Raw genomic sequence first — 515,239 nt, 5'->3', positions numbered from 1 at the left:
ATGGGATATTTAAATCCCATAAAATTGGACATAAAATAAGCAGGTGTGCCAGAAGGTGGTGCACTCAATTCTAAGAAACTTAAGCATCCCCTTTGTTTAGCTAATCCTTGAATTTCTAGGAGTCAAATTTACACCTGAAAGGGATGTGTCATTGGGCTGGTGATTTTGTAGTGTTTCATAGTGTACCTCATTGCAGGGAAATTTTCTTGAAGGTGGTGGGTAGCCTAGTGTCAATCTAACTTGTTCCTTGACCACTTTCTGTTTTGTGCTAGTGTCAGTCTATCAAATGCAGTGTTGTTGTGGCTGGACCAGTACTTGTGGTTCTTACTATGAGTGCAAGATGCCCGTCGGCTACAACCACCAAGAAACTTTGGGGGAAAGAAGTTTGGTATTTATTAGACTTGGAGATTACACAGCATTCGGTATAATAGCCAGATATTGAGGCTACCAGTAAGAAAAAGAAAATGCATAGACAGGCCTGGAGTTCTACCTTTTTGGGGATTGAGGGAGCACGTCTAGGGTTTAATGAGCTCACTCTTCATTGGTCAATTAAAAAAATAAGAGTGGAGGGCCTTCCTGGTGGCGCAGGGGTTAAAGACAGCGCTATCAAGCAATCAACAGCCACTGCAGCACGAGTTCAATCCCCCCCGCCAGGGAGCAACCCATATGGCGTAGCAGACCTCTCCTGCCTCACCCTCTACTCCCCTCAGCAATGTGTTTCATTCAGTCGCCTGTTCTGCTCCCCACTCTGTCTCTGGTGAATCCTCTCACCCCCCACACCTCTGGCCTGTACCCCAGTTTTTGTATGCATCAATAAATAAATCTTTAAAAAAATATACGAGTGGAAATTTAAAGAGGAAGGAGATAAAAACACAAGCAGGCCAAATGGGCAGTTCTCAAAACCAACCACAGTCATTGAAACAAAGCAGCCTCTGCTGCTGGGGAGTTACTAGTCACCTTGCTGTAATGTGTTTATCCAAGATAACCATCTTTAAAGTGCCTCTTTGAATTAGAGGCAGTCAGCAAGCAAAGCTTAAAGCAAATACTTGTATTACAAAAAAAGAGAAAACCCAGCTGTTAGAACTTACACTGCATTAGCCTAACACAGGAGTCTTAGATGTGGGTGATGAGTGCTCTAACAGCTTTTAGAAACTCCACAGAGGCCACCAATTTGCAGACTTTGGCACCGGAGAATCAAATTAGCAACAATAATCCTTTCACTAGATTTCCTTATAACAGTGGACACCCTAATGGCTTTTAATAGTCCAGATTGTGCCTGCTTAGAGTTTGATGTGCTATTTGGTAAAAACAGTCTGAAGGTCTTAATTTATTTCCCCGTGTTCCTCAGCAATTTATGTTGTGGACTCAAATCAAGGCTTAGCACCCTCGTGACTGCCACGGCAGACTCCCAGCGTAACTTCCCTGGAACCAAAACATCAAGTCAGCTTGGCTCAGAGAGGAACACGAAAGGGCGCAAGGTCAGGTGCGTGAGCCACTGACCCAGAAGCCTCTGTACCGGAGGAGCAGAGAACACAAAGGGCTCAGCAGTGCCTGGGCGGTGCTCCCCAGGGTTCTGAGCAGCCAGATCCCGAGACTGTTAGAAACCATTCAGGAGAACAATTCAGGTGATAGAAACAAACTTTATTTAACATTTCATGAGCTCTACAGCCTCATTCCCAAGGGTCCAGGGGTCTGCAATATGGGTGGGAAGGGGAAACTTTTACAGGATAAAGAGAAAGAACAAGGAAAAGAAAAATGGAAAGTGAATAAGGAACAAGGAAGTAAGTATAGTTGACTCGGCATTTGGAGACGGGCTGGCCAGACGCATTTCTGGTCAGGTGGAACACCTACCGGACCTCGGATACACCTAAGTTTCTGTGTGCTGATGTGGCACCCACACCAGAAGTTCCATCTTGGGTCTAGAAATTTATTTCAATGGTTCTTTAATATATAGAAAACGTTCCATTATAAATGTATATTTAATTATAAATATATATTATATATGCACAAGGTCATAACAAACATAAAAATTAATGCTATTTCTTAATGTGGTCTACAACCTAATGTGAATTTAAATTTCTCAGATTGTCTCACATATGTAATTCTTTTTGTGGTCAAATTTATAAAAAAGACATTTTGGGGAGTTTTAGGTTCATAAGAAAATTGAGAGGAAGATACAGAAATTTCCCGTGTTTTCCTTGCCCTGACACATATGCCCATTACCAACATCCCCAACAGAGAGGTACACGTGTTGCAGGTGATGAACCTCCACAGACCCATCATTTAACCCCGAGTCCATAGATTATATTAGGGTTCACTATGTTGTTGTACATGGCAGGTTTGGACAAATACATAATGAATAATATGTATTTGTTGATATTATTGCAGTATCATTTGGAATATTTTTATGGCTCTAAAAATTTCTGGCAAATTTTTATTTTAATACTTATTTATGCACACAAGCGCTGGGGTGCAGGCCAGAGGTGTGGGGGGTGAGAGGATTCACCAGAGACAGAATGGGGAGCAAAACAGCCAGATCCACTGAAATACACTGCTGAGGGGAGCAGCGGGTGAGTCAGGAGAGGTCTGCTGCGCCATGTGGGTCACCTCCCTGGCCGGCCTGGGAATCAAACTCATGCTGCAGTGACTGGCAATAGCTTGATAGCGCTGTCTTTAATTCCAATGTCACCAGGGAGGCCCCCCTCTGGCAAGCTTTTTATCCAAGTATGATATATGTATCAGCTCCACCACTTCTCAGCTGTATGATGTTGAGCAAGGCACTTGATCCCTCTGAGCTACAAAGTGCCCCCCCAATGGGCTATTGAAAGTGCTTGTTTGTGTATGTGGAGCCCAGAGCAAGGATCTAAATTGTGGGCCCAGAGCAAGGGCCTCTTCTTATTCTAAGGAGGTATAGCCATCTAGCAGGCAGGTGAGGCCTGCCAGGAAGGAAGTGACATTGCCAGGGTCACTCCTCAGGTTGCAGCACAGGCTGGAGGCAAGAAGCAGTAGCGCTTGCTCCTGAAAGATCCTCAGACGCCATCAAGGCAGCTTGGCTCACTGGCTCTAACTTGACCGCTGGGAGTTTTACAAGCCCTGAGCACACACAGGTCAACTTAATTTGGGAGCAATCGAATGTTAGTGTTTTTAGTGATTTGTTAATCAACTAGTTAAACAAGCTTGTGTGCAGCACTACTATGTGCCAGCTACTGTGACAAAGTAGCTGGTGGATGTGTGCCAATGCTTGAGCGTTGTTCTTCAAAGTCTTGCAGGAAAGGCTGAGGGTAAACAGCAAATCCAGGTGGAAGCTGTGGAAGAACAGGTTAGGTGCTGTGGGAGGGCTTGGCTCTTTTGGAATCTTGTCCCCAGAAAATCTGGACCAGGAGTCTGAGTTCCCAGCGGGCCTCTCTCTCAGGACAGCTGCCTGAATTACAGAGGGAATTAACACTCTGACCAGGCTAATTTAGGCCCTCAATTTAATATTGCTAAATGGCATCCCAAGAGATGGTCTGGTGGAATTTCATTTCCATTGCTCATCAAGGACCCGTCTCATAGGTCACAAAGTAACAAACCACACTCTGATTATTTCAGACGTCAAGATAAATGCTATAGGCCCATTTGAAGTGTAGGAAATTACATTCCTGATTCTCAAGTTTGCACCTTACCAATAACTTGGATGGAGAAATAGGTGGAAGAATGGCCTTTGCATTTCAAATGCTGTGATGCATTTCAGCATGTGTGACCTTGAGCAGACACCTCTGTTCCCTAAGCCTTCTTTTCTTCATCTATAAAACAGAGACACTGACATCTATCTACCGGGTCATTGAAAGGCCTGAAGATAGTAATTTACTGTAAAGACCCACATGAGTAGTCAAGGACAAAAGCTTTTTCCTTTGATGTACAAAATGACTTTCAAATAAAATTGGGTTTCTAAATTTTGTTAGGTTTCCTGCTAAAGATGATGTCTGAGAGCATTAGTTAAAATGCCTGGAATTCTTGGGACAGATTAAAAATGAAGGAAGGCCTTCCTAGTGGCATAGGAGTTAAGTCTCAGTGCTATCACCTGAGTTCTATCCCAGCCAGGGAGCTGCCCCAATGGTGCAGCAGACCTCTCCTGTCTCCCCGCTGCTCCCCTCAGCAGTGTGTTTCAGTAGATCCGCTTGTTCTGTTCCCCGCTCTGTCCCTGGTGAGTTCTCTCACCCCCTGCACCTCTAGCCTGTATGCCAGTTCTTCTTTACAAAATAAATAAAAATCTTAAAAGAATTAGACATATTTTATTCTAATTATGTAAGTCTGAATTTCAGACAATGCGGGGGACTGAGTTGCTAACAAATGTCTTGTCTCCTGGTCCACACTCATAGAAATGTTTGGAAACATTATGTACCAAAAAGCCACTTCCAACTTCTACTTTCTTCTTCCAACTTCTACTACTTCCAACTTCTACTTTCTTCACCATTGGAAGAGCCACCTCTCACTACTGAGACAGGAAAATCCCCAGACTCACTCCACCAGACTCTCTTGTGGACAGTATGTAGGCAGGTTGTCCATTGGAACAATGGGACTTGAGGGAAAGTCTGTAAGGTGCTCTGGGGAAGGGTATACCCTAATAGAAAAAGATGCATGGGAGAGATGCCCTTTCCTCTCCTCTGGGCATGGCCTTTTCTGCTGCAGCCAATGCACAGCCATGATGAAGAATATTACAGATGGGTGGGGTCTCCCCTGGTGGCGCAGCAGTTGAGTGCCAGGCTGCGTAGCTGCCTGCAGCCTCTGCAGCGCCGGTTTGATCCCCGGCCACTAGCGAGGGTCCCACATGGCGCGCAGACCTCTCCTGCTGCCCGCTGCTCCCCCCAGCAGTGTACTTCGTCAGTCTGCCTGTTCTGCTCTCCCCTCTGGCTCTGGTGAATTCTCTCACCCTCCCATGCCTCTGACTGTACCCAGTGCTTATATAAATAAATAAATAAATAAATAAATAAATAAATCTTTAAAAAAAAAAAAAAGAGAGCAACCCCTTTGTTAAAAAAAAAAGAATATTACAGATGGATTACATGACGGAAAGATAGAAACTTCTTGGTCCTTGATGTCATTGTTGAGTCACAAAGTTAACCTGAGAATCCATCATCTTTCTTAAACATACAAAGATGGTCAGATCCAGTCTACTCACAGAGGATGAGCATCCTAAGTAAAGCACTGATGATATCTAGAACTGATGATATCCATGAGCCCTGCCAGAGAAATATCTCTGTAGATTATTTCTATACTCCAGGGCACATGAGTTCCTATGGTAAGGACACCTTGCTAAAGAGGATCTCAGGGCCTCCTTGGCGGTGCAGAGGTTAAAGACAGCGCTATCAAGCTATCACCAGCCACTGCAGACCAGTTTGATTTCTGAACCCCAGCCAGGGAGCTACCCATATGGTGCAGCAAACCTCTCCTGTAGCGCCCTCTGCTCCCCTTAGCAGTGTATTTTCAGTCGATCTGCCTGTCTGGTCCCCATTTTCTCTGGTGAATCCTCTCACCCTCACACACCTCTGGCCTGCACCCCGGTTCTAGTATGCATAAATAAATAAATCTTAAAAAAAATAAAGAGGATCTCATAGTCAAGATGATTAAGCACACAGGGAACCAAACTATTATTGGGTAGATTCCAACAAATGTCACAAAAATGAAATTTTAACACAAGACCCAGAATTTTAAAATCTGAGTTGCTAAAACAAATATGTTTCAAATATTCAGAATTAAAGGAATAGGAGCCATAAGGCTAAAACAGGATGGACATGAAAACAGATGGGAGAGAGTCTAGAAATAGAACATGGAAAAATAGAAATTATAGAAATAAAAAATCATTCAAGTAACAGTTCATTGACTTAATTACACTGCTTAAATATAGCTGAAGAAAGATTTAGTGAATTAGAAGATCGCTCTGATCGAACTGTCTGGAATGCAGCACAGAGAGGTAAAACCGGAGTGAGTATTAGAACACATGCAGAACTGAACGAGAAGGCCAATATGTACTTCACAGGAACTCTAAGAGAGAAAGAAGAGAGAAGTGTTAACTCTTAAAAGGTCCTTGCTGAAAGGACTATCCAAAGATATACTTCAGCAAGAAGAAAACTGAACCCAGATGCAGCAACAGATATAAGAGGCAAAAAACAAAACAAAAAGCCAACAGACTAATAAATATTTGGTAAATATTTCAAAAATTGCATTTTAATCTATAGCATCAAGTGCTTATGTCAGAAAATAACACAATTTTCTATTAATAATCTAAGCATTAAACTTAAGCTAGGATAGGGCCTCCTTGGTGGCCTAGGGGTTAAGTCTCAGCATTATTACCCTGAGGACTGAGTTCGATCAAGGAGCTGACCCACATGGCGCAGCAGACCCCTCCTGTCTCCCCCACGGCTCCCCCCAGCAGTGTATTTCAGTCAATCTGCCTGTTCTACTCCCCACTCTATCTCTGGTGAATCCTCTCCCCCCTGTACCTCTGGACTACATCCCAATTCTTCTACACAAAAATGAAATAAAAATCTTTAAAGATAGATAAATAAATTAAGATAGTATGAAGGGAAAAACAAAACCAAAGAGAGTGACAGGAAGGCAATAATAAAAAATAAGAAGAGAAATCACTGAAAAATCAAACAATTGAGAGACCATTAATGAAATAATAAAATAATGGTCTGTAAGGGCAGGACTGGGCACAGTGCAGGTTTTCTGATCCCATGCAGACCGGGTAAAGGAGGAGTCAGAGTCCTCAATGGTTTTGCAGGTTTTTTATTGGGGTTCACCAGGCATATGGCAGGCAGGGGTGCTGGGAGGCCGGGAGGCTGGCAGGCCTCCCAGCCCCCAGCAAGTCTTCACTCTATCTGGGCTCTCTGGAGTTCGTTCTGCTGCTTCTCGGCTTCTCTTTCGGCTTCGGCTTCTACTGCTGCTGCTGGCGTCCCCGTGACGCCGCCCTTAAAAAGCACAGTCTTAGCTCAGCTGAATCCCATCTACCTATGCCCACACCCTGCTCCAGGTGCCCGCCATAGGCATGCATTCAGGACAAGGATCCATCATCTATCCTGATGGCGGGAGGGCAGAAAAGCCTGATATTTTCTTTACCCTACATGGTCTAATACAAAAAAGATTGATTTTTTTTTTTCTTTCTGGCTTCTTTCAGGATTTTTCTTTATCATTTTTTTTCTGTAGTTCAAAATGATATGCCTATGTGTATATTTTTTCCTGGCATTTATTTATCCCTGGTGGTGTTCTCTATAATTTCTGGAGCTGTGGTTTGGTGGCTGATAATACTAGGTGTATATTCTCTGCCATTAGTTTTCAAATATTTCTTGTGTTCCTTTCTTTTCCTTCTGGAAATGACATCATGTGTATGTTGCACCTTCTGTTGTTGTCCCACAATTTCTGGTTATTCTGTTCCTTCTTTTTTACCATATTTCCCTTTAATTTTTCAGTTTGGGAGGTTTCTTTCTTTTTTAAAAAAGATTTATTTATGCATATAAGAACTGGGGTGTAGGCCAGAGGTGCTGGGGGCGGGGGATGGTGAGAAGATTCACCAGAGACAGAGTGGGGAACAGAACAGGCGGATCCACTGAAATCCACTGCTGAGGGGAGCAGCAGGCGAGACAGTAGAGGTCTGCTGCGCCATGTGGGTAGCTCCCTGGCCAGGCATGGAACAGTGCTGCAGAGGCTGCTGATAGCTACATAGTGCTGCGACTTAACCCTTTGTGCCACCAGGGAGGCCCAGTTTGGGAGGTCCCTATTGTGGTAGACTCAAGCTCACATATTCTGTCCTCAGCCAATTCCAGACTACTGGTAAGTCTGTCAAAAGCATCCTTCATTTTTGTTCCAGTGCTGTTTTTTTTTTTTTTTTTTTAATCTCTAGCATTTCTTTTTCTTTCTTTCTTAGGGTTTCTATCTCCTTGCATTGCCCATCTGTTCTTGCACACTGTCTACTTTATCTATTGCAGCTCTTAGCAAATTAATCATAGTTGTTTTAAATCCTTACAGCTGAGTCTGATTTTGATGCTTACTCTGTTTCTCCAAACTACTTTTTTTTTTTTGCCTTTTAATGTGTCTTATAATTTTTTCTCTTGATAGCAAGACATGATGTGCTGGGTGGAAGGAACTGTTTCTGTAAATAGGCCTTTGGAACGTGGCGGTAAGGTCTGGGCAGAGGGGAAGTGTTCTCCAGTCCTCTGGATTGTGAACTTCGTACTCACTGCCCTTGTGGTGGGATGGGGTGGTTAGGATGGGTTTGAGCTGGGTCCTTCCCTGCCCCCAGGTCAGCCAGGCTCTGATGACACTCTAGGAAGTCAGGCTCTGGTTAACTAGTTTCCTCTAAGGGTAAACCCTGTCCAGAACAGAATGCGCTCTATAGAAAATGACCTGAAGATCTGAACAGATACTTCACTAACAAAATAAAGGAGCACATGAGCGTCATTAGTCATTAGGAAATGTAAATTGAAATCACAAGGAGTGGGCCTCTCTGGTGGCGCAAGGAGTTAAGTCTCAGCACATGAAGCTGTCCGCAGCCACTGCAGCATGAGTTCAATCCCCGGCCAGGGAGCAACCCACATGGTGCAGCAGACCCTGTCTCCCCGCTGCTCCCCTCAGCAGTAGATTTCTTTAACACATTTTTTTTTTTATTTATAGAGGCATGTTTTTATTTATTTATTTGTTTGTTTTGTTTATACATGCACTGGGTACAGTCAGAAGCGCGGGAGGGTGAGAGAATTCACCAGAGCCAGAGCGGGGAGCAGAGCAGGCAGAAGGACCGAAGTACACTGCTGAGGGGAGCAGCGGGCGGCAGGAGAGGTCTGCACGCCACGTGGGACCCTCCTCCGGTGGCCGGGGAGCAGCTGGGGATCGAACCGCTGCGCCACAGAGGTCGCCGGCAGCTTCGCAACCCAGCGCTCAACCGCTGCGCCACCGGGGAGGCCCAGCAGTGGATTTCAATCTGCCTGTTCTGCTCCCCACTCTCTCTCTGGTGAATCCTCTCACCCCCCCATACCTCTGGCCTGTACCCCAGTTCTTATATGCATAAATAAATAAATCTTTTAAAAAAAGAAAAGAAGCTACCAGATGCTGGGGTCAGAGACAGGAGGTTAGTGTTTCATGGACCCAAAGTTTGTGTCTGGGGTGATGAAATGTTCTGGAAATGGAACTGGTGATGGTGGCACAGCTTTGTGAATGTACTGGCACCACGGGACACGGAAAGATGGTTGCTGGGGTCAGCAAGGAGCCCCTGAAGCATTGCTTCCTAACTGCCAAGGAAATAATATGGCCAAGAGCATTGCTCTGGGCCATCGACACACAGCATGAGGCGCTCTCAGGGGGAGCAGTCCCTGACACCCACACCCCCAGGTTGACGCGGAAGCGCTTTCCCAAGATCATTGGATGCTGATCGTCCAACAGTAGTGGTTACAATATTTCCTACTGACTTTTGTTTAAAACAACTTGTACCGAGCTCAGGGACATAAATAAAGTTCTCTAGTATAAATATTGGCCGGAAAATGTTGCGTTGAGAGATAGTTGTGTGAGGAAGCTCTGGTATTAAAAACCAAGAGGATTCTCCTGGGGAAATGTTAACTGGGGAAATGTCTCACAAGGTGTGAATTACAGATCTTCCAAACCAGCAGGAGGAAAACCCAGAAGGAAGAGGACTAGACCAATGAGACAGAAACCAGTAAGCCAGGAAGACAGTGGGACCCGTCAAGCTGGACTCCAGGACCGTGGGAAGAGGCGTTTCTTGTTTAAGTGGCCGATCTGCATTATGCTGCCATAGCAGCCAGGGCTAAGCCAGGCAGACCAGTTGTCTGGCCCGGGACTCCTCCTGCCCAGAGAGGGGTGGGGGGTAGCCTCTCAGAAGAAGTTGGATACTTTTGTCAGAAGAAAGGGGAAAGGCATGCTGGACAGACACCAGAGCTCCCACTGGCATATACTGGTGGCCTAATGCATATATTTAAAGATTGGTTCCTTAAGGGGTGACAATTCAGGGCCTCCCTGACTTAACCCACATGGCACAGCAGACCTCTCCTGTCTCCCCGCTGCTCCCTTCAGCAGCGTATTTCAATGGATCCACCTGTTCTGCTCCCCACTCTGTCTCTGGTGAATCCTCTCACCCCCTGCACCTCTGGCCTACACCACAGCTCTTCAATGCAAAAAAAAAAAAGGTGATAATTCCATTTATTTTAATTTTCATAAGCACAAAGTAACCTGTCTTTTATGGTCATGTTTTGGAAACTTCATAGATAAATAAAGGTAACTTTTATCCTTAAGAACCTGCCCTCTATTTCCCCATTTTCTAATGATATTTTAAATCATTAATGATATATATTATTTATTTATTTAAAAAAAAAAGATTCATTTATTTATTTATATAAGAACCAGGGTACAGGCCAGATGCGCGGGAGGGTGAGAGGATTCACCAGAGACAGAGCGGGGAACAGAACAGGCAGACTGACGAAATACACTGCTGAGGGGAGCAGCAGGTGAGGCAGGAGAGGTCTGTGCACCATGTGGGACCCTCGCCGGCTGGGATCGAACCGGCCCTACAGAGGCTGCGGACAGCTTCACAGCGCGGCGCTCAACCGCCTGCATCACCAGGGGAGGCCCTTTTATTTATTTTTTAAGATTTATTTTATTTATGCGTACAAGAGCTTTACATGTCTCCATATGTGGTAGCAGACTTTCTTTTTCTTTTGTTCTTTAGTTTATCTCAGTTTTCTTGAGCTTTGGTATTTAAGGACTGCAGGGTGGGTGTTAGATAGGAAACCTTGCTTTACTGGTTTACTGACAAGTGATGGGTTTTTCGTGGGTGACTGACACCACACTTCTCTCCAATTGCATTTGTCTTTAGAGCCTAACTTACAAAAGCAAAATCCTCGACTACAGTTAGTTAAGCCCCTGTCTCACTGAGACAAGCTCACTGAAGGAACTGTTCACTCTTAAGAGGAAGGAACATGAGCTTCAGAGAATTTAAATAACGCCCTCAAGCCCACACAGGTCCGGTGCCGGCGTTAGAATACACTTACCCGTGTGTCCGACTCCACAGCCAGTGCCTCTCTGTTGGGGTTCGGGACCCTTGGACAGTTCGATGTGAGGGCTGTGTGCGCTGGCTTTGGCCGAGCCATCCTGGGTCGGCCTCTTCTCAGCTATGCAATAATAATAGCAAATCACTTTCGTGTGTTTTTCAAGTGCTCAGCAATTTATATGCACAGCATTTCATTCATTCTTCCTGAAAACTCTCAGAGGGCGAGATGACTATTATCATCATCCCCACCTTACAGATGAGGAAATTGAGGCTTTTGAGCAGTAGGTAATTTGCAGAAATGAGGTTGAACCCAGATGGGCTGGTGCCAGCGCAGGTGCTTGTAACCAAGTGATACAGACATGAAAAGGAACAAACGCAGTCAAGAAAAGGCAAATTCACATGGGAGAGTGACCGAAACAACGCTGTACTTACGAATGTGTCTCTGAAGTAGGCTTCCTGGGGATAAAGTCAGAGGTGCAACTTAGGCCAAGTCATTTAACCACAATGACCTTTTCTGCAAAATGGGCACATAATAGCACCTGCCTGTGCTAGTTGTTAGGGCTGTCGTGACAGCACAGTGCAGGCCGGGAGACTTAAAACAACAGAGATCGATTTCCCTACAGTTCTGGAGTCCAGACATCAAAATCAAGGTGTTAGCAATTTGGTTTCTCCTGAAGCCTCTCCACTTCCCTCAGCGAAGGTGCCCGCCTCGCCACGTCCTACAGGGTTGTCCCTCGGTCTGCGTGTTGCCCACATTCCAATGGCCTCTTCACAGAAGGACACCTGTCACGGTGCATGAAGGGCCGCTCCTGTGAGCTATTTTACCGTAATCACCTCTTTCCAGTCCCTGCTTCCAAGTCCAGTCACATCCTAGGGTGCTGCAGGTCAGGATGCAGCATATGAATTTAGAGGTGGGGTAGCAGCACACAATCCAGCCCATCACACAGCCTCACAGGGTCACTGTGAAGACGATAACGACAGAACACCTGGGAAGCGGAGTTCGGAAGACCAAGAATCCTGGGTGAGCTTAGAAACCCCTAGACATGGCGACATGCTTCACACTGAGGGTGTTGAGTGTCCCCAAGGGCATCAGCTAGTAAGCCCCTGGGGGCTCAGGCCCGCATCCAGTCGTCCTACAACTCTCCCATCTGGTCTGGCCTCTCCTTGGGGTCAATGAGCTCTTCCTGTAGACAATTCTCAAACTTTCTTTCTTATTTTTTTAAAAAAGATTTATTTATTTATGCATACTAGAGGAGAGTACAGGCCAGAGGGGAGGGGGGGTGGGAAGGATTCACCAGAGACAGAGTGGGGAGCAGAACAGGCAGATCTACCGAGATATAGTGCTGAGGGGAGCAGCGGGGAGACAGGAGAGGGCTGCTGTGCCATGTGGGCAGCTCCCTGGCCAGCCGGGGATCTAGAACGTTCTCAAACTTTCTGTAGCTGCTCCAAGGGTAAGATTTAAAATGAGGAGACATTCTGTCCTCACTACTCACAGCTCAGCAAGTACCTTTCCGAAACCACTACTATTTCTACTCCTTGGACAAGCCACTCATTAAAATTGAATGACAACCACTTACATTTATATAGCCTTTTCAGTTTACAAAGTTCTCCTCCATCCATTGTTTTAATTCTCACGAGTTCTGTAGGATTGTTTTCCTTTCATAAGAGAAGAATATAAGGCTCTGGGGGTAGCACCATTGTCCTGGGCCATACCATTAATCCGTGGCAGAGGTGGGCTTCAAATGCTGGTCTTTTTGCTCTGACACATGAGGAGTAGCCCACCGATTCAGGCACGCTTCTGCAATATAAATAATCCAGTATTTCAGATTTGCCCTCTTTTGGGGGGTGCAGATAAGCTATTTAGGACTCTTTTGATGGGAAATGACAAAAACCCAACTCAAATTATCTTAAACAAAACCCGAATATATTGACTCATCTAATAGAATAATCCAGAATCCAGTCTTCAGGCATCATGGCTCCAAGTCCTCCAACTGAGTCACCAGGGCTGTCACCATTTATTAGTTTCTCTCCATGTTGATCTTCTTCTTAAACAAGCTCTGTTTAAGTTGTCAAAGATGGTCCACAGTAGCTAAGGCTTGGAATACCCCCAGCTCAACAAACTCAGAAGGAAGAGAAAGCTCTTTCTCGTAAGTGGCAGCAATTGACCTGTGTGTCATTTTCAACTACTTGCACTGGGCAGGGGGCTGCTCCTGAACCAATGGTTGTGTCTAGAACAAGAGAGTCTTGTCATTGTCCACATCTGATCATGGTCGCCCCCTCCCTGGAGGCGGATGAATAGGCAAGAAACAGTTTCTTCTTTTTTTTTTTTTAAAGATTTATTTATTTATATATAAAAGCACTGGGTACAGTCAGAAGCGTGGGAGGGTGAGAGAATTCACCCGAGCCAGAGTGGGGAGCAGAGCAGGCAGACTGATGAATTACATTGCTGAGGGGAGCAGCGGGCCGCAGGAGAGGTCCGCACGCCATGCGGGACCCTCCTCCGGTGGCCGGGGAGCAGCCGGGGATCGAACCGGCGCAGCCTCACAAGCCGGTGCTCAACCGCTGCGCCACCAGGGAGGCCCGAAAGAGTTTCTTTAGAGCAGGAGTGGTGTGGGGTGTGGGGGTGCCGGGTGGATCTCTGTGGGATGCCTTAGCTCCTCAGAACTAGACCACAGCAGCCAGAGAGGAACTGGAGCCCATCTTAGTAAGAACTTCCAGCTTTTGCCTTGAGAGAGAATAGTCCATGGATGTCTATGTTTTTCCCTGCACTGCCTTGCTCGATTCAACAGGCTAGAAAAGGCAGTGATTCATGGCAGAGCAAAGGAGAAAGATGGAGCCTCAAGTTCCACTAATTCACTGTGTTCAGAGGAATACCCCAAACAGGAGCACCCACAGAAGGAGACTCTGACAAGCTGCTTGAGACTGACCACTTCCCTGCTCCCTCCTTCCAGCACCTCCCATCTCCCCTAGAAGCTCCGAGCTCCTGTGGGAAGGGGCCACATCTGTTTTATCCTCCATCTCTTCCCCACAGCTTAGCATAGTGCTGTGACGGGCCCATCGCTGAGGGCTACCAATTTTTCAATTTATGGGTGAATAAATTAGTGAATCAGATTGATCAGTCTAACTGGCAGGTTTATAAATCAACTCCCCTCTTTGGCTTCTGTTCTCCATCTGTCAAGTGTGAGAAGGTAAAGAATGAGACTCTCTCCACAGCCCCTTCCAGCTCATGATTCCAGGGCGTGAGGGCGCTTGGACACCCACTGTGCCCTCTGCAAGCAGCCAGTGGGAGGGGAAACCAAAGGCACTGAGCATCCTGTGCTCGGGGCCTGGTAAGATGACTTTACATGGGCCAGAGGTCCCCAAATTGTGGGATTTCATAGACCCATTAACTTGTACGATTTTAGAATGGCTAATTTTTTATTTTGCCAAATAAGGCCACTGAAAACCTTCCCGCTATCACCACTATTTCTTTCAAAAGGGAATTTTTACACTTTGAAAGGAAGACGTACATAACCTCAGGAAAAGAGTCACACACACCCCAACCCCAAAGAAAGTTGGCAACCTAACTTACACTATTTTTTTTTCTTGCCGCTATAAATTCCACCTGTTCCCCGAGTGGGATCTAGTTTTTGAAAGCCCCTACCTGAGAGTATTTTTCACCCCCCTCCAACACACACAGACACACCTACCTGTGAGGTGGGGCTTCATCTGCTGCTCTGTGGAGGGGGAAGCAAAGTCTCAAGAGAGCTAAAGTGCAAGGTCACGGAGACAGTAAGCAGCAGTCAGCGTTCGTCTGGATGCCAACCCAGATCAGGTTGGCATCCTAAGCCAAAAAACTATTTTCTGCAGGGAAAGAAATGCCCCGCACTGGCCCCCTGGGAGAGCCCAGGGGTGCGCTCAGGCCTAACGGTGAACCTGGGCTGAGATGCGTTGCTCTTTAACACATCTTCATGGTGTGCCCACTGCACGCCCGGCACCGGGAGAGCGTAGGGAGGGAAACCCGCACACCCCACTCGCAGGCGCTCGGGTTCCCACCTCTCTCCCTGCCTCCTCATCCTGCCCACCCGCCCTGTCCTCCGCGCCCCCTTCTCATCCTGCGCGCTGTGCCCCAGACCCAGTCCCTTGCGCTGGCGACCAATAAACCCCCCCGCAGGCGTGAGCTGCTCACAGTGTAAGGGGTTCCCTTTCCAGGGGTGTTGGCAATGTCCTAGGAGATTCTGGGAACCTTCGACACCCCCAAGACCAAAACGACTCGAAGCGTAATGGTGCCACGGGGGCACCGGAGAGGCTGCAGGGGAGGCAATTTGCAAGCAAGAGAACAGTTCAAACCCTGCCGGGGAACGCTCCGTGCGGCACCACCCCCATCCCCGTGGGTTTTGCGGGGATCCACAGCTCGTGCTGGAGGAGGGGGTCCCCCAGCCCAGAGGGCTGTCCTGGGGAGGGGCGTATTGCTCGGGCTGGGGTACCTGGGAGACCGTACCCGCCCCCCCCACTGCCAGCCCCGCGAGCGCCCCGCGGGTTCCGCCCCGCCCCGCACGCCCGCGGCGGGAACGTGCCTCCGCCGGGCCGTGCCGGAGCCCGAGCGCGCGCGCCTGGGCGCGGGAGCGCGCCCCTGGGAGAGCCCGAGCAAGATGGAGGCCGCGCCGAGGCCGCCGCCTGGGCCGAGGCAGCCCCCGCGGGGAGCTCCGAGCCGCGGAGCCTAGGCCGTGCGCGCCCCGGACCTGCTGCTCCGGACCTGGCCCAGGTCGGTCTCCCCCGCCCCGCCCGCGTCCGCAGCCTCCGCGCGCGCCCGGCCTGGCGCGGGCGGCCGCTCCCCCACCCCGGCCCAGCCGGGCCCCGCAGCCCCCCGCGCGGGGACAGCCCCGCGCGCCCCTGCCCCGCGCCCGGCCGCCGGCGGCCCCAGCCCCGCGGCCCCGCGGCCCGAGAAGCCCTCGTCGCGAATCCTGGCCCGCCAGTCCTCGGCTCACCCCAGCCTACCTCGAGTTCTGGCTTCTGGGGAACCCCGCACCCCCGCCCCGTGTCCAGCCCCGGCAGTCCCAGCCCCGGACTCCCCTGAAGCCTCATCCGTGCTCCCCAGCACCAGCGCGCGTTCCCGTCCCAGCCCCCACATCACCTTCCCGTCCCCCAATACCAGCCCCCTTTATGCCCTCCTCACCCCCTTAGAGATGCGCCCATCCCCCACCCCACAGCCCTTTTCCAGACACCCAATACCAGACCCCCTTCTCCCCTGAACCTGCTCTGGGCCCCCTGCGCGCAGCCCCTCGGCTGCTCCCCTGGCACCAGCCTCCAGCCTCCGTCCGGCTCCCCAAGGCCCCCTCCCCCCACACCAGCCCCACATCCTCTCCCCAACTGCCCTGTAGCCACTTTCCAGCCCCCACCCCACTTCCAGCTCCTACATCCTCACCCCAGCCCTTCAGAGCCCCAGCCCCCCAACTTTCGCACGGCCTCGTCCTAGGTACCCCCGCTGGAGATCACGTCGGTCTCCTCCTCCAGACCCCGCCCCACCCTCCCCTGACCCGCGCCCCGCGCCCCGGGCCGGCCTGCAGGAGCCCCCGGCGCACCCCAGCCCCCCCCCCCCCCGCGAGCCCCGGGCTCAGGCCGCTTCTCGCGTCCTCAGCTCCCGCGCGCCAGCCCGGCGGCCGGTCCCGGGCGGGCGGCCCCCCCAGCCGCCGCCGGCCCCGCCCCCGGGCACCACCATGCTGCCCTCGCAGGAGGCCTCCAAGCTCTACCACGAGCACTACATGCGGAACTCGCGGGCCATCGGCGTGCTGTGGGCCATCTTCACCATCTGCTTCGCCATCATCAACGTGGTGGTCTTCATCCAGCCCTACTGGGTGGGCGACAGCGTGAGCACCCCCAAACCCGGCTACTTCGGTCTCTTCCACTACTGCGTGGGCAGCGGGCTGGCGGGCCGCGAGCTCATCTGCCGAGGCTCCTTCACCGACTTCAGCACCATCCCGTCCGGCGCCTTCAAGGCGGCCGCCTTCTTCGTGCTGCTCTCCATGGTGCTGATCCTCGGCTGCATCACCTGCTTCGCGCTCTTCTTCTTCTGCAACACGGCCACGGTCTACAAGATCTGCGCCTGGATGCAGCTCCTGGCAGGTAGGGAGGGGGCGCGGCTGGGGCCCCGAGAGCAGGCGCGAGGGCCAGGGGGTCTGTCTTCCAGGCGCCCTTCTTGGGGGACTCATAGATGAGTCTGCCCCTCTGGGGACGCGCCTCCTCGCCGACCTGGCAACCCCCCGCAGGGGTTCTGAGAGAGAAGCATCTGGGGGCAGGGCAGAGCCTTGGCGTTGGGTCTCTGGGTCTGGGCGCTTGTATTTGGGTCTGTGTGATGGGTTAGCGCTACCTTAGAGTCTCCTCTGGCTGTCCTTGGCGAAAGAAGGATGTGAATGAGGAGTTAGTCTAGGTGTGACCAATTTTTGTTATGTTTTTAAGAAGCACGAGCTGAGGAGTCAAGAGAGCTGACCTTGACCTTTAACTTGCTGACATTTTTAACTTGGTGTTGCACTTTACTTCTCAGCTGTAAAACGGTGGTGAGGCGCCAAGAACAAATGGGAGAATATCTTGCACACTTTTGAGTGCTGTAATAACATTCGGGACATGAGGAGTCTGTCTAGAGGGTCTATCCAATGTTTGAAATGTGGGTGGTTGACAGCACCTGGCCGCGTGGGTCCCTGGAGGGCAGGAAGGATTCTGGTTCCGTGCCCAACAGGAACGAGTCCCTGGGACCCAGTGAAATGTTTGGCTAAGACAGACATCTTGCCCTAAGACACAGAGAAGGGCCTTCTGGGATGAGAAGTGCTGAAACAGATTTCTAGGATCCATTAGAGTCTCCAACCCTCGCCCGCCTCTCGATCGAAGACAGATTTTGAGGACTCAGTACCTTGGGTATTTGCCTAATTGCAGGAAAGGAAGGAAGCTGGGTTGAATAAAGTGGGGCCAGGGGATTGGGGGAATATTGGGGGGGGGGAGCCGGGGAAGGCTGGGGAAAAGTTTGGAACCCTCAGGGATGAGAAAGAGATGGGAAAAGGTGATGATCATGCAGTCAAGATGGTTTTCAAAAGTAAGCACCGCAGGCATTCAGCAAGTGTTGGCCCCTTCCACAGAGACCTTCCTGGCAAAGGTGTTAAATCACCTGCTGCTGATTCCATTGCACAGAACATTGTAGAGAATTGTCTTTGGAGCATGGGGTGTGTTCTCTTGAACATCCTTACTGAGGGGGAACATCCTTACTGTAACATCCTTACATTCCAAATAATATGATATTTGGAAATGGCTGGATATCACCCAAGGTCAAGCGGAGAAAATTCAAAGGGTGATCAAATTGAGAATTGTTGTGTGTGGTGAAAGCAAAGTTATAAGGGCAAAATCGCACATCTGGCTTGCTTTCCCAAGAGGACTTTTGCAAATGCAGAGGGGAAATCTGCTCTACCGAAAGAATTGTCCAAACTCCCGAAAGGACTACTTGGAAGAAGGCAGGATTTTTTCAAAAATGGACATTGTACTGGACTTATTTCAGTTCCGTCTCATGCCCATCAGCCCGGGTGGAGGGTCTTTGAGATCTTTGAAGAAGTTGAGAAAGGGCAATTGTAGGGTGTGCGGGGAATGTCTCTCTGTATCTCTCAGAAGCTGCTTTTTCTTGTTTTCACTCAACCTTAATTGAGTCTGCAGATAGGTTGCTGACCTCTTGGCCTTCCAAGTCTCTGCGATCCATGTGGTTCTGATATTGGGGATTTGAGGAACAACCCCCATGTAATTAGAGGATTTCAGGGATCTTAGAGATCAGATTCTTTAAATCCTTCCTTTCCCATGATACTGTCCTCCAAAAGAGAGAGAAGAAACTGAGCCTAGAGAAGTGAAGGCCCTACCCAAAGTCACGCAACCACCAAGGGAATAAATTCGGTCTTGATTCCTCTAGTGTTCTTTCCCTTGAGTTACTGCCCTACCCCGGAGGGCCGAGGGAGCAGTTAGCAGAGTTGAGAAATTTATCCATTTTGCTTAGAGATTTCTGAGTTCCCTGGGTACGCACTGATTCATGTGCTTCATAAAATGACACCAGGCACAGGCCAGCACCCTGGATGGGGGCAGGGGAACTTGGCTTTGCCTGTGACTCACCTTGCAGCGTTAGGCAATCGTTTTGAGCCAAAATCTGTGTTCTCGTCTGTACAATGGGGGGATAATCAGCTACACTGGTGAGCCTAAAGTCTCTCTTTCCCATCCCATCCCCCAAGATCATGCCACTCAGAGAGCTAAGGGCTTGTTAATATCAGATAAGTGTGATTCTTGTGCAAGTGAACTTTCATTCAAGTAGTTTAGAGTCTTCTAGGTGCAGAGCAAGGAGTACTGGGGAAACAGCCCTTGTTTATTCCACACCTGCTTAGTGCCCAGGCCAGTGCGGGGGCCGCGGGACTGGATCATCTGTCTTTAAGGACCACACGTCTGTTTATAAATAATGCAGGCCCTGCTCTCAGGAAGCTTCCCCTCTAGTTGACTCACTCTGTAGTCAGTGAATTTCTAGTGGCAAGTGACACAGGTGACAGAAACCCAACTCAAACTAGCATCGGTAAATCAAAATAAAATAGGTTTTTTGCCTCAACTTAAAGATCCGGGCGTGGGTGCATTTGCATGTTCAAATAATGCCAGTCTCCATACCTGGGTTCCTCTAGGTTGGCTCGCTTTTAAGCCCATGTCTCTCCTGAAGGGGATAAATCAGCCACCAGCCGTTCTGCGTTCACGCGGCTCCCGCCTTCCGGTGCCTGTGGGAAGGGACACTTGTTACTCAGTGGTTTCTGCAAATGTTCAGGGCTGAGGCCTCCAGCCCAGTTTTGGTTCAAGCGTCCAGCTCCAGGTTAATCAGTGTGACTGACTTGTTTCAAGCCTGGGCGACGTGGCTGTCTCTGGAACCTGTGGGTTGAGAGTGGAGAACCAGGAGTTCTTGGAAAGGATCTCCAGGGTGACTTCAGGAGAGGGTTACCGGAGGTGAGGCAAGTATAGACAGAGGCCTCCCCCGGACAGCCCGAGCACTAGTAAGTGCTGGGCCACATGAGCTGGGGAACTGAGGCCACAGAGGAGGCCATGCGGAGGTGACGCTGGCGTGGGCTGGTGTGAGTTGGTGTGAATGTGGCGGGCGTTCAGAAATGTAGCAGGTTGTGGGTAGACATCTGCCTCGAGTGGAACATCCACTGAGGGGAGCAGCGGGAGGAGAGGCCAGGAGGGAATGGTGGGCCCCGGGTACTGTGTGGAAAAACCTGGCCTGTGATCAGCAGGCAGTTCAGAGCTACGACTGTTGTGATGATTCAGGAAAAAGAGTTAACATTTTGTGGGCCCGTGCTCTGTGGGGACCACGTGCGAAACACACGCACAGTTATTTTATCCTCATGACAATCCCGTGGAGTGGGGGCCGTGATTAGTATTTTATAGGTGTGAAGCCTGAACCTCAATGAGGAAAGAGTCATTTGTTCAAGGTCATACAGGTGCTGAGTGGTGAACTCAGCCTTGTCATGTGGGCCGCCTGGCGCCAAGGCCGAGCATGAGGAAGGATTTACAGAGGAGCTTCGTGGCGGGGGTAGTGGCAGGATGATCCTGCCAGAAGAAAGGCCGTGGGGCTCCTGGCATCCAGGAAGCGCTCAGCAAAGGGCCTCTGCGCTTTCGACAAGGTTGTCCGAGTGAAGACCAGCTTGCAAGGCGTCCTTGAAGCTCAGGTGGCAGAGTTTGAACTTGCTGGGGTAGTCGAAGGCCTGGGGCGTCACACACTTGAAGCCAGAAAAGGTCTCAGCCACCGGCTTCCCCAACTCCCTCATCTTGCAGATGAGAAAACTGGGTTCCGGAGACAGAGGGCAGTTCCCGGCACAGGCTGAGACTCCGCCCGGCAGGGGACTCTGAGCGAGTAGCTCAACACCACTGCCTGCGAGGTCGCGGGCACGGCGCGGCGCGGTGCTGGGCACACAGCCGAGAGCAGTGGGGAGCTGGGCGCCGAGGGCGGAGGTGGCAGCCGGGTGTCTGGCGATCCAGAGGTGAAGCCTTGGCTCCCCGGGTGTCCTCGGCAGCAGGTGTCTGAGCTCGGAGCAGCGCCCGCAGGTGCTTCTACAGCTCAGACTAGGCCTCCCTGTTCCTCCCCGTTCCTAGGAGTTTGGGTCACATTTGATTTGGGATTTTGCTCCCCCAGCAAGTCTTTGCTTCATGTGACGGTGTTCTAAGCACCCGTCCGGGGGGGGGGGGGGTGGGGGGGGGCTCTTTCTCCCCCCCTCTTTCCTGGGGCCTCATTTTCTTTCTTCTTCTCCAGCGCTCCCTTCCTGCCTCTGTCCTCCCTCCCTCCCTCCCTCTCTCCCAGTCCCCTGCAGTGTGTGAGTCAGGTGCCAGGCTCCGCTCAGCTCTGGGCATCCCAGCTCCAGGGAACTGCCCAGCTAATAGGGGAGGCAGGAAGGAAAACAGATCCTCACCCTGTGGGGCGACCCATGAGATGCCTGGATCGTGCACAGGGCGCTCTGGGCCCCCAGGGCCCCTCTGACACAGCTGGGGACAGCCAGGCAAGTCTCTTCAAAACAGGGGTAACAGCTTTTGAGCTTAATCTTTTTTTTTTTTTAAAGATTTACTTATTTATTTATACAAGCACTGGGTACAGTCAGAAGCGTGAGAGGGTGAGAGGATTCACCAGAGCCAGAGCGGGGAGCAGAACAGGCAGAAGGACCGAAGTACACTGCTGAGGGGAGCAGCGGCGGCAGGAGAGGTCTGCGCGCCATGTGGGACCCTCGCCGGGCGGCCGGGGAGCAGCCAGGGATCGAACCGGTGCCGCAGAGGCTGCGGGCAGCTTTGCAACAACCGCTGCGCCCCCTGGAAGGCCCTTGAGCTTAATCTTAAAGGATGGGAAAGAAGGAGAAGGGCAGCTGGAGGAGGACGGGAGGCGGGCGCAGCCTGTGGTGCTCTGGGGCTACACGCATGCAGGGCAAGGAGAGGTGAGAGCTGGGGGGGTGGGGGGAGGCTCTGGGCCGCGGAGGAGGCCGTCTAAGCCATGGTGAGGAGTTCAGACTTGATCTGCGGGCAACAAGCAACTGTTGAAGTTTTCTTTTAATGATTTAAAACTTTTCAGACTTTTACTAACTTTTTGGGAAAGTCAGTGTATGCACGGGTTATAAAATTCAGAAGGTAAAAAAGGTGCACGGTCAGACGTGCATTTCCCCCGCATCCCCAGCGTTCCGAGGGTGCTCCCCGAGGCCAGCACTGCTGCCTTTGCAGGAAAGCCCGTAAATATACAGCAAATGGACACAACAATTTTGGGGTTTTACATAAATGGCCTCTTAGTTCCTTAGGAACTAGTTACCTCTTGCTGCATAAAACTTTCCCCCAAACTCCGTGGTGCAAGGCACTAAGCATTTATCACCCGCGTTTCTGTGTGTCACGGGAACTGGGAGCAGCTTAGGTGGGGAGCTCTCACCCAAGGGGACTTGCAGGGAGGTGCACTGTCACCTCTAAGCTCACTCATGGGTTGGCAGGAAACCTCAGAATGGGTGATCCAAGAGGGAAAAAAAGGAAGAAGCTACACTGCTCATCCCTCTTTGTGAGGTCACAGCTTCGCGCCCTACAGCTCACCCCTATAAAGTATACAGTTCAATGTTTTAGTATAGTCACGGAATCGAGCAACTATCATGATTGATTTGAGGATAATTTCATCACCTCGAGAAGTCACCCACTGCTGTTTAGCTCTCACCCTCTAAGCCTCCCCCCTGCCAGCCTCCCCAGCTGCTAAGCAACCATTAGCCTACTTTCTCTCTCTCTCTATTAGTCTATTCTTGACAGTTCATGTAAATGGAATCATAGCATGTGATCTTTATGGCTGGCTTCTTTCACTTATCAAAATGTCTTCAAGGTTTATCCATGTTGTGGGGGGTATCAGCACTTCCTTCTTTTATATGGTTGAGTAATATTCCATTATGTAGACATACCACATTTTGTTTCTCAGTTCGTGGACATTTGGGTTGTTTCCACCTGCAGGCTACTGTGAATCATGCCTTCTGTACAATGTTTTGTGTGGACACATGTTTTTATTTCTCTTGGGTATATACCTAGAAGTAGAAATGTTAAATGGCAACTCTACATTAAACATTTTGAGGAACTGCCAGATTGTTTCCAATGTTGGGGTACCTGATACAATGTATCAGGGTTCTAATTCTTCATAGCCTCACCAACACTTGCTATCACCCCTGCCTTTCTGATAATAAGCCATCCTACTGGGGGTGAAGTGGTATCTCATTGCATTTCCCTTGTGGTTAGTAGCACTGAACATCTTCCCATGTGCTTACTGTATATCTTCTTTGTGTATCTTCTTTGGAGAAATGTCCATTGGGATCCTTTGCCCCTTTAATTTTTTTTTTCTTTTGTTATTGAGTTGTAAGAGTTCTTCACATGTTCCAGATACAAATTCCTTACAGATATATGATTTGCAGTTATCTTATCCCACGTTTAAGGCCGTCTTTTCACTTTCTTCATAGTGTCCCCCCTTTTTTTTTTTTGTGGGACCCTCGCCAGCGGCCGGGGATCGAACCAGCACTGCAGAGGCTGCGGGCAGCTTCGCAATCCAGCGCTCAACTGCTGCGCCACCAGGGGAGGCCCCCCCTTTTTAAAAAGATTTATTTATTCATGCATACAAAATCTGGGGTATAGGCCAGAGGTACGGGGGGCGAGAGGATTCACCAGAGACAGAGTGGGGAGCAGAACAGGCAGACAGACTGAAAGCACTGCTGAGGGGAGCAGCGGGCGAGACAGGAGAGGTCTGCCGCGCCATGTGGGTAGCTCCTTGGCAGGGGATTGAACTCGTGCTGCAGAGGCTGCGGACAGCTTCACAGCCCTGAGCTCAACACGCTGCGCCACCGGGGAGGCCCCTTCATAGTGTCCTTTGAAGCACACAAGTTTTTAACTTGCATAAAGTCAACTTACCTATTTTTTTTCTTTTATTGCCTATTATTTGATGTCACAACTAAGAATCCAATCCCAAGTCCAAGGTCACAAAAATTTACTTCTTTATTTTCTTCTAAGTGTCTTACAGTCTTAGTGTATGTGTTTACTTTAAGGTCTTTGCTTCCTTTGATTTTATTTTTGAATATGATATAAGTTAAAGGTCTGGCTTCATTCTGTTGCATGTGAATATCCAGTTGTCTCAGCCTTTGTTAAGAAGATTATTATTTCAGGCCTCCCTGGTGGCTTCGGGGTTAATGTCTCAGCGCTGCTAAGCTGTCGCCAGCCACTGTGGCCTGAGTTTGATCTCCAGCCAGGGAGCTAACCCACAGATCTCTCCTGTCTCGCCATCTGCTCCCCTCAGGAGTGTATTTCAGTAGATCTGCCTGTTCTGCTCCCCACTCTGTCTCTGGTGAATCTTCTCACCCCTCTGCACCTCTGGCCTACTCCCCAGTTCTTGTATGCATAAATAAATAAAAATAAATCAATCTGAAAAAAAAGAAAACCATGGACTGGAAAAAAGATTATTTCTCCCTGGAATGATCTTAGCACCCTTGTCAGAAATCAGTTAACCACAGATAATGGGTTACTTCCTGGCTTCTCATTCTATGGATCTATTCACACGTCTGTCTTAATGCCACACTGTCCTGATTATTGTTGTTTCGTAGTCAGTTTTGATATTTGAGTCCTTCAAATTTATTCTTCCTTTTCGAGATTGTTTTGGCCATCACACTGCCTTTTTATGTCCTAATATTGGACATCATATATGATCACTTCTGTCACATTGCAATGTTAGAAGTCAGTAATTAAATCCAGCCCACACTCAAGGGGAGAATTATGCTACTCCTCCTAAAGTAAAAAATGTCCAAGGCGGGCCTCCCCGGTGGCGCAGCGGTTGAGCGCTGGGTTGCGAAGCTGCCCGCAGCCTCTGCAGCGCTGGTTCAATCCCCGGCTGCTCCCCGGCCACCAGAGGAGGGTCCCACATGGCGCGCAGACCTCTCCTGCCGCCCGCTGCTCCCCTCAGCAGTGTACTTCGGTCCCTCTGCCTGCTCTGCTCCCCGCTCTGGTGAATTCTCTCACCCTCCCGCGCTTCTGCCTGTACCCAGTGCTTGTACAAATAAATAAAAAATAAATAAATCTTAAAAAAAAAAAGTCAAAGGCATATTTAAAGACCACCACTTGATTTGTCTTGCTTTTTCCTTTCACTAATACATCTTGGAGAGTGTTCCATATCAATATATAAAAAGCTACTTCTTTCTTATGAGCTACATAATATATTTTTGTATAAAGGTATCATTCAATCAATATTTAAGTGATTTGTGATGTTTGGCTATAATATTTCAACAAATAAAGTTGTACTTAAATAATTTGGTGCCTATATAAGGATGAAAAAAGACCTAGAGTGGAATTGCTGGGGTAAGTGGTGTATGTATTTACAATTTTGACAGATGTAGCCACAGCCGTCTGTAGAAATTATACAAAGTGACACTTGTAACAGCAACGTATGGAAAATACTCATTTCCCCACACCCTTGCCAACTGTGTTATCAAGTATTTTTGCCTTATAGTAGTAATTTATCTTTCTCTTATTATGAACGAGGTCAAACACCTCATTTTTTTTTTCTGTAAATGTCCATTCGTACATTTTTCTATGTATTTAATGGCATTTCTCAGCTTTGATATTTTTAAAGATTTATTTATTCATGCATACAAGAACCAGGGTACCGGCCAGATGCGCGGGAGGGTGAGAGGACTCACCAGAGACAGAGCGGGGAACAGAACAGGCAGACTGACGAAGTACACTGCTGAGGGGAGCAGCGGGCACGGCAGGAGAGGTCTGCTGTGCCATGTGGGTAGCTCCCTGGCCGGCCAGGATTGAACCCGCACTGCAGAGGCTGCGGACAGCTTCACAGCCCTGCGCTCAACTGTCTGCACCACCAGGGAGGCCCTCAGCTCTGATTTTTAAGACCACCATATATTAAGAAAGTCATTTGTGATATGAGTTATGAATTTTTCTCAGTTTGTCTTACATATGGTTACTTCCCCCTGTAAGAAAATTTGTTTTTTTTCTCAACATAAGCAAATTGCTGGTTCCCTCCCTTATGGCTCCTGGGTTCTACCTGGCAAGGCCTTGCCGTGTATTGAGTAGAGGGGAGGTGTCAGATATGGCTGTGGGGGAGAGGATGGATTGCAGGTGAAAGATGAGGCTGAACTATTCTTATTCTGAAGGTCATTTTTTTTTGTCTTTTTCTTTTCATTTCCCTTCTATGTTATTCATCATTATCAACCTTTCTTTAATTCCTCGTCAGTTTGGTGGCATAACGAGTCCCCTTTGGGTCACCAGGCATGCTCAGTGGTCAACGACCTGCATCTGAACACTGATTGTGGCGTTCCTAAGTGTCTGTAGGACGCTTACATGGTTTTGCGTCAGTTTCCTCACCTATAGAATGGACACAGTAATTGTCACTGTCTCATGGGACACATGGCCAGATCCTGGCACTAAGGGAACCACCCCGCAGTCTAGTTGAGGCTGACTGCTGGCTGCTCTGCGAGGCGTCTCTGTGCTAGCACCAGGGAGGAGAGGCTGAGGAGCTGGCTTCTAGAGAGCTTTAAGGGTAGCCAGGGGTTGGGCCGTAGCTGGAGGTGATGGCTGCAAGGATGGGCTGGTGAGTTTTGGTGGGAGGTGGGGAGCCCAGGGAGAAGTGGTGGCAGGTGAGTGGTGTTGACGGGGGAGGAAGTGCGGGGGAATCCCGGGTAGGTGTGCCAGTCCCCAAGACCAGAGGAAGATGAGCAGGTCAGTTTGGGGCATGTTCAATTTGAGGATTTTATGGGATACACATGAGAAAGACTGGTTGGAGGCCACTGTGGTCACCTAGGAGGGAGGTGGTCCAGGTGGGACGGTCATCCAGGACGAAGGCAGCCCAGCAGAGAGATGATCCAGGAGAGAGGCTGTCCAGGAGGGAGGTCCGGATGGTGTGACGGGGGTGGCAGTGAAGATGGTGAGAAGAGTTTGGTCCTCGATAGTCTTTTGAGGTTGTGCCATTGGGTCTGGTGGATAGATGGATGTGAGGGGTGAAGAAAATGGAGGTGTCGGAGTGCCTCTTGGCATCTATCTGGGGGAGTCCAGTCCTATTTCCTGGGCATGCCTGGGTTGATGCTAGGCCTGGAGCATCCCATCCAGCTTCAGGGGTCAGGGCTGGCTGTTATGAGAAGCCCAGTCACCACGTTGGTGAGCCCCCGCCCTGGGGGCAGACCTGGGCCTGTGCACTCCTCTATCCCTGGAACACGCCGATGTGAATAGCGTCCAGATCGAAATCCTCTGTCCCACTTCCAGTCACAGCCCCAAGGGGACCACAATCCTGACTTTCAGTTGTGTAGATTCGTTTATCCTGATTTTGAACTTGATATAAATGGAATCACACTTTTTCTCAACATTATGACTGATTCATTGCAGTCGTCATTTTTTTTTTAAACCTCAATTTTCTTTTTCTTTTTCTTTTTTAATTTATTTATACAAGCACTGGGTACAGTCTGAAGTGCAGGAGGGCAAGAGAATTCACCAGAGCCAGAGCGGGGAGCAGAGCAGGCAGAAGGACCCAAGTATACTGCTGAGGGGAGCAGCGGGCGGCAGGAGAGGTCTGCGCGCCATGTGGGACCCTCACCTGGCGGCCGGGGATCAAACCGGTGCTGCAGAGGCTGTGGGCAGCTTCGCAGTCCAGCGCTCAACCGCTGCGCCACCGGGGAGGCCCTCGTCACAGTTGTCTTCTGTGGCAGCCTTGTTAATCTTCACGGCTGCATACTGTTCCTTTGGATGGGACCGCATGATTTATTTATCCACCATAGTGTCTATAGACATTTAGGTTGTTTTCAGTCTGGGGCTATGAACCTTCTAGTTCATGTCTTTTGGTCGACATGTTTGCATGTTTTGTGGCTGCTCCGGGGTCCCCGTAGGCTCAGCTTCCTTAGACTCTAAGCCCCTGCCTCCCTGATACTGGTTCCCCACATCCCACTGACCTTCTATCTGCAGGGCCGGGAGTAAAAGGCCCCGGGCAAAAATGCAGAACGTGGCACATCGGACTGGCCACCTCTTAGCTGGGGCTGCCTGGAAAATCGGCGCCCACCAGGACATTTATTTTTCACAGTTCTGGAGGCTGACGTTAGAGATCAGGGCGCCAGCCTGGCCTGGATCTGGTGAGAGCCTCTCCTGGCTTATCGACTGTGTCCTCGCCTGGCAGGGGAGATACTAACCCTCCTGGGGGCCCCATCCACATCATGCCTCCTTATCCTGATTATCCCCCAAATACCATTGTACGGGGTTCAGGGCTCCAACATGTGACTTTGGTGGCAACCCAGTCCCGTCTGTGGTGAGCTCTCTGGAGTGCGGAAGGACTTAGCCCTGCGGGACAGCAGCCTGACCCCCATAATGGGTAGCAGCTGTGGCATGTCAGGCATGGAGGGAGCAGCTGAGGCCAAACAGAGGCCTCCTTCCAGAAGCAATGAAACTATTAAAATAGCTGAGCGCAAAATGCTTCATTAAAAAGGTTCCTACAAAGGCACATTGATAGCCCAAGATTTAAAGAAAATAAACAGCGAGTACATCTCACATTTTCTGACTAACTGTTCACCTCTTGGTCTCACCCTAGTTTTATTCCTCAGACTCAAGCATTGTTCTTCCTCTTAACAATCCTGTAGTGTCTTAATTATTTCTAATGGCGTCAGGAGATGTCGTAGCCTAACATAGGTGGAAGAGGACAGAACATAGTGTCTTTTTATTACGAAAGTAGTAAGTGCCCCGTCTCCCGCCCAGGCCGCCTCTCAGAGGGGACCGTGAGTAAATCGCTCCTGCCTCCTTCTAGAAATGCTTCTAGATGTCCAAGCTTGTGTAGGCACATGTGTGTGCTCTGTGAAAATTCAATAGTGTAAATTATGAGCTTTTTTAAACTTTCGTGACTAATAGATGGAAACATTCATTCACTCTGCAAAGCTGAAACATCAGAAAGGCCTAAAATCCCTCCCACCTCCCTGTCCAGAAGCCACGTCTCTTTCAGCCTTCACGTCTGCTCTCCCCAGGCTTTCTCTGAGCATTGACAAGTGTGTCTCTGAGGGAAGCGTCACTTTCTGAGTGTCCGCTCCCTCCCTCAACATAAAATTTGCCTTTTCACTGTGTCCAGGCGCCTGGTCCCACGCCCCCAGCGCCTCCATGGGGCATGCCCCGTCTCCAGTGCTGACTCCAGGATGCTGCTTCTTCCCAAGGAAATGGGTCCCCATGAAACCCTAACTCCCTGCTCCGCCCTGGCCCCTTCATCCTACTTTCTGTTCTGCGAATCTGGTGGCTCTCGGGACCTCGCACAAGGGGAGCCAAACAGTGTCTGTCATTCTGTGACCCATCTCCCTACGTCCGGTACCTGTCCCCAGGGCGGGCCACGTTGTAGCAGGTGTTGGACGATCTTCCTTGTGGAGACAGAGGAGCCTCCTGTGGGCGCGTGGGCAGGTGCTGGCGTGAGGGCTCCTGCTTGTGCCCAGCTCAGAGAGGAGAGGCGGGTCAGGCCCAGCACTGGTCCTGGGCCTTCTCTTCACCTACAGAATGGGGGCAACAAGGAACGGGTAATTCCAGCTGTTGGAACGGTGTTGGGTACATAGAAAACACTGGATCCTTTTTTTAAAAAAAATTGATTGCTCTTCTCAGTAGACATCACGTCTCAGGAAGCTTTCTCAGTCCTTACGGAGATGCCCGGGCCCAGTGTGTCTCCCCCTGTTCAAGGCTGACACTTCGTGAGACACCCCAGGTTTAAAAATAAATACAAACAAACCATAGATGGGGCCACACCCTGTGTAGCATTCTGGACCTTGATTTTCCCTTGAATATACATCTTAGGGGATTTTCCATGGCCACCTACACAGCCACGCCCCCGGGGTTTTATAGCTTTGTAGCAGCCTATGACCCAGGTACTCTATTTGACCCGGTCCCCCTGAGTCCACCTTGCGGCCCTTTGCTACAAAGGTGCGGTACAGCCAACACCTGTGTGCACCACAGGACGAGCCTCCAAGCCAGGGCCAAGCACTGATAGCATTCATGGGTGCTGCCTTGTTCTCCAAGCAGAGAGAACACGTCACTGTCATGCCTTTCAAATGACGGGGTGCACAACGGTTCCATGACCGTGGTGGCCGCGCAGTCTCCCTGCGGCCGTCAGAGGTAGGGAGCGGCTGCTCCTCTGGCAATGAAACTGACCTCCGAGAGGTGAGTGATGAGTCGGGGCCCGCGGAAGCAAGCTCCCTGGACACGCACATGGTCCAAAACCCGCAGGAGTAACATCACATGCCAGGTTAGGACTCGGCCTGGCCGCATGTGACAGGACAACCCCAAATATAATTGGGCCTAATGACGCAAGGCCCTGGTCATGCGGGCACCAGGCTCACGAGCCAGGCAGTCCGGAGCTGGCGTGGTGCTCCTGACGTCCCTCACCCCTCTCAGAACGCCTCGGCACTCGTGCAGGAGGCTCTGTCCTCCCCGCTGTGGACGGCTGCCGGGGCCCCAGCCATCACCTCTGCATTCCAGAGGGGCAGAGAGAGGAAGGGCTGGGAGACTTAGAGAAGAAAAAAGGAGCGTTAGATGCTGAGTGATCTAAACAGAAAAGGGGAGAGGGAGGGTCCAGGCAGACTGGGGGGCTGGTTGCTAGTGGGGGAGGGCGGGGTGGCTGGAAGGACAGATGGACGGGGTGGGGAGAGAAGGGAACGGACTAGACTGGAGACTATCACTTCCTAAGGAGAGAAACACGGAGTGTCGAGGAGAGAGCCGCGTGGAGAAGGTGGGGTGCCTCTGGGGGCTGGGCGGGGCTATTGCCAAGGGGAGGGGAGCTGGAGAGCAGGGAGGATGCTGTTGTGTTTCCGTGGAGACCGGGTGCTCCAGGGGAGGGGGAGGACCAGGCTGGGTTTGCCCCTCCACAGGCATTTCTGGTCCCAGGGACTTAGGTGCCCACAGCTCCCAAACTTGCAGTCCGGCCCTGGCTGCCCTGGGCGTCTCCATCAGGGGCCTAACGGCGTCTCCGGACCGCTGGGCTCCTGGGCCTGCGGCACAGCCTTCCCTTGGCCGGCACCCGAGCTGAGAGTGGCCCTGGGAGGCCAGCTAGTGTGCGCGCTTGTGTGTGTGTGTGCATGTGTGCGCGTGCAGCTTGAGCATCACGCCCTTTCGGGGGGTCTGCAGTAGAATGAGGAGCATGCTGGGTGCTGGGATGGGGGTGCTGAGCCCAGGCCACTGGGGGACCAGGGAGCCGGCAAAGCCGAGGGCCCCATCCCCACCCTGGGGGCCAGATGGGCCTTATGGACAGTGGGCAGAACTGACCACCACCCCCACTTGGTCATCACTGTCACCCAGAAGCCAGGTCAAGCACCCTTGCGCTTGGCATGGAAACATCACAGTAATGGGGTCACTGATGGCCCTTGAGACCGCCAGCGGGAGCCTGGTCGGTTCTGACTGGCACAAGCCCCTCTCTGAGCCGGCAGCGAGCAGAGTGTCGTGTACTGACTGGCTCAGCCTCGGTCCCCAGCCAGTGCTGGGAGGAGCCTCCCAGACCAAGACTTGGGGTCACCATGTGGGAGACCCAACACAGACAGCCTGGCCAGCGAGGTCCCCGAGAGGCCCACTGGCTCTTCTTGGCTTTGCCTCTTTTGATCTGAAACCAAGCCCCTCCCCCAAGGGTCCCGGGCTTGTGTGACCATGAACACAACGTGGCTACTTTTGATACTAATAACGGCCCACACTCACCAAGACTTCGGTCCAGTGCTTCCCACTGAAGTCTTTACAGCCACGTGATGCCTCCGTTGTGGCCATTTCACAGACGAAACTGAGGCTCGAAGGTGAGGCGCTGGCTCTAGGCCACATTCTGGAGAACGGCGGGGTCTGCGTGATGCTGCTGGCAGGCGAGTGCCCGGACCGTGCAGAGGGCGGGGTGCCTGCTGCCCACTGGGCCGTGCTTCCCATGTGCTGGACAGGGCCTGCTGCTGACCCTCTTGGCCACAGCCTGTTCCCTGGGGGCAGCCCTCAGCCAGGCGGATCCGGACGTAGTTCCAGCAGCTGGGGAAGAAACATGATGCTTAATAGATAGCAGCTGAATGAAAGGGCAACATCAACCACAGGTGGGAGAGGGTGGGCGACGTGAGCATGGCCAGGCCCTTAAGGGGGCCGACGGTGGTTTATGATTTTCTTTTGATTCCGGGAAGGCTTCCTGGAGGAGAGGTTGATGGGATGTGTGTTGTGGGGGAGCCCTCTGCAGGCTCTGGAGTGTCTGCTCCCCAAGGTGGGAGGCCATCCCCGACCGGGTTTCGGGAACCCACAAGACGCAGCCAACACACTGTTGGGTTGCTGGGTGGGAGACGCGGGAGGGAGGCCCAGCTGGTCACCCACGCTCTCTCTCCTCCCGCCCTGGCGGGGCCTGCACCTAGCTCTGTGCCTCGTGCTGGGCTGCATGATCTTCCCTGACGGCTGGGACGCCGAGACCATCCGGGACATGTGCGGGACCAAGACCGGGAAGTACTCGCTGGGGGACTGTTCGGTGCGCTGGGCCTACATCCTGGCCATCATCGGCATCCTCAACGCTCTCATCCTGTCCTTCCTGGCCTTCGTGCTGGGCAACCGGCAAACAGACCTGCTGCAGGAGGAGCTCAAGCAGGAGAACAAAGGCAAGTGGCGGGGGGAGCCGGGGGCTCAGCATCACAAAAGTGAAGCAAAAATTAGGAAGGGCACAGACGCCCTGAGCCCCCGAAACACTGTCCTGGTCCCTAAGTCTGAACCTTGCCTGCCCAGGACCCCTGAGGAACGCACCAGAAGTGCATGTAAATGGCTTTTACTGCCAGGGGCTGGGCTGACAGGGGCGAGAGCTTCCCCGGAACAGGTCAGGTGGAAAGGAAGGCCTGGCAGCTGTGGCTAAGCCGGAGCATCGTGGGGACGTACGCGGAGGGGAAAGGCGCGTCCCAGACGGTGACGGGGACATTTTATTAAGCGTGACGACCAAGGCGCGCTAAGGGATGTGTGGTTGAAATGTCCGTGTTTTCCATGTGAAGACAGTTGTTTTTAAAGGCAAGGAATGAGAGAAGTCAGAAGGTCAGCCGGCAGCTGGGGCGGCGGGGCAGGCGGGGGCCTGGGCGGGGAGCCGCGGGGAGCACAGGTCTGCCCGGCGTCAGCTCACCCCCAGAGCTGCCCGAGGGGCCCCCACGCCGGCCAAGCTCACCTCTCGCTCTCTGTCCGGGCGCAGCCTCACAGAGAAGGGGCAGCAGCTCACACGTTCCTTCCGGGACCCCCGGGTCTCCGCACACCGAGCCGGGTGCTCCCCAGAAGGGCCTGCACTGCAGCTCATGGCTCACATGGCGCCTGCCGTGCTCGAGGCGGGGGCCGGACGCCCACGGGCGCCTCGGGATGGCGCTGCCTCCGGCCACGCTCCTGGGGCGGTCAGCGGGGCCTTCTTTCTCTCCTGCCTCCCCGAGACGCCGCCTCTCCCTGCCCGTGGGGCCGTGGCGGGAGGTTTTTCCGTCCCTCAGCTCGGGGTCCTGGACGCGAAGGCGGAGGTGGGCTGAGGCCGGCTCCCAACCCGCCTCCCTCCTTCCGCTTCCCACCAGCGCAGGCCCTGCGGCGTCCCCGCGCGCCCTCTTCACAGGGGAGGAAGCTGAGGCCTGGAGGGCCTGGACCAAGCCCAGGTCAAAGCCCAAGTCCTCCCGGGACTGGGTCGCCCCCAGGGTCGCCTCCCTGGAGGGGTTTCCGGCAGTGACCTGTGCAAGGTGGCCACTCGCTCCTCTGGGCCCTCCCCAAGCTTCCTGGCACCCTGGGGCCAGCGGTGTCACCAGGGAGCCCCATGTGCAGCCCCAGCTGCCGGGAACTCCGCCCCCCGCCCCAGTCTCCAGAGGAGGGGCCCTCGCGGTTCAGTCCTGAGTCAGATTCCCAAACCCAAGTAAAAAGAGCTGGGCACGCGCCCGGACCTGCCAGGTCCACCCTGGCACCTGCCTGTCTAGCCCCAGACACACCTGCAAAGGAGGCCAGTACCCCCATTTTGCACACGAGGAAATTGGGCTTCGAGAGGTCAAGGGCCTGCCTGAGTCCCTCTAGCTCCAGGTTGGGATTTCAGAGCCCGGGCAGCGATCCCCTCTGCCCAGTGTCGTCCTGGGGTGTGGCCGAGGCCCCCCGTGCCCTGACAGCCCCTGACTTCTCGTTCTCTCTCTCAGATTTCGTGGGCTCTACGGTCAGCTCCGTGCTGCGGCCGGGGGGCGACGTCTCTGGATGGGGCGTCCTCCCCTGCCCCGTCGCTCACTCACAGGGACCCTGAAGGCCAGGATCGCACCCGGGACCGACCTGCCCTCGGCTTGTCCTGTCTCCTGCCCTCGCAGCCCCCGCTCCGGCGCCGAGGGACACACTCTCCGACCGACTTCTACCTGCCCCGGCCTGTGAGCCCCGGGCGCTGCAGAGGTGGGGCTGGGGGGCGGCCTGCCTCTGCCCCTCCCTCAGTTGACCGAAGGGAGCAGGCCTGGCCTGGGCCTGGACTGCGCTCTGCCCGCCGGGCTGGTGGTCTCGGGGCGGCGGCCGGGCTGCATCCCGCTGCCTCCTGCAGAAACTTCCTCAAGCGCCGCCCCCGGCGGACAGGACTCTTTCCTACTGATTCTTTTTGCTAATGATGGTTCCATCACATCCTCACGGAGCGCCAGGTGCCACCAGCCTTCCCCGCGCCTCTCTGGCCCAGCTGCAGCCTGTGTCCAGCTCTCCCAGAGGAAGCCGAGCTGCGCCGCGGAGAGGGCCCTGGCCACCCGGTCGCTGCCCTCGGGGCTGCTCGCCCAGAGGCTGAGAGCAGGAGGGGGCGCCTGCTCTCCTGTCTCACGGCACCCGGTGGGCGTGGAGCTGGGCCTGGGGCTGGCCTGGCCTCCCCCACGCTGGGGTGTCCCTCCAGACACTGGACCCTCGACGCTGGCCTGTTTTGTACAGCAGACTTCTTGGCCCTGTTGTGAGGGCTGGGGGTCGGGGAGGGGCCCCCCAGTGGGGAGCTGGGGGATGTGTCACTCCTTTGCGCCCCCCCGCTCACGCCTGCCCAGCCAGGGCGTCGGCCAGGGGCAGAGACTGTCTTGCCTCTTTGATACTTTTCTGCATAACTTGAACTTGCAGGTCACCTCTGAACAGGGTACCACTGCCCCCGCCCCAGGCCTCGTCACCCCGTCCCCCCCTCTCCTCTTCCCCACCTCTCGCCTTGCCTGTGGCCCGTGGGCAGTGCTTGGGGCCAAGGCGTGTACGTGTGCGCGTGTGCTCGTGCGTGTGTGCTGGGGCCCGTGGGCGCCTTCTCCTCCCCCCCCACTCCGGGGGCATCTCCCCACCCTTGACAGGGACCCGTGAGGGAGGCCAGTGTCCCCCCCCCCCGCCTCGGGGACTTGGGGCGCAGCTCGGCCCCATCTCCAGTGCCTGCTGCCGCCCCGGCCGCCGCCTTGCCCGCCATGGGGGCAGGGCGGAGGGGAAGCTGGCAGGTCACCCTGCGGCCTCAGCCGGAGGGGCGCGGGGCGTGCGGGCGCCATGTGTTGCCAACCGTGTCCATTTCCACAGGACTTGGAGCTGCGGCTTCGGGTTTCCCGGACAGCCCCTAGACACCCTGCGTCCTGGCTGAACCCTAACTGGGATCAGACTGGGGCTTGGTAGGAATCCCGACTGGAACCTACGTGTCCTGACACCCCCACGCTGCCTCCCTATCTCGGGCACCCCCTTCCGCCCCCAGTGCTTGGCCCTGCCAGTTGGGCATTGCTGCCCCCACCCCCCAGCAGCCAGTGCGATCCAAAGCCCAGTGCCGGGGGGGGGGGGGGGGCTGGCGGGGCAGGTGCCCAGCCAGTGACCGGGAGGGGAGGGGAGCGGGGGGGGGGGACAGGTGTGCAGAGGGAGCAGAGAGCTGGGGCTGAGACAGGCCAGGCCCCCCCACGGAGAAGGGAGACCAGGAGGGTAGACAGAGCTGGGGCCCCGGGATGGGAGGGAGGGACGGGACGATGGAAGGGGGTGGGGAAGGGGCAGGACAGACGGGCAGCAGGAGTCAGAAGGGGGGAAGGATGTGGCAAAGGAGGGGGCAGGGGAGAGGGCCCCCACCTGGGATGCCCAACACCCAAGGTCCCCTGAGACATTAGAGCCCATTGTCGAGGCAGAGGCAGGGCCCAGGCAGCTGCGCCCCTTTTGGTGAGCACAGAGCGGCCGGGCCTGGGGGTCAGTGCACACAGGCCGCCGAGTCCCCGTGGGGTGGGCTCCTTCCACAGCGCTGCCCCCCCAGAGGGGCAGCAGGTGAGCAGGGTGGGAGGCTGGCCCGGGACATGGGAAGAGCTGGTAGTGGGGCCAAAGCATAGTCCGGCAGCTGCAGCCCAGGCCCAGCTGGGGCCCCAAAGGGCTCTCTGGGACCAGGGCACTGGCAGGGGAAGGGAGGCTGAGCCTCGCTGTCACCTGGGCGGGCGGCCGGGCCTCCGGGGAGACTGCAGCAGCTCCCGGCCGGGATGGCTCTGGGTAGGAGGCAGCGGAGCTGAGAGGCCCCCACGGGCTCCCCGCCTTCTCCGCCAGCGTGGGAACCCTTGGGCGGGCCAAGGCCCTGTGGTCTGGGTCTGTGTCTGGCCCACAGTGGCGGCTGGGGGTCCTTCTGCGGGGGGCGGGCGTGGGCCCAGGGCCCGGAGAGGAAACACCGCTTTCCTGAGGGGCGAGGACCGGGGTGGACAGTCTCCGGCCAGGCCCTTCTCTGCCGGTGTGAACTGGGGAAGGGCAGCCTGCCTTTGGAGGAGCCGGGTCTGCCCGGCACTGGAAACCCCTGCGGGCCCAGGGCTGGCCTTCGGGTGGTTCTGGAGTTCTCTGCAGGGAAGGGCCGGGGGCCGAGGGCCGTGTGTGTCTAGGTTAGCTTGGTGTCGTCCACACCCCATTAGTAAGTCCTGTCTGAGTGTGTCCTCGCTGTTCATCGTCCCACCTGGTAACACGATCCCTGCTGCTGCCGCCGGACTTGAGCTTCAGTGCAGGTGGAATGGCGTCCAAATAAAGAAACACTTTATATCTCCAGCTGGCTCCTGTCTGAGTCAGGCCCCAGCGGCCCAGGAGACTGGCCGGCCCTGGGCGCGGGTGCGGCGCGCTGTGGGCGCCAGGAGGGCTCAGCGGTCACCTGCTCCGCGGTGCATCCGCCGGGGTACGGGCGTGCGGCTGCGCCCCTGGGTGTTCCTGGGGAAGGTGCAGGCGCGGGCAGCTGGCTGGCTAGGCTGTCCCGACGCCCAGGCTGGCCTGTGGCTGCAGGACCCCGCCCTGTCCTGCCCACGTGCCTCTGAGTAAGTCCCGTGGAGTCCTTTGCCCCCAACCCAGGGGCCCTCTCGGCACTCCTGCAGGGGGCTGAGGCACAGCGGGGCTCCCGCCGCTGCACTGGGGAGCTGAGCCTCCACATCGCGCTCTCAACTCTGCACGTGGTGCACCTCAGCTGGAACGAAAGCAGAGGCCCCATCTGCAGGGTCTGGAGAGGCCGACACGTACAAATAATGTCAATTTGCTAAGTGCCAAGCGGGCCGCGTCCCTGCCCCTGCCTGTGCTGCGGCCGGTGGCCAGCTTGCGGGGGGATGAGCAGGAAGGCCCACGAGGTGCTGCAGCTGGAGGAGAGCGGTGAGGTGAGAGGCCTGAGGGTGAAGAGAAGGGGCTGGGGTGGGGTGGGGGCCGGCCGCCTGGAGAGACAGAGGCAGAGCAGGGGACACCGATCCAAGCAGAGGACGGGCTCAAGGTGAGACGCTGGAAGACACGTGGGCCTTCCTGGAGGTCCAGTCAGGTGACACCTGTGGGTTGGGGCTCAAGAGAAAGAGCAGGGTCAGAAGCAGCAGCCTACGGGTCACGCAGTCGGGTGCAGCACACCAAGGCAGGGCGTGGAGGCTTAGGAGACGACTACAGGGGGGAGACAGCCCTGAACAAAGCCACGAGAGGTGGAGCAGACAGCTCCAGTGTAAACGCCCTGAAGACCGTGTCCCCTGGGTCTGGCGACAAAGAGGCCCTGGGGCAAACAGCTCTGTAGGGGCGGGGTGGGCGGGGCGGGGCAGGGTGGGGTGGGGTGGGGTGATGGCAGGTGCCCGGTGGAGGGTGACTGACTGGAGAAGCACAGCGGAGGAGTGGAAGCCGGCGTCCACTCAGGCAGCCGGTCAGGACAGCCACACAAATGGTGGCGACACCAGCAGAGGTTGGGGTGGAGAAAGTCAAAAGTCTCCAAGACCTGAGTCAGGGCGAAAGGCTCAGGGTGAGGACGCTGGAGAGCCCAAGCACCCGGGCGCAGGATGTTAGTCTGCAGGCCCGCGGCAGAGGAGCAGGAGGCCCCAGGAGGGCGGCCAGCCAGGGAGGAGGCAGAGCCTCCCGCGCCAGGGAACAGAGGTGTCGGGAGAGCACGGCAGAAAGGCTGGGCAGGAGAGCGGGGCGCAGGCGTGATGACTGAGCCCGCCGTCTGGGAGGGGAGTGGAGGGGACACACCCGAGCAGATGCTGGTGGAACGCGTCAGATTTCGCTCCCGAGCATGGGCAGACGTGGGGGCGCCGGGAGGTGGATCTGGGTGCCAAGTGCGGCCGGGCGAGCCTTCAACCTGAGAGAGCTGGAGGCTTCTTCAAATTCGTGGGCTCATCCACAGACCACTTCTCTTCTGAAAAGCCACTAGATGCCCCAAAGATGGCACACCACAGAAGCGACCCGAGCCGTCACATCACCTCAAGGGTGGAGCTGGTGGTGTGTCCAGGCCGGATGGTGGGCTGGGCGCAGGGACTGGGGAGGCGCAGAGGATCGCTGAGCTCCAGGGTGTGATGGGGGTTCCCTGGCCACTGCGCCCGTCGGGTGAACAGAGCCCCAGAGGCGGACAGCGCTCATGGTGGGGCCGTGGGGCCAAGCTGACGGTCCTGCCCGAGAGCAGACTGCTCTGCACAGGAGAGGGGGTTGCAGGAAGACAAAGATAACCCAGGAGACAAGAGTTTAAGGTCCAGGAATAAATTCAGCATAAAATAAACGCAAGTAACAGTAAAAGCAGGGGCAAAAGATCTCGCGGTGAGGGAGGGCCCAGGGTATCTCTCTCTCTCTCCTCTCACTTGGCAGAAGCCCTGCAGAGCCACCCAAGTTGTCTCGAACGGCACAATCTCCTCCTTTTCCGTGGCTGAGCGGTATTCCATGGGCTACGTATACATTTCTTTATCCATTCGTCCGTCATGGAGCACTTAGGCTGTTCCCATGTCTTGGATGTTAAATTATGCTGCAGTGGACACGGGAGGGGGGGGCATATCTGTTTTTTTAGTGATTTTGTCTTTTAAATACATGTAAGTGGGAGGGGCTGGGTCGTATGATAGATACATTAATATTTTGAGGAACCTCCAAGTGGTTTTTCACAGCGGTGGCACCAATTAAATCCCCCCCAACTCACGAGGGCTTCCGTTTCTCCACATCCCGACAACCCCGTTCCCGTTTGTCTTCCAGTGAAGTCACCCTAGTAGGTGGCTTTCGACCTGCATTTCCCCAGGAACAGCTGAGCACTGTCTCTGTACCTGCTGGCCGTCTGCACAGCTTCTTTTTGAAAAATGTTTGTTCACATCCTTTGCCCATGACTTTTTTCCTAATGAGTTAACGAGTTCTTCATATATACTGGGTATTAACCCTTCTCAGATAGGACTTGCAAGCATTTTCTCCTACTCCATAGGTTGTCTTTGCTGTATAGATGCTTTTTAGTTTGATGGAGTACCTGTCACTTGCTTCTTGCTTTTGGCATTGAAAGAAAAAAACCAAAAATCCCTAAGACCCCAAGTCAGGAGCTCGCTATTCTTGTTTTATGATTTTCGAGTCCTGACTTTTGCGAATGGTGCAAGGTAACGGTCCAGCTTTTCCCAGTGCTATTTACTGGAGACTTTCTTCCCCACGCCCTATTTCTGGCTCCTTTGCTGTAAGTTAATTAGCCACATATGTGTGAGATTACTTCTGGGCTCTCTAGTCTCCACTGGCCTGTGTGTTTTAATTCCAGTGCACTGTAATGGTGTTACTATAGCAGTGTGGTGTTTGAAATCAGGAAAAGACCTTCAAGCTTTGGTCTTAATGTTGCTTTGATTAGTCATTGTGTTTATAGTTCCATACGGATTTTAAGATTATTTCTGTGAAAAATGGTGCTGGAGCTTAGAAAGGGACTGCACCGAATCTGTCGATTGCTTTAGGATGTTTTCTTGTTACTGTTTTCAGCCTTTTTTTGTGAATTTTGGATGAAAGTCTGTTACCAGATGCATCCTTTTTCAAATATCTCCTAGTCTGTGGCTACTTACTCTCCTGACAGGGTCTTCTGCAGAGAAGAAATTAATTTTAATCAAGTAACCTCTTTCTTTCATGGAAGGCACCGCCAAGTCCAAGGTTTCCCAGATTTTCTTCTGTGTAAATTTATAGGTGTTTAGTAGTTTTGCATTTCTCAGTTAGGTTGGTGATACATTTTCATGCTCTTTTGAGTTAATTTTTATGAAGGGTGTAAGGCCTGTGTTTAGATTCTCTTGTATACATGAGGATGTCCAGCTGTTTCAGCACCGTTTGTTGAAAAGGTATCTTTTCTGGGGCCTCCCAGGTGGCGCAGCGGTTGAGCGCTGGGCTGCGAAGCTGCCCGCAGCCTCTGCAGCGCCGGTTCGATCCCCGGCTGCTCCCCGGCCACCGGGCGAGGGTCCCACATGGCGCGCAGACCTCTCCTGCCGCCCGCTGCTCCCCTCAGCAGTGTCCTTCGGTCCTTCTGCCTGCTCTGCTCCCCGCTCTGGCTCTGGTGAATTCTCTCACCCTCCCGCGCTTCTGACTGTACCCAGGTGCTTGCATAAATAAATAAATAAATAAATAAATAAATAAATAAATCTTAAAAAAAAAAAATTAAAAAAAAAAAAAAAAAACAGACATCTTTTCTCCATTGTACTGACTTTGATCATTTGCCAAAGATCAGCTGACCAACTTGCCTGTTCTTACTCTAGTGATGATCACTGCAGCTTTGCGCCGAGTACTGAAGTCTGTCTTCTAGGGATGATGGTTCAGGCTGTTAGTCCTCTGGCTGGCTGCCCTGGGTCTTTGGTCTTTCCATGTTTGTTGATATTCACAAAATAACTTCCTGAGCGTTTTATTGGGATTAGGAATCCCTGTATCGAGAATTGCTATCTGGTTTTCCAATCCATCTTTTTTCCATCAGTTGTGTAGCTCTCCGCAACTGGGTCTTGTATTTTTATGGGTGCTGATGCAAATATTAGTTTTAAATTCAGATCTCAGTGTTTGTTCTTTATGTACGAAAGCAAGTTACATTTGTATATGAATCATTTCCTGCAACCTTGCTGTAAATGCTTCATTCCACCATGGGGATGGGGGTGATTTCTTTGTTAAATTTTCTACATTTATGTCATGTGAACAAAGTTTTGCTTTTCCCTCCCATTTCTTTTCTTTTGTCATATTGTATTAGCTAGAACTTCCAGTTTAATGCTGACAGATTGGTGAGAGGGGGCCTTTCCTTGTTCTTGCCCTCACGACAGTACTTTCGAGTTTCTCACCACTGGTTGTTAGCTGTGGGCTCTTGGGCAAGCGTCCTTTGTCAAGCTGAGGACATTCCCCTCTATTCCCGGTGTGTGGAGGTATTTGCCTTTCTGTATATGGCACTAAAATCTGGATGGTGCGAAAAACTAGCTGTTTAAATCCAGCACACGATAGGCTCAGAATTCATTGTTTCAGGAGTTAACATGATCAGCTGTTTAATATCCTCATATTGCCCCTAGAAGGACAATACCAATTTCACTTAATCAAATTACTTCACTCAAAGTAGTCCCCCACCCCCATCTTGAGGGTCCTGTGGAACTTGTCTTCTGTCAAGAGTGTTCTTCCCCAGCATGGAGCTTTGCCGGTTAGAACTGTCTTGGGATCAGGCTGCTCCAGCCCCCGAGACGTAAGCTGCGGCCTTTGCACTCGCTGCAAGCCCTTCTCCTGGCTCCTGATGAGCTTTCAAGTACTTGCTCTGAGCACCTGAGCGCCAGCACTTCCTGAGACAAGAAAGGGTACCAGCTTGCTGGCTGCTTATTTCTACCTACCTTGTGATTTGGGGTCACAGGTGTACCTAGTTTTCCCGTGAAGTTGTTCAAGGTTTCATTTGCAATCATGACTAGTGTGTGTGCTTTTATAGGGGTTCTGGAGAAATAAGCAAATCGAAGATCTCAGAATCTCTACCAGATGTTTTGGAGGTAGAAGCAGGTGAGAACACAGGTGAGAACCACCTCTTCAGCAGCTCTCTCTACAGGTCGCTTTCTTTCACCTTTAGCATGGTGTGCATTAAGAGCCGAGCAGACCCCTCCTCTTCCAGAGCCTCAGGGCAGGTTAGAGGCTGTCCCGGCTCTGGCAGATGAGTTGACAAGCGGTGTCGTTTCAGGGCAAATGGCTCACTCCTGTCGGACAATGGGGCATCTTCTCTTCAGGGTGATCTCTGAACAAGGACTGCATCAGTGACCCAATGCCCGCGGGCCTGAAGGCCAGACTGGGGTTCCCAGCTAGGACACTATGTGATTTCACATGAGGTCCAAGCCTCTCTAGCTGTCTGTTTCTTGGGTAAACTGCAAAATTCTCACAACTGTTGGCTTGGGCCTGCTATTTAGAAGAAGAGAAACCTGGAGAAATGTTCTGAAACTCATTTAAAAAATAATAAAATGGGAAAAATACCTACCTTGCACACTGAGTGTGAATGTGAGCACTGATGACGTAAGTGGACGAGCCTGGCAACTAGGAAGTGGCATGTCAGGGGCCCGGAGGAGCAGGCTTAGCCCTTGAACACTGTTGTTTTTAGCTACATCCTATCAAAAGCCAAATACTGAAGTAAAAGAGTAGGGAGCTACTTGGTAAAAACAGGAACAGACCACTAGTTTTGAACAGGCGATTGGTTGTGCACACCAAGCGCCTTACCCAGAGCGAGCGCCATACGTGCTTAGTCAACATGTAGCAGAACCTTGCAAATTCCGATAAAACCTCTCCCAGAAGCCCTGCGATACACCTGGAACACTGCATTCACTCCCCAGATTCGCATCTTTAAATTCTAACATCTGGAGTGGCCCCCGAGCCCCCAGTTACAAACAGCTGTGAGCAGCAGCATGCAGCTGTGCAGTGACATCTGGAGCCAGGGTTGAGAGCACCCTGGCTCGGGGCTGGAAGCTGCCCGAGGACGAAGCCCTCGTGTGCCCATCCAAACCTCCACTGGAACAGCACAGACCTGTCCCCGAAACAATGCCCGTCATCTTTGAAAGGGAGAGAGAAAAGCCAATAAATAGCTGCTTATGGAACGAGTCAGGAGCCCCTGCCCCCTCCAGGTGTGCACGGCGTTCAGTCCACCACTACCGACAGGCCCTGCCCAGCCTCGCCTTCATCGCAAAGGGCCAAAGGAACGCGACTCCACTCCCGCCGTCCACTCCACGGCGGGCAGGACGCTCCGGAAGCAGAGCCCGTGCTCCTGAACGCAGGTCTGGCCTGCCCTCTGCGGGTAAGGTGGCTTAGGACAAGGAACTGGACAAAGTTTTCAACTTGATGATTATTATGGTTAAGAATTTTATTATCAAAATTATTACATCTCTTGTGAAAGTTCAAATGTTACAGCAAGGTGTAAACACTCCACTTGAGAAAGAAGTGAGACTTCTTCCCTTCCAAGAGTCCCCCCCCCCGCCCCCCCCCCCAGAGGTCTGGTCTTGACAGCACCCTGCCCACACAGAGTGGCTGGGGTCTCTGCACGTGCCAGGCAGGGTGAGGGCCGCCTGCCCGCTGGCCTCTCCCCTCGGTGAACAGCCAAGGGGAGACTGCAAACCCCAGCTCAAATGGAGAGACATTTACATACGTTTTATATAATATACAAAGAACCAGCATCCCAGGCGACATGATCTCCACTCCCAATGCTCTCCCAGACGGACGGGCTTGTGGGGAGACAACTACATGGAAAGCACTCTGCTGAGGTCTCAGCATCTACAAAAAAATCTCCCCTCATTTGAGCAAACACCTGATTTCAATTTTGAAAAAGTGAAATTTGTAACAGTCACACACAAAGAGAGAAGACTGTGCATATGACAGGTGTAGGGCAGGGCAGAAAGAAAGGGATGGAAGAGGCCGGGGCAAAAAGGGAGAAAACAAACTGGAGGGAGGGAGGGAGGAGGGAGACTCACAGTATTATCTTGTCCAAAAGTAAAGAAGTAAGGTCCACTGCAGCACCAGGGATTACACCTGTTGGAGATCTGCTACCCCTACCGTGGTTATAACTGAATACAAAATTAGATAAATAAAAACACGCCGGATATTACAGTAAACAAGTGAAAGAAATAAGCTGGCAACCGTATGGAATTTAAAAAGATTGTGTACCCCCCTGGGCTGGCCCCAGGGCTCCTCCAGGGGTGCACAGCAGGCACAATGCACTGATGGGGGAGCCAGTCTGCCCTCGTCTCTCGTCCAGAATGGCGTGAGGTGTGTGTGGGGTTGCTCCCCTCACCTGGCCTCTCTCCAGTCAGCACCCCCAAGAAACGTGGGACACGCCACACACAATCACAGTCCTGTCGGCCACTCCACACACCTCTTCCGTGCCTACCCTGCAGTCATGAGTGTGGGCTCCCCGCTGAGGCAGTCCACTCTCGGGATCGTCAACTCCTGATTAACTGGGAGTTGAAAAAATAAAACCCAAATATCTCCCAAACCACCCGGGATCCTTCCAAACCGAATTTATTGCCCGAAGCGGGTAAGTAGCGATGCAGCCGGCCCATCTCACTGACCGTCCCTTCCTCTGCCTGCGGACTGCCAGGGCCGCGGGGCTGAGCAAGCTGCGGGGGGAGGGGCGTTAGGCGCCCAGGGCGCAGATAACCCGCCAGGAGCTCCCTTCTGACCACAGCTCGCCGACCCCTCCGTGCCGCCCTCGCCCTGCCTGTTTCTCGGCGGTGATCTGAGACCGAGGCCAGGCGTGCGCTCGCGGCCACTCCCAGGCACGCCGGCCGGCCGGCCTGGCGCGTCGATACCTACCTCTGCTCTGAAGCGCACAGGCCCTGACACTGCTCAGACGGCTCGGGGCTTTGAGATGGGCTCTTTGCACTTTTTGCCTTTGAAAAGAAAACTTTTTAAAAAAAAAATTTATTTAAAAATACGTCCTCACTGCATGTGTGACTACAGGCTACAGGCAAGGATGGGAGACGGAGGCGTCGACACAACTCATTGCACTTAGGACCATGAACTATCTGCAACAATTCTCTCGTCACTGTACCCTTAACTTCTTTATAGTCTCTGCTTCAGACAAGATTTACATCTTTCTCCAAGGCCAGAGCCAGTCGCGACCACAAGTCTTGTTTCTTGTCGACCAGACCCCATCCTCTGGCACCCTGCCCCCCTTCCCCAGCAAGATGCTCGGCCGAGGTTCCAGAGGCAGCTGGAAGGAAGCAGCTATGGGCTCACTCAGTTCTGTTGGCCCAAATCCAGAAGCCCTAGGAAAGTCCTGTCTGAGTCTTGACTCCGGGCCCCTGCAGCGGCTGGAGTCGGTACTGGTGCACGCCCCCGCTCCCGCGGTGTGGGCAGTGCTGTGAAGTGGACACCGTGGACACCCTGGAGGCCTGGTAGGCAGCTGTCTGCCCAGCGCTGGGCAGACTCATAGTCCGTAAGTCCGACGGCAACGACGCCCGAGAGTTCTGAGGAAAGGAGGCGGAGCTCAGAGCTCCTGTGCTGGACTGAGAAACCGAGTCTGAGGTCGGTGAGTCTGAGGGGCCCTGCGGGGTGGGGCTAGCAGCACTAGAAGGGCAGCTCCTCCTCGGAAGGCTGCTGCCGGCGTTGCTTCCAGAATGTGGCTGGCTGCTGTAATACCCTGGGGTCCCCGTAAATGGGGCCAACGAGTCTGTGGACACAGGGTGGGCAGGGCTGGAATAGGACGCAGAAGAGAGGGAGGATTCTGAAGAACTGTGGGAGGGGGGGTTCCCAGGCCTCAGTGCAGCAGTCCGGTAACTGTATCCTGGAGACTGGGCGGGAGGGCCTCTGAAGGGGGAGGAGCTCTGCTGGAGGAGGCCCTGTGACTCTGTCCTCGGACTATCACATTGCAGGAGCTACAAAGAGTGGGAGGAAGAACGTAAGCAGACGGCAAGTCCCCGGGAGGCCACTGAGGCGTGAGAACATTAAAGACCACTGCCGCTCCTCCGCCTCCTCCTCCTCCTCAAGGCTTGCTCTCTCCTTAGGATCCCAAAGACAGTGACCGGCTGTCCCTGGCCACGTTAACTCCTGGTGTGAGTTATTACCTGGAGGTGAGCAGACGATGGCTTTTCCCCAAGGCTGCGGAAACTATATACAAAGACGGTATCTCGACTGCAAGGACGGCCGAGGCGATAGAACATGCGGAGCCCGGAATGGCCCCCTGTGCCCGAGCCCAGCACTTTCTCGTCTCACCTGGTAGCTGTATCTGGAGGGGCTGTAAACGGCTGCTCCTTTCGAGAGCGCTGAGCTCAGGGTCTCTGGGCCTTCTCCATCTGCAGGGTCTGGAAGGAAACAGAAGCATCAACGTGGCTTTTTAGGATAAGTGAGAAAGAGTCATTGCTCATTCAAAACACCAACGCCATCACCAACCCAAGCTGCTCTCGTGGTGACAAGTCAGGCTGAGCGCAGCATGCCAGAAGGGCAAATGGATGGTTAATTATGGGCTATGTTTTAAATGCCTGATCTGACTCCTGTCTCCTCCTTTGTCTTCATCCTTCATCAAGGTGGATCTCCAGGCCTCTGGAGAGATGAGTTACAGAAAGGTATCCCTTGGGAAAGAGCAGACAGAGAGCAAGCAATCGCTAGATCTCAAGGATGCTGGAGCCCCAAAGAGCGCAAGTGCAACTAAGCCAGGCCTCACGCACAGAGGAGCCCAACCGCGGAAGGAGCCGACTCACCTCCCCTGGGCATGTTTGGGGGTGGGGGGGGGAGAGAGGGAGACTGTGTCCCTAAACCTGGCTGGCAGTAGGGCGCCATGGCTCACCTGAGTCTTTCTCCGCGACGTTACTCTCCCATGTGGGAGAAGGCTCTCCTTTCTGGGCCACTCTCACACTGCTTCGGAGGACCTTGGGGATGCTCCCTCCTTCTCGGAGTCGTTCTACTGACGTGGGAACCATCCTGTGAAGGCAAAAGGTGTGAGTTTACACCACTGGATCCTGGAGCCCAGAGCCGGAACAGACGAAGCTGTGAGAAGGTGCAAGGTGCAGTCTCTTAAGCATAGTGTTCTTCAGGACCGATTTCAAACAAGGTATTTTCTCTGCCTCAAACTATGTTAGGCATACATAAAAAGTCACTTTTAAAGAAAAAGAAATTAAGGCTGAAGTGGATTTAAAGGTGTCAACTTATTCCAAATGCTAAAATCACTTTTCTGCGAAGTCAAGCGCCTGGTACATAGCATTGTAGCCAAGGCTTCATACATCAATGATCTTAGTCACGTGAGCCAAGCTGCTCCTTCCCCAGACTTCCTTTCTTCAGCTCCAGACCCTGAACTGCCTTCCAAGCCCCCACCCCAGTGCTGAACCACCAATGTCCTGGCTCTGCTTGGAGTTGCCCTGAATTGTCAGGTCTTCTCAGGTTGCTCTGAGCCTGCTGGCTGCAGGGACGGAAATGATGGCTACTGGTCAGTGAGCCAAGCCGACCCCAACTTACCTTTCACTTGATATAACAGAAGAGGCAGTATGTGCGCACCCAGCAACAAGACAGTCCATCCCATGCCCCCCACATGTGCTGCCCTGCAGGCCCACTGGCCCTGCTTTGCCGACATGATGACTGAGCAGGACAGAGGGTGGTGTGGGCTGGCTTTCTCAGGTTAAGTGCGCCGCACATTTGAGGCGACACTGGGAATGACCCTAGACGTCTACTTCCTTCCTGAACTCAATCACTACAGTATTGGATGTAAACTTACCACCTACTGCTGATATTCTCTTGAGGTCTGCAGTGAGATGAGGTGCCTCTGGAATCTGATGGGCTTACCGCCTCCAAATGGGACATAGAGGAATGGGATGGGGAGAATTTTTTGTGAGGGGAAGACGGGGTTCGGGCTGAGGATCCCTGCACACCATGGGCACCAGAGTCAGAAAGTGAGTTGCTGCCGCCCTGCCCAGCTCCTGCAGACTTGCTTCTGCTCTGTGCAGGGTCGCCGCCCCCACCAGCGGAGTTCTCCTTGGCCTCCTGTTTCCGTTTTCGGTACTCCAGCAGGGACACCTAGAGGGGAAACAAGAAATAGGTCTCTCTAGCCAGACACGGTGAGGGTTCCCTCGCTATGAGGAACGGAAGGAAGCCAGGACCCTAGTCACGCACTAGCAAGCCACGCACGCGAAGCAGGCACCAACACTGGTCACTTTTTCCAGGTCCGAGAGGTGAGCACAGCTACACACTCAGATCAGTTGGAACTGGGAAGAAGAGAGCAAATTAGGAGACGGCATCTTTGAAGAAGGATGTTCACCAGTGGCCTGCACCCATTTTCCCGCCTTTAGAGAAAGGTGGTGCCCTGGTTGCAGCAGCAGCAGCAGCACCCAGAGGGAGGGCAGCGAGGTGAAGCTTTAAAGAGCCTCCCAGGTGACTGACAGCTTTTTCTCACTCCCTAGGGATCCCGAGTTAGTTGCAGAGAGAGAAAAGGAAAACTTAAAGAGAAAGGCCGAGGCTACCGGGTTCTTGCTTGTGCAATTTCCCAAGTGGTACCCAAGGATTTCTCACTGCCTCCTGCTCACACTTGGGGATAGTGGTGTAAAAGATAAGGAACGGTGACTTGTTTCGTCGCACTCTAAATCCAGCACCCACTGTCACCTACCCGGCCTCACTCTTCACTCTGGACTCTCCTGACCTGGTGGCAGGGTACGTGGGGTCACACCAGCCACCCACCTCTCTGCCCCCACACTAGACAGAAAGTTCTGTCAGGGCAAAGGGAAAGTTGATCGAGCTTTCTTCTTTTTAACATCCAGCACAGAACATGGCCTATAGCAGGCCCTCAACAGTGTTTATGAGTAACAAACTAGGATTTCGATCACTTTTGCACACAGCAAACATAACAAACAAAACCTAGGAAACCGAAGATTGTTTCCCTTTGTGCTGCGATCGCCAGTGCTGGTTAGTGCTACGCAGTCTTCTAAACCTGTCGCTGTCATCACAGGTTACCTGCCAGGGTGGCCTTCCAGCCCTTGGGACCCTCGTTTTTCTGTTAACGTGTAATCCGTAACACTCACACAGCAAGACACTTGTGTATGTGTTTTCTAGACACACCCTTGGGAAGGAGTTAGTAGGAACAAACACTGCTGGTGTCTTGTAATGCAAGCATAAAAGCCGTGAGGCTCAGCTCAGGCAGCAGGCACTCCAGGGAGTGCGAAGCCATGCACCCGCCACGTGCAGACACTCCCCTCCCACCCTGCCAGTGCACGGAAGCGGCCGTCACAGACCCAGAGGGCCTGTGCCCCAGCTGAAAAATCACCCACTCAAGCAGCACTTTTTTCGTTCTGAAAGCTCTAGAACAGGCGTTACTCACAAGCCAAGTCCCAACCTGCTAGCCAGCTCTCTCAGGCCTGGCCCAGCCCAGCGCTTCCTGTTCTCCTCCCGACTCTCCCACTGTCACCGGACACCACAGCACACTCACCGTGTACACCGTGTTGCATGCCTGCCGTCCACCAAGGGGAGGGTGACATCGTTACCTGCTCTGTGCTCTCCCCCAACATCCTCACCCTCCACTGTTGGCTGCTGATTCCTCCTCACTGAGATGAGCTCAGTCACTGACCTGTAGCCTCTCAAAGCATGTCAGAGCATCCTGTTTGCTCTCCTAGTCCTTTCCACAGCTCACTGGGCAGGTTTCCCTGTCAGGATACTCTTACCACACCTGAGTACCCCCCTCGGAGCACCCATCACTACTGTGCTTAGTTACTTATGAATAGAATTATTTGCCAAGCTGGGTCTCCCTTGCTGCAGGCTGGAGCAGGGCAGAGCCAAGAAGGCAACCCCGGCCATCAAATCAGAGCTGGCAGCGCTACCGTGTGGCCACAGTGTGCTAAACAACTCACCTTGGTTTCCTCACCTGCAAACGGGGAATGACCTGTCTTACCAGACTATGATGAGGCTTAAACACACAGGAAGAGCTTAACAGTGCCGAGTACCTGGGAAGCGCTAACTACATGTAACCAGCACTATTCTTTTCCACCGTTCTGTTCTTTGAATTGACTGACCAACATGCGGGACACGCGTGGTAGGCACTGAACTTTACTGAACACTTGAAACACCCCTCAGACTGTATTCTAATAGTCTGTCTTTCACTAGACGTGACAGAGACCATGTATTACTTATCTGTTTTCCTCCTACTGAGAATAGTGAACTCACTGTGGTAACCCAGTAAACATCTGTCAAACCGTTCACTTAAATTCTTCAGAGGGCCTATAGTACGAAACATTTACCTTTTTCCTCTGTGGTGGGTTCTGGGGGGCAGATGGAACTCCTTCACAAGCCCTTTCGCCGCCCGGTGACATGGATCCACGAGAGAGGTCTTTCATGAAACCATGTTCATATCTGCTGGGAAACCCTTCTGCAGGGGAACAATAGCCCCCGTCCAGATGCAAAGGCTTCCTATCACCTACGAGAGGAGACCCTCTATACAATCCGTCCGCTCGAGGCATAGCGTTCAATGGGGAGTAGGCATACATCAAGTTGAATTCTGTCCGAAACGCTTGGTCCGAGTTTCTCATGAGGCTCTGATGTCCATCTCCACTCCTGCTTGGAAAGCCAGTCTCAGAGGTGGGCACAATGGAGGGGTGAGGAGCCAGGTCAGAAGGGCCCGAGCTGATCAGGGAAGGTCGGTCAGCACAGCTGTTAGTGTTGGAGTCAAGGTAGCCGACTTTCGTCAAGTCCAGATCTTTCCGGTGACAAAGCTGAAAGAATAAAAATCAACGGAGACATGGGGTAGGGGAGACAGGAAAAAGTCAAAGGGGGGGAAAGAAGGGAGGGAAAGGGACAGAGGTGAACAAGGAAAGATAAAAGGGACAGAAGCAGAAAAGAGAGTCATTAACATCCGTGAGAGCCCCACGCAGCAACAGCGCAAGCAGGCCAGTTACTACAGCACCTCGGCCGTTCCGGGTGAGAATAACTGGGAAAGTCAGAATTAGGTCATCCGCCAAATGTGACGCTTCTGCCTGCTTAGCCTTTCATCAGGTTTGCCGAGTCACTGCGCACACACCCGGGGACCGGCCTAACGAGGGTTTACCTGCACCCCGAGGACGCTACAGAGGTGAGACTGGTGTCTTCAGAGAGCTGGTTTATGGTGTTTTTAACTTAGACATTAATTCTGATGGAGGGTGGGAGGAGGGAAACAGGTGAAAGGAAGAAATCAGAGGGAAAGCAAGTATTCACGTGACTGGTTCAGCGAAGGAGAATGGCATTAACGACATCAACCAACCAGTTTTTCATTCACCTTCACGACTAAGGAGGTGCATTTTTGAAAAAATGTCTGGCTAGGCAATTCTCTTTTTCCCTTCATGTATGTCAACACACCACTAAGACCACAAGTGCCCATCACTGTCGAGCATCTGAAATGTACCAGAAATAACCCCCATCTATTACTTGGTTATCATTTCTTCCCGACACCAAGATTTTCCACCACTAGGTCAACTCCAGCTACCTGTCTGAGAGGAGGGGGACCAGGTACACAACTTGTCAGCCTCCGCAAGATGCCATCTTAGCATTTTTAGCCACTGAGGGAGAACACCCAGAAAACCTCCAGCACACTAGAATACAGCCTTTAGCCCGTCCACATTAGTCTATAAGATTCTGCTGAGTCAGCATCTGGTCAGCCGTCACAGCGGTTTAGTGTTGACATTTTATCGAAGGGGGTGTGGGGCTAACATTTCAGTAATTTGTGAGAGGTTCAAACTCTATCTTTCTCAAGAGGAAATCAGTTCCATTATAGGTTCCTAGAGTTGAGCATCAGCACATTAGTCTAAATATTGTAATAGTTAAGAAACTCTAGCATTCAGTTGAATTTAACATCCCCACGGCTTTAAGGTTTCTGAGAAAAACGCTCAAGGACACCCTGGGAGACACCCCCCGCAGGGGAGCCCCATCCCAGCCATGGAAGCCCAGGGCTGACTGCAACCTCCTATGCGCCCAGTAGGGCTACAAGGGGAACACAGCCAAACTGGGGGTGGCTCTCTCCGAGAGAAGCTGTTCAGTCAATCAAACTCAAAACATTCAGTGACAAGGCTGTCGGGAATGAGGCACAACCCCCGCCCCCGCCTAACCCGCACAAGAAAGTATCAAAAGACAGTTCCCACCAATTCCTGCTCCAGCTTTACTCTTTATTCAACAGGACTGATCTGGAAGACTTTAATAAGGCTCCCACCATACTTTCAGCCACCTTTAAACTTGACTTCTATTCTTTAAGAGAACTCTTCAGCCACCCCTCCCCCAAACAGCCATAAAAGCAAGCCCCCCACCCCCACACAGCGACTCCATTTTCCTCCATCTAGGTCGAGAGCTCCGAGTCACTGCAGTCACACGGGGAAAGATCCACTCAGCGCACTGTGACCATCGGGCCACCCTCCAGCCCATCACCCCACTCACTCGGCTCCCCCAGCCCTCCCCACACACTCGGGAACATTCTCATGCACACTCACTCTCAGCTTCCAAGTGTGATTGAGATGGTGTGATAACTACCTCGGGTGACAGGGACTCGGGCCTATTCGCAGGGGAACTCTCAGGGGAGGATATGTTCTAGAGGAGGGAAAAGCATCTTGTTATTCATCTACTCGAAGTCAAGAAGCAAAACAAAACAAACAAAAAATAAAGTAAAAGCAAGCATAGATGGTTAGCCACAACTTGGGGGGGGGGGCAGGGGAGGGGGGAATGCAGGGGGGGGGGAAAAGTTTTAAATGCAGAATTCATCTCAAGGGATAGAATGACTTGTTAAAATGCTTCCTGTGTCTTTGAAAGCATTTAAGAATAAATTGGTTACAATGTTTCATGCTTTAAGTAAACATCTCAAGCAGGTACCAGGAATGGGTTAGTGAAATACTATACTTCGTTCTGATTTAGGTGAGAGTCAACAACCTACAGTGTTTGGGACTGATGGGTACCCACCCTTCTGATTCTTCCCCAGCAGAGGACACTTCCCTTTGCTCTACACCTCGTGACTAGACCTGCCATGATCACCAGGGAAACTGCTCTGCCCTGGGGTCCTGGTCCTGACAGGGTTGGGTGATGGCCAACTCCTTTTGAATGACAGTGAGAGGACGAGTTTGAGGGACTCTCTGCCTCATGGGCTAGATGGTTCTTGGTATCATCTAATGGGCACTGACCGCTCCCACCCCCACTGCTGTCAGATGTTAAAATCCACTATACTTTGGGGGACAGGACACACTTGGAACAGGGTTGCCCCCGGGGTTTTGACCTGCAGCGGCACTCCCTAAGAGGGAACGGTGAACTCTGACCAAAAGATACGAAGGGTAAAAAGGGCAGAGAATGATGGTGGCAGCTGTGAGAAAGGTTCAGGGTGCAGGAGTAAGATAAGGAGGGGGTTCCCAGTGTTACTGGAAACCCTGGACCAGGGGGTCAGGGCACAGCTGGGCATTGCCCGTTGGCTCTGTGTGGTGGAGCGGGGCGTTCGAGAGAGGATGGCAGGGATGGCTTCCAGGGAGAAGGGCAGGGTGGCTGCGTGGAGAGGAGGGCTAAGCAAGCCCGTCCTCCCAGCACTGCCCTCTCTTGGTCTCATTCTCTTGCACTACATGTCTCCTCAATGTCTCCCCTCAGCACTGGAGAGGTTGCTCACACTTACCCTGGAAAGGTTTTCATCTTTCCTTTTCAAAATATTCTTCCTAACAAAGCCAACCTTCACTTGTGACACCTTTTTGTTGTTTGTGTCACAACAACCCTGGGTGGAAAAAGGCTCCCTCGTCCCTATCCTGAGACACAGGGCAAAGCACGGCTGGCAGGGTGGTGAGCTCTGATGCACTGGTGCAAAGACCCCACTGCCTTAGTTAAGTCGTGGGCGTCAGCTAGTAGAGATGTGACTGGACTTTCTGAAGGGCATGGCTATGCACTGCAGCCTTGTCTCTCTCCCCTGGTATTCTAACCTGGACTATTCCTCACTAACAGGATGCCTGACTTTTTTTTTTTTAAATGAGAATGAGACTATCTTGCATTGTGAGTGATGTGCTGCAAGAAACAGGGAATGCGTTGAGGCTAAATTTGGGTGCTTTGGAAGGTCACTTACCTTCCAATTTCCATAATTTCATGTTTATTTATAAAGTATGGAACCCTATTCCTACAGTCTACTGTCCTCCAAGGAGAATGTTCTCTCATGAAATTTTATCCTCAAACTCTAGTTGCTAATTGAAAAGCCAACTGCAATTAGAACCAGTTAAGTTAATAAGGCCCAAATCAGTTGCTTTACCATCTGCTTAAAAAGAACACCATGGGACTGTGGTAACCAGGAATTCTCCCTGCTCCCAAAAAGGTCTGTTCTGCAAGTCAGTTACTATGTTTAGAGCAGGGACAGACTCTAGCTACTGTTTTTCAGTCCAGGTACTAGCAATCCCCCACACTCTCACAGAAGCTGAACAGGCACGTCGGCACTGGTTAGACAGTCCCTTGATCAGAGCACACGCCTGGAGAAGTGCAAGCTAGGTGTGTACTTAATGATCAGAAGACATTTTTCCTTAAAGAAGGAAAAGATGATGTTTGTTTAATTACAAATCAAAGCAACATGCAATAGATGAGCTTTTTAATTCTATCTGGTAACAGGCCCTATTGTCACCCAAACTTGAACGCTAAAGGGATTTAGAATTGCTTTTTGAAACAGCTGAGATAAACACATCTAACTTACTTCAGAGAGTAAATGTAACTGAGTTGGCTCTCATAAATGTAGGCTCTAGTCTCTCTACTACTCATTCCACATTATAACAGTGAGAAAGTAACCTGCAGCAGATTTAAAAACAACTCTCATCTGTCCCATGAACTACATCCCCATGCCTTCTAAATCCCTGGTCAGAGGCCACAACAAGAATACAAAAACAACAGGGGAAAAACACTTCACTGACTTAGAGGCCAAGAAACAGAGACACAACCAATCAGGATAATCTACACTCAGGCTGGCGTTGCTAATGGCTAGCAGGCGCTAGAGGTCTATTAAACCAAAGTGCACAGTATAGATAAAGACAGGAGACCTAGCACGCTCACTGCCTGAAGTCATGGTGACTGCGGCCTGCATGCAAAGACATCTGTGGCACAATGGCCCTACTATGTGCTTGGGAAGTATGGGATCAGCCACCATGAGAGGCTACCAGGCCGGAACAGGTCACACTGGCCCTGAGGGTTCCCATTCTCTTGCTGAGACAGGAGGCAGCACGGTAACTGCACATTGGGAACGCTACTGTGTTTGAAACGAGGAGGTGTAAATGATACTCTCATTTCCAGCTCTCCCCAACACCGAACTCAAATCACCTCGAACTGCAGCGGAGTATTGCAGCGACTAGCAGTAGTAAGCGACGCAACTGGCGAGAACATGAGGCTGTATCCGTTCCGACACTCCTCTTCACCCGGGTGAGACGGGCCGGGTGTGCTCAGCTGGGGGCTCTTGGAGTCTGGATTCGGAGGGGGTGGTGTGACTGGAGAAAGAGGACGCAGTAGCTTGGCGACATTCTGCTCCATCAGGTAGCGAGACTTCCATTTCTTTAACGGGCTCAGTAAGTCTGCAATACAAAGCCTGGATGAGTGGCTGAAAGTACAGCTTAAAGGGAGGCTCTGCAGTGAAGTCACTCATCTCCAGCCTACAAAGGCTTGACCCTCTTTGCCTCACCCCATTATCCTCGCCTGCAATCAAACCAAAAGCCCAAAGAAACTCTTCAACTGCCACCTCCCCCTGGCGCCCCCCACCCCGACCCCGCAATGTTCCCAGAGAAGCATCAGATAAATCTAATGACGGATGCAATTTAATCTCTTCAGTGGAAAAACAGACTTTTTTCTATATTCTGTTTCTGAAAATCTCAAATCTGTGTCACTTCGTTAAAATCACCGTCTATGAAATTACTAGTTCAAGCTTCTGGAATACTAACTCCATATGCTTCTTTTTCCCTTGTGTATTTCTGCCATTTCCAGCTGCTCATTCCACAGGTTCTACTTTAGCAGGAAAGAGTGACACATGATTACTGACTCGTGTCGGGCTCTGGTTTTAAAGTACTTCAAATCGTGAAATGATTTCAATAAAAACTTTTCACAACCATTTAAAAAAACTAAGCTGGTCCTCTTTGCCTCATTGGAATAACCCTAATTTCTATACTTCTTAGGTCCATCTAATAAGCAGTTTTCTACTCTATTTTAGTGATCATCCAGACCAAAGCACTGATCTTAGAGGAAAATGTACTTACAGCCAAAAGATACCTATTCATTTAATATCTGCCATATGAAAAACTACCAAATTAGGTATGTGGGGAAAAATCTCATTACATTCTACTTAAAGGGGTTGACAGTAAAAACTAACAAAAAGAAAACATCATTTTAACATAAAAACGGTTAACCTAAGTTTAAGAACTTCAACAGAGGTGGTAATACTGCTATGTGTTAGTAAAAAAGGGACACTTTTGGGCCTCCCCCGTGGCGCAGCGGTTGAGCGCTGGGTTGCGAAGCTGCCCGCAGCCTCTGCGGCGCCGGTTCGATCCCCGGCTGCTCCCCGGCCACCGGAGGAGGGTCCCACATGGCGCGCAGACCTCTCCTGCCGCCCGCTGCTCCCCTCAGCAGTGTCCTTCGGTCCTTCTGCCTGCTCTGCTCCCCGCTCTGGCTCTGGTGAATTCTCTCACCCTCCCGCGCTTCCGACTGTACCCAGTGCTTGTATAAACAAAATAAACAAACAAATAAAATAAAAAAAAAAAAAAAAAAAAGGGACACTTTTAAGACACTTATGGACTGGTTACTATGCCACCCTCTTTATGTGAATGATCAGATTTAATTTCAACAACTCTATAAACCCAGCACAAGTATCATCATCACCCCTATTTTAAAGATGAGAAATTTATGTGCAGAGATAAAGACTAGGTAATCCATTTCCCCATCTATATTCACAACCACTAGGATAAATTGTATCGCCTCCAAAACTTGCTGGAAAGAGTGACATTTATCCCAAGTCTTTGAGGAACAGTTTTTTGGGACAGCAGGTCACGATTGGATTACTGTGCTTCCAGAAGATGAACCTGGCAGCAGTGGTTAGGATCAGATTGGACACAGGGAAATACTCTGAAGTTAAGGGAGTAGTTAATATAAAGGGTAATGAGGCACTAAACTAGGATGGTAGATGATGAAATGGAAACGGAAAAATAAATACAAAAAATACTGGAGATGCTTATATTGTTTTCTGATAACTAAGAATGTAAAAATTTCCTAGTTTGGAAGTACACTCGCATTTTCCTTTGTTCCAGATACTAAATTTTCTTATTGTCCTTTTCTCCTTTTAAACAGTGCCTAGATATAAAAGACAAAAGTGTAATTCAGGACTTGTACTTAGAACACCTAATATACTTCAAGAGTCCTAAACAGACAATCTTTTAAAAGACGCCAATACTGTTAGGTCTAACACTATTAGGCCAATGATTTCCACTGAGGAAAATGTTAGGAAAGAGCGAATACCCAAAATACAGGTCATTCATTTAAGATATATTTACTGAGTACATTTCTCATTTTCAACAGGATTTCATTTTCAACAAGAGACCTGAAGGAAGTTTATGGGTCAGTGTCATTTACTTCTTTTTTCAAATAATAGCACTATGTTTACAAAAAAATAATTCAATAATTAATTCATTTTCTTTTTGCCTGGCAGAGATTTCAAACTGAATGTGGTTAAATCTAACCATTTTTTAATGGTTTTTTACCTTTACTCAAGTAAGATTACATAAACAAATACCCACATATCTAAACACACTCAACTCAAACTCACATTGAATATGCTGGCGTGTGTTCACCTAGATCTCTCTTGAGAGGTGGCATAAACAACTCTTGTCTAAAAATAATCCTGTGCAATGACCTCTTATTTTCACTCAGAAAAACACAGTAAAGATCTCTCTCCATGACAATGAATAGAGAGCTAAAATTCACCTAACAGCAGTATAGAATTCATACTATCAAAATTTAACCATTTAATATTTTCAATTTTTTGGGAAATGTGTAAGTGACCAAAAATCTTGTGCTTCATATTTCTGCTTTACTATTTTAGGACAAATGCTAGTGGTAGGATTAAACTGAAAGTTTAATCTGAAGTTAAAAATGAAAGTTTAACTGAAAGTTTCCACAGACTCGCTAGCTTGATATTTACTCCTGTGTATTGTCTGCTTTCTACTCAGTTGTCAAAAGAGTGCCTTTATTTGTAAGGGTTCTTTTAAACAATAAAAATGCTGACTCTGTCAAAGTATTACAATTACATTTTCCCAGTTTGTTATCTGACTTCTAAGACTTTTTTTTTTTGCTGTACAATGTTCTTTAGTCAAATGTACCAATTATTTCCTTAATTTTCTTTCTCTGACATCATGAATTTTCTATAAGAAATGATGGAATGATAGTCTATAAGAATGACAGTCTATTTTCCATTTGCTTCCACATTTAATTTTTTAGTTTACCTTTTTTTTTTTTTTTTTTAAAATAGAGGCATGTTTTATTTATTTGTTTGTTTTGTTTATACAAGCACTGGGAACAGTCAGAGGCGCGGGAGGGTGAGAGGATTCACCAGAGCCAGAGCGGGGAGCAGAGCAGGCAGAAGGACCGAAGTACACTGCTGAGGGGAGCAGCGGGCGGCAGGAGAGGTCTGCGCGCCATGTGGGACCCGCCTCCGGTGGCCGGGGAGCAGCCGGGGATCGAACTGGCGCCGCAGAGGCCGCGGGCAGCTTCACAACCCAGCGCTCAACCGCTGCGCCACTGGGGAGGCCCTTTTTAGTTTACCTTTTAACTAAAATAGAGCTACAAGATACAAACAATCCTTTTCCTATGCCAAACAATGAGCACCTTCTTCCAAAATCTTTAGAAATTAGAGAACTATAATTTCTCTGCTGACTTGCAGCGACACTTGTTCTATGAGACTCCTGCACACACTGCGTTTGGTTACAAGCGCCCACTTGCTGTCCAACATAGCATCAGTACCGATGCGCACTTGAGCAAAGCTGTGGGCAGTTCTGGTTATTCTGCTCCCTCTATAACACTGAGGCTCCCGGAGCACACCAGCTCATGTGGACAAACTGTGCAACATCAACAGCGCTGGCACCGCCAACAAAACAAAATGTCAAAATCAGTCTGAACTTTTATTAGGGTTGTGATTATTTATTTATTTATACATACATACATACATACATACAAGCACTGGGTACAGTCAGAAGTGCGGGAGGGTGAGAGAATTCACCAGAGCCAGAGCGGGGAGCAGAGCAGGCAGACTGACGAAATACACTGCTGAGGTGAGCAGTGGGCGCGGCAGGAGAGGTCTGCGCGCCATGTGGGACCCTTGCCAGTGGCCGGGGATCGAACCGGCATTGCAGAGTCTGTGGGCAGCTTCGCAGCCCAGCGCTCAACTGCTGCGCCACAGGGGAGGCCCGGTTGTGATAAATTCTTAAGTAACGTGGGGAGTACCAGAGCAAGATCACCTACTGTGCCTTCATTTGTAATCCTCTTTACAAAGACACAAAGACTTACCCCATTTCTTCCTTTTTTTTTGGCATGTTTTTATTTATTTATTTGTTTGTTTGTTTTGTTTATACATGCACTGGGTACAGTCAGAAGCATGGGAGGGTGAGAGAATTCACCAGAGCCAGAGCGGGGAGCAGAGCAGGCAGAAAGACCGAAGTACACTGCTGAGGGGAGCAGCGGGCGGCAGGAGAGGTCTGCGCGCCATGTGGGACCCGCCTCCGGTGGCCGGGGAGCAGCCAGGGATCGAACCAGCACTGCGGAGGCTGCGGGCAGCTTCGCAACCCAGCGCTCAACCGCTGCGCCACCGGGGAGGCCCCTTACCCCATTTCTTAATAGGTGTGCTCGAGGAGTGTTTATTGGGTTATTACTGTGAGCTGAACATATCTCCCCCTTTATGTAATCTAAGGCTACTGCTGACTTGTAAGAAAATAACATTCACGAATTTTCCAGCTCTCTACCCTGCTGATCTCTACCCCCTTTTCTGCCCCTTCTCTTGGCCTTTCCAGGTAGGTTAAGTCCCTGTATACAATGACACAAGCCCCTCTCACCAGTGACACTTTCATCTCAAAAATTTTCTTTCTGTAATCACTTTGGTTAACAATTACACACTGTTAAATAAAAATGGTGACAGAATAAGTCTGATAACCCATCATAAAGTTTAATCTAGACAGATCCCATCAGGAAGCATGATAACTGGTAACCTATCAGGCAGGTAGGGAAGCCTATCTCTGCACAGCATATGCACATTCATGGTGTGTGCCACCTGCCATGGTCCCCCTCACCCCCCATTGGGTCCTTAAGTCACAAATACTGAACCACCCTTACATTTCCAGGAGATATTTTATTTGGTCACAATATACCATTCTTTCAATATTCTTATAGAGTCAAGATTCAGAATGTTGAAAATCTAACTCAAAAGCTGTACTATGCTATTTATTGGGGGATGAGTTTAAGATATTTTGATTAAGTCAAGACTAAATTTTTTAGTGATACTATGTAATAGTTCACCAAAAATATGTGCACATAGCAGATAAACTACAAATTCTACCATTCCTTTATGGGTTTAAATTTTTTTTTAAAAATCCTGTATATTCTATGAATATTTATAATAATTCTATAAATAATACTTTGACTATTTAAATATTGGTCCACACCTTCTGTATCTAGAAGAATAATTCATAGATTAAGAAATATGAGTATTTTTAATACCGATGACTCTCACTAGACCACTAATGGGGAAACATTGTCATTTTCAAGGCTGATCCTGTCCCCCAGAGTTTATCCTCTCCTACCTCAGAGACAACAGACACAGAAACACTGCTTGGTTTCCTTTAAAATGTATCTATTTGGGGCCTCCCTGGTGGCACAAGGGGTTAAGCACCGCACTGTGAAGCAATCCATAGCCTCTGCAGCATGAGTTCGATCCCCGGCTGGCCAGGGAGCAACCCACATAGCGAGGCAGACCTCTCCTGACTCTCCCACTGCTCCCCTCAGCAGTGTATTTCAGTCAGTCTGCCTGTTCTGTTCCCCCCTCTGTCTCTGGGGAATCCTCTCACCCCCACAACTCTGGCCTATACCCTGGTTCTTGCATGCATAAATAAATAAATCTTAAAAAAAAAAAAGGTATCTATTTGATTGTTCCTAGAGAATTTGCTTTGGTGAGGACCAAATTATTTTCAATCACTCAACTAAGTAAAAATTCCAGTACAATTTACAAATCTTTCATTTATATTAGGTGTGTAGTTTATATATTTTGTTCTGTGCATGATCACATATGCATCCACTTCCACCAGCACCATACTAACTCAATTTCTTGCTTCTAACTTCTTTTTAGGAGCTAGGCAAGTATATCTTCACTTTTAACTCTTTTGCAAATCATTTTTTTAAAAAAAAGGTGAGGGGCCTCTCTGGTGGTGCAAGGGGTTACTACACAACCTATGAAGCTATCCGTAGCCACTGCAGCATGAGTTTGATCCCCAGCCAGGGAGATACCCACATGGCACAGCAGACTCTCCTGACTCCCACTGCTCCCCTCAGTAGTATATTTCAGTCAGTCCGCCCATACTGTTCCCCACTTTGTCTCTGGTGAATCCTCTCAACCCCCACACCTCTGGCCTGTATGTATCCCAGTTCTTGTATGCATAAAATAAATAAATCTTTAAAAAAAAAAAAGGTGAATTTCAAGAATATTTAATCAAATTCCTAAAACAAACTAGTTTGATGGGAACTCTATGACAAGGAGGGAGGGAAAGAGGAAGATTGTATTTATTCTTTACATTAAATATGGTATTTTGCCTTTACTTCCTCAGCACTAACATTTCTCAGTAATGGCTTGCTCCACTAAGGCTATTCCTAAGGAGTCTCTCAGCTTTAAGTTTAAGAATGAAAACTTCCTTCATTCATTTTTTTAGTATATAAATATTAACTTTTTAGTATATTAATTTCTATACATGTAACTTGTACCCAGTAATGCTAGTGAACAATTATTAAGTTTTCAGTCAATTATTCAGGGCCTCTGGGGATATAGCCACATTATTTTTAAATAATGAGCATGACTTGACATCTCTCCCCTACCTAAACTAGTAATACATTTCTATACAACTTCAGCTTTTAGAAACTTAGAATTTTTAATGTATCCCAGTATCTAACTTCTGTAAATACTCCAGAAATGGTCTATAAAAAAGCACTCAGCATAGAATGACACTAATAACTGCATTAGAGGTCTGATAGTCTGGGCAGGCACCATGTACTTTATATATATAATTTAACCTTCATTCGCAACATAAAGCAGCTGTTACTCTTCTCATTGTACAGTGAACGCTCAGAGGTGTTTAGTAACCTGCCCCGACTCACAGAGATGGTAAAGACAGACATCACACAGCTGGTCTCTTCATTCTATCATGCTGCTCTGGCTCTCTCCCCCTTTCTTGATTAACATCTCCTTTTTCAATAATTCATCAGAATTTACACTAACTTATAGCAATACACCCAGTTGCTTATGCAACTACTGCTTGGTTTCCTCCTGTTTAAGTTGTTCCTTGAGAACAAGGTGTGTACTCTGAAGGCTTCTCACTGCTGGAGAGGGTAGTGGTCGTGAGAGAGGAGAGCAGAGGCTCAATAAGCTCTCAAGAATGGGTGGTGACTAACAATCCTAATTCCATTCCAATCAGGGCGTGTAGTAACAAAGGCACTTTCCCAGAGCCTCTGCTAGTCAGGACATAAACTGCTCTACAACCTTCTTCTCTTGATCTCAAATACACACACAAATCATACATGAACATAAGCGCACATATGTGTGACTGTGTGATAGAAGGTTCCAGTTAGGTTATAGTCTCAAGTGATGACTCATCAATTGGAAATCTAATACAGATTTCGTTATATTAAATTGGTTTGAGTAAATCTCCCTATTCTTTGAGGAAAGTGAAATATTTTAAGCACATGGAATAGTTTATCTGCCAGATGTTCCACAATGGAATTTTATTATCTTGGGGTTAGAATCCTTCTAAGATACAGTCCAATTTAGAGATAGAGGAATAAATGGAGCAGTAACTTGAAAGAAAAGGAAATTTTTCAGTAGCCTCTCCCCCAATACAATATTGTACAGAACTTTAATCATAAGCAGATATTACTAATTGTCATGTCCACAGTAGCTTACAAGACTTTTGGCATGTAATTTATTTTGGTATTTTGGTTTGATTGCATAATAGTCAAAATTGATTTTGAGATTAATGAAAACCAGAATTTTTACAATTAAGCTGATATTGTCAGGTGAAACTTGGGTAAAAGAGACCGTCCCCAAACAAGTTAAGCTGGTGACACAAATTCAAGCACCACTGCTTTCAACTGCAATTCAATTAAAATCCTTGTGAAAGTCACCATGAAAACAAATGTACTAGATGATTTTTTTGAACCTCCAGTTTAATACTCATGAGGACTTTAAATTATAGAGTCAAGGTCCTGTCTTCTAGAAAATTTCTACGTGAATGTGCAAGCAAGTCCTTTTGAAAACAACAACCAATTCATAATAATATCTGGTTTACATCATCATCTCCTACCCCATCAACTAGACCCCACCCAACCCAATCACCTATAATTTTGATTCCTTCCTGAACACTAATGTCCCATGTCTTTCTTATTTTCCCTCTTATATATATGAATATAGAGTTCCTAAACTTACTACTTAAAATGTGTCTAACCTTTTCATAACCATTTCTGCTGTTATCTGTATACTGTCTAGTTCGCTCTTTGTCGTCCTGGGAAAACTGATCCCTGACTTGAGATCTCTCTCTTCCTCTGTAAAGACAGATGTAAAGTAACTATTTAGAGAACAAAGCTATTTCTTTTTGTATCAGACTTTTAAAGTATTCATACTGAAATGTACGTGGACCAGGAATAATCATTGCTCACATATTCCGGAAGATGTGAGATACATACCTGCATTGTCTTTGCAGATACTAGAAGAGCTGCTATTCTCATTGCTTTGGTATAGTTGCTGAGTTCTAGTCTCTTGGGGTACGGAAGATGTTTGAGTCATACCTTCTTCCAAGGCTTGCTTTATCCAGCGCTATAATGTGAAAAGATCCAGGAAATTGTTAGATAACATTTAAAACTACTTAGTACAATTAGTACAGCTCTTTAAAATCTATCAGGGGCCTCCCCTGGTGGCGCAGGTGGTTGAGCGCAGGGCTGTGAAGCTGTCTGCAGCCTCTGCAAGTGCTGGTTCCATCCCGGCCGGCGCGGCAGACCTCTCCTGTTGCGCCCGCTGCTCCCCTCAGCAGTGTATTTCGTCAGTCTGCCTGCTCTGTCTCTGGCGAATCCTCTCACCCTCCCGCATCTGGCCTGCACCCCAGTTCTTGTATAAATAAATGAATCTTAAAAATAAATAAATAAAATCTATCAGTCAGGTCACAACACATCAACTGACGAGAGGCAGTCCAACACACTCATTCAGTCCCACAGTCAGGCAATTTTTATTTTTTTGTGCTTCAGCATATTAGATGATTAGGCTGTCAATTCCTTCTACTGGGCAAAATTGTGAAAATCTGAATTACACACCATGGTATCCCATCAAAAAACCTAAAGCAACAAGTAACGATTACTATTCAACTTCACATGCTGCTTAGAATGCGGTAGATGAGAAGTAGTAAGGAAGACATCTTAGTATTTGAAAGACTTAGTATTTGTCCTAGTATTTGTCCTTAGTTATTTGTCCTATCCTATCACACAGGATAGGACTAGTGCATAAAACAAGTGGCTAGCATCAAGATAAAAAACTTCTTAAGAGCCATCTGCCCTGTGCTGGCGACATGTGAGAGGTAACAGAAAAGATTCACATGACGATGACAGGGGAGAACATACAGCGCTTCACTACAGGCACGCAGACCCTTCCTAAACTAAAGGTCTACACGCAGGTGAACCATCCAGTGCATTCTCTCTCTCCTCCTATCACAGAGTGTGTCTGCAGTATGTGGGAAGAATGCAAGTTACCAAAATAAATGATTTGTAGAAATCAAAGAGCTCTTTAGTCAGTCACATTTTATTTTATACAGAATATGGGAAGCTAATATGGTGAGAAATAAATGTAGGTCAGAAAGTAAGACTCCATAGACTCAGGTAATAATAAGAGTTTGTGTCCTGTAGAAGAGAACATTTCTCACCTATGATGGATGGAGTTCTCTCAAGACACACAGCTGTAGGTTGCTTACTACTTTGTGGCTCCAGCCTTGACGTAAGACATATAAAATTTTGAATTTGAACTTGAACATCAATTTCATATTTTTTTTAAGATTTATTTTATTTTCATACAAGAACTGGGGTACAGCCCAGATGTGTGGGAGGGTGAAAGGATTCACCCGAGACAGAACAGGCATGCTGACCAAAACACACTTGCTGAGGGGAGCAGCAGGCTAGACAGCAGAAGTCCGCTCCGCCAGTGGGCATCTCCGCAGCCAGTGGGGATCGAATCAGCACTACAGCGGATGCAGACAGCTTCACAGTGCTGTGCTCAACTGCCTGCACCACCAGGGAGGCCCGAAACATCAATTTCTGAGTCACACCCTCCCCAAATAGGAAGAGCAAAAGTGATTGTAAGTTTATAGCTTTAGACAACAAGTATTACAGGTTAAATAAGTATTTTCTTCACCAAAGAGAGCAATTCAAGCAGGTTTACCCTCTTAGAAATACAGGAAATAATTTCCTAAGAAATAACTATTTTTTTAATGATTTATTTATTTATATAAGAACCGGGGTACATGGACAGAGGCACAGGAGGGTGAGAGGATTCCCCAGAGACAGAGCAGGGAGCAAAACAGGCAGATGGACCGAAAACACTGCTGAGAGGAGCAGCGGGCGAGATAGGAGAGGTCTACTGTCCCATGTATCTTGCTGGCCAGACAGGGATTGAACTCATGCTGCAGAGGCTGCGGAGAGCTTCACAGCACAGTGCTCAACCGGCTGTGCCACAGGGGAGGCCCAGAAATAACTATTTCTTTTTTTTCTTAAAAAGATTTATTTTTATTTATTTATTTATACAAGCACTGGGTACAGTCAGAAGCACGGGAGGGTGAGAGAATTTACCAGAGCCAGAGCAGGGAGCAGAGCAGGCAGACTGATGAAGTACACTGCTGAGGGGAGCAGCGGGCGGCAGGAGAGGTCTACGCGCCATGTGGGACCCTCTTCCGGTGGCCGGGGAGCAGCCGGGGATCGAACGGGCGCTGCAGAGGCTGCGGGCAGCTTTGCAACCCAGCGCTCAACCGCTGCACCACCGGGGAGGCCCCAGAAATAACTATTTCTTAGGAAATAATGTGAGGAAGATTTCACCAAGAAAATCTAGGTGAGACAATGGTCAATCTGAGTCAAATCAACATTCTGGGTATGACGAAGTCTCTGAAAAGCAAAACTGAGATGAAGGGTGAACTCTCTCACAGAGTACTGATGTGAAGATGGGTTGTCAGCGCCATGACGCCTTACGACTTAGAAGAGATGTCAGAGGTTACCTTGTCCAAAGCACTTTTTGTAGAGATGGGGAAATTAGGCCAAGGGGGACAAAATGAGTGAAAAGTCCTTCATTACAGACACCTGTTAGTGTTAAGATTTCTTTTCAGAAAAGGTGACAGAATTCATTTGGGGCCACTTCTTTGCTTCTGAGAAGTTAATTTCTTATATTCCCAGTGCCAAATAGCTGCACCCACAAAATAATTTATATTCTAGATCTGATGACTACAGAAAAGGGAAATAAAACTAGGACAGGGACATTTTAAGGACTAAGATACTACTGTGGTTAAGATCCAGCACACATGACCAAACCCGTTCATCCTGAGCCCACAGTTATTTTAGGGCTCATAAAAAAAGGAGCAGGAACATTTGTTTGTATCTAACAAGTCCCAATCACCCTCTGGATAATAAATTTTCTTTTTCTTTTTTTAAAGGAGAACTCTTTTTTTTTGTTTATTTATTTACTTACTTATATAAGCACTGGGTACAGAGAGAAGCGTGGGAGGGTGAGAGAATTCACCAGAGCCAGAGTGGGGAGCAGAGCAGGCAGAAGGACCGAAGGACACTGCTGAGGGGAGCAGCGGGTGGCAGGAGAGGTCCGCGCGCCATGCGGGACCCTCCTCCGGTGGCCGGGGAACAGCCGGGGATCGAACTGGCGCTACAGAGGCTGTGGGCAGCTTCGCAACCCAGCGCTCAAAACCGCTGCGCCGCCGGGGAGGCCCTGGATAATAAATTTTCTATTTCACCCTTCTCCCTGCCCCCCAGTTCTATCTATATAAGAACTAACTATATATCTACATTCTAACAATAATATTTCTCCCATTTTGGATACTGTACTGAAAACTTTTTTTTTTTTTTTTTAAGCAAGATCTGAGAGGGGCAAGAGAAATATTTTAATGTGTCTTAATACTATGCAGAAACAGCAAGGAAGTAACTGAGTTTTGGAGTTCAGCGATCTGGCCATGCTGCCTGGGTAAGTCACTGAACCCTTCTCAAGCAAAAGCACCCAGGTCTGTACATCAAGGCCAGCAACACCAGCTTCACAGGGCTATCAAGAAGGCCAAGTGAGATGATGTATGTCAAGAAAGCTGGTAGCACAGTGGCTGGAGCAAATATTTACTGAGAACTTGTTCAAATAAGCTTCAGTGTTGTGGAGAGAAACAAAGACGAATAGCCCACCAGCGTACACAAAAAACAGCAGTGCAAAGCAATGTTTCCTTTTCAGTCAGAATGGTTTCCCAAGAAATACGGGAGACTCACTCCCTCCCTCCAAAAAAGTAATTTTTGCCCTTGGGGGAAAGAAAAGCTGTAAGTCTCAAAGTGCCAGAGAAGCCCTGCCTGGAGGTAGGTGAAGACTTCACCACATCACACAACACCCATGATGGCTGCCACGTCAATCATGAGACAGAACTACTGGAAGGGGTGCTCATCACTTACAGATGCTTCCACTCTAAGATACAAAGTGACAGATCCAACAAAAGCTATGAAACAACATTCTTTGTAAGAAGTTATGATTCCACTTAATTTTGAAACATCGGGGACAACATAAAATGCTTTCTCAAATACTCCTTAAGAATCCGGGTGACGGGCCTCCCCGGTGGCGCAGCGGTTGAGCGCTGGGCTGCGAAGCCGGCGCTCTGCAGAGCCGGTTCAGTCCCCGGCTGCCAGGTAAGGGTCCCACATGGCGCGCAGACCTCTCCTGCCGCCCGCTGCTCCCCTCAGCAGTGTATTTCTTCATCAGTCTGCCTGTTCTGCTCTCCTCTCTGGCTCTGGTGAATTCTCTCACCCTCCCGTGCTTCTGACTGTACCCAGTGCTTGTATAAATAATTAAATAAATCTTAAAAAAAAGAAAAAGAAAAAAAAAGAATCCGGGTGCCAACAAACACATTATTGTACACTGTTTTTAACTTATGAGGCCTTTACCCACCACCCCTTCTAACTGGAAATGAAACAAGTAGGCCAACCAGGAATGCACAGTGTCTAGCTCACCCCGTGTACGGGGCTTCCCTCATGTATCTGTTTAACTTAGACCCTCCCTCTGAGGGATTTTCAGAAATTTATTACAGTTTTAATCATGGTAATATTCTCAGGGTCCTGTACTAGATGAATCCTTTCTAACCAATCTAAAAATAACTCTTCTCCATCCTCACCCAGGATAAAGCCAAGTTCAATTTCCAGATATAAGGCCCAATGTAACTTTGCCATATTTCTGCCTTGTAACATAATCTTGATGTTAACAAATATTAATATTAGCCAATATTAATTAAAACAAGTATTAAATATGACTTAGTTTTTAAAAAAACAATTCAGATCTAAAATAATTTTAAAAGACCCAAATTAAGCAAGGGAATTGTACTACATGCATTTAGCCTTCACAGCCTGAACCCTTCTCAAGATTGCTGGACACGTTCCTAAGCAGAGCCCGTGTAAAACAAGACTGAGGACGGTCACACACATTTGCAAAATGTAACACAGCCCTGAATTAAATGAGATGCTGATCTCCAGCTGGTGGAAGTGAGCTGCAGATGTAAGCACTAAACCACGAACCAGGTAAAAGATCTCTAAAAATGGATTTGCTATCAGTTTTTTTTTTTTAAAAAATATTTATTTACGCATGCAAGAACTGGGGTATAGGTCAGAGGTGTGGGAGGGTGAGAGGATTCTCCAGAGACAGAGTGGGGAGCAGAACAGGCAGGTAGACCGAAAGCACTGCTGAGAGGAGTAGCGGGCACGACAGAAAAGGTTTGCCGCGCCATGTGGGAATCTCCCTGGCCGGCCGGAAATTGAACGTGCGCTGCAGAGGCTGCAGACAGCTTCACAGTGCTGTGTTCAACCCGCTGCGCCACTGGGGAGGCCCTGCTATCAGATTTGAAGTCATCCTCCCACATACTGTTTTTGGCTTTCACAGGATACTGCTAGTTGGAAAAGCGAGATGCAAATACAAAGATCGCAACCTGCCATCAGAATAACCAAGATGGGGGCCTCCCTGGTGGCGCGAGGGTTAAGATGCAACCTATGAAGCTATCCGCAGCCTCTGCAGCATGAGTTTGATTCCTGGCCAGCCAGGGAGCTACCCACATGGCGCAGCAGACCTCTCCTGACTTGTTCCACTGCTCCCCTCAGCAGTGTACTTCGGTCAATCTGCCTGTTCTGTTTCCCACTCTGTCTCTGGTGAATCCTCACCCCCCACACCTCTGGCCTGTACCCCAGTTCTTGCATGCATAAATAGATAAATCTTAAAAAAAAAAAAAAAAAAAAAAAGAGTTCTTTTATTTGGGAATTTCATCAAAATGAACCAATGAGTGACTCAATATTCAGGTAAGATGTGCAATACGAAGATTTTCTTCAGTGCGCACTACTAGGGAGACAGTGCCTTCCTTTGCGCAGACCCATCTCCCTCTTTTTTACTTTTGGGGGAAAGAGAAAAGCTTTAAGTTTGGAGGAGCCAGGGAAGCCATGCTTGGAGTTGGAGACTTCATCACATCAAATAATCTACAATGCAGCATCCTCATGTACGTGATGCCAGTGGAGGAGGGCGATGGGGCACACTGAGGAAGGCAGCCTGAATCCAGATCTGAGGATAAATCCAGATGTGAGGATAAGAGAAAGGGTGTTCGAGGGAACAGGCTCTACCGCAAAGGAAGGCCAACGAAAGGGTGTCCTGTACTTCAAGAAACACAAAACGACTTTATAGGTTTGAGGGAAACATCTACTCGCAAGAGACACCTTTGGAAAACACACAGGGCTTACAGGAATTCTGAGAGCATTCCCAAAATAAACAACCATCCAACACTACTGCCACTAGATCCAAAACCAGTATATAACTAGACAGAAAGAGAGAGATTGAGAGATTTATAGAAGGTTCTGTACTCACTAGGAGATACCCAGTCCAACCTGTCATTTCATTAAGGAACAGGAACTATGCCAGTTGCAAAAGTACTTTTCCCTCTATTCTCATTGAAGTGATTATTGCAAGTGAATTAATTTGAAACACATTTAAAAAAAAAGATTTATTTATTTATACAAGCGCTGGGTACAGTCAGAAACGCGGGAGGGTGAGAGAATTCACCAGAGCGGGGAGCAGAACAGACACGGCAGGAGAGGTCTGTGCGCTATGTGGGACCCTCGCCCGGCGGCCGGGGATGGAACCAGCGCTGAAGAGGCTGCAGGCAGCTTCGCAACCCAGCTTTCAACCGCTGTGCCACCGGGGAGGCCCTGAAACACATTTTTTACTTATGCTACAATGTTCAAGAAGTACCCAGGGACTGATCTCACATCATAATCACAAATGGACCTGTTTGCCAGCACCACAAAAGCATACACCACACATACCTCCCCCCAACCCAGTCGTGGGCTGCTGTGCATGCTCACTCAGCAACTCAAGGGCTGTCAGAAAAGGGCCTCCCTAGTGGTGCAAGGGGTTAAGTTGCAGCACTCTGAAGTTACCCGCAGCCACTGCAGCACGAGTTTGATCCCTGGCCGGCCAGGGAACTGACCCACACGGTCAAGCAGACCTCTCTTGTCTTGCTTGCTCCTCCTGTCAGCAGTGGATTTCAGTCAATCTGCCTGTTCTGTTCCCCATTCTAGCTCTGGTGAATCCTCTCACCCCCTCTTACCTATGGCCTGTACCTGTTCTTGCATGCATGCATGCATAAATAAATCTTAAAAAAAAAAGGCTGTCAGAAAAGACTACAGTGAACACTCACAAACTGGGCACCCAAACTGCCCTGTTCTCCCCAGCTCAGCAGTACCGTCTTGCTGCGTCAGCATGCAGTGGGCACTCCCACGGGCAGAGAGTGGCTAGAGTGTGTGCTCCATCATGCTCACAGGCATGAGGTTAAAACAAAAAAGCGGCCACATAAATACAAACCTACCTTTTTACAGGAGCTGAATGTGCCATCAGGCAGAAGGGGCCTTCTACGCCTCTCAGGGATAAAGGGTGAACCGAAGCGGATGTAGTGTTTGGGGGTGGTGCAAATTAATGGGGAATGGATAAGACCAGGCAACATGTTCAGGGTCGTTGCCAGCACAGTTGGGTCCGTGGTGATACGTAAAGGGCACTCGACAGGGCATTCTTGCTTCTCGGCTTTGTCATTCAACCATTCTGTAACTAGATACTAAGATAGAAAAGAGATCATTCGTTGATGCTGCAGATGTAAACGTCAAAACAGCAGCGCAGCTCAAAGACAAACCTCATCTAGAAACTAGGACAGAAGGAGCCGAGCAGCTGCAGAGTATGAATCGGGCATTCAGAATGCAAGGCTATCTTCCCTCACCCTCTCCAGCCCACTGAAAGAGGAATAATCCCCAGCCATCGCAATTTAATCTCTGCCTCAGAATTGGGGGAAAAGAAAGGTAGTTAAGATGGCTCCAATCTTTCATATCAAGGCATTTTATATCAAGGCACCTAGAACTTTCAAGCTAATAAAAAGATTTATTTTTTCTGAGATTATAGGTCCTCTCACTTTACTGAGACATAGCCCTTGCCAGGGTAGGATTGTGGAGATGGATTTATGACTTACCTTTTTGGTTTTGGGGTATTTAGATGCAGCACGGTTGACATGGGATCCAGTAACTGAGACGACAGCGGGGTCAGACCCTGTTATCTGCCTGTTTTCTCCTGAACTGTCTATATTTCCAGCTTCAACAGGAGTGACTGAGCTGTTGTTTCCTCCCTCCTCCAAGGCAGCTTGTGATAACTCTGCCTGCTGTGCACTGGCCTGCTTCTGACGCTTGAGTCTTTGGGCAGAACTGGTCCGGTACCGAGAGATTCGACTCTTCGGTCGGGGTCTAGAAGGCTTTGCTGAAGGTGGTTTTGGGACAGGTTTTTCTGCACTGACATCCTGTAACAACAGCAGAGTGAAATGTTGACCCAGAAATTTCTTACTGTCAAACATTCCACCCAGAGTCCTACCGACTTTACATATCTGAACGCTTACTGGTGAAACGTGGGCTTTTATAAACACTCATTTCAAATGCAGTCCTTACAAAAACTTATGCACTAAAACCAGTTAAAGAGATTATAGGTAGATATGGGTTAGTTTTTTCTTTTTCTAGTAAGTACCAATGAAATAGGTCAAACGCCAACTGAAAGTAGCCACCTCATTTTAGGGTTATTTAGGGAAGATAATTTTTCTCTATTTCTTTCCCAGATTAAGCTTTAGAATTCATGGCTAGGGTGGGGAAAGGAAAGATGAATTACCCTATGAACCCGACGAACAGGCTGGTGCACAGGTGTTACACAGAAGGCTCAGAAGAGAAATCAAATGATTTTTATGAACTCGCCAAAATGTATCTGGCAGAAAAAGAAGTTCCACTATAGTGTGGAAGTGTCTAGTTATTCAGATTCTGTCTCCCTGAGCCTCACAACTCATCTTTAGTTCAAAAGGTCGTATTAATTACAGTATGAGGCAAAGCTGAAAGTCCCTGTTTTAAGCATTCCAAAAGACAGGTAACTGCCAGGAACAGAAGCGGGCATCTGGGCCTGGACTGTCTTCCTCTTACCCCGGCCTGGGAAGACCTCCGGGTGTTCACTCCGACACTCTGGGGGGCACTTGGGACAGCAATGGCTGAAACAGGGTTGCTAGCTTCAGGGCCAGGGGCCTCAGATTTCGTCTCCTCTCCCACAGGAGTCTCTGAGGTGGAAGTTATCTCTACTTCAGAATTGTTCTGTTCCAAGGGCTGATCCCGTCGCTTCTTTCTTTTCTCTAAATTTTCAAAAGCGTGCATGATGGCTTCCACCTTCCTGTCTTCCCGAGTCTAGAAAGAGCAACCATTAGTATAACAGGAGGGGACATCATTTCAGAAGCATTATTAGTGGAAATTACAGACATTTAGAGAAACTACAAGAGGACACATGTTTTGGAGAAAATAAGATAAAAAGTAAAAAATAATTCATCTCAAATGTTGAAAAGAATGGTAAGGGAAGACACAGTCAAATCTTAAACTTTTTAACATAAAAGGTAAATAGACATAAAGCCAATTTTTCTCTATGTTTTCAGAGTTCGAAAATAACTAGATTTTCTTGAAGCTATTCTCAGGGACAGAAATAAACATGACTTGTTTCACCAGAATAGCAGAATTTTTAAGTCCATATAACTGAGTTTGTTATTTTTTTTCTTTTTAAAATTTTTTATTTATATATATTTAAATCATTGTTCATTTTTTTAAAAATAAATTTTATTTTTATATTCCCCATACAATTGCAATCCCCTTATTTTGACCCCAATCTCTCACCTCCCCACCCCTCACCCCCCACATAGTGTCTCTTGTTCATAGCTGTTTGTTGATTTTGGTATTTTCTTTCTTATAGTTATTCTTCTTCCCGGTCCCTTAAGTTTTCTAGATTCCTGCTATGAGTGAGACCATTGAGTTTGTTATTTTTTTAAAGTATCAAAGCTCACAGAAAACCTAGGAGAGATTCCTAAGTCAGAGCAAGTAGCCCTAACAGATGATGTTTTGACTGAGCAGCTTTTCTGAAACCAGATTGTGAGTAGACACCTTTCAGGGTCACTATCAGATAAGTCACTAGGCAACTATTATGCATCTGTGTGGAAAGAGAAAATAACACAAAGAAATCTACTTTATAGAAAAAGCCCAAATTTTAATCTATAGGTGATGGGGTAGTATTGTGTGAAGACATGAAATGCTACAAACTCAGGAGGAGAGGGCTCAGACACCGAAGATAAAGACTGCGAGAAGGTACCTACCCTCCGGCCATGGGCTGGGTTCTCCTGGTCATCTGTGACCTCTTCCTTCTCTTCTTCCGCTTTTTCCTCTGGATTGTCTATTTCCTGCAAGACAGAGGCAATACACAGTCTACTCTTAAGCTCTAGGAAAATCAATGTTTTTTCTGATAGCTTAAACTCTAGAAACAATTTTTAAGGCTTTAGTAGTGTTACTTGTGTGGGGTCAAATGCTGAACACAGATGATAAACCCCATCTCTCTGAACCAAAACACAGAAAAATAGCTGAGAAGATGTTTTTTGACATTGTGGGGAAAGAAGATGAATGAATGTGTACCCACCTTGATGTGAAGGGCATTAAGTGTTCGCATAGATTCCCTACATGAAACACGTGGCAACCCGGGATCCTCTTGATTTGGGCAGGCTAATACCATAGCAACATTCTCTGGCCAGGGGAGATTACCTCATTGTCACTGGATACAGTCACTTTCTCAGGAACTTGCTCCAGCTGCTGGCTGTGATCCTCTTCTGCAGCCTCACTCTGCTGTTCCATCTCCAACTCTTTCCGTCGTGCTTTTCTGCGTCTGGTCTCTGCTCCCACGGTGGGCAGACTTGGAGGAGGAGGGAGAGGTGGTTCTGCAGCATTGGGATTCCTTTTTTGTATAGGGCAATTCCGGTTCCCCTTGTGACACGCACAGTCCACTTTGTAATTACTGCTCCAAAGAAATAATCAGAAGTACCTGTCTCAGTACCTTGAACATCAAATGTATGGTTTCTATGTTCTTTTGCGCATTAATGAGTTCCTTTGCTATCATTTTCGAAGTGGTTAAAAAGCGACATATAAGAAAGTCCTATGAATACATCCAACATCCTGGTTTCTTACATAATCCCAGTTCTTCCCCTACATGTGGTCAGTGGAAGTGCTCACTAACTGCAATTCTTCCAGCTGATTTTGTGGGCAGTGAGTCAGTGATAGAGCAGAAGGGCTGTGCTCATGCCACGTCCCCTTTTGCAGATGCTCACTTTTAACTATAGATTTCCCACTTACAATAATTTTCCTACTATTAATAACTTCTTGTACCTATGCTGAAACTATTTACCATGTAATTTTTTTTCTGAAAAGGGCTAAAGGAGAAAAAAGTATTTTACAAATCTCATTATGCATATGTATGACTTGTCACCTCTGATTTTCTGCATGTATGTTCTCATACGCAGTTAGATTACATGGTTTGAGTGACTGGGGCAATCTTGAAGTTCTTTTTTTTTTTTACAGATTTATTTATTTATGCATACAAGTACTAGGGTACAGGCCAGAGGGCTGTGTGTGTGTGTGGGGGGGGGGTCGGCTTAGGAGGGGGCCAGAGGATTCACCAGAGACAGAGCGGGGAACAGAACACGCAGAATGACTGAAATCCACTGCTGAGGGGAGCAGGGGGCGAGTCAGAAGAGGTCTGCTGCACCATGTGGATAGCTCCCTGGCTAGGGATCGAAGTCGTGCTGCAGTGGCTGTGAATAGCTTCACAGGTTGCGTCTTACCCTTAGCCACCACGGAGGCCCTTGAAGTTCTTATTCTACATGGTCCCTGACACTAAGTACAACAGAAGCTGTTGTATACACTTTCTGGTATTCTTGCTACTGAGACAAGGCTACAAACACCCCTGGTAAGGACAGTGAGCGGTTTCATGCTACATACCTGGGTCTCTGGGGAAAAAAAAAAAAAAAAAAAAAAAAGCCCTAAGACCATTTTTCCCTCTGCAATTTCTAGCAGAAATGTATTACTCATAAAAAGACCAAAAAGAAAAAAAAAAAAAAAAAAGGAAAACGAGAAGGAATAAAAGCAGATTTAATAAGACAGCTTAATATGTAAGACAATGCCTTTCATCTTAAGACAGCTTTTCAAGGTCTTACCAGTTACTGTACTCATAATCAAACGCTATGGTGACCTCGGCATCCTTAGTGATGGCAGACACAGCATAGATACACAGGTGAATCATCCCATCTGCAATCATGTGTCGCACCTGTGTGAAGAAGGTTACTGGTTTATTATAAAGATCAGGAACTCTCTCTGAGAGGGCAGAACCTTCCACCCAAGTAATTTCTCCCCACTTCATTACAGGAGTCTGTTATTTACCTCCTCTATTTTACCTGAAACTATCACATAGTAATTAAGTGAAGATTTGTGATACTCTTAGAAGTAAGGGAAGAAACTCTGAGATGTCAGAAATCAGGAGAAGACCACTGTTTTACATCTTAAAAGTTGGTTCAGCTGCATCAGTGAATTAAAATTCCTTAGCCTATAAGAAAGACTATGTACATATTCTTGCCGAATTTGATGTGGCTGCATTGAGTGACAAACTTTAGAACTGTCTCATTAAGACTATTACCTAAAATCTAAAAAAAACAGCAACCACTAGGTTTGGGTTCAATGAAGGCATCTTTTATCACGTGGTGACTTCTTTAACAGAACTTCATTCATTTCTGAAAAAGCTCTTTTTCTGTAGCAAATGCTACCCCCCCTCAATTTCTGCCTTTTCAAATGGAAATTCATTCCTTGTCTCCATCCTGTCAGAATCAAATCATTATTTTTAGTTTCTGTTTCTTACAACAAAAGACCATAACCATCAGCAACAGACCTTCATCTGGGTGTAGTTTTCAGATTGCTTCTTCAGCAGACTTGTCCTTTGGTGGTTCCAGTCAAAAAGAAGTTGCTACAGAAATCTTACCTCTGCATTTGGTGTACATGATCTTCTGATGAACCGAGCATCATTACCGAAAGTACGTGCATCCACACACATCTCCACACCATTGAATTTTGAGTAGAAGAGCACAAAGGGGTATGGTCTGGGGACATAAGTAAAATTTCTGTAATTCTCCACACAAATATAAAGGCCATTCCATCATGACTTCAAACAGGAAGCACGCGCAGCTCTTCGCAAACACAAACTTAGAAAACATCACATGCTTGTCTGCTTTTGATTAAAGAATAAGCACCAAGCAAATGCTTAACTTGGAAAGGAGTCATCACCACTTTATACATTTAAACAACTTGTAGATTTATTTGCACTTTTCTACAAATAGCAGACAGGCATTGAGCTTATATGAAGTGTAATTTTCCCCCCAAGAGCACCGTATCAATTAGGACAATTTTTACAGCCATGCTACTCAGCCAAGCCCACAACCCTCCTCCACTGCTTACTAAATGATGGTCTTACTTTTTGAAGAAATGCCCATTGACCTCAAACTGCTGTCGTAACATGACTTTCCCTCGATATTCTATTATAAGAGTGTCCAAGGCCAAATCTCTCGCAGCCCTCAGGATCTTCCGGTGCTTCTGAACGCGAGTGACTCTTCCCAATTGCAGCTGAATAAAACCAGAGGTCAGTGTCAGCCAACAGCAACTTAGTAGGCAAAAAATTTCCTCTTTGGGGAGGCAGGGATGTTTTTGGGGTTTTTTGTAAATGTTATTTAGCTCAACGATCGGAAAATTTTTGATTATAAATAACAAATTAAGATTCAAAAAAAGGAGGAAATTTTGAATTTGATAAAAGCTCAGTATTTTTAGGAAATAAGTTCCATCTAGAGACTGTTGCCTGCTAAAAAGACAAGAATATGATTAAGATTGTTGTGGCCTTATATCTAACGTAAAAACAAGGAACGATCAAGAACCATTAGTCTTAATAAGTCCTACTGAAGCAGTATATAATTTTCTATCCTAATTTACCTACTTTCAATTAATAAAGATTGTTCAAAAATATGTTACCAGATAGTTTCCAGTTACTATAATGAGCTTTTGGTTCATGATAACCAATAGCTGGCTAATTTGCTATTTTATGGCCTTATACATTTGAAAGAAATAATCATCCCAATATATGTCATCTTCCTGGTTTCTCAAAAATCTCTACTTAGTGTTCGAGCCCTTTGATCCTTACCTGCATCTGGGAACCAATAACTGTATTATTACAGGCCAACTCAGTCTTATTAATAGTGTCTAAAACAGCAGGTTTGCCCACAAATTCCTTGCTAGAGTGTAGATGCTGTTCAAGGGCGTTCTGGACATCTGCACTGTACTGGTTAGTGAAAGCTTCTTCATACTGATCAGTCCATAGTCTTATCCGATTTTCCCATCCCTCAGTTGTATTTTCATCTAAATTCTGTGCTTCAGAAGGAGAATTCTGTAGAGAACAAAGGTCAGGTAGGTTAGGAGAGACTGTGTGGAAAAAAAAGAGGAGGCAGGGGCTGGGGTGGGGGAAAGAGTCATGGCCAGGTTGAGTTTCCAGAGAAAATTTGTTTTCACTTGGCAGTTGGTGTGGCAAAAAAAGAGTAACAACCTTGGGACTCAGGGGGTCTGGCTTCTATCCTGGTTTCGTTACCAATGAGCCGTGATGCTTTGAACAATTTCTTAGGAAAGCTTATTTTTCTCACGATAAGTGGTAGCTAGAGTAGATCATGGTTCCACCCTATCATTGTGATTTTATGACCACTTATAAGTAAAAAATCAATTTTGTTCATATCAGAACAATGACATCAAGTTTCTTTAAAAAAAAAAAAAAAAAAAATCCACCCAAAACTGAACTCTAGAAACACGACTAATTGTCACTTCACTGAAATTTCCACAATCAGTGAACATGCTAGCCCCAACTGGTACTGTTTTATGACACTGCAGGGGAATGTTTTTATTTTTGTGTGACTATTTTTGTTATTCAATTAATACACGTGCACTCTAAAAATACATGTGACAAATAAATAGCCTCACCTCTCACAGGAAAAGTTATCATTTGGGAGTGCAATCTATTCTGACAGCTTAAATAGCCACACTCTGAAGAGGTGAGTCCAGGGGAGGAAGGTGGGTGGGTGGGGTACAGAAGGTGTTGAGAGGTACTTTGTTATGCGTCTCCAGGAAAACACTGCCCTCTATGGTGACAGGACTGAGGAAGATTACTGCATCTCGACATCATCCCAGACAATTTGTGCTTGAGCAACAGATACAGCTTAAATCTGACACATGTTCTCCTCATGGTGTACAAGACTTAAGGCGCCATCAGTAAACAGAACAAACACTGCTAGTGATGATGCCACACTAGTGATGACGGCAGGAAGACACTGGCAGTACCACAACTACTTGCAAATCCAAGTCCATACTAACTGCAAAAACAGGTACGAGAAAACTGAATACATCTCCATGAATGATACAGAAAACATTTATGCCTATTAAGCAACTGCTTTCTTTCACTTCTGTGTCATTGTTTTTGACTGTTGTCTATCATGCCTTCCCCAAGGAACAGGGAAATGGAAGGAAAAAAAACAAACCACACATTATTGTTTTCTACATTTTCACTATAGTTCAGGAACAGAACAATAAACAAAAAGGCCTGAGAAACACCTAAGGCCAACACAGAGAGCAGAATATCACCTGCTTGAGGTGTAAGTAGCAGCTGAGCAAAAGAAAAATGCAAACCTGAGACCTAAGGGTGCTTATAAGACTGGGGATTAGAGGTGTCCATACAGTATTCACAGGTCTAAGCAGCCAACATGACCACTAAGCCTAGACCTGCTGGGCCTAACACACACTGAGAGCCCCTGCTGCAGCACTAGCTGGTGCTCACGGACCCCGGTCAGTCTACTCCATCATCCTGATCTTATGATTACTGGGGACTTCACCCAGGTGGGTTGTCAGCAGTTCTCAACCAGTGGTGATTCTGTCCCCAAGAGACAGGTGGTAATATCTGGTCATTTCTGACCATCACACATGGGTGTGTGTATTGTCAGCTAGTGATGTAAACGCCAGGGATGCTGCTGAGCAGTCAATAATAAAAAAGAGAGTCTCCCTGGCCCCCAACAAAGAATTACTTGGCTCAAATGTTAACAGAGTTTGAGGCTGAGAAACCCTGATTTAGAGTAAAGTCTCCAGTCGGGAAGCTCTTGATTTGGGGATTAAAATTTCAGATGGCTCTTCAGTGGAATTCTTACTAATAATTAATTCTGCGTACAAAATTTGTGAACTCAATTGAGAATTGTGATATGATAATCAAAATAAACTAGTATTTTTTTATTATCTTAATTTAATTAAACCTATGGGGTTATGTCAATGTTGCACAATTGAGATTCACATGGAATTTTCTGGGATAATCACTCAGTAGCTTTCAAAAAGTTTGGAACTTCTAGGGCCTCCCTGGTGGTGCAAGTGGTTGAGCGCAGCGCCATGGAGCTCTTGCAGCCTTTGCAGTGCCGGTTCGATCCCCACTGGCAGCAGAGATAGCCGTGCATGGCGCAGCAGACCTCTCCTGTCTCACCCACTGCTCCCCTCAGTAATGTATTTCGTCAGTCTCCCTGTTCTGTTCCCCGCTCTGTCTCTGGTGAATCCTCTCACCCTCCCGCACATCTGGCCTGTACCCCGGGGTTCTTGTATAAATAAATAAATTTAAAAAAAAAAAAAAAAAAAAAGAACGTTTGTGGGGGGAAAAAAAAGGTTTGGAACTTCTGGAGGGAAATTTCTGGAATTAGCGGATAGAGAGAAAAGGGATCATCAAAGCTACATCTTCCTCATGTCTATTTAAGGTCCCCTCTAAGCAAATGAAGCAAAAAGAAAGACGTTAAAGTGTCCTCTGCAGGAGACAAATCTAGACAAATCCACAAATCTTGGAACACAAATAACTGTGTTCCAAAACATCACCCCAGGGTTCTGACGCTCTTGGAGTTTAAGTCCTCTCCACCTCTTCATAGCTGTGGTGCAAGTCTGGGTACACATGCAAGTGAGGCCTGTAAACTGTAGATAAAGTGCCACCAGTGATGTCTGTTAACACCCGTTTCAGTGGTACTCCACACACATGTATGTGTGTTTATATATGTAGATATACATGCATACAGCAATCAGATAAAGCCTGCTTAGCCTCACTAAAAGGTTTTAATGTTTATATTGTGTAACAGGAAAATCCTTCTTTTACATTACTTACATTTTAGGGATATGAGTACTTAAGATGAGTTAAACTGGCTCCTCACTCTAATTAAGTGCTCTGAAGCTGTAAGTAATGACTTGAGGTATGATGTCCCACATACACACAGGTACAAGGAGTCACCAGACAGTACGCTCTCATCTCTGGGCAAACTGCTCCTATCACCCAGTACCTGAAAGTCCACTTAAGCCACTGCACATAATTTTTCAATTCTCCAAGCACTATCCAAAATCATGCTCAAGAATGCTTTCATCTGATAAATGAAGAAACACACTAGCACCTTCTGAGTCTTCTATACCAAACAGAACATAACCAAGAGAAAACAGTTCAAAAAACAAGTAACTCCAATAAAAGTAATTGCAATTAACACAACTGCTTTCCTACGGATGAAATCTATACTTCCCACTGGTGATTAAAGCCCATACAGTGCTAGGCACACAAGAGACCCTCTATCACCAGAAAAACCTCAGTTCTGTGGTTGAGGCTGATCACAATGACAGAACGCATCAGCCTCATTTTGTCTGGTTAAGCTATCACTAGTCCCCTAGAAAAGCAGCTCATGAAAAACCAATGAAGGAAGGCTGATTACAGAAAGGGAAAATATTTCAGAAAATGGCTAAGGAAATCTACTTTGGAGAAAGGCTCTATGAAAACTGAATGGCAACAATTACAAACTAACGAAAAGCAGAGTCCAAGATTCCCAGACCATCACGTCAGGAAAGAAGCTGACCAAAATGCAAGATCACAGTGAAGAAAAACACAGCAGCAGGGAAGAATACCCCTTACCTTCATCCGCAAGGACTTCCGGGATCCCTCTCGAAATGCCTATCCCAAAGAGGAAAACAAGTAGAACAAAACAAAACTTGGTACCAAGAATGACAGTTATACCTATCTGAGACTAAAACTAAGGCAAGAACTAGTGTTCTGTTCTGCCCCCTTTTCCTTAGGTGACAAATACAATGGCATTCCCCACACTCGTGAAGAACAGGGGCAGCTCAAGGCCAGTGAACTCGGAGGCTAATTACAATACTTTCCACTTTGGAACTAGCTAATTAACAGGGAAGAGCATGCATCAGTTAAATCCTCTGTGTACCCTGACACTAAAAGAAAAAGTAAATCAAAATGTTAAGTCAGGTTGCATATTTACCAGTTTTGGAATTAAGAAGGAAACAAAGACCAATCCCCTTAACAAGGGGCAAGTCACCTAGGAGCCAACAAGGTTGCCATGAAGGGGAAGAAGACACGAAACAGAAGAGGTTCTTCCTCGAGACTTTTTCGTTGAGAATTAGGAAAGTGACCACAATGCTAAGGAAGCCCAGACCACTCAAGAGATGTTTTCTGACTTTTTTTTTGAAACACGGAAAACAACCAACCCAATGACATGAGGTGGGAATGTACCAGGGAAAGAATTTCATAGGCTGCTTTACGGCTGAGGGCAGGGGACATATTGTAAGGGCAGTAGAAGTCTAGACTGGAGGCTGTAGCACAAGTGGGCTTGTGCCGGGTGGGGCTGGGATTTCGTACCCGAGATGGGGGTTAGAGTAAAAAAAACTTTGTGCCAGTGGTGATGGTATGGAGTGGCAGAAGAGAGGTTGGTCTATATATTCATAAAAGAGATTAGCTGAATTTTATAAGTAGAACAAAAGTGGCCCATCAAACATCTGGAGCAAACTTCTTAAAAGAATTCTGGTGCATTCTTGGTCCAAAAATTGAGCTATTTCAGACCCATTTCTATTCCGACACTTTTACCCCCCATACCTTGATTTTCTTCGTCTTTGGTGTTGCACGACCCTTTTCTGGACTCTTTTTCCGCTTCTTGGGTTTGGTTCTTCTAACAGTTAAGGTGATGCTTGTAGGTGTGTGCTGTGTTGCTGTATACAACACAGTGGAAGGAGAAAGCTCCTCATCCCAGCTTTCTGTTGCACTGCTATCCCCACCTGAAAAAAGGTTATTTCATGGTTCGCATTGAATAAACAGCCTGCAACATGCACTGGAAGCAGCTTATTCCTGTAGATCTATCCCATATCCACTAAGTCATGAGTTCCACTTTAACCCTATCATCTGGAACATACTCACCTTCCGTAAGAAAACGAGATCCCTTCCGTGTTGCTGGCATTAAGACCATAAACCCTGTTCTACATCATCTCCCCTTGTATGCAGTCCCCAACCTCAATGTGTAACATAGAAAAGGGATCTGTTTTTTAATACTCCCAAGGAAAACTTGATTGCCAGAGGGTTCAAATGTTGTTTCTGGATACATTTAATTCACAGCAGAGAATTAAAGGATGGTCTTAAGAGAACGTTTATCTCTTCCCAATGAAAAGGGGGAGCTTTACAGGAGGGGTTCTTGACAAGAATATTGAAATCACAAAGTATTTGTAAGTCAAAATATGGGCCTAACCCATCTTCTGCTCACCTGATATGTTGTCCTGCTTCCGCCGATGAAGTCTAATAACCTTCCCCCTGCTCATTCCCCTAAAGAGGGAAAATAGACTTAAAGTGGTCCTTCCGACAGCACGCAGCACATCCTCGCACACGGGAGAAGTGTCTCTGCACATCCTACCCCCTTCCTCCCACCTACCAAATGTTTCCAGGACATTAAATCTCATATCAAATTCAATAGCTTTAACATCAATCTCTCATTCCTTGTTGTCAGCAATTCTCACCTAGTGCAGAGAATTCGAGCCAAGGAGCACTAAGGAATCATCTACATTAACAAACACAAGAAAGAATACTTTGAGCTTTTCCCTACTAGCAAGAAACCCTGATCCCAGCAACCCGAGTCTGAACTTAAGACGAGACGAGAGCTTACCTGCACTTGTCACAGTTGAGAAGGAAGCCATCCTGAGAAAGACCACAAGGACACCAGGTAGGAACAGTCTCTCCTTCAGAGTTCGGGCTGTCTCCACAGCGTTCCTCTACGGGCGACGGCAGGCCATTCAGGTCAGAACGAGGGATGATCGTCTGGACAGGGGGAGAAGCAGGAGGTGTCGGAGGAGGAGGGGCTCCGTAATTATGATCCTGAAAATAAGATTTTTTAAATCAACAGTGTCCAAACACTGGCCCCTCTCTCCCCTAAAGTATGGTACATATGGAAAGAAAGAAGAAAGTAGTACCCTTCGCTTTTTGGCTTCAACCAGGAAAGTGATAAAACAAAATGCCAAGGTCAACTGGGACATAAAAACAAGAACAATGATGCAGGGCTAGACGTCCGCTGGAGGCAGGGAAGTGCAAAAGGGGCAACTTCGTCATGCTGCATATAAACATTTCAAGAAAGTCACAATGTATAAGAATGGATTACACTCCAGGAAGATCACTGCTCTGGAGAGAAACAAATGCATACTCACAGCATAAGGCAGTCCTCGACACCCATGCCTCTGAGTGGTCCCATAATTATGAGTGGAATACACGCTCTTCTCATTAACTGCTGGACTAGCCTCCACAGATTCAGGGCTGCACAAAGGCGAAAAGCAATGCATGATAGCATAACACCTAATCTTCTCTTAAACACAATCTTAACTTCCCATTCTAACCCTCCACTTTCCACAACCACCAGCCACTAGAACAAGAGAAAAAACTGAGTGAAACAATCTGATTAACATAACTAAGCCTATAAATAACAGGAGTGTTATCAAATGTGGATTTGTGTGTAACATGAGGCCAGTACAGGCAGATGTCTCAAGGCAGGCACCTGGGACACAAGGCGTCCCTAATGACAAACACAAACGTACCAGCTGAGCAGGGAGTTTCCCCTAGAGAAGCCACTCTGGGCTGGTTTAGACTCAGAACTATTCTTCTTAATTGGATCTCTTAATACTTCCATGAAACCTCACATGACATTTGCAGTGAGTGAGATGATGAAAGTGCCTTCTGCACTGCCCCAGGGACCAGGCCCTCTTCCATTCACTACCAAGACAGGATACCCTGAAGAAAGTACAGGTAAAAACAATGGCATCTTATATTTATCACACCTCTCATCTTGATGAACCCCCAAATGCCTTTCAAATATTAGAGTAATAACTTCTCATCCACCAGTGACATGCAAGCATATCTAGGACACAGTTATTTAACAGCTGCATGGTAATACCACAGAATTTAAAAATAATCAAAACTGTACTCAGAAGTTACGTTAGCCTAGTGGTAAGTAAAAACAAGTGATGGCTACGTTTTAAATTGCCTGGTATTTGCCAGGTTCTTTATATACATTATTCATTTAATCTCTGCAATTACTGAACATGGTATGTGCACCCTATTTTTACAACAGTAGGGGAAGGTGAGGTGGTGAGATTATGTGACTTCACAAAGGTCACACACTGACAGAGCCAGGATTTGAAACAATCTGACTCCCAAGTCTGTTCTCTTTCCACTATGCCTAATTTATTTGTAAAACAGGGTTAACACTCTACCTTAAAAAAATAAATAAATAAATAAATTACATGAGACCTTAAATAACCAGGCTTAGTGAGAAGCTTGGTCTAGTATTTTTTTCTAATACCGTCAATGAATGGAAAATAAATCGGTCAAGCACAAGTTACTAACATAAAAGAATCATAAATATGTTTAATTTCAGAAATTTAATGTAAGTCTTTACTTGATAATAAAGCAAAGCATTGGTGGCAGAAGACAAAATTCAAGTTTCTGGGAAAAAAAGACTTTAATTCTCATTGCTACCTGGTTAGGTTTGGAAGAATTTTGAAAATTAATTATGGAATGTACTTGTAGACTTTGAGGAATCAATAACAGATTAGCTGTCAGTGAAATTAACCAGAGCAGAGATTCACACATTAGAGACGCCAAGGACAAGCATAACTCTCATCTTTAGAGATCAAAGGGTCATTCAGGGAATCAAATAATACACAGCTTACTTCAGGAAACATACATTTCCTGCTTAGAAATATGCAACATATGTGGCAGGAATACATAAGTATGCAGTTCAACATGGTGCAATCAGCTGAGAAGTGAGGGATAAAAGAAAATTCTTAGATATATATCCAACTCACCCAGTTATATGCTCCAAAACTGTGAGAAGGGATCTTATTAATAACAGCAAAGGTAATTTCTAGGTGAAGAAGAACTTTAGACACAGGAAAGTATTCTCTGTTAGTGAAGTGCATGCACTTTATTACTTAAGAGTGTCTGTAAGATGGGAACTGGGGGGTGAGGGGGTACATCAAGAATGCAGGTCAGTATTCTTGAGAAAAAGATGATCTGAACATGGTTCACTGAGAGGCAATCAGCTCTGAGTATTAGGAAACAGGTGGGGTTTCCTAAATGAAACCAAAGGCAAACAAGCATTAATAAAATGAAGGTAGAATTTACTTTCTATGATGGTTAAGAGAAAGTAACAATAACTTCATACAACATTGTTAATTTACTAGATAAACAAGTATTCCAAAAAGCTCTAAATAGATTAAATAAGGGATTTTGGATCACTGAACACATGGGGTGAAACATGACAGCTGTTTATTAGGAATGGATTTTTTTTTTGGACGGGAAGAAGGAAAGCTGCATGAAATAAAAGATGGCCATGGAGATGGAGCTATGTTGGTTGTATCTTACCCATCTCCAAACTGGGTAAATATGAACATATGCACGTCATGTGCAAGTCTAGGAATAAAAATAAAATGTATATTGTGGAGGTTAACAGGCCATCCCACTGCACAGTACTTTCTAGTCAAGCACAGCATTTAATATAATGCTATGCATGCCAAATACTAAAATTTAAGCTTCTATGTTTCCATAAAAAAACAAAAACTCTGCAATTTCCACAGTAGGTATTAATTATAGTTACATGTTGACAGGCTGATAGATTTCCTATACTTTTTGACATACATACATATATGTATATACACGCATATATGTACACACACATACTCTACTAGCGCTTATCTATATTTTAAAAAATGGATTAAAAATTTGGGGTGTTGTATCTCTTTATTAGTCAACCATTTTATGTAAATGGAATCATAGCCTTTCTTCTCCAGTATTTGAACTGCTATGACAGCTGGGCAAAAACACAGAAGCCATCCTTACAACAGATATACGCATCAATTGTGTCCTAAGTACAATGTGCAACCTGGTGCTATATGCTCCCTTTGGAAAATATCTCAAATTCATTTATGGGAGGGTTATAAATTGAGAAGTCTTTCCTTTTATTATTACATTTAGAGGTTTTCCTACAATTAAATAAAAAAAATGCATACTGCGCACTGTTGCCATCAGATTTAAGGTTCCATGTGGTCTTTTACTAAGTTGAATTATGTTTGCCCTTCAGAGCTTCTGGAACACTCGACTACGCAGGACAGTGGAACATGCATAATGAACATCATCAATAATTTAACAGTATGGCATATAAGCTAATTGTTGACTTTTTTTTTGTTTTTGCTTTGTATATTAAGTGAGTACCTGCAATTAGTTTTGACCAATTAGTGTCAGAAATCTGGAGATTAGATATAAAAATGTTTCAGGAAATCAAAGCTGTGGTAAAACAAATGCTCAGGGCAAAAAATTTTTTTTTCTGCATTCACTTTTGGACTCCCCAGAAACATCTATGGGCAGTCATCTCCGTACTCTGGTAAAAACACCAGTTTCAATAATACTTGTGTTAAGGCCTTTTCGTATCTAAAATCCCAAAACTCTATGATTTAAACTCTGTTGAAACTACTCAATGTTGATTAAGACTAACTATACAGTTGTTACTCAATCTCCAAAGGAGAACAGTGATTAACTTTAGAAAAATCCATTAACAACATATTACTAGGTTACTTACTAATACAGGACAATTTTTAAGTACTTCATTTGGGGAATAATTGTAAAACTGGGAAGTCTCAGTTATTGGCATGACTAAATGTCTTTGGCATGCAACCCCCCACCCCCAACAAAACAAATAGGAGAAAAATAACAAACACCCTGGGAGGAACACAATCCACCCTTATCCATCCCCCCACCTTTCTTGACATATGGGAATAAAGCTGAAAACTACTTTTAATTCTAGACTACCCCAGAATATAATATATTGCTTCTTAGGGTAGTTTTATTTCAAGTCTTCCCATTTAAGGAAGTCACTATACAGTGAAGTTATCCTAGGTGGCTTTGTGAAGAAATATACATGCTCTTCAATAATATTTCAGTTTTAAGGACGAAAACCACTATTAACCAGGAATGCAGGTGAACCCAGAGTTCTGGTACAGTTGCTTTGCTTTGCTGAGGGGAGAAGGGGGAGAATCCCCAGGGACTGTGAAAATGGCAAGAGAAACAGGGGAATTAGAGCAACACCCACCTCACTCAAGAAGTGGCTGTGGGATCAAGAGTCTGAACTGGACCTGAACATATTCAAAACACCAGGATTTTTCCAGCCCAGACCCTAATCCCTGGTACTGCCTGGAATAGACTTGGCTTCTGGGGGTGTGCTGCCCCCTAGGCCCCTTGGGTCTCTTTCGCTGGACTTTCACATCCTGGTGTAGTGCCACTTCGTCTTGAAAGGTAGGGGGCTTCCACTTCCTTTCTGTAAGCAAGGAAGATTGGGTACAAGGGAGGTAAAAGGACAAGAGGGGGAATCTGTGAGCAGGGGGAATCTTGGACAACTTAAAAGAGAAGGGATACATAAGGCTAAAAAATTTAAAGCTGTGAATAATATATAAAATTTTATAATGAAGGCCTACCTTCATTTGCATTTGGCATTTAAATTCTTCAAGAATTGAGAGTCTATTTTAGGGATTGGGCTTTTCGACAAACTCTGAATTCCTAAAGCTGCTCTTAGCTGAAAAAAAAGTTTGGTACCACTGATTTTGAAGGTCCTCTTTCTAGGCAATGAATATTATAAAAAACAAATGACACTGCTTTTCCTTTTTTCTACCCCAATGTCAGAAGGTCTAAGCAACCTGCCCAAATAAAGTTTCAGCCCCTTTACTCTAGAACAATGAGAAGTACATAGGAAGAGGCCTTCAAGGAAAATCAGTTGGAGAGAACTCCTCCTATCTTCATCCAATAACCATTACACGCTACAGAAGCAGGTAATAACACCTACTTGATTCCAATCTTTCCCACCCATCAAAACCAAATAAAAATGTAATCACTACTTTGCAACCTTAATTCTGTTCATTATATACTTAGAAATCCCTCCCCCAAAATTCTTCTGCTGCCCCTTCTAATTCCCCCCTCCCCCCACCAGCTTCTCTGGGGGTAAGGGAAAGGTCTATTGTCATGTTTAAGTGGGCTAGTTTTGATTTAGAAAATACTATGTATTTATTATTAGATGCCCGTAAGAAAACTGTCTCCACACAAACTGGTAATGTACCTACTACCTAGGAAGCAGCACTTACTCTGATCCAGCAGCCATATCTGAGTAGGATGTATCTGGTGTGGTGACTCCCAGAGGGATTGCAATGCTCATGACGTCCAACACAACAGAGTGGAAATCACGGGGTCCAATTAATGGAGACTGGCCACTCTGTGAGTGGGGGTGAGCTGCAGAGCCGCAACCAACATGTTATGGACATGAGGAATCCTGCCACAGAAAAAAATAAAGTAATGTAGTAATCAGATTGTTCTTTGAAAATTGATCCTAAATGCTACTGAATGTTTTCTACTTCTGCACAAGGCTTTTAAGAGATAAATGTAAAAGAAAACATGGCAAAACTATTTATAAAGCAATATAAATATAAAAGAAATATAACACTGTTCCATGTTTACTATAAACTGAATTAATGTTCTACCATGCAAGGGAGCAAAACATTCCACTTGTTTTTCATTTCTATGTAGTTCTTTTCTTTTTTTAAAGATTCATTTATTTATGCACACAAGAACGGGTACAGGCCAGAGGCGTGAGAGAGGTGTGTGTGTGTGTGTGTGTGTGTGTGTGTGTGAGAGAGAGAGAGAGAGAGAGAGAGAGAGAGAGGATTCACCAGAGACAGAGTGGGAACAGAACAGGCAGACTGACTGAAATTCACTGTTGAGGAGAGCAGTGGGAGAGACGGGAGAGGTCTGCTGCGCCCTGTGGGTTTCTCCCTGGCTGCCCTGGGACGGAACTCTTGCTGCAGAGGCTGCGGATTGCTTCCTAGTGCGTAACCCCTTGCGCCACCAGGGAGGCCCAGTTCCTTTCTTTTTAGATTAGGGAAAGGGACAGTCTGCCTGGTTCATTATTAGGAACCCTCCCCCAATCTAGAATTGCTCATCGAACCAAAATTTCTGGCCCCCTAGGATCTAATTTACAAATTTTAAGATACAGAACAGTTAAGACCAGTTAAGATACAGATGCAGAATGGTTAATACCAGTTAAGTAAATTCTTGAACAATTCAAGGTCTTTATTTAAACATTTTCAAACCAAATAAATGCAGTATTATCAGCAGTCCATAATGTTATTTCTTTCAAGTTAAATATAAGAGATCAATCTGTTTATATCTGACTAAATCAAGTTGTTCCCTATTTTCTTTTGTCACGAAATGCTCTCTTCCTCCTTCTAAACCATCTAAGTTTAACAATAAATTTGGAAGATTTTAGCTTAACTGTATTTATTAGGTACTACTCACAGATTGGTAAGAATAAAAGTATCAACCACTACGAGTTCAGGTTCAAGATAAAGACAAGAAAAGTTTTTTATGGAAAAGCAGTCGAGGATACCTTGAATTGGTGACCACCACCATTGCAATTTGAGAACAGAAATATCCACAAATTTCTTAAGAATAAAAAAAAAGTAGATGAAAAGATTTGGAGATATGGTACAAAGAAAAAAAGTACAGTTTTATGATTTTATATTGGTTTCACAGTAATGCAAAAACCATTAAATGAATGAAACAAAAGTATTTTATGTAGGACGGAAGGGAAGTCAATGTGAATGTTAAGCAGGTAAATAAAGACTTTTGTAAAAAACACTACAGGGTACTGACTGATAGGACTCTGGTTCATAAGACAGTAGAAAAATGACTATATGAAAAGAGAGTTAAATGCAACACAAAGTCCACAATATTAATGTGAGTGAATTCAGGGATTAAAACAAATTTTAAATGATAGCTTATCTGAGATGCTTGACTCTTATGTTGATACATAAAAGCGAATTATTGAGCAGTTTATCAGGCAAACCCTTTGAAGGACATGCAAAGATAGTATCACTGATTTGTGCTGTTATTTCAGAATGGGAGAGCAGCTGTAGACTTCTTAGTTTATAGACTTCTTTAGTTTCTTGGAACCACTCTTTGAAAGAGCTGTATCTCACCAATGTACCTAGGACTCTCTTCTGGCTGTGGCTATATTCTTATTCCTACTCAACAGGAGGTGACAGACAGACTCCAGACAGAAATGAAGAGGGGAAATCTTCCTCTGCTTCCCTGCAGCTCATAAAAGACACTAGCGCAGCTTTCTGCTTCTGGGCCTATCCTATACATTTGCCCGCCTCCCTAAACGATATGCCCAGAGATTTAGAAAGCCTCCCAGTCTCTAGGAAATGGAAACAAAATCTATAAATGATACATGACAAAATGCTTATCAAACAAGGCTAAAAGAAGTTATTGTAGAGTGAGAATTATTGGCCACAATTCTTATGTTAATTCTAGTATCACCATACAATTTTTTTTTCTTTTATGTAATTGTGATTTAAAAGGAAAAAGTCCACATACCTGGCTTTTCTAACAGTCTAGCATACCTGACTAGATAACCAGAACAAAGTCTAATAATGATCATATTCAGCCTGACCAATACAGGAATGTAAATTATGTGCTATATCTGCTGTAAAGGACAAAAAAGTTACTCAACACCATTAAAAGTCCTTAGCCATAACCACAATGATACATGCCTGTTAAAAAAAAAAAAAAGTAAAAAAAGTAGGCTTCTCGATAAAAGACAACTTATAGATCTAAGCTAGTAGTTGTTATTTTTCTGAGAGTAATCTTAGTAAGACATACTGAGAAGATTCTTTCAGCTAATATCCCTTTAATGAATGAATAAATGATTACTATATTCTCTAGTGAAACACTACGCTGCTGATACACAACTTCAAGAAACATTAAGGAATAACTACACACTGTCCTCATGCAGGCCTCCATTTTCCTCTGCGTTGCCCTGGCCCTTCTACCCTCTGGATGAAGGGAGTTGCTTATTAGGTTAGTTTACCACCTTGTTCTTTGACAAGAAAAGGCTTTTACAATACTACTGGGGCTTTTTTTAATTTAAGAAAATAAAGCCAAATTTCTCTCATAAATTCTGACAATAATTCCTTCCCTAAAAATAACACTGTGCAAAAAGTAGCTATTAAAATGTTAACTGAAGAACTTTTGATAATCAATATGCAGTGATTTCTTACTGTAATTGTTCCAGATTTATAAATCAAGACAACAGACTCTTAGTATAGTTTACCAAGCTCACTATTTATAAGAGCTATTAATTTATCAGAGTCTTAAGATGTCTCCTAGAGAGTGAGAATTAATTTTGTCACTAAGTGGAACAATTTCAAGGTATCTTTTATGTGTTAATTTGTCCTTTTCTATCAGAATATGAAGTCTACGAGGGCAGGAATTTTTGAGTTTTACACTCTGCTATGGTGTCTGGCACAGAGAGGGTATTCAAGAAATATGTTCCAAATAAAGTATGATCACCGGGCCTCCCCTGGCGGCGCAACATTGAGCGCTGGGCTGCGAAGCTGCCCACAGCCTCTGCAGCACTGGTTCGATACCCGGCTGCCAGCAAGGGTCCCACATGGCGCGCAGACCTCTCCTGCAGCACCTGCTGCTCCCCTCAGCAGTGTCCTCCGTCTGTCTGCCTGTTCTGCACCCCGCTCTGTCCGGTGAATTCTCTCACCCTCCCGCGCTTCTGACTGTACCCAGTGCTTGTATAAATGAATAAATTAAATCTTTTTTTTTTTTTTTAAAAAAAAGTATGGGCTTCCCCTGGTGGCGCAGCGGTTGAGCGCTGGGTTGCGAAGCTGCCCGTAGCCTCTGCGGCGCTGGTTCAATCCCCGGCTGCTCCCCGGCCACCGGAGGAGGGTCCCACATGGCGCGCAGACCTCTCCTGCCGCCTGCTGCTCCCCTCAGCAGTGTACTTCGGTCCTTCTGCCTGTTCTTCTCCCCGCTCTGGCTCTGGTGAATTCTCTCACCCTCCCGCGCTTCTGACTGTACCCAGTGCTTGTATAAATAAATAAATAAATAAATCTTTAAAAAAAAAAAAAAAAAAAAAAAAAAAAAAAGTATGATCACTATTCTCTCAACACACGATTTTAGCTAGCAGTCACTAAGATACAAAAATTAAAACAAATTAAAGGAATTTATCTGGCTCAGTCACCTTTTTGTAGACCTCTGAATATGAAGTCCTAGAAGTTATCTTCCAGGAGCTCTGAAGACCTACAAACAGTTGAAACACAAATTAGTATTGAAATAAATCACAATACTGGACACAAAGTATTTTTGGACACAAAGAATAAATAACATTTTAATGATAATTTGATATTTCATTTCTCTATACGGGCTGCTTTCTGTTTACCACCCCATCTATAGCCTAGTACTGTATTTCTGCCCTTTAACCTTTATATCCTATTTTACCATAAAGCCAGGGCTTAAACAATGGGTGGGTAGGGAAATTATCTCTACTTGACTAAATAAAAAGCAGCAAAATGCTGTATTATGTCACCACGCAATATTCTAGCCTTCTAATTAGCAATGTCTCCCAATTCCCAAGGGAAAGTTCTTTCTTTTCCCCCTCTCCTAGAAGGTGCTTTTCTTTCCTGCTAAACCCTTCCCAAATTCAGAAGCTTTTCTTTAACCAAGTATCACATTTACTGTCCAGACAATGACCTATATCGCCTATTAAAATACCAGTTTATATTACTTCTTTCTCCCCTCCTCGCTCCATCCGACCTGTCCAGTCTTACTACAGAAAAAGAGTGGCAAAAGTCTATGCCGTTTGCGGTCAACTCCACAGTGGCAACGCATGGGAAAACAGTCTTAAATAAATTTCTACCCTCCAAAAAGGAAAGCAAAAGAGGTGATGACCCAGGACTAGCAGTCAGATGGGGTACTGACATCTGAAACATTGCTGTGGCATACCTGTGAAAAGAGGCATCTGTGGGATTCCAGTACCAAGCAGTAGAGGAAAAAATGTACTTTAGGTTGATATTTTATAGGTTTCCAATGTATTAAGAATTGGAAATAAATTATTCTTTAGGAAGTCTTTAAAGAACATACTTGGAATAATGAAAGGTATAAAGGTAATATAAAAGAAAAAAACTTCAACCAAGACAAAATTAGATTTCTTTAGTAACAACAAAAAAAGTAAGGATACAGGAGGAAGAAGAGAAGTAAGTAGTGGGAAAGTGGATGCATCAGAACTTCACTTTGATATCAATTTAACCATTTCCAGAACAATTTAGCAGAATCCACAGGAATACTGGTAAGTTCTTGGATTCAGAGGCAGAACCAGCCTTTCTCCCAGTACCGGAGAACTCTTTTGAGAAGTTACCATTTACATTCAGTTTCTAAGGAAAAAGCTGTTAAATAGAACATGCCAGAAAGGGTTTATAATTACCCCTTGTCTTTTTAATTGGGTTCAAAATAGTTTCTGCATGTGTAATTTTGACAGCTCTTCTCTACATGACTTGCTGAAAGCACAAGACCCGTGTGATCTGCCTGGTCACTCAAAGAAGACAGACAAAAAGTGTTTTAAGACCAATTCCAACAGAGATTTCAGAAAAAGAAATTGCATCAGCCAGGTGAGCCGGAAGCAGCTGGGAGACAAGAGTCCAATAAACAGCCAATCCAATGAAAGAAATTGAGAACAAGTCTGCTTTAGTAAGCCTGTGAAGAGGACTGGCAGGAAGAGGAGTGCCGCTGCAGAGAGAGAACAGGCCTCATATGCTTCAGACAGTCTTTGTACTGAGGCTGTGGACCTTGGCCATTCTCCCAGAAATGATGCAATCCTGATGAACAAGATCTGCTGCCAGAGAAACAATTGTTAACAGCCTCTGCAGACAGCAACTCAGCCAAAAAGCAATCTCTGATCAACTCTCTTCAAAAACCACCAGAAAAGCCAAGACTCTTCCTCAATTTCAGTCTCTGACAAAACATGTAAGTGAACACATATACTGAATAAGCCATTTCCCCCAAATATCCCTTTTCTTTTCATTCCTTCACGATGAAAATTTACATAGCAGTGAAAGTATTTTTACTTTTATGACTATAATTCTCTAAGCAAGGTATCTGCATTAAAATATTATGCTTATTTTTCTTACTCTCACAAGACAACATTTCGAAAGGTAGTAGGTTCCCCCAAGTATAAAAATTACCCAGCACTCTATAGCCTAATTATGAGATTTCAAAAAGGACAAATATATACACTCACTAATTCAGGGCCAGAAAGGTGTATTTTAAAGATATTTTTGAAATTATGTGAAACTTAATGTTAAAAATAGGCATGTATTAGAGGAAAAGAGAAAGTCTCCTCTTGCTTAGGCTGACAAAAAAGGTAGGTTGAGCAATGTCATCATGCTTTGCAATGCCCACTTTTCTCAAGGGCAACATTACTTCAGATCTTATAAGAGAGTTAATGATTATTTTCATCTTATTAGTCACAACTTACTATTTTAGAATCTAACTTGAAATATCCTTAATTAAAAAAAAAAAAAAACAACAAAACTCCCTAGGTTCCTCATCTCCTCGGCCTGGTTTCTTTGTCAGAGCTTTGGTATCGGCTTGTTCACAGCAGTACCGGACATTATTAGGACTTTTTTTCTCACTAAATAAAGAAACCTGCTTACAAAAACCTCTAAATTCTCACTATCCAGCAGCCACCATTATTCACACTTCTTCCTTTTGAACACAATAATCCTTAAACTGTGACTCCTTAAAAACACAAGCATCTAAAATACATCTTGAAATCAACTATTTTGACCGTATAAACTATTAAAAAGTGAAAATTAACAGGTACACAGAATATCTGTGTAACACTGAAGCAACAAGAGCCCTAATAGGTTAATAAATGAATACATTTACCTCAGTAAAGAAGAAACATTTTTGAAAAATTTTTGACAAGGGTTAAAGTAGTCATTAATATTCGATTTCCGGGCAGCTCGGCGGGCCTGCCTGCCCGTGACTGACTTTGTAGACATTTCTTTTCATGAACCTTTTCCTTCTGCAGAGCAGCAGCAGCAGTAGCAGCCGCCCTCCTCCCTAGACTGCCCAGCTGTGTCCATGCAGGTGCCTCTCTTTTTTGCTTTTCTCCTTTTCCTAATAAAGCCATGCTTTCAAAATGTTAAAAAAAAAAAAAAATTCAATTCTTGAACCTACTAATTATCCAAAATTTTGCTATATGTGTAAGTTAAATTTATTCCTAAATAATTCTAAACTCCAAGTTTCTTCTTTTGAATGACTGTACAAAACAGTAAAAAAGGAGAGGTAGAAAAGAATATTAGTCTTTTGGGTATGATTATCACTCCCCACTGATTACATCACAGAATAGTCCAAAATGCAATAAATACAAGAATGCATTTTATGTACATGACCAATTTGGTTGAAGATGAAGGTCGCAACTGCATTACATGTTACATTCTGTCTAACCCAACTGAAACATGGAGTAAAGACACTGGTGCTGTTCAGTACATACAGTCTTTCACCCTGGGAGAAGGGAAAAAGCATTAGGAAAAAGTGCTACATATGTCTCCCTGGTGGCAGAAGGGGTTAAGAGGCAACCTATGAAGCAATCCGCAGCCTCTGCAGCACTGAGTTTGATCCCAGATCCCCGGAGGGCCAGGGAGCAACCCACATGGTGCAGCAGACCTCTCCTGATTTGCCCGCTGCTCCCCTCAGCAGTGTAGTTCGGTCAATCTGCCTGTTCTGTTCCCCACTCTGTCTCTGCTGAAGCCTCTCACCCCCCCACACCTCTGGCCTGTACCCTAGCTCTTGTATGCATAAATAAAAAAAAAATCTTTAAAAAAAAAGTGCTACCTAAGGAGTTAGGGAATTTGAATTCTAGCCTACAACTTAGTTTGATGATCTGGGAAAAATCACTTTTTATAGATAAAAACCTTAAATTCCTTAAAGTAAAATCTTCACTGAATTTCCTCCTGCTCCAGATTTCTACACATCCTGGCACTGACTGGCTTAGGTACAATTCATGCAACGTGTTACTGTCTTGGTTTTCTTATCTGTAAAACAGGAAGAATAAGACCTGTCCACCTAACTCATAGGTGTACATGGAATAGCATTTGTAGCAAACAAGTTTAAATGGTCCTCTGGAAACTATACATGATAAAAAGAGCTGCTGCTAGTAGATGGAACATGGCTAAAAACTATTTTCACTCTTGTCCCACAAGAATATATCTGATTTTGCTACATTAAATAATATAAAAAGAGGTATGTGGGAAACATGAAAAGGTTAAGTGATAAGCATTAGAAAAAGATTACTGAAATAAGAGACGAAGTCTAAGAAAAGAGAAAGTGCTGAGGGGGGGGGGCAGTGAAAAGCTTATGTAATAGGGGTAGACAAACCAGGCTTATAATCTGAAGGAATCAATGCTAGCAAAAGATTGAGGATAAGTTCAGGACTGCAGAGAAAACAGAAAAAGAAAACACTAGGGTAAACTAAAGAGAGAGAATAAAGAAATGTCAAGCCTTAATGATTCAGAACTAAGGTAAAGCTTTCCCTTTCTGCCACCTTCTTTCCTGAAACACTGGTTTATCCCTTGGCTCCTTTGCTTGTATTTATACTCCCTCTGGGGGCTACTGGGCTTGGCACAATAAACCAATGTCTATTAAAGCACTACATTTACCAAAATAGGAGGTAATTAAAATCCAATTTGAAAAAAATCCTATTTCGTCCACAGAAAAGATTTCTTACCCCATCAAAAATAACATTAATGGCAAAAAATAGGTTAAGACATACTAAGTTATATTTAGTGGTGGCAGGATAAGACTACATACCAAACACTAACACTAGATATTACTACTTAAATTATTCTAAGGTGACATTGAAAAAACAATTTAAAACTCATTTAATGATGATAAACAGATATTTACTGCTTAACTAACCAAGGACACAGACTCTATCCTTAATAAGAGTCAGGAAAACTGTAGCTTCTAAGTATCAAATAAAGATGACACCCTCAAAGAACTTTGATTTACCGCTCTGAAAATTTATATATATATATATATATATATTAAGATTTATTTTTATTTATGATACAAGAACTGTGGTACAGGCCAGAGGTGCAGGGGGTGAGAGGATTCACCAGAGACAGAGTGGGGAGCTGAACAGGCAGACTGACTGAAACACACTGCCGAGGGGAGCAGGGGGAGACAGGAGAGGTCTGCCGCGCCGTGTGGGTAGCTCCCTGGCAGAGAAGAACTCAGGCCACTAGCCTTTTAATTTTAAAGATGAAGAAAACAAATGCTAAAAAAACTAACTTGTACGAAGTGACATGTAGTGGTGGAGTTCAGAAGAAAATTAGGATTTTAATGTACAGCTTCTATCAAAGTAATTACTAATGTTAGTGACACCAAAATTAAAACAAATTTTGTAATTAAAAAGTCATGAATAATTACTACTGGAGCTAAGCTAAACAAACAATTCTAGAATGAAATTCTTGGTTCTCTTGGGATTTATGTTATCTAGAAGCAGTTCTTTCTTCATTCACACACTTATTCATTCAACAAACATGAAGTGTTTAGAGTACCATGTAGAAGAACTGTATTAGGTGCTATTTTAAGGTGTTTCTTTACAATTAACGAGTCATTCTTAAAAGAAAACATACCTTCCCCCCAAAGAACGAAAACCCCAAATCACTTCATTGTTTATCAGTGACACAGAGGCTCCTCGGAGTAACATTCTTTTATATATCTCAAACTGTTTGGACAAAACCTATTCACTAGTCTCACAGAAAAATATGTGAACGAAGGACAATGACAGCAAAAACTCTCAAAACACAGGTGAAAATGGGCCTCCCCGGTGGCGCCGTGGTTGAACGTTGGGTTGCGAGGCTGCCCATGGCATGCAGACCTCTCCTGCCGCCCGGTGCTCCCCTCAGCAGTGTGCTTCGGTCCTTCTGCCTGCTCTGCTCCCTGCTCTGGCTCTGGTGGATTCTCTCACCCTCCCGCGCTTCTGACTGTACCCAGTGCTTGTATAAATAAATAAATCTTTAAAAAAATATATTATTTAAAAAAAAAAAAAACCCCACAGGTGAAAAGAAGCCAACTGGATATACGTGTTCTGTGATTACTTGGCAGACCAGGAAGCTAAATATCTATCAGCAAGGGAACTCAAAACTTAGTAATTTTGACCTGCACAAAAGGAAGGTTTCCCTTCCCAACCAATGGCTGTTATCTTTATTCTTAAATTATAAAAATAAATGTTCTACAAATACGCAAGCATCACAAGAGCGTAAGATGCCAAACTGAAATTCTCACACAATCCCACTTTCTAAAGATACCCAAAGATAAAAGCGATAACCCTACTGTTCTGCCATCTGCCTGGTTCCCCTTTAGTAGGAGGTTTGGACAGGTTTCTAAACGCACAGGCACAAACAATGGCACCAGTCCTCTGTGGGTACACGTTTACAGACTGGCGAATTTCCACTATACATGCAAAGGCAACGCTGCAACCCAGTGGTTGGGCACATCTGTCCTCTACATGTGCACATTTTCTTAGGACAGTTCTAATAAGTGGAACTAATAGGAGGGCACAGGTGTATCTATTAGTGATACCAACCCACCCTCCAGGAAGTTAAAACCACTTCATGCTCCCACAAACATATGGGAAAGCCTACATTGTTTCAAAAAGTTTGTAATTTTAATTATTACTTTACCCATTGGCCCTTTTTTTTTGAAGACTCTACATTCTATAAAAAAAAAAAAAAACCTACAATGTAATTCAATGGCAAATTTCTCAATAGTTCTGTGATACAGATTTAAAGACCACTGATCAGATGTACTTTTGTCCTCTTAATTTTTCATGTACTAAAGTTGCTTTTCCCTTAAATTTGTATCTTCAAAATAAATAGATAAAAAGCACTATTTCAGAGGCACAGTACTTTCTAGCAGTTGTCCCGTAAGGTAATTTTATGTTCTAATAGAATGCACCACACTAAATTTGTTCTTGTAAGCAATAAAAAACACAAATTGTTAGTCCCCTGTAATTTCACTGAGATCTACAAGGTTCTGACTGAAAAATGCAAATAATCTAAAGAGTTGAGTTCTTTGGTTTCAACCAGTTTATTAAAACCCTATTCTAGGGAGCCTCCCTGGGGGTACAGGATTAAAGACACAGGGCTATCAAGCTATCAACCCGACCAGGGAGCTGACCCACACGGTGCAGCAGACCTCTCCTCTCTCGCCCGCTGCTCCCCTCAGCAGTGTATTTCAGTAGATCTGCCTGTTCTGCTCCCCACTCTGTCTCTGGTGACTCCTCTCACACACACACCCCCCTCCCACCTCTGGCCCAGTTCTTATATGCATAAATAAATCTTATAAAAACCAACAAACCAACCCCGTCCTAGTAGTTTTGGGTCAGGGATATAAAACACGATGCCTTTATTTTTAATTACTCCAAAAAAGAGCAGAAACTTTGTAAGAGGCCTGTCAATACCATTTTACTAAAAGAGTCAAAATATTGACAAATTTGTACTATTGCTACAAACTCATTGGGTATACTCCAGAATGACATCAGACCACCGCAAGGAGAAACCTAAGTCCTGGACAAAGAGGTAAAACCCCTCTTTTTGTGTGCTTGGCACGAGCACCTTACTGAGAGTCTGCTTGAACTGTGTCACAGGCAGTCATATCCATCCACCCAAAAACACCTCCTTATGATTTCAAGGTAGCTTTCTTTATAGCAATGACCTGGTCTGAATACCTCTAAGGTTCTCAATACCCTCCAGTCTACTCTCATTCTTTCATGATGCTAATCCTTTCAGAACTTAACTTTGATCATGATCATCCCGCTATTACAAATTTACTACTGGCTCCTGAATGTCTACTGGGTTAATTCAAATTCCCTTGCTTACATGGAACAAGATCTTCTTCATTAATCAGATATTTATCTATTTCCTTTCCTTCAAAATTTTATTCAGCATAAACTTTATCCTGTCTGATATGCCATTTTTTTTTGTCTTAAAAAACCCTTATTATGAAAAACTTTTAACAAATGCACAGAGAACTCCCTATAGTGAACTCGTGGACACTATATCCAGCTTTAACCAACAATCAATCCTCATGGCCAACCTTATTTTCTCTAAACCTCCTCTCTTCCACAGGATTATTTTACAGCAAGTCTTGGAAAAATCAGCTGGACATATTAGATTTGCAACATAGAGCTGCCACTTATTTATTATAAAAACAAACGAGCAAGGTCTGTTTAGAACGATAGGTGGCAGTGACAGGAAGAGAAAAGTGACTTGCAAAAAAAATGGATAAAAAGCTTAATGTAACTCATCAATTGATAAATTTGCTGAGTAATGTTTAGGTTTTACAATGATATATTACGGCTATTAAAAATGTTCTGATTATTTTTTTCTCAAGCAAAAAACTGTAAAATTGTCTCACCAAACTGCTGATAAAATTTCTTGCAATCTTCTCAAATTCCTTTTTATAGCTGAGTTTACTGCAAATATACATGTAACCCACAGCTGTGACACGGCCTGCCCACTTAGGCTATATATGAATAAAGAAAAAATGGATAAACTACAGAAGAAATACTCCAAAGCAGGTAAAATTCCACACGCCTGTGTACTAAGATGAAGACTGATTCCGTCACACAAGCGATGGCTCACATCTGAGGCAGTGACCAGCTGTTCTTATTTTTAGTGAGCAGTTTCTCAGAGTACTAGGCGAGACTCAGAGTGATGACAGACTTGAGAGTAGAAATGCTCATCGGCTCAAAGACAGGCACTTCCCAGCAGGGAAAGAACAGTAAAAACGAGTGCCACAGAACACGGTGTGGGTGATTCCTATTTGAGTCAAAAGGCACACCTCTGCTCAAGTCCAGTTGGGAAATGGATGCAAATACAGATATGACAGCACATTCCAATACCAAGCTGGTCACTGCCACTTAAACGGATAACAATAAAAAATAAACTTAGAATGATTTATAATTTCAAAGTAATAGTGATGGAAAAGATGAACGACTTAAAAAAAATGAACAACTAAGTGAATGACTGATTTTATATATGAATAAATTAAAAAAAATTCTCTTGCCTAAGGAAAAAAGTTATATTTACTCACGTGAGGTTACTGAGTAAAATAAAATCTCTGGACTGGAGAGTGCATTATTTCTCTAGAAGTCCAAAAGGATGAACATGCAAATCATCAACGTGCAAAGTAAAATTATTTAATTTATGGATGGTAAAATTTTCCTCTGGAAATCTTAACATGAAAGATGATTTTAAAAACCTTGACACAGACACTCATCTTTGATCCAGTTTCAGTAAACATTTCAGCTGTATTTGGGCCAAAATTCTCATTCATTAATTAATACTTACAATAAATTACTCCCAGGAGACTGACAAAATAGTACTTTTTAGTTAATGAATAGAACTGGCATAGTAAGCTGCTCCAAATTCTTAAGTAAAATATCATCACAACCATACACCATGCGAAGCTTCCCCAATCATTTTCTAGTCTCCTTTAATCAATTCTGTTGTTTTTTTTTCTGTTATGTAGGTTTGACCTTAGGCAAAGTCCAGAACTGTAGACTGAATAAAGTGGAATAAAAACACAAAGGAACCTAGGATTTCCATTTACCTGCTTTTGCTAAAACATATACTCACAAACTTATTTTCTAAGTAAAATTCCAAACACTAAACAATACTCCTTAAAAATACTGTATTTACTTTTCTAGTACTTGGTAACCACTTAATTAAAAAAAAAATCTCATCCTCTAGATTTTAACAGATCGCTACACTACCACTAATACTTTTCGAATAGTGGCTCCCAATCTTTTTGGGCAGAACAATTTTTTTTTTAAGTGTGAAATTTTTGTATTGACTAGGAAAATATATACTAAGAAATATGCATTCTGTGAATTTAGTAACACGCGAGATCCTTTCCAATTGTGGCCTCCTGGCCCATAAAGCACCAGTGTCCCAGAAAAATTACAGAGAATTGACAGTACTTCAGCCCAAGAACCTTGTGGATTATTATCCAAGAGTCATTATCTATTCAGCCACAACGGTTTATATCCTAGTAACTATGTCAAATGGCACTAAGGGTGACAAAAACGGGAAAGAAACATCTTGCCTTACAAGGAGCTTCCTTTGGCCTATTGGGTCAAACAGTCAAGAAGTTCTATGAAAGCAATGATCTCTTCACGCTTATCCCTGAATCATTAAAAAAAAATTTACACGACCCATGTATGGTTCATCAATTTAGGATTTCTTAAGAGTCCACAAGAACTCAAGATTGCATTTCACATTTAAAATTCCAACTCGGGCCTCCCCGGTGGCGCAGCGGTTGAGCGCTGGGTTGCGAAGCTGCCCGTGGCCTCTGCGGCGCGGGTTCGATCCCCGGCTGCTCCCCAGCCACCGAAGGAGGGTCCCACATGGCGCGCAGAACTCTCCTGCTGCCCGCTGCTCCCCTCAGCAGTGTACTTCGGTCCTTCTGCCTGCTCTGCTCCCTGCTCTGGCTCTGGTGAATTCTCTCACCTTCCCGCGCTTCTGACTGTACCCAGTGCATGTATAAACACACAAAAAACAAACAAATAAATAAACATGCCTCTAAAAAAAAAAAAACTTTAATAAAAAAAAAAATTCCAACTCTTCCATCTACATAATGAAAGCAAAAAGACCCACTAAACTCCATTTGCCTCAGTACCAATACTAAAAAACCAATCCCGGATATAACAAGATCAAAACTGCAGATGGGCAGCTATATCCTACTCAGGAGGAGGAGACCAGGCAGAGTATTTTGGTGGCAGTGAAGGGCTTCTTAAATAGGTAAGTTGGGGGCCTCCCTGCTGGCGCAATGGTTGAGCGCTGGGCTGCGAAGCTGCCCGCAGACTCTGCAGCTCCGGTTCGATCCCCGGCCGCCGGGCGAGGGTCCCACATGGCGCGCAGACCTCTCCTGCCACCCGCTGCTCCCCTCAGCAGTGTACTTAGTCGCTCTGCCTGTTCTCTTCTCCACTCTGGCTCTGGTGAATTCTCTCGCCCTCCCGCACTTCTGACTGTACCCAGTACTTGTATAAATAAATTGATTAATTAAAAAAAATAGGTAAGTTGGCTAGTGAAAAGATCCTAGAATCACATGGACCTGACTCATTCTTTGCCTAGGTGTGTGATCACGGTAATTTAGTTTGTACATTTGTAAACCACCCACAGCACTATTCTAAGAATTAAATGAGACAACCTTCATAAAAGAACTTAGCAAGACACTTAGTCCATTGCAAACATCCAATTTTGGAATGTAGGGTCACAATATTGAAGAAGCAAATAAAGGTGATGAGGATGGCAAGTAGGGACCATTTTCCTGCTTTCATAGTGACAGGATGCAATGGAGAAGAGGAACCTATAGAGCTGGAATCTTTTTTTTTTTTTTAAGAAAAAGATTTATTTATAGGGATGGATGCATACAAGAACTGGGGTATAGGCCAGAGACGCGGGGGGTGAGAGGATTCACCAGAGACAGAGTGGGGAGCAGAACAAGCAGATTGACTGAAGTACACTGCTGAGGGGAGCAGCGGGCGAGACAGGAAACGCCTGCTGCACCATGTGAGTAGCTCCCCGGCCGGGGATCGAACTTGTGCTGCAGTGGCTGCGGACAGCTTTATAGGTTGTCTTAACCCCTTGCGCCACCAGGGAGGCCCTATAGCTGGAGTCTTGGTAGCAACTTGCCAAGTCCACCAACACTAAGATTTGCCAGCGGCTGCACATCAATCTGTGCCCTTTTCTCAAATATCCTATTCATTTTTTAGAGAAATCTTATGAAATTAGAATCTGTTTGGCATTGAGTTGATGTTTATAATATACCTTTTCAGAAGTTCAATCATGTCATAAAATTACATCTACTGTACATTGAATATATTGTTAATTTGCCCATCTGTGTCCCCAATCATCCTGTCAGGAATGCTTTGTAGACTGCACATAGACGTCTTTAAAACATCGAAATTTTCTGTTAGTATGTATGTCCTTTTATGTCTATGTAGTGACTATTTTTCCATTGATTGGAAATGTCAAGTGATAATCTCTAGAAGAACTAGCCTCAGAGAGCAAGCAGGAGACTGAAACAGGAGATTGTCCATGAGTCTGCTTTAAGACAACCCACATAAGCCACACCCACGGATACTTTTATTTCAAAATTTAAAACTTCTCATTATAAAAAATTTTAAGTATAAATAAAATTTTATAAACTACTTCATTTACTCATCCATCGACAATTACCAGCTCAGAGCCAACCCTGTTTTTCATCTAGTCCTTCTCCTTCACTCTATACCAGCAGCATGTCATCCTATCCGTATTTACTTCACGTACCTCCAAGACAGCTTTAAAGAGAAAAGATGTACACACTCCAGTTCCTGTTCTGTGTTGGGAAGGAGGAAAATAACCGGCACACCATTTTATCCTCTCCTAGAACTCCCATGTATCTAAATACTACCTGGTCTGAATTCACTCAGCACTCCTCAACCTCACTCTAAAATAATTAAAAAACAACACCCCCCCCCAAAACCTTCCAGTAAATGTCAGAGAAAACATATTCAAACTCATTTTACAAGACTGCATTACCCTGATATCAAAACCAGATGAGAACATAAGAAGAAGACTACAAGCAGATACCCCTGAAATGAACAGATATAAAAATCCCCAACAAAATATTAGCAAAGTTAGTTCAACCATACATTAAAAGGATCATATACTGTAATCAAGTGGGATTTATTCTTGAAATGTAAGGATGGCTCTCCATAAGCAAACCAATAAATGTAAAACACCACCATCAATGAAATGAAGAGTAAAAATCTTATGATCATGCTAACAGAACAAAAAAAGCATTTGACAAAATTCAATTCCCTTTTATGATAAAACTCAAAAATTAGGTGTGCAGGGATGTACCTCAACACAATAGAAGTCACATGTGGCAAGTCAAGCGCTAACATCACAAGTAAAATGGTGAAAACTAAGAACCTTCCTTGCAAGAACAGGACAAAAATGCCCACACTTGCCACTTTTATTCAAAAGAGTACCGGAAGTCCCAGTTAGAACAAACAGGCAAGAAAAGGAAATAAAAGGTATCCGAATCAGAAAGAAGGAAAACTGTCATTTGCGCATGACATGTTGTTATACCTAGAAAACTGTAACGATTCCACCAAGAAACTTTCAGAATAAATAAATCCAGTAAAATTGCAAAATACAAAACCCAGTTGTATCTGAACAAGGAATTATCACAGAAATTAAGAAAACAATCCCATTTACAACTGCCATCAAAAAGAATAAAATACTTAGCAACAAATTTAACCCATGAAGTGAAAGAAGCCTGTACACTGAAAACGATAAAACACAGATGAAAGAGACTGAAGACACACATAAATGCAAAGATAGTCCATGTTCATGATTTTGAAGAATAGTTAAAAAAATGCCCATAATACTCAAATGACCTACAGATTCATTGAAATCCCTACAAAAATTTCAATAGTATTTATCATGGCTATAGGGAAAAAAAAAAAAATAAACCTTTTCTGGAATTCCAGAAGACCCTGAATAGCCAAAGCAATTCTGAGGAAAAGAAACAGATGGAGGCATCACACTTCCTGATTTCAAACTGTAACAAAGTTACAGTTATCAGAATAGTAAGTCATTGGCATAAAACAGATACACACAGATGAATGGTACAGAACAAGAGACCAGAAACAAAGGCATGAATATACAATCAATTTTCCACAAAGGTGTCAACACTATACAATGGGGAAAGGATAGTGTCTTTAATAGTCAGTGCTGGGAAAACTGTACAGCCACATGCAAAAAGAATGAAACAGGACCCACATCTTACATAACCCACAAAAATCAACTCAAAATGGATGAAAGATTTTTGAATATAAGATCTAACGTCTCAAAGCTGAGTTTAAGGTCCTTGACAATGGTTGCAACAATGGTATTTTGGATCTGACACAAAAAGCAAGGGCAACACAAGCAAAAACAACCGGGAAGCTGACACAACCGGGAAGCTGAAAGGACTCTGCGCATGAAAAAAATATGGAGTAGGAGAAAAATTTGCAGACCACATATAAGATAAGGGGTTAATATCCAAAACATGTAAGAACCCAAACAATTTAAAAGCAAAAATAATAGTAATGCACTTTAAAAATAAGTCAAGAATCCAAATATTTTCCAAAGACATAAAAATAGCCGACAGCACCCTGGAAAGAGGCCCAAAATAACTCATCATGGAAATACAAATCAAACCCACAATGAGATTATCACCTTAAACATGTGAGGATGGCCATTATTTAAAAGAAAAGAGGCAATAAATGCTGGTGAGGATGTGGAAAAGAGAAACCCTGTGCACTTTGTGGGAATGTAAACTGGTACAGTCAACTATGGAAAATGGTATGGAGAATCCCTAAGAAACTAAAGATAGAACTACTATATGATCCTGCTATCCCACTTGCTGGTAAACAGCCAAAAGGTAACAAACCCACTATCTCAAAGAGTTATCTGTACTGCCTTGTTCATTGTAGCATTACGCACAACAGCACTATATAGAAATAAGCTGAGTGTTTTTCAATGGATGAGGAGATAAAAATAAAATGTGATATATGTTTATCTACCTACCTGACCTGGAGTATTTTTGCTTTAAAAAAGAAGACTACAGGGCCTCCCTGGTGGTGCAGGCAGTTGAGCGCCGCACTGTGAAGCTGTCCATAGCTTCTGCAGATCGGGTCCGATCCCAGCTGACTGGGGAGAAACCCACAGGGCGCAGCAGACTCAGCAGTGTATTTCAGTCAGTCTGCCTGTGCTGCTCCCCACTCTGTCTTCGGTGAATCCTCTCACCCTCCCGCACATCTGGCCTGTACCCCAGTTCTTGTATAAATAAATAAAAATCTTTTAAAAAAATTAAAAAAAAAAAAAAAAAAAAAAAAAAAAAAACCACAACATGGATAAACCTGGAGGGTATTATGCCAAGTGAAGTCAGTCAGAAAAAGACAAATTCTGCATGGTATCAATTTAAATGAACAAGAAAGAAAGAAAGAAAAGAAAAGGTGCAATGCAGACAGGCGTCAGGCTGGACAGCAGATGAGAAGAGGCTGGTGAGAGAGCACAGACTTTCCATTACAAAGATGGCCCAAGTATCTAATGCAGATAACCTGATCACTACAGTTGACAAAACTATACTGTATAACTGAAATTTATTAAGAAATTAGACTGTAGGGATCTCATTTTTGAAAAGGTAAACAAATCTGTAAGATGATACATGTGTTAATTCAGTTGTTGCAATCCGTTCACAAGGTAGAGGCACAGTTTTGTTAATTACACATTCTGGAAGCAAAATCAAAACAGAACACCTGAAGGAACTTTGCACCTTCAAAACTAGAGTTAAGAAATCCCTGTAACTGGTATCTGAAAGCCCTCCTGAATAACACAATTTCTAACAGCATGTGAAGAGGACGTTGAGTCAAACAGCTTTGCTTCCTTGAAGTTCCATTCTTTAGTAAAATTGTTAGTGTGATCGAATTTATAAAGTACTGGTATATCTGAAGTCTCACATTTCAGCTAGACACCAGAGATCACTTTCATAAGAGTTGGTTCTTTTCATATAGCAATGGAGTCGTGAAAATCCTATCAGGTGCTCTATTTTTAGAACATCTTGAATCTTTCTTAACCTAAGTAAGGGGTCCAGAATTGGTCAAATATAACAATAGTAACAACTTATAAAATAAAAGTCAGCATTAACTGGATGCTTATTTTCAACAAGGCACCATGTCTTCAATCACTTTAATGGTACTGGTTCATGTAAGGCCTGTAACAACATAAGCAGGAAGAGACTATTTCTACTTAGCCAAAGAATTAAACTCATTAAGTAACTTGTCCAAGGTTAGAGGAAGAAAACAAGAATCAGAACCAAGATGTTTATTGGCCTTCAGACTTTTAATCACGGATGCCTCACCATATGACACTCTGATTTATTTTTCTTGGTCTATGATATGTTATATTAGAAAGTGGCATGCATTTGTTGAAATATTTAACTTATTTAGATATAATTAGTAAAGATAAAGATTTAATATTTCAAAGGTATATTTTTAAAGATTTAAAGTTTTATTAAAAGTATCAAATCAAATACTTCAATGTTCAAAGGAGAAAGTTATAAATATTCAGCTGTAAGGGTGAACCATTCAAGAAATGTTAATTGAAATTTCTATTACGAGTAGCACCAGTGTCCCAAGTGGTGGTATGAAGTCACTGGAGACAAATGAAAGCTGATACAGCATTTCAAGAGACATAAATTTTACCTGAGAAAAGAAGTGTCTTGAGTTGAATTGTTTATTATTAAGCCAAGAAATGTTGGATCCCAAAAGAACAGAAAAGTCCATTTTCCTCTTGTGGTCTAAAAATACTACTAGGTATTGAAAAAGTCAAAATCAGGTAGCTCCAGTAAATAAACTATAAGCAATTCTTGTGTTACAAGTTATCACTTTAAATATTTCTGATGAAATTGTCAATTGTTCCATAGAGGGACAAAGAGGGAACAGTGTGGAAAACATTAGAACGGAAGTTAGACTTCTCTGACTACAGAGATCTGCAAATTTCATTTATTAATCATTTCATCATAAAATTATACAAAATCTGAGAGTGAAATGAAACAAATTAATCTCCCTATGCATCAAGGTGGTAGCATAACCACACAGAGAAAAACTTAGGGCTGCCGAAACGTTGTAATGTGACTGCATATCTTAACAGGGCTACAGCCCAAGGACAAAACAACGGGGTTCTCAGCCATCATTCCTCCATTCCAAAACTACCATGTGTGTGTGTAACGTGGTACAAAGCCAAAAGTAAAAGTGATTAGTGTTGGTGGCAACTGGGGTCTGGGGCACAGGGAAAAGGACCTTGGGTTTATGTAAATAAATAATACTGAATTCAAAAGAGAAGTTAGCAAGTACCAACAGCTTATACTTTAAAAACGGCAAAAATGAGAAGGAAAGTTGTTTTTCAGTGCTATCTTTTGAAAGGTCTCGAAACAAGGACCAATCCAAAAGCAACCACTAGTCCCAGCAAGCTCCTAGATTGTGGTCTCTAAGCACCACTTTCCACTAAAGAAAATGACTCCCCCCATCCCCCATGGGTAATTCAGGTTTGGAGTAGGAAATATACAAAATGATCTGGGAATACCTTGTCATACTAAGAGAAAAAAAAACGAAAAAACAAACAAACAAACCAAAAAAAAACCCACCAAAACCAACCAACCAAACAAACAAACAAAAAAACCCCAGGAAATGCTAAGAAAGAACTCAGGAGTCAAATATGGGACAATATGAATGTCAAAAGTAACTGCAAGGGACCAAAAATACACCAAACATATCAAAATCCATAAGTACACAATAGCCGTCATTAATCATAGTTGGAGGATGCTAGGTTGCCAACTCATTTTACAATCTAGTAAGTAAGGGGCAAAAGAACAAATACATACCTTGCTTTTTGTATTCAACTGTACTTTAGGGTAACCAAATAATAAATGAAGGGGGATAGTCCAGAAAACAAATTAAGTAATAATACATCAATACTTCTTAACCATAAAGGAAATAATAGGTTTAGGCCTGGCTACTGCTCTCAAAAATGTGGTCTGAGAACTCCTGAAGTTCCCAACATTCTTTCAAGGGCTGTGTGAGGTCCTCTTTTCAACTACCTATCTGTGTGAGGCCATATTTTCTTCATAGCCTTCAACCAAAACAACTTATCACAACAAATGTAGAAACAGCTCTGAGAAAGCAGCTGTTTTCTCTTAAGTCAGACACCAAGTAGATTTGCAAAAATGTAAAACAGTAACAATAAAATTTTTAGAAATATACCTATTTTTCATAAATATCAAGTTATTTATGTTAGCAGGATCTGTTACTGATATTCCACTCTTTAAAAAGCATGCCTGCAACTGATTTAACCACTAATTCATGTGAAAAAGTGGGTTTGGGGAGGTCATCTAACAGTAGAAAACTGTACAGGATGATAACATTTCTTCAAGTATAGGTATGTGGGGAAAAAAAAAGGGGGGGGGTTTAATTACAAAGACTCAAACTGACCAGTGAAGTGCAACATATGAACATTCTTTTGGTCAAATGGAATCTTCTGAGCTAATGGTTTAAATAAAATCCACAGTGAGTCCATTTTTCTACTTGTTTTACAGGTTTGGGAATTATCTGTAATGAAAAAAACAAGCAAATATATCTCCTCCCACGTCACCCACTAACAGAAAAAGAAAAAGAAATTGGGGGTTCAGAGAAGTTAATAAGTCAATTCCAGTAGAGAGAATCAGAAAAGGTCTATAAAAGAAAACTGGGCTGCCATGTAGTGATGTGAAGTCCCATGATCCTCTGTAATTCAGAGTGAGCATATAACTTATGGTCCAAAGTGCAACAGTCTGAGAGTCAAATAAAATGGGGGTGTTATTACTAGTTATGCAGTAGGCACAAACTAGGACTGTACCAGGAAAACCAAGACACACAGTCACCCTACCTATGAAACATCAATTTTTAAATCATGTTTACAAAATACATTTAAGTCAATCCGTTGGGGTAAGTTTTCCACAGAAACACCTCCCTAATGAGCTCAGAAAACAAAGGTATTCTACACACGCGGAAATTACTTTTCCTCTCCACTGCTTGATATGTGCTTATTTCAGAGAGAGAGAAGCCCCTTCTCACTGTTGAGGGTATTCTGCAAATTTCCAGACATTTCTTTTCATAGCCTCTTTTACCATAAACCATGAAAGCCATATTTAACCAGAGCCTTCTCTAGAAATACAGGTCTTCATGGGAGCCTCCATACACGTGGCCTAGCAGATACCCACCCAGTTTATAAAAGAACACCTTATTCCTAGCAGCGCTTCTAACCTTAATGGTTAAGAAGGAAAGCAGCAAAATCATCCGGCTCAGTCAACCAGCCAAGGCTCCACAATAAGAGCCTGGGAGTTGGCATTAAAACCTACCTGTTCTAAGTGGTATGGCGACAGCCATTTCGGAGCTCCATATATGTAACCATGATTTTCATTTACAATTTTTTTTTTTTAAAGTAAAACCTGGCCTTAGTACTGTTTATATAATGTGCCACCAATAACGGGTGTAGTCTGTTTAATCTCTGAATAGATTTATGTCCCTTCATAGGTTTTAAAATAAAATATGCCCATATATGAAAATAAGTAGCAATTTAGTACGACTTTTAGCCTCTTCCTAAAATGTGCAGCTATCGCGTCAAGCTACCTTTATTTTGTTCTATTACTAGATAGGACATTAAAGTTCTAATTGCCTTAAGTAACACTAAACTTGTTTAGCAAGAATAAAAATAATTAAAAAGAGACTTAAAAAATTCATGAATTTGCTTCCGTATTTTCCTCACAGTTTTTTAAAAAAGGCATTCCACTGAATATTTTTCAGGCTACAGGCATAGACACATTAGGTTTGCATCACCCGAGTAGTCTGCACCATAGAAATTGAGAAAACAAAAATCTGCACATTCATCCAGCAATCTAATGCTACATTCGGCACACGATCAATCATACTACTTTCAAAAGACCTTCTCTTTTAGGTTACACTCTTTTGTCTTTAGAACTAAATAAAGTTTTAAAAAACTGCCCGCTAGATTCTATGCCAAATGTTTTAACAAACACATTCATCTTTTAAATAACCGTATCAATGTCTCTTTCCTTTTCTGTCTGACTTTTCTTACAAAACAAGTTTAACTCTAACAGCTCATGTTAATAAAGGAAAATGTAACACAAATGCAGAGACAATCTGATTACCAACAGGTCCTCCCAGGTTCTTCCTCCTAAGCAAAACCTTCCTTGGATACCAAGAATACCAAAACAGTTGATTACTAATCGATTATTAATTGCTGATCACTCGCCTTCACAGAAGTGTGAGAGAACAAATTGTATGTGTTGTGGCATGCACAGAGATCGGTAGAAGGAAACAGAGTTTCTCAACACAGGCCGAAGACTCTAACGGGGTAGGAAGAAAGAAACCATGGAGACAGAAAACAACCTCATAGAAAACTGATCAACTGGTGCAAATACGAAACAGTGAGGTCCATTTGGATATATATTACAATTAATGTCAACATTATTAAATATGCTAACACAACACTGGACCATGCCAACCAGGTCATAATTTCTAAGAATTACGAAATAACTCTTACTATATTCAGTAGTGCACAACATGCCTTATAAGATTACCAGGTTTTATTTGAGTCTTCACATGTCAGGAGTTGGGAGGAGAAAAGACCAGCCCTCTCAAGACAACAAACAAATTTTTTGGTTTGGAGGGGTGCAATGGGGGTAAAGGAAGTTTAAAGAACATAAATTATGCAGCCTGGAGAACTCCAAGGAATGGAATTTATATTTAAAAAATTAATTTCACCTCCACTAAGGTAAAGGGATAAAAACATATGAAGGTTTAATTTTTAACCATAAGTCTGAGTAACACAAATCTGCAATTCCCAATACAAACAGCAAATATTTCCCACAGAAGAGAGTACCTTCTTCAGCTAATAATATGGCGGCATCTGGTGTTAATAACGATCATGCCAATAGCCAGTGAAAATTAAGTATGCTTAACCTTTTTTTCTGTAAGGCTAAGAAGATGAAATGGTTAAGAAAGAGGCAAACACTGAAATTATAAAATCTCTCTCACTACTGACTTTTAAGAAAAAATAGCTCTGTGTTTATGTACACAAAAACAAACCCACAACCTAACAATAATAAAAATCATATTAGCCCATCCAATTTTCCCCCTTTGTCCTAGTTTCTTTTTTTGCTGGGGAGAGGCATTGTGGATAATAATAGCAGGAAATAAGGTGGAGCAGCTGCATAGGCAAGATGAAGTACAGTGCAGTGCTTCACCTCTAGCCTACTGCTGGCGAGGTCTTATTGAAAATGAGATTAGTTGTTTGTGGAGCCAAAGCAGCTACCAAACCTCTGGGATCAAAATATGCCCCCACCCTCCAACCACTTTTGCCAGGAACTTTTTAGGGCCTCTGGCAAGCTTCAGGCCATAGGAGCAATAGAGGTCACTTGAAGAGATTTCTATTTATTTGGGAACTGGTATGTGTGTGTGTGTGTGTCTGTGTGTGTGTGTACACATGCTCCACTGTGAGTGGTGTTAACCCTAGTGCTAGCAACGCAGGCCTTAGCACAGGTAAAGAAAACGGTCTCGAATGGAGGTTGGGGGTTGAACTCAATGGCTTCTATTTTAACCCCACAACTCTACGGAAAAAATCCATGTGAATGAGTTCTGAAGAAACGACTACCTGAAATTTCTGTAGTATAAAATAGAGCCCACTAAATTTCATGTTAATGTTGTTATTTCACTGATAAGAACCTTCTAGCTCAATGCAATAATTAGCCACTCAAATTTCCCTTTTTGGGTCAAAATACTGTATCACTACTGTCAAGACCATTACACAGAAAAATATAATGTTAAGTGGGTAACATATTTATCTTCTTTTTACAGAGGGAAATGACACAAAACTTGTCAGGTCTGCCTAATAATACAATGTGCATTAATAGCAGTTTGTTAGCCCGTTCACTGAAAACATTCCTTCTCTGCGAACAGCAATAGCTCTGAATCCAGAAGCAAAATTAGCATTCCAGCTCCCTTTATGGTCTCCTACAGTCGGGAGTTTTCGCTTGAAGGTTAGTTTAATAACACTGCGGTACAGGTGGCATCTCAATTCAAGCAACAGATGTGCTCTTGGAAAAACTGAGTCCAAGCCAATTATTTCTAAAAATCAAGTTCTTTAAAATATATTAAGCATTTAAAAAAATCTCAGCATATACTCCTTCATAAGGAGGAATCCTCTCGCAAATCCAGATCACTATCTGTCTGTGAACACAACTCTTTAATATTGTTTGTTTAAAAGAACAAGCACACGCATAAGGTGTCAGACATTCTAAAAGTAACCAAAAATAATGTTCAGGACACTGGTCCTTTTTAGTACTTGAATGAAATCTGCCACAGGGCCCCAAACTTTGGAATATTTTATTATGATTTGCTTAAAGGGCCAAATAACTGACAGATCTCTCCCAACTCTAAGATTCATAAACTGGATGCAACTACCCCACTTTTAAGCTGAGCACAAATGTTTCAAACAAGGTAGGGTCCACCCTAAAAGGTGGGGGGGGGGGGGGAGGGAGTACTCTCCAGGGAATATCAGGTTCTCAGGGAAGTCCAGATGAGATTCAAACAGTAGTAGTGGTCTTTCTTCAGTTAGCATTTTACATGATGGCGACCCAACCCTGAGAGCTGGAGGATGCGCTGCTATTGCTGATGTAAAAGTGGAGCTAACAATATCCAACTATTTCTCAAAAGGAAACAAATTAGCCTACATATTCTGGTCAAACCCCAATCCAAATGTGAGTAATGTATGTACTCAAATATAAAAGTTTTATTCAGCTAGAATATTCTTTTTCATTTCTAAGAATCAGAGGCCATAGAACTGGTCTCCTCTGGAGGTGACTTGTATTTAGGAGGCAAAGGGGGATGAGATTTTCTTTCTTTCTTTTTTTTAAAAAAGATTTATTTATTTATACAAGCAGGGGGTACAGGCCAGCAGTGTGGGAGGGTGAGAGAATTCACCAGAGACAGAGCCCGGAGCAGAACAGACAGAAGGATACTGCTGAGGGGAGCAGAGGGTGAGGCAGGAGGTCTGCCGCGCCATGTGGGAATCTCCCTAGCCGGCTGGGAATCGAACACGCACTGCAGAGGCTGCGGACAGATTCAACGCGCTGCGCCACCCGGGGAGGAGGAGGCCCCTGTATTTTCTTTTAATGTACAGAAAGCTTTGACTTTTTTTACTCCTGGAGGAGGGGACGGTTCCCAACCATGTATTAAGGAACATGTGAAATTTGGGGTTAAGAGATATGGTTGGCACAAATTCAATGCCTGAGTTTGAGTAGGAGCTACAAATGATTTCTTTAATTGTATGCCAAAGTGAATAATCTCTCAGGGAAAGGAACCTCCTCCTCCTGCCTTTCCTACCTCCTGCCCCTCCCCCACCAACAGAGCCGCCCCGCTGTGCAAAGAGCCCTTTGTCCTGCCCCGCACTTATCTTGCTGTTTGGCCATATTGACAGGCCAACTAGAGGCATAATAAGGGAGTCAGTCTGACATAAGCAGCTGGCAATTTGAAACAAAAATCTTCCTTTTCTGCTCAGACCAAACCCTGCTGCAGAGGTCTCTGGCTCCTCCCATGTTTCCATCTATTTTTCAAACACAGCAGCAAGGAATTTGGCATTTTCTCTTAATTAGGTAGCACAAATCAAAAACTTGGTTCCCTTGATAGAAACAAAATGCCTACATCCATGGCTTTTTTGGGTGATTCACAACACAAGCCAAGGAGCAGCCCCAGCTCTGGGTATATATACATGGCTAATATTGCTAAAGAAATTCTTATTACTTCAATTTGCCATCAAAACTCAGAGTTTTCATATTACAAGGAAGAGAGAAGGGCACAGACGAGAAAGCAGTCAGGCCAAGCCAACAGTCATACAAATCAGGCAAAAGTGGCTAATAATATCCATGTTTCAAGCATACTAAGACATTCCAATATGCAGAAAATTCCTTTTCCCTTTATATCAGAAGTGCTTAAAGTGAACCATACCTTACTCAGTTATTCGGGAAACAAAATCAGCATGTTGGAAAAACTGAGGCAGGATGGGATTACAAATTCCTTGCTCAGTGAGGGCGCTTCCAAAGTAAGCTGAGATTCAGCTTTTTTGTTCCTTTATTATCTCTCATCGTTCCCTTCATGAAGAATAAAGAGTGTGAGTATATTTTGTCAGAATAAGAGAATTGTCTGAAGCGATGCTTCCTAATAGTCCCTCCTCATGCCCCAAAACTTACTGGGTACCTTTAACTCAATTTAGAGTTAAAGATATACAGCAGGACAATTTTCCTAAGATGACCATTTAACAAAATAGGTATTGGTCAGTGAAGAAAACAACAGTATTCTCTCTGCTTTCATGAACTTCCCCAAAGTCTTTATCATAAGAGAAATCCACCACTGCATCAAGTGAGGTTAAAAATGCCATTTCACCACATATTTTGAAAATTTCCCAAGTGCCTCTGAAAGGATGCTTTTAATCAAATCACAGAGGAGCACAAGTTATATTACTAAATATACATTACCTCACATATTTTGCAGTCAGAGTTTTGTCTTATACAAAATACCCCATGTATAAGTTTTTAGCTTTCAATACCTGAAACAACTTATGAAAGAAATTTATTGCTAGGCCTTTTAGTTTCAAATTAAACCACCAAATCACCAGAATTGACTTGGGAATTACAGGAAAATTTTATTCTATTCATTATCTAATTTTTTCCCGAGAAGGTATATGCTGTAATCATTCACTCTTGTTAATTATGGCCTAAAGTTTCAAAAGTATTTCAACATGAAGAGGATAATGTAAAAGTAGTTACCTGTACATGTACATTTTTAAATTATGATTTTTCCATCCAAAACCAAAAAATGACATAGTCACTCTCCCCCAGAAAGGCCAGAATTAGTTCAGAAATAGACAGGTAAGTTCTTGGACACAAAACAACCTAAGAGGATACGTTTTTCAAGCATACTGGTGAAATAAATCCTAGAAAAAGGACCTCTATGATCGTTCAACAAATGATTACATCAGACTCAGGGGTTCCAAACAGGAAACACAAGTGAAAAAGCAATTATCTTATAAGGTAACTTTCATGTTATATAATACACTAAAAGATAATTATATCTAAACTCCATCAGAATGAGCAAAAACATTTTTATCTGGCATGGCCTCTTGTATGTGTGAAACCAGTTAAGAATGAGAACCACCTAAAATATTACAAAGTAATGGCTGTTTCGTTAGTCTGCTCGTGCCACCGAGACAATGCAAGCCACACTTATGAATGACAAAACTCATTTCCATTCCTTTTTGGTTCCCTGCCACAAACGCCAGAGTCACACTACACATATAGATGATTGAGGGATTTATGTACACTTACAAAACTGAACATATCAAAATTCTGAAGAAAAAATTATGTAAGATGCAAGAGTCTGGGGGGGGGGGGAAGAAAACAACACATGGGCATCTGCTACGTGTTGTACGTAACTGGTGGTATATTTGGGTGGTGGTTCTCCTGCAAGTACTTCCACACTCAACAGACTGTTCTGCTTAATCAGAGATCTTCCAAATATGCAGGAGCCATGGGGGAGGGGAGACCACAGAAGGGGCTCAGAGGCGGCCTGCTCGAGTATCCTCCACACCAGGACTTACTTGATTTCTGAATATTTCTCCCGGTCTGTCCTATATTTCCAGTGGATGCCAGCCAAATATACATCCATCCCTATGACCTCAGAAGACTATATCCCAAACATATAATGAATCAATTTTATAGGTCAAAAGCCAGAGAAATGCTCTGGAGAAATCTATTACTAATACAGAAACTAACAAAACACTTCTGAGGCTTATATTTAGAAATCATTCTGAAATGGCAGTTCTTTTTTCAGAATTTAAGACTCCAAATTTAGTAAACTGGAAAATTTCTATTCACTACGGTAAGAAAGGAAAAAGACACCACTAACAAAAAACTGATTCAGTGATCAAAGAGATGGAGGAAAATATGTCAGCTGCAGAAGAAAGAACTGCTACTTTCCCCAACATTGTGGTTCTCAGGAAGATCCTTAAAATTTTATTACGTTGGTCTTAAACAGATTGAAAAATTAAAACTCTTATGCAACTTTCAATGCCACCTAAGCATAAATTCCCAGATAAAAAACAAAAAATCTGCCTCAAACCAAAACTAAACAAAAAAGAAGTGTTTATGATCCAGTTTTCCAGATGCTAATATCCATAAATGGGTAGAACACTGTGAATTGCTACTTCCCATTCCCCTACCAACAACACGTAAACCAGCTCGGCAGCGACTATTCCCAGGAAAGCAAGGTTTCTTTAGCCCTGAAGCAGCCATCGCCTAAGTGCAGCTCCCTGCAGCCAACAGCATTAATGGACGCTGCACTGCTGTCCTTCCCTGGAGACAGCAGCCAGCACTACTCAAGCTTCTCACGTAGCAACCAGAGCTCCAGAGCCAGCAGCTGCTGCTGCCTCGTATACTCAACCCTGTGATCCAACCCCAAGGAACAACCTTCTCCTTACCCCACCCCCACTCCTTACACACTTTTTTTTGGGGGGAAGCAATGCTCCAGGCCAGGAAGGGGGGGAGGGCCAGGGGCTGGAATCACGCATTTTGAAAGAAACAGTCCTAAACTCACCCTTTTAGTTTGAAAACTAAGATTTTTTTTATTAGGAAAATCAACATCCACCAAATTCCAAATAACCGTTTTGATTAAGCCCGTAATGAAGTGGAGATCACGTTTTAGCCTAAAAGGCCAGATTTTCAGTCTTCTTTAGTCATTTAAATTTGCAGCTACAGGCAGAGACTATGTCATGTTCTACCAAAGGACACAATTCATTTTTCTATACAAAATGACGGTCTGGGTAAATCTTAGATTAACCCCACAACCGGCAAGAATTTTTGAAAACAGATCCTCTTGAGAAAGCCGGAAAAAATTCAATAAAATAAATCGCCTGAGTCCTCCTCTCGAGAGACCCAGAAACCTCTGATTATGTCTCTTCTGCGTGGCTCCAGCTCAGACTCCACATATCTAAAATTACCACTTTGAACTTTTCTCTGTGACCTAAAAACACTAATGACATGAAAACGAACCACCCGAAATTCCCCCGGGAGGGGGACACGGCCTCCCGGGGAGCTGCGCACCCCGAGCTGGGCGCCCGCGCGGAGGGCGCAGAGCGGGGCGCCCGCCCAACAAAGCGGCGCGCGTGACCTTGGCCCGCGGCTCGTCGCCCCACAACTTGCCCAGGCAGGGCCGCGGGAGGGCGCGGGGCCCGGCGCGCTCGGCCGGGGCGCGGGGCAGACAAAGCCCGGCGGGGCCGAGCCGGGCGCCCCGCGCGGGGCCGTGGGGAGGCGGGAGGCGCGGGGCGCGCACGCCCGGCCGGGGCCGCAGCGGCGGGCTCGGGGCGACGGGCTCCCGCGCAGCGGGGCGGGCCCGAGGGGCCTCCGCGCCCCACTTTCCCCTCCCGGGGCCGGGCTCGCTCGGGCGCATCCCCGGCCTGCGCGGGGCCGGCGCGGCGGCGCATTTTTCTGCCTTTAAAGACGCGCCCGGCCCGCGCTCCACGCCCAGGCGGGGCGCCCCGGGCTGGCGGCGCTCCAGCCCGGCCCCACGCCCGGCGGCCGCGTCGGGAGCCCGGCGGGCCGGGGCGCCGTGGGGGCGGCGGGCGGCCGGCGCTGTCAGCGGCCGGGTGGGGGCGGGGGCGCGGCGTGGAGGCAGCGCGGCCTGGGCGCCGGGCAGGGGCGCCGCGGGAGGGCGGGCGGGCGGGCGCGGGGGGGCGGCCCGGGAGGCCGGGCGCGGGGCCGCCGGGGCGCGGGGCTCCCGGGGCGCGGGGGGGCGGCGGGCCGGGCCGGGGCGCGCGGGCCGGGGGCGCCCCTGCCTGCCCGGGCCGCGGCCGGCGCGCCGCTTCCGGCGGACCCTTACCTCTCCCCGGCGGCCGGGCCGGGCCGGGCGGCGGCGCGCGGCGCTCCGGGCGGCGGCGGGGCGCGAGCTAGGCCCAGCGCGGCGCCACGGCGTTTCCTGGCCGGGAATGGCCCGAGCCCGGGAGTGGGGGCGGGGGCAGAAGGGCGGGGCGAGCGCGGGCGGGGCGGGGCCAGGGGAGGGGGCCGGCGCAGGGCGGCGGGCTGGCGGCCGGGCTGCGCGAGGCGCTGGGCGCAGGCGGGCGGCGGCCGCCCCTCCCCCGGCGGCGGCGGCGGCGGCGGCGGCGGCTCCCTCAGCCCGCGGCCCGAGCGGAAACGCCACTGACCGCACGGGGATTCCCGGCGCCGGCGCCAGGGGCGCCCGGGACACGCCCCCTCCCGGCGCGCCATTGGCCTCGCCGCCCGCCGCCCCGCGCCCATTGGCCAGCCCGCCGCCAATCAGCGGGCGCCGCCCGGGCCGCCCGGAGAAGAGGCTGTGCTCGGGGGCTCCGGCTCCTCAGAGAGCCGCGGCTAGGTAGGGGAGCGGGACTCCGGCGGGAGGGCGGGCCGGCGGCCGCGGGGCGCGGGGAGGGGCCCGGCCGGCGGGGGCGCCCTCCCCCGCGGGAAGTCGGCGCCCGGCGCCTGTTGCTGGAAGGGGAAGACGGGGCCGGGGGCGGCCGGGAGCGCGGTCCGCCCTGCGGCCCCCGGAGGGGGAGGGCGGAGGGAGCGGAACCGCGGTGGCCGGCGCGGCCCTTGCCCCCGCCGCGGAGACGCGCTTCCGGCCGGGCTCTCGCCCCTGATTGGCCGCGGCTCCTCCCGCCGTGTGTGAAAACACAAATGGCGGCTTTCGGTTGGAGCCGCGCGCCTGTCAGTCAGAGCCGCGGGAGTGCGCAGCCGCCGCGGGCCTCGCGCGGCCCCCTGGCGGGGCGGGGCGGGCGGGGCGGGAGGCGGGGGGCGCGGAGCGGGCCGGGCGGGCGCGGCCGGCCGGCCTCGGGGGGAGGGGAGGTCAGTGAAAGTGGCTCCCGCGCGGGCGTCCCGCCGCCTCCCCTTCCTCCGGGGGAGTCGGTTTACCCGCCGCCCGCGCGGCGGCAGCAGCTGATTGGCCGCGAGCCGGGGGGCGCCCCGGCGATTGGCTGGGGCCCGAGTGGGGACCGCGGACCGCGGCGCGCGGAGGCGCCGGTTGGTGCGGCCCGCGCCGCAGTGTCTGGCCCCGCGCCCCTGCGCGACGTGGCAGGAAGCGCGCCGGGGGGCGGGGGCGGGCGCGGGCGGCCCGGCCGGGGCTTCTGGGGGGGGCGGGCGCGGGGCCGCCCCGGGCGCCCCGGCTGAAGGACGCGACCGGCCCGACCTGCTCCGGGGCGGGGCGGGGCGCGGCGGGAGGGGCGTGCGCCCCCGAACTCGCGGCGCGGGGCGCTGCTGCAGAGGCGGGTGGGGCGCCGCAGCACCTTTCCGGGCGCTGTGGGCAGCCGCCCGCCCCGAGGACCGCCCTGGGCCCGGAAGGCTCCCCCGCCCCGCGCGCCCGCCGCCTCTCCCCGTGGGCGGCGCTCGGCCGCCTCCACCCGGGCCTGGGCGTTGTCCCGGCGCGAGCAGGTGGGGGCGGGGGCCCCCGCGGCCGGCGCGGGCTGGGGAGGGCGAGGGCCGCGGGGCTGCGGCGGGGCCGCGCGTTCCCGCCGCCTCGGGCCCGGGGAGCCGTCTGCCCGAGGGGCTGCGGGGCGGCGGGGCAAGGAACGACCGCGCCGGCTTTCTGCTCCCCCGCTTTGGAGACCCCGGCGGCACCGTCCCCGCCTAACGACTCGAGGCACATCTGAATCTCAGGCTCCCCGGCCCTCGCGCCCTCGGGGCCAGGCTGCTTAGCAACCGCCTACTTCGAGCCCTTTTGTTGTTGTTCTTGCTCAGCCGGTCCTCAGACTCCGCTGGGCTTTCTCCCTGTTGTGGGTCGCGCGGTGAGTCACGAAACCAGACAGATGGGTTCCCCAACTCACTGAGCCGGCCCGGCTCGGGCAGGGGCCTCGCTCTCAGCCCGCCGTGCAGTTCTTCCTTCCCTAGCACTTTTCTTCACTCTGTGCCTTGATTTTCCCTTTATCCTGTATCCCCAGCAGGGATTCTGCCGCTGCGCTTCGTCACAGCCCAGATGACCTTGACCAGTGCTTTTCCGGGAACTGAATGAGTTTTAGCTGTGGCATCTTATCACCGCCTCTGAACACCTCTCTATCCATCTCTCTGTTTCCTTTCTGTTCGGTTAGTACCCGGGCTCAGTTGCCCTAATGCGGATGACCTTCACACCTCTGTCTTCTGGTCCACCTTGATGTTGTCGGGACAGTTGTCCTAGCAAACAGCATGGAAGTGACTGCTGCGGCTGCCCACTCCTCATTACTTACAAGGTGAATTCCATCAGGGATGTGATAGGGAAGGGCTCTTCGTGAGCTAAACTGCTGGCAGTTTTTTTTCCCACTTGCCATGAAGTTCCACAAACACCCTACTCAGGTCGTGAATTGGTTGGTGTTTACCCACGTCCTTATCTGCACACCTCATGGCAAGGTGGTTCCTCCTGAAATGCTGCCCTTGGTGCTCTTTTGCCTGCAGAGGAAAGCTCAAATATCTCCCCTATGATCTTGCCTTCCATGAGTTATTGTCCTATAAATAGCCAGACTCCCCTATTAAAAAACTAGTGCTTTCTCCTGTTCCCATAGCTGGTTGAATCACAGTGCTTCAGGTCGTTGTCATTGCTTGTTTGAATTCTCTGACTATTCTGAGCTCCTTGAGGGTGCAGACTCTTGTTCAGTCTTGTACCACTAAGCTCCTGACACATTCCTTGATCTAACTAACCCTGAATAAAATGGAGCGAGGGACTTGCACATGTCCTTGTAAGATTTGTTAAGATTATTGGTCTTTCAAGCAGTTCTCTGCCTGCTTGTTGCTACCCTGGCATCAAGGTTCTGTACCACAGAACCTTCTGCAGTGATGGGGATTATTCTTCATCTGTGTGTCCAGTAGGGTAGTCGCTACCCATATGTGGTTATATCACTAATGAGCACTGGAAACGTGGCTGGTATGACCAAAGAACTGAATTTTAATCTTAAGTGTCACTTAAATTCCACTGTGGATAGTGTAACTGTAACCACAAATTTGTATTGTGGATTGTGGAATACTTAATGTGGACATTGATCATTTTTCTCTGATTCATACTGAGCAGTAACGAAATAAAAGTTGAGTCTTGTTGGTCCGTTTAGGCGTTTTCCCCTTCCCTGGTTGTTTTATTTTACCTGTTTCTGTACCTCAGCTCTTCATAGTTGAGAGCTCCCTAGCAAAAACCATTACTAGCAATAAACCAGCCTTGGACAACAGTGTTGACAAAGAGGGTGGACTGGTTTGGATTGCAAAATAGAATGCATAATGAATGAGGCGCCTAGAATTTCATTAAACCATGTGGTGTGACAGAAGTTTCGTGAGAGTAGGATTATACTTGATGTTAATGAAACCAGCCCTAAATTTCAGTTCCAGAAGTTAACATTTTTGGACAAAATCAGTGGTGGCTCTTAAGTGTCTCTTAACTTACAGTGAACGGATCACAAAGTAAGTTTCATCCTGGTGATGTATAAATGAATGTTTTAACAGCAAAGTGCTTTGTGATCTATGTGCTAATAGAGCATCTTGAAGATTTGTTTCATTTCTAAAAGAATTTTTTTACTTAAAATTTCTTCTTTAGAATGTGGAACCCTTAGGTAGGGTCTTCAGACTGTTGGTGGACAGAGACAGGCTTGCTGTTGAGTGCAGATTCCAGCCCCACACCAGAGATGTTGCCTTCAGTTAAGACAGGGCTTAGGAGCACTAAAATTCGGTCCCTTTGCTTATCTGCTTCTAAGGCGGCCCAGAAACCGCTCTGCATGATGCTCCGTAACTTTTTTTTTAATTAAAGATTTATTTATTTATATAAATACTGGGTACAGTCAGAAGTGCAGGAGAGTGAGAGAATCCACCAGAGCCAGAGGGGAGAGCAGAACAGGCAGACAACGGAAGTACACTGCTGAGGGAACAGCTGGAGGCAGGAGGGGTCTGCGTGCCATGTGGGACCCTCACCAGCGGCCGGGGATCGAACCAGTGCTGCAGAGGCTGCGGGCAGCTTTGCAGCCCAGAGCTCAACCACTGTGCCACTGGGGAGGCCCTCCATAACTTTTTTTTTTTTTTTAATAGAGGCATGTTTATTTATTTATTTATTTATTTAGTTTGTTTTGTTTACACATGCACTAGGTACAGCCAGAAGCACGGGAGGGTGAGAGAATTCACCAGAGCCAGAGCGGGGAGCAGAGCAGGCAGGAGGACCGGAGTACACTGCTGAGGGGAGCAGCGGGCGGCAGGAGAGGTCTGCGCGCCATGTGGGACCCTCCTCCTGTGGCCGGGGAGCAGCCGGGGATCGAACCAGCGCCGTAGAGGCCGCGGGCAGGTTCGCAACCCAGCGCTCAACTGCTGCGCCACCGGGGAGGCCCCCTCCATAACTTTTTGTCCCTAATGTTTCCATCAGCTGAACTGGTAGTTTTTTCGCCATGCTTCCAAAAAGTGAATGGAAATTCATTTTGAAAGAAGAGTAGTTGTCATTAATAGTTGTGAAAACTTGGCAGGCCAGACTGTTTTTCTTTTTAAAAGGAATGTTAAGATATCCCAATTAATTGTTTCTCTGAACAAGAAAGTCCCCCAAATAATAGTTTAACCTGTAAAACACAGAAACAAGGCTCTTGGGGAGAAGCTGTAGAATCGTGTCCCCTCAGCCTCCTGATGTTCTGTTCCGCAAGGAGATGGATGGGCCTCGTGGGCTGGTACATCTGTCCGCCCCTGAGCTCTTCCTTGGGTTTCCTGTACAGTCCGCGGCGCTTCGCCTCTTCCTGTGCTGCACTTCCTTGGGCTCTTGTTTTCTTGTTTAAAGAACCAGCTCTGTCTCCTTTTGAGGTTGAGCTATATTATTTCTCATACTTCTGGGGCAAAATCAAGCATATCAAACACTTGTATTTGCATGGAAAAGTAGGTTTTATAAGGGCTTCCACTTTACATTTGCAAAATTTGAACTAGATAATGTGTCTTCCACATGGTTTGTTATGCATGGAGGTTTGGTTTAATTACGGTTTGCAGCTGTTAATCCAGAACATGATAGGGATCAGCATCACAGGGGGACGACTTGTTTCATACCAGCCTTAATTGTAGCGCCGTGGACCTGTTAGGTCTGGCGCTTTACCTTTTTGCAGGCTGAGAATTCCAGAGTTTGTTAGTCTCCTCCTGGAGCGAGCTCCTGTGTTGGAGGCCGTCTTTCCCCCAAGGACTGTCTTCTTTCTTATCCAGCATTCCCAATTCTTGATGGGAGTGAGTGAAAAGCCGATTTAGCAGAGAACTGTTGGTGGCATGGAATCAATTATTTAAGTCTGTTTTATCTAGGCCAGGGTTGAACCTGATGAGTTTTTCCTGGTATTAATCTGTATACCTTCTTGGCGATTAGAGAGACTTTCTGCCTCTCATATTTCAAAGTCATGGTTACATTTAATAGTTCTACTTTCTGGGCCTCCCCGGTGGCGCAGCGGTTGAGCGCTGGGTTGCGAAGCTGCCCGCGGCCTCTGCAGCACTGGTTCGATCCCCGGCTGCTCCCCGGCCACCGAAGGAGGGTCCCACATGGAGCGCAGACCTCTCCTGCCGCCCGCTGCTCCCCTCAGCAGTGTACTTCGGTCCTTCTGCCTGTTCTGCTCCCCACTCTGGCTCTGGTGAATTCTCTCACCCTCCCGCGCTTCTGACTGTACCCAGTGCTTGTACAAATAAATAAGTAAATAAATAAACAAACAAAAAAACAAGAGAGTTCTCCTTTAAAAAAAAAATAGTTCTACTTTCCAGCTTTTCCCTAGGGTTTAGACATCTTTGACCTTTAATTTGTCTTGGGGCCCTTAGTCACCCTTTGTTTTGTGAGTGTGCGTGTGTGTGTGTGTGTGTGTGTGTGAGATTAAGATTTTTTCTGCTGACAACAGTAACCTATTTTCACATCATGTTATAATTGGTTATTTTATCCATGAACCCTACTTCTAGTGTATGGATTCTATTTAAGTCAACACTTCCCAGCCTTTGCTCTTTTTACTAACTTGGTTAAAATCTCATCCCAAACATTTTACTATAGTAAATAGTGGCGACATTCTATTAGTGCATGTTTTAGGCAAAGACTAGTGGAAAACATAGGTACATTAGAAGAAATAAACTAACATTAATAGTCATTGAGTGCCAGCTCTGTCCCAGATAACATACCAAACTCTTCCCAAGATAGTGTGATCTTCATCGATAAAGCCCCACCTCAAAGAGAGGAAACTAAAGCTCGGTGAAGTTGAACAACTTGCCTGTAGACACATCAACAAATTAAGGGCTAAGGACTCAGACTGGTCTGACTTGCTCAGTGTGCCTTTCCAGTTTATGGTTCTTCCATTCTCCGGTGGAAAGGGTCTTAGGGAGTTTGAAATGGCTGCCAGAAAGAGGATGTGTTGTTGGGATAGAGCATTTTAAGGCAGAGCAAACACTCTGGAGTCTTGTTAACAGCAATCCAGACATGAAATGGCGAGGTCTGGTGGACAGCTAGGGCAGTGAAGTGGAAGTTAAAGGGATCAATAGTCGCTGATGGGCGTCCCTAACAGCACCCCGGGACCCTCCTCGCGCCTTCAAAGACTCGTGGAAGTTTGGCCATAAACACAAGTCCTAAAGTTGTGTTGAAAGGCTTTTCAGAACCCCCTCGTTTATCGTACTCCTACTGCAATGGTAAATAAAAGTAGTAATTGCCTAATTGGGCTATTTTCTCTTTTACATTGTCCACTGAGGGGCGGGCATGCTTGTTTGTGGCTGTGTCCATGTTGCCTGAGCATAGGGAGGTCTTCGAGGTCAAAACTTCTCATAAAACTCCTGTGCAGCTCGTCCTCACAGCTGCAGAGCGTGCGTACTGCGCAGTGACAGCAAGGATGTGACGGAACGGTCCTGTGTATTCTTCAGGTGTCCAGCGTTTCCTGAGGTGGTGAGGTTGAGGTCGTTAACTCTTAGTTTGTACCTTCTATAATCCCGGCAACTTTCAATGTAGTGCAATTATTATAGAATTCTATAGATTTTTGTGTGCCTGAGCATAAACATGAATGCTCTGCTGTTATTCTTAGGCACTGTTTCAAATATTTCCTTAAGTTATTTAGTCAAAACTTGCTAGAATAACCATTTTCTAAACTAAACATTTTTCTTAAGCATAGATCTTTGGCTTAAGGATTCTGAGTCCACTTGTTCAACCCATAGCTACACCATCTATATTTAAAAGGGGTACGGAGTTAATTCTCTCACAGTTCACTTGTCTCACAGGGAAAATTAGCTGCAAAGAAACTAGAAGAAAAGCTTGCTGAAGTGTCTTACAGGTAAGTCAGTACCTGATATTGGCTGGAGAGCACGCTCAGTGGCTGAGGAACGACAAAAAGCTGTGTTGCTGATACAGCCAATGCTGGCTAAGAAGTAAATCACAGGCGTGATTTTTGTCATTAAAGATAATTTATGGAGACACGCAGTCTGCCATCGTGGCTCGTGCACATGTGTGCTTCTGCCTTGCAACTGGATGAGTCTGCAAACATGGCTGGGCTTGTTACTTGCGTTTGTTTAGTATCCACTGGCCAAAGAAAGACTGATGTACAAGTTGGCCCCAGACATGTCCTGAAATAGTGTTGAAAAGCTCTGTAGAACCTCCCGCTAAAGCTACTGGCATCGTGGCAAGCGGCGCCCACCTGCTAGTCACTGTCCACTGCAGTGCCTTGCAGTACAGACCAGTCATACCGGAGAACACCCCTGTGAAGACAGTGAAAATCAGATCTGGACCCTGAGCACGCTAACGTGAGGGTGAAATGGGGAGCTGCAGGCGGTCCTTAGGCTAGTTGCCTTGGTAGCTTTTTCAAGAAAATGCCTTGCTGCACTTGTGTTCCAAGCTGAATCTGCTGTTTTCTTAGACCACCATTTTTACTTGAAAAAATGTTAAATTTAGGTTCTTAGATTTGGCTATTTGGCAGACATTTTTTTTACTATGAAGGCAATGAACATTTCAAGGAAGGAAACTGACAGCAATTAAGCTAAAACTCAAACTTTGAAGTGAAAATTAGAATTTTGGGAACACTTCCGGAGCTTTAGGTTTTCCAGCGCTGCTTGTTTTTATGAGCCGGTAGTGTGAGCAGTATGACTCTAAAATATATCAGGAGCTAGACAAAACTTAAAAGGTTTATGAAACTAAGTGAACCAACACTTCCAAGTGACCAGTGCAACTACACATAATCTAAGCCAATTGAATGTAAAAAATAAAAATACACCTGCCGTCCGTTAAGGCAGACATTTTAAAAAATGTGAAATAATGCCATTGTTGGAAATAATAAGGCAGTGCATTTTTGCTTTTCCTATTTTGAGTTCTTAGGTGGGAAAATACTGGTAAATAGTTGCCTGGGCCCTCAGTTTTAAAGAGTATGAAGAGGACTCGAGACCAGGAAGTTTGAGAGAACAGCTGTTGCTCACATTGAACACACTAAAGTCTCCACTGCCTGTTGAATAGCTGGGGGGTTTGAAGTCGCCCCCAGTAGTCAGCCTGGGTCACGGGGATGGGCGAGCTGGGCCATAGGTTAGGCCATAGGTTGGGCCATAGATAGGTTGTGGTGAATAAAGTGGGTGCCTGTTGAGTCTGAGGTGGGACATACAGGGGTGACTGTAGTTGGAAATTTCTAATTTGGGGTTGTAGAAAATGGAAATATCATTCTAGTGAAAATTGCTTCTGTCATAAAATAGATCATATTATAGCTACAAATTCAGGACTGCTCAGCAAGCAACCTTGAGGCAAAAGGGTGTGACAGAGCCTTTAACATTGTACACATTTAAAAGTTTTGGTCCAGCAGAGATCTTTGTGGTGTTTTTCTTGAACTGTTAAAAAATTAGCAGGCAGGACCATTTAGAATTTTTAAACTTTGACCCTGTTCTCTCTGAAATTCCCACCTAACCCTCACCTGAACCTGGAAGAGGCTGCGGACAAAGTACTGTAGTATCAAGGTGTGAAGCCCTACTCCCAAAATACAGTATTATAAACCAGTGGAAAATCAATAAAATGTTACTTTTTAAAAAAAGAGTGGTGGTATACTTTTTTCCTCCTAGCTCTCACAATACTTGGACACTTTAGGTACTTTGTAAACCTTTCAGCATACTTAACCCCTCCCTACCCCCTAATCTTCAACTTTCGGTCCTTGCAGTTGCGATCTGAGCCATAGCTTTCATGAGGGGCCAGAGTCTACAGAGCTGGTTCTTTCCTGGAAGATTCATTACCACACTGAAAGAATGCTTAAATAAGTTTCCCTTCTATCCATAACACACTGCTAGTCTCTGGGAGGTACCTTTTTTACTTGCTATACTTATAAAATCCCTGTGTTTACATCCAAAGTACAGTGACTGGTTCATGAGTCATTTTGTCTGCAGGTTGCTACAGGTTGCCTTTTCTGTGTCTACACGTTCCCAGGGTGCTGGAGCCCGCTTGAAAGGTTAGTACTGGGTTGACACCAAGGAGGTAGTGGTAGGGTCACATGACTCCTGCTCCCTTCCTATCCCGGACACAGGTTACAAAGTGAACTTGCAGAGGGTGCTCACTACAAATCTGCAGTATCTGGTCATGTTTTTACTGAGATTTAGTAAGATTAAGGCTGGGCCTCCCTGGTGGCACAAGGGGTTAAGCACTGCACTATGAAGCAATCTGCAGCACCAGTTTGATCCCCGGTCGGCCAGGGAGCAACCCACATGGTGCAGCAGACCTCTCCTGACTCGCCGTGCTGCTCCCCTCAGCAGTGTATTTCAGTCGATCTGCCTGTTCTCCCCGCTGTCTCTGGTGAATCCTCTCACCCCTCACCCCTCTGGCCTGTACCCCAGTTCTTGTATGCATAAATAAATCTTTTAAAAAAAAGATTAAGGCTATGATGGATGAGGTATGGGTGTTCTATATACTTAGAAACCAAGCCAGTGTGCAAAGATACTGATTCCTTTGTTCAACAAATATTAAATGTTCAGTTAAGTAGGTGTTGTGCCAGGCACTTGGCAAACAGTGGTGTGGTCCTTGTTTGATCCTGTGGACTTGACCAGCCCTCATTTAGAGGTTTCAATGGTTCCTTCAGGTGAAAGGTGGTTTTATTGTCAAATCATGCAGCTGTGCATTATGATGGTAAAAAAAACTTGGATATAAAACCCTTATAAATATCTTTAATCCACAGATGAAGGCTGTTGGCTGTACTTAATGCTCCTACCCTAAGTACCATCTTTAAATGTAAGACATAAGGTAATAAGAGTAGCACTATTATGCTGCTGGCCCAGTACTAAAAATCTAAGGTGAATGCAGCCAGTACTCCCCAAATAAACTGAAATACTACAAAGAAATCCACATAAAACCCCAAGTACTGCCCCAGGGAAGCACTCTTTATGGGGACTTGATGCTGAGGTCATTTCATTTTCCACTGTTGCAGGAAGAATTTTATGCAACTGGTAAAGCAACTAAGTACAAATTGTGACCCAAGAAAAACATAAAAGAATTGACACAAAGTTTTTAATTCAAACATACATAAGTTCTCTAGTTCTTTCACGAAACCAATACTGAGACAGGTTTAAATTTGACTTTGAAAGGCAACACCATTCTTTATACTGAAAAGAATAAGGTCATCTTAAATTTGGTCCCATAGTCCATCTATTCCTGTGTGTGCTGCTACTTACAGAAATACCCTATTTTAACAGCTCATTATCTGCAATTCCTTTGCTTTTTTAGTTTTATATTGACTTGAGTAACATGCATATTTAAGGCAGATGGTAACTTTCCTATAGGTCTTGTGAGGTTTGGTCTTGTCACTGGGGCAAACACTTCACAAAATGGAATGATGCTTCACTTTTTAAGTTTGAGGAAACAAGAACTATTAACTAGCAAGGCTGCATAGGCAATGAGATGTGACCCCAGATGCTCTGATTCTGTTCTCTGCTTTTCCATCAGGTCAGGCCATCGTTTCACCTGCTACAATGGAAAACAGGAGCTTCAATAAAGCCTGAAAATAGTGTTTTAAACCAGAGCATTTTAATAGGCTTTTCACTAGGCATCTTTAAAGCATTTTAAGGAAAGTACTAATAGCCCAGCTACTTCAAAACCGCTCTGAAGAACAGCTCTGCTTCCTCTTAAGACTTTTTCAGCTGCATCACATTACATTCACATCTTTTGATAACCAGGAAGCTGAAGAGCTTTCGATCAGATTAAACCGTGCAAACTGCACTTGGGTTACTACTTTTCTCTCAAAAGCAAGTTCTTCATGCCGACATTTCCAGTGTCTGGAAGCACAAATATATTAATCATCTTCATTCTCTGCATTACCAAGGAATTCTTTCTCCATCTTGTTCTGAAGGATGAACAAAAGCTTGAGGTGTACGTTTCAGAAGATAAACTGCAGCATGCAGACCCCCTATGTTTACCCAGACAGTATGCACCTTCCGCCACACATGTCCCATTCCAGATAATGCCTGTGTACACACAAAAAGCATACAAGTAATTAGCTGACCATCTGTTTCTAGAACAAGGAGTCTTAGTTGCCAGTAAGAACACTGTGGGAAGAGAAAACATCCTACTCAAATTTAATACCCCCAAGTCTGCTTACAAAGATCTTAAAGCTGCCACAGGCTGAATTTTGGAGCTAACATACAGCACCTTGGTGAAGCATTTCTTGTCCTGAGTCAGTAGGACAGCGCGGCCTGTCCCAGGTCTACAGACACGGCCCATCTCCCGCAGGCAAGCTGGATAGAGGTTCCAGTTTCTCTTCTTGGAGCCCATCCTATAAAAGAGAGTCCAATGAGTCAAACAATTATTGCCAGAGATAAATGTCTGGCACTATATGAAATGAGAAATTATTAAAGATAATCTGCCATTGCCATTATATGTCAATGAAATGAGTGATCCAAGTTTATGAACTGCTTAGATTTTTTTTTAAATCAGTTACAGAAAAATTTCATTTGATAATTCTAAGTTACATAATGTGTCCTCTTAATGAGAATAAGAGTAGTTACAGAAACCAAACCAGTGATTAGAAATCATTCGCCCTGAGAAAAAGAACCAAGTTTTGCCCAACCTTATTTTGTGAAGTCTCATCTGCAACAACAGTGGGTTAGGCAGTGAGGGATACATAATGTGCAAAATGAATCGTGGGTCAGGATCAAAATGTAATTAATACATTACTGAGTTCTAAGTAGAAACAAAATGGGTGAATCCATTTCTTGTTACAATTCTTCCCTGAAATACTGCTCTGCTGAAAGGAAGGTTTCTGAGGGAATGAACTCAAAATACAGGGTGAGAAGACTAGTGGGCACTTGTGTAACAGGTGAAGGTAAAATCATTTTTAAAGGGCCAACTCCCACCTTTTCCCAAATGGCATGTCCGTTACAATAATATCCACAGAGCCAGTTCTCAGTGGCAGATTGCAGATATCCCACTGAACAGCGTCTATGGGCAAGCCCCAGGAGAGTTTGCTGTGGGGACAAAGGAAAGTCAACACATTTTTAAGCATAAAATTAAAAAAAAGTGTTTCTGAAGAGACTGCTATAAAGTACAAACTGCTGCTAACATGCTATCAGGACAACAGCAAGCTAATAGGCAAAATTTTAAAGTAGCATGTAGGAAGAAAGCATATAGTCACAAGATAAAACAGTGATGAGATCTGTAAGAATGATTAGTACATTTTACAAATGGTCAAGAGTGGCTTTCAAAAGATATCTACATCTGTTTCATTTAAATTTAAGAAAAACAGATCAGGGGAAAAGAAGATTGCAACACAAAGAACTGCAACAGACAACTTTGAAAACAGTTTGAGACAGTAAATTACACAACTGACAATGTAAAACATTATTGATGAAACATCATCAGTGATGAAACACTGGGAAAGTCAGAAACAACCTTAAAGAGAAAACAGTGATGAAACCGGGAAAAGTCAGAACATTAGGGAGATAAAAAGGTTATGAAGTGACCAGGATAAAAACTGGTGAAATCTACAGGGTTCCAAGAAACCCAAAGAAACAGATCTAAAATGAACAAGTATACAGGTATTTGTCTGAAGATTAAAATGTACCGTGTACATTCTAAAAAACAAGGCCAAGAAAGAAAAAGACTAAAAATATAAGTGACAAGACATAGTGAACATAACAATTATAGTGATTTAAATCCTCCCTGGTAAGGCAAATCTACTGGTTTAAGAAACAAAATAGAACAGGCAAAAAAGAAATTAAACATGAGCAGAGATTAAGGGTTATAAAAAAGAATTTAAGAAAAAATAACAAGTAATCACTAAAAACAACACAGTAAGCATGAATATTACAACCATGGGTACCAATATCTGTAACAAAATATATAACCATAGGGCCAAAAATACTACAAGGTAACATTTTCACCAATTCTTCCCAAAGACAGTGGAGGCCATGGATGGAGTGACCACGTCATCTGAGTCGTGGGCAAGGGCTCTGGGTGCCACCACAGACGCCTGGAGGAAAACCTCTCCCAGAGGCGGTGGGCTGTCAGTGCACAGATATTGAGAGGATGTGACTGAAGGACACAGAGTATTCTGCTTGGAGAAGAGAGGCCTGGAGGGGTGGGGCAGAGGCAGGGGGGATTTTGGTAGCTCTTCAAACATCTGGTGTCAATCCTGGTGTGACAGAGGTGAGGTTTTCTTTATGGGAGAAAAAACCTGTACCTGTAGAAGTACAGGGATGATCCATTTCACGAAAAGCTCTGACCCGCGCTCAAGCCTGCAAAGGCGGAACCAGTGGCCTCTATGTGAGATTTTAATGACGGAACGGTCATTCAAGACGGGCAGACTTTCTTTAGGGCGCTTGGGCCTCAGGATGCATTTCAGGTTTCTTCCAAACCCGAGGTTCATTTAAGTGCCAAATGATAGAACAAAGACTAAATAAACTGTAGTATTTCTATCAAATGGAATCTTGTGCAGTCATTAAAAAACAGACCATCTAAAAACAAAGTGTCTGAAAATCTGTGAAACCAAAGAGTCTTTATGAATATTTTTTTCACTATGTGAAGGAAAAAATAAGGCAAAAAAAGGGAAGACAAATGAAAGCAGCTCCATCAGGGTGGGGAAATTAAATTTAAAAATTCTAATATATGTAACTTTAAATAAAATTTAAAATGAGTCTCACAATACGTTCACAGTGACTAAATGATGTTGTAAATCACTAGGGGTATTAATTCATAAAGTAGGTATGAAAAGTGATTAAGCCTTAGACATGCTACAAAGTATCTGAAATGTTTACCCTTCTTTAACTTGGCTCTTGGTCAGTAGGGAGGAGATGTTATTTGCTGCCCTATTCACAGCCAATGGATTATTATCACCAGCAATATGGTAACAGTTGGACCACTCAGTAGCCCCCTAAAAGACAAGAGTATATATTAAAACAGAATTAGCAAATTGCAAAAAAAAAAAAATTCATTTCAATCATCAATAAATAAGACAATCTGATAAACAAATGCTTTTTCTAAAGTGGCAAAACTACATACTGTCAACAAAGCTATTCCCCCTGCTTGAAATGCCCTGCTGTCCTGCTTGCTGAATTCCTTCCTACTCATGTTTCAAGACCCAGCTCAAATGTCAGTCCCTCTGTAACATCAACTCCAACTCTTCAAGCTGTCTCTCACAGGCGATGTTGACGTAATTCTGGAAACTATTTAAGAATGTTTGGTATCTAGCCTTGCTAGATTTCCTAAAAAATTGAAATGATGTTCATAGGTTTTTCCTTTTTTACAGCTATACTCTCTCAAAGAACCTAAGAGGATTAAGAAGCAAACTCCCACTTTATAGAAATGAAATCACCTTTCCCCAGTTGATGCTTACGTCTTCAATTATCTCTTCTGTCAACTCTACCAATCTGTTACAGTAAAGGGACTCACCAGTGTGTAATTCTCAGCCTTTTCTGTAATCCACAATCAATCTAGTCCCTGGCTATTTGTAGTAAGTAGTTACATGCTAGACACAGAAGTTCTAGCTTTACTAGTGTAATTCTTTCAAAACCTTTTGGTCTACTGACCCAGTCTTGGTGATTTCATTATGTCTAATTTGTCCACCAGGTCTAGAGCATTCTGGATATCTCCCCTGCCTATCTAAAAGCTAAAGGAAAATCATTACCTCTATTGGGATTGCCCCTGTTCCACACATTGGATCAACTATGATATCAGTAGGTTGAGGTACACAGAGCCTGTGGAAAAGAAAACAGCCTGTAAGAGCGGACGTCACTGACAGCCGAGGCCTCCACAGCGACTGTTTCTGAAGTTACAAGGTCAAGGACCCATTACACTAGCAGGACGGAACTTGGGTCAATATTCATTGTAAATGTCCATTTGTAATTACATGTTGCCTGTGTATTCTAGAGCTTAAAAAAAATTACATACAACGAAAAACCCACTTTGATTATACTTACAATCCCACTTCCCTACTAGATGGAATTTAGCCTCTAGACCTTTGCCTGCATGTGTGTTTGCATGTATATATATATACACAGATGCTTTAGAAAGCAGTGTTATTTTGTTTGCAAACCTGTTACATTAAAAAATACTCAAACAAGTTGCCAATAAAACATGTATTGATGTAAGTTTAGTGGCAATTAGAGATTCAGTATTCCTTTCCTTGTAAATTTAATTTTAAGATAATCTCGCTATAAAACAATTGCTTTACTTTGAGCACTTACTATTTGTCAGGCATGGATTTAGGTTGTTTAGATGAATTCCTGGGCCAATTATCTGAACACTGTGAGATAAGTTACTTTTATTCTTCCCATTGTTTAAACAAGTCGATGCAAAACTTGTCCATGGACACAAAACTAATAGGGGACCTAGAGTCAAGATGAAAGGGGTCCCTCTCAGTGACTTGACATTACCCCATCTGTGAAGCGGCCCCTCCTCACACAGGTCACAACGTTCCTCTTCCCTTCATTTGTTCTGCTAATCTTTTCGTGATCTATGCGATGTGCTACATGTAAAGCAACTATTTATCTCCCTGACAAGACTGGGAGTCTTGGGGATTAACCCTGGATTCTTCTTGTGACACCTGCCCAGCTCGGGGGACCCCCCACCACATTCCTGCTGCTCAACATAGGGCAAACGGCTCTCTCAGTGGCCCTGCTGGGAGTGAGCAACCTGGTCCTCCCAGCCACTGCTGCTGGGGCCAGCGCGCAGCCTTGACTAAAACTACGTCAGTCAGCTTTTCTCTCCCAAAAATTTGAAATGAAGAGCTAGAAGCTGTAGCAGAATAGGTTGATCATTTGAAAATGGAAACAGATAAATTTAGATGAGGGGCAGCCAAGTGCACAGATGAACAGAGACAAGAGCCCAGAGCTCCCAGAAGAGACAAAAGTGACAGCTCGGTTGCGAGGGGGTTTTCCAAGATCTGATTCCTTTCCTGCTTGAGTCATGGCTTTCAGTTTTTCTGTGGCTTCCCCAAGATCTCTCCGTATCTTTCCAATAAATCTTCCACCACAAGTCATCACTTTGTAAATCTTAAACTAGCTTGCTCAGGTTTCTAAGAGTTGTATCCACAGTAACGCTCTGCTTCCCGGGCTCCTGCCTTAATGCGCAGCAGTAGATAAAAAATGTGTGTTAAATGAAGACTAGGAGCTTGTCTTTAATGAACCCAGTTTTCTATTGCTACTGAACTGACAGGTTTCCAATTGCGTTGAACTTAACTCCATGGATGAGCAGGATTAAAAAGGAAGCAAAGATTGGAAGCAAAAAAATATAAATGACTACCAGGATATGCAGGGACTATAATTAGTTCTTATTCTGTATTTAATCCTTACTAATAAACCTTTGAGTCTCACATCAAAACCATTCTGCAGTCTGGAAGACAAAAACCAAGAAAAGATAAGCTTGTCCGAATAGAAGAACCCAATAAAAGGGAGGAAGGCAAAGGACAAATAAATCGAGGTCTTGCTCTTGGAAAGGTGGAACATTCCAGAATGATTCCTGCATTGCTGTGATGATAAAATGTAAAAATATACATAAAAGCTCTCTGTATTCACTTACACATTAAACAGATTTAAAATACCTCGGTTTCATTTGCTTTACTACTCTGAAAAGAAAGAAAGCAAACTTTGCTCTATCTAACAACATACAGTACAGCCCTCCTACTCATAATTGTGGCAACCCCATTCAAAAGGCAATGAGAACTGTTCTTCCCATTTTAAAATCAGACAACTGAGATAGTAATTAAGTAATAGTTTCAGGATCACAAGCAATCAATATTGGATAGAGGTGAAAGAAATAGACAAAGTTTTTTATCCTGTTCTTCAGGCACTAAATTCCATCACAGTACCTCACAAAACAAAGTGTTTTCAAGGCAAAATTCAAATCAAAGGGTCACTTCAATGTAGACATCTCAGCCCCTTTTCTAACCTCAGCATCCCATAGGCTAGGGTAGATCGAAGTGTTGTTGGACCAAAATGCGTGATATTCCTTCGGTGGAGACTCTCCTCTGTCAATGCAATGCCCACAATGATTTCATTATCGTGGATGTTCAGAAGAACCTACAATAAAGTTAAACAAGACACAATAGCTTACGGTTGTTCAAAATGTACTTAATGTACTTATTACTAAGGCTTTTTTTTGAGGTTGGATCTCACCGTCGAGGTATACTTTGCATACGGCTAACTACGCAAGCCTGAAGAGTGCAGCTCAGTGAATCTTCATGATACAGACTGTGCAACCACCACCTGGTAAAGGCACACAGTATCCCGCACACCAGAAGGCACTCCTTGCGCCCCTCCCAGTGAACAGTCACCCAAAGCAATCATAATCTGATGACCACCATAAATTGGTTCTCTTTTTCATAAGTTCATACAAATGAAAATAGAATATACTGTTTCAAACATTTTCAATCAATTTTACTCTTTTCTTTTGTTGTATTTATACATTAGCTAAAACAAGTATCACCAGAATCTTTATAACAAACATTTTGAAGGTGTATACACTTTTTAGTAAGCATTTCAAACGTTCTTTAACTGTTTTGGAGAAAATTTCAAGCATACAGAAATGCCACAGCATACCACACACTGAATTCCTCAATATGCCCTTTGCTTAGATTAACTAGCTGCGAATTTGTGCCATATTTGCTTCATCAGCTACTTATCTCTTTTTCCCATGACAAAATACTTTATCCCAAGTTTTGTTGCTAGTGTCATATAACACACTAGCCAAAAAAAAAAGCTTCTAAAAGCTGACTGGGAAACTTAAAGGCATGGGGCAAAGATAACTACCCTGTTATCTTTTTAATCCAAGTGTAGACAAATCCATTGATCTTGGGCACGGCTTACTGTAAAGTTTACCTGTATACAGAAGAGTGTTCTTTTCTTACCTAGTATTTTTAAACTTGACTCAATATCTGTGAAATTATGTTTTGTTCCAGTTACAGTTTTCTGAACACATGGTTAAGTATGAACTAGTCAAGTAAAAAGTAAAATTAAAATATATTGGGCCTCTCCGGTGGCGCAGCGGTTGAGCGCTGGGTTGCGAAGCGCAGCCTCTGCAACGCCGGTTCGATCCCCGGCTGCTCCCCGACCACCGGGCGAGGGTCCCACATGGCGCGCAGACCTCTCCTGCCGCCCGCTGCTCCCCTCAGCAGTGTGCTTCGGTCCTTCTGCCTGCTCTGCTCCCGGCTCTGGCTCTGGTGAATTCTCTCACCCTCCCGCGCTTCTGACTGTACCCACTGCTTGTATAAATAAATAAATAAAAAATAAATCTAATAAATAAAAAAAAAAAAAAGATATAATCTTTAAAAAAAAAAAAAAGTTCTCCAATCTCCCAACTAACCTTTCCTCATGCTCTTAGCAGCAGCAGCTGACACTTCTACACAGCACTCAGATAGGCAAGCTATTGTTCCAGTGCACACTTTATATTCACTACCTCGTTTCACATCCACACCTAGGTATTATCCTCTTTTATACATGAGGAAGCTGAGGCACAAAGGTATCAGCTTATTTGCCAAACATCATACAGCTTGTAAGTGGGATCTGAACAGTATGGCTCTAGCATATGTCCTCTAAGCTCACTTGGTAACTTTTGAATCTTATTGTCCTAGTCAACCAAGTCTTTCTTACAACAGCTGTATGAGGACAAAAAGAAACTCAAAGTGTCCTTCTGATTTCATATGCCAAAAAAAGATACAGAGAGTAAGTGACTTGTCCCAATTTTACATGTCCTACAACAGAAAATGACTTCCTAATAAAAATGTCAGCTGCCAGGGGCAATAAACTATTGGGGACTGAAAGTCAAGTTTGTGTGGCCCATGTGTAAATAAATCACCTGTGTAACAGAAGACTGAGGACAGTCAGCAGGCTAAAAAGTGGCTCCTGGGTTTAAGACCCTAGAAGAATTCCAGAAAGAGTAAAGACCCTGATTTTCGGAGGTCAAGGTTTGTTTTAAAAATGTACTTTTTTTTTTTTTCTAGTAGCAAAACTCTATTAGAACCATGACACAGAAAAACAACTGTTTTAATACTGATTGATTTTATAATCTTAAAGTCCGCATAAAGTAGTAAGAAGTATTAGCTGAGAATTACAAAACTCAAGTCTTAAGAGCTGCCATCTATTAAGCACTTAGTATATGCCAGGTACTGTACCAAATACTTCAGATGTATCATCCATCTCATTTACGCTTCAGGCGACACTTAAAGGTATATACTATCGCTGGCTCCATTTGAAATAGAGGCTCAGGCAGAAGATCTTGTCCATAGAATAGTATCAGAGTTGTGGAGTCAAAATCTGGTTCTAGACCTAAATGTTTCAATAACCCATACTCTTGCTGGCCATGGTCTATTAGTTCTGTTCTGTCGCTGCAGTTTTAACTGTCCATAAGATTGGGTGAGATTGCGTTAGTCTGAAAATGCTACATATCTACAAACACAGCCTTCTGGAATCATCATAATCAGTCTGTACCTACCTCTACATCAAAGTTGGTCATGTCAGCCTTCCACTTAAAATAATCTTGAACAGCACCCCCAAAATCTCTTGCAGCCTCATTTGAGGTAAAGCAATGCTTCTCTCCGGCCCTGTTGCATGTGACTCTAAACTTTAGCACTTCAGGATCAGCTTCTTCTTTTGAGCTTTCATCAGTCTCATCTTTGCAAGATGCCAAATCATCACCTACTAGCGTTGATACCTCTTCTTTGAGGGCTGGATTTTCATAATAGTCTAAGATACGTGAATCTAAGGAATTGTTAGTAAACTCTTTTTTAACACCTCTCTCATCTATTTTGTCTCCTTGTCCATTACCAGTCTTCCCTTTATTTGAATTTTGATTTATCTTTTTACGCTTAATTTTTTTTTTCTTGAAACTCGTATTAATTTTCCATACTTTTAAAGGATCTGACCATGGAAGTTTCCCAGCCAACTCTTCGAAATCTTTTAGAACTTCTTCCTGTGAAGGACAGAGAATGAAATCCATTTGTTTTACTCATTTCTTACCACTTTAATTGCCTGGAGACAATAATTGTTATGTTGGGGGTAATGAGGGCACAGAGTAAGAGAGTAAATAATGTCTGTAATTAAGGAAATTAAAATCTCACTGAAATTGAAGATATATACAAACTAAGTCACTAAAAAAATACTACAAAACAAATTGGTAGATCTGAAGTTGGGCTGCAAAATTAAATTGTAAGTAATAAACTTGTTGGCTGGGGTTACCTCCAAGGAAGGGAACTGGGAAAGGCAGGGAAGGACAACTTACTGCGCACGGACTGACTTCCTTCGGAGCGTTGTGCTGTGTATACATATAAACTGTATTTTTTTTAAGTAAAAAAATTTTAAAGGAAAAAACCCCAAGCAGTTGATCATATAATGAGGCAATCCCTTTGTAAATTAAGAACTCAAAGCAAAGATATAAAAGCAGAAAGATGAAGTGAGCCACAAGGAGATGAAACAGGAGTTTGACTCTTTCAAGAAAAAGTGGACTAAGAAAGTACACCACATACAGAAAACACTGCTGGAAACAGAGTAAGGGATGTGAAAAAAAGCAAAGGCAGTAACGATGGAAATCTGTAAAAAGGTAAATAAAAGAGCAGAGAGAAAACAAAAGAACATGAAAGTCAAGTGATCCTATATATGTATAACTGGCATCGCAGAAGGCGGCATTTAAAACAATGAAACAAAAATTTAAAAATTCTAGAAAATTTCCCAGAAAAGCAAGTGGCTGTCAATCTCTCTACAGGTTAACATAACCTGACAAGAAATTATCAACAATGACATATTCTGGTTATCTTATGAGACTTCAAAGATTTTTAAAAAAATCCTCTGAGCAGTAAACAAAAATAAGGTGGAAAGCAATAATTTTTTTTTTTTTTTTAAAGATTTATTTATTGATTGATTGATACAAGCACTGGGTGTACAGTCAGAAGCATGGGAGGGTGAGAGAATTCACCAGAGCCAGAGGGGGGAGCAGAGCAGGCAGAAGGACCGAAGTACACTGCTGAGGGGAGCAGCGGGCGGCAGGAGAGGTCTGCGCGCCATGCGGGACCCTCCTCCGGTGGCCGGGGAGCAGCCGGGGATCGAACCGGCGCCGCAAAGGCTGCGGGCAGCTTCGCAACCCAGCGCTCAACCGCTGCGCCACCAGGGAGGCCCGGAAAGCAATAATTAAGGGGGAAAATATCAGAATGGACTTAAAATTTTAAGTAGGGGTCCATGGCAACATCTAATGCTAGGTGAGAGTGCATAAGACCTACAATATTCTTAAAGGAAAATGTAACGCCAAATTTTATACCCAAGAGATAAAAAGAAAAATCTCTAACAGAGGGCAGGTATGTTCAGGACCAAAATGGAAATACAGGAATAATGACTACAACACAATGTAAATGTTACAAACTGGCATGCAGCTGAAAGGGAAAGGTAAAGGTGGGAAGTAATTCAAGCAGGTTGATAACCTCTACTCTTATAGCCAGAGGTCAAAGGATAGATGTTAAGCTGATTAATAAATGAAACATATTGATGGCATAAGGGTTGACACTAAGAAAAATAAAATTGGAAGGAAAGGAGAAGTTAAATATGTCCACTTCACCATTGCTTAGTTTTAAAAAATGCGGTGTAAACAGTTAAGATCTGATCAAGTTGGAGCTACAAAGTAACAGCTAAAGAATAAGTACAAACCTTCCAAAGTATCCTAGAAGACACACACATGGAAAGAGCTAAGAAAATACAGAACTTGAAGGCATTTTTAAGCAAAATGTATAGCATAAGCATGATGGAGCTAAGACCAAATATTTGTATCACATCAATAAATATCAATAGGATAAACTATCTTATTAAACAGAAAAATGATGCATAGGCGGAGGATGTACATGTCTGTGTATAAACTAGTCACTATGTCACAGCTGTAACAAGAGTGAGGAAAAAACCTAACATCCTAGAATGCACTGATTCTGATGCACTTGTCTCCAACGATGACATTGGTGTGATTGCCAAGAGGTGGACAAAACTACAAAACAGTGCATATGCTTTCATTTGTGTAAGTAAGTGAAATACACATATTTAGATGACAGCTCTAGAAGGTAATAGTGAATGGGATGAGAAGAGAGGACTAAACACTGAGTTTTCACTGCCAATGCTTTTGGTCTTTATAGTCTTGTTCTAATTCATGTATTAACTAGGTTTTCAGACTCACAGATTAGTTAGCCTTTTTTAGAAACAGGCAGACTCATGCTATTGTCTGATTCCTTAAAAATAAGAAAACCCATTATACTGTTTAACAGATTTATATACGACATGGGAAAATACAATGCGACAAAGGATAAACTCAATGGTCAACAGAATGAGGAAGCAATTGTTTAAAAATAAGGTTTTACTAGGGTACGTTGCAATTTAACGCCACAAAGTGATATGCTTAACAATTCTTCATAGATACAGAAGTTTCCCCTGCAGAGATTTGAAATTTACCTGAATCCTTACTGCCCACCTTTTAGGATTTCCACAGGAGCCCATTTGTAGTAATTTACAAGACAACTCTGAAAGGCTGCTCACATAGAACCATTTCACAATCTCAAACTCACCTATAGAGTCAAAAACCCAAATAATGCAAACTGTAGGATGGCAAAAATGGAAGAATTTGCAAAGTATTAATTATGCACTACTAAGTTAGCAGTGCAAATTTAAATTTAAAGTGGAGCTTTTTGATTTTTTTAGTTTTGTTTTGTCATGTCAGTTAACATTTATTCAAGTATCGAACTAGCTGTTAAAACTGAAATACTTAGCAGCAAAAAATTTCAGTAGCCTCCCTGTTATTTACTAGTTTTACTAGTTTCACAGGTATGATTCAACAATATCAGAAATCTGTAATAGTAGCTTTCAGTTAAGATAATTTAAACTATTTTCAGTCTGAATTCTTGTAGATCTGGTTATATATTTTCTAGGCTGTGGGTTCATATCACTTTGATAGGTTTTTGAATAATGTTTTGGAATCAACCTTTTTTGCCCAAAAAAAAAAAGAGAGAGAGAGAAAGAATTTAGCAGCATACCATAGTTGTTTAAAAAAGATTATTTCTAAGATAGGCAATAAAACTGAAAGAAAGTTTTCAAGCATTTGGTCTGGAAACCTGACCAAAAACAATGTGGAAAAACACTAAAGGCTTACTGCAATCTATTTTCAACCTTCAGCTTAAGCAGCGTCTGAATATTTAGGAATCACATGCTAAATACAAGTTGGAGGCAAAGCTGTTGTCCTAACAACTGAAAGAGTATTTAGATATTACTCTGGCTTTCTTTCAAAAATGAAGTTAGAGAAGAAAGCAGGCAAAAGCAGAATGGTGAGAGAAAGTGTTATTTGTAGATGACACAAACTGTCACTTGCTCTGGTTCACAGTCTGGAAGCAAGTCTATTTTGGAACCATATATATCAGCAAAGCTAATCTAAGATATCTATCTTTGTAAGAAAGTCAAGCAATTTACTTTACTTCTTATAAATCTGGATGTGTTTCAAAACTGATTTTTAAAAAAGCCTTTTGGGCTAGATTGTCAACAAATCTCTGCATTTTATTATAAAAGACTCCCAGCATTCTATTCCAATAAAAGCAGTAGTAACACCAAATGATAAGACAGAATCTGAAAAACAGAAATAACAGAAATATTCTCCTTGGAGAAGCTGGCTGAAACTCAGAGAACAAAAGTTAGGGATGGCTCACCTTTGTTTCCTTGAACTGGTAATCTTTAAATTCCTGAACAACCACAAATAAGTTATCAACTGATCTCAGACAATGAACCTGGGGAGGAACAAAGATGTTAAAAAAAAAATTTTGGAAAAAGCTCCTGAATCACACAATCAAGATTTATATAGTAAAACCAGGCACAAAGATTTAAAGCTTCTAATATCTATAATCTGTATTTAAAATTTCCCTATCTTCCTTGCCTCCATCTTTAGAGTCACCAATCAGCTTCCATTCCCCCAGAAAAGGAAGAGATGGAAAGACAGAAGCTTAAACGATTATGTGGCCAACATGAGTCTGGGGAAGAAGGGAAGGATGAAGACAATTAAGTGGAGCATCATGGTATTTCCCTCCTGGGGCTCTGGGAAAAAACTGTATGCTGCAGTGAGTAAGAGCAGTCTGAGCTCCAGCTCTGTGGTTACCAGCTGAGTGACCCTGGACAAATTACTTATTCCCAAATCCAACAATGAGTAAGAATAATACAGTGGGCCATCTGTCCAGCAGGTTCCACAAGGAAAGATTCAACCAACCAAGGATCAAAAATAGCTAGTGAGTGGGCCTCCGTGGTGGCGCAAGGGGTTAAGCATCGCACTATGAAGCAAGCAATCTGCAGCCTCTGCAGCATGAGTTCCACCCCTGGCCGGCCCGGGAGCTACCCGCATGGCGCAGCAGACCTCTCCTGACTCGCCGTGCTGCTCCCCTCAGCAGTGTATTTCAGTCAATCTGCCTGTTCTGTTCCTCATTCTGTCTCTGGTGAATCCTCTCACCCCCTGTATCTCTGGCCTGTACCCCAGCTCTTGTATGCATAAATAAATAAATCTTAAAAAAAAAAAAAAAAACAAAACTAGTGAGGGCTATGATGGCTGTGTACATACTGAACATGTACCGACATTTTTCTCTATCATTAGTCCCTAAACAATACAGTATAAGAATGATTATATAATATTTACATCGTATTAGGCATAAGCAATCTAGAGATTGAAAGCACACAAGAGAATATATGTAGATCATATATAAATACTATGCCATTTTATAGAGGGGACTTGAGCATTTGTGGATTTTGGTATCGAAGGGTATTGGAACCAACCCCCTGCAGACACAAGGGACAAGTCGAATAGAGCCTATCTTCGCAAAGGTTGTCAGTAACTAAAATACTCACTAGAAAATATTTTCTTACCTATTCATCTGAGTATTTACAAATGCCTACAATATGCCAGACACCAAGAGCTTGAGAGATACTGGCAGGGGAAAAAAGGAAAAATTCCTGCCCTCATGTTGCTCATGTAGCAACACATACATCAACTTATATAGATAGATTAGCTTATCTCTAGTGGGATGACAGTCTACTGACCTTCACTTCTCACCTTCACTAACTCCTAATTACTTCTGGGCAAGAAATTCTTTGACACAGATTAAAGAAAAAAAAAAAATCTCTTTTCATGCTGTATCACCAAAGCTTAAATTTCACCTACATATGGAAGTACATAAAGTCAGAGATCTGTAACAAATACTCAGGATTTCTTCATATTCACATAGGATTCTTTCTGGTGAATTCATCTCAGGAGGTATTTGGATAACTTCTCAAAGTACAGCAAACCTGTTCATCAAGCTTACGAGCCAGTAGCCAATAGAAAATGCAGAAATACTTTAACATCGCCTGATTGGGGGCAGAGCAAAGAAAAAACAAAAGGGATTCTAGTGGGGGTCCTTAAACCAAAGTAACCATAAAAGACCCACTTAGAAAACTATTTTAAATATTGCTTTATTCAAACCTGAGCCAGACTTTCCACTGAAATGTTAAAGTAGATCTTGCCCCGGTCTTTGCTGATTTTGCATGATGATCCCAATTTCTCTCTCACTTCATCTGCAGCTGTTTGCTCAAAGCCAGTTGGTACAGTCGCTCCAATAGTGACTTGGAGATGCTCTGACTCACTCTTGGAACCACTTTCTGTCTCCTGGACTGAGCTCTGACTCTCATGAAGGGTCACATCCAGGAGTTGGTTAGTGGCTTCTTGTACATCAGACATGTTGGCAGCACTTCCAAGGTCCCTAATAGAGTCCCTTTAAAAGGAGAAGAAAAATAAATAAAACCCAAACATTACCACTTCACATTTCAAGTATAGGACAGTTGAAAGAACAGGGCAACACCAAGTCAACACACCTAAACTGGAACTGATCGAAAACAAAAGGACCGAATAAACGTGAGTACAGGGTACAGTTCTAACATCTGTAGCACGGAAGAAAAGGAGACAGATAAACGAGTTTCCACCACAGCAACGTTTAGTTCAGGATCACTTATGTTGCTAAGAGCCGTCTCACAATGACACATTCACAATCCCCCAATGGTGCTGCCAGAGCACAGATACATTTCTGCATCTTCTTTTAAAACTAGCAGTTAAAAACATGGGGCTTTGGAATTTCAAGGAGACATGGGTTTGAATCCTTCCCCCCACACAGGTTGAACGATCTCAAAGAACTTAGTTCTTCTATGCCTCGATTCCCTCACCTGCAAAATGGGAGTTACTTCTCCTCTCTCAGAGGTGGGGGAAGCCTTAAGCGAGAAGAGCCTATCGCCAGGCCCATAACTAACACGTGCTAATAGGCTATCTTCCTTCCTGGCGCGGACAGTGATTTTACACGTGTAAACGCGATTAACTGAACACGTACTTCTAATACCTGCAAACACCTGCGTGCCCACTACAGGCCCGGCTCCGGGGCCCTTGGCTGGGCATGGAAAAGGCTGTGACGCGGCGCACACGCTAAGCCCGGTGCCCGTTTCGGGAAGCGGGGCGGGCGCTGGAAGGGGGGGGGCTGGGGGCGGGGCCTCCGCGCTCACAGCCCGCCCGAGGGTGACTCGGAGCCGCCCCAGCGGGCGCGGGGCCGACGCCGCACTCGTTCCGAGCCCGGAGGGGCGACCTGAAGAAAAGCCACCGCCTGCCCTCACTGGGCTCGCGTCGCCGAGGAAACGGCAGCGAGGCGCCGAGGGACGGGCCTCCCGGGCCGGGGCCAAGCGGCGCCTGACGGCTGCCCGCCGCGGGCCTGGTCGCAGCAGGGCGGGCGCGGGGGCGGCCCGGGCGGGCAGCGACGCGGGCGCCGCGGCGGCCCGGAGGCGGTTCAGCCGGGCGCTGGCCCTGGCCGCCCCTCCCGCCCGCGGCTCGGGGTCTGGAGCGCCCTGCCGCCCCTCCCCCTGCCGGCCCCTCCCCCCGCCGCCCGGTTACCGGCCGCCCGCGCCGACCTTCCGGCTCCGCGCCACGCCGGCCCTGGCGCTCGGGTCACGCCGCCGGAAGTCGGCCGCGCCCGGAAGCGGAAGTCGGGCGGCGTCGCGGGCCTTCCGGCGTCACGCGCGGGCGCCGCCAAGGTCGGGAGCCGAGGAGCCTGCGCGGGAAGGTGTGTGCGCGTGGCGCGGGGGGGCGCCTCTGGGTGCGCAGGTGCCGGCCCCGGGGGCGCGCTCCCCGGCGGCGCTTCGTGACGGGCAGACCCCCCCACCTTCAGAGCCCGAGAAAGGGGCCCCCGCGAGGTTAAAGCTGTGCCCCGCGGGACGGGCGCCGCCCTGGAGGCGCAGGGGGTTTGCCCCCGGTGTCTCCGGGTTCCCGCCCTGGCGCGCGGCCGGGCCTGCGCCCTAGTCCTCTGTGCTCTGCCGGGGCCGGTGTCCCCCGGGGGCGCTGCTGCTGACTAATGTTTTCCTTTAAGTAGATTCTGAGACTTGTTTAAAGGGGCTTTTACAGCTCAACAGCGAAAAGATAACCCGATTAAACAGTGGACAAAGAACTTGGATGTATATTCCCCAAAGAGACCAGAGGGTCAGTATCCCTGTGAGAAATGCAGAACGTTCCAGGTCAATAGGGAGAGTCAAACTGAACACGGTGAAATACCTATTTGTATTTTCTTTGACTGTTAAATCTAAAAAGTGATTAAATAAAAGTTAATGGACAATTCCAAGTTCCAGTTGGAACGTGGAGCAATGGAATGGTGGTCCCCTTGCTCGTGGGAATGCTTTTAAAATAGGAAGGCCGTTTTGGAAAACAGTTTGGCGTTTCCTCAAAAAGTTATACATAGAAAGAAAAAAAATTACATATAAAATTACTGCATTCTGACCCAGCAGTTTTACTCCTAAATATATAGTGAGAGAACTAAAAGCCGATGTTCGAACAAAAACCTGTATGGTGACTGTGCACACAGTAGCATTACTTTTTTTAGCAGCATTATTTTAATAGCCAAAAAGTGAAAACAATGAAAATGTCCATCCATGGGCAAGAGTTAAACCAATGTGTTATTTCCAGACAACGGACTGTCATTTGGTCATAAGAGAAGAATGAAATACTGATGCATGCTCCAACAAGGACGAAGCTTGAAAACATGTTAAGTGAAAGAAAAGAAAAAGTCCCCCAGGTCCACATCCATGATTCCATTTATGTGAAATGCCCATGCTAGTTAACTATGGAGACAGAAAAGTACATTAGTGGTTGGTTTAGATTGGGAGGAATGAAAAGATGTGAGGGTGATAACTGAAGGGTATGAGATTTTATTTTGCACTGGTGAGATGGAATTAGGAATTACCTAATTCCTAATTACCTAATTAATACCTAATTCTGGAATTAGGTATTAGTGATAGTTACACAGCACTGTGAATATATTAAACAGTGAATTGAAACTTCACTTCATGCACATTTATCTCAAAGGAAACCGTTCTTATGGGAAATTCATCTATATTTACCTCATATGCAAAATGATAGTTTTTTCAAAAGAGTTGTAAAATATAAACACTAACATGTTGGGCCTCCCTGGTGGCACCGGGGTTAAAGTCTCAGAGCTATCAAGCTATCACTAGCCACTGCAGCATGAGTTACATCCCCCACCAGGGAGCTGACCCACATGGCGCAGCAGACCTCTCCCATCTCTCCCTCTGCTCCCCTCAGCAATGTATTTCAGTCAATCTCCCCACTCTGTCTCTGGTGAATCCTCTCACCCTCTGCACCTCTGGCCTACACCCCAGTTCTTATATGCATAAATAAATAAAAATAAATCTTCAAAAAAACCAAGAATATTAACATGTTGCCAGGCAGATAATTGAGATAGTGCCCTTAAAAATACAAACTAAAACAAGGTTATTAAATTCTGGTAAGATAAAGTTCCCTACAAAAGTCTCTTTGTAGGCTTTACATATAAGGCCCTGTTCTCCATTCTTTAACAGGATAAAATAGTAAGTATTAGAAACAAAATAGCACTAAATGAGACCTTGACATGGGCCTCTCAGGTGGCGCAGCGGTTGAGCGCTGGGTTGCGAAGCTGCCCGCAGCCTCTGCGGCGCCGGTTCGATCCCCGGCTGCTCCCCGGCCACCGGAGGAGGGTCCCACATGGCGCGCAGACTTCTCCTGCCGCCCGCTGCTCCCCTCAGCAGTGTACTTCGGTCCTTCTGCCTGCTCTGCTCCCCGCTCTGGCTCTGGTGAATTCTCTCACACTCCCTCGCTTCTGACTGTACCCAGTGCATGTATAAACAAACAAACAAACAAATAAATAAATAAATAAAAATGCCTCTATAAAAAAAAAAATGAGACCTTGACATAATGAAAGGGATTAAAATGTCCAAAAGACTCCACTTCATTCAGTGATACTTAATGCATATTTTTGTACTATCTAAAATCATCTCCCATAAATAGGTCTCACCCTTGGGGAAATAATGAAATAATCTACGTTATCTACTAGTAGTATCTTGTTGGGGCTGTCACTTAAGCAGCAGAATTTATCAAACCTCTAATTAAGTGGCAGGCAATGTGGTATAGCAGTGGAAAAAAATCCCTAAGTCTCCTCCCACCTCCTTTCCTAGAACTTATATTTTAACAGAGAAAAAAAAAGGCAATACAGAAAATATGTGTAACATTTCTGTGATGATAAGTATTGTGGAGAACAACAGCAAGGCGGGGGCTGGAGAGTGCTGAGAGAAGGAGAGGCGCGCCTGTTTTGTGCTAGGTGACCAGGGAAGGCCTCACTGGCGAGGTGACAAAGCAGAGCGTGAAGGGAAGGAGAGAGCAAGCCATTTGGATTCTGGGAGACCATTGCAGGCTGAGGCAGGAGCATGCTCAGCAGGACCTAGGAAGAACCAGGAAGCCAGTGTGGCTGGAAGGAGTGGATGAGGGTGCCAGAGGTAGAAGGTGAGCTGGACGTGTGCATCTTACAGGCCTACGTTTTACAAATGACTGATGTGACTTCCATGGCTGCTGTGTGACGTCTAGGGCAGGGCTGGAAGCAGCAGGCTATTGCAGTGGCCCAAGTGAGGGAAGTGATGACTCCAAGTAGAATAGAGTATTGGGGTGGGTGTGGTGAGAATTGTCCAATTCCGGTGTGTTTCGAAGAATGACCTGTCATTGCTGAGGGACTGGAATTGCGTTCCAAAAGAAGGTAAAGAACAGGGAGTTTGAGGACCCGGCCTGACAGATCTCCTGGTTAGGGCGCCGCTGTTCTGCTGCGCTGCATACTCAAGAATGGGCTGAAAGGCTGCTAAGGAAGTAAAAATGGAAACATTTGCTCCTTAGAGTGCTGGTTTGTTTGTTGCTTTCTAATTTCTAACTGGCAATTACGGTTATACTAAAGTGACCTCTAAGTAAACAAGCAGTGATTACATTTGGTAATTCGTATCAGCTACAGGAACCTAAACTAGGAACTCAGTGGTACTTGTTCCCAGGAACCCAGATATCTGCTTTACCCTAAGAGCTGCTATCCTTGCCTTTTCTTAAGTCCAAGTGTTGATTAGTAAGTTCCACTGTACTGCCACGCCCCTGCCCAGCCCTCCATCTGCTCGCCTGCAGAAGTCAGGACTGTGAACCACTTCTGCCTTTTAGTTCATGTGATTTCCTCCATGTCTTTACATAACATGCTTGTAAGTGCAATTTCTGGCTTTCTCTATTGTAGCTATCATCTACAGACCCTGTTAAAGTACTTGAGGTTTAGCCTGTTTACATCCCCACCCTCCTGCTTCCCCTTCCCTCTCCTCCTGGTGTAGTAGCAACCTCATGCAGTTCCTCCATGTTAACTCTATCTGTGTGGATTAAGTGATACATGAAACATCCTCCTCTGTCCTGTATAGATGGCATCTCTTGATTGCCCACCCTGTAAGATGAGAGTTTTGTCCGCACTCCTGGCCTTTCCTTTACCTTTCCTCCCTTCTTTGTACCTTCGGTTCTGTTTTGTTAAAAGAGGATCCACTGGCAGGCTGGATTCCCGTGGGGATGGGGATGTACCTGCAAGAAGCGATGCTCCTACAGCTGCTTCTCACCCAAGAAGCCACTGAACGTTCCATCTCCCCCAGAAAAGCTTTTGGGATCTCATTGGGAAGTGAGAGGTGGATGTGTCTACCATCCTATAAATGAAGTGATAGCCTTGGAACCTATGAACTCTTGACCCAACAGACCTTTGGCCCATCGGTGTTAACAACTAGACGGAAAAACTATCAGCTTTGGCCGTGCCCTAAAGAAGCTGAGGTTTGTTTGCTTTTCCCATGTCTTTTCAAGCCAAGGGCTGTAAAAACTGCTTCAGTAATGTAACTCCTGTGAGAGCTCTCCGAGGGAATTAGTGACATCCCAGTGAATTCTCAAAAGAGTGTACCTGAGACGTATTGGCCAGCCTGAACTGCATGTGGATAGGCAACCTGACTTCTAAGCAACTCACCCACTTTGGAAGGAACTGTGTCTTGGCTGCGACTGAGGCGACAGCGGGGGAGGAAGGTAATGAGCTGAGTAGCGGGACTCCCCTGCCACCTAGTGGTCGCTCTTTCGGAACCACCGCAGTTCTTATAGCGCACGGGCAGCAGAAAAGGAGCTAAGTTAGCAGGGGAAACATCCCCCAAATTTCCTGACCTGGGGCGCCTTCCATTCGCTCCCGTGCTAGAAAGGGATGCTAGTGAGCCTCTTGTAAGTAGCCAAAGATAAAAAAGGTACTCATGGGATGAGCCTCTGGGAGCTGCTCCCTCTGCGTAGCAGAATTAACCGAGCCCTGACAAAGGGAGAGGGTTACAGGTCAACATGGATGCGTCCAGATCTCTAGCCTGAGGTGGCAGCTCCAGAGGGAAGAGGGGACTGCGACACTTGAGCAGAGGGGACACGGGGAAGCCACCGTGGGGTAGGAACTGCAGTCATGGTCCCCGCAGCAGCAGCATTGGTCCAGAGGCAAAGCAGAATCAGAAGCCAGGTGGGCAGGACGATGGTGACTGAGTCACCTAGTCTCAGGGTCATTGGTCAGCAGGGGCCAGGGAGCCCATGGTCTTAGGGCTGCATCCTGCTCGATTTCGGGCACTCTAACCAGGAGGCTAGATTCAGTCAGTAACGTTCACCGAGCACATGCTCTACCCTGCCTCACCTGCATTATCTCCTAATGGGCAGATCGTGCTATCAGTCCTCTTCTGCCAGTGACAAAATTGAAACTGACTAGCCCAGTCACAGAGCTAATACTAATGAGACTTGGGGCCAAGATTCCAACCAAGGGTTGACTCGAGAGTCCAGGCTCTTAACTCCTTTGCTCTCCCGCTACCCTCAGGGAGAGGAGACATGGAGTTCAATCCCTCTCACTCTGCTCTTCCTCATATTGAGAGATGACTGTGAATGAGAACTCAGTGGTGGGTAAGATCTGGCCCTAGATCTGCCATCTACTTGCAGAGGGATAGTTAACCTCCTAGGAATGAATTTTTCTTTATTGTAAAATGGGGATAAAACAGTGACTTCCATAGGTTGCGATGAAGTTTCGTGGATAATAAATGGTTTCTAGCATGTAGCAAATGAGGTAGGAGGATTGCTTACAGAGATGGTTGTCAACAGTCCTCATCATTGCAAGTGCTACTAGTTCTTGCAACAAGAGGTGGAATATGTTTCCCTTCCCCTGGAATCTGAGCTGGGTTTGTGACCTACTTTGACAATTCAGTCATGTGGCAGATGTGGTGTTGGCCAGTTTCAAGCTGAGGTCTTCCAGGAGGCCTGGCTCCTACTACTTCTGCTCTCCTGAGCCACTCATGCCACTCTGTATGGAAGCCCAGCCTGGACTTGTCAAGAGACTACCGGGAGAAAGGGCACCAGAGAACTGGAGTCCCGGCTGAGCCCACCATCGGAATGCAGATCCGGAGTGAGCTGAGCGGGCCCACAGCTGACCTGCCAGCCCACACAGTCAGAATTAATCGGTTGTTAAACCTGGCTGGGAGAAAAGATGGTTAATATACGCTGGTGAACATTGCTTGTGACAAATGACTTATCTTTTCATTAAAACAGAATATTGCTGGGTATCTACTCAGACTTTTGAGCACTTCAGATCACCATATACATTTGACATAATAAAGAAGCATATTTCTTCAAACATTTATCATTTAGTCTTTTCATGAAATTGGCTATAGTGGGAACTTCCAAAGCCTTTCTGTTAGAGGATGGAGGCATGGACACAGACATATCCTTTTACTCTAGCATCTCAAAGCCCTGAGACAGACACTTTAACCTTTGTCTCCCTTACATCCCAAGGGGTTAAGCGTCAGCACTATGAAGCTGTCCGCAGCTACTGCAGTAAGAGTTCGATCCCCCACCAGGGAGCTACCCACATGGCGCAGCAGACTTCTTCTGACTCGCCTGCTGCTCCCCTCAGCAGTGGATTTCAGTCAAACTGCCTGTTCTGCTCCCCACTCTGTCTCTGGTGAGTCCTCTCACCCCCACACCTCAGAAACTGGCCGGTACTCCAGCTCTTGTATGCGTAAATAAATCTTAAAAAAAAAAAAATCTTCCATACTAAAGTGCAGGCTTGAACAAGGAGGTTTTTCATTGCTACAGAACATTCTTTGCTGAAACCAGGGCCTGCCACACAGAAGGTGGACAACAAATGCATGCTCAATGAATTAATAATGCATGCAAAGCACTTAGAGCCCTGTCTGCACAGAGTAGATGACAATCAATAAATACAATGTGTGACAGCTCAGCACTGTAACACGTGAGCTCATTCACATTTAAAATGTTCTATTATTTTTACTCTTTCTCCCTTTTCTTTCCACTTGTTGTCCATTCTTCTTCTTCTTCTTTCTCTGTCATTGTATCTTCTCTCCAGTCCTTAACTGGGGCTTGCCAGGGACCTTCATAGATGTTTTTCCCCTTTCCTCAGAGGACAGGCAGAGTAAAAGGTTTTAGAGCTTTGTCTTGGGTGAAATGTAACGATCATGTTTCATAGCTGACCTAGAGCTGTACAGAAAATTCTGCTATTGAGGCAAACCCAATTCTGCCACTGAATATTTTAACCAGGGACCTGGATTATGGACAACAATAAGCTTATTAAGCCTAATGAGTGCCTGACTGTACATGTTCCCAGTGTCTGTTGGTGAGTAACCATGCTCCTTTTGGCAGTAGAAATGTGAGCAGAACCCAGTAAGACTGCTTTAGCCAAGTTTCTCTTCTCCCTTTTCTCCACAAGGGAATGGAAATGTACTACGACTCGGTGGACCAGTTCTTTCTCAGGCTGGTAACATTACGGAATCCCTGTTGTAATGCAAGTTGAGCTGGTGGAAATCTGAGTCCCATGCCCGCTCCTCATAAGCTGTTTGTCCAGGTAAATCCCATACATTTTAATATCAGGACATCCCATGTCTCAATGGGTGTTTATTCAGAAGTAACTTTGGGCCTATCAGCAGAACCGGTTCTATAGAGGTCTCCATTTTCCGGGATATCACACGCCTAAGATCTGGCTCCTCTTTCCTGATAGCCTTTCAGATCCAATTCAGAGCTTCATGATGCTGCAGGCTGGTGACTGGGCAGCTGGGCAAGCTCAAAACAGTATTGTTACAATTCTGAGCATGGCATTCAGGTTTAGACTAGTGGGTAGCTCAGACTCCTCAGCCCTGTTCAAGTTTAGTAATAGTCCAATGTCTGTTCTCCAGTCATGTAGGACCATGTTTTGGAAACAGAGTTAGGAGAACAAAGGGTAAGTCTGTGAGCCTCCTGGCACCTTTTCTCAAAATTACTTTCAGCCAGGCTCCTCTTCTTCCTTCAGATGCCTGCTCACCTTCTAGACAGTGCTTTTCCAGGCATGTTTACTTGTTCATCAACCTCATAAACCAACCTAAACTCAGGGCAGGGGCATTTTGAGACATGCAGGCTATTGGTTCTCAGACATGCTAACTGTGTTGGTCTAAAAGACCCCTTCTAGTGGGAAAAGAATTTGATGATAACAGTGAATTAGAAAGGAAAAACCATCAACCCCAAACTACACTGTCATGACATATATGCTGCTCGAACAAAATGATCAAAAACAGAAAAACGGCAATATTTAACATTTGAAAAATAACACATGTAAGAAAGGACTATATTTGAAACTCAAGATACTGTGAAGTCCAAAAAAAAAAAAAAAAAACAGCCAAAATAAGTATAAATAAAAATAAACCAAAAAAAATATTCCTCTCGAAAACTGTGGAAATTCCAGCAATCTGCATTGTCCTATGTGCAGCAGGAAATTTGCATCATTGCCAAACTTTCTGAGGCAGCCAAAATTTTCAACAGCTGAAACACTGCACCTTTTTTTTGGTGAATGTAAAATTTTAATTATACTTAATAATTAACAAAGGAAGCTGCTGAGTACTTAGTCATATGTAAAATGAAGGTCTCTGCCCTCACCTGGCATTCACTTCTTGCCCAAGAGAGAACTTGCATGTTTTTCTCTCCTCACAGTTCATCAGTGAGGCTCCAGGGGCCTCCCTGTGCTTGGAAACTGTGTAGTTAAATGAGCAGGACAGCCTCTTTTCTGAGCCTTTTCTTGACTTCTGTTTCTGAACCTGCAATTCTCTTCCAAGTCTTTGAGTAATAATCTGATTTCTACATTAAAATGATCCCTCTGCTGGTGGAAGTGTAATGGAGAAAACCAGTTCAGGGAGTACTTGGCAGCAGGTTCAAAGTCTTAGAGATACGCATCCCTGTTGGCCTGGCAGTTCCACTCCTGAAGAAATAATTATGAATATGAACAAAGGTGCACGTTCAAAGATGTTTTTTTGTAGTATGTCTTTTATATTAGGAAATTAAAAAAACCCTAAAGGTGCCAGCAATAGGTGATCGATGAAACAAATGATGGTATTTTCATCTGATAGAATACCATGTTTCCCTTCTGGGTGATGATAGTGAGAAGACTTACTGACATAGAAAATCATTCACTACATTACTATGTTAATTTTAAAAAGTAAGTCACATAAAGTATATGTAATGTAAACCTAACACATAATAGAAAGCATCTACAGATGTATGTTTATTCATAGAAAATGGCTGGGAGTATACCGAATACTGTGTTCACGGTGATCGTCTTTTTGCAATAGTAAGGACTTTTCTCAAATGCCTACAATAAACATACATTACTTCTGTAATAAGAAAAAATATTTAAATATTCTTGAAATGGAGATCACTTTGGCAGCAGTAGTTAGAAGAATCGGAATGAGGGCGATGAGATAAGAGGTTCCTGCAGTAGTTCAGCAAAAACAATGCAAGCGAGAGCCAAGACGACAGGCTTGTGGACCGAGCAGGGAAAGCAGATTGAAGACTCCTCAGTAGTCCTGTGAGAACGATAAACACACCCCATCCCTTCAAGTCAGTAATAAAATAGATTTTTAAAAGAGTCAACAATAGTCATCCATTTATAGTTTAAGGAACTCAGAACCTGCGTGGTGGTCGGGATTTGGTTTCTGGCTAAGTTAATGGTGGGCCCGTTGGCCAAGAAAGAGAGTATGAGAGGACTGGATCGCGGAAGGAGGGAATTAATTCGGTTTTGGACAAAGGAAGCTCGAGGGCTTATGGGCCGTGCCCCGAGCTGGAGTCTGTCTGGTCTTGTCAGTAAATACAGACTGAGACACCATCATGGCCCAGACCAGGGCGGTGGCTCAAGTTGCCTACGGCCAGCCCAGGGAGCGAGGGGCTAGGCAGGGACCCCGGGAGCAGCAGCCCCTCTGGGCAGGGGGAGGAGGGGGTCCCTGAGAAGGTGGAGGAGTGAGAGCCCGCTCGCTCATGATGGGCTGACCCAGGTCCACAGCTGGCAGGAGCGCCCAGCTGAGCAGGTTCGAGCGGCCTTCCTCTCAGTTCACTGCCAAACCTGGCAGCGCGCGGCTCCGCAGGCGCAGGAGCTGCGAGGGGAAGGGAGTGAGCGGACCCTGGAGTTTCTTCTGCTCCTCATGGAGCCCTGGCCGATGTCCAGGGTCCAGTGCTGGACCTGCCAGTCCCTGCTGGCCGCAGGCACCTCGCCGTGCGCCCTCTCTTCTCCCGGCCTCTTTGCACCGGCCTCCGCAAGGCATGCCGTGCTGGGCGCTCCGAAAGCCGCCAGAGGGGCTCAGAGGAAACAGGAAGTCAAGGAGGAGAGAATTTCAAGGAAGGAATGAACAATATCAGATGACAGGTCACATAATGTCAGTGCCGAGGAGTCGCCACCACAGCCGGCAGGTTAGGCTGGATGCTGTCCGTCCAGGGGATGCCCAGGCAAGGTGCCCCCGGAAGCCACTGGCATTCTCAGGAAATCCCGTCAAAATCCTTAGTTTAGTTCTTCCTGACTTTTAACTTAGCCTTCAGCAGAAGCTGCTACCATCAGCAAAGGGTAAATAAAGCTTGTTCTTAGACTCTCAAGAGGTTTGTCACAGGTCACAGGGGCCCTCGAGTGTGGCTCTGTGGATGTAAGGAGGCCTGGTTTTGGCTCACGAACTGGTGGGTACAAGCGTGACATTTATAGCCATATTCCCGGCCCTGATTACGAGTCCGGTCTGTTTTCCTAGGAGACTACTCGCAAGTGATCCTTTCAGACTGGTGTGTGGGCAGGGCAGGGTTTCCACACATGGCCAGAGCCACAGCCCTTCTGCGTGGAGCCAGTGCGTCTGTGGTCTCTCGCTGTCCTCACTTTCCTTGTGTCGTCACCAGCCTCCCCTGGCCATGGATTGCCAAGCTGCCCTGATGTCAGCCAGGGAGTCGCCAGCCCCCTGTTGGCGCCCATCTGCGTGCCTCCTGCTGCCGATCTCTCCTACTGACAGCATCCGCCCCTCACCCCCAATCCCTAGCGCCTGTGTCCTTGCAGGTCCTTACGTAGATGAGAAACGTGTTCCTCCTCCTGAGCAGAGCTCTGGGATCCTAGTGACACTTCTCTTCTTTATGCTCCAGGGAGTGTGGGTTCTAGCACAGAATTACAATTCCCAGGTTTCTGAAGCAAGGTGCGTCATGGCCAACAGTTCTCAGACTCTTCTGGAAGGGATGAGGTAGCTCCATTCTCGGATCTGTTGGGCCATCTCCTTTGGGCCCCAAGCTAAAGCATGTAAACATCCCTGTCGTTTCACATCTGTTGTTGTTGATGATTCGGTTTTCTATCTGCTTTGCTCTGAAGCGCGAGGGGAGAGAAGACAGAGGGAAGTCATGAGCTCTTGCGAGGAATAGTGCCAGATACGAATCTATAAATAAAATAGATTGAGCTGGCGAGAATGTGGTGGAGATGCAGGAGATGTGAAGGCAGGGCTTATCACACGGGCAGGATCTCCCCAAAAGTGAGGGCTCAGCGTTCCTGGGGTGTTTGTGTTTGGCTCTTTACCTCCCATCAGCACAATTGGGTTCCTGACCTGCTTATGCCTCATGCCCTGTTGAGTGTGTTTTCATTGTTGCCTCGGAAAGAGCCCTCAGGATCATTCATATAACTCACGCGGCTGTCCTCCCCCTGCCTGGCAGGATCTTGTCTCACGGGCTCCTCTTTCACTGGGATGTGAAGAGAGTTATGCTCATTGATAAGAGCAAGCTAGAGGGTCTGTAAGTCTTCATGCATAAGCTCTTAGGGGGTCTGGAAGCTGGGCCTGCCCTGCTCTTTGGGCTTTGTCTGTAATGAGGTTGCAAATGAACAGCCCCTGGATCAGAATAAAATTTGTTTTATTTGGTCCTTTTAGGGTTTGGGGTTTGTTGCCAACATTTAAAAATTGGGATATTTCCATATCCAGGCTTGCTATTTCTCTTTGAAACAGGAAGGTCTGAGGGCACTGGGCCTGTTTGCCCTCCTGGAAACAGTTGGCCGATGACTAGGGGAGCTCTGCCCTTTAATGGAGATGAGCTCGCCAGGTGGCTGCAGACCCCACCTGCACACACTGATGTAGGTCACCGTAGTGTCACTGGGAATTAATCAGACTGTAATATAGTCAAGAAAGCATTTATTCGAGCATAGGGATCATTCCAGAATCTGGATCTACAACTGAGGGGTAATTCTGAGTTTCGTTTCACTGAGCGCAGGGAAAGGAACTTTTCAAGGGAAGTGGTCTGAGCTTGGGTTGCCTTTGAAACTTTTTGGTTAGTTCTTAAGTAGCTTGTCTCTTTTTGATTGGTTGACAAGGGTTCAGACAGAGGCTGAAGTATGAGATCAGTTTCTTTCCTGGTTCTTGACCAACAGGGAACTGCTGGGTTCGGCCGCCTCTAGACTCACCATGGCAGTTTCAGACCCGTTGATCTGTTGATTTCCAGTCAGCTCCACAACAGGCACCTGAGCCTGTGTCTTCTGCTCTGTGGGAAGGATGTGCAGGGGAGGAAAACCCTTTTCCTGCTACCCTTCTAGTGCACTCACTGGGTTCATGAATGAACTTATGAAAGACAGAATAACACGAGAAAAATAGCTTTAACCACATATTTATGTAGGGGAGGTTCACAGAGAAAAGAGAGTGTCCTGAGGACTGAAGCTCATGTACCTCTAGACAAGACAACGGAAAGGGGTTTGGGGCTTTAGGTAGAGGAGGCAAGGTGTGGGGTGGGGAGGGAAGGAGCAGTGAGTGTGGTGTGGCTTGTTCGGGTGTTTTGTTATGCAGACATGGGCCTCTCAGGTAATAAAAATTGCCTCTTCCTGGTACAGAGACTCTTTTATAAATGGAAATTTCCTTTGTAAGTGTAATTTTATTTTATAAAAAGGGAAACTTAAACACTATTTTTAGGCAGCTAATGGGAGGGTAAGGAGCTTTTCCTGTGTCTGCTGGTTCTCAATTGCCTTTAGTTCAAAATTAATCCATGTGTCAAAGAGGTGCATATTGGGAAGATACGCCCCAGTCCCTTTCTGAAGGAAAATAGCACTTATTTAGTGTCCTCTGAGCATGAACCACTGTACCTTGCAACTTGTACATATGACCTCATTTGATTTTCCTAAACACCTGGTAGGATTTGGGCTCCATGTTATTATTCACGATAACCAAGACAGGGTTTAATGCCCACCAGCAGACTACTAGATAAAGAGATTGTGGTATATGCACTGAATGGAATACTACTCAGCTCCTAAAAATGATGAAATAATGTCTCTTGGGAGAAAGTGAATGGGTCTTAATGCGATTTATGTTGAATGAAATATGTCAGAAAGTGAAAGACTGTTACTGGATGGCTTTAGACTCAGACTCTTTAACAGAGAGTCTTAGATTCTGAACAATATAGTGGTTATGAAACCAGGTAGAACCAGGGACCCCAAACTGTTAAGCAGTCCATCCTAAGAATTCAACTACCCACGGGCATAAAGGCAAATAAAGCAGACTCTTAGTGTGCACAAATATCTTTAATTGGCGAGAAGTTCAAAGGGCCTAGAGAGAGAGAGTGAGAAAGAGAAAAGTAAGGATTTCAAATATCAGATTTGTGGGTCTTCCTGGTGGCACAGGCGGTTAGTCTCTGCACTATGAAGCTATTGGCAGCCACTGCAGCATGAGTTCGATCCCCGGCCAGGGAGCTGACCCACATGGCGCAGCAGACCTCTCCTGCTTCCCCGCTGCTCCCCTCAGCAGTGTATTTTGGTCAGTCTGCCTGTTCTGTTCCCCATTCTGTCTCTGGTGAATCCTCTCACCCCTCCGCACCTCTGGCCTGTACCCCAGCTCTGGTATGCATAAATAAAATAAATCTTAAACAAAAAAATAACAGATTTGTGATAAAGCTCTGAAATCACCCATTCCCTCATGGGCAAATGTCCAGCCATACAGGCTGGGCCCAGAGTGATGTGGCTGACACCTGGAAGCTGGCCAAAAGTCCAAGGTAGTCCAAGGCAGGGAACCACAAGCAAGGGTTTAGGCAGATCCCAGAGAGCTGGGGTGAAGGAGAGACCCGAAACTCCAAATGTACCGTGTAATTCAACATGAGGTGAAGATGACTGCCACCATCATCCTTGAGAAGCTCTCCTGCCAAAGTGACCACACGTGCCTCCCTTTCCTCTTGTTCTGCCTCAACATACAGCTTTGTCTTGCTCCTTCTTCCCAGCAGCCTCCTGCTGGAAGTCTAGTTTGTGACATGCTGGGAGTTGTAATCCAGGGTGGCTGGGCTTGGCAGCATGGATGTGGTGATGGGTAAAATGGCCCCTGTTGTTGCAGCAAGGGCAATGCCCCTTCCCTTGTAACAGCTGCCAGAGGGTATGCTGGGGGGAGGGAAGAACAATAGAGGAGGGGATAGGGTATTTGCCCTGGAGCTTGGGTGAAGGGTGAGCGAGGCATGCACACATATGGGGGTGTGTAGTGGTACTCCCCAAATTATATAGTCATGTCAGTGACTGCCAAATCAATAAAATTTGAGAAGGGAAAAATCCTCTAAGAACGGAATAAAAAGATTTGGGCTCCAGTGCTACAGAGACCATATGGGACCTTTGTTGGGACTCAGGACAGACCCCTAATATGGCACACGGGCATCCTGAATATCACGAACGGGAAAGCTTGAGAATATGAGAGAAGCAGGAGGGTCACTCTGGCTTCCCTCTTGCCCTTCTCCATGACATAGTTCGTAACATCCTCACGGCACCCAGAGGAAAGAGGCTTCCTTATTGCTGCAGACAAAGGGGGCCCACGAAGACTCCTAATGACAGTCCTTGGTAGTGTCCCCCAGTTTACTCCTGTTGACCAGATAATCACTGCTGTAAAGTGAACTCAAATTTTAGTAGAAGACAAATTTGTTATAGATGATACACAGATCCAAACCGAGAACTCAGTGCGGGAGACCAACACCAGATTTCTCTCCCTCATGATCACCATCATCATCACCATTATTTAACCAGCATCATCACCATTATCATATATATCAGATTTCTCTGAGAGGAAGTTCCCATCCCAGGACAGCTGGCAGTTTTGGGCCTCAGGTTATGCAGGTGATTTGTATGTACAGAGGAATACATTGTTTTTTCTCGTGGACAGCCAATAGAAACAGACAGTTCATCAAAGAGGATATCCAGAGGGCAGACAGACATGTGAAAATTGTTCGTCATCACTCCCAATAAAGAAATGTACACTCATGGGAATGGAACTTACTAAGTGGCTGTGACCAGCATGGAAGGCAACTCGGGTGTACTCGAAAAAACAAAAAACGGAAATGCCGTTGATGCAGCAATACCGTTCTTGGTCGACTGTCCAAACAACGTGAAAACATCCATGCATCATGTGCGCACAGCACGTGCACACATCAGGGCATGTATTCCTCAGTGTTCACAGCAGCTTTGCTAGAACAGCTGGGGCATGGGAGCAGCCTCACTGCCCTCAGTTAGAGGGTTGCATCAAGAAGGTGTAGAATATCCACGCAATGGAATGCTCTCCGGCCATAGGAAAAGATGAAACTTAGCCATTATCAACAGAGTGATGGGCGTTTGAGGGAATTATGTGTGGTGGAGGAGTGAGAATAGTAACAACAAATACAGAAGAGTTCCACAGGAGATGATTCAATGCAAAATTGTTTCAAAAGCTCATAGACATCAGGCGATCCCACAAAGGCACTGAGGTTAAGAGGAAGGGGGGTCGGGAAAGGGGCAGGGAAGTCTAAGGGGTGGTGGTGTTTGGGGTGGGGAGAATAATCAATAAGACTGTAAGAACAAGCCTGGTGAAAAGGAATCTGAGCCAGGACTTGGGGGAGAGGGCCTGGCCTTTAACCCTTGGGGTAAATAAGTGAAGTTACAAACTATCTAGAAAGCAATTAAAAAAGAATGCATTGTTTTAGCATGGAGAGAGGGCCTCCAGCTAATTCCTAGCATTATCTTTTTTTAAAAAAAAGATTTATTTATTTATGCATACAAGAACTGGGGTGTAGACCAGAGGTGCAGGGGGTGAGAGGATTCACCAGAGACAGAGTGGGGAGCAGAACAGGCAGACTGACGAAATACACTGCTGAGGGGAGCAGCGGGCGAGGCAGGAGGCCATGTGGGTAGCTCCCTGGCTGGCCGGGGATCAAACGCCGTGCTCAACCCCCTGTGCCACCAGGGAGGCCGCTAACTCCTAACATTTTCAATTAACTAAGGGAGGTTACTTTCTCTAACAGTTACTTCATCCTTGAGGGACAAACACTAGTCATAACCTCAGACCATCCCTCAATCTCACAGAGCTAATTCAGCCAGAGCTGTCTCAGCTTTGGAGGTTGGTTTTGAGTCCCTTATCCTAAAGCTGCCCGGGCAGACATGAGGGTGCTGCCAGGCTGTTTTCTCCCATTCTGAAACTTGCACACGCGACAGGCGCTCAGGCTTTCTTTGGCTATTCCTTTGTTTCCTGGCCCAGAGTTCTTCACAACGAACAAAATCATTGTTCTGCTGACTCCAGCCTTTTGAAGTGGCCCTGGCAGGGTGGAGGTTGGCATTTTTCTGCAGAGCAAAAAGGAAATGGAGACTTTCCTTTTGTTAGTCCACTCTGCACTTACTCACACTCACTTCTGCCATTCCTCCACGACTGTCCACTCCTCATCAGGCCTGACATACACACCCTCGGGCCCGCCGCTTTGGGGCTGCCAGTCTTCTGGGGAGCTCCTCTGTCACATAAAACTTAGATTAAATAAATGTGTCTCCTTTTCGCCTGTTAACCTGTCTTTGTCAGTTTAACTTTTGCACCTGGTCAGCCACTCTCCAAGGGCCAAGGAAGCCCTTTTCCTCTCCTGCACCTGCTTCTCTGTCCACGGGCATTGTGCCCAGAGCTTAGTATAGTGAAGCCACATGGCAGGAGTGCAGAAGTGTGGAGTGCGCACATGAGGCACAGCAAACGAATGAGGCACTTTTATTCTGTTTTTATAGAGGAGCAAGTCCACGGCCCTGACTAGTTAAGTAAGTGGCCCAATCATACAGCCCACAGGGGTGATGCCTGGCGTTCAGTGTGGGGCTGTGTGGCTCCAGAGTGTGAAGGCAAAGGGAAGACCTTGGGTCATTTTAGGGTGACATACATGGTAGGCATCTTGTAAGCACTGCTGACTTGCTTGACTGTTCAAATATATTTTCGTGAGTATAAGCACTCAAAAAATTGCACTCTTGGGTTTTGAGCATGTGAAATCTGTTTGAAACCTCTTGGTGTCTGGGGCTTTAGGATTTCCTAATTCGGAGGCTCTGTACTAAGTAGGCGGTGCCAGTGCCATTGACCTGTACAGGAGACCAGAATGTTCCTGTTCACAGCTGACCTGTGCTCCAAAATGTGTGAAATTCCAAAGGTAACTCTCCCTGCACGTCTAAAGAGCTTCCGCTGGGGTTTTACCCTTCAACTACCTGTTGGGGCTTGATTGCCACCCCAGAGCCCAGAGTTGTGCTCTGGAATGAATGCGATTTAATACTTCTTTGTGCAGTGCATCAAGAGGGCCTAAGGCTGATTTAGGGAGCAGGCCTCTCAGAACAAAGCCCCCGTCAAAAAGGAAGGATTGGCCTGGCTGAGGGAGATGGGGAAACGGTGGAAGAGCGTACGCTTGTGGCTTAGTTTCCAACTCTGTTCTGATGGTTCCCAAGTTAATCTATCATTTTGAGATCTCTCATGCACGCCTCAGAATTCCAGAAGAGCTGCATGCTTCTTACAGACCTCTGTCTCCCATGACTCCAAGCAAAACTACAAAAAATGAAACTACTGTATCTTTTCCCCACAAGCCAGTCTTTCCTTCCAATTTTTCTGGCAGCAGCAATGTGTTCTTTCACTTACTAAGCTCCAACTTTTCAAGTTCCCTACTACTATTTTCTATTCAGAATTTACATGTGCGGGAACTTTTCCACAAAATGTTTCATATCCTTCCTCTTCTTCACCCCACCACTCCCACCCACATGCAAGACTATCACCTGGGACCTTGACGGCTAGAGAGCCTCCTCAGATTCACTCTGCTTCTAGACTCTTTCATCCCTGCACACCACTGCCAGAGTTATCTTCCTAAAATCCTGTTTCCGGGCCTCCCTGGTACGCAGGGGTTAAAGACAGAGTTCTCAGAGCTATCAAGTTATCTGCAGCAACTGAGCACGAGTTCGATACCTGGCCAGGGAGCTACCCACATGGTGCAGCAGACCTCTCCTGTCTCCCTGCTGCTCCCCTCAGCAGTGTGTCTCAGTAGATCTGCCTGTGCTGCTCCCCACTCTCTCTGATGAGTCCTCTCACCACCCCACACCTCTGGCCTACACCCTGGTTCTTGTATACATAAATAAATAAATCTTTCAAAAAATAAAACCATGTTTCCCCTTCCCAGGCCCCCAGCCTGTACTACCTTCGCAGGCTTGGAGAGGCTTTTCCTTAAGTGAGTTACGTGAAAATTTAATTTAAATGCATGGGAAATTAATTGGTGTTAAGTTAAAAACAGATTCTGTGATCAAATGCCAGGGAAATGCTAACTTGGCAAAATTATTCCTGTAGGATGATTCCTAGTGTTAACAGATTAATACACCTTATTATGAAGTGTTTTCTTTTTTTTTTATATTTAAGTGTAGTACTTTTTTCTATAGTCAGCATTCTTTTTTTTTAATTTTTATATTCCCCATACAATTGCAACCCCGATTTTGACCCAAATCCCTCCTTCCCACCCCCCAAGAGTGTCTCTGGTTCATAGTTGTTTGTTGATTTTGATTTTTTTCTTTCTTATAGTTATTCTTTTTCCTGGTCCATATTTAGGTTTTCTGGATTCCTGCAATGAGACCTTCCGGTATTTTTCTTTTTCTTTCTAACTTATTTCGCTGAGCATGATCCCTTCCAGCGCCATCCATGTTGCTGCAAATTGCATGGGTTTATCTTTTTTGATTGCTGAGTAATATTCCATTGTGTATATGGACCACATCTTCTTGATCCAGTCATCTATTTTGGGGCATTTGGGTTGTTTCCAGAGCTTAGCTATTGTAAATTGTGCTGCAATAAACATAGGGGTGCAGGTGCCCTTTTGAATTAATGTTTCTGCGTCCTTTGGGTAAATACCTAGGAGTGGAATTGCTGGATCATATGGAAGCTCTATCTTTAGTGGGTTGAGGAATCTCCACACAGCTCTCCATAGTGGTTGGACCAGTTTGCACTCCCACCAGCAGTGCAGGAGAGTTCCTTTCTCTCCACATCCTTATGAAGTATTTTCTAAGACTCAGACTCTATTTTTGATGGGATATTCCTCATTGGTCTGATCCTCAGGGACCATATTTTGGAAACTGTGGTCCACAGATTTATGTTACTAGTTCCTGTGATGGTTAATTTTGCATGTCAACTTGACTGGGCCGTGGGGTACCCAGATATTGGACCAGACATTATTCTGAATGTTTCTGTGAGGCAATATGTGATGAAATTAATGTTTCAATTGGTAGACTGGGTAGAGCAGTTTCCCCTCCTTAATGTGGGTGGGCCTCATCTAATCAGTTGATCAAAAAGTAGGTCAGAAAGACTCATCCTTCTGCAAGCAAGAATGCCTCTTGCCTGGCTGCCTTTGAACTGGGACATCAACTTTTTCCTGACATCAGACTTAAGCTGAAACACCAGCTCTGGAGCCTGCCAGCGTTTTTCTAGAACTGCAACGTCAGTTCTCCTGGGTTTCCAACTTGCAGGCTTAGTCTGCAGATCTCGGCAAGTGTGTCTCCAAACTGTGTGAGCCAATTCCGTTTAAGTGGCTCTTTTTTTTTTTTTTTTTTAATTTTTTTATAGAGGCATGCTTTATTTATTTGTTTGCTGGTTTGTTTGTTTGTTTTGTTTATACATGCACTGGGTACAGTCAGAAGCGCGGGAGGGCGAGAGAATTCACCAGAGCCAGAGCGGGGAGCAGAGCAGGCAGAAGGACCAAAGTACACTGCTGAGGGGAGCAGCGGGCGGCAGGAGGGGTCTGCGCGCCATGTGGGACCCTCCTCTGGTGGCCGGGGAGCAGCCGGGGATCGAACCGGCGCCGCAGAGGCCGCGCGCAGCTTCGCAACCCAGCGCTCAACCGCTGCGCCACCGGGGAGGCCCTAAGTGGCTCTTTTTATAAGCTCTCTCATATACCTGTGCCGCTCTACCTGCATCTGTACCTATGTATCTCCCGCTGGTTCCCTTTCTCCGGAGACCCCTGACTAATACATTCCTACCTGCTTCTGCAAGGCTGTTTAAAATCAGACTCTTTTCTGCCTGTTTGAGTTTATCTACTTCTATTTCCCAGCGCATACCTGCTGCTTCAGGTAAGTTTACTCATGATTTCTAATTAATGTTAATTTCTTGCAAAATTAACCTCTGACCTTTTCCAAACTGTTTCTCTTGCTTGTTCACACATGACCCTCCCTTTTCCTATGTGTTTGCATTCTACCCATCTTTCTCTCCGCCTCCTTCCCTTCTTCCCTTTCTGTTAAATACACATTCCAAAGAGAAGTCCTAAAAAGCATTGAATTGCATTTGTTCTGAGCATTATGCTCTGCAGAAGTGACTGGAATGCGAAGCCGCTGGAGTGTCAAGGAAGGAGGACTTGGAGGAAGTTCCCCTTATAAGAGAGTAGATAACAATTAAGCCTCTCTCCCTGTCTTCCCCAGGGCTTTCCCCCAGGGACATTTCCAGCTCCCTTTTCTCGGTTTCCTTGTTTTTCCAGGCCTGAGGGATTCCCACGGTCATAAAGCAGAGTCACTGGCGTTTGGAGTCCTGAGAACCTTGCTGCCCCTGAGGCCATTTAAGTCAGATGCCCTGGGGTGGACCTGGTGTCAGCGTCCTGTCAAGCTTTCCACGTGACTCCGGGCACAGCAGGCTTGGAGAACTAGTGTGGCGTCTTCCTGATCACAAGGCACGGAGCTCCCCTGTGGCCCTTTTGGTCTGTCACACAGCCTGGCTTCTTGTGATCTGTCTGATTAAAAATGGAAGCCTGTGGCTTGCCTGGTGATGCCCAGGGGATTGCCTTCTCCCTGAGAGGGAGGGCCAGTGTTGGTCCCGCGCGCGCCAGCGCCACCTGCAGGCTTGTCAGAGCAGACTGCTGGGCCCACCCCAGGGTGGGACTCAGTGGTGGTGGGGTGGCGTCCACGCATCTGCACGCACAACGCATTCTCAAGTGATGCCGAGGCTGGTAGCGGACGCACCTTGAGAACCGCCAACCCAGAGGACCTGGACTGAGGGAGCCCCAGCAGCTTTGGACCCTTGGGAGAGCCTAAGAGTGGACAGGGAAGTAAAAGACCCGCTGGAAACATCACTTCACCTGGAGCTTAGCAGTTAGTAGCCCAGACCCCAAATCCAGCCCATAGACGTGTTCTGTAGGTCACACGGCGCTTTCCATAAAGCAAAGTACTATTTAAAAAACCAGTAACTTACCCAATACACATTTACCTGCACACACACATGCACACACACACACACACACGCACACACAGACAAATCTTGATTTTTCAAGAAGTGCGTTGGCAGAAAGGAGCAGATGTTCCCACATGGCACTGGTAGGGTAAGGTAAAAGGTATCAGGCTTTTCTGCCCTCCCGCCATCAGGATAGATGAGGGAACCCTGTGATCCTGAATGCATGCCTGATGGCGGGCATCTGAAGTGGGTACACCTGTGCTAAGACTGTGCTTTTAAGGGCAGCGTCACGGGGACGCCAGGAGAAGCCGAGAAGCAGAAGAAGCCGAAAGAGAAGAAGCCCGAAGCAGAAGCAGAGAAGGCTGGAGAGCCCAGATAGAGTGAACACTTGCTGGGGGCTGGGAGGCCTGCCAGCCTCCCGGCCCCCCAGCACCCCTGCCTGCCATATGCCTGGTGAACCCCAATAAAAGACCTGCAAAAAACCACTGAGGACTCTGACTCCTCCTTTACCCGGTCTGCTGGATCAGAAAACCTGCTCTCTGGTCATTCCTGATTTTACAGCACTGTTTGACATTAACCCAGGAGAGGCGGCCCTGCTGTCCCGTGGAGTGCGCACCCACAAACCTTTCAGGTGAGTGCAGCTGTGTGAGTGAGCTCAGGCAGGATGGCAGAAAAACCACCCAGCAAAACCTTGCAGCAGTGGAAAGTGATGTACTGCTCCGGGAAGGGAGGCTCCGTGAGTCCACGGACACTTCATCAGATTGTCCGAGTGAGAATTCGAACCCAGGAAGCAGTCTGGCAGATTTCACTCTGTGAGAACTGTTCCAGCTGCCCCCCAACCCCCGCCCCAAGTTGGAGTTTAGTTTCTATCAGTAGGAAGAGTGAGTCACTGAGGTCAAAAATGTAATTACTCTTGGGGGTGGGGTGGGGCGGGTGGCATTTGGTCCTAAGTTATTTTGACCTAAAGATCTGTGGATGCCCCTATGCGCAGAGGAAGGCAGCGCTGGGCTGGTCACTTCATGATTCCTGAAGAGCGCACTGTGGAGAGGCAAAGGCTGGCTACTCATTGTCTTAATCTTATTTAACTGACTCCTTGGAAATTGGGGGAGTGGCAGGGGGGCTGAAAAGCTGGTTTAACCTGCAGGCAGAAGATTTTTGCACAGCTGTTTCACAGAACAGGGCAGACCTGTTAGGATTTCAGGTCTATGCAGATGACTTTGCTTTCTCGCCTGCAAGACCAGGTAGGGGGGAGTCCCGGGAAACTGTTCTCAGGACATCTGTGTGATATGATCATGGTACTGTTGTTGGCTTAAGCCACCAAGCTGCAGGGAGGTTTGTTGGGCAGCAGCAGCTTACTGACACAACTGGCAGTGTCCCCAGACACAGCTCATTTGTTACTTCCCAGGCCACTGTAGGCAAGTGACTTTACAGCCTGGGCCTTACCTTTCAGATCACTGCACAGACCTTGCTAGGTCAGCGGGTATTAAGCCTCCATTTTGCAGATGAGCAAACAGGCTTAGATTGCTGAGGGCCACCCTGAGAGTCACACGGGGCGAGCAGGAGGAGAGCCGTCACTTTTCACTTGTTCGATGCTTGTCTCCTTCAAGCTGGGAAATCAACCGTTAGTCTCTCCGGGCCAGAGGACCTGACGGAGACCAAGGCCGTACCCTCTAAGTTAGCCAGGTGCATTGTCTTTGCGAAGGAGTCTTTATTTGTTGGGAATATTGTCTTCAAGGCGCCTAACGTATGCCCAGAGGGCCTTGAGGAGAGATCTTACTGTGGCTATGACCTGCTCTGTTTCTCTGGCCTCCTTGACGCCCTGGTCCTCCTTTTCCCTCTCCTCACACCCTAGACTAGATCATTTCAGCTGCCCTCGAAGGTCTGGACACTTTATAGTTTCAGGGATTATAGATTTCCTTTTGCTCTCCAGTCAGTCACAGGACCTGGCCCAAGGTAGGAGCAGAATAAGTGCTGAGTGAATGCAATTGAAATTCAGTCTCACAGTTGCAACATATTGTATTCTCTTTTGCCTCCTATGGCAATCCTGCGAAGGGAATGTTATTATTACTGATATTATTATACCCGCGTTGAAATGAGGAGACAGAAGCTCAGTATCCTGAGAATTTCTTTCCTGTTGGCCACACTCAAGTGATGTTTGCTGGGCTTCCCATCAAGCAGTGGATTGTTCTTCTTTGCTTTTCTTTTTAATTTCTGCAATGCTTTCCCCTTGGCAGCGGGGCCTGAGCCTTAGGTAGATCTTGATCCCCGGCATGAGATGTGGCAGGTGGTAGACACGCGGTAATTGTTGGTTGGAATTTAATTTCCACTTCCTGTATGTTAGACGTTATGTCTGTTCCCACTCTGGGGAAACACTTGTAACTTCCATTGAAAAGTTGCTTATGATCAAGTCTACTTTTGCTCCATCTGAACATTAGCCAAATATACTCTCACTCTTTTATCACAGATCAGATGGGGAAGGCAGGGAGGGGGAGAAAGCGGGGGAGAAAGAGACAGAGACTTGTATCTGTGAGAAAATAAGGGCATGGGAAATGGCAGCGTAACCGGACCCTGTTCTCAGGGAGAATTCCTTCTTTGTGCTAACACCAGCGACATGCGGGCGGTCACGTGAGGAGCAGTTATCCTCTGAGTATCAGGTAAGACAGAAGAGAGGTTCAAGGAAAGGAGGAATTAGAAGGGGCCCAGTGATTGAAATCAACAAAGAGAAAGGGCCAAGAAATAGGAGACACGGAGAGGAAGGAAAAGGGAGGAGGCCGGCCTGTGACGGGAGCGAGGACGGCAAAGCGGCCTGCTGCTGCTGCGGAGCCCCGCGATACCATCTCTTCTCTCCCCGCGAGCCTCTTGCTTCTGAAAAGCATCGTCACCATCGAACCCCATTTTGTTGGTGGTGGAGCTTTTATTGAGCTGCGTTGCTTTATACCAGTGAGACTCAGGACTTCCTTATCGTTTCTGCATTTCTCTTGCCCAAGGATGATAAAAGGCATTTTAAAAAGTAGACCGTGATTTCACTTTAAGAATTTGACCAATCTGCAATAACATTATGGTATTTTGTGAAATGAAAATAACACTCGGTCAGTCTGTTAAGGGAAATAAGTCAAGAACCTGCTGGCTTCCCCCGTCCTCACGGGCGCGGGCTCCGGCAGGGAAGTACCGCATGCAGCAAGCACTGTCTGCTATTAGCAGTGGGTCCCACGTCATGTTTTAAACTAATATGATTTTCTGGTCTACAGCCATTTCTGTCTGAGTGAAAATGACAGCCCTGGTAATAATTTGTCAGATTCTCCTTGCATAAGTTCCTTTTGCTCGTGAGCCTGTCATTATCGAAGAAGCATTTAGTCGTAGGTAAATGACCCTTGCCGTCTGTCTTTAATTGAAACTCAGTCTGCCACAGTTAATATGTTTCATGACTCAATAAATCTTGGGAGAAAAGCCTAATGTGCTGTAAAAGCAAGGGAAAAAATTAATGGGTTTCAGCACACATGTTCCTAAGCAAACAGCTCCTTGCTTTCATGTAGAAAGAACTCTCTGGACGTTTCTTTCTCCCCTAACCTTGATGTCCGTACTGGTATCTGTTCAGTTGTACATAGTTCTATTTTGAGAAGAAACCTTTGGTCTATTTGGAAGGCAGCATGAGATCTATAATCATCACTCCCTGGGCATGGAACTTGGACTTGATCTAAATGTAGGAAAAGAGATACAAGAGGGCTTCATGGCAGCGCTTTTGTCCCAGTGAGCTTCTCAGTATTTCTCTGGCCCAGCAGAGACAGGCACCTGCTTGATTTGAGAGCATCGCTCTGCTTTGTAAATCCAAGTTGTATGGGCTAGGCCATGCTGCAGAACAAATCACCCCACCTCTGACTGGTTTAAACCAATAACATTACATTACCTTTCAGGTTTTTTTTTTTTTTAAGATTTATTTATTTTTATACAAGAGCTGGGGTATAGGCCAGAGGCGCTGGAGGGTGAGAGACAGAGACAGAGACAGAGTGGGGAGCAGAACAGGCAGACAACTGAAATACACTGCTGAGGGGAGCAGCAGGTGAGGCAGGAGAGATCTGCTGCACCATGTGGGTAGCTCCCTGGCTGGCCGGGAATCGAACCCACACTGCAGAGGCTGCGGACAGCCTCACAGCGCTGCCCTCAACCCGCTGCGCCACCGGGGAGGCCCACTTTTTGCCTTTTTGAAAGGGTTTCCTGGGTTGTTTTTCTTCTGGTTTTGCCTGGGCTCACTCCTGGAGCTACTCTCATCTGAAAGGTTACCTGCGCTCATCTGGGCTAACAGTTAAACATTTTTACCTGCTGCTCTAGTCCGTCGCCTTACACGGGATTGGCAAATAAAAACACAAGTGCTGTTATTTCCCGTTTCTTTGCTCATGTCAGATTGCTAATTTAATCCCAACTTCTCTTTCTTGCTTTGCCTGATGCAGCTTTCTCCAGACAACTCTAAGTTGGGGTTAGCGTTAGAGCTATTAATCATTGCTGTTTTGTTCTTGCATTTTGTACTAGTTATCTGTTATAACCAGATAGACAATTGTGTAATGAACTACTCTCAATCATAGTGGCTTGAAAATAGTAAAAAATCATTTCTGATCTTTCGCAGTTCCCAGTGTCAATATCTGAGGGGCACAGCAGAATGAATGCTTGCTCGTCCGTGTCTGGGGGCGCATTTAGTGGAGGTCTCGAAGCTTGGGGCTGAAGTCGTTTGAAGGCTGGCTGGCTCCTGGTCTGGAGGTTGGTTCTGGTTGTTGGCCGAGGCTCCGCTGGGGCTGTTGTCTGACCATCCTCCCTTAGTGACTCAGACGTGTTCAGAATGTGGTGCCTTGGTACCAAGGGCCATAATCTCAAGGAGAGGGCCAGTCAGGGGGAAGTCACAGAGCATTCTACTTCTTCAAAGTGTGTCACTAAGGCTGACCCATTTTCAAGGGCCAGTAAAGTACACTCCCCTTTGTAAAGGAAGGAGCGTCAAGTATTTGTGAACTGGGGACATCTAGTTCTAGAAAAGTGCCTCCGGATGTTAAGCACATATTGGACACAGCCCTCATCTGGGCGACATATTTTGTGAGGCCCTCGTGTCGGGCCATGGGTATTTAAGTGATGGAACTAAGTTCTTTAGTTGGTCACGTTGGGCGCTAATACTGTTTGTAGCCCCGTAGACAGCACACCCTGGCGCCTCTGCCCTTCGTGGGGTCTTGAAGACAACTTCCCTTCGTCAGTGAGTGTCTGGCCCCTCTGACAGCAGAGGGACAGCTAGGGTTGTCCCTTGCGTAACCCCATAAAGCAGTGCCTTGCTTTCGCACTTCTGCCCATGTCGTCTTTCAGTGCTATTTTTATGCACATTGAACTGACAAGGACACTTTCAGAAAGGAACAGATGACCCAAAAAGGGAACTTGTTGGTTCACTTAATTGAGAAGTTCAAGGGAATGAATTTGTCATGATTGGATCCAGGGCCTCAAAGAATGTTCTTTGGATTCAGTCTCTTTCTCTGCTGGTCTGCTTCTGTGATTTAGCCCTATTGCCGTCTCTGCTGGCTTTAGTCTCAGGAAGGCTCTGCCCAGCAGGTGGTCCAGATAGACAGCTCCATGCTTATGGCGCACTGGCTTAGCAAGTCCAGTAAACCAAGTTGCCTCTTTTTTTTATAGTTTTAGAAAAGTGCCAGGTTGACACTTGTCTTAGTCTGTTCAGGCTGTTGTTGTACAACAAAATACCACAGAAATTTATTTCTCACGGTTCCAGAATCCGGACGTCTAAGATCGTGGTGCCAGCAGAGTGTGGTGGCTGGCAGGGCTCACTTGTTCATAAAGGGCACCTTCTCGCGGTGCCCTCACCTGAGGGAAGGGACACCAGAGCTCTGTGAGGCCTCTTTTGTAAGAACACTGTTTCCATTCATGAAGGCACCACTCTCATGACCTAAGCACCCCCCAAAGGACCTACCTGCTAATGCCATAAGTGTTGGGGGCTAGGATTTTAATAAATGAATCTGGGCAGGGGAGGGGGACACAGCGACATTGGGTCACATACTCTAGAGCTAGTCCTTGTGACAGGGAATCTTAGTCTGGCCAGTAGATAGTCAGTCCCTTTTGAACCTATGCCCAGAGATTGGGGGAATTTGTTCTCCAGAGGAGGAGTTGGGCCTTGTTATCAGAAGGGGGGGTGAGCAAGCGCCATGTGTGGGCCCCATGTGTGGTGATGGGCCTTTGAGCCCCGCAGGCTCGCTTAATCTCTCCTCTAACCCCTTTCCTGCCTGGCTGCCAGTCAGCTGCACCCTTACTCTAACAGTCATGTTCCTTCAACTCGTAGACCTGGAGCTTCCCAGGAGGACAACTCAGAGGGCAAAGGCACCCTCTTGTCTGATGTCTAGCTCTTCACTGCCGATTCCTTGGTTGACAGTGTGACTCCATGTTCCTTTTTTTTTTTTTTTAAAGATTTATTTTATTTATACAAGAACTGGGGTATAGGCCAGAGGTGTTGGGTGTGTGTGTGTGTGAGAGAATTCACCAGAGCCAGAGCAGGGAGCAGAACAGGCAGATAGACTGAAAGCACTGCTGAGGGGAGCAGCGGGCGTGACAGGAGAGGTCTGCCGTGCCATGTGGGTAGCTCCCTGGCCGGCTGGGAATTGAACCTGTTCTGCAGAGGCTACGGACAGCTTCGAAGTGCTGTGCTCAACCTGCTGCGCCTCCGTGTTTCCTATGTTCAGCACGCCCTGGCCACTGCATTCTGACTCCTGCTTGGGGTTTGAGGCTTACAGAGCACTTTGGTTTTGGTCTTAATTTTCTGGATTTCCTAACCTGTCTGCCACAGTCAGGAAAAGTTTACTCCTTGGCCTGTGGCCTTGACTTCGGGCTTCCTAACGTCTTAGTCTCTGGTGTTTATAGACCTGTTAACCCCTTACTTCCCTTGCATCCTGTCTCTTGGTCTATTTTATTACTCTCTCTTATTACCCATGTCTTGGCTTGATAGTATCTCTTGGGCCAATTAATTTCCTAATTTCCAGATCCAACGATCAGCACTTGGAACTGAGCCTTCCCCTCTGATAGGCTTTCCTCTCTCCCTTTCGTCTTTCAGTGGCCAAACTGAGGTACAATGGAATTATCCTTGGATTCTGGATCAGAAGCCCTAAGTTCAAAACCTGGCGTGTGTCTATTGGCTAGGCTTTTCAATCTCTCTGAGCCCAAACTGTCTCCTCTATAAAATGGGCAGAATAACATCTAGCCATAGAATTGCCTTGAAGAGTAAGCAGGGGGTGTAGATATTGAAGAGAGTAACAGGTGGCAGTTCTCAAATGCTAGTGTGTGTGTGTGTTTGTATTTAGAATTGACGTTTTCCCCAGTTCAAGCAGCAAGGCCAGACTGTGCTCCATGACTCGGGAAAGGAAATGTCAGGACAAACACACAGGACTCTTTCTGGCTTTGGTTTTAATAAGCTTAATGCTCTTAGGGGAACATTGGGAGCAATGGACAATGCTAAGAGTGAGAGTAGGGACTTGCACCGAGAGAGAGAGATTTGCTCTCGGACTAATGAAGCCCCCACTGTTTTGGAGAGGAGGGGAGGTGGAGGCGTGGGGGTGGGGGCGGGCAAGATAAAAGCGGAGATGCAGCAGGTCCTAGAGAGAGAGGCCCCGTGCCCAGCCTCTGGACAGAGTCCTGGGGAACAGAAAGGATATGGTGGGTAGTAGCTAGCTGGCAAGTTCTGGATTCCCGCTGTGGCCCAGAAATGGCGCGGGACTGGAAAGGGATCCTGCATCTTGGGACGAGGGGCAGGTCAGTGGGGGATCAGGGAGGGTCGAAGCCTTTGGGCCAGACCAGGCCACGGTGGCTTCACGTGGCAGCAGCATGGGTAGGCGACAGCAAGGATCTGAATGCGCCGGCCCCACTGTGACTCTCTATAAACCCTCAGAACCTAGAGGTGTTCTCCACCAGCGGAAGGAAGCCTTCCAGTTTCCTGAGGTCATGTTTTTGCCACTCTGGTCGAGCACAGGCTAAATGCAGAGCTGAGTTATAAGAGAGTTCTATTTTGTGTATGACTGAGGGCTCGAACCAGACACTCACACGGAAAGCACTTGGCCTGTGCCTGCAGTTAGCGCCGCAATATGTTTACCGAGTCTCACTCCAGATGTCATAGAGCCCCTGCGTGTGTCAGCCGTCCTGGGCTTCTCAACATGAGGTCCCTGGACCAGCCCAGCGGCACCGTGGGCGCTTCTCAAAATGACTGAAACAGAAACTCTCTAGGTCATTCTGGTGCTTGCTAGAGTTTGAAAACCCGGCCTTACACCATCTCTGTCTTCTCTTACTTATACCCTCAGTTTCTCAGACTTCTTCTAACAGTCGAGTTACCATTGGACGCTTGACGAGCACTGGACAGCCAGACCTTTGGACTTTTGCATATGCGCACAGGAGAGCTGCTGGTTTCCCCAGATCCTGGATGGAAGACAAGGAGACGGGAAGGGACCCTTGAGTAAGCAGGCGAGGGAGTCACAGGAAACGCCCCTGAAACCTTTGCCAGATCAGCAAATAGCCAGTGAACTTCAGAGGGAATGATTTTGTGGCCAGCAAGGTCCTAGGGAAATTTATGGCCGGAGCATTTCTCTGTTTCTGGGCAGGAAATGATAGCACACAGATGGAATTTACAGCGGGAGAGTGAATGGCATGGCCCCATCCCGGCAGCTCGGCAAAGGCCCCTTTCACTGGCTCTACTCGAACATAAAGAGTGCCCCCCGGCTCTCCTGGCTGGCCGCGTTTGCTTTTTCCTCGACTGCTTTTACTTTTTCACAGAGGGCTGTCCTGCTGCGGTCCACTTGGGACTGGGGTGAGCCTTGATTTGGCAGGAGAAAGGAAGAAATACTCAGCGGCTTACAAAATTGAATCGCTCTGCCTCCCTGGCCCCTTTTCTTGAATAATAGACCTTTGTGCTTTGAAATGTAGGGAAGTCCCAGTTTCTCAGGCAGAAAAAAACAAAAAACCTTCCCTCCTGCCTTAAGATGCTTAGCGGGGAGTAGGTAAGGGACGGAAAAATTGTTAAATCACATTTCTTTAAAATGTTTTAAGTTGCATGGAGAGTGGACTTCTAAACAAATGTATCTGGTGCATTCCTTCAGATAGACAAAAATAATGGCTCAATTTGAAAGTCCAGCTTTTAAAAAAATCATCTGAGACAAACGGGTACATTAAAAAATGTTTTTGGCCCTCGCCAGTGACCCACTTTCACGCGATATTTGACAGAGCAAATCGTATTACTGGAGAGGAATCCAGACAGCCTCTGGAGTCTGGTGAAATGGGTTTTTGATAATAGACATGATTTAAGTCTCCTCTCTCATTTTCCCTTTCTTAATTTCATCCTGCTTTTCCAAAGGTGTATATTAGTAGCATTACATTCTTTTTTTTAAGTCCTGATAACAAATTATATTGAAAAAAATCATCATCCAGGTCCCTATATGTTTCAGTGGTTTAAGCAGGTTATGTGCACATTTGATTTTCATTTCATCGTAAAAGATGTGATTCCATTATTTATTTTGGAATTTTGTAGAAGGTAACTGATGGCGCAAGATAGTCTTCAGTCAAGGGCTATTGTCTCTTTGGCGGGCTTCCTTGAGGGCAAGCTGTGGAGCTCGACTTCTGTAAGTGCCTGTCTGTCTCCGCCTCCCCCAGCCTTTCCCTTTCCTCTGACTTCAGCCCTGTTTGTGTCATTGCCTCTCAGCCATGCGTCTGTCAGCTCTAGGCGTGGAACACGCGACCCCACCTGGCTCTCTTCAGGGGAAGCCACAGTGGTTGGTTTAGGGCTGGGTACGGGACCCAGCAACAGCCAATGAAATGAGATATGCTTGTTTTAGAATATCTAAACACACACACACACACACACACACACACACACACACACACGTGTGTGTGTGTGTGTGTGTGTCAAAGTCTCTTGAAATCCCACCAGGCAGAGGGCGCCACTGCTGCATTTCCAGGAGTGGCCTCCAGGAGCCCCTATGGCCTTGGTGCACAGTGATGAGCCGTGTGCTGGTCCCCCGACTTCTTTTTTAATTAATTATTTGTTTATACAAGCACTGGGTACAGTCAGAAGCGCGGGAGGGTGAGAGAATTCACCAGAGCCAGAGCGGGGAGCAGAGCAGGCAGAAGGACCGAAGGACACTGCTGAGGGGAGCAGCGGGCGGCAGGAGAGGTCTGCGCGCCATGTGGGACCCTCGCTGGTGGCTGGGGAGGCTGCGGGCAGCTTCCCAGCCCAGTGTTCAACCGCTGCTCCACTGGGGAGCCCCCCCAACCCTGACTTCTTAAAATTGCACTGTGCGAGCGTGCGTGTTCCTTCAGCTCCACGTTGATGGATATTTGGGCTTCTGATTTTTGCAACGAAGATTAAGTGATTTTTCTGAATCTCTAATTTCCAACCTGCCCCTGTTCTTTCTTCGGGACATATTTCCATTTGGTTGACGATGTCGGTGTGGGGCATACGTGTTGGCTGTATTGATCATTGACGCACATTTTGCAGGAGTTTAGAGACTCCTCTACTGGGAGCTGCTAAATGATTTCCAAGTAATAGATGATGAGCTTTACAGGCTCCTCCCAACCTTCTCCTTAAATGTAGCCATCACTTGGCTGACTAAAACCACCACTCGGCTGGCTGTGGGGGTGGGGGTGGGGGGGTGTTCCTGGGCTGGCCATCTCACTCCACCACCCTTGTCTGTGTGTAACCATGGTTATGGGGTTGCTACCATTACCTCCTGAAGTGATTTCACATTCAGCATTTCCAACCCCTGGGCCCCTGGCTGGCCTGTGTTTTCAAAGGTTAAACGCCCTCTAGGAGTTAGGGCCCTGGCTGAGGTGGGCAGTGACAGAGCTGATGGGTACAGTGTGGGGTTCTGCCCCACTTTTTGGCCCTCTTCACCCCGGAGACTTAATGCTGGGTGGTGCACTGCCATTGTCACTTCACACTGGTCTTTTGTTATGTGACTGCCTCCCTGCCCAGCCTGTGAACCACCCAAAGGGAGGGACATTTCTTGCTTGTTTGCATTACCCACTGTGCTGCATCCAGTGTGGTGCCTGCAGATAGTTGCTGAACAAATAAATGCACGAATCAAAAACAGACAAGCAAATAAATACATAAGTGAGTGAGTAAAAAATGCAAGAACAGATCCTTTCTGACAGCTGGTGATGTTTGGGTGCTCAGTGGGGGGAGAGGATGAGGTGGGGGATGCTGGGGTACAGAGGAACATGGCCTGGAGCACGTGGGCTTTTGAGTGAGAAAACCAGAGCCCACATCTGGGCTGGGCTACTGCCAGTTGTGTGACCTTGGCAAGTCCCTCAACTTTGCTGCACTTAAATCTCTCCTATAAAAGAGGAGTAATTCGACAACAGATTGATTCAATAAATATTTATTGAGCGCAGTATGCTAGGCCCTGTTCTAGGTGCGGGGGAATCAGCAGGGAACACTCAGTCTCGTGGCATCCATGTGATCTGCTGCTCAGATCAGCTTTAAGAGGGCCTCTGGGGAGGGGTCTCTCGCTCAGCCTCCGCCACCGCACCACAGCCAACACACTGAGGCCCAGGTTGGCTGCTGGGGCACTTCCTGCTCCCTCTCCAGAGGTGTCAGACCTGCACCCGGTCTGAGGCTCTCCTCCCTCCTCCTGCCCTCTCTGCTTTATCTTGGGCTTGTCTCCCAATCAGTCTTCTTGTCCTACTCTCTCTTGGGGTCAGCTTCCTGGAGGGCTGCAGACCCAGCTGTGTGCCCAAGAACCTTACCTGACGGAGCTCAACCAGTGCATGCATACCTCTGAAGTCTGTTGTGAGGATTAAATGACTTCATGCTTGAGAAGGGCTTAGCAGAAGGCCAGCACCGAGGCAGGGCTTGGTGCGCTGATTTCATCCCCCAGGTGAGCAGGTCGAAGGGGTACCTGTCAGTTTCATGAGTTGGCTCAACCCCATGGGCTGCACATAAATCTCTACTCCCTTCGGAGCTTCTGCAGGAACAAGGAGCCAGGAACCGGAAGTAAGGAGTGAGCAGGTAGTTTCCAGAAGAGTCCTCCCAGTCTTGGAAGGTCTGCGTTGAGGGGGAGAAGCCTGAATGGTGGGTTTGAGTTCTGTTCTTTGCTGACAACCGCACTGGACACGCACTGAAGTTTGGAAGAAAGAGCCGGGGGCAGCAGAACATGGAGGACACAGGCATGTGAAGGCAGAGCCTGGCACCCGGGATTACATCGGAGCCCTACCACTTACCGCCCGCACTCGGGCTGCCGCAAGACTTCACACTGACGTTAGAATGCTCAGCACAGAGGAGGTGTCTGAAAACCGTTCATCCCCCCACATCTTCATTCTGTTACCCATTAGCATTACTGTAACTTCTCTGGGGTGCAGGGTGGGGGCCAGGACCTGGCTCAGGAGCCACTGTCCCAGTCCCGGGGATTGTTGGGAAGGGGAGAAAGGAAGGAGGCTGCACGGGCGTGGGAGAGAAGGGCTTTCACTGGGCAGATACTGACTGAGCAGCCACCGGGTCCCAGCCCCTCTGCTGGTTAGGACACAGCCCCAGTTCCTGAGGAGCTCAATGCTAATTCAGAAGCGGGGCGAGTGAGGGTGGGAGACAAACAGGTCTGTGAAGGGTGCTCTGGTCCCAGGACAGGGGCCCGGTGACCTCTCTTCCAGACCAAGTGGAGCTCCTATGGCTCCCCAGTTTTTCTGTGGCACACTCATCTCGTAGGCATGTGCTTGTGTCTCCCTTTCCTGCCAGACTAGAAAATTCTGCAAGGACATGGACCCCGCCTATGCGCCCAGGGCCTCTCCCGGACTTCTGCTCTTCCCTGAGCACAGGGCTCAGCACACAGCAGCCTTCCACCTCCCGCTGTCAGAGAGGAGCGTCATTTGCGTGGCGGGTGTGTGGATGAGATGAGGCAGTGTTTCTCAGGTGTAAGCCACCTTCCTAGCACCATTCATTATTGCAGACTTTTCTAGTTGGTGCAGTCTTTTGTGGATTAATATAGTGAGCTGTGCTGTCCTTCTCATGGCTACCTGGAGGATTCAGTGAGCTAATACACATGCTAGACCAGGCCATGTAATAAACACTCGAAAAGTGTTGGCTAAACCAGCAGGTATAAAGTTGCAGTTATAAAAACGTCCCAGTTATGCAAGATGATTACATTCCAGAGAACTACTGGGCAACAGGGCACCTCTGGTTAACGATACTGAATTGCACAGTTAAGACCTATTAAGAAGGCAGCTCTCATGTTAAGTGTTCTTACCATGGTTAAAAAAAAAAAAAAATCCCTAAAAACCAAAACCAAAAGAGATAAAAGAAGAAAATATAAGAAAAACAGCGGCAACGTTACAATTTGTCCGAATGCCCAGAAAAAATACATCTCTTCCAAAATTTATCCCTAATGTTGGTTTATAACCTATTACTTTTTCAAAATAAAGTGGTGAGAAAATGTGTGTGTGGGAGGTAATATGCCCCTCTGATAAATACAACCATTGGTGCTGTTTGGCGGTATTGTTTTACCAGAGTCCTGAAAGGCAGAGAGTTGAAGCGCCCCGCGGGAGGGCCTCCCTGTAGACCAGGGGTGCCCTTGGTGCCAGCCTGCCAGGGGCCTGGGCCGTGCGTGGAATGGTCCGCCAGGTGGCGCTCTCCCCCCGGGCTGGGCTGGGAACTGGGCCCAGCAGCGGCGTCGCCTTTCTGCACTCAGAGAACCTGGCCTTCTAGGGCTAGCGGGGATTTTGAGCATGTCTAAGCTCCTGCTTTGGAGGGAGAGAAAGAAAACCCTGAGAACGCATGTCTGAGTGACCCCGGTCCCCAGGCAGTGCTGGGGCGGCGTCCCAGGTGGCCCTGCTCCGAATCTCATTTGCTTCCTACCTCCCCTCGTGGTGTTGCTCGCACACGGCCCCACAGCCGCCTTGGGCCCCTTGGTGAGGGTTGAGTTAATATCTTTAAGGTACTTCGGACAGTTGGAGGCATGTGGTGAGAGCTGTAGCATTAGCTCTCCGTAGTCTAACCCACCGGCCTCCTACCTGGATGTTGGCGTTTACGGGAGAACGTCAGTGTGATGCATCGTGCTCCTCACCTAGGTGCCACCCAGGCTCCCCTCCATAGCTGCCGTCTGCTTACAGCGTGTGCTCTGCGGCCAGCTGGCTCCATGATTTCATTATCTCACTGAGTCTGGAGAACAACCTACGACGTGGGAACTAGCATTAGCCCCGTCGCAGGGTGGGGGCACAGACATGGCCGCGTCATCTGCCCAGGATCACTCAGCCTAGTGACCCACACTCAGGCTGTCTGATGCCCAAACTGAGGTTTACACCACTACCCTGGTGAACATCCCCTTGAAGTCCACGAAAAAACAACAAGATCAGGCCCCCAGAGAGCCCCGGCCTTGGCCGTGCTCACTGGCTCTGCGGGGCTGGCTGGTGGAGGCTGAGGATTCTCACCGGTTTATCCTGGAGGACAGCGATGCCTCTGATTTCACTGATCCCTCCTGCTCCCTGGCAGACACAATATGCTTTGACCCAACAAAGAGCCATCTTTGGGTTACAGCTGAGTTAGCCATGCAGCCTGAAAGGCCACTCCCCCTGCCAACCCTGCCCCCATCCTTCTGCTGCCAGCAGGCACCCGGAGGGCTGAGTCTCAGACAAGTGAATTCATCAGGTTCCTGGCGATCCACAAACTCTCAGTGGGTCAGGCAGCCTATCTGGGCACTTGAGAGTTTGTGCAGTATTGACGTCTTGTAGCCAAGAAAGAAACGCAGGCACCACCCACCAGGGCAGTCTCAACGCCCTTGGGCTGGGAGGGTCCAAGGATGTGCCAAACAGGACACTGAGAGGGAAGGGTTGGGTCAGCATCGCCTTGGGCTGGAAGGAAAGAGGTAGGTTTGAGCCTGAGTCTAACTGGGGACAGCTGGCGCAAAATTCGGGCTGCCCCTGCACAGAGACGAGTGGAGCTAGGCCTGGATGCCCCGCCCGCTGGGAGCCCTGAGAAGCCTTCGCAGAAGGAAATGGCAACTCTCCAGGTTGATAAGGTCCTTGAAGGACTTTCCAGGCAGAAGGAGGACTGTACAAAGGCAGTGTAATCCATTGGGGGAAATGTATTTTGTGTGACTGTTCCCAAGTGCACATGGGCAGGAGGCTGGAGAGGCAGGGCCGGGCAGTGCTGTTGTGGCTGCAAACATTCCAGGTGTCTCATGTGCCCCGTCGCTCATCTTCCCAGCAAGCTTCGAGAAGGTACCATCACCACCGCCCACAAGTCCAAGTCACATGGCTCCTGAAGGCTATAGAAACTTGGTTATGAAGAGCCAAGAGTTGTAAGTAGAGCAGTATCGCGGTCAGCATTGCAGTTGCCTTCTGCTGGCTACCAAACCACCCAAGGCTCGCTGACTCAACCAGCACCATTTATTTCACCTCACAGTCCTGTGGCTTGGCCAGGACGACACTAACGGGCTTCCCCATTGGCCCTGGGGCCTCTTATGCAGCAGCAGTGAGATGGTGGCTGGGCTGTGGCTTGGCTACATGTCTGCCCCTTGCTGTTCCCCCATGTGGTCTCTCTCTCCTGTGCCTTTCGGCATGCCTTCTCTCTCCAGCAGAATGCCTGCACTGGGCATTGTCTGTATCATCTTGGTCACAGTGAGCACAGGCACAGCCCAGGAGCGCGGGAGGGGACACGAGGCCCATCTCTGATGGAAGGAACAGCTTGCTTGTGTGGGAAGGGGTGGGGTTGTTTGAGGCCATCTATAGATACTGGATATCACAGTCAGGTTTTTATTCCAGAAAGAATGTTCTGGCAGTATCGTGGAGGTAGATGGAAGAGGGCAAGAAGCAAGGCATGAAAATGAATTATGAAGTTGTTATTATAGCCTTGATAATTTTGGTTGAATTGGCCACTCAGCTTCTCTTTTTACTTCTGTCGCTGTGGAAGGATCAGAGTAATTGTGCTTTAGTAACAACAGTAAAACAGTAATCATACCAGTCTGCTTTTGTCGAACATACAGTATGTGCTAAGCACAGTGGTGAGTGCTTTTCTACATAATTTAATCCTCACAATTATCTCACGAGGGATATATATTCCCATTTTACCTTTTGGAGAACTGAGATCCTGTGAATTAGTGTCCTGGGGCTGCCATGACAAAGCACCACAGGCTGAATGGCTTAAACGGCAGAAACAGGTTTCCTCCTACTTCCGGAAGCTGGAAGCCTGAGGTGAGGTGTTGGCACCACTGGTTTCTTCTGAGGCTTCCTTCCTGGGCTTGCAGAGGGCTGTCTTCTTCATGTGGCCTCATGTGGTCTTTCCTCTGTGTTGGTCTGGATCCTGGTCTCATAAGGACACCATTCACATTGGATTAGGGTCTACCCATGTGACCTCATTACTCTTTAAAGACCCTACCTGAATTTAATCACATTCTGAGCTGCTGACAGTTAGGACCCCAGCATACAGATTTGGATGGGACACAGTTCAGTCCATAGCATTAAGTGATTAGCCTACGCTTATGTAGTTAATAGGTGGGAAGCCAGAACTTGACCTGGATCTGTCTTGTTTCAGGTTCCTGCTGAACTGTTCCTATACTGTTACCCACAGTTGTCTTTCGTTCTTGTCCCAAGCAAAAAATACATAGGTGGAAGAAGAGACCAAGCTTGCATAGCTTTGCATCTATGATCTAGCTATTTACACCTTGAGGGTCAGGAATTGAATTCTTATTCTGTGTCCTTCTCCTGAGACTCCATCATAGTGATCTTTCTGGAAGGACATTGAAAAGTGGCAGGATGGCTTATCCTTATAGAATCATAAATGGGAATTATAATAATGACCACTAAACTTCGTGAATGTTTTTAGTGTGTCAGGAAGAATGCTAAGTGCTTTACATGCATGATTTAATTCTCATGATAATCCTAATAGGTAGGTACTATCTTGTTTTTTATTTTACAAGTGGGGAAACTGAGGCAGAGTGGTGAGTTAACCTGTCCAAATTCACCATGCTAATAACAAGTGGCAGAGTCCGAATCCACCTTTACTTTTAGTTATTATGCTTCCACAGAGCCTCTGGGAAGCTGGTAAAGAATGAATCTATACCGTTTCAGCCAGAGAAGATTCACTGGACCTTCATTTCCCCAGTAGTTTTCAATTACAACATCAAAATATTTATTGCTACATAGCAAAATGAAATACTGATTTTTGATTTATCAGTTCTAGAAATCACATGTTGACTTGCTGTTGTCTGAGATAAAAATGGCTGTATCTGTTCCTTATTCTTTCTTATAAACCCTTATTCTCAGGGTAATTTTCTAGTTAAATCACTATTTATGGATTATTATATTATGTTTAGATGATTATCCATTTCAAAGCCAAAAAGTATATTACAAGTTTCTTTCTTTCCTTGTATTTATTGCTTTTGTTTTTTTTTCTGAAGTTGATAATACTTTTTTGTTTGTATGTTTGTTTCACTTACATTATTTTCTATGTACCTGTCCAATTCTTTCCCATTAGAACTTTCACAAACGACTTACTGATAGTTTTTCGTGCTCAAATGTTTACGTCATCTATCTGGAGCTTTCCTCCTTGAAGCCCATTTTGCTCCAGTAGAGACAGGGTTTTCTTTAGACCTTTGTTTTTCTGGGAGTTCTGGTTATATAAAATTCAGGTTGCAAATTATTTTCCTTTGGAGGCATTGTTTTCTTAGCTTCTGGGGTCATTTTTGAGAAGGTCAGTACTATTTTTAATTCTATCCCTTTGTATATGACTTACTATCTGGATACTTCTAGTTCTTCTCTTTATCATTGGTATGCTAAAACTTGGCAAAGGTCATTAATTATACTTTCAATTGGCGACTTCTGTATTTAGTGCCAGCAATTTTTTTTCAACTTATTTCTTTGAAGATATTTTCTCTCTTTGTTTTCTCATTTGGATGTGGAATTCAAGTAATTCCTGTCTTTTGTCCTTATATTATCCTTATTATTTTCCATCATTTTGCCTTTTCATTGCTTCCAACCTATTGCCTTTTTAATATTGACCATCATTTTTAATTTCTAAGGGGTCTTTTTATTTTTTCATAATGTCCTGTCTTATTTTGATTTTTAATTGAAGGATACAGTATCTTCTCTTAACTTGCTAGGGTTATTAATTGTAGTTTTTATTTGAAGCTTTCTTCTGCCCTGGCATCATTTATATTTTTCCTACTTCAAAAAATGTGTTTTGCTTTGTCTGGTGATCATCTGTCCGTAGTTACCACGTAACTGAGACACACACCCAAGGGTGTCCCTTATATATGCACAGAGCTCACGGAGTGCAGGTCTTCACTGTTGGATTTTTGGGAAGGATCTTGATGTTTTGTTTGGGGAACCCCAGCTGTCACTAATTTTGGTTTTCTCCCCCTGCAACAGTTGAGTGTTTCATGACAAGAATACTGCTTGTATGTTGAGGGTAGAGGAAGGAAGGGTAGAGGCCTGGGTCCATTGCCCAGGATGCACTGTCATCTAGCCCTCGGGCCTCACCTCACTCCTGCTGCCTGCTATGCCAGGTGTCCCGGGATCGAGGGCCCCACCAGTTCAGATTCCCCAGGGATTAAGCCTTCACACTCCTTCCCCCAGTGAGGAGTAACTGCTTGGCTGTTGGAACAGAGGAAGTCAGCAGCCTTGATTCTCACCCTGGCCTGCCACTCTAGCTTGACCTGAATCTTTCAGAGCTTTTTAAAAGATTTATTTATTTATTTATACAAGCACTGGGTACAGTCAGAAGTGTGGGAGGGTGAGAGAATTCACCAGAGCCAGAGCGGGGAGCAGAGCAGGCAGAAGGACCGAAGTGCACTGTTGAGGGGAGCAGTGGACAACAGGAGAGGTCTGCACGCCATGTGGGACCCTCAACTGGCGGCCGGGGAATGAACCGGCTCTGCAGAGGCTACGGGCAGCTTCGCAACCCAGCGCTCAACCGCTGCGCCACGGGGGAGGCCCTCTTTCAGAGCTTTTGTGGACCAGTGTGTTTGTCATCTGTGATCCTCCATGATCTGCTGAGATAGTTACCATTCTTTCCTCTGCTTTCCACCTTAAAAACACTGAGCAAATGTCAATAAGCATGTGAAAAGCTGTTGAACATCACTAATCATTAGGGAAATGCAAATAGAACCACAGTGAGACATCACTTCACCCCCATTAGGATGGCTATTATCATAAAAACAAAGAGCAAGTGTTGGGGTGGGGGTAGAGATGTGGTAAAATGGTATACCAGCAGTAAGAAACAGGAGAGCCATCCCACCACAAGTCACACATAGAATTACCTCTTGATCCAGCAGTTTCATCTCTGGATATATACACAAAAGTTTTACTTCTTTATTTTTTTAAAGATTTATTTATTCATGCATACAAGAACCAGGGTACAGGCCAGATGCGCAGGGGTGGGTGAGAGGATTCACCATAGACAGAGTGGGGAGCAGAACAGGCAGACTGACTGAAATACACTGCTGAGGGGAGCAGCGGGCGAGACAGGAGAGTTCTGCCGCACCATGTGGGATTCTCGCTGGCCGGCTGGGATTGAACCCACCCTGCAGAGACTATGGACAGCTTCACAGCATGGCGCTCAGCTGCCTGCTCCACCAGCAGAGGCCCTACACAAAAGTTTTAAAAGCAAGGATTTGAACTAATATTTGTACACCAATGTTCATGGCAGCATGATTCACAAACGCCAAAAGGTAGAAATGACCCAAATGTTCATCAGCGGATGTATGGTTAAACTAAGTGTGATGTGTCTGTACAAAAGGATATGACCCAATCTCAAATAGTACTGAAGTTCTGGGAAGATTGGGCCACTGTTTACACCAGAATTAACTCAGAATGAATGAATGAAAGAAGTAACCACGAGATCTGAAAATGGAAATCTCCTTAAAGAAAATAGGCAGCGAGTGCCTTGACATGGGCCGTGGAAATGTGTCTTTGATCCAACACCCAACACAAAAGTAACAAAGATAAACACAAACAACTGGAGCAACTTCAAACTAAAAAGCTCTGCACAGCAAAAGAAACATCAACACAATGAAAAATCAACCCACCAAGAGGCAGGGGGTATTTATGAAGCAAGCTGATAGGGTCCAATATTCAAAATAATAAAAAACTTACACAACTCAACAACAAAACAAAAATAAAAAAAATAAAAATGGGCAGAAGATCTGAATAGATGTTTTTCTGAAGACAGATGGTCAGAAGATACATGAAAAGATGTTTAACATCATGAATCATCAGGGAAATGCAAATCAAAACCGCCATGAGATATCACTTCACAGGCCTTAGAATGGCTGTTGTCAACAAAACAAGAGCCAACAAGAGTTGGTGAGGATGTGGAGAAAAGGGACCTCTTGTGCACTGTTAGTGGGAATGTAAATTGGTGCAGCCACGATGGAAAACAGTGTGGAGGTCCCTCAAAAAATTAAAAATAGACATACCTCATGAACCAATAATTCCACTTCTGGGTATTTATCCGAAGAGAATGAAGCACTAACTTACAAAGATATATGTACCCCCATGTTTATTGCAGCATGATTGACAGTTGCCAAGATAAGGAAACAGTCTAAGTGTCCATTGATGATGAGTGGATAAAGGAGTTGTTGTATTCATACGCAATGGAATATATTCAGACATAAAACAGAATGAAATCTTCCCATCTGCAACAATGTGCATGGACCTTGTGGGCCTTATGCTAAGCAAAATAAATCAGACAGAGAAAGACACATTCTGTGTGAGTTCATATGTAGAATAAAACAAACAAAACCCAACTGAAGAGACCAAGCCCATAGATCAGCTTGGTGGCTGCCGGGAGTGGGGGGGTGGCGTGGGTGGGGCACGGTGGGCAAAATGGGTGAAGAGGGTCAAAAGGTACAAACTTTTAGTTACAGAATCAGGAAGTCCTGGGGATGTCGTGTAGAGCACGGGGACTCTAGTTAATGACACTGTATGTGTGTCTGAAAGTTGCTAAAGAGTAAGTCTTAAAAAAGTTCTTACCACAAGAAAAACATTTTTTCGGTTGCTTATTAACTAGACTTAGGTAGTGACCATTGCGCGGTGTATACAAACGCTGATCGTGTTACACGCTTGACCTAATATAACATGTACATCAATTTACCTCAATAATTTTTTTAAAAAAGAAATGCGATTCTGTCGGTTTTACCTCAGTAAAACTGAAAATGAATGATAATCTGATTTCTTGAGGGTGAGGGAAAGGAAGAAAATTCTGACACCTGCTACCACGTGGGTGGATCTGTGAGACCGTAGGCTAAGTGAGATAAGTCAGACACAGCAGATCAAATATTGTTTCCTAGGAGGTTTCTGGGATAGTCAAGTACGCAAAGACAGAACGTAGAAGGGGTGCTTGCTGCAGGCCAGGGAAGGAGGAAGGAGAGTTCTTGTTTCGCTGGTACAGCGTTTCAGCAGGGGAGGATGAGAGGCTCCGGGGTGGGTAGTGGGGTGGGAGCACGACAGTGTGAAACCTCTCACTCCCATTGAACCACATCCTTAAATATGAGTAAGATGGTCAATTTTATGCCATTTTTATTTGATCGCAATAAAAAAGAACGAAAGAACGGACATCTCTTGCCTGCTGTGGTGTCATTTCCTGCCTTCTTTGTCTATGTGAGCGTATTCCTTTGTCATTCTTGTACTGTCGTTTTGCTGGGGTCTCAGGGAAAAGAGGCAGTCAATGTGTGTAGTCAGCCCACCAACTATAGCGAACTCTCTCAAGTATTTTTTCAGTGCCTGCTACCTGGATGGTCCTGTGCTTGAGAATATAAAGACGATTGTTTTCCATGCCAGAGGGACAAGGAAACAGGCACACTCGTCTTTCTAAACTTGTTTGCTCTCAGATACAGCCCTGGTTCTGAGGTCACCAAAGAAGGGAGCAAATGGATTTGCTGCAAGATTTAATATATTTGCTGTCGTCCTGGACACTAGCCTGAAGTTGCCATAGCAACAGACCAGAGCAGGAACTTCATTAGAGGAAGCATTCCCTGGGTTTGAACCATGTTATTCAATCAGGCATGAGTGACGGGCTGGACCATCACATGGCACCATAGCATCTCTTACTTTGATAAGCTGCATAATTAAGTAAATCTAATAAGCTTTTGGAACAAGTGAAACCACCCAAAATTTTGCTTTTTGTGTATTTCCAGAGCTATCAGTGGTCAAACAATTTTCTTAGTGAGACTGTCCAAGGCAGCGCCAATAATAATACCATTACTGGTATTTTGAAAGAAGATGCCAGCATTAGCTAGATCATCAAATAAAGAAATTATAATAGTGGAGAGCTATTTTTTGGAGGGGAGAAGGGAGTCTTTCCAAACAGGGTGGGTGGGGCTGGGGGGAGAGGCTTCCATAGCAATCAAACACAACATGGCTGTGTGTCCAAAAATGTGATACAAGTCAGGTGGGAGTGGGTTGGTGATATTCAACGCCAAGGATGGCTTCCAGACAGACAATTTTCAGCAGAATCTTGGAAAAAGGAAGAGTCACATACTCCTGAGCTAGATCAGAGATCTTTCTGATTCATTAAGATCTTATCACTCCAAGTCCTCAGATTGTTCTGCTTGTGATTCTGTCAGATTCATTTCAAATAATTCCCCATCACCAGCCTTCCAGGATGCCTTCCAGGAGATACCAGGAGGAGCAACTGGAAGGAACCATGTCCTGGTGAACTCACACAGCTAAGTATTTTCTTTCAAGTCTCTTTATCAGCCCTGGAAAGGCAATTGTTTCACTCATTTTCTTTCCCCAAAGGCCAACATAGGAGTTTAACTTTTCTATTCACAACACTGGTCTATTTTACTACAAACAATAATTTATTATGTTGATCTCTTCTGGATACAATTGTTGTATAGTTGAATATACCAAATGAGATAAAAAAAATTTGGGGGGGGCAAACACTAATTCTAGAGCCTGAGCAAAGTCCTGTGTGGGTTACAAAGAAGAGTCAGGTGCATTTCCTTCATGATCTTAGGAGATAATAATAGAAGAAAGGACAGAAGAAAAGCAGTAGTTAATTACCAGATGAGCTTTAGAGACCAGGTGGTTCCAACCTGAGCTTCCCAACCCCTCAAGGCTCTTAGAAGATGGTAATAGGGAGAGAAGGGGGGAGGTTGTGAGCTATTTTTAGTACTTCAAAAAAGGCTAACCAAAAGACTTCATATTTACCATAGATTAGTCTCACAGGGTAATTAAACAAAAACATCAGGCTTCCTTGCTCTGGGCTAGAATTATATCAACTCTGTATAGAAACACCAGTTACCCCATGCTGGCTGGAAGCGCTGATTGGCACTTACCCTTGTCTTTGATTAATAAAACATGAGAAATGAATTATTACTTGATAAGTGTTTCTTTTGATAGACAAAAACTGTTTCAAAGGGTGGAATTTGTGAAGGGAGAATAATAAAATATTTGGCTTGGGTGAGATGGTCGAGAAGTGACTGGAAGTTCGATGCAGCTGGAAGGGCAGAGAGAGCACAGAAGGAGGGACTCACTCAACCAGAGTTTTCACGGCTGGTAACGCTGGTCTGGGCGGTGGCCCCAAAGTGTGGTCTCTACCAGCCATATCAGCTCTGCCTGGAAATTCCTTAGAAATGCAAATTCTTGGACCTTGTCTGCCATCAGAAACTGAGGATGAATCCAGCCATTAGTGTTCTAAGAGGACTTCCAGGCGATTCGGATGCACGTGATAGTTTGAGAACCGTAGAGTTACTCTGTTGTTTTCCAAAGTCTGAGATAATCATGAAACTGTTAACCTTAAAACAAAATGGAATTCCTGTCAAAAAAGTCATTTCTGTTTCTCATCTCTCATGTCATTTGATAATATCATGGAAAGAGACCCACTTCAATCCTAGTGGAGCTCTCACAGGAGACATCCACATCTCTCTCTCTCTCTCTTTTAAAGATTTATTTATTTATTTATACAAGCACTGGGTACAGTCAGAAGCACGGGAGGGTGAGAGGATTCACCAGACCCAGAGCGGGGAACAGAACAGGCAGACTGACGAAGTACACTGCTGAGGGGAGCAGTGGGCTCGGCAGGAGAGGTCTGTGCGCCATGTGGGATCCTCGCCGGCGGCCAGGGATCAAACCGGCACTGTAGAGGCTGCGGGCAGCTCCACAGCCCAGCGCTCAACCACTGCGCCACCAGGGGAGGCCCCACATCTCTTTTTAAAACAGAGGACAGGAAGCAGTCAGGCTCAGAGCCTTGGCAGGCAATGGCATATGACTTGTGTGTGATCACTTGGTTCTTCACAGTTATTTTTACAGCTCTTTTCTTTCTTGACAAGGGACACTAATTTTTGATATATAGAACAGGTAGAAAGTATTCTTTATGAAAACTTTTTTATATAAATATGTGATTTAAGGAAAAAGGTAAATAATCATAGCAGAGGTATGTTATGGAAAAAGAAAAGACAATAAAGGCATTGGGAATGACTGAAATCTGTGAGACGTATTTAAGACAAGGTATGTGTGTCTACAGATACACACCCCACTGAAGCAAGTTCAAGTGCAAAGAAAGAAGTGTTGGCACCTTTGACCTGTGACCCCCTGTGGGAGCAGTACTCGGAATAACAAAATCCTGGATGCAAAGGTGCCCACGTCGTACCCTGAAGTTAGTTGTGCCAAGATTTTGAGTTACTTCATCTCTTTTTAAGTACAGGGTTGCTGAGGTGTGATGAGAGCCACACACAGGCATGGTAATCACTCGAGGAGAAGAAAATAGTCCTCCAATAGGTGACAATTAGCAGCAGGTTTCCACTCATGCCAGTTTTTACAGAGATGCTTTTTCATCTCTTCATTTTGAGTGAGGAAGTGCCAAAATTCATTGATTTATGTACAAACAAAATGGGTCCCAGTATCCTGTGAGCCACGTTATTCAGGAGGAGATTATACTGTGTTCCTTTCCCTCACAATATTTTAATTATAGGAAAGGCCTGATTAAAAACAGTGCAAAGGGCAACCCCTGAGCAATGTTTCCTAACTCTTTGACCTCCCTCGATACACATATACATTTTAAAGCGTGGACCATTGCACTTATGTCTGTGTGTGCGAGTGCGTGCGGGTGCATGCATGTGCGCAAACACACACATGCACACACTCACATCATGATACCTAAACAAAGGTTCAACAAAACACACCTTTATATCAAGAGACACACTGTGAGTTTTTATTCTGTCTTATTAAAAAGTGATTTCCCAATCCACCAGTGATCTCATTAGCAATTTGAGAAGTACTGCTCTAACTCATAGGTTCTCAGAGTTCAGTGTGAAAAACTTGTTAAAATGCAGGTGCCTTGGGAATGCCCCCCTTTCCGAGCTCTCCCTTCCTGGGGATACAGATTTCGCAAGTTTGGGCTAAGGCCCGGCAATCTGCTAGTGAACCACATGATGCTGACATGTGGAACTTGCTATATGCAGTATTATAGGGTAGTGAGAAACACTACTGTAAAGGGAAGCAGCAAAGGAATCCTAAAACTTATGAAGCTTGTGGTCCAAATTTGGAAGCACCTTCATTAGGTACTGGTCAAAGTTCAAAGGCAACATGACTTTCGAGGCCCTCCATTGACTAGACCCTATTGAGCCCTCCAGGTATATCCCCAGCTGCAATCTCCTTGCCATGTCTCATTGCACACAACCAACCATAACAGACCATTCATGCTTCTATCTGGGCTTTGATTTCTTGTAGTTTGGTGGAATAGCTACATTTATCCTCCGGCTCAAATAACTAGAAGTGCTGGATAACATATGAAAGCCACAGGAAGAAAACATTTTAAGAGCCAGGGAGGTATTAAGGAATCTTCAGAGGTCAAAAACTAAGTAAGAAAGATTACCAGTGTTCCAGAGCTGACTTTTGCCGGCATTGACAAGCACTTGCTGAACTGGGTGTGGTTTGAGCTTTGGTTTCTCATGTCTTCATCGTAGGGGACAAGGGATGAAGCCCAGAACCTGCCCAAGGGCTTCCATGAAGTTAGGACCTCCATGACCAGTCCTCAATGTAAAGGTGATTTAGTACAATGGTGATTTAGAAATAAACCCTTCACCTGAGAGATGAAAACAGTTGTCTGTCTGAACATTGGGGCTGAGTGGAGGGCCAAATTTTTTTTTCTGAGCTTTTCAAACACGAGTCAGCTTCTACAAGGATCTATAACATGGATTTGCACAACTAATGTAGTGTCTAGGAATGCCTAGCAGAATCAAATGCAGATTCCTTTAGAGGAGCAACATCTTCCTTAGGCCTCAAGGAATTCTTCATGATCAAGTTTTGCAAAATTTCTGCTCACTCTCAAAAATGATACAATACATGAGGAAACAAGATAAATGTACAGAGCTAGCAGAAACAACAGACAACAGAGTAGCAGAAACAATAGACAGCAAACAGTGGCATGATTAGTCATAGACTATTAAAGAAGAATTTTAATATGTTTAAATAAATAAATGAAATTATGAATTAAGAATCAGACTATAAAATGACAAAGCATATTTAGAAGAATGAACTTCTAGAAACAAAAAGTTACAGATTCAACAGTTAATTAGACATAATTTAGACATGGAATTAATAACCTAGGGGACAGTTATAGAAAAAAAATATCTAGAACATAGCAGAGAGAGACAAAGAAATGGAAAACATGAAAGAGAGGTTAAGAGATCTGGAAGACAGAATGTAATGAACAGAACTATGATAACAATAGTTCATAATTTGGGAGAGGTGGTGACTAGAAGAGTTGTAGTCCTTATTTTGGGGGTAGGTGTGGTGGATTAAGATACTGATCATTGGGGGCCTCCCCTGGTGGCGCAGCGGTTGAGCGCTGGGTTGCGAAGCTGCCCGCAGCCTCTGCAGTGCCGGTTCGATCCCCGGCTGCTCCCAGCCACCGGAGGAGGGTCCCACATGGTGCGCAGACCTCTCCTGCTGCCCGCTGCTCCCCTCAGCAGTGTACTTCGGTCCTTCTGCCTGTTCTGCTCCCTGCTCTGGCTCTGGTGAATTCTCTTACCCTCCCGCGCTTCTGACTGTACCCAGTGCTTGTATAAATAAATAAATAAATAAATAAATAAATAAATAAACAAATAAATAAATCTTAAAAAGAAAGAAAAGATACTGATCATTTCTGGATTTTGGTAAGTGCCCAATGGGTTCACATTTCTACAGGGGTCGCTAAAAGAATGGGAATAGAATGGTTGCCATTAGGTCCCTATAGCCTGGGGTTCTGATGCTTATGGACTCCTTTGACTTAGTCAGCTTTGTGCTTCCAGAGAGGGGTGTTTAAGTGGGGAGCAGGAAAATGACCTATCCCTGGCGCTTTTTGGATTTGCTAGAACGTGGTAACCACAAAAGCAGAATGGGTTTTATTATTATGTTTAAATTCTTCATTCTCCTAACTCCATGCCACTGTTCCTACATTCCAAGTCCTGGATTCCCCTTCTTAATCAGTGACCCATAATTCTGATCATTCAGTTTCTAAATGTCTGGCTCTTTGCTCTTTTCACTCATTCTTCTTCAGGTCATTTCCTTGGTCAACAAAACTACATTAGGGTAGCATTTCTGTGAGTATGACCCCCAGGTTCCTAGGTTTCCTTGTGACACCGTTAGGGTGTCAGCCATGCCCAACAATGACACAGAGCTTTATCTGTGGGTAAAGTCTCGTTTATGTGCATGTCTTTTTTGGTATATTATGTAATGAAATGGGAACACACAGGCCCTGCACTTGACTGTAGACCGAAGTGGGGCGGTGGTCTCAGGAAGTGCCCTGACGTCTGTGAGCCGAACTAGCAGGTCTTTTCATAAAACACCATTTTTACTTGGGAGGGTGAGTGACAGGAGACTGTAGGGAAGATGTGAGCTTCAAAGGAAAATTGCCTAGTCCAGAGCACACGTTCAGCTGATGCCGATTCTAGGGAGTTATTTTACAATCCTGTAAGTTGTCGATGACTGATAGCAATGCAAAATAATCTAGTCCATAGACATGCAAATGATTTCTGCCCAGTGGAGGGACACCCATTATCTCCCCATAAAAAAGCCAGTTTCGTGTCCATTTGCACATTCATTTCAATGTTCTTTTATTCCTTATAAATTTGTGCTGCTTTGACTTCTTTCTTGAGCTGGTTAAAACATCTGCCTGGTTCTCTCATTATGAATTACATAAAATTTTTAACACACTCATTTTATATCTAAATGAGAATTATGATTTTTGCCTTTTTAAAATAAATTATCTTATAACAAAAACCATAGCTACTCCGGCTCGCATTTGTGGCAGGAAATTTCTTGAAAATAATGGAAATGAGCTGTTTTGGAAAACACGGACAATATTTGTAACCAAGCATCACATTCAGGCTTTGAAGTGCAAATTAAGAGTATCTGCCGCTGTGTATTTGATAGTGTCTCGGTAGTTAAAGAGTTACTCATGAGGCTGGTTGTGATATTAATGAATGTGATATTGTTTAATAGAATGCGACATTTGGAAGATCTGTGCAATGCAGTGAGCCAATATTTTCCAAATGACCAATGTGTGATGTGTAACATCATGCATGGAAAAAAAAAAAAAACTGGAAGCGTTTGACAGGCCTGCAGATTTTAATGTAATGGTATGAAAAGTTCATTGATATGGCTTCAGAGTCTATATGCAACAGTGCTCTAAGAAACCACCCCTTGCTGAGTCTTGATGTAGAATCAAAAGAGAAAATTCACAGTTACCCAAAAAGTCTATTAAATATCCCTCCTCTTTCCAACTCCACATCTGTGCGAGGCTGTCTTTTCCCATACACTTCCCTACAAACAGCACATCACAACAGACTGACTGTAGAAGCAGACAGGAGACAATCCAGCTGGGTTCTAGCCGGCAGACATGGAGGAGGTTTGCATAAATGTGAAACACTGACAGTCTTCTCACTAATTTTGTTTTTGTTGTGGAAGGAGTTATATTTCATAAAAATGTGTAATTAATGTTAATAAGTAGAAATCTATTATTGTTATTTTACCTTTTTATTTTTACTTTTTTAAAAAAGATTTTTTATTCTTTTATTTTTTTAAAGATTTATGTATTCATGCATACAAGAACCGGGGTACAGGGCAGAGGTGTGGAGTGGAGTGAGAGGATTCAGCAGAGATAGAGTGGGGAGCAGACAGGTGGCTTGACTGAAATACACTGCTGGGGGGAGCAGCAGGTGAGACAGGAGAGGTCTGCTGCGCCACGTGGGTAGCTCCCTGGCTGGGGCTTGAACTCAAGGCTCCTGTTTTTATTTTTTGCTGCCTTTGGTTTTATTTTCAATTTCAGAGCTTTAGTTTATGTCATGTTAAATTGTGTAAGCTGCCTCAAATTCTTTATTTTAAATTTTTCTGTAATGGGGGTCACATTGGTTTGTAGCCCTAATATGTTTCAGGAGTACAGGTTCACATCTCTTCAAATGTGTGCTACCACACCATGTCCATCACCAAAGGACCAATAAACAACTCTCCACCACAGTCTGCTGGACCACTCCACCTTTGTTCTCATCTCATTTTTATTTTTTACTGAAAAAATAGTGTCAGCTTTTACTACCCAAGGCACACAGCAGCTATTTATCTCAGTACACTTTTCTGCTGATACTTGTATAGCTAAAGTTTACACTGAGTGCTCAGAAAATATAAAGTAAATGCTTTGCTGGAGAAACTTCAGGTCATTTCCCAGTGTAACTGACAAATCATCCGTCAGGGTAAAAAGTCTGTCGATTTACAAAGTTTTGGTGTGATGACATGTGGCGTTGCTGGTCTGAGAGGACACTGTTTCTTGGAAATATTTGATTTCCAAATCTTTTTTTACACTTGATCTTAGCCAAAAGGCCGAGAAGTGATCCAAATCTTTTTTTTTTTTTTAAAGATTTATTTATTTATGCATTTAGGCCAGATGTGGGGGGTGAGAGGATTGACCAGAGACAGAGTGGGGAACAGAATAGGCAGATGTGCTGAAATACACTGCAGAGGGGAGCAGTGGGCGAGACAGGAGAGGTCTGCTGTGCCATGTGGGTAGCTCCCTGGCCTGCCGGTCGAGGGATAGAACTTGAACTCGTGCTGCAGAGGTTGAGGATAGCTTCACAGTGCTGTGCTTAACCCCTTGTACCACCAAGGAGGCCCTGATTTCCAGATTGTGTAGTAAGGGGAGGAGCTCCAGAAAGTCATATCCTGGCTTTTCTGTTGTACATCTTCCTTGCCTAGAACGGGAGCTGCAATACAGCAGTCTGAGAAGAGTGGAGGACGTGAGCGTTGGAGGCACTGCTCCTGAGTTCCCTATCTGCATGATGTGGGAGTTGGATGAACACTCTGCTCCACCCTCCCCTGCCCTGCCCATGTGGATTTCATTTTAAAATAACACAGCACAGCAGTCCTGTTAAGAGACCTACCAAGGTATGGGTCCATCAGCCAGCCCCAGGTCCCAGGGGTGCTCCTAGGCCAGTGGGACTGCCAGGGGTGCGGAGAAAGAGAGGATCATGGCAACCTGGTCCCCTGGAAGGAAAGGTCAATTTCAAAAGGAAGTTCCAGGTCCCAGGTACCGGGTGCTTTCATCTTAGGCAGTGAATTCACTGTTTCAGATACTCACCGGGTAGCTTCTGCTTGGCTTCCTAAACAGCCTAAGAAATCTTTGGCCTGAGGGCACTGGAAGCCACACCATTCGTGCTGCCTGAGCAGAATGTGTGGACCTCCTTTTTTTTTTTTTTTTTTTTTTTTTTTTTTTTATAGAGGCATGTTTTTATTTATTTATTTGTTTTTTCTTTGTTTATACATGCACTGGGTACAGTCAGAAGCGCGGGAGGTGAGAGAATTCACCAGAGCCAGAGCGGGGAGCAGAGCAGGCAGAAGGACCGAAGTACACTGCTGAGGGAGCAGCGGGCGGCAGGAGAGGTCTGCGCGCCATGTGGACCCTCCTCTGGTGGCGGGAGCATCCGGGGATCGAACCGGCGCCGCAGAGGTCGCCGGCAGCTTCGCAACCCAGCGCTCAACCGCTGCGCCACCGGGAGGCCCCATATATTTTTGTTTTTTGTTTTTTTAAATTTATTTTTAAATTTTATTTTTATATTCCCCATACAATTGCAACCCCCTTATTTTGACCCCATTCCCTCCTTTCCCCGCCCCCCACCCCCCATAGTGTGTCTCTGGCTCATAGTTGTTTGTTGATTTTACTTTTTCTTTCTTACAGTTATTCTTTTTCCTGGTCTCTTATTTAAGTTTTCTAGATTTCTGCTATGAGTGAGACCATCCGGTATTTTTCTTTTTCTTTCTGGCTTATTTTTTTTATTGCTATTTTAAAGTAAACTAGCAAGTAGTTTAAGAGCCCCATGAAAAGAAAAGGTCTTTGGGAGTCCTCAGTCATTTTTAAATGAGGAAAAGGATTCTGAGACAAGATGTGTAATAGCTGCTGCCTTAGAGAAAAAGATAGTTAAGTGGTCAGTTTATATCCGAAGACACTGGGGTATGAAAATGCGGACTGTGAACTAAGATGAAATTGGATTGCCTCCGCATTGCAGAGAAGTCTCTCAGGGAGTAATTGGTCTGGTTCTGTCTTTGCCATTAACAATAATAGTGTCAACTACTATTGTCAATAAAAGGTAGGCCCTTTTATTACCACTGTCGTAATAATTATTATTTGTGAGAAAGTCTGGGGTCAAAGAAGTCAAGTGGCTTTTTTGGATCAAGCAGCCAGAATACAGACCTTATTCTGTGCTGCTCGGTCAGTGACCTTAACCAGGAGTCCCTGCCCCCGCCCCGATGCCAAGGAACCGTGGCCATGTCTAATTTTCCTGGGCCTCAGCTTCTCCATCTGCAAAACAAATGAGGCCCCAGAGCTCCCCCCACCATGATTCCAGCCCTCAGCTCTATGCAGAGCAAAGAGCATATTCTTCTGTCTTCAGGAGGCTCCCAATTTGGGTGACCCCTAAATTCTGTCAAGTTGCCCGATACTCTAATTTTCACAGCCCATGTTCATGGAGCTGTCACTGTAGTCTCGGGCGTGGATGACTTTGTGGGTGGAAGTGAAGAAACCCAAGTAGAAGCTGAAGAGGTTGCCAGTTCATTAGTGTGGAGAGGCAAGATATTAATCCAGTGGCAGTTAATTCATCTTGCCACTGAATCCCTGCGGCCGGGAAGCAGAAACCTGAGCATAGAGCTTGTACTGCTGGAGATCCCCATAAGCTCCCCCCAATTCAGGAATTGCTTTCAGCCAACATTACCTCTGCTCTCTGAGCACAAGCCAGGCTATTGTGCTGGAAATAATCTGTGTTAGCCTTGTTGGAGCGGCTTGTGTTGCCATAGCTACTTGTTTGGGTTCTATTACCTAAAATTTCAAGTATTTATCAGGCAAAAAGAGTTTGCTGATTTTTCTCTTGCTGTCTTTGGAAAACCAGCTTGGAGAGAAAGCAGATTTTATATCCTATTAAATATCTGTTCTTGGTGGCTACCGTCACATTCAGCACTACCTAACAGTGGGTCACTCTCGAACAGTGAAAAGGGGGCTTGGCGGTGGCCCTGGAGAATGGAGTTATCAGCATCCTGCTGAGGACTATAATCTCTGCCCGGTGATGGATGGGAAGGCAGGCTGGCACTGCCAGTTGTGCAGCTCAGGAAGTCGCACGAGGCAGCTGGCCGTTTATGACGGAGCCACGTAGAGCTTGTTAGTACCTTTCCCCTTGGCCACGGCTCTGGGGATGGCCACATGCCACGCCGCATGCAGGCCGGGTCAGAAGTCTGCAGGACATGAAAGGGGAGGTAGGTGGACATGAGCTCTTGTGCAGTGGTGACACCCGAGCAACAGCAAAGAGGGCAACCTCGGAGCAGCTAGAAGAGCCACAAGCCAAGACTCAGCTTTTGCAGCTGTGAAGTCTGTTTGTGCTGCCTGTTTGCCTGTCAGGTTTGCAGGCCCTGCATTGGAAGCATTCTGTCCAGAAATATCCCCTTTGCCTGGTCGCCGCGAGCCAGACTGGTCTTTATGTGGCTGTCTCCTAGGAGCCCGAAGCTATGCCACATGGCTGGAGGCTGTGTTTACAAGCTTTTCATCAGTCTTCTTTAACTTGTGGTTGCTATGGTTTCCTTCGCCTGCTGGGCCTGGCCCTTTAAGGGGGGCAAGCTGTCCACTCAGCCAAAAGCCAGAGGCACGGCTCCCCAGCAGCGTCCTTTTGACAAACACGGTATCAACCATAGCTCATCTGAGCCCTAAACCTTGCCCCTGGTGGGGTGGACGTTGACTGTTGCCCCAGCGCCAGCCCAGTGTGGGGTCTCACCATCTGCTCACCCCAGGACCCTCTGCTTTTGCTTGAATCAGGGTGCTCGTTTTGCTTCTCACTGGAATGACTTCCTGTTAGTCTGCATTTTCCTTTGCAGAACCCGGTCCTGCTCTGTAATCACCACAATTATCTACTGACACGAAGGGTTCATTTAAGCTTGGACACGACCCCGCAAAGTGACCATCACACCCTATGCTCCTTGTGCCCCTAGCCCAGCACACTTAGCCCTTTTCAGGTCGTTGTACTTTGTCTTTTGGGAGCCGCTCCCCCATCCCATTCTCAGCTTATCGGTTTCTGTTGGGGTCCGTCCCACCCCTCTTATTCCAGGACCTGGCCAATCAGAATTTTATTTTCTCCCAGCTCCAATGATTAGCGCAGGAATGGACACATGATCCAAGTCAGATGGATGAGAATTAAATCTGCAACTTTCGCAAGACAGTTTTGAGATCCATGCTTGTTTAGGGTACTAGATATAAACCCGATGAGGGGGGGCCTGCTATTTAAGGGGAATAAACAACGCAGAGAGAGTAACGAGGCCAAGAGAGGGCCTGTGATTTGGCGACAGTGTTTGCCTGCCTCAACGATAGTCCAAATGCTTGAGTCAGAATGAACTCCCTTTTTGTGCAAATTCCATTTGAACTGAGTTTTCTGTCACTTGCCACTGAAAGGGTCTGATCCATCCTCTCTCACGAGAACCCTGAGGCTCAGAGAAGTGCAGTCACTTGCCCAGGATCCCCACGACTGCGGTTAGACTCCATTTCTCCTGGCTCCGAGGCCTGTCTCTACTGTACCGTGTGTGCCAACGCCGAAGAGTTGATCTTCCATCTGTGACCCATTTCACAACATGCAGAGTGCCTTCCAGGGCTTCCACCCCACGGTTCTGCCACTCACACTAGTGCTCCGTGCTCAGGGCTATTATTATTGTTATAAACACAGTATTATCCTTCCCATTTTTCAGATGAGGTCGTTGAGGATTGGCTGCATGCCACTTAGCTAGTGAGTGGCAAAATGGGCCTGCTTATTTCCGGTCTGGTTTAATATTCATTCCATTCCCTACTTCCTGGACTTGCCCCAGAGAAATTGCCCTAGCCAGTGACCTCTTGTCTCTTACTTTCCCCCGAGGGTTGTTGACCTTTCCATACCTTGAGGGTAGTTGCTTTTGGAGGAGGCTCGGCCTGAGAGTAAGAGGATGGGGTCAAATAGGCCCAACTTTAGATCTTTCTTCCATCATTTACTGGCTCTGCAACTAGGGGCAAATTATAAACTTTAGTCTCCTGCTCTGTGAAACCTATGAGCCAGGGAGGGTAATACTCGAAGATTTTGTGAAATTCAGTGAAGTCAGTGCATGTGAGCAGTAATACTATGATATTGACAACTACCTTGAGTCGAGCATTTACCATATATTTTTTACTATTATTATCTCTGTATTCCATATGAGGAGATAGGCATGGAGAAGGCAGGCGACTTGCCCAAGGTGACATAGCTTGTGACTGGCAGAGCTGCCTGCAAGTCAAACATGGTGATTAGGAATCCTTTATCACAGATTTAGTGTCCAAATAGCAGGCGATTCTTTCTGCACCCCATTCCTTTTTCTGGAAGCCTCAGTATCTGGTGTTCAGACACAATGACGCAGTGGGACTAGGGTGAGAGAGGACATGTCCAGAGGCACAGATTAGAGTAGGGCTGGAGGCCACGCTAGGTAATGATGGTCTAAGCATTTACATGACCAGGGACCAGGACAACAGAGGGCCTGGATGCCAGTGAAGGAGGGCCGAGCAGGACGGAGGGCCTAGCAAGGAAAGTGGGCTTGGGCACCAGAGGCCCACAGGACCAAGGAAGCACACTAGGGGACACCTTAGGGCCCAGAGGCTCCTCATCTCAGACCTGGAGCATCACTGTGACTTTTGTTAAGCCAGGACACCATTGAAAACTGGTTGACTAGGGTCCTGCAGAGAAGGATTTAGGATTAGGGAAGCTGCAGTTTCTGGCAGTCATCTGTGTCTTGACATTGGTTGGGGTTGATGGTGATCATCTTGAGTCACTCTTTCAGTACATCTTTGTGGTATGGTGGAGAAGTCTTATTTCCTTGGCAGTAGAGGCCTTCCTCTTTTGGCATGCTCCTTCTCACTCTCCCGCACCCCCACTTTCAGGAGACCCATATAGATGGGTAAGCACTTTGTTAACCTGCTTGGAGAGAGAGTGAAGATGAACTCTTAAGCATTAAGCTTGAAGAATGATGGCTAGATGGCTCTGCTTCATCAACGAGCCACCAGACTCTTACTTGGCTGAGTGGGTTAGCACGCTAGGCTGAGAATTGAATAGGTTTTGGGCAATAGAGCATATTTTTTAAGAGTCTGAGATAAAGGAAGAGGAAGAGAATGAAATGAAATAGCTTGTAGGGGAGAGGACTTTGAGGGAAAAGAAATGTTTGAAGGGATTTTTATAAAGTCTTGCCATGTCATGTGCAATGCTAACTTCCCTTCCTGCCTCCCCCAGGAAGTCTTCAGTGAAATAGACATTGCTTGTTAGTGTGTCGTGGAGTTTGATCTCTTTTGAGGCCACACTGAAACACAAGTCCTGTCTCAAGATGAGCATGTGAAAAGCACAAACTTGTCCATCGGGATCTTGCCACACCTACGTCACATGTTTTTGGAGCACCTATAGTGTACGAGGCACAAAGCCAAGCACTTAGGTGATAAGACAGATCTCAGCCCTTGAGGAGTGTACTGTCTTCTGGCAGAGCCTGTGTGGATACAGATTATAGCAGAACACCTCTAAGCTGGAGGCCAGACCTAGGAGTTTTAAAAGGATATTCCGTGTGCTCAGTCACATGAAGATGGACATACAGACAGTGGGATGAAGAGCCCAGAAATAAACTCTCACATAGATGGTTACATGATTTTCAACTGGGGCATCAATACATTCAATGAGAAAGGACAGTCTTTTCAACAAATGGTCTTGGGAAAACTGGATATTGGCAGAAGAGAAAAAAGAATGAAGCTGATATACGTCATATACAAAAATTAACTCAAAATGGATGAAAGAGCTAATGTAAGAGCTAAAACTATAAAACTCTTAGAAGAAAACATCAGAAGAACTTCATGGCATGGGACTTGGCAGTGATTTCTTGGATATGACATCATAAGTTCAGGCACCAAAAGAAAAAATTCGACAGTTTGGATGACATCAAAATTAAAAACTTGTGCATCAAAGGACAGAATCATAACAGAAGGAAAGGACAGCAGAAGGAATGGGAGAAAATATTGGCAAATCATATATCTGATAAGAGGTTCATATCCAGAATATTAAAGAACTCCTGCAACGCAACAGCAACAAAAAGCAAACAACCCTATTAAAAAATGGGCAAAGGACTTGAATAGACTTCTCTAAAGAAGAACAACAATTGACCAATAAATACATGAAAACATGGTTAACATCGCGAATCACTAGAGAAATGCCAATCAACACTGTGATGAGACACTTACCCCTTTACCCTCTTGAGTAACAAGGAAGAAAGTAAGAAGTATGGGTGAGAATATATCCCGGGATATATACACACACGAGAGTTGAAAGCAGGGACTTGAACAAACATTTATATACCCTTGTTCATAGTAGCTTTATGCGTAATATCCAAAAGTGAACTCACTGCCCAGGGATGAATGAATAGACACGCAGATGGATGCGATGGAATATTATTTAGCCTTAAAAAGGAATGAAATTCTGAGACATGCTACTATGTGGATGAGTGTTGAGGACATTATGCTAAGTGAAATGCATGAGTCACAAAAAAGATAAGCACCATGTGGTTCCATGTATTTGAGGGATCTTGGCAGAATCGGAGAGCTAAAAAGTACAATAGAGGTTTCCGGGGCCTGGAGTTTCAGTTTGGGATGATGAAAATATTCCTGAGGTGGATGGTGGCGACGGTTGTACACAGTATAAGTATATGGAACGCCCCTGAGCTGTATTTGTAAAAATGGTTAAGATGGTAAACCTTTTTTTTTTTTTTAAAAGATTTATCTATTTATGCATACAAGAACGGGGGTACAGGCCAGAGGTGTGTGTGTGGGTGAGAGGCTTCACCAGAGACAGAGTGGGGAGCAGAACAGGCAGATTGACTGAAAGGCACTGCTGAAGGGAAAGCAGTGGGTGAGTCAGGAGAGGTCTGCTGCGTGGGTAGCTCCCTGGCTGGGGATTGAACTCATGCAGCAGAGGCTACAGATAGCTTCATAGTGCTGTGCTTAGCCACTTGCGCCACCAGGGAGGCCCAAGATGGTAAATCTTATGTGTATTTTAGCACAATTAATTTTTTTCTTATTCAGAAAAAGTGAACATTCACTTAAAAATCACACCACTTAAGTGACTGGCAACCTTTTGTACTATGAAGGGATGGTGTGAATGACCAGTGGGCAAGGTGATGGCTGCCCAAATATAGCATTTTAGTGGGCAGTGGCTATGACATTGCAGTGGGCTCGGGCCACAGAAATGTGAGTTTTCAGGCATTTATCTGTTTTGATAGGTGACAGAGACTTTTGCTTGACCATTGTCAAACTAAGCAAAATTTGGCATTAAGCTATCCAAACTCCAGAACTATTGTCATTTCTGAATGGAGCTGGTCTCAGTGCTTCAGTTGTGATTACAATATAAGAAATACCATAACAGATAGAAATAGGTGTAGAGTGCCATTTGTTTACTCGTAAGACATTTCTGCAGACTGTATCCCAGGAGACAGGACAGAGTCCTCTGAATTTTTTTTTCTTCTTTGGGTGTCATACTTTGCTGGTAGGATTCATTTTGCCTTATTAGCACAACTGATGTCATGGAAGCCCGACCCTACTTTTGTTCAATGGGGAGACCAGTTGTCCCAAGGGTTTTGGAGATTTGTGTGCGGGCGTGTAGGACTGCTCTCAGCAACAAGACCGGCGAGGGGGTGAGGGCAGCAGGAGCATTGCCATGGGAAGAGGGCATGGTCCTTCAGAGTTGTGCAAAGGGGGACTAGAGGGTGGGCCTCCTATCCCACAGTCATTGGTGCAGGGCGTGGGAGTGGCCATCACCTGGGGGAGACGCTCTCCTTGGCCATTGCAGATAGCTTGTTGACATAGTATTTTCCTTTCTTTAGGGTTTATTTCCAGAAGTGGGATCATATGGTTGTTCTATTTTTAATTTTTAAGGAACCTCCAGACTGTTTTCCGTAGTGACTGTGTCTGTTCACAATCCCACCGCCAGTGCACAAGAGTTCCCTTTCCTCTACCTCCTGGCCAGCATTTCTTATCCCTGGTCTTTTGGATGACAGTCGTTCTATAGGCACGAGGTGACATCTCATTGTAGTTCTGATTTTGCATTTTGATTTACACCTTTTCAAGTATCCGGTGGCCATTTGTGTATCGTCTTTGGAGAATAAGGCCTATTCAGCTCCTTTGCCCGTTTAAAATATTGGATGATTTGTGTTTTTTTTTTTCCTGTTGAGTTTTATGAATTCTTGATATATTTTGGGTATCAATCCTTATCAGATACATGATTTTTAAAATATTTTTCCCCTTTCGTTGGGTTGTCTTTTCATTTTGTTGATGGTTTCCTTTGCTGTGCCAAAGTTTTTTAGTTTGATGTAGTCGCACTTGTTTATTTTTTATTTCGTTGCTTGTGTCATGTCCAAAAATTCATCGCCAAAACTCTGTTTTCTATCACCGTGGATTAGTTTTGTCTGTGTTTTAATTTGACATGAAAGGAAGCATGAAATCTACTTTTCCCCTTTCTTTTATACTGCTCATATTTTCTTCTAATAGTAAAAAAAAATCCTTTTATTGTCAACATTAAAGAATAAAGAATAATATTACGCAGCATTAAAAATAATTGCCCTTAGATCCACTTCCTATAGGTAACCACTGAATCTTGGCCTATTTTAAAACAGCAGTGGTTCTCAAAGTCTGGTCCTCAGACTGACAACATGAGAGGACTTGTTAGAAATGCAGAATTTCCATCTTCACCCTAGACTCACTGAACCAGAAACTCTGGGGGTGAGCCAGCAGTGTGTTTGAAGTCCTCCTGGCATTTTTGATGCATGTGCATTTGAGAACCATTTCTTCACACTTCTTTCTCTCTCTTCCCCTCTCTTCCTCTTACCTCCTCCCTTCCCCTCCTAAGTGGGATCACTCTAATCACATTTCAACATTCTACCTTTTCATGTAACAACTTGTCAGAAGTGCCACCATGTAATAACAAGTAATGAGTTTACTTATTGAGATTAAGAAAAACTGTGTGGTCTTTAAGTGTAGTAATGAGGCAAAATATGGCAGGTTTTAGCTTTTGCCTTCTCTTGAGATAACTGTTTCCAACATGGCCATGTCTGTGGACAGCTTCCCGTACTTCTTCTCGTCACTGTTCGGCTTGATGATGCCGGAAATGTGTTTGGATGGAATGACTCCAGCTGTATGAAGGAAGATTTACACAGACCTTGTCTCATGTAGGGCTGCAGAGTAGCAGTTTTATGGAGGCAGATGACATAGGGGGTTGACACTTGCGGTTCCCAGATAAGAAATCATCTTGAGTCGAGGTGGGCAGACAGAAGGTCAATGGTAGAGGAGACATCCTGAAGAAAAGATAGCTATGCGGCTCCGTTGGAGACACCATCTGGGTCCTTGGTTCAGGTTGAACAATGACCTTCACTCTTGCCCCATGACACAGCACAGCTGAGGAGCACCATGCCCACTGTGGACACCAGCCTGGCAGGCCTGCCTTTAGTCCACCTCAGAAAATGCCTGTTGACTCTTCCTGCCTTGAGATGATATTTGTTACGCTGAAAGAGGGAGGCAAGAGACCTTATGCAGAATTGTCCCCAAGGACGTCCCTCTACATAAAGGCTTTCCAGTCATCTTACACGAAATAATCTTTCAAGAATGGCCTGTGAGAACTGGGGAAGTGACTTGCCCAAGGTCACAGAGTTGGCATGTGCTGGTGATGCTATGCTCTCCTATGCCTGGGTTCTGTCCACTTTCCGCTCTGGTGCTGCCTCCAGGAGTGTGTGTGGTCCTTTCCGATTCCAGGGGACAGGGCATGAGAAAAAAGGGCAGTGTCTGGCTATCTCAGAGCTATAGGGACTTCTGGGAAGAGAGAAGGAGGGAAACATGAGTGGTAGTGTGACAGCACTGACCTGAGTGGGTGCCGGGACCAGGTTGACCTGGTCGGAGCTGAGGCCCTTATGGGTTGTTTGACTATGTCAGTTATCTCTTGCTGAGTAAAAAATTACTCCCCCAAAATGTGGCTTGAAAACATACACATTTACTCTCTGAGTTTCTGTGGGTCCACAATGCCGAGCCTGCCTTCTGGATCCTCTCTTCAGCGTCTGTCATGAGGATACAGGAGGTGTCACCTGGCGCTGAGGTCTCACATGAAGGCTCAGCTGGGGAAAGGCCTTATCTGAGTCAGCTTGAGCTGCTGTAACCACAGACTGGGTGGCCTGAATGGTAGGCACTTACGCCTTCACTTCTGGAGACTGGACCTCAGACAGGGTGCAAGCCTGGGGAGGGCGTTCTGTCTGGCTTGGAGCCGGCCCCCTTCCTGCTGTGTCCTCATGTGGAGGCAAGAGCAAGCTCTCTGATCTCTTCTTACCAGGCCACCCATCTCATCAATCATGAGGGGCCTCCCCCTCATGATCTCATCTAAACCTAACTACTCCCCGAAGGGCCCGTCTCCAAATACTAGCACTTGGGGGAGGGGGATAGAGCTTCAGCATGTGAATTTTGGGGAACACAATTCAGTTCGTGGCGGATCAGCTTCCCAGCTGACTTCTGTGGTTGGCAGGACTCAGTTCCTCACGGGGCTTGACCACGCATTGCCATTCCTTGCCGTCTGTCGGTCAGAGGTCGTCCTCTGTTCCTTCCACACGGGCCTCTCTGCAGGTAGATGACTTAACCGCTTTGAGTCCTCCCCTTTTTGCTCCCTAACCTGGGGATATTTGCAGCTATCCTCGTGTCGTCGTGGACAGTCATTGAGGTCAAGCGGAAAGCAGTTTGCACAGAGGTGGGCCCGGTGCTGGGACTTCCTAAATGGCAACTGTGATTACAAACTCAGGAGGCGACTATTGCTCAGACAGCCTATGGGGCTGTGTCCCCTGTCCCCTGACAGAACACCAAGATTTCTATACAATTTCAAACTACAGAGAAAGCACAGTTCTTTTCCTGAAGTGTCTCCTACCGCTTGACAGAAGGCTCAGAAAACCGTGCCAGGGAGTACAGAGCGCTCACACTCTGCTGTCCTTCCCAGCCAGCCGCCCAGAGCAGGCTGGAGTTTTTTTTCACAGCTGGGGAGTGGCCTTTATAGCACCCCTCGCCCATGGTGTGCCCCGCGGCGGGTCTTCAGGAAGCTTATGGAACCCCCTTGCCGTCCATCTCAGTTCATGCTGTCTTAAGCTAGGGTCTGTTCTCTTCAAAGCATGTGTCTGCTCCTTTCCCTGCCCATCGTCGGCACAGTTACCAAGGTGAGGGGGCGATTTCCAGAGGCCTTGGGAGCTGCATCCTTCTCAACCATCACTTGGGGCTATTTCAGGGGTAAGTGTGACTCTCTGTCTTACCACCTCCGGAGAACATAGTCCTAATCCTTTCTGTGTAGAAATAAGCCCGGACTGAGTGTCTGTTCTGAATTATCTTTCTGCCTAAACAGAGCCCAGGAGGGACCCTGACTTGCAAAAAATATATTATCCAGGCTGATGCTGATGCTGATTTCATTTCCTAAAAGAGATTGGGTCCAAATAAGATTTTAATTGAATTCAGCCCCTTGACCTGACACTGACTTGGTTCTCCCTCTCGTGCCTTCCAACATTCGACAAGGGAGGAGGAGGAATAGACAAATAAAGCGATTCACATGGATTTATGGGCCGAGCCACTTCCACATTCCATAAAGCCCAAATGACTGTATAGGAAACAGCTGCAGTATTTGCTGGGGCCTGGTGAGGCTCATTACGGGCCCACCTCCTCACGGGCGTGGCGGGCTCCAAATGGAGTGCAGTGGAGGGAGTAATTGACTCTGCCGCCCGGGCACCTGGGGTCTCTGCCACAAGCCCTAAGCCAGTGGGCAAGAAAGGACCCTTCTCCCCGGGGCAGAGGGAGGCCTCAGAGCCTCTAGGAGGAGCTGGCCAGAGAGCCAGGAGGAGGCCAGATGGGATTTTGTGGCGCATATCTTTGTTCATTTACTCAAGGATTATTTATTGAGCACCTACTAAATGTCAGGTGCTGTCGCCGGCACCAGGGACACAGTGACAAACATGGCCCTGCCTTCTGAGGTGGTACAGTCTAGACATCTCTGTCCAAGACAGTAACTGCTCGCCACAGTGGGCATTCACATTTCAGTTCATTAAAATGAAAGGGAGTGAAAAATTCAGTTCTCTGCTCACCACATTTCCAGTGCTCGGTAGCCATGTGTGTCTAGCAGCTAGTGTACCGGACAGCACAGGTGTAGAAAATTCTAGGTTTCAGACGTGCTAGTCTAGTGTGGGTGCTGGGAGGGTCTGAAACAGTCATCAAGTGAGCAGACATATACAAAGTTCAGATGACTTCTGATGTGGTGGGTGCTATGGAGAAAATAAAGTGGGGAATGGATTAGAGCTGCCCTTTGAGTGGGTGTTCTGGCTGGCCTCTCTGAGGAGGTGACAGAGAGGCTGAGGTCCGGGAAGCAGCTGAGCAGACAGTGGGTCCTTGGAGCGTTCCCTGAAGGAGGCTGCTGTGGCTGGGAGTAGGGAGGTGAGAGAGATATGAGACAGGGCCAGGAGTCGGGTAGAGGCCCAGTCGCGTGGGCTCTGGAGGAAGAGAAGCGCATTCAATGTTAAATTGTGGGAACCATTGCAGGAGTTCTACCAGGGACGCATCATCACCTGCTTTCCTGTTAAAAGCTCAGCTGGCTCCTGGGGTGATCAGGAATTGAAGGGAGGCGAGCAGGAAGGAGGCTATTGAAGCCGCCCAGGGGAGAGAAGCTAGCGCCTGCATCAGGGGCAAAGGGGCGACAGCATTCGCGAGGCGCTCGCGTCCCATCTGACAGTATGGGGACAGTAGCGGTCGCCAGGGCGTGCTGTCACCCAGACGAGGGCACAAGAAGGCTGGATGACCACTCTTGGGACTTCTGCTGGAACTCCTGGGAAAGAGTTTACCTTCCTTGCTAGAATGCCAAGCTGGGGTGATGTAAGGTGGAGCTCCTGGGGGCCACCCTTTGCCTTGTTCTGGGGAGAGCCTGTCACCAGCCCAGAGAGTTGGAGAAAGATACCCTGTCCTGCCGACACTGCTGAGGGCCTGGACCCAGCCCTGCTGACATACGTCCTGAGGAGTGTGGGTTGGCGCCCATATTTACATTACATATGTATTTCCTTTCTGGGCGAGTTAGTCCTCTCCTTTACTGACTTTGCTATTAGACTGTTGGTGTTGTTCGCATGTATTTGAAGAAACTTTTTTTTTTTTTTTACTATTTATTGGTTTTTAATCAAGGTGAAATTTATATAACTTAAAATTAATGTCACAATTAACAATTCAGAGACAATTCTGTGGCATTTAGTGCCTTCCCAGTATTGTACGACCACCACCCTGTTTAGTTCCCAGATACTGTCATCACCAGATACCCTCATCCCCACTGCCCCCCAGCCCCTGACAACTGCTAGCCTACGGTCTGTCTCTATTGGTTTATCCATTCTGGATATTTCATACAGATAGACTCGTAAGCATGGCCTCTTGTGTCTGGCTCCTTTCACTCAGTCTCACATTTCCAGGGTTCATCCATGTGGTGATATCAATGCTTCATTTTTCTTTATGGCTGAGTAATATTCTGTGGTATGGACAGACCATATTTTATTCACCCACTCAAATCTGTCATGGGCATTCAGGCTGCTTCCACTTGCTGACTGAGCAGGGCTGCTGAGAGCGTCTGTGTTCTTGGTCTGTTAGAATTGGATCTCAGGGAGTCTGTGGCCTGTGAGATGTGCTGCAATAATGTTTCCTAGTTTGCTGCCTGTCTTTGCTTATGGTGGTTGTGACCAGGCAGAATTTTGAACAAAATGTTATAGAATTGAAGCCGTCATTTTTTTTTTAAAGATTTGTTTATGCATACAAGAGCTGGGGTACAGGCCAGAGTTGCGGGGGTGAGAGATTCAGCAGAGACAGAGTGGGGAGCAGAACAGGCAGATTGACTGAAGTACACTGCTGAGGGGAGCAGCAGGGCGAGTCAGGAGAGGTCTGCTGTGCCATGTGGGTCTCTCCCTGGCCGGCTGGGGATTGAACTTGTGCTGCAGAGACTGGGAATTGCTTCATAGTATGGTTCTTAACCCCTTGTGCCACCAGGGAGGCCCCTGTCATGCTTTTATGGTTTGAGTTTTGTGACGCTATTAAGAAGGTCATCCTTATGCTTGAGGTTATAAAATAGTTCTCCCATAAAAGCTTCTACTTATCCACCCATTTTCTTATCCACCAAACAGGGATTAAAAACAGCCCTACTTCCCCCATGCCCACCGTCCCCCAGCTCCAGGTTTTTGTGAGGAGAACCCTCTGTAAATAAGAGAAACAATATGATAGGGCTTTAGGAAAAACCCAGCGATATAGCCAAGGAAGGCCTGTTGACGTTGCCACTACGAGAGTGTCTGTGTGGCCCCCTCTGGCATGAACAGGCTGAATTCTGTTGTTGCTTCCATTTTGCAGAACAGAGGTTGAAGGGCAGAGGAGTCACTGGGCCACCAAGGCTATATTCGTTGGTGGCAACGTGGAAAATGTCACAAAAGATACCAGCTATCATTAATCTTCCTGGGAGGGCTTCATATTTGACTAGAAAAATAAAACTGTCTTGAAACCAAAGACTTTCCTGGTCTCTCGTCTTCCAAGTAGAGTCTTTTTTTTTTTTTTTTAATTCCACCAGGAAAGGAAACCAGTACAGTGGATCTGTATTATTTAGCCTCTGTGGTCACTAACGCCTCATCAGTGGCCATTTGGGACATGTTTTCCTTATATCTTTAACTCCCAAGCCTGTTATTGTTTTTTAATGGCAGATTTCAGGTTGACACTATACTGAACCAAATGTAATGACAGAGATTGAAAAAATATGTGAAACGTTGGCAATGGTAACAGGAAGATGGCCTTGGGCTCGAATCCTGGGCCCAGTTCCTCGGGCTGCGAGCCGGGCCGGTCTGGACATGTGTGTGACACGGATAGAGCCTGGTTGTGTGGTCTTGGGCGAACTGCTTCACTGCCCTGTGCCTCTGTGTCTCCTTCCCTAAAAGAAGCACTTGACTCGCTGGGCCGTGGCGAGCAGTTGGGGATACGCTCTGCACAGAGCTTGGCCCAGCGCCTGTGTGGAGTGAGGGCTTGATAAATACGAGCTGTTAACATCAGTCAGGGATACCTAAACGAATTTAGGAAGTGAGCCTGAGGGAAATGGAATATACCCTTCCAGGGGGTAACCCCTTCCACGGGGGCTGACATGGATCAAATCCCTTGAAGACCCCCTGCCCCGGGCTCAGGCCACATTTATTTTGAAGAAGTCTGGTTCCTGTTACTGCCACGTGAGGGGTGAACATCAGGACAGCAGTTGGTTCTCAGGCAGGAGAGGCGGCTGCATGGTGGGGATGCTGTGGAGGGCACTGGGAGACGGCCAGGAGCGGAGGGGGAGGAGGGATCACACGTCGCCAGGAGGCCTGCCCAGGCTGCACGCACCTCATCTTGGGGATAGAAGATTCTAGATGATGTGGACTCAAAGCGTGCAGTGCTAGATTTGCAGGGAGCACCACCCTTTTCTTCTTCCTCACACTCCCTTTTTCCTCTCTTCCTGTTCCTAGCCGAGTATCTGTGGAGTTCCAACTCTGGTCCGAGGCCCTGCAGGCTTGGGCCCTAGAAAGAAATGACATTCACAGGACGCGCACTGTCGCGGGCGCTTTAAGTCCACCTTCCCTGGATCCTGTGCCATGAGTGGGAGCACCGTCCTTTTACAGATGAGGAAACTGAGGCTCAGAGAAGGTACAGAAGCTCCCCAAGCCCCCCAAAACTGACAAGCGGCAGAGCCACAGTGGCAGCCACCTGCGGAGCAGGGCTCCACGCGCCCCTTAACTTCTGTCTCACAGCTTTCTGTGCCCATTCCTGTGGCTCCGTGCCCTGCACATGGGTCTCCTAGAATATTTGTGGATTGAAAATTTTTTTTAAAATTTTTTTAAAACCTTTCTTTTTTTTTTTTTTTAAAGATTTATTTATTTATTTATACATGCACTGGGTACAGTCAGAAGTGCGGGAGGGTGGGAGAACCCACCAGAGCCAGAGCGGGGACCAGAACAGGCAGAAGGACCGAAGCACACTGCTGAGGGGAGCAGTGGGCGGCAGGAGAGGTCTGCGCGCCATGCAGGACCCTCCTCCGGTGTCCGGGGAGCAGCTGGGGATGGAACCAGCGCCGCAGAGGCCGTGGGCAGCCCCAGAACCCAGCGCTCAACTGCTGCGCCACTGGGGAGGCCCTGGATTGAAAATTTTAATGAGACTAGCAGACATCTCTGTGCTGCCGCAAAGGGGGGACAGCCACTTACCCCCTCTACCTCAGATGGGCCAGCGGAAGAACAGGGCTAATCCTTTTTTTCCTTTGAGCATCTGGGTTTGACGCAGGGGTGTAAACCTCGGAGCACATCTTTCTCAGGCCACATGGGTGACTTAAACTAGTCCACAGCAGAGGGCCTGAGCATGCCCGAGGGCAGGGGGCAGAGCAGAGGGTGACGGCCATGGCCGCGGCCAGGGGCATGTCTGTTTTGGACTCTGCTCCCTCCTGTCTCTGGGCATGAAGCTGTCACGAACCCATGGTGCTCCAGCTGGGCTTCTCCCTGTGCTTTCTACCAGCAGGTCCTCCGTGTTCCCACCTGCAGGCCTTAGCTCATGACATTTGCTCCCCAGGAATGCCCGACTCCCCCGCCCCCCTGCCTGGCCTATCTGGGAGACCCACTGAAACTGCCACCTCCTCTGGGAAGCCCCAGCTGACGAGCATGGATACTCTGTGTTTTCTGAATCCTAATCAAACCATGTTCTCCGCACTCAGAAAGTAGCAGCTGGAAGGCAATTTTGAGACATCTGTGGCAACACCACACTAGGAGGACATGTGTGTTGATGATGGTACTAGTATGTGACACCCCAGTGGTCAGCCACCTAGAGCGACTGATTTCATTTTTTACCAAACAAATCTCATTCTGCCTCACGTGCGTGTGACATGGCTGGGTCTGGCAGAATGCGAGAGACTTGGGGCATCTGACCGGCAGATCAGTAGTCAGACAGCCGAGGCTGGTGACCTTGGGCACATCACTTCCCACATCTGTACCTCCATTTCTTCATCTGTGGAAAAGGGGTACTTGTACTATGTTGTTAGGGTGCTAGAATGGGGTAACACACTTGCGGCCGCTTATCGAGTGCTTACCGTGAGTCAGACACCGTGCTAAGCTGAGCTTCGCACTCTCATCTGATCCTCCCAAGAGCTCCCTTGGGCCTCAAGTTCCTTACTCTGCAATATTTTCTCCCCCATAGCATTTATCATCTTACGTCACATTATATAACTTACTCTGTTTATTTTTCATCTTCTCCTCCCGGGGCCTCTGGCCTTGTACAACTCCAGGAGGCGCCATTCATACGGCATCCCGGGTTCTGCTCGGGCTGTTTTACCACGAGTGGTTACGTGGCCCGTGATAACCCGCGGGAGTTGTTGATGGGGAGGCCTAGAGCTCCAGGTGCGTTAGGATACATATATATCCTATTTTGATTTACCGCATCCTCACACCCAGAATGATCCCCACCTATAGAAAGCTTTTAGCAAGTATTGACAAAAATGAATGAAAAATCCCCCTAAGAGAGACCCCTTCATTGATGAGGAAACTGAGGCTCGGTGAGTTGAAGATTTGCCCAAAGCCCCAGGCGACCGGCATGGGAGCTGCATGTTTCCAGCCTGCTGGCTCCCCAGGCCTGTGCCACGCTGTCTGGCATTACCCCTGCCACCCCACAATCTCTCAACAAATACTAACAAGCTGGCTTGCGTGGGGCAGGCCCTCTGCTCGCCAGTCCTGACTGAGTGACAAGCTATCACAGAGCTGCTGCTTGGAGAGGGAGCATTAAATTGCACGCTGCAACGAAAAAGTGGACCATTTGGAGTTTCTGGAAGAAAGAGCCCTCAGCGGCCTGTGAAGCAAGGGGCCTCTCAGGCCTCCCGACCCAATTCTTTTTCCTGCTGCCTCGCCTTTTGTGAGGTTTCTTCCCCTTTTTCCTTGCAGTGAGTTCTGCTCTCCTGTAGGCTACAATGTGTCAGTTGTTATAAAATCCAGTAGGCGGAGCCTGGTGACGAGGCGGTGGGGGGAGCTCGGCAGCCCTGCGGGGCGAGCAGTCCAGCCCCGGGTTCACCCCAGCTTAGCGCTGCAGCGGCAGAACTTCCAGCTCAGTCTCCTGGCTTTGATCCTCACTGTACATCAGACCCGCGGCGCCGAGTGGAGGGAGGATGCGAGATGACCGGCCCCTTGGCAACCTGACCACCTCCTCGGCAGAGCCTTCCACAGCCAGCGGGGCGAGTGCAGGACCAAGGAGGCGCCCTGCCTCGTGCATGTGTGTGTGAGCTGGTGTGAGTGAGGGTGTGTGTGTGTGTGTATGTGTGTGTCCATCACGACCATGTGTGTGCCTGTCTGGGTGAGTGCTCGAGTGTATGCGTGAGTGACTGTGTGTGTGTGTGTGTGTGTGTGTGTGTGTGCGCGCACGCTCTTGGTTATTATTTTTTGGAAGAAAAATCTTGAAAATCTGGGGCAGGTTACCGTCTCCTAGGGTGGTGGTTCTTTTGCAAGAGGAGCTGAGCAGACCAAGCTACTAAGAGACATTTTTCGGCGAGTAAAGAGCCTTTTCCTCCCAGAACAAGAGGGATATTTTCCCCCCCCAGCTCTGCAGCTGAGTAAAAGAGATTAGCCGGTAAACCGGTGAAATCAACCTGAGCCTTGTGATTTCCAGGGCTGGAGAGAGGACTCGGCAAGAAAAGGAGAAATAAATCAAGCAGCCTGACAGTGCCTTTGGCCACGTTGGAAGATGTCATCTCAAACTAAGTTCAAGAAAGACAAAGAGATCATCGCCGAATATGAAGCCCAAATAAAAGGTAAGCTGCAGGCCGGGGGGCACGCCTCCCCTCCCCTCGCCTTTTTCTCTTGCTTTGGCTTGCACCCCCACCCCTGCCATCGGGAAATGTTGTTATGCATCAATAATCTTATTGTGAGGCGGAACAGCGGCAGCCACGCAAGCCCGGGCTGGTCTGACTGCAGAGCGCTGGGCTGTGCTGGGCGTGTGGCTGGTGGAAGGGCAGCGATCACTGCATTGCAGGTGTGCGAGGAGGCTCGGCGCCCCGCTCAAGGAGTGTCTCTGATGCTCCATCATCTTGGCCATGACATGTCGCTCTAAGAACCTTTTGACAGCCACTGCCTCCCCCGGCCCCCCGCTGCTAGCCCCTGGACACGATGCATATTTTTTATGATCTGCTTGCCGCCCTTTCTCCTTTTTGCTCGTGGCCTGCTTCTCCTCTGCCCCTTTCTCTGGGCTGGGATTCACGTGCGCGTGCAGAGGGCAGTGGCGTCCCCGGGGGCACTTCTTTGTGGGTGTCTCTCGGCTGGCCTGGGCGGCCGTGGATCAACTGTTATGGGGCGTATTGATCCAGACTAATGCAGGCGTTTAGGCATGAAGAGGGAGCGGTGCAGGAAACGGTGCAGAAAACGGTGCATTCTCGCGCGCGCCGCCGGCTCTGTGCTGGCGTTTGGGTCATCAGCCCTCATTCAGAGCCACGGCTCGGTGCGCCCTTCTGGCCTGGTCGCTGCCTGGCCTCGGTGGGGGGGGCCCGGGAGGCCTGCCGCGAGGGCTGGTGACCTCTGGCTGCTTGTTCCAGCTTTGGTGCCGCCGGGGGCACACTCACCAGCCGGGCAGAATGCGAAAACAGACACAATCGCAGACAGACGCAGGCAGAACCCTTCAGGCCAGACAGGGCTTCTCCCACCCTCCCCAGTTCTGGGTTCAGCTCTGGTCAGAAAAATCTCAAAGCAGCACCCGCCATGCTCACCCTTTCTCCCAGGAGGACCCTGAGGGGATTCTGGGCCGCGCCTCTTAGCATCTGTTTCCTTGCCGGCCACGGCCCGCCTGGCTGCGACACAGGGCGTGTTGTGGTCCAGCAGGGAAAGAGTAAAGGCCAAATCTGTCCCCAGTGGATGTGAACGCCTGCCCTTGAGGCAACCGGGGTGGGGGTGGGCAGGGGGGAGGGGGCATGCAGGGAACTGGGAGTTGGGGCCCGGGGACCTGAGGTTGCCACACCTGCTTCTAGGTGCCGCTGCAGCTCAGGCCCCGGGCAGCCTGGTGGCCTCCTCGGCAGCGGCGGCAGCAGCAGGCCCACCCGCAGCTGCTGCACCGGCTTCAGCGCTGGGAAACTTTGGGCGGGAACAGCCGACAGCGCACGCTTTGTGTTTTTCCAGTCCCCAAAGCCTTTTGCCTTTTAGTTCTGGTCCCCTCGGACAGCCCCCCGGTGAGAGGACCAGGAAACCCTGTCCTTCAAGGTCCCCTCCTCTTACGATCAGTTCGGTGCAGCCATAGGATGTCTCAGGCTTGCTGGAAATCTAGAAGCCCGTCAGCCCTTCTTTGCTCGCAGACTGAATTTGCCCAGCTGTGCCCTATGGAAGCCGTCTTTGGAGAAACACTTTTTAGGGAGTTTATATTTTATAAGATTCATTTCACTGATTATTGGTATTTGACTGAGGTTCCCACGGAAAATGCCATCATGGAGAAGGGGATGTTGAATTTTAGACGCTTTGAGGTTTCCTTAAAGCATTCTCCGGGTTGGGAATGCGCTCATCTCATTTTTGAAGGGATTGCCACCCTGCCCAGGGAGCTTTACTGGAGGGTCAGCTCAGCGTTTATTGCTTCGCCCTGTTCTTTCGCTACCCCCCACCCCCCCTCATCTTTCTCTTCACAACGAGTTAGCAAGTGCAGGGTAATGACGTCCAGCAGGAAATTTGCCCAAATGATCTTGTCTTCCCCGGACTCTAAATGCCTGTGCATTCTGGCTGGAGGAGTTTGGGTTTATCCCTTTCGAGGTGACACCCACGCAATGTAGGTCAGGACGCTGTTCTGCGTGGGCCTCTCCCTTTGCTGCCGACGTCCTGCTCATTAATCATCTTCAGCAGTGCTGAAGTGCGTACCAGGCGCTACAGTTTGCGTGGCTTGCTCCGACATGGCTGCTCTTGGCCCACATGATGTGCAGACAACGTTTGTAAGGACTCGGTTTTGGAGATGCAGCTGAGGCCCAGGAATGTGAAATGACTGGCCCGAGGTCACCGGGCTGGGCCTGCACAGGCCAGGCGGTCTCCGTGGGGCCGGCGTCCCCCGCGTTGTTTGTGGAAGCCGCCCCTTGCAGGATTGATGGCAGAAGCAGATGGCTGTGTGCGGCGGGGACCGGCTGCCTCTAGATGGCCTTCTATTGTCTACCCTCCTACTTTCGTCCCCTTGCCTTTGTTGCTCGCCTCTAAAGAACGATTGACCGCTGGCCAAAAATGAGGCCCGATGCCCATTACCTGGCTCCCTCGGTATCACGTGGCCAACTGGGTGCAAACGCTCCACCTCTCTAGGCCGCTCCCATCTTCTGTGACTGTTCTGAGGGAACTTTTGATTTTTAAAACAATGCTGAGTTCTTTGTTTACTTACGCTCTTTGATCTCTTTTTCAAGAATTTATTGACCTAACAAAGGAGTAGGTTTACAAACAGCTTTTTTTCATATTGTAAAAAAAATCTGAGTCAGGCCCTTTCTTGCCTCATCAGATACCTGAATCTCTTTGGGTACACACCTGCCTCACAGGTGTGTGCCATATGCTCGTGCCTTTCCAGTGCTGGGGACTCACTACCCCAAGCCCACATATGTTGTCTTTGGATGGCTCTGCCATTGTAAGTGGTTTTTAAGTTGGGGAGATATGTCTTTCCCCACCTATTGGTTCTTCATGGAACAAGACAGATACTTCTTCCCATGGCTGTTGGGAGACTCTGATCTTGGCCCCTGGGCCTGTGATTATTCTCGTTTGCTCAGATAAGATGCTTCCTACTGCTCATCACCTTCCCTCTCCTTTGGATCTGCTGCTTCCTGGCTTGTAAACTCCAGTGGCTTTGGGTGCTTGGCAGATAGAATGAATGAGTGAAGTTGGCCATGTGAGGTGGTATGTGCCAGTTGGCCCACCAACTCAGTGAGGACAATATACGAAGGAGTGGTGGTGATTGTGGACAGTTCTACTTTATGTTCAACCAGTTGTTCCTTAGGGATGTAGACCCATTCAGATTCACCAAATTTTCAACAGATGCCAGAAATCTAGATGAGAGTTTTGTGCTTTGAAAGAGAACTTGCCAAATGGACCTCCAAAAGATTGCGTTATCAGTAGCCTTCTTTGATCGTGATGCTAGGTTCTAAACTCTAGATGTAGTCAAAGAAAACAACTACCGTCTAATGATATAGCCCGAGGGTTGAATTAACCCTTTCTATTGCCCACCACCCCTCTTCCCGCCATTGCACCATATATATCTGCTGTAGTTCTCCAATACACTGGATAGAATTCTTGTCAGAGAGCGGAAAATGAAATGAGCTCAGTATGACTTGTTCTTACTGACACCTGTGCTGACTCCAGATGGACCTTGCTTCCTGACCTGGTTGCCTGTAAGTGTCAAGAAACTTGCCCGAGAGTGACTTGACATTCTCTAATCTGGAACTGGCAAGCTGTAACTTCCTTCTCCTTGTGAACATCAGAGCAACATTTGCCCATCTCCAGCTGTGGGCTCTTGTCCAGTTTCTCATGATCCCCTCTAAGATCACTGAGAGTATCTGGTGATCTGACCAGCAGCATCCTGGGCTCTAATTCTTCTTGCTGTCAGAGGTGATGGTCTGTTCCGCATTTGTTCAGAGTCCTTACTTCCATTTTAAACTCATAGAAAATTGAAAGAAAAATGCAGTGATTGACTGCAGTGGTTCATTTTATATTACACATTCATATTTGTTTTAGGCCATGTTTTTAATAGCAAAAATCCAAAACTTGGGGGAAGAAAAGCAGATATTGGAGACACTTATTTAGTCATTCATTTATGTATCCATTTCATAAACGATGAGTATCTTCTTAATCTTAGTCTTGTGCAGTTGAGCGCTGGGTTGCGAAGCTGCCCGCAGCCTCTGCAGCACTGGTTCGATCCCCAGCTGCTCCCTGGCCACCAGAGGAGGGTCCTGCATGGCGCGCAGACTCTCCTGCCGCCCGCTGCTCTCCTCAGCAGTGTCCTTCGGTCCTTCTGCCTGCTCTGCTCCCTGCTCTGGCTCTGGTGAATTCTCTCACCCTCCCGCGCTTCTGACTGTACCCAGTGCTTATATAAATAAATAAAAATAAATCTTTAAAAAAAAAAAATCTTAGTCTTGTGCTAGGTGTTGTGTGAGACACAGAGTATATGGGACATTCTTTGCTTTCTAAGAGCTTTCTTGGAATATGGTGATAAAATCAGTGGAGGAAATAAAAAACCAAAACATAAAACTTCCAATTGAGTGCCAGAATGAGTTCAGTCTTAAAGAGATTGCGTAGAGTGCTTGGAGGATCTTGTTAGGAACCCTCGGTGTCTTTAAGGGGATTCAGTGTGGGCAGCAGTGGGGAACAGTGGGGACTGAGGCTCTAATGGGATTACCTAGCAAAGTCAGGCGCTGCCCTGTGCCAGCCTGTCATTGCATCAGGAATATGAACCCAGACTGGTCAGTTCTTGAAGTTTCAAAGAAATCTGGACCTTAAAATATTCCCGATTTTTATTTTTCAGTTCAAATTTTGTTTTTATTAATTTAAAAACAAACAAAAACCTTGGATATCTTTTCATTTTGGAGCCATAAGAGTTCGGTGCATATTTTAGATCCAAGTCTCTTATCAGATTCATGGTTTCCAAATACTTTTCTCCCATTCTGCGGACTGTCTTTTCCTTTTTTAATGGTGTCTGTTAAAGCACAACTGTTTTTTATTTTTATGAAGTTATATTTTTTTCTCATTGCTTTTGGTGTCCTATCTAAGACTGTGTTGACAGTCCAGATCATGAAGAAAATCCCCCAATTTAAAAATGGTATCTGAAATCACTTGAAAATACTATGTCACCAGTACGAACTGCTTTAGCTCATGGCCCACGAGTTCTTAACCTCGGGTTACAAGTTGAAGTCCATAAAATGTAGTGATGAGGCCCTGGCCAATTTCCTGTTTTATGAACTTCAGTCAGTCATTTTTTTCCTCTAATAAATGCGCTCTTCCCACCGCCTCCCCCAATCTCTTGTCCACACCCTTTCTACCTCCAAACCATTCCCCGTTTGTGTCTGTCCTTCTTAAAATGTCCCTCTTGCCTTTTTTGGTCTGGCCATCCCTGGCCACTCTTCATGTCCTGCTCGATGGGTCCTTCTCCCGGACACCTTCCCGACTCCTGGGCGGGGTGGGTGTGTCCTCACACCTGCCGCTGTTCTGAGCCTTATTACCCCTTATTACAGTTTTGTGTTTAGTCCTTCGGCCATGCACTCTTGAAGGCAGAGACTGCGGTCATCTTTGTTGCCCCAATGTGCTCGGCACACGATTAGCCAGGCCAAGAGGTCACTCATACAAGGCTTTACTCTCAGAACTCGAGTTATTTTCAGTGACCTTTTTCTTGGTCCGTTTGGGCTGCTATAAGAAAATACTGTAGACCTGGGGGTGTGGGGTGGGGTGGGGTGGGGTGGGGAGGGCGGGGTTAGACGACAGGTCTAGAGGCTGGAAGTCAAAGATGAAGGTGCAGGCAGATTAGGCTCTTCACCAGGCCTCTCTGCCCGTGTGTTCTTGGGGCCTGCCCTTGGGGAGTGGAGCGAGCTCTGGAGGCCCGTCTTCTAAGGGCACCAACCCTGTCTGGAGGTTCCATGTTCACACTCCACTAGTCACCCCCAAAGGCCCTCCTCCTACTTATAACACATGAATTTGGAGGACAGTCACCCACTTTCTGTTTCATTGAAAGCAGGCTTTTATTTTTTTTTCCTTGAAAAAGAAATATTTCCAGGTTTGCTGGATTTCCTTGTTTGTCCTTGACAGGGGAGATGCTTCCTAGTGGAGGTTTGGCGGCGGCAGGGGGTGTTGGGCGCTGCTGTCTGCCACAGGCATGTGAGGGCGTGGTCTGGGGCTCCACACTCCCTACCTGTGGAAATCGGTGCATCTGGAGGTTGATAATGGCCACTTCTGGAGTTTTTACCACCAGAGTTTATATGTTAGGGGTGTCCTTTCCTTTCCAGAAACCTCTGTCACTCATTCATACATCTGGTCAGTGGCTCTTACAAGCCATGATTCAGGTTACACAGCTTTATTTAGCAACGGGAGGCAATTGCTTTATATTTAGCTTCGAGGTCTCCTGCATATAGACAGTGTCCCGTTCTGTGATCCCAATAATTCAGTGAGATCGTCAGTATTCCCCTTTTGTAGATTAAAAGCTGAAGTTCAGAGAAATAAAAATGAGCTGCATCTGATTGTATGGAGGACGGTGGCAGAGCCTGCGTGGAGCTCAGAGTCCTCCCGACTCGGGGGTGTGCAGGAGAGCAGGATGCACACCGAGGCCACTGAAGGCCTCATGCTCCTTCCATGGGGGCCCATCAGACCAGGTCTTTGAGAGCCTTCTAACCCAGGCTCTCCAGTTCCCACTTGATGCCCCTGGCTGCGTGGACCCGCTCCCTCCCGCCCAGGCAGTCATCTCTGGGAAAGGGGCTAGTGGAAACACCCCTACAGACTTGGTGGGCTTCCGCCTTCGCCTCCTCCCAGCCAGCCCAGTCCTCCAGCAGCCTGCAAGCCCAGGGACAGGAGAGCGGCCACATCTCTGTTTCGGCTTTTTGGGTCCGATGTGAAAGCTGCTGCTTAGCGAAGGGCTCTGGCTGACACAGGGAGGCTGTGTTTCCCCGAAGGTGCAAGCTCTGCCTGCGGGTTCAGTGCTGTTGCCCACGGTGCCTCGGTCGTCGGGGAAAATAGGTGCTGACCTGCTCTGGTGGGAGGGCCAGGCTGGCCGCAGTGGCTCCTGGGGTGGCTCCTGGGGTGCCTGGGGTCACTGGAGGAGGCACATCTGCAGTGGGTCAAGGATCAGGAGGGGTGAGGCTCAAGGGTGAGGGGTGGGCATTTATGAAGGTGCCGAGCTTCAGACCCTCCGGCTTGATAGTGGACCCAGAAAGTGTCCCCAACTTCATTTCAGTTGTAACTGACTCTGCTGATGGCTTGTTGGTGTTTAATAAATATCCTGCCCACTAGGAGTGGGATTTTGGCTCTCTCCTCTTAATTTGTTTAATGATCAGGCCAATTTATGTTTGGGGTAATGTTCCCTGTGGTGTAATGCATGAAATTGGATGTAAAGAGACACTGGGTGGGGAAAATTCTCCTGCAGTCCAATAGGTTTTGGAAGTTGTAGCATAAACTGAGCTAAATAACTTTGTTTCCCACAGGGCTTCTGGAAGCCCTGCATGTGCTAAGTGTGAATTGCCAAGAAGGGGTCATCAGTTGTCCTCAAACATACTGGATTTTGTGGTGCTTTTTCATGGAAGGTCTCATAAGACTGGTCCTGAGATTACATTCTGGAAAATGCCAGCGACCCCATTTTGTGGATTATTCAAGTTTCTTCTCTTTTTGCCTTTTGCCCAGTTCTCATTTTTCTACCTTTCTCAGAGGGCAGTTTGAAGAGGGAAGGGGTAAAACAAACATGTATCCAGCTCAGCTGACGTCCATGTGGTATTTTGAGGTCACTTAGAAAATGGGGTTTTCGCCTGTCCAATGACAGAGCATTCAACCATTCATCTAAGTGACCATTTGACCACAGCTGTCCCCAATCAATATGCCTGGCTGTGTGTGACATGCGTGTGCCTGGCCGTGTGTTCAATCATGCACCGAGCAGTACTAGACATTGCGGTTTGGAGGGACAGAGTGAAGCAGATCAGGCTTTTCCCTAGCCCTATCTGAGAGATAGCCCAGGCAGGGGAAGAATCCAGAGAAGTGACCATTGTGTCTGTGCAGAGTGTCCAAGGGCGCGCCACAGCGGGGGTGAGGTGGAGATACCAGAGGCCATGTGCAGGGATTCTGCAGGGACCCAATATCTTCTGTCCACTGAGTTCCTAGTATGTGTCTGATATGCCGACACAGAAGGGTCCCTGTGGCTGCGCTTGATAGACCCAAAGTTTTCTAGGAAAGAAAGTTACCAAAATAGATGAATCAATTATAATTCAGTGTAGCAAGCACCAGGACGGCGCTGTGGAGATTGCGTGAAAGCGACAGCTCTGCCAGGGAAGGCTGGAAACGTTCTTACAGAAGAAAGGGCTTTTGAGCAGGGTTTTGATGGATGAGTAGAAGCTCTCCATGCGGTAAGAGGCATTTCATGAATAGAGAACAGCATATGCAAAGGAAGGGCGGAGGGGTCGGGGGGCGGGTCATGAAAGGGCCTGATTCTTGGGAAATGGTGAGAAGCTTCACGTGGGAGATGTTGCTGGAAACAAGAGGAGTGTAAAGTTCTATCCTGACCATGGGATCCTATGAGCCTCTGACCTTGAAGATGATATTTGAGAATTTTGTACTTTTTATAACTGTTTTTCGCTGACTGTGGATGCAATATATAGTCTTTATTTGAAAAATTTTGAAAAGCATTTTAAAAAGGACCTTGAAGCCCCATCTGAGATAACAACTATAAAGCCTCAGCATATTACCTTCTTGACTCCCCACCTCTCTATCAGATCTGGCTTATATCTTCCTGGAACACAAATGGGGTCCTAGATCTTTAATAACAAGTTAGAAAAACAGTGCTAGTAGACAACTAATCATAATCCTATAGGCCTAGGACTTGAAATAGACAGATTAGGGCCTAAAAGCAAACATATTTCGTTAGGTAAGAGCATCAGTCAATAAACATCCCCCCATGTGTCTTGAAAGTCCTTCAGGTCTGGGGTGGGTTGGGTGGAAACCATCCTACTGCAGTGATTGGCTGGTGGTGCCCCTTCTGTCCCAATGATTTGTGTAAAACTGGGGGGAACTGAGCTCACTCATAATGGACTTCCCCTGCCTACCCCCACATCTGTTACAAATGCTGTCAGCTAAGATTGCCCGCTTCCCTGTCCCTTGAGGCTCACCTCCCCATTGGTGCTCGGCTGGCAGTTCCTGCCTTTGGCGTGAAAAATTAAAGGGCCTTCTCCTCTCCCTGCTGGTCCTCGCTTCTGGTTCGCCTGTCCTTCCTCGCCCCAGCCCGCTCTCCTGGGGTACTTTCGGGATTCTTGATTGCTGGTCTATTCCTTGCCACGGTACCCCCTGCTTCCCTCTGCTTCTGACGGCTGGTGAGGGTATTTTCAGAATAGAGTTTACACAGGTCAGTGCGTTTTCCAACTATTTATCAAACAGAAAGGCCGATTCGTGGAGGCAGGTAGGGTTCTCAGCTGGTAGGATTCAAACTCTGCCCAAGGGGAACGAGCCTCAGAGAGGCCTTCTGTGGCTTAGAGTGCCCTGAAGAGCCAGAGAGCGCGATGACACTCGAGGGCTCTCACCAGGGAAGCGCTCAGCCACCTCCGGGGGCAAGAGAGTGGGTGTCATTTCTCTGATTTCCTCTGGACTAAAGAATGAGAACTGGCCGCACAACACGGCAGCGCTCCAGTGATTAGCTCAGGCGGACATTCTCAAGCAGAGCTGGCCTGGATTTTGCTTTTTATATTACAGTGTCTTTAATTTGATCAGCGACCTTTCCAGACAGTATGTTTGGTATCCCCCAAAGATATATCATCTGGGGAGACTGAGGCAGAGCAACAGTCACTCCCTGGTTACTCATAACTCCTTGGCCTCTTGCCTTGACCATCTCTACCCCTGACCTTTTGTCCATTTGTGGTCTTTGAGTTTATTTGGCCTTTAACTCTCAGCTAATCTGGGGCTTCATTCTTGGCCTGACCCTCCTTCTTTCGGTCCTGCCTTGAGTGTCTCTGTCTTGCTAGAGCTCATGCTTGGCATAATATCGCCATCAAAACTCCACGCCAGCGATGGTGGAGGCCCTGCTGCTCTCTGCCAGGAACACAGAATTGTTATGCTGTTGGGAATAGTGGGAAAGAAATGTGAGAGCGTGGTGGACCCCGTTCACTTGGATTTAGTTTAACCCATATTTACTGAGTTTCTACTATGTTCTCTGCCCTCTGCGACCTTGAAGGTCTATGAGGAAGGCAAATTGTGACTTGTAATCACAAAAATTTTGAGTGTCATCACAGGCTGCTGCGGATTTCCAGGGGGCCTGCAGAGTGCTGGTTACTTTGTGGTGTGAGACTGAGCTGTGAGCTGGGTCACGCTGCCAGGGCTCCTCTCATGACATGACCTCCCAAGCTATTTAGGCTCTAGTGGAACCATCTCTCCATTTAGAGAAGGGTCAGAAGCCATCAAAATATTTAAGGAGTTGGGTAGATTAGGCCCTCTCAGAGAAACACAAAACTCCAGATGTGAAAGATAAAAGCGGTTCCAGAAAGGATTTGATAATAGCCGAAGACCAGATGGTGAATACGATTGTGGGATAAGTGCTTTTTGGTGAAACGAAAGCCAAGGATCTACTGAAGAGGATTGAAACTCTCCCTAGATGGATAGAATTGTGCTGAAGTCACAGGAGGGAGGTGAGACAAGAACATGGAAATTGGCCGTGGAAGGAAGCAGCCATGTGTGGGGACCACGCCCAGGATGGAATCACACAGACCGGTCTGGGTCTTGGCTGCATGACCTTGGATTACCCTTTTCTGAACACTGACCGGTCTTCTTATTTGACAAGTGGGGATAATGTCACCTCACTGTGTGTACGTGTGTGCACGTGTGTGCGTTTGCATGTGTGAATTTCCAGCACACTGACTGCTTGGCATTCATCAAACAATGCAAGTGTTAGCTGCAGCAGTAACACAACCACCATCTTTCAGAGTCCCAGATGTGAGCCTGAGGGGAGCACACCTGGTTGGGAAAAACAGGGGCTGGGGGCAGGACCCGGAGGCCTTGGCCAGAGGCAGGGCTGTGTCTGGGCAGCTGGAAAGGAGGGTTCCAGTAAGTACCCTCCTGCACTGTTTTTCCCCCATGTGGCTTCTGAGCCATCTACATCAGAGTCACTGGTAACAAATTGAGATTCGGGGTCCCACCCGAATCAGAACCTCTGGGAGTAGATTTGGAAACCTTCAGTTTGTAACTGCTGCAGGTGTCATCAGCTTGAACATTTTGGGCCTGGACTGTAGTAAAGTCACCAAATTGACTGTGCATCTTTTTTTTTTTTGAAGGCACAAGAATATTTAATGATCAAGTAGACTAGTGCTGAGTGAAGTGAACCCCCAAGCTCCTGAAGAGTTGTCTTATCCTTCCTTATTTTTAAATTTAAAAATGTGTGACTTTATATATTTGGGTGTGACTAAGAAGAGTGATAGTTCTTAGTGACCGGTAATGATGTTGACCGGGGGGACCAGGATTGGGGTACGGCTCAGGGGTGGGACAGGATGGAAATGACAGGGAACGGTGGAAAGGAAACTTTCCCCCTATATATTCTTCAATTTTGGTTGATTTCTAAAACAACAAACACATACTGCTTTTCTAGTTAAAAATCCCTCAAAGTTGGCAATAAATAAGGAATTTATTGACACATATTCCTGCTTTGAAGGTTACCCGGATATTATCTGAATTATAAAAGGGCCAAAAGAAAGAAAAAAAGGCAAGAAAAAGAAAGAAAGAAAGGCATCCCCAAGAAGAATTTATGTTCAACTTCTTGTGGATTCATCTGGCCTTCTAAGAATGATTGCTAAATGAAACATAATATTTTACTGGATTATTCCCTCAGGTAGTGAGAAAGGTATTTTTCTCTGCTTGTTCAAAATTCTAAGAGATGAATATGTGTGGAACAACCAAGCCCAACCATTTAGTTTATTGGGTTTAAGTCAGGCGCCACGTGGTGCTGTGGCCAGGGCCTGGGATTTAGAATCACAAGACCTGATTTTCCAGCTCTGGCCTGTCTTTCGAGCAAGGATGTCTTCATTCTCCATGTCAGCATCCTCATCTATAACACAAGGGTGTTAGCTACCTTGAAGGGCAGTTTCGTGTGGGCCAAATGAGGTGGTGTAGGATCAAGTGAGCTCCAGAGTGCTGTAGAAATGGTCATTATTTCTATTTTTATCTGGCCCCTCCCCTGGACACGCGGCTATTACTGTGGGGCTGTTTATGTGTCTGTCTCCCTGTGAGCTCACTGAGTGCAGGGGGCCTTCTTTTATTCATTCCTGAATTCTTGTGCTGAGTGCCTGCCACACGAGGGGCATTCTAAGCGAGTTCTGGAACAGCTATCCAGGATGGAAAAATACGTCCAGGTAGATTTAGGCTGAGGAAAATATTAAGATGCTCCTCCAGGAAACAACTGCCTTCCACAAACATTCCATCCAATTCCACAACAGGAGTGTCATCACTAGGACACAGTAAAAAACTTCATTTAGGAAAATTTAATTGCCCAGTTTTCTCAAGAGGCAGGGCCACAGCTCTCCAGCCTCATGACTGTCAAATGCCGGACGGCTGTTTCCAAGGAGGTCAGATGAATGAAGAGAGATCGTGAAGCGGCATATCCTGATACCCCTGGAGAGAAGTCTCCCAAGAAACAGGAATGCCCCGGATTGCCAGTTTCACTGAGTATTTGTCAGAGCCCTGGAGTAAGCCTTACTGGAGTTCTCAGACAAAGGCCCTCTTTGGCCTCTACCCCAGACCTTGGGGAATAAACCACAAAGTCCCTCATTTCCCTCTGGAAGTGGGAAAACTTCCAGTTCTAGAGAAAACTGGAAGGATTATGCGAGGCTCAACATGGGGGCTTCTGTACCTCTAAGACCTGGATAATTATCATCTGAATGGGGGTGGGGGAGACTGGAGTATTCTAGAAACAACCCTGGTGGACATCCCCTCACCCCCCTGCAGTGAGGAGACAGGGACCAGCCTCAGCCTTGTCTTCTGGGCTTTGCAGGACTGGCGGGTCTCCTTCCTCCCCTGCGCCACTGCCCTCAGCACAGGTCACTGAGCCGTTAGACATTACCCCAACAGGTGTGGACTGCTGGCTGGACCGCTGTCAACCCAGGGGAAGTCGCTAGGGGCCTGTCAAAAGGCTCTGTCCTCTTCCATGTTTTAATTGAGTATTTTTAATAGATTTATTTATTTATGCATACAAAAGCTGTGGTGCAGGCCAGAGATGCAGGGGGCTGAGAGGGTTCACCAGAGACAGAGTAGGGAGCAGAACAGGTGGATCTACTGAAATATGCTGCTGAGGGGAGCAGCGGGGAGACAGGAGAGGTCTGCTGTGCCATGTGGGTAGCTCCCTGGCTGGGGATCGAACTCGTGCTGCAGTGGCTGCAGATAGCTTCATAGTGCTGTGTCTTAACCCCTCTGTCACCAGGGAGGCCCCTTAATTGAGTATTTAAATGAGGGTATGAGCATGCCCATTCAGTTGGGGGGTGGCAGGAAGTCAGGAAGGTGGGCTCAGTAATCAGGACACGGCTGTGGTATTGAACTGCCCGAGGTCTGCATGCAGCTCTGCTACTTCCCAGCATTGTGACTTTGGATAAGTCTTTGCATCTTTTTGAGCTTTAGTTTCCTCACCTATAGAAGGATGATAGTTGTCCCTCTCTAAAGCCTTTTCTAGGGGTTAAATGAGATAAATCACCGTGCCTGGCACATAGTAAGGACGCAATACATGTGAGCTCTGCTAGTAACAGTCCTTACCTAGGGGTCCCCCAGACGCCAGTCCTGCTGCTTACTAGTACCGGGCGGGGTGTTTAACCTCCCCAAGACTTAGCTTCTTCCCACGGAACCGGGACAGTAAGACCTGCCTCAGGCATTTCTGCAACACTTTCAGGCCAGAACAGACAGAGCAGATGCTCTGTGGATGGGGGTTGCCATGAAGAGAAACAGCACATCCTGTGGCAAATGGAACCAGGAAACAGACGGTAACAGAATGGGACGAGGAACTGACTCCAAAAATCATGAAGGTTATTAGTGAAGGAGAAAACCACCTACTCTTCAAAGAACTAAGCTGTTGTGGATGCTGAGCCTTTAGAAGAATTCCTCCCATGAATAGAGAGCGATGTGAGTGGGGTGAGAGTCAACCGGCGCTTGATAGAACACCAGACACAGACCCTGACCCCATCTTCGTCCAGGCGACTCTTGGGCTCTCCCAAGGCATGCCAGAGGGAAGTGGCTGAGAGGGGCACTGCCTGGGAAATGAACTCCCATCCTGAAGCCTGAGCTCCCGTCTGCACAGAGCGTGCTTTGGCCTAGATGCGTTGGGCATGCAGGCCTCCCCTCCAGCCTACGCTCGAGTCTTGGCTCTGTCTGCTCCAACGTAACCAAAAATGGCCTGGAGCGCGACCCTCTGACTCCTTCCCCATAGGGACCATCATAGGCAGCTACCTTGGCTCTCTGAGATGCCACCAGGCCTCACCAACCAGCAAGAGAAGAGAGAGGCAGAAGTCTAGACCCACCCGACTTGACCTTCAGTCTCCTCGGAAGTACAACTTCTGGGAGCTTTGGTCCATGTCCCCTTGCCTGCCAGGGCCTACATGTCCAGCACCTTAATTGTGACCCTGACTTGGGAGGAGTGGATTGATTTGGCCTTCAACTCATAAGAGGTCAACATTCCCTTCCCTCTCCATCCTTGGTGACATTTCTGATGCCCCCAGGAGCTCAATGACCAAGTTCTGAGAGGCAGGTGGTGGCTTCCTCCCCTCGCAGAAGGAGTCAGTGGGGCACCTGTGGCATCCAGCCTGTGTCCTCGGCCTGCTCCCTGGTGTACCTGCTGTACCACCTGGACCTGGGTAGTTTAGCCTCCAAGGATTTAAGATTGCCTTTTTGATGCCCCCCTCCTTCTTCAGATGTTTAAAACAGCTCAAGGCTAAATGAGAAAATTCAGCTTATTTTTTTCCAGACCAGTTCTGATCACTAAGTGAGAGGTGTTCAGTCTTCAGGACAGTGATCCATTTATTGAGATGCAAAACAAAACTGGGCAACTTCACATAAAAATTGGTATTTCTGATTCTTAGAAGCAAACCGGACAGTCTGGCTGCAACAGTCCCCGCTCCCTCATAGTCGCCCATCAGCCAGCCTGGGTAGCAGCCGCCATTGTTAACCGAGGCTTGAGACTCTAGTGCATCCTGGGCTAGCAGCTCTTGGGTCCCCACACCCTCTTATCCCATACCCCTGCTCTTGTCCCTTGCCAAAGCTTCTTGGTTTCTGTAGGCAGTTGGCTTTGCTAACCTTTCTGGATAAGGTCAAGAAGCTATACTCTACCTTCTGTCTGAAATTATGCTCAGCCGATAGCGTTGTGCAATGAGAATCTCATGACAGTGAGACAGTGATTCAAGGTCTGTGATGCAAACACATCACCAACCTTTCAGATTTCACAGTAGAGACTCCCTGGCTTTATTTCCCGTGAGTCCTTCATTCTCCTCAAGGATGGGTTTGAGGTTGGAGTCAGAGGCGAGACACTCTCCCTGAGGAGAAGTGCTATTATGTTTCCTTTGACCCTCCTTGAGGGGAACTGGGAGGTATGGGGAAGAGGGCGCCTCAGCTGCTGCAGGCCATGCAGGCCCCAGTGATGTGGCCTTGCTCAGCCTATATCGACTCCACCACACACTTGGCGTCGTTAAAGACCTCAGCGTAAGGCGACAGTGTTAACACCAACGCACAATTAGCACAATTAGCTAGCAGCGATTCTCCCACATAGCGTGGTCCAAGAACTCTGCACTGGACTCTGAAATCCAGCTTCATCCGTCACGAGTTGCTTGACCTTGGGCAAGTCCTCTCTCCCCTATGCCTGTTTTCTCCTCCTTAAAATGAGTAGTTCATGGAGCTGTGCAGATTCAGGGGGACAATCCATGCCAGCATTCAGCTCAGCATCTGGGACGTGGACAGCATTCAATGGTTGCTCTCCGATACTACTCTTGCCCAGATTTGGAGGGCTCGATTTGACTCAAGAGTGAAATCTAGAACATCTCCAGCAGAGCCGGCAGCTTGCAGGCAGACTTGGACCCACGAGTGTGTTTTGTTTGGCCTTAGGAGCGTTTACAAAAGTGAATTCGTTTCCAACATTTAAAAATCAAGGGAGTTTAAAAAAAAAAAAAATCAGGAGGGTTCGTATGAAAGACCAGATTTCTGGCATTTCTTGCAAAACACTGGGCCCTGGTTCTTAGAGGCAAGGCCGTGCCCTCCTCCGCTGCCTCTGGGACTTGGGTGCCACCTTGCTCCAGGGCTTCACTCAGTTTTGTTGTCTGCTTAGCTCTGGTCAATATCTGAGGTGTTTGATCTGGGGAATGAACCAACCCCATTCAAACCGCCATAAGTATATTTCCAGCCACGGGACTTTGGAGAAGGCAGACAGCAGGCCACAGTTACTGGCGCTGGCCCCAGTGCCATCTGTGTTATCCATTAAGGGCAGAGCCCCGCGCTTCAGCCACCCATAGGGCAGAGGTAGGGTCCGGTCCTCTTAAAAAGAGGCCAGGAAACGAACAAAGCTTTGTGCCCGTGAATGGACGAGCACAGGGATGACCACCGCGCTGCCCCAGGTAGGTGGGCTGAAATTGAAGAAGGAAAGGCGCTTGGAGTCTTGCCGTTATGTCTAAAATCCCAGCTGGCCGAGTCCAGACAGGGAGAGATGTGCTTAGCAGCAGCTCTTGTGAAAAAGACCTCAGCTTCTCGCTGACAATGAATTTGGGGTGAGTCAGAGGAAGGAGCTGCCAAAAAACCTAATCTGATTTCGGGCTGCTTGCAGAGAAGTCCAGTGTCTGAAGGGCCTTCCCAGCACTGCCTTGAGAGACAGGGAGGCAGCCTCAGCAAACCTCGACCTCCCAGCCGTCGTTGGTGTTGGAGGCCGGGTGGCCCTTCCCACCCCCAAGAAAAGACCAGCAGAGTGCAGGTTTAGGCTTCAGAGTGACATTTGTTCAAGGTGACATAAAGGGTCGCTGTCGACCCTGCAGCCCAGGAAGAGGATAATTTCCATAACACAGTGAGAGGTGGCTTTTTGAGAGAGGGAAGCAGGACACGTTGAGCACACGATGGGTTGGGGCAGCCATTTTGATCTCACACTGTCAACACAGACAGGGAAGCTTCCGTTTCTTACCTCATGATCTGGACGCAGATGTCACTGGCCCTACCTCATCCCTGAAGCGCTTCTCACCTGCAGCCCCATCGCTGACCCCTGGGGTCAGGATGTCTGGGTCAGGAAAGGATCTGTTTGGCACATGACTGGTAATATGTTGAAGCCGATCTCTGAGGCAGAGCTTGCGAACTGACAGCACATGGGCCAAACCCAGCCCTCACATGTGTTTGATTTGGCCTGTGCTGTGTCTTTTAAAAATGCACATTATATATTTGGGAATAAATCTAACAAAAGAGGTAAAGGACCTATACAAAGAAAACTATAAAACACTGTTAAAAGAAATAGAAGAAGACACAAAGAAATGGAGAGACATCCCCTGCTCATGGATTGGAAGAATAAACATTATTAAAATGGCCATCCTTCCAAAAGCAATATACAGATTCAATGCTATTCCAATCAAAATTTCAATGTCATTCTTCAAAGAAATAGAAAAATTATTGATGAAATTCATATGGAATCACAAAAAACCCCGAATAGCCAAAGCTCTCCTGAAAAAAAAAGAAGGGAATGGAGGCATCAGACTCCCAGACTTCAAACTATACTACAAAGCCATAATCATCAAAACTGCATGGTATTGGAACAAGAACAGACATACAGACCAATGGAATCGAATAGAAAATCCAGAAATAAACCCACAGATTTATGGTCAACTAATCTTTGACAAAGGAGCAAAGACTATGCATTGGAGCAAAGAAAGTTTGTTCAATAAATGGTGCTGGGAAAACTGGGTCGCTACATGCAAAAGAATGAAGCTTGACCACCACCTCACACCATACACAAAAATCAACTCAAAATGGATTAAAGAACTAGACATAAGACCTGAAACCATAAAATATATAGAAGGAAATATAGGCGAAACACTACGTGATTTGCACATCAAAGACATCTTTACAGACACATCACCCAAAGCAGTGATAGTGAAGGCAAAGATAAACAGCTGGGACTATATCAAATTAAAGAGCTTTTGCACAGCAAAAGAGACAATAACAAAAACAAAGAGAAACCCCACCAACTGGGAGAACATTTTTGCACCCAACACTAATGATAAAGGACTGATCACAAAAATCTGCAAAGAGCTGATGAGACTCAACAACAACAAAGAAAATAATCCAGTCAAAAAATGGGCAGAAGAGCTAAAAAGAAACTTCTCTGAAGAGGAAATGCAAATGGCCAACAGGCATATGAAAAAATGTTCAACATCACTTGTCATCAGGGAAATGCAAATCAAAACTACCATGAGATACCATCTTACACCAGTGAGAATGGCACATATTAAAAAAACTAGCAACAACAAATGTTGGCGAGGGTGTGGAGAAAAAGGAACTCTTCTGCACTGTTGGTGGGAGTGCAAACTGGTCCAACCACTGTGGAAAGCTGTGTGGAGATTTCTGGACCTACTAAACATAGAGCTTCCATATGACCCAGCAATTCCACTCCTAGGTATATACCCAAAGGACACAGAAACATCAATTCCAAAGAACACCTGCACCCCTATGTTTATAGCAGCACTGTTTACAATAGCTAAGCTTTGGAAACAACCCAAATGCCCAAAAATAGATGACTGGATCAAGAAGATGTGGTACATATATACCATGGAATATTACTCAGCATTCAAAAAAGATAAACACATGCAATTTGCTGCAACATGGATGGCGCTGGAAGGGATCATGCTCAGCGAAATAAGCCAAAAAGAAAAAGAAAAATACCGGATGGTCTCACTCATAGCAGGAATCTAGAAAACTTAAATAATGGACCAGGAAAATGAAAAACTATAAGAAAGTGAAAATCAAAATCAACAAAAAACTATGAACCAGAGACACTTTTAGGGGGGCGGGGGCGGGAGGGGAGGGATTGGGGTCAGAATGGGGGGCGGCAATTGTATGGGGAATATAACAATAAAATTTATAAAAAAAAAAAAAAAAAAAGAAAAAAAAAAAATAAAAATGCACATTAAATGCCAAAATATAAAAATGAGGAGATTTCACATAAAATCTGGATTTCCAGCACCTTCATAAAATCTCGGAACCTGGCAGCCCCGGCCCTGCTTTCCTGTGTGGCAGAGCCAGCTGCCCGGAGCCGAGCGCCCTTTGCCTTTTGGACCAGACTTGAGCTCGCACTGGCCACTGCTTCCCCCGCTTCCCCCTGCCCCTCGCCTGGAGTCAGCTACCCCTGGCATATAAGCGAGTGTTCTTTTTTTTTTAAAGATGTATTTATTTGTTTATACATGCACTGGGTACAGTCAGAAGCGCGGGAGGGTGAGAGGATTCACCAGAGCCAGAGTGGGGAGCAGAGCAGGCAGAAGGACCAAAGGACACTGCTGAGGGGAGCAGCGGGCGGCAGGAGAGGTCTGCGCGCCATGCGGGACCCTCCTCCGGTGGCCGGGGAGCAGCCGGGGATCGAACCGGCGCTGCAGAGGCTGCGGGCAGCTTCGCAACCCAGCGCTCAACCGCTGCGCCACCGGGGAGGCCCTACGCGAGTGTTCTTTTAAATCAAAACTTCATTGAGCCTTGTGCTCATTGTGTGAAAGTGTCTGGTTAATTTTCTCCAACTTCGGAGGGACTGTCTTGCTTGGGATGGTCTGACTGAAAATACAGCCTTTGTGGTAAACCTGAACTTCACTTTCCAGGTGGCAGGCCCGGTGGGACACCTCATGGAGAAATAGCGCCTTGAGAACCCTCGGGACCGAGACAGGGAAGACAGGCTCTAGGTGTCCCCCCAGCGTGGACTCAGACTGCAGAGCTTGCCGGGAGCCTCGGGTGGGAGGTTTCCTCCCAGGGCTGACCGCGGTGTGTCCACCCTACGGGGCAGAGGCGGCTCTCATTTTCTCGAAGCGGGACCACCCCTTCAGGTGATGGTGGCAGGAGGGCACCTCAGATGCCCTGAGCTGTCAGAGACGACCTGAGGGAGCAGGACTGCACTGCCCTGCCCGCTCACGCGCCTGCGGTGGGCATCTCCGAGGGAAAGCAGGGGTGAGCAGAGCCACGGTGGTCCACTCACCCGCAGCCTGGGATGCCCCTGGCTGCATCCCAGCAAACACCGCTGCTGTCCTTGTGACTCTCCAAGGCTGCCGGCGTCGTGACCGCTCTGCGTCCTGTCCCTGCCCACTGCGCGTCTGCTTTGGGCCCAGCCGGACAGTAGATCCTCTCCACGCGCCGCCCTGCAGACACTTGCACATATTCCCGGTTCCTCCCCGGGTGGGGGACCTGGCGGACAATCCTGCCCTCAGAAGATGGGGTGGGGGTGGGGCCGAGAGAGACCAGATTTCACGGAGGTGGTGGAGGCTGTGGTGTCCCACGCTGGGCTGCTTCTGCGTGGAGACCCTGAGCTTCACATGAATCACTGTCCTCTCCAGAGGCCCCTTGTACCAGCCCCAGCACCCTCTGTTTTTTATTTTAATTTTTTTGTGGGACCCTCGCCGGCAGCCGGGGAACGGAACTGGAGCTGCAGAGACTAGGGAAGCCTCGCAGCCCAGCACTCAACCGCTCCTGCGCCACCAGGGGGGCCCACCCCAGTACTCTGTCAATGGCTCAGGCCTGTGAGAAGAAATGAGTTTACTTGTGAAGCTGTGGTATTTGGTGGTAGAAACGTAGAACTTCCCCAGGAGCAAGGAATCATCTAGTGTCAGCTCACTGTGCGAGGCTGCCCTGCGTGGAGGGGACTGAGGCCCACCTGGAGTCCTGTTGGTTGGCCTCCCTGATCCTAGAGAGAATTTGCTAGAACCTCACCCTACTTCGGCCTGTCAGTCTGCTCTGTCTCAGATTGTCCCCCAGGGACCCCCTCCAGCAATGCCTGGCACATCAGCCCTTCCCGGACCTTGGCTGTATCACGTCGGCTATCACGTCGGCACCTTCCTTCTGCTTGGAGTCCTTTCACCTTCGACGCCGCGGTCGTTGGAGGCAGCTTTGCATCCCCTCCGCAGTGGCCTCCGTGTGTCCGCTTATGAGTCAGCCCTCGAGTATGATTTCCCTTTACCTTTCACAAGGGGAAAGTGAAGTGTTTTGTTTTTCTTTTTTAAGAACCACAATTACTTAGGGCCTTTCTTCCGCAGACAGAAGTGGTATTTGTGGGAACTCCGGGACGGGGTTCTCTCTAGGGAGCGGCAGGGACTCCCTGCCATGATGCGGCATCTGGAGGAGGCTGGGGGCTGTGTGGTGGTGGTGGGGGAGGCAGCATCGGAGCTGCCCGGGGGACGGTGAGGACGGCAGGTGGTGAGTGGATGGTGTTTGCATACGTCCACCTCCCTTCCCTGTACCCCCTTCGCCACACTCCCCACTTCTTGTTGCTGGTAAGGAAATGGCAACATCGCATTTGTAAATGGCCTTGATATGGCCACATGTCACTGCTGCTTGCTAGTCGGGGGTCTTGACCTTTCCCGCCTGATCCACTCCCCCATCTGCGGCGCTTGGGTCTCCCTGCGCTGTTCCTTGGACTGGGCCTCGGGAGCCCTGGGTGACAAGATCCGGTTGGTGCCGGGTTATGGTGAGGGGCTAAGTCCATGGAGCATGTGTGCATGGATCGTGAAGAGTCATCTGTTGTGGGGAGTCAGATTTCCTCTGTGGGATCATCTGTCCCCTTCAGAACCCCGTGGCTCGTGAAATGACTTTGCATGAAGAAACAATCCACTGAGGCCAGCTCACCCCGTGCAGAGCGGGAGCTAATCAGGATTCAAGAGGAGACGTGCGCGTCTTCCATCCAGCATCAAGATGAATTGATTTTCTTTAATGGAAGCGAATCAAATCTCCCGGCCCCTCTTCCCAGCAAGCTCACAGGCGTGTTCTTTCTCACGAAGGTTGCCTCGGTTCTTCAGCATCAACAGGTTCTCGGAAGCTGTTTGTGTCTGTCCTCAGAGTGGCTGGTGGAAAATGGAGAGCAAACGTCTTTCCGTTCAACCCTCCTTCGCCTGTGGTTTGCACACCCACTCACATCATGGGTGCATTAGCTCCCCACCAGCCCCACGACGAGGCGGTTGCTGTTACCGCCATTTTACAGCTGAGGGACTCCTAGACTTTGGAACATGGAGCACGAGTCCCTGGAGATACCTGCAGAAAGAAGGCCCCTGTCTGTGCTCCAGCACACACCTGGTGCGTCTCCTCCTTAGAGTCCACGCAGCGAAGGCTCCAGTGAGTGCTGCAGAGGAGAACGCCACTTAACTCCTGGGCCCATCTACCTGGCGCTCCGCCGACACCTTCTAGCTGCTTAAACTTTCCCTGTGAAGGGCCAGAGTAAGCACCTGAGGCTTGGGGGGCTGTATGTCTCCAACACAACAGCTCAGCTGTGCTGTCCACTGCAAAAGCAGAGATTGGCAAGGGCATGGAAGGGCGTGGTTGGGCCCCAGGACACAGTATTGGCAAAAATAGGCTATGGGCTGTAGCTTGCCAACCCCTGCCCTAGAGCAGGCTTCCCGCGGTACCGTCTTTGGGAAACGCTGAGAAGGCCAGAGTCCCAGCCCTGGAGCAGCGGGCACCAGCGGCAGTGTTGGGCATGGCTCAGGGGCCGAATGCCTTGCTCAGGGCTTGTGACTGCTCGCTGTGCTCACAGAGGTGTCACCCACACGCGTGACTATAAATTCTGTTTATTTTTCATTGTTGGTTTTTTGGGAGGTGTGGAGGACCTGGAAGGGCACCCCACCTGCTGTGCCTGTGGGGAGATGGGCGTGGGGGCTGAGGGGCGAGCTTTCTGAGTGTGGCTGCAGGATTTGAGCCATTAAGCGTGACTATGGCCAACTGGCAGGTCATCCGGTTAGCGCTCTTTAGTTCAGGACACCTGAGGGCCAAGGCGGAGGGGCTCCCTAGAGCTGTGTGAACGGAGGCTGTGGCGAGGAGTCAAGAATATTCAATCAACGGGCAAGAATTTACTAAGCACCGAACAGGTGCCCTCACTTTAACCAGAAGTGGTTTAAGTGCGGTTTCTGCAAGCAGCAGGAGCCTGCTAAGGGGGTGGTGAAAACAGCTTATGGTACAGCTGCAGGGCGAGCGCAGTCCACCCCAGGATGGCCTGGACCCGCACTCGGGGGCTAGGGAGCCCCGGCTTGCCCTGGATGTCAGCTGGCGTGCTTTCTCTCACTTGTGTTATCTCCACTTCTGCTTCCGTTTTCCTTCTCAGCAAGCCGGCTGTTGCTGGATGCGTCTATAGCACAGGTAGACGGTGGTTGCCCACCTTCATGTTGCAGTTGGAGGGGAACGCATGGAAACATGGTCTCCTGCTGGTGCTCTCTCTCTTTCCCTGCCCACCCCCGTATTGCTGGGTGGGGGGACTCTTATCGGCCCAGCCCGGGTGGCCCCCAAATCGCCAGTTTGGCTAGTGAGGAGCTGTTAGTACGCTGGGAGCCAGCGCCTTCTCCCGCTGTTGTGGGGAAGATGCTTTCCACGGACGGGCCTTCAGCCCTGCCCTGGCTGGCTGCTAAGCAGGTGCAGTGTAAGTAGAATATTTTTATCCACTGACATTTATCAACTAGTTGAAACTAAAACAAATACATAGAGCGAGGAGAATGTCAGAGGCGCTAAATTGTTTCATGAGACAGTGGAGAAGAGAGTGGTGTAAATAAGGGGCTCCCTTTGCTGTGAAGACCTTGAGCGCAAAACGAGACAAACGGGAAAGGCTCGTGTGGGCTGACATCCCCAGGAAGGGCTTTCGGCAACAAATATGCGCCCCACGAGGCGCCAGAGCTTGCCCTCAAGCAGGACCCTGCAGCCAGTGGGAACCTCTCAGAGTGAGCGAGGCACTGACCATGTTGGAAACCAGGCGACCCCGTTGTCGGAAAGGTTTGCTTGAGGGTGCTCCTGGGAGAGGGCAGCAAGCCCCCGGTGTCCTTTAGAGCAACCCAGAAGTCCGGGATGGTGGACTCCTGGCAACAGTGGCATTGTTTGAAGGTCGCTTTTGTGTGCTGCTAAGACCAGAAATGGGGGTCAGGTATAGCTGGGGTGCCCACTGGGACGCACGCCGTGGCTGCTAGTGGGCCGTGTGCAAGGGATGCTGAGGGTTGGCACGAACAGCGTCCTGTCCGCACGCGCCCGGGTGGGCAGTGGTGCCGGAAGTGCAGGGCGTTTGTTTTCTCCACTAAGTGCTCTCATGTTTCGGCCCATTAGGCTTCAGGGGCTGTGCACCCCTGCCCTCTTTCCTGCCCCCTTCGGCGTGTCGACAATTTAAGAGTCACCTGGTTGCCACGTCTTCCTTCGACTTCGCTCCTAAGGTTGATGGAGCCAAGCTGGAGGGCAGGCTGGGGTCTCTCCCAAAGCGGCGTTCTCTGGGAAACCTTCCCAGAGAGAGGGGGACCAATCTGAACCTGCAGGCCACTGAGAGCCTTCCAGATTATTAAGATGCCTCTGAATACGGGGGCCAAGCTGAGCTCCGTCTTGCAGAAGTGCGCTGCGCGGTGGGAGCCAGCGAGGCCAACAGGGCCGCCCCATCTGCTCGTGCGGCTTCGTGGTGCTGTTGGCGTCTCCCACGTCTGTGGGGGGACAGGGGTCGGGACTGCCAGCCTGGTCAGGGGCCTCTCCCCCTCCTCCACCATAACAGCTCTTCTAGACCCCTGGTGCACCCAGGCGTGGGGGCACGGACTGGGGCTGAGGCCGGGAGCCCGCCCCATTTTCTCCTCTCTGCCTTTGCAGCTTGTTGTCCCTTCTGTGCCCCCCCCTGCCGCTGCGACTCTGGGTTTGGCCTCAACAAGACCGGGGCCTGCCACCAGCACAGTGACGCCAAAAGTCACCAGTTTTATTCTGTCCCCAAGAGGTTGTCGGCCCTGAGGCCGCTGGGCCACCAGCACTTCACGTTCCTGAAGTGACGTCCAGTCTGCAGCAATGAAAATAAAGCATGGCCGATGCAAAACTACCCGAGTGAAAGACCACCCCTTTCTTCTAAGTGATGTGCTTGTGCGTGTGTGTGTGTGTGTGTGTGTGTGTGTGTGTGAACTTCTTAAACAATCATAGTGTTTTCCCTCTGCTACCCTTTCTAATCTTGGTTGTCCCCCATTTTTTGGTTGGTGGGGATTTTACTGGACTGAGAGCTGGTCTTGCAGCCTCTCTGAGCTCAGGGCTCGGCAGGTGCCCCGAGAGGGCCTGGACGATGTGCTCCGTGTCCAACCCAGGGCAGCGAGGCCCAGGACTGGGCCGGGTGTGCCCCGTGGCCATTTATGTCCAGCTGCCATTGTTGTCACTGAGGCCTTGGGTCTGGGGTTCCCTTCAAGGAGGATGGATCTGGGATTTGGGATACTCTAAGGAGGGCCAGCCTGGTCGTTTTCAGCAGGCGGCCTGGCCCCGAGCGCCGCAGTTTCATTGCTTGTTGAATTAGACCAGCTGCGCCCCTTTCCTCAGGCTGTTTGAAGACTGACTGGGGTGCTGCTGAGCGGCCTGGCCCGCAGGTGTAGGTCAGGGCTTCTGCTCTGGACTTCCAGTTTGGGGAGGATGGCAGGAGCGTGGAGGATTCAGAGAAGCCACGGGGACATGGCAGGTGGGGGCACCCAGGGGGCCTTCCAGGTGGGCGGCTCTTTGCACTGCAGGGATTTGCTCCCCGGACCCCAGCCCACTAGATGCTGGCCATCCTCCCATTCCTGTGACACAGCCCTGCAAGTTTGCCTTCCCCTTGGGGAGTTGGTCCTGCCCCCAGGGGAAGGCACGGCTGATGTTTGAAAAGGTCTGAGGCAGTAAGTGGGTGCAGTTTGGGAAAGAGAAGGCTCCAGGGATGGCTCAGAGGGCTGATATCCTGTGTCCGAGCCCTCTGAGTATTGAGCAGGGAAGGAACTTTGTGCTCCACAGGGAGCAAGCCCTGGGGGCAGGACAGCTGCGTCCAGGCTCCAATTTTACTACCCAGTCATTGGGGCACCTTGAGAAAATCTCTTCCCATCTGGGCCTGGTCTTTCGAATGAAGGTTTTGAAGGTTTTTCAGCTCGCTGTCTCCTGGGTTTGAAGGGGGAGGGACTTAGATTTGAGAGAGACTGAGGAAGAACCTCCCCTGTCGGGGCCTGGAGAGAGAGGAGCCAGCCTGGCTACTTACCTTTGTTTGGTTGGAAAAGGTGAAATCTGAGCGGGAGGCCAGGATGGGGCGCTGACCCCGAGCTTGCTCCCTAGGTGTGCTCGCTGCAGGTTAGTTCACGTCTGGAATGTGTTGTAGGGTAACACACGGGCCGTGCAGACCAGAGACGCAGGTCCAGGAAGCTTCCCGCCCGCTCTCCCAGCTCCCTCGCCCAAGGCTGCTTTGCTTTCGCCTCCCAGAGACCTTTCGCTCTCATTTCCTCTGACCCAGGACTGAGAAGAGGCTGTAAGCTGCCTCCCGCGTTCTGCCCTTAACTTTCTGGTCTGAAGGGTGAGAAACCCGATCCCCCTGTAGCGTGCGGTTAGTTTCCTACAATGAATTTTCCCCATTAGTCATAGCTCCCTCCCCACGCGCCCCACGCCCAAGCTCCCGCCCTCGGAATCAGGGAATCCCACGTGCAGGGACGAAGGGGAGACGTGACCCTGGCACCGCGCAGCCTCTCCCTCTCGTCTGGATTCCAGAGCTCCCCTCACGGAATTGTTTTGACGATTTCAAAGTGGTTTCCTAGCTCGATAATTTCTTTTGTCTTGGGGCTTACCTCAACCCCGCCAGCCACCGCTCTCTTTCTCACCCAGGGCTGGAAAGTTCTCGCTCAGTGAGTGGGAGGCACTGTTGGGTGTTAACAGTACGCGGAGGGAAGAACTCAGGACTGGGAGGGAGAAAACCTGGATCTGACTGTAAATTAAGCGTCTTCCCAGCTGTGGGGCTCGGGCAAGCATCTTGTCCACTCTATCCCTGTTTCCTCATCTGTAAACTAAGGTTGGGCTACCCGCGCTAAGGGGCCGTTTTAAGGTTAAGAGAGGCAATGGCTGTCAGTGTATTTTGTAAATGGCTAGGGGCCTTGTGATGATGATGATTGCAGTATTTTCATAAATAGTCATTAAGCTTCTGCTGTTCTAGATATCAGAGGTAGAGTGGGAAGTGGGTTTATATTCTGCTGCGTGTACAGGGGGCTGATGGAAGGCAGGGAGACTAACAGCGACATAGTTAGCGAAAAAACAAGATAAACTCAGATACTGGTAACCATTGTAAAGAAAATAAAACAGAAACGGAATAGAGAATGGATGGGGGGTTGGTGGGGCGTTTCTGATAAGGGATCAGGAAAAGCCGCTCTAAGTGGACCCCTGAATGTCAGCTGAAAAGCTGGGGAGCAGGATCCAGGTCAGGAAAGCAGCACATACAAAGGCCCTGGGGAAGAAACAGCAAACTTGGGGAATTAAAGGGGAAGGGACTGTAGGAAAGTAGGTGTGATGGGAGCAAGGTGAGCAAGGTGGAGCATGTCACAGACTTGTGGGAGGCTTGTAGCAGATGCCGGGCGCCATGCTACGAGTTTGCGTTTTATTCCATGTGTAACAGAGGCTTAAGCAGGGAGGTGACTGGATCGTGATCTACTTTAGAAAGACGCCCCTCCCTGCACCCCCCTCCCTGAGCGTGGAGTGCAGTGAGACCGAGAGAGGCTATTGCAGTAGATGAAGAAGCTCAGGTGCCCTTCCCCTGAGGCACTTGCTGAGCAGCGCAAGCAACTGCTCTCCTGTGAAAAGGCCCATCTCCTGGTGGAAAGTGGTTCTTTTTCCTTTCGCCTGTCAGCTCTGATGTCTCGGTATGGAAGGAGTCGAGGAAGTGTGCCCAGGGAAACTCTGCTTTTGCTTTTCAGATGACACAGGGTCTGGGACAACACGTTCCTATAATCCACCAACACATCTTTATTGACTATTGGATCTTCCCAGGATTTTGGTTTTCACCTTGGGTTTCCCTGTGGACAACCTGGTCATTTGTCCAGAAGCCTGGCAACAGCTAGTTGACGTGACTTGTATTTTATTAGGTGCAGGGTCAGCAGTGACACCAGTGGAGGGCTGCCCGACCAGGGGCGCAGTGCAGGCATCCTCTACACGAGGGTGCCTGGCTGAGAGGTGGGGCCCGGAACCCATCCAGGCTGTGCTCTCCCAGCAGTCTGCCTGGGATGGGGCCGTCTCAGCAGGGAGAGAGGGTGCGTTGTTCTCAATGGCCCCAAGGCACCAACTGGGTTAGCAGTAGCCCTTTCCAAGCCCTTGGGGTTTCTGCTCTGTGGCTTGGTCTCCTCTGTAACTGGCAACCAGAGTGTGCTCTTTATTGAGCACCTACTCTGTGCCAGGCACTGGTTCACATCGATGGAAAGACAGTCGCACTGTCTGCCCTCACGGCACTTACACAGTGTGGTGGACGCACTTCCGTCTTTCTTCTTGGCAACCAAGAGCTTTCTCTTGGGGAAACTTGAGCTGATCTGAGCCCCTGTTCTCCGAGACATGCGATGTTGGCCTCTGACTGGGGAGTTCCTCTTAGACTGGGGAACAGGGGCCACCACCCAGCGTACCTCCACCTTAGTCCAGACGTCAAGAGAGGTGGGCCTGGCATGGTGTGTGGACTCTTATTAGCTCAGCCCCTTCATTCACCTCTGAAGAGGAGAAGGAGAAAAATGGGGCACTGTGGTTTCCACTGGAAAAGGATGAGATTGATCCTTGAGCATCAGGATCTCCATAGTCTACGTACAGCACGTATGTCTGTACATTCAGTATGTCTATCACGCGTCAATAAAAGTTAAGAACTTGCTACTTAAGTTTGTTGACTTGTCAGAAATCAAGACAGGGAGTGGGTGAGGCACATAGGTCCTGGGGTCTCTGTATCTTTCTGGGGACCTTAGACCCTGTACCCCATTCTTCAACCTTATGAATAATCAGTTTATATCACTAGCCTTTGAAGACATTGTCTTATGAACCGTGGTGTGCACAGACTGGTTAACACGGGGCTCTGCCCCTGGAGGGGGCTGGTCTTCCCGCCTCAGGGAGGTGGGGAGGCAGAACTAGTCAGTCTTGCACTGAGGGAAGACAGAGCTGGGTGGTTTTCCAATTTTCCTTCAGGCTGTGCTGGGGCATGGGAAGGAGCGAATCCATACATCTTGTGACCAGATGTGGCATCTTCCACTGGGACTCAGCGGCATCAGCAAAGCAGAGTGCATTTTAAACAACCCCGCTCTGTTTACCCATTCATTTTAATATTTACATTGTTTTGTAGGTCATAAAAGTAAAGCACTCCCTCCCCGGCTCCCCTGCAACATTTTCTTACGAAAATGTTCAATCCTATAATCCTGCTTTTTAGGAATCAGCTGCACTGGGCACGCACACAGGTGGCCACTCCCCTGCCCCTGGAGAGACAGCACCCCTGCCTGTTGCTGCGTGTCCCCCAGTAGTTTGTCCACGTTCACACTCACGCGGTTGCTGCGATCGCCCGCGCATTCACATGGTGATAGTGTTTTTCAGTTTTTTCTTCTCTTTAAAAAATTCAACAATTTATTTTAGACATCTTTGCATGTGAGAACTTACTGATGTTTCTCATTCTTTTTTCAAGATGTCTTTACTGACATACATAAACCTGTTCATGCTGATTCTGCTGCACAAATGTTTTCCATTTTAAAGTTATCATATCTATTAGGGGGGAAAAATCTGTGAACATTTTATAAGCATCACTTATAATATAATATAATATCCCCAGAAAGAGGTGATGCAAGTAAAATATTATAGGGGGGAAGCTAAGGAATGTTCTATGTGCTTCATCTCCCAAACATCTGGGTGGTAAAGAGATTCTTTTCAGCACTTCATATAGTTGTTTTGGGTTCATATAAGCACAGCCTGCATGTACTAGTATAAAACCTGAGAATTGACTCTGGCTGGTTTTGCCTCCAAGCCCTTGCTGGAGCTGACGTGAACTGACTGCATATGACATGTGCTTCCTTCCTTGAATCCTTGCAGTAGCACTGTGAGGCTGGCGTCACACTAGGGTCTGCTGGGCCTGGACACCGAACCTAGGACCTCTTCACCCTTCCTCCTAAAGCACTGAGGTGGTTGACCTCGCTCCACCCATTGCAGCCTCCTGCCTCTTCCTTTCACAGGTTTTGAAACAAAGAGCACACCCTAAAAAACATCCTGCACGATGCCCCCCATCTCAGAGCTGGCGTCCCAGGAAGTGCAATCCAAGACACGTAGTCAGCAGACTAGCCTGGGTCCTCACGGCCACCCCCAAGCTGGGATGCTTACTCCATTGACAGGGGAAGGAGCTGAGACTCAAGGAGGGTCAGTGGCTTGCTCAGCGCTGGACACGCAGATCTCAGGTTCAAATCAAGTCTAGTTGCTTCCGAAGCACCACCTTTCCCTATTGCCCTGCAGGGTTGTGTGTGACTTTAAGCAATGACTGTTAAAAGCGGATTGCTGGCAGGGAGCTCCAAGGTCCTGTGGTTGAAGTGTTCCTTCCACAGTCTCTGGGTCCAGGCTTCTCCCCCCAGCACTGGAAGTCTTGCTCCAGGAACCACCCTAGTCCCTGGTCACCCTGTGAGCTCATGCCTCAGTCATCCAATTGCCAGGTATTCATTGAGCACTTATTGCCTGTCGGGTACCATTTTAGGAATCGGGGTACAGCAGTAAACAAAGCCAAGTCCCTGCCCTCCTGGAGTTGCCTTTGGCTGGGGGAGGTGGACAGCAGTGAAAAGGACAGATAAGCTTATTCTAAATGCCAAGCACCGGAAGGTGCTGTGACAGAAAATGACGGGGATGGGGGGTGAGGCTGCTGGTCTGAGGGCGAGGAAGTGTCCTGTGACAGAGGGGAGGGGGCCGGTGAGGCCACGGGAGGAGGGGACCTCTGGGAAAGGCCCACAGGAGGGAAGAAGTGGCCACAGTGGTGTCAGAGGGGTCCTAGCAGCGGGAGGAACAGCACATGTCCCAGCCTAGGGCTTTGGGCGTGTAAGAAGGAACATGGTGCGCCTTGGGTGTGATGAGGGTGGCCAGCGTCCTCAGGGCCTCGGGGCTCGGAGTAAAGAACTTGGGTTTATTGTGAGTTTGCTTGGAGAAGGTCAGTGGCACAATCAGGTTTATGTTTCAAAGGGGTTTTGTGACTGTGCTGAGAACAGACCGTAACAAATGTTGTTTCCATGTCCTTCCCGGATGATTCCGTTTTCTAATTCTATTTGTGAACAACCAGGGGCACGTCATCTAGGCTCTAGATTTGCACGAGGTCCACTCACTCTGTCTCTGGGTCGCTCTGTCTGAGTCTCGGCTCCCTTATCCAGGTGCTGTAAAGGTGCAGTTGGATGCGTGCCGCAGACTCTAGTGCTGTCCTGTCTGACACAGTGGCCAACACGAGGGCCTGGGTATCTGCCACACGCTCTGGATCGGGACATGTTCTAAGTAAAATATTTGCTTATCTTGAACATTTAGTGCAGAATAAAGAGAATGCAAAACATCTCAGTTGTTTATTTCGATCACACGCAGAAGTAATAACTGTTTTGGATCTGCAGTAGTATATGTGTGTCCAAATGTATCTGGGGGGGTACATTCGGAGCCCCACAGTGGAAGCCTGGGGCCATGGCTCCCCTGGGCCCCATAAGGACTGCGCTTTCCCCATCCGTGCACACCCAGAGTAAATCAGCAACAACAGCTCATCATAAACTAGCACAACTCTAGCAATGTGCTGTATGAAAAGTTACGTGAGTGTGGTCTCGCGCTCTTAAAATAGCCTAATTTGCGTGATACTTTTGGACAGAGGCAGGTAGCTGATCCCGGGGAAGTGCAACTGACATAAAGGGGAGGGGCTGCTCTTTTGGGGTAAGTAAAGCACATCATTAAAATTGGCTTCATCTTTTATTTCTTAATGTGGCTTCTGGAAAGTCTGAAGTGGCACAAGAGGCTCGCTGGGGCTGCGACTGCCAGCTCCGGCCCAGAGTTCACCCCCTTCCCCCCAGCGTTCCCTGGGCATTCCACCGCCAGCCAGTCGGTTCTCTCTGGAGCTGCGGGCCCACCAATGATTGACCCTGCCGAGGTGCTGTGCTCTGAATGGTGGCCAGTGTTTACTGCCCAGGGAAGCGCCAACGAGCCAGAGAAGAATAGGCCCAGTTGCTGCAAATACCCAGCAGCCTCCCGCTTCCCCCACAAAGGGAGGTTCCAGCCAGGCCACTCGGCTGGGATTTGTGATTTAGCTCCTGTTCCCGTGACAATAGATTTCTTCATTTCAAAGCCCAGCTCCTAGGGAGGGAGGCCGGGGCTGGGGGTGGGGAGGGCCGTGGTTTCCCAGCTTAGGCTTCTGTGTGTCACTAATTGTATTATCACAGTTTCTTTAGGGAAAAATCATGCATTCATTTAGGACTTAAAAAAAGACCGTAGGGAGAGCTGAGATCCATTCGGTACCGTGTTTGGGTGTAGAATGTTTCCCCTGTGGGGCAGAGGACACCGCATTTCTATTTTGCAGCTGGAAGAGAGCTTTTGTGAGCTGGCCCTCCCCTTCCCTCATTTCATCTCCCCACGATAGGATATTCAGGGAGCTGAGACAGCCAGTGTTGAACACAGAAATAGAAGTTCAGAGCCAGCGCCAGTGGAAGCGGAAGCAGAGGGAGCCCAGGTCCAGGGAAGTGTGGAGAACGGGAGGCCTGGGGGCTTGCTCCCCACCAAAAGCCCCCTTGCGCTCTGCTGGGGGTCCGTGCCCGTCAGGCCTGCTGGTGTTCTGCCCAGAGCTGAGAGACCAGGCCCCAGGCTTTGCTGTGTGCGTTGCAGGCAGCCCTCCACCCTGGGAGCTTCCAGAGGCCGCCTGTGGCCCTGCTCCAGCCTGGGAGGCCCTCTGGCTTCCAGGTGGGTGTTGTGCTTTGTGGCTTCCTGCCTCACTGCTTGGTGGTGTTCTCTGCATGAGGGACGTCACAGAGCCCATGGTGGACTGGGTTGGAGGTGGTAAACCCTCCCTGGGGTGTCAAGTGTTCTAGGTGAGGCCAGCCTCCTCCTCCTGTGTTAGGGAGGGCAGGGGCACGGCAGGAGGGAGACACCGCTGAGCTATCAGGAGACCCCTGCTGGCTCCACTGGGTGCAGGGCACTCGCCTACCTGCTGGTCTCTCAGCTTCCTCTGGGGTTGTTCTGGCCCATATGAGTCCCAGGTGTAAAAGCAACTTGCACATTGCAAAGGGCTGTGTGAACACAGGAGATTACCTCTGCTCTTGCTGCAGCACCTAGCTTCATTAGTTAGGGCACAGTAATTCTAGGCCCTGACCATGGGCCCGGCTCTGAACTGGCTTGTGGGGGATACCGAAGTGAATAAGCACATTGCTGTGCTCGGGGAGCTCGTGGTCCAGTGGAGGGAGAGGCAAAAGCAGCTGATGATGTGGGGGTTGGGGTGGGGTAGAACTACAGGAAGGGTGAAGTCAGAGGCTGCAGGAACACACAACGTTGGGGAGCAGGGAGGACTTCCTGGAGGAAGTGACATGTAATTATGAGTTTGTGGGATGAAGACGTGACATTTTCAATAAATGTTGAATGGATAATTAAAAACGTGGTGAATTTCAAGGATAACTGCCCCAGTGTTCATTTCTGAATGGATATCTAGGAAATCAGCTCAGCAAGGGTAAGTGATTCCCTAAGATAATCAGCGAGTATGTGGCAGAGTTAGGACTGGAATTCCGGTTCAAGGCTCAGTGTGATTTTCCTGTGCTGGGAGAATGCGTGATTGTTCTGGAATAGGGATATGGGGACAAGCTGGGGACAAGGGATATGGGGACAAGCTGGGAGAGTGCGTGGTTGTTCTGGAATAGGGATATGTGCAGCTATAGGGACAAGCTGATAGGGGTCTGGGTATGGTGGGGACACAAATATCTTTATGAGACTGGCTTCCTGGGAAACAGACTCTGAGCTGGAGACTCATACCAGTATGTCTGCCGTCCTTTGGGAATTGCGCTCAGCACCCTCATCTGTGCAGGAGGGAAGGGGCAGGGGGAGAAGTTGGAGGTGATGCAATCACAGCCAAACCTGTTTTCCAGGGAACCCCAAAGCTGGGTGGCCTCCAGAGCTGTGCCCAAGTGATGGTGGCTGCTGGAGGCGGCTAGACTTTACTCCTCACCTCAACCTGTCCCAAAGAAGGGGCTCTGACCTTGGGGGAAGTGGTTCTCTTCAGCCTAGAGGGTACCTGAAATGGGGCTTAGCTGAGTCAGGGCTCACAGTGCTCCTGCTTGGACTGTGGATGCTGGCAAGAGGCATGATGGAGGCTCTTGGGCTGTGAGGCACAAGCTGAAAGCTGCAGGCTCAGTGGAGTGTCAACAGGAGAGTCAGCTTGGACTTCCCACAGAGTGAAAGCGTTTCTAGGGGGTGCCCAGAAGTGGGGCAGGAATTTAGGAGGGCTCCAGGGTGAGGCAGGAACAGTGTTTATCGGAGGGTTGAACAGGCAGCCAAACCTCTGCTCAGACTAGAGTTCATGGGCAGTCTGGGTCTTTGCTAGAGCAGGGCTGACTAATGAAAGTCGGGGTGCCCGCCGGTCCCAGGGCCTCCGGAGAGGGTGTCCAGCCCCTGGGCCTGGGCACTCAGAGGGTGATGAAGACTTGGCTTTCCTGAGTCATGGGAAGGGTCTTCAGGTGGTCGGCTGTGGGGCCGGGAGAGGCTGGGGCTGGAAGACAAAGTGGGAGCTGACACCCCCTCTCTCTTCATCAAGGAACAGCCTCGAGTCCCCAACCCAACTGCCTCAAGGGTGAGCTAATTTGGCTGCCGTTCCCACCACAGCTGTTTCCATGGATACATTTCAAGCCTCAGCCTGGTCATCTTTAAAAGCATCAAAGGCAGCAAACCCCATCCATGCAGAATCTTTTGTTGCAGCCCCACAAATAGCTTTTGTTACAGCCCTTCCCCCACTGCTCCTGCCCATCCTCCAAACCAAAGAAACCGGCTTAATTGTGGCACAGCCATCTATGGAAAGAAGCAGTGGACTTTTCTGGAAGCTGCAAAGATCTGAATTTGAGTTCCAGCCTTGTCATTTGTAAAGTGCAAATAATTGCACCTGAGCACAGAAGTGCAAGGATCAGGCGAGACAAGTGCATCTGGAAACGCCCGGCCCATTGCTGGGCCCTGTGCGCTGTCACTGAACGTGCGTTTCCTTCCTCCCTTGGAAGCCACATCCCCTGGTGGCACCCACAGCCTTTGTGGAGGTCTCCTTGAGTGTCACATGCACTCGACAAGGAAGTGGGTCTTCTTGATGCCACTTTCCTTTCCCTGATGGCGAACAGCCTGCCTGTGGCTGCAGTCTCCAGGGGGCTCCTGACCATGCTCCTCCAGGGCCGTCCCCCTTGGACAGGAACCAGTTATAGGGCCCTGAGGGCAAATGGACCAGTGTTTTCCTCCCCCTGAGGGCCAGGCCTGTGCCTGGGCCTGCAGAGGCACCCAGAGGTGGGGAAGCTCCTTGCCTCCCGAGGGGCTGTCCCAGCAGATGGCTCTGCCGCGGCTCTGCTCTGAAGTTAATGGACGCCAGATGTCTCTGCAGGCAGCTTTCATTTTCTCCTGGAACCACTTCATTTGGCTCAACATCTGCCTTGGCTTCCGGGCTTCCCCGTCACCTGAGCTTCAGCGCTGGATGTCAGAGGAGCTGTCTCCCCTTTGGCTCACTGGGTCTCGGGGTCTGACGTGTGAGAGATAAGATGGCGGTCAAAAGGGAGCCGGAGGGGAGCGCGGCTGGCTCGTGTCACTCCCTTGTGTCTGGACTGTTGTCCTTGGGTCTCCCTGTTGGAAAACCAATTTTAAGCCGAAAAAGTGGTGTCTGCTTGGTTAGGTAATATACCCATCTGGCCTGGCATTGTCAAGGGTGGGCAGGGTGGGGGCGGTTGGAGGTGGCGCTTGCGTGCTCACATGGTGCATCTCGAGGCCACTGATGGCCAGTCTCAGGGCATGGCTGTGACTTGAGCTGTGTGGGCAGCACTGGTTTTTCAATGCCAGCATGTGCCAGTGACCTGAGAGCCGTAGTGGAGCAGACATGGGGTGCATGGTGGAGCCTAGGAGTCTGCCTTCGTAATAGGCCCCCAAAGTGCTGGCCTGGGTGGTCTTAACTGAAGGGGCGATATGGCCCGGATCCTGTCTTTCTGGGGCCTGCAGTTTCCTCAAAAGGGTCTTCAACTGTGAGGCCTTTTCTGACCATCCCTGCACCAGGCAAAACGAGTGGTTCCTTCTTCTGATTCCAGAGCACCCCGTGGGCACCTTCGTAGGAAGGCACAGCTTGTCACAGACCTTTATGTGCTCCTGGAGGGCGGGAGGGTGTCATCTTCTTCATCTTTCTATCCGCCCTAGAATATGGCAGAACAATCCGTCATAGGCACCAGTAACCATTTATTGGCTGAACAGAGGGTCCTGGTCCAGCCTCCTAAGGAACATGCTCTTGCTGCGGACTGGGCCTCCGGACCTCTCTTCAAGTAAGACCATTTTCGTTTCTATACGATAGTTCATCTACCTGAAAAACTAAATGTATCAGTGCCGTTTAAAGGACAAACATGTTTTCTTTTCAGGGCTCCTAGGATGCAGTTTACCATCTTCCCGGCTGCATCTGTCCCCCGCCCCGCCCAAGCATACAAATGACCCTGGCACGCCGCCGACACACACTGTCAGCCCCCCCACCCTTTGACCCGTCTCCTGTCAAATGCATCCTCCCAGTTACCAGCCAGTTTATAACCTGCATTGCATTTTGTAGTGCCTCAGGCCTTTTTGGAGGCTTGGTTTCTGCTTCAGCATCAAGATACTTAGCGCATGGAGTGACATTAGCTTCGCGCTTCACCATCACTCCTCTCTTTCATTGACCTGTCGTTGTCCGGGGCAGGTTTCCAGTGGCCGTGGACCGTGTGTCTGCCGTTTCTTTTTGGGCGGGCTTGGCCCACCAAGCCTCGGGTCACGACAGAGTTCAGAAGGTGTCGCTGTTAGTTCCCTTCCGGGTTCTCACTGGCGAGCGAGAGACGGCCCAGTTTTGAATGCACTTTGAATCCCTCTAAATTCCTCTCAGAAAAGATCCCGGTGGCTCCTTTTACAATAACAAGCCAAAGCACAGCTTATATAATGTCCAGCGGGAGCAGGGCAGGTATTAGATGGTGTCAGTTTGCTCAGGCTGCTGAGCCAAAGTACCCAGGCTGGATGGCTGGAACCAGCACACATATGTCTGCCAAGTATGGAGGTGAGGTTCAAGGTGAGGGTGCCGCCTGCTCAGGTGAGGGCGCTCTGCCTGGCCTACAGGTGGCTACCTGGTTGCTGAGAGAGAGAGAGAGAGCGAGCGAGTGAGCGCACGTGTTTGAGTGCTGTAGTCTCTGGACTAATCCCATCATGCCCCCTCATGGGGACCCTCTAAATCTAATCACAAATCTCATCTAATCACAAAGGCCCCACCTCCAAATATCACCACACTGGGAATCGGGTCTTCAACATTTGAATGAGGAGGAGGGGACACATTTGGTTCAAACAGGCTCCTATTTTGATGGACGGTTACTCAGCCTGTGGAAACAGCGCCTCTGAGGGTGATGTAGCCCAGAGTGTTTATTGTCTCGACAGACAGCAAATGGATAAAGAAGGAAGCGTGGGAAAATGAGTCCCATTCAGTGGGTGGGGGTGAAATGCCCCCCATTCCAGTCACTGTTGTTAGAACACCAGCTATTGAAACAAAGAAACACAAAGACCCAGCCCCTCCCCGACACCCCCCTCCCGTGGCTCCTGCACATTTGCACTTTATTAATGCTTCTGAGGTGCTGATGAAGTGAGAACAACTTCCAGCTCCAGGAGGAGAGAGAGTGTGTGTGTGTGTGTGTGTGTGTGTGTGTGTGTGTGTGTGTGTGTGTGTGTGTGTGTGTGTGTGTGTGAGTCACAGGCCCGTGTCTGATGCAGGTGATTGAGCCCATGGCCAATGCAGAATTAAGTGACTCTGATAACAGAGCCCTGGAGCATCCTGCTTGGAGATTAAACCTTGCAGGCTTTTAGCAGTTGAGAGGTGCTGTGGCGGGGAGATAGCTGGCTTAGAAGGGAGAGGAAGGGGGGCAGACATTGCATGGGGAGGGGAGGAAAACGTATCCCCTCCCGTTAGCGCTCTTGTCTGAAATTGCCCTCGTCTGGGGAAACGGTGGAAAATGTCCCATTATGTGGGAGAGGGCGGCTGTCGCCGGCTTCCTGTCCTTCACTCGCCCGCCTTCCTACAGCTGGGCTTTCGTCTCTGCGCTGGCCTCCAGCTTGAGCACTGGTCCGGCTTCATGTGGGGACGCCCTCCACAAGATAAGGGCGGGCCTTGTCCTTCCTGCAGGGAAGAGGAGGGACCAGGCTCCTCCCAGCAGCCCCTTCCTCGTGCCTGATAGTTCAGTCTCTGCATCCACTGCCCTTCCTGGTACCAGCCCCCAGGGTGAGACAGGCGGGTGTTGGCCTTCATGGAGCTCACCATCCAGCCCTGGCTGTTCGGGACTGGCTACATAAGTTGCACGGCCTGATAAGAAAGGGGCCCCTTATCCAAAATTTTTCAAGAATCTCAAGGCAGTGCTGGCCACGCCCCCCAGCCAGCCCCCTGAGAGCTGCGTGTGCTGCAGCGTGTCTGTGCAGGTGCTTGCCCAGGAAGCTGGCCCTGTGGTTACTGGTCAGGGGGTCTGGTGCAAGGTCCTTCATATGACCCCAACCTTCCTTCTACCGGACGCAGGAATTGAGCGACCTCAGAAGAAGGGGGTGTCTTCTTTGACTCATAGAGAGGAAGCCCCACATATCAATAGATAAAAGACAAAGTCAATAGTAAATAAATATTGGTGCTTGCGACATGCAGTTTGGCCACGCAGACACGTCCAGGAGGCGCTGCTTCTCTGGGAACATCTGGACAAATTCAAGTGATGAGGGAAAGCTTTGCCAGCCAAATTTTGCCCCTTAAGCAAATAGATAGGCAGGAATCAGTCTCATTATTTTAGGCTCAAAAAATAGCCATTCCAGAAAGGTCTGTTCTCTGGAGGGCAGCACACAGAGAGTTCCCCAGTTTCTACAGAGCAACAGTCAGCCTCACTGGAAGCAGCCCCAGAACCAAGATGACTGGGCTCACATTCCTCGGTGTCCTCCAGGATGTTAAGGTGGAGAGAGGGATTCTACCTAAATTGGTAAATTAACAAATCAGAGTTAGAAATGCTTTGTATTCTGTTCCCTCTTGGAGAGTTACACGTCATGTGAAAGTCCCGTGGCAGCCAAGGAGCCCCTAACACTTTTATTTGGTTATGATGCCTCTTTTAAAAAGTAATAACTAGCAGCTCTCTCTCTCTCTCTCTCTCTCTCTCTCTCTCTCTCTCTCTGTGTGTGTGTGTGTGTGTGTGTGTGTGTAGAACAGGGATTCTGAAGAATATGCTTTGGGAAACTGTGGTGACATACTACTGAACTTTTAAGATGCACAGTCTGGAATCCCAGGGTCTGCCTTTGAGACCCACTCACCCCCAAGGCCATGACAAGTCACTTAGTTCTTTGAAGACCGCCTCCCTACTCGTTAAACAATGCCCACAGCACGAAAGTGTACAGACTAAATGAGACACTTGGTCTGAAGTAGCATTTTGTAAGCTGTTGTCATGAGGACATTTCATAGCTACTGAAATAAGCAAGCACTGTTGTCTCTGGGATTGGATAAACTGAGGCCTGGAGAGGGTAAGAAGGGAGTCTGGCGTTCTAGACCATTTACTGGCAAGGGCTGTCAATCTCCTGATTCACAGTTCTCATCAAGATGCATTTAAACCAACTTTGCTTGTAGATTTTTGGGGTGGAGTGTACCTGGCCCCCCTCAGACTGCCCAGGCTGGAGGCTGACCCTGCATCGAGGTGCTACCTCTTCTTTCCTTGTCCTTTCCAGCATCAACCCCGATGTCAGCAGACTAATGAGTTCAGAGGTGACAGACTTCAGGAGGATTTGTCCTGTCCAGGCCAGCACACCTTCTCTGCTCCGGAACCATCAGAGAGTTTGATTGAAAAGGGAAGGTGGTGTTTTCCTGAATGAAAAAGAACCACTGGGTTCTCTATTATGTGTCTTTAGGGGGAGGACCAGAACTTTGGACAGGCTGTTCTGGAGAAGAACGCATTGTTTTCTTCCCTCTTTAAAGGAGAAGCAAAGCAGAGCAGGAATTTGCTAGCCCTGTTCCTGTGAGCAGCCAGTCCTGTGACCTTTGGCAGTTCCCTTACCCTTTACAGATGCAAATTTGCTGCACATCCTCTGACTGGGCGTTCCTCTTAGCCCCTCTGGCCTGAGTTGGGGGCATCACAGGAACCACGCCTCACTGTGTTACCCGTAAAACCCAGCACTTGGAGCTCAGCAGTGAAAATAGCTGACATTTATTGAGCACTTACTATACTCGAGGCGTGTTAGGACTTGGCTCCTCTAACCCGTATATCAACCGGGTGGGTTGGGTTGGTCCATTTCGTATTTTACGGATGAGAATACTGAGCCTGAAAAACATGAAGTCACTTGCCTAGACAGTCAGTTTGGGATCCCAGCCTAGTCTGCTTGATCCAGAGCCCGAGCTTTCAGCCCTTTCTCATTTTGGGGAAGAATTCCCGAGAGGCTCTTGCTCCGTTACAGTCCCTGCTTGGGACCTGGAGCCCAGTGGCCTCCACTCCCCTCCACCCACTCTGCCTCTCCTCGGGCTGCTTCTGGGCGGAGGTGCTGTGAGTGCCTTTGCAGCTCAGGCTTTTCTAACTGTGGAACGTACCAGGGTCGGAGGAGGGCCCGGAGGGGGCCGCTGTGCACTCAGCCACCTGTCTGGGTGTGCAGTGACAGGACAGAGGAGCCGGAAAGGCTGGTACCAGGCACTTCCTGGGGACCACCGTCTCCCAGAAGGCCAGGCTCCTCTTTGTGGCCTCTGGTTCTGGGTGAAGTGTGGAGGGACCGCAGCCCCATGGGCTCCTGTCTCCTGGGAACCCCTGGTACAGCTCAGTCCCAAAATAAAGGCAAAACTCATATTCCTCACCATTTCCTTCCCTCCACAGCCCCTCCCGTGTAACAGGGACCCGAGTCCCCGCCCCAGAGTCTGGCCTTCCCGGGGCTTGAAATCTCCTCACCTCACCTGTTTCTTTGGGCTTGGCCACCTACCCAGCCTCTGCTCTGCCTGGCTCCCCACTTGACAGAAGGCACTGATGCCTTTCTTGGGATTCTTGCTGCAGAGCCCTACCAAGCACCCCTCTCGTGGCTTTGGAGAGACCTGAAGTGCTGACTGAGGATGTGGGCTGAGGGGTGGCCTCGGAGGGGAACACGGAGTAGAAGTGCAGCCCATTGGCCCCTGGACTGCAGAAGTGCACAGAGTGCAGGAAGCCAACCTGGTGTGGAATCAGGACACCCCAAGCTTTGCCCCACACTTCTTCCCATTTCTGTGACTGATACCAGCATCCACTCAGCTGCCCAGACCAGATTGTGGGCGTTACCCCCACTGTCCTCCCTTGCCCCAGAGTCTAAGGTTATCAGGCCCTGTTGCATCTGCTTCCTGACTATCTCCCGGGGTTCCCCACGCCACTCCCACTGACAGGGACTCACCAGCCCTTCCTGGACTGCTATGGTCGACTCCCCCTAGTCTTGGTCCTCCTGCTTCCTGCCTTGTGCCCTCCTCCTACCCATCCCCTCCTGCAGTCTGAAATACCTTCCAGAAATGCACGATTGACCTGGTCATGCCAGCCCAGGTTCAGTCACATAATGGCTGCTTCCAAGGTGAGGTCCATATTGCCAGCCGGTGGGCAAAGCTCTCCTTGTCTGCCCCTGTGGTGGGGTCCCCAAGACCACCTTCAGATTTGATGATTCTCTAGAAGGACTCACAGAATTCAGAAGAGCTGTGACACTCCCGGTTACAGTTTATTCCAGCAAAAGGGTGCAGACTGAACTCAGACAAAGGAAAAGATGCACAGGGCACGTGTAGAGGATACCAGACAGCCTTCCGCCAGCCCCCCCAGGGGAGTTGTGTGGACAGCACCTCCCCCCAGCAGTGGCCCCAAGTTCTGTTCTGGACCTGGGGCTTCCTTCTTTCCTCCCTCCCTTCCTGTCTCCCTTTTGACATTTGGCTCTGGACGTGTGTGAAATCATAATTCAGCCTCAAAATAGCGGGTGATTGAAACCTAGTGAAACAAAACAATGGGGGGATAGGCAATGAAACAGATGTCCAGCAGCCCAGGTAGCTTCGCCGCCTGCTAGCTCTGAGCCTATAAATACTCCACGGACACCTCTTTCTGTGCCGAGGAGCCAAGCCCTGGGGAAGGGAGCCAGCCGGGGCAATTCCACGACACCACATTTTTAGTTTTAAGGAGTTTGTTGAGCAAACTGGGACCTTTTGAGGCCGACCTGTCAAGCTTGAGATCCCAGTGAGACCCCGTGAGACCCAGTGAGATCCCTGCCAAGACTCCGTGTTCCCCCTACTCACTCTCTTGTCCTCACCCTGACTCCGGCGTCACCCACCACCATGACCAGGACTCTTCACTCTTGGTCCTGCAGCTTGCAGCCTGCAGTGGCCTTGCAGAGATTGCCAGGGCTTCCTGGGGTGTCTCTCCAACGTGAGTTGGCCTTGGCTGTGTTGGTGAAATGGCCAGAATCTGCCACTGGTTATGTGAGGATGTTTCTAAATCCGGATACGATCTTTCCTGTGTTTTTCCTTCTCTCTGTGGTTGAGTCCCTTCCTTGCCACTGGCATCTCAGGCAGGTTTACTTAACTTCTCTCGTGTCTCAGTTTCAACACTAAGTGGGGATGATTTCAGCTCCTTTCTTGAGATTATGTGTGAAAAGCACTTGTGACAGTGCATGGCACCGAGGAAGTGCCCTAGGTGGTTGTGAGTATTATGACTATTGGTGGCTCTAAATTATACTTTTGGGTCCAGCTCTGATCTTAAACCCCGGGATAACAAGAGACCTGGGCCTGAGACCTGCGTCTTCACCCACCTCGTCCATGGTGTTGGCTAAGTTGACTCTTCTGGGACTGAATTAGGTCACAGTAAAGTGATGTGGATGGGTTAATCAGGAATGACAGGTGATGGATGAAGAGCGTGGAACTTCGGAGTTTTCTCACTCACATCTTACCAGTCTCAGATAGCATCGCACCCTCCAGGCAGCCAGTTGAAATCTGTTTTTCTGTCCCCAGGCCAGATGATATCCCAGGTCTGATAATCTGTAATCTTAATTAAAGGATTGTCTGGAACCTGGTTTTGAGGCCCCACAGAGAGCCCATCCCTTTCCCGTATAGCTCTGCCTGTTGAGTATAACAGCAGATAAAAGCCGATTCCTGGAGGGGCCCGCTGTAAACCATTTAGCTGAGCACAGGCGGGACTTATCTTCTTGGCTGTAACATTTCTTAAACCTCGGTTTCCTGTGCATGATACTCAAGACAGTCCCGCTGAAGACCTGAACACACTTGATTTCCCTCTCTGAATTTTTTTTAAGTCAACCTAGAATTTGTGTCTCTTTTTAGGCAGGTGTAAACAGGGCTACGCCTCTGTCCTCAAGGAGTTGGTAGCTTTATCCGGGAGGTAAGTTCAGGCTCACCGAGCAGGGAAAGAATAGTACAAGACTGTATACAATCAGATGTTAAATTCAGTACGGAACCTACATTATACATCAGAGATGAGAAAACACATCTTGTACCCGAGGTAGACATGACTAATCAAAGTCACATGCTTCTCAGCCTAGACCTCCAGGTGGCCTCTCCCAGAAGTCAGAGTTAGAATGTGAAATGAGACCCATATGCCATGCTGTGTTGGTTAAAGTATGTAAAGCTGCCTGCTTAGCACAATAAAAGTTTATTTCAAACTCATTTTGAATTGGTAGGGCGGTCTGCTCCCCAGTCATTCAGGCACTCAGCCTTCTCCCATTTCTGACTGAGCCCCTCCTCAAGGTCTATGGGTCCTTTGTATCCCTGAGAATTCTTTATGGCTGGCCCTGGACGGGGCAGTCACCCCTGTGTTCACCCCTGATTGGCCAGAACTCAGGCACGTGACCACAACCGATTGCAGGGAAGGCTGGGAAATGTAGTCTTGCTGTGTGCCCAGGAGCGAGAGAAGAAATCAGATGTTTGTGCTTCTGGCAATTCTGCCACATACCCTGGAATAACAGGAGACCTGGAATAACAGAAGGGTTGCTTTGGGGTGCAGAGCAGGGCTTTCCAGTGGGGCAAAAGCAGGAGTTAGGGGCAGGAACCACTTGATTTTGGGTGACGTCAAAAAGGAGACAGGATTGACTTGAACTAAGGGTTTGTGGGAAGAAATCCTGGCTGGATGGGATGGAGCGATGGCGGGTTCTTGACTGTGGTATTTCTCCAAGTCGCAGAAATGTGGACCCGTGTTTCGTCTGTAGGAGAAGCTGCACAAAGGAAGATGCTGTAGCCGTCACTGGTCAGATTCTTTCAGTTTCTCTTCCTTCCCTCCACCATCCTTCAGTGAACCCAGAGGCCGTTCAGAAGTACCAGCCTCTCTCTGCCTCCTGCGAGCCCTCTCTTCAGCTCCTGGTCAGAAGAGGGGCTGAGCCATGGAGGTGGGAGCCTCAGTTCTCTGCCCAGCGTTGCATCTTTCCCTATTTGCATTTATTATGCACTAATTATTCACAGAGAGCCTTGGCCTTTGTGGGTTCACATTAATTTAGATTGCTTTTGAAAAGCAATCAAGAAGGGAATTAAGTGATCATACATCAAAGGGAGGAAAGATGTGGCACCAGAGTCAGGCTGTGCTGCGCTGTCACGGCACATCCCTGCAGCCGGGAGGTACAGGAAGGGCCGCCTGAGCACCGCTGGCGCCTGGCAGTTTGGATCAGGGCTTCAGAGACTCAGGAGAGAAAGGGGCAGTGTGGCAGATGACCCCTGGGCTGACGCAGGACTCCCCCCCTCAGCCTGAGTTTCCTTATCTGTAGAATAAGAATGGGGATGAAGCCCCTGCCCCCAGGTCTGCAGCTGTCTGCCAAGGTCTTTTTGAAGACTTACACCCGTGTGACATTACCAGGGGACACACTTGTCACCTCTTGTAGAACAGGAGGCCTCCCTTGCTCTATCCGCCCTCGGCATTACCAAGAACGAGAGAATAAGCCCGGCTTCCATCACTCCCATTTCAGTTATCCGGCGCTGTTTACTGAGGCCGTGGATTCCTCAGCTGTTTGCTTTTTAGTTCGTTTGAGATCTTTATAAACCTGTGTTTTTCAAACCCTTGAAATCTGACTGTGGAACTGAGGTGACCAGAAGGGAAGGTGGAGGGGGAGTGGGGAGCAGCTGGGCGCAGGGGCCCAGTGGGCTATGGGGGAGGATTATGGGTGCTTTGGCGGTGGCATGGTGTGATAATGCCCATCGGAAGAGGGGTGAGCCTCCACGCCTAAACCACATGCACTGTTGAAAACCAATGTTCCTGCAGCAAATATAATTTAATAATAATAATTTTAAAAGCCCTGGTTTTTAAGGCATAGCCGTAGAAAGGAGCGCTTTGGGGAAGTGTGCAGCTCCACCCCTGCTTTTCATGGTCACTTTCTTGTGTCCTTGCTCCCCGATCCCTTCTGACTCGGCATGGACACTGGAAAGGAGGGTCTGGGGTGAGAGCGCCACCTCGCCGCCCCGGGCACGGGATGTCCACTGAGTGAGCTGGGGGACTTGCTTGCAAGTGGCATCTGTGCTCGCCGGTAGGGTTGATGCAAAGAGGGGCAGGTAGTCCGAGGGCATCGACATCGCTGGTGGGTGTGAGCCTTACCTCCCTCGGGCTTGAGAAGGTGACTGGGGAGCAAACGCCAGTGAAAGGAGCCGCTGGGGGCCGTGGAGAGTGAGGCTGGATGGAGCTGCCGAAAGAAACAAAGAGAAGCAGCAGCAGGGGCTAGATCCATACAAGGGAGGTTGGGGGGCTCTGGGGCTGGAGGCCTGGGTGGGGCTACGTTCCAGGAAGAGAGGATGAGGAGACCAGGACTGAGGGGACCCTGGACTGTGATGGGGATGCGCTTCTTTGAAGAGGTGAAGGGAGGTGGTGTGTGTGGACAGGATGGGTTTGAAGCACTTAGCGCAGAGCGTGTGCGCGCCGGCGTGCTCCTAATCTCCTCCCATCTTCCCTCGATGCCTGGGCGACAATGATGAAACCCCGCCGGCCTTCCTCAGCTAACCCCCTGGCGGTGCCGCCTCTCTTCGACTTTATCTCGGAGGCGCAGTGTCCTTTACAGGGACGGCCACGTAGAGCTCCCTTGGCTGGAGAAAAGGAAGATATGGGGAAAATTTAGTCCCTGCTGGCTGTGGAGAGCCTAGTTAACCTTGCTCGGGCAGTCGGAATGACACGCCGCTCCTCTGTGGAATAACAGGCTTCGGTGCTGATGCCAAGAGCCCTTTATCTTCAGGACCGACTTGAATTGAGTGCATTTCAATAACTTGAAATAAACATCCACTTTGGGCCACCTACGGCTGCACGGTCACTGCCAGATAGAGGGCCAGGCTGGTCTGGAGACAGCCGAGTTGGCCTCAAGCGGCCCAGGAGCTGAGGTTCTCCAAAGGACACTTCCTTATCTGGAAAATGGGCTTTAGCAATACTTAGCTTGCTGGGTTTTACCAGTAAACAAAATTTTTGAATCTCATGCGCTTCCTCGGAGTATAGGCGCTTGATACAAGGGAGCATGAATGCCACCAGGACTGTTCATCTGTGTCCCAGGTCGCTGTTACAGAGTGAGGGGTAGAGGGCCCTTGTTGACGAGAGAGTCATAATACCCAGGAAATAATCACGAGCAGGGCAGTAGATGTAACAGAGGGGCACTCAGCCCTGCTGGAGAGGGAGGGCGCACCTCCCGGGGAGGGGCGTGAGGCTGCCCCGGCGGAGGGGCTGGGCCAGGCCCGGAGGGCAGGAGAGCAGAGCGGAGGTGTCCCGGCAGAGCAGACTGCTGGTCAGAGGCCGGGGTCCGAGACAGCTGGTGCTCTGGGGCAGCTTGGCAGAACCCCGGGACACAAGGGTTTAGGGGGATTTCTGCCAGCCAGGTTGGAGGGTGCTGAGCTGCCTGTTTCCAGGACAGCGCTCCCCGCTCTCAGCCTGCTGAACCGCACCCGCCCCTCCGCTCCCCTCCAGCAAGACCCCCCAGGAACCCTGTGGGAAGAATCAAATCTGACATCTCATCCCTTTTCCCTCCAACCTCAGACATCAGTGTTTCTCAACATTCGCCCAGTGACCCGCTACAAACGGGCGCCTTTCCTCTTGGCGCCTTCTTCCACTGAGTCCCCTTCTTTGGCCACGGGGTAGCTGGCGAGAGGGGCTGGAACCTGCTTGAGCAGGTGTCAGGGAGACAGGCACAGCCTGGGGGAGAGGCGTGCCTGGTGTCCAAGGGGAGATCGCGGTCCAGGCAGGGAAGGGGCTCCCAGAGTTTCCAAAACCACAGCTCCGGTAAGTGGCTGGCATACTGTCCGGGCAGTCTGGGCTGGGGGTCTTGGAGGTTCAGGGCAGGGCCTCCTGGGCAGCACCCCAGCCTGGGGCGGGGCACGGGAGGAGAAGGTACACGGGCAGGCACCGGGGACACCCAGCGGGGGCCCAGATCGGTCCGGGCTGTCAGGCGGGCATGTGGTGCGGGAGCCGCAGGGTGGGGCCTGCGCTGATTCAGACCTGTGTGGTGGGGATTGTTCTAGGTCCGGGAGAGGTTCCTGGGAGGAGCAGCGCAGGGGTAAGGAAGCAAGCCTGCTGAATCACCTCCCTCTTCTCCTCTAACACAATTAGCTCGCAGTTTCAGGCTTGTTTGACCCCAAGTCTCCAGATGACTTTTATACTGTAGCCAAGTCCTTGTGGAACCTTGCGGCAGCCCTGGCAGGTTCTGTGCCTGCACCCCTCAAACCACAGCCATCAGCGCTGGCTCCAGTGCCGGCGAGTCAGCCTGCGGGCGAGCTGATGTCCCTCTCACAGGTGAAGAGACCAAGGAATCTGGCCTTGAAGGTCACGGCCAGATGCCCCCGGTGAGCCTGCGCTTTCAGTCCCTTGCTGCGCTGCGACAGTCACTTCGCCTGGCGAAGCAGGGCCGGGGCACACCTGCGGGCAGGGCCTGGCTCCTGCTCGTCTCGGTCGTGGCCTCCCCTCGCTCAGTCACCCTGCATGTGGATTCCCTGATTGAATTGGAGAGAAGGAGGAGGCGTGTGCAGCGCAGGGGCGCCTGGACCAGTGCCTTTTTCTCCCTGAGCCCCTTGGAGAGGGGACCCCTGGAGCGCATGGGAATAGCTTCAGAGGATGTTTCTGAACGCCCCCCCAGAGCGGCCTGCTGAGCAACAAAGAGCCTTTCAGAGCAGAAGGTGGGGGTCTTGCTGGAGTCTCCACGGCCCCTGGCTCCACCAAAGAGCCAAGCCACAGGGGATTGAGTTTCGTCTGGGGGTACAGCTGCCGGCGCAGAGGGGTGGGCGGCGCGTGCAGGCTGCTGAGAACGAGACGGTCTCGTGGGAACGCCACGGTGTGTGTGTGTGTGACCGTTTGTGTTTCAGGACCAGAACCCAACCGTGTGTGTGGAAGGACGTGCTCGACTAGTTTCCCAGGAGATGCGTGTTTTTCATTACAAATGGTGTTAAATTACAGAAGTAATACATGCTTGCCGTAGAAGCTCAGATATCGTGGAAGTATAGAAACTTCTAAATAAAACATGGAAAGCTCTTGCCACCCCCCACATGTAGCCATAGCTTCGCAGAATGTGATCTCCCCGGCGTGCACGTGTAGCGTGTTCTGTGTGCACACAGCTAAGCGTCTGTGTGTGGCTGGGGAGCCGCAGCAACAGCATTAGTGCATCCTCACTGGATGCCGGGCTCCCCAGAAGTGGGGGTGTCCTATATCTCCACGATCTTCAATTCTTTATGAAGAAAGCGCAGAACGCGGCCATTCCCAGTGCCAGTCACACAAAACTTCCCTTGCCGCCCTTGGCAGCCTGGAGGTTTGGAGGAGTCACTCTCCCCATTTTGCAGAGGAAGAAACCCAAATCTGAAGAAGTGAGTGATTTGCTCCAGGCCTCACAGGTGGAACTGCAAGCCAGGTCGCTGGCTTCCAAATCACATGTGCTTTTGGCCCCAGCCCGCAGCTGTCTCCGTGCCCCCAGAGTGTCTGGTTTGAACACAGTGACTCTGCCCAAAGGGATGGGCTCTTGGTGAGGTCCTGAGCCTCCCTTTGCCGAGAGGGTCACGCAGAAGCAGGGCACCGTTTGCTGGGGGTGTCGAGGAGGGAGTTGCTTTTGTCGGTGGGAGAGGCTGGCGTCTCCGCGAGGATGTGGCGTCAGCTCTGGTACAGCCCTGAGGCAGGAGGAAGCTCTGGGCGCTGTGTTGGCAGGAGAAGGGCTGGCGGGAGAGGTGGGGTGTGAGCGAGGACTTGCAGAAGGAGCAGGACAGAGAGCTTGGCTGCTTTCTGGAGTGGTGGGCGGCCTGGTCTTTGCCCACACCTTCCCTCTCCAGTTGCTTTGGTGAAACTTGCAGGCAGGAAATGGACCAAACCTGAGGTGAACCCACCCCAGTTCTTCCCACGACCCCCCAAGTCCAGTGTGGTGACTAAAGAGCAATGGAGGGGGCCTGCGGGGTGTGGGAGGGGAGGAAACACAGGCCTCCAACGGCTTCCTACCCGCCCACTTCCCGTGGCTTCCCGGGAACCCCCTGTAACGTGGATGAACTCTCCCTGTGTGGAGGTGTGGTTTGTGTGTCTGTGTGAATAGTTTGTGTGTGAGGTGTGTCTGTGTATATGTGATGTGTGTGTGGGGGTATCTACGTGTGCTCTGTGTGTGTGCTATGTCTGTGTGTGCGCGGTGTGTGTGGTGCATGTGGCGTGTGTATGGTGTGTGTGATGTGTGGTGTGGATGTGTGTGGTGCATGTGGCGTGTGGTGTGGATGTGTGTGGTGTGTGTGGTGCAGGTACTGGGGGAAACCAACCAGCCTGTGTTTTGAGGGCAGCTGTCCTAGTAAAGGTTCCTTTGCAATTCTGCTTGTTCCTCTCGAGCCTGGGGGTGCCCTCCTCACTTGCGCCCTGCAGGGCTGAGGTGACTTCCTGCGCGCCTGCCCCAGGCTGAAACTCTTTGGGGAGCTAGGAGGCCGCCGGTGCCCTTCCTTCCCAGCACTTCTTGGAGCTCGTGCTGACGCCCCTGCCGAGCCCGTGGGGTGCCCTAAGTGGGCCCTAGACAGCGGTGCCGGGAACGAGTGCTCATGAAACGCCTGCCATGTGGCTGGCCCGCGTGGGCGCGGGGACACAGCTGGACAAGACAGCTGGAGGCCCCGTGCGAGTGCGGCTCTGTCCGGTGCTGGTGGGCGGCCCGGCGCGAGCCTCCGGCCTCCGCGGCACAGACCCGTCTCACAGACTCCGGCGTGTGGCGCGTCAGGCTCTGCTGAGGCCACAGTTAGTAATGACCCCCTCGTGCCGCGGGTAGGCACGGCTGTTAGACGCAGTTTACGGAGGAGAGAGCAAAGCCTCCGCGAGTTTGAGGAGCAGGATGGGAGCCGGGCTCGGCCTCTTAGCTGCTTCTCCACTGTGGGGCGGGGCCCCGGGGCCTGGTGGTGCGGTGTGTTTACAGCGGTGTTCATAACCACCCCTGGCACCTTGTTCCGTGCCAAGTACATGCCTGTTATAACCCCCACTTTGCAGATGAGAAAACTGAGGCTCTTTTCCCCGAGATCACTTTTCTGGGCGACAGTGGGGACTCCTGACTCCTAGTCTGGTCTTGTCACCTGTGTGTTGTGCTCACCCTGTCGGGCATCCCAACCTGATGCACCTGAAACAACCAGGGGGTGTACACCAGAGCAGGAAGGCACCAGCTGGCAGCACCCACACACAGGTGTGACCTGGCAGCGTGACGGGGGCTTAGGAAGGGATGGCTTGCAGCTCAGGAGGGCAGAGGCTGTGTGAACGGGGGCTTAGGGAGGAGCAGGTGGGGAGCACCTCCGGCTGCTGGGGGCATTCAAGGGAGCAGAATGGGCTTTGACTGCAGCGAGGGAGCTGAGGCGGGTTCCGCAGTTTGCCCTGCCGCCCACTGCCCACGTCCTGCCGCTGAAGATCGATATCCAGGATGCCTCTGGGTCCAGGGTGGAGCACAGATGGTACCTCGTTTCACTTCTGGGGCCTGAGGTTAGCGAGGAAGGCAGGAGAGCTGCTTCAACCTGGAGTGGGTCCAGGAGGAGGAGGAGGAGGCGGGGAGGGTGCAGGCCAGGGCTTCAGGGGGGCCGGGCATGGGGACAGGCACTGTGGAGCCTGGTGCCAGGGAAGTGCAAGAACATGGGGCTGGCGTCAGGAGGCCCGTGCGCAGGTGGGGCTGGGACACCGGCCTTCTCTGGGCTGGTTTCCTGAGCTGTGTGACCTGAGAGACGTTTTAGTAAGAACCACTATGTGGTGGCAAGTGACAGAAAGGGAATCCAGCCTGGCGCAGGACAGGGACTGCCTGATGAGGTGACTGGCCAGTCCAAGGGTCATCTGATGCCAGGGACGGTTGGGCCCAGAGGCTCACGTGGGTCGTGGGGTGCCTGTTCCCCCCTGGTTGTGCTCTCCTGTGCTCTAGTGCTGCATCCACGGGCAGGCTCACCTTCTCCAGGCCCCATGCTCTTCGGGCCCTGGCCCTGTGCCCACCTCTGGGTCTGATCCTCTTTTGACCCGACCAGATCACATGACCTTCCCTAGGTTGGCAGGAGAGTTATCGCCAGGGACACCCCGTGAAGCGAGGAGAGGGGATCCTTTCTCAAAGGAACACGGAAATGCTGATGCCAGAAGAAGGGAGAGTGAATGTTGGGTGGGCGGAAACCACAGACGTGCCTCCTGGGCTGAGTGGCGTGTCTGATGAAGCCGCTGACAAGGGGGTCCTGCAAGTTGTGTTAGGGCCACGGGCCCCTTGAGAATACCGTGACAGCTGTGGGCCCTCCCAGAGAGGCTAGTGGGTCAGAGTGCTCCGCCCCGCCCTGAGGCCCTGTGGTGGCTCCGCCAAGCCGCTGCTCCTTGTTCCCAGCCCACGGCCTCGCTCCAACGGGCTTGAACTTGCCGCTCGCTCCGACCTAGTTAGTCCCTCCTCTGCGTGGGCTCCTTGCCAAGCCCGTCTTCACAGTCCCTGTTTCAATGGCCAGTTTCAATGTTCCGTGTGGCTCCCTGGGTAATATCTGTCTCTCCCACCAGAATGGAGGCTCCACGGAGGGAGTGGGTTTGGCTTCCCCGTATCCCCAGCACCCACAGGAGAGCGGCCCCCATGCAGTTGGGGCTCTAATGGGTGGGGAATGTTTGCCCATAAACGCAGCTTTCCTGAGTTATTTTTTGGAGCGTATATGTCCCTGGAGTTGGCCTTTGAGCCTCAAGGTTAGAAGCTCAGAAAGGGAACTGGAAAACAAAGGCACGGGGCAGCCAGCTCTCTCAGGGTAGCACCGTGCCGGGAGGCTGCCCGGCTGGTTTCCCGCCTCTCTGGGAGCCCTTCAGCCCATGTTTCCCAGGCGAAGTCCCATGGGTGCTTAGTCTGGGGTGAAGTCTGTGCTCTATAAATTTGGGAAACACGGTCTACTAATACAGTCTCTTGGAGAGTCACGGGATCCATTAACAATAGTAACTTATCATTCGTGTAACTTGCATGGCTTGAGGACTGACTGTGTGCCAGGCACCGTACCAGGTCCCCCGTGTGTTTTCACGGGAACCTCACTGAGCAAGGCCTTGTGTGGTAGATGCTGTGCTCACCCCTCGTTCCAGGAGCTGAGCTGAGCCCTGGAGGGTTGAGAATCCCAGGCTGTCTCCTAGGAAGCGGTACGTTTGGAGCTCACACCCTGAGACCTGATGCGTGTGGCGGCTCCTTCGTCACTGGAGACAGAGAACCCTGTGGTGGGGCTGGTCTATCTTTGTTTAACCCAGATTTGTTGATAACGGGACCCTCTTTCTCTCCAAACTTGTAGAGGACCCCAAGGGTCACCCCTAGGCTGGGACCGGCTGTGTTGACTCACGGTGAGTCAAACTTAGGCAGGAAGCATGTGGCCTGGCACGGACTCAGCGCCTCCCCTGTGCCAGGCCTGGTGCTGGGCACAAATCTGCACCCTTGTTGCCTGGCTTGTCCCCATCGCAGACGAGATTCTTGTTCCCCAGGCTGCCCCACCAGCTCACCTCCTGCTCTCTCCAAACACTGGGCTGTGTCTTCCCCCAGCGATCGATCGCACCTACGAATCAGTGCCCAGGAAACACTTCCCTGCTGTGGATGTTCCCCCAGGGCCCCTCCAATCCCCTCTGGGGACAAGACCAGGGGAGGCTGGAATTCCCTGCGCTTCCTGGAGCCTCCTGTGGGGCTCGTGGTTGGGTCTTGGCTGGCGCAGTGAGAGGGTCTGTGTGAACATCTGCTGGAGTGAGCTTTGTGGGGTGCTCCCATCCTGCTGCTCCCCGTTCCCTCGGCCTGCAACACCGTCTCCCTCCCTCTCCCTCCTCTCCACTTCTCGTCTTACCTCCTCCCTCCCGCCCTTCCTTGCCTCCTCATTTCGTCACTTGCTGGACACTTGTTTCCTTTTAAAATCATTATTTAACTTGTGGTCAAGCATCAAGTACCTTCACTGCCCACCCCACATCCACCTCCCTGATCCAGAACGTTTCTCATCTTACGGAGCTGAACCCCTGTCCCCGCGAAACTTGAAGTCCCCCAGCCCCAGCAGCCCCCTCTTTGCTCCTGGCGGCTGTAACCCTGACTTCTCTAGCGGCCTCACCCACGCGGAGCCAGAGGAGTCTCTTTCTGTGGCTGGACGTTGTGCTGAGCAGTGTCCTCCCGTTCCATGTGTGGTGTAGCCGGTGTCAGAACCTCCCTCCTGTGGAGACTGGAGACTGTTCTGCCGTGTGCATAGACCACGTCTCGTGACCCTTTCATCTGGTGGAGGACACCTGGGTCCTTTCTGCCTGGCGGCCGTCATGAGCCACGCTTCAGCGGGCATGGCCGTGGGTGTGCTGGCCCCTTACCTCGTGCCTGGCGCACTGCAGGTGCCGGGGGGGGGGCGTGGGGGGCTGTGGGAGCCAGCTTACTCCCTGCGCTCCTAGCCTGTGGGTGGGGGAGCAAACAGGCCAATAAATGCAAAGCCTGCTATATAGGTGAGTCCTGGGGGTGAAGAGCAGCGCCTGGGGGAGAGAGCAAGGGTGGGCACAGGGGAAGTGACCTGAAGGGGGCGACGGGTGGCGGGGTGTGTGTGTGTGTGTGTGTGTGTGTGTGTGTGTGTGAGGGAGGCGTTTCCAGGAGGAGCAGGAAGCCACCGAGGTGCCACTTGGCAGTTGGAGAAGGCGGGAGAAGCTATATCCCTGGATGGTCACTTGGCTGAGCCTGGCCGGGAGCATCATCCTGCCCCGCCCCCCCCAGGCCCAGCCTCTTCCCTCTCCCCTGTGGCTTTCCCCACCCGGCGCTTATTCCTGCCTCCCCACCCCCGCCTGGAGGCGCTTGAGGGCAGGAACTATTATTTTATCTTATTTGGGGGCTTGCTTGCCCATCCCGGTGGGGGTCGGCAGCTCCCAGACCGACACGACACTCCATGCGGAGCTCAGGTCTCAGCGGTCTCAGCGGCGGGCCCTACCCCCGCTGAACAGGGAGCCTCCTGGGAGTGGCCACGGCACGGGCGTGAGGCTGCTCAGCAGCCCCGACAGCATCACTCGCTGCTTCTGCCCACGATGTGGCTCCCGTTTCAACCGGCCCCCCTCCGCTGCCTCCGAAGCAGGGAGTGTGGGAGCCTCCTGCCTGGCTGGGCCAGACATGGCCGCGGGCACTGCCCTGATCTGCAGGTGCCAGCGTGGCTGACTCGGCCGGCCGTGGTGTGAGGGCTCGGGGGCTGGTGGCCGAGACCTCGGCCCCCCCACCTCTCCTGGTGGCCGAGGGGCTTCCCAACTTGCTCTCGCGCGACTTCCTCTCCGGCCTCCCTGCCCTGTATCCTCACCCCTCTCACGTCCTGCTGCCCTAGACGCTGCCCTGCGGTGGCCCCTGCCCCGTGGCCTCTCCTTTGGCTGAAGCTCCCAGCCCAGCACTCACCCCCACCCTGCCCCCCTCCCCGAGAAGGAGGGGCTGTTATGTTTTCACTTTTGACCTCTGATATTGGTTGTGTTGGCGCCTCCACCTGTGCCTGGGAGGGGACCTGCCGAACAGGTCAGCCTTGCACTTGTGGGATCAGCATTCCAAGGCAGCCTAGCCCAGAGCTTGATGGGGAGCAAATAAGCTGGGCAGACAGGGGGGAGCCAGCGCCGAGCCCCGGGGATCTGGGGCTTTGCTTGAGGTTGAATCGTGTCCCCCTTAAAGCCCTGACCCTTCTGTACCTCGTGTGGAGGTAGGGCCTTCGCGGTGACCGAGTGGAGACGAGGTCGTCGGATCCCTAACCCGACACGACTGGTGTCCCGTGAAGGGGAAAGGAACACGCTTGCAGGGAGGGCACCACGTGAAGATGAGGGCGGAGAGGGGGTGGTGCCTGCGGGAACTGAGGTGCAGGCCCTGGAGGCTGGGGGAGAAGCCTGGGCCAGAACCCCCACTGGTGGCCCCTGAGGCACCCAGTCCTGCCGTCTCCCAGACCTCGGCCTTCTCAGCCCCGGGGGAGGCGGCCCTCTTGGTTGCGTGGGCCCGGTCTCTGGTTCTCAGTGGTGGCCTCGGGAAATGGACCTGCTATTTGAGCACCTTCGGAGCCTCTCACCCCCGATCATGGGCCAGTGTGCGGGGGCCGGATTTCTCCACATATTCTTTGATTTAGACACAAAGAGGCTATTCTAAGGTGTCCAGACAAAGATTTTAATGGTAGAAGTAGTAATAATAATAGTGATGATAATAATAATAATAATAAACCACTTTTAATAAGACTACTGGGAATAAAATTCTGGCCGGAAGCTGTGGACACCCTTCCACCTGATGTGAGCTGGGCAAGGAGAGTGAGGTCAGCGATCCCGCGGACCATCTTATGGGGTTTCTGGTTGACAAAAGACTTTCTTATTTTACGATCCTATTTGACCCTCCGGGCAACCCGTGAGACTGGACCATGAGGCGTCTCGATTTGGGGAAGAGCAAACGGAGGCTCGCGGATGTTCCATGGTTGTCTGAAGTGTCAGAGCTGAGATTTAAACTGAGGCCTCTGACTGCAGGCGCTAGTCCTTTCCACGCCCTCACAGCCACCCCTGCGCTGGGGGCAGGTAGGGCGGTTGAAGGGAGAGCTGAGCCCTTGCCTGGGGACCCAGGACTAATGCATCTGTGGGTCCCCTGCCAGGATAGGCCCCGCTCCTGAAGGGCTCTGTGGTGATCCTGGGGCCTCTGGGTTTCTTAGGTGCCTGCTGGAGCAATGCTCTGTTGTGAGATTGGGCCTGACAGGCCATTTCTGGCAGGACAAAGGTGGGCAGGGAGGGCTCCAGCTGGGAGCTGGCTGCCCAGGGGTGGGTTCAGTCAGGCAAGTCAGGGAGCTGTCCCCCTGCCCAGGGACTCAACAGAGCCAAGTCTCCCAGCCCGACTCTGCAAACTGGCGCAGGGGGTGGGCTTGGGGGCCAGGACACTGGGCAGCGCTCCTCAGGACTTTGGAGGTGCTCAAGCCCTTTAGGCCTGTAGGTATGGAGTCTGGGGTCCGAGTTGAAACCTGTGCAGTGTGATCTTGGGCTTGTGCTTGGCCTGGCTGAGCGCAGGTCCACGCCTGCGAGTGGCTGGACGCGTGTCCACCTTGCTGTGCAGAGCAGAGGCGGAGAGGACAGGGCCGGGGCACTTCCTGATGTTATTCACAATGGCAATGACCACAAACCGCCTGAGTCTTTGGGGAGAATGCCACCCACCCGTTTCCCCAAGGGCAGCGCCCAGAGCAGCTGGCGATTTCCTGGGGAGAAGCCACTTCTCTGTCTTGTGGAGTCAGGGCGGGACTTGAATTCCTTAGCAGTTTTGGCCTCTTCAGAAAACTCTTCTGGTTTCTATCACCAGAGAGTTTCTTTCCACCCCGTCCTGCCCGCCCCCTTCCTGCCACAGCTGCTCTGAGGCTGTCATGTGAGTGTTTTCCATGTAAGAATTCTGGAAAAGCCATTCTGGCCAAACAGAAAGGATGCCTTACTGTGTCTGCAATCAGCAGAGTTGGTGGCGCGGGGCTTCTGCAGCCTCAAATCGCGCCCTGCACTGGGGGCTTCTGGCAGGGAGGGTGGCATACTGCGGGGCCGAGGGTTCTGGACAGTCAGATACCCCCTACATACCTGCATGGTCTCGGTACCACCCTCAAACCTCCTCCTCCAGTGCTTCCTGAGGGCACGTCACTGTGCGACACTGGGCGTTGATGAAATCCATAATCCCTCCCCATAAACGTCTAGCTCAGGCCTGGCTGGTCCCCGAGTGCAGGCCGCATGCAGGACGGTGCCCCATATTGGAAGGAGCCCTTGCCCAGCCCCTCGTCTTGCAGGTGAGGAACCTGAGGCTCAGGCGGGGTTGGTGGGCGACTCCCAGGTGTCCTGGCTCGAGGGGCTTTCTCTGGCGCCCCTGTGCTCCTGCAGAGAAACCCTGCCATGCTGCGAGGGGTGGCGCGGGAACCCCATGCAGCCCTGCGCTGGCAGCGGCAGCCCCAGTGCCAGCTGACCCGGCACACCTGCTGTGCGCAATGACCTTGGCCAAATTAACCCAAAGCACAGCCGCCTTGAATTCAAAGTCAAGTGTCGGACTCATACGTTTGGCATCAGCGGGAGTTGTTTGCTCAGTCACCGTGCTTCTGAGCTCAGCAAAAACTCGTAATTAGGAGCTAATAGTACAGGGATTTCTCACCACTTCCGGAGCACGCATGGACACGCAGTGCCCCGTTACGCTGCACGCGCTGTTCTCAGAGCCTGGGTTGGCCTCCCTCCCAATTCTGACCTCCTCTCATCCTCTGCCTGGTGAACTCCTGCTTGTCCTCCAAGCAGGCCCCTGAGTCACATCCTGTGACTCCTCCCTGCCACCCCGGGCATCAGTAGGTGTGTTATTTTTGCAGCTGGCTTTCCCCACTAGACTGTAAACTCCATGAGGGCAGGAACTGTGTCTTCACATGATGACGATAATAGTACTTAAAAGTGCTTCCTTTCAGCCGGCTGTGGGCTAAGCACTTTCCTTGCATTCTCTCATTTCGTCCTCCATGGCGTTGTACAGTAGATGCTACTACATCCTCTTTCCTAGAGGGCCATGTAGAGTCATGGAGAAGTTTAGCAGTTGAGGTCACCCAGTAGGTGGTAGAATCAGGACTGAGATCAGCATTGCCATGCACAGTGGTGCTGGCTGTGCACTGCCTAAGGGCACCTGGCTGGAGGGCCAGTTGCTGCAGGGGGAGGTGGCACATCAGCTGATCTGGCTCCCGAGTTCAAGCTCTTAACCCCTGCAATGCACCAGGAAGAGACAGCATTGTCGTGTTGCCTGCGTTGGTGCGGGGCAGGGGCCTGGAAGTGGGTGAAAGGGAGGTTACAGCCAATAGACTTTTCCTTTTTCTTTTTCTTTTTCCCTTTTTACTCATATCTGCAGGAACAGATCATCACCTGATAGGTTTCTTGGTTTAAGAAGCACATCTTTTAGTTGACATGCCTCCTAGTGGGTACAGAGAAACGTCTGGAAACCATTTGGAGTGATAGGTGTCATGCAGGTGTCTTTTATGCTCAGTAAATTCATTCTGCCACCTTTACATTTGAAAGTCAGTGAGCAGGTGTTAGAAAGCCACAGGTGACCTGAAACAAAGGCTTGGTTTTGAAAGCAGCTGCAAGAACCGCCACTTGCTGATATGCTGTGTGTGTGTGCTGGTGGCAGCCCAGGGTGGGGGAGGCAAAGGCACCCTGGCACAGCCTCTTCTCGGGCCCAACAGGATGGGCTTCCTGCTCCCCACCAGGGGGCTTTCCTAGCCTGCTTGCAGCAGCTGGGAACAGCATCACTGATGGCTGGGCCTCTATCCTGGGCAAAAATGGGGCTTTGGATGAATGCTCATGGGGCTCTGTGCAAGGACTGGAGAGGCCTGGGGACAGTCCCTTCAGAGGGCTTGGCCTGTGAAGCCATGCAGAGCACGTGGGACTGACTTCTGTCTTGGTAGCGCCTCCTGCTAACACAGAGGCCTACTTGGTAGCTGCACCCTTGGACGGATCTCTTGGCTTCCCTAGGCTTCCGTGAACTCCTGGCAGAGGGTGGGAGGGTCACCTGCTACAGAGGGTTGTGGTGGGGAGTCAAGGCTAATGTTTATGGCAAAAGCACTTTGTGAATCGGGAAGGGCCGTGCAGATGCTGTAACTATCATCATCTGTCATTAGGTGGTTTTTCTTGCTGCTCCCGGGGGGGCATTTTGCTCCCAGCTGCATTTGCTGAGTGGGCCTGGAGGTGGTATTGAGGGAGGAGCGGGCTGGGAAGAAGAGAGTGAGGCCTCCCCAGGACTGGGAAACTTCTAGACTGGGGCTTTTGTTTTGAAGTAGAGAAAATGGTTTTTGCTTTTTTCAGTCTGCAGTGGGAAAGTCGATGGGCTTCAGCAGATGCCGCCGAGTCGTGTTGGGGAGATGCCTGCTCCCCCTTACACTGCCTGCTGGCTGTCTGAGACGGTGCCTTAAAACTAGCACTTCCCCAGGATGGAGGCGGCCTAAAGCCAGGGACTTGGCAAAGACACGCAGGCCCCCTTCTCGCTCCTTCGAGGCTGGTCTCTTTGCCGCACCAGTCGCACCAGTCGTTCCATGCTCCACCCGCCTCCACATGCACCCTGCTGTTCCTCCATCCCTCACCTCCTCCCCACGTCTGCCCAAACCAGACCGCGCTGCAGAGCGATTCACACCTCCATTCACGCTGCAGATGTGTGCTGAGTGCCCTTACTCAAGGCTTGGAATGCGGCAGAACACTCCTGCTCGCGTGTAGGGGAGAGTGGGGCAGGCCACGTTCTCTCGGACATGTCAAGGGCGAGGAGCGGCCGTGGGGACACTGAATGTGTGATGCGGTCAAGGTCAGAGGGAACTCGCAGCCGAGAGTGGAGGGCACGTGGGCTGCAGGCTCCCGGTGGAAGAGGGCGTGGATCTGCGTGCTGGCCTTCCCCGCGCGGAGCTCCCTGGATGCCTGATCTGGCCTCTTCCCCGGCTGTGTGGCCTCCCTTCCTGCCAGGGAAGGCCACCGGATGTTCCTCAGCTGGGCCTTGAAGGGTCCTTGGAGCCTGCAGGGGCCCCCAAGCCCTGGGACTGTGCAGGCTTTGCAGGCCTGGGCTTCCACCCTTGCTGACCTCGACCTGTCTCAAAATCCCCGAGGGGACCCTCGGGGCCGGGTCTAACACTGCTGGCATCGAGGGACTCCACTCAACGGGAGGCCGGGCCTGTGTGCCTGGAGTCGGGTAGGGAGCCAGGCGGGGCTGGGCGCTGGATGAGGGGCCGGAGCGGGGCTGTGTGGGCTGTTTACCATTGCGGCTCCCTTCTGTAGAAGGAGGGTTTCTGTGAGGGTCAAAGGGAAGTCCGCTAACGGCGAGGTGCGGCAGGAGGGGGACTGTGGGCACAGACAGTGGCTCTGGAGTACGGGCAGCTCTGACGTCGCTGAAGTGCTGCTGTTGTGTCGCATAAAGGCTGACAGTGTGCAGCTGGCCAGGGAGGCATAGCAGCGGCCACACCTGATGGCTACATTAGAGATCTTTCCAGAACTCTGTGTGTGTGTGCGCCTGTTGGTTTGGATGCCAGGGTTTTAGGGGGCCAAGCTCAGCACCTGTTGTAATTGCTGGACTATCTCGAGACATTCACCCCCCAATTCATAAGGTAGATGATGGGGTTTAAAGGCATGACACCCTGAAAAGAGCAGCTCAGCTCCCAACTCTGCATTGTGTCACCAGCAATGACAACTGCTGTGGAGTGCAGGAGAGGCCCACCCGCAGCGCTCCCCAGGGTCCTGGCAGCGGGGCTGCCCATGCAGTGGAAACAGGGGTGCTAGATCCCACCTTCCTCATCTGCCTGAGGTGAGCCACGCCTCCCCCATGGGGACAATGACAAGGGCTCCTGCTGTGAGGGTCAGAGCTTCCGACAAGAGTTGCCCACTGGTGCACCCTGGGTCTCTGACTCAGCCCTGCTCCTCTTGTGTATAGGCCCCAGTTCTACCGCCTGCCCGGACCAGGGCCTGCAGGAGGCCTGCACTGGTCTCGAAGCCCCCCTTCTTCTGCTGCCCTCCCACCACCACCCTGCCCTCCGCTCCAAAGCAGCAACCTTCCAGCTGGGCCTGAGCAGCAGAGGGGCCTAAATTTAGTCTCTGGCTTCGTGGTGAGCCACAGGTGAGGACCAAGGGAAAGGCGAAGCGGCAGTCCCATTTGCAAAATACCCCTGGTCAAGACCATAAACCGAGCAAATGCTGGGTCTGTGGAGGGGCCCACGCCCTGTTTGTTTTTGAGGGAAGACTGGAAAGTAATCTCCCTTCCTTCTCGGCTGCTGTCCCCATTGGCGGACACGTCTTCTCCCCTGGGAGGGGGTTGCTGGGTTTGGGGCAGGCCCCCGCCTGTGTTTGCTTTGGCCAGGTCTGATCTGGGTTTGGCTCAGACAGACCTGGCCGGTCTTGCAGCTCCAGCCCCTGCAGTCTCAGCCAGGGCTGCTGCCTGGGGAGCCCGGTCAAGACCACCGAGGCAACAAGTGATTGGTGCCTCCTGGTGTGGCCTCGGGCACACGGGCGGGTGAGCCTGAGCGGCCACCGCTGGCCCACGGGCTTCCCAGCGCCTCCTGGCAAGAGGCACGTATGTTGATCTGTCCTGTTACGGGCGATACTGACATTTATCCGCTGATTAAGATGGTGTCTGCCAGTTTGCTGCACTGCAAAGTTAATTAACAGGTGCTTTGTACTCATTAATTAATTAGTATTTAATATGAATTTTGTGGGAGCTGCTTTGAGACTGTAAACTGTCTGTTTCTCATCAAACTTTCACCCTGTGGTTTTCGCATCGTTTGGCCAATTGAGAACGTTGTCACTCCGTCCTTCCTTCTACGGTTAGTCTGTGGAGTTTCACCGTGAGGCAGAGCTTTTACCTCCCCTTCGTACATTCATTTATGTCAGCACAGACTCATGAACTTCCGTTTTATTCAGTGGGTTATAATCTGGATAATCATTATTTATTTTGATGCTCAACTTGTTTTTCCTTTTTAGGTTTAAAAAAATCTGGTAAGCCCAGAGAACAGTACCTAGCCCAGGAGGTTGTCACATAAAACAGTACCAACAGCGAGTCCTTTCTAAGTGTCAGGTGCTGTCCTAAGTCTCTTCATTAACTCTTTACAGCTGCTAACTCTTCATAGATGTAATATTGTTATGAAACAAGTTCTCTCCAACCATAACAGTTAAAACAACAGACATTTCTCACCCTGCACGGTGTCTGCAGGGCAGAGTCAGCAGTGGCTTAGCTGGCGGTTGGGGTTCAGGGCCCCCTGAGCTTGAGTGGAGATCGGGCCAGGTTGTAGTCAGCTAAGGGCTTAACTGGGGCAAGCAGGTGTCCAGCCGGCATGGCTGTGGGTGGGAGGCCACAGGGCCTCACCCATGACGTCTACTTAGGCCAGTTTGTGTCTCGCCCATGGCTTCCAGAACCAGCGACCCCACAGCCAAGGCTAAGGAGCCCCAGGGCCATTAGGATCTGGTCTCAGAGGGCACACACTGTCATTGCTGCCTCATTCAGTTCGCTGGAAGCATATCACCCAGGACATCAGCCCTCCAGGGAGGTGGAGGAGTCCCCTAGCCCCCTTTTGAAGTAAGGAGGTCAAAGGATTTGGGGTCCTGTTAGCTCTTCACTCAAAATATTAACTCTTCACTCTTCCTGCACACTTTGGTATTTACTGTGCCCCCTAAGCGTAGCCCTGCTCTGGACCGTGACATGCTTTGGCCAGGCCACACAATTCAGCCCCAGGCAGCCTGACCCCACGGCCCACTACCTGGTCTCGCCCCGGGCCTTGCATGCTTTGCTAAACAGAGCCCGGAATGGCAGATCCAGGAAGGTGCCTGGGGGCAAGGAGACATGCCCCAATATCATGTGGGAGGCACCTTGCAGCTGCGCAGGGTGGAGGGTGAGGGGGCATCCACCTGCCCGGTCAGGCCAGCCCGTCACGTGTCTCTGCAGTTGTGAAGTCTGTGCCCCAGCTTTGCCACTTCCTGCTTGTGGGGCCCTCAGACCAGCAATTTGGGATAACCCCTCATCTGGGACATGGTCATCAGGACCACCTCCTGGGGTTTTGGGAGAATCAGTTCAGACACACACGTGAGTTTAAGTGTGTGAACAACAAAGCGCTCTGTGAAGCCAAGGCAATTGCGGCTGTCATGTGAGCCCACCTGGTGGGGCGGGGAGATCATGACTCTGTGTGAGCCCCTCTTCCCCCGGGAGCCTGGGGGCCGCAGCCACCTTCACAGGGATGCTCAGACGTCACGCACTGCCCTTCTCTGGCTCATGAGCAAAAACTCAAGGAGAATCTGGTTGACAAGCCCTTCAATTGGGCCAGAATCCCCCCAGCCCCGGCCATCATAAAAAACCAGTGTCTTTGGCAGGAGTATCATGTGGAACCCCCCACGTCCCAACCCCCCGTTGCGTTTGATGGGCTGGCTGGGCCCCACGGTTTCCTGCAGGGGCTCGGTTCTCCCCCTGGTAGGCCCAACCAGACCTTGTGATGATACCAGAGAGGGTTCTTTTGGTTGGACTTTCATGGAGACCACAGAAGGATTAGGTGAAAATAACCACGGCTGTTATTCATTGGATGATACGAGAGCAACTTCTGAGTCTGAGTTTCCCCTTGAAGAACCTTCCGTCAAGTCTGCTCCTCTAGGCTTCCTCCCTGTGTAACACGTTGTCCCTCCTGCTTCTAGGGTCTGTGTTTTAACTATCTGGTGCCGGCGTGTGTGTGGTGCCGGGTGTACGTGTTAGCCTCAGCCCTTTGGCCTCGCCTTTATTTTCCCCTTGGGGTTCTCACTTTCATCCCCGTGTCCCCCAAAGGTATTTAGGGAAGGCTGACCACGTGACATCCAACAACAGGCACTCTGGGGACAACTTCATCTTTCCTCGCTGTGGGGCCTGGTCATGCTTCCTTCTCCCCTTGTGTAAAGCTAGGACGAGGACACCTCACAGGGCTCCCCCAGGCTGAGCGTTGCTAGTGTGTGGAAAGGGCTTAGACATTACCTAGTCCACAGTGAACATTCATAAATGTCAGTTGTTACTATTTTTTTCCATAGCACATATGGTATACATTACCCTCCAGAAAAATATACCCTCTGGAAATAGCAACATCTTGAAAGGTTTAGATACATCCATGGATCCTTATTTGGAATATTAAAGACACTAGCGTCCTTGAGGGTAACAGTAGGGTCTTCAGAATATTATTTACTTGGGGATGAAAGGTACGGGGGATGCCCCTTGGCATGCGAGGCCCTGCTGCTTGACCACATCCTGTCGGTAGAAATACGTACCCCATCTGCTCCTTGCTGCCCTCACTTTCCCAGAATCCGTTGAAGTTCCTTGGAATATGTTCGGAGATCTTGCTCCACTGGCCCAGGCTATTCTCCCCCACTCCTGGGCTGGGGCCCCAATGCTTTAGTGACAAGGCCGGTGGCAGCTTCCCTGAAATGCTTTAGGGGGAAGGAAATGGGCCCCAAAGAGCTTCCTGGGGGACAGGGTTCCAGAGTCCGGCTTGTTGTTTGAAATCTGGGGCTGGAGTGGGATTCCCTTGCCTGGGAAAGGTTAGAACAGGGCGGCTACTCTCGATGGCTGCCCAAGGCCAAGGTAAAATACAAAGGACGCACCAGCTCCATGTCCTTCAGCAGGACAGTCACCCACGGCTCCTGCTCCTGGCTCAGACCTGCAGTGTCCCCGATATCATCGTGGCATTTACGTTCTGCACCAGGGGTCTTGCTCTGGTGTGCATGGGGACTCTGGCTGGCCAGAAGAAGAGGCATGGAGGCAGGGAGAGAGGGAGGGAGAGCGGGAGAGAGGGAGAATGCAAGAAACATAAAACAATCCTCCTACTCAAGATGAGTCTACAATTCCAAATCCCAAAACACTAGGGAGGAAAACTATTGCTAAGGGGAAAGGAGAGAGAAAAAAAAAGAATATAGCCATGCAGTCAACATAAGGAAGAGGAATTCACATCGGATTACAAGAAATAAGAGCAAAGGCGAATAATGACTTGAAAATACATGCACTGAGGTTCCTCAAAGGGCGGAAGAAAGGGATAAAATCTGTAAAATAAAAGAATAAGAAATAGTGACATGAAAAAGAAACCTAAGTAATAAACAAATAAACCAAACAAGAATGCAGGATATAAACAGAACCAATTAGAAATCAGGATATATCTATATAATTTTGAGTTTCTTAATAAAACCTAGGTAGATGGAGTAGACTCGACCGTGGACGCAACTGAATAGTGAGTTAGAATTCAGTACAGAGCAGCCCTCGGGGACCCAACCCAGGTGAGGACGCAAACATACGCAAGAGCAGTGAAGAGTCATTGAGACTAAATCAAGACTCCAGCGTGTCAGTCAGAGCTCCAGAAGAGGAGAATAGAAGGAATGAACGAGAAGCAATTTTTGATAAGCTGTTGAGCACACACTCTCCCATAGCTGCAGAAAGACGTGCACTCCAGGACTGAAAAAAGCACCATGAGTGACAAATAAAAAAATTCCACACCTAGATACGCTGCAGGGCAACTTTAGAAGCCTCAGGAACACAGGCAGACTCTTAAAAGTGCCACAGAAAAAAGGAAAACCACTATAAAGGAAGCTCATCTAGCCTGATGACAAGCTTCTCACCGGCAGCAGCAGCTGCTGGCAGACGATGAAATAGCACCTTGGAAGTGCCAAGGAAGGAGAGCTGTCACCCTCGACACCCATGCCAGCTGAGGCTCCAGTGAGGATGCCATGGAGGCGTTTTCATATCTACAAAAGGAAGATTGAGATTAAAAAATGGCATGCAGGAAAAAATGGAGCCTAGAAATTGGTGAAATACGTTGGCGGCAAATTCACATCACCGTGATTGTCGACAACGCGTGCGGAATGAAGATAGAAAGTTCGAGAAGGTTTGTCTCCGTCCTTGGACCTGAGTATTATTACCTGGCTGGAGGTCAGCCCTGTGTTTCTAGATCACTGGCTTTTCAAGATAAGCCACCAACCTGGAACTTTCATATGAAGTCTTGTGACTTAGAAGCGTTTACGATAAAATTCAGGTATTTGTACTACACCAAGCTCTCGGCCATTTTGTGGAGCCAAGAGAACTCCAGCCAGCCATTCGCCTGTAGCTGGTGCCCTGCGTTAAATGTCCCTTTGGCTGTCGGTCTCTTATCATGTGAGCAGGAAACTCTCAGATGGGGACGGAAGGAAGGGACTTGAGGCTGGTGAGGACCAGGGTAGCTTCGAAAGAACGAGTTTGATGGCGGCGGGGTTTGGGCAGAGGAGGCGAGGTTGGTTGGTTGGGCCACAGATGTTCGAAAATTGCCCCGTATCTTTGTCTCCCCCTGAGATCTGGAAGGGGGTCTGGAAGTCACCGCGTTCAGTGTTCTGACCTCAGTGCCCGGGGTGGTGGTGGCGGTGAGTAAGTGAACACTTGGCCGTAGGGTGGAAGGCCAATGACGGAGGCAAGTGGGCGGGATCTGGGGACACCCAGGAGGAGGTGTGGTGTTCAGGGACGGGTTTCCAGGAGCCATGGGATGTGTCAGCCCGCCCTTTAATTAGAAACGGTGATCTTGAAAGCACGGCGGCGAGGTGGTCATTCACGTGGATTTCTCAATAGCTTGAGTCTCTGACTCGACTCAGAGTTTTTCTAAATGGCAGTGTTGCAAAGCTCTGAACCAGCTTGGTTTCTCTGAAATAGAACCAGATAAACAAATGGAGGCATGTGGGTGGGAGTGGCGGAGGGAAGCTGGATCGTGAGTCAGGAGACCCAGATTCTAGTCCTGTTCATGCCATCAGCTCCCACACAGGCAAATCTGTCTACAGGGTGTGGATTCCAAAGCCAGCAGGTCAGGTCTGCCAGTCCCTGAAACCGCGCTTAAAATATAGCATGCACGGCTTAGTGTGTCCAGTGCTAGAAGCATCTAGAATATGTTTATCTATATAACGTAAAGGGCAGAGTATCTCTAACAACATCATTTACTGTGGAGAAAATTAGTTTTTTGAAACCATCACTTTTGCCACGTGTATATTTGATTTTTATATAAGTCACATGTTCTATTACAACCCGTCAAACATCCCTTTGGGCCTCAGCAAAATAAAGTGACCTGGATGGTTTACAGGTTCCCAACCAGCTCCAAATCAGCGGGTCTCTACGCTGTGGCAGAGAGCCCTGCAGCAGAAGGCAGGGCTGAAGGAGGGTGCGGGTGTGGCAGACAGGATTTCACTCTGCATTTTGCTCATGCTCCACTGCATGGAGCTAGGCAAGGAGACCTCTGTTTCGTCCTCTTTTAAATCTGCAAAACTGGAAATAATAGTATCTTCCTCCTAGGGATGCTGTGAGGGTGAAATGACCTTTGTAAAATTCTTAGAACAATGCCTGGCACACAGTATTTGCTCAGTAAATGTTGCCTATTATTGTTATTACTATTATTTGCCCAACCCCACAGTGAGTGTTCTCGGGAACACAGAAGGAGGAGTCACAATTGAAATGGGTTGTAAAACACGGTGCCTACACTCTCATCAAGCCTTGCTCGTGCTGCCTCAAGTATGGAGCATTTATTTTATTTGCTCCCATGAGCTCCGTGCCAGACCCCTGGGCAGCGCAGCCCCCACGTCTGACCCGACTGTCGTGAGGTTGCTGCGGCTTGCAGTCCCTGCCGAGGGCAGTTTGGGGCGGCCTCTGGTCTGCTCGTCCCAGCCAGTTGTCACAGGGTTTGGGTCTGTTACTCACATCTGTCTCCTCTTCTCTGACCAGTTCTGCCAGAATCTTCTTAATTGCTCCTCTTGGCTTCGTTCGCGCCTCTCCAACCCATCTCATTAGTTGGCCAGATTAATATTCCTGAAATGCGCTCCAGATGTCACCTTCTTTGACTCAATATTCTCTTCTGATGGAGTCAACCTCCTTGCCTTGGCATCCCAGAACTTCCTCGATCTGGCCCCCCTGCCTTTCCAGCTGGTCTCCCACTGTGCCCATGTTGCTGATTGTGCTCCCGGCGTCCAGAAGGTGGATCCAGGCTTCCCTCCCGCCATGCGTGGAGGGTTTCCTTTCCCCTATAGACCTCTTCCCATTCTCCTCGGTCCTTCAGTCATCTTTCTAGAAGCTTGTCTGATTTGTTTGGCCAGATACGATCCATTTTGTCCTTTCCAAATTCCTCAAACCTGAATTCCAGTGCTCACTTTACCGCTTGTGAATCGGTCACACACTTTATCTCCCATACTTAGCTGAGCCAAAGGGTGGCTTGAGGCGACTTCAACCTCCCTGCCCCAGACCACCTCAGATCAACACATCATCTAAGTGAAAATTGGGCCCTGCTACTCTCCACCGGGAGACAATTTCCCCAGGGTCTGCTTCCAGCAGGTGCCACCTCCAGCTCCGCCCGCCCAGGAAGCCTGCAGTTGCGCCTCCTCCTTCCAGACTGGAAATCTTGGAGGACAAGATGAAGTCCAGCAGTCCGCAGTCCGGCGGGGCCGTGCAGGTGGGGGTGCTCCCGGGATCTGGCCCTTCAGGGGAACTTGTCCCGATAAACCAGTGAGTGAGCGAGTGAGTGAATGATGAACACACAGCCTCCCCTGGGATTTCCTTTCCCCCCATTTTCTCCGTAACAGTGAAGCCCGTCTTTGTTTGCGCAAAGGGCTGCTCCCCAACAGTGCTGGAGATCCAGGGAGGGAGCTGGTCAAGGCAGCGTGAGAAACAGCAATGAGCCTGCAGCTTCACAAGGTGGCAAGTGTCCCTTACAGTCGAAGTGCAAGAGCTCTTGCTACCCTCAGAAGGCCATCCCTAGGCCCTGCCCTCTCTAGAATGTTCTGTGACCTTTGCCTTCCTTTCTCTACCGGTGCAAGGAAAAGACTATTTTCTCACTTGACCTTGAAAATAAACAAGGAAAACGCCTGGGATGATGACTGGGTCCTCTTGGCCCCTCTGCAGATCCCTTTCTCTGTCCGGCCTCCTTACTTCACAGCTCCAGCCAGGCTGTGTCTCCTGTTGAGAACATTCTCCTCCTCACCCCACAGGCTCCCCTTCAGCCTTTTGATGTCCATGTAGGTGTCATAGCTTCCAGAGCTTCCAGAGCTGCTCCCAACTGGCCCAGCCCACCCTCACCCCAGTCAGTGTCACCCGCCTCCCTTACCTCATTGTTCAGCTCTTGCCAACTCGTCACGGCTTGCCAGTCTCCTTCCTGGTCTCAGGCTCCATGAGGGTGGGGTCTGCCTTGGCACCATGGCACAGTGCTCAACTCACAACAGACAGCGCAGCAGGTGCTGAATGAATGGCTGGGGACCCAGTAGGGAGGTAGGTGGATGCAGGATGAGGAGAATGGGTGTGAGGTGTATGTGCCCCTCGGCCCGAATTGTGCACGGCCGGCAGCCACAGCCCACTGGCGGCATTCGACAAGAAGCGATTATTGCTCATGTGTCTGGAATGATCTAGAGGTCAGCGAGGCCGCTCTGCTCTGTTGATCTTGGCCGAGCTCGCTCACATGTCTGAGGTTGGCTGTTTTTGGCCAGGGTACGCCGGGTGACTCTCGTCCGCAGGTCAGCCCAGGCATGTGCTGCAGGGTCGACAGCGAGGGGAAGCTCTCGGTGCCTCTCGGGGTGCAGCTGTAATGGCATACCATGTTCTTTTGGCCAAAGCAAGTCACAGGCAGCCCAGATTCAAGGGGTTAGTGAAAGAGGAACTGTAAAGACACACGGCAGAGACCGGGTCCACGGAGGGCAGAAGAAGTGGGGCCCCTACTCTAGTCCCTCTCCTACTCTCGGCATCAGACTGCTGAGCATCACACAGTGAGTGGGGCCTTGGGAAGTCACACAGAGGCGCCCCCGAGCCTCCCTTGGCTGGCCTGGAAAGTGGGACTGATGTTGCCTCTCCCGCCCGCCCGTGTCAGCTACAAGGAATTCACTCTTTCTGCAGAGCGAGCTCGGAGTTCCGGAAGGGCTCTAAGCTGCTGAGTATTGTGCACTCACCCAGCAGGGGTGGGGGTGGCCCCAGTCACCTGCTCTGGCCCCACATCCTCAGCACCCCACTTCTTAGGCTGTCCATTGTGAACGGCTGTGTGGGTGCTGATAGAGGAGAGACGCGAATGGTCCTGACAAGCATCAAGCAGTGTGTGGCTGTCAGGCATTATTTAAAAAGGGGCCTCCTTTGCCAAGTGACTGTTTGACTTTACCGCATGGCACTTCCTGCTCCCCAGGAGGCGAGACGCCTGGGGGCCAAGTGTTCTAGAAAGGTGTTTCCACAGCCCACGAAAGCGAGGAGTGAGACTTCCTAGGTGTTCTTTTTCTGTGGGAGCACCATGAAGCTCTGTGGCAAAATTGCTGGGGACTGTGCCTGGGGCTCGCTGAGGTCAGAAATGCTAGCTTTGGAGTTTCTCCCCCACGTTTTCTTTTTCCAGTCCTGCTCAGTCACCCCTTAGATCAGGTCCGTGTTCTGGAGAAGCAGCCTTCTCCAACTTCTTCTCTCCTTCATCCTTTAAGTTTCTGGCCCTGGGTGATGGGGAATAGAAGTAGGAAACCCACAAGGGTGCCCCACAAGTTAGGGGGTGCTGCACGGCTGTGGGTGCCTGGCTGGAAGCAGATGTCAACTAAGCACTGGCAGACTCGCTGAGGGCGCATGTCAGGTGCTTTCTGCAGGCCCTCTACCGCTGGATTTCCCCTTCTCAGAGGGCACGAGCACGAGGTGACCCAGCCACCAGAGTGTGGAGGAGGGCCAGGAGGTTCAGTGGCAGATTGGCCTCAAATCAGGTTCAAAATCATCTAGGTCGAGCCAGTTCACGCACCTGGTCTCACTCAACGCTGGCACAAAGCTGAGAGCTCGGGACTGGGGAGGAAACCGGGCCCGGGCTGACGGCTCCCCAGTCCCCCAGGCCACCATTGCTGCCTCCCAGGCCAGGACAGCTGGACTCTAGCCCTGAATCTCAGTCCTGAATCTCAGCCACCTCGGCTGGTGCTCACCAGGGCACTGGGTCCCTGATTCCAGGGACAGATCATGAGTCAGATGAGCCCCTCTCGGGCAGACTCAGGCTACATGACTCATGACAGGGAAGAGGATAACCGTGCGCTGTCGGTGAGAAGCATCCAGGCGCTTCCTTTAGGCGAGGGAACGGGAACCAGGTGTTTCCACAGGGCCGACCAGAGGGAGGCTGGGGGTGGGGGCGCAGCTGAGAGAGGGGCACAGAGCCTGCTGTGCTTGAGCCACAAAAACAGCACACGGTGCGGCAGGGCCCATGGGGCTCAGATGAGCACCCAGCCCCGAGCGTTTATTGCCCTCCCCTGCTTCTCCCTTCCATCCTGCAAGGCCGGCCTTCTGAAATCCCTTTTTGTGCATTGGAATGAAAGGCCTCAGCACCCTCCTACCCCCAACTGTCTCCAGAGCCAGTGGGGTATTTTTCTCCAAAACCAGTTGGAGAAGTGCCCAGCATCAGTTAATGCAGGTGCCTGGAGCACTCCATCCTCTTGGAAGTCCCTGGGTCCCTGCTGGTCTGTGTGGCCCCAGGGCTATCCCTGATCGAAGTCCAAGTATGGAGGACGCCCTTCTCTCCAACTCTGCCAGGAATCTCAGTGTCTCCCACAGCACACCTGCAGCGGGCCTTGAAGCATGAGTAGGAGTTCACGGGTGAGGGGTAAATGTAACACCTATATCTTGCTTGGAAGCTACCTCTCCTCCCAGACTAAGTCCCTTCCCATAGGTGTATGACGTCACTTCAGAGTTGATGCTGGGGCTGCCTGCATCTCGCTTAGGGCTGGAGGCTGCCGCGTTGCATGTCTCACACCAGCCTCGGGGGCTGTGTGCGACTTCTCCCACCACAGCACTGTAAACTGCCCTGGTGGCATGCAAGTGTGTGCATGCCCACACACACGCACGCACGCGGGCCCCTGTAAGAGCCAGCAAGCCAGACTTTGTCAGGAGACACCTGAACTGCCTGCTTCTTGGCCCTGTGATCGCAGTAGCTTGCTCACGGACTCCTTGACTTCTGTCTGCTCTACCCACGCTCTCCTGTCCCCTGTGCTGTCTGTCAGCAGATTTTCTCCGACATTGACCGCGGGGTAAAGGTGGAGCTCTGGCTGTGGTCCTCAGGACTTTTCATCATCTGATTCCAAGGAACCCTTTCTGCCTGTGCTTCCCCTGCATCCCGCTCAACTGCTGAGCGCCCAGCCTTGCTTCATACTTTGCCTGTCCCTGAACACCCTGCACTTCCAGGCCTTGGGGCCTAGCCTGTCATTTACTCGTGCTGACTTGTCTGCCCTCCTCTCCCCTGGGGAGCTCCTGGCCGCCCTTCAGAGCTGGGCCCACGGACCAGGGGAGCCTCTGATCACTCTGTCCCCTGTAGAGGTCCCTGTTGCTGCCTTGGTGTGAGTCTGTCGTGCATACCTCCGCTCCAGTTCATTGTGGTGTCATATTTTTATGTATGTAGGTCTCTGCTCAATTTCTTCAGGGCAGTCCTGCGTCAGCCCAGTAGCTGTAACCTCCTATCCTCAACATAGAGTTTGGCAGATGCTAATACGTATCGATGGAATGTTTAGGTGAATGACTGGCTAGAAATGGGCAAGCGGACAAGGATTGTCTTAGGAGGAAGGGGGTTGGGGCCAGGAGTAAAATATGAAGTTAATATAATATGAGGAAAAAGAAAAATGTCCCTGAGGTTCCCAGGTCTAAATAGAAAGCAGAATTTGAATGCCCCTTCTGAGTATTCTGAAAGCACTTGTTAGAGTAGAAGATAAAGCTGTTAACTTAGGGAAGAAAGAGTGAGCATGGGGGCAGGCATAAGAAGGAAGTTCCAGGTTGGCGCATGCGTAGTGCCGATGAGTATGCAGCGCTACCAGGTGTCTACACCCTAACCTCACAGTGACACCAGGGGTGGGTCTTCAGTTTCTCCAAAGGGAGACCTGAGGGGTTTAGAAAGGATGAGAGGAAGCAAGTGCCAAGGCCCTGGGGCAGGAAAGAGCTTGGTGGAGGTGGAGAGCCAGAAGCTAGTGAGCGTGGGGCAGATGGAACCAGACAGGCCGTGTGGGGCGGTGGAGAGCCACACCATGCAGAGTCCTGCAGGCCTGGGCCTGTTGTCCTCCAAGCACCTTACGGTTTGGGTCTTGATCCTAAAAAGGAAGTCTATGGAAGGATGCTAAGCTGGAGGTGGAGTGGGGGAGATGAGGACTTGCTGGTGGTGACGTGTGTTAGATCTTCACATTCCAAAGAAGAATCGATTGGAAAACGTTGGAAGAAGAGCAAAGGCGATGGAGCTGGTTTTGGAGACCGATGTACTGTCTGGGTCGAAGATGCTGGAGACTTTGGGGTGGAGGGGTGGACTAGCAGAAGGACTTAACTGGGGTGGGGGGTGGACTGGGTATGGAAAGATTTAGAGATGTTGGGGCAGAAGGCTGGGAAGATGGTGATAGATGGGGTACAGGTGGAGGTCAGGTGATGGCCAGTTTCTAGTTCAAATGAGTAGAACAGAGGCGATGTTTCCTCACATGGGGGGACTCAGGGGCATGGTGTTTATGGTGGGATTGGCGGGCATTTTATGGGCATAGGCGTCTTTGGAACTCCTTAGGAGAAATGCTGGCTTTGAGGTTCCTGGAGTTTCTGACCATCGTACCCTCCTCCTGGACACAGGCGTGAGCTGGTCCACTCTGCCCTTTCCTGGGGAAGGGTTGATTTTGCCCGCACTCCTTGGCCTTTCTGAGACGGACATGGAAGAGGCCACACAGCCTAGCATTTGTCTCTGCCGCCCCCCTTGTTGGTGTTTTCTACATTTCCTGTCATGGACTACTCTCAGGACCTTAACAGCTTGGTCTTGGAGACGGGGATGCAAAATCAGATGGCATCTGATGCACTTGTTTCCCGGATGGGCTGATCCGCAGCGGCCTCCTCATTCAGGATGGAGAATAGAAGTCAGCTGGAGGGAACAGGCAGTGCCTCGGAAGTGAGGATCTGTCGTTGTCATGTTCTTGCCAGAGCAGACTGTACTGAGGCTCCCCTCAGTGCTGGGGAGAAATTGCTAGAGGCCGGGAAGGTCAGGAAGGAAGAGGAGGGAAGGACTGGGGAGTGGAGTTCATCTCCATGCGATTGCGGCAGGCAGTGGGCCCCTTGACTGGGAGGGGATTCCTTTTGGACTTGGGAACATATTACCTGATTTATGTCCAACCTGGGCACAGAGCTGTGTTTGACGTAGAGTTGCCCACTTGGTTGACCTCCAATTAACTCTTGAAGCTAAACAGGCCTTAATGCAAAGACCCCACCTCTGCAGAGGTTGGGAACCTGAGCGTGGTTCATCGACCCAAAACAGTCCATTGACTGGATGACCTAGAGCAGTGAGGCGATTTGCCCGAAGTCTCACGAGCAATCGCTGCCCGAGCAGGGAACAGAAGACCCACCCCTCACACTGCCGAGCGCAGGCTAATAAGCGTGAGCTTATAACTGTGAGCTGGGCAGAAAGTTCCACATGTGCTCAAAGGACAAACAGACTTACACCAGCGTGGGAAGGGGTAGGAAGTGCTTGCTGTAAGCCCGGTGTGAGTGGTTGGGCTCCGGCTGGATCGTGGAAATGCCCCCCAGGGCTGGGAGCTGTGTCTGCAAAGGGGGCCGTGCTGTTCCTCATGCGCTGGCGGCGTGTTCACGGCGCAGTCGGTGGTGGGGCAAGCAGCACTTGGTGCTAATTTGCTGATAGTGGGTTCTTCTAAAGTCATAGCAATCAGACCAAGGAGAAGAATTAGATCCATGGTAGAACTTTTTGCTGTTCACAGAACACTTTGGGTTTGGATTATGGCCTAATTTGATTTTACCACAATTCTAAGTAGACACTGTCAATCCCAGCTTATGGAGGAGGTGACACCTGAGACAGAGATGGAACTTGCTCATTTTTCCAGTCCTCGTTTGAGTCTGAAATAGCCCGAGCAGACCACAGCTGTCAAACCATTAGGCGACTATTAGGATTTTATGTTGGTTTTTTTTTTTTTTTTCCCCCTGAGGCTTTTCCTACAAGTCTCTGGTCTCAGCCTCCAAGGAGGCACTTATCTGGTGTTGCTAAACTTAGTATCTCCGCAAAGGCTTGAGGGTCTCCCGAGGAGTCTTTCCTGAAGGTTCATGGGCTAGACAGGAATTGATAGTGGTGGTGGTGAGGACTCGTGTGAATGCGTTGTGAACATGCACACTCATTCTAGTGCCTGCTGACTTCCTTGAACATTTCTACTCTGCCCTCATTGTGGAATGGATAGCAATTCCCTTTAAAAACCTCTGTGGACTTCCGCAAAGGCTAAAAAGAGAAGAAAACCACACACAGCTACACCCCCTACCTCCCCCACACCCAAGCCCTTCACAGACCTGAATCAGACCCTCTTGTTTTTCCCTTTCCCTTTTCCAAAAATCAATTGGCAAGGATTTGCAAAGTTGCCAGGATGAGGTAATGGGTAATAACTCACGTGGCTTCAGAAGCATCAATCTCAGCTCGGTGCAGTGCCTGAGCAGCAGCCACGAAGTGCATAGAATATGTGGCCTTCACCATGGCCGTGGAATATGCTGCCATGTGGTATTCTCATCAGAAGGTCAACGAAATTCATCCCATATCCTGTTACTGTCAGGTGAATCCAGACATGGCCGGAGGTGCTTTCTCCAAGAGGATTAACAGCCCTCGCCGAGTTCCTCGGGTCAAGCGGGGGACAGCTGTGGCGGAGAGGACTGTCTTGCTTTAGGTTTGAGTCCCAGCAGGGTTGGTGCTGACGGGTGACATTTGCTGGGAAGGTGTTTTGTGTCACAAGCTGGAGATTTATAAGTCATTTGTTTAACAGATACAGCATTAACATTAACATGAAACAATTGAGTATATTTGGTTAGATCTGTGCTCTCCATGCTTCATACCAGGCCTCAAATCACATTTTTATCATTTACCTATTCACCGGGGGTATTTGAGGCTGTCACCCTGAGAGGAGATGTTATCCTAACTCGATCCAACTCTGGCCTTCCCAGGGCCTACCGATACTATTTAAAAAAAATGACCACTCCTCCCCATGTTAGAGAAGTAGTGCCTATTGTATAGAAGATTTCAAAAAATATAGTAAAGCACAGTGACTAGTACAGGAGTTGGCAATTCTGGCCTGTGGGCCAAATCTGGCCCAGCATCTGTTTTTGTAAATAAAGTATTATTGACACATAGCCATGTGCTACTCTTCTGCTACAAAGGCAGAACTGAGTAGTTGCAACAGAGGCTGTATGACCTGCAAAGCCGAAAATATTCACCATCTAGCCCCTTACAAAGGAGTTTGCAAAGCCCTGGCTTAAGTGAATCAATCTGTAATTTGCCATGTGGAGATAACCACAATAAACGTGTTCTTGTATAGTCTTCACTATTTTCTCTGTGAATAAATAACTATACATTTTGGGAGGACTAAACCACAAGTCCTATTTTTGAATCCCACTTTTTTGTTTCATAATATATTGTGAGCATTTTCCAAGGTTATGACTATTATAAAATATGACTTTTAAACCGCACAGGAGCTTATGGCTTGTATGTGCCAGGTTATTCAATCCTCTGTTGCTGGATAGTTATGTTGGTCCAAGTTTTCATTTTTATAAACAATGCTGTAATACAGAATCTTGCACATACATTTTTTGGGTGTGTATTCTATGTGAATATGATGAATATCTTATCATATTCTAGGTGAATATGAAAATCAGAGAGTTATTTATTCACATAGAAGGGGAATTATTCCATCTCATATTGCTATTTTTTTTTAAGAATGGACAGTTATTTTCTTTTTAACCTTCTTCAGTCCTGATTACCTTCAGGAGAAGGTAGATTCTGATGTCCCTTCAACTCTTCCTAGATGGAATGTAATAACATTATTTTGTGCTTGCTGTATTTATTTTTACAGTCACCTTCCATTCATGGTGAGAGATTCAGGTTTTTCCATTTATGCCAGTACTATAAGGCACCCAATGTAGAGGTGGGATGATTTTAAGACTATATGGGATGCATGGTTTTCAGAAAAGACATGTGAAGATGCTCTGGAGTCCAAGAAACATCTAGATGGTCCCAGGCTGGCCCCAGCTCTCTGACTTCTAGTTTTGTGCTAGGAGTGAGCAGAGTAGGACTGAAAACACAGAGAAGCAGCCTTGGTCAGAGGACGCAGCTGGAAATTCGGCGTTAATGAACCCTGCTCTCTTCTCATTGAAATGCTCCTGATCCTTCGGGACCCAGTGCAGCAGAACCTTGATGATTAATCCGTGTTGAAGTTGATCACGCCCACCTGAGTGCAGAGCTTCAGGAGGGCCAGGTATGACCTTACTTGGCGGGCCCTGTGTTTCCCTGATCGTCCGGAAGGCGGGAGGCAACTTCGTTCTGCCTTCCTCAGAAGAGGGCATGGCTGCTCTCTGGACACGACACAGAGGTGGTGGGGAAACCCTCTCTCCCCCACACTGCTCATGGGACTGCAGAGCGGGTTCTCTGCTCTCCGACCACAGAGGAAGTGTCGCTGTCTCCCAGCTCCTCAACAGCCAGCATCCGCTGCGAGCTGATCCCCTAGCATGCTTGGGACCATGTCGCTTCCTCATAGAGGAAGATTGTCCCGGTCGCGGGGAAGTGTCCTCATCACCATCACCGAGTGACCAACTCTTTCAAACCCTGGTCTATAGGACAGGCCTCGTGACAGAGCCAGGCCCCTGGGTGGCGGTCGCCAGTCGGTCCTGTTGCACACAGGTGTGATGAGGCTCTGGTGGCTGTGATGTGCACTACAGCTTGTCCTCCCGGTTAGCTCCTGGAGTGCTATACTGGGGAGATGTACCAGCTGCCCCTGTGGAGCAGAGGGGGAGAGGAGCACTTGACCTTGATGTTCAAGAGGAACAGACAAAGTGGGGGCTGCACCAGCCCAGGAGCTGTCCTACAGTTCTCAGGTATCAGGGTGGTCAGACGGGCCCAGGACAAGAACTGGGTGGGCCTGCCTGCACTTTGGGTGTAGGCCCCTCAACCCCTCCTCTGAGCCGGGAGAGCCACCTGCAGGCGGTGGCCTCTTGGGGCAGGTTAGAGGCTGTTCTAACCGGTCAGACCTGTTGACCAGAGCTGCAGGCTTTGTATCCAGTTTCAGGCTTTGGGCTTTATCTGCCTTTCTTTTTTCTCTTCTTTTTTATAGAACGTCTCAAACATTATGAGTAGAGAATAGTTAGCAAGCCTCTTCACCCTCACTACAGCTCAACTTCAACAGTTAAGTTCAACCAGGTTACCTACAACGCCGCCGCTCCCACGGCAACCACCTGTGGTTATTTTGAAGCAGCTCCCAGCACGTCTGCATTTTAGATAGACCCTGTGACCCTCCTAAACTTTTGGTGGGGCACAAATGGTACAGACTGCGACAATTTCAGGGCAGGGCCATTTGGCAACCTCCATACTCTAATGCGGAGGCCTCTGAGCTGGCACTTCCTCTTTGAGGATTCAACACTCATGATGTTTTGCATACGTCCGAGATGGTTATTCATTCCAGTGCTGTTGATGTTAGCAAAAGATTATAAACACCCTGACTGCCCAGCAGAGGGGACCGGCTTGAGTGTTTCACGGTGGCTGTCCATAGTGCCGTGGAAGGGACAGAGGAAGTTCTTCCTAGAATGCTGTGCGCTCACCTGCACATTGTGTTGTTAAAAGAAAAAGGTAAGGTTCAGAACCCGTGAATGATATGCTATCATGGGTCTTAGAATAGGGGAAATGATATCTTTGAAACATGCCATTATTTCTGGAAGGATGCATGTGGACCTGGCCCTGCACTGCCACGTCGAGGGGGCTAGTTGGCTGGTGGACCTGGGTGGGAGGGAGGCTTCTCTTTCTCCCCTTTGGATTTGGTGCTGATTTCTAAAATTCCTATACTTCCGATCTCAAAATAGAATTCCGTTTTCCCCATAAAGCTAAAGCTGCTCTTAAGAACAGTCTATTTACGAATAAAAAGGTATTTATCCAAATGAGTCGAAAGTTTCTGTCCACACAAAAGCTGCAGAGGGTTGTTTATAGCAGCTTTCTCCGTAATTGCCAGAAATTGTGAGCAGCCAACATGTCCTTCACGGAATGAATGGAGAAGCCGGCTGTGAGTGTGATTCCATACAAGGGAATATTATTCACTGATGAAAAGAAACGAGCTATCAAGCCATGAAAAGACGTGGAGGAGCCTTAAGTGCCTGCTTCTCTGCTGGGGCAGAGAAGCCAGCGTAGACACCTCCATCAAGTGAAATTTCCAGTATGTGATGTTCTGGAAAAGGAAAAACTACCGAGAGAGTTAAAAGATGAGTAGTTGCCAGGGCTGGGGCAGGAGGGAAGAAGGAGGACCAGGTGGACCGGGGATTTTTAGGGCAATGAAAGTACCACGTGACATGGTGCATTTGTCAACAGCCATAAAATATGTAACACCCAGGATAAAACCTCATGTAAACCATGAGCTTTAGTTACTGTTAATGTGTCAGTATTGTCCATTAGTTGTAATAAATGTTCCCCATCAGTGCCAAATAGGATCATGGGGGAACAATGTAAGGGGGGAGGGGTGGACAGGAACTCTACTTTCTTGTTAGCTTTTTTGTGAATCTAAAACTGCTCTAAAAATAGCCTATTAATTAACAAAATAGAATTCCTAATTACCTTGGATCTGAAGGCTCTCCCTGTTCCCTCTGTTTGTGAGGCTGGGCTGGCGTGGGGTGGGGAATGTGAAGAGCTTGTTCTCCGTCAGGAGGGCTGCCCGGGGCATGGCCGTGGCTGTGGTGTGGGTGCAGGCCTGGTGGTCCTTGGTGAGACTGTTGCTTGGAGAGGAAGAGGAGTGGGCTGGGGCATGGACAAGCAGCTGTAGATTCTTGGGTTTCGAATAGCACAGGAGCCTGGCTCCTGTAAGCAGTGGGGAGCCATGGAGGATCTTATCGGGAGAGTGACACAGGAGAACTGAGTGGCAGAGTTTGTCCTGCCGGTTCTCCGGACCCCAGGCCCTGTCTGTGAAACCAGGAGGCTGCACTGGGCTATCAGGCAGGCCATCCTGGGCTGTGAGGTTCTGAGATGAAAGCCCCTCCCGCCTTTCCCGGCCCCTCTCCTCCCTGCCCCACCCCCTTTTAATTTTTGTGACCCTCAGTGCTGTGCTGGGGCTGGAACCCCTCCCTGGGGGAATGTCTGATGAATGACACCTGTGCCTTGGGAGCAATTCTGTTTTATTTTAATTTTTTCACTCCCTTTGAAATCTTCAAGGAGAAAAACCAAATCTGGGCCAACCCGAGGAGAAGGACTTGGAAGGGAGTGAGAAAAAACGAGATGGGTAATCAAATCCCCCCAGGGTTCCAGAGTGGGCCCGGCTGGCAGCTCCTGCCAGGGCTTTGGGGCTGCTGGAGGCCCTGCGTGACCAGCCCAGAGGCTCCAGCTGGGGGCCAGAATCGGGAGGTTTCTCTGCTCCTTCCAAATCATCTCCTGTCATCACGATGTGATTTATGAGCTTTCCCTGACTATGAGAACACTGGCTCCTGATTACGCCCGCCATGGAGGGAAGCCTGGCTGCAGCTTTTCTGATAGATAATCTCTTTGGACCACCGTCTTGTTGCAAAAGGGACACAAGAAGTTGAATACAAATGAAGTAAATTCTTTTTTGTTTTGTTTTTAATATGGCCTCTGGTGAGGTGTGGGGCGGGGCTTTGCCCCCATCTGGGTGGATCTGGGCTCCATGCCCAGCTTCATCGCCATACACCAGCTGTTAGGGCCACAGGCTCCTGCCTCTGAGCCTCCACCTCCTCATCTGTGGGGGAAAGGTGGGGAGCCACCAGCGGTGCACCCCATCGAGCAGATGCCGCCCAGCGTCCGCGAGGTAACTGTCTGAAGAGCGCCGGGCTGGGGCAAGCGTGGGCTCTGTAGGTGCTAGCCCGTATGCTGAGATTATCTCGAGTTTGGGATAGTGATGGTCTAAAGGTGATTTGAAAAGCAATGGAGAGCGTTTTCATAACTGTTGATCGGCGGGACTTGAACTTGTGGGAGTGATGATGGTGTCTCCACGTCACAGCCTGTCTGTGTCGTGCGGTTCAGGCCAGAGAAGCGTGACCTTGGGCAAGTTCCTGGTCGTGGTTTACGCAGAGCTTCTGTTTCTTCATCTGTAAAGATGGGCACCATCAATACCGCGTGGGTGAGTGAGTATGCGTGGTGTGTGTACAAACGTGTTGTGCGGGGAGGCCGGCAGGCCTCCCAGCCCCCAGCAAGTCTTCACCCTGCCTGGGCTCTCCGGCGTTCTCTGGGGGGTCTCTGCTTCTCTGCTCCTCTCATAGTTCTGCTCTCTCCATTCATTCTCTTTTTTGCTGCTTCTCTACTGGCGTCCCCGTGACGCCACCCTTATAAGATCAGACTCTCAGCCCAGGTGCACCCACTTACGCATGCCCACACCCTACTCCAGGTGCCGCCGTCAGGCATGCATTCAGGATCACAGATCCATCATCAATCCTAATGGCGGGAGGGCAGAAAAGCCTGATACTTTTTACCTTACCCTACAGTGTGTATTCTGTGTGGCCTGTGTGGCCTGTGTCAGTGACATGGGGGTGTATCATGTGTGAGTGTGTATGGTCTGAGTGTGGGGTGTGTGTGTGACATGTGGGGGTGTCTGTGATGTGTGGTTGTGTGTGCGTGGTGTGCGTGTGATGTTCGTGTGGGGTTATGTGGTGTTTCTGTGTGGCGTGTGTGGAGTATGTGGTGTTTGTGGCATGTATGTGTGTGTGTGTGTTTGTGTTGGGTGAGCTTCCCACAGCCACAGCACTGAAAGCCCTGAGGTAAAAGCTCTTGGTGAAGGTAAATAGTAATTTGCTGTAAAATGCTGATAACCTGATGACCCCTGTGTGCTGGGAGAGTCCGCCCTGAGTTTCATCCAAGGTGCTGAGGCAGATACGACACACATCATGAGAGAATTATGAACACAGTGTGCAGGCAGCCTGAGACTAATGGTAGAACATGGGAGTTCAGAGGCGGGTCAGGGGCCCCGACTGCCCAGGACTTCCTGGGAGGAGCAGTGCTTCACGTGGGCTCCAAAGCAATGGTTTTCAAACCTTTTGCTTGCCTGCCCTCGAAATGAACTTTTTGGGGGAGAAATCTCTTTTACTTCACACATTTTAACTTGACATCTGAAATGGCTCACTATAAGTTTATGTAGTTTCAGAGGATATCCTTTCTGCCATACCGTAAATACTGACCTTGTGCAATAACACGACACTGCTTTCTTAACTAGCAAATGGAAACTAAAGAGCAGCAACTTTTATTTTGCCTTTTTATTCCAGCATCGCTTACAGGTCAATTAACTTTTACAGCGCACCTACCACTCAGAATGCAGTGCTGCATGTCCTTAGCGTTCTAGAAAGATGTGCCCTTTCCAGTCAATACCCCAAGCCCAAAGTGACCATTTCCCTGACCTCTGACACGGTGAATTAGTTCTGCATGGCCTCACTGGTTCTGCATCTTCTCATCAACTTAAGTCGGTGAGATTCAAGCAGGTGGCTGCAGGTAGCAGCAGTTCATCTTTTTCATTGCTGTGTATTATTCCATCAAACAAGTATCTCAGATTTTACAAAAAATAAGTCTAATTTACATGGATGTTTTGAGTTGCTTCACATACTTTGCTGTAGAGCTAATTTACATATTCTACTTATTTTTTTTTTGTGGACTAACACGGATTTCTTTGGTGTATGTAGCTGTCAGTGAGATTGTCAGGTCTCTGGGTTGTATACTGTCACCCATTGCTCTCCACCACCATCAGTGAACATTCCTGGAACAAGTTAGAAATTTTACATGGTGCCTTTTCTTTACTTCCTTGAACTCATAACTCTCTTCTTTCTTCACAGAATTTTATTTTAATATATTTTGATGCTTGAAACTTTTCTATTGATTATCATATTTCTTTTACCCAAAATATGTATATAAATTGAAGTGGACATTGAAAAAAAATTCCTTTGTAAAATTCGAAGTATCTTTCTTTCTGATTGATTTATCATTACAGTGATCACTTGTGCAGCGCGTCGATAAGTAGTTACTCAGCCTAAACCATAAAATAATATCGGAAATGCTTCCGTAAGGAGATGGGGGGAGGTTGATCGCAGCAAAGCTACAGGGGAACCATCCAGAGAGCTTGTTAAAAATGCGGATTTGGGGCCTCCCTGGTGGCGCAAGGGGTTAAGACGCAACCTATGAAGCTATCCACAGCCACTGCAGTACGAGTTCGATCCCCAGCCAGGGAGCTACCCACATGGTGCAGCAGACCTCCCCTCAGCAGTGTATTTCAGTAGACCTGCCTGTTCTGTTCCCCACTCTGACTCAGGTGAATTCTCTCATCCCCCACACCTCTGGCCTGTACCCCAGCTCTTGTATGCATAAATAAATAAATCTTAAAATGCAGATTTGGATTCAGAAGGTCTGGATTGGGGCCTGAGTTTCCAAGTTTCTAATTAGCCCATCAGCTTCACTCGTGCAGCTGGATCATGGACCAGACTCTGAAGAGCAAGGAGTCTCTGGTCCCTTGGTTAAAGGAAGATTTGCTAACAGCAACCTTTAAATTGCATCTTTCACACCCTGCTATCTTGGCACTTTGGGGCACTTTTCCTTCGTTTAAGGTAAAGTTGGTCTTTGTTCTGCAAAGAGGGAGAAGACCTGTTGTGGAGAGGGGGGTGGAGTGGAAGCCTAATACCTTCTAGGAGGAGACGCTCTCAAGCAGAGCAGGGAAGAGCTGGAATTTATAACACGATGGCACCTGCTTTCCTAGAACTCCCACTGCCTGCACCCCTGGGGAAGTCTTCCTGTGCCCTAGGCCAGGCTGCACTGCTCTGCAGAATGCTAAGTTGGTGCTGGTCCCCTTTTCAGACAGGGCACCCACCTATGCAGGGGGCACTGGGCATTTCAAGAACTGGCTTGGAAGTTTGGAGAGTCCATCAGGCTGAGGCCTGAGGAGTGAGGCTCGTGGCTGGGTGGTGGATGTCCTGAATTCCACGCTCAGGGCTTGGACTCATTTCTCAGCAAGGGGCTGCTGTGAGTGCTTTAGGCAGGGAGGGCATCAGCAAGGTGCTTTGAGGAGACCGTCGAGCGGCTTTCAGGAGCCAGAGCGAGGGAAGGAGATGGGACGGCAGCGGTGACAACACCGGGGCTGGGAGAGGAGGCTACGTGCTCCTGGGGCTGCGGCTGTGGCTTCTCTCCACACCCTGACTTCGGCCCCGTCACGCTGGTGGCAGACCCTGTCTGTGGCAGTCGGGGTTCCCTGAAGTGGGGCTGCCTGTGATGCTAATGCACAGGACTCAGGGTAGTTCAGAGGGAATACACACAGAAACCCAAGAATGTTGTCACCCCCTGCAGCCCCCCAGTCCCGACTGCATCTGGAGAAAGTCTTGCTACAACTCTGTCTCGCTCCCATTTTCCTTTTGCTGAGAGTGAGCAGCTCAGGCTTAGGGCCCTGCGTGGGAGGTCACCTCTCGATGGAATGACTACCTGCTTGTTTTCGTGGAATGCATTTTCTATCTACAGCATGGCTAGTGCTCCCCTCAACACACATGCAAAACGGTCCACTTTCCGTAGTTGATTGCTGTAGGAAAAGCAGCCAAGTTACTCGATCCTGTGGAAGAAACAGCAATGCTGGCGGCACGTGACACGGCAGACACTGTATTATGACTTGCTGTGAGCCAGCTTCGGGGATCATCAGGGTAGACCGTGGGGCAAGGGGTGGTCTGTGCTCGGTCTTTGCCCCAGCTCCACCAACGCCTCTGACCCGGGGAGGCACTGGGTGCTGAGGGTGGCGGCAGGGAGGGGGCTGCAGGATGGCAGTGCCTGGGCCGGGATGGAGCCAGCTGGGAAGGGGGTACCTGCTTCCCACGTCAGCCTCACGCCCTGCCCTTGCCTGTGCCCACAGAGATCCGCACGCAGCTGGTGGAGCAGTTCAAATGCCTGGAGCAGCAGTCCGAGTCGCGTCTGCAGCTGCTGCAAGACCTCCAGGAATTCTTCCGGCGGAAAGCCGAGATCGAGCTGGAGTACTCCCGCAGCCTGGAGAAGCTGGCCGAGCGCTTCTCCTCCAAGATCCGCAGCTCCCGGGAGCACCAGTTCAAGTGAGAGGCCGCAGGGGTCCGGGTGGGGCGGTGGGGGCCTGGCAGAAAGGAGGCCAGGCCTCCTTGGAGGAGGGTGCGGTGATTCATCTTCCCAAGGAAACCCTGTCCCCTGGGAACACTCCCTCCCCACCGCACCCCGACACCCCCCATTCCATTTCTCTGTGAATCTGCCGCTCTGGGCCCCTCCTAGGCGTGGACTCATAGGGGCTCTGTCTGCAGGTTTATTTTGCCCAGTGCACTGTCCTCAAGGCAACTTCGTGTGGCACAGGGCGACGGACTTTCCTTACTAATGGAGTTCAAGTCACATGCCGGGGTCCGTGTCTGGGGGCTCCTCCTCCTATGTCTGACTTTGCACTTCCTGTCTGGTCAGGGTGTGCTCTTCCTTCCAACACCCCAGCCGCGGTGCTCACCTCTGTGCCTTCCTCTCCTGACATTTGGGGGTGAGAAACTGCTTTTGTCAAGGGCGAGCCATTTACAAACCCAAGGCTCGCCTGTCCACGGGCGCCGGGATGCCCTCCCTGCTGGAGGTGCTTCTGCTGGCTGCGTCCCGGGCACTGTCCAGGCCTTGGCAGACAAAATATCATTTTCCAGCCCGTTTTTTTAGGAGAAAGTTTGTTATTTTTTCAAATGATACAGGTAAAAAATGCTTGTGTGTACAAGTTAGAATATTCAGGAAAGTAGGGGAAAAGCTCACTGCTTCCTGCCACTTAGAAGTGCTTCCAGTTGGTGCCTCTTGATACCTTGCTGCTCCCGTTCAAGGGGCACTGACTTTGTGCCAGGTGGGTATTGTGCCCCATTTAAACATGGGGACCAAGGAGGTGGCACTTGTCCAAACGTGCCTGTGGAGCAGCCCCTGGAAAGAGGCAGATCTTGATGTTTCCGTGTCTCCACCCGAGGCCAGACAGGGCTGAGCTCAGCCTCAGCGCCCCCTAAACGCCTGACGAGCCGCACAAGCAAGCCCATCTGGCTGAGCTGTCACGGAGCCGTCCAGCCAGGACCCTCAGCTCCTGCCCCTCTCCTCCCTCCTGGTCTCATTGTGAACATGGGGGGAGGGGCCCAGGAGGGGGGAACTAGGGGAGCATGAGGGGGTTCCCCTGCTCCCTTGCATTGCCTGTAATGAGCCGGCCCAGTCCCTTACGGGTTCATTAACGGAGGCCACCAGATGGAACAGGACCCCAGCTGGCAGTCGGGCCAGGCTGCTTGACACCCCATGAAAGTCTAATTATGGTGCCGGGGCAGCTGGCTCGCGTCCTCTGCATGATGCTAATGCCACGGCGGAGCCCTCTGCGGCTTTTGGAAGCTGGAATCTCTAGGGGGTGCCTGGATTTGCCCTTTGACCAGGTCAGCCACACTGGCCCCTGTGGCACACACTGCCCTGGGTCCTGCGTCCCGGCAGCCTGAGAGGCTCTTCACGGGACAGGGCATCTGTCTGCCAGCTAGGGTCTCGAGGGCACAGCCCACTGCAAGGGGCCAGTGCTGGACAGGGAAGGGTGTTTTGGATGAAAAGAAGGATGAGACTTATTCGATCTTTGGAGTCCACTTGGGTCTCATAGCCACCCATTGGCACAAGCAGAACGGGAGCTGTCTCAGCCCATTCAGACTGTTTCCACCCGCAGCCCCAGGCTGGCGGCTCAGGGGCAGAAATGCATGTCTCATGGTTCCGGGGCTGGAGGTCTGTAAGCAGGGGGCACTGGCACACGGAATGTTTGTTGAGTGAATGAATGAACGTCAAGTGGTAATTAGAGCTGCCCTGAGCCAGAGATCGTGGGAGGATAGGAAGGAGACAGCTGTCTTCCGGAGGCCTTAAGTGCTTGGTGAGCTATTTGGACAAAGGGTCACGCACTCCTGTACCTGGCACCTGGCCCAGTGTTGCTGAGAGGATGGAGGGTGGCCCTCAGAATGTTCTCCTGCGTGGGGGAGGGGACATGGGGACCTCAAAGGCCAGACCTCAAAGGCTAACAAAGTGTGCACTGGCCTCCATCATGGGCATCTCGAGGGCTTGTTGGAGAGGCAGGACCTGGGGCTCCCCACCTCTGAGTGAGAAATGCTGGATGCCCAGCAATCTGTATTTTAACAAGCCCTCTGGGACCTGAGGGCCATTCACGGCAGATCCTGTGATACATCCAGTTGCTTTATGGCAACCTCTCTGAGACGAGACCCTGGTGGAAACCTCCTTTGCGGGCCCGTTTTGTCTTCTGTTGTTTCACTACGGCCTCAGTTTCCAGGGACATCTCGACCACATGCACGCTCACTGCATGGGAGTTTTCTAGGTAATAAATACTTCACACCTCCTTTCCTGGCCACCCTGGCCTTCCGCACCTCCCCTTCCCCAGTGCTAGTCCGTAGTCCACCAGTGCTAGTCCCTCTGCCGCCAGGCCTCGCCTGAGGCTGACTTGTCAGATTCTGGAGCCCTTCCGAGCTGGAGGGCAGTGCGGAGGGTGACTCAGGCTGTTAACACCTGCTTCTGAGGTGGATGGAGGTCCCCCACACTGCCCACCGACCCCCTAGGGTTGCTGATGCATGGTAGGGTATGGAGGACTCTGGAAAGTTTTGCAGCGAGCCGGTTGCAAACATTCTGTTAGCTGAGCCCAGAATTCTTCCTCCCTGTACTGAGTGCTGTCTCACCGGCAGCCCCCAAGACCCTGTTCCAAGAGTCAGAAGCCAGACTCCCCCAGAACTCGTCCCTGTGTGCAGACGGAGCTGGTGTGAGGGCACAGACTAGCCCCCCGCGGACTCCGAGGGCTGTGGCCCCCTCCCCTGCTAGAATGCTCTCTCCAGAGGGCTGTGTTCCTTGCTGCTATTTGGAGAGCTGTGAAAAAAAAGCAACAGAGAATTCTAATCAAATGTTTAAAATGGGGACAGTTAGGATGTGGGAAGAGCTGGGGGGGCGCTGCCAGTTAATAATGATGCTTGATGACTGTGTGAACGAGGCTTGGGGCATCTTTTCAGCATCATGGAGCTGTTGGGAGGGAACATTCCAGTGCGCAACTATCTTGATAAGAAATACTTCTTCAGGGGGATGAAGCATCATAGACTTTTTTCAGAGATGTAGCACTTCCCTAAAAGTTGCTGGCTTTAACCTAGACGCGGCCTCTGTGGTGGGGCCTGAGCAGGGAGGCACTTGGGCAGCAGGTAACTTGAACCTACACTTGTGTAGAGGATTCTGAAGGAAAAGGCCTGCTCAGCAGGAGGTAGCATTTGGGGTGTTCCCTGGGGGGCTGGTGTCTCCAGCTACCGCAGCCCTGAGACTCCTGTCATGCCTTCCCTGGCCCAGTAGGATGTGCTAGGGGCTCCTTCCCGACCCTTCCATGCCTGTGCCATGCCGGCTTTCAGCCCCCTGCCCCCACGTCCCCATGGTGCAGCCTCCCACTTAACCTGCATGGTGAGCGTGTGGCCTTTGAGGCAGGATGGTCTCTACCTTTCTGGTGGGAACACTGAGCTTCTGGGGCAATAAATAATTCATCCAGAGGGGCACAGCACGAGGAGAGCTGGGACTTGAACCTTAGCTTCTCTGGTCAAAATGCAGAACTGCTTCTGGCCATGTGCCTTTAGGTCGCCTCCTGTGTCTGGGTGGGTTTAGTGTTTTCTGATGGTCACCAGGCCTTGATCACATCTCTGTGCTGGTGGTCAGCCTCCTGCCTCTCCCCCAGGCAGCAGCTCTCCTGCCACCAGGGCTGCTCAGGGCTCACCTCTCTGGGGAGCCCCTGCCGTTGGCCCCAGGCCGCAATGGGCTGCCTCCTCCCGCCCCCTCAGCCATCCCTGTGCCCTCAGGGGCTCATTTGAAAGCAGCAAGAAATGATCCTGTGGGAATGCCTAGTTCGTCCTCTTGGGCTGCAAGGGCCAGTTCTATCTCTGCCTTTCTCTCTCTGACTTATGATAGAAGCTCCATCAACGCTTTCTGGATGAATTAACAGAAAAGATCCAGATACTGCCAACACTTTCTTCAAATTCATGAAGGAAATGGATTTTGGGCAGCTGCAGGAGAGAAGTGAAGTTCAAGGGCAGAGTCTGCAGAGACATAGCCTGCTGCTCGACCTCAGGAGTGTTGGGGCCGCGAAGGGCAGCCTGGGAGACGTGAGCTCCCCGTGCAGAGGGCTGTGGCCAGCCGGGCACTTCAGGGGCACCTCAGTGATGGGGTGGGTGGCCACACCGGGTCACCGTCCCTTGGCCGAGGGCAGGAGAGGTGGTCGCCAACAAGGGTGCCCTAACTGCCGACTCATCTCTGCAGTTCTCCTTCACACGTTGCCTTTGCCTCGGGAGAGGGTCCCGGTTGGGAGAGGGTCCCGTGCTGCTACACCCCTCTAATCTTCCTCCGAGCCCATGGAGGCCAGACCGCAGACACGGGCCTCTGCCGAGGAGGGAGTGATACCAGCCCGCCTTCCTTGAACTCACTCATTCAGCTTCTATCTATGGCACAGTGATGTTGTTTGTGTTTGTTTTAACGAAGACTACAGAAGTCCTTTGTAAATAAATCCATTTAAGTAAAAAAGCGATCAAGAGGGAGAGGTGCAGTGATGACACCGATCCTGAAGCCAGCACAAGGCACCCCAAGGGCCCCCGGTCTTCCTGCAAAGGGAGCACCTCAATCTCTACCCTCTCCAGCCTCTGCCTTCCCGTTGGTCTTGCTCAGCGGGATTTGAAGACAGATACTCAGTCTCCTAAGTGGTCTTTGTGTAGCTCCAGCCTGCTTTTCTCTTTCCAGTTTCTCCAGATCCCACCCAGCTTTCCTGGAATCTGCAGAGACTATAGTGAGCAGCTTCCAAAACATTAACCAGAATGTGGTTTATTCGCATAAGATATGCTTGCGGTGCACACGTGTGCATATCACTTGATTTTCATTCTAAGAATTCTGATGGAAACCTTTGATCCTTGGAATTTTTCCTCCTCCCATTACTGCCACCTTTGCTTAAGTCAAGTCTGAAGTGAGCACTCCTGTCTCTTCAGCCAGAGGTGTTCTGACCAGCAGCCGTAACAACTCCTGGTCTCTTAATTTCATGTAGTAGATGGCGAGCCTTCTCAAGGCACGTGCAATCACGTTTTCAATGCTCTGTGACGAGCGCAGTGCTTAGTCCATAGCAGATTCTCCAGAAATATTAAAAGAGTCAATGAAACAATGAATGAGGAAATGAATTCAACTCTGCCAACGGCTACAGGGGGATGTAAAGCTTCCAGAATAAATGCTGAAATAAGCCCTGCCTGTGTGAATGGTAGCTGATGAGCTGAGTTAAGCAGCAGCGTAGAAGATGCCTTCCAGAAGTAACTTGATGAGAATCTCTGAGTGAGCGGTACGGACAGAATGTTCTGTGACTCTCAGCTAATCCCTGAAGGAAAGGCCGCTGAACCCGGTCATGAAGAGTGGGATTTTGCTGCTTGGAGCAAAGAGGGAGAAGGCTCCAAAGGGAGTGGAGACAAGGCCCAGGATGCCGGGGCAGGAAGGCCCGTGTCCTGGGGAGAGCTCCCCCATCACGTGCCGGCGCACCCCCCCTGCCCGTCACTGAAGAGAAATACCTAAGGGGGTGGGTAATGGCCATTCACCCTTTCATTTTTGTGTTTCTCATTAGACTTAGTAACTAAGTAAGTTGGGGAATCAGGAACAAAAAAACCTTTGTCCAGTTGCGTGTGTGCATTTGGGTTTTGGAAAATGCAGTCCCCGTGGTCAGAGATCTGAGGGGCCCTCCCTGGTCTGTCGGTCACCTGCCCACCCCACCCCCCGCTCCGTGTGATGAACAAGACTGGACAGGATGCTCTTCTATGGGGTGCTGTTGTAATGACCACAGGGATCGGGCAGGGATCAGTGCTGGGGGCTTGGGGGGCTGCCTGGGGAAGGACAGGCCTCACCAAGGAGAAACACCTCAGCCAAAGCCTCAGAGGGAAGGGCCAGCGAGGTCAACCGTGCCCACCCACCTTCCCCGGGAGGAACCTCACGACAACGCCTTAGTCCTGTCTTCCCTGCATTTCCCATCTGTTCAGGTGATTACGGGGTCATCCCGAGGCCCCCATGGACTGAGATCTCCGGGCGTGTGCTTGGTTTTGCTCCCCACGCTGGCACCGAGCAGGGCCCTCCGCTAGTGTGGGCAGAATGACCGGTTCCTGCCCTGAGCTAGGACGCTGAGCTCTGTGGGGCAGCTCCGGCGGCAGGAGGTCCTCCGCACCCTGGCCCGGCAGTCACCGAGGTGGCGCTTTCCAGGGGCGGCTTTGCCGGCAGCCACTGAGCACCCCTGGGAGGCAGGGACTGGGTCTCCCTCCCCGAGGGCCCCCGCCGTCCCGGCCCGTGGGCTGGATTCCTCTACAACGCTGGCCTCTGCAGGCCTGGAAATGGCTTCTGTCTGCTGAGCGGAATTTTCCGGCCCCCAGCAGAAAAGCCAAGTGGCTGGCTCCCTGCTAATTTCATTTTCCTAACTCACCAGCTTGGCAAGGCCTCGCCTCCTCCCTCGCGCTGCTGTCTCTCGGTGCCTCGTGCCCAGCTCCCCTCGCCAAAGAAAGAAAGCTGTGACTCACCAGAAATTTTCATTGCTATTTTCTGGCCATAAAAGTAGGAAACATACATGCAGATGTGAAAGTTCTCACATTATGCCTGAGCGCAGCAGTTTTCCTGCTGCGAAGACACTGTCACACAAGATGGAAGCAGCAGAAAGGCCGCTCCCGACGTGCCTGGAGCCGAGGCCCCGGCTGCTGCGGCAGCATACTGGTCTGGGTGGAGGGCTGGGCTCAGGTCAAAGGGCCCCCGCTCTCAGGAGGGACAAGCGACCCCTGAAAAGGGAAGGCAGGACTAAGGGGTCACCAGTGGGGGCTCCTCCTGGGAAAGGTGGGTGGGCGCAGTTGTCCTGGGGTGCCATGTGGGGTCTCAGTGCTTCCTCCTGCAGTCCTGGCGCGGTCCAGAGGGCAGGCAGCTCCCCCTGCTCCCCTGCTCCCCTGGCTTCCTGGGCTCCAGCCACACCAGCCTCACCATTCCTTCAAGGCAATAAGCTCTGGCCCCTCTGCCCGGGGCCCTCTCCCATGACCCTCCTCCCCCCCAACCCCAGCTCCTTCCAACTCTTCCTTTGGAACCACCCCAAGGTCCCTTCCTCGGGAACACTCTGCAGCCCTCCAAATCCAGGGCTCCTTGTTTGGGGGTCTCGGGGTCCCTTGCTCTCTTTGAGCACCTTCTGCAGCTGTAACGCACACGCACGGCAGGACGCCCTGAGGATGTCTCTTCCCCGCCCCTCCCCCCGACTGCCAGCTCCGTGGAGGCAGGGACCGTCTGGGGTGTTCAAAGGGACATCCTTTGGGGTAACTTTCTCCTCCTTGCCTCCCCCATGTGTCCCGCTTGCGAGGCTTTGCCTCCTGGCCCTCAGCTCCTGCCAGGAAAGCTCTGTCCTCTCTGCCCTTCCCCTGCGGGTCTGCCGGAGGGGGCCTGATGAGCGGCCCCCACGCGTTCCCAGCACTTCCGCTGCCTCGCAAGAGCGTTTGTCTCTTTCCTCCCCCTGAACTCACCTCTGGCTGTGCCTTCCATCAATTTTGCACATTCAATTCCCTGATGATGTTCAATTCTTCATCCCAAGCTGAGCTAAACCCCTGAAGTCATTTCGGTAACAGCTCAATTAGCTCATTTCTCCTTTACGCGAATCTTGCCATTCCATCCCCACCTAGAAAACAGTGAAAGATGGGATGTGAGAAGTATTTTCCACCCAAACCTCCTCCTCCTCTGCAGCGCTTGTCTTAGCGCGTGTCGCCAACCCCCTCCCCGTTGCCTGAGCGCCACACCTCCGAGTCACCGTCCATCCTCTCTCCCCCCCTGCTTCCAGGAAGCTGCCATTCTCATCTGCTGTCCTGGGGAGGACTCTCTCAGCTCTAGCCTCCTCTGGCCACCGGCCAGGCCCTCCTCATCTCTCTCCTCCTGGACTAAGGTCACCCGCTGATTGGCCCTCCTGCCTCCAGCCCCAGGCCTCTACCCATCCATCCACCCACCCACCTACCCACCCATCCATCCTTATCCACCCATGCGTCCATCAACCTCCCCACACGCCCACCCTCCAGTCTGCCCTCAGTGATGTTTTAATGGCGCACACTGGTAAGATCATAGCTGCTTAGATAACTTCTGTGACTCCCCACTGCCCAGAGCAGGCATTCTTAACATTAGAATCTTCAAGAGACTATTGCGACAATACCAGAACCAGGGCTCTCCCCTGAGAGAGTCTACCTTAATTGGTCTTGGCTGGGGCCTTGGCCTGGTGTTTTTTAAAAGCTCACACAGGTGAACTGCCGCAGACCAGCACAGCAGTGAACGATGAGGCCGTCTCAGGGTTGAGAGACTGCGCAGGGTGGTCAGGGATTCGGTTAAAGAAATGACAAACAGACACACTTCAAGAGAAAGTGTAAATCTGAGTGTAATTTAATTTGAGTTGGTGACCAGTATATATATGTTTTCTAAAAGCAAACATCAGTGAAGAAATCAACTTGCTCATAGGTTTAGCTTATCATTGACAGGGCCGTGATTTACATCTGGACCCAGGCGCATTCCTAAGTAGTTAGGCTATTAATTTTTCTTTTTATTTTATGTGATTACTTTTTGTTTAAACTACTCACTACCACTAAATTACTATTAATTAGCACGGGTGAATTTTACTTTTCACAATGTAATATTTGTATCATTAAGATTAATGCTAACAAGGCTAAGCATACAACAGAGAAATTATTAAGCTAACAGTTCTATTAATACACAGAGTTTAGTAACATTTCATTTGAATCAGCCTAGTTATTAGATTTCGTATGTTCTTTTTTAATCGGCAAACCAATGACCTTTTTAGACAGAGAAAGAGAAAAGATTTTAGAAAGAGGAAAGATTTTAGAGAGACAGTTGTATTAGAATAAAGTCTGTGGGCCTTGAGAAGGCGAGATGAGTTTCCGTGCGGTCAGCATTCCTGTAGTGGCTCCTGGGGGTCGTTATCATTCAACAGGCTTCCGTCTTATCTATGTCTTCAGGGAGTTTGCTGTTCTCCCCCTGCGCGCTGGTTCCTTGCCCAGCCGGACCTAGGGATTCCTAGAGGTCACTGCAGGGGGAGGTGCAGCAGTGAACGTACAACCCAGGTTGAGAACCGTGTGACCTTGAGGATAAAGTCCCAACTCATTAGCGTGGAACTCAGGGGCCCCCCCAGCCAAGACATTAACCTGTCACCCCAGACTCATGTCCTGCCAACCAGCCCCTAAGACATTTGAGAGTCTGCTTCCACTGGGCTACTTCTCTGTCTTGTACCTACAGTTGCCTCAACCTGCAGTTCCCGGTCTCTGCCCCTCCTCCCGTTCTTCAAGACCCAGCACAAACCTGTGCGTGTGTCTGAGTGTGTGTGTGAAGGTGCCTGCTGGGACATCTTAGCCTGGGAGCACAGGGCCTCCGTAGCACGGGGCACGCAGAGAGGGTACCTCCACCGTGGCAGGCAAGACCATGGCGCCCTCCCGGTTCTCTGCCCAGCAGCCTGCAGCTCTCACTGACATCCATTCTGCTGCCCTGGCTGTCGACTCTGGGCCCCGCCAAGGCAGGTCTGAGTCACGGCCCCCCGTACCCCACCTGGCGTAAGTGCCGAGGGGTCTGGGCTGCGAGGGCCGGCTCTCCCCGAGTCTCTGGTAAAGGAGCAGGCAGTCCCCTCGGGCTGCTTCTCCGCCCGCAGTTCAGACCACCCTCCAGGCCCTTCCTCCGCGAGACCAGATTCCCTTCTCCCAAATCCCTGCGACCGAGAAGAATGTTCAGCTTGTTTGGTGGCAGGAAAAATGCCCGTTGGTCAAGTGGTCCTTCCTCCCCTGTGCTCCCCAAGTGGAGGAGCTGGGGGGCGGCTGCCCAGAGCCCTCGGGGCTGTTCCCCAGCACTTGCACTTGCTTTGGAGGATGACCAGGCCAGGGAGTCTTGTGAGAGCTGGAGCCCGTGTGACCAGGGCCAGAACCCGCAGGTGTCCACCCTCTCAGCCCGACCTCTCCCCACACCCTGCCTCTCACGCCTCCTTCCCGGCCTGGAGAGGGAGGAAGGCGAGCAGGGTCCGAGGGCGAGAGCTCAGCCCAGACACCTGCTGGCAATGTGGGTTTTGCCATGTGAGGACTTTGGCTTCTAGTTGCCCTTCCTGCCTCTTCCCGGAGACCAGGCACACCCAGGGCTGGTAAAGCATAGACGAGAGGTGCTCCCCAACTTCGTTTTTGGGAGCGCCCCGTTTCCCAAGCCCAGGAAACAGCAGTACAGAGAGTGGTGGTTCTCAGCCCTCAGCGAGAATTGGTCAGAGCTGATTCGGCAGGTCTCGCGGGCCTGAGAAACTGTCTAACCAGGCCCCGGCCAGGCCGCGGCTGCTCGTCCGGGGGCCGGCTTGGAGAGGCCGGAGGCTGCGAGGTAGCCGTCAGCGGTGCCGGTGGGGCCGTGGCTGTGCTTTATGGACTTGACTCAAAGCTGCTCCCCTTAAGCCCCCAGAACTGGGCTTCCTCCTGGGCCCTCTGCACCCCCAGCGCCATCAGGGGCCAAGGCAATGGTTTCCAGGAGGCTGAGAGAGAGAGACTGACCCTGGGAGTGGACAGAGAAGTTAGAGCTGGAGGGACCCCGGGGTTGGGAAGGCAAAGATGGGGGGAGAGAAGGTGGTCGATTTGCATCCACCACTGGGAGGGCAGGCCAGGCCGCCCCGGCTTGGGAAGAGGCTTCAGCTCTGCCGGCCCCTTTTTCCCGGCTGTCAATGTGCTGGAATAAAACTGACTGTGGAGGGACCCGCGGGGTTCCCAGAGCCGCCGTGGCTGTCGTTCCCGTGAAGTCAACCTGAGCTCTTTGTGTCCGCAGGAAGGACCAGTACCTGCTGTCGCCCGTGAACTGTTGGTACCTGGTCCTGCATCAGACCAGGCGGGAGAGCCGAGACCACGCCACCCTCAACGACATCTTCATGAACAATGTCATCGTCCGCCTCTCCCAGATCAGCGAGGACGTCATCCGGCTCTTCAAAAAGGTGGGCGAGCCGGGCTGACTCACACGCCTGGGCCCAGCACGCCCCCCACCCCACCCCCCAGCTGTGGACCGGGCTGCTAGGGCGGGTGGGGATCACGGGACCAGCAGGGCAGACGTGTGAGGGGCCGGGCACCGCACACTTGGGGTGCACAGACAGAGACGGAAAGCGCCTCAGCTGTCACTACGCGGCCATGAACCCTGGGTGTCCCGGGACAGGCGTGTGCGTGGGCTTGTCTGAGGGCTCACACTCCCACATTTTCTCGTATGTACATATGCGCTTGCCAAGGGGGGTCCAGCTGCACGCGAGGCGACACTGCCTGCTGATGGCACTTAGCAAATTACCCTAACTCTCCGCCACCAAATGTCCCCATGCCCGCGTGCTTCTGTAACATTTGGAGTGATGCCATAGTAGTTCAAGATGTAGATGCATCCTAATTTGTGCGGCCATCCTCTTACCGTTGGACACTGACGGCTGTTTCCACACTATCGTGGCGCGTTCTGCCGTGAGCTGCTTGTTTACACACCTTGCCACAATCACTGCTGTTAGCACCCCAACAATGGCTACAGCTGAGCTCCTGGCGGCCTTGTTACCAGGCCTGTGCCCGGGAACAAAGGAAAGCCGGGTCCTTGTGGGCCTGGGGGAGCCGAGGTGGGGCCTGGTCCTCTGTATGGCGTCAGTGACAGATATCAGTCTCTGCAGTGACAATTCTGGGGTCAAAAGTTTCCTTATTTTTAAGGGCTTTAACAGAGCGCTCAGCTGTTCTCAGGAAGGTCTCCCCGTTCTGCTCCCGGGAGCCCAGTGAGCAGGGAGCAGTTCCCATGGCTGCTGAGTCCCTGTACCCAAGCCCCCTGCTCAGAGCCTGGCGAACACTCGTGCTGCCTTGGTGTTTCTAGAACCGAATTCGCTTCTGTGAACTTCCGTTTCCTTGTCCATAAAATAGGCCAGTCATTTAACTAGAGTGAGCCACATCCTCTTTGGCTATCAAATGGGGTTAAACATCAACCACACCCCAGGGGCAGTGTGAGGATTGTATGAAGCATGTGTGCGTGTGCCCTGTCTGCCCTGCCTGCCTGCCTGCCTGTGTGGGAGGGCGCATCCCTGAGAGGTGACTCAGGGTGAGGTCTTCAGGTCTAGAATTCCTGAGTTCCTTGGTTCATAATCCTGGTTCCATCACTTATTTGCTGTGTGTCCTTGGGCTTCTTACTTGAACTCTCTGTGCCTCAGTTTCCTCATTTGTGAAATGGTGATAGATGTCACTTTGTAAATGTCAGGAAAGCTAGTCAGCATCACGTGGCTGTAAGCGACTGTACCACAGATATAACCTAGGATAACAGGAATATCAGAGGCGATTGCTACTAAGATAACCGGGAGCTATACAGACATAAGAGACTATTGCTACTAAAATAGTCCAGCTCATCATTCTCACCAGATGCCAATTTTAGAATGAGGTGGCCTGGGATTGCTAGAAGAGCAGGAAGAGGACAAGTTGATTTAAAATCTAATCATCTCTCCCCAGTCTGTATTTGGATTGTCCACTTGGAGGAAGACCTCCAGAGCAAAATTGCAATCATGGGCTAATTCCCTCGTGCCCTGTGGCAGGCCCTGGGCTCCTCGTGGGGCTGTGTTTATGAAATGTGGCCTAAGCTCAATATTTGCATGAGCAAACACAATCAGGAAGGTAAATACAGCACAATAAAGAAATATCACACCGTGCTTTGCAAAGCCACCCTGAAGTGACTCAGGTCACTTGGTTCTATCACAGGCCCCCGCTGGTGGCCGCTGGCACGTCTTTTTCCCTGGGTGGGGGGGACTTGGAGAGAGAGGGTCACTGGGGCCTGGAGGAAACCAAGGGTCTTTTCCCTGAGCTGAGCCCTGGGACAAGTGAGATAAATCTTTTCAGGTCTCATTTAGGCTGACAGCAGCCTCACTAGTGATGGAAGTTATCGGGGTGGAAAATAATGAAACAACGTCTACAGCTGAGCTCCTGGCAGCCTTGTTACCAGGCCTGTGCCTGGGAACAAAGGAAAGCCAGGTCCTTGTGGGCCTGGGGGAGCCAAGGTGGGGCCTGGCCCTTTGTGTGGCGTCAGTGACAGATATCAGGGTACCGAGGCCTCACTCCTTCCCACTAGTGCTGCCTGCAGACCTTTGAACACTGGGGAGCCAGTGTCTGGTCAGCCTGGGGCACTGATGGCCCCTCACCCCGTCTTACGGATGAGGAGACGCCTGGGAAGCTGCAGGCAGAGCCAGACTGCTGCCCCCGTCGTCACCAGCAGGAGGCAGTGTGTCTCCGCCTTGGCCTGCAGCTCATGACTGCCTCCTGGGCCAGGCTCTGTGAGCCTCAGTTTTCTCATCTTTGAAACCTGGGGGCTGCTGTGGAGGGTGGTGTCCAGGCAAAGTGTCCAGCTCAGGCCTGGCATCCAGTAGGTGCTTATTATATGGGTGCTCACTCGTGACCCCAAAGAACCCCCTTTCTAAGCAGGACCCAGCTATTGGGATGGGTGTGCCTTCTCCCCACTCCAGGTCACATGCTGGCACCGAATCTTCAGGAGGGAGTGACTTCCAGGCAGGTGCCTTGCAGGCTGGGCCTGAGCAGCTGCCCAGCCTGCCGGCTTCTCTCCAGCCAGGGAGCTGTTTCACTTAATCGCTCACCGTTCCACGATTCTCGGGTCCCCTTGGGCAGTGCAGTATGTTCTGATGACTAGGCAGGCCTCAGATCCACATGCTATCCAGGACTTGTCGGGGTGGATGGAGCACGTGGGCCGCCAGCCCTTGTCTAGGTGTGAGAGGCGCATGCACCGTAGCCCGGTGGACCTGGGCTGACCTCAGAGGCTGGACCTCAGAGGCTGACGTAGGGTCAGGACACTTCCAGATGCAACAGCAGAAACCAAGCTCAGCTGACTTGAAGGAAGAAAGGGAACCGACCAGCTCTCCAGTCGACCAGCTTCAGGCAGGGGGCATCAGAGCACAGAAGGTGTTGCCAGCACTCAGACTCTGCAGGTCTGCTCCAGTTTCCTCCTCTTTCCAGTTGCTAGGGGGACGGGCTCTTCCCCAGTCAGTTTCCTGCTGGTTGGGCGACCCAGGCTTTCACACTACCTGCCTCAAGTCCAGAGGAATGCGAGCACCCTGTTTTCTGGACTGGGGTCACATGGGCATTTGACGGGCCCAGCACGGGTCAGGAGAGCACTCTGGAAGCTGTGCCTGTGGCAGTGAGAAACAGTGTGGGCTGACCAGGCCTGGGAAACACACCCAAGGCCAGATGTCCCCCTTTAGGGGGACCTACCCCACTTGAGGTGTAGGGTGGAAAATGGCGAAGGTGGTTCTCCAGGAAAAACGGGGTGCTCTCACCAGAAGGGCAGAGGAGCCGTTTGATCCCACTAGGCCTGCCCTTCCAGGCCTTCCCCACTCTCTGTCGACGTTGTCCTCCCTCTGCTGGAGCTTTCTCGTGAAGGCCCTGGCTGCCTCTTGGGCAGCTTGTTCCTTTTGGGGACAAGCGTGATCAACAGAAATTTTGCCCCAGTGCTGAGATGAAACCTGACACAGTCCTGCTCTGTCCATCAGTCAAGCCCACGTGGAAACGTGTCAGGTACTGGGGACAGAAGCCACCACCACCCACCCAGGTCCCTCCGGCCTCTGGTAACACTCCTGGCTCTCCAGTTGTCCCCCGTGACTCAGGTGTCCCCCTGTGACTTGCTTTGTGTTTTGCCCCGTCTGGTCACACCACAGGTCTCCTCTGACCTGCCCTAAGTCCTCCTTCACGTCCTCCTTTGGTCCTTGGAAACTGCGACTTTTAAGTAAAACAACCTGTAGCCAAAGCAGGTCCTTGGTGAACATTTCAGTCCACATGAGCAGGGATTGTTCTGCGCTGTGGGCTGATGGCCCCCACCCCATAGGCTCAGTGGATGAGAATGAGGCTTGAGGGTCTGCCTTTCTGACAAGTGCTCAGGCTGTGCTGCTGCTGGTCTGGGGACCGCACAGTCAGGGACCCATCTGGTCCAGCCTTCCAGGTTTCCAGGGGTGGAAACCGAGACCCCACTGGTAAGCGCAGAGGCTGGCCCCCAGGGCGGGTTTTCAGGCCCAGCTCCGGTCCTGAATCCTCCACCCCTGTTGCGCGCCTGCAGGAGGGTCCCTTGTCTGCCCCTCACTGTTTCTGAGACTGGGCTGCGAAGCTCATTCCACTTTCAGCCTCAGCTCCCTTAACAATAGCCATCCATTATTCTGTGCTCAGATGCCTGTGGAATTTAATTACTTGCCCCACCGCGAGGTGAATGTGATTGTTGGAAGCAGCAGTGTTCTGGAGGAAGCACTAATGAGGAGAGACTCTTCACAGAGAAGAGAGGGCATTTGGGGGACTTGTGTTTGAAAGCAGCCTTTCTCTGTGTGGCAATAAGGGCTTGGTCTTCAGTGAGTTTCCTCCTTCCCGCCTCAAAGATGTCCCTGGCATTTCATAAATAAATCAGGGCTTTTGTGTTCCAATAATTGCCTTGCCTTGTAACCAAGATCAAAAGCACCAATGGCCTTGGATTCCAAACCTAGTTTGTTTTTCAGTTCTGGGTTGCGGGAAAGAGTGAGGGTTTGCATGCTGGAGGGTGCAGCTAGGAGGCCTGATGGAGAGAGAGAGAGAGAGAGAGGGAGAGAGAGAGAGAGAGAGAGAATGTAAAGTGGGCCAACTGCCAAGGGATGTGGACCTTCAGCCAATCTGCATGGTCTTCCAGGGAGGGGAGCTGTGCACTCACACTGCTAGCAGGGCCTGCTGAGCTGCTTGATATCAGGCCGTCCCCGCTCCCTCACTAAGTCCATATTAGCGCCATCACGGCAGTAGGTAAACAGTAATTAGACATTACAAACATGTAGGGAGTGCTTACTGCGTGCAGGCTCTAGGCTTTGCATCCATTAGATATTTAATTCTTAAAGCCTGAGATGCTGTCATCACCCCACTTTACAGATGAGGACTCTGATGCTGATAAATGCGGAGCTGGGGTATGTCTGACTCTGGGGTCCAGATGTGTCTGACCCCGGAGCCCAGGCTCGGTGTTAAGAGACAGGTGCTGAAGAAGATAGAGAAATAAGTCAGACCTAAGGTCCTCCACACACAGATGTAGCAGTGACTCAAATACAGCAGAGGGAGCTTGGTCCAGAGGAGGGAGGACTTCCCATCCCGACTGGGGGACTTGGGAGGCTTTGGGGGGGCAGCAACATTGAAAGTGAGCCTGGAAGGATTGGGATCTACCCTAGATTGGGTTCCTCTGGAAGCCAACAGACAGGGTGTGGGTGTATTAGTGAGTGCACTTGCAGAAGGGAGGGAAGCAGGTGTCATCCAGTAGAGAATCTGCTGTGGTGTAGGCACAGCAAAGGCCTCGGCTGATTCCCTGAGGAGAACTGAAGCTAACCTGGCCCTCCCACATGGCCCTGGGTTGTGGGGAGGAGGCTGAGCCTTTATACTCCTCTGGTACTCGTGGAAGGGAGCATGGCCTTGGACAGAGCCTGGAGGCAGCTTCAAAGAGGGCTAAAGCTCTGGGTGTCTGGAGCTCTCCCTGCAGCTGGAAGAATGAGCCCTCCTGTCCTGAAGGGGAATGGGTGGTGCATTGCCGTGTCCATGCAGCTGTGCCAAGATTCAGAGAGAGAGATGGGATTCCAGACCAAAGACCAAGTGAAAAAAATTGTGGGTCTGGGTCATGAGCAGGCAGGCTGGTATTGCAGTCTTGTGCTGTCTGAGGATTACAGAATTTCTGGCTCAGTCCCTGCACTTTCCAGCCATGAAAACTCAGCCTAACCCCTGATCCTCTCAGTTTTGTCTTTTTCAAAGTGGCACTGACATGACCTCCTTTATAGGGTTGTCACAGGCCTTTAAAAAGATGATATAAAATGCCTATCTGGTTCACAGCAAGCAATCAATAAGTATTAGCTAATATTAGGATGATTACTGGGACTTTGAGAATTAAGATTAGAGATGGGATGAAGGAATATTTTATTCTTGGCACATACATTTTATTTTTTATTTTTTAAATTTATTTATTTATACAAGAACTGGGGTATAGTCAGAGGCGCGGGAGGGTGAGAGAATTCACAAGAGACAGAGTGGGGAGCAGAACAGGCAGAAGGACCGAAGACACTCAGAGGGGAGCAGCAGGTGAGGCAGAAGAGGTCTGCTGCACCATATGGGTTTCTTCCTGGCTGGCTGGGAATCGAACCTGCACTGCAGAGGCTGCGGCCAGCTTCACAGCGTGGCACTCAACCCGCTGCGCCACCGGGGAGGCCTGGCACACACATTTTAAAAAAGAGTTAGAAATAAGAAAATATGCCCAGGAAACCACCTACTGATTAGTTCTAAGTGATGACTCTTTTTCTTTTATAACCTCTTACTTCTTTTTCTTGTCTTATTACATTGGCCAGGACCCCCATCCTGTGCAGTGGAGGGGAAGGGGGGAGCAAGTGAGAGAAGTGGCATTCTTGAATTTTAAAAGGCATGCATCTAATTTTTAACCACTGAAAGTAAAAAACTCTCAACAAATTAAGAATGCATAAATAGGAACTTCCTTAACTTGATAAAGGGTATTTGCCAAAATGCAACAGCAAATTTCATGCTTTCTGCTGAAAAAAGTCCAGCAAGATGACTGGTTACAAGATCAATATATAAAAGTTAATAGTGTTCCCATGTGCCAGCCACATCTAATTAAAAAATGTAATCTAAAATTGCATACATTAGAAAACAAGAATGATTATGCCACTAATGCAACAAATTAGCTGCACCCTAGAAGTTTTGATAAATGATGCTTTCATTGTCATTCAGACATAAATATTTCCTAATTCCCATCATAATTTCTTCTTCATCCCATGAATTATTCAGAAGTATGCTTCTTCTAGTTTCAAGATTTTTTTTTTAAAGCCAGCTTTTGATTTCTAACTTTATCACACCATTATAAGAAAATAAGCTCTGTAGGTTATAATTTTGTTGTTTGTTGGAGTATTTGTGTTATGGGCTACTGAGACTTCTACTAAGTGATGGTTAGTAAAACGGCTAGTACTAGCTTAGTGCTAGATAACTGACCAGGGGGACAGCATAGAGAGCCCAGAAACAGATGGGAACATGGCCCATGGCAGGGATGCATTACAGATGGGGGATGGGGGTGGAGTAGGTGGAGAGACTGTCTAGCAAAAGGGGCCCATTTCCTTGGTTGTCCTTTTCTGGTTATTTTTAAGAACTGATTTTATACATACACATACACACTTTTTTATATACAAAAAGTAAGACTTCCACTTAGTTTCCTAAATATATTTTATTTATTTATTTAAAGATTTATTTATTCATGCATACAAGAACTGGGGTACAGGCCAGATGTGTGGGAGGGCAAGAGGATTCACCAGAGGCAGAGTGGGGCACAGAACAGGCAGACAGACTGAAATACACTGCAGAGGGGAGCAGAGGGCGAGACAGGAGAGGTCTGCTGTGCTATGTGGGATTCTCTCAGGTCAAACCCACCCTGCAGAGGTTGTGGACAGCATCACAGCGCTGTGCTCAACTGCCTGCGCCACCAGGGGAGGCCATAAATATATTTTAGATATATGAAAATGCTGAAGGTAAAAAAGCAAAACTTCAGAATTTGGGGAAGAAAATATAGGAGATTTTATTTAAAACTTTGGGGATGGGAAAAGACAGCTTAAAGAAAAAATTAAAAAGCACAAACCATAAAGGGAAATATTGATGAATTCCATGTCGTAAAAATAAATCTTTCTACAACAAATACATCAAGCAAAAATGTAGATGAGAAGCTGTCAAGCATGCACAGAACTAATAAAGGTTAATACCCGGCATGTAAAGTCAGCTCCCACAAATTAGTAAGAAAAGGGCAAGCAACCCAAGAAACATGGGTACAAAATAAAAACGGGTGCATCCCATAGAATGGAATTTAGATGTTAAAGATCTAAAGAAAAGATGCTCATACTTCCCGGCAATCAGGAGGAGGAAAATAAAGCAAAACGAGACACAGCCATGTCCCGTTAGGTGGGTAAACCAGTCCTAAGTGCTGGTAAGAATGCGAGTAGCTGGGACCCTGACATCCAGCTAGGAGGCATGTTTATTGGTCCGGACCTTCCGGATGACAATTGGGCAGCATCTAGTGACACTGAAGGCGGAGTACAAAGCCCAGATGCCAGCAAGTTCACCTCCAAGCAGGACCTAAAGATGCGCTGGTCTACCTGCACACGCACAGACCAGCCAGGGAAGGTTTCTGCAGTCGTGCGTGCGTGAAAGAAACAGAGAGACGTCTCCTAAAGAGTGCCTCCTGCAGGCAAGGGTTGAATAAACCATGGATTTTCCTATGATGGTGTCGTATTCAGTCATTAACATGAAGAAACTTAGTCTGCATGTATCCTGAGGCCGACAGTGTGCAAGCAAGTGTTGGGTGGCAAAATGAAACTGCAAAGGTGAGCTCGTAAGGGAGGCATGAGAGGAAGGAAGGACACAGAGCACTTTGATAGTTTCCACATAGTGCTCCCTCCTTGGAGTAAAGTGGAAGCAAAAATGGCAAAATCCTAATAGTCCTTTAATTCAGGTTATATGTTCACGGTGTTTGTTATTGTTCTCTCTACCAGTCTGCGTGTTTTAAACTAGTCTGAAATTAAGGGTTGTGGGGGAAGGAAGGGAAGATGGAGAGAGAGCAAGGAGGTACTTGGGTATTGGAGGGAGAAGCTGAGCTTTATTTTCTAGGATTGGAGAGTCATTGAAGGTTTTTGAATAGGGGCTGATCAGAGCTAAGATTCAGGATGACTCATCTGGTGTATTTGGTGTATTTGAAAAGGGATGGACTCAGGGAGAGCTGATATGTGTGGTTTCATGTATATGGTAGTGTGCAGATTAATGGGGGACGAGAAACCGGGGTCTGGAGCAGGGAGGCTGGGGTGGACACAGCGGGTAAGAAGTGATGGATGGATGGGGGATAGGTGGGTGACGAGGTGGATGGGTGGAGGCATGTATGCAGGCATGGGGGGCTGTGTGGACGATGACTGCATGGATGGGTGGGTGCACGGATGGGTGGGTGCACGGATGGGTGAATGAACAGGTGCATGGAAAGTGGTAAAGGTGGTAGCTGGGAAGATACATGGGTAGAGAGATCTTGGAAATGTCACTATAACCTAATCACATCCTATTCACAAACAGTGCAAGTGAAACAGAAGATCAGAGTATAAAATGACAAGGAAATGCAAACGAGGTCTCAGGTCAATGATTCAGCAGTAATAAGCAATTAGTACATTTTGAAGCCAACAAGTAAGTCTGACAACATCCTTTTCACCTTGAAGATAATGGAGCAAGGGAAAAAGCAGCTCAAAGCTGAGTGACTTCAGGTTTGGCAGATGAGAGTTTTTCAGGGAGACAGCTTTGTCTGGATCCCCAGGACATGCAGACTCTCCAGTCCTCTGAATTTCTCTCCTTATCTGTGAGTAAGAGTTTCGGCGCTGGGGTGAGGGGAGGGGTAGGTGAGCATTAGGGTCATCGCCACTCACGGTGGCTGCTGAGTGCATCCTGCTCTGCAGAGAGCCAGCCCCCAAGCCATTTCCTGCTACCTTGGCCTGAGTGGCTGCAGGGCCGGACTTCGTCACTGCAGATTCTGCAAGCTGGCACTGGCACTGGCACTGGATGTGAGCTGATATTTATGGTGATCTACAGCAGAGTCTGGTAAATATTACTATGCTTCTTATACTAAGCCAGGGGAGTGTCTGTTTTATAATTAATTTTGAATGTGGGGGGTGGTTGTCAAGGCGCTTGGAGTGCTGGCTTTCCCAGTGACAAGTGGAATGGTGGAAAGTCACTCACAGTTATTGGCTCTACAGTCTTGAGCAAATTACTCGCCCTCCCAGGCCTCTGTGTCCTAATCTTTAAAGTGGGGTTAATGATCGTGCCTCCCACAAAGGGCTGATGGGTTTCCTCGAGATGCTGTCTGTCAAGCAGTTATCACAGGGTCTGGCACAGGCTAAGCAATCAAGAAACAATAAGTATTATTGTTATTATTATCTTTAATGATAAGTATTAGCAGTAGTAACAGTGCCAAGCATTATTATTAACAATGATAAGTATTATTATTAATAATAATATGTAGTATTACTGGGGTAGAGATCCAGAAACTCCTGGCCTGACCACATCAGTTCCCTTGTTTGTAGCCATTCCAAGATGTCCTTGGACTTCCTCAAACTTGTTATTTTAAGCATTTCTGAAAATGAGGGCTTTCAACATAAACAGGATCTCGGGGAACTGCAGGGAGTAATTACGGGGCACAGGAGGGCAGCCCCGCCAGTGGCTGGCTCCCGGGCAGCGGAGTCTGGCTAAATGGCGGAGCTTCCAGGGCCTTCCGTCTCCTTGCAGCCCGCACCCCAGCCCCGCACCCCAGCCCCGCACTGGGGAGGCGTTCAGGGCGCACATCTGCATTCCAGCTTTTTGCAAAAACAAGTAGATGACAACAGTTGGAGCTGCAGCAACAGGAGACATAAATAAGTTTGGGAAGGGGCGGGCAAGAAGGGCGGCGTCCGGGAGCAGAGAAGGGAAGACACTGAAGGGGAGGAGGGGACACAACTGGGGTCCAGAGTGGTGGAGTTTGGAGGTGCAGGGAGGTGACCTGGGACACAGCAGAGCACCGCAGCCCAGGTGTGGACCAGCCAGGAGGGTTCTGGAGAAATAGCCCGTTGGCTGCTCAAATTGGCCAGTTCAGGAGAAGCTGACCTTCCGGAACAGGCCAGAGCAGCCCTGCCCCTCCGTGACACGCCTTTCAAGCCTTTGCTTTGGAATAACAACACAATTGCTGTGGGAGATGGCCCGCGCTCACACAGATCGTATATTTAAATAGGGAACATCTGTGGGTCTCAAGTTTCCTTATTTAATGAGAAAACAAGCTGGAGTGTGGAAAAGCCGGGGTTTGGAATTCAAAGAGACACAGGTTTTTGCTTTTATTTCATTTAGTTTGTTTGGACCCCAGAACTGGGAAAACCATGACTGTCCACAAAGGTAACCCACAGAGGAGTGTGGAGCTGAGCCGGTGAGAAGTCTGCCCACGAGGGTGGTGTTGGGGAGCCTGGGGTTCAGGAGGGGCCTGCCCGCACCCCCCTTATTCCACCCCGTGAACACTTTCTGAAGGATTGTTTAGAATGGCCCCCTTTGGAGAAGGGGAGGGGAGTCTGGGGAATCTTGTCATTCAAACCCAATATTTTAAGCCGGTGTTGCCTTCCTGATGAAGGGAGTGGCTTTAGCTCGGGAACCGCCCACTCACAGTTGGTTTGAGGGAGACTGGAGACAGGCCTTTTGAAAAACAGAACTTATCAAACATAGCCGCTAAGATCTGAGCACCTATATGGGGTGTGGGGTGTGGGGTGTGGGGTGGTGTTTCTCACTTAAAAGCACGATCGACAAGGGGCACAGCACCATGCGGGGTTTTTCACATCCCAGAGCTGACCTGCAGCTCAGGAGCCTTGCGTGAGTCAGTCCATCTTGATGTGAGCGTGTGGGGGTTTTTGCAAAAGAGAAAAGCAAAGTGGCCACGTTTCACTCTCTGGGTGTCGGCTGGCTCATGTGCTGCCATTTGTGGGGCTCCTTTGAACACAAGCCTTTGCCATCCAATCTCCAGGGAGCCAGGGTGCCAGCCCCAGGGAACTTGTATGTTCTCTAACTAGAGGTCAGTCCTTTTACAGGAACAGTCTGAAGTAGGGAGGCTCAGTCTCAGGACCCCAACTTGAGCAACTCTCAAATGTGGGGTCCAAGAAGAGCTCTTGTTACCAAGACACTCGCCTCTGTGACTCAGCTGCCTGGGACCACTGACTTGATAAGCACCAGGTGGTCCAGGTGGCCACCCTGGGGCACCTCACAGGTTTTCGAGCATTAAACACCTGTCTTCCAGGGTGCACAGGAGACAGGAGGTGCCGGCACTGTGGAGCACCCACCCCGCCAAGGGCTGCCAGACTTGGGGCTGGGATTGCCAGACCTAGTTTTTCAAGAGAAACTGAAATTCAATACTTGTGAGGGAAATTTCCTGATTTTTAAATGAGGGCAAGTGATTCAGATTTTCTGAAAAAAGTGAATGGTCAAGCAAGACATGTCTGAAGGCCAGAGAGGCAGAGGCCACAGCCTGGGCGGTGGTCTCTGCCAGGTGATGTCGCCCCCAGGGAACATCGGGTCTGCAATGTGTATTGTCATGCCTTGGGGTGGGGGTGGGGTGCTGCTGGGATGCTGCTCAACCTCCTACTCTGTGCTGGACCCCACCCCATCGAGCTGCCTGGTCCTACGGGGAGTTTAACTGGCACTAGCTGTGGCAAAAGACGGGCAGAAACATGGGCCCTGGCAGGCCTGGGGCACCTGCACCTGATTTTACACACTTATTAGGGTCAGAGAGACCAGGCTCTGCCCTTTCGACCCCGAGGAACCGCAGAGTGGTGGCTGAGCCCTCTCTGGCCCAATGCGATCCCGGCCCGCGGCCCACAAGCTCACAAGCTTCCTGCGCGTGAAGGAGGCGCCGCCTCGCTGACCTCGGCAGGCACGACAGTCATGCGAGAAATGTGGCGGGGCCAGGCCGGCTGCCATGCTCCCGCTGCCACTCGGTCCCCGGCTGGGTGGGAGGGGCTCTTGCTGGAATGTTTGGTTTGGGCTCCTCATTCAGTCGTTTCTGGAACTGTGGTTGCGAATAGTCCCCTGCCCAGCCAACCACGACCATAAGAAAACAAAATGCTTTGAGTCTTGCACATTCAGTGCTGGTTTGCTCAGCGCTGAGGCAGGTGGGCAGGCCCTGCCTGGGGGCTTGCGGGCCTGTCATGGGAACATGGGGCAGACCTGAAGCCCCTCGTGCCCGGCGCGCCCTCCCCACCCGGCGTCCTCACCTTCCTGATGATCCAGAACCTTCAGTGGCAAATAATAGTTCCACCCTGAATGAAGCCTGGGCTCTGTCGGCCCTTCTCCCCAGCCCCCTGGCGGAAGCCTCTCCCCCGGGTTCTGCTGCTGTGCTTCTCCGCAGACGTCTCTGCTCCCAGTCTCCCGCCTCCACTCGGGCCGTGCCGCCTGACTGTGGTCTCGCCTCTCCTCCTCCTGCATCGCCTCATCGTTCACTCCTTTGAGGCCCTTTCTGCCTCCTGCCTTAGAATCGCTTGTGTTCTTCATTATTTTTATGATTTTTAAAAAATATTTTCTATTTATTTATATTTTATTTATACAAGCACTGGGTACAGTCAGAAGCGCGGGAGGGTGAGAGGATTCACCAGAGCCAGAGCGGGGAGCAGAACAGGCAGAGAGACGAAGTACACCGCTGAGGGAGCAGAGGGCGCAACAGGAGAGTTCTGCGCACCATGCGGGACCCTTGCCGGCGGCCGGGTATCGAACTGGCACTGCAGAGGCTGCGGGCAGCTTCCCAGCCCAGTGCTCAACCGCTGCGCCACCGGGGAGGCCCTTTTTTATGATTTTTTGGACATCATTCTTCATTGTTGTACAGTGTGTGCTTTTTCTCTCAAACGTGTTCCCCGTGAAAGTCCCACCACCAGGTCCCCCGTGCACCATCCCATAGTCCCTTGTGTTCTTCCCGCCCCTGTTTTGATCCTTCTCCTTCTCCGTCCCCTGCAGAATGTCTCTGGTTTATAGTTGACTGTTGATTTTGATTTTTAATTTATTATAATTACCCGCCCTCCACCCCCGCCCCCGATCTCTAGGTTGGTCCCTCTGTATTCCAGGAAACCATTTTTTTCATTCTGGCTTATTTCACTGAGCACAATCTCTTCCAGCTCCATCCATGTTGCTCTGAATGGCATGAGGTTATCTTTTTGATGGCCGAGTAATATTCCATTGTATATATGTATACCACATGTTCTAGATCCAGTCATCTATGTTTGGGCATTTGGGTTGTTTCCATAGCTTGCCTAGTGTAAATAGTGCTGCAATACACATAGGCGTGCAGGTGTCCTTTTAAATTAAGGTTTTTGTGTCCTTTGGGTAGATCCCTAGGTGTGGAATTGCTGGATCATATGAAGTTCCATTTTTAATACTTTGAGGCACCTCCACACAGCTTTCCAAAGTGGCTGGAACACAAACTGGGAGATTCTTAAGGGAAGAGTTAATTAAAAAAAGCCAACTTTGTGTTCCCTGTTCTGGGCAATCTCCTCACCTGCTCCCTGGCAGGGGGCTGTTATTCAGCCTCTACTGCTGACTCCCAGGCTCTTCCCTTGTCCAGGGGCTGCTGTCCTTGTTATCTCTCCACCCCTGCCCTGTCCCGCTTTTGCAGATAAGGAATGTCAGCCTAGAGAGACTGCCACTGTCGCTCATGGGCTCACTCAGTGTGTATCTTTTTGATACACACTGTGGGGCTGGCTCTGCAGGGACTCAGCAGAAGGGAGGCCAAATGTCACGAGCTGGGTACCCCCAAGCAGACGCTGAGAGGTCTGCATTTAGCATCTAGCAGGAAAATCGGGGTGTGTCCATGCCTTGGAGGGGGTGAGGGGGCAAGAGGTGGTGAGTCCTGATGCAGCCATCTTACTGGTGTTTCAGCCACCTTCCAGGGAGTTCTGGACACAGATTACCCCTTAGAGCTGCCCAACCTCTGTCTCCCGCTGGACCCGCCTTTGGCTTGGGTGTCTGTTCTGGGAAGGCCTGTCGCCTTGTCCTCTGAGGCCATCCCTGATGCGCTCTCAGCTGGGTGCTGTCTGCTGCTCGCCCTGCCAGCAGCTGGGTTCTGAATGCCTGCCTCCAGAGTGGGGGGCTAAGTGCTTTCATTCCAGTGGGGAGCAGTTCCCCAGGAACAACCAAGCAAACAAGTAAGCACAGTTTGAAGAAGGGAGAGACAGGCTCATCTTGCACACGGGGAAGCTGAGGGGCCCAGAGGTTGCACGGCTTAAAGCCCACCACCCCATCCCAGTGTCCATGGCCCCCAAACCCTGGCCTGTGCGTGTCTACTCAGCCCCTGCTAGTCCTGTAGAGCCTCAGAAACCCGGCTGAAGAGCTGGGTCCCGCTCCGCAGGCCTGGAGACTTCGGAGGGGCACAGAAGGACCAACTTGTAGGGCCAAGGAATTCCTCTTGCAAGGAACGACTCTCTGTGGATTTATTTCATGCACACTAGTGAGGAATTCAGGTGCGGGTCAAGGAGTTTGAGTTGATTCCCGCGCCCTCCTCCCTCTCTCCTTCTCCCAAGCAGTTGTGCCTCTTCTGTGTTGAAAAGGACCTTGAAACGCCTGGTGACCTCTCCCCTCTGACGCTTGCCCTTTGTGTTGCAGAGCAAGGAGATCGGCCTGCAGATGCACGAGGAGCTCCTGAAGGTGACCAATGAGCTCTACACGGTAAGTTCTGCTCCCGCATGGAGGCCCCGGCCCTTCTGCACCCAGAGGGGAGGGAGGCTGACTGCGGGCCTGGGCCACCCTGGTGTCCTTGCTGTGTCCGTTCCAGAGAGATGGGGAAGTAATGACTGCACCCCCAGCTTCTGATTCAGTGCTGCTGGGGGCAGGGGAGCACAGTTAGTTTGTGAAAGTTCGCGGAGATTCGAATGCCTTGCAGGCTCCTCTGGCACCTTTGCCGACAGCTGGCCTTCAGGCGGGCCTCCTGCAGACTCCACCCGCTGTGCGGCCTTGGGCAAGGGACTCCTCTCTGCGCCTAGGCCTCCCAGCCTCAAAGGGGTGGGGTCGCCAGAAGTTAATCTACAAACATTGACCTCAGGTTTGTCTGAGTGCAGGAGCAGAACTTGAGCCCCAGGCCATTTGGGGCTGGGGCTGTGTTTTGGGGCAACAGAAGATACTGAGTCAGAGGGCATTGCGGGGGACATTCATCTATGCTTTAAGGCACAGACTCAGAAGCCAGAGACCTGGGTTCAAATCCAGTGCTGGAATAGGAAGGATTTCTCCCCAGCTCCTTGACCCCTGTGACCCCATGACTGCTTCTTGCTCCTCCCCGTGAAAGGTCACGTCCACGTGTGTAAAGCATGCATAGACCAGGGAGCACAGAGGCATCGAGTGTCTGGAGTCACTGTCACGGTTTACACCTCCTGGCAGGTGTGGAGCAGGCTGGGGTGCAGCCCCAGGAAGGGGGGCCAGCGTGCAAGATTGCTGCCCAAACAGGACGTTCCTCCCTCAGATTCCACATTGGGGGCTGGTCAGATCGAACCCCCCTTTAGGTTCCTTTGTAAGTTCCCCCTCTGTGGGTCACTCCTCCATGGCCTGCCACACCTGCTCCCTGTCCAGACCGCCTGCCGCTTCCACCTCGTCCTGACCTCCCCCGGACGGCTCTGCATGCTCTGCACAGGCCTGTCTCCCAAGCCCTTGGCCCCGGTGACTCCCCCACCACCCACTCCTCCTCTGCTGCTCTTCTCCGTCCTCATGTTTCAAGCCCAGACCCAACTCACCGCCTGCGGGAAGCTGCCCACTCTGGGCTCCGTAGGCAAAGCTGCGCTAGGAAAGTCCCGGTGTCCCCCCCGCCTCCCCAGTTGGCCTCTGGTCTCCTGGCGTCAGATGCCCAGTGTGGTGCCCTGAAGCCAGCACATCGCCCCCTGCTGACCACAGGCGGGCAGCTGGACGGAAATGCCTCTGGCACAGACATGTAGGCCCTGGTCCCTGCTGCTGGAGCTCACAGCCCGCAGTGCGCAAGGACCTGGGAGCAGGTGGGGAGGAAGAAGCGTGTGTCCTCCTGGCCTAGATGGAGACAAGAAGGCTAGAAGGAGGCTGCAGGGCGGGGCATTTTGTTATCTCCTTCTTCTTTCCTCTTTCCTTCAGCCCCTTCCTCCTCACCTGCAGGGGCTCTCTCCCCTGAAGGCTGCCAGCGTGTTAGTGCACCCGCATGCACGCCTCTGCACACATGCACGCACCACCCCATCACGCCCCGCACACGTGCCCCGCACACTTGCCCTGCACCATGCACACACGCCTCCCACCTGGCCGGCTTTGCTGAGCTCCCCACCTGCCCGACGTGTGTCGGCTGGCATCTTCCAGTCCTGGCCGGAGGGAGAGGACAGGTTGATGCTCCCCCTTCCAGATGTAAACACAAAGAAACAACAGCAAAAAATATGCCCACTCTGTTTCCACTTCCACTGTTCAACTATAAATATGCTCAGATTTTCCAGTGTATCTGTCGCATTTTGAACTGACATTTTGAACTGACTGTCGCGGCAGCCCCACTGACCTGTTCTCTGCTCAGTGGCTCTCCTCCCGCCAGGCCCTGGGCCTGCCTTCCAGGGCCTGCAGGGCCCCCGGACTCACTCAGGGCCTGGGTGTGTATTGGGGGTGTGTACACAGGGGCGTGGGATACGAGTAGCCACACAGTTGCAGCTGGGGACAGGGAGAAGCAGCTGGAGTGATGACTGGGCCCTGCTTTTCACTTATTCAAGTTGATTTGATTGTGCTCAGGGGCTGGGCTGCTGGAAATGGATTCTGGGCCCCCAGGCATGGTTCTGCAGAGGCTACGGCTCCCTCCCCATGAGCACCCTCAGGGAGCTGCTGGAGGAGGGGGAGCCTGAGGCAGGAGCCTGCCCCCTGGGTCCTGGCTGCAGCTCCAGCTCGGCTCACGGTGGCCTTCCTGGACTGATGTCCCACGGCTGTCGTGGCTCAGGCGTGACCACCACGCGTCCTCATGCCTGTGTGTGGTGCGTCTCTTTAAATGGTCACCTGCAGTACTTTGCCTGCCCCCCTCCCCCAAAGTTGGGAACTGCAGACTCTTCTCTCTGGACTGTTCTGACAAGGGCCAGCGGCCCTGAAGCCCGGCTCCCGGCAGACCTCACTCGCTGTGCTTGTGAAGGAGCGGAGCATCCGCATCTCCCACCTCATTCTGAATCCTTCTCTCTCCAGCACCCGCTGCCCTGGCCAAGGAGCCTGGGAACGTTTTGTCTGCAAAGTGCGTCCTCCAGCCGCGCTCTCTATGCGCAGACTCCAGAGGGCCTTCCTTTTAAAGCCACCCCGAGCATTTACATTTAGACATAGATAATACATGCACTGCAAGAAAACAATAATGAAAAAGGACAAAAGGTGCCCAGCGAGATGTCTGCCTCCTGGTGCCAGCTCCCCCACCCCACCCGTTTCCAGTCACCCCAGCACCCCCATGTGCACGTGGCCTGCGCCCCTGCCTACACAGGTGGTCTGCTGGGCACAGCTGCGCCTCTGTGGCGACGGGCGGGCACCAGCCCCACCGCTCGCGCTCACCGCCCCCACTGTAGCCGGCCCTCACCATGGGCCAGGCCCTGGCCTGGACCCTTTCCACGGTTTCACTCGTCTCATCCTGGCCAGAGCCCTTGGAGGTGGGTGGTCGCATTCCTGGAGGCGCAGAGCGGCTCGAAGCCGCCGCAGGCCTCTAGCTGGGGAGCAGCAGAGCCTACTCCCCCAAGCTACTTGCAGACATGCCTTTGAGGATCTATGTAAATACATGTAAACTGCTTGTCCATGTTTGTTTGGAAGCAAATGAAGCCCACCTTGGTGTCCATGGAGGCTTCCTGAGCAGCACGAAGGCCTCCAGCAAGGTTGGTGCCTGCTGGTGCTGCAAAGCCTCAGCGGAGGTACTGGGCGCGCCAGCCGGGGCCTTCCCCCACATAGTCAGATGAGCCAGAAGGATGGAAAGGGCTCATAATGCGTCTTTACGCCCCGTCACCGTCACCCAGCGAACCCAATGGTTCCACCCCACCCTGGGGAACCTGGCAGTGCCTGAGCCTGGCCTCCACCTCCGTTGTCGGTGGGAGGAAGGCGCGCAGCTCAAGGAGGACTTTATTTTTTTGTTTTGTTAATTATTTATTTATGCTACAAGAACTGGGGTACAGACCAGAGGTGTGGGGGTGAGAGGATTCACCAGAGACAGAGCGGGGAACAGAACCCGTGGATCCACTGAAACACACTGCTGAGGGGAGCAGCGGGGAGACAGGAGAGGTCTGCTGTGCATGTGGGTAGCTCCCTGGCCAGGGATTGAACTCGTGCTGCAGTGGCTGCAGATAGCTTCATAGTGCTGTGCTTAACCCGTTGCGCCACCAGGGAGGTCCTCAAAGAGGACTTTGAGGCCCCTCCCGAGCTTCTCTCTTCATGCTGCTTGGCCTTGGGGGGAGACAGGGGCTCGTCTCAGACTTTGGGGGAACCAGGCTCCACTGGAAGGTCACAGCTGACCATTGCATGGGGGCGTGGCATGGCCCTGAGGAGGGCGGAGGCTGTGGTTTCCCCCTGGACAACCTCAACTTTCATCCCCTTACTCGGCACATTCACCGACCAATGCTGTGTTCAGGGTGGGATGTGGCCACAGCGTGTGACAAGTGTCGTGTGTAGTGGGTGGGGTGAGGACTTCTGTCCAGCTTCAGGAAGACCGCAGAGAAGAGATGGGCCTGTCCTGGGTCTGGGTGATGTGGGGTGGATAGGGGGTAGGGGGAGCGGCACCGGGGGCGGGGGTGGTATGGGCCCAGGGCGCCTGCACAGTGTGATTTGTCTCGGAGTCAAGCGCCATGTCTGGCCACTTGGGACCAGGACTGATGTGGGTTGTGGACAGGTGAGAAGGTAGGGAGTCTGCCACCAGGACTCCCTCAGTTGCAAAATAAGAAGCCAGTGCAAACCGGCTTGTGTAAAAATAACAATTTACTGAATTATATGAGCAGTAGCTCAGGTGTGGCTGGATCCAGGAGCTCATGCACTTGTTGACTGCCTGTCTCCCCCGAAGAGTGTGCGCTCGTGAGGGCAATATCCCTGTCTCTTCCAACAGTAGTGTTCCTGGCAGCTGGTGTACTACCCAGCTCACGATAAACTGTTCAATAAGTGCTGCGTGGCTGAAGGTGTAGCTCTTACCCACGGCTTCCACCTGCTTGTGGGATCAGAGGCCGCACAACCCGCCTCCGTTTACTCTTCCTTCCTTTCCTTTCCCTCTTCTTTCCCACCTTAATGTTTGTCTGTTCATCCATTCAGCCATCTGTCCGTCCATCCATTCGTTCATTCGTCCATCCATCTGTTCATCCGTCCATTCATCCATCCATGCGTGCTCCATCTATCTGTCTGTCTGTCCGTCCATCTATCCATGCATCCATTCATCCATCTACCCATCCTTCCATCCATCCATTCATCGATTGTCTGCTCCTGGGAATCAGCCTCTCTCCTTCTGTTGGGTTCATTTTCCTCAGTGTTGGCTTCGTGATCAGGCAGGTTTCTCCCATGACAGGGATGGTGACAAGGATGTCTCCCCACTGCAAGCTCACTTCCTATCAACTCAGCACCCCCTGGTGGAAGAGAACACTCCTTTGCCAGTGTTTCCAGCCAAGCCTGGCTGGGAAAATGACCTCCAGTCACTGTGGCCAGATTAACATAATGTTCACTGATTGGCCAGGCCTGGGTCTCATGCCCACCCCCAGGACTGGAGGTGGTGTCAGTTTCCCATGAACTACCCCAGCTGAGACTGGTGGAGGGGAATTTTGGGGATTTCCTCAAAGAAAACCAGGAAACTGTTCTAGAAGGGGACTGGATGATCCTAGGCGGAGAAAGACAACAGATGGCTGCTGAAGGGAAATAGCTGGGAGGCTAAGGAAGTGGGTCCACTGGCCAGTGCCCAGCAAGCACCTTATGTTCTTCTACCTGCAAGTTGTTTCTCAAACCTGCTTGATTCCTGCTCCTTTTGGGCTTAAAGCTCTCGCTGCTCCCTTTGGAATACGCCACCCGCACCCCATGTCTTGTTCATCCAGCTGAGAGATACTCTTTCTTCAAGTTTCAGTGTAGCTGTCATCTCCTCCAAGAAGCCTGCCTTTAACACCCTGTACTGCCTCCATCACGGCAGTTGTCACCCCCTGTGATCAGCCCTTGGGTCATTGTCTGCGTCCTGACTACAGCGTGAATTCTGTCGGGCAGAGGCCCTAGCTGGCTTCCACACTCCAGTGTTTCCTAATATAGTACTTAGTACCTAGCACATAACAACTGTTACTGTCTAATATATTCACCAGATCAAAGGTAGTAGAGTTATACCTCCCCTGTTTTATACTCTCTCCCCCTGTTCTTTCTACCCACCTACCCATCCACCCACTCATGTACCTACCTCTCCAGCCAGCCAGCTGTTTATCATTCAGTCACACAGATTACACTGATGCTGGGTTCCAGTCTCTGCACTAGTCTAAGGAATAACACCTGGAACTTACACTCTAGTTGGGATATGACAACTTTTAAATATGCACAATGCATAAATAACAGCAATTATGAGTTCTACGGAGGACCTAGGCCTCACAAAATGTGAGAGGTCAGACTAAATTTAGGGGTTCCTTTTTCCTTCAAGGAAGCCTTTGGCATGCACTGGCCCAGGGTTTCACCCCTACATAGCAGCCCGGTCTGTGGGGTGGGGGAGGCCCACCCTGGCTGCTCATCGAGAATTGTTTTCTCACAGCTGATGCTCACTGTGCTCTGGCACGTGCCTTGTTGATGCCGTCGGCTTCCAGGTTCCTGGTGCCTCCAGTGAGGCTCTGACAGACTGTGCAGGTGGTAATTTCCTGTTTTCATGATCTGAAGACTTAGGAAGATGCAAAAAGCAAAGTGCACACAGCAAAAGTCATCGCGATCACCAGAAAAGCGTCTGCTGCTCAGAAGTCCTGGCCTCCGGTCTCAGCTCTGTTGAGCTCAGCTGTGCCGTGAACTGCACACTTGCTGTTTCCGGCCTCATTTCCTTCCATGGTGGGCTCATATGTCTAGATTTCTCAAAGGCCTTCTCAGCTTCATAAAGCTGAGCAGGGTCCAAAAACTGTGGCCTCAACTGATGTGACCCTACGCCATGCTGCTCAGCCTGTCTAGACCTGCTCTGGGACCCTCCCTGATAGGAGCTGGGGAGCTGGAAAGTGAACGCCCCTTTGGTCATCAGCTCTGAGATCTTGTCTCTCAAGGTCGGGGTTCCAGCTGGGCATTCCCTCCCCCACATTTTCCTTCTCTTGAACACAGACACTGTCTTCAGGATGTGGGTCTCAGCTGAACTCCTGCACCCACCTCTGCTCCCAGCCCTGCTGCCAGTTGGTGACTACAGTCACCATGTACAGGGCACATGCCCATCCACCCCACCTGGTCTGGACCAGGTGACTCAGAGGACAAGCCCCTGCCGCAGCCACCCAGCACCCAGGCAGTGGTGGGAGGGGCGAGTCTCAAACTGGATCTCCTGAGACCTGTGGGCCTCAGAATCCTTTATCCTTGTGTTGTGGCTTCTTCATCTTTAAAGTGAGAAACCAATGAGTTCATATGTGAAAAGTGCTTAAACAGGCCTGGCATGTAGTAATTGTTGAGTAAGTGTTAGCTGCTCATGCTCCCTCCAGGACTGGGGTTAAGAGTCACTGAAATGCTCCTTAGGGACAATAAAAACAGACATCTGCAAATCCCGAAGTAATGGGCACATCTCAATATTATTGATATTTAACACATTTTAGACTGGGCAGGCCGTTCTAGGCTGTTGACCTAAGGACTTTCCACACTGAGTTCCACATTTCAGGTAAGTAAAGGAACTGTCTAGAAGATTCTGGGTGTAAAGAGTTTAGTTAGATTCACTTCAGAGGTCTCCGGGTAGCTACCTTTGTGGTAGCGTCCAGTGTAAGCCCCTGTGGGCGATAAGCTCCCCGGCGTTCTTGGTATCAAGAATTACTTATCGGATCATGCCAAGCTTGGCCCCATGGTCTTCTGTGCTGTGCTCTCCAAGCAGGGGCTTCTGGAGCAGTTCAGAGACTGTACTGTGAAGTTTGACTTGTGGCAGAGCAGGACAGTGCTCTGTGTTCAAGAGGAGAAGGAAGGTGTGGAGGTCAGAACTCCCAGCTGGGACACCGCCCTTGGGAGAATAGATGGATGGGCGTGTGGGTGACTAGACAGGAAGATCTCTTTGCAGGTAGAAATGCCCCCTCTTTCTGACGAACTCCCCAACATAGATGATAGATCCGTGATAAGCCCACCTCAGCCTCTGAAATATCAGTACAAAGAGGGATTTAGTAGGACTCATGGAAGCCAGACAAGGGTGGAGTGCAGAAATGACCACCTCCAGCAGCGTGGTGGGAACACAAAGAAACCAGGGTGTCTATGAATCTGGAGGAGAGAGACTTCGAAGGCAGGGGTGCTGGAGACAGACTTTCGTAGGCACTTCCAACCCTTAGCCTCATTGTTAGGTCCTTGGAGCCAGGGCATGAAGACCCTTGCAAACAGGCCACCTTGTGTGCTCTCTGTAAGTCTGCAGTCACCCCTTTTGGCCACTAGAAGTCAAGAACACATCGATAGGATACACTTTCTGGTCCACTGGCTTATGTGGAAATAAGCATAGTGGGACTGGCATGTGGAATGGATGCACTCTCTAGCAAGGGTTCTGGAGAGGCTTTTGGACAACTGCAAGTGATTGCAAATGGGTGGAATGCAGAAAAGAGGACTTTCCACCAAGACCCATGAAGAAAAGTTGATTGGATTTTTTCTTCATTTGTTGTTGAAATGATGTGGGTGTTGAGGATGAAATGAGGGAAAAATGAAGAGCCCCAGAAGAATTTCTTGATCTAACAAACTCATGACTTTGAGCAAACATGAGCAGGGCTTAATGTTGGCCAGTAGCTTATTCTAAGTGCCCTTGATGAAGGGACCGGCTAGGCGGGCACACCCCACCCCAGGAGGAGGCCTCTGTCTACAGGTTGCTGTAAAGAATGAATAGACTCAGCAGCCATGAATTCCAGAAATTTCTTTGTGTTTCTTAGCATAGAAAGAGGATCATCAAATTGATTTGCAAAGGGGCCTGGAGATAGGATTCTGTTGGTGTGGGATGCCCAGAAGTATTTCCAGCTACTCAGAAGACGGGGCTGAATTGAGGAAACAGCATGATTTGGTAGAAACAGGGTGGATTAGAAGTCAGGGACCAGACCTCAACTTGGTTAAATATGCTCTTCCCACATGACCCTCCGTTCTACTCCTGGGTCTCTAAGGAAAATGGAAACCTATGTCCACACAAAGAATGGTACGTGAACATTCATAGCAGTTTTATTCACATTAGCCAGAAACTGTAAACACCCCAAATAATCATCATTGCATGAATAAACGAGCTGTGGTGTCGCTATGCTGTGGAATACTGCTCAGAGATAAGGAGTAACACTATGGGAGAAGCTCAAGAACAGTTGCCGAGTTAAAGAGGGCAGACCCAGAAGACTCCACACTACATGAGTCCATATGTGTGAGGTTCCAGAACACACGAGATGACTCTATAGGGACAGAAAGCAAGGCAGCGATGGCTGGGGCTGGAGTTGGGCAGGCGGGATGTTTTGGGGGTGACGGAAGCTTCTATGGTCAGGGTGTGGCTCCTGCACATTTGGTCCGGGGACAGCGCAGATATGCTGTCTGACCTTGGAGTTGCCATCTTGCCCCTGTGGCTTGCTTCCCTGTTTGTGAGACTTGGTGGCTGGATACCATGACATGTAGGATTTCTTCTGCCTCAAAAACTCTCTGTTATGTAACAAGATGCCACTTGTTTATGGACTTGGATAGTGAAGTGTGATTTGCTTTGAAGGAATTTGTTTTATGACCAAGGATGTGTTTGTGAGAGTGTGGACCATTCCTCAGGCTATCTCATAATGTTCCTTTTGGGGACTGAGCCACTTGCAGACAAGTTTACAGAGTAAAACAGCTGGAAAGGATTTGTATGTCAGTAAGAAGGATGTACCCATGGAGGTCCCTGAGTGCTTTGGGAGGGCTTTCCACTGAGGGCCTGGGAGGCACAGGGATCATGGCCGGCAGGGCTGGAGAGGGCAGCTGAGAGAGGGCGGGATGTGCCGTATCACCTCTGGAACCCCCAAATGCACAGGAGCTGTGGTTACCCCTTTAAATTTGTATATTAGTCTGGGCCTGGCGCTCAGTAAGTGCTTAATGATGTTGATGACAAAAATGAAGCTGCTACCTATGATCGTCGTTTTTTTAAGTCATTGGAGATTTTGTGCCCAAGTTAAGAACTTAGTGTGGCAGCAGCTCAGAGGGTGTGGCCAGCAGAGGACAGGAGCAGAGCTGATGGGCGTGCAGACCCTGGGAGCCCTGGACCCCATGACCACTGATTTCCTACCCCATATGTGCCCAGGTCATGAAGACCTACCACATGTACCACGCGGAGAGCATCAGTGCGGAGAGCAAGCTGAAAGAGGCTGAGAAGCAGGAGGAGAAGCAATTCAACAAGTCAGGAGAGCTCAGCATGAACCTGCTCCGGCATGAGGACCGGCCCCAGCGCCGCAGCTCCGTGAAGAAAATCGAGAAGATGAAGGAGAAGGTGAGTGGGGATTTGGGGGTGGGTCGGGGGAAGATGAGGGCAGGAGTCTCCACCCTTCTGTTCACGATTGCCATCCTCTGAACTGAGACTGGGTCTGGCCTTCTGGTCGACCTCAGTCCCCTCTAGGCTGGCTGGGCCCGATCTGCTGGTTGACCTCAGCAGCCTCCAGGCAGAGCCCGGGACCAGTCTGCTGCCCCCGGGCTGAGACTGGGTCCAGTTTACAGGTGGATCCAAGTGGCATCCAGTTAGCATCTGGCTGATTTTGGAGCCGGCCTGCTGGTCAATCACCCAGTCTCTAGGGTGAGACTGGAGCCATTCAGTTGTTGAGAGAAAATCCTGGGAGTTCTCACCACAGGTGAAAATTGTTTTCCCTCTGTCTCCTTTCTTTTCTTTTTCTTTGTATCTATGTGAGGAGAGGTTGACTGAACCTATGGTGGTCCTCATTTCACAATAGATGTGAATCAAACTTTTCTCCCCTCTGCCTTAAACTGATACAGAGATTTATGTTGACCATTTCTCAATAAAAGTGAGAAACAATTTCTCAATAAATACAAAACATGTAATCTTTGGAACACACACACACACAGCACCATGGCAAGATTCCATATTATATGTAATGGGGTGACTAAAATTAAAAAAGCAGACATTAACAAGTGTTGGTGAGGATATGGACAAATTGCAACCCTTGCACACTGCTGGAGGGAATGGAACATGGCTGGCCATTTTGGGAAATGGTTTGAGAGTTCCTCAAAAGTTTAAACAGAGACATAGTTACCATATGACTTAACAGATCTACTCTTAGTATCTGCTGGAAAAAAGTGAAACCCAGTTCACACAACACTTGCATATGCATACTCACAGGAGCTTTAATAATAACAGTCAAAAAGTCAACACAACCGAAATGCCCATCAACTGAGAATAGATGGATAAAGTGTGATTGATCCTTGTGGAATATTATGCAGTCATCAAAAAGAGTGAAGCATTGCTTTGTACTAAAACAAAAAATTAATTTTGAGAATAGCATGCTAAATGAAAGAAGCCCATCCCAAAGACCCCATATTGTAGGAGTCCATTAATATTAAGCATCCAGAACAGATTATCCAGAGAGACAAATAAGTGGTTCCCAGAGCCTGGGAGGAGAGTAGGGCGTTACCCACTTTTTTTGAGTGATGAAATATTTTGTCGAGATAGTGGTGAATGCTTGTGATACACGCTGTGACCAGACTCAAGTTTCCATTCAGAATTGCTGCTAATTAGCCATTTGGTTCTTGGACAAGTCACTTCTCCTCAGTTCTCTTCCCCTGTAATGCAGATGAATTCAACTAAGATATCTTTGATTTCCTTTTTAACTGTAAAGTTTGTGAGCTCATGAAAGACTGAAAATGAGTAGAGTAGCCCCTGATGAAGGGCCTGGGGGCATGTGGGTGTTTGGAACCCAGCCCATGGCTAGAACGAGAGCCCGATCCCTCCTGTTGATGGTTCTGCTCTTACAGTTGCTCCTTTCTTCTTCCAGAGGCAGGCAAAATATTCTGAGAACAAGCTGAAGTGCACCAAGGCCCGGAATGACTACTTGCTGAACCTGGCGGCCACCAATGCAGCTATAAGCAAATACTACATCCACGATGTCTCCGACCTCATCGATGTGAGCTGGGGGGCTGGCATGTTCAGCCACTGAAGGAGGGCTTGGCCTTGTTCTCAGCTAGCTGGGCCGGGTCTCAGGTGGAGCCCTGCTGGGTCTTCAGGCAGGAGAGCCTGGGGCCTGGGACGTGATGCCCCCTTGTGGCTCAGCCGTCATGGGTGGAGAGGGCCTCGAGTTGCTGCTGCAGGTGGGGTTGGGCAGCTGTATATTCCATTTGCATCTCCCAAGAACACTGCTCTGCCCCAGGCCCTTTGCTGGGATTGGGGCCACAGGGGTAACCAGACACACTCATGCCCTGGGGGCTTCCCAGGTGGTAAAGACATTCATATGTTGCGAGCCCCAGGTCAAGTTCACCAGCCACATGTGCACGGAACAGTGAGGGAGGCAGGATGACCCTAGGGAGAAATTGGGCAGATGAAGGTCAGGAGGGCGGAGCACTGACTCCTGAGTGGCAGCTAAGCAGGACATGCTGGAGGACAGCCGGGCCTGGAGACAGATGTGTGGTGTCATGGGGAAATGACCATGCCACCTGTGCCAGAGCTGAGACTGTGGCTTCCTGCCCCACGCAGTCAGGGACCTGCCCAGTGGATGCTTAGCAAAGGTTCCGTTGGACGGGTACTCTCCTCTCGGCCTGGCATCCTGACTGGAAGTCGGGGGTCACTGCTCTTGCCTTGGCTGCAGAGGAGACCCAAGTCCAGACGCCACCTGTCCTGCCTTTCAGCTTTCCTCTTCACACCCTCCAGCCCTTTCATTTTTTTCTTTTACCCCATGTTTGTGGAGCACCTACTAGGTCTGGGTGCTGAGGCACAGCAGGGGACAGGAGCCCGTGGGTCTGCAATCTCGGGGCTTGCCTGACCTATTCATAGGCAACTGCAATCAATGCCAAGTGGCAGGTTCACAGTGAGGGAGGTGCTGGAGATGCAGACGCCCCTGGAGGGAGCTCTGTTGTAAACGCCAAGTGGGGAGAGCACCAATGAGGGCTTCCTGGAGGAAGGGACATCTAAACTGAAACCCAAAGGAGGAACATTTAGGCAGGAAGAGTGAGGAAGAGGGAGGGCCTGCTTGAGGGCTTAGAGATAAGAAAGAATCTGGGCAGCGTGGGGGTGAGGAGAAGCTCTGCTCTCGCCCCAGTCGCAGTCCCCACCCAGCTGCCTCCCAGGGTGCTAGGACAGGTTCCCAAGGGTGCCTCTGTAACAGTGACGGGCAGGAAACGTGACGCCCCTCCCATCGCCACTCTCATGCGCCTCTGTCCTGTGCCCCTCTCCAAGTGCTGTGACTTGGGCTTTCACGCCAGCCTGGCCCGCACCTTCCGGACCTACCTCTCCGCCGAGTACAACCTGGAGACCTCTCGCCACGAGGGGCTGGATGTCATCGAGAACGCAGTGGACAACCTGGACTCCCGGAGTGACAAGCACACGGTCATGGACATGTGCAACCAGGTCTTCTGCCCCCCCCTCAAGTTTGAGTTCCAGCCCCACATGGGGGATGAGGTGGGTGCCTCCCTGGGCCGAGGCCTGTTCTCCCCTGGGCTCCCAGAGGTGGGTGGGAGGGGAGCACCAGCCCCAGTCCACCTGCAGGCCTGGGTCAACTTCTTGGTCCATGAGCCTCCCCGGCTGAGGAGTTTACGCCCTCGTTTTCTAGCCCAAGCCCCACACCTGCAGGACAGCAGGGCCATAGCTCCCCTCAAAATTCTGTCCAGGAGACCCCAAGGGAGTCCCACCTCTGACATAGTCATCATGTTCTCGCCTCAACGTCTGTGAATGGCGGGAAGGCTGGGTCTCACCACAGCCACCAGCCACAAGCTCCTCCCCGGGCCCCCCGTCCCGCAGCCTTGAGCCCTTGGTCTGCCCGACAACGGGGTTTCCTGCGTGGTCGTGCTGATCGGACCCTCACAAACTTTGGCCCCAGAGCAGCATGTTAGCTCACTACCCGGGTTCCCCATGCCCTTCTGCTGCTCCCCAGGGCTCAGACTCTAGTTCCTGGAGCAGACAGGAGGACGGCCACCAGGCCTCAGACCTGCTCCCCGTCTCTTCCACCTCTACCCCCAGGGACACACAGACTTTCTGCTACTGGCCCCATTCCCTCTGTCTAGATACATCCCACTGTGCATGTGGGATTTGGGGGGACCTGGCACAGTGGTGTACCAGACTCCCCTACCAGCCTCTGGGTGCCGGTGGGAGCTCAGCCAGGCGTCCACAGCATCTGTAGGGCAGGGAAGGCTGAGGAACACCTCAGAAGGGGGCATCTGTCAGGCCCTCCGGATGGCACTGCCCGCTCTCTCCACGAGCACATGGAGGTCCCGCAGGCTCCTGCAGCAGCTGCCCCATCCCTCTGCCCTCACTGCTGGCCCTTTGGCTCCACTGGTTGCCCCTGCTGACTGTGGGGTTTGGGCTGCCTTGTAAGTGGTAAATCACTGGCAGACACAGAACCCTCCTGTGCCCTGGGGGCTCAGCTAAGTGGTGCCAGCAGCCCAGCCCATGGCAGTGACAGGTGCAGAAGAAAGAGTATTTCTCCCCCTCCCCTCATGACCCCTCCCTAGCACCCCGGGGACTGTGCAGGACGTCCAGACTTCCTGCCTGGGGCTCTGAGCCCCCTGCGCATTGTTCCCAGTCTCCACTCTACATTCACTGGCTTCTCTTTGGCTCTTGACGTCTTCCCTCGGCTTCCTGCCCCGAAATGTACATGGTAGCGTTGCTTAGTGACGCGATGCTAATTCTTGTAGTGAACAAGCCTCAGGGCTGCATAGACGTGGGTGACCTGACTGGAGGCCACACCTTGCTCTGGGCGAGAGTGGCCTCTGGAGGAGAAAGACCCCAGGTGCCCCCTGGAGTTGCAGGCACAGCTGTGTCACCTTGGGCAAGTCACTTAACCTGCCTCCACCTGTTTCCTCTGCTGGCCCTGGGGGTGTTAGTGCACCCCAGGACGGAGGTGACGAGGGTGCTGGGCCACCACTGATGGTGCTGTCCTTTCTGCAGGTGTGCCAGGTCAGCGCGCAGCAGCCCGTGCAGACGGAGTTGCTCATGCGGTACCACCAGCTGCAGTCCAGACTGGCCACCCTCAAGATAGAGAACGAGGAGGTGAGTGAGCCCCGCGGCCCTGAGGGGATTCTCGCGAAGGCCTGGCTTGTCCTGGGAGTCCACTCGCCATGGACCGGGGCCTGGAGCACTGGTCTGTAAGACGGACTCTATCGCACAGCTACTGAACCTCCCGCCCCGAGTCTGTAATTGTGTGGGAAAGTGCTCACAGATGTTAAGTTAAAGAAATGAGGAAGGAGGGGGGACCTGAATTCACCAGGAGGTGACATTTGAGCTGAAATCTGGGTGACAAGACACTGAGCAACAACAATCTAACAAGGGATGTAGATGCCTTTTCTCCCAGGACTGGTTTTGCAGTGACCCTCCCTCAAAGTACGGGATCCCCCATGCAGGGGGACGCGTGTGCCCTCAAGTGCGTGGCCTCCCGGGTCCCTCTCCATTCCAGGAGAGAAGGTGGGGTGCAGAGAATGGAGCACACAGCTTGTGCCTGGCGTGCTCCTTGAGGCTCTGTCTCAGCCAGGCCTTTGAGGAGGCAGAGAGCCAGAGTCCCTTTACGGGGGCCGTCTGTGGTCTCCCTCCCTGGATGAAGAGCCGTCCCTCTTCAAGGGAGCAGGCTCCAGTTGGACTGTGTCATCAGGTGCAGACCGAGAACCCTGAGTTCCTTGTCTCACAGCATTCTCCAAGGTTCTCTCTGGCAGAAGCAATACAATAGCGTGCCTTAAGATCAGCCCACGCAGGCCAGCCCTGCACCGGCTCCAAGGCCTCACTGTCCACATGCACGTCCGGGGAATGGTGATCCTTGAGCTGCTTGTCAGCTCCGTGTGGAGGACGCGAAGAAACTGTTGGAGAAGCACGTTGAGGTGTCTGAGGCTTGAGGGGGCTCATGGGCTTTTTACCCCGTTGCTTCCCAGGTCCGGAAGACCCTGGACGCCACCATGCAGACCTTGCAGGACATGCTGACGGTGGAGGACTTTGACGTCTCCGACGCCTTCCAGCACAGTCGGTCCACAGAGTCTGTGAAGTCAGCTGCCTCCGAGACCTACATGAGCAAGATCAACATCGCCAAGCGGAGGGCCAACCAGCAGGAGACCGAGATGTTTTATTTTACGGTGAGTGGCGCTGGGCCCTGGACCCGCTGCCTGCTGACCTGCTGGCCGGGACATTTGGGGAACCGTCCCTTCTAGCAGGAGCCAGCAAATCCACGCGCGTCTCCCAATATCTTCTCAAATTAAGTCGCCTGACTTGGCTTTTGTGAAATGCGGAAAGTGAGTTCCCAGCAGGGAGCATCTCATCTGGGACTGACGAGAGGAAAACGGCCGAGGAAGCTGGTGCAGGCCCCAGAAACCGCACTCAGGCCGTGCATGTCCTCGTCTTGTTGAGGACATAAATTTGGGTGTGCGCTTTGGAAACAGCGCCCTGGGTGGTTGAGCAAGTGGCTGGCCCATCCTGCAGAAGCCAGGATTTCTTCCCTTCCCCTGACCACAGGCAGGGAGCAGAGGACTCTGTAACACCCTGTGCCTTGTCTTGCAGAAATTTAAAGAATACGTGAATGGCAGTAACCTCATCACTAAGCTGCAGGCCAAGCACGACCTGCTCAAGCAGACCTTGGGTGAAGGTGAGTTGGGGTGGGGGTCACTTTGAGCTTTGTTGTGGCCCCTTGAGTTGTTTCAGCCAGACGTGCGGGGCCATGGGTGGAAGGAGGCCACCAGATTGGCCAGGGCGGGCTGGACCGGCCGTCCTGGCACAGATGGTGTTGTAGGTTGGCTGCAGAAAATGTGGGGCAAGCAGGGCTTCGTTCAGGTTGTAGATGAGGGTCCCGGGCGAGATGGTGAGGGGGTCTCTGATCAGTAGGGAGTGGGTCCAGGGACGCAGGGGTGCACACTGGTGCTCTCAGCAGATATTGTTTGATGAGAGTACTCCTGGAGTGCCAGGAGTCCAGGCCTACATGTGGATGCAGAGTTTAATCCTTGAGCAGACTGAGGGTTGGCTTCCAAGCACAGCCAGTTAGGGCTGGACAATTCTTGGTCAACGACAGACTGTATCGAGAGAGGCTCTGCCACCTGGCCGGGTGTGCAGTCAGCCAATCCACGGTGGTTGCACTCTATATCCTTTGCGCAATGAAACTGCCTAAGGACACATTTCTCAATGACACCAGAGATAAACCTGAACTGCTCTCAGAACACACAGGCCTCTCATCCTTTGGTCTCTACCGGCTTCCCTGACCTCATCTACCATTCTCCACTCCGGCCACACTCAGCTCCTTTCTGCCTTTCAAAACTCATCGGGCTTATTTCTGCCCCAGGGACTTTGCATCTGCTGTTCCCACTGCCTGCCATGCCCTTACCCCAGGTCTCTGTATGGGTGGGAGGCATCTGGAACTTGGTGTGACTCTGCTAGGAGAGGCGGAGCGGAACTGGGGTTTCTGGAGCTGCTGGGCCCTGCCTGGCACACCCTGGTCCCTCATCCAGGTAGTCTTGTTTTCTGTTTGGGAAGGGCTGTTGGCTGAAGGATGTGCCCCCTCAAAACGAAAGAACACATGGTCGAGGAAGCAGAGGGCCCATATGAGAGAGGTAAAGGGAATTTCTAACGTAGTGATGCCAAGACAACAGCTTGCAGCAGGTCTCGAGATCAGCCAGGCGTCTGGAGGGCAGGAGGACTGGCATGGACTGAGTGGGGCTGGGCACGGGGCTGGTGCTCGGCGGCTGGTGGGGCTTGCCATCCCCACACGTCCTCACTCCCCACAGCCAGCGGCTGTGCTTTCCACATGTGCCTCCCCGACCCCTGTCCCCTCGGCCACCATTGGGGGGGTGCCAGGATCTGCAGATGCTTGGTTTTTATTTGTGAACCCCAAGACACTTGTGACCTACCTGTAAGATCTACCTGTGAATTCTTAAAAAGTTCAATAGCCATGACATTCAGTCAGACAGAAACATGGCTGGATCGCCACGGGAGCAGCACAGACGGAGAGGGCTGGCGGTCAGGAGAGGACAGGACAGCTGGGAAGGCTTGAAGGAATGACGAGGGCTCGGAGGCATCACCCAGGCCTTACGTTCACATCAACGGGACTTTTCCCATCAGCTTTATGACATAATCACTACAATGTCATGTGCCTATTTTGTGTGTAGAAATCCGTTCTGACAGCCACACACCCAGGTATAACCACCATCCAAGTCAAGGTCAAGAACATCTTCAGCGCCTTCCCCAGAGCTCCCCTGTGCAGTCTGTTCCCCATCCTCCACCCCAAGAAAGCATTGATTTGGCTTCTGTCACCCTGGATTGGTTCTGTGTGCTCCTGCTAGTGGGAGCGGGGACACCTTGGGGAGGCATACCTGCCTCGGGTGGTAGTTATCGATACCTGCCAATGTACTGACTCAGTATTTGTGGGGTAAGGGTGGGAAGAGTGAGTTGTAACGACCTTTTGCCTTTCCCTTCCCCATCTAAATCCTGCCCCTCCTGACATTTCAGTATTAGGCCAGGCAGCAGGGGCCGTGGAGGAGTGTGGGTAACAGAGAAAACCAGCGCTGGGGGAGTGTAAGGGGCAGCTTCTGGGCCTAGCATTAATGAGGTTCTTGAGGTCCTGGTGGGGGTCCATGGGGGGCTGGTTCTCAGGGGCTGTATAGCGAAAGGGGGGGCCGTGTGAGTCTGTCGGTGGCTTCTTGTGTTTTCAAAATCAGATGTCCTGGATTTAGAAAACTAGGTGTCCTTTAGAAAAATTAGATCCTAGATGAGAAAGGGCTTCTCTCCAGCTCCCCCATTAGCACTATCAGATTTAAACTTTTATTGTTGTCCTTGCCTGAATGGCCTTAATGAAATAATCATTGGTTTTGGTTGGCATAACTCCTGGCCCACTTGATCTCCCAAATTGATTTAGCCTTCAGCAGTTCCTGGCTCTGAGATGTGATTTTCTAGTCCTCCTTCTCAGTTTCGAACGGATTAGAACAACAACCACCAGGAAAACGCCTCTTCAGAAGTCTCAGGGCTGCACGAAAGAGCCACCGAGAAGGCTCTCCAAAGCCCTGCTCTCTAGTTAGCAGCAGGGAAAGGCTGGCTGTGGTGTTTAGATTACTGGGGTAGGCCTTGGGAAGCTGGTCAGTTGCGAGGAAGTTGTCTTTTTTTTTAAAATAAATATTTTTTTTGTTCTAGAGTAGTTTTAGATTTACAGAAAAGTTGCAAACATAGGACAGAGTTGCCATGTGCCCCACATCTCATTTCCCCTGTAATTAGCATCTTCATCTGCCACGATTCTGGTGTGTTTGTCACAATGAAGGAATATTGATAGAAATTCTTATTACCTAGAGGTAGTAAATTTATGAATTCCTGGAAAACACTGAAACTGAGGCCACATCTTTATTTTGGCCTCTGCATTGCATGATGAAGGTAAATGTGGATTCTCAGGGCATCAGAATTTGCCACCAGGAGAACTTGCACTGACCTCCACCCATGGGTTCTTGTCCGCTGGTGCAGGGGCTGATGGGCAGATCAAAGAGAGCTCGAAATCTTGGCTTGTTCATCCTTCCACGTGTCCTCAGATGACCCCCCTCCCCTGTGAACATTGGCTCTTCCATTCTGTAGAAACTCTTCCAAGAGTGGGTCTGGGTCAGGTGACACCTGCACCAATGGTCTTTTATACCATCTAGGGCTACTTTGCCTTGGACAACCAGAACATTTTGAAAACAGGTAAAAAATAGGGGCCAAGTGAAATATTTCTGCTGAAAAGATAGACACTTCTTTTAATGAAATGAGGTATCGTGTCAAGCGCTTCAATTTCTCTTTTGACAACAGCTCAGAGAAGCACCAGTCAGAGGAAATACAAGTTTCTCAGAGTCCCCTCCACTTAGAAGTGAGTCTCTGAACAGTTTTGAATCCAGACGCTCAAGTCAGAAAACATCCAGGGGCCCTGCACACCCACCTTCCTCGTGACCAGTGTGGCCACCGCATCTTGGGGACGAGAGCCAGACCCTCACGAGCCCTTGGCTGTCACGATGTTGTCTTCTTGGCCTGAGCATTCTTAACACTATCAACATCTCTGGCCTTCTTTCGGTTTTTGCTCTGGGTGTCTGTAAACTCCCAGGGTTTATACCTAAGACTTTTGGGTGGTTTTTCAATTTAGCCCCCATAGACCCTGGAGGAAGAACAGCACATTGTTGCAAGGGAGATGCGATGGAACCTTCCAGACTGCGCTAATAGCCTATTCCAGAGCAAAATGTCCACCAGGCCCAGGCAGTCTGACTGGCTAGAAAATGACTGAGCCACCAACTATAAAATAATTTCTTTAAATCCCAACATCTAGAAGGTAAAGGGCAGAGCGCTTTGATCACTGGTATTTGTTAGGAATTGAGACAACATATTCCCAGAGGAGGTCGTGGGGTTCTTGGGAGCTGGAGTGAGCGTCTAACGATGCAGGAGGACTGGATTCTTGACAGAAGAAAGTGGGACCTAAACCCAGTGACCCCCACCTTTCTCCCACGCTGCCCCACCCATCTGGCCATTCACCAGCCCACCCATCTATCCCAGCATGCGGGAGCTGCACCCAGGCAGGGTGGGATGTGGTATGTGCTCAGGCAGGTCTCCTGCCTCGTGGGGAGAGGCCGCCAGCAGTAATCCAGCTGTGGGGTACAGAATGGAGAGTCGGGGCTGAGAGGGAGAACAGTTGTGTCTGTGGGGAGGGCAGAAGGGGGGGAGACCTTAGAATAGGCGATCAGAGAGGTCCCCGGGGGAGGTGACACTCATCCCGAGGTTGCTGCCACGTGCCCAAAGGGCAGGAACAAGGAGCCAAGGCTGAAAGGCAGGTGGTGACTGGGGGTACCGGAGAACGGGCAGACCTGGAGTCCTGACAAGGTGGAGCAAGGAACGCACAGGCCCCCTCGGGAAGTCGGAGTTGCAGGGTTGCCTGCGGCCCTCCGGAACTTCCCAGTGGCTGGCCGCGGGCTCACCCCTCCCCGCCCGTCAGCTAATCCGGGCCCTGGGTCTACAGGAAAATGCAACTCAAATTAAGGAGGACACATTTGTCCGCTCTGCCTAAGGTCTCTCCTTCCCTGCTTTTGTTCTCTGGCTAAAAATAAAACAAAATAAACATCAGTTTACGCTTTTCTTTCCAGGGGAGAGAGCAGAGTGCGGCACAACCAGGTAAGAGCCGGGGGACTTGTTTTCTTCCACCTGCTGCCTGAGGGGCGTGTGGGGTGAGGTGGGGTGAGGGCAGGGGAGGGGGCAGGTGGGACCTGGACCCCGCAAGAAGCTGGGGTGTTGTAGAGTGGCAGCTCTTCCCCGGTGCCTCAGAGCGTGGCGCGGCTGCGCGGGGAAGGGGCAGATGTGCTTTGCTTGTTCTGGCCAGGACTGGCGAAAGCTGCCCGCCTCCAGGCTGGTGCCGGGGAGGGGGTCTCCGGGAGCTGCAGCAGGGGGGTGTTTCCCCTCTGTGTCATCCCTCTGGTGGGCCAGGCCTAGCTGTTTCAGAGGGGCTGCCGGTAGAGGCCAGAGGCTGTGGGGCAGCTGTCGCCCTGTCTCCCCATCCATCATCTGGCTGCTGAGCAACCCCCCAGCCTCCGCGTGGGGCCCACCCAAAGGTCCCCATCGCCAAGGCTTTGGATTCGGCTCCTCTGACGCGCCTCTGGGCACACGCATGCGCATCTCCAGACACCCGCACGGCGACCCCCGGCCGGCTCCCTGGCTTTGGACCTCACAGCCACTTGGACTGATGGGGAGTCCCTTGCTGGGGAGTAGCCACCGGGCACCCTCTGCTTGCTCTCCAGCCTGCTCAGCTCGCCCCCTCGCGCTTTTCCCCTGAGCAGACCAGAGCCAGCGGACATTTCCCACACGGCCGCTGGTGCTGACAGGCTGCCCTTCTGCCACCAGACCTCTCCTCTGCTTTCAGAGTTTAGAGCCAGCCCGGCCCACCCCTTCCCGAGTCCCCAGCAGCACCTACCTGCTGCCCAGCACAAACCCACCGTGGGCCCAAGGCTGTGCTTTTCCATGCGAGGCCATTGAGAGCCGCCTTTGCCTTCCCCTGGGCCCAGGGACCCGATGACTCCTTCCCCAGCGTTCTGCCCAGTGCCCAGGGCCCCGGAGAGCTGTCACACTGGGCAGCGCTCCCCTCATCCGAAAGGGACTCCACTGGGAAGAGCTTGGAAAGCTCTGGGGTTTTCAACCTGCGGGACCCCCGATGGGGAGTCTGAGGAGGCCCCAGAAACCTCCCTCGCCTGCGCAGCTGTTCCTCTGGGCCCAGCAGGCTGGCACTCATAACGCAGGGCAAGGGCCTTCCAGCTCTGTCCAGCAGATGAGAGAGGGTCACTCTCTAAGAGCCTTTTAGAAACAAATCCCTTATTTATTTACTTTTTTTCTGGCAAAGGATGTTGTCAAAGACCCAAACCAATAGAAACCACATTTTCCACCAAAGTCTGCAAGTAGTGAAACAGATGGGGGGTGAACTGAGCCATCCTTCACTTGCTAACTCCTAGAACTCCAGCAGGAGATCATTCCAGCAGATTCCAGGCCCAGGCCCAGGGTCAACCTCTGAGAAGAGTTGAGGGTTATAAAAAAAAAAAAGTCCTCTGAGATGTTGTTTTCCAGGGCCGGGGAAATCCCGGCTAGGATCACCAGACGTCCCACCGAGAGACCCCGAGCCACACTCTGGCTCCAGCGCCCCCAGCAGACCCAGCCATCTACGCTCTGGCCCTGGGCCGAGGTCAGAGGCAACTCTGTTAGCAACCCAAAGCTTCCCCTTCCAAAAATCATTTTCAACCTGTTGTGCAACAGCTTGCCAACTTGGATGTGGCTTTTAAAATAATCAAAGAGACTTTGGGGGAGATGCTTCTGTTCTGTGGCTCTGCATCTTCCGCAGTTTCCTCCAAGTTCAGCGTCACTGTGGGTCATCATTAGGCAGGCCCCTCAGCTGGGTCGCTGCTGGCCTTGCACAGACGAACCAGTGTTTGCACCTGGGCTGCAACGCCTTCTATTTATCTGCACGTAAAAGCTTTATCTCAGAACGGCCCACATTCAGCATAACCTTGTCTTCTAGGTTGACCAGAGGCAATAATGCACTTGCACAGGCAGGGTAGGTGGTGAAGCCAGAGGCAAACAGAAGTTTCCATAATGTTTATGCACACTGAAGAGTGGCTTCCTCAACCAGGCAGACATGCCCCGGGATCTGGATTGTAGGTGGACTCCCTTGAGGTTTCTTGTCTTGCGGATACGACCCCACGCACCACACACACCCACCCACAGCCTCCCAGAGCCTGGCCACCCCTGCACAACAATATTGTTGCCATTTTGGGTGTTGACTCCCACGCTATTGAGTTGTCTGGGGAAGGTTTTCATCACAATCCTCTAGGTCACAGAACAATTTTGAGGCCAATTCCTGCATCGCCAACGTGTGTGAATTTTCATCTTGGTCGAAAGGCAGAAAGGGGAAATTGGTCTCTGGTTTCTCTTTCTTCCTCTCCGTGGCTTTCTTTGTTCCTGTTTTCCCTGCCTCTCTTTCTTTCTTTCCTTTTCGCTCTGCAACTGAGCAGCAGAAGAGATGGAAGGCTTAGGCTGCCCCACTTTCCTTGGCTGAGCTGCCCCCCTGCTCCCCACTTTGTGCCCCACCCAGCTCTTCAGTAAGTCGGTATTGGTTTGATGTCGTGCAAAGCTGGGATAGCTACGTTTCCTTGTCAGAGACCCCGCCGGTGCGGTGCGGAGCACACACACACGCGGGAGGAAATCCTGGGGTGATTCTAACAGGCCTTTCCTCTCTGAATTGGACAGGAGAATTGGGGAAAAGTGACCTGTTCCCCCTTATTTCATTTGTAAAACTTACAGGAAAAAAAACCACCCTAGGACTCATTTCGAGGCAGCCCCCCAGCTGGGCACCCTGGACACCCTCGATGTCGGGCGTCTCACACTGGCAGGAAGTCGCTACTCTTGCTGGCCATGGGCGTCTAATTGATCATTTACTGCCACTGCTGGGTGTCCTGGGATAAAATCAGTTCCCCACACTCACACCAGAGCCTGGAGTAGGAAAAGCTGAATTCTGACACCCCTCCCACCCCGGTCACATTATCTGGGTGACCTTGGGCAAGCTTCTTACCCTCTCACGGGCGCACTTGCCTTATGTTTAAAGTGGATTTTAGAACTTTGCCTACCTCACAGGTCTGAGTCCATTCAAAGCCAAAGTCCAGAGCGAGATGTCGAAACTGCCACCCTCAGGTTACCCTCAGCCCCCAAACTTAAAGCCGATGACCTTGTGTCGACATTTTGACACTCTTTTGGCATTTGGAAATTCAAAAGCAGACCCGCGAGGAGAAACACCATCCCCACATACCTCAAAAATCAAGTCACTTATGAAAAAGAAATGACATGGACTTAGCTAACCAAGTTGACATGGATCCGAGATGGGCTTGAATCAATCTTGCCTGTTGTTTTCTTTTCAAAATTTTGGTCTGTGCTGTTATTTTGGTTCCAGTGTTTGGGTGGCATGATATTTGGGGGTGTCCTTGCCCATGCATGTCCTGGAGCTAGCAGCATTTGCTCAGCACTCACCCCCCGTAGGGGAGTTGTTTGGGGCTCTGGGGGTGGCTGGGCTCCTGAGGAGACGGGCTCGAGGCTGGTGAGCAGAGGAGTGGGCCTCTCGCTGCCCTCGACTGGCTCCACAGGCCATAAGATTTCCTGCCCATTCACAGAAATCACTCAAGATTTGGGGGACCAGGTCTTTGCTGGTCTCGTGTGGGCATAATCTGTGCCAGGTTGAGTTCCCATTTCTTGCCCCCAAATTGTGAGCCAAGCCATTTGAAAATGAACCGCCTCTTTGGTTAGAGGCCCCCCGCCTAGCCTCAGAGAGCCTTTTGCCCTGGAAGGCTGGCAGCGCTGAATCAGGCCCACCTGGGGGACGAAAGATGAGCAAATAAGCCAACACAGGTATATGCATGGTGAGCGACCCGGGGAGCTGGTCCAGTGTCCGTGGCTGTGTCGCTGCCCCTGGCGAGCTGTGGCATGGGTTCCCCTCCCTGCGGCTCAGAGCGCCGCACAGGGACTGGACATCCTAAAGGAAAGCAAGACACTTTCAACCTGACCCTGTGGCCCTCCGCCGGCAAGGCGAGTGGAAGGGACGAGTCCTTGGCTGGGTGCAAAAAAGCCTAATATCCCAGGACTGGCCCTTGCAGCCCAGACGTCTGGTTTGGGGCCTGGATCTGCCAGTCCCCTTCCCTAGGCCTCAGTTTCTCCCTCTGTAAAGTGGGGCCTTGTGTGCAGGGCGCGGACAGTGTGATATTGGAAAGCGCTTCAGTGGACAGTGTATTGACAGGATACAGGATAGAGTCGTCATCCTGGGTCACCTCCTCTTGGCGCCACTGTCCTCATCTCCAAAACGAGAATGATAATCATCTGGCTCTCGGGTCAATGAAAGATGAGTCAAGTGGGCCTGAAATGCCAGGAGGCCAGGAAGATGGGCACCCCAGCTTTTCGGGAGCTGAGGCCTGGTGAGGAATTTAAGCCAAAACAATGGAAAATAACCTTGTCGTCATCTCTGAAAGTCTCTTGCTTTCTCAGGCTACAGATGATACCCCCTCCCCTGGTCCCCCTCCGCCTGGTCAGCTTTGCTGGCTGGTGGGAGCTTCAGTGTTTTCCTGGACACGTACTGTTCCCCGCCATGTAGAGCTCATTCGTGTTGTATGAGCATTGCTCCTGCCTCCCGCGGTGGGTAAATTACGATGCCCTGATGCATCCAAAGGCCTCAGATGGAGCATTGAACCCCAGCGCGCTGGGGCTTCGGGAGCTTCATCTGCATTTGTGTTCTCCTCCGCTCGTGGGCTTCGAGAAGTCGTTCCCAGTTGTGTGTTTACGTTGGTTGCTTTCTTGATTTCTTTTGTTCCATTTTCCCCTAGGCCCCCCTGTCTTCCCCCTAAACCACAGAAAATGAGGAGACCTAGGCCTCTCTCAGTGTGTAGCCATAAACTATTTAACGGCTGTATGGAAGCGTTCATTAAGGTACTTGCTGGGAGCCACAGAGTCCGCAAATGCGCCCAATGTAATGGCAGCCTCGCTCCCCCTCCCTGGCCCGCAGCCTGCCCTGCCCGGACGTGCAGGCCTCGCCCTCGGCCAGGCCCGTGGCCAGCTGGCTCCTCACCGCAGCCTGCCCCCAGCCTCAGCGAGGTGTCTGAACACGGCGCGACTTTTGTCTGTGACCGGCTGCCCCTAAGTGCCTTCCTGTGATTCTCAGCCTCAGGGCGGGAGCAGGAGCCTCAGAAACCCAAGGAAGTCCGAGTGGGGTGGAAGTCCAGGGCCGCGGGCCTGCAGCCTCTGCGGGCCCAGCCCGCCCGAGAGCCATAGAGAAACCCCCTTAGCTAGCTCCGCACCCACCCCTCCCAGGAGGAGAGTGGTTGGAAGCGACACAAAGAAAATCCCTGCAGGAACAGCGAGTTTTAGACAAGTGATTTTTTCCCTCTCAGTTGAGACTGTTCCACCAGAGGAAACACCGGGAACTTTTATGAGAGAAAAACCCTAGTTTCCCACCTAGTTTTGCTTCTTGTCAGGCAGCGTGGAGAGGCGGGGGTAGCCCTCTAAGGGCCCCAGGTTAGCCTTTTCCACCTTGATCTAAAAAGGAAGGCATTTCAACGTGGTGAGTTTCTCTTTGCTTTTCTCTTGGCTGCAAGGGGCGCAGAGTGCAGCCGTCCAGATACAAGGACTCAGGCAAATTAAGATGGGGATGGAGTGGAAAGGGCAGCCGGTAGGGCAGAGACTCAGAGAAGGGAGATGCATTTTAGAACTAGTTGGGGTGGGGTCCCTGCAGTTATCCGAGGGCCCACCGCCATCTGCTGAAATTCTGCAAGAAGCACTCGTTGACTGGAAAAGAAAGTATATTTATTGGAGACGATTGCATTTCTTTATAGTCACGTGTGCTTAAGCCACGGGCCGCCGACACAGCTCCACACCCTCCTCTGCACACCTACTGTGTGCGAGGCAGCTCACCGGCGGACGTGCGTTCAGCATGGCCTTTGTCTCAAGGTCTGTTAGCTCTCAGAGAATGAACGTGCAGGAGGACGCCCGTTCTACTCTGTGAACAGAAGACAATTTCTTCGGCTTCCCATGCTCTCTGCAAGAAGAGTCTGTGAACGAAGAACCTCCAGCTTCAAAACACCACCAACCTATCAAAGGTTTTTCAACAAGATAACTTCACTGGGACTTGGTGACTGTGACGTGGCGCAGCCAGGCCAGAGCCCCCGCCTAAGAGAGATGGCCGGCGCTGTGGGAGTTAGTTTCTTAAATTCGCAGGATGTTTTTCAGAATCTTTTATTTTTTTGTAGAACCCAGTTTTGATGATGAGTGTTGAAGCCCAGGAGGTCTACCTCCAGGGCAGAGGAGGGTCTGTAAAAGAGAAAGCCCATTGCCTACCTCAGAGTGTGGCAGGAGGGAGTGAGCCAGGCCTTGTTCCCAGCGCCCGCCCGGCCTGCCCTGGGGAGCACCACGAAGGGAGGAGGCGTCTCACTCCCAGACCCGGCAGTGGAGAAGCAGCTGCAGGACCTGCCATCGGCTGGACGCACATTCATTGGGTTCCGGTTTGGCCTCCTTGAGACCTGGATGAGACCTGACACCGTCCTGGAGCCTGACCGGCTGCCCGCGCAGGAAGAAGGAACACAGTGTCACCCCCACCCCTCAGTGTGGCGTAGTGAAAGCAGGGTCAGCCCCGTGATCCTCGACTCTATGTCCCCCAGACCTCCCTCAGCTTTGGGGGTCTCAGAGTGTTCTTGGTGGCAGGGGGAGGGGTCAAGCCAAGTGGACAGCAGGGAAAAGGTACCCATAGTGTTTGGCAGGAAGCACAGGAAGCGCTTTGGAGTTTGGAATCAGGTGGAATCCTGTCCACAGGCCCTTGATCAAACACGGTTTTGCTAAAATTCGCTTTGTACCAAGAGCCAGGTTTCCTGAGTGGAGTCCCCGGGACGGCAGGACGGCTGGCCTCAAAGGTGCGCGTCCTCCTTTTTGTGGGCAGCCGGGCCAACATCAGGGGGCTCAGGGGGGTCTTGCTGCTGGTGAGGAGGAAGCAGGCTCGGCCCTCGCCATTCCTGCAGTCTGACAGGGACAGGCGCCAGGTCACCGGGGCCCGAGGCAGCCGCACGAAGGCTGGCTGGGGGCAGGGTCCGACGTCCCACAGGCCCTGAGCCAGGGCGGCTTCCCCGCGGGCAGGCCGGCAGTCTCCCCGACCCCTCTGGCTGCCATTGCATTTCGGCATTCACAGACTCTGAAGGATCTGCTTACTCTAACTGATCTTACTCCTGCGTAATCTTTTCTTTTTCTCCTGCTCTGCTGCCTGTTTATTTTTTGTTATCAGAGGAAGAAGAAATGCTCGAACCAGGAACCAGGTATTTACTGGAAAGGTCCGTCAGCCCATCCTGCTGGAGGGGACCCGTCTTTAGTAGTGACCTCTAGAACGGGGCCCGCCTTGCCAGTAGTCAGGGCAACTCCCGACCACATTTAATCAGGAGAGAACCCCCCGTGGGGTGTTGGGGTGTGCAGGAGCCACGAAATGTCCGAACTCGTGGTTTTCCCTGTCCCTTTACATGAGCACTTTACACAGGGCTACTGTTTCCTCGCCCGAGGAACCGCACGATTTCATGTGGCCCCTTTTAAAGAAAAATTTTAAAAAGGCTTGATGTTCTTTAAGTGACCTGAAATCACAGGGGTCAAGCAATGATGGAGTCCCAGACATGGAGTCCAGCTCCTCGCCAGCCCTCTGTGGCCTGGGCCAGTCTGGGAAGACACAGGGGCATGTGTGAGAAAGGCTCCTTACTCAGCCTCGTTGACTACGCTTGGCCATGAGATGGCCAATGGCTGCCTTTAGTGGTTTCTAGAACTTTTCCTTGAGTCCTGTTTACTGTTAAGCCAAGTGTCTGTCTGGACGTTTGGGTTGCAACAGCCCGAGTAGAACTGGTCTTCCGTTCCCAGAGCTCAGCGTGCCCCCTGGGCCAGCCTGGCTTCCCCTGAGGGTGTTCTTGGTCGGCAGAGAGGCCTCGACCCGCCTTGTTATCCAGGATTCGGGGAACACGGGCTGAACTGGGGCTAAGTGGAGTGGGGTTGAGATCTCTTTCAGACCAGTGTGGCGGGTTCCCTCCCGCCCCTAGACCAGCCTATTAGGCCTCCTGAGCCCCGATTCCTTCCCAGCTGAGTGAAAGTCAGAGCATTTCTTTAAAGTTGTCCTAGCTACGCCTTTCCTGCACTTAACTGAAGACTTTCGATTTTAACTGTTTGTGGAGACTAGAATTAGCGATTCCTTGCTTGTCTTCCTACTAATCCGATGGTGCTAATCTTCCGGCTGGAGTGTGTAATCTGTGTTTGCATGTCTTCTTTCCTGGGGTGGTTGCCAAACCCAATACACCTCATGATTTTTCTTCCTTCAGGATTCAGGACAAGCCATCCCGCTTGTGGTTGAGAGCTGCATCCGATACATCAATTTATATGGTAAGCTCGGGCGGGGCAGTGCTCCCCATGCTCCAGAGCAGGTGCTAGGCTGTGCTCCGCGGGAGTGAGACACAACTCACCTTGGACGGCTCCTGTCCCTGCGCTGATTCTGAGGCGGGAATCGCTCTGGAAGCAGCTGCTCTTCTGACCCTGTCTTTTGAGCTTCATGCTCTGGGCACGGGAGGTGGTGGTGAGGAGACCCAGGGACTAGGAAATCCGAGGAGCAGGGACCGGAGAGCCCCTTCTGCTCCTTCCTCATGCCTATGCAGCCCCAAAGCTCTGAGTCTTGAGCTCAGAATCACTCACTTTAAGCTGCTAGATTCCAGTAAGCTCCATGAAGGAAATGGTGTCGGGGGTGCTGGTCATGGTGTTCCCGGCACTAAACTTGGCTGCATATGTTTGTCCAATCATCCCTCCAAAAGCATATTTCCAGAGTGCGTAGCAGGCACCATTTTGGACAATGGTGATGCAGGTAGAAATGAGATGGGGAAGACACAGGCCCTAGGTACCTTCTATTCGCCGTCAGAAGGCATGGAAATGAAAGAGCAGAGAGAGAGAGGGAGATAAATAATGGATTAATAAAATTCTTGCAGTGATAATGCCCAGAGACAATTTAAAAAGGGCTGTGAGTGACTGGAGGGGCAGGACGGCTTGGGCTAAGGTGGTAAGGAAAGGCCTCTCCAGGGTGGTATTTGAGCAGAAGCCAGCCGCGCAGTCCAGGTGGAGGGAGTGGCCAGTGTGAAGACCTGATGTGAGAAGGAGGACCCGTGTGGCTAGATGGGATGAGCCAGGAGGATGGGAAAAAAGACCAGCTGGAAATGCAATAGTAGTTAATAAAAGAAATGAAGGCGTGTTTATTGAGCATATGCTATGTACGAGTGAATCTTAGACCACAGCCTGCTTAGTAAGGGCAGACACATTCTGGATTGATTGCATGAATATATAGAGAAGCCGAATCTGAGGGAACGGCTCCCTGTCTCCCCACTTAATTCCCATTTCAGTAGAGGAGGCTCCTTCAAATGAGCGTGTTCAGTCCTGTAGGTTGCTGTTATGTTGGGTATCAGCATCTCTTAGCTCTGTAGAAGCGTATATACAAGAAGTTCAATAACCCAGTCTCCCCACGCTCTGACTCCAGGCCAGCGCGCACTCTAGACTCTCACTAGTCCTGAAGGAAGGAGGCTGTGTTGGTGAGAGGAGGCCAAGGTAGTGTCCCTGGCCTCGTCCAAGATCTCTGTGACACTCAGATGGCATTGGTGAGCTCAGGTCGAGCTATGCAGTACCAGTGAAGCTGGGGAACCCTGTGGCCAAGTGCATGCGTGGCTGTTCCTGAGCTGACCTCCTGTGGACTGGAGGATGGCCAGTGGGGACAGGAACTTGTGGCCTTTTCCTTGCAGCCCAGGTGGGAGCCCAGACAGCGAAGCGGATGTCTGCCCACCTCTGCCAGCCCCGGGCTCCTTCTGGGGGACCTTACCACGAGGGGGAGGAGGTGGTGGGAGCCCTGAGGTCTGCGGGCTCCAGGCCCCAGGCACGCTCTGTCTGTCTGTTGCAGGACTCCAGCAGCAGGGCATCTTCAGAGTGCCCGGCTCTCAGGTGGAAGTCAACGACATCAAGAACTCCTTTGAGAGAGGTGGGTGCCGGGCGGCCACCCCCAGCTGTGGCTCCGGGAAGACGGGTGGGTCCCCGCCTTCCTCTCGCTTTCTCCTGGAGGGAGTTCGTGTCTGCATTCCTTGTGTAAGGTCCCTGACAGGAGCCCCGAGCTCCTTTCCTTGGGCTTCTGAAAAGTTGCAACACATTGGAAATCCATTTTAGGCTTATTATTCCTAAACCCATTTTCCTTTTTCTTCTGACAAGCGTCAGCCAGGGTTTTAGTGAGATGCTGACGATGGAGACAGTTCTGTCGACAATGAAACTTGCCCCTTGAGCTTGAGCTCTTGCCGCAAACTCCTGGCACAAAGAAGGGGCGAACATCCCGGAAGGCAGGAATCAGTACCGGACCCGGGAGAGAGCCAGGGCTTCCTGTCGTCACCGCTTTGTCCTCCCTCTGACCAGTCCATATCTTCCCTGGGGCAAAGACCAGCCTGCTGCCAGTGTCCCTGTGGGGCCTGTGGCTGGAAGGGGGCTGGTGCCTTTTCACCCCATGCAGATTGGGGGGCGGGGTTTGATTTGAGGGCTGACATCACAACTTGAAAGATCTGGACCTTTCTAGAGACTGGGCCTGGCTTTTCGGAGGTCTGTTTCCTTCCCAGGAGAGGCGGCATGGCTGGGGGTGGTGCCATCTTGAACAGTCTCAGGATGGGCTTGGGGGGCTGTGATCTCAGAGAAGAATCCTGTGAGGAGGCCCCTTGCAGGGCTCCTGCTGAGAGTAATCTGCAGGCACTGCTTGGTGGCAAGTCTGCCTGTCCAGGACATGAACCCCCAGTGTGAACACAGCTTTCTCTCAGACTTGCCAGGAATTTTAGCTCCCGATCCCCCCCTGCAGGCAGCCAGTGTTCACACAAACCATCTGGTTTGGGCAGAAGTCACTGTTGGCTGCTAGAAGCACTGGGTAAAACCTGACGTGGATGCCTATCACTTATTTCCTCTTTCATACTTAGTGTTATGAAAGGGGAAGTCTACCTGTACAAGATAGAGATCTGGAGGCCATGGCCTCCACCCAGGGACCCTGGGGTTCACGCCACCAGTAGGGCACCTGACATCTTGGGCCTGCAGACTCACTGAGATGCCCACACACCACCTGTGTGTAGTCCTGCCCCACGCCTTCACCCCAGATCAATCCAAAGGGAGCAAAGAGAAATACAGGATAGAGGCTGCCTAGAGGACAGTGGCTTGGATTCTTCGAGTCAATTAAAAAATAAAGAGCTAGTAAGCTAGTAATAAAATGTGGGGCCTGTTTTACATTTCAGAGACTAAATACACTTAATAACCAAATGAGTTGTGGGAAGATTGATTAGATCTTAGCTTTTGAAAAAGTTCTTTGAAAGCTAAGGAGTGGTAGGGATGGTGTTTGGAGACTGCTGTTAATTTTCTTTTATTATTATTATTATTTTATGTAATTCTTACAACATTTTTCATTTTTGCACAATGTATGCATTTTCATTTTGGTCATATTCCCCATACAATTCCCACCCGACTGTTGTTAATTTTCTTAGGTATATTAATGTTTGTAATGATGTGGGAGAATAAAACCCTGTGCTGAAGCATCCAATGACTTGCTGTGATGTCTGCAGAGGGCTCGCAATGAGTTGAGCATCAGTACATATACACACAATATGGCAAGGGGAGTGTGACAGGTGGTGGGTGTTCACTCCTCTATTTTTACAACTTTTCTAAAGATTGGAATGTTACAGGGAGGTCTCCAAACATGTGGTGTCAGGGAGGCTGCCCCACCTGCCTCTCCAGCTTAGGGGGCCAGGTCACCTCTTCTGCCCTCTCCACCTCCCCTGCCACCTCACCCACTGACGTGTGTCTCCTGTGTCCACTCAGGTGAAGACCCCCTCGTGGATGATCAAAATGAACGAGATATCAATTCAGTCGCTGGCGTTTTAAAACTGTATTTCCGAGGACTGGAAAACCCACTCTTTCCTAAGGAAAGGTTTCAAGATTTGATATCTACTATTAGTAAGTATTTTCAGGTGGAACCACCAATTCCATGACAAATCATTATTGAAGCTGCACTCTGCTTATTACCATGCTGGGCACACAGGTGGGCTTCCATCAGGGAAGCAGTGTGGCCCTTGACTTCACAGAACTTGAAACCTAGTTATTGTTATTGTGAAATAAGAAGGTGGTTTACAGTGGAAGGGCTGATGGGCACAGGATGCCCCAAGGTGTGCCATGTTTATGCAAAGACCCAGGGGCAATGAAATCCTTTGTGAGAGGGAGATGATGAATGAGTGGCCTGGCACAATTTCTCAATGGGGCGCATGTAGAGTTCAGCAGTACCTACACAATCAGGGCACCCTCCAGTCACGGTGACAACCCCAGAGAATGTCCCACGTATGTGTAACTGCCCCACAAGTGCAGTACAACTTCACCTGAGCAACGTGACTTGAAACCATCCCAGGTACTCTAGGAAGGGGCAGCTACTGGGAAATGAGGCAGGCAAGGTTGGCTGAATCCCCATCACGAAGAGTCTCAGCACAGAGGAGAAGAGGAAAAGCTATCTTTGGTAGGAAACACACTGGCAGATGTGGACGCTGGGGAGAGGGCTGGTGCAAAAGGCTGTTCTCTGTGACAGAAACAGGCATGCTTTCTGTGCTCTGCAGCTCATTCTTCTTGGTGCCAGGAAGAGCCCACTATGCAGTGGCCTCTCCTTCCACGCCCAGTTTGCTGCCCGCAGCCCTGGCCTGGCTGATAACAATATCAGTTTCTACCTCTCTGGGAGAACAGGGGTCAGAAACTAAAATCTGAATCATCTGCCAGGCTGGTCGAGCAATAATAGCTCTAGCAGTGGTTATTTATTCCACACTCATTGTCTGAGCTCCTGCTATGGGCTAGGCCTGTGCTACAGCGTGTTTATAACAAGTTTAATAAAAAGTGGTCTCTGCCTATGTTGTAGGTGTCAGAAACTCATACTGGCTTAATCCATAAAGGGCACCGTTGTGGCTCACATCCCCACTGGACCCAGATGTCACGTGGCATCAACAGGAATCAGTCCCCTTTCTCTGTGCTGCTTCCCCGAGCCAACTTCACAAGGGCTCCTCTCTCTAGGTTTCTACTCTCAAAGTCCCAAAGGTCAACTCTGATGGGTTCTGATTAGGCCACTTACCCCTGCCTGAGTCCACTCCCGTGGCCAGAGGAGGACGATGCCCTGAATCGCCAGGCCAGTGTCACATCAGAACCAGAGTAGAGCCGGCTCCTCCTGACGTAGGAGGCTGATTTGGAGGGACAGCTCATCACAGCGGCTCCCTTGCTCTCTGAGGGTGGAAGGCACCTGAAATGCCCCTTTACATTCCAGAACTGGAGAACCCAGCTGAGAGGGTGCACCAGATCCAACAAATCCTCGTCACCCTTCCCCGTGTGGTCATCGTGGTCATGAGATACCTCTTTGCTTTCCTCAATCAGTGAGTTGCTGGGGATGGGGTCCCTGCTCTGACTCCACTGGGGCCTCCTCTGGGAGGGGGCGTCTTGAGGCTGCTGCAAGGGCAACTGTTCTTATAGCAGAACATGGCCCCCTCCTGGATTTGAGTAGCTGCCCCTTCCCCCCAAGAAAAAGCACCGTGGGAGGACTTGGCTTCCCCGGTGACTAGTGGGTCCCTCCTCTCTCGTAGCCTCTCGCAGTACAGCGACGAGAACATGATGGACCCCTACAACCTGGCCATCTGCTTCGGGCCCACCCTCATGCACATCCCCGACGGGCAGGACCCTGTGTCCTGCCAGGCCCACGTCAACGAAGTCATCAAAACCATCATCATCCACCATGAAGCCATCTTCCCCAGCCCCCGGGAGCTGGAGGGACCCGTGTATGAAAAATGCATGGCTGGAGGGGAAGAATACTGGTAAGATTCTGTTCCTCCTAATATTGTCATTGCCATCATCGCTTGCTGTTGAATGGGAATGGTAAGAAATGCTTCAGTTTTCTCACTGCGCTATAGTTTGTAGGCCTACGTGCGTTTCCTCATCTGAGCTTTGCAGCGGCGTCATGTGAAAAATAGGTGCCTCTGTCAAGGTTCTCTCAGAGCAGAAATACAAGTCAATTGGGAGTTTACTGGTTTATTTAACTATAAAGTCTGGGAACTTGGCTTCAGGTGCAGCTGGATCCAGGAACTCATCAGTATCCTCAGGACTCAGTCCTACATGTTCCCTCCCTTAGCTCTGTTTTCTTCTGCTTTGGTTCATTCTAGGCAGCCTCTCCCTTGGTGGTTTCAAGAAGGCAGCCAGCAGCCCCAGATTCAGAACCCCTCTCTCAGCACCCCCAGTGTCCTTTCCAAATGCTCCAATGCAGAGCCAAGACTATGTCTCCCGGCTGAAACTTGAGTCCAGAACCCCACTGGTTAGGACAGCGTGTCATACTGTCACTGGCCAGATGAGGACATCTCTGGCAGTAGAGGAGTGGACAAGTCCACCGAGATCTCATGGACTGAGAGGGGGCTCTTGAGTTCCCTTTTCCCGATAGGGTGAGGGCCTTGCTTTGAGAGCTCCCACGAGGTCAGCTGGGCCTCGGTGTGCCTGGCATCACCCTGGCATCACTGGGTTCTGGGGGAAGAATTTTAGGACCTTATCATAATCAGAGCTGACCACCTTCCCCAGGCCAAGGCCTTACCATGTGGTGAAGATAGGAACTTTAAAAAAAAAAATGTGTGAAGACTGGAAATTCTGAACACTGACCAATGGACCAGTCAAAAGGCTCCTACTCTCTCTTCAGTGCCCTCCCAAGCCATGCACAGCCTTATTTTTAGGTCTCGCCGGTGCTGCTTTCTGCCAGGCATCTGCAAGGGAGTCTGTCTTGTGGCTGTCACAGCTCTCCTGGACTTGGGAATCACCTTAGTTCTGTGGGCATGTTTGGGCAACTGCTTCAGAGGTGGGTGCAGGTCCAGCTCGTGTTTCCCAGCAGAAACCCTGGGCCTAGGGAGGTCCAGTGGCAGCCCCCAACAGCGTCTGAGCACGGGAGCGAGTTTTGACCCTGTTCACAGCCAGGCATCGAACAGCCGGCAGGCGGGCCTCCCAGACCAAGGGAGGCTTGCCCACAGCATCCGTGCCTTGCCTGCTTCTCCTTTGTGGCTGCAGCACATACGATCCGTGTTCTGGGGAGGGACCTAAGAGCTCAGGAGCCTCGTCAAAGAGCAAAGCACAATAACCACACCCCCAGCCCACGTGTCTCACAAGGAAGAAAAGCAACCAATCACGGCGTCATCTCAGAGGTGTTTCCAAAGTCAGAAGGGGGCATTTGGCCGAGGGTCTCCTCACAACAGACAACAGTTGTTCATTTGACAAAGGAACATTTGTCTGGGGCCCTCCCTGGGCTGGGAGGTGGGACATGATCATAGCAGAATTAGTGCTGACCAGGGAGGAGGAAAATGGGCTGTTCTAGAAGTGGGGCTCCTGAGTCAGTGTGGGGCTCCAGATTAGCTTCCTGGGGAAGTCAGACTGAGCTGACACCTAAAAGCCGAAAAACTGGAGTTGGCCAGGTGAGGAGTGAGCGCAGAGAGTTTTAGGCTTGTGTTGTTCAATAAAATGAGCTGTTTCATTTGGGTGAGGGCTCTGTGTGATGAGGGGGTTCATGAGAGCCCAAGGGCTGCAGGAACCTGGTTCTGAAGGGTCTTCTTACAGCATCGTGCAGACTGGACCTTCCAGACGGTGATGGAGAATTCTTCATAATAAAGTCCAAGTGCCTTTAAGCGGCGCTGTGAATGTCACCTGCTCCGAGAAGCCCTCCCTGACCACCCTGTGCAGGGTTCCTTTGCTATGCTCGTCCCTGCTCACTTGCTCCTGTGGAAGACCTCTCAATTTGCAGCAGTTTTATTTCCTGGCCATGGGGCAGGCCCGGCCCCACTTACCATCAGCGAGTCCCTCCTTACTCGCATTGTGCCTGGCTTGTGCAGGGCTCACTTGGTGGCCCGTGGGAACTGACTGACCTGTGAATGGAGCCTGGCCTCCAGAAGCTTGTTACCTGGCAAGAGGGTTGCACCTGTGAAGTTGTCTCCGTGCATGCGTGACCGAATCTGTTCCAGGCCACGCCAGGTCACCAGCCTGGTCCCTCTTCCTGGACTGATCTGGTCTTGGCTCACAGCTCACAAAGCCCCCTGAGCCACCCTGCTCCCTGTTCGGGCCACCCCACCTTGCTGGGGGGTCGCCTTGCTGGGACACTAAGGGGCCAGGCTAGATGGACAGCTCAGCGCTCCCAAGTTCCTTTCTGCGCTGGCCTGGTTGTCCTTCCAAGGACAACCACCAGGGTTTTCCCTCTGCCCTCTGGGTCAGACAGAACACCTAGGATGGAAGACAGCCAGCAGGTTCCAGAGCTGGGAAGCTTATTCAGGGCAGCTTCTGATTGGGGGTGTTGGTGGGGGGCTGCTGGGAGTGCTTTTCTATAGGAAGCTCCCTGAGGAAGATGGCATGCAGGGGGCCTGGGGCGGATGTGGGTGAGGGCCGGTGGCGACTGGGTAGGTGCCCTTGGGAGACTAAGGGTGGCAGAGGGTGGACGGTGGCCTACAAGGCCCCTTTCCGTGTTCCCTTGCAGTGACAGCCCACACAGCGAGCCGGGGACCATTGACGAAGTTGACCATGACAACGGCACCGAGCCTCACACCAGTGATGAAGGTGAGAGGGGGGTGTGGGGTCTCCTGCAGGTGCCCCTGATGCCCACTCAGGCCCACCCATGTGCAGGGCTGGCCCGTGTAACCCTGTCCGGCTGCCCAAGTCAGGGGTGTCTGTGGCCTTGTCTGGTCCCTCTGCCCCCCCCCCCCGCACCCGTGGTCTGACCTGCAGTGGCTTGTGCTGGGCCTTGGGCACATGGGTCCTCGAGGAGCTCCCTGACCAATCGGGAGCTGCTTCCCTTGAGGCAGTATTAATGCCAGGTGGTAAGAGCATCCCCAGCATACTGAGCGCCCCAAAGATGAAGCCAAACTGGAGTGGATGCTGACCCAGGAGGTGTGGAGAGCGGGACAGGCCGGCCCAGCTCTAGGGGCTTCCTTCCCTCTCACCCCCCAGGCTAGGAAAAGAGAGCCCTAGGGCCTCTGGGGACCCCGACTGAGGTCAGGGGTCATGTGGGTAACACGAGCCCTCAGGCGGCCAGCACAGCCCGGGCCCACAACGCTTTAGGGCCCATGAAAACATCTTAATTTCCATTAAAATAGTAAGGAAACAAGTGACTGGACATTGCAGACAACACGTTGCTGTCAAATGCACCGCTCCCCGCCCTCCCCACCCTTTGGGACTTGCTGTTGTTACTTGCACCCGTACTTGCTGATTAACTCACAGACTGTCTCAGCGACGTCGCTGTTCCCCGCACCCGCGTCAGCCTGCCCTTCGTCTTCGGAGAGAAATGGCCTGTGGGCGCCCACAGTGGCCGCGGGAGGGCAGCGGTTTCAGGGCTTCCCCTTCCCTGACCACATCCAGCTGCTAAACTCCACTCGTTGCTGGATGTTTTGCTCTATTCATATTAATCATGTCCTCGGTCATAAATTGTTCTACAAACTAATCAAATCAAGCCGTCGCCTTTGAAGGAAGAGTTTCCGAGGCGAGTGCTGCACATTGGTGCTCACGCCAGAGGGGCCTCTCAGCCGCCCTGGCCCTGCTTACCTCCGGCGAGCTGGCTGGCCCGAGCTCCAGCTCGTCTTCATTACGTCTGCGGACCTGCCCCAGCGCCTTTCTCCACCACCACCGCTGCTCCGGCACATGCCCCTGGACGTGAGCTTCACCTCGCTCTGTTGCCAATGCCGGCCTCCCTTTGGGAAGAGATTAGAAGCTGTTATATAGCTGCTTCCCCCCCCAGGCCCACAAAAATATCTCTGAACTAGAGCTCTGGAGCTTGGAGTAGGACCTCAGCAAGCTTCTGAGTGACACCCCCATTCCAGGGGTTGAGTAGAGGCAGCGGCGAAAGGTCCTCTTGGCTCACCTCTCCCACATGGACCAGTGGGGCCAGGGCTCCAGGATTCTCGTTGGGGCCACGGCCAAGGAGGAGCCTCTATCTTGTGTCTCTGCTGCACCCCCTGGAACCCTAGAATGGGTCACTGGGCATAGGAGGAGAGGCATTGCTCTCCTCCAGGGAAGAAAGCCCTGTGACTGGCAGCTGGGGGTGGAGGGGCTGTGTTTGGGGCTGCAGCAATCTGCGGTGGAGCCTCTACCTCCTTCCCTGTGGGAGCTGGTGGAGGAGGGAGTAGCTTTGTCTCAAATGCCGCAGCCTTTGGCCTCTCTGACCAAATTTTCACAGATTTCTATGACTGGATGTATTGTCACTTCCTGTTTTTTAAGTGATTGTTGTACTTTTTGCAAGCTTTACTAAGAAGCGGGTCAACATGTCCCCTTCCACAGTGAGGGTGATGGTGACCCTACTGCTAATGTCAGTCTTAGAGGGAGCGGGGAGCAAAGCCCAAGGCAGAGAAGAAACCTGCAGCCACAGGCGAGAGGAGGAGAAAAGAGGGTCCTGTGGCCAAGCTTAGGGTACTGTGTGACTCTAGCAAGGGAAGAGGAGAGAGGATGGAGACTCATGCTCACGCTGGCCTCTGCCCAACGGCCTGAGGACACTTGCGCTCTCTTGTCTGGAGACAGGTGGGCTGGGTGCGCAGGGGCACAGAAGCACTGGGAGCAGCAGGGCTGTTGGCTCGCCCATACAGAGGGCTGTGCCTGAGTAAGTTCTCCTGTGTGGCATGGCGAGGCGGGGCTGAGCCTCCCGTCAGGTAGTGGGTAGAGAAGGGCAGAGGATCTGGGGCTTATGGAACATCCAGCCTCAGATTCCAAAACAAAGCCAGAATATTCTAACAACCTCCACACCTTTCCAGCCTCCAGCCTCTCCCCTCTGGCCCTTCCCTGACTGCAGCTGCTCTGCTCCCTCAGGGACCTCCCTAAGATGTGACAGTCCCTAAACCCTCTGGACGGGCCTCTGCTTGTCCTAGCTCGGGGCTGGCCTCACCCACCCTCCTCACTGTAGGGCCCGCGGGCACCCATGGGCACAGCTAGCCTCTCCACAAGCAGCGCTGAATCGAATCTCAACATACAACATAGTTCATATGAATATTCATATTTTACTGGACAGATGCAAAGGCTCTGTGGCAGGGATAAACTTGGCATGTTTCAGAAACATCCAGAAGGCTCTACGAGTGATATCTGAGACCTGAGATCTCAGCTTATCACTCTTTACTGTGTGACCCACCCTGGAGGCATCACTGCAGTTCAGCCTGTTTCCTCGCCTGGAGAGTGAGGAGGGTTGCAGGTACCTTGTGAGGATGGAATGTGATGCTGTAAACAGAGCTTTTAGCACATAGTAAAAACAGTTTGTTCATGCAAGCAACAAATATGTATTGCTTGCCTACCTCCCTCAGGGACTGTCCTCAAAGAAGGAAACCAGCCAGAGGTAAAGAGCCTGTCCTAACAGAGCCCATGTCAGTAGGAAGAGTGACAGTAGCAAGTTCACGCGTGCAGACACACACGCGAGCTGAAGCTGTCATCAGCGCTAAGAAGAGAAAAGCAGGAGCAGGTCTCGAGAGTGAGCTGCCGCTTGGTGCTTTCGTAGTCGAGGGTCAGGGAAGGCCTGGCTGAGACAGTGACATCCCAGCACAGACCTGAGCAAACGTGGGAAGTGGCCCAGTGTCGATAAATGTTCGCTGAGTGTGAATGAATGCAAAGATGTGGGAGGGCTTCCCCGGGGAGTGCCAATAACAAGTGCAAAGGCCCTGGGGCTGGAGAAAGCGAGGCGTGTTTTAAAAGCACCAAGAAGTTTCTGTGAATATTAATACTGCAGTGTTTAGTTATAAATTTTACTAAAGTTTGCAACTTACTTTAAAATTCATTAAAACTTAAGATGGCCACTTGGGTGGCAGGGGGATGGAGGGTGGAGGTGCGTGATGAGCTGGTGTAGTCACATGCTAATGGCCGCCTGTAGCTGGTGGGTCTGGTCATGTTCACGCAGAATCCTTTCAACTTGACCTTGTGTTTGAAAAATGTCACAATACACGTTGCAGGAGAGAGGTCAAGGGCGCTGGGGGCGGAGGGGCAGTAGACCCAGCGAGGGAGAGAGTGGAGGGAGAGTGGAGAGTGGCCTGGGCTGCAGGGACCTCTGGGGCCCGCTGCTCGGAGGCTGCAGCAGCCACGAGGAGACATTTGTTCCAGGCACAACGGGAAACCTTGAGAGGATCCGAGCAAGAGAAATTCATGATCGAATTGACAATTTTAAAAGCTCCCTCTGGCTGCTATGGGGAGAAATGGCTCTCCCCAGCAAAAACAAAGGCCAGGAGCCCCGGGTGGGCATGGGCCACACTGAGGACAGGGCGAAGCCAGGCCGGTCAGCCTGGGTGGCCGTGAAGGGCCCACACGCACGCTGGGGCTGGGTGTGGGCCCAGCGGGGACAACGCCGGGTCTGTTTCCTGAGATGGGAAGCAAGAGATGGAGCGTGGGGAGTGTGTGGGCGCGTGGTGAGGGGAGTCACATAACCTATTTTTGGTAGTGTAAACCCAGATAACGGGCTCACTCATAAATGGTCGCTATTACTGCCGTTTCGACCCCACGCTTACAGAACGACGTCTGCAAACACACGTTCCCTCTCGGCTTGCGGCTCGGCTCTGCTCCTCCTTTTCTTCTTCCCCTTACAGTTTCCATCCTTCCTCAGCTTCCCCCAGTCCCAGACCATGCCCAGGGGCTTCTGGGGCTCTGGCGATTGAAGGGCAGAAGCCAGACCCCGAGGCACCTGGCTCCACACTCCTGGAGCCCAGGCTCACATCAGCTCCTTCTGCAGTGTGGGGAATTGCGCTCTAGGGGGGCCCTGGGAACCCCGAGAGCACACAGCCCTCTGACTTGAGCCCCTGCTCTTACAGACCGCCCACCTTGTGCCTTGCCTCTCAGATATAAGGCAGCTGAGGTGCCCGGGGTTCTGGACCGACCTGAGGTCACACAGGCAAGTGACAGGCGAGAGCCACACCCTCGTGGCTTACCACAGCAGGGCTGTCACTGCGTGTGTGTGTGTGTGTGTGTGTGTGTGTGTGCGCGTGCATGCAAGTGTGGAAAAGAGAGAACACAATCCTGTGCCTTTTTTCCACTTAGAAGGACACAGTCCTGTGGGGTTAGGGCGCTTCCCCAGGCTGCCGTCTGACCGCTGTTACTTCTGGAAGGCCCATGCCCACTGCAGGCATCCGAGGGCTGGGGCTCTTGCCTGTGGATCTTGGGGTGCACGCCGAGGGCTAGGGTCTTGCCTGTGGACGTCAGGGCGCACGGCTCAGTCCATACCAGCGAGCTTTGAGGAGCCCTAGGAATCCTGCGAAGCAGTGCTCACACTTGGCGGGACGCGAGTCCACACGGGCCACCGGCTTGACCTCGCAGGAGGTTCGAGACGTCTGCAGGTGTCGTGAGTGGACGAAGGAAAGGGCTCCATGGGAACTGGAGCAGCCGTGGCCTTAGGGGGAGAAGAAAGGGCAGCGTCTTACAACACCGTTTCAGTGAGAGCTGGGGGCAGCGGGGAAGCAGCCCCACGCGCCGTTCTGAGAAGTCAGACGAGGGGCCTGAGCTCCCAGCGTGGGGAGCAGGTCTGAGCCAGGACCGGCACCCCGACTCCACCGCGAGCTTGTCCCCAGCCTGCTGTCCCCGCCGCCCGGGCCGCCCGCTGACCGCACCCTGCTCTTTCCTTCCAGAAGCGGAGCAGATCGAGGCCATCGCCAAGTTCGACTACGCGGGGCGGTCCCCACGCGAGCTGTCCTTCAAGAAGGGGGCCTCGCTGCTCCTGTACCAGCGCGCCTCCGAGGACTGGTGGGAGGGCCGGCACAACGGCGTGGACGGGCTCATCCCGCACCAGTACATCGTGGTCCAGGACATGTGAGCGGGGTCAGCGCCGAAGGGGAGGGCCGGGCCAGCCAGGGCTCTCCTGAGGAAGCACAGCTGGTCTCCGGAAGACTGGGTGCCCCTCACTCCTCGTCGGGGGACCCAGGGCCCTCCCTCCGGGAAACAGACCCAGCAGGTGCCCCTCGGCCCTACACCTGACCCACCCCCCAGCCTGCGGGGCTCCCTGTGACCCTAATCTTCCATCCCCCGGGCCTTCCCTGGGGGCAGCTCACCGCCTAGCCACTGCCCACACTCTCCAGCCGGCCTCTCGGGGTTGGTGGGAGCCGTCACCCCCTCAGTACCAGTTCACGAGAACCCGTTTCTTAGACAATTTGGCCATTAAAAAAAGGGCCTGGCCCCCCTGCGGCCCTGAAAGCCCACACACCTCCTGTGCCCCGGAAACCCCGCGCCTCAGGCAGGGCAGGTGGCGTGACCCAGAGAGGACTCAGACACCAAGCTGGACCTCCAGGGAGGGGCAAAGGCAGAACTAACAGGCAGAGGGGAGGGTCTGGAGCCAGAGGAAAGTCCAAGCCAGGGAAACCCCAAGAGGGAGCCTTGGAGGGCCTCCGTCCTGTGAGGTTCCAGCCTCTGCGGAGGGGCAGGGCCTGAGGAGGGAAGGGCAGCGGTAGGGGCCAGCAGGGCACCCCAATACGCTGCAAGCCACCTTACAATCATCTCAAGTCCTGGTGGGGAGGTCAGGGACAGAGGCCCCTTCTTCCTCCCTGCTTAACCTCGCCCCCCACTTCACAGGGAGCCAGGGGAGGGGGCTCCGCACACAGGAGGCTGGGGCTGCCCGTTTAGCTTGGGGGAGAACCAGGAGGGGACAAAGCAGCGGGTGGGTGTAAGTGACCATGGGTACCAGGTCAGCCTCTCCCCCCATCGCCACCAGGAACCCCTCCCTGCAAGCTGGGTCCCCCATTCATATCTGTCCTTCTCTCCAGGGACGACGCTTTCTCTGACAGCCTGAGCCAAAAGGCGGACAGCGAGGCGAGCAGTGGACCACTGCTGGATGACAAGGGGTCCTCCAAGAACGACCTGCAGTCCCCCACGGAGCACGTCTCAGATTACGGCTTTGGGGGCGTGATGGGCCGGTAGGAAGGCAGATTCACTTTTTCCTGCCAGTACCAAGTGGGTCTTATCTGACTGGGCGGAATCAGGGGGCAGGAGGGAAGAGGGAGATCCCTGGGGGCATTCCCCCAGGGGTCAGGACAGGGTGCTGGGTGTGCCCCAGGGGTGGCCCTAACAGCTTAGGACACAGGTCGCTGTTCTGCCCAAGACCTGGTCCAAGAATGCCCGCTGAGTGATCTGGGTTGGGGTCCAGGCAGAGGAGAGAGAAATTGGCATATTGTGACAAGTGGGGAGCGTGACCGGTGGGCGAGCTCTGTCCTGCCTCTGCAGTGCTTGCGCCGCCTCCTGCTCCCCGTGAAGACGGGAGTTCTGACCATTACCGTGAAGCTCCCAGCCCCTGAAGAAATCTCAGCCCCAACAGAAAACTCGCGCCGCCTCCGGTGCTGGGGCTGACACCCACTCCTCACCTCCCTTGGGTGGGGCCCCTCTGCCAATTTCTCTGCTCCAGGTGTGTGGCCAGGCTGTCCCGCGACCTTCCCGCCGGGTGAGGGACGCCGCCATCTGCAGGCAGGCGTGGGCCGGAGCGTGTGCTTGCTTTAAAAAAAAAAATAGGGAACAGGGAAGGAAGGAGCAGAGTTGAGGAGGAAAGCTCCCTCTGCTTCCTTAGTCAGATTCTCCCCGTGGCTCTCTCTGCCTGTTTCCGTGGAGAGGTCACAGGCCCCGCCCTACCCAGCCCCCAGCCACTGGGGCGCTCGGGACAGGCCAGAGAAACCAGCCACAGCAGGTCAAAATGCTCAGGAGTTTAATTCCGCTGAAGTCCCGATGCCTCTTTCCAGCACTTTCTGTTCAGCTGAGTGGACAGTTCAGGGCACTGTCCCGATGCCAGGCCCGGGGCTGCAGTGGGCAGATGACAGCTGCATGGGGCCTTGCCTCTGGGGGCCGCTGTTCTGCTTTGCTTTTCCCTCCCCCCATCTGCCTTCTTCTGGTGCTTTCTCTCCGAGTACCTCTGCCTCCCCTACACCCATGCTTCCCTCCTTCTGGGCGCCCACAGGGGGCCCTGGGATCTGAATCACCCAGGCCACCCGGCGCCTGGTCCCCTGATCACGGTCTGTGCCCATGCACTGTGCCGCCCCCAGGCTCTCCCCTCCCGAGCCCCGGAGTCTTCAGTGACCTCAGAGGGCCCAGCAGAATCCCTGGGGGTAGACCCTCTATTTGCCAGTGTGCTCCTATACCCCCCAAGCCTCTCTCAGGGAACACTGTGCCTACTTAACAGCTTAGGACACAGGGAAGTCTGGCAGTGACAGGACGGGCTCACCCTCCTGGTCCTCTCCGGTCCCGTGGCTGCACCAGCCGCCCAAGGGGTGAAAGCGTCCAGATGTGCAGAGGCCCAGCCCGTGGTGCCCTTTTCACTTTTGAACAACTCATAGAAATAGCCCTTCACAGGGGGCTGGGGTGGGTGATGGAGGTGGACCGCCTTCCACTCCCGGGGGGCCCTCCCGGGCTGCAGGAAGCTGGTCGCGCCTCAGTGCTTCAGCCAGGCCCTCACCTCCTGGCCATGCTTGCCCTGCCTCAGGGCCCAAGATGCGCGCGACTGACCACCGCCAGTGCGCCCCCAGGTTTGCAATCCTCTGGCTGGGACTTAACACGCAGCCAAGGTTGATTGCGTGGTGAGCAGCACCGCTAGTCAGCACTCCCCGTCTGCGGCAGTCACCGTGCCTGCGGGGTCTGCTCAGCCGATTGGCTTTCGTGGCAAAGCCGTGGGGTCTGGTCTGGCTGCCGGAGGCTCTGCTCTACCCCCACCCCCCGACTAGTGTTAGCGTGGGCCTGGGGTCGCTGGCGCTCCGAGAGGGTTGACCTGTGCCCCACGCCCCGTCCCTGGCTCCTTTGCAGAGTGCGGTTACGATCGGATGGAGCGGCCATCCCCAGGCGCCGAAGCGGGGGCGACACGCACAGCCCACCCCGGGGCCTGGGCCCCAGCATAGACACGCCACCCCGGGCCGCCGCCTGCCCCAGCAGCCCCACAAAATCCCTCTCACCCGGGGGAGGATCGAGAGCCCCGAGAAGCGGAGGATGGCGACGTTCGGGAGCGCCGGCAGCATCAACTACCCCGACAAGAAGGCGCTGTCGGAAGGGCACTCCGTGAGGGCGACGGGCGGCTCCACCAGGCACAGCAGCCTGGGGGACCACAAGTCCCTGGAGGCTGAGGCCCTGGCAGAAGTAAGGGCGTAGGACGACAGGCTGGGCCAGGGCGATGGCCAGAGGGGCCACGGGGGGTGGGGGGGCATGCAGACTGGGGAGCCCCTGAGCCCTTCACACCAGGCTTAAGGGTGAGCCCGAACACTAGCGAGCCAGCTGTCCCCTCCCCCCGGCCTCCCGGGGGCTGGCAGCCGGGTGGTGGCAGCCATGGGGTGGATCCTGTAAAGAATCCCAGGCTCCAGGGCTGGAGAGGGGGTGTCTGCCTTGGGGAGATTTTGGCAGCATGGCCATGGCCGGTGTCTTCACGAGATGCCGTGACTCTTACGTTCGTCCATTCGCTTGTCCTCTCGTTCGCTCCTTGACGACACTGAGGGAGTTCTGTGTGCGACAGTCTCTGTGCTGGCCCCGGTGATGACCAAGTGCCTCCGGCCCCGCCAGGGAGCTTCAGCTCAGAGCGGGGTGTGACGCCGCCTCTGGGACGCGCAGCTGTGAGGCGGCGGGCTCCGCTGCTTCCCAGAGGAGACACCTGACTTTGAGAGCCTGGAACAGGGGGCTGACACCTGTGGAGGGGGCGAGGAGGGACGGTAAGACCTCAGGTCCCAAGGCTGAAGCAGCAAGGGCAGAAAGTTCCAGGCTTCCCGTAGGGGGCTGGCCCCACAGCCCTTGCAGGAGACTCCGGGGCTGTCTAGGCTGTTTCAAGAGCGGGTCCGACCTGCTCAGTCCTGCGCGCCCTCGACTCTGCAGGGAGCTGGGACCAGGACCCACCCCGCGCCCCTCCCTGGTCTCAGAATACCCTTTAGGATTTAGATTTGAACCCAGTTCAAGAGGCTGGGGAGCCCGCAGCCCTGCCCTCAGAGCAGATGCCCTCAGAGCAGAGTGGAGGAGAAACGTGCTCACCCCCCGCCCAGCACCCCCCACACTAACGCAAGGCTCATGCCTAAACCACGGCTGCTCCTCCTCTGAGCTTCTGTCTTTCTGGCTCACATTCTGCCAGGGGAGGGAGGTGGTGGGGGGGCGACAGTTATGCTTCATAGAGTCAAGTTCTACCTTGCAGCTCACGCTGGACTAGAGCAAAAACGGTGGGGGCTGTAGGGGACGTGGTCTCAGTAGAGAGGCGTAGAAGGCGGGTGGGGACAGGGCTGCGTGGTCCACCATGTAGAGCCCACCCCCCAGCAGCTGGCCCTTGGGATAAAGGCACTGAAGTCTGCCCCTTGAGGGCGGCCAGTGTCCTGGGCCCGGGACGAGCGTCGTGGGGAAGCGGCAGAGTTAGTGTCAGCCACTAGCTATAGTTGCTTGAAAGGTGCAAGGATGAGCTGGGAGAGTGTCCCCAAGGGCTGGGCACCCTCAGCGTGGCCAGATGGGAACATGTCTTGGGGCTCAGGGCAGGCTAGCGGCCGCCTGCTGACCGCTGGGGAGAGGAGGGCAGGGGGCCCGGGCACGGAGCCGGCACCAGGACATCTCCAGGCTCCGAGCCTACCCGTCGACCGGGCTTTCAGTTTGCATTTGCCTCCGACAGAAAAGCGAGTGTGTCTTAGCTGGCGCCATGGTCCCCGGAGGCTGCCATGTTCAGCCATCTCCCTGCTGTCCCTTCACTGTCCCCTCCGGGACCCTTATCTCCTGTGGGCAAGGATCTGAAAACAGTAATAATGATCAGGAATATGGACTCTGGACATTGACCGCCCGGGGTGAGATTTGGACTGTCTAGTCATTAGCTGTGTGACCTTGGGCAAGTGACTTAACCAGCCTGAGCTCATGTGTCCTCATGTGTGAGCCGAGTGTGATGGCAGCTCCTACCGTCCAAGGAGGGGGGCATGAGTGACTTAGCAGTGGGAAGGCCTGGAGCCTGTGTTGGCCATGCTGCCGCTGTCACCGTCCTTATGTTCGTGTGCTTGTACACGCCAGGTGCCTTCCACGCTGTCGCAGGAACCCTTAGCACACACCACTCCCAGGTGGGTGTTCTCATTACCTGTAACTTACAAGGGAAATTTCTGAGGTTCAGAGAGGTGAGGCAACTTGCCTGAGGTCACTGGGCAAGAAAGCGACAGAATTAGGATTGGAAACCACTTCTGTCTGTCTCCCGAGCGGAACTGCCGGGTCCCTGCACACACGGGTTGGCCGTGGAGGCAGGCTTGGCCTCCAGACCCCGTCCCTGCTGACCAGTGCCCTCTGTGTCCCCAGGACATCGAGAAGACCATGAGCACGGCTCTGCACGAGCTGCGGGAACTCGAGAGGCAGAACACAGTCAAGCAGGCGCCGGACGTGGTGCTGGACACGCTGGAGCCCCTGAAGAACCCGGCCGGCCCCATCAGCTCGGAGCCCGCCAGCCCCCTGCACACCATCGTCATCCGGGACCCCGACGCTGCCATGCGCCGCAGCAGCAGCTCCTCCACCGAGATGATGACCACCTTCAAGCCCGCCCTGTCTGCCCGCCTGGCCGGTGCCCAGCTGCGCCCGCCCCCCATGCGGCCCGTGCGGCCGGTGGTCCAGCACCGCTCCAGCAGCAGCAGCAGCTCGGGCGTAGGCAGCCCGGCTGTGACGCCCACCGAGAAGATGTTCCCCAACAGCTCCACGGACAAGTCGGGCACCATGTGACCAGCCTGGGGGCGGTACCCCCCAGCCGGCAGCGGCCACCGGGGCCCTGGGGGTGGTCACCGGGACGCCCTTGTCCGTCCAGGGGTGCTCCAGCTGGGAGGGCAGAGACCCAAGGTCAGCCAGGGAGCATGTCTGTGCAGAGCTGGGGCCCAGGCACTCCCCGCAGCTGGAGGCTGTGTGAACCCCCAGGCCTCCCCTACCGTGCAGGCTCCAGGGCGACTGCCATTGGAGCCCGCCCTGGGTGGGGGCAGAAAGCCCCCCGACCGCACCCGCACATCGTCACTGGAAAACGAGGCCCCGACACCCCCCTCTGCATACACAGACATGTGGCTCTGCGTGTGTGCACGTGTGCACATGCACGGACGTGTCTGAGGTGTGTGTGTGTATATATATTTATGCATCTATATACATATCCTAGACCTGGACACACACGCGCTCAGTGTACATAGGATCTCCTTTTTCTTTCTATGAAACTTAGATTTACCTCAGACCCATGCCACCAAACATCTCCCGCTGAGTTATTTGGTGGGATTTGCAGGGACTTTTCTGGGAGAATCTAGAGGCCCACAGTAACTGCGCACGAAGCAATACACCACTAACCTGCAGAACAACCAGAACCAACGCCCCCACTGTCTCCAGAAGTCGTGGCCTTCCAGAACAGTCTGCCCCCGAGGAAGGGGTGGGGCAGGCGGCCCCCGGGCAGGCTGCTCCTAGAGGTGGGGAACCCTTCCCAGAACTCCCCCATCCGCCCCAGAGACCCTGCCTTTCCACCCCTGGGCCCAGGGTCAGCCGCACCCTCAGAGGCACGGGAGGACGTCAGCGGGAAGACCCCGGCCGCAGCGCCCCGTGTTCGCAAGCAGGAGCGGGGGTGAGGCCCGCAGCCTCGGCAGTGTCACGTGCGGTCGGGAGACGGGGGTCAAGCCGCGCCGTGGCGGGGGACCCTCGAGCCTAGTCATGCCGTAGGAATAAATCTGTGGTAACTATAGAGGTTTAACTTAATGCCATTTTCAAAATATTTAAATTTTTCTTTTCCTCTTTCTACTAATTATACTGTGTCAGATCCGGAACCAAGCAGGCGAGGGGGCTGTGAGTCACGTCCTTTCGGTTGAAAATCCAGCGTGATGCCCTCTGGCGGGTGCCGCCGGCGAGACAAGGGGCCGAGCGCGCCCCCCTCAGCCCAGCCAGCAGGGCCGGCCCTGGCCTGTCTGTCCCCAGATGCTTCGTCTGAGTTTAAGCGCGTGATGTTGCGCCCCGCTGTCCCTGCCCTGCCCCCCAACACGCTTCCTCCAGAGCGTTCGGTGGAACAGAAACGCGGTGACAGAACCAGGCGTGTGGCCTTCAGGTGTCGCGAGTGAGGCTCTGGCCTCCTGGCTGTGCCCAGGCCTCTGGGTCATGCTCACCCAGCTCCGCTTTGCTTCCTCTTTTGCTCTCTTTCTTCCCCAGAGGCGGCCTGTTTCTGGATCATGGAACTCGGGCGATCAGATTCTAATAGGCCCCCTTCCCTCGCCGCTCACGCCAAGCTGAGGGTCCCCCCCAGGATTCACCTCCTTCTCTCTCCCGGGGCCTCTGAGCGAGTCTCCAGGGCTGGGACTTGGAGTCTGGGTTTGAGGCCCAGCTCCCCCGCCCCTCACGGAGCCTCCACCTCCGGCGCCATGGAGTGAAGAGAGTAAGTGTGAGCTGTGCCAGCTGCAAGGCGCTGGGCCCGCAGAGTGGCTGGGCATTACCCTAGGAAGGTCAGTCTTTTAGATCAGAGATTGTCCAGGCGCTTGCTTTGGAAACCTCAGAGGGCACTTGAGAAGCAGGCAGCGGAACTTCCCCACACTTCATCAGCACGGCCTCGCAGCCACATCTCTCGATGCTGGAAACCCCATGCTTAGCATTTCCACCCACTGGGCTTAGCTTTGCCCTCTCGTCGCGCCCTCCACTCAGGCAAAGGCACCTCAGAGGGTGGCCGATGATGTCACGAGCACCTGGGTGTGTAGGTGTGTGAGCTCCTGGCCCTCGGCTGAAGGGCGGGCGCTGAGAGCAGAGTGGAGGGCCGCCCGGACAGGCGCAGACGGGAGCGCTGACGGCAGGCTGACTCCTCTTAGCTCGTCTCTGAGCTCCTGCAAGCGAAAGAGTCTCAGAGCCAGCCGGGAGCCCTGTGCCTTGAGCACATCAAGCTCACCCCACTGCACAGCTTAGGGAAGAGAGCAGGCCTTGGCGTCACCCGTGGCCCAGCGTGGGGGCTGCGTCGGGCTCACACAGCCATTCACCAGGGAGGCCCTGGGCCGTCCCTCCAGGACACATGACCTCTCGTTTCTAGCCCAGAGATACTCTCACACCCTAAACCCAGCAGCTCCCTGTGCACCTGCCGCGTCCTGCTGGTCTCACGGACCGGCTGAAAGCGACACGCCGAGCTGGCACCTGTGGCCTGTCGGTCCCGCGCTGTCAGCGCTCCGGCCTTTCCTCCGCGGGGACAGAAATGCACCTGCCTTTCGCCGAGTCACCTGGAGGTAGAGCCTTAGCTGTTTGCTTTAAGCACCTATTCTTCCATTAGAAAACGGCTGATGAGTTCCCATTCGGGGAAGCTCGCCCCCCACTCATGCAGCCCCAAATCTGAGCCTTGACGCAGAACCAAATGGAAAACTCCTTCCCGCCCGGCCCCCGGCCCGGCCCTCTGCATGTCTCGGTCCCCTCACGCCCGCCCGGCACGGTCACCGGGCGCCTGCGTCCTCCCCCGAGCCCCGCCTGTGTTCGTCCACTATATATTGCTGTATTTGCTTCCATGCTGGAAAGTAACTGTTAAAAATGTGAAACTGTCATTTTTTGAAAGGCTGCAGTGACACAGTAGCCGCTCACCAAATCTTTGCACCCAGTAGATAGATCGATGTAAAAACCAACGCCAGAACCCTAACTGTCCAGTGAGCGTGGGGGAGGCGGGGTGACCTAGCGGGTCGTCCTCGGGAGCACCGGTCGCCAGGGGAAGAGCTGCTTCCCCGCGCGGTCATCGCCACCGCTGAGCGCTGTACCCATCAGGCTGTCGATAACGGGCACATTCTTCCTCCGCTTCACAGAACAATTTCTTTCCGTACCCTTCGACTGACCCCGAGGCCGAGCCTTCCGTCTTTATGCATAACCGATGTTCAGTCTGTTTTAGGAATGAACCAGCAAGACGTGCATTGAAAACTGACCAAAGACAATTCATTCCCGGGCGAGGGCCCCGGGCCCGCGGGCCCGGCCGCTGCTCAGACCTGTCTCGGATAAGATTGGGAACAAGCTGTGCTTCCTCCCCTGCGCGCCCTCTCTCCTTTTATTCCCCTCTCCTCTTCAAGAGCTGCTCTGAGCTGTGGGATTCTCTGAAAAATTCTTGCCTTTCCTTGTTTCCAGTGCTAACGATTTCTCACCTTGAAGCGCCTTTTGAACCCCGGGCAGAGCGCACGGTTGGAGGGAATTGTCAGCTTGGGAATTAGACGGGGGTCCGCCCCTGAGGCCACCGGGCCCAGGGGCAGGAGAGGGACGGATTCCCAAGGGCTGGAAGGTCTCCGTTCAGTGAAGAAATCCGAGCGGGAAGACACGCGGGCAGGCGGCCGCCCGGCTCCGGCGAACCAGCAGCCCAGAGCTCTGCCTTATAAACCCTTCCGGGGGGGCCTGTCGCGCGCGGGGAGCCGCTGCGGAGTGGGCCTCGGCGTGGGGCCCTCTCGGCGGGCGGCGTCCCTTGGAGTGCCTTGTTGGGTGTAGTTCTCTCCCGTCAAGAGGCAGGAACACAAGAGGGCGGCCCGGCCCGGTCACGGCGGCCTCGCTCCCGGGCGCCCTCCGGGACTCCTCGATGGCTCTTCTCTCGGCCTTTCTGATGGCAACGTCTCGCACATCCAGATGGCTCCACACTCGAGCAAATGCCTCGTTCTCCCAAGAAGCCCAGCGAGCAGAAGGACGGGCTCGACATCACCCCGGGCCCTGCGGGCGGGGAGGGGCGGGGGAGGCAGTGGGGGGCGAACCGAGGTGTTGCTTAGCCTATTTTTCTGCTGTGCAGAGCTGATGCTGACTTCACGTCAACTTCCCCGGTTCTCTGGGGTGTCCTCTCTTCTGAGCAGCCATGTAGAGAATTCCCCACCCCCGAAGCGACCCAGGGGGCTGAGGGGGCTGAGAGAAGGGATTTGGTGGTCAGGTCGGAGTCCTCCTGGCCTCTCTGAGGGGACCCGCCAGCGTCCCGCTGTCCCACCCTCTGGGACCGGCCAGAGGGCCATCGCTGCCCCTCACGGACACCTCCTTCCTGTGTGAACTGTCCCAGGCAAATCACAAAGCCGTTCCTTGAACCCGAACAACCGGAGTGCACTTTTCCTTCCTTAGACGGAAGTCGATTCTGGCTAGAGGTTGCCCGGGCTCCAGTTCCCGGCAGCGTGACTGTTTACACGGTTTGGCAATAGGTTTGGTTCTGATTGCTTCAGAGTGGCTGGTCTCTTTTGTTTCCTTTGGTTTCCTTCCTCCCTAAACTGTGTCAGGACAAAACCGAAACCGCCCTAGGACATTGCTGGTTGCCTGTCCCCGCGTGATGATAGGTGTCACCCTCTTCCGGAATTCGGACCGTTTCTCTACCTTACAACCAAATGCCCGTCCTATAGCGTGTCTGACTGGGTCCTCTGTCGCGTGTTCTGATGGTGCCTGCTGGTTTGACGTGGAGCTATCCTGTGAAATAAAACAGCTTAACTTTTCCCAAGCAGCCTCCGGTAGCTTTTTGAAAGGGTGAGGTGGCACTTCGGGGTGGGGTCCCCATGGGGGCATCACTCTCCAGTTCCCACTGACTGGGTCTCCCCTCAGGAACCTCCCCCGAAGTGTCCTTTAGCTCAGCCCAACGAGGTGAAGGGTGGCGTTGCGGGGAGGCTCTTGGAAGGCACAGCCAATGAGGGAGGTGACCGTGGGGTGACTTCTGGGAGCAGGAGCTGGAAATCAAGCCAAGGCAAGTGGGCACGGAAGCTGGTATCTGCAGAGAGTTCTTCAGAGTTGTTTCCGAAAATTTAAGTCACACCCCAGAAGCCATGGATACGAGTTCCCGGCGCGAAGGCACATGCGACATCTTGGCGCTCGGTGTCTGCAACGGCCTCTTGGATTGTGTGTGTGTAAACTCATCTCTGTCCCGGTTACTGCTTAATCCCTTGCCTACCTTTTTGGCACCAAATTCTCAAAATGGCTCTTGAAGGTAAGTCCCCTTCTTAGACCTCAGGCTGCAGATGAGAAACGAGTCTTCGAGAAGCTCAGTGGCTCACCCACGATTAGGTAGGAAAATGGAGGAGCCAGAATTTGAGCCCAGCCTATCGGACTCCCAAGTCCAAACTCCATGCTCGGCCAAGTTCACCGTGCTGCTGCTCACTGAGCTTGTGCAAACGCTGCCTTCGCATTGGGCCTGTGTGGTGAGGCAGCTTGTGCCTGCCACCATCAAGGAAGACTCCAGAGCCTGTCCCGTCTGATGCACCCTCCTGGGGGTCTTCACGCGGGGCCCTCTTTGCAGAAGAGAGCCAGGTCTTCTGCCAGCCTCAGGGCTTCGCCACCCTCCTGGTGGCCTGTGGTGGTCCTTCTCACCATAACCACTCATCACTCAGCAGTGGCCTCTCGCTGAGCCCCTTCTGAAATGCTAAATTTGTGTGTGTACCCCACTATCTGTTCACTCGCTCCCACCAGCTGTGAGCTGGTTCTTTCACACAACGCGGAACCTCTGGTTCTTTCAACTAGTGTGTGTGTGGGAAGACCTATGGAGGTGTCTTGCTCCAACTTAGCAGCTGGGGAAGCAAAGAGGGATGAGACGCCAGTCCCTACCCTCAAGCCGCTTACAGTCTAATTGCACAAAAGATGGGCGGCAGAATTCTGAAATCAACTTTGGTGCAATGTCAGGGATTCATAAGAGAGTGTCCCTAACCCACAGAGGCCTAGGGAGGGGCGCCTTCCAGCTGCCTGGCTGCTCTGCCAGCCTCAAGGCAGCCACTGGTGGACTGTTCGCTTCCAGGCAGTCTTGGGCTTCCCTGTGCGTGGCAAGTCATCCAGCCAAGCAGCCTGAAGCCAAGGAGCATTTATCGGGTCAGTAACTAGAAACACTAGGCGGGGACTGGCTTCCAATGGGGATAACGTGGGAATATCAGGGCTGCTTCCAGACCTTGGTTCTCCCCCTGGGTGGCTCCCTCTGCTCCGCGTGTTCACTCTGTGCCCCGACGGGCCGCACGATCGGCTCCTCTACCTGCGCCGCCTCAATGTCAGCACAGGGGCGGGCTGAGGTCTGGTGCCCACGGCCAGCGCGGAGCTGCAGACCCAGCCCTGAGGCAGCCAGCGAGGTGGAAGGCACCCCCTCACAGAAAGCCTTCTATTGGGAAGGAACGGCTCCCCCAGGTGCCCCCAGGCTGCCTTCAACACGGTGAAGACAGTGGCAGCTTCCCTGGATCAATTAATTTGTTAATTAATTAAAATTAATTTCTTTGTTTCGGACAAGCCAGTCAAGGTCTCCATCCAGTGCTGGCAGCTGTAGAGACACTGGTGTTGGCAGGGGCCACCAACACAGAGGCCGCGCCGACCCCTCCCTGCTCACCCTGGCGGCCGCGGGAAGGCAGAGGCGGGGGAGAAGTGGACTTTATCCCCTCGCACCTCCCTCAGGGCCTCTCCACGAGTTGTCGTCACTAAATGCAACCATGAGATGAGACACAAGAATGAAGAAAGGGAGCAATTGCCCTTCTGTATCTCGCCCCCCAAAACTTGAGCCCCGTCCAGCCTGACACTCTACTGCCACCGTGTGGCCACTTGTGAGGTGGCCGTGGGCCGCGTGGTCTCCAGCCCGAGGAATCACGTCACTCCCGGCCGGGCGCAGAGAACAGCGTCAGGAGCCCATCGTGTCTGTCATGAAGACTGAACAGTTACTTAAATTTTTCCAAATCTGCTTTGTTTTTTAAAATTCCACTAACTCACCGACACCGTGGCGTTTTACTCAGGAAGGTATCCGCGGGCATCTCTCAAGATGACATATTCTCCTGACAACCCTATAATCACACTGAATTAGATGAACAATAATGTATCTAATTCATATTCCAGTTTCATCGATGGTTCCAGAAATGCCTTTTAAAGGTTGGTCCGTTCAACTCCACACTGGGCTTTGATGGGGTGATGCCTCTGAAGCCTCGCTCATTGCAGAGCAGTGAACTGTACCCCTGCGTGGCTGAGGAACTCTGCTTCATTTTCTGGTCACCTGCCCACTTCCTACGCCCCCCCCCCCCCAGCCCCTGGTCTGGATTTGTCTGCTTGCTTCTTGACCTGCCAGTTCCCTGGTGGCCGTCCTGCGCTTATGCCTCACTAACGAGAGTTGCATCTCAATGTCCGCCTCGATCCCATTTCACCGTTTGGGGCGAGAATGCTCCCCGGACGCGGAGCCCAGGGGTGCTGCATGCCCGCTCTTGGAGAGGCTGTGGCTCAGCAGCAGTTCAGGTGGGTCCTCCCAGAAAAGCCGCACCGCCCTGTGAGCAACAAATAAATATAAATACCCAGTTACCCAAGAGCCTCTCACCTCGAGTCCACTCCCCTCCCGGGGCCTGGCCTGAGACACCCTATCTCATTAGGAGCTGCAAGTGGTGACCTGCTCATGTTATCATTTATTCTGTATCTATTAGCTCCAATTCTCATCGACGGGGCTAGCGCTTCCCTAAAGGGCAGGTGGTTCTGGAAGGGAAGAATAAGTACTTAATTCTTTCCCCTCATTATCAACTTTCAGTAAGGAGCTGACACAAAGGGAAGAAATTAGGGCCTTTTTTTCCCCGGTGAGACTCACTATAAATTTCTGAATTTTAAAATAGTCAATGCATTTCAATTATGTGAACATATACACACGCGTCTGCATCCAGGTATATACACATGCATGTCGGTAGGTAGGCAGGTAGGCAGGTAGGCAAGTGGGTGTGTGTGTAGGCAGGCAGGCAGGTGCATAGACGCGCAGATAGACATTTAGGACAGAGGAGCAACTCCAAGCTGGCTTCGGTGCCCATCAGCTTATGACCACCTCCTTCATTGGGGAACAATAAGATGTTCAGGCTCATCTTGTCTCTCCTCCGAGCCAGACCTGAAGTCAACCATGTCCCCAAAGAACCCCAATGCCTCTTTGGGGAGACAGCATTTTGAGACCATAATCTGTGCACTAAGCGAGCCGTGGAGCTGAAATCTGAACCCCGGCAGTGCGGCTGCAGAGCCGCGCCCCTCTCCGGCCCTCTGGTTAACAACTAGGCAGCCGAGACCCGCACCCTCTTCCCTGGGGCTCACGCTGTGCCAGGCGCCCTGCCAGGCGCTCTCTGCCTTGGAAGCGACGCAGCCCTCCTACCCCTCCCGGGTAGACTTCATGACGCTTATCTAACCGAAGAGGAAATTGAGGCTCTGGAAAAGCAGGCGCCTCCAGGTAAACAGAGACGAGGCTTGGGTGGGGGTGGTGAGGGCTCCGTGCCTGTCGATTCCCAGCTTGTCTCCTCTCAAGGGCTCCCTGCTGGCTTCCCAAGCCCTGGGCACCCCCTATGTCCTGGGACCCAGGGGCCAGAGACCCTTCGGTCCCTCCGGCTGGTCCAGCCAGAGGGCATCTGTCCGCGACTTTGCCAGCACGCAGGTGGTGGCGTCGGGGGGACCAAGTGGCTTCCGCGAGTCAGTGTCAGTCATTGCTCAGGTACTTTCAGTTACTTCTCACGAAACGCCGAGAAGGCAAATGCCACCTTCACCCGCATTTCACAGGCGAGAACACTGAGGCGCAGACTGGCTCAATTACTTGCCATGTTAACACGGACTAAAATGCAAACTCCGTGCCACGGCGGGACGCCCCAGCTCCGGGCCTGCGCGTGGCTGCCCCTCTGCCACAAGGGACCGCGGCACCAGTGGTACCTTCTCAGGGGCGACCCAGAATGTCCAGTGTACACCCCCCGCCTCCAGGCCGGCACCCTCCCCGGTCGCTGCCGCCTTACTTCCCATTCCACTAAAGTCTGTCGTTTATTTGTGTCGGGGGTTCTTATCGCCACCTGGCTCCGTCCTGCGCCTGGGGTGTCAGCTCTTTGGGAGCAGGGACCACGAGTCCTCCGCTCAAGCTCCCCTGCGTTCCGAACCTGGCACAGGTGTGGGCGACGCCATAAACACGTGCTAAGGAGACGAGAAGAATGAGGGAAGGAGCAATACAGGGGCGCTCCTTCCGCACCCCCCGAGCTATCATGAGGATGAGGCACAGGAGGGGCCGCGGGCAGTGAGGGGAGGGATGAGGGGAGACCCTGAAAGGAGCTGGGGGGGTGGGGGGAAGCTTGGGGACAGGCAGGCCCCAAACCCAGCGGGGGAAATATTTCCCTAGACAGGATGCTCACATTTGGTAAATAAAACCACAGGACGCCGAGTTAAATTTGCATTTCAGACAAGCAGTGGGCATTTTTTTGTGTAAGTATCTCATGTGGGCGATTTGGGACATAATTATGCTGAATAGAATGGCCTGCTGTTGATCTGGACTGCAAGTTCCCTGGGCATCGCGTGGTATCTGGGGACCCCGTCTAGGGTCCTCAATTTGTGCCGAGCGCCAGGGGAGGAGCTGTTGAGTGCTACTCTGCTTTGTAAAAATGGAACATTTTGTTTTCACTCCGGAATAAGGAAGCGGCCTCTCTTTATTGATCCAGCAGAAGGAGAATGTCCGTGTAGCAGCTGCTTGTGGGGGCTCAGACCGGCTCTCGGGGGCGGATAAATAGCAGAGAGAGGGCAAGACGGATGCTTTGTCCCCAGTTCCAAGTGCCTTTCAGAACCTGCTCTGCCCTTCCACGGGGGGGGGGGGGGAGGGCGGCGGGGATGCTCTGCTGGGAAGAAAAGATTTGTTGGAATGGGGGCTTGTTTGGCTGGTTCATTCGACCTCCCTGGGCAGCTGGTAGACCCAGAGACTGATGGGGCTGGCTGGCGCAGCCCTGGAGATGGCTGGGGACCAGGGGCCAGGTGATGCCGCTTCCACTGTCCTGGTGGTTGAAAGGGGGGAGTGCATTTGTCACCCCGTCTCTCTCCTTCTTTCCTTCCCCATGTCCTCTTGCCTTCCCAGTCTAGGTCAGGAGCCAGAGGTTCCTAACGATGAGTCTGAAGGAGTGGCCCGTAACCTCTCTGAGCCTCAATTTCCTCCTCAGCGAAATACCAATAACAACCCAACCTTTGCCTGCCTCTCAGGGCAGCTCAAGGGCCTGGCCAGTGATAAGCCAGAAAAATATTTGTTGAATGAATCAGTGCCGGCACCACTGGTGGCACCAGGCGCCAGCTGCACGGGGTCTGCGGGAGCCCCATGGCCACTGCCTTGCTGCCCTGGGGGCAGGACACGTCCACAAAGCTGTGGATGAGGCTGAGCTGACAGACAGGTGGGAGGTGTGCTGGGCAGTGCTTCACATTAGTGGCACTCACCCACCGCTGACAGTGTAAATGGACTGGGACAGCCCTCCGATAACCACCTAGAGCTGTGTCACAGCTTTGAGAGAGCACGCAAACTGACTCAGTAGTTCCAGCTAGAGGAACTCATCCTCCAGCTGCCCTGGTGTAAGAGATCTGTACAGACAGCCGGGTCACTGCAACTCTTGACAACGGTGAAAAACAGGAAAGAACAAAATGCTCCTCACTATTTAATGAACTCTGTGGCTCTTACAAAGAAATTGGTAAATCTAGAGCCTTACCAGGGAGAGGTCCTGGAGGCAGGGTTAAGTCTGTAACAGGTGGGCTGCCCCTCTCCCTGTCCTATAACAAGTCCATAGAGGTGACTTCACAGACAGAAAGGAGACAGAGTCAGGCATTTAGTATAATAATGTCTGTGGGAGAAACCGAGCCTATGTTTGCATCAGCATAGGAAAGATCTGGAAGGCTCTGTGCAAAGTTCACCGTGGATATCTCAGAAAGAGAGGGGCAACAACTTAAAAGGAAAAGAACTGCCCTTCAAAGCGGGCAGCCTATTTGCCTCCTGGCCAATGCCCCGGAGGGACCCAGGGACATGCAATTCCCCTTCTGGGCAGAGCGTCTCTCCTGCAAGGACAGCAGCAGCAGCTGCTGTCAAGATGACACGAGGCTGTCACCGCGGCCCAGAGAGGGCCAGGTCATTCCAGCAGTCAGAAGGGGCGACCTGAAGGAGGGGGTCGGGGCCTGGACCTCGGAAGATCCCGCAAGGCCCAGCCGCGGTCTGATTCCGGCGGCGGCCTGCCCCTGGCATGCCCCCTGCACGTGCTCACCCCCGGGCGGGCCCTCCTGCCCTGCGCCCGGCCCGGCCCCGCAGCAGCAGCCCGGCGCGTGCGCAGTGGTGGCCCCGCCGCTCCGCCGGGGACTACGACTCCCGTCAGGCTCTGCGCACGCTCGGAGCGTCGCTCACCGCTGACGTGGCCCAGTAGCGCACAGCTGACGTGCGCGGGAGCGCGGGGAATTTCGAGTGGCGGGGAAGCGCGGGCGGCGGCGGGTGTCGGCGCCCCCGGGCCCCTCGGAGAGCCATGGACGCCCTCGCCGAGCCGCGCTGGCCGCCGGGGCTGGCCGTCATGAAGGTGAGAGCCCGGGGCCCGGCGCGGGTGTGGCGGGAGGCCGGCCTCCGGGGCCTGGGCGGGGGCCGCGGGCCGCTCCGGGGGTGCCCGGGCGGGGCGCCCGCGTCGCGCAGCCGCGCGGCCGTTGGCCCGGGTCGGGGTGCGGCCGGGAGCGGGGGCGCCCTGGCGGGGGACGCTCGCTCGGTGGCGCAGCCAGGCAGGTGGTCTCCTCCCCCGGCCTCTCTCGAGTCTTCCAGCTACCCCCCGCCCCCCAATCACCCCCCGGTGCTGCCTGGCGGGCCCCACCTGCCCCCTGGCGCCTGCCCCGAGCCCGGACGGGGGCGGCTCGCGCGGACGCCGGGCCCGGGCCCCCCGCGGACACCCCCGGGGGGGGGGGGCCCGCAGCCGGGGCGCTCGGGTGGTTTAGCGTCGTGTTCTCCGGTTCTTTCTGCTTCTGACGGCGGCAGGGCTGCGGCTCCTCCTGCTCCTGCTCCTGGGGTGTGGGGTCCCCGCGGTGTCTGGCCGCTGGGGACCCAGGGAAGGGACTGGAGGAAGCTGGAGCACGTTTTGGGCCTGTTCTTCCTGCTGTCATCCGCTCACCTGCGGTGCTGGGCTGGAGGGAGCCCGAGGGTGAAGAAGTGAGGCTGTGGGAGGATCCAGAAGAGCTGTGGTTTTGAACTTGACTTAGGGCCTGGGCCCTAAGGTGCAGTGGGGAACACAGATTCCGGTTTCAGTGGTCCTGAGTTAAATCTGGGCTCCTCTTACTTTATTTTTAAAGATTTATTTATTTATACAAGAACCGGAGTACAGGCCAGAGGCGCGGAAGGGTGAGAAGATTCACCAGAGCCAGAGTGGGGAGCAGAACAGGCAGACTGACGAAACACACTGCTGAGGGGAGCAGCGGGGAGACAGGAGAGGTCTGCTGCGCCATGTGGGAATCTCCCTGGCCCACCGGGAATCGAACCCTCGCTACAGAGGCTGTGGACAGCTTCACAAAGCGGCGTTCAGCGTCCTGCGCCACCGGGGAGGCCCTGGTCTCCTCTTATTTTGACTCTGATTCAAAGTCAGTAACTTAGCTTCTCTGAGTCTGAATTTCCTCAGTTATAAACTGGAGACAAAGATAGCTCACATACAGACTTGGTTATATCAGTTGATGTATGAATAAGGACCCTGGTTTGTTCACTGTTCATAATGCCTGGCATGCAGTGGGTGCTCAGAAATTTTGGAATCAGTTGGTGATATCTAGAAAGTAGCAAACATCAGTTAATACACTTTATTAACATTTAAGAACCCCTCCTCTCATTTTATTTGCGGTGGTGCAGATTGAATTGGATAAAGGAAGTGAAAGCACGCATTTCTAAAGCTGCTGTTGTCAGATGGAAGCGGATTTGCTATCCCCCCCCTCCCCCCCAAGGTCCCGGTCTTCTTCAGGGGCAGGTTCCCTGTCTTCTCTGTCTTCTCTGGCTTTGGCATCATCCCCACGTTGACCCCAGGGGTCAGCACCAGAAAGTGTTCGATGGTGGCGTTAACGAAGCCTGTATTGGAAGCTCGTGCTCTGAAGCTTGGAAGCCAGCTCCCTTTACTATTTTCACTCCTTTTATAACTTATCTGCCAGTTCCTCGCCTCATTTTCCCTGAGCACCTCAAGGGCAGAGAGCTAGCTGCTCCCGGAGGTAGTGCTGTTTGAAGGTCTTTCTTACACTCAGTAGAACCCCGACTCAAGCCACAGTTCCTGACCTGGGATCCTTGGGAGGACTTCGGGGTCTACAGTTATTTGTAAGATTTTCCCCTGTGTGTACATGTTTCTGAGAAGAGAGTCCTTAGTTTTCACCATTTTCCCCAAAGGGATCTGTGACCCGAAAACCTTAAGAACCTTTGCTCTCTTTGTTAATTCTCTTCACTCCCATTTTCTCCCTCTCGTTTAAAGAAATAAATCTGGGGCATCCACTTGACCCCTCTCTATTCAGACTTTGCTGTTTTGGTTGAGTCATCTGAGGTGCATGTTACTGTCTTGAAGTGGCCTGTCAGGAAGTTTGTACCAGGATGTTCCAGGTCACCTGCTGTGGTTATCGCCTCCCACAAATCCTCCTCAGATCTGTCAGAACCACTCCTTCTGCACAGAGGATAGTTGTGTAGAAAACATGCCATAGACCAAATGCCAGGGCTCTGCTTCCTTAAAAGATTTTCCAAACAGTCCTTTAGCTGCTGTGTGATGGGTGGCTCGCCGTCCACATGGTGGAGGTTTTGACATTTTGTTTCAATTTCCCTGGTTGTACTATAACAGAAACTTCTACTTTGCAGATTGTAACTGTAGTATGTGTATATAGTTTAAAAAATTAAGGTTATAGTGAGATAAAAGAAAATGAAAGTTACCCATCAGTCTGCCCTCCAGAGATGACTACTGGTTAGCTTTCTTGTTGTCTTCCAGCTTCTCTTGAGTGTGCTTGTGCACACACCCACAGTATGTGCATGTATTTACATTTTGGGCTCACTTTGGTTTTAGCGCTTTGGGTTTGATCCAACCACTTGGAAGCGCTGTAAGCTTCCTCTATAAACTGGGCTGCAGACGCCTCCTTAGACGTCAGAGGATTGTGACGGAGATCAAAGTTCCTGGTTCCGTAGCTAGGTGTTTCTGTTGTAGATTTGCTGTCTGATTGAACGTTTCCCCATGGCATTAACTATTGTTTGGAAGCTTAATTTTTCAAATGGTTACATAATTTCATCATCTGGAACTACTGGTGACATTAGTCTTTTTGGTGTTTGTAGTTTTGCAATGTCGGCGCCTGAGATAAAAAGTAAATGTCATCCCTCCCTCCTCTTCCTGTGTCCTGTTTCCTGGCCCCTGTGACCCTCTATGGACTGTTATTACTTTCTTGTGTATCTTTTCAGAATTTCTCTGTATTATAAATAAGATAAAAGGGGAATATTTTCTATCCCGCCTCACTTTTCAGCAAATATAAAAAAAGGTAAAACACAGTTCAGACTGTCTGCACCTTCCTTCCTTCCTCCTTCCTTTTCTTGGTCATCTCTCCATGCCGGGCCACAGGAGAGCTCCCTCCTGCTTTCTTAAGTATCTGCTGAGTGTTCTATTTAGTGAAGTCACGTTTTATTTTAGATGATTTTGAAAACTCAGGTTGTGAGAGTTTCCTCATCCTACTGGGATTGTATCCTCTCCAGCCCTTCCAGGACATCCTCACTGGGCTCTCCTGGGTAGTGACGAGCCGTGGTACTGTGGTACTGCACAGAGGGGCGGCCTGACTGCCCGGAGGGAGGCAGAAAGTTTCCTGCTGGCTTGAGTCATGCCAACAAGTGTGTCTGCTCTGGATACAAGTTCCTGATTTGTGAAGTAAGGGCTTAGCTAGATAATTTTAATGCTTTAATATTCTCTGATTGGTCCCTAACCTGGGTGGTGACTGCTCTGGTACCTTTCACCCCCAGTGACCGTAGGCTGGGCATGGGGTGTGAGGAGGGAGGAGGCTTGGAGTTCAAGCCAGAAACACGTGGGAAGTCAGCAGGAACAGAACAGCCCTTTTGTGAAGGGTTGATGGTGTGGCACAGCAATCTGTAGCGCCGCTGTGTCTGTCTAAGGTGTGGGGATAACCAGACACTTGAATGTGTGAGAGTCACATTTTCAAGAGGGAAGGTTTTCCTCTGTCTGTTCTTTTTTTTTTTTTTTTTTTTAAGATTTATTTATTTATTTATACAAGCACAGGGTACAGTCAGAAGCACAGGAGGGTGAGAGAATTCACCAGAGCCAGAGCAGGGAGCAGAGCAGGCAGACTGATGAAGTACACTGCTGAGGGGAGCAGCGGGCGGCAGGAGAGGTCTGCGCGCCATGTGGGACCCTCCCCTGGTGGCCGGGGAGCAGCCAGGGATCGAACTGGCGCTGCAGAGGCTGCGGGCAGCTTCGCAACCCAGCGCTCAACCGCTGCGCTACCGGGGAAGCCCTCTGTCTGTTCTGATCCCCTGCAGTTTCTTTTTTTTTTTTCCTTTTTTTTTTAATATTTATTTATTCATGCATACAACAACTGGGGTACAGGCCAGAAGCGCAGTGGGGGTGGTGAGAGGATTCACCAGAGACAGAGCGGGGAGCAGAACAGGCAGCTCAACTGAAATACACTGCTGAGGGGAGCAGTGCCATGTGGCATTCTCCTGTCTCCTGTGCCATGTGGGATTCTTGCCAGCTGGCCGGGATCGAACCCGCGCTGCAGAGGCTGCGGGCCTCCCCTGGTGGCACAGGTGGTGTGGTTGAGCGCACGCTGTGAACCTGCAGTTTCTATGGTGTTAGCTTTTGAGTTTGTATATTTGACAAAGGATTGTTACTTTATAGTTTAATCAGGGAATGGAGACAGCTGTGCGCAGGTGTTCTAGTCTGGGTGTCTCAGATATGACTCTCCTTTTGCATTTCAGACGATAGATGATTTGCTGCGGTGTGGAATTTGCTTTGAATATTTCAACATTGCAGTGATGATTCCTCAGTGCTCACATAACTGTAAGTATGTAGTGTTCTGTGAGTTAGTAAGAAATGGGTTTTACATAGTGTTAATTTAACACCACAGTACACATTTTCATTTCTTACCTTGACTTCTTCTATCTTGAAGTCCTCAGAAGATCGATTTTCCACCACTTCCCTCTTGAATATTGAAGTTTTTACAAGGCTCCTATATTTTCTACCACCTCCCACATGGATATTTTTATGCCTCTTAAACATTTATGGCAGTAATTATTTTGGTTACCATATATAGTTTCATATTTGCAAAACTCTTAGATGTTAGATTTCAGGATTTTTATTAACAGCAGAGCAGCTAGGTGGTTGAAATCCCAGTGAAGGCTATTGTAATCGCTTTTGTCACTTAACAACTTGCTGTGTGGTGCTGGAAAGATGCATGTATTGAAATTTACTTGTTCATCCCCAGTCTAGAGTGTATTTTCTGTACTGTAGGTCTTGGGTGCAAGTTAGGCTTAAAAAAAAATGGTTTTAGTGGATATTAGTAGCTTTGGTGAAAGTTTCCATAGAGAAAACCTAGTAGGAGGGTGGCAATAAGAGACACACTTCGCCTGACTCTTGCTTGGAGACATGTTAATAAACACACACTGCCTGTCACTACTGGAGCAGTGAGGTCATGACCCAGCTCCTCTACCAAGATGCCCTCCTGAGTTGCTATGCCAGTGAAATAGAGACGTTCTGTTTGCAATGACATGCTTTTTAAGGTTTTGCTTATTGTTGATAATGTTCCTGCACATCCTCCTTTTATTAGTGATCTCCATCCCAATGTCAAAGTGGTGAATCTCTATACACGACCCATGCATCAAAGAGTTACAGTAGTTCCTAAGAACTGCTCCCTGAGGACCTTTCCCTGGACCGTCTCTGCAAGTGATGACGACACTGATGCTGTTCTGGAAGCATTACCACATCTGTGACTGCGTCAAGAACCTGCACGCGGGAGTGTGTGAGGAAGAAGACACTGGAGGGATTTGTCCATGACGTCGCAGGGCTTACCGAGGACGAAGGTGGAATACCAAGGATGTAAGAATCCGCAAGGCCGTGCCTGAGATGGCAGCTTTCACCTGGGTGTGGATGAGAATGATGTCGAGAGGCTCCTCGAGGTGGTTCCTGAGGAACTGGCTGAGCAGGAATTGTTGGAACTGGAGCGGAAATGCACAGCTGAGGAGGCAGCAGGACAGGGAAAAAGAACCCCAAGGAAAATTCATAGTGAAGGGTTTAGCAGAAGCTTTTGCAGACCTCAACCATCTCCATAAAAGGTCTGGAGATTTTTCATTCGTAGAGAGGAATATTCATGGCGCGGTATCTGCTTATAAGCAAATCTAGGATGAGAAAGAGACCCAGCAGACCACCGTGAACATATTTCTGAAAAGGGCGGCAGCTCTTCCAGAAGCGTTGCAGGCAGGCCCTTTAGGACAGGTCCAGAAATAGGCGTCCACATCCTGTGAGATGCCAGCCCCCCGTGAGTCACTGCCCCTGAAGAGCCTCTGGGGGCAGGAGGTGGTGGAGACAGCGGTCCTGGTGATCCTGACCTTGTGCATGCTTGGGCTGACGTGTGTCTTAGTTTTTAATGAAGAAGTGCCTCCCTGGTGGCGCAAGGGGTTAAATCTCAGCACTATGGAACTGTTGTCAGCCGTTGTGGCCCGAGCTGGATCCCCGCTAGGGAGCTACTCACATGGCGTAGCAGACCTGTCCTGCCTCACCTGCTGCTCCCCTCAGCACTGTGTTTCAGTAGATCCTCCTATTCTGCCACCTACTCTATTTCTGGGGAATCCTGCCACCCACCCCCCATGCACCTCTGGCCTACACCCCAGTTCTTGTATGCATAAATAAATCATAAAAAAAATAAAGTTAGTGTTTTTAAAAAAAAGGTTTAAGTAAATTAAAAAGAGAAAAACCTTATAGAATAAGGATATAAAGAAAGAAAATACTTTGTATTGCTGCACAGTGTCTGTTACTACAGAAGTCAAAAATTGAAAAATAGAATGGTAGGCCAAGGTTATTCATCATGGAACAAAGACAGGCGCTCTTTATCACTCCAGCGCGGCCTGAGTGGATGGTGTTACGGAGTCTGCGCTGTACAGGAACGCCCTGGGCTATCATTCACCACTCACTCACCCATGCAGCTTCCAGGCCCGCAGCTCCAGGCACGCCAGGAGGCCTGTGCGAGTGGACGGCCTCTGCTCTCTGGTACCGCAGCTTCACCTCCCCTGTGTCTCGTGCCCTTAGACATGCAGATACCATGATGGTGGGGCTGCCTGTGGGGTTGAGCGCAGTGACCTGCTGTGAGGCTTGCAGCCTAGGAGCAGGAGTTCGACCACACAGCCTGCGCAGGAAGTAGGCTGTACGTTTGGCTCTGACGTTTGCACAGCAGCGAAATTGCCTCATGATGCAGGTCTCAAAATGTGTCCCTGTTGTGAAGTGGGGCATGATGATCGAAGGGCTATTTATTTTGGGCTTTCTTTTTTGGGGGGGGGGGACAAGAGGTGGGTCCTATCATAAACATAACAGGAAATCTAGTAACACATTTTTAATGTACAGTAAAGATTGTTAACTGGATGTTATTGTTACACAGCAAACCTTTAGAACACTTCCATCTCGCGTAACTGAAACTCTATACCCACTTCATAGCAGCTCCCCGCTTCTCCCTCCCTGTGGCTGTGGCAAAAGCCAGTTGGTCTGCTTTCTCCTTTTATGTGTTTGACTAGATCCATCAGGTAAGTGGAATCGTGGCATTCGTCCTTCTGTAACTGGCTTATTTCACTGAGCTTAGCTCTCGAGGTGCATCCGTGGCGTAGCATATAACAGCACCGCCTTTTTCAAAGACTGGTGACTACCCCCCTGTCCGTCTAGACGCTGTCTTCTTTATCTGTCCATCTGTCGGTGGCCATTTGGCTTCCTCCCGCCTTTGGCCCTGCTGTCAGCACAGAGTACAGATATCTCTTTGAGATTCTCTTTTTAGTTGTTTAGGATGAATACCCAGAAGTGGGGTTGCTGGATCATGTGGTAGTTCTATTTTTAATTTTTGGGGGGACCCTCCAGGCTGTTTTCTTTAGTGATCGTACCGGTTTATGTTCCCGCCGACGGTGGGCGAGCGCTCTAGTCTCTCCTCATTGTCGCCACCCCTTGTGAGTTTCCTGATAAGGGGGAGGCGTTCTTGGTTTTCCAATCTATTGAACTTTGTACCTGTAGCTAGAGCGATACCTTCTGTCTGCTCCCTTGTGGCAGAGCTGGGCGGTCCCCCTTTATTCATCTTTGTTTCCCGAAAGAACCTGAACTTGTTTCTTGTTGGGTCTTCTTTAGAGTGTGTTCTCTTCCCTGCTGGGTGCTGTTCCTCAGACTGTCACGACTTGTTCGTTTTCTGGATATCTGTCTCTGACATCTTACTGTCCTTTCTTAACTGAACTGAACCCATTTTAATGAGACCCTTTCCCTGAACTGAGTTTGAGTTACTAGTAAATTAGCTGCCAGTAAGGAACCGTTCTCTTGGTCACCTCTTTTTTTCTCTTTGACTGGGAAATCATTTTCCATGGCCTGGGATGTGGAGGATTTAGTTTATGCTGATTTCTCAAATAATTAGGAACCGCTGTACCGACTGTTGTATCATTACCTCACTCCTTTGGTAGCTCCTGGGTCAGGGACCTTTCCTGAGGATTGGGCTTTCCCTGCCGTGTGCCACAAAAGCACTAGTTAAATGTGGGATGATGCACATTTCAGGTAGGCATGTAGAAATCTCTAAATTGATAATCTGAGAATATGTTATTTCTTACTGTGTGTATATATCTCTTAACTCAAAATGTATATACTAGAACGTCGGGCAGTAGCCTGGCCGGCATGTCACACCACATCCATCCCCTGGTCTGACTGATGCGTGGGTTTCCTGCACGTTCCGCTAGGAGATGGAGCGTGCTCTTGCTGGTAGAGTTCTGGGGTCCTGGGGGCTCGGGGTCACTGTGGCCTGATCTGTCTCCCTCTCCTCAGAATGCCTTTTAATCACATTGGCAAGTGAGGCTGAGTTAGCGGTACTAGAATTTTGACATGATAATGGTATTCCTTAGGTGAGGAGAGTATTCTAGGACTTAGGTCAGATTTTGTTTGAAGCCAGGCCCCTTTATTTTATTTATTTATTTATTTATTTATTTTTTAATAATAAATTTTATTTTTATATTCCCCATACAGGCCCCTTTATTTTAAATGTTACTGTACTAATCATTCTGTTACCTTTGTGTTTTTGCAGATTGTTCTCTCTGTATAAGAAAATTTCTGTCCTATAAAACACAGTGTCCAACTTGTCGTGTGGTGAGTTTTTTCTTTCCTTTTTAAAAAAATCATGGGTGCAAAGATTTCTGTGTGACGTATACACGGAAGCCCAGGAGGCTGTGTCATGATGAGTTACACTGTATGGAAGGCGTTCTCACAGAGGACCTGCGAGATGCAGGTACGGGGAACTGGGCTTTCTTCAGTTCTCACTTAGACTTCTGAGAACCTAAATGTATGAGGAGGAGGAGACACTCACTTTAAGATCAGGATGTAGCTACTCTTTAAGTCTTAGGACCTGCATTTTCTGGGTCGTTTTTTATCATTTCTCACATTGAGCAGAAGCTCCGTGGAAGGACCGACTGCTTGTTCGCAGATGCCGGCGGCAGGTATTTTTGCAGAAAGCCAAGATTCGTGGCTTTGGGGCTGAACCAACCTCGCTGTTCCTCTACCTCTTTCCCAACCCATACCTTCAGGGAACAAACTCAGAAATTTGTTGTTATTTTTCTTCAAGCATTTCAAGTAGTGAAAAGGAGAAAAGGTAGGTGAGAAGGAAAAGTACACATAAGTAGGAACGAAGAAAGAGGAGAGACAGTCAGGTCTAGTAGGGAGGACAGCTAGTCCAGGGGAAGGATTTGGGTTTGGGTTGTTTGGCACTCCCTGAGGCACATGGTGTCTTTACTGCCTTTCTCACGATGGTGCTGCCGATGAAGCTTGCCACTCATGCTAAATCACGGCTGCGCTTGTCATTTTCCTCCTGTAGTCCTGAAAACTGATCTTATTTTTATTTTATTTTGTTTTTCTCCCAGTATTTGTTTTTCTCCCTGTATTTATCAGGAGAAAATTCCTTAGCCCAAATGATTCTGTTGAGGAACATAGGTCACAACTTTCATGGAAGTCAAGCCAAAGTATGTTTCAAGATCAGTTTGTGTTCTGAAAGATAACCAGCTTTCCTCATCTCCTCAAAATCTTTCATGGAAGCATAATTTCTATAGAAATTTGAGTCTACCTCCTTAATTGGTTCAACCACAGCAAACTTACAGAAAGCTGCAGCCCTCAGGGAGACGGTGACTGTGCCAGCACTATGAAATTGCAGACGCTTGGCCAGAAGGCCTCACATCTGAGCTTTCAGCAAGACACTGGAAGCCAGGGTAGTTGTCCTGACACAGCCGTCCTCCCAAAGTGAAGGAGAAACAGGGAGTGGGCATGCTGCCCATCTTGTTTTTAAATTCTCTTTGGACACTTGAAGCCCCTCCAGGTAGTATCATTCAGAAGAGCGGCTCACTTCTGCTTTTCAGGAGAAATTTTGGGGAAAGCTGAGTTTTGGCACTTTGAAGAAAGATTCTTGCTCATGTTAAGTTTTATCTGAGGTAGTAGAGACTATATGTAATTTTTACCTCCTGCATTGGAGAGCTTTGATCAGACTTCCGTCAGCAGATTCTGATTCACTGTTTTAAAATTTCATATTTGTTTGAGATAAGTGCACTTTATTTTGAGGCTTTCCTGGAAGTCTTAGTGGGGTGGGGAATCTCAGGAGGATGGGTCACACATTTTCAAAAACAAGAGTATGACAAGTTAATTATTATTTCTGACCTTTTTCCATCTGTTGTTTTTCTTTTCTAGACAGTCACAGAGCCAGACCTGAAAAATAACCGCGTGTTAGATGAACTGGTAAAAAGCTTGAATTTTGCACGGTATGAGTTATTTTTGTGACTAACCCCAACTACATTGACCTTCTCTCTGTATGCCCCCCTCACTATATGTGCTTTTGGAGATTAAGGAATGCAGGGCTGCATCTGTTGGGGTAAAGAAGGGACGTGGCAGTCACATACATGGACAATCTCACGGCAAGGGGATTTTCTTCCATTGATGAACAGAACTTCTGTTATGAGATATAAGAGTTAGAAATGCTGATTTGAGTGTTTGCTTACTTTCGGGTACAACAAAGATCATTCCAGCTTCGTCTTTTATTTTCCCTGCCTCAGCCCTCCAGTCAGCCATTTCCCCAAGGAGCCCTGCTTCCTTTCACTGAAGAATGGCATTCGGAAATCAGAGGTCAGGATCTGGAGCTGACTATGCTCATTGTTACTGGGGGGTGTCATTGCCTCTAGACCCCCTCAGTGGACAACTGGGTAACATGCATGTATACATACATGTGTACTAACTCATGTATACAAGCATATCTTGAATTGTTCTCTATCTGTTCTCTCTTAATCCATTAATTCTTCATCTGATTTACTCCACATGTGTGAAATGATGTGTCGTGTAAAGTATGTAATCGGTGCCTGGTGAAGTTTGGAAGTACAGCTTGTTAAATTCTTGATGGTGAAAGTGAGCTTGGTCACGCCAGGGGGTATAAAAAGATATATTTTGCCAAGTAGTGTCTTGAGTTATTTTTAGTTTTCGTCCTGCAAGTCACGCAGGAATTTTTACTGGAATGATATCCTTTGTTTTGCGAATTATTAGCTGCCCACGTACTCAAGCGTGTGTCTTCCAGGCCTGTTGGGCATCCTTGGAGATCATTACAGTGCTTTGAAAACTGTCACGAGATTTCTCCCAGTGGAATTGCACTTTTATTCTTTAGTTTACATTCTAGACAGTCAGACTTAGGACTCTGAATTCACCTGGTAGGACTTTCTAGAAATGGACTGAGTTATTTTTTTAAGGAACTCTGAGAGTCTCTGATTCTCAGAATTAAAGTTACTGCTTTACTTGGATGCAACAGTTAGATTTTGTGGCCTATTAGAATGTCTTTAGGAAGAAATTTATTGTCAGTTTGATTTTCTCTGAGACAGTAAAATTGTAACTCAAGGCTTATTTTTTTCTTCAGCTGTTAGCTGAAAGCATAACAACCTCCTACTAGGGAAAGGGAACATTATGGAAGACTGTGTGGCTGTTGAAGTGATTAGTATCTGGGTTACAGACCTTTTGGTAATTCATGAGAGGCTGTGGAATGACTGAGCTCTCCCCTCTGCTTGCTTCCCTTTGGGGAGGATGAGGCCAATTACTCATAGTAATGGGCTTGTGGGAGTGGGAGGTAGGCTGCAGATGAAGAATGGATTTTATTGTTTCTCACTCCGTTTACCTTCTTGGAATTGGAATTGCTTTTTGGTGAACATTTTGGACTTTTGTCATCGCTAAAGTGCTGTATGTCATTGGCAAAATTAGTAGCCCTGAAATTCAAACTAATCCGTTTCTTGTTTGAAATCTGGTTTAAGATTAATGAAGGAAGTTTAATTTTATGACTAAAATGTAATATATTTGTATTGTTTGTTGATTTCATGTCTTCCCTCTTTCCCATCTGTCATTGCCATTTTATGACAGCATGATTTTTAAAAATTTGATGTTCTAAATGGAGTAACAGAAGGGTATCGGAAAAAAAATTTCCGGTGTTGTCAGATACCAGGCTAACATGCAGATCTTACATTTTCTTCCAGTTTTTGCCTTTTATTTTCAAAGAATGAGAGTTTGCTTTCTTGACTCAATTTTATTTAAATTAACGTTCTTAAGAAACTCTTCTGTTGAACAAAATTTAATTAGAGTATTTTTGCTTAAGTAGAATTTAATTTTGGATGCAAGTAGGAAAACTGCTTCTGTTTTCTTACATAGCAGTCAGTCTACATTTTTGTCATTATTTTTACAAATTGAGAGTGTAGAGCATCATTTACATTTGTTTTATCCATCATCGAGGTATAAATATTTCTCCCCCCAAGATTATACTCTTTTCTTGCTTATTCCAGGTTTAAGAATTTAAGTATTTTAGATGATAATTCTATTAGTTAATTCCCTTAGCTCATGGACAGTCTACCCGACCTCATCTCTGGATATTTTTAAATATTTAACTTAATATACAACAATATTAGATATTAATAATACAATAATATAATAATATTAGTAGTACAATATAATATATAGTATACATAGTTATGCATATTATGTATTATAACTGTATACATTATATGTAATAATATGTGATATATAATATACAATATTTATATATTATTAGATATAATAATATTGGTACAATAATATTAGATAAGCATGTTTGTTTCAGGACATATTCAAAAGGGTCAGTGTTCAGATTATGACTGACAAATACTATATGAAGCCAGATATTTTGACATAAATAGGGTTTTTGTGGATTTTGCGTGAGGCAAAATAAAATGATTACTGCTTTTCTTTGTCTTTTTTTAATACCCATTTCCTGCTCAGTCAAGTAACTGACTCCTAGGTGGTATGAACGTTAAAAGAGTGTTTTTTATTTTTTTTTTTAACTGACTTTAGGATAAAGGGAAATTCAATCAAATAGTCTATCTTTGTGGTAAATATTTGGTGTTTTTCCGTGATTCATTCAGTTTCAGATGATAATATATAGATAATTTCCCTATTTCCTTACTGATTAACATTTGGTTTATTTCCAGTTTTTGTCTCTTGTGACAAAAGCTGCTGCTCTGAACATTCTTGTACATGTTTTGGGCATAGATTTCTTTTGGCTTAAAAGTGTGAAAGTGTCATTGCTAGGTATAGAGTAGGAGTTCATTTATTTGTTGTTATCTCCAAATTATTAAAATTATACTCCTACCAGCAAAGCGGAGGAGCATTCTAGACGCTCTGTGTCCTCCCCAGTACTTGATGTTGTTTAGCCTTTCCGACTTTATCTAACCTTTCTGAGGAGTGTGTCAGGGAAATTTTTGAAATCATTCCTTAGGTTTTTATTTTTGCTATTTTTCTGAATTTTTTTAATTGGTAAAATTTGTAGTGTAATATAATCTTGAATTTTAATTGAAATTTTGATCAAAGCATCCATTCTATAATACTCTCCAAAGCCAAGAGAGCTCCCTTACTGTGCTGCTGGCCAAGCCCACGCCCGCAAGCACCACGCAGGTCTCTTGTCTTCACTGACTGCCCCTTGTGCGTTGCGTGATGGAATCTCACAGCGTGTACTTTTGTCTTTTACTTGGCTGCTGTTTCTCCTGTTGGTCTGTGTTGTTGCTTGTATCAGTAGTCACTCTTTCAGTGCTGACTAGTGTCCAGTACATGAATACAGTTGGCTTGCTTACTCATCTGTTGATGAACCTGGACTGTGTCCAATGTATGGCTAGAGTAGTAAGAGCTGCTGTGAACCTTTGTGTATGATCCTCCTTATGTAGGAGTCTGCCTTCATTTCTTTCGGATATTTCTGTAGGGATGGAATTGCTGATATATAGGTTAGACGCTTCTGAGCTTTTTAAGAAATTGGCCAGCAGTTCCTAGTTAGGTTGTGCCACACCCGCGACTGGTTGTGAAAATTCCAGTTAACCCGCATCCTGGTTGCTGCCTGTGCCTGTGCTGTCAGCCTTTTACTTGTAAGCATTCTGGATGATTAATACACCTTGTCATCTGCTTGTTGACTCTTTGTATCTTTGGTTTTCACGGTGTCTGCACCTGTTTTAATTCCGGCCAAGAGCGTACAGCCTTCATTTCTCCACAGCCTTGCCAACAATTGTTGCTTCTGGTCTTTTTGAAGACAGCCTTTCTCACTGGTGTGAGGTGAAATGTCGTTGTGGTTTTGATTTGCATTTCCCTGACGATAAGTGATGAACATTTTTTCCTGTTTCTGTTTGCCACGTGTTTGTCTTCATCGGTGAGAGGTCTGTTTGGGTCCTCTGCCCATGATTTTATCAGGCTGTTGGTGCTTTTGTTGTTGAATTGTATGAGTTGTGTCTGGTAGACTTTGGTGTTAATCCCTCATTGGATGTATGACTTGCAGATATCTCCTCCCCTTCAGTGGGTTTTGGCAGTGGTTTCTTTTCCTGTGCAGCAGCCTTCTAGCTTGATGTGGTCCACTGTGTTCCCTTGCCTGGGAGATGTGGCCGCAGAGGGCTCTGAGGCATAGCTGGAGAGCGCTCTGCCTGCGACTTCATATTTTAAGGTTGCAGGTCTTATATTCAACTTTTCATTGCATTTTGAATTTTTGTGTGTTATCCATCACTTTCATGTGAATTTATCACTTTTCTCTTTGTCCATTTGTTCTTTTTTTTTTTTTTTTTTTAATTTTCTTCTCTGGCCTTTTGATTTTTTGTTTCACGTTATTTAACCGTCCTCCCTTTTTGTGAGGTTTGAGATAATTTGATTCCATGTATGTTATAAATCCCACAAGACATTGCTGGTGTCATTTCAGGGCAGCCAGTGGTCTTGCAGTTACCCACATATTCACCTTTCCTGGAGCTGGTGATTTTTGCTGACATTGCTGTGCTTCCATGTGGGATCATTTTCCTTCTGTAGTATTCCTTGCCTGCTGGTGAGGGACGCTCGTAGCTTTTCTTTGCTTGAGGATATCTTTATTTCGCTTTCATTTTGGAAGAATATTTTCATTAGCACAGAATTCTGTTTCTTTCTGTCAATTCTCATGTCCTTCTCTGACCTTGCGCCCGGGGTTTTGCTGCGGGTCGGCGGGACATTGTCATCTCCTTAGAGCAGTGTCTCTTATCTGGAGGTGATTCTGTCTTCTCTTTTGCCTCCCCAGGGCTCATTCGGTGCCATCTGGGTTGGCTCCCTCAGCCTGGGGTGGGGGTGGGGGTCTGCTCATGACATTCTGTGGGTGCTTCAACGATGCATGGAGCACAGAGGTGACCTAACTCAGGGGCTGCCACCCAGCCCCGAGCCCACCTTGGGGGCGACATGCCATGTGTTCTGTGCGGCAGGACTTTCTTGTCATTTTTCATTTGGCAGCAGTTTGATGATGACATGGCTGGGCTTCATTTTTGTTTTATCCTCTTGGGAATGGATCTTAATTCCATTTTGCTATTCACTGTCCATTGGTATTTTCGCCTTTTTTCTTTAGTATCCTTAGTATAGCTGTTATGAAGTTCTCATTTTCTAATGCTGCTTGTGTCACCTCTGGGTCTGCTTCCATTGCCTAGTTTTATTTCTTGATTAGTCGCTAATTTTTCTTCTTTGCACATGTCACTTTTAAAGTGTGTGAGCGTCGTGCGCAAAACATTACAGAGTCTGAATCCTCTTCCTTTGAAAGATGTTGATGTATATTCTGCAGGCAATGAAATTACCAACACTTTGCTTTTATTCTCTCGGGGCCTGTTTTATTGTTTTCTTAGGTTTGGTCTATTTCAATTTCGTTCATATTCTGGTGTAGTCCTTCTTCCTAGGGCATGACCTTTGTGGGGGGGGGGTTCACCTTGATGTTCGGGCTCTTTACCAGGGTCTCTCAGCTTTGGCTCAAATGCCAACAATGCCCCAGCGCTGCCTTTGGGAGTCTGACTGCCCAGCATCTGCCCCACCACGCCTCCTGTGTTTCCGTCTCGTTCTCGTCCCATCATGGGGACGACCAGGGGTTGATGGCAATTTGTAAGCAGACTTCAAGCTTCCCTTTCTGGGACTGTCCTGTTCAGCCCTTTGAGCCTCCTGTCCTGGCCACCTTTGCCCATAACTCTGATCTCTGGACCCTCCTTCCAGTGAGAGTCCTGGCTCTTGTTTCAGCTTTGGTTTGATACCTAAGTCGACGAAAGACCTGGGAAGACGTAGCTGCCCACATGTTTTTTCTCTCTCGGGGCTGCAGTCTAGTGAGGATGAAGGGCCGTACTTACGCAGAGTTGTTTGTTGCTTTGTCCAGATTTTGTGCAGCTGTTCTCCATGGTAGAATTTGAAGTCCCTCTGTTTTCTTGCACAGACAGATGAACTGTTTTTTAAGTCAGATGTACTGCTTTGTGTCTTACCCTAGAAGAAGCACTTTGGTTTGGTTGTCGATGTGAAGCAGCTTCTGCATTTTGTAGGCGCAAGTGTTAATTAGTAAAGCGGCTTATGTCAGCTAGCTCGTTCTACAGAACTTGATTTCTTAATTACCTTCCGTGTTGTCGTACTTCAAGGAGTCATCTGCTGCAGTTTGCCTTCGAGTCACCACCCATATCTCCTGCCTCCAACTCTTCAAAGAGCCTCGCTGCCAGAGCACACATGCCGATGGCCCTCAGACCCTCTTTAAAGCAAGGAAGCAGCTTAATGGAGAATTTCTTGATCAGAGAAACTGCTGGCTCTACATCAGAGTTGCTGATAAAAGAGAGTGAAAGCAAGTTCTGTCCTCAGAAAGAGACGAGCGCTTCTGCTGACACCAAAGAGACGCCTTGTGCAGAGAAGGCAGCTGCGGGCTCCTCCGGGGCTGCTGCTCCCGAGACCCCCTCTACGTCGACTTTGAAACAAGTCTCTAGAGGTAGGCGATGCTTTCACGCGTGTATTTCTTTTTTTTTTTTTTTAAAGATTTTTTTCCATTTTATTTATTTATTTATTTATTTGTTTGTTTGTTTATACAAGCACTAGGTACAGTCAGAAGCTAGGGAGGGTGAGAGAATTCACCAGAGCCAGAGCAGGGAGCAGAACAGGCAGAAGGACCGAAGTACACTGCTGAGGGGAGCAGCGGGCGGCAGGAGAGGTCTGTGCGCCATGTGGGACCCTCCTCCGGTGGCCGGGGAGCAGCCGGGGATTGAACCCGCGCTGCAGAGGCTGCGGGCAGCTTCGCAACCCAGCGCTCAACCGCTGCGCCACCAGGGAGGCCCCACACGTGTATTTCCTTACGTGCCAAGTCTTCTCATCCCACATGACATAAGAATAAAGAGGCAGCAGTTTTGAGGGGAAGGACTGAGAGGGCAAATCAGATTCCACCACGAACTGTCCTAGAGACGCCTGTAGGCCCCCTTTGGATAGGAATTCAGGCTGTTTGCTTCAAAAGCGAAGCATTTCCAGTGCATTCATATTTTGAGTGTGGCAGTAGCTTTCTGCTTTTTAGCTTTGCATTTCTTCCATGTCAGATCCTGTTCAATCTTAAAAAACTCCTTCTGTTTTATTAGCTAGCAGTTTGGTCTGCCTGTGCTTGAACCTTTCCCAGCTCTTCTACCTGACATTTAAAGCCTTTGGGATTTGATCCCCATCCTAATTGTTTCTCTCCTCTGCCTCTGAAAAGTCCTTCCATTCTAGCCAGGTGGATCTCCTCCACTATTCCCTGAATACACCTCGTACAGGCTGGCAAACTCCCCATGTAGGTCTGATTCCACCTACTCTTGTAAATAAAGACCCACTGGCATAAGCACAGCCCCGTGTCTGCCTACTCTCGTGACGATTTTCACCCTTCGATGGCAGAGCCCTGTCCCTGCAAGTTCATCATATATACCACCTGCCCCTTCCCTAAAAATGTTTGTCAACCCCTGTTCTACCTTTCTAGAATATCCAGATCCTAAACTTTCTTTGGGTATGTTAGTATTGATATCTTCATTTCATAGTGTTTTTGCACAGCATGCTCAGCTTTTTGGTGAGTATTTAGCCTTCTCTGATTCTGTGTCTTTTTTACTTCCTTCAGAGCACCTTTCAGACAGTCACCACATTGTAGACATTGCTACACTTATACCACAAGTGGAGTTAAATTAGTGCTGAATTACCAATTCACTGATAAATTAAATTCCTTGGCCCCAACGAATAAATGCTTTAATCTGGCTGCACCCTGTGCCCTGCCTCAGTGAGGTGTGCTTCACTTGCTGTGACTGGTTTAGCGCTTAATGTGGGTGACTCTTAATTAAGACTTGGGGAAATAAAGATTAGTTCAATCGTTTGGCCAAAACATTTTCTGGGAGATAAATTTCCATACTTCCTGCAGTCTCTTCCGCTGGATGCAGGTGTCTGATGGTGGGGCTGCCCACAGTGCGGCCATGACCCGGCACCGGCTGGCCCGCTCCTGTTGCCCTTGCTTGCATTCTTTTCCTCTTGTGCCTTTCTCAGCGCATGGCAAGGTTGAGATTCTACCTTTTTATCTTAATTGTTAAAAAGATGCCAGCTCAAATTATTTTTGCCTTTTTTACAAATAAAGTCTCTTTTTCTCTTTCTGAAAATGACAGTGGATTGTCCTGTTTGTGGAGTTAGTATTCCGGAAAATCACATTAATAAGCACCTCGACAGCTGTTTATCACGTGAGGAGAAGAAGGAGAGCCTCAGAAGGTAAGTGACCAAGCGCATCTGGTGGATGGCTCGGCTCGGCTTCCCTGTGCTGCACAGACCTGGGGCGCAGTGCAGTGTCCATGTCTTCTGGCCACTGGTTGTCAGGGGCCAACTCCCACTTGCTTTTCCTTTGATCCTATAAACCTGTGGCTCCTTTCCCTGGCCTTGTTTCTTCAGCTCCCACTTGCCAAACATAATTAACTCTGTGGACTATTCGAGCCACTGGTAAAATTTGAATTGAAATTAGTGACTTAGAATTCAGCTACCACAAAGCTCCTTGGCCAAAGAAAGCAAGCTTAGACTCTAAATAGAAAACATAAAATCTTTGATTCGTAGGGTGCTTTGAAGTTTTCACATTTTAAGTCAAGCTTGTTCCCCTACTTTCTAAGTAGGCAGCCATGTATATAATGACAAAATGGCACATAAGGGCATGAGAGAAATGTAATGTCTCCTTCCAACTCACCACCCCCTGCCTCAGATCAGTGCCATAACTCATAGGTTGTCAAAGCTGTTCTTTGTCTTTTATACATCAGAGTCATAGTAATTTGTTAGGCTTCGCCACTATTGTTACAGATATAAGTTGTTTACAGATGAAATTTTAGTCCCAGTTAAATTGTGGAGGGTTAAGGAATAAATAGGTGGTTGATGATAAGGAAGCAGAAGCTGCTTGTTAGGGGAGTCTGATAATGAATGGAAGGAGATGAGAGAGATTTGGGGAAGGAGTAAGCATCAAGATCAAGGAAGCCTTTGTTTTTTTAAAATAGAAATTGTTTCAGCCTTCAGTCTCTTTCCTTCTGCTGTCTCCAAGGAGGGAGCAGATGGTAGATTGAACAAATCAGGAGCCTAGGAGATCAAGAGTCTAGTAATGAACTTTTTCTCAACATGTGTACAGAACCCTTCTTCTGAAACGGGAGGGAAGTGAGGGAGGGTTGATGACAATTCAGAGAGAGATGGAAAAAAGAGGAAAGGAAACTGAAGGAATTAATAGTACCCCAAGGGTGGGGGTGATGGAGTGATTGACTTGTACGTTTGGTGTTTGAAGGACTTGGAGGGGCTTTTTCTAAAAACCTTGTTGAAAGGCAGGGCTAATGTATTAGGTTTTGTGATGGAAGATAAAATGGTGTCACTTAATTTTTATGGGTAAATCTGGAGTGAATACAGGTACCAAGGGACAGATTGATACTGAGGTGACTTACAAAAGCTATCATGGAAAGCACGTGATGTTTTATTATTTTACAGAGGGGGACAGCAACTGGCATTTCTTACTGTTGTGTTTTCAGCTGAATTATTAACTGTCCTCCTAGCAGAGACCCCCCTCCTCCCCCGTGAAATCTTTCAACAACCCACCACATGCAAACGTGACACTGGCTCTGCTCCATTCAGGTGGAGCTAGAGGCCTTGACTTGCCCCTTTGTCCCTGCCCTCTATCCCTGCTGGGTATCCTGAGATCCCGCCACAGGTACCTGCAACAGGTGCCTGTGCAGTCTTGCCTGCAGGAAACTTCCTCCTATTGGGTAAGTTTGTCGATGAGAAGGAATTTAGATTTTTAGCTTGCATAGTTTGTTGAACTTTGAAATAAAAGTGGATCTTTGCAAGAATTATTTCCGTAGTATGAGAATCTAATGATCTGCGTTTTCTTTAAAAATGCGTCGTCCTGAAGGAGGAGTTGAGAACACAGAGTGAGCATTTTCTCCTTGAATAGTGAGGATATATTAGCTCTGATCATCTTCCTTGGGCTGCTCTTTTTTCAGATGAGCCATCTTATTTCTTCTAACACCATAGGCTCTCTCAGGTTATCTAAAGACACACTTAGCCTGTATAACTGAGTTCAGGCTGCAGGAGTGGGCCCCAGGCCTGCTTTGGGACTTGCCGTAGCCTGCCGGTTGCTCTTTGGGGCCACTTGAAGTACCTCGCTCCCAGGGAAAGATTTTCTGTGCATGAAGGTGCACTGAAGGCTCTTGCCAAGTCCTGCATCTAGGGTAGTTGTTGCATTTTGTTTAGTGATTTTTTCATTTGCTCCCCCAATTTTTTTGCTCTCATAACTTATTTCTTGCAAAACTAGTGTTTGCGAAGATACACTTAGGGAAACCTGAAGCCACATTTCTTGTTAGTTACATCCTGGTCCTGGGTTCTGGGCCATATAATAGTCTCCAACATATTAGGAATTTTCTCCACCACACCCTGACTGACTAGTGGCAAACAACCCTTCAACCCTTGGATGTACATTCCCATCAGAGCTGATGGGGAGAACAGGCTTCCTTGTGAAGGGCCTTTAGATGCATTACTCAGTCTCACTAAAGCGTAGAAGAAAGATCACTGTCATTTTCTTCTTGTGGCAAACACTTATTAGCCTTCATAATTGAAATTTCTTGATGGAAATTGTCAATTAGTGTGGTTCTTTTCATGATAAATGTCATTGAATAGTTGAGATTTCCATTAGAATTCCTTAGTCGTAAGTTTAATCATCTAGCCTTGGTAAAATAAATGTTTTAGATCCAGCTTTAATGCATTAATGAGTTGTCCCCCCAGTTTGCTTGTATAAACTGTAAAATGCTTCAGCTCTTGGCTGCCTGCTATGATTTTATTTTGCCGTGATTTTATCAGCCTTAGAATCTAATGGACTATAAGAGCAATTTTTTAGAAAAATGTAATCTGTTGAGGGTTTGCAGGTCTTTCTACAGTTAAATATTTATCTCTGGCTTTTAGACTTTATTGATAAACCATTAAAAAAAAAAAGGTAATTTAGCCAGGCAGTAGTTCTGTTGGTCAGTCTAGAAGTCTGCTTGCATCTGCTCTGTGCCCACCATGGCATTTCTCTCAGCATGGTCCCTGGACCATTGGCCTCCAATGTGCCTTGTGGAACCGTGGTTAGGTAGAATTCAGGGTCTCTACTTCAGGACTGAATCAGAATTGGTAGGTTGATGTGGAGCAAGGACTGAGAACCTGCATTTTAAATAAGCTTGCCAGGTGATTTAGAGGTGGGCTGAAGTTTAGGTAGCGTAGCCTTGTGTGAACTGGTTATATGCGAGTTTTTGTAAAGTCTTGGGTTTTGGATAAATCTGTTACTTTTTAAGTTCCTGTAAATTTTTACTTGAACCTTTGACAGTCTTATTTATTACAAAATCATTTTGCATTGTGCTTGTAATGACGACCTTAACTACATATTGCCATAACACTGAGTCAGCCATGTACTCAGAACTGTGTTATAAATCAGATTAAATAGATACACTCTCTAAGGAGTTGCCGTTGGAAAGTTGTCTCAAGTCGTTGATATCCTTAGCTTGAATTCGATTCTATTTTAATAAAGACTATTTACTTGCCTTTTTTTTAAATAGGGCTTTGTTATATGTAGACTTACAGTTTAGTGCTTGTGAGTGTGTTAATTATATAAAGTGAAGAGCCAAGTGGTAATTTTGCTAATAAGTTTATTATAATACCCCATATATTATTAAGATTAACTGAAGTTGAAGAGAACAAATCTCTGGTGCTTTTGCTGTTGTTTTCCGCTGTGTTCTTTGTAGATGACGCCACAGGAATCCACTGCCTGCCCGCTTTCTGGCTGCTCGCTCGGTGGTGGTAATGAGTGGGAAAGTTAGCCGTCAGTTAGGCCTTCTTTTATTTCATCCAATGCTTTTGGCTAAGTGACTGCCTCGGGCTTGGGGGGGCACTTGTGTCCATGGATCAGAACTTTTTCTAAAGAAGCTGTACGCGATACTATTATCCAATCCAGAACCTGGCTCTCAGTGGCATTTGTGTTCCAATCATCTGGGATAACTTTTTTCACGGAGATTTTGCACGAAAACTGTGGGCGTATTTTTGGAAAAATGTAAATCTACATAAATGTGATTCCAGAGGGAGTTCTCATATTCAGTGCACCAGCCCTCTCTGCGGGTCTCCAGGCTGCCGCCCCGACGGGCCGCTCCCCTTGGCTGCCACCTTGATCCCTCCCTTGCGTGTGCCGCCGGCACCCTGGGTACTGCGCGTTGAACACTGCCAACTTTGCTTGTGGATTGCATCCTCCTTCTCTTTCCCATTTTTTATCTTAATGGTTCTGCTGTTTCCCAGTCACCTTAGCATTGAGTCAGAAGATAAATTACTGCTTGTGGAAGGCATTTGATAATTCACAATCACCGTCTCTGATCTTTTTCCCTTTTTAGTTCTGTTCACAAAAGGAAGCCACTGCCCAAAACCGTATATAACTTGCTCTCAGATCGCGATTTAAAAAAAAAGCTAAAACAGCATGGATTATCTGTTCAAGGAAATAAACAGCAGCTCATTAAAAGGCACCAGGAGTTTGTGCACATGTACAATGCCCAGTGCGATGCTCTGCATCCGAAGTCAGGTAAAGTGACACAGCGGTGGGTTGTGCTTTTCTTCTAATAAGGCAGTTTGTGCTGCTTGGGGATAATGAGCCATGGGGGGAGGGATTTTAATCAATGCATTTTTGATAATAGGTAAGATAGGTCTTGCTTCTGCAGGATCCTAGGACACTTGGTAAGCCAGCCTTCCTTCCTCAGCCAGGCTTGCAGCCATTCCTTTTTCAGAGGCCCCTGCTGCCTCTGCTGTTTCCTGTGTCTTTCCAGAGATCGTGTGGGGTGAAGAGTTGAACAGGAGAGCCTCCGGTAGGATCCCAGTTTTGTAGGTTTCTGATTGACTGACTTTGGACAAGTTACTTAATATCTCCGTACCCCAATGTTCTCATCTGTAAATTAAAAGCTATAATACAACTTCCTTAAAATGTTTTTGAGAGAAATGAGTGAAAAGATGCATTTAAAGTACCTGGCAGAGTACCTTAGCAAGTGGTTAGCCTTCAGTAAATGTCACTGTTAGGATCACTGTACAGACATACCCATTTTATGGAAGTGTTACATTATCAGCACACCGTTAAATGGTTTGTCCTTAAAATCAGTGCCAGCACCCCCAAAGCCCATGTCCTTCCCCTTCCCAGCCGCTCCGCTTCATTCTGACAGCTGACCACCATCTGCTACTCATTTTGCCTGTATATTGTTGATATAAGTGGGATAATATATAGCTATGTATTCTTTTGAGTCTGCATTTATGTAATGTGTTTTTAATATTCATCCATGATTTTGTATACAGTTGTGATTTTTTTTTTTTTTTTTTTTGCCGTGGAGTATTCCATTGTATAAATATATCACACTGCTTACCCATTCAATGGATGGTGGACATTTGGATTTTTCCACTCTTTGGCTCTTAAGAATAATGCTGCTATGAATAATCTTTTGCATGTCTCTTGATACACATAGGCACAGATGTTTTTTAGATGTACATATTTAGGAGTAGAATTGTTAGGTTTTTGCAGAGGTTCAGCTTTCATGGATAGGGCCAAAGTTTCAGTGCCAAGGTACACCCTCATCTGGAGGGTATGAATGTTCCAGTTTTTCTGAGTCCTTGACAAAATCAGTATTGTCAATTTTTCATTTTGGCCATTCTAGTGGATCTCATTATAGTTTTAATTTGTACTTCCCTAGTGACTTGTAGTGTTCAGCACATTTTTATATGCTTTATTGGCCATCTGGACATCCTCTCTGGTGAAATCCCATGTAAGCCTAATTTTTCTATGCTGTGGATTTATTGTTACTTATTTGTGGGAGTACATGAAATTTTCTGGATGCAAATCTTGCTCGATTTCACCTCTTTTTTTTCTTTTAAAGATTTGTTTATGTATTTATACAAGCACTGGGTACAGTCAGAAGCACGGGAGGGTGAGAGAATTCAACAGAGCCAGAGCGGGGAGCAGAGCAGGCAGACCGACGAAATACACTGCTGAGGGGAGCAGTGGGTGTGGCAGGAGAGCTCTGCCTACCATGTGGGACCCTCGCTGGCAGCCAGGGATCGAACCAGCGCTGCAGAGGCTGTGGGTAGCTTCGTAGCCCAGCGCTCAACTGCTGCGCCACCAGGGGAGGCCCTGGATTTCACCTCTTAATGGCTTCATTTGAGAAGTAGAAGTTTGTAATTTTAATATAATCCAATCTGTTGCAGTTTTCTTTTGGCTAGTACTTTTTATATCCTTTTTATGTCATTGACTACCGCAATAAGGATTTCTCCCTTTTTTGGAAAAGCTTTATTGATTTTGCTTTTACATTTCAACCTGATATTTATCTAGAATGGATATTAGCATATGTTTTGAAGTAGGGGGTGAAATTCTTTTGTTTTTCCATGTAGATAGCCGATTGGTGCAGGACCATTTATTGAAAAACTGTCCTTTTCTCACCGAATAGCCCTGATTGAGAATGTTGGGACCTGGGTGTTTTGTTCCATCGACTCATTTGTCGGTCCTAGTGCCTGTAGTGTACTGTCTTAATTACTTTATGAGAATTGTAATAGATCTTGCTGTCTGACCGTGTAGTTCCTCTAACTTTGTTGTTCTTTTAGGATTCCTGGGCTCTTTAACACGTCTTATATAAATTTTAGAATAAGCTTATATATTCTAAGAATCAAAACTGATTTTTTTTATTGGGGTTATGTTAAATCTATAGGTTTGGGAATGTTGATGTCTGTATAGTATTCAAGTCTCTAATCCATTAACTTGGATAATTTCTTTATTTATTTCTTTTCATTTCTGTCAGTAAGGTTTTATAGCTGTTGATTGAAGTTTTGTTTTTTTTAAAGACTTAGGTATTTGTTTTTGATATGATTTAAATGATGTTTTATTTTAAAGTATCAGTGTTTATATATTTGTTGCTGGTATATAAAAATGCAACAGATTTTTTTATATTGTCCTTGTAGCCAACAACTTGTTGTATTTGCTTTTTAAGCATGCATTTTTAAATTGAGGTTTAATTTACTTGTGATATAATTCGGCCTTTGAAAGTATATTAGGTGAGTTTTTACAAATGTATACATGATCATCCTAGCCATCATTTTTATCAAAATATGGAACATTTCCTTTGCCTGCAAAAGTTCCTTTGCCCCTGTGCAGTAAATTCCTCCTCACTCCAGGGTCCTGGGAAAAATGATCTTTTTTTTTGTCCAAATAATTTTGCCTTTTATAACTGGAGTTATTTAATTGTATAGTATGCAATCTTGTATCTGTCTTCTTTGACTTAGCACAGTGCTTGTGAGGTTTATCCATGTAGCATTTATCAGTTCATTTATTCATTTTCATTCTTGAGCATGTCTGCTGTGGTTGCACCACATTTGTGTCTAGACAGCTGGGCTATCTCCAGGTTTTGGCTATTAGCGATAACGCTGTTTTGAATATGGCTTACAGATCGTTGTAGAGCCATATATTTTTATTTATTGAGTAAATGCTCAGAATTGCTGCATCATACTCTAAGTGTATGCTTAAAAATGTAAGAAGTGGCCAAGCTTTTTCAAATGGCTGCACCATTTTTGCATTGTTTGAGGGATCCATATGCTCCGTACCCTTTGTCAGGGCTTAGCATTTCAGTCTTCTTGGTTCTTGTCCTGGTGGCTGTGTAGTGATACCTCATGGTAGTTGCATTTTTCTGAGATTGAGAATGTTGAGCATCTTTTTATAAGCTTATTTGCTGTTTTTATGTTTTCTTTCCTATGGGGACCATTGAAATATTTTAAGCACGAATTACTTTTTTTTATATATTGTAAGAGTTTACTTCATTTGTCAAATATGCATTATGAATATCTGAACCTGTGGCTTGCCTTGTCATTTTCTTTACAGTGACTTTTGAAGAGCTTCTCAAGAAGCTAAGCGAACCTGTGCAGGTTTAAAGAATGCTTTTGTAAAGACCATATAATCAACATTGGCTTTGTGTCCTTATTTTAACAGCTGCTGAAATAGTTCAAGAAATTGAAAATATGGAGAAGACTAGAATGCGTCTTGAAGCCAGTAAACTCAACGAAAGCGTATGTTGGTGGTTTATTTCAGATTCTGGGGTTTGAATTTAGGAAAGAAAAGTTTAATACTCTACTAAAATTAAAGAAAAGCCAGTGTTATAGCTCTGTGGTGGTAAATATAACACATATCCATATAATATATTATTATTTACTTGCAACTGTTTTTTGGCACAAAATAATATTCTGTTGAATAGTCTTCTAATACAAAATGCAATTTACAGTAGCGTTTATTAATTATAGCTATGTGGGAAAAATCACATATTTATACATCAGGTAGCATTGATACTGTCCTTTCTCTGCGGGTTGCATATGATAAACTGTTCAACCTCTGTGGCCCCTACGATCTTAATCTGTAAATCTCAGGGCTTGGACACATGATCTCTAAGATCCCCTCTTAGCTCTGACATTCTTCAGTTCTGTGATGACACCGATGGAGAAATTAAGTAACTGAGAATTTGTGAGGACTGTGTTGAGCTCATTGAGGGGCTCAGAGACCTAAACTTCTTCACTATTGCCTTCCTCTAGCCTGAATGTCCAAAACTTGAGGAAAGAATACCAAAGAAGAAAGTAGACATTGTGTCCTATGACACTGGAGGAAGTGTTTTGGGCCTTCCCAAGTAGACTTTTTTTCTAGATCATCTGCTAATATGTTTGTAAAGAAGGCAACGACCTTAGGGAAGTAAGTTTATAATCAGGTAGTAGGAAAAAATGCTATTTTTTCCGTTGACTTTATTATTACCTGTGTGCTGACTGTAAGGTGAAGACTGTAATGTATTATGTAAGTAGATTTCTGATCATTTAAGTCTAAGATTTTAGAAAGTACAACTAGATTTAATATACCAAGTCTTGTATTGCTCATTTAATCTTTGTATTACCTATGTCATAGACCTGGAGACATTAGGTTGGAAAACAAGGCAACCAAGGAGTTCTGCCTTATTAAGGTTCTGATAAATGTCTCCTTAGTCTTGAAATTGCAGCTATTACTAGTGTAAGTAAAAAATTAAATATTGAAAATAGGAAAGCTAATTGACCATTTTCTTCATAGATTCTAATTACATCAGTGTGGCATTTTCTTATATTTCCTATATTACTGATAGGAAAAAAGTAATGAGTAAAAACATGTATTAGTTATGATATCTAAGGGAAGTACAGAGGAAGTTATTCTTCTGAGACCTAAATAATACAAAAATAAGAGATTCTTTTTCTCTTTTAAACATCCACATTTGAAAATTTAAAGTGCATAGTACTAATTTCTATTTTTGGATTTTTAATAAATTTTTATTTTTATTTTTTGCATTTTAGGTAATGGTTTTTACAAAAGACCAAACGGAAAAAGAAATAGATGAAATTCACAGTAAATATCGTAAGTTGCGTGATGTTTACCAAGGACTTGACTGTCTTAACTAATTTTTAAAAATAATTTTGATATTAATGTTTGATGCAAAGTTACTAATATTGCAGAGACTGAATTTTAGTTGAGTATTTTCTCATACATTGACCTTTTTTGTAACTCTGTGCCTGCTTTTTGATTTGTGACTAACATTCTGCTTTTAGCTTATCAGTAAGCACTTTGGGAATATTAATTTGTGGCTCTTAAGGCATCTGTATAAAGAAAATGAGGTTGATTCTAGCCAGGCTCACAAAGAAAAAATGGGAGAAAACACATAAAAATAGGATTATAAATGAAAGAGGAGAAATTACAACAGACTCAGTAGAAATCAAAAGAATAATCAGAGATTACTATGAACACTTACATGCAAACAAAATCAACAACCTAGAAGAGATGGACAAATTCCTAGAACGATATACTCATCCAAAGCTGGACAAAGAAGAAATAGAACACCTAAACAGACCAATTACAAGCAGCAAAATTGAGGCAGTACTCAAAGCACTCCCCAAAAACAAAAGCCAAGGTTCAGATGGCTTCACAAATGAATTCTACCAAATGTTCAGCAGTGAATTAGTGCCTGACTTACACAAACTCTTTCAAAAAATTGAAAAAGAAGGGGGCTTCCCCACTGGCGCAGAGGGTTGAGTGCCGCGCTGTGGAGCTGTCTGAAGCCTCTGCAGTGCGGATTCAATCCCAGCCCGCTGGCGAGAATCTTACATGGTGTAGCAGATCTCTCCTGTTGCGCCTGCTGCTCCCCTCAGCAGTGTATTTCGGTTGTCTGCCTGTTCTGCTCCCCGCTCTGCCTCTGGTGAATGGTGAATCCTCTAACTCTCCCGTGCCTCTGGCCTGTACCCCAGCTCTTGTATAAAAATAAAATCTTTAAAAAAAAAAAAAAAAGGAAAAGAAGGAATACTACCAAATACGTTCTACAACATTACACTAATACCAAAACCAAACAAAGACAGCACCAAAAAAGTAAATTACAGGCCAGTCTCCCTAATGAACACTGATGCAAAAATCCTCAACAAAATCCTTGCCAACAGAATCCAACAATGCATCAAAGGGATAATACACCACGATCAAGTGGGATTCATCCCAGGGTCACAAGGATGGTTCAACATATGAAAATCGATCAGTATAATCCAACACATCAGCAAAAAGAAAAATAAAAACCATATGATCATATCAATAGATGCTGAGTGTGGACTTCCGGTGAGTCCGAACCTGGGACACAACAGTGAGGGAAATCAGACATGGGGGACTGTCATGTCCAGCATGCAGTAAATCTTTATTTTCTTAGTGCTCATTATATACTATTTTAATTGCAGCAGGTGTAACATCAAAGCATACCATGTAATGATAACATGCATGAGTGATTAGTCTATTTTCTTACTATTATCTATTTACTTCAGACAGTAGGGTACCAGGTGGTTAGTTCTCACGCACATAATCTTATCACCCCCTAGCCAGAGTCTGGGAAGTTCGCTCATTATTTTTGTTGTTCTCAAACTGTGGAGATGTACGCAGGTCACTTCCAGGCCCTCAACACCAAGTCCTGTTACCCAGAGGTTTTCCTCCGAGATGGATGTGTTTTCCATGCCTCAGGGACTCAGGCCAAGGCCCTTCTGCTCACTGCAAAGAGTCTTTCCATTTTGTTATTCTCAGACTGTGGAGATGTAGAAGCCTGACTCCAAGCAGGTCACTTTCCAGGCTCTCAACACCAAGTCCTGTCACTCATAGGTTTTCCTCTGAGACGCATGTGTTTTCACATCCCTTAGGGACTTGGGTCAAGGTCCTTCTGCTCACTACGCGGGGTGGCCGCCTCCAACAGCTGAGAAAGCATTCGACAAAGTCCAACATCCATTTATGATGAAGGCCCTTGAAATTTTCGGGATAGAAGGAACATACCTTAACAAGATAAAAGCCATATACGACAAACCCACCGCCAATATTATTCTCAATGGTAAAAAGCCGAAGGCCTTTCCTTTAAGATCAGGAACAAGACAAGGATGTCCTCTCTCACCACTGCTCTTCAGTATAATACTAGAGGTCTTAGCCAGGGCACTAAGACAAGAGAAAGACATACAAGGAATCAAGATAGGGAAAGAAGAAATAAAACTATCACTATTTGCAGATGATATGATAATATATAGAGAACCCTAAAAACTCCATAGAAAAACTACTCAAAATAATCAACCAGTTCAGTGAAGTAACAGGATACCAAATCAACACACAAAAATCAGTAACCTGCCTATACACAATCAGTCTGAAGAAGAAGAAATTAAGAAAACCATCCCTTTTATAATTGAAACAAAAAAATCAAATACTTGGGAATAAACCTAACAAAAGAGGTAAAAGACCTATACAAAGAAAATTATAAAACACTGTTAAAAGAAATAGAAGAAGACGCGAAGAAATGGAAAGACATTCCCTGCTCATGGATTGGAAGAATTAACATTATTAAAATGTCCATCCTACCAAAAGCAATATACAGATTCAACGCTATTCCAATAAAAATCTCAATGACATTCTTCAAAGAAATAGAACAAATACTGATGAAATTTGTTTGGAACCACAAAGAACCACGAATAGCCAAAGCCCTACTCGTGAAAACAAAGGAGAAAGGAGGTATCACACTTCCAAACTTCAAGCTATACTACAAAGCCATAATAATTAAAACAGTTTTGGTATTGGAACAAAAACAGACACACAGACCAATGGAACCGAATAGAGAGCTCAGAAATAAAACCACATTTATATGGACAACTGATCTTTGACAAAGGAGCAAAGAATATGCAATGGAACATGGACAGTTTGTTCAATAAATGGTGCTTGGAAAACTGGACCACCACATGCAAAAAAATGAAACTAGACCACTACCTCTCACTGTGCACAAAAATCAGCTCAAAATGGATAAAAGAACTGGACATAAGACCTGAAACTATAAAATATATAGAAGAAAATATAGGTAAAACCCTATAAGACATACATCTCAGAAACATCTTTAAAGACTTATCACCCAAAGCAGTGAGAGTGAAGGCAAAGATAAACACCTGGGATTACATCAAACTGAAAAGCTTCTGTACAGCGAAGGAGACATTAACCAAAACAGAGAGACACCCCACTGACAGGGAAAAAATCTTTGCACTCCAGTCAACTGAGAAGGGACTTATCACAAAGATATACAAGGAACTCACAGGACTCAACAAAAACAAAATAAACAATCCAGTCAAGAAATGGGCAGAAGAACTTAAAAGATGTTTCTCCAAAGAGGAAATGTGAATGGCCAACAAGAATATGAAAAAAATGTTCAACATCCCTTATAATCAGGGAAATGCAAATTAAAACCACATTGAGATACCACCTTACACCAGTAAGAATGGCACATATCAAAAAAACAAGCAACAAAAAAAGTTGGCGAGGATGTGGCGAAAAAGGAACTCTCCTGCCTTGCTGGTGGGAGCGCAAACTGGCGCAACCACTATGGATAGCGCTCTGGAGGTTCCTCAGTCTACTGAAAATGGAGCTACCATACGACCGGGCAGTTCCACTCCTAGGGATCTACCCAAAGGACACAAAAACATTGATTCAAAAGAACACCTGTACCCCTATGTTTATTGCAGCACTATTTACACGAGGTAAAACCTGGAAACAACCCAAATGCCCAAAAATAGAGGACTGGATCAAGACGATGTGGTGTATATACACAATGGAATATTATTCAGCAATCAAAAAAGGTAAACTCCTGCCATTCGCCACAACGTGGATGGAACTAGATGGAATTATGCTCAGTGAAGTAAACCAGAAGGGAAAAAGAAAATATCAGATGGTTTCTACTTAGAGCAGGAATGTAAGACATCAGTGTGGAAAAATAACAACAGTACAAAACATAACAAAGCAAAAATGGACAATTATAAATCAGAGACACTGCAGGGGAGGAGGCGGGAGAGGGATCAGAGGGAGGGAGGGAGGAGCCCGGGGGACTGAGGTGATGGTGCACGGGTGCCTTGGTGAAGGAAACTCTATGGGAACTACACCTGAGGGGGTGGGGGGAAGCAAATATTGTTTAAAAATGAACAATGATGTTAAAAATTAAAAAAAAAAATGGAAAAAAATAAAGTCAAGCCAGAAAGATAAAAGAAAAAGAAAAAAAAAAATAAAGGCGATGTTTTGATTGTCAAAAAAAAAAAAGAAAGAAAGAAAGAAAATGAGGTTGAAATGGAGACTTTCCTCACTTTTCCTCCTGTCTCCAGGTCAGTGTGTTAGTCCTTCAATAAAGCTTGCAGATTTGTCTCCAAAATAGTTTTCGTTTTATTCCAGCTTTGTCCCTTCCTCTTCTCTAAATGCCTTTGTGTATGTCTTTCCCAGGGCTACAGCTCTACTGCTCAGTTGTTCTTCGCTTGGTTTTCAGTTTAAATGTAAATGTAAGAGCCTGGCCAACAGCAGGTAGTTAATGAGTGTTTGTTGGTATTTTAGCTGTGCTTACTGAATTTTGTTTTTTTGTTCAGTTCTTAAGTTTTGAAAGGGCAGATTCAGCAGCATTTCTTTGGGGAGGGAGGATGGAAGACACAGGAGCTGTGAGTAGGTTTGGCAGCCTCTGTCTCACTAGAGCAGAAGACAGGTCGGGGTTGTTCTGTAGATGGAAAGCTAAGTTCCGCTGAGCCTCCCCCATCACCTGTGGAGTGGAAGTGATTTTTCTTCAGGCAGGAAGTAGAGAATATCAAAAGATCCCCGAACTGCCAAAGATAAGACCTGCACAATATAGGAGACCAGCAAATCTGCATGGAGAAAAGTAACTTACATCAGTAAAAGAATGCTAGCCACAGTTACGTCACACTAAGACAAATGCAAATTCGCTACAGGCAAGAAAATTACAGATCTCTATTGCTCACCATTTAAATGCCTTTTTTAAGTTGGAATGTATACTCAGGAGGCCTCGGTAAATGAATTCATTTAATGCTAAAACAAACCTCAGTACCTATCTTTTTAAAAAAGCCTTTCAGCCATGTCCTGAAACGTAAATGTTAACTTTATAATTTGTTCAGTCATGTATTTTGAATTTGTCCCGAAAACTGTCCTCTTTAGCCATGGATGGTATTAAGCGAGTGTTGCAAGCTACTTCTGAGAGCTGCTCCTTTTTCTCTGTCTTCCATGTGAAGTGAGGTGTACATGTCAGTGAGTGTCTGTTTTTACTGTGTTAATCTGTATTTTGTCATAGGAGATCCCAGACAAGAACTGGGACGATTAGTGGGGAAATTATTTTTTTCCTCCTTGGCAGTTATAATTCCTTTGCAGGGTGGGGGGTGGGGGGGGGATTTCTATAGTTAATAATTCTCTTCCATTTGTTTAATTTTTTATTTTATCCCTAAAGTATGAAATTAGTACTAATTTATCTCAGCTTTTCATTAGAAATGTAGGTTACTTTCTAATATATTTCAACATTGATTATTTATCAATTTCATTATTTCTCAGAAACATCGTCCTTAAGACAGCCCCCACCTCTGTTGTCTGTTCCAGTCACGCTGCCTGCCTGGCGGACCTCTGCCCCAGAAGCTGTTCCAGGATTTCCTTTCCCCACCTCTTGGGGATGCTGCTCTCTTCCCTTCTGTGTAGGTCCACATATTTCAGGACTCAAATCTGCCTCTTCTATTTTATTTTGGTGAAATTCATTTCATAGCAAACTCCCTGAGAAAAGGCTCTGTGGAGGGATGCTTTATGCGACTACGCATAGCTGACAACACTGCCTTTACTGTCAGCTGCTATTTGGGTGTACAGTTTTACTTACTTTGCCAATCCCCGGTTTCTAAACGTCTCCTGATTCCTCCTCACTAGTCATTGCCCATCTGCTCTTGTCCCTGCGAACCCATGTGGGTGCTCGGAAATCTGTTCTAACATTGGTCAGCTGCAGAGTGCACTCTTCCTGCCTCCCGGCTGGCAGAGACTTCCCTGTGCTCGGAGAGCAGGCTTTACAAAGTCTCCTGCCTCCTTGTTTGGACTTGATCATCCCTATCCTCTCCTCCATACATTTTAAACAGTCGGGTTACCTTTTACCTCCTTTATCAATTTTTTCCCTGCTTTGGGGGGTTTGTTACCCTCTTCTCTGTTTAGAATTGTTTCCGTGTCTCTGGGGTCCCCTTTGTATCCCCAGCTCTTGTTCACCTTAACTGCAGTTTCCATGAAGGGCACTGATCTCCCGTGGGGAGGTGAGATGTCCTGTTTATCTCTCCCTGCACTTACATGTGCTCTCCAGAGCAGTGTTCCATTTGTTCAGGTGTTTTGAGTTCTTGGTGTGTTGTAGGTGCTAGGGATGCAGGAATGAACAAGACAGGCAAAAAGGCCACCTTGTTAGAGTTTATATTCTAATATCCTAGGAAGGGATAAGTAAAAAAGAGAAAAAATATAAGAAAGTTTAAATTTTCGATAGAATGGTCACAATTGTTATTAGCTGTACAAGTAATTTCTGACTAGTGTGTTTTTATGAGTGTGCTCAGGCAGTTGTAACAAAGGACTATGGGCTGTTGGTTTAAACAACAGAAATGGATTGTCACAAACTCTGGAAGTGGGAAGTCCAGGATAAAGCTGTGGGAGGGTTGGCTCCTTCTGAGTCCCACAGATGTTAGCTTAGCTGTCCTCCCAGCAGGTCTGGGAAGTGGGCATTGTCCCCTTATAGAGGGAGCAACTGAGACTCGGAAGCACTGGGTAAGTTGCCCAGCTGACTGGTAAAGGACAGAACTGGAGAGTGAGTGCAGCCCGGCTGTCTGCTCAAGCCTCAGCCCTGTGTGCTGGGCCATGCTCCATCAGAGTGAGAACCTCGTGTGTTAGGAGCCTCTTCTCTGCAGGGTAAGCTTTGGCCTCAGATTATAGTGCTTTAAAAAAGCTTAACTTTATGGGGCCTCCCCTGGTGGCGCAGGCAGTTGAGCGCAGCACTGTGAAGCTCCTGGTGGCGCAGGCGGTTGAGCGCAGCACTGTGAAGCTGTCCGCAGCCTCTGCAGCGCCGGTTCGATCCCGGCCAGATGGCAAGGGTCCCACATGGCGCGGCAGACCTCTCCTGTTGGCGCCTGCTGCTCCCCTCAGCAGTGTATTTCGTCAATCTGCCTGTTCTGTTCCCTGCTCTGTCTCTGGTGAGTCCTCTCACTCTCCCGCGAATCTGGCCTGTACCCTGGTTCTTGTATAAATAAATAAATAAATAAATAAATAAATAAATAAATAAATAAATCTTTTAAAAAAAAGCTTAACTTTATGAATGGGCTACTTTGGTAGTTTGCAATGGTTTATCTTTGCTGGTCTCCTAGATAGATGTGTATTCATTCCTTTCTTTCAATAAACGAAAGAAACAGTGAAATAGGTTAGTTAGAACTTTCATTGCATATCCTTGGAAAGTATTTGATATGAAGGTTGAACTAAATGAGTCATGGTTATGTCTCCTTAATCAAGACTGAATTCCTCCAGTAAGAGTCAGAATCTTAGCCTGATAGTAAGTTACTCTACTTATCTAACTGCCATGAGAGACATATATTGGTCTTTTCATGCTCTCTACTTGGGTGAAAAATCGTTTTGTACTCTTCCAGGAAATAAACAAACACAAAACACTGCAGTGCATGTGCTGCTTGTCGCCTGGATTTTTCCTAGCAGTCCCAGCTAGATTTGACGTCAGCAGGGCATTTTGGCAGAGTTTAATTAGTCCCTTTGTTCTTGCATTCGGTTTTCATTAATTCAGTAAATATTTGCTGAGCATCTATACGCCAGCTGACAATCTATGACTGAGGACAAACAGTGGGGGAGAGACCGAGATTTCGCTTCTCTTGGAACTTACCCTCTAATAGCAGATAACAAAATAAATCGGCAGATTATAACAACACAGTTTTAGGTAGCAATGCTGTAGTGAAGAGAAAACAGTAATTTGATAGAAGTTACCAATGCATTAGATAAGGTGGTCAGATAAAGGCTTTTCTGGAGAAGCTGACATTTGAGAGTAGTCAATTGTCTAAAAATAGACAGTTCTTAAAAGGGCTGGGGAAGGAATATTTCGGGCAGGAGGGCATCTGAAGCAGAGCCCTGCAGCCCGCACAAGGGAGGTGCGCCCGGCCTAAGTCTGGGTGGCAGGGGGTAGTGTACGGGGGCAGGGCCCAACGTGCAGGGCATCTCAGAATAGCGGGGGCCACCGCAGGTTCTAGCGAGAGAAGTCACGTGATTTTTATCTCCATTGAGAAAGATCATGATACCTGTTGAGAAGAGAATGAATTGTAAGGCAGTAAGAAATAGTATAAAAACTAGTCCAGAGGCTTTTCATGGAAGCCATATTACTGCCAGTCACACACCAAGTACTGCATCCCAGACATTGTAGTATTGGGAACATGCCCTTGAGACTAAGTCTCTGGTCAGCCCACAGGCAAGTGAGTTAGTAGTAGTCAGTGCTCACCTGCTGTGAAGAAACATAAGACAAGCATAGACCAGGTGGGTTGCTATTCTAGAGCGAGTGGTCAGAGAGGCCTCCTGGAGGGAGGAGGCCCGAGTGAAGCGAGGCTGCGCTGGGCGGAGATCCTCTAGAGTGGCAGCCGTGCGCATGTGAAATGGGCACCGGCAGTAGGCGTGCTAGGTAGGCCAGTGGCACTCGCTGATGGTTTAGTAGGGGCATGGCTGAAAGGGGAGTCAAGGATGACGCCTGTCTTCCGTTTAAGCAGCAGGTTATGGATGGTGCTGTTTGCTGAGATGGAGGTTGGGAGGATTGTGGACAGGCAAAGCCATCTAAATTCCTTTTTTGTCTGCGTTTTGATTTCTAGTGGATATCTAAGTAGAACAGAGAATCAGGCATGAGTAGATGAGTCTGCCTAGCAACAACAGAAAGTAGGTTGTGCTTACAAGAAGCATCTCAAGTGATTTGCCAATCTAGTAGTACCTGCAGAAGTGCACACAGTTAACAGAGCTGCGACTGAGTTCTGGGGTGCTCCCCCCCTCTGAGCCACACCCCTCTTCCTCCAAGCCTCTTTACATCCTTTTGGATGATCACGGACACCGAAGAGCTCTTGTTTTTGTGCGTTCTTTCTATCGATATGTGTCAGAGTGCAGATTAAAATTTAAGGAACTCTGCTCCAGGCCAGCATAGATTAAGGGGCCTGACATATACACACGCCCTCTGCCTCCAAAACATAGGTTAGTGGGGAAGCGTGGACAGGGTTCTCAGATGCTGGACGTTGACTAGCGAAGGCCAGGATCTCTGAGAGATGGGGACACTTGAGGTGAGCCTGAGATTTTCCAGGTGGTCGTGCAGGCAGGGGTCCCAGGGCGAGCCTGGTGAAATCAGAAGGAACTGCACTACGGGGGCCCACGGGAGCTCAGTTTGGGGAGGAGAGAGCCACACAGAGATCCTTGGGACCTGAGGAAGGTCTGCTTGGTCTGTGTCTTCAGCATATAGAGTAATGCTCTCAGACTGTGAGAAATAAATTAGGAATCAGTAACAAAAGAGTCCTCTGGAAAATGGCCAGATATATGGAAACTAAGTAACGTACTTCTGAATTACCCATGGGTCAAAGAAAAATTAAAACCAGCATTAACCATAACTGGTGCTCAGTTCTCCATCTGTTTATAGCTGCTTGGGTCCTGGGAGAGCCTGGTGCCAGCCCTGGGCTCAGATGCAGACCTTGAGACTGACTGTAAGAGCTGGTCCAAGAAGGAGGAGCTCTGTGGTCAGGGAGTGAAGGGCTGAGTTGGCCCTAGGAAAGGTTATTTCAGTGTGGAGAGGAAGACAGGGTGGTATGATTGAAGTATTAAAAATCTTGAAGAATATGAATTGCTTGAATGTGGACTTACCAGCTCCCACAGCTATCTCAGCCACTTAAAATTTTTCAAAGGTAAATTCAGGGCATGTAACCAGCAGAACTGAGATTTTAAACTCTGCACGCTCCTGGCCAAATGGCAGAGCTCCTGAAACGAGGTGGGGATGCACAAGGGTAGTTTGTTGGCTGCCATCTCTTGGCATTTCTTGTGTTTTGAGCAGGGTTGTGGACTTCTTGGGGCATGGCCAGAGAGGTGACTGCCTTTACTTTCTGGTTCCCACCTTAGCTATAGGGGAAATTAGACTGAAAAACAAAATCTCTTTCTTCAGAAGAGGTCTTTAAGCCTCATGTGTTACAGAGACTACTTTAGCAAGTTTCTTGAGTGATTCTTAAGTCTTTACTACGTGTGTAAACTCAGGAGTGGCCTTATTAAGCAAAGGGCCTGGAGGGGTCAACTCAGCTGCTAGACCTCATTGAGCTGTGCTGCCCTGGCCTAGCAAAAAGTCCATCCTGACAGCTGGTGTAAGCCCTGCACTGCAGGGAGCTGAGCAAGTGCAAAGTGATTTTTCCTCAAATGCCTTCAGTTAAATAGGATTTGAAGTTACCTCACTTGGATACAAGCTAGACAAGATGTTACCCTTATGTAAAGAGCCAAATTTTCTGAGTAATCTTTATGACCAGCCTATATTGCTTTTGCTAAAAGTTTAAGTCTCATATTTAAAATTTACCACTTTCCAACCCAACACATTAGTTTCACTTGGAGTTTTCATACGTAGACCATGCAGATAAATATATTGGAATTAGGAACTGTCTCCCTCTGATCTCCAAAGAGCAGTCAGATATATAGATCAGGAATATTGGAAAGAATGTGCAAGTGGAGGCAAAACTGGATTCCTCCACAGTGGGGGAGGGAGGTCGATAGAACCTTCACCAGACAGGATTTTGCAGGTATACAGACAAGCGCTGCTCCCCCGGCCGCCCGCTGTAACCCAGCTCAAAGGGTGACACGGTGTCCTGGAAGGGCAGCTTGAGGAAATGCAGCGCTTCTAACTGAGGCACAAGTTTCCCCCACTCAGTTATTGTTAGCATTGGCTCCAGGAAAAAGGCCTCAAAACTCTCCACCAGGCATTGTTTCTCAAATGTGTTTTTCCAGGATTCACGGCGTTGCTTTTGAGCCTTGACTTAAGTCTCGGGTTGCTAGATAAAGTGTCACCTCAGCTGCTTGAGCTGTGGTGGAGAACCCCAGATACCTGTCCGAGAGTCCCTGTCCTGGCTGACCGGCTGTGCTTGACCCAGTAATGCACAGAAGCACTGTGACTAGAGGTCAGGCTAGAGGGATATTCAGGTGGTGTCACTGGGATTCCCAGGGTGAGGAAGGTGGTGGCTAGTGGCAGGGTCTGTGAGCTGCATGCGAGGAATGTGAGGAAGAAGGGACTTGACGTGTCCAGCCTTCGTTTCTGTGACCTGGCTTTCCGAGAGGCTTCTGCTTTTGCATCCTATTAATATTCTTCATCTTAGTGTACTGTCTTTTGACTTGGGGTTTAGAATGGTGTCTCGCGGGTGTGCTTGCGAAAGCTTCTTTCCTGCTCTTCCGGAGGCTTTCTAGTGTGTGGGTTTGGGGGAGAAGCATACAGGAGCAGGCTGGGGTATCACGTTTCCTTGTTTGTATCTGAGGAAGGGAGAAGATAAGACGGACAGGCTTGTAGCCCTCTGCTGCTGGTTTCTGAGTCCGTGGACCGTGGCTGCTGAGCTGCGGTTCTTGAGCAAGCCTGTCCCCTCCTTTGCTGTTTGGAGATGTTTGACTTTTGTACTACTTCTTTATGGAGATCTTTTGAATTTCAGGTAGAAAACATCAGAATGAATTTCAGCTCCTGGTAGATCAGGCCAAAAAAGGATACAAGAAAATGGCTGGGATGTCAAAAGCCAGAGTGACAAAAGAAGAGGCGGAATCTCCAGAGAAGCAGTTGTCTGTGTTCGCGGGTAAGAGACTAATGAACAGAAATATACTGAATCTCATTATTTTTACTATACAGAGAAAGTAAAACACAGGGAATATTCTCTATGACTTAGTAAGCAGACATACAGCAGCTGTTGCATGTAAAGTCGATTTATGACTTTGGAAATGATTGGGAGGATGTCCTGAAGAAACACTATCTAAAATCTGTCTGCCTTTCAGTTAATGATAAATCAGACATTACTTAGTTGTTTAAGCTTGAGGATGTTTTTCAGGTGTAAGATTTATTGTTGCAAATCCTGAGATAATCTACAAAGGCAATAAATTGTTTTTGCTATTGGACACTACACTTATTTTGGACAAATGTTCTCCAAAAAAATCTAATATACTTGGTGTGCCAATACAAGGTGTATTACCTAATTTTGACCCATTTCAAAATTTGAAATTAATATTTTTCTTTTGCCAGGGCTTTGAGCCAGTGAACAAAACAATCATAATGGATGAAAGTTCCTTTTTACTTTCTTCTTCATTGTGGTAAAATACACTTAAATGATATCATTTTAACCATTCACTGCTGTGCTATCTGCTGGCATTAAGTACGTGCACAATATTGTCACCACTATCTGTGCCCAAAATTTTTTCATCATTTCCAGCAAAAATTGTGTCCCCACTAACTCTTTCTTCTCACCAGACCCTGGAAATCTGTTTTTCTTTCTGTGTCTGTAAACTTGCTTATTCTACGTAGGTAACCCAGCTACGTGAAATCACCAGTATCTGTCCTGTGTCAGCTCACATGCTAGGCTTGATGTTCTCAAGGTCCCTATGTTGTAGCATGTATCAAAACTTCGTTACTGTTTATGGTTGAATACTATCCCTGGTATGTTTATACCACATCTTGCTTGTCTGTTATTATGGGTTATTTTCACTTTTTGTGAATGATCCTGCTATGAACATTGGTGTTCAAATATCTGCACCAGTCTCTGCTTTCAGCTCTTGCTTATAAATACCTAGGAGTGGGACTTCTGGTTCTGCCGGTAATTCTATGATATGTCTGACCTTTTGAGAAACCTCTGAACTTTCCCTATCTCCTGTACCATTTTACATTCCCATGGGCAGTGCTGGAGGATTCCACTTTGTCTGCATCCTGGCGGTGCTTGTTTCTTGGCTGCTTTTTTTTTGCTATGCCTGTGACCTAGTAGCTCATAGTGGTTTTGATTGGCATATGTGTAACGACTAATGACATTGAACATCTTTTTATATACTTTTTAGCCATTTGTTTTCCTTCTTTAGAGGAATGTCTGCTCTTTTTAAATTGAGTTGTTTGTTTTTTTGTTGTTGGATTTTGGGAATTCTTTGTATATTCTATATATCAATCCCTTTTCATATATGTGATTAGCAAATATTTGGAAACATTTCCTAGGTTGTCTTCGTACTTTCTTGATAGTATCTTTTAATGTACAAAAGGTCTTGATTTTGAAGAAGTCCAGTTTATCTCCTTTTTTTTAAATTGCCAGTGTTTTGGATTTATATTGTAATTATATCACAAAATCAGTGTCAGGTAGATTTTTCTCTGTGTTTTCTCCCAAGAACTGTAGTTTTAGTTCTTACATTTAAGTCTGTGGTCCATTTCAAGTTAATTTTTGTACATGGTATATAAGGGTCTAATTTCATTCTTTGGAATGAAGGGTAATCCAGTTTTGCTAATTGGATTTCTTAGCTGGATAAAGGCTATCTTGTCTCCATTGAATGACTTTTTTTTTTTTTTTTTTTTTTTTTTGGTGTAGAACTGGAGTATAGGCCAGAGGGGTGGGGCAGGGTGGGGGCGGGCTGAGAGGATTCACTAGAGACAGAGAGGGGAGCAGAACAGGTGGATTTTCTGTAATACACTGCTAAGGGGAGCAGCGGGCAAGACAGAAGAGGTCTGCTGTATCATATGCAGGTTAGTTCCCTGGCCAGAGATCGAACTTAGGCCATAGAGGTGATAGTGCTGACATTTAACCCCTAGGCCACCAGGGAGACCCTCCACTGAATGGTCTTAACATGCTTGTCGAAAATCAGTTGACCAAATATGTGAGGGTTTATTTTTGTGTTCTGTCTCATTGTTCTGTATGTCTGTCCTTTTGACTACATATGGTGTTTAAATAACTGGTGTTTAAATAGCTTTGTAGTAACTTTTGAAGTTGGAAAGTATGAGTCCCTTTATTTCTTATTCTCCTTTTTCAAGATTGTTTTGTCTATTTAGGTCCCTTGAGATTCCAAGTGAGTTCTAGGATGGATTTTTCTATTTCTGCAAGAAATACCCTTGGGGTTGCATTGAATCCACAGACTGCTTTTATTTCTTTGGACATCTTAACAATAATAAATCTTCCAATCCATGAACATAGAATGCCTTTTACTTACTTATATCTTTATTGTTTTTAACGATGTTCTGTACTTTTGACTGTTTAAGTCTTTCACCTGCCTTGGTTAGATTTATTCCTAAGCATTTTATTTTTTAGGTATTATTGCCTTATTATTGTCCTAAAATTTTCTGGTGTCATTTAGTAAATTGCTAAGTACATTCCTCATGAGCTTTGTGGACAATTTGAATTTGTTCATGAATGTGATCTTGGGTGTGTGTGTGTAAGAGAGAATCCTGGAGATCCTGGATGGTCGTCTTGGTTGGCTTCTTTTTCCCATTCCCAGATCAGTATAGAGGGTGCAGTTTTGTTCTGGTAATGAGTAGACTTATTGAAAGCCCAGTTTTACAGACAGACTGTACTTTTGTGATGTATGCTGTTCTCCAACAAAAACAAATTATTTCTGGAAAAATCTTAGAATATTGATTGGGAATAGTTTTTAAACTTTTTTGAAGGATTTGTCCTAAACTTTTTCCAGACAAAACCTTGATAATTCTTTTTTGAGTCCTCTGTTAAAGGTCTCTGGCCTCTGCCATGGCATTGGAAGGGTGATGTGCGAAGGCTGCTCTGCTCCTCTGTGTGGAGGCTCGTGGATGGGGATTTGTGCTTGGAGCACATGTGGGATGCATTTTAAGTCCTCACTCAGTTTCTGAGTCTTAAAAACAGCACAGTTGAAATCCCATCAGAGTCCTGAAGAAACAGATCTAGAGGGAGAGACTTGGGCACCAAACAACCCTTCACAGATAATATTTTCTGCACTCATACTTGAAAATGTTTGATCATACCTGCATGTCACGCTCTTGCAAACCCTTTGGCTAACAGCCCTCCAGCTTCACTGGATTTTATCTGCAATAAGAAATCTCAGAAAATGAGAGTATGACAAGGGGTGACAAGGGATACAGAGAGATGTGATGAATTGAATCAACTGGAAACATTGGCTATGTCTGACTAGTTTTCCTTTTCTATAGTGGATATTGGATTATATTAATTAGATTAGATTAAGAAAACTGTCCAGATAGTACTACCAAGTAGCCAATATTGTGGTTTTCTTATTGAGTCTTTATTCCTTCCTTGCTGTGCTGCTTGTATTTGTCAGTGTTCTCTGAGCTGTGGAATATGCAGGAATTCCTTGGTAATCCTGTAACTAGAATCCTAATGAGAATTATAAGGTTCTGCCCATTCCTGGTTTTCAAGGAAGTTTTGTTCTTAGTTAATTAATTTGGAAATACATGGGGTTAAAGATGTAGTTAGATGGCACTTTTGCAGTGCTGATTCTTATCTTTTGGCTGTTTGTAGAGCTTTGGGATCAATGTTAACATAAACTTTTGTTTTGCTTGGTACAAATAACAATATTAAATATTGTGGAAATAATAAACAAATGAGGTTGTAGATTTTAAGGTACTCTTAAATGTTTCTTTTTCTCATTCATTTCTTTTTTCCATTTTTAGGACAGGAAGATAATAAAATGAAATTCTCAGGTACGCCCTCAGTTACCAACCGCTGCCCTCAGTCAAAGCTGGACTCCCCAGGGAAACTGGAGCCTGATGGGGCAGATGATTCTTCCAGTTGTACTGACATTCAGGAAGAAGCACTGTCCTCACCAGAGTCAGAGTCATGCATTAGGTAGGAAACTTGTCGTGCTGATTATTTTAAATTTTAATTGTAGGATGAGCAGGAATGTGCACAGGAGAGTAAAACAAATGAGAGAGATTGAATTGAGCAAATAGGCTAGATGGGGATACCTCAAAGATGAGGGATTTGGAGGTGAATTATATTTCTAAATGATATTTTAGCACATATTTTTAAAAGCTGATGTATTCTTAGACGATGACCTCATGTTAAGTCATGACTGCTACTTATGTGGTATTTTATGCCATAGATTTCCGCTTTATACTATAAATGCTGGCCATGTTTCTGTCTCTTATTTATACTTTGTCTTAATAAATGAGTTCAATGTTCTCTTGTGTGTCTGCACCATAACTGCCCAGGCTTTGCAGTTTCTCTTGGGGAGCTGTGTTCTCCCAGAGTTCCTCCTCCTTGCACACCTGGCAGTGTGTCGCAACTCTTCCAGAAGAGCCCTGGGTTTCTCAAGAACCTGACCTCTAGTATCATTTGATCACGGTGGGTTTTGGAGTAGGTGATGATGCTGGTTCGTGGCGACCTGGCAAAAGGCTCCAGCAAAGTATAGTAATCTGTTGATTAGTGCTAGTGTTACTTGGTGGTTGCAGAACCTAAACGGTCAAAAGAGATAACCACTTGAGTAGAGAGCTTACTAACACTGTGGACATCAGGATAAGGATTCAAAATGAGAAGTATTTCAGAGATAAATGGTCTTTTTTTTTTTTTTAAATCTGGTCTTTTTTTTTTTTTTAGATTTATTTTTTATTTGTACAGTAGCTGGCGTACAGGACAGATGCATGGGAAGGTGAGCGGACTCACTAGAGACAGAGTGGGGAGCAGAACAGGCAGACTGACCAAAAGCACTGCTGAGGGGAGCAGCGGGCACAACAGGAGAGGTCTGCCGCGCCATGTGGGTAGCTCCCTGGCCAACCAGGAATCGAACCCACGCTGCAGAGGCTGCGGATAGCTTCACAGCACGGTGCTCAACCCACTGTGCCGCTGGGGAAGCCCAATTTGTTCTAATTTTTATTTCCATAATCAGATATCAGCTGGAAGGGGATGGGGCACTGCACTTAGTGACTTCTTTGAATCTTTTTCCAACCCCACAGTTCTGTAATCTTATTTTTGGCAAGTGTAATAGTCTTATAAATTATTTTTTATCGCTTGTCCACAGCAGGTCATGAGTCAGCCTTCTCAAATTCTGTTTATTCCTTGTATAATGAAGGGTGTTTCTGACTTTATCATATTCATTATTTACAAAAATATCCTCATTTTTTCTTCTTTGTTTCTGTCTTTTAATTGAGGCATAATTGATGCAGCGAGTCATTATTCTCAGGTGTGTGCAGCACAGTGATGGCACACGGTAGGGTCACCTCCAGCCACTTTTAACACCTGGCACCAAATGCCATTACAAAGACTTTTTCCTGTGATGAGAACTTTTATGATCTATTCTGTCAGCAACTTCCAAATATGCAACACCATGTTTTAAACTAGAACCACCATGCTTACGTTCATCCCCAGGACTCATTTATCTTATGACTGGAAGTGTCTACCTTTTGACCCCCTTCACCCAATCCTCCCATCCCCTCTATTTTTTCTTTGGATAGTTTTGTTGCTTTCATTGTAAAGCCCTAAATCTTCAAAAGTACTTTTAAATTTAGATGTCACACATGTTTATTGTGAAAAGTTAGAATAACAGAAAGAATAAAATTCCATGCATTAATCAGCCAGAGATGACTTAGTGTTAATACTTTCATACATACATTCTCCGAAAGCCAAAGGTACGGATGGATGGGTAGGCGAGTGTTTTAAAACAGAAGCATCACACTGTTTGGAAATTTTTTTAATGCTTTACCCTCTTCCCCTTTTTAGAAAAAGAGAATGGTATGCTGTTTTAGGTCTAAGGTGACTGGAAATATATTTAAATTGGTTTTTAGTTCATGCAGTGATGCTGTGCTAGTTTAGATCTTATCATTGTATTGCTGAAGAAACATGTTGATTTTCTTTGTGTAAGAGCGATATTCAAACTTACATAATACGGCAGACTGCCAGCTAAGAACCATCTTCTGTTAAGGCCCAGTAGATTCATGCAGTCCAAACACTTTCTAGATTGCAGCTTTCTTTTTTTACTTCAGAAGTAACTTTCTTTAATTTACCAAATTACAATCTTCATTTTTTTGTTTTGTTTTTATTTTATACATCATTGTTCATTTTTAAACAATATTTGCTTCCCCATACCCCTCAGGTGTAGTCCCCATAGTTTCCTTCCCTAGTGCACCCCCGCACCATCACCTCAGACCCCTGTGCTCCTCCCTCCCTCCCTCTGATCCCTCTCCCGCCTCCTCCCCTAGATTGCAACTTTTTGATGCTAGCTTGACTCTCAACTCCTAAGTACTTATTTAGACTTTGAATTTTTAATGTTATTGATCCACTTTTGCCAACCTGAAGACAAATGATAAACAAATTGATAAGAATTTTACATTTTTTTGTATAACTTCTTCCAAGATATTTCTGGGAGCGCAAGAGACTCGTCCAAATTTCTGTAAAGTGACCTATTGTTCTTCTTAACCAAGAAGAGAGAGCTTTTGTTCCCTGAGTTTTGGCCAGCCAAGAAAACTGCGTGTTTATTGAGAGCAAAGTTATAAGGAAAGATGCTTTTGATTTTGACCCTAGAAAGGAAGCTTTATCTTCATGCAGTGATGAGTAGTAGCCTTGCTTTTCCTTGGAAGACCTTTTAGATCATTATTTTTGAAAAACATTTGTGCACTGTGGATCTAGGCCAAAGAAGTTGAAAAGGGACATTGCATTTTGCCTAACAGGAGAAATTTGAGTGAGGTTAGGTAGTAATATAGCAATATTCTGTTTCCTGACTATGATTATTTTATCATGGTTATGGAAGTGAATGCACTTGTTCCTGAGAAGTACATGTTGAAGGGTTAAGTGGCATGACGGCTGCAGCTTTACTCTCAGTGCTTAAAACAACTGTGTGTGTTTTGTAGAAAGAGATAAAGGAAATGTGGCAGAAAGTTAATAATTGGAAAGTCTGGGTGAAGGGCACAATTTAAAAAAAAATTTGAAGAGTCATTGTCCGTAATCTAAGAAGTTTAAGATATGTTGTAAAGGAAACATTTAAGATCTTTTTCTTAAAAAAAAAAAAAAAAAAAAAAAGTGGTAGTTGGAGGTGTTTGTGAGGTGGTGGGTGTAGTTTTTATGTGTTTTAGTCAGAACCAACCCCCTGGATCAGGTGTGCCCTGTGTGTGGGAGCATGTGGGGTCTGGACTTCACAAAGAACTGCTGACTTCACGGCCAGGTGTGGGGAACAGAGACACTTCACTGCTGTCTCGCAAGTTTTCTGTAAACATAAAACTGTTCTAAAATGTTTGCTTTTTTAAAAGTATATTACAACATCAAAATAAAGAGGGATATTGGTATGAAAATATTTAAAGAAAGTTTTGAATATTGGAAAACTAAAGTCATCAAAAATGTAGTTTTCTTCTGTGGTAAATTGGACTCTGCTTCTGGGTTGTTGTAAGTTGAGTCCCTGAACTGTTCTTTTTTCCCTTGCATTTAATATTACATGTTAAATCTAATCATTTAAGTTAATAAACCCTGCTTTAATGCATTATATAAGATACATAGTTATTCTGTGCTGTGTCCAAGTCTAATCCATGAGGAAATGAGAGAAGGCTTCTGTTTTCCTATCTGCTGTCTTGTCTTGTGCCAGTACTTCCACTTTCTAGAATGATCTTGTCTCATCCGAGGCGGCTCTTTACATTTCTTCGTAAGAGAGATAGGCACAATTTACAATGTGCTGCAGCCTCTTCTGTTCCCATGTTTTTACCAGGGAGTACTTGTAAAAGCAATTTGAATAGATTCTCCAAGAACAATGTGAAAGTACAAGTAGTTTTACCTTTTCTCCAGTACTTATTGCCAGAGGATATTTGCTATTAAACTTGAAGGTTTTCTTATACTCTCAGGCAGTTCATGTTGCTACCTTTGGGGGGTTTTTATTATGTATTTTCATTGGTAATACATTTTGGACTTTTCAGGATCCTGAGTCAGTCCTTGGTGGCCCATATTTTGTTTGTTTTTAGCAAATCCATGAACTGCCATGATCTAAAGATCCTCTGTCAAATCACTTTAAAGCCCTTCAGTTTCCTGTGTCAAGGGAAAGTTTTGAAATTCCACAGGGCATTATTGCTGTGCATCAAAATGCTTGCAAACATTTGCAGTTCCTTCCGGATTCTACTCCGAGCCATACCTCAGCGTGATAGCGTGTGGCAGTGCCTGGTGGACGGACACCTGATGGTTTGGCACCCAGGTTGTAGTGTGTCGAGTGTCTTGGTTGGCCTGATGTGGAAATACTTGCAAAAGGCGGAATTTTTAAAGTGTGCTATTTTTTTTTTTAGTTTTTAGACATTTTGTAAACTCTATAAGAATTTGTGTCCTGTGTGCTTCTGCCAGTATTTGCCTTGAATCATAAAACTGAGATGCAATTTTGATCATTTCAGAATTTACTTCTTCCTTTTCACAGAATAGTAGCCAGAAATGTATTTTCCACAGTGCTTTGAGAAGAGTAAGGGTGAGACTTTGAAGAATGACTAGTTTCTTGTAAATGTCAGACACATGATCAGTCATGATTTTGATTGACGCCCGCAGATCTCTCAGCAGTCAGTTATCTTTCTCTTGTTTAAAAAAAAAAAAAAAAGTTAAAAATCAGCATCTTTGTAGCTGCTTCTGGTGAATGAAATCGTATGTAATGGGAATAAATGATTTTGGCAGTGTTGTGCCACTGGAATTACTATTTGAAGTCACGTGATCAAGCTTTTGATTTCTTACACTTTGTCAGTCACTTTGTAAGTTGTTAAAATCAGAACTTTTTCCTGCCTTCTTATATCTTATTACCTTTGTCAGAGGAACAGGTGTGAAGTCTCCTTGGGGACCTTTGAACCTGGGAGAAAGGTAGTGAGGGCCTGATGAAAGTAAACATTTTCAGATTAAAAGGTACCTGGAGCAGTCCTTAGACAGTCGCTACCTGCTGAGGGGAGGTGGGGCTGGGACTTCCCTAAAGGCTGCAGTGAGCAAAGTCGAGTGATTGACAGCCCGGAGTTTCTCCAGTACAGCTTGAGTTGCATCAGCATTTTCGTCTCAGGCACCATTGTCCTTTGTTAGTAGCGTTTTAGTGGAGTTGTTCAAAGTGTAGAAGGTTCCCCCATACCTGATTTAGATTTTCGATTTTAGAGTTTAGAGTTTAGATTTCTCCCAGGCCATTCCCAGTCAACTATGGTCAGAAAGTGTTATGTACAACAAGATATTTTGAGAGAGAGACGGACTGACCGCATGGCATACATTGTGTTACAGTGTGTGGTGGTAATTGTTTTGTTCTGAATTATTGCTGGTTGGTCTCCTACTGTGCCTAATTTTATAGCTGAAATTTCGCGTAGACGTGGTAGGGAAACCAGCGCGTGCATAGCGTTTGGTTCGAGTCACAGGTTCAGGCATCCCGGGGTCTTAGGACATGCCCGTGGTTGAGGGGGGTCGGCTGTGTCAGACACACAGAGGCCACGGGTCTCTGGTTCCCTGGTTGGGCCACACCCCACTTCCGGACCATCTCTATTAACTGCTGGCCGCATGGCTGTCCGCGGTGTCTGGTCTAGATGACAGATGACGTGGCGCCTTGCTGAAAGGACAGGAAGGCGGATGTGCACATCTCTGTTCTCTGGCCTCCCACACAGACCCTCACATTCTGGAACGCGGGTACATGTTAAATCCCTGTCCCGCTCACTCCTATTGATTTTACCACCGTGGTGAACATTATTCTGGGGCTTCTGAGGGTTCAGAGTTAAAGCATGATAGAAAAAAATGCAGAGGCTTGTTTCTGGGCGATTCTGTGGAAAAAAGCTGTTGGAGCCTTTGAGGTTTCCTTGTGTTTCTCTTGTCCTAGTAAACAAATTTTATTAGAGCCATTTAGAACCTGGTTTTGGAGTGTAGGTAATATTGCAAATAAAAGTGCAAACTGCGTCCAAATGTTCAAGTGTGGGGTAAATGTAGTTCTGGAAGACTCATGCTTTCTCATCTGCTTGAGGCCAGTGAGGCAATACTTCATTTTATGTGGGGGCTAAGTCCCAGGGCTGTTCAGTAGCCACTGCTTGAAGTCCAGTAGTAGACGTCCACTTTACAATCCTTCTCCTTGACCAGACTGGGGTTTTGTGCCAGGAGGGTAGCCTTAGTAGAAGGCCCCTATGGTTTGGATGCTTGGTGTTGGCCAGGGACCCGCACTACATAGCTGGGTAATTATATGGACGTTGGCCTGGCTGTGCAGACGCTGGGCCAGTCTCACCATGACCTTCATACCTAGGCTCTTGGTCCCTGTTATCAAGAAACACACACTGTTGTCCCACCTTCTCTGCAGACTTGCTTTTTGTGGTTTCGTTACCTGCAGTCAACCTCAATCCAAGAGTATTACACACTGTATGTAAGGGATTTTCAGGGAGAGAGAGACTACATTCATACAACATTTATAATAGCATACTGTTGTAATCTGTTATCAGTTATTGTTGCTAATACTGTGCCTGATGTGCAAATTTCACTTCAGTGTGTGTGTGTGTGTGTGTGTGTGTGTGTGTAGGAAGAAACAGTACATCTATTTCCCAAGTATACGGTGTGGGTGGGGAGGAGGGAGGGAGGGGCACTTAATCACAGCTCCCTCAATGGTAGAGGGAATTTTCTTCTGCGGAGTGTTGCTTGTCTTTGAATTGCTCATTACAACAGGGCTCACCGCTGCGACCTGCTAGTGTGGTCATCTTATGTTTTAGTGTTTGGTTTTTATTCCTGTTAGTAATTTACACTGCTGAGGGTGGAAAGAATCAGTACTAAACAAGCACCGTGAATGTGTCTCCCTGCCCGTTTAACTTGAGAGCTTGATTTAGTATCTGGTTACAGTGGTAAAAAGATAAAAAAAAGATAGAATTAACTTTGTTGAAATTTCATGGACCTGAAAATCTGCTGCATCGCTAGTGGGAATGTAAAATGGTGCAACCACTTTGAAAAACCACGCGGCAGTTTCCCAGCTTTGCTGCCCTCTCCAGTCCACTGGACCCAGTAAGTGCAGTTCAGAGGGCCTGGGGCTGAGGGGGAGGGAGGTGGTGGTTTGGACAGTAGCTGGAGTTGTCAGTGGATCTTGCTGTGCTTCTGTGACAGCTGTGCATTGTTTTGAATCTTCATGAGTTGCATCTGGAAGATCAGGGTGCGTCCATGAATTAAAGATAATGCCTCTCGTCTAATTACCACACGATTTGTAAAAATAGTTCCTCACAGAGTGCTCATTTCTGTCATTGTCATCACTGAATGACTTTCTTGAGCCCAGAATGTTGACTGTTCTGCCGTGTGGTTGGTTAGCCAGCGGCTGACCAACCAATATTGGGCATGCAGGTGGTTTTTCACCCTACAGACAGGACTGCGAGTCGGGGTTCGGGGAGGATGGTGTGGTGGGCACTGACCTAAAGCACCTGTGTCTGGACGACATTCTGCCTGCTCCCTCAACCCCCTGGGCATCCGTCTCAGGGAGCTGTTTTTCCAAGTTGCTATAGTCAAGCACGCTTGTGAGGTTGGGGAGGGGGAAATGGCTGCTGCATCATAGACAAATGCCACTCGTCAGTAATCTGCGGGGTTTTTAGCAGATGTTTGCATTTTCCCTGCCCCACAGTACCCTGTGTACCTGCCATGCTGGATAAATAACACATTCTGATGAATTTGCACCCTGGTGTCATAGAAACAGTGGAAATCAGAGATTAAAATAGTACACGTGGAAATCACGTTTCCATGGGCAAATTGAAGCCTAGTGCCGAGGAGAGAGTCCGATCATTCACACCCTCATCTGCTCCATGAAAATGGAACTGGCATTTACTGAACACTGTGTGCCCAGCTCTATGCCAGGCATGCGTCATGCTGATCGATCCTAAAATTAATCCCTGACTATACAGGGGAGGGTGTCCTTCCCTGGGTTTACACATTAAGCGACAGAAATGGGACTGAAGCCTTAACTTGGCACTCAGATCTGGGATTTCCCTCTGGGTGGTCATACCTTGGCTCAAGACATGTGGCATCTACTTTACAGCTGCAGTGGTGAAGTCTTGACAAGTAGAATGAAATAAAGAAAAATAAGCTAAGAGACTGGTTTCCTTTGCTCCTCGGAAATGACAGGAGTAAAATAATGATGGAAAGATGGAGGCCGCAGACCAGCCAACAAATAGTAGACAGCTTAGCTTCTGTACAGAAAGCTTGAGCTGAAATGAGGTCTAAATGGTGTGAAGGTGAAGAGTGGGTGTTGTAAGTAAGTAAATATACTAGAATCTTCCTGAACAGATGTTAGGAATCCCCAAGAATTCCTGATTCATTGTTTTTGCCTTTGAGTCTCTCGTGTGTATTTAATCCGTGTAATAACACCATTCTAGCCTGGCCGATGGCAGCTCCGGAGAACACCATTCGAACCCCCTTCTTTAGGGAATGGTTACTTCCCCGTGCCAGCTTCTTAAAGCCTGGTCCTCTGGAGCATTGCAAACCCAGACAGTAGAGAAGCTCACGTTTCTTCTGATAAAGTTCCTCGTCTGCGAAGTTAAGGCCGCAGCTGTGTGGGCTTGTGTGGGCTTGTGTGGGCTTGTGTGTGCTCTGACCCCCGGTGTAACTACAGTAATTTACTTTCTCCTGTGGAGGATTTTTTAGATGTCTTGAAAAGTGTATGAAAGGAATTTCTGAGCTCCCTAGGCATATTGAGATGACTAAGACTTCAAAAATATTAATCACTGCTATCCACAGGAAGAGATCTGAGAGAGATAATTTTAGCAGCAATGAATGCTATGCCTAGCAGTCCCTCTGTAGAACCCTGTTTGTGGAACTGTGTGTTTAACTTTAGGAGTGTGGCTTTTGCGCAGGAGAGAGTAAGTACAGCGCGTCAGTTGAGAAGGGGGTGAACGGTTCAGTCAGGTGGTTGGTCGCGTAGTGGCGACTCCCAGTTTCTCCATGGTGACTGGAACTGGAGCAGCAGATAGTTCTGAAACTTCATTTTAGGTAAATTTCAAACCTCTTGGACTCTAATATATTCCACTTAGGGTCTGGTTAACTTCAGGGCCGTGCCTGAGCTGGGGAGGAGAGGTGATGAGCCCTGAGGGGGCAGTGGGCCTCGCACTGCCTGGGCACTGGCAGTGAAGTCCCAGAGACCAGAAGCAACTTGGGAGATGTGTTTTTTCGTAAACCTCCTCCACCATCTGTTGTCACCGAGGTAGGATAGCAAAAACCTCTTAGGTTATGTCATTAATGTACTGCAAATATTTTCTTTTAAACAAATCAGTGATTTGTCCTGGAGATTTGAAAGCCCCTAAGTAAATTGATCATAAACTGCTAGGGACGGTGACTGGCTGGCCGTGCTGCTCATTTAGCTGGAAGAGGAGGATTCTTCGTACCCTCCTGTTCTGAAAAAAGTGTGTGCGCGCCAGAGGGCCATGGACAAATAGCTGATTTTACTATACCCGCGGCTCGGTCCCACCTTCCAGGATCGGGACCCCCGGCCCCCGACACCATTCTCAGAGCTCATGGGTTCTCAGTAGGACCCTAGGGGGTGGAAACTGGGGGTTTCCAGAAGTCTTACTCTTCCTATGTATGAAGCATAGAGAGAGCTGTGATGTATAAACCGATATACATTATATTTGTGGTAGTAAAAAAAGTATAAAAGGGCTTTGGGGCCGGTGAGGAATGATAGTGAGCACAGTCACGAGACAGAGCCCGGTCCGCGCGGGTGAAGGCGGATGGGCGACGGTGTGCACAGACCCGGAGCAGAGAAGGCCGTGGGCAGGCGGCAGTTGAACAGCTTCGGCTCTCTGGGCAGTCGGGCACTTACCAGCGAGGTCGGGAATAGCACAGCAGGGCCTTGGGCATGGCAAGAGGGGGTCTCGGCCGTGGGAAGGGCGGCCGTGGAGCGAAGTCCTGCCAGCCAGGGGCTCTGTGGCTCTCTGTCTGAGGAAAATAATAAAGTGTGTGGAGTCTGCGTGGGTCTCCTTAAGGACCCTCTGTGTCTCTCCCCGCTCCTAATAAACACTGCACTTAGCTGTTGGGCAGGACACGGCTGTGAGCCGGTTGGTTACCCGGAGGTGAGCCCGGCTGGTGGTGAGTGAAGGTGGCCTTACTCTCAGGGAGCACCGCGGTGTGGCGTGTGCCCGGGGACTCTGCAGGCGGCCAGCGGTGCTGCCCCGCCCCCGCCCCAGGGCCTGCAGGAGCCCGCCAGCGCCCTCTGTGCACATGGCCGGGTGTCCCACAAACACACCCCTGGCTGTGTTTCCCGCCCGCCTGCACGCTGCTGCGTGTGACTGCGGCCCTGGAGCACCGTGTCCCTGTGCGCTCCCGACACCATAGTCACGAGGCAGCCACCCCACCTGTGAGCCCGGTCGGTCATCTGCTTCCTGGCGTCTCCATGAGCCACTTTTGGGAAATCCTGGGAATGTGGGGGGCCTGCGCCCAGCGGCTGCCCTTTTCCGTGCAGATATCACGGCACTTCCAGGGGCTCTGTCAGGGCGGGGTCTAGTGACTCGAGGGCACCTCACAGTCTCTATGGTTTTTACTAGCAAACCCTCGGAAGCAGGGCCCGCCGCACCCGCTGCCTTGTGACTTCGCTGCGGGCGGGAGCGCCTTTGGCTTCCCCTTCTCCCCTCAGGCACCGCTGGCTCCTGACCTTCAGCCTTAGGTGCCTACAGAATGGCTTTTTGATTTAATGTACACATTCTTTTTTAAAAAGGGGATTGCTCATTTCCTAGGAATGTTTTGGGGTGAAACCAAAATGCTAAAAGCCTTAAAAGAGTTTTTCCTCCCTCACTGTGCCCGTGCCGCTTTGGAGCCAGGCTGCATTGTAGCGGATCCGTCATCAGCACAGCTCATGTTAATTAAATTTTACTTTACTGTCGTTACAAAAGGACTAAAAGCCACTTTGGAACTGAATATCTCTTGTGAATCTGGTTACGAAAGCACGGTCTTTACACCACAGTTTGGTCTTTGGCTGCCAACAGGAAATGGAAAAAGCGCAGGACTGTGTTCCATTTGATTCCAGGGTTTATGTTGGTGGGTTTGTTTAGGCTTTAGTGATTATTTTTCATTATTGCTAATGTAGTAAGTATTTTTTACAGCTGTTGAAATGAATGTATAATAAACTGCAGATAATTAAAGTACCTGCTTTGGCGAGTTTTGCTGGATGTGCACAGCTGTGAAACCTCCCCCATAATCAAGAGGATGAGCACACCCCTCACCCCAAAGTCTCCTGTGCACTTCGTGGTCCCTCCTTGCCCCACTCCCACCCCTGGTCTGCTGCTTTGCTTTGTGTCACTATAGATTGGTTGCATCTTCTAGAATTATATAAAAGAAATCACAAAGTGTTTTTATTGTCTGACAATATTAATGTGTCAATACCCTTTTAGTTCCAGTTCAGACATCATAAGAGATCTTCTGGAAGAAGAGGAAGCCTGGGAAGCAGCACACAAGTGAGTTCTCCTGCTTGGGGAGGAAGCGTGTACTCTGACCTGAGAAATTATAATTCTGTACAGTTGGTTTTTGAGCACAAGAATAGTTGTGCTTTGTGATTTAAGGAAGTGATGATTCATACTCGTCCAGGTGAAGATTTCCAGTTTACTGCTCATTTCTTTATTTCTGCTTAGAAATGGGGTCCCAGTGTAATGATTCTGGTTACTTGTCAGAAGGGGTTTTTCTAAAGGCAAAATATTCTGATGGACAGTGAACGCTTTGGTTTTAAGCGGTGGCTCAGAGTCCTTAGAAACGTAATCCTTCGTGGGTATTCCTGGCATAAGATGTGCTTAGTGCAGAATAAATGCCATTTCACCCCTTCTCCTAAACCACTTGTGAATCACGGACATGCGGGTGCTGGGGCCGCTACTCCAGGTCCCACTGGTGGCAAGGAGGGCACTACTCCATGCGGGCAGAGGTGCCCTCTGCAGTTTCTCCGTCACTCTCCTGCCGTGGGCCTGGAAACCGCCTTTGTACTGTGCTGGTGAACAAGGGCTGTTAGAAACCTCCTCGCTCTCTCCTGCGACCCCGCCGCCAGCTGACGACCTCTGCCTTTATAGAGCACACAGGAGCTATTACATGGGAACCCTTATCTTTCTGCTGTCAAATTTGTGAGTCTGTATCTGTGCTTATTTTATCCTTATTTCCTCCTTTTAAATAAAGGGATGTCCCTCCTCCTCTCTGAGGCTGCTTTGTCCTCTGGCTCCTCCGGCTCCCTTCTTTATCCGGAGCTTTCTCCCGTCTCTCCGGGAAAGGCCTCTCAGCTGTGTTTTTCTCATCGGCTTTTCAGCTCAAATCTTTCTCATCTTAAAACTAACCAGCCAGCCAGCCAGCCAGCCTCGTCTCTCAGGCTCCGTGGCTCTGCCAGCTCTCTCCTTCCTGTCACAGAGGGCCTCGTGTGCCGCCTCCATCCGCTTCTCTCCCACGGGGTCGTCCACCTCGTCACCTTCCTTCTTCCGAGAGACTTCACTGCAGTCACCGAATACCTCCGTGTGGCCCGATCCGGGGGGCCTTCTTTACACCCCATCGTCCTTGGCGTCTTCGCAACATGTGATGCTACTGGCCGTGTCACCTTTCTCAGAGGCCTCTCAGACACCTGGCTTTCCTCTTCCTCAGCCGGTCACTAGTCGCCAACGAAACCTCTCTCCTGCCCACCCCTCCTGGGCACCACAGGCACGTGCCCCTCTGCCTGCCTGGTGTCTCTTCCTTGGTGTTACAGCAGCTGAAGTTGCACGGCTTGGCCATACCTACTGTGCACCAGCCCCAAAAAGTCTTAAAACAAAATCAGAGCATGATCCTTTTCCAGTGTTCCCTTATAACCAGCTTCTTACGCCGAAAAACAACATGGTTTTCATTCTTTCCTGGTCCCCACTGCCTGTCTGTCCGGTCTGTGCCAGGGCCTGTGGTTTTTACTTCTTACGTATCTCTGGGACCCATCCATTTATTTCCACCTCCCTCATCACCCTAATCTTTGCTGCTGCTGTGTCTCGGTTGGGCCATTCGTTGGGCCTTAATCTGTCTACTTTCTCAGACTTCCGTACACTCTGGCCTTGTCCACTGTCGCGAGGGTGATCTTTCCAAAATGAGAATGATCACGTTTACTCGCCTCTCTGCTTTAAGCCTGTAAGTTCTTGGTCTCCCTGAGTCTTGTCTCACCGCCCCTCTGCCTTCTCGCTGCTCCGCTGACAGACCCACTTGCAGTGCTCCCTGCAGCCTCAGCTCCCTCCCCCAGGGCCCAGGTCAGGCTGCCTCCTCCAAGAGCTTCCACGTCCCTCTTCACCGAGTTGACCCCACTCACCCTTTGGATCTTAGCTCAGGAACTGCTTCCCATGGAAGTCTCCTCTCCCTTCTTCCTGGATCAGCTCCTCTTGTTACAAGTCCTCTCAGCACTGCAGCCTCCTCTTCCCAGCACATTCGCGTGATCGTTTGTCATCCCGGTCTGGGGGTCTAGCATTGTAACCCCAGTGCCTGCACAGTGTCAGCCCATAGTAAAGACTCTGTGTGGGTGGTCCCATGTAAATAGCCTGACAGCACGGGGAGCACCGATGCTTTCCTGTGTCACAGGGAGGAAACTGAGGCCGAAAGAGAGACATCTCGAACCCCAGCATCACTTCGCTATTAATAAGTGATGAGTCATTGAGCTGATTGTAACCCAGTGTGCCGCAATCAGCACTTGCAGCCTTAGCTATACTATTTTTCCAAAGGGAGATTTGCTTTGCTGACATTTTGTAGTTTCACGGCGGAATCACTGGGAAAATAAAGTGTGATGTATCCATGCAAGGCCCGCGAGCTACGGCAATTCAAATGCTAATGTTTTGTGAATGTTTGAAATTTTGGCTGCATTACTGTCATCTGGACATTATTTTACTTTGAATCCTGGGAGAGGAGGCATTTCTTAGCTAAGTGTGTCCTCTGTGCTCCCCCTGTTCCTGCTGGACTGACCCGACCCCAGGGGCGCTGGCTGGGGGCACTGACTTTTCTTTGGGATTCTGGTTTTTTTTTTTTTTTTTTTACTGCTTTCTGATACTAAGCAGAAGTTGAAAACTGCTAGAACTTGATTCAGAAGGAGGAGTTTTGGTTCCTGGCTCTAGCACTTACTCTCTGTCATCTTCACTAACTCACTAAACTGAGAACTAAACGCCACGTTTTCTCAGTTCTAAACTGTGATAACAGCAGCAGGTCTTAGCACTCTACACTGGACAGTAGTGTGGGAGGCTGCCTGGAGGTTTAAATGGAATAGTGCTTGGAAAGCTCTGGCTTTGTGTAAATAACAATGGTCATTGTTTTCTAACATGCCGTTTCCTTTTTTTCTGTTTCCAGAAATGATCTTCAGGACACAGCAGTGGGTTCAAGGCAGCATCGCCGCGCGCGCGCAGCTGAGGGGGCAGAGTGCGAGCCCAGGAACAAGCGGAACAGGACCTAGGGTGGCCTCGGCGGGCTTGTCTGGGGCGGGAGGCTGGGGCCCCTGGGCTCCCGGTTTATAAACGCCGCGGGGAGATGTCAGGTTTGACATCCCATCTCATTGATTTTCATTCTCTTCTGCCCTTCTGAAGAGAGGTCACAAGGCACCCTGCTCGGTCCGTTACCTCCTGCCTCCGCGCATGTCTCTGAAAACACGACACCTGCGGTTCCGCAGCCTCGCAGAGTGGACCTTCTTTTCACAGAGGGGTTTTGTTTCTGAATTTCAGCATCGTTCTCCTCTCCCGTGGAGAAACTGCTCAGAAGAGGACTGTCCGCCCTCGGTCACCCGCAGCTGGGGAGGAGTTCAGAGCCGTGTGTTGTGGCACGGCGGGGTGTCATCATCACGTCTTGGGGCTCGCGGGGGCTGGCGCGCCCCTCCCGCCGGCCTTGCGGGCTGTGGTGGGGTCTGGTGGTGCCGTCCGTGAGCCTGTGTCTTCCCTACCGCGGAGCAGGACGTTAGTGTTGTGACTCGGAAACTGGGGCCAGTTTCTCCTGAAATGGTACTTAGAAATGATTCCCATTAGTCGTCTTTTTTTTCACTCGGGTAAGTCAAATTTTTAACACTTTAAATCCTAATTCCTAAACAAAAAGAATGCAATAAATGGAATTTGTAACTGAATAGACTCTGCATCAATGTCAAGTAGCACCTGTGGCCCCGGATCCTGTCATCGAGCGCCAGCTCCACCTCACCGGCCAGGCTTGGTCGGACGTGACCTCTGTGCAGACTGGCCTCTAGTTCCAGCTCCTTCCAGAGCTCCTGATTCTTCTCTCAGGCACTTCAGAGCCCGCCTCCCTCTGACCCTCACCTCTGCCGCCACCCAGCCCCTGCACATCAGCTGCGGATGACTGGACAGCCCCGCGGTGATGGCAGCCTTCCGGGTGCTGGGGTGCGGTGCCCGCCCCTCTCCTAGGAACGTGCCCGCTGCGTGGGCTTTTGTTGCACTCTTGGGGCTTTGGGGTTTGTGAGGTCTTGCAGTGACCAAGGCTTTAGCATTTCCACGCCTAAATGGCTGTTTGTTTCCTTAATGAGCCCCTAAGCTTCAGATGGTTATGTAAGGATTTGTCGTGGTCGTTCCCTCTGCTGCGGATGGTGAGGGGGCGCACTAAGGAACTAAGAGCAGCGCCCCTTGCGGGCTCTGTCGAAGGACCCAGCGTGCGGCAGGTGAGCGACGCGCGAGCGGCTTACCGCCAGTGTGGCAGTTGCGTCCCATGTGGCCAGCTGTGGTGCTGGACTTTACACTGCGTTGTCAGAGAGCTCTCTGCTCCAGAGTAAGCTGGAAGTAGCTATTGCTTTAGTTACTGCAAAAGGAGCTTTCAGAGGAGGGGTGGGACCAAGAAAGGGGGGCAGGCGGGTGAACTCACCCAGCGAGCACCTGAGCGCTGCCGTGTTAGATCGCAGGACGGCGCTGGGCGTTGGAACGTGCAGGCTGGGCAGGAGGACTCTGCCCTCCCTGGCTGTTGGGCTGCATTTGGGGGGTGGCCCCTGGTGTCCGTGGGTGGAGGCCAAGGCTGCTGCTGAGCGCTCACAGTCCAGCCCCAGGGGGCGTCACTCGTGCTGCCCCGACAGCTGTAGCCTGGGTTTAGTCCTCGGGGTGCAGAGGGGAGGAAGTCGGAGCCTGGGTGCTCAGCGGGTAGGTTTCCCCTGAGAGCCCCTTGGGCTGCCAAACGCTGCCATCCCGCCATGACTCACATGGTCCTCGCTCTGACACCGCTCCCCTTGGGAGGACACCAGTCTGTGGGGTCAGGGCCCATTCGTAGACCCATGTTTACCTAATGGCCAAATCTGGTCCCCTTCGTATTGATGGGAGGGGCTTCAACATAGGACTGGGGGTGGACACGTCTTTGCCCAGGACACTCCACGATCCAGAACTCTCCAGTTTAAAATTATCAGTGCTGAAATCGAGAAACCCCCAGTGTGGAGAAACTCCCGGGTCTACTTGAAAAATAAGCCTAAGGGCCATTTACTGAGATGTTTATTAGCTCTTAGCCTGTGTCATATTCCTGTGCAGCAGAAAGATACTTTTCTATCCACTTGAGAATAAGGAACTTAGTGTGTTACATTCAGGATGGAAACCAATACCTTCCAAAAGTCACCTTTCCTTGAAAATAATGGCCCTCGTCCCTGGGCCTTAATTCTTTCTTTGTTGTTGTTTTTGGTTTTTGTTTGTTTGTTTTTAACACTGCTGAGGGGAGCAGCTGGCAAGAAAGGAGAGGTCTGCTGCGCCATGTGGGTCTCTCCCTGGCCTGCCGGGGCATCGAACTCATGCTTCAGTGGCCACGGGTAACTCCATAGTGCTGTGCTTAACCCCTTGTGCCACCAGGGAAGCCCCTGGGCCTTAATTCTTTAATTCTAACCACCACCCCCCCGGGGTAGGGGGGTGCCTCCCCAAGGCCACTGGAGGTGGGGGTGCTGCTGGGTGTCATTCAGAGAAAGGCATGGCTTTGGCGCCTCCACTCTCAGTACCCTCGAGTCACGGTCACACACGGGATGATGTATGTGGGGAGTGTGGTGTGCATTTTACAACCAACTCAGGTGAGGATTCAGCTGTCTGCGGGGACAAAGGAGCGATAGGGCCTGGGTGGTGCAGTCTCTGTGGCCATGGCCCTGGAGAATGTGGAGCGGTGGCCCCCACAGACCCCTGTGCTCGCGTTGCTGTGGTTGAACGTGAAGTTTGCATTTCCGTTGGGCTGGGCGGGCGCAGAAACCAGGATCACAAAATTCTGATAAAAGAAAATAGTTCTCATGAGACAGTTTTTCCTTTTATGTGGGCTTTTTATTATAGAAGTAATGGCACTCCCACCCCTACGGGTGTGAACACATCCGCCACAGGGGCCACACTGCACAGCCTCCTGCCAAGGGCATGCTTCCAGTTCTTTCCACGTGCAAGTACTAACAGAATTCCTGAGATTCGAGTCCCGGAAGTGGAGCCTTAGAACATGAGCTCTCCATAAAAGATGTGGGCAGGTGGTTTTGAAAAAGAGGACTCCAGGGTTTCAGTGGTGATGGAAGCTTGTCCTGTGGCTTTAGAGTCTCGGTCTCGGTCACTGGGAGCTCCCCAGAGCGCTGCAGTGGGACGTGCTGGGAGCTGTGAAGGCCCCCGGTCCACAGCTCAGGGGCGAGGAATGACGATTCCCCGAGGTTACAGGCAAAGACCAAATGTGCCTGTTCATAGTCTTTGGGGGGTGGCTAGAGGCCCCTGGTGCAGCACTTCACACCAGGCCGGGAGCCTTTCCTGGCAAGAATCTAGAGCACTGTTAGTCTAGCGCTGGCCGGAGGGGTCCCGCCAGCTCCCTGGGGCCGGCCCTCGCTCGCCTGGTCCTTGAAGCCAGAAGGGATCTAGCGTCGCCAAGAGACAGCCGGGCTTGGGAAAGTTTCCACGTGCCCTCCAGAAAAGCCGGTAGGCATGCGAGCTGCTGTGGACGGAGCGCTCTGAGTGTCGGTTATGTCGAGTTGTCTGCTGGACTCTCCGGCATGGCGGATTTTCTGGCTGCTTATTCTATCCGTTTTTGAGACATGTTAAATCTCTGACTAGTTATATATGACTACATAATTAAATCTATGGTTTGTCAGTTCTTACAGTTCTGTTCTCCTTACAGTTCTGTGTAGTAAGTGCCAGTTTTTCTTCATGTGTTTTGAAGCTGATACTAGAAGCATAAAAATTTGGGATTGTTATGTCCTCTTGATGGCATCACCCCTTTATCATTAGGAAGTGCGCTTCATCCCTGGGGTTCATTGCCCTCGCGTCTGCTGTCCGGGGTTAGCATACCTGCTCCCACTCCGCCTACTCAATTCAGGAGTCCACCCGGCTCCGCCTGGACCCGTCTCCGCACACTGGGCGGAGGCCCCTCGCAAGGCAGGGGTGGGAGCCGCCAACGGGCGGGCACCCTGCTGGCATCCCCTCTCTCAGGGATCAGCTTCCTTCACTGTCTGATGCTTGAAAGTGGCTGTTTTTAAAAGTTTGTGCCTGTTTTTAATACTTTTTGCATAATTAAAGACTTCTCTGTATGTTTTGAAAACTATTTTGTCAGATAGGAGGATAAATTTAATCCAGTTTAGCTGGAAGCAGAGGTTGCCCACTGCCTTGTTACTTATACTGTAAAATCATCATCTCGGGCTCATCCATAGGGAAGAGGTCTGTGACCGTGGTGCATGCAGATCTGCTGCTGTATTTTCAAGCTACTAAATGTTTGGGGAGAAAGTTTGTAGCCATAACTTGACCGTGTAGTAAGTGCCAATAATATAATTAAACAAAAGAGATGGCAAATCTGTGTTTGCACTAGAGCCTAACTCTTAAAAATGTATTTCTGTATGACTCATGCATTGTGTGTATGCATAGAAAAAAATGCCCCGAAAATGTAATCTCGGAATTGTAGTATTTTGGATGATTTGGATGATTTTTGTCTTGTTTTCTAAATTCTGTCTGATAAATTTGCTGAGAATCCTACATCTGTGTCTGTGAAGATGTACTATGTGTGCACACGCACGCAGGCACCCGTGGGGGAGAGTAAGGAGGACGGCTGCAGGGCGTGACTGTGAGAGACGGGAGATGGGCCTCAGCCAGGTCCCGCTGCAGCTCACCTGTGGGATCCAGGGCAAATCACAGCCTCCTCTCGGACTTCTCGGCGGCGGGATGGTCTTCGGGGGCCCCACCCGCTAGCCTGTCCTGGGCGGTGACTGCTTCAAACGCATTCACCGGCTGTGTCCGGCCATCTTGATTTCTCCTGCCGAGGCTTCCTCGGGGCTGGATCACGGGAGGTTCCCCCCCGCCCCCCCCGCCCCCCCCGCCCCGGCGCGCTCTGTAGCCCAGATGGGGTGATTGTTCTCTGCTGGCCTGTGTCTCTAGGTCGAGGAGGCCCGGAGTAGGGGTTGTGGGGAATACAGTATTGAGGGAACATCTCCCTCAGCTGTTCGCTGCCAGTGTGAAGTGAGCGTTGGCGAGCGCGGGGTTGGGCAGGGGCCAAGGCATCATCCCTGGCACCGCGGGTGCCGCTGCCCGCCCTGGCGCAGCCCCTCGCCAGCTGCTGCTGTCTCCCTGCTCACTTCCAGGGTGCCTGTTCTCAGGCTCCCCAGACTCCTCCCTGTCCCTGCCAGATGTGAAGCCCAACTTGTTCCTGCTGCGCAGCCCTTCCAGCTGCGGTTTCAAGGCGCCAGGGCCTGAGTTTGCCCTGAAAAGGAGAGGGCACCAGCAGGGCTTGGTAAGGGCAGGACAGACACGGGCACGGGGCGCCCCACCTGAGCGGGTGGGACAGGCCTGTTAGGAACTTGCGTCCAGGTGAGGGGCCTGCGAGGCGCGGCGTGAGCCAGGGAGATGCACCCAGAGCGGCGGCTCTCCTGGACCTGGGGTCTGAATACCAGGTGCCAGGACGGCTCCCCTGTGTGCCCTTTTCTAAAATTTTCCCAGGTGCCAGTTACAGGTGTGGAAACTGAAGCCCAGAGAGGGGGAAAGTCGCCCCTCATCCACCACAGGCCTCATTCCTGCAGCAGGGCGCACCTGGAACTAAAATGCATGGGCACAGGGTGAGCTCCCGGAGCCCCAGGCCTGTCCCATCCAGCTGCGGGGTCTTCACCAGGGCATCTAGGGAATCTCACATTTCTCTAAGGGGTTTCTAGATTCTGTCTGATAGAGTTGCTGAGAACCTACACCTGTGTCTGGACCAATCAGTAACCACCACAGGAAGACACGTCAACACAAAAACAGCGTTTCCACCATCCAAGCAGCCCCGATGGTGGCGCGTTCCCCGTCGTGGGTGTGACCGGCCAGCGCTTGTCAGCACTTGCGCGTGGACCCTGCACAGATGAGGTAGTCCGTGACCAGCTCGCAGCGTGACCCCCATTGGGGCCGCTCACCGAACGTGTGGCAGGATGGGAGGGAGGGAGGGAGCGTCCCAGGGGTGCCGGCGTAGGGTGCGGGGCGCCAGGCTGTGAGGACGCCAGGGCTCTCGGCTCTGCCAAGCGTGGAGCCCGCGGGGACCGCAGGTGACAGGGCTGGGGCAGGTCTGGCCGAGGCCCCCCCAAACGGCCTGCACAGAAACCTCGTGTTGAGGTCACAACCCTGTCTCTCCTTGTTCGCAGGCGGGGGAGTGTTGTGACATCAGAGCCCCCACGGGGCCCACGCCCTGGACACCCAGCCTTTTCTGGCCACGCCCCCGCACAGCCTGCGCGCCCCCACCCCGGCCTGGTGTGCCGTCTGGGCCGCCTGGGCCGCCTGGGGGCTTTTGGGACAGACGCCTCGCGGAACAGACGCCTCCCGGGGCCCATGTGGCCAGTGGCCAGCCAGCCAGCAGCAGCCTCGCTCCCCTCACGCTGGCACGCGGGTGCGGAACCCGCCGAGGCCGCTCCTGGTACCTGCTGTCCGCCCCAGAACCCGCGGTGCCCCCACCGCACACGGGTCTGCCCAGTGCACTCGCCCAGGGACGGTGGCCCCAGGAGGGCAGGGACCCCGCCGAGCAGAGGCAGTGCTCAGGCAATGCCCCCTTGTTTCATGTTCCTGGGCGGGGCCCAGGCAGGAGACACGGCCTGCAGGAGACACAGGCCAGCTGGGCACTGCGGTGGCCAGGCCTGTCTTCGGGGGAGCAGTGTACACCGGGCCCGAGGCGCTGGGCCTGTATGGCAGAGAAGGCCCAAGCACGCTGGTGAGTGCCCCTCGTCCACCGCCTGTGTGCCCACCTGTCTGGCCGCCCTGCACGCCCTCGCAGGCCCTGTCCTCGAGGGTGCACACAGGGCTGGGTTGGGGCGGGCATGAGCCAGTCAGACGTTTTGGCCAGAAGGGCCTTGACTCGGCTGGGGTGTCGGAGCCGGGGTGTTCAGGTATGTGAGGCCGCGTTAATGCGAAAGCGCCACGAAGAAAGGGCTCCTTTCTGGACGGCAAAGTGAGGGAGAGGTCAGGGAGAGGGGCCTGCACTCTGCCCCCAGGGGTCTGAGTCCGTTGGTCTCAGGTGGGCTTGTGAGACAGTGCCACACCCAGATTCAGGGGGTGTTGAGGACCCCTGAGCTGAGTTGATGTCCGAGCAGTTTCGCCTCTGGTGGGGCTGGTCCTCGCCAGCAGGTGGTGGCTCAGGACAGGTGGACACAAGCTCAGGGTACTGTTTCTGGGGATGTCTGGAGGTGTGGCTCCCGTTTGTGGTGCTCACATGCCCCACCCTTTGAATGCATCCTCCAGCCGCAAGTGGTTGTGACCACCCTATGAGCTCACAATCATGGCTGCCATTTTAGAGCGGGGCCCTGACCTCAGAAAGTGAGCTCACCTGCTCAGAGTCACACAGCAAACCCGCCGGTGCTGAGCCAGGATTTGAACCCACCTCTCTCTGACTTCAAAGCCAGTTCTTTTAAAACTGTAAGTTCAGCTTAAGTGGCCTGGACAATTAATGCAGCTTGGGGTACATTAGCTTTTAACAAGCGTGGGAAAGGCCCCCTTGTTTCTGCTTTGGCCCCACACGACCATGGGGTCACCGGAGTGTCCGGTTCTGCTCTCACACTTGCTGGACACTGAGAGGGTCTCGCAGCCTCTGGGCACCAGGCAGGACTCGCAGGTCTCAGCCTCAGCGGTGGAGGCAGGAGACAAGAGAACTGACCTGTGGCTCAGGGGCTGGTGCGTGCCAGGGAGGGGTCTGTCTGGCACTGCCCAGGATGGGCGGAGTGACTCCCAGCACATCAGCAGGTCCCAGGTTTGAACCTGGTGATGGGGAAGTCGGCCATTTGCCGCGTGCCGTGTGTCTGAGACGTTTGCTGGGGGTGATGCGCTCCCTGTGGCCTGGGGTTTTGGGGGAGCAGCTGCAGGGCTGCTCATTGTGGTCCCTGTGATTCCATCTACTGCTCAGTAGCATCAGGATGGTGAGGTTTTTGGAGTCTGGAGTGCGGGGTCCTTGGGTTTGCCCTGGGAAAGGTGTCCCCAGAGCTCCCCTTTCAGCGGCACGCGGCGAGTTTCCCAGGCGAGTTTCTCCACGAGACTGAGACGCTGGTTATATATAAAGAGCAGGTTTATTAGAAAAGGGACAGAAAAGTCAAGGACACTTGCACCGACGCAAGCTGGCGGAAGAGCTGCCCCTCTGTGGGCGAGCTTAGGCTCTATCCTCTTCTTTAGGTAGGGAGGGGCCACCGCTGTGAGTGGTTAGATTGTTGCTGATTTTGGACGCAGGATCAGAACAGGACGGGGAGAGACTGGAGATCTCACAATGGGCCCAAACTCCACATCTTCACCCTCAGGTCAGTGTCTGTGCTGCAGAAACTCGCTACGGCGTCTGTTACCTGCCTGGTCTTGTGCCTTGGGATCCGGCGCTGGCGCCTGAGGGTCTTGATTTCTCCAGCTGGGCTAACAGTCCTGTTACTCCCCTCGACCCCACCTCCTTGTGTGAGTCAGGTTTAGTCTTGTGACGTCTCCTTTAGGTTTTCTGTTTCGTACATCAAGGACACGGCTCTGTGCGTGGGGTGCTGGCCACCGGCAGGCAAGTGGGGGGCATGGCCCCCACCCCCTTTGGTTGGAACTGAGAGGTGCTGGGTGCTGCTTGGCGCTCAGCTTCCGGATGCTGGGTGCGGGGTGTCTCCCCAGACAGACGCAGAGCCCCCGAGATGTGCCAGAGTGAGCTGGACACAGGGGAGACAGAAGCCGAACTGGGCCTGCTCTGTCCCCTGGGAGCATACAGTCTGGTCTGGGGGCGCAGAGGGCAGGGTGGGGCACACACTGTGAATTGGCTGCTGATGGTCCCGTACAGGCCAGAGTCCCGGAGGGGGAGTTCCGGCCAGCAGAGCTTCCGATCCCGGAGAACAGACCACTCCAGCAGCCGGGTGTCGGCCCTTTGGGCGGAGGAGCATTATGGAAGCTGCTGCCTTTCCAGGTGGCGGCCTCCGGCCTCCGCTTTAGTTGCTCTGGAAGAAAACCACCTGCTGTTTCTGTCAGGGGCCTCCAGGGGTGAGCTCCAGGTGGACTCACTCAGCCTCTGTTTGATGCCAAGCCCTTGGCCTCACATTACCCTCATATTCAGTTTAGATTCGGCAAGCTTTTCAAAAACGCCTTTACCATGAGCTTCATTTTTACTTAGAGAGATGCCCGGGTGCTGCCAGCCTCCCCTGGAGACCTCCCCGCTGTGGGCTCTGGAAGGCTCCGAGGCCACCTACGCCCTGGCCTCCAGCCCCGCCCGCACCCCAGCTCAGCCCAGGCCGAGCCCTGGGGGCAGCTGCTGCGGACCGTTTCTTTGTTTTTTCAAATTTTTCAAGCGATGAACGTTTTTTAAAGATGACAGGATGTTTGGGAAATTGAAAGGTGAGGTCAGTCCTCACCCCGGACTCCGCGGAGGTCCCTGTGAGCTCATTCCCTGATGGCACCGCGCAGCCTGTCTGGACGGGCAGGCCCCTGAGCCCCGGCCCCGCGCTCTGCGCTGAGTTTCCGAGTTTTAAAAAATCTTGTTAAATGACCAGATCCGCCTGGGCTGCTGTGTCGTGTTTGCCGTAGTGTTTGCAGTCACTTAGAGGATTGTGCGAGGATCAGCGAGTGGTCGGGATCATTTGATCTTGTTGGAAACGGGATGGAGCTGGGGAGCCGCCTCCTCTGCAAGGTTGTGGGTCTCCCCGGACCCAGGAGGGAAGGAGCCCCTCCCACAGCGCCAGCTCCTGCTGTTCTGGGAGGGGGCCCTGCGGGGCAGGGGCTGGGGCTTCTGGGGCAGCTTTCCTGCTGTGAAGAGAAGCTTCCAGGTAATGGGCGCATCCCGGCTGAGCCAGCCCTGGTCTCCTGCTCACAAACATGAAGCTGGTTTTAGGGTGCCAGCCTGAAGCCTCTTACTCGGGGATATGCTCCATTTTTAAGTCTGCAGTGGCCTGTTGCTAGGCGTTTGGGGTGCTCAGGCCTAGGTCTGTCTCCCGGACACTCGGGTTTCTCACTTCAGCAGATCTTCTCCCCACACTGCTACGGGCCCCCCGGGAGCCTCAGGGAGCAGCGCCTGCGGGTCGCCACCAGGGAAGGCTGGACGGAGCCGGGTCAGCCGGGTTCTCTCCCTGTTGTCTGCAGTGCATCAGGGCGTGAGCGGCCGCAGGCTGGCCGCTGGGACCGCAGGAGGCGGCTGGGGAGAGCCTGTAGAGACACCCCAGAATTCTCGCCCGCTCAGTGGGCCCCGGGGGCGGCGGACCTGGGGGTGTTGCCCATGGGGTGAGCCATTGCCTGGTGCTCTGTCGACTCAGCCTAAAAGACTGGGCTGGGCGACCTCTGCGCCTGGCTCAGGAGAATGGGGTTCAGGTGTCCTCTGCTCTTCTGGAGCCTCAGTTTCCACAACTGCACCGTGAGGTCGTGGGCATTTGCTGTAGCGTGGAGCTGTTGGCATGTTGAGCCTCACACACACACACAAACACACACACACACACACACACACACACACGAAGTGAGGGGAACAGCAGCAGTGCCCTGTGTTAGGCTGTGAATATAAAAGGTAAAAAGGATTTTTTCCATGTAGTTCACAAGCTTGTTCTCTCCTGGAGAAGGTGTCCCCAGAGCTTGGTGCTGGAGACGCATCCTGCTCGCTGGGCTGGGACCTGGCGGCTGGGGGTCCCTGCGTGCCGGCCTGGGAGCTGCCTTCTGCGACCTTCTCTGTGACCTCTGTGACTTCTCTTAGACGACCTCTGCGGCCCTCTCTGCGGCGTGTCTCCACCACATTGCTCGCGGCCTGCTTGGGCAGCTGGAGTGGAGTGTGAGGGCTGCCCCCCCGCCCCCCACCCGGAGCCTGGTCGGTCGCCAGGAGCTGGGCGTCCAGGCCCCCCTGAGACCCAGGGCAGGTCCCGTCATGCATCGGCCTCCTCTGGGGGGGCCGGGGCCTCCACTTCTCCCTTCCCGCTGGAAGACGAGCCCTCACCTCAGCGAAGGAGGTAAAGCAATTGACCTAGGGCTGTTTTTTTAAAACAAAGTCCTTTCTTTCCCTGGGAACTTCCTGGCACCTGATCATGTAAAACTGGGACCTGGCCTGGTTGGTGCTGGTTTGGGGTCCTGCTGCGTCCACCCACCCGCTCCAAGGAGGCCCTTCAGGATCCTGGCAGAAGCTCCTGGCTCTGCCGAATCCGCCTAGAGGCCCCCAATCCTACTGCCTCCAGCTCCAGGGTGCCCCCCAGGAAGCCAGGGCGGGTAGAGCCCCTGCCCCCAGCCCCTAGGAATCCCCAGCCTGCTGCCTGTCCGCCCTGAGGTTCCATCTCTTAGGAATGTTGGAGGCTTTCCGTCTTTCCAGAATGCTCCGTGGACGGGCCAGCATTCTCGGGAAGGGTGCACTGGGCCCATCGCCCACTCCCAGTCACGCATCCGCTCGGGTCTTCACCTGGTGTCTATTGAGCATCTGCGCGCCAGGCGCCGTTCAGCACGCAGGGGGATACTGCTCTGGACAGACAGCCGCAGCCCTGCCCTCGGGAGCTGCGTTCCAGCAGGGGCGGGGGGGCTGACCGCCCCTGGGGCTTGGGGTTAGGGTGGGGCCAGCTGCCCAGAATGTGCTAGTCCTGCTGTACTTGTACTCGCAGGAGGGCCAGAGAGCGCCAGAGAGCGCCGGGTTAGGCTGTGTCTTAACCCGGAGGCTGCTCCCCGTGGCCTAGAAGAGACTCCGGGCGCCCTCGCTGGCCCGGCTCCATCTCCTCCTTCTTGTCCTCCTGCGGCAGGCCGCCTGCCTCTTGCCCCGGAGCCCCGGCGGGGGGGGGGGGTGGGGGGGATGGGACGGGGCAGAGCCCTGCCTGCCCATCCTCGCAGCCCTCACCCGTTCCCCTTCCTGGCACCATCCCGACTGCAGACACCCTATGTCGCCACCTGGGATCGTGTTACACTTGCCTTTAGTTTGAAAGTCTGTGGGATCCAAGCCCTTTCCGCCAGCACCTAGGAAAACCCACAGTGAGACCGGGGAGGAAGTGCCTGCTCTGTTTCCAACACTCGGGCGAGCCACCAGCCCGCTGATGCGACTTTGAACACGCGTGCCCAGAGCCGGCTTCTCGTGGGCAGCCGCGCACGGCCCTGGCCTGGCCTGACCATATAAGTGTCTGCGGGGCGGCCTTCATTCCTGCTTCTTGACAAACACGAGATTGTTCTCAAGGAAATGCTCGCAGGAGCAATTACTGCCACGCACGGCGCTGGCAGCTCCCTCCCTCATGATGAATGGGGTGACGCGGTCAACCTCCTCTTCGTTCATATTTGATGGGGAGCCCAGCGCAGAGCAGAGCATGGCCTCAGGTTGCCAGCGCGGCTCTGCGGGGTCCAGGCTTGTCCCCCTTGCCGGGAGCCCTCGCGACCTGCTGTGACCTTGGCTCTGATACAGCAGCTGCGCTTCGGAGCAACAGGCCTGGGAGCGCCCAGCAGGGCCGCCCAAGGCAGCAAAGAGGGCTTCGAGCGCCATCAGCAGTTGTCCCGTTTTCTCTGGTTGGGGGTGCCGGGAGTAGGTGAAGCACCCGGTCCTCTGAGGAGGAGGCGGTATTGTCACGGTGCCCACAGCTCCAGCGTCACAGCTTGCACAGCACAGCCAAACCCTTGGTCTTATTGGAACTCAGAACGATGCTTTAAGGAGGGAGGATTGCGACATCAATCCCTGGGGAGAGAGAACTTCGGAGGTTAAATCATGTTTAGCCTCCTCTGGCCTCCCTTACACAGTCACCCCTCTGGTCCCTCCCTCACGCCCTCAAACGCCCCCTTGGCCTCTGGGTTCCCGCCCCGTAGCTGGAATTGCTCTATCCGGGGTTCTGGCGTGTTGCCTGTGCCGACTGGCCCCTCCCCAGGTATGGCTCTGGGCTCCCGCGCTGCACTAAGGCCCCCAGAGTGCTGCTGGGAGCTCACCGGACGGATCCCAGAATTACGGGAACTTTGGGGGCAAACAAAGCAGCACTCAGCATCCGTGCAGACCAGGGGGACATGGAGAGCTCCGCAGTCCCACAGTCGACGTCTTATCTCCGCCAAGTTGGGGTGGCGGTGTTGGCAGGGGTGGAAATTCACCATGGAAGGGAAGTGCGGGTCGCCATTGGATTTAGAGTTTGAGAAGTTTGTGCAGTGCCCAACAGACACAGCCGTCCCACGGGGAAGCTGTTGCGGTTCTTAAGGATGACATAGAAAGATCATTTTTTCTTTTAATTTCTGTGTATTATTTTTGGTGGTGAGGACAAACCACATAGTTGATGGAATGGTGACTTCGTTCTTTTGGCCTTGCTGCATCAAGAGTGGATTTCGGTGGTCTTGCCAAAGGTTCTGTGGCCCGAGAAGGTCTGGAAGCCTCTGGTGTGACTGAAAAACCTAAAGGCGTCGCTCCTTTACTTCTAGAGGATTCAGAAAGCTTGAAAAGCTTTAAGCCCCAAGACTGGCAGAGGCTCTCACTGCCCTGACAGCGCGGCTGGCTAGTCTGCGTCTTTTGCACGTGGAAACATTTCCGTGGCTTAATTGTGCATAGTGTTTTGCTGTCTAAACATATCACAGTTGACTCATATCCTTCTGGTGTTGATGGACCATTGGGCTGATTACAGCTAGGAGGTATAATGAATAATTATGAATAATAAAGATGCCCCCCAAATTGGCAAAACAAATCCCTTGATAATATTAGGGATAAGGAAGGATGGAGCATCAGCGAGCAAGTGCGTGACCACTGTAGTGTGTCTTCCTACCCATAACATGTAGTATGTGACAAACGTACACACTACTGCTGGCACATGCCGAGGGGTGAGATGTCTGGGTCTTGGGGTGTCTGTATGTTCACATTCGACAGATGCTGCCGAAGGGTTTTCCATCGTGGCTGTAAGAACATTTCCCCGCAGCTGTGGATGAGAGTGTGGTTACCCTGTGTTCTTGCCAGGACTTGCTATTATCGGTCTTTTTAATTGTAGCCGTCCTGGTGGGAGAATAGTGCTCCTGGCGGTGGTTCTCATTTGCTTTCTCTTCATGACTGGTGAGATGGAGCCTCCTTTTTGTATGCTTATTGGCCATCGACATCTTTTACGAAGTTCAGGTCTGTGTTTTTTTTGAATGCCAAGTATGGGTTCTTTGTGTGTGTGGCTGAGAGTCCTCCCTTTTCACGTGGGTCACATATATCTTCTGCTCTTGCCTTTTTGCTTGCTTTTTAGTGTCTTTCGAACAGAAGCGCTTAATGTTCATCTCATCCACTTTATCAGTCTTTTCATTCTTTGTTGATATTTTTGGTGTCTTAATTATTTAATCTTTATCCCAAGGTCAAGAACATATTGTCCTGTGTTACCTTCTAGAAGCTGTCTTGCTTTGCTTTTCCTGTGTAGCCTACCCTACACCCAGAGCTGATTTACTGCGGGGCTCTCAGCCTTGGCTCTGTGGACATTTTGGAGCAGGTGATTCCTCACCGCAAAGGGCTGGCTGTGTAGTGGTGGACATTATGCAGCACACCCAGCCTGTCTAGGCTCTAGTAGCACAGCCTCTCCAGCCGAGACTGTCAAAACACCTCCACAATTGCAGAAGTCCTTTGGGGGGCAAAATTACCTTCGGTTGATAACCACTGATTTGATGTGTGGTGTGAGGTAAAGGTCCACTCATTTATTTTCTCATATGCTCTTTAATCGATCTTTTGTCTTTGTTTTTTTTTTTTCCTTTAGATTTATTTATTTATTTATACAAGCACTGGGTACAGTCAGAAGCGCGAGAGGGTGAGAGGATTCACCAGAGCCAGAGCGGGGAGCAGAGCAGGCAGAAGGACCAAAGTACACTGCTGAGGGGAGCAGCGGGCGGCAGGAGAGGTCTGCGCGCCATGTGGGACCCTCGCTGGCGGCCGGGGATCGAACCGGCGCTGCAGAGGCTGCGGGCAGCTTTGCAACCCAGTGCTCCACCGCTGCGCCACCGGGGAGGCCCTTTTGTCTTCCTTTGTAATCTTTATACCTTTTATTAGATTTTCCTTCTTTGTTGCATTGACTTGAAGCTCTAGTACAATGTTGGATAGAAATGGTGGTGGCAAGGGGAAACGTTCAGTATTTGTATAATTTTTTACAGGTTTACTGAGACCTTCTGTTTTTTTTTTTTTTTTATTTAGAAAGTTCTCTTTTGTTCTTATTAGGAGTTTTAAAAATTGTTAATGGTCATTCATGTTTTTATTAAATGCTTTTTGTATCTAGAGTATCTTATAAATTCCCTTAAATTACGTTAATGTTGCAGTTTGTAATTAGATTGCATTGATTTTCCAATGTTAAGCTGGGTTTGCCTTTGTAGAATAATTCAATCACATAGGCCTTGGGTTATGTTATGTTCTGTCTCCTGGGAGCTTTTACTCTTGCTGTGGGCAAGTAGTCAGGGGCTTTAGCAATTCGGGATGAACCCATTTCAGACACAGACCGTTCCAAGCTGGTCTGTGCCTCCCAGAACGCTGGCCTCCTGTCCCTTCTGGCTCTGGCAGCAGCCATCTGGGCTCGGGCTTGGGGCAGGGAGAGCTGCAGGGCTCCCCCGTAGGGGCTGCACTTGAACTTCCGTGCACTGCAGCCTCTCAAACCCTTCCTTCCAGAACCCAGGGACGTTCTGAGGATCACAGCGGGAGGGTTGGTCTGAATGCCTCACCAGTCATCAACAGAAGTAGCAGTTGCTGGTATGTTTTCTCAGTCATAGAAGTAAATGTAAGTTATACGAAGATGAAGAGCAAGGATAACACATCTGTGTCTCACCACCAAGGTTAACAAGGAAACACTCTCGGGATCTTAGAGCCCCTGTGAGCCCCGCTGGGCCACTTCTGTTCCCCCTCTCTCCCCACCCCGCCCCCCTCCTCCCACCATCCCCCCAGGGCCTTGATCTGAGTCAGCCTTTCCAGCCTCTCCCGCAGCCTCCGCCCCTGCGGAGCCTTCCCGTGATGCTGCTGCTTTCAGCTCTGTGGACTCGCCCTGAGTGGGGCATGTCCACTGGTGTCCACCACTTCCGATCAAGGCGATGATTTTAAAATTTATCCAGGAGGATGTGGGTCCCTCGGGCCCTGGTCTTGTGCCCCCTGTGGCCCCTCCAACCACCCCCAACCCCGTGCACTCTCTCTCCCACTTGTGGGGCCGCAGGGTATGGGGGCACCCATGGGGCCGTGTCCATACCAGCGGCTGACACTGAACCTCCCCGGACGGCAGAGCCATGCGGGGGTGGGGGGGTAGGGGGGGTCCCTCATCCCTTTGGCTTGGCAGCAGGTGCGACATCACCTCTGGGACCCAGGAGCGGGGCGCCTGCCTGCCCGGGGCGCTTTCCGGGTGCAGGAGGGGTGCGGGGCCACAGCGGTACTTTTCCCTGAAGTGCCTGTTCTTGTCCTGGTTTGCAGGCTGGGGCTGTTTGCTTTTCTCCGCTGTCCCGGAGGTGCCTGGGGTGGGTGGCCGAGCGCTCTGGGGGCGCCTGGCCTGTGTCTGGTGCCTCCGCCCAGGCCCGTGGACGGCCTTCCCTTCCGTTGTGGCACATTCGATGAGCTGAAGTTACTCATTGTAATTAAGTGAATTTTATGAGCTTTTTCTGTTTCCGGCCTGTGTTTTTGTGTCTTGTTTATAAAGCCCTTTTTCTGCCGAGGCCCTGGGACTTGGTTTCAGTGCAGGGAACCCTGAGGAGCTGCTGCTCCCCTCCAGGGCAGCTCCCCCCGCTCAGGTGCTGCCAGCCCAGGTGGGTGCGGAGGCGCCCCCTGGGGAGGATTTCATGAAGGCTCTAGCTAGAAAGAGTGGGGGCAGGCTCCAGGGAGGGAACCCGAAATGGCAGAGCGGCCTGGCCTGTGGGTTCTGGTCCCAGCTTGTCAGCGCCAGGGCTTGGGGGGGAGCCGGGGCTCTGGCCACTGAGGCGCCCTTGGCCATCGCCCCGGACAGCGCAGAGCATGAGGCTTGCTCTGGACGGGACCTGGGAGTCGCCCAGCACCCCTGGGCCACCTGAGGGCCTGGGTCCTGCTCTTATGGGGTCCAGGGTGGGGCTCCGGGATATCAAGGGCTCGCTCTATGGGTGACTTTAAGACATAAAAGTGGGAATTCAAAGCATGAGAAGAAAAAGAATGAAAAAGAAAAAAAAAAAATAGAAGTACCCCCAAATGGCCAGTCACCTGCTTCAAGCAGGAGCTGCGGGTGGGGGCCCGGGTGGGGGCCCGGGTGGGGCTGGCTCTGCGTCCAGCCAGGCGCCTGTTCTCGCTCCTGCCGGCCCTCCACGGCTGCCTCTGCCTCGGAGCTTAACTCAGGGACCTGCGTTAGAGAAGGAAAAGCCAGTTCTCAGGGTTTACACGGCAGGCGGCCATGGCCGAGCCTTGCCCAGCCCAGGGCTGGAGGGTGGGGGAGGCAGGACGGCTGGACCCAGGGGGCGCGGGGTGGGAGGCTGCGTTAGTAGCTCCCCAGGCCCTGGAGAGGGTCAGCCCGGGAGCCGACAGCGGGTCTCCGCCTCGCCCTGGGCGGTCCCGGGGCTCCCAGCACTGACCCACCCCGGGGCCCACGCGGGCCGGGGCACCTGCCACCCTGCTCGAGCCTGGGTTCCCCGGGGGCTGTGCCTGCGTGGCCCTGCCCAGAGGGGTCCGTGGGTCCTGAGGGTCGCCCTGGCTCTCCCGCCCGCAGGGCCGCCCCCTCCCTGGGTGTCCGTCCTCGGCAGGCTGGCCTGTTCCTCCCGAGCGCGCAGGGATGGGCGCGCCAGCGTCTGTGGGAAGCTCTGTTGGACTTTGATTAGAATTGCGGCTCGGTGGGCAGAGAGTTGACACAGTCTCAGTAGTGATCCCCCCCAGGGTGTGGGGTGTCTCTGGTTACTTAGCTCAGTTAATGGATTCCTTAATCAAGCTTTACCATGTTTTTTTCTCAGTTTTTTTCTAGATGCTTTTTTTATCACTATGGAAACTATATTTTTCAAGTCTTTTAAATGTCTCTCTGCTGTTTGTGGCTCATGTGACAAATGCAGTTCTTTAATTTAGACCCAGTAGTCGCCTTCCTTCATTGTCTTAGTGATTCTGCAAACTCACCTGCGCCTTCTCTGGAACTTTCTGTGTGGATAGCATGGTCTCTGTGAGTGATGACAGTGTAGTTTCTTCTGTTCTAATCCATACATTTTTATTCGCTTCCAGGGAAGAGTAGACTAGAAGTGATGTCAGCAGAAATGTTTAATTTGCTCCTGATTTTCAAGGAACGCCCTCTCAGTCGCTCAGTGTTGTGTGTGGAGCCCTCAGCGGGTTCCTGCAGACCCTTCACAGGATTAGGAAGCTCCTTCTGGTCCTGGGGTGTCACCGTGCGTTGCTTTCCACGTGAAAGGATGTTGAGTTTAGCAGCTGCCCTTGCCGCAGGAATCAGGGCTACCGTGGGGATTTTATTCCTACTGCAGCTGGAAGGGTCCTGTTTTTAATGGTTAAATTCTTACCCGTTTTTCTAGGCCTCCCTGCAATTTGCCGTGTGAAAAGCCTTCTTCTCTCCCTTCATCTGAGGTGGGGGTCGAGGGTGGGGGGACCTGTATTAGTCACTGCATCGCCAAAGCCCTGCGCACCAGAGCAAACTGAACAAGGTGTTGGCTGAATTAGGGGTGAGCCTCCCCATGGTTCCTAATCGTTTGCATGTTTTAGTCTCTCATTTCATTGCTCCCCTTCCAGACTGGGAAGGGGCACCAGTGGCAGCGTCCACCACCAGTGGCCTTTACTTGGCACCATACCCAGTTCTGCGCCCGGGGAGGTGGAGGTGAGCAGTGCCCAGAGGCCGCCATGCTGAGCCCCTAGAATTTATTTTTCGCCTTGGGACCAGAACATTCCTGTTGGACAAGCTAAACAGCAGCGCCAGGCCATGCAGCCACTCATCCGTGCACTTACCCATCCACCTTCCCACGCATTCATCCATTCATCCACCCACCCACCTTTATTCATCCACCACCCACCTTTATAAAGACGCTGTCCTTTATTCTCTTACCCTCCTGGCCATTCACCCATCCATCTAGCCATTCATTCACTCATTCACTCAGTGCCACCAGGCCCCTGCTACGCGGTGGGCACTGTGCCAGGCACTAGTGAGTTTGGGGATGCAGAGAAGTCCTGGTCCTCGCGAAGCTGGCGGCTGACGAGCGAGATGGGCATGTGACAGCTCCAGGAGCGTGGCAGATGCGGTGGCCACGGTGTGCTCTCAAGGGCTGGGGGACACCCAGACGGCGACCTCGGGCTGGGTCCTGACTGGATTCAGAGGACACGTATTCGCTGTGCCTGTTCCTTACCAGGATGAGAGAGGAATTTGGCAAAGTCATGGCTCGTGTTGGAAGGGTGACTGGGCTTGGGGCAGGGTGGGGGAGAGAGGAGGAAGAGCCCAAGATGTGAGGCTGGCAGGGCAGACAGAGCTGGCTCATGAGGCCCTTCATTCACAGCAGGAGCCACACTGTGGGGCATCAAAGTCAGAAGCCGCATATGCCCGGGAGCACCTGCTTCATGCTGCAGAATCCAGCTGGAGTGGAGAGGGCGGAGAGGAGGCAGGGGAGAGGCCAGAAAGAGGGAGGCCAGGGAAGGAGAGTGTTGGAGCTGAGCCTTGGAAGATGGGCAGGGGGCTGGGCGGGGCGAGGGCCGGCCCAGGTGAGGGGCGTGGCAAAGCTCTGCCAGGGAGACGCTGCCTTAGGGGAGCAGGGTGGGCAGGCTGACTGGACCCGAAGAGGGCCAGAGATGTGGAAAGCGGCCGGCGTCCACTAGACAGGACACATGGGCTCAGCAGCTTCCAGGACCGAGTGAGAAAGAGTCATCAAAGCAAAATCTCAGGGGTGGGGAGGTTGCAGAGGGTGCTGGGCAAAGATCGCTGGAGACAGAAAATCTAGATTGTAGACTCGGTCCTGCCACCAACTTGCCGCGTGGGTTGGAGCAATTTCGTCCTCTCACTCTCCAAGTGAGGAAGGGAGTCCGGCCGCCTCCCCGGCCGCTGGCCCTTCGGCCTGGACCTGCATTTGTCCCGGGCCGTCTGGACCATGTCTGCTGCCTCCTGCCAAGGTCAGGCTCATCCAGAGGAAGCAGAATCAGTGGGTGAGACTGGATGAGACCAAAGTAGACAAAAGGTGTATTCCCCAAGGAAGGAGGCTGTCAGAACGCAGGGAGACGCAGAGATGGGGGGGCGCGGGGGGCCTGCTCGCCGCGGCGGTGCACTCTCACGTGGGCTGGTAACAAAGAAAAAGCCCGAGAACAATGCACCCACTAGCTCTGCCGGGTTCCAGCCCCCGCCAGGCGTAGTGGCTTCAAGTGGAGTCATGTGACTGCTCCTAGCGCACGGCCACCTGCTCACGTGGCTCTCGGCTGAGCTTGCGTGGGCCTCTGTGCACAGCTGGAGGGAAGCGAGGGCCTGGCTGGGTGAGGACCGGCTCCCTACTCTCCACTGCTGCCAGTCGGAGGGCGGAGGGGCTCTGGGCCTTACTGCCCAGTAGGCTCGCCTGGGCCTGTGGGCGCGCCAGGGCTGGCATTCTGAGAGAGACGGCGAGAGCCCAGTGGTCCAGTGATGCGGCAGCGCCAGAAAGTGAGGGTGGGGTGTGGACACTGCCCCTACTGAGGGGCCGAGCTGCGAGCCATCACGAGGACGGGGCGGCTGCAGCGGGAATGGATTCCCAGTTGCCAAAGTGCCTCCTCAGACTAGTTACTCACCCCTTCCCCCATCCCAGCACCCTAAAATTCTCGTCACACTGTGGCCTCCTTATCTGATCCACATACGCCGAAATGAATGGTGGAGACAGGCACAGGGTAAGGACGTGCGAATTCAGAGGGGAGAATGAGGAGCAGCCGCCCCCGTGTAGCAAAGTGGGGAACCCCCAGGGCTGTGTTAACAGGCTGCCCAAGAGGGCGGGGAAGTTCCGTGGTGGGGTGGGTCCTGCCCATGGGGGTGGCTCCCTGGTCTGGTTTTCCCTCTGGACTTGCCGGATGAGAGCTGCATGGTCTGCTTCTCCAGCAAGTTGCGGGGCTGGAGGCCTTTTACAGCCTGCATACCCCGGAGTCTGGGCGGGCAGCATGTGCCCACCTTCAGCTCCCTTAGAAACCGTGTGGGTTTCCTGTGAAGATGATTGGAGTCCAGTCACTTGGCAAAAATGAGAGTGCTTGCTGTTTTTGAGGTGTGACCTCCCCGTAGTCACCCACAGCCACGAGGGGCCCGTCAGCAAACGCAGGACTAGGGGCCTGGTCTCCAGGAGGAAGGCCCGGGAGGCAGGTGCCGAGCCCACCCGAGGGCGTGGCAAGGGGTCTTCCGTTCTACGGCTGTCGTGGACCCTGCGTGAGGCTCCTGCCTGAAGAGCGCGGCACCTCTGGCCTCTGCCCAGAGTCACCACGCCCAGAGCAGCCGTCTCTGGACACACGGCATGAGCAGGGCGCGGAGCATGCTGGGAAGGACTCCGGAGGAGCCGCAGACTGAAAAGTGTTTTTCAGGCCTCTCGTGCCCAAATGCCCTCAACCTAAAGGCGGCTTTGAAAGGGGGCCCTTGCGTGCTGTTGCCATGGAATGTGCCTTCCTCGTGCCCACCCCAGCTATCCCCAGGGCCCTCTCTTGCAGGGGGTGCTGCGAGGCGCAGTGACCTCACTGGCTCTCTGGGGGTGTGTGGCTGGTCCTTGAACCAGCATTTATCGAGCACCTGCTGTGACCCAGCCTCTGTTCCAGGCGCTGGGACCATAGTAGCCCCAAGCAAGTCAGTGTTGTTCTGCCTTCGTGACGGGGCAGTTAGATGGGAATGAGGAGACCACCCACCAAATAGCCCCCGGGTCACCCCGGCGTGGGTGCAGGTGGGCACTGGGAGCCCGCCGTCTAGGGGCAGAGAAAGGGAGGCCGAGGGCGCCGTGTCTCCTCCGCAGCTCTGCCCGATGACTGCAGAAAGGACACGTCAGTTCAAATAAACAAATAAATCTTGAGAAGTAGGACCTGTCATAGCCAGCTCGACACCATTAGTCACGACTCCCTCAAGGATCAGAGCGTGGACTTGGGTGTCCCTCCCCACCCCCTGGGCATCCTGGGGCAAGTCCCCTGAATCTGGGCCCCCAGCAAACCGCGTCTGACCAGGTCTGGCTTCGGGGAGTGACGAGCACCTTCCCTGGGGGTGGACGGCAGTGCTGAAGGCAGATGGCAGAGTGGCCCCCATTTCCAGCCGATAGCGTCTCCGGCCTCCCGCCCGCCCGCCTTCCGGTGTCTCCAGCCTGAGGCCGTCCTTGCTTTGAGTGTTCAGTTCCAGTCCAGACAGCTGACCAGTAGCAGTGCCCCCGGGGCAGCCTTCTCTTCCAGAAAGTCACAGTTTGCTCCTGCTGCTTCAGGGCAGGCTTGGGGAGGGCCTGCCCCTCTCTACCTCCAGAACCATCTCGAGCAAGAGCCAGAGCCGGTGCTGGGACAGGACGGCAGGGTCTCCCAACGGGTCGGCGTTCATCGTCCGGGACAGTGGCTGGTGCTTTCAGGAAGGGGTCCAGCCCCCGAGAGGCGCCCACACAGCCCAGGCGGCTTTGCTCCAGGCTGAGCCTCTGCCTCTGGGGGAGCGTGTGCTTTGATGTGTCTGAGGGCATATTTCTTGACCTTGCGAAATAGGCTTTCAAGCTTTTAGCTTTAAAGAGAGAAGAGTAATGCACACAGCAGACATCACCCCATCACCCTGCTCTCAGGCCAGCCACCGCCGAGATCCCCGTCTCAGCCTGGGCTGGCACCGCCTCTCCCCACCCCCAGGCCTCCCGTCCAGCACCAGCCCGGCACCTGAACTGAGGCTGCCCCGCCCGGACACCGAGCCTCAGCCCATTCCACCCCATCGCATCCGAAACCAAGCTCACAACCAGATGTTACTGCACATGCACCCCAGACATCGCAAAGTGCTCGAGGGCTCATTCATAGGTGCCTTTTGAGGCTAAAAAGAGCAAGAGTGACTCATTTGTCCAGAGTCAAACTGCTGCTTCCTGATGACACTGTTCCAAGCATCTCGTTTAATTGGAATCATACGTGAGCATGATGTGAGCATGGTGTTTTCAAGGCCCACCCATGTTGCAGCAGGTGTCAGAAAGTCTTTTCTTTTTATTTTTTTAAGATTTATTTTTATTTATTAAATAAGAACTGGGGTGTAGGCCAGAGGGGCAGGGTGGGAGGAGAGAGAGGATCCACCAGAGACAGAGTAGGGAGCAAAACAGGTGGATCTACTGAAATCCACTGCTGAGGGGAGCAGCGGGTGAGACAGGAGAGGTCTGCTGCGCCATGTGGGTAGCTCCTGGCTGGGGATCAAACTCAGGCCACAGTGGCTGGTGACAGCTTGATAGCACTGAGACTTTAACCCCTGCACCACCAGGGAGACCCAACTTCTTTTCTTTTTAAAGGCTAAATAATATTCCACTGTCCATATAGACCTTACATTGTCTATGCACTCATCTCTCCATGGGTTGTTTCTTCCTTCTGGCCTTTGTGAATAAGTAAATTTTCTTGTGTTGTTGGCTAATATTTCATGTAAATGCACCACAGTGGTGTCCGTTCTCTTCTTGATGGACATTGGGATGCTGCCGGTGTTTGAATTTAATGAGTAAGGTGGCTGTGAACATTCTTACACAATCGCCTTGTGAACGGAGGCTTTGATTTGTTCCTTATTGTATGTGGTATAATTGCTACATAATAGGGTTGATTTATGTTGAACCAAACTAGAAACTTCTAAACAATTTGCCAGCCTCATTGTACCGTTTTGCCTGCTGCCAGCAACTGGTGGGAATTCCAGCAGCTTCACGTTGTGGCCTCCACTTCCTTTTATCTGTCTGCTTGACTGTAGTGTTCCGATCATGGTTACTTGATTTTTTTATCTCCTCGATAATTAAAGATGTCGCATACCTCTTCCTGTGCTCATGGTCCGTGTCCCCGTCAATGAAGTGACAGTCCCACTTGTGAGCTCATTTTAAAAAACTGGATTTTTCATCTTTCACTTGTTGATTTCTTTCTTTACTGTAGATGCCAGTCCTTTGTCGGTGATCTGCGAAGTGAATACTTCTCCCCAGTCTAGGGCTTGTCTATCCATTTTCTTAAATGGCATCTTTCAAAAAGCAGAAAATTTTAATTTCAATGGAGCCTAACTTAGCATTTTTTTTTTTTAATGGCCAGTGTTTTTTGTGTGTCTCTTCCAATAACTCCTGGCTTCCTTAAAGTTGTGAAAATATTCTGTATTCTAGAAGTTTGAAGGCTCTAGGATTTAGATAACAGTTTTTGGTCTTAGGTTTGATCTTACATTTCAGAATATGATGAGGTTTTTCTTGAGTCCCTCTTAGCCCCTTGCAGATGGCTCCCTTCTCTGAGCCTGCTTTCAACTCCACCCTTGTTATCTCTACAATATCAATGTCAGGATGTTCTGGCCTTCTACTGCCAGCCCCAACACACTTGCATGCACTAACATGCATGCACTAACACACACGCCACATGCATAGGTATACGCAGTGATGCATACGCATCTACACACACACTAACACTACCAACACAATACACGTGTAACACTCACACACCACATGCAAAGATGACTCAGTTTATAGGCAGAGGATGGGCGCCCATTTCAGAGGCTCCTGCTGGCCCCAGACAATGCAGTGGATGAGAAGATGTGACATGCATTGAAATAGGGAGATTTATAGTGAAAATTAGTGGAAATACTAATTATCTCCATAAGATAAGAGTAGGGAACCAATTTGCTATTTTGAAAACTAGGGCATGAAAAAGACAGAGCAAGCATTTCATTCTGTCTTTTCCGTAAGAACCAGCTCTGGGTAACCAGGGAGCAGGCGAGGAAGCTGCCGGCACAGCTGCTGATGAGGCTACACGCTCCAGCGAGAAATCACCGGCCGCAGCACCTGGTGACGTAATGGCCCTGCATCCCGAGCAGGAATAGCTGCCGACCTGGCAGAAAAGAGCCGATCAGTCATCCTGTGCTTCCTGGTGGCAATCCACAAACACCACCTGTGAAGACAAAATTGTGCCAAAAGAGCAAAAAGCAAACCCCATCCGGCTTCACATCAGGAGTCCAGCAGGTTTTCTGTAAAGGGCCAAGTGGGGCTGCTCTGGGCTCGGTGGACGGTCACGCAAGTTGGACAGTCCTCCCCTTGCAGACAGCGGCGGCGACCCTGCCTACCACAGGCCGCGGCGGCCGGGCCCACAGGTGTGTCTCTTGGCTTTTGCACTGGATCCAACTGTGAATTCACAGGAAATTCAGAAAACAGAAAAATGTTGCAATCAGCCAAATCCACGCGGTGGGGACATGTAGAGGAAAATATATCAATTTCTTCAACAAAGAAATTGCAGGAGAGAAAGAGGCATATAAACTAAAAGACTGAAAAGTAAAACCCCCCGATCTGTAGATCTTATCACACACGCAAATTGTTAAAATAATCGGGGACGTTTATGAGACAACTGCATGGTGTTTGCTGTAGTAGGAAATATGCTGCTTTTTAGCAGGAAATAGTATTATGGCTGCACTTAAAAATATATGAGCTACAAATTCTTATCTTTAAGTAAGCACTTCCCCTGGAGGCACTTTGTCTGTCCCTCCAAGGCTGCATTTGCTCAGAACAGCCCAGGCGCCCGCCCCGTGCCAAGCCCCCGCCTCCCGACACTGCCTCCCGTGGCCCTTCCACGCAGCTGGCCCCCGCGCCGCCCCCGCTGGAGAACCCCCCACCCCGCCCTCCTCCAGGCTCTGGGGCTGGGTGGCCTTTTGCAGGTTCCCATCAGACTGCACCCAGCAGCGTTCGCGGCCCAGCACGCGCCCTCCAGCTGCATCTCCCTCCTCGTTCCCTCCCCGATGCCCGTTCTTCCCCGACAATCAGTAGAGTGTCCCGAGTCCCCTGGGTGATAAGTTGGGGGTGGCAAAGCCCCAAGCCCAGGACTCTAGCAACCCACGGTCTCTTATTCTGTGATTTCCACAGTCAGGACATTCGAAGGAAGCCGCCGGTCTCCGGGATGCTCGGGCCCTGGCAGCTGCGGTGGCGTTGGGTGTGCGGCCTCCGAGGGCGGCTCAGAGGGCCGAGATGAGAGACCGCGTGAGAGGACCCCCGTGGAAAGGTTCCAGGCTGTGTTGACTGCCCCCCACGACCTCACCCTCCGCGAAGTCCCGTCGGGGACACCCCCCGCCCAACACCCTTCCTCCTCCTCCTGCTCCCGCCTCTGCTTCCCGCCCTTCCCCTTCCTTGTCTGTGTCCTCTGCATGCACCCCTGGGCCCTCCTCAGCTCCCCTCTCTCCCCGAGGCCTTCCCCACCCTCTGTGGGGGGCGTCTCCATTCCCCCTCGCCTGCCTGAGCAAACCAAACCACTGGCCTTCCCTGCTGGCCCGGCTCCTATCCGCTCCTTGTCGTTATTCGGGGGCCACGAGGACAGTGGCCAGTCGAACCCCACAGCCAGGGCGCCTGGAGCGGGTGCCTGCGGAGAGACCCACGCAGCCCCCTGCACGTCGGCAGCAGACCCTCCCTGCCAGCCACGACGCGGGGACAAGCCCCAGGACGAGGACCCAGAGCCGCAGCGGAGCCCCGGGTGTCCCCTGCGGGAGGAGGAGAGCAGCCAGGGGACCCCGAGGAGGAGGCTGGGCGGGAGCCTCAGGGGCCGGCGCCTCGGGACGTGCCCGCCGCAGCACACGACGGAAGCAGAGTCGCCGAGGGCCGAGTGAGGAGCCCCCTGGCTCTCTGCGAGCTGCCGCCCTGCAAGGTGAGGGGGACGGCGTGTCCGGCCTCCCGCGCCCGCGGCCGCCTCCTGCTCTGCTGGGCCCCGCGGCGTGCTCCGTGCCGCTGTGCGGAGCCCGGGCCTCTCCGGAAGCCTGGGGTGTTAGCAGGGGACGTGGCGTCGGTCTCTCCCCTCCTGGGCGGATGCTGTGCGGCTGCACGGGCGTTTTCACGGCCGCGCGGTGGGGCGTCAAGGCAGCACGCGGGCTGCACAGACCCGCTTCCCCGTGTGTGGTTTCCGGGCCGCTGCTGGGTTTATGCTGCTTTAAATGATGTTGTGATAAACCTTTCCCCCCTCCTTGCTCTCTTAAAAGTTATTGCCTAATTACAAATACCCAAGAGGAGGGTTGCAGAAGCCCAAGACATTTAAATGTTTCCGGCTGTTAAAAGAGAGCGCAGAGCCGCTCGTCCAGCTCTCCCCGCGTTGTGCAATAGCAGCCCCGGCCCGACCGGGCCACTTTCGTCTGCGTCCCGAGGGCGCTGGTCCTGCCTGGCTCTTGTTAGAGGTCAGATCTTTTCCATGACTGCATTTACCTTTTCATTCCGTCTTTTCCTTGTGGATGAAGTATCAGGAAACCTGCGCTTCATTGTGGCTTTCGGAGTATGGTAAGATGCATGTTATGGCTGATTTTGTTGCTCAGGTGTTCTGCACTCTCCACCTGAGCATTAGCATTTATTCCGTGAGCCATGGCATGTGCGCGCTCGTGTGCGTGTTCCATGGACGTGAGCCCTGGGGCATGCGTGTGCTTGCCTGTGTGTGCTCCGTGGGTGTGTGCACATGTGTCTTTTCTCTCTGCTACAAGTCTGGTGTGTCAGGTCTGCAGCGGGGCTGGAGCATCAATCGATGGTCACAAGCCCAGCAGGTGCCCCGGCCGAGCCCACTACCCGCATGCGTGCGCGTCTGTGTGAGTCCAGGCCCGGCAGCGCCGGCCGCTTTACAAGGGCGATGTCAAACCATGGATGCACTTGATAATATTTTTTCGTGAGTTATTTGCTCTCATAAAAGAAGTGTCAAGAAGACAGCGTGGACTCACTGTTCTCTACCATCTAATGTCAGTAGAAGCTACTGTGTGAGAGTATTTTCTGCACACCAGGCTCTGTGTGAAAGACTCTGTAGGAATCACTGAATTTCACCTTCAGCAAAGTCCTGGGTGCTGCTGCTGCTTTAAAGACGAAGAACTGGAGATCAGGGAGGATACGTGACTAGCGCAAGTTCACAAGCAAATCAAGAACGTGGATGCTGGATTCTAAAACCAGCTGTCTCGACAGCAGCCCTGAGCTGCACACTCCCTAGGTGACAGTGACTCTAGGGAGGGGCGGGTCTGAGGGGTACCACCAGAGGCCATGTTCAGCCCAGCACACAGGAAGGCTAGGGAGTGGGTGGGCATAAGGAGGGGCTTAAAATGAGAGTGAGAGTCTGGGTCCTGGGAGTGCAGCGATGGTGCCAGGCCAGGGAGGCAGGAAGCAGGAGGGAGACCTGGTGGTACAGATACTGCGGGTGAGAGCTTCCAGAACTGCAAACCCGGCTGGCCACGGAGGTCGACCAGCAGGCAGACACCAGGCTCAGCATATAGATGCTTAGATCGTCCAGCAGAGACATGGACTATACCTAAAGGCTATAAGGTCGACCAGTAGGCTTGCCCCAGGCTGAACTAGAGGCTACCAAGGTTAAACAGCAGGCCAGCTGCTGGTCAAGGTCAGAAGACTAAAGGCTGAGATGGGCCAGCCTACTGGTCTACCACCACATCTAACAGGGTGACCCAGAAAGGGGCCTCCTGGTTGACCTGGGCAGCCTGCAGCCTGATTCCAGGGCCCGCCTACTGGTATATGACCCTGTCTGAAGCCTGTCCCTGGGGCTTTGAGCCCATTGAGCACCAACTCCGAAATTGAACTGACACCTTTCTCTGTTTGGTTTGGGAACTTCTAGTTCGATTAGTGTCCATGACCCGCTGTATGTTCAATTGGGGGCACTCTATTGAACCTGTGACCTCCCCAGCCTGCAGGCTGAGCCCAGGACCAGCCTGCTGCTCCATCTCCAAAGCCTCCAAGCTGAATGCGGGGTCGGTCTGCTGGCCCCCAACCCCATCTGTAGCCTCTCCTGGGGGCTTCAAGTTCATTGGGCTCCAAGTCCCACGTGAACTGGCACCGTGCTGATGTTTGTTTTGGGAACTTCTACTCAGTTATGATCCATGACCTGCCTGCTGCTCAATTGGGAGAACATGCTTGAAACTGTGGCCAGCCTGCTGGTCGACCTCCCCAGGCTGCAGGCTCTGTGGGGCTGCACTGCCTTTCGAATTCCCCCAGCTGCAGCCGGACTGGACCTGTTGCTGTTCCACTTGCCCAGGCTGCATGCGACTGGAGACTGCCTGCTGGTCGAACTCAGCATCCAGGCTGAATCTGCGTGGCCTGAACTTCGACTCCCCAGCTGGTCCATCTCGGCAGCCTCTGAGCTGAATGTGGGGTCGGTCTGCTGGTGCACGACCCTGTCTGCAGCCTGTCCTTGGAGCATTGAGTTCACTGGATTTCAAGACCCGTATTGAATTGGCACCGTCCTACTGCTTGTTTTGGAAACTTCTAGCTCAGTTAGGATCCATGACCCGCCGCTTGTTGAATTCGGGGCTGCTATATTGAACCTGGGGCTGACCTGCCAGTTGTATTCCCCACCCTCCAAGCTTGGCCCTGGGCTGTCTGCAGGTCGACCCATCAGCCTCCAGGCTGGGCTGGTGCTGGCCTGAGGTTGACACCCTCAGCCTCCAGGCTGGGCTGGGGGCGGCCTGCAGGTTGAACGCCTCAACCTCTGGCTGGCCTGGGGCCGGCCTGCAGGTTGACCCACTCAGCCCACAGGCTGGTCTTGGGGCAGCAGCTGCTTGATGGCCTGAACCTCATGCTGGGCTGGATCGCCCTGCCTCTCGACTCCGGAGCCTCATGCCTATGCTGGGCAGGGCTGCCAGTACAAAATCTCAGCCTCCAGTCTGGGCTGGGGCCAATCTACTGGTTGACGCCCTCAGGCACCAGTCTGAGCTGGGGCCAGACTGCAGGTCGACCTCCACATCCTCCAGCCTGAGCCAGAGCCTGCCTGCAGGTCAACCCCCTCAGTCTCCAGGATGGGCTGGTGCTGTCCTGCAGGTCGAACCCCTCAGCCTCCAGACTGGGCTGGGGCCGGCCTGCAGGTTGACCCCCTCAGACTCCTGGCTGGGTTGGGGCCAGTTTGCGGGTAGACTCCCTCAGTCTGCAGAATGGGCTGGCACCAACTCGTAAGCCTCCAGTCTGGGCTGGGGCCAGCCTGCTTAGTCTCAGGGCTGGGCTGGGGCTGGCCTGCTGGTCCCGTAGGCCTCTAAGTTGAGCTGTGGCTTGCCTGCAGGTAGACCCCCTCAGCCTCCAGGTTGGGCTGGTGCCAGCCTGCAGCTTGACTCCCTCAGCCTTGAGGCTGTGCTGGGTCAAGCCTTCAGGTCCACCCCCTCAGCCTGCAGGCTGGGCTGGCATCGGCCTGCAGGTTTACCCTCTCAGCCTCCAGCCTGGGCCAAGTCCAGCCTGCAGGTTGACCCCAACCTGGTCTGGGGCCGGCCTGCTCATTGACCCCCTCACTCTCCCAGCTGAGCTGGATCAACCCCCTCACCCTCCGGGCTCGGGCCAGCCTGCAGGTTGATGCCCTCAGCCTCCAGCCTGGGCCAGGGCCACCAGCAGTTCGACCCCCTCAGCCTCTGGGCTGGGCTAGGGCCAGCCTCCAGGACTACAGGTCCAGCCTCCAGGCCTACAGATCAACGCCATCAGACTCCAGGCTGGGCCTGGGCCAGCTTGCAGGTCGATCCTTCACCCTCTGGACTGTGCTGGGCCTGGCTTGCAGGTCGACCCTGTCAGACTCCAGGAAGGGCCGGGGCCGGACTGCAGGTCGACCCCCTCATTCTCCAACCTGGTCTGAGTCTGCCCTGCAGGTTGACCCCCTCAACCTCCAGGCTCGACTGTTGCTGGCCTCCTGGTCAACCCCCTCACCCCTCTGGCTGGGCTGGGCCAGTCCTGCATGTGGATCCCTGCACCCTCTGGGCTGGGCTGTGGCTGGCCTGCAGGTCGACCCCGTCAGCCTATGGACTGGGCTGGGGCCAGCTTGCAGGTCGAACCCTTCACCCTCCAGCCTGGGTTGGGGCCAGCCTGCAGGTCCTCTCCCCCTCAGCCTCCAGAGAGGGCCAGTGCAGGCCTGCAGGTTAACACGCTCATCCTCCAGCCGGGGCCGTGACCAGTGTGCAGATTGACCCCCTCACCCTCCAGGCTGGACCAGGCCCAGCCTGCAGGCCGACCTGTATGCCTCCAGGCTGGACTAGGGGTGGGGGGGCAGGCAGGTCAACCCCCTCAGCCTCCAGCCTGTGCCGGGGCCGGCCTGCAGGTAGACCCCCTCACACTCCAGACTGGGCTGGGGCAGGCCTGCATGTCAGCCCCTTAAGCTCCAAGTTGGGCTCGTGCCTTACTGCAGGTCAATCTGTCAGCCTCCAGGATGGCTGGGGTTGGCCTGCATTTCGACCCCGTCAGCCTCCAGCCTGGTGTGGGACCCACTGTGAGGTTGACCCCCTCACCCTCCAGGCTGGTCTTGGGCCATCCTGCAGTTTGACCCCCTCAGCCTCCAGGATGGCTGGGCATGGCATGCAGGTCCACCCCATCATACTCCAGGCTGGGCAGGGGCTGGCCTGCAGGTTGACCAGTGTGCCTCCAGGCTGGGCTAGGGACGGTCTGCAAGTCTACCCTCTCAGCATCTGTGCGGGGCTAGGGCTGGCCTGCAGGTTGACTCCCTCACCCTCCCCGCTAGGCTGTGGCCAACCTGCAGTCAACACCCAGAGCCTCCAGCTGGGCTGGGGTCGGCCTGCATGTCAAACACGTCAGCATCCAGGCTGGGCTGGGTCCAGTTTCAAGTTGACACTCTCAGTCTCTAGGCTTGACTAGGACCAGCCTGCAGGTTGACTCCGTGAGCCTCAGACTGCGTTGAGTCCAGTTGCAAGTTGACCCTGTCAGCCTCTAGGCTAGTCTGGCACCAACCTGCAGTTCAACCCCTTCAGACGCCAAGCTGGGCAGGGGCTGGTCTGCAGGTCGACCCCCTCAGCCTCCAGCCTGCTCTTGGTCCACCCTGCAGGTCAACCTGCTCAACCTCCAGGCTGGACTGTTCCAGCCTGCTGGTTTATCTCCTCAGCCTCCAGGCTGGGCTAGAGCTGGCCTGCAGGTCGACCTCCTTAGCCTCCAGTCTGGGCTAGGGCTGGCCTGCTGGTCGAAGCCCTTAGCCTCCAGGCTGAGCAGGGCCAATCCTTCAGGTCCACCGCCTCAGCCTGCAGGCTTAGCTGGGGCCGGCCTGCAGGTTGACCCCCTCAGCCTCCAGCCTGGCCCGTAGCTGGCCTGCAGGCTGACCTGTAAGCCTCCAGCCTGGGCTGGGGCCAGCCTGCAGGTCGATCCCGTCAGCTTCCAGGCTGGGCCGGGGCTGGACTGCAGGTCGTCATGTAAGCCTCCAGACTGGGCTGGGGCCCGCCTCTAATGGATCTCCTGAGCCTGCAGACTGGTCTTGGGGCAGAAGCTGCTCGATGTCCTGAGACCTCACGCTGCGCTGGATCGCCCTACCGCTGGACTCCTGAGCCTCCTGCCTGTGTTGGGGCAGGGCTGCCACTCCACCGTCTCAGCCTCCAGACTGGGCTGGGGCCAGCCAGCTATCCGACCTGCTTAACCTCCCGGCTGGGCTGGGGCTGGCCTGCTGGTCGACCCGCTAAACCTCCAGGTTGGGCTGTGGCTTTCCTGCAGGATGACCCCCCTCAGCCTCTAGCTTGGACTGGGGCCGGCCTGCAGGTCGACACCCTCAGCCACCAGGTTGGGCTGGGGCCGGCCTGCAGGTGGACACCTTCTGCCTCCAGGCTGTGTTGGGTTAAGCCTTCAGGTCCACCCCCTCATCCTGCAGGCTGGGCTGGGGCCATTCTGCAGTCAACTCCCTCAGTCTCCAGCCTGGTCTGGGGCTGGCCTGCTGGTTGACCCCCGACCCACCTGGGTTGGAACAGTCCTGCATTCGACCTCCTCACCCTCCTGCTGGGGCTGTGGCCGGCCTGCAGGTCGATCCCTTCAGCCTCCGGGCTGGGCTGGGGCCAGCTTGTATGTCGATCCCCTCACATTCTGGCCTTGGCTGGGGCCGGCCTGCAGGTCAAACCCCTCAGCCTCCAGGGTGGTCTGGTGTGGGCCTGTAGGTCCACCCCCTCAGCCTCCACCCTGGTCTGGGGCCAGCCTGCTATCGACCCCCTCACCCTCCAGGCTAGGCCAGGGCCGGCCTGCAGGGCGACCTGTAAGCCTGGGGCCAGCCTGCAGGATGACCTTGGGCTGGGGCCAGCCTGCAGGTCAACCCCCTTAGCCTCTGGGCTTGGCTGGGGTTGCCTACAGGCCTGTAGGTCGACCCCATCAGACTCCAGCCTGGACTAGGGCCGGCCTTCAGGTTGACCCCCTCAGCCTCTAGGGTGGGCTGGTGTTGGCCTGCATGTCAAAGCCGTCAACCATCAGGCTGGTCCGGAGCCGGCCTGTAGGACGACACCCTCACCCTCCAGGCTGGGCTGGGGCCGGACTGCAAGTAGACCCCCTCAGCCTCCAGGCTGGATGGAGTCGGCCTGCAGGACCACCTGTAAACCCCCATGCTGGGCTGGGGCTGACCTGCTGGTCAACTCCCTCAGCCTGCAGGCTAGGCCAGGGCCGCCCTGTAGTTCTGTAACAGGGGGGTCCCCAGGAAAGGGGGAGGTTCCAGGTTTCCTGCCCCACCCAAAAGGAGGGTGGACCTGAGCAGGGAGAGAAGAAGCTGCAGAGGAGACGGAGGAGGAAGGAAGCAGGATGGAGCCAGGAGGAGACCTGGAGGAGGCACAGGGAGCTGAGAGACACGTGAAGAAACTGCGCTTGCCTTGTGGTCGTGGACGGGGTGACACAGATGTGGGTGAGACCCGTGGGGAGGGGACCATGGTGGTTTTTGTCTTGATGTTGATTTTGCTCTTTTCCTCCCAGACTTGACTGGTTGTTTCTGACCCTTTTCTGTGGGTCCCCACTGGAAGATGCTTTGTACTTGGGGCAGGCTTTGGGGCCTTGCTCTGGGCCGATCCTGCTTGGGTGGTATTTTACCCACGAGGGGACGGGTGACTTTGGGTGCTTGATTTAGAAACTATGTTCTTTGTCTTTTCTGTATTGTATTAAAGTTGTATTGTATTAAAGTTGTATTGTATTAAAGTTGTGTTGTATTAAAGTTGTGTTGTATTAAAGTTGTATTGTATTAAAGTTGTATTGTATTAAAGTTGTGTTGTATTAAAGTTGTGTTGTATTAAAGTTGTATTGTATTAAAGTTGTATTGTATTAAAGTTGTGTTGTATTGTATTAAAGTTGTATTGTATTAAAGTTGTATTAAAGTTGTGTTGTATTGTATTAAAGTTGTATTGTATTAAAGTTGTATTGTATTAAAGTTGTGTTGTATTGTATTAAAGTTGTATTGTATTAAAGTTGTATTAAAGTTGTGTTGTATTGTATTAAAGTTGTATTAAAGTTGTATTGTATTAAAGTTGTGTTGTATTGTATTAAAGTTGTATTGTATTAAAGTTGTGTTGTATTAAAGTTGTGTTGTATTGTATTAAAGTTGTATTGTATTAAAGTTGTATTGTATTAAAGTTGTGTTGTATTAAAGTTGTATTGTATTAAAGTTGTATTGTATTAAAGTTGTATTGTATTAAAATTGTATTAAAGTTCATTTTCATTAAAGTCTCATATGTTTTGTGTTAATGCGGCAGATGGCAGAACCTATTTAGAGCAGGCAGGTTTGCAGGGTCTGGGCTGTACCTCTCCCTGTCCTGTAACAGTTCGAACCCTCTGGTTTGGGCTGGGCCAGTCCTACAGGTTGAACCGCTCAGCCTCTGCAGGTTGACTCCTCAGCCTCCAGCCTGGTCTGGGTCTGCCCTGTGGGTCGACCCCCTCAAACTCCAGGCTGGGCTGGGGCCGGCCTACAGGTGGACTGCCTCAGCCTTCAGCCTGGTCTGTGGCTGGCTGGCGGGTCGACCCCCTCACCCTACAGGCTGGCTGGGGCCGGCCTGCAGTTCGACCCAATCAGACTCCAGCCTGGTCTGGGGCTTGCTGTCAGGTTGACCCCCTCACCCTCCAGACTGGGTTTGAGTCGGCCTGCATTTTGACCCCCTCAGCCTCCAGGATGGGCTGAGCACGCCTGCAGGTTGACCCCGTCATACTGCAGGCTGAGCAGGGGCTGGAGTGCAGGTTGACCCCCTCACCCTCCAGGCTGGGCTGGGGCTGGCCTGCAGGTTGACTAGTAAGCCTCCAGGCTGGGCTAGGGACAGTCTGCAGGTCTACCCTCTCAGCATCAGGGTTGGGCTAAGGTAGGCCTGCAGGTTGACCCACTCAACCTCTGGGCTGGCCTGGGGCTGGCCTGTAGGATGACCACCTCATCCTCCAGGCAGGGCTGGGGCGTGCCTGCTCGTGGGTCTCCTGAGCCCATAGACTCGTCTTGGGGCAGAAGCTGCTCGACATCCTGGGATCTCATGCTGCGCTGGATCGCCCTACAACTGGACTCCTGAGCCTCCTGCCTGTGTTGGCACAGGGCTGCTGGTACACCGTCTCAGCCTCCAGTCTGGGCTGGGATTGGCCAGCTGTCTGACCTGCTTAACCTCCAGGCTGGGCTGGTGCTGGCCTGCTGGTCGACCCCCTCAGCCTCCAGATTGGGCTAGGGCTGGCCTGCAGGTCGACCCCCTCAACCTCCAGGCTGTGCTGGGTCAAGCCTTCAGATCCACCCCCTCCACCAGCAGGCTGGGCTGGGGCCAGTCTGCAGGTTGAACCCTAGAGCCTCTAGGCTTGACTGGGGCCATCCTGCAGGTCGACCCCCTCACCCTCCGGGCTGGGCTGGGATTGGCCAGCTGTTCAAACCGCTCAGCCTCCAGTCTGGGCTGGGCCTGGACTGCTGATCGACCCCCTCGCCTCTAGGCTGTTCTGTGGCTGGCCCGCAGCTGGACCCCCTCGGCCTCCAGGCATCAATTGGCCGGCCTGTTGGTTGACTTGCCCTGGCTTCAGGCTGAGTGGGGTTGTCCTGCAGGTCTGCCTCCCCAGGCTGCAGGCTGAGTGTGCCAGCCTGCCGATCAACCTCCCCAGTCTTCTATCTGACTAGGGTCAGCCTGCATGTCTACTGTCTCAGGCTTCAGGCTGACTGTGGCCAGCCTGCCTATCTACCTGCCCAGGCTGAAGGCTGACTGGTGCAATTCAGCCATCCAGGCTGCAGGCTGCCTGGGGCTGGCTTGCTGGTCAACCTCCCCAGGCTGCAGGCATACTGGGCAGTGAAAGGTTGTAAAGTCGGCGAAGGAAGAGACGAACAGACTGGAGGAAAAGAAAAGTTTAATAGGTAGCGCTCCTGGGCGGAGGCTCGCTAAGTCATTTGAGGACCCAACGAGACTGCGTGCAGGACCAGGCACCGGGGTTTTTATGGGGGGCGAGCTGACGTGTCATTCTCTGCTGGGTCTTTTCCTTTTTTGGCCGGGTTTTCTGCTGGGCGCCTCCCTTCACATGGATTAACTGGCTCCACCAATTTGCTTCAGGGCCAGTGACATTCTGAGAAGGTGACATTTCAGAGAAGGTGACATTCCGAGAAGCCCGGGCCCCTACAGGTGGCCTGCCGTTTGACCTCCTCATGCTGCTGGCTGACTGGGGCCGGCCTGCCACTCGAATTCCCAGGATGTAGGCTCACTGGATCTGCACTGCCATTTGAATTCCCCAAGCTGCAGGCTGACTGTGGCCTGTTGCTCATCGACCTCCCTGGACTGTAGGCTGACTGGGGTTGGCCTTCCAGTTGACCTCTCCAGGCTGCAGGCTGACTGGGGCCGGCCTGCCGGTCGACCTCCTCAGCCTCCAGGCTGACTCAAAGCCAGATTGCTGGTTGATCTCCCCAGCCTGCGGGCTGAGCCCGAACTGGCCTGCTGGTCCACCTCCCCAAACTACACGTTCAATTGGTGCTGGGCTGCTGCTTGACCTTCCCAGGTTCCAGGCTGAACAGGGACCAGCCTGCTCTTCAACTTCCCCTGGCTTTAGGCTGGCTAGGGTCCAGACTGCGGGTCCACCTCTGTTGCCACCCCCCCCATACTGACTGCGGGCTGGCCTGCTGGTCGACCTCCCCAGCCTCCAGGGTGAGCACGGGCCTGGCCTGATGGTGGACCTCAGCATCTTCCTCCAGGCTGAGCCTGGGTTGCCTGCCTATCTACCCCAGGCTCCTGCAGTGTGTGTGGGCCTGGCCTTCTGGTGGGCCTCGGCCACCTCCAGGCTGACTTGGGCTGCCTGCTTATCGACCTCAGCCCGCTCCAGGCTGACTGGGTCTGGCCTTCTGCTCTACATCAGCCCCCTCTAGGCTGACTCTGCCCGGCCTGCTTGTCTACCTCAGTAGCCTCTATGTGGATTGGGACCGGTGCTGGTCTACCTCCAGCATCCCCCAGTCTGTGGCTGGGCCTGGCTTGCAGGTTGAATTGGCAGTCTGCAGGATGAGCTGTGTCTGGCTTGCCGCCTAGTCATCCTACAGTTTGAGACTATGGGTCCGCCTGTGGGTACACTTCGGCATCCTTCAGACTGATGCTGAATTGGCCTCATGGTCAATATTGGCAACCTCAACCCTGAGCCTGGGCTTGGTCTGTCTGTCGACATCATAGCCTCCTGTCTGAATCCTGGGTGGGATGATGGTCGACCTTGGAATCCTCAAATTTGGGCCTGGGGCAGCTTGCTGGCTGCCTCGGCAACGTCCAGGCTGAGCCCAGAGTTGTGCTGTAGATCAACCTTGGCATCTTCTAGTCTGAGACCAGGTCGGCTGGCTGGTAGACTTACGCAGCCTACAGGCTGAGCCTGGGTCGGCCTGCCAGTTGACCTCTGCAGCCACCAGGTTGAAGTGGCACTGACCTGTTAGATGACCTTGGCAGCCTCCAGGCTTAGTGCAGGGACAGCCTGAAGGTCAACCTCAGCAGCCTTCTTGCTTCCAGGGCTTCTGGTCAACCTTGTCAACCTCAGGGTTGAGCCTAGGATGGGCCTGCTGGTCGACCAAGGCCGCCTCCAGGCTGATATGGGATTGTCCTCCTTGTTGACCTCAGCAGTTTCCCGTTGAGCCTGGGGCTGCCCTGCTGGTAGGCCTTGGCAGTTTTAACCACAGCTCTGGCCAGTTGCTGGTGTACCTTGGCAACCTTCAGGCTTAGCCCAAGCTTGGCCTGCTGGTCAACATCAGTAGCCTCCAGCCTGACGGGTAGGCCTGCTTGTCGACCTCAGCAGCCTCCAGGCTGAGCCCAGGGCTGAACCGTCTCATCCTTGTGGCCTCCATGGTCAACCAAAATGCCAACTCAGGGCTTGGCCTGTAGGCCGCCAAGGTCAACCAGCAGTCTGACACCAGGCTCAGTCTGGAGGCTGCTGAGGTCGACCAGCCACTGACCCCAGTCTCAACAAAGATGCTGTTGAGCTCTACGAGCATGCTAGGTCTGGCCTCAGTATGGAGGCTGTCAAGGTCCTCCAGCACCTGCTCAGACCTGTGGTTAAAACTGCTGAGGTTGACCAGTAGGCTGGCCCTGGATTCAGCCTGGAGACTGCTGAGGTTGACCAGCAGGCTGTTGCTGGGCTTACCCTGGAAGCCTCTGAGGTCCACTAGCAGGCTGACCCTGTCTCAGCCTGGAGCTTGCCGAAGTTGACCAGCATGCCGACCCCTTCTAGGCCTGGTGGCTGCCTAGGTACACCAGCAGGCTGACCAGGTTCAGCCAGGAGGCTGCCAAGGTTAATCAGCACGCCAACCCTGGGCTCATCCTGGATTCTGCTGAGTTCATCTAGATACCAGCCTAGGGTTTAACCAGGAGGCTACTGAGGTTGACCAGCAGGCCAACCCTGTCTCAACCTGGAGCTTGCTGATATCATCTAGGAGCCCCACCCAGGTTTCAGCCAACAGACTAGTGAGGTTGACCAGCATGCTGACCCCGTCTAAGCCTGGAGGCTGCCGAGGTTGACCAGCAGGCCAGCCCTGGGCTCAGTCTGGAAGCTGCCAAGCTTGCCCAGGAGCCCTACCCAGCATTCAGCTAGGAGACTACTGAGGTGGACCAGCAGCCTGACCCGGGCTCAGCCTGTAGGCTGCTGATGTGGACCAGCAGGCTGACCCCATCTCAGCCTGGAGGCTGCCGAGATTGACCTGCTGGCTGACTGCAGCTCTGCCTGGAGGTTCCTGTTGTTGACTATCTCCCGGTCTCGGGCACAGCTTGGAGACTGCCTACCCGAACCCAGATCTAACCTTGAGGCTCCTGAGTCAAACAGCCGATCAGACCTGATCTCAGGCTCCACGTGGGAGGGGTCGAAATCCCCACCTGACTCTCACCTGGAAATTGATTTGGACGAGGACTCAGTCTAGAGGACTCCAGTGTTTGACTGCCAGATGGACCTAGACCCTAACTCAGCTGGAACCTCCTATGTGAAACAGCAGGATCAACATGGTAGACATCAGGTAAGAGTGGCTGGATTCCCCCAGGCTCAGGGTGGAGGTTGCTGACATAGACCAGCAGGCTGAACTTGATACGCTTGGAGGATGTGGAGGTGAACTAGAGGGCTGGCCCCAGGCTTAGCCAGCAGGCTGCCAAGGCCAACCAGCTGGTCAGATTCAGGCTTCAACTGGAGGTTCCAGAGGTTGAGCACCTGAATGACTCTGGCATCAGCCTGGATGCTGTTGAGTCAGCCAGCTAACAGACCTTGGTTCAAGCCTGAGGCCCCTGAGGTAGACCAGCAGGCTGCCCTGGCTCAGTCTTCAGACTACCCAGGTTTACCAGCTGACCAAAACCGAAGAGCATGGAGGCCGCTACGGTCGATTGACTTAATGCTCCCATGCTTAGTTAGGAGGCTCCAGGGGTTGGCAAGTTGACTGGCTCTGGCCTCATTCTGGAGTCTGCCAAGGATGACCAGCAGCCCAGACCCCGCCTTTGGCTGGAGCCTTCAGTGGTTGACCAGCAGTCCCCCCTGGTCTCAGCCTGGAGTCTGTCCAGGTCATCCATCTAGCCAGTCTTAGGCTTCAGCTGGAGGTTTAGGCTTCAGCTAGCAGGCTGGAGGTGGACTCAGCCTGGCTGCTGCTGAGGTCAACCAGCAGGCCATCCCTGTGCTCAGCACATAGAGGTTGACCAGCTCCCTTGTCCCTGGGCTCAGCCTGTAGAGTATCTAGGTCGATCAGCTGACTGCCCCTGGGCTCAGCATTGAGGCTGCTGAGTTTGACCAGCAGGCCTCCATGCTTATCAGGTTCCAGCCTGCAGCCAACCTAGGGAGTTTGCAGGCTGAGCCCGGGGCTGGCCTACAGTTCACTTTGTTTTTTTGGTTTTTTTTTTTTTTGAATAGAGGCATGTTTATTTATTTATTTATTTGTTTGTTTGTTTGTTTATACATGCACTGGGTACAGTCAGAAACGCGGGAGGGTGAGAGAATTCACCAGAGCCAGAGCAGGGAGCAGAGCAGGCAGAAGGACCGAAGTACACTGCTGAGGGGAGCAGCGGGCGGCAGGAGAGGTCTGCGCGCCATGTGGGACCCTCCTCCGGTGGCCGGGGAGCAGCCGGGGATCGAACCGGCGCCACAGAGGCCGCGGGCAGCTTCGCAACCCAGCGCTCAACCGCTGCGCCACCAGGGAAGCCCCTACAGTTCACTTTGGAGCTTCCAGCTGAGTTAGGGCTAGAACCCACCAGTTGTACAATATTGAGGCCCTCCAGGCTGAAACCAGGTCTGCATTCATTTCTGGGTCCTGGTTGGGTGGAGCTTTAGTCCTCACACACCTCTAGTTGGACCCCATGTCTGACCAGCTGTTCAATTTGGAGGCCCCGGGCAAGGCTGGGGTTCTCTAGGTTGGCTGTGGGCTGGAACCTGATAAGCATGGAGGCTGCCAACGTGGACCAACTGCCCGGCCCTGGGCTTTGGTTATACTCCAGAGGTCGACCAGCTGGCCGGCACTGGGCTTGCCTGAAGGCTTCCATAATTAACTGCCAGCCCAATCCAGTCCCCAGCCTGGACTCAACCTGGAGGCTCCTGAGATCGGAGCGACCGCCACAGCTGGAGTCAGCCTTGAGGATGCTGAGCTGGGAATGCCGGCCCTGCCGGAGTCATACCTGTGCACAGACCTAACCTGGAGGCTCCATTTTAAGCAGTTGTTCAGACCTGGGTTCAGGCTGGACACGGCCTGTGTCACATGTTTCGTGGTTCCCTGGGAATTGTCTGTCTCTTTGGTCTTGTGTCATTATCTGTGTCCTCCCTTCCCCACGGTGGTTATGAGGACAATGAGGGGTTGACACAGGACAGCTCAGTATCCCGCTGGTTGGAATTTATGACGCGAAGATGAAAGAAAAGGAGCATCTGTAAGCTGGCAAATTTGATTTTCCACTCACACAGAGCTTTCCTGTTTCACTTTCTGCTGCTCTCCCCTCCCCAGCCCAGCCCCTGCCATCCTGTGACTTCACCCCACACGTCCCAAGAGGACAGACAGTAGCGGCCTCCTTTGTCCTCACCCGCTCCAGCACCCAGTCCCCTGCCCACCTGCCCTGGAGCTGTGTCAGTGCCTGACAGCCTCGCCTGCCTGCTGGCCACCTCTCCTGCACCTCCTGCTCTGCCAGGGCATCCCAAGAATGATCCAGTAAACTCTTGGCAGGGCGGCCCCCACCCCCACTCCCTCCTTTCTCTCTCTCTCTACTGTCTCCTTCCTCATGGCCAGCTGCTTCTCCATGCTCCCTGCCGCCTGCCCTCCATGCTGTGGGTGTCACCTCTGCTCAGGTCAGGCCTTGTATCCCTGGGACTGAACAGGCCAAAGTCATGTTCCTCTGGCAAATGTTTGACAGATAATTATCCATTGGAGACAACTTTGATGTTTAATAATGGCAAGAGATTATGGATATTAAGTCGGTGCACCTTCACCGTAGCGTGTGTGCTGCTCGTCGGGGATCTTGTTAAGATCCAGATTGAGTCCGTGATCCTGGGAACTGTGGAGCGGGGCCTGAGGTCCCACTTTGCTGACAAGCTCCCTGGGGGCCGGCGCTGTCCGTGGGCCCAGGGAACACACTTTGAGCAGCCCGTGTACAGACATGGTCAGTGCTGCGGGGCTCAGTGACCTGCAGACAGCCCCGAGCCAGCAGGAGGCGAGGGTGGATGGCCGGAGGGCTGCTTTGTCCGGGTGGCTGCCTTGGTGCCTGCAGCTGATCGCTTTAGACTCTCAGGGTTGTTTTAGGGTCTCTGTTCAGATGAGCTGTGTCCACATCTTTCAAAGCTAAGGATGCTCAGAATTCGATTTCGCCTCCCTGCCTCCCCGTCCTGACCACAGCCGCTGTCCTGCATGGCCCTCACCAGCGGTGGCTTGGGCAAGGAGCTGTGCTGCCAGGCAGCAGGGGTACCTGGGCGCACTGTCAGCCTGGGTGGGAGACCGCATCCCCGGTTCCCGTCATGGCTTGAGCTATTAGCTAATGTCTCCGAGGCTTTGAGTCACCCATTCCCGGTGAGTCAGAGTCCATCTGTGTCCATTGACGCCCCCAAGCAGATTCACTGCCCAGCTCTGTCCCTTGTACTGGCTCAGCCCAGCTCTTTTCTTGAGGCAAAAGGACTGGCACCCCATGGTTCTGACTGGACCCCCTCTGCACCCTGGCTCGGGCACTGGGGTGTGGGCTGTGGTCGCCCCCATCCCTGCCTGTAGCCATGGAGTTCACCACCGTTGTTAGAACTGTAGGGGTGGGTGACCCTAAAATGAGGCCCAAAGACAGAGGCTCTGGGGAGAGGGGTGCTGTCCATGACTCGTGTCCCCACGCCCTTCTGGGGGTGCGCTCTCACCGGGAGGGCTTTGCGATTTAGGAAGAGCTGCCAGCAGAGATGGGGGGCTTGCCCAGAGTCCTCAGTAGTGGGAGGTTGAGCCAGGATCGAGGTGGTCATGTGATTGTAGGAGGCCTGGGGGCAAATGTTCTTCTGACCTGAGCCCCACAGCAGGTGGCACGGTGCGGCGCAGGGCCCAGGGGCAGGGGTGGCGTGGGCAGGGTGAGACAGACGGGCCCTGTGGAGTGTCCTCCCCCCGCTGTGCTGAGGGCATTGGGCTTTGATGCCCACACTAGGAGACCCCACCTGTCTGAGGCCGGCATCCCCAAATCCACACTCAGAGCCCCTTCTGCAGTGTCAGCAGTTCTGCCTGTGGGTCCTGCCCACCTGAACGACAGAGACGGTAAGTTGGTGGCTTCTCTGCGTGTGTGAGTCAGTGGGACCATTTCTGAGACAGGAGGCCTTGGTCACGTGGCAGCGGGTGGAAGGAGAAGGAGGGACTTTGTTCCTTAGTCCTCATTCTGTGGGGTTGGCAGGAGGGGAGCCAGGGCGGGCAGTGTGCAGAGAGCGCTAAGGCAGCAGCTGGGCCAGGCCCCAAGCAAACTGGAGGGGGAGCTGACTAAGCTGACTAAAGCAAACACTTCCTGAGCGCCTGCCATGACTCTGACCCATGCGGAGCACGCCTTCCTCTCTCCCTCCCTCCCTCCCTCCCTCTCTCCCTCTGTCCCTCCCCCTCCCCCCTCCTTTCTTCCCACCTGTGTGCTGTGGACCTGCATGGTCAGCAGGTCAGATGCTGCTGAAATGCATAAAGCAAAAAGCTGCAGTTCCCTCCTAACCCAGCCTGGTTCCTAGAGGTAACTCAGCCCCATTAGCCCGGCCCCGGGTGAACATACACACGTAACCTTTTTTATGATCGTCTGAATGAACAAAATTCACAAAGTAGTTTTTGTTTTGCGAAAGGAAAGAGAGAAATCCACACCATCGCAGCGCGTGGCTCTTGAGTCTGCATTCCCCGAGCAGAGCACAGCATGCAGCTGCCTCCAAGGGGGGCCTCCAAGGGGCAGGGAAGAGCTGCTTCCCTCCGAGGAGGAGCTGGATTGTTTGGGGGTTCTGAGAAAAGGTAGGGAAAGTGTCGAGAGAACAAGATTGGGACCCCAAGACTAGTGTCTGCCTACCCAGGGGTACAGTGGTCCTGCCGTAGGTGCTGGTGGGGAACGGCCCTGTGTTCTTCCCTCAGGATCCTCTTCTTGGGTTGCCAACACCCAGCTCCCTCCCTCTCGGCAGTCAGGGAGGCTCGACAGCCAGGCCACACCTAACCGCTCAGGGAGAGGCCTTGAGCTGGACACCAGGTACTCTAGCAGGAGATGGTGAGGCGGAGGGAGGCGTTGCTTAGCAACCGCATCAGCAACAACATCTGCGGCGAGCAGGAGGGGTTCAGCGGATGGTAAGTGCATTTGAGTCAACATGATGGGAACTTTCAAGGAAGTCAGTTTGCTCTTTGGCTACACTAGTGGGAGGATGGCACTCAGGGTGGGGGAGAGGACCTTGGGCTGGCCTGACGTCGCCTGGGGAAGCGGGCTCATGCCTAGCTGTGCTTCATGGGGGCTGGCAGAAAGCATGCGAAGTGAAGGGTCTTTAGGTTCTGTCCTGGCGGCACTGAGGAAACTGAGATGAGGCTTGAGTGAGGGGCTTCGCTGCAGACTCTGTCCAGACTGGAGCAGGTGGAATGTCCTCCCCACAGGGTGACCTCAGGCCGTGCGGCCATCTTCTGTGAACCACAGTTTCCCTGGCTTTCATAAAAGGCCCTCAGTGTGTAGTTTCTAAGGCTGAGCCTTGTTTGGGCACTGTGGAGCTCATTTTGTCTGCTCTTTTTCCTCTCCTAGTGACAGATCTGGGGCACTGTGCATGTGGCGAAGCTGCGTGCCCTGGGTGGGTGGGCAGGAAGAGGGCCAGTCTGCAGGGCAGCTAGCTGCAGGACGTAGCCTTCCTGTCAACGACCTGTGGTTTTGATCCTGACTAGAAGTGATGAGATTCCTTCGTTAGCCCCACTGTAGAGAAAATAGTGCACGTTTCCATAAATCAAATGCCTGCCAGAGGAAAAACTTCACGAACATTATCTCATGTAATTGTCGTCATGATGCACTTTCACAGTTGTGGAAATGAAGGTTTGATGGAAAAAAATGGACTTGCCCAAGTTCCCGCCCAGTTCCACTGCTGGTGGCCTCTCTCCACAGCCCCGGCCCGAGGCCAGAGGCCAGGACCTCTCTGCTGCAGTGGTGGCTCATGATGGTCACTGCTGTCACTTGTGACTGGTGTGCAGGTTGCAGAGATGACCCTGGTTCTTCATTATTTCCCATTTTATAGTCCTTCTTGTGAGTTCTGAAATTCTTCACCTAAAAAGGGGAACTGTGTTTTTTCACCTGTTGTCTTTGGGTTTGGCCTTGTGACTTGTGGTGACCAGCGTGGAAGGAAGAGCTGTTCTGTTCCCCCTAGGCTGCTGGTCCCAGAAGCAGCATCCGGCAGGTTCAGGCCGGATCAGTCTACACCCCACTAACCCACAGGTGCATGACCTAAACAAATGCTTAGTACTGAGGTGGTTCTCAAAGGGTGGACCACTATCCCCCTTCAAGGGCTGTGGAAGGTTGAAGTTAAAATTTCTATAGGGGCCTCCCTGGTGGCACAAGGGGTTAAGCATCAGCACTGTGAAGCTATCCACAGCCACTGCAGCACGAGTTGGATCCCCAGCCAGGGAGGTGACCCACATGGCGCAGCAAACCTCTCCTGCTCCCCTCAGCAGTGTATTTCAGTCGATCTGCCTGTTCTGCTCCCCACTCTTGTCTCTGGTGAATCCTCTCATCCCTGCACCTCTGGCCTACACCCCAGTTCTTGTATGCATAAATAAATAAATCTTTTAAAAATAATAAAAGTAAAAATAAATAAAATTTTTATATTAATATGAAGATATGTCTTTTTTGCAATGTTGACATTTACACTGAAGTTAAGAAGCAGTGGTGGACTGGGAGAAACAAAGTTCATCTATATGCTGTTTGCAGAATACACACTTTCGATTCACAGATACAATGGACTGAAACTAAAATGATGTAAAAGACATGTCATGCGAGCAGCAACCACAGGACAGCCGAGTGGGCACCTGGCCAGACACCTTGGTCTCAGAACAGAAAAAGGTAAGAGCGGCAGAGGGTGACTCCGTGAGGAGAGTAAACCCACGGGACAACGTGGCAACTAAGAGCAAGGGAGCTGGGCTTTCTTCAGGCCCTGGGGGTGTCCAGCAGGACGAGGATATAATTAGATGGATTTCGTTTTTTTGCTTAAATAACAGATTTATATTCTCACAGTTCTGGACCTTATCTGACCAAAGTTAAGATATTGGTAGATTGAGCTTCTCTCATTTTCTTTCAGTTTTACTGATAACATAAGTGATGACTTCCATATACCGAGAAATGGTTACGAGTCAGCCGTCACCCGCATCCATCAGCTGACACAGGTACCCCAAGGGAGTATCTTGTGGTGAGAACTTTCAGGGCCTCTCAGCAACTTGCAAGCACGGCGCAGTGGTGCTAACTGCTCCCAGTGTCCATCACAGCCCCACCATTTACTGATCTTAGAACTGGAAGTTTGTACCTTTTGAACACTTTCTCCCAGTCCCTCACCCCTTCACCTCTTGTCACCCCAAATCTGAGCTCTTCATAGAATTTGGGCTTCTGTTGGTCTGTCGTGGGTTCCGCCTGTACCTGACGCCATACTTTGTCTTTCTCTGTCTGACTTCTGTCATTTAGCATAATGCCCTCGAGGTCATTCCACATGGTCCCTCATGGCAGGATTTCCTTCTTTTGGTGGCTGAGTCCTGTTCCTTTGCGCATACGGCTACCACCTCTTCTTTATTCATTCACAGGTGGGCAGACCCAGTGGACATTGTTAACAGCACCATGCCGAGTAGACAAATGATCTGGAGAGAGCATTGTCTGCTACAGCTGCGTAACAAACAGCCCCAGCCCCCGGGGTGAACAACAGCAAACTACGCCAACCTAGTTCACCTCAGGACGTCTTCCCGCTTTTAAAAACAACTAAGGACCCCAAAGAGCTTTTATTAATTATGTTCTTTTTATTGACACTGTATTAAAGATTTTAATGTGAGAAATTTTAAAAATATGTATTAATTCCTTTTAAAGGAACAATAATAATCCAATTACAGATTAACGACCAAGACTTGTTCCATTAAAATCTCTTCATTTTTCAGGGCCTGGTGGCCTGTGGGTTAAGTCTCACTGCTATCACCCCTGCAGCCTGAGTTCCACCCCCAGCCAGGGAGCTAACCCACATATGGCGCAGCAGACCTTTCCTATCTCGCCCGCTGCTCCCCTCACTGTAAATTGCAGTGTATTCACACTGTAAATTGCAGTGTATTCACACTGTAAATACATTTACAGTGTATTTCAGTAAATCAGCCTTTCTGCTCCCCACTCTGTTTCTGGTGAATCCTCTCACCCCCCACCTCTGGCCTGTACCCCAGCTCTTCTAAATGTAAAAAAATTAAAGAAAATAAAAAAATCTAAAAAAAGATGCTATATTTTAAAAAATTCATTTCATTTTCAAAAACAAAAAATGCTAGCACAGTTAACATCTGCAGATCTAGCTTAACAGGAGACCGCTGAGGCAGGTCTGCCACCAGTCAGCCGGCTGCGGTACGTGCAACACAAGGGTGGGGGTCAAGTTCTCTTTGTTTTCTAAATACTGACCCTCCCTCAAGCCATCAGAAGGAAGTTCAGGGACCTCCATTTCCATCGTCTGACCTCCAGAACTGTGAGATCATAAATGGGTGGAGCTTTAAGCCACTGCGTTTGTGAGACTACACACCAGCCACCCACAGAGCCACACGAGAGCATTTCGTGATGAGACTGCACACCCGTAGCACGCGCCCGGCTCCGGCCAGTCCCTGATCCACTGTGGGTTTCTCTGTTCTACACCGGACTGGTACAGTTGGTGACCCTTCATGTCTGGCTTCTTGTTGTTTTGGTTGTTTTACTCAGCGTCATGTTTTAAAGGCTCATTCAGGTAGCAGCCTATGTCAGCAGTAAGCTTTCTTTCATGCCAAATAACATGTCGCCGTGTCACATCTTATGTATCCGTTGGGGAATGGGTATTTGGGGTATCTCCATTTTTGGCGACAGTGAACACTACTGCCTTGAACTGTGCGCAAGGGTTTGTGTGGACCTACATTTGCAGGTTGCCTGGTTGTATACGCAGGAGTAAATTACTGGGGCCTGTGATAACTCTGTGTGTAGCCTTTGGGAGAACTTCCAGACTGTTTTCAAAGTGTCAACACCATTTTACATTCCTATTAACAGAGTTCCAATTTCTATACATCCTTGTTGGTACTTGTTATTATCATTTTTTAAAATATAGCTGTGTCTGTGGCTGTGAAATGGTGCCCCACAGTGACTTTGATTTGCATTTTTGGGATCGCTAGCCATGGTGAGCGTGTTTGCACGTGCTTGCTGGACACTTGCTTGTCTTCTCTGAGGGCATCGCCTCTGAAGATACGCCTGTTCACCCCCTGCCCTGTGTCTGTCTTGATTCCTGGGTTACGAGATTCCTCTATACACGCTGGGGTAGGGTCCCTCTCAGATACATGATTTGTAAGTATTTTCTCCCATTCTGCAGGTTGTCTTCACTTTCTTGGTGATGTTCTTTGTAGCACAACTGTCTTCCTTTTTTTTTAATTTATTTATACAAGAGCTGGGGTACAGGCCAGATGTGCAGGAGGGTGAGAGGATTCACCAGAGACAGAGTGGGGAGCAGAACAGGCAGACCGATGAAATACACTGCTGAGGGGAGCAGCGGGCGAGACAGGAGAGGTCTGCCGCCCCATGTGGGTTGCCCCGCAGCTGGCAGGGATCGAACCGGCACTGCAGAGGCTGCGGACAGCTTCACAGCGCTGCGCTCAACCACCTGCACCACCAGGGAGGCCCTGTTTTGCATTTTGATGAAACACAAATTACCCTCCTTTGTCACCTGTGCTTTTGGTGTCCTGTCTAAGGAACTGTTGCCCAACCCAAGGTTAGGAAGATGTATAGGATGGCACAGGTTATTAGCAAAAGAAAAGATTAGCTCCAGTAAAGCCACTGCCCTTAGGAGAAAGCGGGGGATCTGGTCCTGCAGGTGACTGGGGGGCGCTGATCAGGAGGCTGCAGACTGATTGGTTTCTGATGACACTTGGGAGAGGTGGAAGCCACGGTGGGTACTGGGTCTCTCTGGGGCCTGGCGTGAAGGACTCCACCACCGTGGCTGGCTCTGTGCATGTGAAATGGCTCCCCACCGAGATTTTGATTTGCATCTTCCTGATCACTAAGGATGCTGTGCATCCTCCAAGTGCTGTGGTCCTCTTCCCTCAAGAGGCGGGGCCGAGGGAGGAACACCACAGCACTTGCCCTTCACGCTGTGCGCCTCCAGCCCCTCGCACTTGCTGCTGTGCTCCCTGGAACAGTTCTCGTTGAGTCCCCCAGAGCTCATCCCTGTACAGTCCACTCCTTGCCCAGCTACTCCTGCAGAGGCCTCCCCGCACCATCTCATCTAAGCCGGAGCCCACCAGTCACCTGCAGGACCCGGGAGATGCCAGATGCTCCTTCGCTCGGTGGCTTTTCTTCAGATGAATCTTCGGATGAATTCTCCTGCTACCACAGAAGAATGTAAGGTGTGTGAGGACAGAGACCTTGTCTCCTCACTCACGGCTGAATCTCCAGGGCCTGAAACCATCCCGAGCATGGGAGCTGCGTGGTGGTGTTTGCGCGGGTTGCACAGCTGTGACCTGGGAGTTTACTGACCTGGGGGCTCCCGTAGTTTACCTCCTTACGGCCAGGGTTGGGTCGTCTTAACCTCCACGTGCCTACAGTCTTAGGGGATGAGAGCGTATGATGGGGGCAGCTCATCTTCCAGGAAACGTGGGTGAGTAGATGGATCGACAAAATAAGAAAGAACTAACGGCGCCATTCGAGTCTGGCCAAACACCAAGCCATGGCCAGAGGCTGTTGGGGCTCAGCTCCCGGGGCACTTCCAGGTGCCCTGCGCCCAGGGGCACACACAGAGGGGTCCATGGCCAAGAAGATGAAGCGCCACCTGCAAGCCATGCCCAGCATTGAAATTTGACCAGTCACTGCTTGATGAACTTTCCACCGATCAGAGCTGCCCCGAGGGAAGCCCTCACTGCAGGGAGGGAAGCCAGCCCTGCCTCCTCGGCCTACATAAGCCCGTCCCTCCCCGCCGGCCTGGTCATTCGGCGGAAGCGCTCTTTGGGGCTGTGTCTGGGACTCCAGGCCTGAAGCCCCGGGGTGAGCCAGGACGCTTCGGCTGTGCCACAGGAGCTGTAACGTTGCTGTCACTCGGCCACGGTCCACGAGGGCTTCGGGCCCTTCTTCCCTGAGAGCTGTGGCTTCAGAGACTCGAGGGTCAGCGTCGGGTTGAGAGAGGAGCTGGACCAGGCTTGGCAGGAGGGTCAGCCCCAGTGAGGGCCAGGGCCCAGAAATAAGAGGATCCCTGCCGCCTGGTGCCTCTGAGACAGGCTGTGCTGGGAAAGGCCTGGCTGGTCCCTGCACAACCTCTGCTGTCAGGAGAACCCGGTTCCCACCCTGCTTCTGGTGTTTTCCAGCTGCGCCACCTGGGACAAGTGCTTGAGCTTTCCCCCTGCTCACCCCCCCCCCCGCCCCGACTTCTCATCTGTGCTGGGGGTAACGGAGGGACTGCCTGCCGGGACGCGCTGGAGAGAGGCCTGGCCAAGGCCTCTGCACACAACAACTCAGCAGCGACTGTCACGCTGCTGTCGCTGATGACCCCCAGGAGCCTCAGGCCTCTCTTCCGAGGAATGGGAATAATGCCCCCTGCCTGCGTACCCCAGGGGGCTGTTTGGGAAGGCTGCCAAGCTAACACCGGCATGTGCTCTGCAGAGGAAGGCGAGCTGGGTGGTGAGGACGCAGCTCTGAGCTGGCCTTCATGAGGGCCTTCCTGGGGCTGAATCATCCCCGCCCGCCGGAGCCCGCTCTGCTAGCACGGTCCGTTCTGCGGCTCGGAGCCTCCCTGGACTCCAGGGGGCCGGTCCCTGTCTCCAAGTCTGGGCAGCTGTCGGCGGGGCCCTCACAAGCCCCACTGCCTCCAGGCCAGGCGGGACCCCAGGGCCCCGCCAGCCCCTCTGGGGAGGGCAAACCACAGAGAAGCTGGGTGAGTAAAGCAGCGCAGCCCCCCGCGCCCGTTCCTGGCGGCGGCCCTTCTGCTCTGGAAGCCTCTCAGGAGCGCGCTGGGGCCAGCTCTGCACGCGGATGCAGGCCTGCCTCGCTCCACGCCCACAGACACTCGGTGTAGCCTGGAGTCACGGCTTCGGCTAAAGCTCCTTCAGGTCAAAGCTATTTAACTTTGGTGAAACATTCTCCCCAAGGGCCATGTGGTGAAGAGGGAGTGATTGGACTTGGAACCAGCCCCAGCTGGTGCCCCCACACGCCCCACACGCGCGCACACACACACACACACACACACACACACACACACGGTGCCCAGGCCGGGGGCACCCACAGCTCAGAGCCGTCAAGCTGGGCACAGTCTGAGCTTCAGGCGCAGGGGCCGGGGCCCCAGTGGGGATCTGGCCTGTCTGCTCCATCTGGCTCCAGCTCCTACCCTCTGACAAACAAAGATGTCAGACGTGACTTCCGGAATCGTCTCTGGCCCAGCATCTGCGTCGTCCTGGTTACGGCTCCAGCTGCGTGCTGTCTCCTTGCACGCTGGCTCTCGGGCGGCGGGAGGTGTAGACGCCGGCTCAGAGGGATGCGGGCAGGGCCTGGCTTGCGGTTTCTGTCTCTCGCTGCGCCGCGAGGGATATGCACACCTCTGTGCACACCTCCAGGGCAGCGATGTTGTGGCGGTTTTCAGCTAAAAGCGGCAGGATCTTCCCCGGCTGGGGGAGGGAGAGATTTGTCAGGACGAGCCCCCGTCAGTGTGGCCGGGGCCGGGCTGCCTGGCACACGTGGCGGGAAGCACGGGCGCTGCCCCGAGACGCTGGCCCCCTCCAGAGAAGCCGCGCCCTGCCCGCCAGCCACGCTGCTGTCAGGTCCCAGGTCATGGCTCTGCCTTTGCGTCCCCCAGTCTGGGACGGGGGCGGTGGTGTCGGGGGTGTGGTTGGAGAACACGGGGCGCTCTCGATGCCCTGCTTCCCGCTGACCCATCACGCGTTCCTGGCTTGCTCGGGTTGGGGTGACGGTGAAGTGGGCCTGAGCCTCCTGGCTGCAGCGGAGGGGCGGGCACTGCGGCAGCCACAGGCTCCCGCCGCCCTGGGCACCGCAGCCCCAGGGGCCTCCCGCTCTCTTGCCTCTGAGTCTTCCCGGCCACGTGGTTGGCGGGGGCTCTCCAGAAACGGCAGCACCAGTAGAACCACGGGGTGGGGGGTGTGTCAGGGCCCAGGTGGGGCTCTGTGCGCACCAAGGGGGTTGGGGGTGGGGTTGTGGCGGAGGGACGCCATGTCCTTGTCTCAGACGCACGGCACGTTAGCACAGATCCAGCCTGCTATTTTTTAATTTGGTTTGTCACCCTGTGTCCCCAGGGAGTCTTGTGCTACCAGCCTTTGCTCCCGATGCTCCGTGGGCATCCTGCTGCCTCTTTGTCCACCTGCCCCCCTAAGCCACTTCACGGGGGTCAGGGTGTCTGAGGTGGCCATGTTTCAGGCTCCTGACACAGGCAGGTCAGTGTCCTCCCGGAGGCTGGTCCCATGCCCCAGTGCATCCTCGCACAGAGTGCCCAGCCCCGCCCTGCACCCTTGGGCGCCCACCAGGTGCCAGCGCTACCCATGACTGGAGGACCCTGGGTCAGGTGCTTCTCCGCCTTTTGCTGTCCAGGCTTAGAGGATGATCGAATGTGAGAGCCGGGAGGGCCCTTGGAGGTGGCCTGGCACCCTGGTTCCGAGGAGTGGAAACTGAGGCAGGGCGGCGGGGCTGCGCTGGTGGGGTCGTGGCCGGGACGCCGTGGGAGGGTCTGGATTCCCCCAGCGCCAGGGACACTGGCGGTCAAGTTCAACCCCAGACTCAGAGCCCTGCCCCTCAGGGGCACCCCACTGGCCACACAGGGGGCACGTCAAAAAGACTAAAAATATTCACTGAAGGAATAGGGGAGCAAAATCACGGGGAACTCTTCACCCAAACACGGTCCGCGCCGTGGGGAAAGGCAGCTTCGCGGGGCCTGCGGGAGGAAAGGCCTCTTCAGCCACACAGACAGAGAAATGTGCAAGGGCGAGGGGGCTGTTGGGACGGGCTGCCCGGGCCCAGACAGTGCCTGGCTCTGGAGCTGCTGCCGGCCCCTGGAATGTCCCGGAGGCGCCCTGGCCCGGGAGATGCCGGGGCTGAGAGGAAGGCAGAGGCTAAGGAGAGGGCGGTGGTTTGCCACCTTCCGAGTGGCTCAGCGTGTGCCGTCCTCTCTCCCTGTCCTCCCCCTTCCTCAGCCAAGCCCCGTCCCCTACTGTCCTCTCCAGCCTGCGTCTCCAGAACCTTCCAGTGCTGCCCGCTCTGTCATGACCTGGGAGATGGCTGGGTCCACGGAGCGGCCGAGCTGGGCCCCGCTTCCCCTGGGATGGCCGCGGGACCCTGGCCAGCCCCCTGCCCTGGCCGTGCCGCCAGGGCTGCCCGTGCAGCCAGCTCCTCTCGCAGCACCCTCCCCTCCGGCTGGCCCGCCGCCACTCGCTGCCCGCGGACCCCGCTGCGGCAGAGGCCTCCTCGTGCAGGGGGCCTGGCTGCCCCGGTGAGGGCGCCCAGGGCTCCCCAGCCGAGGCCCTCCCGGGCGGGGTGTCTGCGTCCGTCCCGTCCCTCTCGGCGTGGGGCCAGCCCCTCCCCTCTCTCGACCTCAGTTTTCGCGTCTGTGAAATGACTTCCTGGGGGGCCCAGCGGCTCTACGAGCCACGAGGATGCTCACGGCTTTACACGCCTCCCCCCTCCCCAGCCGACGCCTCCCAGGAAGCACAAGTCCCGAGGACCCGGCTCCTCAGCAGCCCTTCTCTCCGGCAGCCCAGCACGGCTGTGCCCGAAGAAGCCCCTTTCCGGTGATGTCTGGTCATCCCTCCACCCCGGGCGGCGGCCTCTCCCTTCCCAGGGGCTGCGTGGCCCCGTCTGGTGTCCGTGACCATCCGTGGAATGTGAAGCATGAAGCTTGATCGCGTCACCGCCTTCCCCCGGGCAGAATGGCACGTGCGATGAGGAACGCGCTGGCTCTCCAGGAGCCCTTCTGCGGCTCCACGTGCCCAGAACTCCTGCTCCGGGAAGCAGGGTCTGGCCCTGGGGTGGAGTAGGCTAAGCGCCTCACCGCCGACCCACACCTCATGAGTCTCTTCTCTCCTAGAGGTAGAATCTTAAACCCACGCTCAGGACCAGCCCCCCTGGGGGTTCTGCCCCCAGCTCCCTGCCATCCCCTAGAGGGAAGGGACTTTGCAGCCATCAGCTGCTCTCCCCTCAGCTGGCGCCGGCTCTGGCCCTCTGCCGCGTGTGCCGTGGCCCAGCTCCGGCTCCTCCAGCACAGGTGCAGCCGCCATTCATGCAGCCTTCAATAGAGCCCATCAGCTCCCAGAGCCACTCCTTTGATTTCTCTTCTCCAGCATTATCACGACAAAACTAAAGGGCAAGAAAGAGACCACGCTCGCCTCCCAGCCTCTCCAAGCTGCAGAATTCCCAGGCTGTGCTGGAAGGCTCACCCTGGCCGGGCGGAGGGCAGGTGCTGCCGGATGAGGAGAGCTGGTCTGGGCGGGCTCTGTCCTTTCCACGTAATTCAAAGAGGGAGAAGGGACATGTCAGGAGGAAACATGCATTGAGTGCATTTCAGAGAGCCCTGCTCCGCGTTGCACCCCTGCTTCCCCTTCTGCCTTAATTCGTGGACACTCTAAATTATTTCCAAAAAAACAGTGTTAGAGACGGAGCGAGGCGGCAGGGCGCTGTCGTCAGCATTCCCTCTTCCTCGGGCATCGCTGGGGGTTTTCATCCTGAAGCATGGCACGGAGGCAGGGAGTTTTGGGCCACGGACCAGCAGAACCACTTCAAAATGAAGACAGGATTTTCTGTTTTCTTGAGATCTTCCCCTAAAACTGCCCGAGGAGGGAGGCCGCCCCCAGAGCCGCGGGAGGAAGGCCTGCCCGACCCCTCGGGGACGGGAGCGCGCGCAGGAGCGCGGGGAGCTGGACCCGGTTGCCCAATCCGCCCATCCCAGCCGGGGGCGTGGGCGGGGAGCGCAGAAGTGACCCCGGCGCTCGGGAGCAGCAAGTCGAATGCCTCTGTGACTCCATCACCGTCCACTCAGAGGAAAACACCGCTGCTCCAGCCTCCCATTGCTGGAGCGTCGGGAACTTCTAACGCCAAGAAAGGAAGAAAACAAGCGGCTATTTACGAGCTCCCTCCTCCGGGGCGCAGCCGCCAGCCGCGAGCCTGGAGCCCGGGGCGGCCGCTGGGGCCGGCGGGGCCGCGGGCGCCCCCTAGCGAGCAGCCGTGGCGGCGACCCGCGCGCGTCCTGACGCCCGGGCGCGCACAACCTCGGGCGCGCACAACCTCGGGCGCGCACAACCGCCGCTGTCCAGCTCCCGCCGGGCGCGGGGCGGGGACGCCAGCGGGGCCCCGGAGCCCGGACTCAGCGCAGGATCCGACAGGGTCGTCCGCGGCGCCGCAGCCCGCGCGGGAGCGCTCGCGCCTTGGAAGCCGCCCGCCGCGCGCAACTTCCCCGGGGAGCCAACTTCGGGCGGCGTGCGGCCCCGCGCAGGTAGCCGGCCGCGCGCCCGGCGGGACGGGGCGGCGCGCCCCGGGGAGCGGGCCTCGGCGCCGGGCGGGCGGGGTGGGGACTCGGGCTCTTGCGTCCTGCAGACCCGCGGGGTGCGAGAGATTCGGGGTCGCGCGGGGACGCGGAACCCGCGGCTGTCGGGGGCCAGGGCGCACATGGGTGCCGAGCCTTCGAGGCTGCTGGCCGCGGAGGTCCCCGCGGGAGAGGGCTAGGCTGGGGAGGGCCCCGAGCGGGGGCCCGGGACGGCGCCGGGGCGCGCTGGGGGCGGCACTGGGGCGCGAGTTCCTCCCTCTAGGAGGGGCCTCCGGACAGGGGCGTCCGCCCCAGCGGCTGTCGTGGAAGTTCGGGGCCGGGGTTGGGGGTGGCTGAGCTGCTTAGAAACCAGAGCTTGCAGAGGGTGGGCTCGAGCTGGGGTCCCGGGGCAGGAGGCCGGGGGGCACCTCCAAGGAGGTAACTGGAGTCAGGGTTACGGAAGAGGCGGCTGGCTGGGGCCTCTCCGGAGGGCGCTGGCCGGGGCCCGGGTTGGGAGGGAGCTCGGGAGGTCTCTGCGGGAGCGGGCTGGGCTGGGAGGTCCGGAGCGCCGGGGCTGCGGGGACCCTCCCCTCTCCAGCCGCGGGGGCGCCGGGCCGGCTCTGGGGCTCGAGGGGTCCGCACGTTCCCGCGCGTTGCCAGCGGCCGGGGCGGCTGCACCACGTCGCTCAGGGAGACCTGGGTGGTTTGCGCTCCTGGGAAGCCCTGGAGCGCCGCACGCGCGCCCGGAGAGGGACGTGCAGATTGTCTCACGGCCCCGGACGTCTGTTTCAGGGTGTGACCCAGCAGCTCGGGGAGTGCCACCTGCGGGGCGCCCCCCTCCCCAGGCTCGCCGGGACCTCGCGTCGGGCTCCGCCCCGCGCGCCACACCTGGAAGAACTTGGAGGAGACCGGCGCGGGCGCGGCGCGGCCATGGAGGGCGCGCTGGCCGCCAACTGGAGCGCCGAGGCCGGCAACGCGAGCGCCGCGCCGCCGGGGCCGGGGCCAACCGCACGGCGGGGCCGCCGCAGCGCAACGAGGCCCTGGCGCGCGTGGAGGTGGCCGTGCTGTGCCTCATCCTCTTCCTGGCGCTGAGCGGCAACGCGTGCGTGCTCCTGGCGCTGCGCACCACGCGCCACAAGCACTCGCGCCTCTTCTTCTTCATGAAGCACCTGAGCATCGCCGACCTGGTGGTGGCCGTGTTCCAGGTGCTGCCGCAGCTGCTGTGGGACATCACCTTCCGCTTCTACGGCCCCGACCTGCTGTGCCGCCTCGTCAAGTACCTGCAGGTGGTGGGCATGTTCGCCTCCACCTACCTGCTGCTGCTCATGTCGCTCGACCGCTGCCTGGCCATCTGCCAGCCGCTGCGCGCGCTGCGCCGCCGGGCCGACCGGCTGGCCGTGCTCGCCACGTGGCTCGGCTGCCTGGTGGCCAGCGCCCCGCAGGCGCACATCTTCTCGCTGCGCGAGGTGGCCGACGGCGTCTTCGACTGCTGGGCCGTGTTCATCCAGCCCTGGGGCCCCAAGGCCTACATCACCTGGATCACGCTCGCCGTCTACATCGTGCCGGTCATCGTGCTCACCGCCTGCTACGGCCTCATCAGCTTCAAGATCTGGCAGAACCTGCGGCTCAAGACGGCGGCCAACGCGGCCGCCCAGGGCCCCGGGGGCGGCGAGGCGGCGCGGGCGGGGGCGCGCGGCCCTGGCGCGCGTCAGCAGCGTCAAGCTCATCTCCAAGGCCAAGATCCGCACGGTCAAGATGACCTTCATCATCGTGCTGGCCTTCATCGTGTGCTGGACGCCCTTCTTCTTCGTGCAGATGTGGAGCGTCTGGGACGCAGACGCGCCCAAGGAAGGTAGCCGCGGGGCGCGCGGGGTGCGCGCGGGGTGGGGGCGCGGCTTGCGGGGAGAGGCCGGTAAGGGGAGCTTGCAGGGCGGGGCAGAGTCGGCCCCGGTCATCCAGAATCTGAGATCACTGACTACGGGGGGAACTGGGGAGCTGGGGGGGCGCCCCTCCTTCCCCAGCGGAGCCTCCATCTTCTGGGAAATGCGGTCCCGGCCAGGGGCGGCTCTCCCAGCCAGTGGGGAGCTGGGGGAGAAAATGAGGAGCCCTTGGGTTACCTGGGGGGAGCTGGTTAGTTGCTAAGGACCCGAAGCTGAGGTCGGGGACTGGTGCTCCCGCTCAGCTGGGGGTGTTTCCCACCTGCGCTGAAGACGCCGCCCTTTACGCGCGCGCTTGTTTGGAAACTTCTGCTCTAAGGGCGCGGCTGCCTGAACCCCGGGCAGCAGGGAGGTTGCCGTAGGATCCATCCTACGCAGTGGTGAGATGGGGGCGTGAGCAGGGGAGGGGAGCTCCTGTACCCCTCGTCCAGGGAGGCAGAGAGGTGAGAACCGTGGCCACAGCAAGGCAGGTGGGGCGGGGGTGCCGGGGACCAGGGCGGCTTCTGCTGGGGCTGGGGGAGGGGCAGGAACTGGCTGCCCTGGAGGCGGGTGGGGAGAGGCGGCCCTCCTGCCCTGGGGGAGAGGGGAGAGGTGGCCTGTCTGAGGCTGGGGGGCGGGGGGGGGGCGCCTAGGAGAGCAGGGAGCGCCTCCAGTCGGTGCCTCTGCACCGTGCCGGCAGCGAGTGAGCAATCCGCTTCTCCAGGGAGGGTCAGCGGGTGCACGTCATGTCCTCCCGCCCCGGCCTCCAGCTTGTCAGGCTCTGGACACACTTGTGGATAAATCACCGCTGCCCCCCAGGAGTCTTCAAGACAGCTGCCCTGGGCACTGGAACCCAAGGTTGCCCCAGGCTCTGGGCTCTCTCCCGTCTGCCCAGTGCTGGCCTCGGGGGCTGCGGTCATTCACCTTCTTGACCAGCGGCAGCGCCAGGCCTGAGGCGCCCCACCAGCGTGGCTGTGAAGGGTCAGCAAAGCCAGCACCTTGCAGAAGGGACTCGGGGCAGGGAAGACACGTTCCCAGTCGCACAGCCGGGGGCAGGCCCTGTGGAGCCTAGACTGGTGGTCCCAGCCCCACCCCTGTTTCTCCTGCCGGTGCGGTGGTCTGGTAGGTGGGCTTGGCTGCTTCTTTCCCGGTTAGAGGAAAGCGTGGGCATCCCGGAAACCCAGGCCCCTCCCGGCCCGCCTTGCCTGCTGCTCTGGCTGTGCCGAGAGGACAGTGCAGGCCGAGGGCACTTGTGACAGCAGCCCCTTCCCGTGGGTGGCGCCGGTCCCCCTGGGAGGGGCCCCTCTGTCCAGAGGCCTTGGGCTCTGCTCTGGCCACCAGCCTGGCCTCGGGCTGGCAGGGTCGGAGTGGAAGCGCCCACTGGCAGCAGCTGGGCTAACCACAAGGAGTAGGCTGGGCCTGAGGCATGGAGTGTTGGCTGTCCCTTGGGTGACGGGGCTGTCTTGAGGCTGCAGCAAGGAAGGACACCAGTCCCGCCCCCCCCCCCACCCCAGGCCTTGCTGAGCCCTGGGGAATGGCCTACAGCCCGGAGTCGGGCCAGGCCGGATGGAGGCGGGAGCAGGGAGACGCAGGGAGATGGACCTGCCCCTGCCTCAGCCTCAGCCAGAAAGCCTGGCAGGACAAGGCCGGCCCTCAGCCTGCAGGGCCTGGCCCCACAGAGGGGCACAGGCTCCACACTTCCTGCTCGGGGCAGTTGTGGGGCTCCTCACTGGACTCGAGCCCCACCCCCTTTAGGCCTCACTGTCTCTGACGTGACCTCACACCCCACAGCCCTGTCCCGTCCTCCCCCGGGGTTCCTCCCCTGCCCTCCTCCATCGCCCCAAGCGCTGCCTCCGCGGGTTCAGAGCTCGCCACGTATTGAGGTACCGTGGGGGGCACCAATCCAGGCACACGGCCCAGTGACATGGTGGGAAGGAACTGGGGGCGCACAGGACAGGAAGGCCCCCCCGTTCCAGTTCCAAAAGCACCAGATGGAAGAGGGAAACCTCCACTTCACCATTTCCATTGTCTGGAAGCAAAAGCCCGGAGACGGGAGCCCGCGGGACTGAGCCGTGCCAGCTTCCCAGCCCGGCAGCCCCTGCGCTCTGCGGCAGGCAGGCCCACGCCTGGTGGGGGGCTCCAGGGAGGCGACAAGGACGGCACCTGGGGGGCCTCATCTCCAGGCTGCCCGATGCCGGCGGGCTGTGGAGCGACAGCTTTGCGCGTCTGTCCCTCGCCCCGCCCGTGTCTGTCTCCCTGGCAAAACGGGTGGAAGGGGTGCTGTGCTCCCCCACAAGAGCCTGTGCGGCAGGAGGGGAGAGGCTTTCCAAAGAAAAATAGTCCCAACGAGCCCTAGTACTGGGCTTTCCCATGTTGTGAGATTTCCAGGTGCAGGGCCCGGGGCTTTGAGGGGAGGAGGGTTGGGGGGATGGGGGGCGGCCTGACCCCCTGGCCAGCCAGAGGTGAGGCAAGGTGAGGCGCAAGGAGAGTGCCCCCGTGTGGAGCTGCCGGGTGCCTCCCCTGTGGGTCCCCGCAGGCTGCCGCCCTCTCTGAGCCTCAGCAGCCTCCTCTGCAGAGGAGCGTCCCCAGGGCTCCATCCCTGTCACCGCCTCCCTCCCCCATCCTGCCTGTTTTGCTGGGGTTCTTGGGGTTGGCTTGGGGAGTCTGGGGGGATTCTCTGGGAACAGAGTTTCCTGAGCCGTGGGTGCTGTGTCCAGGCAGCCTGTCCCCGGGGGCCTGTTCCCTGTGTGCGCCAGGGCCGGGCCCCCTCAGCCATTGCTCTTTGGGTGATGTGTGGGGCGGAGTGCAGAGGTGGGCTCAGGAACAACAAGGGCTTTCTAAGCCATCGAAACCCCCAACAGCAGAACTGCTACCTGGTGAAGATGTGAGCGCCCCGCCAGGGCAGCCAGGGGGAGGCCGGGGCACCCCGCGGCCTGGTGCTGATGGGACCTTCCCTGCCCATCCTGGTTCTGTGCCCAGCCCTGGGGTGGCCCGCTCACCCCCGCCCCGGGCACTGTGCCCAGGTCACCCCTGGATGCGGGGAGGGTGGGCAGGAGAAGAGGGCATGGATTGTTCTCGCCCACGAAGCCCTCGAGTCTTGGCCCCACTGGGCATAAATCGCTGGTGCAGGGACAGCGAACGCCACACTCTTGTCCGATGAAGCAATTTCAAGTTCTTTTATGTTCTTGGCTAATGTCAATGTTTTCCTCTTGGGTCTCTGCCCCTAGGTGACTTCACTTTTTTTTTCTTCTCCAAAGGTCTGATTAATAGCAGCAAAAGAGATCTGGTGGGTGAGGCTTGGCTGCGTGTTTTTCCCCATTTGATGTCTGGCTGGGGGTGGTGAGGGGGCCCTGATCAGGGGGAGGCTGGGCCTGATGCCGCCAGAGCAGGGCCGGAGCGCCCCAGGATGGCCCCTCCTCGGCTGGCTACTGCTGCGCCAAAGGCACCCCCCACCCCCTCCGCCCCGGCTCATGGCTAGGGGCTGGGGCGGTGGGTGACGGGTACATACCCGTAGGTATGCCCCTGCAGAGAGCTGACTCGCCGCCCCGGCTGTGTGTTGGGGCACAGCGCCCCCTCTCCAGGCCTCGGTTTCGGCACATGAGAAATCAGACCAGTGTCTGCAGCTGCCCAGCCCACTGCTCATCTTGGGTGTCACAGCAAAGTGAGGCACGTGGTCCCCACTTTACATGTGCGGAAACTGAGGCCCGGGCAGGCAAGATGGGTCAAGAGTGCCCCTGAGGAAGTGATGGGCTGGGGCACGAAGCCAGGTCATGCTTGGGGACTGCTGCGCCCTCCTGCCACTGCTCCCTCCCCTCCAGCTCTAGGCCCCGCCCCCGCCCACCAGAGTGGAGCCCACCCTCTCTGGGGTGGGGACATCCCAACTCCTGCCTCTCTTCCCTGAGCCCCCAGCACACACAGCTCAGTTTGGTGTCACTGCTACCAAAATGGACATCACCACCAAAAATTCCTCAAATATTCTTGAGTGAACCACGGATCAGACCCCTGGGCAGGCAGGGCCTGAGCTAGTAGCCTACAAGGGAGTCCACCCTCTGCACCTCTGCTGGGCTGTGGCCAGCACTGTTGCCCCGGCCGGGCCTGATGCCACTGCCCACAAGTGCCTCTTGCTGGCTCCTCTGCTGGTGCTAGTCCCACCAGGGGATGCCGCCCCGGTCCCTTCTGTGGAGGCTCTTTCCTCAAAGTCCAAACCCAGTGTGTGGGCTGCTTTTCTGCAAGCTCCAGGGGTGCATTTCCCTTGCAGGTTGTAATCGTGCACCCAAGAGTTATGCAGTGCACAGCCTGAGCAGCTGGGCAGGGCGCCCTCACCCAGCCTCCCTTTCACAAAGCCCACCCTGCTTCCCCAGCTGGTGGGAGGGTCTCCTTCCTCCTCCAAAGACTAGTATTTTCATTCTTCAGACAGCCGTTCCGTCCTCCTGACATCCACTCAACCTCCACTTCCACCTGTCAGTCCAGGGAAGGGAGGGTTCCAGGAGCCCTCCCCGGCCCTGTGCCCACCCTGTGGCCCACAGGTGCAGGTGCATGAATGTGGGGCAGTCAGACTGAGGCTGTACCCCATAGACCTCTGGGAGGGAGACCCCCAGTTGCTCTCAGGCTGTGTCAGGGTCTTCCGTCCTCAGGTGCAGCCAGATGGGCGGCAGCCTTGATCCTCGGCAGCTGACTGGACCTGCCTAGAGCTCAGGGGTTGGGAGCAGGGCAAGGCAGTGGGGAGGTGCAGTATGAGGGGGGGCCTCTGCCCTCCAGGCCCAGGCCTCACACTGGGATGGTCTCTTGCTCCCTCTCCCCACCTGATCTTGACATCGGAGTATGAACTGAATTTTCCTAGAGGGAATTGCATTTGAGTCCAGTCATCTTGTTAGGAGGCCAAACTCCTATTGTCAACGGGAAATTGTCTTTTTGCCTTTCCAACCTGCTTGTGGTGGCGGCTGATTTATCAGGACTTCCTGTCTGCTAATTTCATGCTTCAATTCAATTCAGTCCCTTCTTAAACTCTTCTATTTTCCAGTCTCTTCTAGCAGCCAGGGACAGAGCGGTAAATGAGACACGGTCCCCAGTCACAGACTGTAAACACAAATAATGGTACTGTGAAGGGTGATGCGACAATAGAGCTATTTATTTCTCAAGTATTGGGAGTGCCCAGCGGCGTTCACTGATTCTTTCTACCGTAGAAAAAAAGTTAGTTGTGTTTCAGGGAAGGAGGAACATTTGAAAAGGGTTGTGAAGGGTGAATAGGAGCTTGCCGCACAAAAAAGCAGATTGAGAGTCCACCTTGAGATCACCGGACAGTCACTTGATCATCTTTCCCCCCAGTTCCCACCTGTATGAGCTGAGCCAGTGGGGGAAGCTTCTCAAGCCTCGTGTGACGTGCAGGAGCTTGTTAAAATGCAGGTTATGGTTCAGGGCGCCTGGGCAGTGGCCCGGCAGTCTGCCTCGGTAACAAGCATCCAGGCGATGCCCATGTATGCCCTGCCGCTGCCCACAGCTGTGCCTGGAGGGTCAGGCTTTAATGTCCCCCCATTTTTGCTGAAATGCACTGTTTGCCGTTCATGTGTGGCCCTAACTGACTGCAGGGTCCCCCCAACTCGTCTGCTCCCGGAGTGTGCTTCTTCCTCTGAACTGGCCTAGGAGGCCTCAGGGCCCCAGACTCAAGCAGGGATGTCACCGGAGTGTCTAAACGCTTGGTTCTTGTTCCTGATTTGGGCCCAGGGAGCAGCCTCACAGGCGCGATCTTCAGAACAGCTTTGCTAAGACGGCGCCGCCACACTGTCAGGCGTGGAGTGTGCTTGCAAAAATCACTTTGTGATAAAACAGCCTTCCATAGACCACTCCAGAATCCCCACAGGGCCCCTGTAGGTATAAGGGACTTGGGCCGGAATTCCTGATGTCCTGGGGGGTAGGGGAGGCCTGACTCTGGGGGTGGCCTTGAGCCAGGTGACCTTCTGGAGAAAGGGCCACTTACACAATGTTAACGGGCTTGATTTGATTCAGAGGGGCCCTGCCTGGGATTGGGGTGAAAACTCATTAGTTGCCTCAACAACAGCGCAAGGAGGCCCAGGGCCAGCTGCCTCCTGTCAGCTGCTCCAGGCTAATTTGGGCGTCCATGACACGCCCGCTGGGGCGGAGGGAGCTCTAGAAATCCCAACGGGGCGCTCTTGGGGCTTGATTCAGGCCAGGATGGTAGGGGGTGGCGGGGTGGGGGTGGGGGTGGGAGGGGGTTACACCGTGAGGGGCGCTTCTCCGTGGATGCGCAGTGCCCAGAGGGTTTCAGGGTCGATGTCCCTCTCCTGAGGATAAACTCGCCCGGCAGGGGGCGTGGAGATCACCCCTGGGTGTGGGCCGGGACGGGCAGGGCTGCTGAGGTGAGACGCTGCACTGTGGCTTTAGCTAAAGTTGCCTCAATTCAGTTAAAGAAAATTCCACACAGTGTCTGCTGAACAGGCAGGTGTGGCTGCTTAGCAATGTATGTGCAAACTGAGCCCCGCCCCTTTCTCTCCCGCGCGGGTGAAGCCTTGAGGGCAAGGACTTAGGTCCCAGGTTCCTCCATGGCTGGCACAGAGCGGGGTGAGGGGGTGCCCCGACCTCTCCCCTTCACCCCCAGCACCAATGGCCGAGTCCCCCAGGTGTGAGGGCCAGCCCTGGCCCACGCGTCCCACCTGCTGTCAGGGCTCGTACAGGGGAAAGGGATTATTTTATGGGGTGAGCAGGACAGACATGATTAGACCAGTCTCAGGGGGACCCTGAAATGCTTCTGTTGCCCAGGATGCCCCTCTTCCCATGGGGTTTCTCTGGAAGGGGTTTTCCGACACGGACCCCCTAGAGGTCTTGTACCCCATGATCCAGCCTGGGCTCTGGTTTTAGCTCTTTTTCTTTTAACTTCGGGGTGTGCGGGAGAACACACGTGTCTGTCACATGTCCCATGGGTTGTGGCTAATTCTGTCATTGATCAGGAGAGTCACATCTCTACCCAGCTGGCAGCCGAGCATCCCTGGTGTTTCCCCCACTGGAGCGCCCGGGTTGGGAAGAGCACTTGGCATCCTGTCTGATTCAAGCTGGCAGTGGTTCTGTAAAGAAGGCCCGTTATTGCTCCCACTTCTCAGAGGGAGAAACGGAGGCCCAGCGATCTGTTCGAGGACATGCAGGAGCTGGGGTTTGTGCGTAGGTCGGGGTGACTGGAGAGCAAAATCTTGCCCGCCTCACCTGGTGAAGGGTGTTGAGGGGTCCCTGGATCTCCCTCTTCCTTCTGTGACCTCCACCTTTTAACACCTGCTCCTCCTAAAACATCTGCAGCAAGGATGTGCTGACCTGTCCTGTAAAGGTTCAAACAGTAGATGTTCTAGGGTGTTAGGACTCTGGACCTGCCGCCTCAATTTCGCCTTGTAGGACAAAAGCCGCCGTAGACAACATGTGCGTGAACGAGGAAGTGTCCCAGTGAAAGCTGACTTGCAAAACAGGCAGCAGGCAGGCCTGGGCCGGTGGGCAGTGGCTGGCTGGCTCCTGACCTCCTCACCCTGGAGACTGGTAACCCGCCCACAGGCATTGTGGCTCCCCTGAAAGCCCAGGACTGGGGAAGCAGGTGGTGCATGGCCTTGCTGGGGCCCATGGCTGCCACGGGGAGCTCGCTCAGGGGCCCAGCCCTCCAGTTCTGCTGTGAGGGGGTGTCCTTGCTTTGGGACTGAGGGGTCACTCGCTGGAACCAGCCTGATTATGGCTGCTTAGTCCAGTTTGAAAGGGAATCAGATGTCCTGACTTTCACAGGGGCCCTTGCTGCATGTCCTCAGGGCCCTCACCCCCAGTCTGAGCTGCACTAGCCTCATGGGGGGCGGGGGGCGGGGCTAAGGCTTCTTGAAACTGCCCTTCCCCAGCCCTGGGGGACCTTCCCAGTCAGCACCTCCACCCCTGCTGCTTCCTCCTCTGAAATGACCTCCCAGCCAGTCTATCCACTGGGCCTAGGGCAGGAATTCCACTGCGGGGGGCTGGGGGTGGGGGCTCAATCCTTGCATGATTAGGATATTGCCAAATTTTACGAAGTCCAATGTCAAAATTCCAGAAGCCAAGATGCCCTTGGTTTGGGGCCACTTGAGAGTAAGCTCAGCTTCGAAAGGACCCCGGATCCCCTGGGGCCTGGCCCGGCCAGTTTGCCTCTGCGGCCACCAGGTGGGGACAGCTGCACTGGCCGGGGCGGCTCCCTGCTCCCCACACCCCAGCCTGGCCCAGGGAGACAGAGCCTCCGAGCTCGCTGACGCCCCGGCCTCTGTGACCAACGCTTCTTGGTTTTTTTTTTTTTTTTTTTTTTTTTTTTAGTGGAATAAATACTTGAAAGATTCGGTGTAAAGAGCGGAGCAAACAGCTCCCCAGATGAGCTGAGATGATCCCGTCTAATCCGCCCAGCTGGGAGGGCCGGCCTTTGTGTCCGCGGCCTGTGGCCTGCGTCGTTCCTGGCCGGCTCCCCTCGGCCACCCGCCTTCTGCTGCTGAGTCCCTCCTCGCTGCTCAGCGCCTTCCTGAATTCTGACTTTCTTGAGTTTGCCTCTTTCTTTTTATGTGTATGATTTGGAGGACATTCTATTTTTACTCTTGCTTGGTGATATTTCACCACATTTCTAAACTTAACTTCATCTTCTTACCTGTCCAAATCAAAGCACGGTTTCCTTTCATGCTGTCATAGCGGGTGACAGTCATCGTGTTGGTTTTCCCTTCACTGTTCCTCTATTATTAGCTCATTCTGAACATCAGAGTTCCCGCCTTTGCTTTCTAAATAATCTGTTTGGCAAGACTTTGGGCTTCTGTCTGTTGCGGTTCGCCCTTATTCCAGCGGCACCAGAGACACAGGCCTGAGGGTCTCACACCCAGATCCCAAGGGCCCCGACCCCCTCCCTCACGGGCCCTCCCCTGGCCTTGGGGGGTGGTTTGCGTTTCTGATAAGTTCTGGAGTTCCCGGATGATCAGGACCCCACCCCTAGAACACTCACCCTCTTCCTGGGGTGCCCACAGCCTCCGCCCCGCCTCTGTGATGCATCTGGACCTGACACCTCCAGTGTCCCTGTGAGCAATGGTTTCCCAGAGCTCGCTCTTGAGTTCTGGAATGATTCCAGGAAAGCTTTTCACAGAAAAGATGATGATTGAGGAGGATTCCTGAGGCTTCTTGCAACTGTCGCCCTCAGGTGCAGCCCTGAAGGTCTGGGTTGCCTTGTTGCCCTGCCAGCCTTGGGGGTGTGCTAGCCCTGCTGCTGGTGGGAGGTGTCTGCAGATTGGAAGGAACCCGGTTTGCTCCCCTGTACTCGAAAGTACTGATGAGGGTTTCCTCCGCCTTGAAGCTCAAGTGTGTGGTGAGCCCCATCTGGGGTGAATTCTGCCCAAACCACCGAGCTGTCAGGGTAGCGTGTCCGCAGCCCTGGGGTGGCCCGGGCACTGTCTCCTGTGCGGGCTCTGGTCGGGTTCTCGGGGTGTCTCTGGATGCTCTCGGGTCAGGATGGAAGCTCGCAGCAGGGATGTTTTTGAGGAGAGATAGGACCGGGTGGCTCCAGGGCTGGGCTGAGCAGGGGCAGTTGCAGGGAGCAGGTTGCAGGTGCCCCGCGCCAGGGTCCTGAGGGCATCTAGAACATCCCCTCAGCAGCACCTCCATCTGCGACCCTGTTCCCAGGACTCGCAGCCTGAGTCCGGTGAGTCGGGGAGCGCCATCCCGGTGACCCCGCTCTCGCTCTCCTTCCTTCCAGCCTCAGCCTTCATCATCGCCATGCTCCTGGCCAGCCTCAACAGCTGCTGCAACCCCTGGATCTACATGCTCTTCACAGGCCACCTCTTCCACGAGCTGCTGCAGCGCGTGCTCTGCTGCCCCTCACGCCACCTGCAGGGCCGGCCCGGGGAGACCAGCGGCAGCAAGAAGAGCAGCTCGTCCACCTTCGTGCTGAGCCAGCACAGCTCCAGCCAGAGGAGCTGCTCGCAGCCGTCCACCATGTGACTGCGGCGGCTCTGCCTGCAGGCTTGGGTCGCCCACCCAGACAGCCACCCCCGGGGCCCAAGTGTGTTTGTGTCTAAGGTACCTGTCACCTTGTGCCCCTCCACATCTGGGGGGGTGTATGGTGGGGTCTCCCGTCTGGGCTGGGAGTGCTCTGTGTGGTGGAAAGTTGACAGGGCTCGGCCATCACACCACCCCTCACCTCCTGGGCTCCCACTGTACTTCT

The 515,239-nt window shown here is 50.3% G+C and overlaps 7 protein-coding genes and 3 long non-coding RNA genes across 30 annotated transcripts; 8 read left to right on the top strand and 2 right to left on the bottom strand.

Moving 5' to 3' along the window:
• Positions 1–15,661: 15,661 nt before the first annotated feature.
• On the top strand, positions 15,662–34,417 carry LHFPL4 (LHFPL tetraspan subfamily member 4). Its single transcript, XM_037519668.1, has 4 exons — positions 15,662–15,773; positions 16,576–17,131; positions 32,416–32,652; positions 34,186–34,417. Exons 2-4 carry the CDS (start codon positions 16,726–16,728, stop codon positions 34,284–34,286), a joined length of 744 nt encoding a protein of 247 aa, XP_037375565.1. The 5' UTR covers positions 15,662–15,773; positions 16,576–16,725; the 3' UTR covers positions 34,287–34,417.
• Positions 34,418–45,084: 10,667 nt separating this feature from the next.
• SETD5 (SET domain containing 5) lies at positions 45,085–120,962 on the bottom strand. 14 transcript variants are annotated; one of them, XM_037522173.2, is made up of 26 exons: positions 89,570–89,609; positions 88,910–89,007; positions 88,528–88,752; positions 84,980–85,172; positions 84,596–84,701; positions 84,061–84,269; positions 83,665–83,723; positions 83,007–83,185; positions 82,035–82,073; positions 78,228–78,470; positions 77,511–77,659; positions 77,022–77,139; positions 76,207–76,316; positions 74,762–75,011; positions 74,323–74,406; positions 73,118–73,372; positions 72,136–72,456; positions 71,488–71,730; positions 64,055–64,184; positions 55,409–55,656; positions 52,625–52,681; positions 50,374–50,844; positions 47,868–48,166; positions 46,947–47,080; positions 46,376–46,464; positions 45,085–46,038 (listed from the first exon to the last, which is right to left on the bottom strand). In XM_037522173.2, exons 4-26 carry the CDS (start codon positions 85,069–85,071, stop codon positions 45,430–45,432), a joined length of 4,494 nt encoding a protein of 1,497 aa, XP_037378070.1. In that variant the 5' UTR covers positions 85,072–85,172; positions 88,528–88,752; positions 88,910–89,007; positions 89,570–89,609; the 3' UTR covers positions 45,085–45,429. The 14 variants fall into 14 exon arrangements, with proteins under 14 accessions (XP_037378070.1, XP_054551662.1, XP_037378085.1 ...); XM_054695687.1 differs by lacking the exons at positions 84,980–85,172; positions 88,528–88,752; positions 88,910–89,007 and adding exons at positions 93,517–93,575; positions 120,925–120,962 and having other exon boundaries at positions 89,570–89,754; XM_037522188.2 differs by lacking the exons at positions 84,980–85,172; positions 88,528–88,752; positions 88,910–89,007 and adding exons at positions 93,517–93,575; positions 117,001–120,128 and having other exon boundaries at positions 89,570–89,754.
• A 4,325-nt stretch (positions 120,963–125,287) lies between these two features.
• Positions 125,288–138,338, top strand: LOC119255213 (uncharacterized). Its single transcript, XR_005127424.2, has 3 exons — positions 125,288–130,438; positions 135,719–135,922; positions 136,039–138,338. It is a non-coding gene; the product is annotated as an uncharacterized LOC119255213 (long non-coding RNA).
• Positions 131,458–148,431, bottom strand: THUMPD3 (THUMP domain containing 3). 5 transcript variants are annotated; one of them, XM_037522141.2, is made up of 10 exons: positions 148,380–148,431; positions 146,917–147,205; positions 145,124–145,201; positions 140,899–141,375; positions 138,358–138,488; positions 136,097–136,166; positions 135,228–135,343; positions 133,329–133,439; positions 132,625–132,748; positions 131,458–132,440 (listed from the first exon to the last, which is right to left on the bottom strand). In XM_037522141.2, the coding sequence occupies exons 2-10, from the start codon at positions 147,169–147,171 to the stop codon at positions 132,291–132,293; spliced, it is 1,512 nt and encodes a 503-aa protein (XP_037378038.1). In that variant the 5' UTR covers positions 147,172–147,205; positions 148,380–148,431; the 3' UTR covers positions 131,458–132,290. The 5 variants fall into 5 exon arrangements, with proteins under 5 accessions (XP_037378038.1, XP_037378041.1, XP_054551477.1 ...); XM_037522144.2 differs by having other exon boundaries at positions 148,363–148,412; XM_054695502.1 differs by lacking the exon at positions 148,380–148,431 and adding an exon at positions 147,812–147,948.
• Positions 148,432–148,478: 47 nt separating this feature from the next.
• Positions 148,479–170,064, top strand: LOC119252426 (uncharacterized). Of its 2 annotated transcripts, XR_005126811.2 has the most exons (4): positions 148,479–148,531; positions 152,650–152,862; positions 155,570–155,704; positions 168,871–170,064. It is a non-coding gene; the product is annotated as an uncharacterized LOC119252426 (long non-coding RNA). The 2 variants fall into 2 exon arrangements; XR_005126807.2 differs by lacking the exon at positions 152,650–152,862 and having other exon boundaries at positions 168,871–170,062.
• Positions 170,065–218,117: 48,053 nt separating this feature from the next.
• SRGAP3 (SLIT-ROBO Rho GTPase activating protein 3) lies at positions 218,118–379,394 on the top strand. The gene is given in 24 exon segments (XM_054695447.1): positions 218,118–218,346; positions 218,740–218,881; positions 303,557–303,749; positions 314,533–314,695; positions 329,919–329,981; positions 339,685–339,870; positions 341,384–341,512; positions 342,778–342,999; positions 344,485–344,586; positions 345,456–345,653; positions 346,075–346,159; positions 350,643–350,670; positions 355,398–355,500; positions 358,905–358,965; positions 360,515–360,592; positions 362,449–362,583; positions 363,923–364,028; positions 364,236–364,463; positions 367,142–367,221; positions 372,240–372,420; positions 373,368–373,517; positions 375,385–375,506; positions 375,509–375,711; positions 377,869–379,394. Coding segments are annotated over 23 exon segments (3,297 nt in total). The 5' UTR covers positions 218,118–218,346; positions 218,740–218,814; the 3' UTR covers positions 378,283–379,394.
• Positions 379,395–389,710: 10,316 nt separating this feature from the next.
• On the top strand, positions 389,711–452,677 carry RAD18 (RAD18 E3 ubiquitin protein ligase). Of its 3 annotated transcripts, none has more exons than XM_054695327.1 (13): positions 389,711–389,789; positions 394,175–394,256; positions 398,506–398,567; positions 400,149–400,219; positions 406,388–406,725; positions 408,398–408,497; positions 412,655–412,839; positions 416,269–416,345; positions 417,639–417,699; positions 429,342–429,479; positions 433,301–433,475; positions 444,929–444,991; positions 447,852–452,676. In XM_054695327.1, the coding sequence occupies exons 1-13, from the start codon at positions 389,739–389,741 to the stop codon at positions 447,952–447,954; spliced, it is 1,506 nt and encodes a 501-aa protein (XP_054551302.1). In that variant the 5' UTR covers positions 389,711–389,738; the 3' UTR covers positions 447,955–452,676. The 3 variants fall into 3 exon arrangements, with proteins under 3 accessions (XP_054551302.1, XP_037378015.1, XP_037378019.1); XM_037522118.2 differs by lacking the exon at positions 389,711–389,789 and adding an exon at positions 395,023–395,291 and having other exon boundaries at positions 394,217–394,256; XM_037522122.2 differs by lacking the exons at positions 389,711–389,789; positions 394,175–394,256; positions 398,506–398,567 and adding an exon at positions 400,511–400,580 and having other exon boundaries at positions 400,184–400,219; positions 447,852–452,677.
• A 1,680-nt stretch (positions 452,678–454,357) lies between these two features.
• Positions 454,358–474,468, top strand: LOC119237544 (uncharacterized). Its single transcript, XM_037501538.1, has 2 exons — positions 454,358–454,625; positions 473,735–474,468. Exons 1-2 carry the CDS (start codon positions 454,460–454,462, stop codon positions 474,466–474,468), a joined length of 900 nt encoding a protein of 299 aa, XP_037357435.1. The 5' UTR covers positions 454,358–454,459.
• An 11,302-nt stretch (positions 474,469–485,770) lies between these two features.
• LOC119252422 (uncharacterized) lies at positions 485,771–494,468 on the top strand. Its single transcript, XR_005126806.2, has 6 exons — positions 485,771–487,004; positions 491,279–491,438; positions 491,556–491,762; positions 493,394–493,503; positions 493,739–493,823; positions 494,232–494,468. It is a non-coding gene; the product is annotated as an uncharacterized LOC119252422 (long non-coding RNA).
• Positions 494,469–504,058: 9,590 nt separating this feature from the next.
• On the top strand, positions 504,059–515,038 carry OXTR (oxytocin receptor). The gene is given in 4 exon segments (XM_037522105.1): positions 504,059–504,125; positions 504,128–504,813; positions 504,815–504,980; positions 514,772–515,038. Coding segments are annotated over 4 exon segments (1,164 nt in total). The 3' UTR covers positions 515,017–515,038.
• The last annotated feature ends 201 nt before the right edge of the window (positions 515,039–515,239 follow it).

This window comes from Talpa occidentalis, unplaced genomic scaffold (assembly GCF_014898055.3).
Source record: "Talpa occidentalis isolate TD23 unplaced genomic scaffold, MPIMG_talOcc4v2.1 talOcc4.10, whole genome shotgun sequence".
Lineage (NCBI taxonomy): Eukaryota > Metazoa > Chordata > Mammalia > Eulipotyphla > Talpidae > Talpa > Talpa occidentalis.
This window is presented reverse-complemented; position numbering and strand designations above follow the sequence as displayed.

Bases quoted from the DNA above. Each gene is read 5' to 3' on its own strand.
- LHFPL4 (XM_037519668.1), top strand. From the start codon at position 16,726: ATGCTGCCCTCGCAGGAGGCCTCCAAGCTCTACCACGAGCACTACATG. The intron at 17,132-32,415 runs GTAGGGAGGGGG...GCCTGCACCTAG, and splicing joins CTGGATGCAGCTCCTGGCAG to CTCTGTGCCTCGTGCTGGGC. The intron at 32,653-34,185 runs GCAAGTGGCGGG...TCTCTCTCTCAG, and splicing joins GCTCAAGCAGGAGAACAAAG to ATTTCGTGGGCTCTACGGTC.
- SETD5 (XM_037522173.2), bottom strand. From the start codon at position 85,071: ATGGAAGTATTAAGAGATCCAATTAAGAAGAATAGTTCTGAGTCTAAA. The intron at 77,140-77,510 runs GTAAGACCATCA...TTATGTCCCCAG, and splicing joins AATGGGCATTTCTTCAAAAA to ACCATACCCCTTTGTGCTCT. The intron at 55,657-64,054 runs GTATGTATCTCA...TTTGTATTGCAG, and splicing joins TATCTGCAAAGACAATGCAG to ACTTACTGAGCCCGTTAAAG.
- THUMPD3 (XM_037522136.2), bottom strand. From the start codon at position 147,876: ATGCCCAGCCAAGGGCCCCGGAGCCGGGCCTGTAGTGGGCACGCAGGT. The intron at 141,376-145,123 runs GTGAGCCATCCC...TGTCCTTCACAG, and splicing joins ACCAGTTCAAGGAAACAAAG to GAAGAAGTTCTAAAAGATTT. The intron at 135,344-136,096 runs GTAATGATTTTC...CTTGTCTTTTAG, and splicing joins CAGGGGCAATCCCAATAGAG to GGGGCTACTGAGTGGTCCAA.
- RAD18 (XM_054695327.1), top strand. From the start codon at position 389,739: ATGGACGCCCTCGCCGAGCCGCGCTGGCCGCCGGGGCTGGCCGTCATG. The intron at 389,790-394,174 runs GTGAGAGCCCGG...TTTGCATTTCAG, and splicing joins CGGGGCTGGCCGTCATGAAG to ACGATAGATGATTTGCTGCG. The intron at 398,568-400,148 runs GTGAGTTTTTTC...TTTCTTTTCTAG, and splicing joins AGTGTCCAACTTGTCGTGTG to ACAGTCACAGAGCCAGACCT.
- LOC119237544 (XM_037501538.1), top strand. From the start codon at position 454,460: ATGCCCCCTTGTTTCATGTTCCTGGGCGGGGCCCAGGCAGGAGACACG. The intron at 454,626-473,734 runs GTGAGTGCCCCT...TGATTTCCACAG, and splicing joins GAGAAGGCCCAAGCACGCTG to TCAGGACATTCGAAGGAAGC.